The 576,716-nt window shown below is 35.5% G+C and overlaps 17 protein-coding genes, 2 long non-coding RNA genes and 2 other non-coding genes across 47 annotated transcripts in view; 7 read left to right on the top strand and 14 right to left on the bottom strand.

Moving 5' to 3' along the window:
* Positions 1-5,477: 5,477 nt before the first annotated feature.
* Positions 5,478-49,805, bottom strand: LOC138696626 (Kazal peptide Pr13a-like). The gene is made up of 3 exons (XM_069821813.1): positions 49,327-49,805; positions 20,770-20,949; positions 5,478-5,848 (listed from the first exon to the last, which is right to left on the bottom strand). The coding sequence occupies exons 1-3, from the start codon at positions 49,355-49,357 to the stop codon at positions 5,760-5,762; spliced, it is 300 nt and encodes a 99-aa protein (XP_069677914.1). The 5' UTR covers positions 49,358-49,805; the 3' UTR covers positions 5,478-5,759.
* Positions 49,806-57,619: 7,814 nt separating this feature from the next.
* Positions 57,620-79,936, bottom strand: LOC138696631 (ATP-dependent RNA helicase p62-like). 2 transcript variants are annotated; one of them, XM_069821827.1, is made up of 14 exons: positions 79,877-79,936; positions 79,614-79,701; positions 76,655-76,849; positions 74,693-74,815; positions 73,676-73,787; positions 73,397-73,585; positions 73,120-73,299; positions 68,748-68,920; positions 67,339-67,449; positions 66,060-66,121; positions 65,851-65,910; positions 63,074-63,313; positions 57,961-58,062; positions 57,620-57,880 (listed from the first exon to the last, which is right to left on the bottom strand). In XM_069821827.1, coding segments are annotated over exons 2-14 (1,560 nt in total). In that variant the 5' UTR covers positions 79,616-79,701; positions 79,877-79,936; the 3' UTR covers positions 57,620-57,869. The 2 variants fall into 2 exon arrangements, with proteins under 2 accessions (XP_069677928.1, XP_069677927.1); XM_069821826.1 differs by having other exon boundaries at positions 79,845-79,911.
* Positions 69,101-69,238, bottom strand: LOC138697202 (small nucleolar RNA SNORA57). The gene has a single exon (XR_011331564.1). It is a non-coding gene; the product is annotated as a small nucleolar RNA SNORA57 (small nucleolar RNA).
* Positions 79,937-87,402: 7,466 nt separating the features above from the next.
* Positions 87,403-118,011, bottom strand: LOC138696629 (uncharacterized). 2 transcript variants are annotated; one of them, XM_069821821.1, is made up of 12 exons: positions 117,868-118,011; positions 117,613-117,700; positions 117,142-117,339; positions 116,931-117,056; positions 116,740-116,851; positions 116,464-116,652; positions 112,850-113,029; positions 112,600-112,772; positions 94,806-94,916; positions 94,578-94,699; positions 92,602-92,835; positions 87,403-89,748 (listed from the first exon to the last, which is right to left on the bottom strand). In XM_069821821.1, the coding sequence occupies exons 2-12, from the start codon at positions 117,642-117,644 to the stop codon at positions 88,982-88,984; spliced, it is 2,244 nt and encodes a 747-aa protein (XP_069677922.1). In that variant the 5' UTR covers positions 117,645-117,700; positions 117,868-118,011; the 3' UTR covers positions 87,403-88,981. The 2 variants fall into 2 exon arrangements, with proteins under 2 accessions (XP_069677922.1, XP_069677921.1); XM_069821820.1 differs by having other exon boundaries at positions 92,596-92,835; positions 117,868-118,010.
* A 532-nt stretch (positions 118,012-118,543) lies between these two features.
* On the bottom strand, positions 118,544-148,930 carry LOC138696630 (probable ATP-dependent RNA helicase DDX17). 4 transcript variants are annotated; one of them, XM_069821825.1, is made up of 12 exons: positions 148,765-148,930; positions 143,043-143,399; positions 140,483-140,594; positions 137,571-137,759; positions 136,059-136,238; positions 135,735-135,907; positions 133,028-133,138; positions 132,885-132,946; positions 127,982-128,041; positions 124,680-124,913; positions 119,351-119,659; positions 118,544-118,786 (listed from the first exon to the last, which is right to left on the bottom strand). In XM_069821825.1, the coding sequence occupies exons 1-12, from the start codon at positions 148,785-148,787 to the stop codon at positions 118,782-118,784; spliced, it is 1,815 nt and encodes a 604-aa protein (XP_069677926.1). In that variant the 5' UTR covers positions 148,788-148,930; the 3' UTR covers positions 118,544-118,781. The 4 variants fall into 4 exon arrangements, with proteins under 4 accessions (XP_069677926.1, XP_069677925.1, XP_069677924.1 ...); XM_069821824.1 differs by lacking the exon at positions 118,544-118,786 and adding an exon at positions 118,828-119,054; XM_069821823.1 differs by lacking the exon at positions 118,544-118,786 and adding an exon at positions 118,828-119,054 and having other exon boundaries at positions 119,155-119,659.
* LOC138697205 (small nucleolar RNA U54) lies at positions 137,824-137,889 on the bottom strand. Its single transcript, XR_011331567.1, has one exon. It is a non-coding gene; the product is annotated as a small nucleolar RNA U54 (small nucleolar RNA).
* Positions 148,931-159,212: 10,282 nt separating the features above from the next.
* On the bottom strand, positions 159,213-195,916 carry LOC138696627 (uncharacterized). 2 transcript variants are annotated; one of them, XM_069821815.1, is made up of 11 exons: positions 195,603-195,916; positions 189,171-189,272; positions 187,545-187,831; positions 185,544-185,844; positions 179,196-179,949; positions 172,951-173,182; positions 169,170-169,378; positions 167,217-167,364; positions 166,777-166,981; positions 164,701-165,011; positions 159,213-163,736 (listed from the first exon to the last, which is right to left on the bottom strand). In XM_069821815.1, the coding sequence occupies exons 1-11, from the start codon at positions 195,818-195,820 to the stop codon at positions 162,307-162,309; spliced, it is 4,197 nt and encodes a 1,398-aa protein (XP_069677916.1). In that variant the 5' UTR covers positions 195,821-195,916; the 3' UTR covers positions 159,213-162,306. The 2 variants fall into 2 exon arrangements, with proteins under 2 accessions (XP_069677916.1, XP_069677915.1); XM_069821814.1 differs by having other exon boundaries at positions 185,544-185,853.
* Positions 195,917-196,074: 158 nt separating this feature from the next.
* ATPsynD (ATP synthase, subunit D) lies at positions 196,075-197,512 on the top strand. The gene is made up of 4 exons (XM_069821833.1): positions 196,075-196,279; positions 196,355-196,523; positions 196,649-196,786; positions 197,201-197,512. Exons 1-4 carry the CDS (start codon positions 196,158-196,160, stop codon positions 197,300-197,302), a joined length of 531 nt encoding a protein of 176 aa, XP_069677934.1. The 5' UTR covers positions 196,075-196,157; the 3' UTR covers positions 197,303-197,512.
* A 9,005-nt stretch (positions 197,513-206,517) lies between these two features.
* LOC138697057 (uncharacterized) lies at positions 206,518-258,813 on the bottom strand. The gene is made up of 25 exons (XM_069822652.1): positions 258,699-258,813; positions 258,512-258,551; positions 257,936-258,178; positions 255,832-255,957; positions 253,262-253,373; positions 248,656-248,844; positions 248,387-248,566; positions 248,130-248,302; positions 242,113-242,223; positions 241,896-241,957; positions 241,455-241,514; positions 240,000-240,245; positions 234,252-234,792; positions 223,959-224,048; positions 218,101-218,352; positions 217,834-217,959; positions 217,647-217,758; positions 214,690-214,878; positions 214,429-214,608; positions 214,163-214,335; positions 212,428-212,538; positions 212,129-212,190; positions 211,814-211,873; positions 208,807-209,049; positions 206,518-207,667 (listed from the first exon to the last, which is right to left on the bottom strand). The coding sequence occupies exons 1-25, from the start codon at positions 258,811-258,813 to the stop codon at positions 206,997-206,999; spliced, it is 4,467 nt and encodes a 1,488-aa protein (XP_069678753.1). The 3' UTR covers positions 206,518-206,996.
* Positions 258,814-258,876: 63 nt separating this feature from the next.
* Positions 258,877-266,176, top strand: LOC138696632 (RNA-binding region-containing protein 3-like). Of its 4 annotated transcripts, none has more exons than XM_069821831.1 (6): positions 258,877-259,016; positions 259,351-259,504; positions 260,181-260,312; positions 261,540-262,315; positions 263,275-263,428; positions 264,713-266,176. In XM_069821831.1, the coding sequence occupies exons 2-6, from the start codon at positions 259,359-259,361 to the stop codon at positions 264,873-264,875; spliced, it is 1,371 nt and encodes a 456-aa protein (XP_069677932.1). In that variant the 5' UTR covers positions 258,877-259,016; positions 259,351-259,358; the 3' UTR covers positions 264,876-266,176. The 4 variants fall into 4 exon arrangements, with proteins under 4 accessions (XP_069677932.1, XP_069677931.1, XP_069677930.1 ...); XM_069821830.1 differs by having other exon boundaries at positions 258,878-259,016; positions 259,287-259,504; XM_069821829.1 differs by having other exon boundaries at positions 258,981-259,092; positions 259,287-259,504.
* A 7,083-nt stretch (positions 266,177-273,259) lies between these two features.
* On the bottom strand, positions 273,260-315,878 carry LOC138696628 (zinc finger CCCH domain-containing protein 18). 3 transcript variants are annotated; one of them, XM_069821818.1, is made up of 13 exons: positions 315,709-315,878; positions 314,168-315,096; positions 301,978-302,110; positions 298,196-298,282; positions 297,963-298,111; positions 290,873-291,229; positions 286,813-286,971; positions 284,434-284,687; positions 283,718-284,068; positions 277,822-277,913; positions 277,610-277,736; positions 274,341-274,540; positions 273,260-273,776 (listed from the first exon to the last, which is right to left on the bottom strand). In XM_069821818.1, exons 2-12 carry the CDS (start codon positions 315,076-315,078, stop codon positions 274,344-274,346), a joined length of 2,817 nt encoding a protein of 938 aa, XP_069677919.1. In that variant the 5' UTR covers positions 315,079-315,096; positions 315,709-315,878; the 3' UTR covers positions 273,260-273,776; positions 274,341-274,343. The 3 variants fall into 3 exon arrangements, with proteins under 3 accessions (XP_069677919.1, XP_069677917.1, XP_069677918.1); XM_069821816.1 differs by having other exon boundaries at positions 297,957-298,111; XM_069821817.1 differs by having other exon boundaries at positions 297,957-298,111; positions 315,371-315,878.
* A 5,283-nt stretch (positions 315,879-321,161) lies between these two features.
* On the bottom strand, positions 321,162-329,598 carry Tcs3 (Probable tRNA N6-adenosine threonylcarbamoyltransferase Tcs3). 3 transcript variants are annotated; one of them, XM_069821834.1, is made up of 7 exons: positions 329,413-329,598; positions 327,932-328,056; positions 327,020-327,241; positions 324,389-324,608; positions 323,877-324,055; positions 321,343-321,574; positions 321,162-321,257 (listed from the first exon to the last, which is right to left on the bottom strand). In XM_069821834.1, exons 2-7 carry the CDS (start codon positions 328,044-328,046, stop codon positions 321,221-321,223), a joined length of 1,005 nt encoding a protein of 334 aa, XP_069677935.1. In that variant the 5' UTR covers positions 328,047-328,056; positions 329,413-329,598; the 3' UTR covers positions 321,162-321,220. The 3 variants fall into 3 exon arrangements, with proteins under 3 accessions (XP_069677935.1, XP_069677937.1, XP_069677936.1); XM_069821836.1 differs by lacking the exon at positions 329,413-329,598 and adding an exon at positions 329,294-329,383; XM_069821835.1 differs by lacking the exon at positions 329,413-329,598 and adding an exon at positions 328,703-329,256.
* Positions 329,599-332,227: 2,629 nt separating this feature from the next.
* On the bottom strand, positions 332,228-355,062 carry MED17 (mediator complex subunit 17). The gene is made up of 10 exons (XM_069821837.1): positions 354,889-355,062; positions 351,465-351,650; positions 349,344-349,479; positions 347,327-347,507; positions 345,744-345,938; positions 345,329-345,534; positions 341,762-342,024; positions 338,732-339,041; positions 337,576-337,724; positions 332,228-334,462 (listed from the first exon to the last, which is right to left on the bottom strand). Exons 1-10 carry the CDS (start codon positions 354,975-354,977, stop codon positions 334,249-334,251), a joined length of 1,929 nt encoding a protein of 642 aa, XP_069677938.1. The 5' UTR covers positions 354,978-355,062; the 3' UTR covers positions 332,228-334,248.
* A 1,428-nt stretch (positions 355,063-356,490) lies between these two features.
* Positions 356,491-359,879, top strand: LOC138696636 (uncharacterized). Its single transcript, XR_011331429.1, has 3 exons — positions 356,491-356,627; positions 356,759-356,963; positions 359,785-359,879. It is a non-coding gene; the product is annotated as an uncharacterized lncRNA (long non-coding RNA).
* A 405-nt stretch (positions 359,880-360,284) lies between these two features.
* On the top strand, positions 360,285-362,636 carry LOC138696637 (uncharacterized). Its single transcript, XR_011331430.1, has 3 exons — positions 360,285-360,524; positions 361,727-361,845; positions 362,524-362,636. It is a non-coding gene; the product is annotated as an uncharacterized lncRNA (long non-coding RNA).
* Positions 362,637-381,542: 18,906 nt separating this feature from the next.
* LOC138697059 (cilia- and flagella-associated protein 70) lies at positions 381,543-390,795 on the top strand. Its single transcript, XM_069822653.1, has 6 exons — positions 381,543-381,596; positions 383,999-384,145; positions 385,994-386,124; positions 386,793-386,913; positions 388,586-388,735; positions 390,697-390,795. Exons 1-6 carry the CDS (start codon positions 381,543-381,545, stop codon positions 390,793-390,795), a joined length of 702 nt encoding a protein of 233 aa, XP_069678754.1.
* Positions 390,796-393,753: 2,958 nt separating this feature from the next.
* LOC138696638 (uncharacterized) lies at positions 393,754-420,881 on the bottom strand. 7 transcript variants are annotated; one of them, XR_011331431.1, is made up of 10 exons: positions 420,405-420,874; positions 416,766-416,945; positions 416,326-416,505; positions 415,048-415,214; positions 412,397-412,497; positions 410,133-410,255; positions 408,288-408,419; positions 404,592-405,638; positions 399,614-400,041; positions 393,754-395,729 (listed from the first exon to the last, which is right to left on the bottom strand). XR_011331431.1 is itself a non-coding variant. In XM_069821840.1 (9 exons), exons 1-8 carry the CDS (start codon positions 420,492-420,494, stop codon positions 404,605-404,607), a joined length of 2,007 nt encoding a protein of 668 aa, XP_069677941.1. In that variant the 5' UTR covers positions 420,495-420,875; the 3' UTR covers positions 393,754-395,729; positions 404,592-404,604. The 7 variants fall into 7 exon arrangements, 6 of the variants coding, with proteins under 6 accessions (XP_069677941.1, XP_069677940.1, XP_069677944.1 ...); XM_069821840.1 differs by lacking the exon at positions 399,614-400,041 and having other exon boundaries at positions 420,405-420,875; XM_069821839.1 differs by having other exon boundaries at positions 393,754-400,041.
* Positions 420,882-429,276: 8,395 nt separating this feature from the next.
* Positions 429,277-462,332, top strand: LOC138696641 (transmembrane protein 62-like). Its single transcript, XM_069821849.1, has 13 exons — positions 429,277-429,792; positions 433,301-433,412; positions 440,917-441,054; positions 443,195-443,654; positions 447,932-448,087; positions 448,532-448,679; positions 449,790-449,912; positions 449,992-450,073; positions 453,351-453,479; positions 454,053-454,171; positions 455,150-455,205; positions 456,149-456,370; positions 459,716-462,332. The coding sequence occupies exons 1-13, from the start codon at positions 429,577-429,579 to the stop codon at positions 459,810-459,812; spliced, it is 2,058 nt and encodes a 685-aa protein (XP_069677950.1). The 5' UTR covers positions 429,277-429,576; the 3' UTR covers positions 459,813-462,332.
* Positions 462,333-471,473: 9,141 nt separating this feature from the next.
* LOC138696642 (serine/threonine-protein phosphatase CPPED1-like) lies at positions 471,474-520,332 on the bottom strand. 5 transcript variants are annotated; one of them, XR_011331432.1, is made up of 7 exons: positions 520,209-520,332; positions 486,338-486,415; positions 482,065-482,271; positions 477,995-478,130; positions 477,503-477,789; positions 473,790-474,073; positions 471,474-473,508 (listed from the first exon to the last, which is right to left on the bottom strand). XR_011331432.1 is itself a non-coding variant. In XM_069821851.1 (6 exons), exons 2-6 carry the CDS (start codon positions 486,387-486,389, stop codon positions 473,862-473,864), a joined length of 894 nt encoding a protein of 297 aa, XP_069677952.1. In that variant the 5' UTR covers positions 486,390-486,415; positions 520,209-520,332; the 3' UTR covers positions 471,474-473,861. The 5 variants fall into 5 exon arrangements, 4 of the variants coding, with proteins under 4 accessions (XP_069677952.1, XP_069677953.1, XP_069677954.1 ...); XM_069821851.1 differs by having other exon boundaries at positions 471,474-474,073; XM_069821852.1 differs by lacking the exon at positions 520,209-520,332 and adding an exon at positions 492,882-493,018 and having other exon boundaries at positions 471,474-474,073.
* Positions 512,196-570,246, top strand: LOC138696639 (transient receptor potential channel pyrexia-like). Of its 4 annotated transcripts, none has more exons than XM_069821845.1 (3): positions 512,196-512,500; positions 550,066-550,137; positions 564,852-570,244. In XM_069821845.1, the coding sequence occupies exon 3, from the start codon at positions 564,862-564,864 to the stop codon at positions 567,541-567,543; it is 2,682 nt and encodes an 893-aa protein (XP_069677946.1). In that variant the 5' UTR covers positions 512,196-512,500; positions 550,066-550,137; positions 564,852-564,861; the 3' UTR covers positions 567,544-570,244. The 4 variants fall into 4 exon arrangements, with proteins under 4 accessions (XP_069677946.1, XP_069677949.1, XP_069677947.1 ...); XM_069821846.1 differs by lacking the exon at positions 512,196-512,500 and adding an exon at positions 541,073-541,295; XM_069821847.1 differs by lacking the exon at positions 512,196-512,500 and adding an exon at positions 547,854-547,975.
* A 3,172-nt stretch (positions 570,247-573,418) lies between these two features.
* LOC138696643 (histone-lysine N-methyltransferase, H3 lysine-79 specific-like) overlaps positions 573,419-576,716 on the bottom strand; it is a 25,769-nt gene continuing 22,471 nt past the window's right edge. Inside the window, exon 8 of the transcript XR_011331434.1 lies at positions 573,419-575,288. The gene's annotated coding sequence lies outside the window, so the exon portion shown is untranslated. The remainder of the gene's footprint in view (positions 575,289-576,716) is intronic.

Raw genomic sequence — 576,716 nt, forward strand, 5'->3', positions numbered from 1 at the left:
TTTTTTTCTATCTTCCTCTCCCTTTCTTTACTATTCTCCTTACTCTTTTTCTTCTTTTTCCTTCCCTGAAAATGATTTTCCTCTTGACCCTTATTTTTATGTCTACTAGATATCACACGAAAGTCAGTTATTCACACATGATAGAATTCAAGAGTATTTCTTGTTCCTGACAGGTTCCTGTTGAAACAAAGTATAGTAGATACTTTAATTTAATAGCGTACTGCTGAACTTGGTACGTCTCACATCGTCGCTGTACCTCTAAAATCTAATATGTGTTTTTAAAAAGATTTTACAGGAGAAAGAAAAATCATTGTCACTTTTAATTCCCTTGATTTTCAAAGCTATTTTCGGTATAATTTCAATCATTACATGACAAATGATGAAAATATACGGAAAGTAGCTTTGAATAATAAGAGAATTAAATGTGACAATGCTTTTTTTCTTTCTCCTGCAAAATCTTTTTAAAAACACATAGTGCAGCGACTATTGGTATGAGAATCTGAACTATCACAACAGTTTACCGGCTTCACTAAATAAATCATTACATTCTCAAATTATGAGTTGTTTAGTAATCTTCCATGTCAAACGGAGGCACTCATTCACCAATTTAAAGGAAAATATCATTTCTTCACGACAGTACATCTCTAATTTATTGTATCAACATTTATTCTTGAAAAGATTTTTAAAATCATTTTTGGGATTAAACGAGTATTCAATGGATTCTACAAACGTTCGATTGGAGAAACAATCAAGAAAACCAAATTTAAAGGTATCTGGCAGCTAGCTTCAAATGATGTGATATTCGTTTGACTTTTGAAGATAGCTATTGTCATTGTTAAAGAGTCTTTTTATTTTATTAAAATGTTTTACAACTTTTTAGAATCCGTCATTAAAATAGAGGAGCGGAGGTTTAAATTAAATGTTTATTTTATATGTGTAAATTATGCCTTATTATGATTTTTAGAATTGCACATTTCAAGTCATATAATCGCACCTTCAAAGTTGGTGTGAAGCTGAATTACGTTGAATGCGTTTTATGCTTTGTGGTTGTTCTGATGCTGAGTAACAAGATTACACTAATGAATTTGAAACTCGATTAAATTAATTCACCGTCAAGTAAGTTACCTCTTATGTTTTAGTGTGTTTACATTTTCCTCACTTCACTTTTACTACTTTCTCGATATAGGAAGCGAAGTAACTTCTGAAGTTCTCCCCACCAGACGGTCGTCTTTAATTATCATACTACGGCTAATGGTTTGTTAACACAGACATGGCGGAGTTGCGTAACTATTTGCATGAATTACGTTGTCATACACATATCGGTACCCAATTTACTTCGGATACAAACAGGACCGTTCCTGGGAACCGAAAGGAGGTCGAGAGAATGCGAGGAAAAAATCTGTACTGGATTATGAGTATTATTTAAGATGTCCACGGTGTTCAATTTCAGCGATTTTCTTTTTACAGTACATATAACGTCTATATTATATTTACACTAATAAAAAAAGATTAGAGAATTTGGTAGAACGATTTCTTATACTCCCATCATTCGACTTTGGTCACGTTGAAATCACTTACGTAATACGCGATAAACTCAACAATGTGAACGAGTCTATCTACACAAGGGGAGTCCGCACATATACATAATGTACTTGGAAGAGTTTATTATAATCCATGATCGGTTGTAATATATTTTAAGAAGTAATTTTATTCGGTTGCGTTTTGATATCGAGGCGAAACAGAAGCGTGCACAATATATGCATACCATAACTAAAGAAAGTTAGTACAAGGTTGACATCTAATATACCGATGGATAAATAATAACAATATTTAAGTCTACAGGATATTCTCATGTGCTTCTATGCACTATAGCAGTTAATTGTTAATTTCTGTGGCTCAAAAACAGTTTTTATTTCTCTGTTCTGTTTTAATGTATTATTATTATTATTATTATTATTATTATTATTATTATTATTATTATTATTATTATTATTGAAGAACTGATTAAGTTCGTCAGGGGCCGTTAACAGAAAGAAAACACAATTTCGTTGGAAAAATTTACTGGAACAGACACAGTAATTTTTGAGCTGTTTTTAAACATATTCCCCACTGGAATTCAGACATTTGTCATACCATGGGATCGACAGAGAGGTGCAAACGGCTGTCAAACGCTGGTTCCGATCCCAGGCGGCTGACTCCTACGACACAAGGGTACAAAAATTGATCCCATGGTATGACAAATGTCTCAATTCCAGTGGGGGATATGTTGACAAATTGCTGTATCTGTTTCAATAAATCTTTCCATGCAAATGTGCTATTTTTTTTGTAAACGGCCCCAAGGAAAATCACTTTCTGGACGGCCTCGTAATTGCGGTCGAGTGGCCAAAATTTGTATAAGTACTTCTTCTGACATTATTAACACGGTGGGAGAAAAAAAATAAACTTTTTTATCTGCCCCTATCAGAATGTTTGCTTCTGAGTTGACAATCGAGAATTCGATTCTCAGTATTTTTCTAGCAACAAATAACAAGCCACCGGCGTAGCACAGTTTCCTGAAGCGCTTGCCTGCCGATCCGGAGCTTTGTTCGGGCATGGGTTCGATTCTCGCTTGGGCTGATTGCCTGGTTGGTTTTTTTCGAGGTTTTCTCCAACTGTAAGGCAAATGTCGGGTAATCTATGGCGAATTGTCGGCCTCATCTCGCCAAATACCATCTCGCTGTCATAAATCCCATTGACGCTAAATAACCAAGTTGTTGATATAGCGTCGTTAAATAACCAACTAAAAATGCTAATGTGCTAGTGTATGATACTGCAAATATAGTACATCTTTAGATTAAAATTAACTAAATAATATCCTTCTTGGAATGGAATAAACAATTGGTTGGAAAAAAGAACTTCTTGATGACAAAAAATGGTTTTCCCGTTAAATAAAAAAGAGGAGCTGTTCGAATTATCTTATGATTGGAGCTTAAAAGTCGTATTTTCCTATAAATACTTTGTTGCAATTATCTTGGTTGCATGCACAAACATGTATCCCTATGTCTCCCTAATTGCAAGGCATCACTTAATGTCTTTTGCATCAACATACTTGTGTGAGTGAACATTTTATACTCTAGCCTTTTTGATGAACAAAGACATTTATAGCAAACCTAAAGTTGAGGTAGAATTGCGACTTGGAGTATTTACTGTACAATAATTGAACCGGACTTTGCAAAATGACAGCTGCAAGGCAATATCAACCATCCCATTTACAACTTTACGGTAAGTCTAAAAAACTGGTTACATTTTTCACTGGAAAGACGTGATATAGGCCTAACGTAAAATAGATTAGTGTATTATATCGTTGCCTTACCTCTAAAACCTCGTTTGGGGAAATTGCACAGAAGAGCAAAGAACTTAGTTTTATAATCCAGCTAACAACTGTTACGCATTTGTTATTTATAGAATGTAGAAACTTTTGAAGACTTCAGAGATGTTTTCAGCAGACGCACTTTTAAAATAAACACAGATTTCAACTGTCGGGAAAAATATTGTACTTACGAGGTTCTAAAAGTAGGCCGACGATATGTTTTTTCAGCATATAGGCCTATTCAAAAGCTAAACCTAAAATTTAATATCGCTACCACTTCATTGACGATTGTTAATTCACTATGTCAAGCAAATATTTACTGAGTAGAACATGTTTGTCGACCTAAATTATGCAAAAAAAAAAAAAAAAATCATAGGGGGTCCGGCAAAATGAAATTGACGATGATTAATTCACTATATTATGCAAATAACCGAGTAGAACATGTTTATCGACCTAAATTATGCAAAACCATCATATAGGTCCGGAAAAATGAATTGTGAGCTTTAAAGTCTCCCCACACAAACGCGAAATATTCGCAGCGATGGTGAATGTAGCACACATTTTTTGTGTACGAACTCTGATTACGCTTGTGTGAGAGGAACTACCCCTTTATAGGGGATGGTTTTAAACAAAATTAATAACTTTTCTCAATTCCATCGGATTTTAATGAAATTCTGTTTAGTAGTTATAGGTAGCATATATTTTTTGTGTACAAACTCTCATTATATCTGTAAGCTACCTGCAATTCTTGTACAAAATTTCATAAAAATATATTTTATAGGACATAAGTTATTAATTTTTTTTTCTAAATACACCATGTAAAGGGCAGTTTCTCTTATAGAAACATAATCAGACTTTGTAGACAAAAAAAAATATATGCTACGATAGCTGTGAGCAGTATGGCATCAAGTTAAATGCCAACAAAACGAAGACCATGGTCATAGGAAGAAAAGTAAAGAAGGTAAACTTGCAAATTCTAAATGAGGCAGTAGAGCATGTAGACAGCTTCAAACGCTTGAAGTGTACTATAAGTAGTAACATGAGCTGCTGCCAGGAAGTCAAAAGGAGAATAGTAATGGCAAAGGAAGATTTTAATACAAAAAAGCATCTTCTGCGGACCTCTGGAGAAAGAACTGAGGAAGAGACTAGTGAAATGCTTTGTATGGAGTGTAGCATTGTATGGGGCAGAAACATGGACATTACGACGAAGTGAAGAGAAGCATTTGAAATGTGGATATGGAGAATGATGGAGGGTGTGAAATGGACAGACAGAATAAGAAACTAAGCTGTGTTGGAAAGAGTGGGTGAACAAAGAATGATGCTGAAACTGATCGGAAAGAGAAAAAGGAATTGGCTGGGTCACTGGTTGAGAAGAAAATGTCTTCTGAAGGATGCACTGAAGGGAATGGTGAACGGGAGAAGAGTTCGGGGCAGAAGAAGATACTAGATCATTGACGACATTAAGATATATGGATCATGTGAGGAGGCAAAGAGGAAGGCAGAAAATAGGAAAGACTGGAGAATGCTGGGTTTGCAGTAAAAGACGTGCCCTTTGGCAGAACACTATGTAGGCCTATGAATGAAAAGAGAGAAGTTATTAATTTTGTCTAAATGTACCCCTTACAAAGGTGTAGGTTTTTGTGCAAACATAATCAGAATTTGTACATAAAAATATGTACCACCTGTAAGGCGTGTGCAATGTTTCATAACAATCCGTTAGAATGCAGAGAAATTATTAATTTTGTTTAGCTACTAAATTTGCGTTCATATCCATGGTGCGTTCCTTAAGGTTAGATAAAAATGTGTCCAATTTATTTTAACCTGATGTTCGATGTCATGCGAATAAATTTGCAGGCTTAAAACATTCACACAGTGATTAAAAAGTTCCTCATTCCACAATTCTTTTCTGCTGTTGAGCCAAACTTGGAACAGTTGCCTCCGCGTTACCGTGTGCCTTACCACTTAAAAAAATTAATTACTGACGCTTCGGTGTGAATGCTTCACGTAGATGTAAGGAGGTATTTAAGAGGTCCGTGATACTCAGAAGGTTTGAAACCTCTGACCTAAGACCATAACGTGGAATCATTAAATTCCGACTTTCCATTTCGCCATAAGATTGAAACATACATGAACAACACTCCTATTATTATTCTTTATATACATAGAGAAATGAATAGACAGAAGATATATTAACAGGCTTTCTAAACACACTTATCACACATTTTAATGTAAGAAAATTTCTGAATAATAACATATACGAATAATTACTCTCCATTTTACAACATTAAAGTGACAACTTTATGGAAGGAAGTCTTATATTATGTGAATGATTGATTTTCTTAATGAAGATTTTCTCAAAGTTTTCATAACAGATAATATGAGTGACAGTGCTCGGCGCAAGGTTTGGACATTATTGAGTTCCCCTGCCTCTGCGCCGGGTCCCGCTGCTCGGAGTGCTGGTACCACTCGAACATTCGCGCCTCGCTGTGATGACGTAATCTGAAACAAATCACAAATTACATCATACGAGCACACAATCATCCAACCGCAATCTATAATACCGCACAGGAAATAAATTCAAATCAAAATCAGGAAACCATGCATTCCTAGGCTAAGGAAGTCGACATGACTCCAGTTGCAGGAAGTGGAGCAACTTACTGGACTGTAAAGACGATCTTTTTCAAATCGTTAAGGCAAAATTATGCTATCTTATCCCTATTAATGTATTTAAACTCCAAACTTTCTTGGGGAGAGCACGTTGATAATGTTACGGGTAAAGCATGGAGGGCACTTCACTTTATTATGAGAATCTTGAGAAAGGCTAGCCCCAAATCGAGGGAAATAGCATATCTAACGTTAGTGCGACCGTTAATGGAATACGGAACTACATGTTGGGATCCCTATAGAATATATCAGATAAATTCCTTAGAAAGAATCCAGTATAGGGCAGCTAAATTTGTTAAAGGTAAAAGAGAAGATGGAAACGATACGATAAAAGAACTTAAATGGGAAACTTTGGAAAACAGACATAGGAAAACTAGAATAACATCATTGTATAGAGCACATCTAGGTCAGAAAGCATGGGTAGACATAACGGCTCGGTTAGAAAAGCCAACGTACTATGGTAGGAACGATCATGATTTTAAAATCAAATGTAGGAAACAGAAAACGGATGTAGGTAAATTCTCATTTTTAAATAGAACTATAAATGAATGGAATGACCTACCTGCAGCGGTCTTTGAGGGCTGTCCTTCCTTAAGGAGATTCAAGAATAATTTAAAAAGTTGTGTATAAAGTGCAAATTAAAATTAAGGTGACATTCAACATTTAATTTTTTAAGGTGACATGTATTTATCTAGCCTGACGAGTTACTTCCTTGGTTTGAATTGTAAATTATTTAAAAATAGCGTGTAAGAGGGCCTTAGACTAGAAATGTTTAGTTTAAATGTAGCTCTGTTTATAAGTATGCATAAGTACGTAATTATTTGACTTATTTGAACTGTTGTATCAGTGAAGCGAGGTGAGTCAGTGAAGTTATGATTTTACAGTGCAGTGAACAGTTCCGATCAGTGATAATTTATAGCGTCAATGAAATGTGTTCTATAGTGTCAGTGAAATGTGTTACAGAGTGTCAGTGAAATGTGTGCTAAATTGTCAGTGAAATGCGTCATAGTGCCACTACAGGGAATGAGATGAGAGTAAAGTGTAAGACGATTGAAACTTATGTAGGGCCTATACATAATTATGTAGGTTGTATTGTAAAATTAGGTATTTTATTTATGTTTTATTATTATTGTGTTAAATTGTATTGTGTATTCTTATTGTATTGTGCATAAAATTGTATATGTATTGTAAAATTGTATTGTGTATTGTAAATTTTATTGTGTATTGCTTATCATTTTATTGTGTATTATTTATATTGTATATACCACTGTCACCGGGTGCTTGCCCACTTGCAGTGTAAATACATACATACATTACAGATCATGGAGACCCGCATGGTAGAGAGAGGTTAAAGATCTAGAAGATCAGTATTAATAGCAGTAGGGATGTTACGTGCTTGCCCCTTTACTTCCAAGGAAGAGCAATTTCTGTTAAAGCGCTACATACGACCCAATCTGCAGGGTCCGATTTGCAGAGGCCCTGCCGATCGGATGGTCTGTAGGCTTGCTGGGACAACAAAACTCGTGTTGGGTGGTTGATTCGGGCAGCCACCCAATCTCTCGATTTCCCCACTCCAACACTCTGCAAGCTGGATCATGTGTAGCACGATCGGACTGACTTCTTGTCAGTTGCAGCTTGCAGAAGTGGCGTTTATGAAGGATTGAGTGCAGTGACAGTGAGTGCAGCGTGAAAAATGACGGAAAAGGAAAGGAGAATGAAGTCTGGAGGAATATTCTTGAACTGTATAAAGATATGCCTTGTTTATGGGACATTTCAAACGCAAATTATCTCAACAGAGATATACGTAATCAGGCTTTAGAAATTCTTCTCGAAAAATACAAAGAAGTCGATGAAGATGCGAACGTATCTATTTTAAAAAAGAAAATTGAGAACATGCCCCGGTTGCTAAAAATCTCGAAGTTACAATTAATCTTTCTTGTACACCACTGGTAACACTTTCTCTCATTACAGTATCTTGCTTTTTTAATAAAGAAGCCACCATATGAAGCAGTTCATTGCAAGTGTCGTCATCCATTCGAAGGATGTTTTTAAAATCTGCTGGTTCTTGTTCTTTAATAATATTTGTATGACTAAATTTTTTTCTCTCCAATAACCACTTTTTAGCCCAACGTTTTCCTTTTTTGTATCTGTTTATTGTTCTGTGACAACAAACTCAATGCAATTCCAATTTTTTGAAACTTGGAAAGTGAAGGAGCCATGATATATATTTTCACAACGGAGCGAATCAGCTTACTGCAGGTTGGGTCGTGTGGAGATCAGAACCAGATCGTCCGACCCAACCGCCCTGCAGCCGCCGCGTAAGCCCCAGGGCCATTGTGCGACAGGACGAATTAGATCAATGCAAAAATCATGACTCCGTTGGGAATCGAACTACGATTATTATTGAAATAAAAAATAAAATATGAATTCTCTTTGACAAAAATTTCGAACCCGCATTTCATGTCTCTTTGACATTATCAAGATAATGTCTAAGTCTACATGTCTTATCACGGAAGTAAAATAATGTCATAATATTGTCGAGGAAGTCACTCCTTCCACGTCCTGTCACAAGGGTATTACATAAACAGGATATATCTTGTAAGGTGAAGCCCCTTGGTACACAGGATGACGTCCCTTCACACATCTTCTGGATTGGCTTGTGAGAACAAATTTCCTTTGGACGCAGATTTTAAAATCTAAAACTCCTTCTCTGATATACAAACCACCAGACGACATTATTACACTAATGGTATTTAATATTAACGTAGAGAATGGAACTGAATACGTTTGTGAAAGTTAACAGAACATTTACTATTTAGTGTTCATTATTTGGATATATAAGATATCGTCCTGAAATGTACTTGAACTACTGTAATATCGTAGAGCCCGGATGTTTAGCCATTTATTTTGGTTAAAATAGGCAGGCATATAGACACTAAAAATAGTAAAAATAGGCAGTGAAATAGGCGTTTATTATTAATGGAAACAGACAAAAAATAGACGAATACTTAATAAACGATACCATACGGTACTCATTTTCCTTGGTTATATGTCACAACAAGATGCTTTTTTTAAGTTGTCAACTGTCATAGTGAGTCGCTTGTCAGAGAGAACGTTTTTCATGGTGGAAAGAGATCTTTCTACATCTAATGACGTGATTGGAACAAACTCAAAACAATTTATTTCAGAAGAACTGTCTCTACTTTCTTTCAGAGATCGGGAAAAACCGACTGTGTATTGTCTCAAAAAGAGGGATGTGAGAAGGGGTTAGAGACTTCAAAGCACGCGTGACTTGTGCGTGCAAGCAACAAGAGTAACGGGACCTGGAGACTTGCTTTTAATACTTCCCTCATCCCCTTTCTTTCGCTGGTAGACCCCGAAGTGTCCTGAGCACTGAGAGTTATATTGTTCAAACATCTTTGTTAAGTGACATAAAAGATGGAATCGATAGGGGAGAAAAGTTTACAACTTCTTGGAAACATATATATTGCTGGAGAATAAGATTCTCAGCAAATATTTGTGTGAGGTGAATATATATTTTTAATTTGTACAACCGTTCTCTTTTGTTTTTTATATAATTTATGTGCAGTTTATTTTAGATACATTAAAAAATATAGAAAATGTACAATAACGAAGTAAAAAGGCTAAAAAAAACAGGCATTTAACCTTAAAATAAGCAACGGGAGCCAAAAGAGGCAAAAAAGGCAAAATAAAAATTGGGCCTATCGTCCCCAAATGTATGGAAACGTGTTTATCTGTAACGCGGGTGCTCGTGTAAAGGGGGTTAAGTATGAATTGGGTAAACTGGAATAAGTACAGATTTGAACTATCCATAATTACTTTTCTCTTGTGTTAAAGGGATTATGTCATTCTTCCATCCATGATGCAGTTACAGTGCTTCATATTTTGTGACAAACGGGTTTTGTTTAGTACCAAACTAGAGAAATGTTTACATACCTTACAATTTGACTTAACCCCCCTTTACACGAGCACTCGCGATTATTTCATACATACACTCAGTTTAAAAAAGGCATTTCGCCTAACATCCGGGCTCTATAATATGTTATTATTGGTTACTAATGGAGAAAAGTTCGCTCCGGCGCCGGGAATCGAACGTACTGGGCGTTCTACGCACTGGGCGCCTAACCACTGAGCTACGCCGAGGCTCAATCCACAGCACCGGATCGAATCTTTCTATTTTGGTATTTTTCCTTAGTGGCTTCATGTTTGACAAATATATTGACACATATAGGCCTAGGCCTATTAAGTTAACTGTCAACACACAAGGAGCGCACTCCTTTGAATAACTTGGTGGCCGGGACTTCACAGTGTATATGCACTGTTGAGCGAATGATCTACGTACGATCCGGTGCTGTGGATTGAGCCTCGGCGTAGCTCAGTAGCGTCCAGTGCGTATAACTAGGAACCCGGGTTCGATCTCCGGCGCCAGAGAAAATTTTTCTCCATTAATAACCAATGGTAACCATAACAGATAATTCTGTAGTAGACGACCAAAAAATTAAACTTTACGTAGTGTAATATGGGTTACAGTAAGTCATTGTACAACATATTTAGCAAAAATATTATCAAAACTGTCATTAATTTTATTCATCATATCAATAGAAAATTATAAATTCCAATATTGTTAATGTATTATTTGTATTTAGTTTAAAACTTTAAACTTAATATTATTCTCATGTAAAAATTTATTGTAATATGTCTTGAAATGCATCTAAAATATATGAGTTCCAATATGGCACTCTACTTTTTTTTAGTGGAAACTGTTGTCAAAAGTTTCATTAGTCTTATCCACTACATAAACGGAAAATGATTGCAAATGCCAGTATTGTTATTATATTATTTGTACTTATTTGAAAACTTCAGCCTAATGTATTTATAAATCGGTCATTGATAAAAGGCACAAAGTCAATTCTGAGCACCTAGACATTTTGATTAATTTCTTTTTTTCTGCATTTAATAGAGAATGAAACAAACCAATTACACTCCATGAGTGATGCCTAAATGCAACATAAATATAATTTTACAACACTATTAAGCGAGTAGATCAGTTTTCTTCGATTATCTCTATCTCTCTATTGATTGATTTGCAGCATCAGAGATGTAACACAGATGGTTTGGGCAGTTTCCTAATGTTGTTGTTTAGTCAACTGTCCCAATATACGTTTGAATCTAAGTGACACCAATAAGGCATCATTCAAGAGACAACTAAGCCAAGAGATAATGGGGTAGGGCGGCCATTGCATTGCATACATCGCTGACTAGTAACATATTACTCTAATCAGATTGCAGATGTATACAAACAATTATTGTTCCTCCTCTGACATATATCGTCAAATGAGAATATACTGCCTCATAATATATGTACATATCAGCCAAAACCTCAATCAGAGGTATTTCCTAAAAAATTACAAATCATTTTCTAATACCAGCGAGTCTCCCCATCTCCAACTAGAACTGTGACAATCCGTCATATGAATTCTATAGATTCAAAATCCCCTATATCCACTTTAACAAATTAAAGGATCCTATAATAATAATAATAATAATAATAATAATAATAATAATAATAATAATAATAATAATGATTTATTTAGCTGGCAGAGTTAAGGCCGTAAGGCCTTCTCTTCCACTCAACCAGCAACCAGCAACCATTCTGACAGTAACAGGTGGAAAATAGAGGGAATTTTCAACTTAACAGTGACTTTTAACAAACTTTTTGCTTTAAATTTATTGGCTTTTTGAATTCAAACTATAGGGACTATATATCATTAGAATTCATTCTTTGCAAGCGATATGTGGACATAACTCAATTATGGACAAAATGGTCTTTAAGGGGTTTTAAATCTAGAGGACTCATATGTAATCTTGCGAACAGACCGTCCGTCGATTACACAGAGAATAATCCCTATGTCAGCAGGTCTCGCCGCTGGGTGTCCCTGACTGGTGTCAATGCAGGCAGTTTTTCACAGAGAAGAGTAATGTGGCTGATAATCTCTGTCAAGAATCACCGAAGCTCGTACTCCATCTTCTAAGAAATGAAGAGGAAAGAAAATGTGAAGTGAAGAGTTAGAATGAAGCTTGTGAAGTTCAGATCTCCAAGATAAAGACCTTTGCCCTCCGATATTGCCTACAAACGCTGGGGATCGAACTCAAGTTCGCTGAATAAGGTTTCGCACGGAGGCCCCAGTGGATAGCCTTACATACCATTTCGATTAGACTTTTATTTTTTTCGGCAGAACTAAAGTTCATCAAAGTTCGTGAGATTTCCTAGTCCTAATCATGAAGATAATGATAAATAGTGTGATGATAATGTGATGTTCGATCGTTGCAGAAAACTTTAGTGTGCTGGAAGTTGATTGTTGGCGGTCATTTGCAATGTACTAAAATTTTCATCTGTTCAATTTGCCCTTATACTTCTACAACTCTACACTTCTTGCCTTCTGAAGAGTTATTAGTAATCTCTCCGAACAACTGTTAGTATTTGCTTATAGTAGTTCCACACTTATTTCTATTTTTCGTTCAATTAAATGTATAGTCTATTCATTTCTAAAGACGATTCTGCTCTTAAAATCTCCGAAGATGTATCCTAAAGCAAAATATTATAATTTAATTTCAAAAGCTTCAAATGTTCGTTTTTCACTTCTAATAATTCGTTATTCTAATAATTCGTGATTTAGATTTGTAAATCGTCTCACTTGGAAACTCATATAGGATTTTCGATCTGGAGAAGGCATTTGACCGAACGGATATAAATTTATTATGGTAGATTATGAAGCAAAGAGGTTACCTCAGATACCTAATTAGGCCTATTATATACAGTATATACTTTTTGTTACAATAAGTTGTATGTGTGTGTGTGTGTGTGTGTGTGTATATATATATATATATATATATATATATATATATATATATATATACACACTAGCCGTACCCGTGCGCTCCGCTGCACCTGTTAGAAATAAATATAAAGTAATTACATAATTAAAATAGGACGTTTGATCCAGGCAACAACTTTTACAACAGCGCAAGATAATCTGCTTCGCTCATTACCAAATTTTCTTTTGCATTGCATTTATTGCATATATATTTTAAGTATTTTAACACGATTCAATTGAGCATAGTTAAAATTTGAATTATAAAATAATGGATTGCTAAGCTAACGTACTATTACTGCATACTAAATCAATACACTCTCGTTGTTCGTTAATTCTCTGAGATTAAAATGAGTGTACATAAATATTATTTTAAGAAATACAGAAAACGAATGTACAAAATAGCCTATCAAATTTTCTGTGCATAAGAAGCTATTTTAATCTTACCTGTCCTCGATTTACTCAGACGTTACTGTAATAACATTATAGCATTATGTCCATCTAGAGAAACCACACTTTCCAATGGTGAAATAATAATTAATTATACAAATCGGTTAATTTAGCTTCTGATATCACTTCATACAAACACAGAAACATTCTCTGTAGGCTATGTTTAATAGCTTTCGATTGTTGATGGCCAAGACCCCTGTTTCAATTGTTGTTGTCCAAGGCCCCTTATAGACGAAGTCACTTGTTCTTAATTCATTGCACCGTCTTAGATGGCGTTATTTTAATTTTAAAACTCATTTATCTCATTAAATATCAGTCCTATCAAAATTTTGTAAAGAATAAAACTTATCGGAAATCATTTTTAAACAATAATAAGCGAGATATTTCGATTTATTTAATTCAGGCCCCCTTATAACCCCCCTTTTAAATAAAGTATTTTGAATGCCATATAGCCTAAAATCTAAGTTACAACGAACTTAATTTATATTCCAATTTTCATATAAATCGGTTCAGCCATTATCGCGTGAAAAGGTAACAAACATACAGACAGACATACAAACAAAAATTTCAAAAATGCGATTTTCGGTTTCAGGGTTGTTAATTATATATGTTAGGACCAATTATTTTTGGAAAATCGAAAATTACCAGAAAAATTTCGGCTACAGATTTATTATTAGTATATATATATATATATATATATATATATATATATATATATATATAAACACGACTTGAACCATTGAAACTAGAAATGAAGAAACAACATACGAATAAAAAAGTGTTAAATAAAGGTATGGCTTATACCCTACGCCTTTTAATATTTATGTAAATGATATGGTACCGAAATGAAAAGATCAAATTAATAAGGGTTTTAAATTAGAACGAGGATTTTATCTGAACTTACTTTCATATACCGATATTATAACTTTAATTTTTGACGAAGGGGATGAACTGCAACGTGCACTATTTCATTTTAATACATTCGTACTAAATAAATTATATAACTTTAAGATCTCCCATAAAAAAATTATTACAGCTTTCAGCAGCAAATACCTCATTAGATGTAAAATTGTAATCCAAAACAAAATTTTAAACATGCAAATCTGGCTTTCAGGTAGTAGCTCCCTGTAAAGCAGGTTTGAATAATTTCAAGGAAAAATTGTTCCGGGCCCGGGTATTGACTCTTCGCTTAGCGCACGAATGCTCTACGGACTGAGCTACCCCAGGAACTATACACGACACCGTCACAATTTTTCCTTTATATCCACACTATGGTAAAATCTCATTTGAAGATTTTGGCTGCAGAAATCTTTCCTGAAACTATCATAATCCTAATAATTTTTTTGCAGTATAGTATCACAAAATCTATTTTCTCCTATTGTGCCAAAGCCAACACGTCGAGCAAAGTTGTGAAGTATTGGTGTCGTTTGTCAGTCGATCAGGTCAAAGACATCAAGTGATTCATGGCGGAAGCTCCCACACTCGCTTCGATATCCAGTTACAACTGTATATTGTCAGCTAACATGAGGAGTTTAGCAATAGATATATTAACCTTGTAAACATCCGTCTTGCCACGAAAAAGACCAATGTTCGGAGTTCATTGTTATAACATTTATAACAATAGAAAGCAATTCTGAGTACAGCGACCAATTTCCTTTAAATTGATTCCCAGGAATAACAGACTATCCAACACTTGATGAATAACACGCAGTTGTGGGAAATAATAGTTCCTCTAAATCTGGCGTACTGTAGGTAACATTAGCCAGTTTCTCAATAAGATTCTTTCGTATAGCTCTAGCCTAAATTTAAGTGTAAAATCAGTTGCGGGTTGGATATACGAGTAAATTGTACTTCCAATTTAACTTAATTTGGCCTCATATCCTTAATTATGTATTCTGCCCTTTATTTATAAACTCATTTCTCCAGATTCTATCCGTGTACAGTAAATCTGTCTTCTTCAAAATCCAAATTGATTTCTCTACTTCATCATCCACTTTATACCTTTTTATACCTTATATAGATTGCAGTGTGGTTCTCGTAAAATTAGATCCTAAGTCTTTTCAATGTTTCCAACTGTTCCAACTATTATTATTATTATTATTATTATTATTATTATTATTATTATTATTATTATTATTATTATTAATTCATTCATTCATGCGTTTACCTATCTATCTGTCTGTCTGTCTATCTGTCTGTCTGTCTGTCTGTCTGTCTGTCTATCTATCTATCTATCTATCTATCTATCTATCTATCTATCTATCTATCTATCTATCTATCTATCTATCTATCTATCTATCTATCTATCTATCTATCTATCTATCTATCTATCTATCTATCTATCTATCTATCTATCTATCTATCTATCTATCTATCTATATATCTATTTATTACTGACCTAACATAAAAATGTAGCCTATTTTGTTTGGTCACATGAAATGTTTAGTATGAACTCCGGAAACCGAATACCACTTTAAAATGTACACTATTTATTTATTAACTATTACCGTAAATTAATAACACAATAATAATAATTATATTTCTCACAAAATCATTTTCATAAAACTGTACGCATTTACTAATATTTGTATATTTGGTATACTTTGTCCTTCAGCGTAACCCCTATTTTAGGGGAAATTTGTTTATACATATATTATTAATAATAATACTAATATTATTAACAATTATTAATTAGCCTGCGTTCAAATTTCGAATATCACTCGCTTGTAACTTTAGTTTCACGAAAGTTGGCAGCTTCTTCAAAGGCAAACGATGCTTTCAAAGTTAAAAAGAAACTGATAATTTTGTAGTATTTGTCAATACCGAAATTCAAACGAAGTTGGCAAAGAATATTCAACCCGGCAATTAGAAACCACTGTAATCCGCTAGTATACGTAGTGATAGGGGGAAAAGGTTAAGTTTCATCCCTGAGGTATGATGTAAGAAGACCCGGACTATACATTTAGGATAAAAATCCGGGTCCCTAGACTAGCTTTGGTTTGCTTCCTTCTGTGTTATAATAATAATAATAATAATAATAATAATAATAATAATAATAATAATAATAATAATTATTATTATTATTATTATTATTATTATTATTATTATTATTTTGACGAATATAAATTACCTACTTCACTTTTCTTCCAACAGGCATTAGAAGTTTTAGAAGCATATTTTCTCCTGTATTCCACGAAATAAAACAAAAATTAATATAGAATTTTCGGTAAAATGATTATCAAGGTGATTATTATTATTATTATTATTATTATTATTATTATTATTATTATTATTATTATTATCATGATCATTATTATTATTATACGTATGTATTTTGACGAATATAAATTACCTACTCATCTTTTCTTCCAATAGGCATTAGAAGTTTTAGAAGCTTTTCTCCTGTATTACACGAAATAAAACAAAAATTAGGCCTAATATAGAATTTTCGGTAAAATGATTATGAAGGTGATGATTATTATTATTATTATTATTATTATTATTATTATTATTATTATTATTATTATTATTATTATTATTATTATTTTGACGAATATAAATTACCTACTTCACTTTTCTTCCAACAGGCATTAGAAGTTTTAGAAGCAAATTTTCTCCTGTATTCCACGAAATAAAACAAAAATTAATATAGAATTTTCGGTAAAATGATTATCAAGATGATGATTATTATTATTATTATTATTATTATTATTATTATTATTATCATCATCATCATTATTATTATTATCATGATCATTATTATTATTCTACGTATGTATTTTGACGAATATAAATTACCTACTCATCTTTTCTTCCAATAGGCATTAGAAGTTTTAGAAGCTTTTCTCCTGTATTACACGAAATAAAACAAAAATTAGGCCTAATATAGAATTTTCGGTAAAATGATTATGAAGGTGATGATGATTAATATTATTATTATTATTATTATTATTATTATTATTATTATTATTATTATATGTATTTTGACGAATATAAATTACCTACTTCTCTTTTCTTCCAACAGCATTAGAAGTTATAGAAGCGTTTTTCCTGTATTCCACGAAATAAAATAAAAATGAATATAGAATTTTGGTAAAATGCTGATCAAGGTTTTCAACGACAAGTGAACTCGAATTTCCGTTGTACAAAATCCTTTCATTTTTCTATTGGTGTAGGTGGAATATAAAAGTAACAAGTCAAAAATTTAAATGTTGCCATCATGGAGTTAGCCATTATATACAACTCAATGCATTAAAAATGAAATTAAGTGATCGAAATTATTAATGTAACCTTCATTATAAATCAATAAGCATAACATTAAATTTACAGATTCTGGAAGCGCTTCTTCCTGAGAGGAATAGAACGTCCTATTACTCATGAGGTTCGTTTCCCGTTCATATTCTTTCAAAAAGAACAAAAGAAAAATCGGCAGGGTAGAAAAAGAAAATATTCGCAGGAAATGAGATATATTTTTAGAAGCAGAAGAGATTGGTGTAGCGGAAGTTGTGGATAGTTGCATGACATTTGAGTGCGTAAATTACAATGGGTGCAACCAACAACTTCAAGGAAATGTGTCAGACTGTGGAAGATAAACCAGATATGCGATAAACGGATGAGGAGCGAACAAGTTTACTTAAAGACATTCTGTTGAAAAGAAATTTTCATGTATTACGTTTTGTGAACAACTACTGCATCCTGAACATATCAGATAAATAAATAAATTCTAACTTCCATTCAACTTCCTTCCAATTTCTAAATAATTTATGAGAAATAAAATGAGAATAAAAACAAATATCTATTTTGCTAATTGGCAAAATAATTTCCCACTTTTTCGATCTGAGTGAATAGATGAGTGAGTGAGTGAGTGAGTGAGTGAGTGAGTGAGTGAGTGAGTGAGTGAGTGAGTGAGTGAGTGAGTGAGTGAGTGAGTGAGTGAGTGAGTGAGTGAGTGAGTGAGTGAGTGAGTGAGTGAGTGAGTGAGTGAGTGAGTGAGTGAACACCATTGACGTTGCAAGTGCGACACTGAAAAAAATATATTTGATTGTTTCTACTGACAATGATCAATATTTATAATAAAAATCCTTTATAGTTCTGCTGACATATTCTTTTAAATTAACCGAAGATTTTCAAAGAAATTATGAAGTTGTCGTTCTCAACACAATAACTAGATTTATTTAGATTTGGCTTCTGTTCATTCACTCTGCAACGATGAAGAATGGATATTGCCTTATAATAACTTTTGGGGATCTAAATTGATTTTAAATTTCATATGTTCTCATAATTTAATCTCATGCCTTTAAGGTGGGGTTAACCATAGTTCGGACAGTTTTTATATGACTACATACAAATATTCATATCTCATAAGATAGTTAATCAATCCAATGATATTTCCATAGTTAAACCACATGTACCGTCTCTACATGTGTGTGGAATATGTTAACGTATTATATGAATTTTCCAAAATGGGAGTCATTTTGATTTTGATTAAAATTTAGGAACATCAATAGTGAAAATTTTCTTTTCCCCTGCATCATATCAATGTGATTACTTTAAAATTTTCACATTTAAAACTTAAACCTATGCTAAATAATGTGAACTAAAAGTATTTTAAACATAAGTCAAGATATCGGTGATACACAAAATGTTATGAAATTTTCATAAATTCTAAAATATTTTCATGCATATTTTAATGAAAAAACGAAGTAAGATAGATATTAAATGTTTAGTTCAGTTGGTAAACCTATCAATCACAATCATTCACAAAAAAGTCAATGAATTTGGGCAAATAATTCTTAAGAAAAAGAAAATTTTAAACATAAAATGGATTTAGCGGGAAAGTTAGATTTACAGTACCTTTAATATGTACCTCCTGCAGATTCCACACGATGAAAACTGGAATTAAGTATAAGCCTATCGTTTAAGAAAGGAATAAAAATATTGGAGCATACTTTAATTACAAAACTTGGAATACCATCTCAAATGATTTTGTTAGTGTTATTTCTTTTATTTTCTAATGAACATAATCATGTCTCGCGCTAAGGTTCCCCTACGAGTTTGTAGATTAGAAGTGCTGGGATTTGAATTGTCTACATTTATTTGCTTATTCTTATCCGATGTATATTTATTTCAATGAAATTGGCGTTTTTTCGACCACTTTAAATGAGATTTTACCATACTGAAAGCTTATAAACAATAGCAACGACTTTATAATTCCACAATATCGAAGTAGAAGATGGAAAATATCCATTGAATATCGATCTACGGAGGGTTGTTTCGGATCTCTGGAAACAAATTTTGAATGACGTCATGACGTCATGTGCGTCAGGAGTCACACGACAGCTGAACTGTGGCGAAAGGTGACATCAGTAGTGAGTGATTTCATAATCACAGTGCACACAATTTCTCATAGCAGCAATGGCCAAGAAAATCGAGTATTTTGGGAGGGGTACATTGCGACTCTTTCCAATGCCAGTATAGTTAAGTGAAAATAATAGAAGCCAACAAAAAATGTGGTTTCATTATTTACAAGAAAGGCATCTTGTGTGTACTTAATAAGACTGGTAAAGCTCGAATGGTATTAATCTGTATCATCTCGGGGGTGCGGCGTGTGGCGAGGGTGGATTTGCTTGCTTTTTCCCTTCTGGAATTAATCTCATCCGAGCTTTGCCAGTCTTATTAAGTACACAGAAGATGTCTTTCTTGGAAATAACGAAACTACGTTTTTTTGTAGGCTTCTATGATTTTCACGTGACTGTACTTGGCATCGGAAAGGGACTCGATTTTCTTGGACATTGCTGCTGTGAGACAACGTGCACTCTGACTGTGAGATCACTCACTACTGGTCTGTCACCTCTCGCCACAGTTCAGCTGTCGTGTGACTCCCGACGCACATGACGTCATTCAAATTCATTTCCAATCTTCTGTATAAGTCACAGATATAGTCATGCCGAAATATTAGAAGAACTAACTACTACAAGCAGCCTTGGAGCCAAATTCAAACGGTGAATATGGTCAAAGTTGTGAGCCTCTTGCAATTTGAAGGAATAATAGTTTGCGAGAAATTTAAATACCACTCCCACTACAGAAGAACATTTTTAAATATTCATATCTATGGTTGTAATATAGATATTCACACCGAACTAATTTTATTGTGAAGCTGACTTATTTCTGAGTCAGAAATTAATTAAACCCAAAGAAATTATTTTTGAGCCCAATCTTATGTTAACCCCACCTTAATTTTCTCCCGCAGCAAGCTATGCTAAGGATTTAATCGCCGGGCTTGAACTCGCGAACCTCAGATTAAACGGCCAGCATGTAAGTTATAAGCAAATTTCCCAAGTGATGTTCCCAAAACTTGGTCTCCCCTTCCCAATCTTAAATTCCTGGTCACGCCACTGCTTGAGGCTGACTTACTCTTTTCATGAGTGCAGTTGTAGCACTGCAGAGCGCATTCGTTGGGGAACGTGTCCCGGTCCCCGGAGGCGTGGTCCACGGCGCACACAGGGGTGTACGTCAGACTGCAGTTGCAATTACATTTGACTGGCTTGATCGGAACTGCGGCGTCGTAACAGTCTGGCAGCAACATCACCGCACCTGGAAGCATCACAAACAATGTAACGTCCTTTACATCGATCAACCCAGTAGGAATAAGAAATGACTCACCGTGTCTGAAGTTCCACAATTATGACTTGACTTCATTTAATGTCTGCCCCTTTCTTCCGGGTCCCGAAATTTTAGGTACATAAATTGAAGTCAGTAAGCCGTATCATTAATGTAAAGCAGAGGTTGACAAAGATCTTAAATCGGCAAATACAGAGTGTTAAAAAAAAGTATCCAATATTTTAGGAGGTGATAGTATGCATCAAGACAACAAAAAAATGTCTAATAAACATGGGTCCTGAGATCTGAACACTTGTTCATAAGAGGTGCTCAATGTGACGTCTATTTATGGCAATGCATTTTTCTGCCCTACAATACAGCAGACTACCAGATAATCATACCGTAGTTGACACCCCTGGCATGGAATACTGATACGTCGCAAGGAATAATGAAAACAAAAGTTTGGTTGCGGATATGAGCGGGGTTCAGCAGAGATGGTGTTGTGATTTTTCGTAATCAGCATATGTGTGCTGATGAAAATTCCCATGCACTTGAAGAAATAAGGCATCAGCACCGATTCTCAATCAACGTATGGGCAGGCGTTCTTGGCGATAGATTAAGGGACATACGTGCTACCAGAGATTAACTGGGGCTCGTTATCAAGGCTTTCTTATTAACGTATCGCCTACCTTGCTGGAATATGTGCCATGTCAGCAAAGACTACAGATGTGATTCATGCATGATGGCACACCAGCACATTTTTTTCGCAATGAGCGTGAACACCTGACGCTGACATTTCAGGACCGCTGGATTGATTGGGGAGGCCCCACACCTTGGCCTGCTCGTTCCTCAAATCTAAATCCCCTAGACTTTTGGTTATCAAGAACAACTAGGTCAATTTCAAAGAGTGCGTGATTCCTTACGCCGAAGGGCAGAGGAATGCACTGCCATGAATGGACGTCACATTGAGCACCTCCTATGAACAAGTGTTCAGATCTCAGAAAGTATGTGTTGTAGACCCATGTTCATTAGACTTTTTTTCTTGTTTTGATGCATGCTAGCACCTACTTTTTTAACGCCCTGTATAACTGTGATACCACCCGCACGCAATACAAAAGGAGGAATCTGGATGAAATGTGGAAGTAAGAATGCAAAGTCCATACGCAGTGGCAGACTGTAAGGATAGACGATTATGAAAGATAACAGAAGGATTTCAAATCAGACATGACTAATCTACATGAAAAAGTTTCAAAGATATTCGGAGTTTAAGTTCAACTGCGAAAAGTTAAACTTAATCTCACAATAGCAGCCAACAAAGGCAAATGTTAGGTAATCTATAGCGAATCCTTGGCCTCATCTCGCCAAATACCATCTCACTATCACCAACTCCATCGACGCTAAATACCCCAGCAGTTGATACAGCGTCATTAAATAACAAAGTAAAAACCAGCAGCATTCAGCAGTTAAGGAAACAGTTATTTATGATTACCACAAGTTAGATTAAGACAAGAAGGTGTGACTTGGATGAGAAACTTAATTTTTGCAGTATTGTGGGTTAGTCACTTCTGACTTGAAAACCTTCAATAATGGCTATAATCAACCACGGCTCGTTAAAAGGCTCTGGGTCGTAACAGGCCTACAAAAATTTGTAAAACATGTCGGTTTACAAGAAAAACACATTAAGCCAAAAAATACAAATTTCTGAGAAAAATGCGTATATAATGTAGGCCTACATAATGTGTGTAGTCTATAAATGTAGAATTGGAAAATAAAACACATATAAAGCGAAACAACTTATTAAAAATAATATTTTGAGGATTCAGTTTTGTCGAGAATATTCAAACACCTTTTTCTCAGAAGTAATATGTTTGACTTATTTTTTTTTAAACGACGTATTATCAGGGGGCCTAAACTTTCATGAATCGATAGGCTTATTGGTAGGTATAGGGCTACATGTTTTGAATTGTTGATAAGACTACAAAGTCATCCTGGTGGCTTTGACGTTACCATGCTGGCCGCTTCATACGAGGCTCACGGGTTCAAACCCGGCCGAGAGCGATAAAATACTTAGCATGGCTTCTTGAGGAAGAGAATTAAGGCCGTGGATCTGTCTTAGACTTACGGAACCTGAATAATTCTGTAGTTGAAAACGTCCTAAAATACAATACTACTACCACTACTACTACTATTATTACTACTACTACAACCACTACCACTACTACTACTACTACTACTACTACTACTACCACTACTACTACTACTATTACTACTAAGACTACAAAATGTGAAAGTATTTTGAGAAGTGTAGTAGCTTCGGCTAGCCGCGAAAGGCTGGTACAATCTAACAATCAAATGAATGGTCAATGCTTTTGAGGTAAGAGGACTCTTTGTATCCGTTGTTAGATTTTTTTAAGTTGGTTATTTAACGACGCTGTATCAACTACGAGGTTATTTAGCGTCGATGAGACTGGTGATAGCGAGATGGTATTTGGCAAGATGAGGCCGAGGATTCGCCATAGATTACCTGACATTCACCTTGCGGTTAGAGAAAAACTCGAAAAAAAACCAACCAGATAATCAGCCCAAGCAGGGATCGAACCCGCGCCCGAGCGCAACTTCAGACCGGCAGGCAAGCGCCTTAACCGACTGAGCCACGCCGCCGTTGTTAGATATAAGAAAACAGCGGAAATAAGCAAATCGTCAAATGACAGTGAGATGAATGAAATCGTCAAATCACAGTGAAATAATCAAGTCGCCAAATCGTAAGTAGCAGCTATACTCTACAGACCATCTAGAAGCCTGTGTATATACGGATCAATTGCTCACATTCAGATGTGTACTATAATGAAGGAACTTTTCACAAATAAGTCAGTGAAATCAATATGACGTGGCGGTTTCAAACAGCCTACGCTGACGGTGAGCACCCCCAAACTTTAACTATTCCTTCATAAGGATCTAATGTTTTTGGCGTGAACAGTACGGCATGCTGACACGTAAGGCACTGCGACTGTATGGTTCACATTCTCCACACGTCCATTCTTTTGGATGTTGAAGTGCATTGAGAATGGCCAGTTGGAATGCCTAGCGGCTGAAAGTTGTAAGTTTTCACTGCAGCTATGCTGTGATAAAATTCCTCGACTGTCGCCTTCGAGTGTCCTGCCTCAGTCAGTCTTCTTAGCCTTGGCATTCCCTCTTCTACTTTAGTCTGCAGATTTCACTGGGGCATTATATCAACATTGCTGTTTTGTTTTTGTTTTTTTTTTCCCCCTGGTAATGATTTGAAAACATGTGTCGACTGAACTCTCAGGGATTGTACCTTGAACTTAGGTGCTGTATAACAGTAAAATTTTGTAAATTCATCAAGAGCGCTAACCGTGATAAACTGCGTTTTGATTAATATTTTACTACAGATGGTCAAATTCTTGCAGAGTGACCATTCTGGTAATTACTGGTGAAGCAGAATGCTATTTCTCTAATTTGAAAAGAATGAAATAAGTTCGACTTCGTGTACTTTCAGTGTGTCTTAAAAAAGGTGCTGGGATCACTAAGCTACAATAAACTTATCTCAGAGCATTATTCAGCCAGATAGAGAGAAGGGCTGACTTTATTTACAAAAAGTTAAGTTAAGATATGCTTGCCTCGTATGAAGCTTCTATACAGTATCAATAAATATTCGTTTATACATTATTTTCACTACTTATTTACAGGATTATTTCTCGTTGCCAAACTTTCAGAACGGCCCCAAGGTTCACTCAGCCTTCTATAAAATTGAGTACCGGGTCTTTCCCGGGGGTAAAAGGCGGTCAGAGCGTGGTGCCGACCACACCACCTCATTCTAGTGCCGAGGTCATGGAAAGCATGGGGCTCTACCTCCATGCCCCCCAAAGTGCCTTCATGGCATGTTACGGGGATACCTTTACCTTTTACCTTTTACTTATTTACTAACTCAATAACCGCAAAGAACCCGTTTCATGTCCTCACTTTGGTATGTTACAGTCTTCCTAGATTTTCATACTGCGAGCCGCGGCTGTTATAGTAAGAGATATTTCATAATATTGTTCGAATAAAGTAGCTGTATCAGGATAGACATCCCTGTCCGCGCTATTTATTCACAAACATTAACTATTGTCAGTGCATTTCGAACTGGCGTATCAAGTTCAAGAAATTAACTACATTTTACACTGTGTTCATCCCCAATCCTGGACCATTCTCCTCAACTAAAGTCAGTTGGGACAGCCGGGATTACCAGTGCTTCAGTTCACAGTTCAGTTCAAAGACTCGTGCATGGTTTGTACTTTTGTGTGTTTGTATGTGACCTTGATCCGCTAGTTCGAAATGCACTAGTTGACGCGTGTTCCCCAGCCAATTCGCTGATGTTTTAGCTAGGGGGTGGGGAGCTCTCTTCCCAGCAGGTATAGGTCTCGCAAACAGGGTATACCGACGGAAGGAATGCGAATGAAACACTGCGATAAGGAAGAGCGGGCGACAGGAAAGGTCACGAGATGTCTTGAATGATATTCGGAAGAGAAATGACATCGATAGAATTAGTCTTGCGTTATGATAGTTACATTACGACTTTAGTTTGTTCCTTTGCATGTGAATACGTGTCTTGTATTGCACGGTATCATTATTTCATTCGTAAACATAAGTTATGTTGCGCGGTTAATTAGCTTCGAATTTTTCTCTTGCTACGTTCTTTATTTCCACAGCGATGTCCTCATTTGTTCATCTTATTGGAAGACACAGTACTTCCATCGGCCCGCATCTCTCGCCCCCTCGTCGTGCCTATATACACACGTCAAAACAGACAGTAACGCCACCACTGCTTTTCGGTAATCGTTCCTTGCGCGAGCTATAGAGTTTTAGCTAATGAAAAGGGGTAGTGTTTATTGAAGCAAGTCAAGGCCCTCGAGATCAGCCCTGGTAGGAATGTAGCGCAACACCAATCCTACATGCAGGCAACAGCCAGCATAACGCCACTCTTGTTCGCAGAAAACGACATAATGATATACTACTAACTACATTACAGTAACTAACCAACGTGAAAACATTCGGTCAACTCTTAAAATATAAACTAACAATTTCAACTTATTTCATCATTATTAATGTGCTTTCTTATGGTTTCCACGATAGTGAAATCCAATTCAATCTAAGTGCCAGAACTCTTAATGAGATTTATACAGCACAATTTCAAAGATATTATAATGGCATATTTACTTCCTTCGTCTAAAGGCAAGGATAAAATAGTTTATAATATTAGACCTACGTATATGAGTTCCACTCATTCAGCAAAACTAGAGACCGGTCGCATTGGCGGTGCGAAAATTGTGATATTTGCAATGCCCGTTGTGTCACAAATAGGAATAAACATGTTCTCATCTATGTATTTAAGGAAGGTAAGCACACACATGTTGGGAATAGAACTGAAGTTGGTGCGAAAAACGTTGTGGCAGGAATCAAAAGAAGGGCCGAACAACACCCAAATGAAACTCCCGCGGCTGTAATAAGGGAAGAAATTCAGGCCATTGAAGATCAAGAAATACTATTAAATTTACCAGAAGAAATTCAGTATTACGTACTGTCAACAGAACACAAAAAGTGCCCGAATTATATTTGCATGCCATCAACTACAGATTAAAATTCTACAATACCGAAGAGCGGGATGAAGAAAGAAGTAGAATATAATTGTTATTGAAATTTTTCTTTTCCTTCTAAAATCAAATTTTTACTTAATTTGATTGTATATGACTGATATAAAATAGCCTAATATAATTCTGTAAATAATACAATGAACCATAAATATTGTGGACTAAGAAATACGGACTAAAAAATATTTTAAATGGATAGAAATGTCTGAGGACATTTCAATATGATGGACGAAATCATACAATGGACGATTTTTGTACGTTGACATAAATAGGTGGACAAAATATTTGTGAATATAAAATTACTGTGGACGAATATCTCAACTGGACGAAAATTTATGATGGACATAAATACTGTGGATGAAATGTCACTGGACAATCAGTCTGGGAATCACCTGTACACTAGAAAATAGCACGAGAGACCAACATAGCAAACGATCTACGAAACAAGCGACTACGAGAATATTAGTAGCAGTTTACAGAGGTAGGTAGGTGCCCACACAAAATGTTCAAATTAATTACCATTCGTTACCAAAAATAGTAATTTGAAATAAACAAATCAAAGCTGAAAACGCGCCTAAATGAATATTTATACTCTACTACTTCTCTCGGCCGGAGTTGCACTTGTACGATACAGCTCATGCATTATGTCCAGACACTCCCCCGCTCTTCCTACAGAGCTGCGCACGAGATCGGGTGAGTCTACTTACGAATTATAGAGGAATGAGTTAGTTTTTGCCTTGAACTCGGAGACACGCCGTCCTTCCCTTCTACTCCTACCCTCTGTACAGAAACGTTGTTCCCGTACTGCACATCGCGAGTGTCTTGACAAAATGCATGAGCTGTAAGTAACAGTGTGCAATACATTTTTTAACGTGGCTATAAATAATTACATTCATATTTTCAAACAATTTAGCAGCATAACTTAGTATGAAACTTCTGTTCTTGTTGTGTTTGTCAATATGGAGGGGGGAGAATAAAGTCTTTCTGCATGTAAGTACACCATTTAGATATTTGTTTTATGCATGCAGTTTCCATAGGATATGGGAGAAAATAAACGAACAATCCTGCGAGTGGTTTCAGCTAAGAGAGATACCGCATAGGGCTCAAGAATATATTCAGCGGTCACCACATATCACAGACAATTCCCGGACGCCATTTCGACTTGCATGACCATCCAGCGAGTCTCGCCTCAAGGCCTCCTTCGTCTAGTGCCCGGTAACATATTCCAGTATGCAAGCGTGTATAGTCCAATGGGCGTCTCCGTCTGATCTGATACCGGTGCACGGTCTTGAATGTTTTATAAAGAATCAGTAGTCGAACTAATTGTCTTTATCCGGCGTTGTCAAAGTTCGTACACAAAAATTCAGTTACGCAATATACCTATTATTTTTGTATTATTTCTTACAATCAACAAGGAAATCGAGTGAATAATCTTTTTTGTTGAGTAGCCAGTTTGTATTCATTCACTGTGGCCACAGGCTAGAGAGCTATTTAGCTTTAATTATCCAATAATTGCATTTCCACAATGCGGAATGACGGGCGTTATCGTGATGGCGTAGCGAACCTTGTTGCTACGTTTCATCGAAATGCCAGACGAACTGGATTCAGAACTTCGTTATATAATCCTGCACTCACAGTAGTACTTACCTTCTGAATGAAATTTGCAGTTCATCATGCCTTTTCTTTGTCAAAATGCTATAAATATCACCTTGAAATGAGTTTGATATTTCAGCTTCCTTTGGTCTTAGAGATGATTATAACATCTCTTCCACAGTGCTCTTTCCCTACGAAAGTTCTTTATTGTTGAGTACTTTTCTTTGGTACATGTAGCCCCTCCCCCAAATTTACAAGATCTTTCGCCTTGTGACTTCTCACTTTTTCTTAAACTCAAAATTGACATGAAAGAGAAGACATTTTAGGCTGCAAATGGAACGTGACATAATGATTCAAAGCCACACCACAAGAGAAGTTCGCTCCTCATTTCAGAAAGTGGCACGAAGATGAAACAAGTTTGCGCTCAAGGAAAGTACTCTGAAAATGACTGAATTCATTTTATGTTATCATGTGTTTAATAAATATACTCAATCATTACACGGTTTTCTACTTGTCTTACTTCGTACGAATATCATGCCGTTTTTTTTTAAAAAAATCGCTGTAGGTACAATACAACTTTGAGTCACGTCCACCCAATTTTTTTTCTCCCAGCACCAGCACAGGGAATTCCCTAGAACTAGTGTCGATGTCCGAATATTTCGAGCATAGAAACATAAGGAAGCGGAAGAAAGGTGATGAACAAAAATTATCATCATAGAGTCAAACATCCTCATCTAATCCATCGCTGATCATGACAAAGCATATATCATTGGAAAAAGTTTGTGCAGAGGAATTGTAAATATAGGGTGTCTGGTATCCAAAGATATCCAAAATGAAAGGAATAGACTTCCTGTAATCCTCAGTTTATTGTTACAAAACTGAATGATATTAGTAGGCCTATTAGAGGTTCACATCCATATTGCGTTCTAAAACTACGCTGAACAACAATATTAGAATTTAACTCGGCTAGCCACAATAAGCATACAAACTTCCCGTTCGATATCGAAATTATTTATTGAAATCGGTCAATGTCACCTGTTCGCGTATGCACTTGAACGGAGTATGGATAAAACTTTGAGAGTTTTCTTTTGCGATGACATTAACCGGAAGTGTGTATATTAAAATATTTTCCGAAGTATAATAATAATAATAATAATAATAATAATAATAATAATAATAATAATAATACGTTTTATTTTCGCTGGCAGAGTTAAGGCCATAAGGCTTTTTTTTCCACTCTACAGCCTTGTTGTTTTTTAGTAAACTGTCCGAAGATAGTCTAATTCCCACAAGTGATACCAAGAAGGCACCACTTATGAGGCAACTTGGCCAGGAGATAATGGCGTAAGGTGGCCAGTTCCTTTCCCCCTCCATTGCATACATCGCCGACTAGCTACATATTACACTAGTCAGATTTCAGATGCATACAAACAATTGTTCTTCCTCTGACATATTGTCAAGTGAGATGTACTAATCAATACAATAGTGACATACATATTTAAATTATGAATATTTACAATACACTAAAGATTCTCCAGAATATTCTTCAGTTACGTTTCAATGACTAGTACATGTTTATTAAATTTAAGATAAAGCCTATACAAAAAAAGTAATCATTTATGAGCTAATGTAATTCAATTCAGTCTACATGTAATATGTAAAGAAATATAATTAAGATGAGATAACTAGTTGGTTAAGTGATGAGAATTACAACAATAGTAGTTCACTGGGACTATGTTATTGGTAGCAAAAATCTAAAATATATTGATATAATGAGAATAAAATTAATGTAATTAGATTTTGCATGTAACTTCATCCCTCTTAGCCCCAAATATTTTCCTAAGAACCTTATTTTCAAACCCCCTTAATCTCTGTTTCTCTCTCAAAGTGAGAGTCCAAGTTTCACAATCATACAGAGCAACCGGAAATATAACTCTTTTATAAATTCTAACTTTCAGATTTTTTTCGACAGCAGACTAGATGTCGAAAGCTTCTCAATCGAATAATAACAGGCATTTCCCATATTTATTCTGCGTTTAATTTCCTCCCGAGTGTCATTTATATTTGTTACTGTTGCTCCAAGATATTTGAATTTTTCCACCTCTCCAAAGGATAAATCTCCAATTTTTATGCCGAGGCTTATTGTATGGATTCGTAACAAGCTGTTTTTTTTACGGTGATGAGTTGTTAGCCCTTCGCCCAACCCCCAAGCTGGAGGACCACCCCTTATCGGCTGTCCACGACTGCTTATCCAATATATTCGCAGCTACCCTCCATATCTGGAGGCCGTCTCCTCTATCCGCAACCTGAGGACGCGCCATGCCGTAGTGAGAATAGGAGAATGGAGAAAGTTACAGAACGCAGAACTGAACGCATTATATTCTTCACCTGACATAATTAGAAACATTAAATCCAGATGTTTGAGATGGGCAGGTCATGTAGCATGTATGGACGAATCCAGAAATGCATATAGAGTGTTAGATGGGAGACCGGAGGGAAAAAGACCTTTGGGGAGACCGAGACGTAGATGGGAGGATAATATTAAAATGAATTTGAGGGAGGTGGGATATGTTGATAGAGACTGGATTAATCTTGCACAGGATAGGGACCGATGGCGGGCTTATGTGAGGGCGGCAATGAACCTGTAGGTTCCTTAAAAGCCATTTGTAAGTAAATAAATAAGTAAGATTTTGCCAGTATATGCCTATATACATATTTAAATATACTGTATGTACATATACATACATTATTATTTTTTTATTTGGTTATTTAACGACGCTGTATCAACTACTAGGTTATTTAGCGTCGATGAGATTGGTGATAGCGAGATGGTATTTGGCGAGATGAGGCCGAGGATTCGCCATAGATTACCTGGCATTCACCTTACTGTTGGGGAAAACCTCGGAAACAACCCAACCAGGTAATCAGTTCAAGCGGGAATCGAACCCGCGCCCAAGCGCAACTTCAGACCGGCAGGCAAGCGTCTTAACCGGCTGAACCACGCTGGTGGCTTATTATTATTATTATTATTATTATTATTATTATTATTATTATTATTATTATTATTATTATTATTATTATTATTTGGATAATACCTTTCTTCCGCACACACAATAGGTACGGTCTTTTTCATTTATTTTGCAACCCTGACGGCTGGAATATATGCTGAGATAACTACGTACATCGCTGAGTCACGCTGTGTCAATCCATTGATAAAATTTAGTTTAGTAATATTTCCTGTATATGCGAGTGTGCTATAGAATCATGACTCAGATTTACCAAAGAACGAAGGTTGTTTTTTTAATTAAAAACAAATTAGGTAGTTGCTAAGTGTTGTAAAGAATTTTTACTGAACTCAGCATCATGGAATAGAGTTTTGGGTTTTCAGGTGACAAGTCTACCTGTTATTTTTAGAGGTTACCCATCCATGTACCCGGCCGAGGGCGATGGTTAATAACTAGAAAATTAAGTTGGAAGTTTCAGCAGTCTGGCAACATCGCCGCTAACATAGGCGTCTTTCTTCGCTGTACACGAGCCTTCCTCTCTCACTACGACGCGACGTTGCAGTCTGCTCGCATCGTCCAGTGGCTTGAAATTAGTGGTTTTTAAATTAAATTTACACGAAAACCGTCCACGCTATAGAAATACGCCAGAGGGATAAATGATTCTATATTAGATTTTCTATCGATATGAACAAAAATCACAATCCTACTCGCAATAGTTACTGAATAAGAGGGTGTTAAACATTTAGGGGAAGGGAACATTTTTTCTGAGACAACTATGAACTTTCCACCAATCTGGTATTATATTTTTTGTTACATACAACATGAGCTATTCACTTTGAAAATCTGCAAGGTTATTTCACCCTGTATAACGGCCCTAACTTTAAAGGGATCTATTTTGAATGTTCTCATTTCTAACTTACCATTCTAACTTTTTGCTGTCGTGTAACTCAGGACTCGGCAAATCAAATTGCATCTCTTAAATGTCTTCGATTTAATTTCTTATTCAATATCGACTCCGTAGTTTGAATTTGATAACTTTTACTGTCGCCCTCTTAACTCCAGAAAAGCGCCCCTGAAACTATTTAGCTTTCAACAAATTAAAACTTTTTGTTCATTACTAAATCCGTGAGGTATGATTCAACATCACACGCAAATAAAATGAAATTGTACTAAACTCAAGTTTATCAGTGGATTGACACAGAGTGACTCAATGCGCCGTAACAGCGGCAAGAGAGGACAAATCTGCATAGCCTCACTCCAGCCTACAGCATTGCGAAACAAATGATTGGCAATGTATTTTTTTCATACACGACACCAGAAGTGAATATTACATCAGACATTTAATTTGTCAATTATAAGACAAGTACTGGAGTTCCAATGTCTGTTATTGTCTCCAGGAGTTTGAAAAAACGGGTCGCAGTTCGTGTACGTGCCTGAAATTAAAAAGGCAGTGTCGCCATATATTGCTTATTTTTATCTTGCATATATTTAATTAAGCATTAAGTATTTAGTGTTACTTTTCATAAAATATTCAACATTGTTATATTAGTACCTCTACTTTTATTCAGATCATGAATATTTCATGTAGAATGTAGAATGTTTTTATTTTTGCTGGCAGAATTTAGGCCATAAGGCCTTCTCTTCCACTCAACAAGTCTTAATTTACACAGTAGTGAAGTACATAATATATATTTAAATATAAATATTTCCAATACCCACTAAAGATACTCCATCAATAACCTTGAATTAAATTTTAACGACTAGTATATGTTTATTTTATTAGATCTATCCAAGAGATAAAGCCTATGCGAAAAATTAATAATTTAATTCATGAGTTAATATGATTCAATTGAATCTAGATCTTTACTAGAGACAAAATTATGTACAAGGGGAGATATAAATTTGCTGCTTATAGTAAAAAGAAAATATAAGAGTACCAGTATCCATAGTATAGTGCATACATTTTATCTTTCTTCGCTTTCGAAGGAAGAGCTGCTGTCCACATGCGAGCGTGGAAAGATAAAATGTTTGCACTGTATAAGCCATGGAAACCCATAGGATAGCGGGAGATTATCCTTCCTACCTTTCGAGACAATCGGGATTAGTAGCAGTAAGGATGTTAGTTCTATGTGATTGCTGCTTTTAACCCAAGCAAATGCTCCTGGTACGTATTTCATAGGCTGAGTAAACCCCAGAGCTCTAGTGCTGTCGGAAGAACAAGATCAAGGAAAATAATCCATGACCCCATCGGGAAACGAACCCGCAACCTTCCAGCTTGCAGCGCAACTCGTTAACCGCGCTCCCCCGCTGAGTATTGCACCTTCATTTAAAACAATTTATTTACCTAGACAAATACATATCAAGTAGTTCCTGATAAGGTAAATAAGCTAAGTAAGTGTACAAATAAACATGTTTTTGATGCCAAATATAGGTCTACATTGTAAGTGTGGACTTTTTTTACCTTACGTAACTGTTGAGGATCATTTCCATTCAAGTCAACGTTCTCCTCTTCTGATAAAAAGTCGCTAACTTTAATAATAATTTAACCATCATGGTCATCAAATCCTGCTGAAAAACTGCCATATGGATCTTCAATTTTTCGATATGATGATCAATATTATAAAACCATTCACCAATGAAGCATAAGAATCCGTTGAATTTCAACCAATCAGAGGTATCTATCAGTGTAATATTATCATTTTAAATTATCGGTTTTATTTTATCGCTACTGCTTGGCTGTTCGTACGTCAAATTAATATTTTGGCAATGGCGGAACGTTCTTCAGTAATATTTATGCATTAATTTCATGTACCGTAAAAACGGGTGAAGTCGGACAGTTTTATATGTTTTTATTCCAATACTTTTATAAAACCTTGATCCAGAACTTTTAAATTTAGCATTTAAATATTCTGTCTTCACTTACCTGCTATTCTTTTACTATAGTATATTCTTTAGTTTAAACTTATTTTTAAAAGGACTATAATAGTGTTCGGCTTCACCTACTTCCGGGTGAAGACGCACACCAATACTTTTATACAGGCAATGAACTTTCTCTTGCCTATAAGATGATGTCGAACAAAAAAAGCTTTTTAAAAACATCTTTATTGCTTTCAAATTGAAAATATGACGAGTACAAACTTAAAAAATACATCATATATTTAAGCAATTTTGAACAAATGTGTGTATGAATTAAAGTGTCTACTTAAAGTTAAGAATAGAGGCACATTACATTGCAGCTAAAATTGCTTTCTTTATGTTCTCTTCAGTGTATTTGCCCTGCCTTCACAACGTATTTTTCAATCATGTCAGACTTCACCTACCGTCAGAACAATAATCTTACTACTGTATTTCCTCAGTACACGCGAAATAGGGAAACTGGCGTTCTGGCAGTGCACATAACCTACAACAATGATTTATACACGCGAAATAGGGGAACTGACGTCCTGGCAGTGCACATAACCTACAACAATGATTTATACACGCGAAATAGGGGAACTGACGTCCTGGCAGTGCACCTAACCTACAACAATGATTTATACACGCGAAATAGGGGAACTGACGTCCTGGCAGTGCACATAACCTACAACAATGATTTATACACGCGAAATAGGGGAACTGACGTCCTGGCAGTGCACATAACCTACAACAATGATTTATACACGCGAAATAGGGGAACTGACGTCCTGGCAGTGCACATCACCTACAACAATGATTTATACACGCGAAATAGGGAAACTGATGTCCAGGCAGTGCACATAACCTGCAACAATGATTTATACACGCGAAATAGGGGAACTGACGTCCTGGCAGTGCACATAACATACAACAATGATTTATACACGGGTAATAGGGGAACTGACGTCCTGGCAGTGCACATAACCTACAACAATGATTTATACACGCGACATAGGGAAACTGACGTCCTGGCAGTGCACATAACCTACAACAATGATTTATACACGCGAAATAGGGGAACTGACGTCCTGGCAGTGCACATAACATACAACAATGATTTATACGACGCGAAATAGGGGAACTGACGTCCTGGCAGTGCACATAACCTGCAACAATGATTTATACACGCGAAATAGGGAAACTGACGTCCTGGCAGTGCACATAACATACAACAATGATTTATACACGCGAAATAGGGAAACTGACGTCCTGGCAGTGCACATAACATACAACAATGATTTATACACGCGAAATAGGGAAACTGACGTTCTGGCAGAGCACATAACATACAACAATGATTTATACACGCGAAATAGGGGAACTGACGTCCTGGCAGTGCACATAACCTACAACAATGATTTATACACGCGAAATAGGGAAACTGACGTCCTGGCAGTGCACATAACCTACAACAATGATTTATACACGCGAAATAGGGGAACTGACGTCCTGGCAGTGCACATAACCTACAACAATGATTTATACACGCGAAATAGGGAAACTGACGTCTTGGCAGTGCACATAACATACAACAATGATTTATACACGCGAAATAGGGGAACTGACGTCCTGGCAGTGCACATAACCTACAACAATGATTTATACACGCGAAATAGGGAAACTGACGTCCTGGCAGTGCACATAACATACAACAATGATTTATACACGCGAAATAGTGAAACTGACGTCCTGGCAGTGCACATAACATACAACAATGATTTATACACGCGAAATAGGGAAACTGACGTTCTGGCAGAGCACATAACATACAACAATGATTTATACACGCGAAATAGGGGAACTGACGTCCTGGCAGTGCACATAACCTACAACAATGATTTATACACGCGAAATAGGGAAACTGACGTCCTGGCAGTGCACATAACATACAACAATGATTTATACACGCGAAATAGGGGAACTGACGTCCTGGCCGTGCACATAACCTACAATAATGATTTATACACGCGAAATAGGGAAACTGACGTCTTGGCAGTGCACATAACTTACAACAATGATTTATACACGCGAAATAGGGGAACTGACGTCCTGGCAGTGCACATAACCTACAACAATGATTTATACACGCGAAATAGGGAAACTGACGTCCTGGCAGTGCACATAACCTACAACAATGATTTATACACGCGAAATAGGGAAACTGACGTCCTGGCAGTGCACATAACATACAACAATGATTTATACACGCGAAATAGGGGAACTGACGTCCTGGCAGTGCACATAACCTGCAACAATGATTTATACACGCGAAATAGGGAAACTGACGTCCTGGCAGTGCACATAACATACAACAATGATTTATACACGCGAAATAGGGAAACTGACGTCCTGGCAGTGCACATAACATACAACAATGATTTATACACGCGAAATAGGGAAACTGACGTTCTGGCAGAGCACATAACATACAACAATGATTTATACACGCGAAATAGGGGAACTGACGTCCTGGCAGTGCACATAACCTACAACAATGATTTATACACGCGAAATAGGGAAACTGACGTCCTGGCAGTGCACATAACCTACAACAATGATTTATACACGCGAAATAGGGGAACTGACGTCCTGGCAGTGCACATAACCTACAACAATGATTTATACACGCGAAATAGGGAAACTGACGTCCTGGCAGTGCACATAACCTACAACAATGATTTATACACGCGAAATAGGGGAACTGACGTCCTGGCAGTTCACATAACCTGCAACAATGATTTATACATGCGAAATAGGGAAACTGACGTCCTGGCAGTGCACATAACATACAACAATGATTTATACACGCGTAATAGGGGAACTGACGTCCTGGCAGTGCACATAACCTACAACAATGATTTATACACGCGAAATAGGGAAACTGACGTCCTGGCAGTGCACATAACCTACAACAATGATTTATACACGCGAAATAGGGGAACTGACGTCCTGGCAGTGCACATAACATACAACAATGATTTATACGACGCGAAATAGGGGAACTGACGTCCTGGCAGTGCACATAACCTGCAACAATGATTTATACACGCGAAATAGGGAAACTGACGTCCTGGCAGTGCACATAACATACAACAATGATTTATACACGCGAAATAGGGAAACTGACGTCCTGGCAGTGCACATAACATACAACAATGATTTATACACGCGAAATAGGGAAACTGACGTTCTGGCAGAGCACATAACATACAACAATGATTTATACACGCGAAATAGGGGAACTGACGTCCTGGCAGTGCACATAACCTACAACAATGATTTATACACGCGAAATAGGGAAACTGACGTCCTGGCAGTGCACATAACATACAACAATGATTTATACACGCGAAATAGGGGAACTGACGTCCTGGCAGTGCACATAACATACAACAATGATTTATACACGCGAAATAGGGAAACTGACGTCTTGGCAGTGCACATAACATACAACAATGATTTATACACGCGAAATAGGGGAACTGACGTCCTGGCAGTGCACATAACATACAACAATGATTTATACACGCGAAATAGGGGAACTGACGTCCTGGCAGTGCACATAACCTACAACAATGATTTATACACGCGAAATAGGGGAACTGACGTCCTGGCAGTGCACATAACCTACAACAATGATTTATACACGCGAAATAGCGAAACTGACGTCCTGGCAGTGCACATAACCTACAACAATGATTTATACACGCGAAATAGGGAAACTGACGTCCTGGCAGTGCACATAACATACAACAATGATTTATACACGCGAAATAGGGGAACTGACGTCCTGGCAGTGCACATAACCTGCAACAATGATTTATACACGCGAAATAGGGAAACTGACGTCCTGGCAGTGCACATAACATACAACAATGATTTATACACGCGAAATAGGGAAACTGACGTCCTGGCAGTGCACATAACATACAACAATGATTTATACACGCGAAATAGGGAAACTGACGTTCTGGCAGAGCACATAACATGCAACAATGATTTATACACGCGAAATAGGGGAACTGACGTCCTGGCAGTGCACATAACCTACAACAATGATTTATACACGCGAAATAGGGAAACTGACGTCCTGGCAGTGCACATAACCTACAACAATGATTTATACACGCGAAATAGGGGAACTGACGTCCTGGCAGTGCACATAACCTACAACAATGATTTATACACGCGAAATAGGGAAACTGACGTCCTGGCAGTGCACATAACCTACAACAATGTTTTATACACGCGAAATAGGGGAACTGACGTCCTGGCAGTGCACATAACCTACAACAATGATTTATACACGCGAAATAGGGGAACTGACGTCCTGGCAGTTCACATAACCTGCAACAATGATTTATACATGCGAAATAGGGAAACTGACGTCCTGGCAGTGCACATAACATACAACAATGATTTATACACGCGTAATAGGGGAACTGACGTCCTGGCAGTGCACATAACCTACAACAATGATTTATACACGCGAAATAGGGAAACTGACGTCCTGGCAGTGCACATAACCTACAACAATGATTTATACACGCGAAATAGGGGAACTGACGTCCTGGCAGTGCACATAACATACAACAATGATTTATACGACGCGAAATAGGGGAACTGACGTCCTGGCAGTGCACATAACCTGCAACAATGATTTATACACGCGAAATAGGGAAACTGACGTCCTGGCAGTGCACATAACATACAACAATGATTTATACACGCGAAATAGGGAAACTGACGTCCTGGCAGTGCACATAACATACAACAATGATTTATACACGCGAAATAGGGAAACTGACGTTCTGGCAGAGCACATAACATACAACAATGATTTATACACGCGAAATAGGGGAACTGACATCCTGGCAGTGCACATAACCTACAACAATGATTTATACACGCGAAATAGGGAAACTGACGTCCTGGCAGTGCACATAACATACAACAATGATTTATACACGCGAAATAGGGGAACTGACGTCCTGGCAGTGCACATAACCTACAACAATGATTTATACACGCGAAATAGGGAAACTGACGTCTTGGCAGTGCACATAACATACAACAATGATTTATACACGCGAAATAGGGGAACTGACGTCCTGGCAGTGCACATAACCTACAACAATGATTTATACACGCGAAATAGGGGAACTGACGTCCTGGCAGTGCACATAACCTACAACAATGATTTATACACGCGAAATAGGGAAACTGACGTCCTGGCAGTGCACATAACCTACAACAATGATTTATACACGCGAAATAGGGAAACTGACGTCCTGGCAGTGCACATAACATACAACAATGATTTATACACGCGAAATAGGGGAACTGACGTCCTGGCAGTGCACATAACCTGCAACAATGATTTATACACGCGAAATAGGGAAACTGACGTCCTGGCAGTGCACATAACATACAACAATGATTTATACACGCGAAATAGGGAAACTGACGTCCTGGCAGTGCACATAACATACAACAATGATTTATACACGCGAAATAGGGAAACTGACGTTCTGGCAGAGCACATAACATACAACAATGATTTATACACGCGAAATAGGGGAACTGACGTCCTGGCAGTGCACATAACCTACAACAATGATTTATACACGCGAAATAGGGAAACTGACGTCCTGGCAGTGCACATAACCTACAACAATGATTTATACACGCGAAATAGGGGAACTGACGTCCTGGCAGTGCACATAACCTACAACAATGATTTATACACGCGAAATAGGGAAACTGACGTCCTGGCAGTGCACATAACATACAACAATGATTTATACACGCGAAATAGGGGAACTGACGTCCTGGCAGTGCACATAACCTACAACAATGATTTATACACGCGAAATAGGGGAACTGACGTCCTGGCAGTTCACATAACCTGCAACAATGATTTATACATGCGAAATAGGGAAACTGACGTCCTGGCAGTGCACATAACATACAACAATGATTTATACACGCGAAATAGGGAAACTGACGTCCTGGCAGTGCACATAACATACAACAATGATTTATACACGCGAAATAGGGAAACTGACGTTCTGGCAGTGCACATAACATACAACAATGATTTATACACGCGAAATAGGGAAACTGACGTCCTGGCAGTGCACATAACATACAACAATGATTTATACACGCGAAATAGGGAAACTGACGTTCTGGCAGTGCACATAACATACAACAATGATTTATACACGCGAAATAGGGAAACTGACGTCCTGGCAGTGCACATAACATACAACAATGATTTATACACGCGAAATAGGGAAAATGACGTCCTGGCAGTGCACATAACATACAACAATGATTTATACACGCGAAATAGGGAAACTGACGTTCTGGCAGTGCACATAACATACAACAATGATTTATACACGCGAAATAGGGAAACTGACGTCCTGGCAGTGCACATAACATACAACATTGATTTATACACGCGAAATAGGGAAACTGAGTCCTGGCAGTGCACATAACATACAACAATGATTTATACACGCGAAATAGGGAAACTGACGTCCTGGCAGTGCACAGAACCTACATTAATGATTTATACACGCGAAATAGGGAAACTGACGTCCTGGCAGTGCACATAACCTACAACAATGATTTATACACGCGAAATAGGGAAACTGACGTTCTGGCAGTGCACATAACCTACAACAATGATTTATACACGCGAAATAGGGAAACTGACGTTCTGGCAGAGCACATAACATACAACAATGATTTATACACGCAAAATAGGGGAACTGACGTCCTGGCAGTGCACATAACCTACAACAATGATTTATACACGCGAAATAGGGAAACTGACGTCCTGGCAGTGCACATAACCTACAACAATGATTTATACACGCGAAATAGGGAAACTGACGTCCTGGCAGAGCACACAACCTACAATAATAATAATTTACTCTTCCCAAACATAGCACTGATATTGCTTTCCACTGTAACTACTTATAATAAGCAGAAATTTGCAAATTACACTTACAGCAATCCTATCGTTAGACATAAAACTCGTACAAACTTATCTATTGCAATATGCTGCTTACAATGTGCGTGATCACATTCACTGTCAGCTAAAAGATTAATGGAAACTGATCTGGAACCCACTGCATCATTACTGGAATGACAAAAACTACCAGAATTTTAAATGTGCGACTTCGTGAATCCGTCCGACTTCGCCCGCTTCTATCGGTAATTATTTTCATTCTATTTTTAAAAAATCCCGTCACTACCTGTGACTCTTCAGCCTGTAGTCAAGTAAACGTTTAAAAGAGCGCGTAACTAGTAGGTCACGTTTGAAAACTGGTGCAACAAAACGCATACATCGAGTACACAGACCTAATGTTTAAGTACAGTTGAAACAAGACTGGGGGTTCTTCACTGACAAAACCACTAATCAGATGTAAACATCACTACAGTCAGATTACAAGCTGTTTGTAAACAAACTCTTATTTACAAGCTCTTGTTTTTAAACTGGGGGAGGACTAGTTGTAGAAAATGAGCTCTAACACGGAAATAAAGCGTTTCCGGACCCATGTTTATGTAATATATTTTCATCTTCTACATGTGAGAAATATTTCCCTTAAGTTTTGACATACCTTTTTATTACATCCTGTATAACAGATAACTAACAGTAATTTGGTTCGAGTGAATCCTGACGTGCCTACAGCAGTAAGAATCGAACAATAATTTCTTAAGAGTAGCGTCAGCATAAACATATTTTCAGAAGTGAAATTGAGAAGAACTTACGTATCTGCTACAATAGTCTATTATATATTAAGAGCGGCTATTGTCTTCGACGATTTTGCCTATTAAACGTGATTTAGTTTCAAATTTGTATCATTTATTTGTTTTATATCTTGTTAATTAGTATCCATGTACCAATTGTGCGGTTATTTAGCAATATCAATGGGAGATTCGCCATGAGATTACCTGATATTCGCCGCTTAAAGTTGGAGAAAAGCTTGAAAACTCAGCCAGATAATGAACCGACGATTCCTGAGCGCAGCCTCGGAGCACAGTTAAATTTGGAAACATTAGAAAGCGATGTAAATTTATAGCGTGTCCCACAAATGTTTTTCATATCTACTGTATGTTAATAATTTAATTATTTTAAAACTATACTATATAGCCCATATGTAGGGCCTATATACTTATATATGGATGTGACTTCAATGAGTGTCTTTTCGTTAGGTTATTAGGGAATGCTATTTGGAAAAGCAACAATTTTTTATTTTTACAATTTTTAAATTTACGTTTTAAACATTTATGTTTCCAGTTCAGCTGTATGACTGGCTGACTTTTCGAGGGCCGGATCCGGGAAATATCCAAGCACGTAGGCTTGGCTTAACTTAGTTTGCTATTCGAGAGCCGGACACGGATTGATCCTTGCACTTAAACTTACATTGGCCCGTTGTGACCCTACATACGCAATGATTGCCCAAGTCCGCCAGGTGACCCGGGTGGCATTCGTGAATCAGACGTTGACAGATGGATCACCCTGCCTCGGCCCTGACAGAGCCAGATGCCACTCTCAGATGAGTCCCTGATAAGCCTCAGGGCCCGAAGCTTCAAAACGTTCCTATATTAGCATCGAAAACCCGTACTGTCCCGCAAGACCTTACCCCAATCCTTTGCAGTATTTCAGATGATAGATGAAATGAGGTGGAGACGGAATGAAAGAGAGAAACGGTAGTACTTCGAGAGAAATCCTCTGCATCGTCTTTGTCCACCACACCATTACGACCTGTCCGGGGCTCGAACCCGGATCGTCTGTATGAAAAATCAACGCCTTAGTGCTCGAGCTACAGACACGGCTGTACTTAGGCTTATTTTGGCCCTTTTGCACCCTATATGCGGTTACTGTTCCAGTCGGAAAGGTGGTTTGAGTTGCATTCGTGAATCCGATATTGGCAGGTGGGCCATCCTGCCTTAACAGTGACAGAACTAGGTCCCATTTCCAGATGAGTATCTGATAATCTCCAGGGCTCAAAGATCCAAGCCCTTAAACCCTATATCAGCATCGTGACAGCGACCCGAGAGAAGGGAGACTGAAAAGGAACGAGGTAACGTCAGGGACGGAAAAGATGCAATGAAAGGATGAGGGAAAGTGAGGGAATGATATATACGAGGAAAGGGGAAGAGAAAGAGATGAATCCAGGGTTGGGAGAAAGTGGAAAAGCAACTAAAGTAGATATTAGGGATACTGAGAGCAGAGTACCAACAAGGGAAGGTTTTCGGCTCGAACAGGAATTTCGTATCCAAAATTTGTATACAGGCCCATCTTTACATCTCTGTAAAGCTCCCAAAAGCATTCGTTTGTGTAATGTGTGATTTGTCTGTTAGAGCACTGTACAAGTTGAGGGGTGGGGAGAGCACTGCACAAGTTAAGGGGATGGGACACCTTACCCGTAAGTCTAGCCTAGCCTAGAAGCTAGTGCGACTGGTAAAATGTCTAAAGCCCATTTAAGAACATTTTTCTTCAACGTTCTATCTGAAAATATTGCAGCTAATCAAAAGTATATAATGTTGTGTGAGTCACTGAATGCGCACAAGGACGCAAACCTTAATAAAGGAATCATTCCAAGGCTGGGACATGGAATATATGATCATTCCACCTAAAAAAAAACTAAATATATCCAGCCTCTGAATATCTATTTCCTTAGACAATACAAAATATATGCTCGGAGGATAACACATTACATAAGGACTCTTGCTGATAATCCACAACTTAACTTGATGAAAATGCACTCTGTTATTCATAACCAGTTGTCTGTTCCAGTATACCGCCCTATGCTTCAGTATTCCTGACAGTCAGCTGGTTACGTGAATCGTGAACAAGTCTCGGACTTCAAAAAAGTAATAATTCAGATGGCATTTGATTTTTCAGCACTGGAGTGTGGTTCAGAAGATTGTTCAGGCGTTGCTTCTGCGTGTTGTGCTTATTGCTCTGCTCCATGCTGTTTCATGCATTTTATAGACAATTCTCATGTACATTTTTAAAGAAGTATATTGACCAATACCAACCAGACGGAGAGTTACACAAATGAATGCTTTTACAGTCTTCATCACCATTGTGAGGTAAGCGTCTGTACAAATTTTTAAGCAAAAATTCCTGTTCGAGCCGAAACCCGTCCCTTGTAAGTGCTTCGGTTAGGGAAATGGAAGTCAGTGTGAAGAATATTGAGAGCAGAATGCTAGCTATGAAAGATTTTATTTGTATTTCTCTTTGTTTGTGTTTGTAATTATATTTCTTTATTCTGTATATTTGAATTTAAATAAATAAATAAATAAATAAATAAGTTAGGGGGGACAAAAGTGACAGAATGAGCACAGTGTCGAATGTGGACAGAGGAGTGAGAAAAGATAAGAATGAAAGTGTGAGGGAAGAGTCAATGAGTTAGAATGAGGGGATAAATATATAAGTGAAAAGAGGAAGAGAAGAAACCAAAGGAGGAAAAAGTAAGAGAATTAACTACTGTAAAAGTGAATATTAGGGATATTGAAAGCAGAATACTAAGTGCTGGTGATGTGGCAATGAAAGAGAGTGAGAATACTGACAACAGAATACTTAGTGCTGTGGAAGTAGTGATGAGATAAAGTGAGAAAAAGTGAGGTCAGGGGTGAAACAAGTGATAGAATAAGCACAGAGGAGAGAAGAAAGTTACTGGAATGAGACGGATATGGAAATGAACTAAAGTAGGTAAGATATAATAGTAGGCAAGGAAGAAATGATAGTGGATAAGTGATGAAATACAAAGATGAACGGGAGAATAAGAAAATCAATAAAAAATAGATAGGTAAAAGCTTAGGATGGAGAATGTAATAAAAGTGGTTGCTAAGAGAAATAGTGACAATAGGAAAATTTGTGTATAGATACTGAATAGAAATGCTAGAAAGTAGTAGGCAAATTGTAATAAAGTAGAAAGTATAGAATAGTATTAGAACAAAGATTAGAGAGTAGACTGTAGATCAGGGCTGGGCACATTACGTAATTCTGAGAAATGAGCGCTGTTTACTTTGAAGAGCAATTCTCCCGAGCGGTGTGACGCTAGCATACTGTACGTCACTCACGTCATTGCAGTGGATGACTATGCAGTAGGATGGCGAACTTTGAAGATGCACCCGCCTGAGAAGCTGTATGTCAAACGAAAACCTAAATTATATTTTGAGATTGAACATGGCTAATTCATTTGTTCCAAACATTGAACGACTTCAGCAAATGAAACGACCTCATAAGTCTCGTAAAACAAGCACATAGTTATCTTGTTATTGAGCTTCAAGAAGTTTTGTTTCAATAGAAAATATTTATTGACTTCAGATCGATAGAAATAAGATTTTGTTACAATAGTTTATTCATTCAATAGAAAAGTGTAAGATAATGTCTATTATTAATTTCCTTCTTGTGTTTCTGATTCTAATCCTTTATTACATATGTTTATATTATTAATATCATTATGTAATTATTAAAGTACTGTGCATATAGTTTGTGTAAATAAGCCTAATGATTTGTGTGTGTGTGCATAGAGCGAAGTTAGTTTCATTAAATTAATAAGAGTGTTACAAAAGCTGAACTGTACAATGGATTTATGTAATATCTTTATAAACTATTATGTAGAGACAGACTGAATGAATATAACAACCGTGGCTCTTGTTATATTAATGCAGGGAAGGTAGCTGTAATGCGAGTCCGCCACTGCGTGAGCGTTCTGCTCTGGCTTGGAATTGAAGTGCCTTGCGGAGCGAGAGCAGCTCTGACCGGCTATACGGAGCCGCTCTCATGCCCGGCGCTGCTGTAGATAATGCTTAAAGGTTAAGGAGTATGAGTATAGAATTTGAGATGATAGCAGGGGTTATAGTTGAGAAACTATCTTAAGGGAAGAGCATATAGGAGAAATACAAATAAAGTTAAAACAGTAGTAATGTAAAATGTAAATAAATGTGGTGATGGTACCATATTAAAAAATGTGAGGGCCATCACTACATGTAGATACAGCTGTAACAGTTGTTAACAACAAAATATATTCATATTCATATCAGCATCGGAGATCCGTATGTACAAGTCTTCACTTCAGCCTAGTTTTACTATGGCGGACGATAGATGAGAAGCAGGTTAACAGTGTTGATGGTATGAAAGAAGATCAAACCCTCTACATCTACAACGTCTGCTTTGTCCAACACAAATTACATTAGAACCAGGCAGGAAATCGAACTCAGGCCGCCCGGATGGAAGACCAGCACTCTAATGCTGAGCCACAGACGCCGCGTTAGATATTATGCTCGTATATTTTGATAACAGCAATCGCTTACTCTATCAAATTGACAATGTATCCTATAGGATACAACAGGTTAATAAGCTATATGCTATAATTTTAATAGAACAATAGAAAAAAAATTGGTAGGAAAATTAAAATTTCACAATACTATAATATTGTACAACATATAAAAATATGGACATTGCGATAGTTGTTTTCTTTACGGTCCGACAAGGTTTAATAAACTAGTGTGAGAAATGAAGCTCTGCCAAGTTAAGGATTAAGAGAATTGTCTAATTTAGATTCTCTGCTCGCGCTGTGTTTGAGGATACCCATGATGCTGCCCAACACTGCTGACTTCTGCTTCAAGTTATTACGACTTTCTACGTTAAGAAATATGAAAACATGAATCTATTGGTTCCTGAAATTAAATGTGAAAGCAAACACGAAGAATATTAACATTTATTGTTCCAAATATCGTCCCCTACCACCCCTTAAAGTAAGGTCATTGAATGTTCTTAGGTTAAGTTAGGTTAGGTAACGGTGGCTAGAGGCGAGTTAGGACGACTCTTTGCAATTCGGCCATACTGAGGCCTATTATGCACCCCGAATTTTATGGGAGGAATGAGGATGAGGGTGTACCAGTCTACCGGCAGCATGTGACCCCTCTCCTGCTCATCCAATGGGGACCTCCTACCCCATCGTCCTAAGTTCATACCGCCAAGGTGACCAAGCAGCACAGGATCCATTCCAACGGTCCTTCCAAGGTGTCGAAGCGCCCTTGGAGGTACTCTTAAGGAATGAATCCTGGCGGAGATATTGCGAAAGGCTAGGAACCCAGGAACGTTGATGAGAGGACCCCCTCCCGTAAGCGGACAAAGACATGCGTCTTAATCTGAATATGTCTATCAGAGGTCTGCATCGGACGTTTTCGCTCGAGCGCCAAGTAATTCATAGCATAATCCGATAGGTAGCGCACATGCATGATGGGTAAAATTGTCACGAGCAATAAATCCTCGAACGATGTAAGCCGAGCGTTAGACAGTCATTCTTGTTACAGTGATGAACTGTGTAGTAACATCATAGATGTTTATCATTTCAAAGCTTTGCAGTATTTAACTAACCTCTCCATAGTAAAACTACAAAACTTGTTTTAAAATGTAATATAAATGTTATAGGTAAATGTTTCCCCCCCTCCACACAGGAGTGATTTTGTTTTTGCCACATCTGTTAGATGTTATTGGATGTAAATGTAATTATTATAAACGGAGAACACAATCACGATAATGCAAGAACCGTATCAAGTTTTCTAGTAATAATAATAATAATAATAATAATAATAATAATAATAATAATAATAATAATCTGTAATAATTAGTTTATCAATCTTTGCGTCTGTAACAGTTGTGCAACATGATTATTCGTTTTATTATATTTTCTGTGACGTTATCTCTGTACTAATATTGTTATTAATCTACTGCTACATCAATAATATTTTGTAAAACGTTTCTACATTGTCGCAGTATATAGGAGGAACACTATGTGTGGACCTATCATATTATATATGTGGTAAATCAAATATTGAATAATTATTAATTAGCAATAATAACTGTATATCGAAGTTTTTCATACTATTATATTTATAACTTCATGTTACTGTTTTGGTACGTTCCATTAGACTGTTCCATTAAACGTTTGTCATAAACACAGAAAATAAAGCCTTATTTTTACCGTGTGAGCAAAACATGTGTATCTTATCTGTCACCTTCCATACAAGATAAGACATGTCGGTGAGATGACCTTGTACTGTGCTTCTATTTATTACGAGCGTATCACGACCGATCTTACCTCACTCGAGGGTGCGACATTCGACCGAGTTCAAGCGAGCGATTTAACTCCAATGCAGCACTCTGATGTCTATTGAATGAGATGAATAAGATGAATGATATGAAATGTAAATTATTTTTCTACACGGGAGGAGCCACCGGCGTGACTCAGTCGGTTAAGGCGCTTGCCAGACGGTCTGAAGTTGCGCTCGGGCGCGGGTTCGATCCCCGCTTGGGCTGATTATCTGGTTGGGTTTTATCCGAGGTTTTTCCCAATCGTAAGGTGAATGCCAGATAACCTAAGGCGAATCCTCGGCCTCATCTCGCTATCACCAATCTCACCGACGCTAAATAACCTCGTAGTTGTAATGTACTCGTAGTTGATACAGCGTCGTTAAATAACCAATTACACGGGAGGGTAAGGGATATGGACCGTGACAATAAAAATTACAACCCGGCATTTGCCTAAGTAACTATGTGAAACCACAGTCAGGTTGGTCGGTCCGGGAATCGAACCACTGACCTCCCGAATGCGAGTCTCATGCGGAATTGAATGTTCTTACTGCCATTTCTTACTAATCACAGAATAATTTTTTTTTTTTTTTTCGTTTCGCATTTTATCTATTTGAATTAGTCGTGAACCGTTGTCCTCAGATTTCAAATGTGAGATAAGCACTTCCCTTTATTATAATTGTTGTTTCCGGTATATCTACATATCACTTTTAAATAAGTCTATCGATTTTAGTACTAAATAGAAAAATAATATTAGAAATAATTAGAACATAGGCTACATAGAGCTGTTTTATGCAGATCTGTGAAAAAATCAATTATCACTGTTTCCCTCTTCAATACCTTCTAGCTAGAACCTCCAGAGTGTCCTCTGTAATTTTCGAAACTTCATATTAATTTCCGGTGTGTTAAATTTCTAAGCTTATCACTGTGATATCTCTTAGCGATTAGTAATAAACAAGACAAAGTCAACTTTCAACAACCGGAACAAGATGATACTGTTATGACATCATACTCAAACAAAACAAAACAGATTACTCACAGAGGAAGAGAATAATCCAAGATGCTCTCATTGTTCCCACAACACAAACACTCGTCAGCAGGGTACAAAGCGAAACACCGCCGAAGATGACAGAGTCACTGTGACCACTTCTTTCGGAAGCGTCCGAGAATTTCAACGTAAACAGGACGGTACATTGCAGACCTTGAAGCTATTGTCGACGTCACACCAACATCGCTTCGTTTCTCTTCCTCTTGCGCATTAAAACTGGCAATCCGACGATAAATCTTGACTTTTCTGACCCACATCGATACTGAAAGTTAATTTCTGCATATGATCATTAATTCAAACGGTTATGCTAACGACGCGGTGGGCGATCACGCCAAACGGGTTTATTAACAGTTCGTTGGCAAGAGACTCAATTTGCATCTCTGTGCTCGGATGCAGGTACACGCGTGCGTTTCTCTTTCTAAATGATTACAAAATATCATTTGAATCATGAAATGCCGGTCGTGGTGTAAACAGTGTTACCTGGAAACTTCATTCGTAGGCTCGAACCCAATCACGGGCAATCACGATATTCGTGCACCGCCAATGTAATGTACTTTGTTGTCTCGTTGAAGGCCCGATGACATGTAGAGTGTAGTCGATAGTTCCAAGATATATTTGACTGATGTTACTGAGGAAAAGGAGGATATAAAGAGTAGAAAGATACAAAGAGAATAAGGTTATTACGAGAGGAAAGATACAAGGAGAACGATAAAAAGAAAAGACCGCTACAAACAATAGAAAGATATAAACATAAGGAAAAAAGAAAGATATGGAGAGAAATATACAACGAAATGAGAGATACATATAGAAGAAAGGTATAAGGGTGAGAAAGATATAAAGAAAAGAAAGATACAAAGATCAGAAAGGTATAAGGGTGAGAAAGATATAAAGGATACAAAGATCAGAAATGTATAAGGGTGAGAAAGATATAAAGAAAACAAAGATTCAAACATCAGACAGGTATAAGGGTGAGAAAGATATAAAGAAAACAAAGATACAAAGATCAGAAAGGTATAAGGGTGAAAAAGATATAAAGAAAAGAAAGATACAAAGATCAGAAAGTTATAAGAGTGGGAAAGGTATAAAGAAAACAAAGATACAAATACCAGAAAGTATAAGGGTAAGAGAGATATAAAGAAAAGAAAGATACAAAGATCAGAAAGTATAAGGCTGAGAAAGATATAAAGAGCAGAAAGATATAAGGATGAGAAAGATATAAAGAAAAGAAAGATACAAAGAGCAGAAAGGTATAAGAGTGAGAAAGATATAAAGAAAAGAAAGATACAAAGGGGAGAAAGGTATAAGGGTGAGAAAGATATAAAGGATACAAAGATCAGAAATGTATAAGGGTGAGAAAGATATAAAGAAAACAAAGATTCAAACATCAGACAGGTATAAGGGCGAGAAAGATATAAAGAAAACAAAGATACAAAGAGCAAAAAGGTATAACGGTGAGAAAGATATAAAGAAAAGAAAGATACAAAGATCAGAAAGTTATAAGAGTGGGAAAGGTATAAAGAAAACAAAGATACAAATACCAGAAAGTATAAGGGTAAGAGAGATATAAAGAAAAGAAAGATACAAAGATCAGAAAGTATAAGGCTGAGAAAGATATAAAGAGCAGAAAGATATAAGGATGAGAAAGATATAAAGAAAAGAAAGATACAAAGAGCAGAAAGGTATAAGAGTGAGAAAGATATAAAGAAAAGAAAGATACAAAGGGGAGAAAGGTATAAGGGTGAGAAAGATATAAAGAAAACAAAGATACAAAGAGCAGAAAGGTATAACGGTGAGAAAGATATAAAGAAAAGAAAGATACAAAGATCAGAAAGGTATAAGGGTGAGAAAGATATAAAGGATACAAAGATCAGAAATGTATAAGGGTGAGAAAGATATAAAGAAAACAAAGATTCAAACATCAGACAGGTATAAGGGCGAGAAAGATATAAAGAAAACAAAGATACAAAGAGCAAAAAGGTATAACGGTGAGAAAGATATAAAGAAAAGAAAGATACAAAGATCAGAAAGTTATAAGAGTGGGAAAGGTATAAAGAAAACAAAGATACAAATACCAGAAAGTATAAGGGTAAGAGAGATATAAAGAAAAGAAAGATACAAAGATCAGAAAGTATAAGGCTGAGAAAGATATAAAGAGCAGAAAGATATAAGGATGAGAAAGATATAAAGAAAAGAAAGATACAAAGAGCAGAAAGGTATAAGAGTGAGAAAGATATAAAGAAAAGAAAGATACAAAGGGGAGAAAGGTATAAGGGTGAGAAAGATATAAAGAAAACAAAGATACAAAGAGCAGAAAGGTATAACGGTGAGAAAGATATAAAGAAAAGAAAGATACAAAGATCAGAAAGGTATAAGGGTGAGAAAGGTATAAAGAAAACAAAGATACAAAGAGCAGAAAGGTATAACGGTGAGAAAGATATAAAGAAAAGAAAGATACAAAGATTAGAAAGTTATAAGTGTGGGAAAGGTATAAAGAAAAGAAAGATACAAAGATCAGAAAGGTATAAGAGTGGGAAAGGTATAAAGAAAACAAAGACACAAATACCAGAAAGTATAAGGGTAAGAAAGATATAAAGAAAAGAAAGATACAAAGATCAGAAAGTATAAGGCTGAGAAAGATATAGAGCAGAAAGATAAGGATGAGAAAGATATAAAGAAAAGAAAGATACAAAGAGCAGAAAGGTATAAGAGAAAGATATAAAGAAAACAAATATACAAAGATCAGAAAGGTATAAGGGTCAGAAAGATATAAAGAAAACAAAGATACAAAGACCAGACAGGTATAAGGATGAGAAAGGTATAAAGAAAAGAAAGATACAAAGAGCAGAAAGGTATAAGGATGAGAAAGATATAAAGAAAAGAAAGATACAAAGAGCCGAACGGTATAAGGGTGAGAAAGATATAAAGAAAAGAAAGTTACAAAGATCAGAAAGGTACAGGGGTGAGAAAGATATAAAGAAAAGAGATATACAAAGGCCAAAAGTATAAGGGTAAGATATAAAGAAAAGAAAGATACAAAGATCAGAAAGCATAAGGCTGAGAAAGATATAAAGAAAAGAAAGATATAAAGAGCAGAAAGGTATAAAGGTGAGAAAAGTATAAAGAAAAGAAAGATACAAATAGCAGAACAGTATAAAGGTGAGAAGGATATAAAGAAAAGAAAGATACAAAGAGCAAAAAGGTATAAGGATGAGAAAGGTATAAAGAAAAGAAAGATACAAAGACAAGAAAGATATAACGAGAAAGATACAAAGAAAAGTAAGATATACTGCCATGTCAGAGTGAAGCCAAGACATCAAACAGATTGAGATTCTGAAACAGGGCTCCTCCCAATGTTATTGGGTGATAGAATTCATTCTTCTTGTAAATAAAGGTGACAACTTTAGATTTAAGAGGATTCATGATAATCCTCCAATTATTGTAATAAGTCTTTGCAGGAGTCTTGAAGTTGCTTAGTTGCCATTTCAACAGTGACTTTGCTGAGAGCTGAAATGCCATTCATCAGCAAAGTGATCTATTATGAGTTTATCGTATACTGGAAAATCAGAAGTTTTCTTTGGTGGGCTTCACCACTCTTCAGCGGTTGCCCTGAATTCCCTTCTGCCATCCTTCTCAATCCCAGCAATCCTCCTCCTGCATGTGTCGGTCCTTCATCATATGCATGACACCAGCTTTCCATGTTTTTCTTGGTCTCGCACGCTTCCTCCTTTCCCCGAGGTGACCATTCCAAAATGATCTTTGGCCATCTCTCTTAAATAATAGCAGTGGTCCCAAAATATTACCCTGAGGAACACCAGAGGAGATGAGATGTGACTTTCACTGTGTTGTTTCATGTTTAATAGAAAAAATGCGATTACACAAATAATTCTGAAATGACTGTCAGATATATTACTTTTAATCTTGTAGAGCAGACCATTATGCCAAACCTTGCCAAAACCTTTTTCTATGTCAAGGAACAGATATAGGCAGACCAATTTTTCTTCATAACCATCAAGAATTTTATCTGTTTTACGATGTTGTTGTGTGCATGAAAGATGTGATCTACAGTACAACCAAACTGCAAAGCAACACATTCTTATATTCTACTACTGCATAATTTTTCGCAATAAAGCGGGATCAATTGCTCTAATTTCATTATTTCTTTTTGATATATTGAGATAGACTTTATTTCTCTCTTTTACAGAGGGGGGGTCAGAAGGTTTGCTCTGCTGCCTGGGGTTTATTATGCTAAGTTGATCTCCTTAGATAGGGAATGATTGTTGAAGTTCGCAGGACCGCATTCCTGTAAATATCGAGATTTACTGTTTGGTGCCACCTATTGATTCAGCTACGCAACACCCAGGTTCGACGGAGAACACGTGGTCAACCAAAAACACCCCTCCGTCTCCCCGAGAGTTATGCAGCCTCCTCAGATCGATGCCATCTGTTTGCATATCATGTTACTACATCCTGCTGCATACTATATTGACCTGAAGCTCGCGTTACTGTAGATACAACAGTGATTCATTATTGAGTGCCACCTGTCGAATCCGCTACACACCATCAAGGTCTCCCTGGGATTTCCACAGCTTCCTCAGATGTAATCTATATGCAAATCTGCTGTATTTTCAGTCCACCTGAAACTACTGAAAGATAATAAATGAAGTTGAAGGAAGGCAAAATGAGTCCGAGGTCCAACGCCGAAAGTTGAGGAAAAGTCGGGAAGAAAACCCAACTAGGTAACTTGTGCCAAGCAGGATTTGAAACAGCGATGGACAAGATAATCTTTACTTTTCAAATATCCTCACAGGAAGTGGTTGGGTGTCGTCAGATCAGGGGATCTTGGCAGGCAGTTGATATCTACATATCACGAAATGATGCGTCCAGGAAATAAGGTTTACAGACAGTTCCTGCACTGAATAATTAGGCATATTGTCTTCTACTACAATCATAGGAGGAACTGCATAACTTGATAGGCAACAATGCTTTCTTCTCCATGCAAAAATGCTAGAAACAGCCACATTCTAAAAAACCGGTCACATTCCATTGCCTCACCCGGTAGAGTGCTCAATGGGTCAGTGTCAGTTGGAGTGTGAGGATTCATCCCAGGTTCGGTCCTCAAGAAGCCAAGTTAAGCCCGTATCTCCAAAACAAGGATTTGAAGTTCCATCTTATATAGATCAATTTAAATTAGATATTGTTCGACATTTTCTCTGTATGTAAGTCACTAGTCCTGTTTAATTTGATTAAGACAGAGACATTTACACTCGTACGCTACATTAGTGTTGAGCCCCCAGAGACCTTTGTACCTCTGGATTTATGCCAAAGTCATTGCCAAGAATCAAATCATGTTGCTCAACTAATATTATATGTAGGAAAACTCATGACATTTGTTACATAATTCTTCTCGTGTCATCTCCAGACTTCAAAATTCGACCTCTCTGAAGGACACAAAACAAACTATAATCATTATTCGTGTTAATCTCCAGAACTTTCACTCACTACACACATGTCAGGGATTACCACCTTAAAAGTCAACAGTTCACACCATCGAATATTACAACAGAAATTCCATAGGACAGGAAAAAAATCACTGAAACCTCATTCGTAAAGTGAATGTCTCAAAGAGTGCATAAATATTAAAACTCGGATTCTTAGGTTCGAGCTTTTCTCAATAGTCTGTTCTAGCAGATACCAGGCCACCCGTCAGATCCTATACTTCATTCCATAATGTCTGACAGGAGAAGTAAACATTGCCGGCAGAGGAGAGAAGTATAATGCTGTTCAACCAATGGCAGAGGTCTTATTCCACACGTGTCTTGAAGTTGGGGTAGAATGCTTCAGACCACCCAACTTCAAGTCAAGTGTGGAATGAGATCTCTGCCATTGGTTGAATAGCAATTATATTTCTCTCCTCCTCTGCCAGCAATGTTTACTTTTCCTGTCAGGCATTATGGAACGAAGATAGGTTAAAGGGTTCAAACCCGGCCCAGGGCAATAAAGTCCTTAACATAGAAAGGTTTTCTCCGTGACAGAAGTAAAACTCTAGGTCCCGTGTCATACATTACGACACACAAAAGAATTTTGTCCCTGATAAGAGGGCTTCAAAGAAAATGTGTCTATTATTTCTCTCCTACTTTAAATTTTGATACTGAATAACCTCTAGTTGGAAGTTGTCTATGGTTGGAAGCATCGTTAAATAACTTCTGCCATTTTCGCAATTCTCAGATTCAAACCTATTTTATTCGTACATTGTTAATATTGAAAAATCAATAGCATTCATTTACGCACCGCACACCAGTGAACATAACATGAGAATTTTATGATGCCAATAATTATAATTGAGAATTTTGGCCCTAAAAACACTTTCCCGGCATTTGGACATCTTTAACGTTGAAATATCAACATTTACACGCTGCACACCAATGAACATAATGAGAATTTTATATGATCCGAGTAACTATAATTGAGAATTTTGGCCCTATACACCCTTTCCCCGACATTTGGCCATTGTTAACAATAAAATATCAACATTCATTTATGCGCCGCACGCCAGTGAACATGAGAATTTTATATGATCCGAATAACTATAATTGAGAATTTTGACCCTAAAAGCCCTGTAACTAAATACGGATAAAACCACTACAATTCAGTTTCAAACTCAATTAAAACCCAATAGCAATAAAATATTAAAATTGTATTTCGACACTGGCATCCAAAATTCTGCAAAACTCTCTGGTAGGCCGTATTGTTGTTAGTATTTTAACTGGAGGGCCATGAAAGAATATACACTACTACTACTAATAATAATAATAATAATAATAATAAAAATAATCCGTGGTGCCACAGCCCTTGAAGGACCCAGACAGGTCATCAGCTGCTGGCCTCACATTCACATTCCGATAATTACACACTATACTGTTAAAAAACATGTTTTACTCAAGTTACAAGTTTAGAGGTAAAGATTGTTCACTACAGTTACGGCCTACTTTCATTCTATATCTTATAGTATAATAAATAGTTTTGCAACTTGTAGAGACTGAAAAAACAATTTAATAATATCAACGGAATCATACTCGTTCATTTTATAGACAGTCTTGCAGGTCGCATTAAAAAAAAAAAAAAAACTTAAGAACATTAATGTTATTTCCTTTAGTATATTTGTTGGAACTCCTTGTAATAAAGTTGCAATTTATAGAACCAAAGTTGGCTATATTCGACATATAAATCTAGCTACTAGGTTACATAAACAAATACAAAACTTCTTAACTGTAAATTAGCACAAACGCTACTTAGGTGTAAATTTTTCTGACATTTTGTATATTCGATTCCCTCATCGTTTCAAATGCATATCATTTTACCTTTTAGGTCTGTTTCCAAATTATATGTAATACGCTTTGTCAAATCTGGCAACCTTTTCATAAGGGAAGCTAACTTTCTTCTTCTTCTAGATACAGAAACAAAACAAAACAAGAATCGAGCATTATATACATATGGTCGATTTAACTATAAAACTCATTACACTCTTGTCATACATACATGACAATTTCGCTGCGTTAGGTTATTCTTTTAAGCTTTCCTTCTAGGAATAACTCAAGTGTGTTAAATTTAGAGCACATTAAGTTCTTTATTTTATATTAAGTTATTATCAGCAAGTCAAATTTTTGACGAAACACTAGATTTTTCCACTTCAGTTTAACTGATTTATGTAACCGAAATTTTTACTGCTTCTTGACTCCCAACCTTACTTATCGTCACACCCACTTTGTTTTGGTCACATATCAATGGCAGTTGCTCTTTCAATTTTCTTCAAACATGGCAGCACAATGGCCACTCTATAATATAATCTCTTTCTAACTCGTTGGAAGGAACAGACTGCTTCAAGACTACGAATTAAGAAGTTTACGCCAAAAAAAAAAATTGTACAAACTCATTTTGGACGAGGCTGTCAAAGATTTCTTCTAGAAACATTGCTCGACTATATACTTCCTACATGTACACTTAATATGCATGTAAATAATGAAGTTAATCTACAGTAGGCTTAATATAAGCACCTATATTTCTCACCCTGCACACTTTACTTACATTCCAGAAGATTCTATAAAGTAGTGGAATTTATACGTAACTTCTACCCAATTAAAATTATTATAGGAAATGACAAATTATAAACATTACTATTATTTCATCATTATCTTTATGCATGGTATTCACTGGAGAATGTTAATGTGACTGCGAATTTATGAGAAGGAAGGAAAAAAAGAAGGTAGCTTATTACAGAATACGTGAATCCAAAAAAAAAAAAAAATTTATTCTTTGTCTGTGCAATATACAATGGAATGACAAAACCAGCAGGCAGTAAGACCACTGACTTTGTTAATACTGACGAAGTTGCGACATCCATCACAAAATTGTCATACAGGCCATTCAGCAGATTTCTGTTATAGAATGCGTACTGATCCTGTATCAAGAGCAAAATAAATACGTGACATCAGACCTACATCCACTCTTTCATCTCTTCGAACTAAAATATGCTAGCATCAACTGCGTCCTGAAACAGAAGAACAGCATATTACAATAAATCCAATACAAAACAAATTTATTACCTAGTAAAATAGTGTTAAATCTTACCTGAGTATTCATTGTTGTCCCACCTCTTGTGTGTGCTTTTTGGTGCACTATTGTAATTTTCTCGGCCACGACGGAAGTTACCATAACCCCAACGTCCACCACCTGTAACATGAACAAATATACTGGAATTTACAAGTAGTCACATGAAATATGCTCTAATTGTAATGTGACATAACTGTAACTATGTTTCCTGTATGGTAGAGACTGTCAGTTTCTAAGTAAATTAGGTGCAATATAAAAATCCTCTCTTAAAGTACAACAGATTTTTCCTCGCACATACTAGGTGCTGTTCAAAGCTGGACTTAGACAGGAGATGAGTCTTTTTATGTCTAAGACTGTACATACTCAAAAGTACAAAAACACTCAAAAATATCTCAAGAAAACTACGAATTCCTACATCTTTCAATAACACAGTTACTAGACTAGATGGTATTTCGGAAGGTGGTCAGCTGCTATATGCGCTGTAGAATTCCCGATATGTGACATCACAAGCTTGTACAGTAGAACCAATGGAAATCAGTCTATAACAAGTACTTCCCCGAGTGTTTCAATACATTGAATAAGTAAAACTAACATTTACAGTGTGTAAGATAAATAAATGGAAGAAGAGACTGTAAAAGACAAGTACTGTACAGGTAGGGGCAGAAAATAGTGTTTAAGGTGTGTAATGATTTTAAAAACGTTGACAAGCAGAACACTGCCAGCCATCTTGATGCTGGCTGCAACGTTGCCAACGCACAAGAAACAACTGCAGAAGCATGTGGTGTGGGATTGAAAACAGTGCAAAGAATATTGTTAGTGAAGGCAAGAGGGTTTGTTTCGTGTCATGCTTACAGTAATCAATAGCTAAGGTCATTATTGTCTTTTGATAATTTAAATTCTCTCCTACGCTATTTGTATTGCACGTGCACGTGAAGTACAATGTGGCAATGTTGTACAGCTGTCAAAAGAAAAAGTGGCCGCTCTCCTGAAACAAAGTTCCCTTCGGGTATCTTTGCTATAATTCGGAAACAGGCGATGTTACATGTTGTTGGACCACGTTGCCTGATATCTACAGTTATAATTGAAGTATACTGTGTGTTATTCGATAGCATAATGGTAGCGTTCAGGCCTCTTATTCATGAGGTCCTGCGTTCGACTACAACCTCGTGCTTTTTATGTTCTTTTTTGTTCTGTTTTTGAGAGAGACAAACTATACATAATGGCTCCTTTCTCTTTTACGATTATTTTAGTAATTAACATCAGGTTCATTAATATATTATGCCATGACTTTATCATTATGATATTGTGGCTGCAAATGCAAAGAAAAAAAGATTTCATTCTCAATAAAAATATCTTTCGTGGCATAAACAAAACAAATTTACTGGCGTCGGCCTTAAAACATTCAAACAATTAAGCGTTCAAAAAAACAAAACAAAAAGCCACAATTCAATATTTAGTCTATCTTCCTCTTACCTCGATCATCTTGCAGTCGAATGGGCATGGAATCGACTAGTCTTTGCAAATAGCGACTGTTCTTAGACACGATATTCCAGGCATTCTGAACATACATAAGTGTTCTGCAAACCCAGCAATCTCCAATCTTTCCTATTTTCTGCCTTCCTCTTAGTCTCCGCATATGATCCACATATCCTAATGTCGTCTATTATTCTTTTCAACCAGAGACCCAACCAATTCCTTTCTCTCTTTCTAATCAGTTTCAGCATCATTCTTTCTTCACTCACTTTTTCAAACACAATTTTATTTCTTATTCTATCTGTCCACTTCACACGCACCGTTCTTCTCCACATCCACATTTCAAATGCTTCAATTCGTTTCTCTTCATTTCGTCGTAATGTCCATGTTCTTTCCCCATACAATGCCACACTCCACACAAAGCACTTCAGTCTCTTCCTTAGTTCTTTTTCCAGAGGTCCGCAGAAGATCCTTCTTCCATTAAAAGCTTCCTTTATTCATGTTTGCAGTTTTCTTGGGAAGGATGGGCCTAAAGGCGGTAACATCCCGTTGCTTTCCGCACACCACTATCTCTTTCGCATCTTATTAAATTCCAGGGGGCCCAAGCGTGGAGATGAGGAGAGTGGATTTGGCTAATTGGGCCCTCCGGACTTTACCGAAAGTCACAGCAGGGGTTAAATATTAATTCTATCAGGATGTTTGACCCGATCAGAGACCAGGAAATCTCAATTAGCCTTTGCCCCCCGCATCCTGGACTAGCTTCTACAAATCATCAGAAAATCTTAGAGTGTGATTGGGCCAATTTTTCCGAAAATGTTTCCACACTTTTGCCCTCGTAGCTCAGCGGACGAACGTCGGAATTTAGATGTCAACGTCTCAGGTTCAATTCCTCATTACTCCTTTTCATTTTATTGTGGTTCAAGATAGTATAATGTAATAATACAAAAAGAAAAACTAATACCAGTATTATGCAACTGGATTTTTCCAAACCTAATATTAAATTTATGTTATTTATATCGCTAAAGAACGAATACAATGTAAATAAATTGAATATTATTTATACAGTAGCACTAAAGAACGATAACAGAATATAAATGATAAATATCGGTTTGTTTAATTAATATATTGCGAAAGAACAATAACAATATAAATAACTTGAATAATGTTTTATAATGCTAATGAAGGAAAACAGAACATAAATGATAACTTTAATATTATTTAAATCGCTAAAGAACGATAACAATATAAAAAACGTGAATATTATTCATATCGGAATTTCACAGTTTTATTACAGATGTATTTAAGAAATTGTAGAAGAATAGTAATTAGTAACAGTGTCCTATTTATTCTTCTTGGAGCCAAATTTGTAACTTTTAAAAGTGTGGTTACTATGTTGAAGTGTATGTATTGTAACGGATGCTTGATTTGTTATGTATGTGAATCAGTTATGGGATGCTTGATGTCGTCGCAATGTCGTAATTATAGTTTGATTGTGTTTGTGTGACTATTGTGTATTAATTTATGATGTATGGTACGGAAAGCTGCATATTTGTGTTATAGAAGTGTTACGTATGTGTGTTGTTAATGTTTTTGTATGTTTCAAATTGATACCTGATATTTGTTTTGCAATCGCAATGCCTAATTTACGGATTGTTTATATCGCGTAAGCTAATTTAATTTTCTTTTCCTCTTCTCTTTATGCTCATCTTTTTTGTGTATAAAACTATAGCCCTAACATACATATGTAAAATAGGGCTAACCCCCATTGGAGATACAATATTAATTATTATTCATATCATTATAAAACGATAACAGAATACAAATGATGACCTGAATTTTATTCATATCTCCAAAGAACGATAACAAAATATAAATAACGTGATATCCATAAAGAACGATAACGGGATATAAATGATAATTTGAATATCATTTACATCGCTAAAGAATGATTAAAAAATAAAATGAAAACTTGAAGAAGGCCCAAACCCACGACCTTTGAATCATTAAACAAGCACTCTACTGCTGGTCTACGAGGCGCAGATATGGAACACTTTCATAGTTCCAGAACTCCTTGTACAAGCACATGCATCGTGTAACATCGCCGCGACCCGAAGTGGACTTTGAAAATATTCGCTGTTCACGAGTGCGGCCACTTTTTTTTTTGACAGCTGTACACTGCCTTGCTCTCTATATCTGTCTCTCTCGATGCAAACACTAGCAGACTACCGCCTTCCAAATTGACATCGACTCTAATAAAGTAACCCATGTTTTTCGAAGTGCAGCTGAGACTAATTTATCCAAAAGGATATTTTCAAGCCCATCTTATTGACTTGTGTTGAAATAATATTCACATATAACTTTATTTCTTGTGGTTGTCCATTTGTACACCATAGATCAGGCTATAATCAGAGATTAGACTTCTTAGAAAAAAATAAATATATTGTTAAACAATATAAGTTTAACAATATATATAATTTTTTCTTTAAGATGTCATATATATTGTTCAGGCACAAAATATATGGGTTCTTAAGGCCTAACTACTTAATAAATGGAACTGATATCACATTTTCATCTACAGACAATGTGAACAAAGGAGAATATATAGAATCGTTTATTGCAATATTATAGCAGAATTAAGATTTCTCTAGACTTCTAAAAGTTCGCTAGCCGCATGGGTTACAGCTTGTCATGGCAACCAAGGTTAACCTTGCTAGTAGCCAATCACCATTTGAAGTCCCCTGCTCTTTTTACCCAAGCTTGCGAGCAATACTGCCGCATTATCGAACATATCAATGACTGACCAACTTCCAGGTGTAGCAGCAAACTGACAACATTGCCGTAACAACAGACCCATAAGCCACACTGCCAGCAAGCTGTCAGAAGTCGAAAAAAATGAGAAACGTTAATTCTACTATAGTAAGCCACAGTGTATGCATAAGCATTTTAAGGCCCGATACAGACTAGCGCGTCCAATTACTTCGTTAACGCTGCATCCCTGTGTCCACCCATCCACACGTAGCGTCATAATGACGCATTGTTCTACGTCGATTTCGCTGTCCATACTATAGCCGATAGACGCACGTGTGTACTGAACAAGTCAACATGAAGTGCCAGAACACAGCAGCCAGCGGTGACGCTGCGTTCTGGCAGAAACAGCAACTAGATAATTAACTCTGGGTCACCGCCGTCTGTCTTTACCTGATGCTGCATCCTAGGAACCACGTGTGTATTGGTCACTTAGAACAATGTACTTTTAAACCACACATCAATGGGATGCTGCATGACAGCGTCCTTTTAACGCAGTCTGCATCGGGCCTTATGAAAGTCAACACCATAGATTTGAATCTCTTCTAGATGAAGGATATTTGTTGTCAAAAATGTGATGTCCAGTATAGTCTTAGATGGAGGATTGTCAGGATTGGCATTGTCTTAACTCACTTCCAAGAGTCCTGTCACGTGTTTAACATCAAACAGATAGATGACTGAATAGTACCCTGAAGAGATCTGAAAATCCACTATTATTTATATTTTAAAATCATACTGTAGGACTGTAAACAAAATTATTTCCTTGTCTACAGAAATACTAGAAATTTACAATGCAGCTCCAGCATGCAGAAGGCAAACAATGCTATCACGGAAATGCATACAGCACACTCACCTCTCTTTCCATATCCACCACCTCCGAACTTGGCCATCTCATCCAGTTTAGGATTCACCTCCTGGTTCGCCTCTCGAAGCACTGAGACAAGGTCTCGAGCTTGCCGACTGTTGTTTGGTGTGAAGAAGGCATAAGAAGTTCCTGTTGTGTTTGAACGACCAGTACGCCCAATGCGATGGATGTAATCCTCAGAGGAGTTTGGGTAATCAAAATTGATCACATATTTGATTCCATCTACATCTGTCAAATGAATAATTTATCAAAACAAATACAAAACCAAATTCGATTTTTTTTTACTTCATTCTCAGTAAGAGACAATGCTGTACAAACCTTCCATGTGCCTCAACTAACGCATAATAACCCCCCCAAAACAAGGCCACATCTTGATCTTCCTCAGGCCACAGAGGCACTGCTAGATGTTACGACATTGCAACTATCATCTTGCATGTGCCTCTGAAACAAAACATACCAGACTGATTAATACATTGACAGTCCAGGGAACATCCCCAATATTCCTTCCTGGTAGAATGTTAGGAGCAGTAGTTGTCCAGTATAGTAATATATGTAAGTAAACAATGTAACTGACAGGGATCTAGTCCCTGCCTCCCTCGTGATTAAACCAGACACACTACTGCACTTGTCAAACAGTTACTTTTAGAAGAGGCATTGAAATTTACTGCTATTGTCCATATCCGGAGGGAACAGTTATCAGTGGTCTAGAGGTTACCCTGCGCTTGCCTGAGAACACGAGATACCACGACCAGATGGAAACTCTATACTGTACAACGACTTTCATCACTAGAGAAAGTAGAGCCACACTTCCGTAGAGTAGATCTGTTACTATACTAAGAGATAAGTTTGTTTATAAATAAAAGAAAAACTCTATGTCCACGCCCACCATTACTGCGTACTCAAACTCTTGTTAAATGTCATCTCAATAACAATTACGAAGACCAATGATTGAAAAAGAGGAAATGCGTCAATTCTTAACATTTGTCCGTAACTGACAGTGAAGTGATCTAGCCAACATGTTAGAATCGAGTGCACAAATTCAAAATATGTTATAAACAATCTGAAACCCAATGAGAAGAATGAATGATTTAGTTGTCAAATAATGGCGTTAGAAACTAAGCAACATCAAGAAGACTATGAAGGTATGTAGGAGGTTACTGTATGAATTTTAATAATATTGACTGTAATTCTTTCGGCGCAGGGACTAGATCAATTTCAGACACTGTAAGCTTCTCCAATATAATAATAATAATAATAATAATAAACAGTTAATAATATTAGAATCAATAAAGATATATACAATAATATGTACGACGTTGTTATACGAACATGTACCAAAATATTGATTCATATTTACACACCCTATACTACACAGGGTAAAATCAGGGCAAATTACTTCACTTCATCAAACCAACACAAATTACAATTATGAAAAAATTAAACAATATTTTTTCTATTCTAACTTTTTATTGCTCAACTTTAAAATCACGTGTGTAAAATGACGCCCTTCCCCTCCCTCCCCTCCAAAAAATGTATGCGTAGAAACTAGGCAGCAACACAATAACCATAATCATAGCAATTAATAATTAATACGACCATGAGCACGTTTATCATTTCAAATTCAGAACCACCAGGTAATTTTAGTGCGGAAGTTATCTCCCAATCTACACCACCATATACAAAAATATTTTACAGAAAAATCCAGGAACAGAACAGAATATTACAATGATTAGGCCTACTCAATTTCATGTCTAGTCCATACAATGCCAAACGGAAGTCGGTGCAATACTGTATTAATGTACAAATATATGCAAAGCAATGCCAAACACGCAAAGCAAATGGCTGTTGTACAATGAACACCTTTAGAAACATAAAAATTAAAATAAAAAGTGTGCGACTGTGTTTTATATCTTAGTCCCATACTCTTAACTTCCTAGATATGGCCGATTTTAATTCCAAAACACTGAACTAATTAAGACTTTTATAATTTGTGTAATTCCACTAACACAAATACGTAAATTTATATTTTATATATATATATATATATATTTTTTTTTTTTTTTTGTCTAATCGCAAGCACTTGACTTACATCATTCACCAAATCATCCCCAACTCTAAGTGACACTCCGAAATTGTAGTTTTTAGATGTTGTAGGTAGCCCTTGGTGTACCATGACAGGCAGACTACATAGCACTGCATGATTAATGAAGTAATGACCTGCCAGAACTCGAACCCGAGTTACTAGCATGGAAAGCTGACACTAGCCATTCGGTTAATGGTGCACCATAGACTGATATAGCCTACTAGAAATATTTTTGTTTAAAGACAAAGTTTCTTCAAAAAGTCTGTTCATATTACCAATTATATAAATCCAAAAATGCTGTGCTAGTAAAGGGCTAAAATTTACCTATTGCAACAATGTTCATTTACAGAAACATACAGTTTTCAAATGAAAAATTACACGTAGTGTGAATTATTCTAATTATTGTTGTGAAGAAAAACTTTAATGGGCCATTAAGAATTTGTTAATGGATATCATTTGGTAACCTCCTACTATTAAACCTTACTATGGATGCGAAGTAGTATAATAGTGATTTACATTCACTGTAACTACGAGCAAGAACTCCCAAAATATACAACTATTCTGTTAAACAATTAGGAAACGACCTGTCTGAAACCCTGAACATTGTACCAGGACAAGTGTTCCCCACAACTGCACTCCGAGAGATCAACCAGTCTGGGTTCCTGATGCTGTAGCAACTTACCTAGACCTCGTGCTGCGACGTCTGTTGCAACCAGAATAGGAGACTTCCCATTTCTAAACTCTGTGAACAAAACATGAACAACATGTTAGCAATTAAGTTTTCATGCAATCTGTTGTCCTATCTGCTCTATGTGCCTATAGTAACTAAAAATGCTATCATGCGAGAAGAGAATAGTCAATGTAAATTTAAAAAATATAATATTTGTATACCTCTAAGAACATAATCTCTCTCTTGCTGAGATTTGTCCCCATGCATACATACGGCAGGGTATCTGTAACAGAATCACAAAATCAGAAACGCATTAACAAAATTCATAACCTTAACCAAGGATGTTAAAAGAGAGTATAAATAACAGCGAGAAAAATAAAATAAAATATTATATCTTACTTCCCTGAAAGCAACAAGAAGGTTTAAAAAAATTGTCAACCCACCACCTCTTGCATTTCATTGCCGATTATTATTTAGCATTCTTGCTAAATTTTGCATTGATTCCTTCGAAAATCGAAATATTCGCCTGAAATTATCGTCGTTATATAGTTACAAAGGATTATTCCTGTCTCTCATAACTCTAATCTGGGGATTTAATACCCATAGAGACGAATTTTCCTTCGATAGTTATCCAACTGATCTATCTCAATCTTGCATACAATGAAGCCATGGTTTTAAACCTACCCCAGCTGTGGTCTCTGCTTCAGACCATGGTTTCAAGCCATGGCTCAGAATAATGAAACAGACCTCGTTTTATAAATCCAAACACGGTTTAAAGCCATGGTCTAGACTTCTGTTTTAGAAATCGACCCTTAGTTTTGAGTAAATGCAAGATAAAAATTTCAAAGTAGTATGCAAACTCAGGATTACCAAGCATCAGTATGAGTTCTGCAGACTTTTGCACTTAAATTTAGAAATACGACAGTTCTACTGTTTGACAGAATTAAATGAAAATTACAAAACTTTCTGTAACTTGAAATTCAATTTTTGGGAGTTACAACATTATTATTCTAGGGGTGTGATATATGATTTGTTGTCATCCATTGATACTGGATCAACAGAGATCGCAATCCAGGTTTAGTCTACAATAATTCCATGAATCTGATACAGTAATAAAGTTTTGCAGTATACAGCTGGTGTAGAAAAAAAACTACATGCTCAAAGAACTCTTCACCCTTATCAACTATGATAAACTTCGGCTCACCAGCATCTTACTGCATGGATGCTGAAGTATAGAGTTTCAGAATAACAATCTTCACCATTTTCAGAGTGCAGTAGTATGACTATTAAAAAAAACAGTATAGAAACCCAATGTGTTCTTACAATAAACAGCTTTATGTCAAAAAATTATACATAACATTGCTTCACTCAAAATTGTAACTGCTGTAATAAATGAAACAGCAAAAGTATGTTTTGAAATGTGAATGAGGAATCTATCGTGAATCGTGCAGTTAATCAAGAACACAAATGTATATTATAACCCACTTGTCTAATACTCACCCATAACGTCTAATGCTCCTGGTGATGTTTTCTACTTTCCTCTTTGTCTCTACAAATATAATTGTCTTATTATCTCGTTCTGATCCTATTTCTCCCAACAAGTTACTCAATCTAAAAGGAAGAAAAAAAAACTCTTGTAAAAATATAACAAGTCAAGAGTATTTGAAGAACTTAAGAGTTATAACTATGAAGATAAAAGGTCATGAAATCATCACATATATGGCTATGAAATAATGTATCTATAAATCTGAACAAAAAAATGTTATTGTTCTCTATTTTTCTATCTGAATGTTATACAATGACACTTTTATAAATAATTCCTTTAAAGGCTGCCTCACATAAACAATTAAAATATATTCTTGTAATAAATAGATATTTTGTTGAATTAAGGATCAGAGAATGTATCTGAAAAATAAACGAATATACCATATTTACTTGTGTAACAGATGCAATCACATAATAAATGTACCCCAATTTTTTACATTAATACATAGGTGGGAAAAAATCCCCGCATAATGTATGCATTACATTTTCCTACTGCTACCTGTGGTAATGTACGATCATAATAACAGACGACCTTGTAGGTCCGGAAAACAATGTTTGAAAAATACATATATGGAATAGAGAGAAATAAGAAATATATCAATACAATAGGTAGTAATCAAGTACAATACGCAATTTAGAAAGTTAGAAATTTAAACATTATATAAATGATTAGGTAAAATGCATATGGATTTCTTTAAGATATTTAAACAAATATTTTTAATATCTTGGGATGTCATAATATATTGTTTTAAAATGTCAATAGTATATTTAAACACTGATCCCCAAGCACCAAAAAGCAAACTCCTCACCTCTCATGTGTAAGCATTTTTCATGCTTCAATTTTTCAAACAAAGAGTTAATTTATTACGATTGGTTCTTTTTAAAATGCGAAAATGGACTGATTGGTTCTAATAGTTTAAAAACTTTCAAAATTGTCTCTTGTTAATACTGCTTGTAAACACTCAATATATCAATGCTCTCGAAGTCTTACAATTGATCATTTTCAATATTACTTGAATGTCCGATGTTGAAACCAGTTGTGATTATCATGTGGGATGTCACGTCGTGATTTTTTTCTTCTGAAACTTGTTCCTCACATATAATATGCATGCTAGATTTTTTATCCAAGAAATTATGAAAACAATTAGTCTATTACATGAGCGATACATGTTCCCCATAGTCTACATGGCTTGAACTAGTAGGTCAACAAATGATACAAAAACAAACTTACCAGTATCACTGTTTGGAAACAGTAACCCTTCTATACTACTCACTACATTCTCCATGTAAGTGTAATAAAACATACACAAGACCTTTACTGTTTAAATAAAAATAATTTTAGTGAAGATACAAAAGGTACTCACTTGGTCTCCTTCTCATGCTCCTGACACACGTCTACAATTTGCAAAATGTTGTGGTTTGCTGAAAGCTGTAGAGAGCCAATGTTCACCTGCACATAGTCTTTCAGGAATTCCTCTGCCAGGTTGCGCACTTCTTTTGGCCATGTGGCAGACCACATCAATGTCTGTCTGTCAGGCTGCGAGCAATAATAAGATAAGAAAAATACTTAAAATCAAACTGTCACAGTTAAAAATATTTAATAGTGTCCTGCAAAGATAGTGTCATGAAATATGACACCAAAGAAATGTCCCTAGGACCAGCAATTCTACTTATTACTTTACATATAGTTTGGTTTTTGACAGGAAGTAGGCATGTAACTTGTTGAGAGAGATGAGGATGGAATCCACTCACTGCACGAGTGGACACCGAAGGCATTGCACTCTCATTTTAATATACCTCCAACAAGCATTCATGCCCCACGTAGAAAACGGTGGGGGCATGCCAAGATTGGAGGATACAGAATACAAAAATCACAACCTTAAATCTAACAAAAGTATGGAAATTGTGTCTAGTATTTCTATATTTATATAATTTGAACTGGTAATGGAAATTACGGGAAAACACCTGAACGGATTTTAATAAATGACCCCTCATTTTCAAGCTTGGAACCAAACGTTTTTCAGAAAAATAGTAATTTTCAGTGAAATGTCAATTTTCCTACATAATTTTCCTATTTTCCAAAATTCCATCTTTCGTTAAGACTTACTAGAAATAATTCACAGGTCTAATTCTGCAATATGTAATTTTCTGAGTACAGTTGTGTATTAGATATTAAAATCTACAAAACTTGAGGTGGTTTGATGACATTATTACCATTAGAAATTAAATATTATTATAGTTAATACCATGATGTGACTATTTTTCATTAATAATTATACATATTAATGCTATATTGATGATATGAAAGTGAAATGTTTTGGGGTTATATAAGCAGATGTAGAGAATATCTTAAATTAGATCTTCATTTCTATAATTTACTGAGTGGCGGCTATACAGTATTTATAACTACAAAACTTTCGTAGGATAATATTGTTATTAAAATTCAAAATTTTTATAGTTATTAATCAAGTAGAGTTGGATCTTTTTCATATAGGCCTACTTAATGGCGGTGTGGTGTAGATATTTATATGCATCATTCTCTTCAGTACTGGCTCAAGAGAGCGCAAAAATTACAGTTCCCTAAGGAAAGAGCAAAAGGTATTACTTACTTATAAAATAAGAGGCCTACAACATTTTGTAATCTCCCGATCATTTCAGCAAGATCTCTTAGCAGGATAAAATGATTTTACCCTCTACATTTCAAACTACATGCAGCAGCTATACCAAGATGCTATGTCTAGTGTTCGAAAGCATAGTAAACCTGACATTTTTTTAACTTTCGCCTACAATCCACAATGACCTGAAGTATCTATTGCTTTACTCCCACATGACAAACCCACTGATCATACTGACATTGCTACTTGCGTTTTCGCGTTGAAACACAAAAACTGAAGGTGGATAGGTTCAAGAAAAAATATTTGGCATAAAAAATCATTCAGCAGGAGTATGTTTCATTATTATGGAAACAAATAACTTTCAAAATGTCTGGTATTCTTCGTTGAAAATAAATCTGGAAAATTTTTATTTGAACATCTAATGAACTTAGTTTGCAGCATTTGCTGCACAAGCCACTAGTCATTACTATAATTCTAATCCTTACTATATTTACTCTTGTGACGAACTATGCAAGACAAAGTTTCTAATTTGTATGACTATACAGCACCAATAGGAGAGATAACTGTGCATAGATTGTAAATATTTTTAAGTGTCATTATTGTGCTCTATGAACTTATTTCATAAAGCTCGAATATTCTGAAATAACGCACTAAAGCATACACAGTAAAACTTGCTTGAAATGAAACTGAAACCAGAAACCTGCCTCAAACTCTATTTTTCCCATGTTCCCTCAAGTTATGCATTTTATACAGAGTTTAAAACTGAAATCTAACGCAAAAACAGAGCAACATTTCCAGTCCCACAAGACCAAAAACATTGAATAAATGAAATACCTACCAGTGTAATGTAATAAAATTAAAACAAAACACTATAAAAATGGCAGGAAAGAAATTTTACTATTCGCAAGTTTTCTGAACAGATTGTTAAGTGTGACGCAATGTTTGTTCTGTGGTGCTAGTACTGTACTGATAACCTTCAGTCACGGCCCTACCCTGCAATCTGTTAGTGTGGTTGTGCTGTGAATGATACCCTTCAGTTTACAGTGATGATGGCATGGGGAAACATAAAACTCTTAATTCTAGATGAAAAAAACTAAGCTCACAGAAGCAAGTGATATTCAGAAACAATCTATTTCTGCAACTGGAGTTATATGAACAACAACAATAGCAATAATAATAATAATAATAATAATAATAATAATAATAATAATAATAATAATAATAATAATAATAATAATAATAATAATAATAATAATAATAATAATAATAATAATAATAATAATAATAATAATAATAATAATAATAATAATAATAATAATAATAATAATAATAATAATAATAATAATAATAATAATAATAATAATAATAATAATAATAATAATAATAATAATAATAATAATAATAATAATAATAATAATAATAATAATAATAATAATAATAATAATAATAATAATAATAATAATAATAATAATAATAATAATAATAATAATAATAATAATAATAATAATAATAATAATAATAATAATAATAATAATAATAATAATAATAATAATAATAATAATAATAATAATAATAATAATAATAATAATAATAATAATAATAATAATAATAATAATAATAATAATAATAATAATAATAATAATAATAATAATAATAATAATAATAATAATAATAATAATAATAATAATAATAATAATAATAATAATAATAATAATAATAATAATAATAATAATAATAATAATAATAATAATAATAATAATAATAATAATAATAATAATAATAATAATAATAATAATAATAATAATAATAATAATAATAATAATAATAATAATAATAATAATAATAATAATAATAATAATAATAATAATAATAATAATAATAATAATAATAATAATAATAATAATAATAATAATAATAATAATAATAATAATAATAATAATAATAATAATAATAATAATAATAATAATAATAATAATAATAATAATAATAATAATAATAATAATAATAATAATAATAATAATAATAATAATAATAATAATAATAATAATAATAATAATAATAATAATAATAATAATAATAATAATAATAATAATAATAATAATAATAATAATAATAATAATAATAATAATAATAATAATAATAATAATAATAATAATAATAATAATAATAATAATAATAATAATAATAATAATAATAATAATAATAATAATAATAATAATAATAATAATAATAATAATAATAATAATAATAATAATAATAATAATAATAATAATAATAATAATAATAATAATAATAATAATAATAATAATAATAATAATAATAATAATAATAATAATAATAATAATAATAATAATAATAATAATAATAATAATAATAATAATAATAATAATAATAATAATAATAATAATAATAATAATAATAATAATAATAATAATAATAATAATAATAATAATAATAATAATAATAATAATAATAATAATAATAATAATAATAATAATAATAATAATAATAATAATAATAATAATAATAATAATAATAATAATAATAATAATAATAATAATAATAATAATAATAATAATAATAATAATAATAATATAGCACTGTCAAAACATTTTCCAGTGAAAGGAATGTTAAGAGAGGCAGTGGTATCAACTGAATAAAATGTCACATATTTTAAGCAAATAAAATTAATCGAATCTTCTCAGTATGAGACAAATCTTTCAGCCTACTTTCGTAATGAAATTGCTCACAGATTTTATACTCAAGGAACTGGGCCTATAGCTATACTAATAGTTCTTCGTGAACACAATGTGTACAACTTTCGGCCATTTTTTATTTGTTCTGGAGGTCTGAGATCTCACCTTACAGTGAGGGTGATAGTGAAGTATTGGTGACATGATAATGAAAAGCTGGAGAACTTGGAGAAAAACTCGTGTTCACCTAGTCCACTGCAAATTCCTTCATGATTCAGATGATGCTATGAAATGTACTCAAAAAGTACTGTATATGCACCACACTCCATTAGAACATAAAATACATGGTTGAAAATCTTCCTGACTAATATATTGTCTATGGATATGGTAATATAATACCTAATAAAATTAATCTCTGCATTACTTACCCGAATCTGTTCAAGAATCTTCCGTATCTGAGGTTCAAAACCCATGTCAAGCATCCGGTCTGCTTCATCCAAGACAAGGTAAGTACAACGTCTCAGATTAGTGGTTCCTCTCTCCAAGAAGTCTATCAGACGACCTGGAGTAGCAATGCACACCTCCACACCACGCTCCAAGTCTCGTGCCTATTAGAAGTAAGAAAGGATTTTCTCTTTCAATATGCATACAAGCACCAACATAAGAACAGCAAACAAACAGAAGGACAAATAAGATTGTTCTTACCTGTGGTCCTTTTGGGGCTCCTCCAAATACACAGGTATTCCGAATGTATGATGATGATCCAAAATCCCGAGCAATAGTTTGAATTTGCTGAGCTAATTCCCGAGTTGGAGCAAGGACAAGTGCAATGGGACCATCTCCTCTGGACAATTGCTCTTGATTGCTGATATGTACAATAGCTGGAAGCATGTACTGAAAGACGCATTCATGAGTATAATGCAAATTTATTTCACTATTATTAAAGAAAACAATAACATAAATCAATCTTAAAATTGTACTCACAGCTAAAGTCTTTCCAGAACCAGTCTGAGCTATTCCCACCATATTAAGTCCACTCAATGCAATTGGCCAGCCCTGAGCTTGGATAGCTGTAGGTGATTCAAATCCAGCTCTCCTACAAATTAAACAATTTCATCACTTTGTGTCATCACATATTTTGTTTCATAAAACTTGTTGATTTTGAATTACAACATCTATATAATGGATTCGTAAAAGCCAATTAATGTTCGTACTTAATCAAAGATTTTTTTTTTGCAGAAAAAGGTTTCACCCAATTAGAGATTAAATTTAAGTTTTCCTAAATCAGAGACATTAGAGACTCAAATAAAGAATTTTACATGCCAGTCAATTACATGTAGTATCAGATTATATCCTGGAATAAACAATACATAGACATAGCTGACAAGAACAATCTGATGGATGCAAACCACAAGACAGACGAAGACTGAACAATAAAAATCAAACAAATTCATTTCTAGAAAGTGCAGACAAGAAAGAAAATAAGGAAATAAAAAAAAATTGAGCATACTTCAAAAAGTAAAATTTTAACAAACATTCACATTAAATCCCCCCACTATAAACTAGTATTTAGAATATTGCACTAACCATAATGAAGGAAACTAAACTCAAGTCAAAATGCATTGTTATATAAATGCTCAATCTCTTAATTATAATCTTAATTGTTGAGAGAGATGAGGATGGAATCCACTCACTAGACAAGTGGACACCGAAGGCATTACACTCACATCTTAATGTACCTCTAACAAGCATTCATGCCCCACGTATAAATTCGGTGGGGGCATGCCAAGATCAGAGGAAAAATACATTTTGAAACATGAAACCACAAGAAAACTTTTATACTACTTTCCTATAAAAAAAACTAATTAAATTTTCTGGTGCTAATTTTCCCATAATTACACAACTCGAAATTTTAACAATTTACAGAAATCAGACATTTTAACTTCTGTAATAATAAACTGGTCAAAAATACACAATTTTAAAGAAAGAAAGTTTAAGTACCTGATTTCTTCTGCTATATAATTTGGGAAGTTTCCTTCATCAAAGACCTGAATAGGATTCGGCACATCTCCTTTCACAGTGATCTCATGTTGAGCACGAAATTTCTCAACTTCATGCCAGGGCCTGTAAATCAAATACATTGTTATTTACGCCACTTAGCTTATCAAACTACAAACAATGAAAAGTGTTCAATATATAATCATTCATAATAAGTGCTAATTTCCTTCATTTCCTCTATTCTGATAATACGACACAATAGATTTTCAAACTGACATCCTAGTACAGAGCAGCACTGCAGGGTCACACAAACTCAAAACCTACACTAACACTCCATGTAACAAATATGAGAGTATGTCTCAATTATTTAATAACGTTTCTTCCTCTTGCATTTCTTCACATTTTGTCTTGTGTATCAGCTGTTAGACTTCTGAATCATGTAGAGATCGTTATGCCACCATTTTCCATAACTTATCGCAGCACAAAGTACTAAAACCACAGCAGATAAGTGGGTTGAACACTATTTCTGTTCACTTCAGTTATAATATCTAAGCTCAGAGAAATATGTTTTACAGAAGCTGCATGGCTGGATGCTGCATTGCCATACCTAGTGATGTCATGGTTCCAGTGTGAGGCAATACATAGGTTATTCACAAGTAGGATTGAAAAACTAACAGCTAATACAAAGCAATGTGTTTAAAAAAAAAACAATGTAATAACTCTCACCACACATCCCTAATTATACAGTTCCTGAATTTAACTGTGTATTTTCATTTGATAAAATATTTCATTGCCCAGTAAAAAGGGTAAAAATAGGTGTAGTTACCTGAGAAATCATAATTTATTAAAAAAAAAATGTTAAATGTACTGTCACTCACATTACAAGACAAGGACATGCATATAGATGCATACACAATGACAAACTTTTCTCTTCTAAAAACTGGAAAGATAAGGTTTTTTTGTTTAACATCACAATATAATAGTGACAACTGGGTGGGAATAAAATTCCTGTATAATATGTTTAAATTATGAAAAATCTGCTGTATTTGTGTCAATTACAGTTCTGTTACATTACTTGGTCAGAATTACTTAATTAAAAAAATTATTTTGAAGTACAATTTATGCTAAGAAGGCATTGAAATATGTCAAACATATTATAAAGTGAAACGCAAAGAAAAAAATCTTACAATTTCTAGTATTTAAAAAAATCTATAATGCCCATCTTAGTATCAAGTTAACAATTATACTGTATAACTCAAGAGCTTTATAGAAGTCAAATCTTAAGAGCGTTTACTTATAGCATAAGATAAGAAATACCGACCTTAAAATAGCTGAAATTTGCATGGAAAAAAAAAATAGCAATTGATGACATCTTGAAGCTAAGTTTCATAAAGGAAAACAGTTTCCTCCCAAAATATCCTTGTAAATAGGAAGTACACGGTGTAGGCAATGGTTAGAACAAAATTTCCACCTCGCCTCATTATTTTAAAATTTTGATAAAATGTCCCACTCCTCATAGAAAGACCCAACTGCTGATTGATCTATGAACACTCTTCCAACTGCCTCATCATATGGTTTCTGTACAGAGTCAACTTTCAACACACATTCAATGTAACATAGTCGCATGTCTACAAATATTAAGTACTACCTTGGTTAAGTTCTAACTTAGATCAGTGTTTAGCTACCCATATGAAGGTAAAGCATTCCATACAATGGACAAAGTAAGTCGGGCATGTTCAGTCCGGGCAGTTCCAGCTTTTAAAAGAGGTGCAACAGTAACAAAGCATATCATTTAATCATGTCCTTGCATGCGATCCTAAGATTCTACATTACTGTTGCACCTCGTTTAAAGTCTAGAAATGCCGTGCTGCACATGCCTTATGTAAGTGAACAAGAAAAATTAACATTTGTAAGTACGAATGGAATTAAATAAATTGTATTAATACTTTTCTTTATAGAACTCACCTGTTTTCAACTAGTGAATGAGGCTGATAGAAGTTCTTGGCAAATGGACGTAAAGTTGTAAGGTCCCAGTTTTGTTTTCGGAGTCTACCTCCTGGCTGTCTATTATCTCCATTCCTATCGTTGCCCCTCCGCCGGTCACCACTTCCAAATCCACTTCTATCATTTCCGAAACGACTATTTCCACCTCGGTATGTCCTATAGAAACATTACATAAATGTTAATATACAAGAAAATTACGAGTCCCAGTAAAGTTTCTGGTGTTTCTGTCGGCCAATGAGTGGCAGGTTCCTCCTGCTACTGCCGCTGCTTGCATCAGAGAGCCAGGTTGGCAGATTCATTACTCCAACGTGTTAGCTGTGCAGTGAGTCAACTAAGAATAAGTTCAGTTTATTCCTTTATTATTATGGTATGATTTGCAATAGTTACATATTCAATGCATGAATGTGTACATATTTTGAAAATATACACACGGAAGAAAAACTGTATGGCAAAACATGGGAAAACTTTAGACATAAATTTCCTGGTTGTCCAGTTACGTGTAGAAAAATATTAAATTTTGTGAATAGGTTTAATGAAACAGGTTCTGTGAATGACCAGAAAAGTCAATGACCATCTCATGTGCTTACTTATTTACAGCTTTTAAGGAAACAGGTTCACTGCAGCCCTCACATGAGCCCGCCATCCTGAGCAAGATTAAACCAGTCTTTACCATCATATCCCACCTCCATCAAATCCATTTTAATATTATCCTCCCATCTACGTCTCGGCCTTCCCAAAGGTCTCATGGAAAAATTTCAGTATACGGATTCCTCACTGACAATTATATCTAAAAAAATAATAATGTCTGTGTATGTTGAATGCGCATCAGTCATGCTTACGAAAAGGCACTTTTCAGTGCCTATAATTTATTTTGTGTGCACAAGGTTGGAATTTTGAAGTAAGAGGAAAAGGACGGAATCCGTGTTCTGAAATATTTTTCCACCTCTTCAAAGCATAATTTCCAATTTCTATATTTCCATTTCGACCAATATTCTGGGATGGAATGGAACGAAGAGTTTATGAGAAAAGGGATGCGGATTAATGTCAATAAGAGTAAAGTAATGTGGATCTCTAAGGAAGATAGACAGGAAACAGAATTTAACATTGAATGTGAAGGACAAAACCTGGAGAGAGTGGAAAGTTTTAAATATTTAGGAACAATAATAACTAGTGATGGAAGAGTAGATCAAGAAGTACTGAACAGGGTAAAGAAAGCAACATCAACATACTATCAAATAAGTAATACAATAGTTGGGGAAAAAAGAAATAACCACTAAGACAAAATACAGATATATAATTCAATAATTAAACCTATAATACAATATAGTACCGAAAGCTTCCCACTCTTAGATAAACATCGAAGTAAATTAACAGCAGTGGAAATGAAATATCTTAGAAGAACTGTAGGAAAGACCAGAAGAGATAGGATAAGTAGTTAAACTGAGAAAAGCATTAACAGAGGTGATTAATGAAAGGCAATTGAAATGGTTTGGGCATGTATATCGAATGGGAGAAGAAAGGAAGGTTAAGCAGGTGATGGAAATGAGAGTGGAAGGAAGAAAGATAAGAGGAAGACCAAGGATTAAATGGGAGGATACAATAGAAACAATAGGCCAACAGAAAGGAAACACAATGGTAGAGATGAAGAGAATGTGTAGAGACCGGGAAAAATGGATGAAATGGACGGAGAGAGGCGAACCCGACGCTTAGCAGCAGAAGGGACTGAAGAAGAAGACAATATTCTGGTCACGAGATATAATCATATACTGTACTTTGTCTTTACTTGCTACATATAAATGCCCATGTTTTCCTTAATAAATGCGTGGTATATGTTTATTTTATGAAGAAATATGTTTTATTTTTCTTGGCGCGGGAAAATTTTAGAACACGGACTGCACCTACCAAATTATGTCTTAAAATACTAAAAAAGAGCAATTTGTCTGCGCTTGTCGAATGCGCATCATTATATTTACGAAAAAGCACTTTTCAGGGTGCAGTCCGTGTTCTGGAGTTTATCCCTTGGCGCTTATCTATGTACATGAAAATGGACCTATTCGTTCCTTATTTACATTTAATTTGTCTCTTTCTTAACGGGAAAACTTCAATATATGGTTACCTCACTAACAATTGTCTCAAAATACTAACTGATTTGTAATTAAAGAGTGGGTGGGTTTTCTTCTAGAATAGAATATCATGGATTGTATTGATATCCTACTGCAATAAGAGCGAGTGGGTTCTTTTTTATAACAGCATATCGTGGGATTTTATGTCGACCATGTTGTGACGTCACTGCCGCCATATTGTGATGCCATCGTGTGTTAAACTTTATTAAATTGATATCCTGTACTTGTAATAAAAGAATCGCCACAAACCTGACTAAACAATACTCAAATTTGCTCTTTTAAGAAAAACTGTAGCGGTGTAGGCCTATGTTAGCAGTGACGAAACCACAACTAAAGTTTTCCCACGAGCAACATAAACGTTTCGCTTAATTATACCTATGGATTCGAGGACTGTCCAGTCACTTTTTGCCTACACGTGGCAGGTTATTTAAATCAGATGCTGAATATCGTACAAACATGTTCTCAAACTCAACGACGCTTCATTTGGCAGACACGCACACAATTTTCACGTGGACTAGACAAGTGATGCGTACTACCAGTCGAATAGTTGAGACCCTTTGACAACACGAGACCAATTTTACAGGCTTATTAATTTGCCTATTTTAACGTAGGTTTAGGCTATACGATAAATACATCAATGATCAATTGCTACTCCACTATATAAAAAAAATCACCAATGACACGTGTCTCCATTATGGCACGAGGTAGCAACAAGCAAATGGTCAAAGGAATCATTACTTTCTTGCCAAATAACCCACCACATTACTAAATTAAAAACTTAATTCGAATATACTTACATGTTTGATTTTTTCAGAATGCTGTTGTATTCGTTTAAAGAGCTTGATATTGGTATTAATTTAAACCGGAAGATTGGCGACCGGTAACCTGAAGACAATAAATCCACATTTCAGTTAAAGTATCAATTTTTATGTAATATTAATTACTGAATCAACTGTATATTGATACAACTCGTTATTATGTTCTATTCTAAGACAGATTTCCACATTTATAATACAAATCTTGCTCACTTTTCAATACCGACCACATGATCCGTCCTTACCTTCTCACATTTACTCAGCAAAGAACGCATATGCAGCCAATGAACATGAACATAGAGAAAGTTCACGAAAGTTGTGCGCTTTCTCAGAAATGCGTATAATTGCAACCACCAGAGTGCTCTGGATTAGTTCTTACACTCTTTGCAAAAAAAAGTGACGATATTACTTCCGGCTTCCTGTCACATAAAAATAATATAAAATTATAAAAACGTTAGGCCTATACATTATTTAATTTGTATCGATGTAAATATAATATGGTTCTCCCCATCTGCTTATAATGATCAAATAATTCGTTTACTAGAATGGTTCAGTTGTATGATTACTCTAGCAATGTATTCTTTTGATGTATGGAAGGTATGGAACAAAAATATTATACAATATAAATGTCTGCCAAAAGAAACGCGGCAAATTTGAAGCAACTTCGAGACTACACTAAAATTGTTTTCAGTTCTCTTATTTCTGTGTAGCAAATTCCTTTTTTTTTTTTTTTTTAAGTAAATTATTTTACGACGCTGCATCAATATCTCAGGTTATTTAGTGTCTGAATGAAATGGTTATAATGCCAGTGAAATGAATCCGGGATCCAGCACCAATAGTTACCCAGCATTTTCCTCATATTGGGTTAAGGAAAAAAGCCTCAACCACTTAACTTGCCCCGATCGGGATTCAAAACCCGGGCCACCTGGTTTCGCGGTGAGACGCGCTGTTACTCCACAGAGGTGGACCTAGTTGGGTTGTTAATATTTTATTTATAGGGTGGGGGGCCTGCAACGTGAAACATTCGCAGAGGTGTCGTGATGAAAACATTTCGGACATGCTACAACAACGAAATTAGCGTTTGTTCATAATGATGCATAAGTACTCCATCGGATGAAGAATAGGCTCTTTCATTTCTCGCCTTAGAACAGGAAAAATATTATAGGTTTGTATTTATTTTCATACCGCAGACATAGACTACAGACTAACCAATAAAGTCTCCAGACAGTCCGTCTGTTGGCAAGAGTTTTTCTCTTGATTAAGATATGTCAAAAATGTAAATAACTTACCGGTTTGTTCTAATTCCAATCCAATTTGCTAGAAACAATAGACTGTGACTACTATTTTGCATTGCTTGTAATGAGGCGATATTAGCGATCCTAGTGGTGAGCAACTATCAAATGTTTGCATATTTACTACGTATTGAGCTTCGCGACTGTATATACTAGCCTGTGGTAAGGGTCCAGACTGACCAGCCCTGTTGACCTCATGGCCAAATGTCGAAGCAGGGGTGGACGACCACCTAACCAAAATGGAAATATTGTGTGGTTAGCACAATGATCCCCCCAGCCATTACAGCTGCCTTTTGTAACCGGATTTTGCTACCTATTGTAGCTCCCTAAGTGCATCACAATACTGGGTGGGCATGAGTCCCATACATTGGCCAGAATTTCATGAGGACTTGAACCAGTGCTCATTCTGTAATGCAAATCCCAGGCAGGATGTCTTAGACCATGACACGGGGCTCTCATTAGATACTATATAAAACTGGATGTTTTCTTATAATTTCAATTAATTTCTCAGTAAATGCTGTTCAACTGCTCATAAACTTCGTGGCGGCAGCAGCATAAAAAAGAAAAATGTGGGTGAGCAAATCTAAATTTCAACACTGCAGTTTCGTAGAAGAGTGGCAATACCAGCATATATGGATTCCCTATTTTCTGGCTATACTATCACACTTCCTATAATACAGACCTACCACCATGTGGTGACAACTAGGTGAATCCCTAAATGTATAATAAAACAGGCTGTAAAGGACAATCTGACGAGGGGTTTACTAGGAACCTGAAGATAGAAAAACCAAGACGTAACTTAACTACGGTACTCCTAGACCTCTGAAGGAGAAGCCCAAGATAGGTAACATTACTCTCACCTAACACAATCATCTGAATAAGTATTACATGCAAGTACACTTTTGCCAATGATATTATGGTGTCTTCACATTAATTTCAAGGGACAGGAGGAATTTTTCCAAATCTATAGTACTTTAGAAAACGAGCAAAATTAATTTAAAATGACTGTAAACCCAGACTTGTACAGGGAGAGTCAAACCTAAAGGACCGACACTCCTTCCGTCTCTTGGCATACAATTAGTAAGCAGAATGCTCTTGCAGATAATATTCTTGCTCTCTCTCACCACTACAGTGTAGCAAGTAACCTTTCACGTAACTAGTGAATTATTTAAGGAAATGGATTGAATCTTATCTGAATTTCAGAGGAGTTGCTCAATACTCCCCATTATGTTCTATTCATATGTTGCACCAATGTATGAAATTCTCACTAATATTGCGAATTAGCCATGTACAGTTTCTTATAGAGAATCGCCACTTAAATAGAACTTGTACAGTACTTCAGTAGATACATTTCAACAAGTAAATTTCGTTGCTGTACTATGTATCTAACCATGTTTGAAAATACACATTTCTCAATTAAGTTCAGGCAGCTGTGTGACTGTGTTGCAGTAACTGATAAGGAAAATCCATGCATTGTGTTTGGGGCCCCCTTAAACTTAAATTGCCAACATTCTTACCAAACTGCGAGATTGCACTTTACTTTTTGTCCATTTTGAATCTTGCATACTCTACTTTTAACACTTGAATATAATTAATTGATTAACTAGTGGACTTACTCGTGTTAATTATGTAAGATTTGTGCGGCTTACAGCTGTTTCAGTGCTTCACGCACCATCCTCAGAGCCTACTTGCTAAATGGTGTAGTGTTTTTACAATGAGATTTACAACTCTTTTGATCTTGAGCAATCATCTTCACTTCATTCCATTTCTCTCTCCTTCAAAATACCTTAGATTCCTTCCTCAGAGTTGGAGTCTTCTTTCAGGTCTATATGTCTAACATTTTAGGATTAACACCACTAAACAGAAACTTCCCACCATTTCTGCATCACTGACCACAACTAAATTCCACATTTTGAACGTGAATAGTATGGATTAGAAAGGAGTAATGATGAAAACATTAATACAAAATTCCTTCCCTTCTAAAAATTAGAATGAAAACTGAGAGTCAGTCTCCTAAGCATATAATAAATTATAAAATTAAAATGAAGAAAAATCTCGATAAAATTTTGGGCCGATTGCCAAGATCAAAGCAATTTCACCAAGTAATCATAGTAAACACTTCCTTGTGAAGTTGCAGGCCATCAAGTTGGACCAAATCAGACACCAGTGAATTTCTGAAAATATATTGGTACACCAATTCGAGGATGAAGTGAATTTTCACCACTTGTATTTCAGAAGCAGTAAATCAGCAAAAGTATTTTTTTTTTTCTTTTTGGTACACAACCATCCCTACTTAATTGTTTAGGTTTTAAATTTTAGTTGGTCATGCTTTTGAACTCTCCAATGTTTTCATAAAACGAATATATTATTAGTACTGTTGTACTGTTCCAACAATTGGTAGGGATCTTGAAATTTCGTTAATGGATTTCTGAGTGGGGGGAATTGCGTCTTCAATTGTCATATTGTGCAGGTGCTGTTAAGTCATAGTAAATTATGTTTACTGAAATTTCGTAAGTAATACACTTTCCTTTCCATTAAATTGCAATTTATTATTATTTTTTAGATAGATTTTACACAAAATGTTTTATTTAGATACGACAGCCAAGGGTTAAATTTAGGCTATCAATGCTTGCAATGGACTGCGAAAAAGTATGCAAAATGGCGAAAGTGTCAATGTGCTTGATACATTGTACTATCGACCATCAACAGAGAACAGTTAATTTCTTAGTGTTGTGTGAAAACAAAGTGAATGAATGTATATTCAAATGTGAACAGTGGGCGTGCAATTTCGTCATACAAAAATATTTTTAAGCCGGCAACTGACTTGAGCCAAGCACTGTAATGTAATGCTCGGCTCAAGTGCTCCATATTTAATTCCCATTTGCGATGTCGGATATAGAAGTCACGAGTGCTGCTTTCATTGTTATAAGATGGTGTAATTTGCAAGACGAGAAAAATCAGGAACAATGGTGGCAAACAAATCTATACTTTATATACAGAGACAGAAATGTTAATGGTTAATATTTTGAAGAAACCTGTGGTCAATTAAAAATTCATTAGACTATTTTCTTCAGATTTCGAGTACTTGCTTGATGTAATTAAGCCAAGAGTTGCAAAAGAAGACACTGCATTGTTTCATAAAAATCTGTTACATAGGAGAGAATTTTTTTTCTCTAAATCTACTCCATATAAAAGGGAAGTTCCTCTTACATAAACATAACGAGAGTTTGCATAGAAAAATAGATTCTACCTGTAATTTCTGTGGAAAGTTTTATAAAAATCCGTCAAATAGTACAGAACTTTTAATTTTGTCTAAATGCACGCTCTATAAACAGGTGGCTTCTCTTATAGAAACGTAACATGAGTTTGCACACAAAAAATTTATGTAGGATTTGAAGTTTTCCCAGCATTGGCTATGGAATAATTCTTCTTGGATTCTCAACCAGGAGAGTTGGATGGTTCCTTGATGACCAGGTCCCAATAACCCAATGTCTTGTCCAAGACAGTGGTGGCATCATTCTATCTTGTGGCCTGTTTCCAGGCTGTGTTGCACTACTGCCGACTTATGGGGGTAATACAGTCTTATGTTGATGTTCTTTGTAGTGTTTCATAATAGTGCGTCCCGTCTATTCAATGTATCATTTCCCACACTCACAAGATATTTTGTAGACACCAGGTGTCCTAAGACAAAGTCGTTCATAACTGGTCTTAGCAAGTTCTGAATCTTTCTGAAAGGTTTATGGATAGTCTTAATCCAGTGTTTCCTTAGCAGTCAATCTTGCCTGTGGTGGGGCCATAAAATGATTTATACCATGCCCTTTATCTCCTGTTTCTGAGCAGGTGGTTTGTCACAGAAGGCCCTTCTGAGGACCAAACTGACAAATCACCCGCTGGGAAACAAGTTAAACAGTTAAGGATGACCTTGTACACCTGGTGTCTACAAAATACCTTGTGAATGTGAGAAATGCTACATTGGATAGACAGGACGCACTATTATGAAATGTTACAAGAAACATAAATGCAGCATAAGACTATTTTACCCCAAGTAGGCAGTAGTGCAACACAGCCTGGAAACAGACAAGTTAGATTTCGATGGTATCATTATCTTGGACAAGACATTGGGTTATTGGGACCTGTCATCAAGGAAACCATCGAAATCCAGCTAGATGGCAATTTCAACAGGGACAAGTACAGCATGGAAACCTGTGATCAACATGCGTCGGCCAACCAGAACACAGCAGGTGGTCGAAACTAGCTCCTGATTGGCCTGCAGCAGAAAGCCCTACTGACTTCTATACCGGCTAGACATGGTCACACAGCACTTCAATCCCTGAAGAAGACAGAAGAGCTAGTCATAGAAAGCTTGGAAGCAACTCACCTGGCTGAGAATCCGAGAATTATTCCACAAAAAAATATATGCTACTTGTAAACCCCAGTACAGAGTTTAATACAAATTTGTTACATAGAGTTAATTTAGTCTAAATGCTCCCTGTAAAGGGGTAGTTCCTCTTATAGAAGCTAAATCAGAGTTTGTACAAAAAAATATATGCTACCTTCAACTCTTGAACAAAGTCTGTCATATATGAGAGAAGTTATTAATTTTGTCCAGCTAGATTTACATTGACTCACTGCACAACTGTGATGAAAGCTGTGCTCAATGCATGGCTTGCTGACCTTTACTGATTTGTAACATTCAAAGTGATTTGCAAAAAAAAAAAAAAAAAAAAAAAAAAAACAAGTGAGTGGAGCACTCGTTCCGACATTGAGAAGCTGAGCTTGGCACTAGTTTTCCTGCATTAACTAGCAAATTCTCGTGTTACATTACAATGCTCAGCTCAAGTCAGTCACCGGCTTTACTCTAGAACCAATGTGTACTCTGGTTGTATGTAACCAAAATTATGTTAGTTGTATCATATGTTTCCAAATCAAGGTTAAGTAACTTACTGACCAAAGATTACTATTTTTTTTACCTGCTATGCCAAGTTTTTTAACATTAATTTACTTTTCAGGGCTCCCTTACTTATTAGGGACTTTAAACTATATTCAATCATACAAATACATTGTCTCTAGTGCTCTAAATCATTTCCAACCTAAAATTACTTGCAGTCTACACGTTTTGGTTTCATCTGTCGCCATAAGTGCAAGTTTGAATCAATAAATTATTGAGATTTGCGATAAATTAATTAGTTTAGGAAATTGTATAATTGTGTATAACTACTTTTGTATATAGATTTTTTTTTTTTTTTTTAATTATTAAGTTTTGTACTTTTGTGAACTAATTTCAATAAATCTATCACTATCATCTGTCACCACAAAAAAAAAAGTCTAGATATAGTGAGTGTACATATTGGAGGACTACCAAAACCACTCTCAACCATGAAATTCTTTGACAAAAATGTCAGTGTTGCAATATTGCACACACATTATGTTCAATTCCATGGGAATTGACAATTCACCTGCTTGAGCTTGTTTTGGCTCATGAAGCAGTGAATCCAGACTTCATTTTAAAGAGAGGGATGAAATTACAGGTCTCTTAATTCCAAACTAATTTCAAGAATACAATAATTGTATTTGCTTCATGTCACAATTTGAATTAAGAGGGTTACAGGGCTTGAATCAGAAGTTCTTATAACCTCTAATAATTTATCCAAAAATCTTCACTAGAATATTATACTCTTACAAGAACAGCAGGGAAATGTTGTTAGGGAAATGTTATTAGTACTGCTACATCCTCAGTTTTAACCCATGTTTCCGAGAAAGATTTGCAAGATTGAGAATTTATGTAAATAAAGTCAATTTTCACCAAAGAATCACGTGGTGGAGTGTGCAAATAAATTTCTTTTCACTCTGGGTATAAGGTAACCCAGGGAACAATCTCTAGATAGAAACTTGTCCACAAACAATTTCAAAGGATTATGAAAACTTAACATTTAAACACGACTAAAAGGAGAGTTCAGTGACATATCAGAAGACTTTCAAAATGGTACCCTTCAATTCCATGAAGTATTTTCCAACAAAACCTTATAAGGGCAGAAAAAAAAATTAAAGCAGAATCTTCTGGTCTCAGAATTGGAGGGAGGTACTTTCTCACAAAAAATGTCAGATCTGTAATTAAATATCTATTATTTAAGTTCTCCAACTAAAAGAAAATTTGCTTAATACTGCTAAAAAACAAATTTTGGTATTATATTTCTACAACTCACATTAAAAAATAAAAAGTCATGGAACAGCTCTGCCAGATACCTGCACCTGTAGAGAACACTGCAGCCAGTGGTAATACAGAAAGCAATAATCACATTATAAGTGTATATATTTATTATGAGGTCATTAAATTCAACTTAAGAAACACCCTTCATAAAAACAAATATTAATAAAATAACATAATAAAGGAATCCATTGCAGAAATCATTGCCGATGTGACTAGTGCCAACACTAGGCAAGGCAAGGCGACGGTCTCTCATTCAAATCAAAACACTCCATACTGCTATTAATTATTTTACTATCATAATACTGTATTACATACAAGAAATGCACTTTTTAAGGAAACCTACAGAAGAGTTGGCTACTTCCTCGACTCCCAGGAAGATGCATCTATCACGTGCACAAGGGTCGCACTATTATATGTATACATTACTTTGTCATGGTCAGCAGCATTAACTGCTAATTTCACAAGCCTCCCATACAACAACATGGTATCCAAAAGTACAGTGAGTATAGACAAATGTTAACACTTGCACAATCTATTAGACTGCACTCTCTCAAACATTTTGCTCGTCTCTTCCAATGAGAAAGGTTGGCGGAGAAAATCTTCCCCAGTTTACCATGAACCATTCACTCACTCTTGTACTTCACTAACTAATGTCATAGCCTAGTATAAGTCCACCTTGTGAAACAGAAATCATATATGAGCAAGGTAAAACAAACCACAAGGTATCAATGTAATTTGGTAGAAAACAAAGTCCATACAAAACCTCTGTTGAAGAGCTGTGGCTCCAACTAATTAGTTTTGTAAAATCTTAAAGATAGAAGTGATTTAAAATATATCCCTTTCAGAGTTATCAGTCTTTGAGGAAAATATCACACACTATATAGACTACACTTAAAAAAGATTATGTTCCCTTATCAAAATACTGCTGTGCATCGTTGTTGCGTGTGGTTCTACCGACCTTTCTCTTGGACTCGCAGCTTAAGTTTAAAATTATCTGCTACATTTTACATATCACAGTACAAAGTGTAATTGAGTTATAAACCGCAATACACGGCTTAACTTACATATAATTTATACAATATTTGAACTCTTTAGACTACTATGTACACGACCCTTGAGGGTGGACAGATCTTGAGGGGGTTAAGGAACATTTAAGTCTGACAAACAACCTTTCAGTGAAAACAGTCAAAAACACAAAAATCAACAAAGACAAAGCATCCACATGCACCAACCACGTTTTACGACATTTTGCCGCAAATATCTGCTTCATTTATGATGCTTTGATAGGAAGTTAATAAATAATGAAATTGGCACTGGAAAGAACGCAGAGCACTTGATTTCATATGCGCACAAGAGAACTTTACCTTGAAGGATTGCAATGATCCATCACACTACCTGACAACGTAGATAAATATCTGCCATACTTAGGCTCTTATATACATTGTTTATACACTATCTGTGCTCTTTACCAGAACCATGACACGGCCTATTATTACTAATTATTATTACATAAAATAAAATCTTTGCCCCCAACCCACCCCCCTTCTGAATGTTTCGTGCATCTCCACAGCATACAGAAATATTATGGAACTCTACAAACAGTTACAGTGACAGAAAAAATCAAAGTGGAATGTGGCCATTGAATTTTTATCAACTTCTCAAAACAGCAAATACTGAAATAAAAAAGGAAATTTATTTCCCACACACCGATAATATTAAGATTAGATATTTAAGATAACTGGAATCCTTGCTACAGTGAAAGATATTAAACGAAAAAATAGTTACGCATTTCAAAAAGCAATAATGAATATAAACCAAGCAAGATCACCCTAGGTGGATGGGTTGGGGGCTTACTGTTGTACGGCGGCCGGCTGTCCGTAGCCATATGCATATGGCATGGGTTGATACTGATTAAACGCATTTGCAGCCATGCTCTGATAGGCACAGGGATTAGCCTGGGGAGGTGGGCGAGTCGATTGGAAGAACTTGTTGCTCAGAATGCTCTGCATGTTGGCATCTGTGCTGTTGGGCAGCATAAAGGGGGGTGGTACAGAGTACATCCCTTGGTGGGCAGATTGGGCCGATCCTTGGGCTCCACTGTAGTTCTGGGTTCGGTTGTTAAATCTCTGACCCTGATATCCTCCTCTTGGACCCTGGCTGCCATAAGAGCGTGGACCTGAACAACCGTTCTGCTGGGTATATCCATTCTGCTGAGCATAGCCATTCTGCTGAGTGTATCCATTCTGCTGGGCATATCCATTTTGCTGAGTGTATCCGCTTTGCTGAGCATATCCATTCTGTTGAGTGTAGCCATTTTGCTGAGCATACCCATTCTGTTGTGAATACCCATTCTGCTGACTGTATCCATTTTGTTGCTGGCTGTATCCACTGCTGCGATAATCAGATCCGCTCCTTGTGGTGGTGTTACTGCTGTTGCTACTAGCACTGCTGGCATTTCCTCCAGAATATCTTGAAGATGAACCTGTTTGTCTGTATTCTTGGGTGGTGCTGTTCTGAGCACGCTCATGACTCCAATTTGAACCATTGTTACGGGAACCATTCTGATTAGATGCAGAATTTCCATTCTCCTTGTTGCGGTTGTTCCAGCGATTACGACCTGCAACAAACATTACAGCTTTCGTCACATGATATGATATAAAACTACTACAGATATTTTCAATTCTATATGAGCAGAACATAATTATAAAGCTTATAATGCCCAATGAAACTAATACATTTTTAAAATACCAAGAACACTAATAATGATGAGGAAAAATAACTTTACAGTTGTTTTCAAATAGTTCTGTAAATGAAACAGTTCTGGAAAACAGATCACAAAACAACATAAAAGAATCCTGTCTCTGACAGAAGTTCTGGGAAAGATTTCTCTGGAATTGCAATGGTGAATTATCTCTATAGCTTTAAAAATATACTATTAATAAAAATTGAACATTACATTAGACAACTGCTAATACATTGACTTTGTGGTAGAAAACCTGTGTCATCCCTCCCACAACGGTTCTGTTTATTATGACATCTAAGTAAAAGACTGAGAAATACGAACTACAATGTGTGGCAGAATTCATTAGACACTTGAAATCACAAAATATATATTTTAATACAAATTGATTATTAAACACACGACTACAAGATACATACAAAATCATTTCATTAGGCAATTATGATTTGAAAATGTCACTGAGGTGAACACCATTCTGACACAAGGTATCACTTAAGGTGCAAATACTCTTAAGTCTCAAAATTTTCAAACTTGAGGTTTTGGTACTGTTGAAAATGATCTAAGTGTTGTGCATCTACCTGCAATGTCTCATAAACCACATTTTAATATTAACCGCGAAAAAGTAAAAATTCCAATACTACATAAGCTCACATTTTAATGGTGACAAAAGCAGTTTTTTCATTCTCATGTAAAAAATTTATTTTGTGGGGTACCAGTATTTTCACCATAAGTGACGATATCTCTGCATATTGCTTTACACAGTTTGTCAAGCACAATATCTCCAATGGAATATTCTGAATTTCACCTCTGTTGATTCCTTGGGTAGTGTAAGGTCGACTCTCATGAACTTTCTAGGTATTTCCACAAGAAAAAGTCGCATGGGGATAAATCTAGCAAGTATGAAAGCATATGACGTTTTCATTAAGAGACATGACACTCTATGGGAATATCCCACAAAGTCTCAATTGAAACTCATGCTGTGTGCGCTGTGGCACCATCTTGTTGGAATTATAATTGGTGTCTACAAAGATGGTACCAGTCTAGTTCTGGTAGCAAGAGCTTATTATTCATCATGGACATAAATCGAGCAGATGATACTGTAACTGCACAACTGTTACTGTCCTCGAAAAATTAGGGTCCTTGAATGCCAAACTAATTCCACACCATACAAAGATTTTCAGGCTGTGATTGATACAGCAAGTGTGGGTTTTCATTTGTGCAGTACCTGAAGTTCTGCTTGTTAACATACCCCCTGAGATAGAAATGAACCTCATCGTGTGATAAAGTTCTCCAGAAACCGTGGTTGCTTATTGATCATTTGTATACTATTTTCCACGTTTTAAAGCAACGAAACAGGAAGTAGTTCTAGGGGTGAGTGCGGACTAAGGGATAGCTTGTACAGCATTGTCACATTGAGTGAGAACATAACTTTTCACCGATGTTTAAAATAGAAAAATTCGTCTGCTAGGAACAAACTGACAATACAATGCCAACTGAGTGCAGTATACAATATTCTCTTGTTTGTCGTGACAACTTATGGCACCAGGCCACGTATGTTATATGTAGTTGCTTTCTTGTGCTGTATCATTGCCGCTGTTATTGTGAGTGTAAAAGTGTTACTAACAGTGTGATTAAAAGAAGTATGGAATCTCCTAAATGTTTCAACATGAAAAGGATGTGAAGAATATAAGATGGTGAAAATAGAAATTATCTACTGCCAGCTACATATCACTTCTTGTTTAGTCACTTCATAAGGTGGAAACTAGTACAGAAGCCTTAATCAAAAGTCTCTCCATTTATTCAAATCATAAAGACCTAACTCACGTAACATTTGAATTCTAAAGGCTGGTTCACAATAAACCGGTAAAGGAAACAAGAACGGAAATAATGTTAAAATAAATGTATTTAAATGCGAGTATTTACAGCAGTTAATTGTGAATGCTCACGTTTAAATACATTTATTTTAACAATATTTCTGTTCTTGTTGTCGTTCCCGTTACCGGTTTATTGTCAACCAGCCTTAAATGGATGGAAGTAAAAGTCCAAGTGTAATATCCACCTATCATCTATCAGACATGTCCAGAGCCACAGAATGCCAATGAGCTGAACGTCAGGGACTACACAATACAGCTATTCTCACCCTATTCACATTTTCAGGTGTACTCATAGCAGTCGTGGTGGTCCTGAAGTCCTTAACCCAATTTAAAATGGTTTGGTGTTGGACCTTTACCATTTCTTCCAATGTTGAAATAGCACCTCAACTTAGATTGTGTCACAGTAGCTGAATTAATGTTCTTGAAAAACCCCTCCACAACAAATGCGCGATATTCATTCAACCAGACTTCCAGTCCTACTAAAGGCTTTCAACTGATTCACAGAACAAACTAGTAAAATAGCGCACTATCTGCAGGTGTAAATTGTGCTAATTTCAAACTGTCTAATGGATTTTATCACAACCTTGAATTAATTTCCCGCAATATTGGCATGTGAAGTAAAAATGATATCACAAGCAAAACACAAAACAAAAATGATAATGGATAAAGTTTGTTAGAAAAAACCAGAACAATTAACTACAAATATGTTAAAACCATGCATACAAATATGTTGCAGACCTGCCACCAAATGCAGAAAACATTTTAAAATCTATATAAAACATGCTTACTTTAAAGTAGTTTAATAAAAATGTTAAATTGAAACACAAAGTAATAAAAAGCGAATAACTACCTTTACCTCCGAAAGTGGACTTCGCAACATTTGCCAATTCAGACAGTTTTGGGTTAATAGTTTGGTTTGCTTCTTCCAATACTGCTATCAGTTCCTTTGCTTGACGTGCATTGTTTGGAGTGAAGAATGCATATGCTGTTCCACTCAAATTGCATCGTCCTGTGCGGCCAATGCGATGTATATAATCCTCAGATGTATTAGGATAATCGAAATTGATCACGTACTTCACATCTTCAACATCTGAAAGGTTGAAATTATTATTTTTCTCTCTAAATTCAGTGAGTTGATAATATTCTTATTTTTACACTTACAATTTAGTAAATCTATGACACTGCACATTGAACTATATGCAGTTCATTATAACTGTAGCATTCAAGAACAGTTCACATATTGATGCTAAAAGCGAAAAAACAAAACTAAATACCCAAGTATATAAACTTTCCAGCATAATTACGCAAATGTTACATGTGAGCATCATTCAAAAAGTAATGCCCCACTTTTTTTTCTCCCAGCAATTAACAAAGATAGAAAAGTGCATTTCTAAAAGTCTGAAATATGTTTCTCCCGTGACTGTATAGGGTTGCAGGTCATTATGACAGATGGTGGAACTGTAGTCAACTGTTAAAATGGTGTGTTGCAGATTCCCGTTACAAGCAGCAACCAGTAATTGAATTTTTGGTCCTTGGAAACGAAAATGTGGAGAACATCTATAACATTTGTGTGCAGTGTATGGTAATCCTGCAGTTGATTGGAGCACCGTTGGGCAGTGGACTGAGTTTGGGCACCAGGATGTGCAGAAACCAAGCTCCGAGATCTGTCACATACTCAACATCCTGCCATAGGCAACACTACTATAGACATGATGAATCACACAGATGTCATTCGGGGGATCAATGCATCACAACACGACAAATGGCCCTACAGCTGTCAGTACGAAATGGAAGCGTTTCTTCAATTATTGAGGATCACAGATATTTAAAAATCTGCTCAAAATGGGTTCCATGAAGTCTCACCATAGACCACAAGCTGCACAGGAAAGCAATTTCTTCTAAATTGTTGGAGTGCTTTGAAGCTGAAGAAGAGGCCTTTTTCCTCCAAATTGTTAGAGGTGACGAAACTTGGGGGCACCATTTTGAGCCAGAGATCAAAAAAAAAAAAAAAAAAAAAAATCAATGGAGTGGTATCATCCTCAATTGCCCTTAAGAAATTCAAGACAGCTCCCTCTGCAGGAAAAGTCATGGTTGCTGTCTTGTGATTGTGAAGAAGTCATTATTGTGGATTGATACCAAGAGGAGCAACCATTAACTAAGAGGCATACATCAACACACTCAAGAAACATTTCCAGCAAGTTCAGCCTGGCAAGAATACAGCAGAAATGTTGCTCCAGCATGACAATACATGCTCTCACATAAGTCTGCACACCCAGGAACACATCACCAAAATGAGTTAAACCGCACTGCGCCATCCACCCTACAGTTCAGATTTGTCACCATCAGACTTCCACCTCTGAGTCTTTTAAAGATGTTCTATGTGAAACTCGTTTTGAAAGCAACAACACCATACTTGATGTAGCAGGGAAGTGGCTACACACACAGGACAGGAGCTGCTACCGACAAGGAATACATGCACTCGTTCCACGCTAGCATAAGGCCATACAATGTGATTGAGACTTTGTATAAAAAATAGTATGTGAAGATGAAATATTCATTTACACTGTCACCAAACTACAATAATTTTCATTAAATATATTGAGAAAAAATGTGGGGCTTTACAGTCAGTGAATGAAATCTGATTTCAACTGTTTACACAGTTGCAAGAGAAACAGATTAATCGAATATTATAGTGTAATGATTAAGATACATGGATCATATTCGGAGACTAAGAGGAAGGCAGAAAATAGGAAAGGCTAGAGAATGCTGGATTTACAGTGAAAGACCTACCCCTGGGCAGAACACTAACTGAATGGTTTAATGTATACTTACCCAATCCACGAGCTGCTACATCTGTGGCAACCAATATTGGGGACTTCCCATTGCGAAACTCTGAAAGAACATAGTCCCTCTCTGGTTGAGATTTATCCCCATGAATACTGATAGCTGGCCAGCTGTAACAAATATACGCATTGTAATGTGCATGAATGACAACTAAATGTTCAATAAACATTTTTACAACTTGACTCACCCTTCTCATCAAATTGCTTTTGTACTTACCCTTCTCGTCGAATGGCTTTTGTAATGTCATCGACTTTCTTCTTGGTTTCGACGAAGATTATCGTTTTATTTCCCCTTTCTGCTCCAATTTCTCGGAGAAGTTTAGATAACCTAACAAACAGGAAACAAAAATCCATTTTAACATACATTTTGTATTCCTAGACACTGTAGCCTTTGTTAAATACATAGACTGATCCATATAAACTTTTACCATTTCAATCAGATATAACTTCCTTCAAGAAGTCAATGTAAATTTTAATTGAGATTTATTATCATAGTGGCTCTGGGAGAATCAGTATAAAGTTCGTTCAACAAAAGAAAGTGATGTAAACACATGCACATGGTCTTGAGATCTCTGAATTGGCAGTGACAACTTGTCATGTGAACAGATCTACTGGTGTTCTATGATTTACATCACTTCATTTTTTCACTGGACAAAGTATAGGTGGTTATGGCTGAAATTAACACGTCACTGTCGTCCACTGTTGTCTATTATGAAAAGTGTATGTAGTGATAAATTCACAAACATGCAATACCATACTCTCTAGGGCACCATGTTTGTTTGGTTAAAACTTGCAGGATTACAAATTTCCTGTTTGAAACACAAAAGACACTTAGAAAAACCTGAGGTATATGATGTTCTAAGCAAGTCAACAATTTTAATATTACATCGTTAGAAACCTGAAATCTGTCTCAAAATCATGTAATGATGTCTGACAACATCTAATTCATTCATCACAGAAATCACCACACAGATTCCCCCCCACATCCTCATATTACTGGTCAACAATGAAAATGTTTCGGGCTCAAAAATAGCTAATTCTTAAGTATTTCCACCCGCTGAATTAAAAAATCACCATAAAAATGACAGATTAGCTCTTGCTTTGGAGATAAAGTGGCATTTCAGTTTTTTGAGTCAACATTTTCAGTTTGGGGGAAATTTTGTTTTGTGAGTTGGCACACCTGTCAAATAAAACACAAAATGTTCTTCAGCTGTTTGTAAGTTACAAACATATTGTTGCTGTGACTGTGAATTTCATATTGTTTCTGCCGTAATTAATGCAGAATTTCTGGTTTGGAAGTGTTTTTAAAGTGTAAAATTTGTAAAAATGCCACGAAAATTGTGTGTTTGAAGTAGAAAATGAAGACATTGTGGAACAAGAAGAACTCAACAAGCCTTCCACATCCCATGACCCTGATTTTGAGGAAAAAGGATGATAAACAGTACAGACTGAGTCAAGCGGAATTGAGTGATCTCATTAGAGACCTTGACCTGTCAAAGGAAAAGGCAGAAATTCTAGGGTCTAGATTACAGCAATGGAATCTTCTCTAACGTGATGTCAGGGTCTCACAGTACAGACGTCACAGGGATCTGCCTTTTTTTTTTTTTTTTTTTTTAAGAAAAACAATCTTGTTTGCTGCGACATTAATGGCTTGATGAAATGTTTGTTTGAATTTGAACCATGATCCAACTGAATGAAAGCTATTCATAGACTCCTCCAAGCTTAGTTTGAAAGCTGTATTACTTCACAATGGCAACCGTCTTCCTTCTATTCCTGTTGGTCATGGAGTTCACATGAAGGAGACTTATGCAAATATGACAACCCTCTTCGACTCGATCAAATATCATGAACACAAGTGGAAAATATGTGGTGATCTAAAAGTCATTGCTATACTCTTAGGAATGCAACTGGGGTACACAAAATATTGCTGCTTTTTATGTATGTGGGACAGCAGGGACAGGAAATCACATTATATTCAAGCAGACTGGCCTGCAAGAATACATAACCCTAGCGAGAAAAATGTTGTTGCCGAGCCTCTAGTGGACCCAAAAGATGTTCTTCTTCCACTCCTGCATATTAAGTAGGGTTTGATAAAAAATTTTGTCACAGGTATGAACCAAGAAAGACAAAAGTTAAGGAAGGTATTTTTGTCGGGCCACAAATTCGAGAACTTGTAAAGGATCCTGCATTTGACCAAGTTTTGGAGGGGAAAGGAAGTTTGGGAAGTCTTCAAGGGAGTTATTCATGGATTTTTAGGCAACAAAAGAGATGATAACTACACTCAGTTGGTGACAGTGCTCCTGGAAAAATACCATCAACTCGGATGCAACATGTCCCTTAAAATTAATTTTCTCCACTTCCACCTAGACTTTTTCCCTCCTAGTTGTGGAGCTTTCAGTGATGAACACGGAGGAAGGTTCCATCACGATATTTCTGTTATGGAACAAAGATATCAGGGCCGTTGGAATGAAACAATGCTTGCGGATTACTGCTGGTCTTTGCGTAGGGATGCTACGGAATCATAAGAGGCAAGCTAAAAGACGACGATCTCATGAAGCCACACATGATTCTCTTCAGACCCAACCATCTGCCAGGTATTTTTCCATAAATTTAGAACTCATAGAATGTAACTGCCATTAAAAAAAATTTTAATGCACTTTCAATGTTGTTGGCATATATGTAATTAAAATGTATTGTTTTCTCTTAATCCGTTTAACTGAAATACTTCCACCTATTGTGTATCACAGAAACTAGAGCTAAGAAAAATTTTTCATTGTCATATTCGTTTTTCTCAACCCAAAATTAGTAGGAATTGACTCATGAAGAGCAGGAAACATTCAAAAAAGTTTTTTTTGTTGGCCAGTGATTCACATATTTTTAATAAAGTACCAAAACATATAATGTTTTGTATCTTTATTTTATTGGGTTATTTTACGACACTATATCAACATCTTAGGTTATTTAGCATCTGAATGAAATGAAGGTGATAATGCCGGTGAAATGAGTCCGGGGTCCAGCACCGAAAGTTACCCAGCATTTGCTCGTATTGGGTTCAGGGAAAACCCCAGAAAAAAACCTCAACCAGGTAACTTGCCCCGACTGGGATTCGAACCCGGGCCACCTGGTTTCGCTGCCAGACGCGCTGACCATTACTCCACAGGTGTGGACTGTTTTGTATCAAATTCTGATATTAGGTGTTTATTGTTCAAAGAAATATTTTGGAGTCCTACACATGTAATAAACTCGCACATTATATTCAGCAAAACGAGGAGAGTATAGCATCCAATAATTCTACCATATCATTAAGAAGCTCTTTATATCAAGCAATCAGTAAAGAAGGTTTCCAAAAACAAACTAGAAATCCGAACACATGAACAATGGACACAGATTTGAGGCTAAGAGGGATTAAATTACAGAAGAATGGCCCACAATAAACTAGGAATGAGAACAGGAAGCAAATTATGTGAACATGATTTTTTTATTCACAACTAGCTGAAAGCACCCAGCATTGCCCGGGTTTTCCTTTCTGCTTCTTACTAAGCTTTCCTCGCCCATAAAGATGAATCTTTACTCAACGTCACTTACATAAATTAATGAACTCCTTAGACAAATGCCTGACAGGGTTAACTCAATTTAAAACAGTTGTAAATCGGACACCGAAAAGAAAACATTTCATCATGTGCCTGACAAACTGTTGTTTTAAATTTATATATTTATTCTGGTGTAGTTAAGGCCATTAGACTTTATCTTCCACACCGCCAGCAATACAAATCAAATAGAAAAATCGTTGTTGTCTAGTGCCTTGCATCTGGCAATGAAGCCATTAGCAGAAAAAATAGAAAAATCGAACTATAAACAAAGTAAAACGCAACGAAAATATCATTTCTTTTCCTCTTTCTGTTCAGTTTCAGCATCGAATCAATATATTATACATATTTAATGTATATTGGAAGATTTTTTACCCCTTGACCACTATACACCATCTTATATCATACCCAGTTTTTTTTTTTAAATATGACCTGGGAAACTATATATCTCACAAATTCGTAACATATTATTTTAATTCTTATTTTATACACAGAATATAGATACAATATAAACTCGCAGTAAGTAATTTTTTAACATAAAGACTAATATTCTGAGAGACGTATAGGCCTACCGGTATTTTAGAAATTAAAAGATCGTCATTTCCACAATGCTTAACATACTACATTTGCAACGTGATTATACAACAGATAGAATTTCGCAGCAACACATTTTCGGACATGAACAACAATATTTTGAGACTCATATATTTTAGAATTAATACAGTTATTTTCAGTGGGATTATGTGCATTCACATACTACATTAGCAACATGACAAAAGTATAATTGAATTGATAATTGATGTGTAATTTCCCCCCCCCCCCACTCCTTTGTATAAAATATAGTTGATGTGAAAAACATGCAGTTTTTAAGTTAATGTCTGCAACTTTGAGCGACTGTCCTTGAGCTTCATTTTAATATGGCCATTACAAATGCTAGCTGCACTGAAATTACAGTTGCCTAAAATCGAATGAGTATCATAGCAATACGTAGAATAAAAACATCATCTCCTTTCGTTTTTCCAGTTAATACTGCCAATTCTTTTATGTTTCGCATGAGTTTTTCACACCAATTCTTATTGGTGCATAATTTTGGTGGGTCAATATTTCGCAATAGTACTATTGGTTATTCAATATTAAGTAAATTATGTGGTAGCAATCCTTGTAGTTTCAAAGAATTCTAGAATTCAGTTGGATAAAACTCAGTCTGCTCACTATCTACAAAACTGCATCGAGAAATTCATAATACGATCCTGGACTACGTAAAGATACTTATTGCATGAATTATCTAGTTTTAGCCTTCATGATGTGTATCAACAATGTCATTTAATTTCGTGTTATAATTTCCATGGCCTCGTGAAAGCCGATGTTGAATACAACAGACAATAATAAAGAACAATTGACTACAAAGATTGCATTTTAATATTATGCATGAATATTTGATCCTATTTATTTTTTAATTAATTTAACGTCCATTTGCACAATTTTAATGTAGTCTATTTTTCTCCTAGTTATGAAGGTTAAATGTGCAAACTTTGACATATATTCACTTTTATATATTAAGATAACCTGAACAGAAATGACTATATACATATCAATAAGCATGTCAATAATATGTAAAACCAATATTACGCATTCTGATGTTATTTGTGTATAACTGACTAATGGCGTTCTCTCATGAGTATAAGCCAGTCAACATAGACACAGGTTAACCAACTTTAAACTTTATGACCACAATACTTAAGAATTCAATTCATGTGGTAATCTGGTCACATAATATATACACAGCATATATTAAAAGTGACTTTACTGAATTTCTGAGTTTGTTAGAAACTATGGATGAAGAAGAAATTGTCACAGCCTTCCTGCTACAAAATATATGATCAAACAGCTTTATGATAACAGAGTGAATTTAGTAGGTTGTAATTGGAAACAAGGATGGCAAAGTTATAGAGTCTTAATAGAACTTTCCAGGGTTAAACTTTGCTGTTATCGTGAAGTTTTTCTTTCAGTTTTGCCTGGAATATATTATAATTGATCCATAATTTTACATTATGAAAAAGGGAACATTTGGTTGGGAACTCTGTTTAATTTTTGTTCCTTTCCTCGTCAACGAGTATGCTCATTTCCTTGAATTTCACAATGGAAAAGCATCCAATGAAATATTTTCTTATATAGATTTGAGAGAATTTTAATACTATTCTGAATCTAATTAATTTTGCTATCTGTATGTTCAATTGATGTAATTACTTGTAGGACTGATTTGGAATACCTTAAAATCACCACCTTGTTAAAAAAAAAAAATTCTGGAACTAGGTGTCCCTATCGCTTCCATTTCACCATCAAAGTGATTTACAAACTAAACAATTTACTGTAAATTCCAGCATCTGCATTTCCATTTTTATCTGTAAGTGATTCATCTGTATAAATATGAATCCATTCTGTTTCAGAGTATCTTGTTTGAATAATAATAATAATAATAATAATAATAATAATAATAATAATAATAATAATACACAACACAGAAATGCATTGTATTCTTCATCTGACAATTAGGAACATTAAATCCAGACTTTTGAGATGGGCAAGGCATGTAGCATGTATGGGCAAATCCAGAAATGCATATAGAGTGTTAGTTGGGAGGCCAGAGGGAAAAAGACTTTTGGGGAGGCAGGGACATAGATGGGAAGATAATATTAAAATGGATTTGAGGGAGGTGGGATATGATGATAGAGACTGGATTAATCTTGCTCAGGATAGGGACCAATGACGGGCTTATGTGAGGGCGGCAATGAACCTCCAGGTTCCTTAAAAGCTAGTAAGTAAAGTAAAGTAATAATAATTACCAAAGTATAAAAATGTGCGAAGTTTTTAAGGCACATTCTTCTTAAGCTCTCACTGATACCATAATCACATGACATGGTTATAAAAAGACTGAATAATCTTTTAATTGGGCACTCAACTCCTATGATTGATGCACCTCGATATGCACTATAAAAATGACCGAGTTGTGTTCTTATCATTTGTTGCGGCACTACCCCAAACTTTTGCTTGGTTCACAAGCAAGTCCAGTTCAGCTCTTAGTCTAATGGCAAATGCCTTGACTCAAAAACAAAAAGGAAATACTTGCCAGAGACATAGTTGCATGGGAAGTCACAAAATCATTGAAACCTTTTAATGACAGGGAATTTCTTAGAACATGTTTAATAAGTGTGGCAAGTGTTGTCTCCTGAACAAAAGGAACAATATGAAAACATTAGTTTGTCTCATCGTACTACAGGGAGAAGAATAGAAAATATTTCATGAGCAACTAAAATCTAGTACTTCCCAATTCATAGCGTATTCACTTCCTCTAGATGAAAGTTTGGATATTACTCAGTCAGCATGGATCTTAAGGTAATTATCATTGATTTTATATCAACTTCATGTAATAAAATGTGTACAATTAATTTAATTGTAAAACATTGATGAAAGCACGCTTAACACACGGCAGAGATAATGTGTAACTTACTCATACATTATATTATGTTTCTGTTACAGTTCGCCACTGCACATGAAAGGGGTGAAGTACATTCCCCTACCACACACACTCTCCTCTGTGTGGCAGGTAGTATCTCAAGATCTGTCCACCACTGTGATAGAGTAACAAGTATGTATCGCAAAATAGTTATCAATTATTTTTTAAAAGACCTTCTGATGTATGTAAAGTCATTTGCTTATGAGTTTGGTCAACTTCCATATCTCAACTGTACTATAGTCAAGAGCGAATGTTTAAAGTGAGAGAGCAAGAGGGGCACACCGTGTGTGCTGTGAGAGGACCCTGACCCAAAAGATTTCTTTCACTCACCTAACACAGTCTTGGTATGTATCAGTTCTAGCTACTCTTCCTGAAATGTCTGATTACAGTCCGTTGTGTCAAAGCCCAAGGTCATAGCTGTGTTGGAAGTGGTTCTAAGCTCCAAAGTGGTAAATGTGTGCATACAGAAAATTTGACAGCAAAAGATGTGGAAAAAGTTTTAGGTGCCGACAGTGAATTCTGTTATAACTTCTGTGATGAAGACATTGAACCAATAAATGCATCCTGTGACAGTGATGATGACGTGATGCCTGTGGGATCCAGGGGTAAGGAAGCATCATGAGAATAGCGAAGTTGCAGTAACATGGTATGTCAATCTTTTGCAGATTCTGTTAGTGAGCTTCAATCAGACATAGGGCTAAATAGTAATAGCCAACCAGTAGAAATATTTGTTCACTTTTCAATGATGAGGTGGTCAAATTGATAACAGCAGAGACAAATTCCTATCATAACAGGTTGAAAGAGGAACTTGTCTCATAGAATAAATGATTACCAAAAAGTAGAATTCATTCGTGGAAAGATATTACAAGTGATGACCAGGGGCGTAGCGTCCATGGATGTGGGAGATGTGTTACATACCCTGCAATTTCCTTCAAGGTGACTCTGAATTATGAATTATAATATTGTAACATATAAGTTAATCGTTTTCGGACAGATCAAGTTTTCCCAGGATGTTTGATTTTGAATTCGCACTATGTTTTAATCACCTTGAACAGAAGGCGCGACCATTAGTAAGAATTACACTGTAACTCTATGGGCACGGCCCGCTTGATGTTTAAAAACACTTCGCAACGTCTCAACGACATCTGTCGTCAGCCTGAGGAAATTCGTGCAGTGAGCATGCTCGTGACCCCGTGGATGTATAGTGTTGTAATACATATTGTCGTATAGTCATGCTTGTGTTATAATATTATTTCCAGTGACTTATAAAGAATGATGAGTGAGTTATTTGTTCCAAAATGTTACTCTTTTCATTTGTGAACACTGAAGATTGTTTTGAAAGCTTAATTCTTTAGTGTTGAAATAAATTATTTAGGTTAAGATCTTTGTGTTACGCCTTATGGGCTCAAGATATGTACGCTGACAATATACATCCAACAGGTCACGCAGTGAGTGAAAGGGAAATTGTTTCGTGTTCATTGTCGCAATGCATCAAATATGGAAACAAATTGTTATATAATCGACAAATTGAAGGTAAGGGGCTTCGAGACTTTAACGTTCTGTGAAAAAGAAGATGTAATTAAAGCAGGCCCTTCAAAACCAGTACTGAATATCACTACGAACATAAAAAAGTGTGTAAGACATTTTAATGTAAAGATTTATGAAAGTGAGTCGTGGCTGTGAGGTTGTAAGACTTTAAACAGCTGTTTTACTGGTCTTGTCTTCACTTTTCTAATCAAAAGGCCATTTGAAATACCAATGGCTATGAAGATTTAAATAATATTTATAAGGCAGCCAAGAAACATAACTATTTTTGTAACCATATAATATTTGAAAAAAAAAAAAACGACTAAAAGTGTTCGGGGAAACTCCAAGGAGAGCCACCGGCGTAACTCGGTCGGCTAAGGTGCTTGCTTGCCGATCCAGAGTTGCAATAGGGCGTGAGTTCGATTCCCGCTTGCGCTGATTACCTGGTTGGGATTTTTCCGAGGTTTTCCCCAACAGTAAGGTAAATGTCAGGTAATTACGGCGAATCCTCGGCCTCATCTCGCCAAATATCATTTCACTATTACCAACTTCATCAACGCTAAATAACCTCGTAGTTGATACAACGTCGTTATATAACCAAGTAAAAAGAACTCCAAGGATAGTAAACGTGAGTTTATTAATTTTATTTTTACTGCATAGTCCTAAACTAAGTTTATTAAAACACTTTTCAGTGTGTCTATTATTTGTCGATGTTTTACTAGGTACGTAATATACTTGTAAATTTGTATTAGCAAGGAAGATATATGCAGTGTTTATACTAGATGATAATTGTATTCGGTATATACGCTATGCTGGATACAGATATGGGAAATTCCATTTTCAAACTAAATGTTAAATGTTATGTTTTATTTAACGACGCTCGCAACTGCAGAGGTTATATCAGCGTCGCCGGATGTGCCGGAATTTTGTCCCGCAGGAGTTCTTTTACATGCCAGTAAATCTACTGACATGAGCCTGTCGCATTTAAGCACACTTAAATGCCATCGACCTGGCCCGGGATCGAACCCGCAACCTTGGGCATAGAAGGCCAGCGCTAAACCAACTTGCCAACCAGGTCGACTTTTCAAACTATATTAACTGGGTTACATACCCCAGTCTGAAAACCAGGCTACGCCACTGGTGATGACATACTGCATTTCTTTCACTTTACAAAACTTTGGGGGTAATTCGCAAGTCTTAACATTGAAATGTATTGGTCTACCAATGAAATGCTTGCTACACTTTTTTTTTTTGGAAAACGTCTGAATATAAATTCAGGTCAATTTTGAAATTTCTCCACTTCACAAGCTAGGATGCAGAGGAAAATAGAATGTGCAAAATACTACCAGTTTTTGACCACCTAATAAGTAAATTGCATACCATCCTAGTCACAAAATTACTGTAGATGAAAGTCTTATGGCCAGTTTTTCCAAGTAATGTTTAATTTGGCTTAACAAATGTTAAATTAACAGCTGGTTTATTTTTAACGTTTTGTTAAGATGTTTTCCATTTTTCCAACATAATTTTGTTTAAAATAACCAACACTTAACTTTAACTGTCGTTAATACTATTCTAACTACTCAACAGCAGTTGGTAATGATTTTGCATATATAAGACAACTTCTTATTGGCTGATATTATTTAAATTCTGTACTGTAGAGTAAGTCATGAAACATGTGTAAAATCGTAACCTGTTACAGCAGCCATGATTCATATAGTGCAGAGAGTTGATAAATGAAAGTTGCATTGACTACTATTGAATAATAATAATTATTATAAGTATGGTTATATTTTATAATGATAAATATGAACGTCTGTTTACAAAAATCTCAGCATTATGACCACCAAGTGACAATAATTACAGGAATGTGTGTGTAGTCAACTGTACACAAAACTCTGAGGAGAATTCCGTATCATATAAAATTCTCTAATTCAGGTCCATGTATAAATTATAGGTCAATTCCATGTAAAATAGGACACAAGTTGAGAAAAAAAAAAAAACAAATTCCAACAATCTGCATACAGACATATGTCAAGGAAACATTCTACTTCTATAAAATATCAATTTAAATTTTGTGCTGCCACCTGTAGGTAAGGAAAGGCTTGACTCAAACATGGCTGACAACAAGCATGTGTGACAGAGTTCTAATGCACAACTTCACATGCTTGTGAGTAAGAAAGAAAGCACAAAGCATCAACTTCTTGTTAACCTGCTTGAAGTCAGTGCGTCCAACTTTATATTATTCATATACATTAATATAAAACTGTGAGTATAATATAGATATATTACTTAAACAAGATGATGTTTTTGTGTTACGTCAGTTACCATATTTATTTATTTTTTAATGTAGATCATAACCAACTTAGTGTAGGTGTGCAAGCATGTGATATTTTCTAATGGTAAATCCGTCCTCTTGAATGATGTTTTTAAATTTTTTTAATAATGTGATATACTGTGGTTAATGTGATAACTGACGTAACAAAAAAATAGTAACTGACGTAACAAAGTGAGTGTGTTACATCAGTTATTTAAATTTTTACTAATGCATGGGCCAAATGGTACAAGTATGTTTACCAATTGAGAGTAAAGCTTACAGTCAATAAAAACTCATAATCATCACGTAAATTCCTAACCTCATACTCAGGAATTTACTTCATTTTATTGTGTTCTCATATAATAACTCCATAATGGCTCCAAAAACAGCAGCTGAGAAGATTAGGGATTACAGGAAGAGGATGAGTGAAGAAAAGAAAGCTGAAGTTAGAAAGAAGAATAGAGAACAACAGAAGAAATGTCGTAAGCAGTGGAAAGACCAACGGAGAGCTTTGGAAAGGAAGAATGCTAAAGAAAGAATGAGGAAGATGCGTGAGCGCAAAGCATTAAAACAAGATATTCGTCCAGTCCAGTCCCCATTGCAAGCTTTTGGATCAGTACAAGCACTTGGCAAAGCTGTTCACAGGGTTAATAGATCTTTGCCAAAGAGTCCACGGAGAAAGCGTGCTGTTGTACAGAATCTAGCAGAGAAGTTTGGGTGTTTTTCTGCAAAGGATTCTGCCAATCCAACTCCAAGGGCAACAGCACTTGATTCAGAAATAGCTACAAAAGTTATTTCTTTTTATGAAAGTGATACAATATCACGTCAATTACCAGGAAGAAAGGACTTTGTAACAGAAAAAGACCATGAATCAGGAAAGAAACGAATGACACAGAAGAAAATACTTATTATGACTGTCATGGAGGCTTATAAACTCTTCAAGCAAGAGAACGTTGGTATTAAACTTGGAAAATCTAAATTTGCAGCATTGAGACCTCAACATGTTAGGCCAGTTTCAGACAAGGATCTGAACGTCTGTTGCTGCAGATATCATGAAAATGCTGATTTATTAATTGGGGGTTTTCGAAAAGTGTGGAAGAAATTACCTCCTGATCTAGATAGGTTGGTTTCTGCTGTAACTTGCAGTGAAGACATTTCATGCTACTTCGGTGAATGTGACAATTGTAAGATATTAATAATGCTATAGAGCGTTACAAAGACTGTGAAACTGACAATTTGGATGACACTTGTGTTTGTTACTATCAGTGGAATAGTACAAACCACAAGGAACTCATTGAGACAACATTATTTGAAGCAAAGGAAGAATTATTAAGCCAACTGCCCAATCTACTTCGACATTGTTTTACAGCAAACATTCAGCTCCGGGAAATTCGGCACCTGAAGCAAACCTGCTGCAAAAATGAAGCTGTATTACAAGAAGATTTTGCCGAAAATTTTGCTATTCGTCAGCAAAATGAAATAATGTCTGCACACTGGATTTCTGAAGGAGTGACAATATTCACTGCCATCATTTCACGAAATGGTACCACTATTCCATATGCTGTCATAAGTAATGAGCTTCGTCATGATAAGTATTCTGTTTTTTCTTTCAATAAGGCCTTATTAGATCATGCTGGTAGCGATGGGGATGTCATTTCTGTGCTACATGTTTTCTCAGATGGTGCTGGTGGACAATTCAAAAACAGGTACACATTGTCTCAGTGTGTCTTAACACCTCAAGAACTACATAAAGATTTGATATACTTAGACTGGAGTTTCTTTGCAACAGCACACGGAAAGGGTCCCATCGATGGCATCGGTGGGACTGTTAAACGAGCAGTATGGCGCCGAGTTTTGCAGGGAAACGTAGTCATCAGTTCTGCCAAGGAATTCTATGAATGTGCAAAACATGCTTGTCCAAATATCAACGTTTTATTTTTATCATCAGATGATATGTCATGTGACAGAACAATCTTGTCTGAAAAATGGAATGCAGCACAACCAAAGCCCATTCCAAATCTCCACAAGATACATTATGTTAGGGCATCTAATCCCCAGGTAGTTGCTGTCAGTGCAATCAGTCCCTTTATGGATAATATCAGTGTCTCATTCACAGAGGTAGCTATGTTTGATCAGCCAGATTCAGCAATGATGCAAAAAAATCTTCACTGTAAAAAAAAATCTTAACTGCAAGCACGATACAAGAGTTTGAGATTGGGAATTACGTAGCTGTACAATATGAGGGAAAAAAATATCCAGGCATCATTACTGAAATAAACAAGCATATGGAACAAAGTCAAAAGGAAGTCAAAGTGAGTGTAATGCATAAGTGTGTAGGAGGGTATGTGTGGCCAAAAACTGAAGATAATGTTTGGTATACCCAAGAGCAAGTCCTGGGCCACTTAGATCCACCATTTCCAGTGAATAATAGAGGACTGTATTCATTCAAGGGATTTATTTAATTGTTTTTCACTGTATGAGCAACTGAAGCTATTATAATGTATCATATAACTCTTAGGATTGGAGCTGTTACGTCAGTTACCATTTTGTGTGACGTCAGTTACCATGAAAGATTTTTTTTTTCTAAGAATGTTATCAATTTTGTTTGTTATAATTATTATGTATCATATCGTACACATCTCTTAAGTCAAAATAAAAATTGGTGTTTTTATTAAATTCATAACTTCAGAGAATTTTCAAGTTTTCTTCACCATTTATATAATCATTGTCCTTTTGGTGTTACGTCAGTTACCAAAAGAAATTACATATATATTTTCAGAAAATTACACATATTTCTTTTACTTCCACTACCAATTAATTCAGTAAATGTTCCTTTATCAAAGCATCAACTTCAATTTTGGACAGACTTCATTATGCTCCCAATAGAAAGAAAAGATATAAGGAAATGTTCTCCAAATGTTACGTCAGTTACCATGGAATGACCCTATATGTAATTTCGTCCTAAAGAAGCAATTGCTGCTGAAACATTTTATTATTTACTCACTGCGTATTTTGAAGCACTATTGACATCGGCTATAGTTGAAGAGCCAGTAACATAGAATCTAGAGTTAATAGTAGCTGGTGAATTGGAACAAGTGGCCTATTTCAACTAGGTAACATACAACTGAGTTTTATTTTAAGACATGAAAGTGATTATTATAACTACATACCGGCACCTAAGAAATATTAGTAAATTAATACATAATGTGCATTCAAACAACGAAACTTAATTGGTATATTAACTTTCACTTATTAGAATTATATTATAGCTAGCGATAAGATATGTTTTTTTTTTTTATCCAATGCCACCAGGTTGTCTTTTCGACATTTCTGGTCTTCTCTCCTGGCCATGGCTTAGTTGTAACCCACTTCTGAGGTTGGAGCGCCTGGAAGGCGGAGTTACATTACCCCAATGATGTGATATGATGATTATGCTAATGTGGTGCCAGGAGAGGTCGTGATAAGATATGTTTGCACTGGCTTCAAAACAGAAGCAAAAGAGCTGGATTCTTGGAATTTATAATCTTTTTCTTTCCGATGGAAGTTTAATTTTCCAGCAGGATAATCACCCCGCGCACACCGCCATAAACGTTCAAAGACAGTTCATGGAAAAGCATGAAAAAGAGGAGGATTGACAAATATCGAGACATTCCACCTCAAAATCCAGATCAGTTCTGGGATCAAGTTCTGATTACCCGGGAAGATTTCGCTAAGGACCAGAACTATTTCCGCGATCTGGTGGACTCAATGCCCTGAAAATGCCAGGCAGTGATAGACACCGGTGGCATGTAGACAATGTATTAGATCCACATGTGACTTTCTTTTATTTTTCTTTAATTTGTTTGTTTATCTTTGTTTTATTTCGGGAAGAAAATTGATCTCCCAAGAGTTTTTTAAATTCTCCTAGTGGAGCCAGAGTTGCGAAATAATTCGTTCCAGTACACAAAATTAAAAAAAGAAGAATGGTAACATGTATAAAAATTAGTTACGTTAATAAAAATAAAGTTATTGCCGAGAATCGAACACGGGCCCCTGAGATGACAAGCCAACTCGCTACTGACTGCTCCAACTGAGAGATATGACGTAACCAGCGCGACGAGGCACATATAGCTGCTCGGCTTGAAGTCTACGGAGACAGCGCACATACAAACATACTCTTGTAAATATTTTAATGTTCAGTACTAGTTAATGTTTCATTTGGACAGATTTACCGAAGCCTGGTGAAACCGGCCCTTACTCTAAACATTCCTCAAAGAGAAACATTACATGTTATTTTCACAACTTTGAACAGCTGTGGTGTTATCCGCCATGTTTAACTTTTTTGTTAAATGAGTTAATGGCCTGAAATCCTACATTTCAAGTTAACAAACGGTTAAAATCTGTTAAGCCAAACTGGTGTTGAACAAATGGAAAAGCTGTATTTAACAAACTGTTGACGGTTTAACAGTCGTTAAGTGTTCTAACAGTACTTGGACAAACTGGCCATTAGGTTATGGAAGAGCTGACTTGGCTGGAAACAATTTATTTGGACCAAACAGGCTAGGTTTGCTATAAAAACATTTGACTTATGTGAAAATGGGACTGGATACCTGTACAATAGTACTGTATTGTATATACAGGAAAAGACACAGACAATACAGGTAATAAAGATTTGGGACTTTCTGGCTCAATAGTAATGCACCTTGCAGACTCGTTGCTGTGTCAGGGAAGAACTTTATATAGGGTGATTCAGACCACCCGTAACAATAATTTATTTCGGAAACTAATGCATTAAAATTTTCGAGAAAAAAATATTTGTTACTAAACCACATGTGAACTTTTACTTGAGCTTAATTTCATCAATCAGCTCTAACAGGAAGTAGGGTCAGTGGCATATCACTTTAAAATTTCAAATGGGAGTATGGGTCAAATAGGGTTCCATTTGATAGAGCTCTTCAAAACAAACAACTTTCATAGGAAACGTTTTTATTAATTCCTATTCTTTCAATGAGAAAACGTACGAAAAGGCAATGGGTGATTCGGACCACACGTAAGTCATTTATTTCGGAATCTAGTGCATTAAAATTTTCGAGACAAAAATATTTATCACTAAACCGCATTGAACTTTCACCTGAGCTTGATTTCATTGATCAGCTCTAACAGGAAGTAGGGTCAGTGGCATATCACTTTAAAATTTCAAATGGCAGTCCGGGTCAAATAAGGTACCATTAGATAGAGCTCTTCAAAACAAACAACTTTCATAGGAAATGTTTTTACCAATTCCTACTCTTTCAATGAGAAAACGTACAAAAAGATAATGCCATCAATAATGAGAAATATTAAAAGACGAAAATGTAAACAAGACAATTAATGTTGACATTTACTGAAAGACTGAATAATTCCATTAATTTTTATAAATGTTCAAACTGTCTGCCGTTCTGACCAGCACACACCCGTACTCTTCTTCTAACACTGTCAGTGACTCTTAACACTTCGGCGTGGTTAAGTGACTGGCAGGTCTCCCAGATTCGCTGTTTTATGTCATCTCTTATTGCGGGACAGTCTTGATAAACTATGTTTTTTAACCGTTCCCAAAAATAGAGTTGTCAGGTAAATTCTGTCTGATTCATCGCTGTATTCTTTGCACAGAAGAAGCGACATTCAAGAGAAATGGTGATGTCAATATCCATAATGGTCATTACTGGTCTCAAGTCAGTCCTCTCTGGTTGAGAGAAGTGGACAACCAGCGTAGGTGGAGTGTCAACATCTAGTGTGGCATCTTCGGACACTGAATGATTGGACCTTATTTCTTTGAAGGTGCTCTGAATAGTGTCACATATGCTGACTTCCTGAAGAACATCCTCAACCAACTTTTGGAGGATGTACCACTGGCAACAAGAGTAGTAATGTGGCTTCAGCAGGATGGTTGCCCAGCTCATTTCTCTTTGGTGGCATGTGATACAGCCAATCAGCTCTTCGCTGGGTGATGGATTGGGAGATGTGGTTCTGTGGCATGGCCAGCACTATCTCCTGACTTGAATCCTTTGGATTTCTATTCTTGGGGACGGTTAAAAAACATCGTATATCAAGACTGTCCAACAATAAGAGATGACATAAAACAGCAAATCCGGGAGACCTGCCAGTCACTTAACCACACCGAAGTGTTACGAGTCACTGACAGTGTTATAAGAAAAGTACAGGTGTGTGCTGGTCAGAACGGCAGACAGTTTACACATTTTTAAAAATTAATGGAATTGTCCAGTCTTTCAGTAAAAGTCAACATTGTCTTGTTTACATTTTCGTCTTTTTTCTCAATATTGATGGCATTATCTTTTTGTGCGTTTTCTCATTGAAAGAGTAGGAATTGGTAAAAACGTTTCCTATGAAAGTTGTTTGTTTTGAAGAGCTCTATCTAATGGTACCTTATTTGACCCAGACTACCATTTGAAATTTTAAAGTGATATGCCACTGACCCTACTTCCTGTTACAGCTGATTAATAAAATCAAGCTCAAGTGAAAGTTCACATGTGGTTTAGCAATAAATATTTTTGTCTCGAAAATTTTAATGCGCTAGATTCCAAAATAAATTACTTACGTGTGATCCGAATCACCCGTTGCCTTTTCGAACGTTTTCTCATTGAAAGAATAGGAATTAATAAAAACGTTTCCTATGAAAGTTGTTTGTTTTGAAGAGCTCTAACAAATGGTACCTTATTTGACCCATACTCCCATTTGAAATTTTAAAGTGATACGCCACTGAATCTACTTCCTGTTAGAGCTGATTGATGAAATTAAGCTCAAGTGAAAGTTCACATGTGGTTTAGAGATAATTATTTTTTTCTCGAAAATTTTAATGCATTAGTTTCCGAAATAAATTACTGTTATGGGTGGTCTGAATCACCCTGTATTTAAACTGGTACAGTTCACCTAAATTATTCATAGAACTGTACAATAGGGAAATTAATACATGTGGAACTGTATACACAAATCGAGTTGGTTTACCGAAGGCTGTCCACACATTTTATATATACAACCAAAATTAACTTGAAAATCTGGATAAAAACAGGTACAAATATAAATATTCACTCACTTCAACTCCTTTTCCTGCTCTTGACACACCTCCACAATTTGCATGATGTTGTGATTGGCAGCAAGTTGCAGTGACCCGATGTTAACTTGTATATAATCATTCAAGAAGTCCTCAGCCAAAGTCTGAACTTCCTTTGGCCATGTTGCAGACCACATCAAAACCTGGCGGTCAGGCTGAAATAGACCATGTTTGTAGGTGTAAGCAAAGGATGAATTGTGATAAGAGTATTTGCACAATTCAATAAACTTACCCGAATTTGCTCGATGATCTTGCGTATCTGTGGCTCAAAGCCCATGTCAAGCATCCTATCTGCCTCATCCAGGACAAGATATGTACACCGCCTCAGATTGGTGGTTCCTCTCTCCAAGAAGTCAATCAGGCGACCAGGAGTGGCAATAACTATTTCTACACCACGTTCCAAATCTCGGGCCTTAAAATGTGTAAAATTTTATAAGTTTCACATTTTTCCGATTATACACAACACACATTTTATACGTGTATATACAGAATGGAAATAAAATAATCTTGCAGATTGAAAGGGACAATGTGGTATACTTTAATGAATAGAAAACCTACATATGTTTTGTGATTAAATGCAAGTTTATTACAAAATTAATTTGCAGGTTTCAGCAGTTTGACATCACCACTAACACATTCCTCGTAATACTGATGCAAAGGTCAAGTATACTTGTGCACACTGACGGATTTGCCATTTCTCAGTCATATCAATATAACTCTGGTGATATTACTAAAGTTTCACGCTAGTGTACACTCGAATTTTTTATAAGTGTTAATATCATGATATGCACCTTTCGTATTCCTCACATATACAAATCTGTGACACATTAGATTACTTTAGGTTTTTAGTATGCCTGCATATACGACTCTGTGGTATATTAAGTTAGGTTAGTTTAGGCTTTTCGTTACGACTTTCATAACTTTTTTTTTTTTTTGGGGGGGGGGGCAGATAAAAAGAGAGTCTTCGTAAGGTCGAAGAATCGGTGACATATTAGGTTTTGTTCAGGCTCTTTGTATGCCTTGAATGTACTTTTTTTTTTTTTTTCAGTAGCTAGGTCTGTCCAGGAAGCGAACCCCATTCAGAAAGAAAGAAACCAGGCCTTTAAGTAGGAAGCCATGTCACAGCACAGAATAGTGGATATCAATAATGGTAAGTTGGCAGTAATTGCGGAAACAAAACAGATAAATATCAATGTAGCAAATTCGTCAGTCTGTACTAATATCTCCTAAGGGTCAACACACTCAAGTCTATCGAGGTAAACTACTCCCCATCTCCCTCGCTGGCTAGAACGTTGCAAGCTGGTTGCTTCGTTCAGTGGCTTCAAGTTAGTTATACTTTAAATTAAATTTACAGAAAACTGTCCATGTTATTGAAATACGTCAAGGAGATAAACAAGTGTTGACTCCTCTTCCTATTGCAGATACGCAGCATCAGCCGTCTTGCATGTTGTACAAACATAACTTACGAAACATTACGAACGTTTCACAGTAGTTTGCAATGTTCGAGCAGGATAGAAATTCGGCCATTTTCATACATCAGGGAAGAGTGTAGAGGTAAGAAAATGGAGTGTTATGACAGGTTAGGTTAGTTTAGACTTTTATTATGCCTTACATACTTATCTGGGGTGCACTTCTGTAGAGGGGCAGCGGCATCTCTAGGGTTAGAGCCCAGTTTAGGTGTGTGTGTGTGTATTAATCTAAAAGTCATATAAACATGCGTCCTATTCTCAATATTGTCTAGTCCCTAATTTTCGATTAATACACACACACACACCTAAACTAGGCTCTAACCTTAGAGAAATGCCACTGCCTCTGCATGGAAGCACGCCCCTTATCTGTGATAGGCTAGGGTAGTTTAGGATTTTGTTATGCCTTGTATAGATGAAACTGTAACAGGTTAGTTTAGGGTTTTAGGGTTAGGTTAGTTTAGGCTTTTATTATCCTCGTCATTGAACTGACACCATACTTCAATCCTTTTGGTATTATATTTGCCTCTGTCTCATTATATAGTTCCTTTCAATATTAAACTTGGCCCCAATTGAATGGACGGTGTGACTTTTGGTGTTCCAATAAGTACTTTAGTATGATTCTTGGCATCTCCCAGTGCAGTCCCTACCTGGAGATCCGAACAAGGGACTATTTTACCTCTGGAGATTTTACACTGAGGGACTCCATATATCAAAGCTTTAGATAGTGAAAAATATAGTGGAACTGCGTTGGTGTTAATGCAGCTTCTGTGGATACCTCTTTGTTTCTTCTTAGCTTAAAACAAGTTTAAGCCCCCTGACCACGACAAGGTGAGTACCCACGATGGGGGTCATGATGAAGGTGAACGCGATTGAGTGTGGCACTCTTGAACAGGTAGTGATTTTTGTTTTTTACATTGGCAGTTCAAGTGCATCGGTAACTACCATAATGGTGGGCTTGGAAAGAAAGTCACGTTGTAATATTTGTGTTTATTTTGGTATTATATGCTCTAGTTTAGTGTTTTTCAGTGACTATTGAATTTATAACAGTTCTGCATTCTTCACACTACATCGCATCATGTGTTTCATAGGACTACAATCATTTCTTTGACTAGAAAGCACAACATTTGCACTCGCATTACGTCTGACATGTCATTTCACAGGTAATTTGCCACATTTCTGTACAATTAGTTTAGCTGAAACAATTACCAACAGAATCCTTAAGTTTTAAAATGCATCTCCAAAAAAATCGCTTAGAAATTCGGCAATTTTCTATTCCAAAAATGGCGGAAGTCACTCAGCACTCACTTCTCCAATAATTCTATTACATTTTCTACCACTACGGATAAAAATCACAATTACTTATACTCCCAATAGTTACCAGGTGAGTGTGCGTTGACTTGGGATTGTTTTTTCAGAGAAAACTAAGAACTTTACATCAATATGGTATTCTACTTTTTGCTGTAACATGAGCTATTTGCTTTGTACGGTTATTTCATTTCCACCCTATATATATTTTATATATATATATATTTTTTAATCACACAAAAATTGCTGGTCAAAAATCTTCTACTCAAATCAATTGTGAAATCTTAACCTCACTTCTTTAACTTCCTCACAAATCACAACTTGTGAATTCCACATTCAAATTAATTCGGAAAGTACAACATATTAAGCACATTAAACAATTCCAAATTAGCTCATATTAGCATTAGAAATACCTCAGCATGCAATGTTAGCAGCGCATTAAGTTTATTTCCATTTATGCTTCATTACAAAAGTAGCGTAGACCTATCTATAAATCTTAACCTACTACTTAAATGCATTAATTCTGGAGGAAAGCCTCTCCATGGATTTTAGAAGTTCTGAGCATGTACAATAATTCTATATTAAATTCCTATCATTTATATGCGTACATTGTTGGGTTGGGAGGGGAAAGAGACTATGGTTTTACAAGTTTTAGATTTTTATACAGTTTTACGTAGTCTTGGATGGTAACAATGTTATACCTACTTGTTGGCAGGCGATTTCTAATGCTTGATGGCGATCGGAGCAGTTTATGTTAGTAGTTTTGCTTGGTTAGTTGTTAGATTAGATTAATTTAGATTGTGATAAGTTATGTTATAGTCGAAATTATGGGTTTTTGGATTTTTTTTTTTTTTTTTTTTTTTTTTTGTATAGGCTACCTTTCGAAAGTCAAGCATAAAGTCGTATTTTGTGAAAAAATAAGTTTCGAAAATCGTTATGTGGTCGTCCCCCAGAATTACCCTAAATGCAATGCATTCCAACTTCAATTTAACCTTCTGTAACCTATATAGCGCTAGACCTATAATTTCTGTGTTCAACTTTACGGACAGCTACATATAATCAGTGAGCATACCTGCGGTCCTTTCGGGGCTCCTCCGAAAATGCAGGTGTTACGAATGAGAGAAGATGTACCGAAGTCTCTAGCAACAGTCTGAATCTGTTGTGCCAACTCTCTCGTTGGAGCAAGAATCAAGACAATGGGACCATCACCTCGATTCAAGCGTTGCTGGTGATTGATATGAACTGTTGCAGGTAAAATGTACTGCAAAGTCAGAATTCACTGTGTAAGTATACTTTCAAAGACCACAGAGAAAAAGAAAAAAAAAGTTAAAAAGTGACTATTGCTCACAGCAAGAGTCTTCCCAGATCCAGTCTGTGCGATGCCAACCATATCCCTTCCACTCAAAGCAATTGGCCAACCTTGTGCCTGGATAGCTGTGGGCTCAGCAAAGCCTTGCTTCCTATAAAACAATTTCATCATTCAGTCGTACATCAATACCATGAAAATATACTCAACAAATTAATGGAAATAGTACTCACAGAATTTCACGCATAACGTAATCTGGAAAATTTCCTTCTTCAAAATACTGACTTGGATGCGGGACATTATTTCCTTTCACGGTGATAGCTTTACTGTCCCTGTATTTTCTAACTTCATCAGGAGATCTGAAAATAAATTAAGCCCAATTTTTAGAAAAGCGATTCTTAATTAAAATTGTTAGGCCTATATTTGTTATGGACAATCACAAACCTGTTTGAAACATTTGAATGTGGAACATAAAAATCTTTCAAAAATGGTTGCAGATTATTCAAGTCCCATTGAGGTTTCTTCAGGTTCTCTCCAGGTTGCTTTCCTTTCACAGTTGTCTTATCATTTTGTCCATTTTGATTATTATTCTGATGGTTTCCCCAATATCGTGTCTTAAGTTGATCCCGTTCCCCTCTGTACCTGTAACGTTACAAAATAATAACATAAGCAATGTTAGGGGAGGGGAAATAAAAGTTGACTATGCTTCAACATGCTCCACTATTTCAATGACCCTGTATACATACACGAAAAAAAAAAGTTGCTAAAGCTTACAACTATTACATGTACGTCACATATTCGGGAACTAAAATTTCAAATTGAAGAAATAAGGTCAGTACAATATATCCGAAAAATACACGCAAAATCAAACGCAATGATGTTTGATGAAATAACACAATAATTTAAAATACATACATGTTATGATTCGAAAACCCGTTGCTGTACATGATACAGCATCAACTAACTTTCTGTACGATCAAATGTCACTTGCCACCAATCACACCTGAAACAAAAACTGGAACTTATTTCATGGAAACATACCCTCAACTACAATATCTTATTTCATAGTAACTCCACTTTCCATCTGTCTCTCACAAAGTAAGAAGCAAATGTTTCTCAAAAGAGATTTATTATTAAACGAAATTAAATGGCTCACAACAACTTACTTACCCAACCGGCAAACAAAACGATAATGGCTGACAGAAGAAAGACACAACGAAGCGGAATACTTGCGCTTTCTATCAGACTTTCTATTGGATAGAAAAGAACCAATAACTTGTGCCGTTTCATATTTGCATTGCAGCCACCAGATGTCTCTCTGCTAGAAAATCAGCTGAGTCCACTTTCAGGAGGGGTTGTGGAGTTAATACTTAAAAAAAATAAAAAAAAAACCTGCCGACCATTGTATACTGGTTGGTAAGGGTAGCTTTCGTGAAACCTAAATTCTTCCTATGGTATTTATCATCGTAGCCCTGTACTGGCCTTGTTGCCGACGTGCATACACAAACCTGTTCTATTATTCGCCTCGGCTGATATACCAGTCTTGTAAATTTGGAGCAAAATTGCTATGGACATGAATAGGAAGGGAAAGGGATACGGATGTTTTATATATTAACTATAGATTGACATTTACTCCATTTAATTTTGTTGTCCCTCTCGTGGGCATTTTGAAAACCCAACCCAAATTAACCTTAAATTATTTGTTATATTATCTAATTCACAGACTTTGATCTCCATTCACCTTCAACCTAAAATTATAACCACCATCCTAACGCCCATTTCGACGTTGCGTCAAAGACTGCAATTTCGTCCATTTCAAGGTTGTGTGTTAAAATAAAAACTGCAATTCACGAGTATATATTACATATATATTTTTTTCTGTAAACTTAGAAGTACAATGCACAAAGAACAGACCAAAGTGGCGTACATATAATAGGGGTAAAACATCAGATTGATGGAAAATACTGACAGTGTTCAACAAAATTGTTGTTCTGGAATGGCTGCTCAGTTATGTATAAAAAGACATAAAATCTTCCTCCTTCCATCATTTAGTACGTGAGGGGGGTACTGGCCACTGGAATGCCTCATGCTAAAACAGAACGGAACATTGAGGAAATAAGTGACTCAAGGTACTTTATGTAACAAAATTTTATTGTCAAAATACTGTACAGGTTTCACTTTATTTTAATTGGCCACCTCCTCCATTAGGGAATGGGAAAACAAGGAGGAACATGGGGCATCACATCAATTTCAACTTCATTTTCTTATAATATATCGGAATAGTCCTTTCAAGTAGCTGTAACTTCATCTCTCCCCAGTTGCTGTACTCCAGTAGCTACTGCCGATCACATAATCATCTAAAACAAGAAGGAACACAACCACAACATGAAAGCATACATGCATGAAAAAAAAAGTTTATCACAGACATGTTTACGTGCCCCTTAACAAGACACGAACCTTTGAAACTGACTATCATAGCCATTGGACAATGATGATAGTTGCTGACAAGTTATGCCATTCCTCATTGGAAATGGGGGAGGACCATAAAAGGAATATGTGGTGGAAGGAGGAGGATGAGGAGGAAGAGGAGGTGGCAGGGTCACAGCTGCAGACACCAAATGCTGAGGCGGCGTCGGCTCATTGTCCAACTTGCCTGATCGATCATCTCGTCTGTCTCTGGGACTGCGGCTCCTTGTTCTGTCCCTTCTTCGGTCTCTGCTGCGACTTCTACTGCGACTCCTATCTCGACCCCCTCGACTACGACTTCGTGAACGACTTCTGCTTCTGCTGCGGCTGCGGGAACGACTTCGGCCTCCAAATCCACGTCCACCTCGGTCTCGGTCCCTGTCCCGGTCTCTGTCTCGGTCTCTGTCTCGATCCCTGTCGCGATCCCTTTCTCGATCACGATCACGATCTCTGTCCCGATCTCTGTCTCGGTCCCTGCCTCTCCACCTATTTCTTCCTGCATGTTGAAAGGTTACCAAACACATTAACAAGTCTTATAACTTCATATAGTATTATTACAAGTGTTCAAATGTTTATAGAGACATATTTATTTCTACTTCAGACTACATGTAACAATACCATCCTTCTCCAATATTTTTGGTGTTCAAACTTATTATTTTCTTTGTTTAATTCATAATACCAAGTGCATTATATTTTTGTGCTTTGTAGACAGATACTGTACAGTCATCCCTAGAAAAAATGGCCGAACTCTTGTTCGGATCAATACCAAAGTTTTAACACATGGTTCACTCACTATTGTGAGCAAGATGGCTATGTGGCATCCTAATCGATCGAGGTTTAATTGAATTCTCGTCACTCAGATGATCTTTGCAACACAGTCTGTGGTCTAGTGGATAAAACCCTAGTTTCATATACAGTAGATTAGGGTTCAATCCCAGCTGGAAAAGTTTATTTTTCATTGTATAACTTTTCATTCCCTGTGATTTAGGTATTATTTCTAACATTTTTTGTTGTATGGCACATCATGAACACACAACAGTTATATACATATATATATATATATATATATATATATATATATATATATATATACACACACACACACATATATATATATACATATATATGTATATATACATATATATAAATAAATAAATTACACTTGTTAAGTATTTTCAAAGGCAGGACCATCTCCTGAAATGTCTATATAGCTATAGCTATATTAAAACACATTCTCCCCAACTCCTTGGAAGAACTAGCAGTATGCACTCCCTGTGACCACTAATGAATTATGACAGCTAATTCAGAATGCTTGCGATATCCTAGCAGAAAGATCAGGTTTAAATTCAAATAGGCCTATGGTATGGTCCATGGCCCAGAGATTGCTGAAAGTCATCCAATCGTATGAAACATGTACTTCCTACTAAGAATGCGACTTTTTAAAATATTTTATTTAAATTATAAATGATGATTTATTCTGTGTCACAATTTTTTTTTTCGTTATAAAATAATACTTTCCTTCTTAGTTTCCTATGTCATGATTTCAATTTTAGAACATGCATTACCTAACTTACCTTTAAAAAAAAATTCATAGATTTAGTGATTCGAACCTGGTGAACTAGGAAAACGCATTGTAGCCTTTTCATCATAATATAAATCCTGCTACTCCACCATAAAAGTTTAAAAACATAAATTTCAAAATGAAGTTTTGCTTATGGCAGTTTAGTTTGAAACACATGTTATTTCACTGCTTAATGACGTGAATTAAATCATATTAAGTAGCAAACATGACAATGGTCGCATTCAGCCGGGACAGCGCTAACTCAGCTATTAATTTTTTATGAGTGACAACAGCTGTGAGGAACTGCATTACACAATTCCAAAATGTTCGCTGTGTTTCCAAACAATCACACACTGAGTGAGCTGTAGAAGTACAGTGAAAACAATTTTGCTACCAAAAATGGCGACCGCTTTTCAATCCTGAAATATGGAAGATTTGGGGGGGGGGGGGGGTGTTCTTATGTAAGCTAAACATTATCACTAAATTAATACGATTATACTACATATGCTAACAAACAGAATTAAATAATTTTGTCACCATTCGGATTCGAACTTATGACGAAAAGATTACAAAGCCAAAGCTCTAACTCTGAGTCATTTTGTATTCTTGCAGATGATTGCCTAAGTAAATGTAACTGCAAGGGATATTTCTGGCAGTTTATTGAATTCAGCTTTGTTACAATGTTGGAAACAAGTGACTTACCCCTTATTAGTGTGTATCTAGTTTGAAACTATTCACATATAACCATTTAAAAACACATCTTGTGAACTGAGCTGAGATAATCCTACACATGCATAAATCTGCTTTTTTTTTTTTAACTCAGAAAATTCTAGCCAGCCATTTTTTTTTGGGACCACTGTACATTCAACAGATCTATACACCTAATAATTAGCTTGAACACTAATAAGTTCATTGATTTCACACATACAAAACTCACGACATAATAATTTATTTTTTTTTATTTTAGTAGGTTATTTTATGATGCTTTATCAACATCTTAGGTTATTTAGCATCTGAATGAGCTGAAGGTGATATAATGCCCATGAAATGAGTCTGGGGTCCAACAACGAAAGTTACCCATATTGGGTTGAGGGAAAACCCCAGAAAAACCTCAACCAGGTAATTTGCTCCGACCGGGAATCTAACCTGGGCCACCTAGTTTCGCGGCCAATGTGCTAACTCTTACTCCATAGGTGTGGACCACGACACAATAAAAATTAATATGTTAGCAAAAATTATATGTTATCTGAATAATGGTTAGTTTTTATTTATTTCTTTATAATTTTTGTTACTTTCATCCCTCACAATTACAATTCCTCTTATCACATGTTTAAGTATGGAGTTATTCAAGTCAGAAAACTTTTGTAATCAATCAGATTTTGTTAAAACATACAAACATTTCATTCACAAAAGAATGAGATAAAATATTCAAATACAACTGCCATTTTATTCTTCAGTCATAAATAGCTTCCACAATAACATAATTCTTACACCTCAAATTATTTAGTTTTAAATCTTCGTAGGACATAATTAAAAAAATTATGAACCCACACAAGTACAGCCATAATTTCCAATATATTTTGCCAAAGGCACCAAAATAAATCATTTCAATTGTGCTGTTGTGAATGAAATGGTGTTTTTTTTTACACATTTCACATTGAATTTCTTATCTCTATTTACTGAATTAAAAGAATATTTATTGGCAGCAGGAGATGCTGATATTGTCTATCTAAAATAACTACTTTACTCAACTGGTACTATTGTTTGAGAGAAGGATGGACAAACTGTTTGCTGATGTGATCGTAAAATTTCGAATTAAAATACTGTAAATTTTAATAAAGAGTGATAAGAATAACACTAAAAAACAACTTCATCCAACATTTTTCCCTATCTTTTGCCAGTCCAAAAGCATCAGAAGTTTGGGAAACTCTGATTTAGAGTAGCATTAGTTTTAAATGACGACATTGATTTGGATCCTTGCTAGATAAATGGTGACGCTCTTAGTATTGGAACTATACTACGTACATTATTACATATCCTACTTATATGTACATCAAAGATTTCTCCTCGTGTAAATTGCCATTCAAAACTAAACATTGACATAACAACATTAGAACAGATGAATACATTCTTGTCTGCTGCTCAGAAACACAACATAGTTTCCTATTCATATCCTTTGAGTGCATATAAGTGTGTGAAATGATTTTGAAAAGATCAGTTTAATAAAGACAAACTAAATCTATAGCCACAATGGTGATAGAATCTTAAATAAAGGAAGATAGAAATATTATCAAGTTTCAATGTTGTTAAATCATAATTTCATTTTGCAGTTAACATTAAATACTTTGGCATATTATAGAAGTTGCTGGTTGTGATGCGGCATCTTGCTAACCGAGAATTAACTGCATTTAGCTGCTACTATGTATTTCTGTAGCTAGAATTTCCCTCGATTCCACACGGTTCTATTCATTAATATTTGTAATTTTTATTTAGACAAAATGTAAATTACTGTACCTCTTTGATAATAATTAATGTGTTAGTGTTATTTTCTTGAAAATTGTATTGCCACATACATCCTGGAGAATGTATCAACTTTTGTACGACAATACTGAAACGAAGTTATTATGCAATGATCATCTGTATCGAAATGAATGTCATTTCGATACAGGTTATCATTTCGATATAGATTTCTTATTTCAATAAATACCATCGATTTCGAGATTTTAAATGCTTTAATCAAACTGCAAAAGTATAGTGAACTCAATTCAAATGATAAAAACTACAAAACTACACATTTCTTGTTTATTGATATGTATATTACGAACAGTTATTCTATAAGTTTTATATTTCAGTTAACGTTAAAACATACAAAAAGGAACTGTGATTTCATTTATTTATTTTCGTACCGTAGGCGTTTGCGAATTAAGATTTCTGATGAGGGGGGATAGAATCCTAGATAGAGAATACCATATATAAAATAATAATAATAATGATAATAATAATAATAATAATAATAATAATAATAATAATGGTAATGATGATGGTAATGGTAATATTAATAATAATTATTATTATTGTTATTATTATTATTATTATTATTATTAATCCCCCATAATGCTCACCCTGCAAATAAGAATCACTTGCATTCTTTTGTTTCCCTCCGTCTCAAAGCATATTCATACTTCTATATTAACTTGTGGAGCTTATCTCTATAACAATTTTTTCTTTTGCTAATACTGTAAGTTGTCAAAAATTAATTACACAAATTGGTTTTTGTATTGACCACATGATGGACATCTTTATTTTCAACTATTAACTTTTTCATTGACGAGAGACACTTTCTACCTTATTGCACTTGCATATATTATATGTATATGGAACAGCCTCGTGGTCTAGTGGTTAGAGCTTCTGCCTAAAGTTCATGAGGTCCCGGGTTCGATTCCCGCTTAGAGCACAGGAATTTTTCCTTAAAGGGGATTATTCCTGTGTTCGTCCATGGTCTGGAATTTAGGTTAAGTTTAGATTTAAGACCTCTCCTGGCACCACATTATCATAATCATCCTATCACATCATCGGGGTAATGTAACTCCGTCTTCCAGGCGCCCCAACCTCAGAAGTGGGTTACAACTAAGCCATGGCCAGGAGAGAAGACCAGAAATGTCGAAAAGACAACCTGGTGGCATTGGATATAAAAATAAATAAATATCAACTGTCCTGCCTTGAACTGCCAATCCTCTGTGTCAGGAGTTACTTGCACTTGGGAAGTACAAGTTTAGTATTTGCATTTTAAACAGCTCACATTTTAGTTTTATTAATACAGAATTGTGATTTACTTATATTTCTGACAAAATAAGTACTTGAATTGTACAATCAACACATTTAAAAATACTTCACTACCCAAAAAAGATAATGTGAAAAAACATTTCCTTACAAGTAGTAAGGTCAGATAATTTACCTCTTCCTAGTCCTTTGGACATTTCTGCCATCTCGTATAGCTTGGGATTGATCACTTGGTTTGCCTCTCGCAGAACTGCTACAAGATCAGATGCTTGCCTAGCATTACCAGGAGTGAAGAATGTGTACGCTGTACCTGTTCGCTGAGAGCGACCTGTACGTCCAATTCGGTGCACATAATCCTCAGAACTTGAAGGGTAGTCAAAGTTGATTACAAATTTGACATCTTCCACATCTGCAACAGTCCACAGCTAATATTAATGTGATGAATTACCCAATTCATGCAAGATTTAATTTCATAAGGTTATTAATAAAATAATCAATTATAAAGACTACCTACGAAACTAAAAATTTTAATGTCTTTGTTAATGGAAACTGAAATTGTATTTCACTAAATAAAAACATCAGCATAAAACTTAAAGCCCTGCAACAGAACAAGTCAAGTTAAGTACAATCCTGTCGACTGTTGGCATTACCTGACTAACACATCTAGGAACTGTCAGTGAGGCAGGTCGCAGGTGCACACTCCACGCAAACCTTGCAAATTTCCCAGCTAACCTACGAGGTCATTTCCCTCCGATCCATCATCTAAATTCCAAACTGATGCTGCAACTCACGTTCAGAGCATGCACCTGGCCACCCCAACACGTTCCACACAGCCTTCGTATGCGTGCCAATCGCCCAGCACACACAGGCGGAGCACGCTACTGACCCGGTGGGCCCGAGACACGGCGGAGAACAGCCGACAGACGGGCCCCCGGGTGGGCAAGCGGTTAAGGTCCAGTCGGGCCCCCACCGTCACCGCACCCGAAATCCCGACACATGTGGCTAACTCTCACCGGCCTACCGGAGAGTAACCAACCAATCGCAGAGAGGCACAGCCTGAACGACAATGCAAACCAGCTTTTGCATTATCTCGCATGTGCCTCTGCAAGAGAAAGAAAAGAACCGAGCTTGTTAATACAGTGTGAGAACTTGTATTCCAACCTTCTTCCCTTCAGCTTCAGAAGGCTCCTGCAACACACTGGGTTATGTGAATCCAAGAAATTATTGAAGTGTTCCTGTTTTCATTGTCAGGAAAAAGAATCTATACACATTTCAAGATTCTGAAATAAAACAAGTTCACCTCATACAGTGAGATTAGAAGTTCAATTATTTTAAATTGTTTGTGTTATTGTTTGCTAATGCTCTTGGCTTTGGATGTCCTCCATTTGCAGTCTTGCACCTCAATAATATTTCTATAGCTTATTTTAAATCAACGCAACAAATTCTGAACTAACACCTTTTATATAATATGGAAATTTAAAATTCTGTGTCAGTATTTTCACAGCTTTCCCTCCACTCCTTCCCAATATAAATCTCTTATAAAAGAATATTTCTTGGGAAAAACGTGTGTTATATAAAAAAAAAAAATTACTCAGATTTTAATTTAACATAAACATCGAGATGTGATACCTTAAAGTAATAATAATTTATATTTAACTTGACAGAAGTTTATTTGTAATAATAGTACAGTAAAAAACTACCTTCTCGTTTTAAGGAATAATCTGTCAAGTCCCAGCCAAATTACCATAAGAATAAAACAATTAATTCCCACTTTTAAGGAAAATGAGTTTAAGAAAAATCCCAATTTAAGGAATAATTTTCAAGTGAATTTTGTGATAATGAAGCTCGAAATATCGACTTGACTTTCAATAATCAATAGTACTGGTATATTCAACAAGGCATTTCAATCAAATGTGGTACCATGCAGCAGCATTATTCTTTATTATTCTTTATGGTCTTGTTTTGTGTTAATTTCACATAGTGGTTGCTTTGCTTGCTTTGTTCTAGTGAGTTGTGTGAATCCTGTTTCCAAGTTTTTTTTGTTAGTTTATGTTGTTTATGCATCCTTATAATGGCAATTGAATAGAAGAAATTATCTATTGGAGAGAAAGTGAAAATAATAAGGGATGTCGAGGCTAATCCTCAAATAATACAATCGCATATGGCAAGAAAGCATGGTTTGCTGATTATTTCATTATGGAGAATAATGAAGAAAGAAGAAATTTTCAGTGCCGAGTTTCAGTGTGGTTTGGGTTTCAAACAACAGAAAAACATTTGTGTCTCACCATTTAAAGAGTTAGAAAATATTATAATGGAATTTATTGTAAATAATTTGTTGTTGTTTTCTAATGCCAGGCATTTGACAAAGTCATTTGACCTCTTGCACTCCAATATTTTTCAAAGATATTGTAGGTATATTTATATGATTATATAGGTAATGTTTGGTATATAACACGCATTAGTACTAGTTATTTTAGCCTTTCCTTCTCATTTTATGTAAATCCCCTTTTAAGAAAAACAAAAATAATCCCTCAAAAGATTCGTTAAAAAGGGGTTCTACTGTAATACATTAACACAAAATTTCAATTTTTCTACTGTAATACATTAACACAAAATTTCAATGTTTTTCTTTTCAAGAAACTAGTTTAGAAAGTCAGATTGTTCAATGACTCTGACCTCCAGAAGTCGGTATGGTTCCTAAGCATATAAATTGTTCTCCAATACAAAATGAAGTGTATATGCCAACAAACTGAAGACATTAAATGTTTTTACATGAAGATATGAATAGCAATTAATTATTTTTCTGACCACATTTTTTAATGTAATCTATAAAATTATATTTTTCTGAAATATCTTGGATTCACATCAAACACAGACAGCAAGCTTGAAATACAAAATAGTTTATCAAAATAGGATCAAAACGTAATCTAGTACTTTCAGCAAAAAAAAAAAATAAATAAATAAATAAAACGAAATTGATTGTGTTTGCTCATATAATACATTGTTTATAACATGATAACTCCAAATTTGAACATTACAAAACTCAATTAAGTATGGAGTCTGTTCATTAAAGAATGATATGCTTTAGAACGAATATATTTTTCAATTTAAGGACATTAACATTTCACAGAAGTAGCTGTAGAAACATATTAATCACATACTGATATATGCGAAGTTCACTGTCTGCAATTCTAGTTAAAATTGTACATATCATCACTACCGCCACCACATATACGCTTGTTCGATATGTGAAAAGGATTTAGAATGATCCAACTCATTTTTGGTTTCTTATATTTTACGTACATGCATTAATTACTTCATAAAAATGTGTATGTAAATATAAAACTCAAAAACTGAAACAAAACAAATCCTCAAATTAGAATTTTACTATTCGAGAAAAATTATTTGTATTATAAGAGCAAATACAATATCTTATGATATTGTCAGGAAACCTGAATAACTGGTTAACAAACCTACCTAGACCACGGGCAGCAACATCTGTCGCCACAAGAATTGGAGATCTACCAGTTCGGAATTCTGCAACAATTCAAAAAATGGTTCTACTACACATTTTTATATAATCAGTTCATCTGTACTTACAACTTAGTACAAACGAAATAAAAAAATCCAAGATGAAGAATGAAGTAGTCTTACTTGCAACTCATGTTTACTCTGTCAATTTATGTAACTACCTTTTTCTAATAAACATTTGCAACATAGTGATTTATAATTTCAGGAGACCTGACCAGTGTTAACTTAGCATTTATAGTTCTGTTTCAGAAACACTTTATTATATGGAATAGTTTTCTGAACCTTGGCCCAGTTGAGAAAGCTGTCACAAAGAAAGCAAGAACGAAAACATAGTGAGAAAGAATTTAATTCCCATATTACAATACACATTAAGAGTCATTCCAAGTCAAATTGCACAAAATGGAACAAATTCTGACTTTCATATGTCTGACTACATTAATATATGAGGGTTGGAGCATAAGTCATGGCAACTATGTTTTTTTTTTTTTCGTGAGAATTCGAGCATTGGTGGAAAATGTGGAATATACAGATGAAAGGACAAGGAATGGACAAAATGTACGGACATTTAAAAACACGCCAACATTTTGCTCCTCATGTTTATTACGTCGTTGTCATAACATTACAGGGTTCCTGTGCCAGAATCATTACAGCACACATACCCGTTCTAAAGGCCCTCAAAATTTCTACCCACCTTGCAACTGTCTGATATGGAAAGGCATTATTCCCAACAGCTTCTACCAACTCTCTGTGGCATTCTCTGGCATTTCTCCTATGGAGAACGACTATTTCGATATTCGAGCATTGTTCAACACAGATTACATCCATCCTGCACTGCGCTACACTGACAACTGATTTAACATTACTCTCTGTTCTATTACAGACAAGCACAGAACCATCTTGTGTTGTGGACACACACTATGACTGCACGACTTCCGTGCGACATATGACATTTTGTTATACCAACCATTACCTTTGAAAAAAAAAATAGTTGTCATGACTTAAGCCCCAAACCTTGTATATTTTTTTATTAACTCTATGTAAACTCTAGTTAAACCAGTACGTGTGTTTTTATTTCCACCTAAGTCCACACGTTTTAAAAATATTGCATGTTAATACAGTAAAACCCCGATAAGACACTGTCCAAGGAACTGGGTGTAAACCGCGTATTAGGCGGGTATACTAATTTTGACTTATATACAGTATCTATTAGCATTTTTCTTTATTGAAATACATGATTCATGAAAGGTAATACAGTATTACTTACTTACTGGCTTTTAAGGAACCCGGAGGTTCATTGCCGCCCTCACATAAGCCCGCCATCGGTCCCTATCCTGAGCTAGATTAATCCAGTCTCTACCATCATATCCCACCTCCCTCAAATCCATTTTAATATTTTCTTCCCATCTATGTCTCGGCCTCCCCAAAGGTCTTTTGCCCTCTGGTCTTCCAACTAACACTTTATATGCATTTCTGGATTCGCCCATACATGCTACATGTCCTGCCCATCTCAAACGTCTGGATTTTATAATACAGTATTACTCCATTATGTAATTACTGTACTGTATGTCAACGACATTTACAATATGTACTGTACTTAATTCTTTTGGAGAAAAAGTCATTTATAGTTGTTTGCCGTGTGCGTGTTCTCCAAGTCCTCATGTTTACCACACTTCAGTTTTCTGCGATTATATCCTCCCGACAATGTCACAACTGTAGTGATTGAGTCGCGATTTTTTATTATCATTCTTAATATCGATGATGGGATTCCTAATGAATCACAGAATTGTTTCTGAGTAAGAGTACTGTTCTCATCATACTTTCGTGATTTCCAATTTTTCTGACACAGAAAGTGCTTTTTGTTTAATACTCATTGTAATGACATTCGCAGACACTTCAATACACTAAAGGACAACAAACTGCCCAGCAAAAATTTCCAGAATTTTATTACGGCCAAGTGAGGAATGCTGTTTGAGAGAGGGTTAGCAAGAGGGTGAGGTACTGTAACTGTATGTAGGCTTTAAGTGCGCAGGTAAAGAGTCGAATAAGAGAGCATAACAAGAGGGTGGGGTATACTAAGGTATGAAGTATGAAGGTTTAAATGTGCAGGTAAAGGGTCGAATACCAGTACATTTCAGATTAATGGCACCAGTGAGTTCAGTGACCAAGATGTTTCATTGCTGTTACAGTACATTGCTGAAAATTACATCGAAAATATTCCACAAAAACAGCATATTATGCAGGACTTGAGCGCAACAAACAGGGTATTTTATAAAGGCGCGTTATATATGAAATGTGCAGGGACCGGACAAAAAAAGCATATTACGCGGAACAGCGTAATAAGCAGGCATGTCTTATCGAAGTTTTACTGTATTTTTTAACATATCAAAAGCTTGAAAAACTATCTTTCAGTAAATATTTATGATTTTACTATAACTATGAAAGATAATTTCTTATGATTTAAGTTTTAAAAGTTAGATATCAATGTGAAATAAATGCATTAAAAGTATTTAAAAATGTCTGCTAGTGCAATGAAGTATGACATTCCACAATGGAATCTCTATAAATAGTTTAAAGGAAATTTAATTACTTATAAAACAATGTGTAGCAGACTGGAAGACTGTTAACCACAAGTTGGACAGTATGTTGGCGATATACCTACTGTATGCAGTGCTGGAGCAAGTGAACATTGCAATGTCACAAGAACTATCAGCTTCACATTTTTTTCAGTTTACATATCTGGAAATTGATAGACTCTTGCAAAGACTCCACTAAATTGAGCTTTATAAGTAAAATGCAACTTACACCTGTTTGTGTACCTATCTGTTTAAAAGCCTGATTAGAAAGGTTAAATGGATTTAAATCTTTACAGACTGGCAGTTAATATATTAACCATATACTCTATCGGTTTGCTAAGAGGTGAAAAGTAGTAACAGTATGTATTATTTATAAAGTACATTGGTATTATTAAATTTTATTGATATTAGACTCCCATTAAACTAATTTAAAATAATTTAAATATTTTTTATATTGTAAGGTTTTTTTTCCCTAAAAAAGGAGCAAAATAGTTTTAATTGCAGTTAAATGAAATCCTGTCAACTTCCATGCATACCATTACACCGACTGCTTTGCATGAGCCCTCCCCATTCCTTATCACCACAGGCTCAATTGACTGCAATGGCCGGAACACGGCATGATAAGCTGTCCGGACATATCTTTTGCACCTTAAACCACTTGGTTAACGAACCCAACACGACTTTTCCTAATTATGCAGGTATAGGAACTCGTGGTTAAAATGTAGAAATTTGCATGCAGTAGTGGAATACGTCTTATAGCAATTAAAGGTTAACACTTATTACATGGACAGAGTTATGAAACAAAATACCAAAGCAAATTTGAAACAAAAAAAAAATCCGTTATCTGCAGGTAAATAGTTGAAACTACCTTATAAAAAATACCTGAACACATGGCTTCTTATTTTCCATTCTCAATATCGATTTTTCTTCTTCTATACTTCGCCTCCTGCTATCTGTTTTACTGTCACAAAGTGCTAGGCCTCACCCAGCCTTGTGAAGGGTTACACTCTAGCTAAGCTGGCAATAATAAAAGATTAAGTATATACTGTTCCTTAAGGTATTAATCATTTGATGAACGAATCATTTGTTATGTAGAGGCACTACAGAATTTCGTAAAACTTTCTGTGGCCAGCCTTCTCATACACACGTGTAAAGTGAAATTAAACACATCCAGTCATTTCAAAATAAAGTCCTACGAATTTCACTCAATTCTCCTTGGTTTGTCCGTAACAGCCAACTACACAGAGAAACTGGTATTGACACAATCCAACAGTTTATTCATTCACAAGCTAAGAAGTTCTATAACAACCTAGAAAATGTTCCAGGCGCCACCCACTACTCTCTTGGAAGGAAGTCCACATTTTCCACCAGAATCAAGAGCAGACTTCCAATGGACCTCATATTATAATCAAAACTTATCACACCAACCTATGTAAATTATTATTTATTAACAATTATTTTGTTCATTGAGGAGCCCAATCTAGGCTACCCTCAATTCAGTGTCATGTATTATATTTACATATTTAGAAATGATCTGTATAGCGCTAAATGCGCTGATCGATCAATAAATTATTAAAAAAAAAAAAAAACCACACGTGTAGGAAAATGGTTCCTCAGCTATGGCTCACAACTGCATCCATGTCTCCAGACAATAAATTGTTGCAAATATAGCAGATCCTACACTTTTGAATGCTATAGTTTACAGATAATACATCAAGGAACAAGTCTATTTCTCCCCCACCCCAGATGTTTAACTGTGCTATTTAATATAGTAACTTTGATTTGAAAGAAAAATAATTTAAAAATTAGTAAATTTATTTGTGATAGTTTAAAGTATAAAAAATATTGTATTTAATCTTTTAAATGTGGCAAACCCCAAATCTCAACTTATATAGACCCACAGTACCAAGTGATCTTATGTTACAGTGAGCTCATACCGGTAATTTATTAATTTCAAGTAGTCATAACTACATAAACAATAATAAATGTGGAAATAAAATAATACGTGTCTCCTTCTTTGATGCCTGGAATTCATAAAAAAATTCGACTATTTACGAAAAGGTCGTGTTTGGTCTGTGAGCGATATGATGTGGAATGACTCATTAGCAATACTGTAGGATAAAATATAAATGTATGGAGGACTCTTAAGACTTGAAAGTCCAGAATCCTACAACATTTATTTACCTCCACAACCACTGTGGCTCAATACAATAAGTTATTAAGTCACGCCAAAGATGGAGGATAGAAATCCAAGGAAATCCTAACTACTTACGTACCTTGCAAAACCCAATCCCGTTCTGGCTGAGATTTATCTCCATGAATGCACGCAGCTGGCCATCTGCAAACCACAAGTGTTGTTAAATTCGGAAAAACTTTAAATCGAAAGTTAAGAAAGAAATAAACTCATAATCACTCTTACCCATCACGCCGCATTTTTCTAGTGATTTCATCTACCCTCCTCTTCGTCTCTATGAACACAATGCTTTTATTTTCCTTCTCTGCCATAATTTCTTTCAACAAAGTACTCAGTCTGCAATAAATCCATTATCAATTAATTACAAATTTTAAACCAAATTTTAATATTTACACCAGCCAATAAAAATGTCTTGTACAACCACAAATAAATACTGATTTAATAAAAAATGTATTTATACAAAAACATTAAAAATTTTTTTACAACAAATTATTTTACACATATCTTTTAAAATCCATGTTTTAGTAGGTTTGTTTCTGCAGCAGTTTCAGACAGTTTGGAACAGTCGTAATGTGCACATCGACTTTCCTATGTGTAATATTGTGTCAAACCGTTGGAAACTGCTGCAGAAACAAAGCCAATGTAAAGAGCAGAGCATAAACTCTTCCTTCTCATGATATTTTGCAACTGTACTTTCCCAAATGTCCCACGCCGTAGCAATGTGGTCTAAGGTGTCATGCCTGGACTTGCATTATGGAACAAGTGCTGTTTCAAGTCTTCATTGGAGAAAAAATTTTGGCCAGCGTATGGAACAAGCGCTGTTTCAGGTCTTCATTGGAGAAGAAATTTTGGCCAGTGTATAGGTATGGTACCCACCCAGCATCTTGATGAATTTGGGGAGCTACAGTAGGTAGCGAAATCCAGTTCTGTGAACCAGCCATAATGGCTAGTGTGATCATCATGCTAACCACACGATACCCTTGTTCTGGTTGGATGATCGTCCACCTCTGCTGAGGCATGTGGACGTGAGGCCAGCAGTCTGCTGGTCAGCCTTGGCCCTCTATAGGCTGTCGTGCCCAGGATTATTACTACTTTTCCAAATATCCTGCACATATTTTTATGAGAATAAAAATCACCTTAGTAAGATATAGTTTATATTCTTACTTAAATAATTTTGCACTATACGTAAAAAAATGAATCAATGAAGAACATGTTTTAAATTAAGTATCTTTTGGAACATTCTTGATATTTTACTTATATGTTTCATTATGTTTCCTACGCAATTTAATATTTCTTTGCAACCACCGTTTCCCAAATACATTTCCTTTTCTCGCTTCCTTCAAAAAGTTAAGAGATTTCAGTGTATTCAATCGTTGAAACCATTCATAACAGAACTAGTTTTATTAATAGTCAACTGATACTAATGACACTGAAAACACCCCTATCGAAATAAGAATAAAAAAAGGTTAAAAGTCACAAAATGTAAATGTTTAAAAGTACAATGTTACATACACTATGAGATGTTTTCAAAGCAACATCTGAACGAAAGAAAAGAATTTACTATGAATATACTACTTCGGAATTAATCTTTTGCATAGTTGCTAGTTGTAAGATGCAAACTCTATTTAATTTCACTCGCAAATTGAGCTGTTTCTTTTTATGACTGAAATGGAAAACACATGTAACTGGTGTTTGTTATTTAATATGCTTATTAGTTTCATACTTTATATACGTTCAATTTATTTTTCCCTTTTAGAAGCTATGACGTGGGACTTAGAGAAATGATGATATGGGAAGAAAGGAGAAGAAAAAGGGAGGGGAGAGAGATTTGATATTGTGCTTTCTCAATTATTCAGACAGTCCGGAGAATTTTTATGAAATTTAGAACAACCAGAAATTCAGGAAATTCAAACCACTAACAAGTCACCAAAATCAAGAATAGCTGTCATATGTTGTAGTTCATCTAAGTTTATTAGAGCAGGAGAAAAAGATTAAGAGAGTCCTAATATTTAACACAACAGAAATAGAACCCAAGAAGTACCTCTCTTCTAACGAATTACTTTTTAATCCTGTCTTTCCATTTTGAAGTCTACACCAGTTACCTTCATACAGTTTGAGACAAATCATAAAATTCTCGTTCCACTCCACTGCATGAAGGCAGCTAACTTTGTAAGTAGTTTTTACAATATGCAGCAAAACAAACAACAATGAAATTATCGCTCCTCTGCTGTCCATGTTTTCCCAGCAACCAAGTATTTATTTATTTTATATGATAGTTTGACATATTGCATATTCAGTGTTAGGGTTAGTGCTGCAATTATGATTCTCACAGCAGAGGAGAAGCTGTTTGTCATCACGCATCATTTCTGGTCATATGGAGTGGGGCATCAGAATGGGCCGATCTTGCATCACATTAAAGAGCAGTACCAGGAGTGATTTAACAATGTGGCACCAAAAAACACAACAATGTTAGCTGTCGTCTGTAAGTTCCGTCGTACAGGATTAGTCTTATGTCACCTTGCATTTTATAATGACTTATCGTGATTTTCAGAGTATGTCTGTAATTTCAGTACTTTGTATGACCGGAAATAATGCTCGATGATAAATACCTTCTTCTCTGTTGTGAAAACCATAATTGCAGCACTAACCCCAAAACTGAATACACAATACTATATAAAATAAATAAGTACTTGGTTGCTGGGAAAACATGGACAGCAGATGAGTGATAATTTCAGTGTTGTTTGTTTTGCCGCATACTGTATTATAGAAGGTAGTTGTGAGAGAAGGGCTGCCTTTTGTTCGTAATATTTACAGTAGGCAGTAAGGAGTGAGTGCGAATACTTACTGGAACTAAGGATGTTATGTTTCATCCATAATTATAACAATGGTAATAAACCTTCACAATAGTTCTACAAGATTATTTTGATCTTACTTTTGTTCCTTTTCATATTCCTGACAGACATCAATGATCTGTAAGATGTTATGGTTGGCAGAGAGCTGTAATGATCCGACATTTATCTGGATATAGTCCTTTAAAAATTCTTCTGCAAGATTCCGCACCTCTTTAGGCCAAGTGGCTGACCACATCAAAGTCTGTCTGTCTGGCTAAAATGCAAATACAGAAAGATATTCATTTCATTTCTAACTTAATTTCAAAATCAAGAAAAGCTTATGTAAATGTTTCGGGTAAGTGCATTTACAGCCATAACATAAATTATTGATTTGTGTATTTCAAAACAGTTTATGGAATACTTACCCGAATTTGTTCTATGATTTTCCTAATTTGAGGTTCAAATCCCATATCCAACATTCTGTCAGCTTCATCCAAAACAAGGTAAGTGCATCTTTTGAGATTCGTTTTTCCACTCTCAAGGAAATCAATGAGTCGTCCTGGTGTTGCAATCACTATTTCTACTCCTCGTTCAAGATCCCGTGCCTGTTCAAAGCAAATTCAAAATAGCAAACTAATAGTAAAAGGACATTTAATTGAGAATGGAAGACAGAGAACTCTCTTATTTAGTGACCAGTAAGTCAATTATTTAAAAACTCAACAGAACTAAAGAAGCAACATGAATAGTATAGTACAGCAAGGTAGTAAAGAACCTCGTGGACAGAGACTACCCATACAATGGAACATAAATAGCATAAATGTACTACATGAATTAAACCCGAGTTTTAAATTATTCCATTTTTAAAGTCAGTCACTAAAAGAACAAATATCTTAACCTTTGCAACATTCTGCAATTTAAATTGTTAACATTCACTCCTTTCTGTTAACATAAGGTATACCTTGATTAGCCTTCAGAAGAATACTCGACATCTTCCTCTAAAGAAATAAATAGATATCTGGATTCAGTAGTGCATTTATTTCTCTTCTGTGCACCAAATACATATCCCCAATTAAGGCATTCCATGAAATAACTTCACGTAAGTATGTTACATTACGTCGTTTTTCTGTTTCCAGCATGTAGTGAATCCCTAGTAACACATATCCCTCCTCACAAAATATTTCCTTCCAACAAATACAGCGTCCTCTAGAAACATTTGAATGTCGTTATGCGTAAAGCTATAATACGAGATCTAAAAGGTTTGATACTCTGTATCCCAAATTCAATATTTTGTAGTTAAGTTCTTATTTCAGAGAACGCCTTAAATTGTGTTGTATTCAAAAGCTGACAAAAAATCTCATCTCTCCCATACTCTGCAGATCAATATGTTACTGGGACGAAGTTCAAGCAGGATATGACAAAGTGTAAAATACTGTTGTAAATGGCAGGGCCTAAATGTGGATTAGCTCACCGCATTAGCATGGGACACAATAGACTATCTCTATAAATATGTTGTAACAGCATATTAGCACATGCATTTTGAAAGGCTCATGTCTATCTTGCCAAGCTATAACAACCCAAATAAATCGTCTTTCCCACAGCAACCTGGTGAACAAAGCAGGAGCAAGAGGTTTTTCCCGATGTTCTCCCATTACCTATCACCACTTTCATCATTCCACCAACACTTCATAATCACTCTCACTCAGTGAGGTCCTAGCCACACCTTCTGAACAAACAAAAAAGGCTAAAGTTGTCCACAATGAGTAAAGACTAGTAAGCCACTTTTGAAATATAAAATTCTCTTCATATCACAAGCAAGAAAATTAAGTTTTTTAGAAGAAAATATGATTATCATTATGGTTTATTTATATACAATAACTTATGGCTTCGAAATAGTTGTGGTGGTGGTGAAGATGACGCAATATAAAATATATCCTTACCTGTGGGCCTTTGGGAGCACCACCAAATACGCATGTGTTCTTGATTTGAGAAGAAGCCCCAAAGTCATTTGCAACCTGTTGAATCTGCTGAGCCAATTCCCGTGTTGGAGCAAGAATAAGGGCAATAGGACCATCTCCTCTAGCAAGGCGAGACTGGTTGTTGATGTGCACAATAGCAGGGAGTGTATACTGAAAAGACGAGAAATCACCAATCAAAATGCTCAACACAAGCACATGCCTTCACTTCTCATATGATAAGCTCAGTATAGCGTATAAGACATACATATAGCATTTCATTATAGCACTTTCATCATTGCTAGTATTTTCAAAGAATTCCAATCTATTAACCGATTCAATTTAAGTATCCTTACATTTTTTTTTTATTTTATTGGGTTATTTTACGATGCTGTATCTACATCTAGGTTATTTAGCGTCTGAATGATATGAAGGTGATAATGCCGGTGAAATGAGTCCGGGGTCCAACACCAAAAGTTACCCAGCATTTGCTCGTATTGGGTTGAGGGAAAACCCCGGAAAAAACCTCAACCAGATAACTTGCCCCGACCGGGATTCGAACCTGGGCCACCTGGTTTCGCGGCCAGACGCGCTGACCGTTACTTCACAGGTGTGGACCCTTACATGTAACTTACACATCACATGACAGGAGTGAATGAAAAGTACTTCAATCTAAAAATTTATATTAGAAATGTTACTGTATTTACACATGTAATGGCTACAGTGTAATTTCTAGAAGAACAATTTTTAAGAAATAATAGCTATACTGTGGAAAATTCGCATAGAATTTATTCGTATTGATATTTAATTTGAGTGTTTTTATTATGTTTATGCACTTTCGTTAATAGAAACTAAAGTGTGAATGTTTATTTACAAATGCCGACAATGTTTCAGCTGGAGTAGTTCCTCTTGATTCAAATCAGGAAATTAAACTTTCACTGTTTTGGTTACCACTGTCCTGTTTAAGTAAAATTCCTAATAAAGAGAAAAAGAATTTCACTGCATGTTTCATTGTTTAGTGTTTTTTCTATGTAAATATTTCGAAATTTGAAGATCCGGTTTACATTTTGAATGTTGCTACGAAATATAATGGTAAGCTTATATTCTGTAATATTTTATGTTTTGTTCCATAATGTGCCAGGGACTATTAGTAACTTGAAAATCTGCACCGAGTAAGAACAAGCTTCTCATTGGAGAACCAAGATCTGACTTACTAAACTTCTAGCTTTAGATTGAGAAGCTGAAGATAAATGCCCAATGAAGAAGCAATCTACGTATTGATAAGCCTAACAAGAGTGTCTATCATTTGATTTGTGTCCTGAATGTGAACAACAGCTTGGATACTCCTGCCACACACAGGTATACAAAAATAAGTATCCAGGCACAAGTCTCCTGGGCGTATGTATCTCATATGTACAAGAGACACAGCCCAGGTACAAATCCCCCAGTGTGAATGTAGCTTTAGACATATGGAATAACATTTAATACAAAAAAATACTGTACATATTAATCATTTCAAGATTATATTATATAACTTACTATTGTGTAAGTGATGGATAAAGAAAGTGCTCTGGTGCATTCTGGTTCAGGAAAATATTAAGAGGAAAGACCAGTTATACATTCCAGAAGAATTCTACACACAATATAAAAGAGGCTGCTTGAGTGGGGTCATAAAAAATTCAATTACTACTCTCCCGAATACTGAATTCAGTTATAGTCTTTTTATTGTAGTCCTGGGCTGTATTTATTATACGTTTATAAATTCATTAGATCTAATTTTTTATATACTTAACTGCAGAATGTCCAAATTAACTGGTAGTAGTATTAATAAATGAGAACCAGTAAATTAATGACATAGTCTTTTATATTTTCCACAATAAATTATCATTTTTTGTCACTTTCGGCAGTGGAAATATTATTATATATTGAGTAACAGAAACAGAAAATGTGGTTTCACAATAGTTACGAGTTTCTCTCTTTGTAATATGACAGAAGGCTACCAAAAATACTGGCTAACAAAACACTTGCATATGTCACCATTTGACAGTGTCAGCCTTTTTTCAGTGATTTAACATTAAAAAACGCAAAGCAGAAAGTGACTTGAATTCCAAGTATATTATGAGGGAGTATAAAGGAAAATAAACCCATAAAAGGTGTAATCTAGCATGTTTGCATGATTGAAAGGTCTGCATGCAACTGTTTTGTGGCATTATCAATATCTGCGTGTCAAATGGAATCACTATTTTTATCGAATTCAAGGTAAAACATTCCAGTTTCAAACTGTTTCAATACATTTTAAAATAACTGGCATAAAAGCACAATAATACTCTGATGCACCATTTATAGTAAATTAAACATTTTAGTATGGACTTTACAAAACATTCTGACTTCAACCAACTTAGTAAGAATAATACATCAATTTTGAGATGGAATTCCATTGTGGGTTTGTACTGGAGGAACCTCCAACTGAAAGTGAGGTCAGAAATGCTGCAAGGGGCCTCGTACTCACGAAGTTCTCACTTGCTAATATGGCAATTAATATAATACTTGAGAGAGATTCCAGAAATATTCAATTTTCTTGAATGTCGTAGCAGAAGTAGTATACTTATACGTGCACCTACTGCCAAGACTACATCCACTGCTCTAAAAGAAACATGAGAAGACCTTTCATTATTAAACAGTAAAACGTTTTCTTCTATTACACTTCTGAACCAAATCACATACACGAAAAGCATATAATAAAAGAAAAAATACGATTTTAAGTACAATGCAGTGTAAACTGCTAAGAAAAAAATTTCCAGGCATTGTTGGATCACTTATGAGGTTCAGACCTGTCTTCAGACAGTTGACTAAACAACAATTTCTCAAAACAACAGATATCAGAATATTTTACTTACAGACAACGTCTTTCCAGAACCAGTCTGTGCAATGCCCACCATATCTCTGCCACTCAGAGCAATAGGCCAACCCTGTGCTTGAATTGCAGTAGGTTCTTTGAAACCCTGTTTCCTGAAATAAAAAGATACTAAATATGACAAGAGGTAGTAATATTATTATGAATATCCGAGTAAATTCACATTTTATTACAGACAATAACCAACATAATTTGTAAGAATATTAATTCATTTTATGTTGCTAGAATCATTTGTGTCGTGATAATATTTTAAGCCATTCTGTGACTAATTTTGAGAGTTAAAAAGTTATGGTGAACAATGTAAGGGGATATGGAAGTAGAGCACTAGGAGGAGTAAAGTGGTCAGAACCCATTCTGAATGCCTTTCTATCCCCAGGGAAAAGAGGTATTCAATTTGACAGGCGACTGAGTGCACCCTGGAGTTGTCCTGGAAGTCCACCACCTGGGTACTAACTCGAGTCCTTCGAGTCCATAATTCATTGCTCTACCAACTGAGTTATTATGGCTTCCATTATTTTCAAGGTTATTAAAATTTTTAGACGACTACAATTTACAGCCAATACTTTTGCAGGTAATTTCTCAGATAATGAACAATTTCTGCATGTACAGGGTGGGTTCCATAAATTTCCGGCCTGACCTACTTATGGAGGAACAGAAAAAAAAAATCTATGTCACTTTTCAATAGTCTCCCTTTACTTCATCATACTTTACACATCTTTGAATTAACATTTCTATACCTTGAAAAAAAAAAAGTCTGAACTTTTGTCTGCAAAATGGCTTAAAACTGCCTCTTGCACCTCATTATCATCTGAAAATTATCTTCCTCGAAGGTCTTTCTTGAAAACAAGTGGAAAATTCGACATAATAATGATATTCACAAACTTTATAATCAACTGTCAATTTTAGATGTAATACAGACCAACACAAGTTTAAACGGGTAGGCTGTCGTTTAAACTAAATGAGTGCTAGAAATTTATGGAGAAAATGGAAGTACATTTAAACTAAATACTAAAGTTGAACAGGTTTAATTTATACCAAGTTTAATTTGATTGAAAAATATCATTTGGTAAAAATGAATATATTTCGTGAGCATAATTCCCAAATTAATTAACTTACATTCAATGAATCTGAACATCTCTCCAACTGTTCTAAACTAAAGCTGGTCTAAGGTTGATTCTGATGTAAACAAACGAAACTGTGTTCATCCACAGACGAAAATGGTGATCGATGCTTATTCAGCACTACTTGCAGCAAGTTGTCATCGAGAACCGACTCATTCTCAGTATGTGTATTGTGTTGTGCAACAGACATTCCTCTGAGGTGACATATGCTGATGATCATACCTAAATTAATTATATCTACAATCCTTTCGAGGTTTTAGAGTAACTATTTGCGTTCAACTTCCAGTCATAAATCACTTACATGTAAACAAAAATGAAATATCTTTAAAAGATTGTATTTCAGGACTATATTTCAAAGCGCACTGCTACAAAGTCATTCCAAGGAATCAGTCTGCCAGTGGTAAGTGAGTAGCAACACGTGCATATGTACATCAGGATCAATAGTAGGCTATAAAGAAATTACTGTACATAGATGGACAAACAAGCAAGCAGGCAAACACAATAGGGATGCTGAAAACGTGCATCTTCGTGAAAATCTTGATATTTCATTTTTTTTAATATCACAATGTCTCATTGTACTGGAAAAACATTCGAGCTTAATAAAAACACTTCCTGTGTAAACCCTATTTATGATCCCAGTATCCCATTCTTAAAGACAGACTTCAGACACATAGGGGTCGAACCTTTTTACAGCAGCTAATGACTGCATTTAATAGTGGTAATGGGACATACCTAAGAAAATGAAATTCAGCATTTTTAGCACTTTCATTTTTGGACATTCATAAAGTGTTATTTGATGACAAAACATGTTGCTTTATTTTAGATAAAAAAACCTAAGAGAATTACGTCTCAACTGAGTGTCAGTTGATGGAAGAGTACCTCAATTAGAGTACAGTCCTTAAAAGTCGTTACACAGCAGGCAGGAGTGTAAGTAATTTCACGCTGAACCACAAAACTATTCAAATCGAAAAATTCTTATTCCGAAGTTGCAAGACATGAATAATATTCAGGCATGTGCTTTCTTCATTTTGAGTGTGTATTGTAAATAACACGTATAGCCTACATCAGGTCACAATTTACTGGCATGCAGCTCCTTCCTATAGCAGACACCAGCAAGATGAGACACTCCAGTAACTGAGAAGTCAAGGAATGGACATGGTACTTTACATAGGGCAAGGAGTGAGAGTCTGCACTTTTTTTTGTCAGGAGTCACTCGAAGTCTTAGGGGTGCTACAATATATTAAAAATTACACCTGGTAAGCAGACTTTTTGCAGAACATAATGGGTTATAACACTCAACAAATAAGCATGAAATAGTACATTAATAGTGATATGAGATAAAACAAATAAACATTATGAAGTTAAAGAAAAGAATAACAAAAGCAGAAGAGAAAAATACAGTGATGTAAAATAATTATTTACCTAATTTCCTTCATAACATAATCTGGAAAACCAGCTTCATCAAATGTCCTTACAGGGTTAGGAATGCTACGTCCTTTGAGTGTAATTTCCTTAGAGCTTCTGTACTCCTCCACTTCATGTAATGGCCTGTTTGCAACATCCGGATGAGGTACATAGAAATCTTTTCTAAAAGGTTGTAGCCTACTTAAATCCCAGTGTGGTTTTCTCAGACTACCACCAGGCTGCCTCCCTTTAGCATTACGACCACCTCCACCACCAATCCTACGATCATCTCTGTAACGGTCCCTGCTACGACTTCGATCTCTCCTTCTGTCTCGATCTCTGTAACTGTCTCTATCCCTGTCTCTGTCACGGTCACTGAAACAAGCATTCACAACGTATTATTTATCTGAATAACAGTTCATAGCAGTAACAACAAATTTTAAAATATCCAGTAAAGAAAGCTTGGGGGGGGGGGGGGGGAAGGCCAAGTAAACCCAATTAAAAATAAAATATCAATTTCATGATGAAATAAAGACATTTGCTGAGACGAAATTATGTCACAAATAAATAATTTGAAGAACGAAGGCTTCATCGCCAAGTATCCAGCATTAAAAAAACAATACAAATAATTAAAAGGTGAGATAGACTACATAACAAATTAAACAAAGGTAGGCCTATCTTCACCTAAAGATAATAAATACTGTACAAAGAGTATACCGAAAATAAAAATTAGCTACGCAACAAACACAGTACCTACAGTATTTATATATAAAAAAATCTTAATTCTATGCATTGATCAACATTTTCATATTTAAAACATAAGTGCTTTACTGCTATTTATCGGGAGGGGACTGACTTCACCCAACTGGGGAATGAAGTTAATTAACCTCCCTATTAGTCTCGCATGCTTACGTCAATAGGACTGCTATAATGCACAATCCCTTTTAACAGCATGCAGTTACTTAATATATTACTAACACAAATGGTAAAAACATAATTTCAACTCTCTCACCGTCAACATTATAAAAAAAAAAATGTTACAAGTACTCTTACTATCTAATGATTCTCTGCAACCATATTTACACAATTAGATACACAAATCATGAAGATCTGACAAGTTCACAGTAAGTTAATTTTGTACATAAAAGTTCAATCAAACTCTGTTTATACAATACAAACTTACGTCCCAAAAACTAACAGCAATAAAACTGTCATTTATTCCAACTCAGATACTGTGTAGCCCTACTAAAATAAACACTGATGCGTCTATGAATTTCCATCTTATGATGTGAATAACTATACTATGTGTGTCAAATAGCTAATCTCTGTAGATTTGTAATGCCTTTAAAGGATGCTTACAATCTGCTTCCTTGTTTATTAGGTAACTGGCAATTACGACTGGAAACCAAATATGTTGGGAGCATGAAGATTAAACTGTTCTGCTACACACTTTCTTCTATATGGAAAAATTCTCCTTTCCTCTATCCACTGTTGGTTCGAATCTTGATGCTACATTTTGCTATTAACAAAAATTCTCGTCTAAATGATAAAACTATGTCCAAATGCAATTCGGAAACACTTCGAATATAATTAGTCCGTCACTAACCTGCTGCTCTGAAATATTATAAGGCAATATTTTACATACTGACGTGCAAAAAATACAACACAGAAGAAAATGTGGTCACGTGAGAAGTCGTGGCTGAAATCATGTGTCGTCATTTAGTTGTTATATTCGGGATAACTTGGCAACATTCGCAATTTCTAAGAATCAGTAGAACACAAAAATCATATTGTAACAAAAACACAATTAAGTATATGTCACAACGATTTTTTCTAGAGTTATCATAGTTCAGAGCTCTGTTGGCAAAATGCTGGCACACTCCTCCACAAATACATAATCACAAAAAAATTGCCTTATGTGACTATCCATTACGTGTGTATTTTTTTTATTATTAATTAATTACCATTATTACTGCTTAAATGTTTCAAAGACAGTATGAGACCCACTGAAACAAATACTGTATCATCTAATACAATAAAATAGGGTATCCAGAATAAATAAGCTATTGGAGCACTTTACTAAACTATGAAACAAGTGTCGGTCGTACATTAGTACATGAAACATTAACATTACCTTTGCTGTAAAAGTTACTGTTTCTAGGTAGCTTAATTTATATAGCTTCTAGTTCTTAGTCGACAATCTCATGCTTGTATTTTAGCGCTCTGCATCATTCACCTTTCACATCCTATGGTCTGTGAACATTTAACACTGCCGTATAAATTTTACAAATTTTTGAACCATTAATAACTGGCATATGGCAAAATCTGGCGGCTCTGATAATTTTATCTATTTGTTATGTATTATGTTGGTTTTTGACGGTTCAAGAATAATATAAAAGGGTTATGACGAAGGTATCTTGGGGGGGGGGGGGAGTAGCAGGGGTAGGCTCTCGACTGTATCGTAAATGCAATGAATAAACGTCTTTGGAGGTAGAGGAATTATTGACACACAAATATATATAGATAAGTCATTTTAGTGCTCACCTTATATTTAATTCGCGTCTTGATTCGTACTATTGTCAATGTGATGTTTTAAAGTAATAAAACACGATTAAACATTAACCTATACGGATATCATTCGTAAAACTGAAGTAGATACACTGCACTGACAGTTCACTGCTCACTGTTTACTGTTGATTTCCCTCAATGCTCTGTCGTGTTAAGGAAACGTCTGCTTCAACACTGTTTTCAATACTCTGAATTAACATCATTGTTGATGCCATAGTGTGGGGGGGTTATAATAATGGTGTATTTATGTTGAAGATTTGGATAATGTTCTCGTAACTTAACTTTGTAGCATAGTGGTTAAGGTACTGGTGTGAGGAGCTGGAGGTTCGAGGATCGAATTCCGCTTAAGAAATGTAAGTAATTAAAAAAATATGTGCATTGTAGTCGATTTAATGCAGGTTAAATATAAGTAATGTGTAAAATTAATGACATTGTGAGTGATATAAGATATAAAATAGATAAGAAATGACAGATGGAGGAGGAGGAAAATAGAAAGGAAGTGTAATTTCGTTTTTATTTACGAGTAAATAAGATGACGTCACGAGTAGCGGTATTCGAAATATTCGCTGCTCCGGTATTGTGCACTCGTTCCATAATAGTAAAACAAGGACACAATTTTCATAATGTGACTGCTTGTATAAATCCGCTATTACTGTTGCTTCTCAGACCAGTACTGACAGCTTCACACACAAAAAATCACCAATCTTCGTCCAATGCTTTAATGTGTTGCATCATAGTGTAGAACCAGAGTGAAAATAGCCAATTTTATAAGCAACTGTTTGGGAAGATGAAGTTTTGGGACCGAGGATTTTATAATAAATAATTTTGGTAATTCCATAGAAAAAGTTGGTCAGTGTGACGGACATTAATGACATCAACAAGTATCAGTGACAGGTTAGGTTTGGTATGTTCAGGATTTAGGTATGCCTTGCATACACATTTCTTGGTAAGCATACCAAAAGCCTGAACAAACCAAATCTAACCTGTCACTAAAGCCTGAACAAACCAATTCTAACCTGCCACTGATTCTCGATTTTACGAAAACACGCTATCTGAACTTTGATCTTACAGAAATTCGCTATCTAACTACCAGTACTTATCAAAAAGCGCATAAGTTAACTTATGCAAGAGATATCAAAACTTTGAGCAAACCTAACCGGTCAATGATTGTAGATTAGGAAAACTCGCTGCCTACCCACTTGCGTGAAGCTTTCATAACGTTATCCTAACTTATATTGGTATGATTGAGGAAAGAGCTCCAAAACAGCTGAAGGTCTATAAGCGGGGTACGAATTAAACTTCCTCTGCGCTCGTTTAGCGGTAATGTTGGTCAAACCGATTACTAATTATGGCTGCTGTGAAATAGGCTTTCTACCACTGACGTTCTAATAATTCCGCATATTTTCTGTTTTTACCTGTTTACATTCCTATGCGCTTCGATTTATCCACTACTTCTCACTGTCCAACTGGCTAAGTCATTCTCAACAGGGAAGCCACTAAGAGTAGTTGATAGGGGAACGCGAATTAATTTGGCTAAACTAGCGCTGAGGTAGTTCGCTTCGCTTAATACACCTTGCATATACAAATCTATGACAGGTTTGGTTAGGTTAGTTTAAGCTTTTGTTATGCCTTGCATTATACGATCAACTGCATCTCCAAAAAAAAAAAAAAAATCTCTTATAAATTCAACGATTTTCACTTCAGAAATCACTGGAACTACCTCAGTTATTCTATGAAAATTTAACATGAGACTATTTTGCACTAAATAAAAACATAATTACAATGCTCTTAAAATGAATCAATTTCATTTTTAACGGGAGGTTATTACGCTGTGGAACGTAGCGCGCATGAAATGCAAAACAGACGCTGATTAGCTGCCGATGAATGCCGCGCGCAGTGTTGCCAACTGTATCCCTATCAGTTAAACACCTGGAAATCCGCCAAAATTAAAAAAAAAAAATGTAAATAAGACCCATTCAATATATCTATATAAATAAAAAGCAAATTTTAACACAACTTATATACCAATCTTGATTCAAATAATAATTCGTCAATCTCTGACTTGATTACGAGGAAATCTGAAACAGGGGATTCCTTAACATTGTATGGACAGGGCTGGGGATTCCTCAACATTGTATGGGCAGGGCTGTTCAAAGAAAAAGTAAAATCCCTAAAAATATTTACACAATTAAAAACGACAGCAGCTAAAAAAGTCAAAAGGCGATGTAAATCATAATTTCCGCCAAAAAATCCGTCACCCGTCAAAGCCATTCTTTTCCCGTCCGCTACGTTAAAATCCCGTCAGTTTTGACGGAATTTCCGTCCAGTTGGCAACAGTGGCCGCGCGAGCCGCGGAGTAGAGTCCCGCAGCACAATAATCTTATTGGTTTTATTAATTTAAGACCCTTTTGACATCTATGGGCTCCAGCATCTATTACCGTAAAATATATAATACGTAATAGTAGAATAGTTTAGTTAGTGTAATCTGCAAATAATCTGATAAGAGGAGCAATGATAGTATGATAAATGAGGTCTGCACTTCACTTAAACAGACCCATGAACGAACAATCTCCCTAAATAGCTATGTTCTACATTCTACTCTTAACATCTTAGGTCAGGGAACACACTAATGAAGTGTGAGGAAAAGGGGGAGGGGGGCTCATCATCAAGAGAAACAACACTCACCTAAGTAATGTGGCTACCTTGACAATACTAATTACGGACTGCTATAATTTCCCTATAAACCTCCTCAGCAAATTTCGTTGTAGCTATAATTTCTTACCGGCTTGGCGAATATTATCAAAAATATGGGGTGCCTAACTGAAAATGGAAAATATTTAAAATATACACAATGATCTGTTTGTTCACAAGCTTTGCATACCATCACTATGATCGGCACCTTTCGTGCAATATAATGGAAAAACAAATTTGTAGGTTACATGTAGGCCTACTATAATGTATTTATAGTTTATTTACATTCTAGTAGTATTTAAAAATTTATATGTATCTTAACACTACAAGTAAAGACCAAAAGGTTAATTAAATAAATTTAACATTATGAACTACGTGGACTATATCAACCAGACAAGTCAATGTACCGGTGAATGGCAATACATGTACGTAGCCTATCGGTAACGCCATTCCAGATGAAATGATATTATCAAGCTCTTACCTCCTACGATCCGACCTTCCCATATTTATATTTATGGTCGTGAAATGCAGAAGAAATACTGTGTGTGTTAAACTTTAACAGTTATAATAAATACATTTATACTAGATATTTTTATACAGCGACACTCCCAAACAACGCTCTACAAACGCAATGGCGTCAGAAGAGCTAGCATGAACTACTTTCAAAGCGTAGCGTACCATAAACAGATACATAAAGTGTTTAGAAACAAAATATTTAAATAACTAACATTATCTTAATTTAATGCTTACATATAATTATATATAAAAGCTCATTTTGCTTATAATGTTGTTAATTTGTAAACAGTATTGTTTGTACATGTGCACTATTTTTCATTAGCAACCGTAGATAAGCATTCTTATTGGTGGGATCATGCTAATATCAATCAATACGAAACCAAAATTTACGATCGAAGTTGTAATACCTACGCTAAATGAAATTCCTTTCTATCCCTTGCTTTCACATTACTTGCTTCCCACATTTGTTGTTTGTTATAGTCTTACACTTCATAATATCTGTATTATAATATGAAAAAAACATGCCAAACTGGTTGAATTGAGACAGACTTCAGATATTATGTTCTAAGTATATTGTTTTTGCAATAGTTTTTTTTTTACTATTAAATAATCCGATAGTGCTATTCATATCTTAGGATATAATATTTTAGCAGTTCAGTACTTTATTTATACCTATATCTCAAGTGTGTGTATTTTTTTAGAACTATGTTGTCTCATGCCACCTCTTTTACTGGGGTGACTTGAGAAAGACATGGAAATCAATTGAAATCTCAAGTAACACTGTCCTCTTGCACTGGGGTCAAGAGGGCTCGGGCCTCTATTTAACCCTCTTGACTGGGGTGTAATGAGACATATTATTTTTAAAATATTTAAATGCTAAAGAGACATCCACAAATTTGAAAATCGCTTAAGAATTACCTAATATGCAATATTATTGTTAAAAATCATATTTATGAAGTAATTTAAAATAAATGAAACACAAGTATAAATTTCGGAATATAAAAAAAAAACTTGTTTTATTTAACGACACTCGCAACTGCCGAGGTTATATCAGCGTCGCCGGTGTGCCAGAATTTTGTCCCGCAGGAGTTCTTTTACATGCCAGTAAATCTACTGACATGCAACCTCGGGCATAGAAGGCCAGCGCTACACCAACTGTGCCAATCTGGCCGACTTTCGGAATATATACTGTAAGTTAGGTCTATTTCTTTCACGTGTTAAAATTCTGTTATTTCTTGTCCTTGTGGGAAAGTTTTAAACAATATTATAATGTGGGCATTAATAAAGAGTAGGCCTACCACAAAGTAGTAGCATTTTAATGGTCTTTATGATTGCTTTATCTAACCCTCTTCCAGACTTCAAAGCAAACTCCACTACAAAGTTAAATCATATACACTTTTCCATTTCTTATTTTGTTTCATCATTTCAGCACTTATTGTTTCATTTTTTATTTCATCTACAAAAATTCTAGAAGTTTAAGTCCTTTTGACTGAATTGCCAATTTGTATTCTTCTTCTATTGGACGTTTCCGTTCATACAGACCATCCGACTTAGCCACCTCCATCCAGACATCTGTATCCTCCCAAGATTTTTCACTCTGCTGCTGTAAAATCTACTTCCGAGTTTTTCATGGACACATTATCAGCATTTCTGCACTGATACCATAAGAAAATTCTTCTTTTATTCTGTCAGTTTGTGTCCAGTGACTGCTCCTAAACTATTGGACAGATTTTATTCATAGCATACCGATATAGGAATTAGTGTCTTGCAATGTTCGAACATGAGAGGGGATATTAAGATACTACGAACTTCGTCCTACTCCTTAGGCACCCAGCAGTACGTGGAAATGAAACTTGTAAACTAAAATAACCGAGTCTGTTGAAAACCAGTCAGAGGCCTTATGTTCAGTTCAAGTTTGCCGAGTCTCTGTAGAACCAAAGCTCCCTTTCCGTTTTTTCAGTCTTTTCCCTTCCTTACACACATTCGGTGCCTTTCTCCTTAGTTCCTCCTCTTCCTGCACCTTTATGCTTTAGCTGCATAAGGATTCCAGGGGCATATCTTGCGAAGTTACGCATAGTAATAAGTAGCCTATAGGTAATTTTTGTTGTTATTAATATGACTAAACATTCACAAAATATATGTATAAATAAATCAAACAAAATATATTAAAGAAAAAAACCCATGTGTTCGTAGTACCGACTAGTATTGTGTATTTCTAGTATTGTGCAATGTTCAAACATGGGGGAGGAAACCAAGACATTACAAACTTCGTCTTATTTCATATGAAAACTAATAGCAAGATCAAATTCTTAAGCAGGTTAAAATAATGTCCTGCAATGTTAGAACATGAGCGTGGTAACTAAGATTTTACAAACTTCGTCTTATTTCATATGACAAACTAATCGCAAGATATATGCTAACATCCTTAAGCAGGTAAAATATAAAGGGGTGGGAGTAGAGGACAGCGAATTTTTTTATAACAAGGTGAAACAAACATGATAGGCCTTCTCCTGCAGAGCAAATATTGGCGGATGTCGAACTTCACCATACCGGTACTCGACAAACTTGAACAGAACATAATGCCTGTAATGCATGATGCTATAGTCCTGTCGCTCTAATTTCCGGCAGCCAATCGCGTTGCAGGTCGGCTACATTTAAACGTGTGCGTCTTGTGATTCACTGATTCATTTCTTAAGGCTCGATAAATACTTAATATAATCGCCCGCCATTTTAGCTCTTTCGTTGGCGTTCGCAGAAAGCACACGAAGACGTTATTTGCCGCTCAATTATTTGCTGAATTACATTGCGTTTGATTTATTATCATAGGAGCTATGACATGATAATGTTTAACGGTGTGGCAAATAGATTCCTCGTATGGTAGCTCGACAACGTAAGAACAAAAATGGCGAACGATACTACCTACCTAGACTTTATAGAGCCTTCACTTTCTAAGACGTAAGCAAAGAGGCGGAGTCACGCTGGAAATAACAGCGTCGGGACTATAGCTTAAAACATGAAGGGACGGAAGAGGAGGACAGCAAATATTTTCATAATATTGGTGAACAAACATGACAGGCCTCCTGCTGCAAAGAAAACATCGGCAAATATCGAACTTCGCCATACTCGACAAAAAGAACTGAACATGGTGTCTGTCATGCACAACGATAATGTGTAGTATGAGAATGAAATTATTTACTTATTTAACAGGCTAGATAGTATGTTATAATTATGTATAATATTATGAAAACGGACACATTTATTTAACATATTGAATATTATTATTTTATTAACAGAATGGATAATATAAGCTGTAATTATATATGGTATGAAAATGATTTTTTTTTCTATTTATTAACAGGTAGGGTACTGTAAGTTTATTATGTGTATTATAAAATTGAAATAGTCTTATTTATTCTCAGGTTGGATATTGCAAGCTACAACAAATTATATGTAGTGCGAAAATGAAATCATGTATTTTATTTATTAACAGTTTTGGGTATTATAAATTATAATGATGTTTAGTATGAAAATGAAATCATTTATTTTTATGGACTTATACAATTTATTTTATATTATGTGTTCATGTTATAATACTTTAATCATCTGTATAACTACACATCTATTGTTATTGAGCATCTATGATTTATTTGAATATATCAGGAATGTAATTTTAGCTACTTTCTGTAAGTGATTGGTACTATAGTAAAAACTGGCATATATTCTTAAAATAAAATGTGATTCACCTATATGTATGTATATTTCTGTTGATATTTAATGATAATTATGTAATAAAAATGACCTGTCCTTACATCTTTATAAAACTGCACAAGATTTGTTCTAAAGTCCTTATGCTAAAAGGATGAAGAGATGGGGCAGGAGGGTAGGAGAGGCCAGCGAGCTTGAAAGGGCAGATTCGAGTGAACTGGATAGATCTGTTTCTTCAAAACAGACTTTGGTTCTTGTCACTCTTGACAGACTTGAACTGAACATAATGCTTGAAATGCATGACACTAACAGAAATAACCTACTTCATTTATCCAGGAATCATGCTATGACATGTGAAAATTTTCACTAAATAATAATAATAATAATAATAATAATAATAATAATAATAATAATAATAATAGTAGTAGTAATAATAATAATAATAATAATAATAGTAGTAATAATAATAATAATAGTAGTAGTAGTAGTAGTAGTAGTAGTAGTAGTAGTAGTAATAATAATTATAATGATAATAATAATAATAATAATAATAATACAAAGTCTCTCTAAAGTCTAGAAAGACGCTTTTTTTTTTAGAAAAAAATAGTTAAATTCAATTTTGAATTGGCTGTAATGAACAATGAAAACATTTTTTGATGAATGCAATATAGCCTAATACTCCTAATATTAGGTGTGCCAACCATAGAGGGCCAAGCTAACCAGCCGACTGCTGACTCAGCAGAATTCAGGTGAATTCACCCAACCAGAACAGATTGCCAGCCATTATAGCTAGTTTACAGAATTGGATTTCGCTACCTGTTGTAGCTCCCCAAATTCATCACAATGCTGAGGGGCTCCAGGCACTTACACTGGCCGAAATTTCATGAGAAAATTTCTTCCCCCATGAGGACACAAACCAGTACTAAATCTCTTAGGCGAGTCCTGGCATGACACCTCACACTACAATACTGCAGTGAGGGACAAATGAAAACATACTAGTACACAGAAGCGATGATCGTAAAATATTACAAATTTTATTTAGTCTATAACATCTTCTTAAGTAGTCTAATGTTATAACTCAGATGTGACAATGGCGCTATTTTTGAGTCAGTATTTACACAGCCATCACTGAATAGACGATTTATAATTTACATTTGAGAAGCTGGTGGATAATGAGAATACTGAATGGTTGTATACAAGGAACCAAAGAAAGCAACAATTTGGTTAAGAGAAAAATTTTCCATTGAAATGTAGTGGAAAATTTTCCTTCTCACATCATTAGCAATATTGTGGTCACATGTCACTTAATTCCATTTACTGGTTCTTTTTAGTTTTTGTATTGTTTTTAGTATTTTCCAAGTCATTGTATCACATTACTAAAAGAGCTGCTTGAAGTGATGACTACTACATTACCTAAACTGCATCTGCAAGTTATGATGCATTAATTTTATTTTATTCCAGCCCAGTGTTGAACCTTTTATGCCACAGTCAGAATTCAGGCAAACAGATCTCCCTCCAACTCAACAGAAATATTGTAAACAAGACCCTTATTATAGCATTCAGGGAAAAGTCAGGTGGAATTGAATCCAGCCGGTAGCCCACCTTAGTCTTACTATCTCCTAGCAAAAGTTTAGTTGAGGTGGCATAGATGATAAGTGAAAGTGTGCTAGTGCACCATTATGCTGCACGCAAATTGAGTGACGAATTCTCAATGGTACATCTTTCAACAGCTGTGGCAGTGTTTCTTGAAGGAGATTTAGGTAAATGAGAGCTGTGAGAAGGGATGGCACAAGGTCTGGCCCAAAAAGAACAGCCATCAAAGATGCCAGCTGACATATTGATGATTAACTTTTCTGGAATATCCTGTAGTAGTATTAAAGGGTTAGGTACAGCTTACAGCAGTAAAATTTTGGAAATATTTAACTTTTTTTTTTCTCCATTACTGTATCTTGTACAGTAATGGAAGTTCGTATGTTTAAAACACTGTCCTTCTGTTATATGAAAAAAATATTTTTACGATAAAAAAAATTATTTACATTTTTTTTAAATTTAGTTCACTGTGCAGTGATGAAGCTTTTCCCACATAACTAAAAAACTATCCAATATTCTGTGATGAAAGTTTTTGTGTATTTATGCATGTCATATCTACAATATGATGCTGATACCTTTGCTAGACTGTCTGATAAAAAATAAATTCATTTTAAAAAATGGTCAAATATCAGTAGTTTTTCCTAACACAAAACAAAAAAAAATATTTAGTAAGGAATGTAGTTGAAAGAGCATGATACTGTAAACACGAGTTTCAGCAATAAAATAAAAGAGAGAGAACATGAAAAGGTTAACAAGTTCATGAGTTATGAGGGAAACGCTTTATCACTGCACAGTGAACTACCACCATTATGAATTCTGAGGGGAAAAAAAAATCGTAAAAATATTTTTTTCATATAGCAGGACAGTGTTTTACACATACCAATTTTCATTATTGTATAAGATACAATAATGGAGGAAAAAAATGTTGAATATTTCCAAAAATTTTACTACTGTAAGCAGTAAAATATGCAATCAATGACGTCACATTACCATGATGTTGGCCAATAATATGATGCTGATAATGGACTACCAACTGATAGGATACACCCAGAAAAATTTTGAGCCTGCAGTACAGAAATGGTACATCTTAAAACATGAGTCCCATTAAAAATCTGATCCAGTCCAATCCTTCTACTCTTACCAAAATCCATTAATAGATAATTCATAATGTACAGATAATTTCAGTGACCACAACTTCTCAAACATAAAATGGTGTAAAAAAAAAAAAAAATGGAGGTAACAGGTAATGAAATCACATGACACATTTTCTGCATAACACAATAATTTATTTGTAGTATCACTATAGCACCTACGGTTTGTAATCTCAAAAATATATAGAAAGAGAGGTTATCACAACATGTACAGTGTGGCTTAAAGGGCACATATCACAGGAAGAGATTTCTAGCTATTGTGATTTGTACTGAAGACAGAAGGGTTGTCCGCGCCAAGTACCCTTTAAGCACACGCCGCAGCATGAAGCGCTTATGACTTCAAGCCGCTTCATGCAACCAAACTTCAAGAACATGGCTCCACTGCGCGCTTTGACACTCAACTGCGAAGTCATGTGCCTGTAGCCCATATATTACAATCATTGCGACATTAGGACTCGAAAAATAATTACAATGAAACCTCCACCAGATAATTCAATTTTAAAAAAAGCTTTGAAACAGGATGATCACTTCAACAGACTTAGGATCAAAAATTGTTATTGACTTTCTCTTTGTGTTGTGAAAATGCATTAAGTATAGAAAAAGCTAATGACTGAACATAAATTAAATGCATGCTTTTTCATAAATGACTTTGGTATTTATGTTTTGTCATAGCAGTAATATAATACCGTATGTTACATTATACCTGGCATATGTATATAGAAACTGTTCGCTTTTCTCTTATCATGTCCTTGTAACTATACTTCATCCAAAGTACCTCTACTTTTTCACATGTTATTTTGAGTAGTGAATGTAGTAGGTGTCTCATTTAAGAAGAAAGTTGTACTTATTCAGAAGGTGTTGAATCATTTACAAGTCAAACAAAACAATGAGCTCAGTTAAAAAAAAATGAACAAAACTTTAGGGAATACTATTCACAAAATTATAAATGTGTTATCATAAGATACAGTTACATTAAGTACCAAATTGTAGTAAAGTGACTGTAGGATCATGCAAACGAGAACACACAACACATTCTTTTTAGAAGTAATAGTCAAAAGTTGCTCACTTTTTCCTCAAATGCTGAGCACTTGACAACAAAGTCATCGGCTCTTCTCAACTGGTCTTGTCTTAATATTCATTTTCAATTTGTGCACCTCGTCGTATATGTATGGTTACAAGTAGTCATTTTCTCAGATACATTTTTTTTTCATGTAACTGATTTTGGTAAGATAAACTTTTATTACTTAAAAAAAATCACATTGATCACAAAAACATTATTCTGGTCTATGATATTTTTCATTTTTTAAGAAAATAATATATTATACTTCACCACCAATGGTCAAAACAATCAAGTGGTGAAATACAAACGTAATTTTGAACACAATCAACTGATGGAGAGAGAGAGGAGAAATGTGTTACATTATTTATTTATTTATATATAGTAAAACTTAATTTTTACATTTTTATGGAGGTGAAGAAAAGCGTAGAACTGAAATGACATTTAAATGTTTAACAACATCTGAAATTGTATTTGAAGACTATACGGAAGAACGAGTTTATTTAATAAAATTTCTACAAGAGAAATTCAGAACTTCGTGGAGAGTAATTCAATTCGATAATCACTCATTCATGTGTATATACCAAGTGTTGGAACACTATCTCGATTTCTGTTAACAATATGACATCATCTTTGTAGAAACGTGGTAGTGTCATTTTAAATGAAAGCAGAATAAATTGAGATTTAGATCCAATAATTGGTGGAAAAGCTAGGATATATAAAATGAGGCAGTCCCATTCAAAACGGGACAGTCATCCTAATAAAGCATAAGAATATTAAAAATATGGAAGACTGATCTCTCAAACTATGTACACACACTATTGGAATGTAGCACAAAGTAATGTGTAGGATTAAATTCATATACATTTCACCAAATGAACACAGTTTCAAGGACACTCATATACCTCAGTGATAAATTAAATTATTATCACTATTTTATATCTATGTTTTAAATTAAATTAATGGCAAGAATAGCAGGTACCAGAATACTTAAAAAAATAAAAATAAAAGTGTGTGTCACGAAGGTTAAACATATTTTCTAATTATAAGTACACATTTTATGTATTTCGTAATATTTCAGTTCCTTATGGTACACATGAGAGTGACATACGAAAGAAAAAAACAATATGCATCCAAATAGGAAGATAACCTTCGTTTTTCTAGATTAAATATAAAGGCGTTCTTTATATAATTCAACCGTGTGAAGTAGTGGTCTGCACGTCAGACTATGAAACTGTGCACCCGGGTTAAAATTCTGGTTGGTATAAGCTACCAGGTTGAGGTTTTTCCTCAACTCAATAAGAACAAATGCTGGGTAACTTTCGGTGCTGAACCCTCGACTCATTATACTGGATTATCACCTTCATATCACTCAGACTCTAAATAACCATCGCAGTTGATAAAGCATCGTAAAATAAATAAAAAAAATTATATGAGCCCAAAAAATAAGATATTCGTTTATTTGATAAATTGTACGGCTTAATAGATATATGTAATTAATATTGCATAAATGTGCATAAAAGTCACACATATATTGTAATCATTTCTAATTCTCTTTCCTATTTATAAACATTGGTATTTAAAGTTGACACGAATGTTAAAACATATTGACCTATCTAGAGAGAATCTTTCCTTCCTAATAAGTACTTTGCTTTAGATGTTTACTCACAGTGTAACAAATGTTGGGAGACAAGAAGCCATCCCTTCTTCTACTTGCTAAGGAGTACAGAGTGAATGATTTCTCAGATAATATTAACTGCCTGTCTTATTTACCAATTTATTATACATTATACAAAAAAATCACAAAGAAAATCGCTGACGAATCTTGAAAATGAGTGCCATTGTGCATCATTTCCAGACAAACTGACTCGCAGATATTGACTATGACCAAAATCCGAACTACAGTTCAAGAGAAATCACTTTGGCAGATAGACTGCATACCCAAAATCACTTTTCGGCAGCAGAGATGCCGAAAACATGTACCGCATTTTCGCGAAAATCTCGAAATGGAATCTTCTAGAGCTTTACAATACTTTTTTTTTTTTTTTTGCATTTCCTATAATGAGGACATATAATGTGCAAATGATATCCAAAATTAAATTCGAAGTCAGATTAAATACAGTAACATATGATAATATATATAAAAAGATATTTAATACATATACATCTATTTTTCCTTTGCATCACTTTCTTCTCAAAAATGGTACACAAAATTTCAATTTAAGACAGTCTCAATTTTATATGTGAAGGTTTCATTGTTTACACCAATCAGGGCCACTCTGATTTATTCTGTAGCACAGACCTCGCTGGGTGCGAATATTCACACAGTGACAACTACCGAACTTCATGACTAGGTTGGGAAGAAGTTTGGCTGGGAAGCTATGCAAGTCTCCAAGAAAGTAATGGCAGAGAAGAATGAAACACAGTACACCAAAAGGGGCGTTAGGAAGATAAGTATGGCAACGACAACTGTATGTAACTTGGTTGGGGATAGAATATAGCTGAATTCCGGAGACAGTACCTTTAACATTCGGATTCTTATATAGTAAAGATAATTTGACAAATAAAGTGTTTATAATGGATAACAGATGTATAATATTATATAATTCAACTCTCTGCACATGTGGGCTACTGGCCATGTCTGGGCAGTTAGTCTTTGACACTCACAATAATATATATTTAAATATATATATAACTATTGTATTAAAATGTCACAGCTAGATAATAATATGCATGAACAAAAAAACATAAAATATACTTTCCTAACAACTTCATTTTATACAATATCTGCAAAAAAGTTAAGCAGTAAATACTTTTTGGCACACAAGCACATTGTAAATATCCTGAAGACATTATCATATGGAAAGAGTAATGAATAAAAATATGTGAAAATAGTTTACTGGTATGTGAAAAAACTTTTTTTTTTTTTTGGTTTCTAATGACTATTATAGACAATGAATGCCACATTGTCTGAAGCGCATACTACTTGATTCTGAGGGACAGGACCAGCTCAGTCATCAACTATTTTGAGTATATTTTTATTTTAACAATTATATATTAATACAGTATCAAAATCTACACTTGAATCTCATTCCACTTGAAACTATGTGGCACTCACTCACAGTCCTGGAACAGAGTTCACAATACAGACAACTGCAAAACACAATACATGAGTAGGACTTCTCATGTACTAGTAAAAAGAACGTTTCATTTTTCCAAACTATGTCTTACATTTTTAATAATACAAAACCAAGGTCATTGTCTATACGGAAAGTGAATTACAGAATTTGCAATCTCAGTAAGTATAAAGGCAAGTGAAAATAGATTAACACTAAGAAATTACAGTTCTAGTAACAATCATTATTCTCATTATAATGTATATTATTTTTTACGAGTACTAATATTAAACATCTCAGAAGCTCGACTTAACTTGACCAATTTGTGCATTCCAAAATCTTTCCTCAACGTAATAAAAAAATATATAATGTTTAAAATGTAGGATTTTAAACAATGTGAACTTTTCAAACGAAAAAGTAATAAAGATAATACACCTTCGATATTACTATTCTGTGCAGATGAGAGGGTGAAGAAAAAAAATCAGTTGTCCTGAAATAAATCTTCTGACCTTAATTACATTAGTACTACTATTTTACCATGTTCTAAAATAAGATTTACGCACTGTGAGCCAAACATGTGATTTTTATAACTCGCACCAGATGTGGTGGGTATGGATGATATGGCGAAACAGGTGTGTCAGTGATCAAATTTCTCACGAACAGGACTATCCAAAATAAGAATAAATGTTCCGCAACAGCATATGAAATGATAATGTCGTAGGTCAGAAATATTACAATATAAACTGTAATTGTGTTAGCATAATTAATTTGTCTAACAAGTAAGTTTATTAAGTTGAGAGAAAAGATCAAACTTAGCTGCAATAGAGAAAAATAAGTAGTAGTAGTACCACATTTCACGCAAAGGAATCAAAAGCTGTTTGTGGAATTCATAAACTCTATTTAGAATTCTTATTGTAGCCTACAATGTCTAATGAATTTAATAATATAAAGTAAGGGAAGGAATACCATTACTTGACCAAAATTTCAAGATGTATATGCTATTCTAAATAGACCGCTGAGTTAGCTCTTTGGTAGCACATATGCCTCCAGACTAGTCAGCTCAGATTCGATTCCCGGCGGGATCAGAGATTTTCGTGTAAAATTTCTACCTCAAGACTAGGAGAGGTGCAATTCTAACCAGTATTAAGAGTACTAGAGCAGCTACTGCTGTGTAGAATGAGATTTAAATTAATGAGAATCTTTTACTATAAAAGAAATGTGGAATGTACTAGTAAAAAGAACGTTTCATTTTTCCAAACTATGTCTTACATTTTTAATAATACAAAACCAAGGTCATTGTCTATACGGAAAGTGAATTACAGAATTTGCAATCTCAGTAAGTATAAAGGCAAGTGAAAATAGATTAACACTAAGAAATTACAGTTCTAGTAACAATCATTATTCTCATTATAATGTATATTATTTTTTACGAGTACTAATATTAAACATCTCAGAAGCTCGACTTAACTTGACCAATTTGTGCATTCCAAAATCTTTCCTCAACGTAATAAAAAAATATATAATGTTTAAAATGTAGGATTTTAAACAATGTGAACTTTTCAAACGAAAAAGTAATAAAGATAATACACCTTCGATATTACTATTCTGTGCAGATGAGAGGGTGAAGAAAAAAAATCAGTTGTCCTGAAATAAATCTTCTGACCTTAATTACATTAGTACTACTATTTTACCATGTTCTAAAATAAGATTTACGCACTGTGAGCCAAACATGTGATTTTTATAACTCGCACCAGATGTGGTGGGTATGGATGATATGGCGAAACAGGTGTGTCAGTGATCAAATTTCTCACGAACAGGACTATCCAAAATAAGAATAAATGTTCCGCAACAGCATATGAAATGATAATGTCGTAGGTCAGAAATATTACAATATAAACTGTAATTGTGTTAGCATAATTAATTTGTCTAACAAGTAAGTTTATTAAGTTGAGAGAAAAGATCAAACTTAGCTGCAATAGAGAAAAATAAGTAGTAGTAGTACCACATTTCACGCAAAGGAATCAAAAGCTGTTTGTGGAATTCATAAACTCTATTTAGAATTCTTATTGTAGCCTACAATGTCTAATGAATTTAATAATATAAAGTAAGGGAAGGAATACCATTACTTGACCAAAATTTCAAGATGTATATGCTATTCTAAATAGACCGCTGAGTTAGCTCTTTGGTAGCACATATGCCTCCAGACTAGTCAGCTCAGATTCGATTCCCGGCGGGATCAGAGATTTTCGTGTAAAATTTCTACCTCAAGACTAGGAGAGGTGCAATTCTAACCAGTATTAAGAGTACTAGAGCAGCTACTGCTGTGTAGAATGAGATTTAAATTAATGAGAATCTTTTACTATAAAAGAAATGTGGAATACAAGAAGACAGTAAGTGATTATTTTTGAAAGGTACTTTTAATTCACAATCCTGATACCTATAACAGCAACAGCCAGTATTACAGAATCTCATGTTCCAGGACAAATACTGACATCACTACAATTCTTTGGCATTAAGTTGTATATGAGGAATTCTTACACTACGACATTAAAATGCACAAGTAATGATGGTAATGATGACGGCAATAGTGATTATGGTGATGATGACAATAATAATAATCATAATAATAACAATAATAATATTGTTAATAATAGTAATAATAATAATAATAATAATAATAATAATAATAATAATAGTGGTATGGCAACAATTTGTCCAATGATGAACACATAAGAGTGTGGAAGCATGTTCCTTGTAACACTAATAAAGTAAGATTATGATTACTTTTTGCACTTCGATAGAAACATTTATGCCTTGACATAACACACACCTAACCTAAACTCACCATCAGTTCAAGATGAAATGTTAAAAATACGAAAAGTGTGTGACTAGTAGTACCCTGAGTAATGATGGTACGCAGAAGGGGAGGTGGAGGCGATATGGGGTGTGCGATGATAGGGTGAAGGTGAAAGGGGGTAACTCTGGTAACTGGGATGTGGAGGTGGAGACAATATGCGGCCTGGGTCCACAAGTCCTTGGTTACCGACTGTGGACATGCGGCTCATTTCTGGAACAACGTGATTAGGGGTGCCTGGTGGGGCAGGTGAGGGTGTCATAGCACGAGGTGCAGGCAGCTGGTGGTGAGGATGGTGGGGGTGGTGACGTGACAGATCTAAGCTCACAACTCGCAGCACTTCAGAGTGTGAGTATGGAGGTGGCGGTGGTGGTGAGGTGTATCCATTGCCTGCACGTCCCGTAGTCATACTCAGGTCCACACTCTGCCGCTCCGGCCCACCTGCAGCCGCCATATCATAGAGCACACTGGTGTGGTGGTAACGCGACACAGTCTGTGAGCCAAAGCTGCCATGGTGATAGCTCCGTGCTGACATGTCGAGACCTTGTAATTCTGTGGATCCTACCAGAAGAGGCTCGAATCCAGGCCTCAATTCTTCCAAGACCTCGTATTGCTTGTATGCCAGATCAAGCGTCAATCCCGCTTTCTCTTTAAGGCCCAAGCTCAAGTTTTGAGCACCTTCGCCCTCATCACTTGAAAGGTTGTCGGTGGGCACCTGGTGGTGCAGCTCGTAACGGGGGCTGTAGCCCTCCATATGACCTCCTCGCTGATTGTCAGGTGACATCTCCTCAGGGTGATGCATGTAACCAGTGGGGTGAGGAGTTTCGGCAGGAGAGATGAGATCTTCCTGATGCTGCATACTGTAGTGCATGCGTGGGGGAGAGGCATAGCCCTCCAACTGCTGCAGGTGACCTGTTGGGGAGCCTTCTGGTGTGGTGGCAGGAGACTGCAGTGTATAGCTGTCCATGTGGTCAGTGGGAGGCGAGGGTGAGGATGGAAGGTGTCCATTCACCAGGTGTTGAGGGTAGAGCTGCTTGTCACTTGCTGTGATCACCGTGGGCGATGTCACCACACCTGACATGTCTATGTCACGCTCTGCTGCATCTAGAGCTGCCTCCACTAACAAACTCGCATTTGAGGAAGACTCGGGACGTCGGTAGATTGGGGGAGGAGTCTTATGTCGTTCCTGTTCCACTACGTTCATTGTCACGACATCTTCTACATCTTTCTCATCATCTAGTTCATATAAGGGACTCTTCTCAGGTGATGCTCTGGGAGCTTCCAGTGGAGTAGGATCTCCTAACCATTTTTTGCTACCTTTACTCATCACCACCTTGCTGGGGGGTGGAGAGATGTAAGCTTCCAGCGTTGGGGGCTGTTGTGCTGTGTGGTCGGTAGGCAGTGGGGGAGGTGGTGGAGTCAACTGCGGAGGTCCATCCCTCAATCCTTTGTTGTCATCTTGACCTGAGAAGACACAAGATTTTCAAGCATTACCGATACAATTAAAATTCTGTTTTTAATGTCATAAAGCAGATACTGATTTCTCATTGCATAACACAAAAAAAAAAAAATGAAAACAAAAAGAAACCCAGAGAAACTGTAAGTGATAGTTTTATTTTCCTCACTTTATAAACCTATGGATCAACAATTGGCTCTCTTCTGACAAAGGAAAAATTTTACAGTCCATTTTCAAAAGAAACCAAATGACCTGGAAATGTACAAAAACTTGCCTAGACATGTTCAAACATTTTTAACAAGAGCCAGAACAGATCACATTGTCACAAAATTGTACCTACACCGATTTCATCTTTTTGATATTCTTACTTTTCTGTGGCGTAATAATCATGATGAAGATCAGGAACACATTCTTCTACACTGTACATCCATAAACCACAAAAGAAGTATGATAAGAGAAGAATAACAATATGCGAAGAATATATGGGCCTAAAATAGAAAATAATGAATGGAAAGTTAGAACTAACAATGAACTCTATGATTTGTATGGTAAACCCCAAATTGTAGGAGATATTAAAAAGTATAAGACCAAGATGGACAGGACACGTGGAAAAGAGTGAAGAGTGCTTCCTATTACGAAAGATGGAAGATGTGTTGGAAGATCGAGAAAGAAATGGTTGGAAAACATTGAGAAAGATATGACAGAGCTAGGTATAAGAGGATGGAGAAGAAGGATACATGACAGAAAAGACTGGGCTTCAATAGTAAGGCAGACTCTGGCCCTATAGGGAGTATGTAGTAAGTAAGAATAACTAATGGAATAGTGACAAGAAAAACTGCTACTATACCAACTTCGCTAATCACAAAATCCGTATTAGACTCACCACAACTTAAATATAGACTTATAGTATGAGATCAATCCAGTAGCCACCTGATTGGTGATATTTACTTAACAATGTCTTCTATGACTCACCACTGTTGCATTCTGTTGTGGAACTCGTGGCAGAGACATCTGCTTTCACACTGGAAGTAGAACTGCTCTCATCAAGTGACATCAAGCTGCTACTGTTATTGTCTGTAGAATTGCGCCTCTCTTTGTCAAATCGCGGATGTTTCCCACGTCCAGGTTCTTCAACTATTCCTCCAGAATAAGCATCAAAAGTGTATGCAACAGAACGCTCTATGACAGGCATCGTCTCCTCAGAGAAACTGTGCACTTTCTTATAATGAAACTGGAGGCACTGTTTGGTTGTGAATGCCGCCACACATGCATTCTCCCTGCATCTAGAAAAATTACAAAGATTTACATTACTTATCCAATCATTCGTAGTCAGCCAGAAACATTGATATAACCCTTCACTCAACACAGATTCTATGAAAAATTTTGTGAAAACAATAATAAATGTTCGTATTAAGGTAGGTGCTCACTTACAGGAATGGCTCCGTATGCCGCGTTCGGATTTTTATTCTTTGCATTATTTAAAATGGAGGATCACCCACTTGGCCATATTGCCTCTGTCCGCATGACCAGATTCCGATTAGAATTCTTGCCAGAGAATTCTAAACAGATTTCCGTACGATCCAAGATCGAAATATAGAATGTCATGGCAAATATATCGATTGCAAGGCCTCCAATCACGGTAATACTGAAGGTATAATGAAATGGATGACGTGAAGGTTATATTAAGTTCAACAGTATGAAGGGCTTTATAATTTATAAATTAAAATTATAGCAATGTAATATGGAGAAAGAACATATGGGATGAAATTGGGAAAATACTAAATTAACCAGATTTGTCCTTCATAGTTTATATAAGTTACAGAGCTATCCCATTAGAAAAGTTCAGGATAACAGACAGAGTTTGGAATTGAATTGGTTACATCAGCTTCTTGTCTATGTGGATGACGTGAATATGTTAGGAAAAAATCCACAAACAATTAGGGAAACACGTAAATTTTACTTGAAGCAAGTAAGGCGATAGGTTTGGAAGTAAATTCCGAAAAGACAAAGTATATGATTATGTCTCGTAACCAGAATATTGTACGAAATGTAAATATAAAAATTGGAGGTTTATCCTTCGAAGAGGCGGAAAAATTCAAATATCTTGGAGCAACAGTAACAAATATAAATGACACTAGGGAGGAAATTAAACGCAGAATAAATATGGCAAATCCCTGTTATTATTCGGTTGAGAAGCTTTTGTCATCTAGTTTGCTGTCAAAAAATCTGAAAGTCAGAATTTATAAAACAATTATATTACTGGCTGTTCTGTATGTTTGTGAAACTTGGACTCTCACTTTGAGAGAGGAACAGAGATTAAGGGTGTTTGAGAATAAGGTTCTTAGGAAAATATTTGGGGCTAAGAGAGATGAAGATACAGGAGAACGGCGAAAGTTACACAACACAGAACTGCACGCATTGTATTCTTCACCTGACATAATTAGGAACATTAAATCCAGACGTTTGAGATGGGCAGGGCATGTAGCACATAAGGGCGAATCCAGAAATGCATATAGAGTGTTAGTTGGGAGACCAGTGGGAAACAGACCTTTGGGGAGGCCGAGACGTAGATGGGAAGATAATATTAAAATGGATTTGAGGGAAGTGGGATATGTTGATAGAGAGTGGATTAATCTTGCACAGGATAGGGAGAACCAATGGCGGGCTTATGTGAGGGCGGCAATGAACCTCTGGGTTTCTTAAAAGCCATTTGTAAGTAAGTAAGAGATAGTCATTTTATTTCCAGGTTCAGTTCAAAATACTACAATGAAATAATGCACTCCACAACACTATTTCATTATTCATTCGGAATTGCGGACAATGACTGATACTATAATAAAAATCCGAATGCAACGAACGAAATTTTTACCTTTATAAGTTACATAAATATATTCGTCACATGAAAGATTCTTTCAATATCACAATAAATAGATTAGAAATAGGTTCTACAAACATTATTTGGAAGGCAAACTGGGTCGAGCATATAAATTGCATAGCTTGGTTGAAATATAACTTCAAATTAGTTAATGTAACATGCAGAACACTCACTTGAAAGGTTTGACTCCTGAGTGTGTCAACATGTGGATCTTCAAGTTTGACTTGTTCTGAAACATTTTACCACATCGATCACACGTGCAAGCCCCCACAATGTCCTTATGATGCACCTCTTTCATGTGGCGCTGCAGTGCAGCTCTAGAACCCAGCAGCTTAAGGCAGATCTTGCATTGAAACTCACGGAGAACTTCCGCCATGTCTATCAAAATTAGAAATATTATGTCATAATAGGTCGTATTTTGTTTTCAAAAGTATTCTTAAAGTTTCTATTTCTTTGTTTTCTTTGCACTCCCTTACAGTAGAGGAAAACTCTTAGAATAATCAAAACTATTTAATGATACACACCAAGAACACCTAAGTACTGATATGTATAATATTATTCTTAAACATAGAATTCGCTTTAAGCCCGAAGGATGTTTGTTATCTTAACTCACCACTGTGCATGCGTTTAATGTGAACTTTGAGCTTTTGAGGTTGGCAGAACTTCCTCCCACAGAAGTCACAAAGTGGTCGAGTACGCTGTGGATTAGAAGCGCAGCCATACGTGCGATGCATTTCCAGGTAGTTGAGGCGGAGAAAAAACTGAAATACAAACTGACTAATTATCTCCTTAGATTCCATGCATACACAGCCAGCATTAGGAGCAATTTCACAAGGACGCCATGTAAATGCGGGCAAACAAGAGAAATCAATCGATCGAACAATCAACACATAGCTAATTAAAATCTCTAATATTCCTTCCGAGCTATTTTTTTTATTGAAACTGTAATTGTTAATGTTGGCTGTATTTTTGGCATGTCTTTATTTTCTGCATTATTGAGTCAACTGTTCATAAACATTTTATCTCTGTCTCTGTTTCCACCAGGCTCCATCTTACAATAATACAGACATCAACTACATTTATTTCTAATGCATAAAAGACACTGATTTTTTTATATGAAATTGTTTGTTCCAGGTTCAAGATCAGGAGCCTATTTTACAAAGTTATGGTGTTGTATATTACAAATTACTGATGAAAGTTGTTGTGAAGTATGGAGTTGTATCTTTCTGTTCCACAAAAGGATTAAAGTGTGCTGTACATAACCAATGAATTGCTACAAGTGACGTCATATCAATAAACCTACTACATCATAACATGAAACAGCTATTATCTTCATATTTCAATCATCAAATTACATTATGTCTTTCTCCTTAATCGTAATGTCGTATTTTAAGGTAGGTTCGTAGTAGTGTAACATTTCTATGAATTTCGTAACCATGCAATGGTATTTATTTTAGTTTATTACTTAGATAATTAAATATTTACTTCATTATATTCTTCCACAATCCCTGTATAATGCTCCACTATAGTTTTCCATATTAGCCAATAGATGCCGCTAATAATGATTTTCACTCGTCAAACTTAATTGTTACGAAACTGTAAACACTGCAAAATTATTGAAATGGCAAAAATATAAATTAAATTGTCTCTCTTGAAAGAAACAGACGCAAGAAAAGATATTCTAAACCACATATTTATCAGAATATATCTTAATATTACAAAATAAATATATTTAAATAACTTTAGTACATTTATGTATGAGTCTTCTTTCATAGTTAGAGAATACCTGACAATTTACTAGTAAGTTACAAATACTAGTACTTTTGTGGAATACAATCATGAAACTTGACTGGAATTTGTAAGTATGGTGTGGTAAAGTACAACTGTAGAAAATTCTTTTGTGGAACAGAAACTCTAGTATTTTTACTACTTACTAGAGAATTTACTTGTAATGTACAATACCATACCTTTGTGGAATAGGCCCCAGGTCCCATCCCCAGCCCTTTTAAGAAAGAACCAACCCCTCCCCCCCTCTATTCCTGCCATTGTTCCTTGCCTTATCCTATTTGAGCTGATGGAGCAAACTTGATCTCCTGGCAGCCCAGAATACAGCATCTGAAGTGACCTGTGAAGTGGCAAACATCTATTGCCTGACAGAGGCTCAGGATCAAGACTCATCCCCAGAAATACCCCAATATCCTGTCTCGTGGTGAAATATAATTCGGGCTATTACTAACAAGAACACACATCCTTCCCAACATCCTCAGGGTCAATCGGACTACATTTTATTAGTCATCTCAGAGCCAATTGGCTAGATTCATAAATTGAAAAAACTCAACCCAAACAGAGTCGAAGCACATGCAAAACCTAAGTAGAACGATAAGCAGAATTTTCGAGTTTCCATACGAATCTAATGTGCCATTAATTCTAATGCGCACCCCATTTTTGGAGACTAAATTTAGCTGAAAAAAGTGCGCATTAAATTCGAGTGAATACGATACATATAATGGTTAATCATAAGAATTAGGAGACTGTCTTAACATTTTAGATGTTCTGCAAATATTACCTTTTTGCAGTATTGACACTGGTAGGCACCCTTGCCATCGTGCATCTCTGCTGCATGCTTCATGATGTTTTCTTTGCCCAGAACAGCTGTGCCACATACTTTACAGTGATACTTGCGGATTGTCAGGCTAAAGTTGGGGTCATGAAACACAGTGCAGTGCATGCGGTAGTACAAAGGGTGTGAGAATCTCAAATTGCATCCTCCACAGTCTGAAATAAAGGTTAAATTCAATCACTGTTAGTCAATAAACACTTGATAACTATATTTCACACTTACAGATATAAAACAAAGTTATAACTTTGTACTATATTATGCATTTAGGTTGAAATCTTAAGATTTTTCCCAAATATATTTTAGCAGCACAAGTGACCTACGAAATATTTTTAACATCATCACAGATAAACAATACTTCAGAAGAAGTAAAATCAACACTACCGAAGGTAAACCAAGATTGCATACAATTTGAAATACACGACATTCAGGTCTCAAAAGAACTTTAAAGTAATTTAACAGTATTACGTTTTTGGAACAACATGTGTGGATAATTTTATAAATTGCAAGAAATCTGTAATTTACATTTTGCCAATATTTGCTTCAATGTACACGCATGAATTAAGCTTCTCTCACATGCATAATAAAAAAATTGTTACAGAAATAGATTGTAAAACAATCACTTTCATGATGTTGTGAAGTTATTCACCACCTCTTATAACCTGAACTAGCATCCGAAAAATCGCTTTTAATAATGTAGTTAACCTAAAATATAAACATTTCTATTTTCTCAAGAGCTTGTATATGATGAGCTACTGAGTTTCCGTAATTTATAAATTTTCATTGTATTTTCTTGAAAATGTTACATCAGTTAGATATTGCTAAAAATACGTAATATGCACTTTTTTTAAGCTTTATGTTGGGAAATGTGCCTCGAAGTTTTTTTATATTACTTTATTTTAAAATAATTTCTACTTTTAATAAACATTTGAGATATAAAGATATTCAAACTCCTATAAGTTTAAAATAAAACAAAGATCCCCTATTGTGAATGGTCAATATAATTCATTAGTAAGAAAAAATTAACTTTAAACATCTGATTTTCTTTTTCAACTTCAATGCACGAAATAAAAATCATAGCTTTCTTAATAGGTTTGTTCCAGAATCGATTCTGAACAGTAGCCCAATGTGTGTTCCAACAAGACTAGAACTGATTCCAAACCGATATTGAACTCCCAGTTCCCTGTTCCAACATGCTTCAGAACTCGTTCGAAATGAATGAAATTGATTCTTGATTAAGAGCAGAACTGGGAATTCTGAACTGTTGACGCATGTGCAGATGGTTTAATCTGAAGTTATGGTTAAAATGCTTCGAGACTAGGCGGGTTAAAATAAAAAAAATTGTCGATCATGAAAGATATGAAAGGTGATAGCGATATATTTTATGACGAATTAAGTTCGGAAGATGAATACAATTTTAATATCAGAAGAAACTCCAAAGGTCTTGAAAGAAGAGTTCAAGAAACGTTTTTGTTTGTATGTCTGTCTGGATGTTTGTTACCTTTTCACGTGACAATGGCTGAACCAATTTATATGAAAATTGGAATATACATTAAGTTTGTTCTAACTTAGATTTTAGGCAGTGTATGGCATTCAAAATACTTTATAGTATTTAAAAGGGGGGGTTATAAGGAGGCCTAAATTAAATAAATCGAAATATCTCGCTTATTATTGATTTTTATGAAAAATGTTACATAGCAAACGTTTCTTTAAAACCGATTTCTGATAAGTTTTATTCTATGCAAAATTTTGATAGAACTGATATTTAACGAGATACAAGAGTTTTAAAATGACAATGTAAACACATTTCAGCACCTCCTCAGACTAATAGGCTATAATGAAATGAAAACAAATGGCTTCGTCTATATGGGGCCTTGCACAACAACAAACGGAAACTATTCATTTAACACTATTTTATACGGATATAATAATTAGTATGATGGGAATATAAGCTTATAGAATATGTTTATCAATATTAACATACAGAGAATGTTTGTGTGTTTGTATGAAATAATCTCAGAAGCTACTTAACTGATTTGTATAATTATTACTTCACCATTGGAAAGTGTGGTTTCTCTAGATGGATATAATGTTTATGCTATGACGGTAACTCCTGAGTGAATCGAGGACAGGTATGATTAAAATAGATTTTTACGCACAGAAAACTTTAAATATAAACAATATTATATTACTTGATTATTTAAACTTTATTTGGTCCGAATAAAATATTCTAATTTTATACACTTCAGTTTCTTTTTGTCCACAGAACATAATAGTATTTTTAAGAATTTTGTCGTACAGATGAGTATTTTCCTGGGACCAAAAATACAGCACATAATGGAGAAAAAATTAGTATTTTATCGTTGAGCTCACTGAAGCTGAGATATTTTATGAAGTGTCACGAAACAGTGTTCGTGCGCTCATCATTTACCCATATTCGTTTCCTGCGTTTCTTAAAATAATATTTGAAGAGTCCACTGCAAGAATGATGGATGTCATTTGGAATACATTTTTCAGGAGAAACAATTGAAAGTTTGAAATGCTTAGCGCTCAAAGCTTAACTGTGATCTTCCGATCATTACTGGACAATGACTATCAGTGTTAATGCCACGTAACTCTCTATGTACATTCTATACGTCTTAAGCTATACATTGACAGTCTTGGTTCATTTTCGACAAGAAAGTGACATCCATCATTCTTGCAGTGGATTCTTCATTTATGTACCATATTAATTTTAATCTCGGAGAATTAACGAATGAGAGTGTATCAATTTAGTATGCAGTAACAGTACATTAGCTTAGCATTTCATTATTTTATAATCCAAATATGAACTATGCTGATTTGAATTGTGTTTAAATAGATAAAATTAATAAACTATGCAATAAATGCAATGCAAAAAAAATGGGGTAATGAGCCAAACAGATTATGTTACGCTGTTGTAAAAGTTGTTCCTCCTGAGATTCAAGAATCCCCATAACCAATTAAAAACTTACTTATCAGAGTATATCTATTATCAAGACACTTTTTAAATAACACCTAGACATAAGGCAGTACAACACTTTATTTCAAGTGCCATTGTTTCCTGCAAAAGAAATACATAAAGTCAATTCTACGCTATCATTTAAAGTTAAAGCATAGGCTTATCATTTAATTGGAAATCTTCTTCCAGGTGAGAATAAGAGCCTTCAGTTCTTACAAGTATATTTCATTTCAGATGCTGAACATTTGTCTATTAGGTCTAATATAGTATTAATCTTAAAAGTAGAATTAACTGAACAACAATAGAAAACAATGCATGATAATAACAGTTAAATTCATAGTTATAAATACAACTTTCAAAATGATTCAGGAGCAAAGAACTTACAACATACAAAAAGCTATTATTTATTAAGTAATTACAAAACTATATTTATATTTAAGTCAATACTTATTTCTAACAAGTGCAGCGAAACGCATGGGTATGGCTAGTACATTAATATATTAATAAAGTAATGGATCCTTTTAACTTTCACTTGTGAACACACCAAAAAAGAATCCGAGAAGGTGCATTCCAGAAATAATTTTGTTGGAAAGATAACCCTGTGTGAAAGTATCCAAAATTCTATCAATTAAACATAATGTTCTGTAATTTTGTGTATTATTGTTACAGACTTTCGTCATAATAATTCAAAGAAAGCTTTGGGAAATATATCCTTACAAAGTCTAGTACATGTGGTAAAGTATGGCTTACTTGTCTTTTCCATCTTCTTCTTTGACCAACTAGTAGCTGTGTCATCAGACCAATACAGAAGCTCCTCTCCCACTCCAATATCTGTCACAGTAACAAAATAGAGTTCTCCATGTCGTACAATAGGTGCCAAGTTGCGTTGTTCCCGTGCTGGTGCTGGCCGTATATATCTCAACCAGTTGGAACCATCAGGATCGAAAGTGCTCAGATATTGTCGCTCCTTATCAGAAAATACCTGAACAATATAATAGTGTCAATTAACTTTTTGTATGAATTAACACGTTTGCAGTGTTCAATGTGCTGCCAAATGTTTCAGAGCTACTGTATGTGTCAGTTTTAGCATCAAGAAGGTAAGGAGTACATTTCATTGAATCTGCTATGAAGAGATGTTCTCCAAGATTGGAATCAATGCTATCCAGTCCTGATAATGGATAGAACCTAAATGTATCTCTAAAAATTTGGAATTTTTACATCTAAGCTATGATACAAACATCCAAAAATTTCACACAACTACAGTAATTTCACAATTTATTATTTACTGTTGGTCGAACAACTAAAGTATTGGCTTTCTATGCTGATAACCCCGTGGGTTCAAGTGGAATTTGTAGTGAACAAAGAGGTGTTTGGTGGCAGGTTTTCATGGGTACTCTGATTTTCAATACTGGTATGAACTATGCTGATTTGAATTGTGTTTAAGTAGATAAAATTAATAAACTATGCAATAAATGCAATGCAAAAAAAATGGGGTAATGGGCCAAACAGATTATGTTACGCTGTTGCAAAAGTTGTTCCTCCTGAGATTCAAGAGTCCCCATAACCAATTAAAAACTTACTTATCAGAGTATATCTATTATCAAGACACTTTTTAAATAACACCTAGACATAAGGCAGTACAACATTTTATTTCAAGTGCCAGTGTTTCCTGCAAAAGAAATATATAAAGTCAATTATGGTGAATTGCTCCTACAGGGGGGGACATTTGAGTTTATTATTCCTGAATAATTTTAATTCTCTTGTTCATGAAAAATATAACTGAACTAAGGAAAACTAAAAAATCTGTACCAAACTGTTTACAAGTTGTATCTCATATTGCAGAGAGCTGATATTTCCATTTTGCTGATATTACAACAAAATTGGCCATTCTACCCCACTATCTCTTAGCTTATTGTCTCATTAGTGCTGCCTTATTGGTGTCACTCATGAGGTTCAAACCTGTCTTCGGACAGTTGTCTAAACAACAGTAAAATTCTAAATACAGTTGAACCTGACTTATGCGTATATCAAGGAGAAGAGAAAGACTACTTGCAACTCAGAATTACTTATAAATCAGATTTAGACAGTTTTTACTGAAAAAAAAAACTAACAAACAAAAACAATACAATGGGCCTACATGTGTAAAACTTCACAAACAACAAAAATACTGTATTAAAAGAGAAAATAGTGTTCAGTATTAACATTTTGAACTTGGTGCTGTTTCAAAGAAATCAGATAATTTGGCTTGTTTCACTTTTCTTGCATTAAGTGTGTACACCTAATTTTGCAAACTTATTAATGAATTAAGAGCTTTTTGACAACAACTTTTCTCACTGATATAATGTCTTCTTTCAATTTAGGTGTTTCAAGATTATGCCATCATCTCCATCACTGTCACTGTTGCTTGAAACTGGTCCAGTATCTTGATCATCACCATGTTGTTGGTACATATCAACAATAATCTCCTCATCCTGTAGTTTCCCCACACAGCCAGATCATCATCAAAATGCACAAAAGTATCGAAATCTGCATCCTCTGGTAGATGTAGCTCATTGCCAGACACAACTTCATCATCTGAGACAGTCTATTCTAGTAAGACACCAATTTTACGAAAACTGTTGTTGATTGTGGATGATGACACTAGCTTCCTTGCAGCCGAAATAAATTCCATGGCTTATAGTAAGTTAATGGAGAGATTTTCAATTCCTGCATCAGTCAGTGTTATTAAATGCGAATCAGATTTTTTCTATAATGCACTTTGAAATTTGCAATGATGCTCAAATCAAGTGGCTGTAGAACACTGGTACAGTTAGGAGGGAAAAATTCCATTCGAACATTTTCCAAAACTATTTGAGATGGATGTGCTGCACATTGATCCATAAGAAGAATCTTCTTCTGTTTCTTTTTCATTCTGATGTCCAGTTTTTTTAACCACTGTTCCATTAAAATCATAGTCATCCAAGAATTTCTAATGGATTCATATTCCGCAGGTTTTGTTTTCACACCCTTAAAATACCTCGGTTTCTTAGATTTTCTTATCACAAGTGCGGGAAGTTTGTCAAATCCATCTGCACTGGTGGCGAGAAGAACTGTTACGCGAATTTTACTTTTCTTCCCTCCATGGCATGAGTCACCCTTTTCAGCTAATGTTTTACTAGGAAGGAGATTGTAGAATAGGCCGGTCTCATCACAGTTGTAGATGTTTTGAGGCTGATAATTGCTGATAAACTCCCTGTGATGCCATGAGGATCTATAAATCCTTTCAACCATCCTGATTAAGCCTTGAAATCAACAGTGATACTCATAAATTTAGCTAAATCTATTGCCAACGCTTTCAGCATGTCACCACTGATTGGTAGAGCTGCAGCCCGTTTTTGCTGGAAAAATGTCTTTTCCAAATCTACATATTTCTTTTCTTGCTGATGGCTGCGTTTTGGTGGTTTTGCACCCAATTTTAAAAACTCATCCAAAACAGCATTTCTTTTACGTATGACTGTACATAGTGTGGTATAGGTAATCTGAAGCAATTTCAGTTTATGTTTTGTGTGGATTAGCATCCATCTCTCGTATGAATTTTACTTTCTGATCTAGTGTATAATTTTTCTTTGTTTTTTTCTCCATGGCTGATTGAAAGCAACTGAATGACAGAACCTCTCTTCAACAGTAAATACCAGATACCGGCAATTTTTATTGTGTACGTTTTACTTCTCAATTGCGCCCACGAAATAAATTGTCATATTCAAAACAAGTGTCAGTACATCTCTTTGCCTTTTGTTTCTGCGCCAAATACTGTCCATTCTAATTGCACTCTTTGTGTTTGTTTTCGCGCCGAAAGCTGCCCGCTCTACTTGCATCTACATCGACAGAGGTAAGGAAAATTCACCCAGAATTTCTTTTAGAACACCATATGCTTATTACAATTACGCAAAACTTAATTGTATTTCACTGAAATTTAATATGTACAACAGCGAATTACATATAAATAAGGTTTAACTAACACGTTTTTACATTAATTTTTCCGGGACCAACAAAAATTTACATATAAGTACGAATTATGCAGAACAGAGTTACGTATAAAGCAGGTTCAACTGTTTACACATTTCTATATAATTCTCAATGTCCAAAATATGAAACTAGATGTTTAAAATAACACCTGCAACTAATTTAGGCTACATACAAAGTGATTCAGTGATTAACTGATTCAATTTCTACACACTTTCATAATAATAGAAACATTACAGAAAAGAGAAAACTCAGTTGGTGTTGATGAAGCCAATACAAACAGGACTGACACAGTTAAACGCAAGAGATTACTTCCTTGTTACAAAGTCTAAGCAGATCTGGCGGCCAATCCCTCTACTATCTAATGTACACCCTTTGACAAAGGAACTGGTCAGTGTTCAGACACTAATCCCACCTCGGAATAGCTCGGAATCATCGTATGTGCTGTGCTTATACATGTACATTTTACATACTATAGAGAAATCCGAAGCCCAGTCTTTGTAATGAGAAGAAAGAACTCTATCACTCACTAAGCCATAAAGACGTTGTAGGGAATATGTCATTTGTGACATACAAATATGTTGCTGCTATGACTTGTGTTCCTCCTCGGATCTCAATGCTTAATATTTGCCCTTGTGAATCTTGTGTTAACCCAAATGACACTTTGACAAATTCACGCTACAGGAGAGTGACCATTTTCCGTGTCAAAGGGTGTACATAGGTACGGCAGCAAAGCGAGTTCGACTCCTTTATGTGGAAAACCTGCCAACAAGATAACTGCACACTTCCAAGTGTCCAAACCATGAAATTATTATTGTGAAGTCAGTACATCCATGAACTATACACATTTTCATCATACCATGTTATGTTGCTTATGCCTTGAACGTTATTTTAATCTTAAATACTGATTCCAAAAGAAGTCAGTACCGATATATGATATTGAAATTATCAGGTTCTCAAGTGTTTATTATACTGAAAACAGATCTATGTTTGTTAAATTCTAAATAGGTACAGAAAATGTATACTTTGAAGAACATTAGTATCTTATAATAAAATTATCATGCACACAAATTTCAGATTTTTTAAGAAAGCAGATAAGACTAAAAATTCACTTTTTCTGTTCACTTAAGTACTCCTATCTGATTCAGAGTTTGGCGTAACATCTAGGGACCCCAACAATTACTTATCTCACAGGATGTTTTCCATTCTAGGAAGTGATACTGATGACAACTTTGAGAGTTTCCAAAAAATTCCTTATCAACAATATGGATGAGAACTGCAGTGGTGAAGAGGAAAAGGTATTACTATAGTCGGTTACAGAGAAATTATGGCAAGAGAGTATTAGCATACGATTACAAAACATGGAGATAGGAATACACATTATTTTCAATTATTGAATTTGAAATACTTTTATGTAATCATATTGAAACTGTCCTGTTCACAAATGTAGCCTTTAAAATTGTTTAGCAAATTCCAAATAAGTCTAGGTATGTTATTTTACTCTTAAGTTCTGAACTTTAAGGATTTTGTTGCATTAATATTGAAATTATCTTGTTCTGAAATGCTAATCTTTTCAGTAAATAGCCCTTAAATTTACCTAAGTTCACCAAAATCTAAAGAAATATGAAGTCTGAGTAATTATGGTTATATAGGTACTGATGGGCAGAGGTAGGTACTGGTGGGCAGGGGTAGACAAATCCCAGACACCAGGTTGCCATGGCACTTACATATTTTCATGTGGCACCTGAGTTTTTTTATTGAGTTCAAAATATTTAAGACTTCAGTTTCTTTTATGTCCTTACGACTAATGCATAATGTTAACAAAAACAGTTGTGTGAAGAAGTTCAAGTGTGTAATATGTTTTATTAATTAATTATAATATATCTTAGGTCGAATGGTTTTCTTATTGCACGTATGTGTAAAATGTGATGGCTCTTGGACAACGGCTCTAGCACCGGAAACTTGTGGAGTTTTGTCTATTTTTGCTGTTGAGTTAAATTAACCGTAAGATTTCATGATTTGTTTCCCACAAAAAAAAAAAATGCATGCACACAAACACATACACAGACACAAAATCATCACTAAACTATCATCATCATCATCATCATCATCATCATCATCAACAATAAATCGTCACCACCATCACCGAATCATGACCTCATAATGGAACAATGTTCAAGAAATCTGTGTGTGTATATTCAATGCCTACCCATTTCACTTGCGTGATTTGGGTTTCGCATATTGCGGATAGATGACAGGACTGTCACCCATTTTCAAGTTGTACACCACTTCGGTGGGTCATGCTATGAAAGATGTGTATCAGTGGAGAGTTATGTCGTGTACTGGGGTGAGTGTATGTGTAAGTGTAGTGTAGGAAATGGGTGAGGATGATGGAGATGGGAAAACCCAGTGCCAGCACATAGTCTACACCTGTCAAATAGCACCAAGGGAGCCGCCAGACTTAATAATATCCCTGTCAGAAGGACAAATCACTATGAACAGTAATATACAGAATGCCTTCTCTTCATATGCACTGCAGAGAGATTTGGAATTTACCTAAACATATTGGTACACAATCTAGTGATTAGGAGTTGTGCATTGCCACCTCTCCTAGTCCCGAGGTACCCAGTAGAAATTTTACACGAAAATTTCTGACCTCTCTGGGAATGGAACCTGAACCGGCTAGTCTGGAGGCAGACGCGCTACCACAGAGCTAACTTGGCGAACTGTTTAACTAAATCTCAAAAAGTAAATTACTGTCAGAATTGAGAAGTCATATTTTTTTCATGATTCAAATCTCCATCATCATCTCATTGTGGGTGTAGGGCACCCTGGGCAACGACTCTGTCGATAAATTGGTCTATGTAACTGGCTTCATATGGGTGAATGGCAAACCGTCAAGTACCCGCTATTAGAAAAAAAAACCTTCAGACTCTCGATATAATAGTACGGAAAATCAACAGAAGTGTGTAAATTAGCAAAACAGTGCTTACCTCCCAGATATCCTTCATGCTGAAATCGTCAGGGATGTCCATCTCCTTAATTGGCTGGCCCACAAGGGGACCAAATTGAGTGTACTGTTTCAAGTGGCATCGTGTCACCACACTGAGCCCATGAGCTGGGTCGCACATCTGCAACTCCAAGCTCATAGGCAGAGAAGCCTCAGCGAAGCTTAATCTCTGTTCATGCTCCGAGAAGACCTTCACATCAGCAGCGCCCTCAGAACTGCTCGTGGTGTCCCCTTTAAGGGCTGGAATGCTGTCACCTTGTGTTTCCTCCAGGAATGTCGTGTCTTCTTCTTTGCTCATGCTGTCCAAATCCCCATTGTTTACAGTAATCACACCATTTGTTGAGTCACTCTCAGCACTTGCAGATTTTTGTGGAGTCCCCTCCCCATTACAACTTGGTGGCTTAGTCCGAGCCTGTTTCTTTTCACTCTGCCACTGTCCAAATATCACAGCATCACCAATGATTATGGTAGGGTTGCGCAGTGGACATGCATCTTGCACATGTCGTGAATTGCAGTCGCAGCAGAGTTTAATGCGGATGGCTACTCGTTGCTGAGGCTGAGGAAGCTGCAGCTCTTCACTGAACTTTGGTCCCTGCTCCCCTGCAGATTCTCTGCTCTCGTTCTCTGCCACCACTTCTTGCGGTGCTTGTTGTTGTTCTTGCTGCTGCTGCTGCTGCTGTGAGGGTATATCTTGTGGAATCCCATCTTGAGGCGCCTTGCGGATATCATGGTGTTTCCTGAAACCACCAAAAAATGTACAGAATGCGAGACTATATATTTTCAATTTTTTAACATTCATTTATATGCACTTTAACATTTATGGTAATATCGCGTGAGTAGGATATTTGAGTATATCAATAAGCCGTTGATTATTTTTCAGTTTCTATTTCTATTGTTATGTGTTACAGATGGCTTGTGTTCATGTAACTGATTTTGGTTTTGTTTTAATGTTTAAGATTTAGGGATATGGAAGCTAAAGTTGATAAATTACAAGAGGAAGTAGGAAATGTTGGATTAAACATAAACTCCTCTAAGACAAAACAGATGAGAGTAAATTGTAATCATAAAAATAAATTGACAGTAAATGATATAGAAATAGAAGAAGTGGATACTTTTCTATACCTGGGAAGTGTGGTTACAAAAACAGGTGGAGCGGAAGAAGATGTGAAAAGATGTATTCGGCTAGCAAATGGAGCATTTGTACAGCTATATCCCATATGGCGGAATAACAACATCTCATTGAAGATAAAGCTCAGACTGTTTAACACAAATGTAAAATCAGTCCTCCTCTATAGTTGTGAAACAAGGAAAATTACTGATGTAATAAATATAAAGATACAGACGTTCGTCAACAGATTTCTGAGGCGTATTCTAAATTTAAGATGGCGGAAACAATAGCAAATGAAGAACTGTGGAGAAGAAGTAACCAATCACAAATATGTTACCAAATGAAACAAAGAAAATGGAATTGGATAGGCCACATGTTGAGAAAGCTAGATGGAGCTATTGAGAAGACTGCAATTGACAGGAATCCACAAGGAGTAAGGAAGAGAGGATGGCCTAGAAAAACAAGGAAACGATCAATAGAGGAGGAAGTAGAGAGATGTGGGAAAAGCTGGAAAGTAAGGTGAAATGGATGGCCGGCAACAGAGTACGCTGGAGGAACTTCACTGCTGCCCTATGTTCCACCTAGGAACAACAGGATATAAGTCAAGTAAGTTTAATGTTTAAGATATTGGTTATTAAGACGGTTATGAATCATAGTATGTGAATTTTCAATCCAGCATTTACCTTTGTGACTGAGGGAACTATGACAAATCTCAGTCAGATTGGCTAGCCACGGAATTTGAACCAGGCAGCTCCTGAATGTGTATCTCAAATGTTACTGTCTCACTCAGTTAACTTAGTACTTCCACATTTAATTCTGTAATCCTTACCTCATTATTATGGCTCTACAAAATCACTTTACTGCTGAATTGTTGAAAATAACAAACTTGACTAGAAATTTATTTTGAATATGTAAAGAGTGCCTTAGTAATTCACTTCAATAAATGATATTCAGAATCTATGAACTGATGATGATCATAAAGAAGAAATGGCGAAGAAGTAAGGGCAAAGCAAACCGAGGTAGGTGTTTTATCTTACAGGACTGAACTCTGGTCTCCTTGGCAAGAACTATTATTAAACTGATTGAGCTATGGATGAGCAACAAGTCATTTCATATTTTATGTAGGAGTAAACATTTATGTTCTTTTTCATATTTTTCTCTCCTTTTCCAATTCCACCGTCATATGAAGCTTAAGACTCTACAATACGAGCAAAATACTGCAACTCTTTCATCATCTACTTAGGAAATTATATATAAATGCATGTCTAAAAATATACAGCAGCAGTCCTAATATTATATCTAAGTGTAAAATACAACCGAAATAAACGGAATGTACCTGCTTTGATGAGAATGAGAGAGATACAAGGGTCACTCATCTAGACAGTGTGAATTTTAATTGAATGGTGTTCGGGCAAAGGGTGTTAAGTCATTTGTTGTACAAATGGAGTTTTGTTCCCTAGAGGAATATGCAAGTTAAATTCTATAAGCGAGTGTGCAAGAAACAAAAGAATACTAGCATTTGATGTGTTTTATTTGCGTAGATAATTATTTGCAATAAGTGTCTGATGTTTAATTTTCATTTAACTCGAAACTCATTTTTATGATTTATCTCCCTTTACCCAAACACCATCGAATTGGTTGTGAATGGTAGAATAAAAACTGAAATATCATTACATTCTCAGAAGAGGAAATGTATTACAATGAAACCTCAATAGAGGACTTCATAAATGATATCTCTGTGTAAGGTTGTAATAATCAAGAAAATGTAATTCATAATGCAGGATAACTGAAAGAGACAGGTAAACTATAATTAATTAAATATCCTTAAGAAGATTTTGTCATAAAAATACAATAGCAGTAATAAAGAATTTACTTTGTTCAACAACAATTTTTCATATCTGTTTCTCTTATAACCAACTGAAACAATTCAAAGGTAATGGATGATTGCAATTTTAATTAAATGTGTAAAAAAGGATACTCAAAAAACAAGGAAACAATTATCAACAATGTACGAAATGAGTTTCATATATTCTTATCTGGGAAGATCTTGACTTTTTTAAGCACCTACTTTGATAATTGGCTAATAATCATCAGTTACACCAATAAGATCAGACTTTTCTTCCTCGCCGCCAATTTGAAGACGAGGTCAAGCCTGCCCTTAAAGTACTTTAGCCAACCATTGCTTACTTAAAATTTTAACCAGAAAGCAAAGTGGCGAAATGAAGAGCTTATCCGAAGAACACAGATGTCTTATACAAATTTACTGCGGTTTTCACCGAGAACAAGTGATTTCATTAACAATGGAATTGGGAAATATGTATCATCGTATCAGAGTGTTATTATTTTTACGTATTTTGGCTTAAGCCTAAGTTGTGCAATTGAAAAGGTGTTTAAGAAGCAATTCCGTGAAGCAAAATGCGATTCTTTAATTTACACTCAAATCTTTATGTTGTCTGACAGTCCCTGACATGATCAGGGAGAGAATTCCAGAGCCATCAAAGCAATATACCGAGAGATAACAGGTAGAAGGACGTTTGTGCTTCTGTGCAGAAGAACAGAGAGAAGGTACATGTTCTGGGTTCGGAGGAATGACAGTCAGGCCTAAACAAACGACATGCTAGATGAGTGGGTGTGAATTATCTTAAATAATAGACTAATAAGAGGGAATTGAAAAATCTCCTTCCTTTACATTAACCAACTCAGGTGCTCTTTCAAAGCAGTAAGTGCACCCGCGAGCAAGCAAGCCAGCTGTGTGCAGGAATCCAAAGACATTGGTAATTTGCTTCATTTTAATCAATTTTCAATGCACTTTAAAAGTTTTATATTTGCAGTAGCTCTGGAGTACCATACAATCAGGGTAAAGCACGAAGTGTATTCTCCCAAACAACAGAATAAATCCCACTTAAGTTGGCACAATTATGCTCAATTATTTCGTATAATGCAAAACAAAATACATAAACTCTCCAAGTCTGAGGATGAAGAAAAATATTAGACCTACATAAAATTACAAATTTTAATATAAATTTTATCCAAATGGTATGTACAAAAATTCAGAAAGCAATTTTGTATAAAATATGTTGTAATGATAAGCCAAAATCCGGAAGGTTATGTTTAAAAGAGAGGAAATTAAAAATGAGAATAAGCAGTAATTGCATATTTCTTAAATTTGTTTTCACTTCATTAAAATTAATAAGATGTAATAGCTCCTTACAAATAATTACACTATTAACAATTTTAGGAACAACTGGATAATATGCACAGTAGAGCAATTTCGATAGTCATGTTACTCGCTGGTCACTAGTCACCGGGCCGTACCGAGTCGAGTTAAACAAAAGACAATCGAAAAATTCGCGCCTATATTCTTAAATAAATCACTCCATTAGTCAAGTGCAAGATTTATGCAGTACAACGACGGAGTTTTGAATGCACTAAAAGAAAATGCAGATGTAGTAAGATCTTACAGTAGGTTATCACAAAGAAATAAAGGGGGGAAAAAATGTGTTTCATGGAATATCATTCAAATGAAGGAAACTAAATTTTCGGTTAATGTTCGCCAAAGTATTAAGTACCGATATGTAATAATGACCACGTTGCCATTTTATTTGTGACCTAGAGAAAATATCTCGTCTTTTACGAAAACAACTTTTAGTGGCCATGAAATTATTCACAGCTTTCATCATATAATTGTTTATCAATATTACGAAACAAAAACTATCATAAAGGCCATGACCAACTAAAAACATTAATACCCTGAAGAGATAAACCCATTCGGCCATGATGAAACAAAAGAAAATGCGAGAGAGATTTTAGTTCGAGATAAAATGGACACTTTACAAGACATAGTGAAACATTTCCTGAAGGAAATGACAGAAAGGTACAATTCTTGTGCCAGACCTTACAACAGATCAACAATAGGGAACAAAGGTAAATCCAACAGAAAATTTTTAACAATATTATTCACTGATATTCAAATGAGTGTCAAATTTCTTCAGGAAGTGGATCTTCTCAAAAGTTCTGCCAAATGCAAAAAATGTGGAAATCAAATGAAACTCAACACGAAATGAGATCAGTGGTGATGTCACAAAAAGAATTGTAATACGTAGTTGAGTGCAAGGTACTACTCATTGTTCAACAACAGCAACTTAACATATAAAGAAATCATGCTCCTGCTATATGAAATCCTCAATAATATGCCCGGAAATAACATAAAACAAGAGTACAATTTTGATTAACATACTCTTAGTAATTGGAGATCGCTTGTAATATCTGTCTTAATTTTCTATGTAGAAATGTCGTCCAAACAAATTGGTGGTCCAGGGAAAATCATTGAAATAGATGAGAGTAAATTTGGTAAACAAAAATACAATAAAGGTCATAATGTACAGGGACAGTGGATCTTTGGAGGTGTTGAAAGTGGTACTGGACAGTGTTTTTTAGTGCCAATAGAGGACCATAGTGAACAAACACTCCTAAAACTAATAAAAATGTGGATAAAACCAGGAACAACTATTATCTCAGACTGTTGGAAATCTTGTAACAACATAAGTGAACATGGTTTTAATCATCTGACAGTGAATTACTCCATACAATTTGTGAACAAATTATCTGGTGCACACACAAATATTTGAGTCAACTTGGTGCCATGTAAAACCTTCGCACCTCCAATACCATCGGTGCAAAAGCGAATTCACATGCTACCTAGCGACTTACACATTCAACAAGGAATGCAATGCAAAAGAAGAAAGCTGAATACTAAAATTCGTCCATCTAGCATCGTGTATCCAGTGGAACTAAAAATAAAAACTGACATTGCAACCACGCTCCTCTAAAATTTCACCTAATTATGTCTTTCTCTTAAAATTTCTGTACAGTCCTCAGTTTCCTGTCACTTAGATATCCCTCAACTAACCCATTCTAACCTCCTCATAGTAGTCCTCTGTCTCCTGTCACGAATCTATTCTCTCATCAAACCCACTCTAACCATGTCACATTCCTCGTTTGGACAGGACACTATGAATGAATGAATGAATGAATTAGTTCAAGACATAGAAGAATACTAGTGATGGTAATAATTTATGATGATGTCTACAAAGAAAATTATTATGTTGCCACGTAAATCAGGCGTTAGATTCATGTGTCAGATGTAATCTACAGTTACAGAAACTTAATTAATTAAAGTAAATAAATTGGAGCATAAACACTTGCCCATTATATACTGCTTACTTCTTTGTACTGTGTTCTCCGTGTTTGTGCTTCTTGCGTTTGTGCTTGGTGCCACTCTTGAGCTCCATGGTAGGGGGCTCCTGAGTATTGTGACTCCTTTTTTTCTTGCGTCTCTTGAGCTTCACGCGCTCTCCCACCTCAATGTGCACCTGTTCCAGACACACACTGACGTTGTGCATCACCACCGGCTCCTCACTGGGAACAGGCTTTGCAGGCACCACCTCCTTCTCCTTCTCTGCCTCCTTCTCCTCTGGAGAAGGCTGTTCTGCTGGGACCTCCTCTGGTGCTGATGCTTCTCTTTCTTCTTCACCTGCAGCAGCAGGTTATACTTCATGCAGCTAACAGCCTACATGCAGCAGTTAAATATTGCGTAATATCTTTGTATTTCAAAATTAAAGAAATTAAATAAACAAATTACTATATAACACATAGAACTAAATTATGAAACAGATAAATCCAATATACAAAATATGAATTTCTACGTGTCTAAATAAAATATGACATGTGTCCACATCGCAATGCATGTACTCATTTCAGGGAATAGCTGAATTCAAGAAATTTCATTTGTTGAAGGAATCCATGCTTGACAAAATAAAGGAAGGAAAAGAAGAAATGACACACGCGCACATGCACACGCATGCACAAAATACCGGTATTATGTATGGCTTTAATTTCAGTAATTTTGTTGTTTGATGAGCGGACTCATAACTCTATTTCCTGCACCAAATGCTTAAGACTATATAAGAGCTGAAATTGAGTCAATCAGTCAAGCAGAACTTCTTAAAGTAACTAACAATTTCATAAGAAGATGCTGGGGGACATTTTTAACACCTACTAAATGTTTCAGTGCCGGCAGACTGAGTGGCCACTTGGCCCAGATAAGCTTCTGGCAGCAGGCGATGGGAAAATGAAAACCACGCGGCTAAACAAAACAGTGTCACTGTCAGTGGTGATATTAAAAAAGTTTCAACAACTAGTTCTCTCATGTACCTACATATGTTAAACATATACGGTATATGTCCATAGTAATTGCAAATATTACCTAGAAATAATCTAACAACCTGTTTATCTGTTCCTATAATATATAATTATGTAAATATAATATTCTGTATATAGCTTTTGAATTGATTCCAGTTGCCAGTAAAACGCAGATTTGTTGTTTGAAATTTCTATGATACTGTGAAATTTATTACACGAATTTTAATAGCAGATTATTGAACACTTTCGGGAAACAAGTCAGATTAGTGAACAATTTAATATTGAAAATTTAATCCAAATGTGCCATCCTCATCTCGCAATGAATAAGCATCCATATATTCGTTGAAACATCAGATTCATTTAAAAATGGAATCAGATAGATGAAAACTGATGTGTCACAAATAAATTATTACCTTCTATGAGAAACATCACCAAAGAATACCTTTAACATGCGATGAGAACAGAATTATACTGAACATGCTTTATAATGTTCGCTGAAAGTTAAGAATGATGATATTACGGAAATTACAATTTAATTTACTTAGTGTGAAATTTTTAAGGCTCAAAAAGACTTCTAATAAACAGGAAAATTAACCAAGCGACGTAAAAAAGACAGGAAAAAGACTTCTGTGACGATTTTGTAAAAGTGCAGTGCAGAGAGAAGTACACAACTTCTTTTTTAATAATGCTTATGCCAATAGTGCTCGAATATAAAGGAATCTGCAGAGGAATATAGTATATTAGCATCACGAGCTTTTGTTTACCGGCACTTTTCGAGAAGAACAGAAGTAAATAGTCAATTTTGATTAAACCAACATTTTTTTAAATAACATTCACTCGCAGATACCAACCGTCAAGAAGTTCAGCAGGAAATGTTGTACCAGTCAATATGACCAAAATCACTCTTCTCATATTCAGGATGATGAAACATGTATTTCCGTAGAAATCTTGAACTATAATTTTGGCAGCATCACAATACTTCTCTTTATACTACATATAAAGAGAAAGTAAAAAATAACTCACCTGGTACATCCTCGGTCTTCACGATTTCATCCTTGGTGACAGCAGTTGGAGTTTCTGTAACCTCACTGCACTCTGTTACCGTGTCTGCAGTCTCCTCTTTCTTTTCTTCTTCTTCTTCTTTCTTGTAAGGTTTGCTCTCTGTGGCCATATTGCGTGCACTACGGCGCACATGGATTCGCACTGGAATTGTTTGTTTGCGGGGACTGCGACGCAAGGGGCCATCTGCAGATGTCCCAGAAGGTCGCCACTCTCCATCATCGCTAATTTCTTGCTGCACAGAGCTTGTGCTGCAAAAACATTATAAGAAAAGTTGTACTACATTCAGTATATTATAATAAAATTCACTTAGGTTGCTATTTGCCACGCACACACACTAACAAATGTGCCACATTTGTATACCAATAACACATTATTTAATACTGTGATATACAAGGCACTTTTCTCCAGATAAAATATATCAAATTGTTAATTTAAATCTCTTAAATTATTTCTAACTAGGTCCATATGTTTATTAAAATTGATATATGTCTCTTTCAGTTAGGCCTAAGTTCTCATCACTGAAGCACTGTTACATCACTGCCAGAAGCAGGGCTAGGAGACTAGCATTGAGACCTGCAGAGGCACATGTCCTTATTAGAATTTCTTCTTCATGTTCGTATTATTATACCTCGTAGGCTATCAAATGATGATAATAATGATGACGATAATAATAATAATAATAATAATGATAACAACAACACGAACTGAAGGGCACACACCTCTGCACCTCTTAATGTCGACCACCAGTGACAGGAAGAAAGTTTTTTTTAAATCTTCCTTATATAGGTCTACTCTTCTTTTGTCATTTTATGTTTCATGTGATGCATTTACTTAGGACAAATTATGCGTTTACATCAAACAGTACTAAGTATAAGTAATAAGAAAATCAATCGCATTAAGTTTTTTTGCAGGTACTTAACAACAAAAATTTGGCTAATATGGTTTCGCGGGATATCAGCCGAGTTAAAATTTTGGAATGTTCCAAGCTTTCAACTGCTATCTCTGCAGCCATCTTCAGGGAAGTTGTGCCTGACAGAAAGTCGTGGGTTATATAGATGTTAGGCTGTCGACTTTCTGTCCAGACACAGCTTCAGTGGCTGGCCATGATAATATCTTTGAAAAGTATTGGAGTGCAAGAGGTCAAATGACTTTATTGTCAAACGCTTGGTATTAGAAAATAACAACAACAACAACATTCCAAAATTTTAACTTGGCTGATATCCCGTGAAACCATATTACCGAACCAACGCCGAGAAAGCCTCAAATCATACAAACAAAAATTTGGTATACAACCATCCTACTTCGGGATTGCATTGTTTTCTCAGTACAAAAATTCACTATAACAAATTGCTAAAGATAGCTTAGAAATAACACAACTATTACAACTATATCACATCAAAAGAATAAAATGATAAAAAATTATAAAATGTGATACAATTGAGCCATTTATCTTTCTCTCCTGAAGATGAGGCAGTTCAATACACTACTCTTCACTGTTTATTATACTCTTAGTTTTAAATTATAAGAACGGATTATGGGTCCACCACAATAACGTTATAGTTATTCTTGAAAAGTATCTTCGTTTACCTGTCATTAGTGTCTTCTTCAAATTCTCTCACTGGTATCTCGCCATCTTTATCGTCATCTTTCTTATCTCCATCATCAGGTTTTGGAGGAAAAGCACCTTTGCTATAATACAGTTGCAGAACAGTAATAATTATTATCCCAGAAAAACATATGAATAAAGTCCTTGTTAAATAAACAATGTTTGCATATCTTCTGTTCTTTAGATGAGAACATGATTCCTAAGGAATTTACGTCACAGAGATTACAAAATGATTAATAGAAAACAGAAAAAAATTTCGAGAAAACGTCATTAAAGAAACGTTAAAAACTGATAAAGTAAATTACAAAATGAAATAAGCATTATGTCATGTGTTGCCACAAAGAGGACAATAAAATTTAATGTAATCCTCAGTTTGATTCTTGCACAAGAAAAAGATCTGGACACAAACTTTTCTTCCTTCCACACGTATTAACTTACTTTAATTAATTTCACTTTGAAATTGTATTATATACATTGTGTTCTAAAAAGATAGAAATATGAACTGCAAAATAATACAGTGAAAGAAAAGCAGATTTCTGATGGAAACAGATAAATCAAGAGGATTGTGCAGTCAGAATTACGAAGATTCGGGATTTCATCCAAAAATTAAATAAACCCCATTTCAATGTACAGTGAACGCTCGATAACTCGGACACCGATATCTCGGACTTTGGATAACTCAGACCAAATCTTTCGAAAATAAAATTTTAATTATGAACATAACAGACACATTCTGGTAAAACTTTATGTGAGATAATTGTTCGCAAGCAACATCAAACATTTTCACAAAAGAAGACTGACAATTTTTTCAAACATTCTGCTGGGAAAAACAACAACAAAGTGGCAGATCAATCACCATCATGCTCCTATAACAGACCAATCGAATTACAGTGATTAATGCAATTTGTCCACTACCTGTGTTACTTGTGTCTCTGTTTTACCTGGTATGTATTGATAACCTTGTTGCATTAAAGTTCAGTATAATATTGCTACTGTATAGATAACATATGGTGTTAGTGTTCATTCCTAATGTACAACTTCATTTCCCTTCGATAAGATGGACTTTTCGTAACTCAGACAGAACTCTGCCTCTTTTAGTACGAGTTATCGAGCGTTGACTGTAGTTCTATAAGAGTGTCTAACCATTACAATCCATGAACTCACTTCACTATTAAAACAAAATAGACTATGTCAATTCATGTCCACATAGACAGCTCAATAGTAATGGACACATGTTGTTTCAAATTATATACAGTATTAATCGAAGTAAGAAAAAAAAGTCTAATGAACATAGGTCTTAAAATTAAGATCTTTGAAGAAATAAGCACTATGAAACTGAAAATGATTTTGTAACAACAGTGTATCTTTCAATGTGAGCTCTTTACTGGTTTCTTATATCAATAATGCAATAAACAAAAGAGTAAACAGGCAGATGTGTCCACTGCTTACATAATACATACAAACTGATGTATAGAGCTTAAAATACAGCTCTCAACTAGTTCCCGCTTAATGTTAATTCCGCTATCAGGAGCAGTGTTTCATAGCAGAACACTTGAATGACATTGACATTTGAAGCATTATGAACAATAGATGCCATTTCCCAACTTGTATGTCTCAAATATATTAAAATAAATCGTTGTCATTCTTTGTAGGTTATTATTATTATTATTATTATTATTATTATTATTATTATTTATTTATTTTTTTTTTTTTTTGCTATTGGTGGGCACAAAACATTACATATAAACCAGGCATTCATTGTCTTCTCTGTAGGTACTTGAATTCATACAGCAAACATTTTCGACAATAATGAAAGAAACTTGATACATTTCACATGCACACTGTACAGTAGAGGAGGCAAGACCTGTCCTGTGACCTTATCATGTCCCATGCCTATAATAACCAATATATATATATTATAAGTTTTGATGGTGAAATCATTGCAATAAGTGAATGTCTCAGGAATCTTCTATGCCACATCAATAAATTTAGGAATGCAGTTATATTGTCAGACTCCAAAGCACCTATTTTATCAATCGTCTCTAAACGCACACCTTCATCTCAAACAGCAGAAATAACTAAAATGCTCTCTCAATTAATATCACTCAATAAAAGAATTGTTTTCCAATGGATACCATCCCATTGTGGAATCCTAGAAAACGAGAATGTGGATGCTTTAGCAAAGAAGGGCAGCACTGCTACTTACAGACCTGTTACTAAATCTACGTATTACTCTGTGAAGAGATTTATTAAATCTACATACTTAGACTTCAACAAACAAAATTTGATAACTCAATCCCAAGGGAAAAAATGGAACTCTCTGCATCAAAATCCACAGTTAATTCCCGATTTACCACGAAAATCGTCTGTAGCTGCATTTAGATTGGCAACAGGCCATGATTGTTTGGCCAAACACCTGCATAGAATTGGAATATATCAGTCCCCTAACTGCCCATTGTGCAACTCAAACCAAGAAATGGATTCGGAACACCTCAAAATCTGTGCTTCAGTGGCTGGTCACGATAATATCTTTGAAAAATATTGGAGTGGAAGAGGTCAAATGACTATATTGTCAAACGCCTGGCATTAGAAAACAACAACAACATATTATAAGTAGCTTAATATTAAAGACGGACATCTGACCTCAATCGAAATTTAGATATTGGTGCATCTCAGATTATATATATATATATATATATATATATATATATAGTATAGTCTGAGATGCACTTCCGTGTCAGTAGATTTGTATAATATTAATCATCCTGAAAGAAACTCTTTCTTATAGTTCATTCTTTCCTTTCCCAAACAGCTCATATGCCAGGTTTCGCCTCCTCATCTATACCCTTTTCACTTTTTATAATAATATATTGCAATAAATAAAGGTATTAAGCCTATATTCCATTTCTCTGATGTATATTTCAAGCATTTCCAAGCAGGCCTAAATTTTCCCTTCCTCCTTTTCAATAATGATATGCACGTTGAAGTATTATGATATAATTTCTACTAACTGACAGGGAATTGCAGTTGCAATATATAAAAAGTACATCTGTGCGATTTTTTTCTTACACTGGCGAAAAAAGTCTACTGATTAGTCTGTAGTGTATAGTAATGATAAATTCTGTAACTTAGTAATATTTTAGTATATGTCTCTGAAATTATATTTTAAATCAGATGTCATAATTAAATTAAATAGTCTGATAATTTTAGTGCGTTTAGAAATGATTTATTGCTGTGTGACATTTTGCATATAATAATAATAATCGCTATTAAACACAAATTTGTACAACTTTCAGAAATTTTTTACTTGTTCTGGAGGTCTGGCTTAGGATCTCACAGAGTGACGGTGATCGTGGAGTATTAGTGGAATGCTGTAGACAATGGTGAGGGGGGGGAAAAGAAGAACATCGACAAAATCCACTTGTGCCATCGACAAAAACCACCCAGATGAGGATCAAATCCAGATCATCACAATGGAAGGCAGAGAGTCACTACTCAGTCATGGGCAAGCTATAGTAAAGAATATGACTTGTCGTTTCATCTTTTTCCACAAAATAATAAATAAAAAAGAAGTGTTCTTTAGCTATTTCTTGCCAAGAAGACAAGTCAGGGACAACACAATACCGTATCACGTGCCTGCAACAGACATTTCAAAGAAGCCGATTTTAGCACTAGCACTACAAGAAAACGTCTATTGCCTAACGTGGTATCATCTGTATTTGAGGATTTTCCAAAACATAAGCCAATTTCTTCAAACATAAGTAAGGTGTACAAAAGAATGGTAACAGAAGTGCGAAATGTCATCTATTGTGCAAAGAAAAATTAATCTAATGTTGATCCAAGCACATCAGCTCTCAATGAATCAAATATTTGAATTGCAAAATAAAAAAATGACAATCACACACTGCTTAATTGAAAATAAAATCATTCCCAAAACCATTAAATTAACAACATAAAAAATTACTAGGAAAATTAGGAAATAAAATCAGCTTATCAGAAAGCTAAGATAGATAATATGTAATTTAAAAAGTAAGCTCTGAATATTTCAGAAACAAAACCAGAAGGAAAAACACGGAACTGAAAAGCAACTCATTTGCCAAAGTGAAATAAGCAGCTGAAAAAGGTAATTTGAAAGCAGTCTGACAAGTCATCAACAAATCTCAAATAACACTGTAATATATTATGCTTACCATATTTATAATCTTCACACTCAATTTGAAATGCATAATTACAGTACCGGTATTCAAACAATTTCCAGGATAAATAAGTGCTTAGTAATAGAACTAATCTTGATTTTATGTTACAGCAGAGCAAACCTAGCTTCAGAAATTGTAATGTCGCTCAGTGTTCTAGTCAAGCTTCCAGTAGCTATACACCAGCTTGTATATGTAGGCCTATCATGTAAGTAGTAAATGTGACATACCCGAAACGAGCAAAGAACTCACATTAAAAAATATGCTGTTGTTACAGTATAGACCATTCGGTATCTTGTGAAACCAACCTGCGTGTAAGGAGAAAGAAGTGGACTGGAAAACTTCCCTCCCTCACTACACTTAGTTCGCTTACCCCCACCATAAGGTAGGCTATTTACTATGAGCTAACGGCGCATACAAGCATTTGGTTTCACATGATTACATACCAATTTCGCAGTTCTTGTTTCTTCAAAGATATTAATTTTAGGACCCATATTTTGATGAATACTAGTATTACCTCCACTCAAAATATTAGACCCATTTTTCTCAACATCCTTTATATTCAATTGGAGTAAAAACTATTATTTTACAGTCGACCAAGTTTGTTATAATATAGTTCCTGAATACATGGTAGGCACGAAAGTTGCTACTACATGGCATGTTATTTTGGTATTATAAAGCAAGTATCATTTTCAGTATTTGTCACCCCAGTTACTTCATCAATGATACCTAATGAATTAATAATGAACACTAAGTCAGCCTGTTATATTACTTAATGATATCATCCAGTGATGTTCTTATTTAGCATCACTTGTAGTTGTTATTGTTATCAACCTCATAAGTGACACCAATAAAACATCACTCGTGAGGCAACTAAGCCAGGAAGTAAGGTTGCCCTATGAATTGTAAACTGAAGAGAGCTTGTTATTTCACTTTTCACGATCATCTCGAAGTCTTCATGAATAGGTCTATAATAATAACGCTTCAATAATCGTGAATTGTAATAGGTACTGAATGCAAAAGTGAAAAATTGATGTAACATAAAAATTGAATTATTATTATTATTATTATTATTATATCTACTCTCCTTCAGTCAGTAATCGTTCATTCCATAATTTTTTTTGTCCATGCATGTAGTACTTTGGAAAATAAACATTACATTTTTATATTCAAAATATCTCAGTCTATCAGACAATAATAATAATTATGCATGTCATATTCAATCTAATGGAAAAGCTGTGCGGAGTGAAATAAATATAAAAGAAAAAAAACTGTAATTCAGAAATTCTTCAGACAAAACTGTTCATGAAGTTGTAGGTAGGTATTTCAAGATAGTTCATATACTTTTTCTCTCAATCTTTTGTTAAAAGATTACAGACTATGCAATATCACTATGTAAATATGAGTAATTTCCAAATCGCTTACAAATTCGACCATTTTCACTTCCAAAATCTCCTGAAGTGCCTCAACGCTCATTTTTCCTAATTTTCTACAACAGGTACCGTACAAATTTTGTAAGCTTAGGTAAAACCATGAATTGATTAGTTGTAATACCGGCATACTACTGATATTAAAATATTTCAATTTAACATCAAAATTTACATATTCCAATACGCAGATTGAAAGAGTTTCAATTAAAAATCAGTACAAGTGAAACTCTACCAATTTCTATAGATTACAAAAGTACAATGGGTCTATAAGATATTGGCATTTGTACGATGTTTATCATTGCAGGAAACTGTGGAAATCAGGAACATCAATTACATATTTTGTTATTCCCTAGCACCACAGAACCTTCACATACGGTATTTTACTAAGAAAAGGAACTCCTATTTGTTAAAAATAAGTATTAAAACAGCTGATTATATTAATGTTATCTATCAATACATTCCTACGCGAATTACAATACAAAAATTTGTAACAATACATGTTTCTGCATGACATATTTACATAAATGTCACAACATAGTCAAAAAAATAACAGAGCTAAGTAACAAATTATATTAATAAACAAAGTTTCCAGCAGACGACGGTATTTGACGTGCCGTAGAAAATGGCGGGAAATCTATTGATCGTTAATGTCTTCTTGCAGCATCCCAATAGCTCTTATCCCTGAACCACACCCCCATCCCTCCGCTGTGCCTCATCTATCACCCAAAAATTAATCTATTCTTTTGTCATTATCTATTACAAATCAAGTTACTTATATTGTTTTCCTTACACTGACTGAGGTTCTGCGAGGTCCAACAAATACGCAACGAAGTCAACATCACTTTGGTAGTCTAATTTCTTCTTCAAAATAATCCATCTCCTAGCGTTTCCAGCACCAATATATATATTGTTCACAATTCGCTTATCATTCGAGTTACGTTTAACTATCTTTGGTTTCCAACCAGTTCTTCCTATGGATCTGCTGTCTCTTGTACTTTTTTTGGGCATCACTACATTCTAATGTATCCAATTTAGCACAAAAACTTTAGGATCTGTTTGCTGTAATATCCTATCCTCTTTATGCCCTGCCCTCCGCACTTATCGATCCGCAACATGGCGAATGAGCGACAAGTAGCAGACGATTCTATTTACATCGAAAAAGGCGGGAAAATTGACATCCGTAAAATTTCGTTTACATTCGGCAGCGAATAGTGCGACTACATTTCCCAACCATACGTGTAATCGGCAAGATTCGGAAGTTTTCGTAAAATCGTCTGCCCCTCTCGGCCATCTTGATTTTACATACAGAAGGTTGAGCGAAAGTCGTTCTTGAAGAGTTTTAAAAATGGCTGCAAGAAGAATAACGCAGTCTGCTATAAATTGGTCAGCACTAGCGGAAAGAGTACCAGAAAACCAAAAGGGATTTTTTTCGGCGTTCAAAGCAAAATCTGATGGATACTTACGAAGGTAATATTTTATTTAGTGTTTGTGTCTCAATATCTCTCTGGGATAACTGTGATTATATTACGAATTTCATTCCAGGATGATGGCAAACCCAGAAACTCCTCCTGCAATTAATTGGGAGTATTATAGGACTAATGTACCTTTGGCAGGAATGGTAGATGATTTTAAGAAAAAGTATGAGGCTCTTAGTATTCCATATCCCACAGATACTGTAACGCCTGAGATTGAGCAGCAGGCGAAAGAAGTGGTCAGTAAATGTCCTTTATTTAGTGACTGAAGAAATTCTTTTGTCTCTTTCCTTAAATAGTTAGTTACGTGTAAAGAAATTCATTTGTCTCTCTTCTTAATTATTTAATTACGTGTTTCTTGCAGGAAAAGGAAATTCAACAATTCATAAAAGAATCCAATACTCGTATTGCCGAATACGAAGCTGAAATTTCTCGATTGAAGTCATTAATACCATTTGAACAGATGACGTTGGAAGACTTCAAGGATGCATATCCAGAATTGGTAAGTTTTATCACAGTGATAGCGGCTTAATATGAAGAGAAAAAATATTCCCTTAACCAACGTTCGTGACGCCACCAACATTACTTCCTGGCAACATTGGTCAGATTCACATATAATCTATATTTTAACATTGATAGAACTATTTTATTGTTTTCATTTGTAATAATGTCGAGTGTCGTTTAATTACTGGTCATTTCCTACTGAGTAGTCGTTCTGCACAATTTGAAGTTCAGTTTATAATTTAATTAGCATGAAAATGATCACAAAGTGTTTGTAGGTGAAAGTACTCATTGAATATTGAGGTTAGGTTCTCATAATTAGTTATGAGACATATTGAATTGATATGAGCTTACCTTTATCTATACATCCTCTAGAAACCATACATATTTTACAACAAATGACACTTTGTTTCAGGCACTGGATCCGTTGAATAAACCTACATATTGGCCACATACTCCTGAAGAACAAATAGATTTTGTTGATCCAAAGGCTCCACCAGAGGAAGGACATCATTAACAGTTATTCAGATGAACTCCTCAGTCGGTTTAGTTTGTGTTCATTGGTAAATATTAGTTATGTATATGTTGAACGCAGAATAAATAAACTGAAAAGTTAGTTCTGGTGTTAGTTTCTAAAAAGGACAAAGAAAAGTTCGGGCAGAGTTCTAAAATCTGGATGTGTGTGTGCAGAATAAATAAATTAAAAGAAAACACATTTGAAATTGAAGTTGTAATTTTTATTTGTATGTTTGTTTCCTAGAAGGAAATACAAGGCATTACCATCGAACCCAATGATGATTAACCTCTAATATTTGCTCAGATAATATATTGTATCTGAAGAGTTGGATAGCACATCAAGTTGTCTGAAAAATATGTCTCCTCTCCAACTATGGTAGTTTTTCCCATTTCGTCGTCGTATCACAGTATCACTACAAGTACCATATTAGGTAGAGATACTGAAATCTAATTTGTCAAAGAATAAAAAATCCATCCTTAGTCATGATAGTGAAACTAGTGCTGAGGTAATTCCGGTGATTTCGAAGTGAAAATCGTTGAATTTATTAGATTTTTTTTTTGTGGAAGTGGAATTGATCGTATATAAGTGACCAAACCTAACATGTCACAGATAAGTATATGCAAGGTACAAAGGAAGGGAACTAGTTAACCAAAAATTTTAATTAATAAACCTAACATCCTCAAAACTCTTCTACTGTAATCGAGATAGGTTTGGAGGAGGGGGGGGGGGGAGGAAACGTGCTTTATAGGATCTGTTGATACTGTTTCAATGCAATTAATAATTAAATTATTCTGCAAGGATTATTCATTCTCTTCATTGCTTGAATAATGTTAATGTTTATATATATATATATATATATATATATATATATATATATATATATATTGTTGTTGTTTTCTAATGCCAGGCGTTTGACAATAAAGTCATTTGACCTCTTGCACTCCAATATTTTTCGAAGATATTATCATGACCAGCCACTGAAGCACAGATTTTGAGGTGTTCCGAATCCATTTCTTGGTTTGAGTTGCACAATGGACAGTTAGGGGACTGATATATTCCAATTCTATGCAGGTGTTTGGCCAAACAATCATGGCCTGTTGCCAATCTAAATGCAGCTACAGACGATTTTCGTGGTAAATCGGGAATTAACTGTGGATTTTGATGCAGAGAGTTCCATTTTTTCCCATGGGATTGTGTTATCAAATTTTGTTTGTTGAAGTCTAACACACACACACACACACACTCCTGGACCAACATACTCATTACCCTTGAATCAAAATAAAGAATAATGCAGTTAAGTATTCATTTACAGCAAAATATACTTTGCCATTTAATAAAAAGCAATATTATGTCTATAAATGGAATGGATCATATGCAGTGGTATTCTAAAGATAAAAGTGCCCTGGCTCTGGAATTTCGAAGCATAAGCTACTGAGCCATTCTGTTTGAAAAGAAACAGTTGGTTGCATATAGCCACATAGAAAAAAAATTGGGGCAACTTCCTGATGGCAAAGATACAGATATTGTTGGATCTGAAGAGTAGACTTCACTATGAAATTGTTTAAATATGAACTCTTATAGATACAAAATATGACAATAAATATGAGTATCAGAAAAGTGCCCTGACATTGCTTGGTCTGAAATATACCTTATATCAACTATGGTAGAATCTCCACTTACCTACCATACTCTCAGCTCCAAAAGTAGAGAACCCTATTCCCCACACCACTTCTACACATTTGACAGTGATCTACAGCCCATTTAGGGAAGATGTTTCGTTACAACTTTCAGATATTGCCACTTTTTGCAGTTTTGTTACTGTTACGCCAGGTGCACACAGAATTAGAAGTGACGTTTTGCTTTATAGTGTCTCAGAACGCCTTGCAACAACTTAACACTGTCTGCTCGTGACAAATGATTTGCTGGCTGTGGGGGGTTTGGAAAACTGATCTAGGCTAGAAAATGGCGTCAATGAATGAGGACTGTCTATATCAGAAATTCTATTGTATTTGGTTATTTCCTAAGCACGTCCAATACTCCTAAGAACTTATAAAACTTAAAGTATCTTAAAATTAAATACTACTAATGTAGTGCACAAACGTCATTTTGTATGTTCATGACTACATCACGAGCCACAATAATGAAAAATTTATTACATTAATAATGAGTGATAATATAAAGCACAGAAGTAGACCTACTACAAATTATTGTTCACCTGGTGCTTCCATCTCATTTGCAATTTCCTCTCATATTTTTAGAAACCACATTATTGTCGTGATATTGTTTCGAAGTAAGATTGTACAGAAGGATTCCTTCTTGTACTAAAACAACTAATTCATCCACATCGAGCTCCATTATGAATAATATGCACTACACAACAGTATTTGTAAATAGTGGAAGCGTGCAATCATGAACATGGCTATTAACGCATGCACAGTATGCTGCAGCTATCAGTCTGCTTGTGACCAAGTTCAAGCAGTCATCCGTCTTCCCGTGTCTGCTTGCAACCATCTCATTGCATCTGATTCTGTGTGCACCCCATCATAAGAAATCAATGGGAGGCAAGTACCATCAGACAAAATGTTGCATCATGCCGTGTCTGTGTGTGCACCTGGCCTTAGGATTCTTTCAATGTATTATTTTAAGATAAATTAAATCAATACAATAATAATAATGTTTTATCACTATTATTATTATTACACTCGACAATTGAGAATAATTGAGCTAGCCCAGTAACGGGCATTACAGGGTCATTGCCCTAATGGCATATCATTATTATTACTACTACTACTACTACTACTATAACAGGATGCCCTAAGTGATCAAGTGATTCAAGATACAGATATCCCTTTAAGCAATGTCAATGGCTTCAGCTCTCTTCTTTATATGTACTGTCTTATGGAAAACTTCATACTTCAAAGTAATCTATGTATGCAGCGTCTGTGACTACTGTGCTAGCACGCTGGCCTTCCATTCGGAGAGCCCGGATTCGATCCTTGGTCATTTATGGTGAACAGAACAGGCACTAGAGAGAGTCTCTGAGGTTCTCCCGTTTCACCCTTTCATTTCACCAACACTCTCCACTTCTCCCCATTTCACCCATCGTATATAATAGTAAAAATAGGCTGGGGTGATGTCTGCATGTAGTATAGGTTTCCAATTCTGATGTAGGTTCTAAGGAATTTGACTTGGGGCTTGCCTGCAAAGCCCAGAAAGAATGACCTGCCTATCAGCGTCGGTTTCGCGAGTGTCAACCAGGCCATCCACTGAAGTTAGACAATCATCGCATATAGGGTGTACAATGAACCTAAACAGACTGAGTGCAAGGACCCAGCCCTCGTATAATCAATGTTTGTATACCACTCTTCACATCTCGCATAGCATACATTATGTACAAACTGTGGAGAACACTCCATACAGCACTCATACATAAAATAATAGATTTTTCCAAATGGATTGTTTCACTTTTCCCACTTTTTTTCCGGAGTCTGATTTTCAATATTTGAAATTCTTGTTACAATGCTCAAACTAAGGCCTACTGCCTCTTCTCTATTTCAGAACTCCATCTTCAATTAGTTTTCGAATAAAGTTCTTAATATTTTGTACGCTAGTAAATACACTATGTTGGCATAACTTCGCACCCTTTCCCTATGGGCAATTTGTTACAATTATCATATGTAGTCTGCATCCTCTCACAAGAAGGCCCTGGTGGTGGCTGTGGAGGCACTTTACCTGCTGACACTTCACTATTTTTAACGGTTATACATGGCCGAAAGAATTTCAACATTGTATTTTAACATGCTGCATACAACAGTAACTGAACCAGTAGCAGGCATCTTTGAAATATGGAAAATTGATAACACAGTATTCTGGAAGGTTCTTAGGTAGTATCTTTGTTCATGATTTCACTAATTGGGGAAGCGTATCAGTCAGATTTAAGGCTTCCTGAAATCAACCTCTCGAAAAGGCTCTGTACTTCATCACCAAGAACTAATACTAGAGAGTTAAGACTTCAGAGTTTTTGAATACATAATATTACCACAGTCTAGTATATAGTCACGAAGCTCAATACATAAGGAATATGCATCCATAGATAGTTTCTAACCACTATTACTATTGCCTCATCACAGACATTGCAAAATATTACCGACACAGTCTATTGTTCCCAGTATCTTCAACAACTCGAGCTTCGTGATTGTATATACTAAGACTGTGATATTATAAAAATTTACGTATATTTTAAGGTTTCATGTAATCCTGATAACTTCAACATCGCAGTAAAAAAAACCTGGTAGTGGCTTACTAGTGAAGTAAACCAGAGTGTTAATGAACATAGAACTATGTTCATCAGCAAGAATAGGTACTGACGAAATGTTTTGAATTTGTTTCGTTTATTGAATGAATGGTTTAAGGGGCCCTCAGAGGATCAATATTTGTCCATATTATTGAATATGTGCTCGAATAGAATGACCTAGGTCAATATTGAAAATAATGAAGGGATGTGGTTTCATGAACACTAATATTAATATTGACAATATACCGGTAATATATTGGTATGAGGACAAACAAATTTACAATATTGAGACTTATGTTCCCATTACCTGATGCTAGAAAAAAATCTTGTGCACCATATGATCTATGAAAATGTTGAGATAGCCAACAACACATCAGATGTACAGTGACCAGACAAAACAAATGCTAATACTTAAAAAGTTTCGATAAGTTTTATTCAACTATAGAGAGCTTCATATGTTACGGGACGCATCTTCAAACAACCCATACTCTGTTTTATAGTTAATGCAAAAATAGCTGCACAAGCTTGTTTTTGATCTGGTATTATTGAATTCCAACAGAAACTGAATATATTGTCAATTGACTGTATGAGGCCAATGAATTTTTATCAATATTAATCGGCAACATATATTGACCATTTGAGGGCAGCTTCACAGCAAGGTCCATGGACGGTTGGTCGCTGTCGCTCTCACAGGTCCCTTCATAACAGCATTTAAAGGGACAGTCAAGAGGATTGTAAATCTGTGACGTCACCACGGGGACGCTATACTCATTGTCAAGCCTCAGCTTGCACTTTCTAGCGATAACAAAGTGATTTAAACACACATACACACATATATATATATATATATATATATATATATATATATGTTAGGACCACATACACACTGGAGGAGTAAAGGATTAGAGGTAGAACTCCCACTACAATATCCCATTTTTTTTAATTCAATGATTGTTTACTTTCCAAATTCTTATAGCAATATGAAAACTATTATGAATGCTTCATTATACCAACTTGCTTTTGTATCTCTAACCTTTGTAGAATATTTGAGTCCAATTCTAAAGAAAGTTATTAACGAATACGCATTGTACAATATATTTAGTTTATTTTACACTTCAATTTCTGTTTCCGAGCCTCAAAATATTAATTAGGCCTATATTAAAGCAGTATTCAATAAATAAAAACTACACATGTGAACGACAGAATTTACATTACGCATGCAAAATGTATTAAATTTCCCTTAACACTGGAGTAGAGTATGCACTAAAACTAATTAATAATTAATTTTATACAGGATTTTTAAATGAATATTTTGTAAATTAACCTATTTTAGTGAAGTGTTTGAGGAAGGATTCCAATATCAGCGGGGAGTGAAAATATCCCAATTTTAACACTGATTTGTAAAATAGAACAATTTATTTCAGGAATATTTCACAAAATTTAAACTAACTCACCTAGTCTTGTGAAGGACGCGATGAGCAGCTCTGCAACCATTGTTTCTGCTCCATACAGTTTCTTCTTTTGATGTCCTGCTTCCATCTATTTAGATAACGGATTCTAAAAAATGTTCATGCTCTACTAAATAACTTCACTAATTCCGGATCTTCGTTTGGAAGCTTTTCCCTCAAAAATCTAAATAAACGGCCTATTACATTCTTTTTTCGGTTGACTGATTTTTTATGAAATGTTCTAAATATAATTTTACACTCTTCAATAAAATTGTTGCCATCCAGTGAGAAGAGGGATAAACCAGTCCACCACGTGTAATGACCTCTATCCATCCTGGAGTTTGTTGATAGGAATTAGCATCCGAAATAACACTTCTGTTGTTACATTTTTTAGCAATATAACCAGCAATATATCTGAGCGCTTCTATTTCTTTCCTTTTGATTAGATCTGTAATGTCAATTCTATCATCAATATTTATCTCTAATGGGTTTATTTCCTCAGGGATTTCGTTCACGCTTTCATGAGAAATGTCCACGAGATCCTGAAAAACTTGCTTTGTTATTATTACTCCACTTGAATCTTCTACTGAGGCACTTGTAGGATGGGGCAGGCGATTTTTCACTACGACGGGCAGGGGATTATTATAAAAATGTCCCATCCCACGAATTTGGGAAAATAGGTTTTCCAGGGCATCCTGATTGAGTTCATTATAATATAATCAATTCCTTTTTATTTTAAATCGCTATAGGCCTACAACCCTTTCAAGCTCTTACTAGAGGTAAGGAAGCCATTCTGAAAAAGTAGAAGAGTATTTTTGCTTCTGGATCTCAGTTTTTTATTGTTTCCTCCATTCTATCTAATATCTCTACTTGTTCCTTGTGGTTAATCCCGAAGACACATTTCAGTTTATTGTGTGCAGGATCTTTCGGAATTCCCGAGTTCATTACATCTATGAAGTCTTTTATGATTTGAAAAAATTCATGAACTTGTTCACTTTCGGGTACCAAATATTTAATCAGAGCAGCAGTTGGTATGAAAAAGTTCCATGGCTGCTGCAACTCCCTGGTTATCATTCTCTTGCACAGTAATGTGACCCCAATGTAATTTTGGGGGAATAGTTGCAACTTTGAAGAATTGGATTTAATAATCCGTTCAATTACATTTTTCTCTACAACACTGCCATTTGCCATTCAATTGAAACCCACTTAATAAAATGGTTCCTTAACAACTTAATCAGGTGGGGCAAATCTGCAAAAACCCAAATTTTTTGTCTCAAGCAGGGTTTGAAAAGCAGGTTTGATTTACATTTATTTGTAACTCATTCCACAGTCTTCCATTGCCGACATCCAGGTCAGAAACAATTGCCACAGCTCTGAAACCTGCCGCTTCAATTTATGTTATAATTTCGAACAGTAGCTCTCTGTTCATTGTTTTATCGAAATTATAATAGATGGGCTGCATCCACTCACTTACCAATCCTCGGATCATTACAATTTGAGCATTTTTGTGAGTGACCAATATCGAATCATCCTTACGATCGTAACAAATCACACCATTGGCATTCATCTCATCAAATTGTAACATTGATAACTTATCCATTTCACTCAAAGACAGCCCTGTTCTTTTCAAATTTTCAGTCCTGGTGTAAGAATACTAGGAGAAAAGGAAAACTTTTTGTCCAACGCTGCAGAGTAGCAAGCTTGCTAGAGGAATTTCCACCTGTGATCTCAAATGATTGTACAGTTTATCACTAATTGCTCGCAGAGCTAATGCCGGAATTATATCTTATTCTTCCCATCTTTGCTTTCTTTTCCCGCTGATAAGCATTTTTATTTGCCCTGTAGTGAACACTTTAGGTAATAAATGTTTCACTTTTCCATTTACTAAGTGATTTAAACACTTTCTTTGACGTTGTGAATTTTGGTTGACTCTAAAATATGCTTGCTTTTTGTATTAGCCTATGTTTCTAATTTAGTCTCTAACTTTTAAATGTCTAATTTAAGTTTTTCATTTTCTTTTTTTGAGATCCAGTTCCTCATTTTCTAATGAATAGAAGAAATATAACACACCCAATGGATCGTCCTGCCGCACTCTTGTCTTTGCATCTAGTTTTTCACTTACATGTACCTCAGACAAAACCTTTTTCTGCAAGTTCTCTCTTCTACACGTTTACTTCTAGCACTGTTTATCTCACTGTTTTTCACATAGCACACCCGTAATTTCAGCGACGGTTGGGCGTTTAATTTCATTTTTTCTTTGCTGATATGTTCAAAAGCTCAGCATTCAAATCACGCTCATAGGAATCAGATGTAAAATGTTCGGAACAACTACGACAGTTTAAGATTAATTTTATCCTTTCGGTAGCATTTAATCTCCCAAATCTTTCGCAGCTTTGGATCAGAGGGAAACGTATGATAAATAACACTCAAGCCTTTAGTTTTCCTGCTATAATTCTGGCACTCGCTCACCGCACAATTTGGCATTTTTCATGCTATAATAGTAACATTATAGGCCTATTATAAACAGCACACTAGCAAAGTCTATACCAAATCAAAAACACACTTCACGTTTTCTAAATTCCAGTAATTACTAATAAAGGCAGCGCAAGCTAAAGGAATGACAGTGGAGTGTGTTCCCGTGGTGACGTCACAGATTTACAGCACCTTCACTTTCTCTTTAAAGGCTGTTATGAAGGGACCTGTGAGAGCGACAGCGACCAACCGTCCACGGACCTTGGCTTCACAGAGTATGCTTATAGACAGACAGTAATCTGATTCACTATTTAAGCCAATGTAGATGGCTGCAGTGACATGTCTTGCTATGCTACAGCCAGAGTCCATGCGTATTGCCTCATTTGCTCTCTGCAGTCTCTCTTATTCTACAGCAGATGGTATTGGGATGCCATTTTTTCCTGTTGTGTTCATTACCACTCAACATTTGAATTTCGAAGTCTTTTGAAAATTTTACGCACACAAAATGGCCACAGGAATGCAGCTTTGAGGCACGTTTTGTTCCACCCATCTCACTGGATTTCTGCAGATATTTATGAGACTCCTTTGTCTATATGGGACTTTTCGTTAACATATTTTGAATTGAAAGAGAAGTGGGACGAGAAATTTAAAAGGTACGCAAAACACATCCTCGTAAAAGGTTCAGGGCTCTAGAAAATTTTGAAGGGGAAAAGCCGGAAATGGACGTAATCTCTTAGGTACCACATATGCGAGGGAAGGGAAATGTGATCACAGGACAGGACGTTAACATGTTTATTTCGTTATAAACAATTCTAATGTAGCTTTTTTTTTTTTACCATGCCGAGTAAAGACATAGTTTGTCAAAAAAAAATCTAATGCCTTTTTACCTGTCCCAGTCTATCTCAATCTTATTTTTTGTGATGCTTATTTACTATTACAGTCATATTGGGATGAAGGTGAATTAAAGCAAAGCATTACATTATATATTTTTTTATTTCCAATTTATAAAATACCTACACTACACAGACGCAGAACTGACATTATTGCACACTACAGTCTAGGAAATACTGACGAAGCATAATTTTGAAATGAACAGGGATTGGGGAAGAGTGAAGTCTGGGGACTGCTGTCACGTGGCAGACATGCAAGGTACATTATACTCATGGAATGGCCAAAAATAAATAATGACGCCAACATGAGGTTAACCAGTGCCAAACACGAAATATTTTGGAATGTAATAAAAATTACAGGAAAAATGCCAGTTTTGAAACCAATACAAAAACCGTACAAATGGTTAAGTGGGCCATTTCATGAGCACTCTACTGAGTTCCAACTTGCACTATAAAATGAAATATCTTTAAAAAGTTATATTAGCAAATATATGTCCTTGAAATAATACAATAAAAAAGGCCTATGTGACTGGAATGTGCTGCTACTTAGTGATAAGCTCTAACACAACAGCCACAACATATAATTTGATCTAATTTTTAGGGAGCGGTGGTGGGGGCTGGCTATACGCATAGCCATTCATCTGCTGATACTGGCCATATCCACCTCCATATCCCATACCGTTGTTGGTTATATTAGGAGGAGGGTTATTAGGTTGGTAATATGGCGTTGGCGCAGAGTTCTTATTACTGTTGTGTTGGTAGTGATTCATGTTTGATGTCTGTGGTGGAGGTGGGGGTGGAGGCTGAGAAGGTAAGCTCAATAGTGGTGGGGGGTTACTTCTGCCTCCACCCATCTGATGAGAACTATTGTTTTGTCCAAGACCTCCTCTGTTGTTTGATGAAGGATTACCCAGAGGTTGGAAATTTGCATTTTGAGGTTCATTGTTGTTTGAAGAAAACCTGCTATTACTGCCCCCACCACGATCCTGACTCTTATCTCCCCAGCGACTGCTGGATCTTCCACCTCTGCCATCCCTGTTTCCACTTCCTCTTGGGCCCCGATCTCCACCTCGACCTCGATCATTTCCACGGTCACGATCACCACCGCTGCCTCCGCCACCTCTAGGACCTCTGTCATCTCCAGCTCTTCCACGAGGTCCTCTATCATCACCCCGTCCCCGTGGTCCTCTGTCATTGCCGCTGCCTCTTGGACCTCTGTCATTTCCTCCACCACCACCTCCTTTACCCCAACGACTTCGACCTGAAACACAATGGAGAAAATTAGTATGTACTATGTACAAGAAGGAAAACTGTGGACATGGAACATGTAGTCATTCCAAGCTTTGAAGATGCATATTCATTTTCAATTATTGAACATTAGATATACACACATAAAGAGTATATAAAAATTAACAGCGAAAACTGAAAGGGTTGAAAGTATATGAAGCAAAAAAGTTCCAGTAAACATGAGTCCATTTGCGAGATAATTGATAAAATTTTGGTTACAAGCCGCCACTGATTCATTAGTTGTAAACATGTTTTACTCGTTCCGCACAAGTAACAGTCAGCGATGTGCTCGCACGGGCGCATGCACACACACACACACGCCCCCCCACCTCCCCCAAGATATGAAATTAGTTATTCACAATGAAACACCAGCACTGCCAAATGTGCTGATAAGGGCAATGGCAAATTTCAAGGCATGGCTGCAGGAATGTGTAAGAAATGGTGGGCGTCATTTGGTGGACATAATTTTCCAAACAAAGTAGTCTAAGTTGTTATCGACTTATCTTATTTTTTATTGGGTTATTTTACGACGCTGTATCAACATCTAGGTTATTTAGCGTCTGAATGAAATGAAGGTGATAATGCAGTGAAATGGGTCCGGGGTCCAGCACCGAAAGTTACCCAGCATTTTCTCGTATTGGGTTGAGGGAAAACCCTAGAAAAAACCTCAACCAGGTAACTTGCCCCGACAGGGATTCGAACCCGGGCCACCTGGTTTCGCGGCCAGATGCGCTGACCGTTACTCCACAGGTGTGGACTTATCGTTAATGGCAAGTATTTATGCAATAATTTTGCATTACTTTAAATTTATGTGTATGTAGTCATTTCAAATTCATCCGTTCTTTCTGTTGGTCCATGTACACTACATAATGTATAATAATTCTCTAAATAATTGCAGTACGTCAATACTCTCATCCACCCTCTAGCATCAATCTCTTACATTTTTCCTGTTACATATGCCTATAGTGTTTCTGTTTCCCCTATAGTGTAACAGCTTGGGCAAGACTGCTCTAATCCAAGAATGACAATGATAATCTTTCACTTTAATATTTTTACTGCTCCAAACATGAAGCTTCACCAAATACTATCAGCTACAAAAGTTTAGATACTCACTTCTTCCTCCAAATGCACCAGACCTTGCCATCTGTGCCATTTCATGAAGTTTTGGGTTGATCACCTGATTTGCTTCCTGCAACACAGCTATCAAGTCATTTGCCTGTTTTGCATTGTTGGGTGTGAAGAATGCATAAGCTGTGCCAGTGCGCTGTGAACGTCCTGTACGTCCAATACGATGGACGTAATCTTCTGAACTCTGTGGGTAGTCGAAGTTGATCACGAACTTCACATCCTCAACATCTGAATGAAATAAAGCCAAAGTGATTAAATGTGCACAAATATTACACATTTAAAACTCACTTCCAATGTTATATATAATGCAAGTAAAACTATTTACATGCAGAAAGTGAAAGCAAAACTAAATCTATAGCAAAGTGTCACCATGTTCACTGGACCTACTTCAATTAAATAACAGAGAGCTGAACAAGACTTTGTAACTACTTTTAAAAACATACAAGTTCTGCTAAAGTTCAATTACAATTCTTACATTTAATTTGAACATTGTCTTGTTCAACTTCCTGCTACAATTACATTACTAATGAAATAATTACCTTCAAATGGTCCGCATCAAAACGTCTAGCACTGTACTGTAAGTCAGTCCCTACCTACTGGTTAACATATTGGGGGGAGGAAACGTGCGGACAATCGTGGCATGATTAAATGGCTTGTGGCTGGCTAACTCGCCCGTGGGCTTCCAATAGTACGGACGATGCCCTTGAGGAGTAACCAACCAATCAGAGGCACTGCCAGACGTATATAACATCACGTTTAATTTTATCTTGCATGTGCCTCTGAAATAGAAACAAACCAGACTGATTAGTTGACAAATATAAAATTGATGCCCAAAGGATAATAAGAGCAGCATCAAGTTGACAAGCATGACATTGATGTCAGATAACAGAATCTAAGTTAACAAGTAAGAACTGATGCCACTAGAGTAAATACAGTACTAGCAGCATCTAAAACGATGCCACAGGAGAGAATAACACCAGCATTCTACCACAACCAACACTTCACACAAGGAAAGACTTGTAGCTGGTTCACAACTCGCAATATATATATATACCCACTGCAATTTCAGTGACAACGTTAAACCATTTTATCCTATTACTCTGCCCAATAAGGGAACATCTTCATGTTGTGCTCCAGTCTTCCCGATTCTTTCCTTCCAGTGCAAACTGACAGCGTCGGGCATCAGCTTTTCCTATTTTGTCAACCAGTCTGGCAACCGCTGCCACAATATCGTATACACATTGTTCACCTCCTTACCCCAACTTGATGACTCTTCTGTAGTTTCTTAACCAGCAAGCAGCACAGGGTGGGATATTTCTTTTTGAATTTTGGCAATCTTCCGTGATTAACTCAAAACATGAATGGGTGTCTCACAATAATCAGTGCTGTCACAGATCTACTTTCACTGTAACATTCTGAATTGCGTGGTGACAAAACTTAATATAAACCTTGTGATGCATGCAGTCTAACATTTGCTTCTCTTATAGTCCAGAACAGGTGTCACATACAAAAGGTTAGAGGTAACATGTCCCTGGCGATTCAGCACCACACAAACATTTATAGGAATCACAGAGGCAAAGCTAAACACATTCCAGATAATGCATGAAGAGAAGTGGTCACTCTCACGCTCCAGTAACTCAGTTCTAATGTAATACAGGGTAATCAATATGCAGCAGGACTACTGACATTTCAGTTGGGGCACCTCAGGAGTTATTCCTATCTTACTGTCAGTTAAGAGGCCATGACACATTGCTAATGACGTTTGACAGAATTGATTCAAAGAGCATCTACACGCACATCTTGCAGAGAAAAAATAATTATATAAACTGCTTGCTTCAATTCTCTTATCACAATGATCGCAGTATATGCGGAAACCAGCCAAGAAGGAACAAATGCAAAGTGTGTTAACATTACTCAAAGCATTTTGATTGGTAGTTACTGAAATCACAAGTGCACAATATATGATCTGACTTAAAGACATTTTCTTCCAACAGAAGATCACTGCTATGACCAAATGCTGAGTAAATAATCTCGCTCATGTGTGGCATTTCATTTTAAATGACGGTCTGTTTCAATTAACAAAGGATTTAAATCCTCATTTATGTATATTCATAGAATTTATACCTTATATAGTTTGCAAAGTAGCTCTACCACACATTTTAAGTTTACTATATATTACAAATACAAAACGAAGCATATTACATCAGAGACCTTTAAGAGTATCTGTAATTCGCCAATAAATAATTAAAAAATAATGCATGGTTGACATTATCACTGTCTTTTCTTACATTCAGACAAAACAAAATGCATTAAAGTAAATGATTACAGATAGTTATGAAAATGTGTACCATTAGTCATATGAAACATTTCATTACTTCCGCATCACTGCAACATTGAAAATTACAAAGAAAAAATGGTTAAGTTTCAAACAACTTGAGGCCATCAAACTACTCTTTCGGTTTTGGAAATATGCAACTGGCATATCTTCACCACTTTACAGGTACTCTTCTTGTTTATTTTTTAATTTATTCCCTGCTCCGCTCAATTAAAGAAAGGAAAAACTGTGGTTTCTCTGCTTGGTACAATGTTACATCATTATATTTTTTCCTGCTGCAGACCTATACTGTAAACAATGCTGTTAGGCAAGGACATGTTGCATTATACTGTACATCCTCATATCTTTTGAGCATGTTCTGTCCCAAAAGAATTCTATCCATATTCGGTGAATTGTAAAAACTCTGTAAACATGGATTACATATATTTACACATATACAAATGAACAATCATATTATTATTTAAATTAATTATTTTACAGATATGATTCTTTTTAAGATTTCATGTAAAGAGAAATATTTGGGAAGTCTGAAAACTTTAAAAATAAAGGAAGAGTAGTTTAGCAAAGCGCCTTACTGCACAACCATGTTCTGGATTCACTGAATTCACGAACTACGTTTAATTACAGCAATCTGCAGTCGCAAATGAGAAAACTTACCTAATCCACGTGCTGCTACATCTGTTGCTACTAATATGGATATCTTTCCATTTCGAAATTCTGCAAACAAAATAGAATGTTGTCAGTAGTAAGGGGTAATGAGATTCATGATATACTTTGACAAAAGTTAGAGAGATATTATGGATAGACAATTCTTGAAGTTTTATATATATAACGAAAAAAAATTACACACTACACACACTAGTGAACATTTAAAATTGTACTGTATTTTATAAAGAATTAATCATTATATAATTTTGACACCAATGAATTTAACTGTACATGTGCCAATTCATTGAGGAATATTAAGTTTACCTGACAACACATAATCTCGCTCTTGTTGTGATTTGTCTCCATGAATGCTCTTTGCAGGCCATCTGCAAAAAATGAGTATTATAAAGTTTCCTCCTTACACAACAGGGACATTGAACTTGAAAGGGCACATACTATGACGTGGTTATATTTGTCCTTGTATGCGTTGAGAATGAAAACAACAAATAAAGTAATCTCATAATCTGTCTCTAAAGAACATAATATATTTTCCTTAGTTCTGTAAATGTAAGTTATTGTCGATTAAAAAAAAAAAAAGCAGTTAAATCACAAGCATTACGTACCCATATCTATTTATGCTCCTTGTAATATCATCGACTTTTCTTTTGGTTTCTACAAATATTATAGTTTTACTTTCATCTTCTTGTGATATTTCCTCCAAAAGCTTCAGCAATCTAGAACAAAATTCACAAAAACCTCAATGCAATGTTTCAAAGCATTGTACTGATGCAAGACATATTTCGAAGTCAGGCACTCCAATGCTATCACTGTAAGTATGTATGTTACTGTTGCTCTCCTCGCAACTATTTCACTATTAAAAGATGTGATTTGAAGCTTGGCACACAGTACTTCTAGACCAGGCTTGCAGAACTGGGCGACAATTGTGGCAGACGTCACAAGCTGGAATACGTCACTCATCCCTTCCTTTCACCCCAGCATCATTGACGTGGTAAGGTAGAGGGGATTTGTATTCACTGTATGTGCTACATGATGGCATATGGGTCACAGAGACGTCATTCAACACTGGTGGACTGTGGAAGGGGAACCAATGCTTTCCCCATGCTTCCACCCCTCTCTCACCTGTTCTGCATCCCTGTTCTAGACGACTGTTGGGATTGTTCAACCAGGAATGTTTAGCTGTTGCGCGGGTGAATGACAGGTAAAAAGTCTAGAATCTATATGGGGGGGGGGAACACACACCTCCCCCCTGCACGCGTAAAAAGAAATTCATAAGATGTCAACAATGGTGTTAAGCAGTAGTGGGTGACATTTTCAACACCTACTATGAGCTGGGTAAGTACAAATTCTTATACTAAATATTCAGTGCCAGCAGACCTGGTGGCCTCTTGGCCGCAGATAAGTTCCTAGCAGTGGGTGACAGGAAAATGAAAACCACGCAGCTAAACAAAACAGTGTCACTGTAGATACCCTATTACACGAGTTCAAAGAACACAAATATAGTGACTTTATAGGATGGAGAGAGATTTCAATATTTTTGTAAAACCATTTCATGTCAAAACCGAAAATGTTAAGATCAAAAATTACAGTCATAAGTATTGGATTTTCAGAATGATAGCTTTCTGAACAGAGAATGTGAATGTCTGGTGGGGACTAAAATATTTGAAATGATGCCCGGTACTATTTATCCACTGTTCATACATTTTGTATAAAAAATTATGAGTATGCATGCATTCATCAATCTACCAGTGTGAACAGCTGTTTTATAAAATGAAGTTTATAAAATCCAGCCACAAATCTCGCATAACCAATTAACATCTTGTAGAACTGAAAATAGCATGTACAGATATCATTCCTAATTTCGATAAAATTGCTATTTAAAAGAATATGGCCTGAATGAATCGTGTAAATATGAGAATAAACACTTCTAGTTGTATTTGGTAGGAAGCAATAATAGCGCAGCATATTGTGTCTGTAAATCCACCAATGAAGATGAGAATTATCCCCTTCCGCTGTCTAGAGCTACAGCTTCAGACATGTCTCACTCGTTGCTTTGAGGCCTAACATTTTACCCACCCAAGCCCTACTTGATTTTCTGTCCAACTTAACGTCCATCCCCACAAATTAAAAATGCTGTAATCATCAAGAGACTCACCTCTCTTTATATTATGCTGAAACCAACAGTATTAAAACGTACAATGAAATAGTATAAGAGATACCTTTCGCAAGAGAAGAAACTAATTATTCTGAAGTATAAAACTGTGAAAAAAATCCAGTTATTCTGATATTCGCAAGAATAATGTGTAACATACAAATTACTCACTAAAGCAGATTACTCACTTTGTTTCTTTTTCATATTCCTGGCATACATCGATGATCTGAAGTATGTTGTGGTTGGCAGCGAGCTGGAGCGAGCCAATATTGATCTGGATATAGTCATTGAGAAATTCCTCTGCCAAATTACGCACCTCTTTGGGCCACGTTGCAGACCACATCAGCACCTGCCTGTCCGGCTGTAGCATGCAAAAATAACCTTTAGGAACAATCCCATATGTAGATTATCTTACTTTTGAAAGTATATTTCCAAGATTGTATTCCAACTTTACCCTAATCTGCTCAATGATCTTGCGGATCTGTGGTTCAAAACCCATGTCAAGCATCCTATCAGCCTCATCCAATACGAGGTAAGTACATCGCTTCAAGTTGGTAGTTGATCTTTCCAAGAAGTCTATCAGACGTCCAGGTGTGGCAATACAAATCTCGACACCACGCTCCAAGTCTCGTGCCTATGTAACATTGAAGTTTATGTTCAGTACAAAATTTTCATTGTAAGCATTATTATTGTTATTATTAAAAACTGACACTACCTGTGGACCTTTCGGTGCACCTCCAAATACGCATGTGTTGCGGACATGAGATGATGCTCCAAAGTCCAAAGCCACTTGCTGTATTTGCTGTGCCAACTCTCTGGTTGGTGCCAGAACCAATGCAATTGGGCCATCACCTCTCAGCAATCGTGGTTGGCTGTTAATGTGTACAATTGCTGGAAGAATATACTGAAAGAAAACACATCATGTTAGTGTGTGATACTAGCTCGAATGTTGTTATTCTAATGTCCAAACATTTCACGGTCCGGTGCCATGGCATAAGGCATCCTGCCTAGGACTCGCGTTATGGAATGCATACTGCTTTGAGCCCTCATGGGGGAAGAGATTTTCTCATAAAATTTCGGCCAGTGTATGGGACCAGTGCCCACCCATCATTGGGATGCACTTGGGAAGCTATGATAGGTACCGAAAACCAGCTATAACAGCTGGGGAGATCATCATGCTAACCACACGATACCTCCATTCTGGTAGGATGATCGTCCACCTCTGCTTTGGCATGTGACATGAGGCCAGCAGCCGGCTGGTCAGTTTGGGCCCTTCAAGGGCTATGGTGCCATGGATTAAACATTTCACGATAATAAAGTCGTTAGTTTTCTCGTATTTTGATACTTTACAGCAGTGGTTCTCAACCTTTGAGAGACCGCAGCCCAGTTAATTCTTTTTCCAAAAGACAAGGACCCAGTTCCACCGTATCTACTCATAAATACCTTTCCAATTATTTTTTAAGTTCATACATTTAACTAACGTAAGTATTAATTAAGTATGGCATAATCTTAAGAATTATAGAGTATTCATACACTATGAAAACAGTGTGACTGTTGACAAATAATTTAATTAATTATCAGTTACTTGAATAATAAAATTTTCTATCATGTTGTAGTTTCCTGAAGCCAAGATCAATAAATTTATGATAATTTTCATTACCTTATTATCCCTTTTTGACCACGACAAACTTACCAAATTTATAACATTGATCACTGTATTATTATTAAATTGGTTTTAATGACATTGGTGTAAAAAATAAATGGTAATGGGAACAATGATTAAGCACTCTAACTCAACACAGAAATTAGCTGACAAGCAAACATTCTCATGGGGGTAGATAAAAGGTTTTTTTTTTTTTCCACCATGTTAATAATAATGTCAAAACAAGTGCTTATACAAATTTTGCCCAATCCACCGCAATTACGAGGCCGTCCAGAAAGTGATTTTCCCTGGGGCCATTTACAGAAAAAAACCACAATTTCAGGGATAGATTTATTGAAACAGATGTTGAGCTATTTTTCAACATATTCCCCACTGGAACTGAGACATTTGTCATATGTATGTAATGCAATAGTTTCTAATGTTAAAATTTTTGTAATTACTTTGACAGTTTCAGATTTTTTTAAAGTCCTGGGATAAAAATAAATTACAATCCTAAAAAATGTTCGGTGATTATCCTTTAATACTAGACTTTCTTTTAGGTGGGGAACATCAAGTTCTTCCTTTATATTTCGTACTAGCAATATTTATGTAAAACTCTGTGTTTTCAGTCTATTCATTGATCTTAAATTTTCCCATTATTTGTGATTATTAGCTTTTCATGTGGTATTATTGCCTGTTCTTTTAATTCCTCATATATTATGTCAATGCAATTGGATATACAGTAGAACCCCTTTTTAACGAATCTCTGGGGAATTACTTTTCCTTTTCCCTTAAAAGGGGGCTTACACAAAATGCAAAGGAAAGGTTAAAATAACTATCTGTGCATTTCGAACTGGTGGATCAAGGTCATATACAAACGCACAAAAGTACAAACCATGCACGAGTCACTGAACTGAAAATTGTGAAATGAAAGACTGGTAATCCCAGCTGTCCCATCTGACCTAAGTTGAGAATGGTCCAGGAATGAGGTAAGCATACGTGGCAAATGCAGTCCATTGCTTGACCTTGAACCACCAGTTCGAAATGCCCGGATAATAGTACTAACATGTATGTTAAATACCAAACATTATAATTATTTAATTAGGCCTACAATTCTTACTTACAATACATTTCATTATAATATTACCTAACTCTTCAAATGGTGAGGCACGAATGTTTTTCCATTTGGTTGAATCTGAGCCAACCTGGAACTCGACACTGAAAATTTCTCCCTTCGTCACTGTTTCCCATAATGAAGTAGTTGGCTACCTTTCTGCCATATGTGACAGTGTTATTTGAGGAGTACCTCGACATCCCTTATTATTTTCACTTTCAGTCTGATAGTTAATTTCTTCCATTTAATTGTCATTATAACGATGCATTAACAACATAACAAAAAAAAAAAAAAATGTTGGACACAGGATCCACACAACTCAAGAAAACAAAGCAAGCAGAGCAACAACTATGTGAAAGCAACGCAAAGCAAGACCATAAAGAACTATAAAGAATAATGGTGTCGCATTACTATTGATTGAGATGCACTACCGAATATGTTGGTACTATTGATTATTGAAAGTTGATCCAATATTTTGGAAGTCATTATCATAAAATCCACTTGAAAAGTATTCCTTAAAAGTGGGAATTAATTACATCATTATTATGTTAATTCAGCTGGAACTTTACAGATTATTCCTTAAAAACAGGAATGTTAAAACAGGGTTTTACTGTAATTTGTATTTGTTGCTTTTACTCCTCCAGTAGTTAATCTAAGGGCCTGATCTCAATATGTATTACTTTTCTATTTTTTGATGCTGTGATTGCTTTTCCAGAAAAAGAAAGTAATGACAGAGGAGCACAAGATACTGGAGCCATCTTAATAGTGGTTGTGGAGGTGGTAGTATTAACAGAAATAGCAGTAGTAATAAAGTGATAATGAAGGAATACGTAAGGAAGAAACAAATTAAACTCAATTATGTAAAGAATGGTCGAGATCATGAAATTGATTATAGATAAACTAGGTAGACACTTACCGCCAGTGTTTTTCCTGAGCCTGTCTGAGCTATCCCTACCATGTCTCGGCCACTCATTGCAATTGGCCAGCCTTGAGCTTGAATGGCTGTTGGCTCTGCGAAGCCCTGTCTCCTGTGAAGTAAATAATTCGATTAGTATCACCACAATCAGTTACTTCATCAACAAAATCACTCAACCAAATATTACCTGATTTCATTCATCACATAATCTGGGAAGTTCCCTTCTTCAAACATAAGATTAGGATGCGGGACACTATTTCCTTTTACTGTTATTTCCTTGCAGGACCTGTATTTTATTACTTCGTGAATTGGCCTGAAATAAAATAATCCATTATTGCAAACCTTGTGTATTAAGTTTAAACAAACACAGAAAGGTAATATAATTAAAACTGTCACAGCTATTCCCAACTATTTCAACTTTAACTTAATAAGAGAACATAACCAAATTGCATACCTGTTCATAACATTCTGATGTGGTACATAAAAATCTTTACGAAATGGTTGCAAAGCACTCATATCCCATCGTGGTTTCCTCAGTCGCTCCCCTGGCTGCTTGCCTTTAAGACTGTTACCTCCTCCACCACCACCACCCCCACTTCCGAATCCTCTTCCTCCTCCAAAGCCACCACTACCTCCGCCACTACCAAATCCTCCTCGTCGTCCACCATCTCCAGAACGGCCTCTATCACGGTTGCGATCACGATACCTAAGGTAATGACAATTACATATTAGAGAAACGTTTACACAAATGACATCATCCACTACAAATATATGGTAGCCATAATCCGAATTAAATTTCCGAAAGTTGTTCATTCTTTTTTTTTTTAAGTTGATTTTTCGACTAAAAGGAGTGAAAAAAAATTAAGTAGATACTAGTAGCATTAACACTAGTACTAGTAATTACTGCAAGTTCATACCTTCTGGTACTAGATTTTCCTTAATTTTGTAGTGTCTAACTACTTCATATTCAATTGTGCAAACTACATAACAATGGATCATGATCTTTTAAAACATTTTCAACATAAACAATAAAGAATCTGAGATTTATATAACCTGAATGTTCATTTAAGGAATTTTAACAATAATTTAATTATTTTGCGTGATTATATAATCAGTTTTAGTTATTCAGTATGTTCTGGCTGAAAAAAAAAAAGATAGAATAAAATAAATATTGTCGTCTTTGATAGTAAAGATCAAAGGATTTTTTATAATTATTTATTTTAGTCGATGGCACATTTTCTCGACAAAATGTATTCAGAACTATTTAATTTGATTTGGGGAATATGTACAAACTACTATAATTGAGAGGAAAGCAATAATTTTCATTTTATCTAGTTAGTATTTACAACTTTATGGTATATAATGTTGGGTAGACTTAAATGTGTGGTATAGTTGACTGAAGTTAGTAAGTTTACAGAATTGGGTACATATTAGTGGTAATGTCTGATCGTGGGGATAGTGTTGCACTATGTTTCACCCACTGTCGGCGGCGTATATTTCCGTAAATATTATGTGTTGAAAGTTAGGTCAGGTTAAATGAGACGATAGCTAATTGTGGTGAGGCTAAGGAATTTTATAATGTTAGATGGGTTAAACGTGAAAGTGACATGAGGCCAAATGTGACAAGGTTAGAGTAGGTTAGAGGGGGGGGGGAGATAGCTAAGTGTCAGGAGACCAAGGACTGTGACTAAGTTAGAGTGGGTTAGTTGAGGAGATATCTAAGTGACGTGAGGCCGAGGAATTCGACAAGTTTAGAGTGGATTAGATGATGGGAAAGGTGACAGGAGACCAGGACTCTGACAAGGTTAAAGGTTTTATTATTGCTTTCCACTCAATTTTAGTAGCTCCTATGTAACTTATCCCCCATGTCAAATCATGGAGTTCCAAAATAAATTTCGCCGAGAAAATGTGCCAAGGGCTAAAGTAAGTAATTATCTGTACCGGATTTTTTTCTTTTGCAGGATTGTGCTATTTTTTGAGAGTATAATGGTTTCATTAGTATTACAATTTATTACTATGTTCAGTTTTGGACATACTCTGCTTATTCTCTGAATCAGCTGATTAAACTACACAAATCTTTCCTGTAAGTAGATTCAGCACTGCTCTACTCATCACATTACCTTCTTCCCCATCTATTAAAATGAAATCCATGCCCAGTGAACAATTTCCGATCTGTATTGCAAATGTTTACAATTTTAACGACACTAAATTTCTCACATGATAAAATTAACAAAACCTCTCCATGTTCGTATCCTAGACCTACCCAACTGATGAACTGTTTGTGCTTGTTAAATTAATCTAATTATGTATTAATTAACAATTATTTATATCTCAGAGATAAAATAGCCTACTGATGTAGGATCTATGGAATATAATAAATGAAACTTAGAACAAGAAAGTGTGCATTAATGGACAGTCTACAGGTTACCACAGTAATGCATTAAAGTTAGGTTTTGTTTCTGTGCATAGGTAAATTGGTGCAAGAGCCCTGGGGGTGAGCGACTCACTCAACATTTATTCTGTAATTTTAAGGGACAACCGCAATGACTTGCTGGTAAACCCTGCCCAGTATCGCGGGAAAAAATTAAAGTTTGGATAGGCTGTCTGGTAATGAAAAATAGAACTTCAATCTTTGTGCTTCTTCGCCCTCTTTCTTGCTTCTCCTCTCTCCCTTTTTTCTTTTATTACTTCGTAGAGTGTGAGTTTCGATCTGACGACCCTGCCTCCCAAATACACTAATGGTAAACGAGTTGCACACTAAGTATCTGAGCTAACGTGACAAGATTCGAGATGAGAGAAAATGATTGTACTTAAGTTCGCTTTGGAATGACGAAAAATGGCAGGGGTGCCTTCCACTGTCTGTTGGTTCGTAAGGGTGGAGGTGAAAGAAAATGCATCCACATTCCAGTTTCTCATTGTTTGTGTGACCAGCATAGTTCAGTAATTCCGACCTAACGATTACTAATTGTGTATTTATTTTAAGAAGTATTATTTTAGTAGATGTCCAGTAAAATCTCTATCTGTGACTTTATATTACGAAGTATGGACTGTCGAATGCACATTACTTCAGTGAACACAGAACTATGAATATGAGGAGAGGTTATTCTGTGATCAGCCACTGAGATTGCTGCAACATTGTCTGTTAACGAAAGGTGCTAGCTCGCTGTGGCGAAGTTTTTTATGTATTTTTTACGCGCATGAGCGGGGAACCAGTAGCAGTAGTGGTAAGAGCGGAGTAAGGCGTGGTAGGGGAAGTGGCGCCAGCAACAGCTATTGCATATGTTGTTGTTGTTTTCTAATGCCAGGCGTTTGACAATAAAGTCATTTGACCTCTTGCACTCCAATATTTTTCAAAGATATTATCATGACCAGCCAATGAAGCACAGATTTTTGAGGTGTTCCGAATCCATTTCTTGGTTTGAGTTGCACAATGGGCAGTTAGGGGACTGATATATTCCAATTCTATGCAGGTGTTTAGCCAAACAATGGCCTGTTGCCAATCTAAATGCAGCTACAGACGATTTTCGTGGTAAATCGGAAATTAACTGTGGATTTTGATGCAGAGAGTTCCAATTTTTCCAATTTTAAGTACAGTTATTAGTAAGGCCCGGACTTTAATGAAAAATCATCTTTTTTCTGAGTAGACTGAGACGATGCATAGTACCAAATAAGTACATTCTCCAATTAAATTGTTAGATCTATGGGGTTTTTATAGGTTATTAAAATGCATTTTTCTATGTTTTCCAGATTGAAGTCATTTTTTTAAATTTAGATGTAGTTGTTTAGGTTATTTTCTTCACTTTACAGATTTTTATAGGTCATTTTCGCGTTTTCTACAGTTAAATTTTCATTTTTACTTTTTTTTTAGCTAAAGTAATCATCAGTATTTCTAAGTCAGCATTTTCCTTATGAGTCGTTCTTGGGCTAGCCGATATCTATTTGCAGTGCTCATTTGTTTACATTAGCTGCATCATATTTTATCTGTACCAGTTTTAACCTTTCTCGGCCTAAACACGTGAAATAGAGAAAGAAAAGTTGTCACATGAGTGGCTACAGTGCTGGTGAATACTCATTTTATTGTGTAACATTTGCTCTTGTATTACATCATCCTCAGGGAAGAATTGTGATACTTAACAGTTTAGATTTACCACTTGTGAAGTCTGTGATGTTTTACAGTGCAGTAAAATTGACATGCCAAAACCAAAACTGTCAACTGCAAGCCATTTAAGGCAGTATGTGTCAGAATTCGGTGAAAACATATTCTCAACTGGTGGGACTATACTATTCTGTAAAGTGTGTGTGAAATAAAAGTCATCGCTGCAGATAAACAATTTACCTTGCAATAACATATTGGGGGCCAGAAACATCTGCGATCTCTTGAAAATGTGTCTCAATTACTGTTAAAAGAAACTGCTTCCATATCAAATAGCAACTCATCTTCCTTTTATAAAGAACTGTGTGAAAGTCCCAGTAAGCTATGATTTGCAATTGTATTAACCTACTTACCAAAGGAAGGCCCGCTTAACTAAAAAATAAGTTTCAAAACCTATTTCTGACTTTATTTGTACAGTGCCTAGGTATTGTAAGATAAATTCAACGCCTTGTTGCACTCGTCACATCCTTAACAAATTTATGTCACACCCATAACAAACAACAAATCTTATCTAAATGACTATGTAAGAGATACCTCATTACCTGTACATTCTTAGAAAAATAGTGATATTTACTACTCTCAACATAGTTCAGAGTTATTCATTAGAATGTTTAAGGTCACAAATCTATGTCCGAAAAATATCACATCCGTAACCAAGGTTTAAAGTTAAATACTTGTTAGAACGATTTTTTTAAATCTATTTGTTGGAGGTGTTTGCTCTTCTTGAGAATAAGACATTCCATTAATTGGTGTTCTAAAATAAACATTATATAGCCTATTGGATTAAACTTAATTAAAAAAAAAAATTGAGTGTAAATGTAACACCCGTAACTATGGAATGGCCCATTGGATAAAAATAAAAGGTATAAGACAATGTGCCGAATAGCCAGTATTTTGTTAGGAGAAGACTTCAGAATTAACATTTCTGAAGAGGATTTAACAACCAGTGACAGTATTTTTTTCAAATATGCTTCCATTACATCTGTGGAAGCAGAAAGAAGTTTATCAAAGTATAAAACAGTGTTAGCTGACATCCACCGATTTTTTTCTTTTGGTAACTTGAGGATGACTATGGTGGTGCATTGCAATGCTAGTTGAGGTAGGTGTTCAGTTATTAATTTTTTCATATTATTTTAATAGAAGTGATCTAGTGATAACGATTTCAGTAAGTGATACATACCTAATCACACTAGGAAAGTGTGTTCTACAATACAGCTACTTATAATCATTAGACAATTATTAATTATATAGACCAAAATTGATAATTTTCATGAAGTCGTTTTTTTATTACTGTTTTAAGTCATTTTAAGAGAATGTTATATATCAATTTTTGGAAATGTTTAGGTCATAAACATCCGGCCCTAGTTATCAGCAACGGACCGCCGGTATTTTACAAGTTATGTGACAAGGTTTGTGGGTTAGTTGGGGGATATCTAAGTGACATGATGTCGAGAAATATGTGAAGAGATTTCAATGATTTAAGATCCTGGAGAAACGAGTGCCTCACGTCACTTAGATATCCCTCAACTAACTTACCAACCTTGTCACATACCTTGCTAATTACCTTAATTACATTTTATATATAATTGACTACGGTTGCTAATCAATTGGAACTATTTAAGAATATCTAAACGTTATTGCAAAGCAATATAAGGACCATAGAAATGATTTGTCTACATTACTATATGTTTTTCGATATGTGCAGAAGTGATTCAAGTACATTGCCATGATATTCTGAAGCTGTGTCAGTAGTTTCCACTGAGCTATTAGGAACAGGAATTGGAAACAAGGGAAGGGTAGAAGATACAGATCTGCAATACATTAAGCCATATAAATCATGACAATAGTATTGATTCCATTTACATTTAATGAACTTCGTAGATGCGTCACAGAAGCTTGCGTAAGTAAAACAGAGATTAGTCAAAATACCAAGGCCTAATGAAGGGTTCTTTCACGTCTCTCGACGTGTGATTGGTGTATTTGCTACCCACTTCTTAAATGAATAGTAGATACATAACAGTTAATGGTCTACGTTCAATTTCCGACGTAGCCATCAATGTGACATGTAAGGTAACAAAACTTGTATTGTAATCACTAGTCAGATTAGAAAAATCTTTCATTCTTATGTTATTCATAATTATAGATGCATAAATACTCACATAGTTTTGTGTTGTTGGTGAAGATTACGGTTAGTTTTGTCTGCAGTAAAAATTGGACATACGATAGTTGTAAATTTTGTATGCTTGCTCCTGAAAACAAGAACATTCGAGCAAAAAAATTAAGCTATAAATACTATAAATCTTGGACTGCAATGCTTTTATAGCCAATTACAAATTTCTTTCCGGAATATAATGAATTTCATACAAATTTTCAGTTCTACTCACCACCTCCGCAAGCACAACACACCAGATCACTCAACTAGGACCTACTTTCGGTTGGTGTAGCGTAGGAAGAAATTACGTGTCTAGTTATAGATATCCTGTTACCATAAAACATGTTAGTTGTATTTTAAACATTAAATTGAGTCATCTTTTCACTGCGAATACGTTGTATTATATTTAATTTTGCATATACAAATTATGACAATACAATTTATTGCTCTACTTTCTATGCGGTTAAACACATGTGCAGAAAGGAGAAAAAAGGTAGTAAGCAAACGGAAACGGATATTACGATCACTACTTTGAAGTCATCGGAGTTTGTCGATGAATGCATTCTGTGAAATGGCTATTAATTGACATTTCATTGCAAATGAAAATCCAGATTCGTGCTTATCCTGCGTCTGTTCAGATTTCGACGAACCACTTGATTAGATTTTATTTACATATATCGGTATTACTAAAAGCCGAATTATATAATTTTAGAAATGATTATTGAGAAATTATTTTTCCATATAATGTAGTTACCAGTCTTTATACACTACGTAATATCTAATAATTCATTTAAATACTGTAAGGCAAATAACTTTAATTATTTTCATGTTCTGATTTGGGAGAGTATTTGTGTATGCAAATGCAATTGTAAAAAAAAAATAATTAGCCCATATTCCTAGAAAATGTAAAAAAAAAAAAGCTTAAACATGTCTAATCGCTTATGTTCTTCAATAAAATTGAATATAATATTGTTGAAGTCCCTTATTAACGGCGCTGTATCAACTATACTTTAATTAAAATTACTTTGTGATCCCCAGCTGATGCATCCTGAGAGCAATGTTGCCATACATTTCACTCTTCCGATACTTGATGCGGGCGCGCGATCTGTCGGTATGTTTCGAAACTAAACAAACATCATGTCACGGAAACAAAATTACAAAATAAATACAAATAATAAAATATAAAAAATAACAACGAAACAATTAATTAATTAATGGATTAAACTACAACAGTACCAATAATAACTATGTAATAAAACAGAACAAACTCGTTTATGTTAGCTAGGAACTGGTTGGAGCAAAACTAGTTCATGCTACCTCTACCATAGACAAAAAAAAATAAATTTCTACACTGAATTCCAGATAGGAAACATATTGAGGTAGCCTAAACAAACATTTAATGCAAAATACATTACGCTGTTGTGATATGTAATGTGATTTGTCACCTAATTGCAGCGCGCGAACTCTCCACGTGTGTTCGGTATAGTCTGCAAAAATGAAAATTAGTTTCCGTAAAGACAAGCATTGCATTCTAAAAATTAACGCATTTTTTAAATATCTTGTTGATGAGTAGTCCAATTTTTCTACATAAAGAGCGATGTGAAGATAACAATTTTGATAACTTCATGAAAATATTATTATGCAGTCATTTTAATGCTGCTGCCTGTGCAGTCCATCACGCTATAGCATAAACTCTGATCTCTATAGTTGCAAGTGTTTCTGTTCATTGTATGTTCAGTATAATATTAATAATGTTTATATGCTTGTATTTATAGGCACGTACATGAGAGATAACTTTGTCTAAAGTCTCGGCATTACATTCGGAGTGGTATGGGAGGTGGTAAAACTGCATCCTTTTGTTTACCTCAATATTTTTCTTATTTGGAATTCAGTATAATTTAAGTATTTGACCTTCTAGCAGAAACCGATTAATAGACTCTTTTCAAACTATTGCAATTATGTTTTTGATAAACATACGAGAATATTAACTTCGCATAGTTTCTTTTATTATTTGAATAAAAACAATGAATATTAATAATTAATTACTAATTCCGCCGTAATTATAAATAAATAACATTTCAATTTTTTAAAAGCCAATACACATAGGGACTCAAGTCAATGAGCAGACGAAAAAGAAGAGTGGGCTTGTTTATAAAATGAACCGGCAACAACGCGACACTGACCCTTCTCGGAACGGGCCGCAATTTGTTGTTGCCAACGAACTAGAAAGAGCCTATAGAGGGGCTAGCTTGCCTTGTACAGCGCTCTGTTTGGTGCCTCCTCGAAATACGGCAGCCATCCAATAAGCACCTACTGTTATCTAATTTCGTCTGCTTTCCATGTGTTTCATATGGAGATGACAGCCAAGAAAGACGAAGGATGTATTATATTTCAGCTAAATTTTATGAAGTTAAGGTACTGTATAGTTTTACTATACTTGTTTTTTTTTTTTAAGTTGGGACATGACAGGAGCGTTGTGATCGGAAAAACCGAAGACGTTGTAGTTATATATCTAGACACACAATTGGCGCTGGTGTCGTGTACAAATTTGAAACCTCTCGCGCAGGTTCGCGCGACGCCATGTTTGGGGAGCACGAATGATTGTTTCTATAAAGCATTCGGAATTTAGATAATACCATTGAGTATATAGGCGTTTTCTTAGTGGATTTCCTCCTCCCCTGTAATATAACTAAACTTACTTACGTATTTTCTAACGTATAATATAAAATAACAGAAGTAAATCTAAATATTGTAACTAAGCATTGTTTTAAATATAAATGCCTTATATTGCTCATAAATAGACTTATTAGTTTATTTCTATTTCCTATGACCGAATACATGGAATATTTTTACTTATGTTATTTTATATACGTTAGAAAATACGTAAATAATTTATTTAAATTATATTACAAAGAGAGGGATGTCCGCTAAAAATGGCTATATACTCAATGGTATTTTCCAAACACTTAACGCACTGTAATAATAATCCTCAGTGTTTTGAGAATCAGAGGCGATATGACTCTTCTACTGCAGACATTGATTGCAATTCCCTCATTCTTACATCATTCTCAATGACACAATATTGTCAAAATATAATTGTATTCATTGCTGGCTTAGTTGTTTAATCATTAAGAATAATATGGTGTAATAAATCTAAAGACTCAATTTATGGTACGTAGCCTACTAGCAGTAAACAAAATCTCTTTCATTTTTTTAACGAAAGAATAATAGGAGTCTTGTCATACCATCATCTGAGATTATAGAAATATGCCACTTAAGTGAAAGAGCGATTATACAGATGTTGACAGTTCAATTGCATATTATCACCCACTCTTACATCGTGTGAAAAGAATGTGCTCTAGAAGTAGAACACTTGTACAATCTTTCTACACTTATAGGAACATATTTTAGAAAATGAATTCCAGATTCCTCTCGAGAATCATATTTTAAACTTGTTAAACTGACCATAACAGTACATAAAGATCTACTGGACTAAGGACTGTCGGTCCGGAGTCGCGCTCGGTCGCGGGTTCGATTCCCGCGGATTTCCTGGTTAGATTTTTTCTTATATCCCCAACCGTAAGGTGAATGTCAGGTAATCTATGGCGGATCCTTGGCCTCGTCTCGCCAAATATCATCTCGCTATCATCAATACCATCGATGCTAAATAATCTAGTAGTTGATACAGCGTCATTAAATAACCAAATGAAAGAAAGTACTACATAAAGAGCAGATGTTAGCACACAGCTTAAGGTTACCAGTACAACACGACTTTACATAAAAATGTTGTAAGACAATATTTAACGGAGTCAATAATAATAATAATAATAATAATAATAATAATAATAATAATAATAATAATAATAAATCAATAGCAAGATGTTCTGTACACTATGCCTGAGTTCTATTATATGACTAATTGACTAATTCATTCATGTAACGTTTATTTTATATTATAGCTGTGATAATATAATATGCTATTGCACGGTAGGCCTACTTATATTTCTGACTAAAACATTAGGTACGTGTTTCTATTTTACAGGTGTAGGAATATATTATGTAATATGGAAGCGAATAAATAATAATTGTTCATTTCTCGTCCACATCAAAGCAAATGTGTTTACAATATAGGCCTAATGTAAGGCCTTACACAGGCAGTGTTTTGTTAATAATGGTTAATACTAATAATTTTCTTTTCATCTGAACTATTACTATAATATGCATTTGTATTTCTGTTCGCTCTATATGTTGTCAAATAACTATACAACATCTTTAGTTACGGTATCAAATTGTTACAGTTTTCTGTCGTTTCATGTCAAACTAAAGGTAACTAAGGTTGATTATGTCTTTAACGTGGTCGCTTTAAATGTTAATATGATTTTTTTTTTTCATTTATCCATTCAGATTGATTTATAAGAGACACCAAACATATAGCCTATATTAAACATTCAGCATTGTATAGTGCAGCCGTCTGCTAGCCGGCGCTTCTCCCAAAGCATGGCTGCGGACGCAAGCTTCAATTTGTCCCTACTCTAATTTTCTGCGCAGCCTCGGCTGTAGGGCTCGGGAAAAACAACTGAATGTCACATAGCGTGGTAAGCATGTTGCTATGGTAACAATTGAGTTGCCAAACTTACCGTTCCTCTTGGCGAGTGCTTAATAGCTCTATTGGCGACATTTATTGTGCACACAATGTTAGCATTGGTGCGTTTCGTGTTTGATTCTCTGTCGATTTTTGTATTGTTTTCTTACCTTCGCGTCAATTGTCAATGAATGTTTTAATGTCAGCCATCTTAACAATTGCTAGCTTCCATCAGCTGGTAACATAGCACTGTAGTTCCAAGCTCGGCCGCTTAACTGTCATGTCCCATCTTTCAAAAAAACAAGTATAATTAGCAGCATTTTGTTGCACGCGTAAACTTGTAACAAAGTCCAGCTTACCCTACAGCAGGGATTCTCAACCTTTTAAAGATTGTGAGCACCGCCCACATGTAATAGTAAAGGCTGGTTCACAATAAACCGGGAACGGAAACGAGAATGAGAACGGAAGTAATGTTCAAATAAATGCATTTGAATGAATGGTAGTACCGGTATATACAGTCACGAAGCTCAATACGTAGTAAATAATGCATCCATAGACAGTTGCTAACTCTATTTGTCTATGGTTGCTAACCACTAGGATCACTACTATCGCCTCATTGCAGACAATGCGAAATAGTACCTGCACAGTTCCTAGTACCCTCATATACTAGAGCCTTCGTGACTACTAGACTGTGGTAACACTATTTGTTCTGGCTTATATAACAAAGTTTGAATTGAAAAATGGACATTAGGAGTGTTCGTGCTCGCGAGCACTTTTTTAATCTCATGACGAGAGCACTAAATGTCACTGAAAGATAGGTTAAAAACACCTGCCCTATAGTATGTACAGTATTTTTCTTGTTTTGCAGGTTCACTTTAAAAAATAAATAAGGAACTGATGAAACAATGGGTAATAAATATGGAACAAGGCAAATGGTATTCCACTGAGCATAACTTTTTGTGTTCATGTCAGAAGGGAAAATAATTTCAGGAACATATTTCATTAGGCCTATATTTACTATCACAACCATTTGGCTAAACAAGGATTCAAGAAGTTTATTCCGTCATAGAATGTAGGCCTAATAATTTGTTATAGCATAAATAAATGCTTTAAAATTACTTTTCCTATCTATATAACATATTTAAAAAATCAGTTTCAGCATCATTCTCTCTTCACCCACTCTTTCCAATACAGCTTCATTTCTTATCCTGTCCGTCAATTCACACATTCCATTCTTCTCCATATCCACATTTCAAATGCTTCTATTCACTTCGTCGTAATGTCCATGTTTCTGCCTCCATACAGTGCCACACTGTATACAAAGCACTTCACTAGTCTCTTCCTTAGTTCCTTTTCAGAGATCCGTACAAGATGCTTCTTTTTCTATTAAAAGCTTTCTTGGCCATTGCTATCTTCCTTGTGACTTCCTGGCAGCAGCTCATGTTACTGTTTATAGTACATCCCAAATATTTGAAACTGTTTGCTCTACTGCCTCATTTAGAATTTGCAAGTTTACCTTCTTTATTTTACTTCCTATGACCATGGTCTTCGTCTTATTTACATTTATTTTCATCCCATACTGCTCACAGCTGTCATTTAGCTCCAGTAGCATATCCCTTAATATCATCTCCTCTTCTGCTAACAATGCCATATCATCAGCATATCTTATGCAATTTATTCTTCTTCCTCCTACTATCACTCCTCCCATATTTTAAAAACAGTTGTTTACTAAATCCTCCAAGTAGATGTTGAATAGGGTAGGTGATAAAGGACATCCTTGATGCACTTCTCTTCCAATTTTACTTCTGACATATTATTTCTTCTTCTATCCTGACTTTGACTCGTTTCATATAAAGATTACTGAACAGCCTTCTGTCTTTCCAATCCACACCTCTGCGGTGGCTGAATGGTCAGATCTTCAGGCCGTCATGCAGGCGATCTGGGTTCGATTCCTGGTCAGATCTGGGACTGTTTCATTGAAAAAATTAATAGTGACATTTGTGGCGAACAAGGTTACAGTTGGAGTTTTTCCTGGGGTTCAGTTTTCCAAATTAGGCATTTACATCATTCTGTCACCATTTCTCCATCATTCCCCGAACACCAGCTGCCGACGCATGGAAGGTACTGACCTAGGGACGAGCGGGATTGCCTGCTCGAAACCTGGGCACACAGAAAACCTTAGTGTGGTCAGCAGGTGTGGTTTGGGTATGCGTCACCAGAGGGTCAGCGCAATAGATCTTAACAGGTCGCAGTGCTGGGCCATAGTGCCCCCCTCCGTTAAATTCAACTCAATTCCAATCCACATCTGTTTTCTTCAGGATCCCCATCAGTTTATTCCAATCTACTGTTAAAAGCCTTTTTTAGGTCCACAAATACTACATACACTTCTTTATTCTTCTCTAGGTATCTTTCGCAGATTGTTCGTAGCAGTCTACTTGCACCTCTCGTACTTTTCCCCTTCCTGAAGCCAAACTGCTCTTTCATCTTAGCATATAAACGTCGATTCAGTATTCACAAGAGAATCTTCGCCGAGTGTGATATCATTGCCCATTAATCGCAGTCCAAGAATTCATCTCACCTATATCTGAGTGTAAAAATTGTAACTAAGAATAACGGAACAAAATAAACATACAATCTACTATACTCATGACTTTCATTTACCCTGCAGCCCCAACCATAGTTCTATGTTTAAAAACTTGCAGCATAGCTCTATCATCAAGTACAAAAACCTATTAACAATAATCTAATCGAAAAGAAAGCAGAAGAGTTTAGGAATTGGGGACTTGTGAGAACGAAGCTGATTAATACATAGGTACTGGTCATTTACTTGTCAATTCGTAATATTTATGAAACAATTTAAGAAAATTGGATTATGTGTTCTGAACTGCTAATCACTTGCCAACAAGGCCCACAAATAAACTTCCTTTCTTAAGAGCTGACCTGAGAAACACTGTTCAAATTTGTGTATAAACAACAGATAAAGCATTATTATGGCAACAACAGATACCAATAAAGGTCTTTAGGTTCAAAATATGCTCCTACTTACTGCAACAGGGAAAGATAAAATAAGATATTCTCTGAAGTGTTTATGAATAACGTTTCTGTATTTTAATAATTCATGTCATGATGTAAGTAGGATATAGAGGGCATCAACAGTAAAGTCAGGAATACAATACTAAATCGTCGCTTTATAATAATTATAGCAATACAACTGAAGTTTCAAATCACAGAAGAATTAGATCACCTGTCCTCATGGCAGTTAATTAGTATGAAATTTATATTCAAATTTTTACTAAAAGATGAAAAATCCAAGTTTAGGAGCATGTGAAACATACTTACCCATTCCGACCTCAGTCCATCTCTTCCTACGTAATGTATTTATTTGTATTATTCCAAATCTCTTGTATTTTTATTTTTATTTTATTGGGTTATTTTACGACTCTGCATCAACATCTAGGTTATTTAGCGTCTGAATGATATGAAGGTGATAATGCCGGTGAAATGAGTCCGGGGTCCAGCACCGAAAGTTACCCAGCATTTGCTCGTATTGGGTTGAGGGAAAACCCCGGAAAAACCTCAACCAGGTAACTTTCCCCTACTGGGATTCGAACCCGGGCCACCTGGTTTCGCGGCCAGACGTGCTGACCGTTACTCCACAGGTGTGGACCAAATCTCTTGTATTTTCACCGCATCCCATATAAAATGTCTTTTCAGAATTTATTTTTAATCCCCATCTGTCATATTCTTCATTCAATTTTCTGAACATATACAGTCAGCTCTGGATATAGTGAACTCTATTACAGTGGACATTTGGCTATAGTGAACCTAAATCGTTGGTCCCGACCCGCATGCATTAAAAAGTACATTAATATTTCCGTTTATAGCGAACCTAAAACTAGAACGTCCCCAAGAAAATGTAATTTAAAAATGGCCAAAATGGTAATTCAGGAAATCCTTTCTCCTTTAAACTACCAAGAATATGTTCAGAACAAAATCTCAAACCTTTTACTCCTTAAGTGCATTGAAAGACAAAGGATTTGTTCAGCTTTCTGGACAGCTTGAAACATGTTAAAGAGAATAGTGTATGAAGTGAGGGATAAAGGAAGGATTGTAGTTCTGACTTCTTTAAAAGAGGTTATTAGAAGCATAGGAAGAAAAAGTGTTTTCTTTTGTAAAAGGGAGAAGAGTGATGACCAATGGGTAAATACAAGAAGGATTAGAGTATAATGGCCCTCAACCCTTCCTTCCGCATCTTTGTAAAAGTGAACCCGGGGAAATTCCAAGGCAGAGTACACAGCAGCATACCTCTAGTTCTAGTGGGAAGAGGTGCGAAATCGCTCAGTGCCTACTACCTACATGGCTAGATTAGATTCAAGTTTCGAACTGTGAACATCAGGATGTCGAAGAGTAAGGTGTTTAAGTTGGAAGACAAAGCGAACATTAGTAGGTACTGATATTGAACGTGGTCTAAACCCAAACGGGCATTAATACTGTATATATAGCAACGTCAGTAGTATAAAAACAGACACTTCGGTTTTAGTGAACCTCGGATATAGTGAACGAAATATGCTGGTCCGTAGAAGTTCACTATGACCAGAGTTGGCTGTATTCTGCATCATCATATTCTATTCACCAACAGGGAGACCCATTCCAGAACATTTTCTCTTCCAGATTTCCAGAGACCTTTGCAAATACTGTATATTTTGAATAACATGGGAGATATCGCGCTATTATACATATTTTGTATTGCAGTTATTAAGACCTTGTTGATTTTTTCATGTTCTAATACATACCATAATTTGGCCAATGGAACACTATCAAATGCTTTATCTAAGTCGACAAATATAAAATGAATCTGGTGTCCTAATGCTTTTTTTTTTCTTTAACTGCCTGACCACAAATACATGATCAGCTATTGATCTTCCTACTCTAAGTCCTGCTTGTATCTCCTCTTCTCTATTCTGGTATTCCTCTTCTAGAAAGTATTTCAGTATTCTTCCATACAGATGGCTAAATGTATTTAATACCGTAATTCCTCTATAGTTCTTGCATTCATCTCTTCTTCCCTTTAGCTTTTAAATAAAGATATAAAAAAACACATTATCAAACTGAATGTCATGTTACCAAGACAATCTTACAATAAATAATAAGAAAACAAGAGATAATAATTGCAATTTTGATAAATCTTTAATACCGTCATTTTACAGCTAGCCATGTAATACAATGGTACTGAGCTGCAGGTGATGCAGTGCAGTAGAAGGAACATCGTGTACATAAAGAAATTCAGTTATCACATGTAATTTACATAAAACAAAATATTACTTTCCTTTGGTTTCAAGAGATTCAAGATTGTGGTAATTATCTTCATGCGGCAAGAATACCAATTACAGTGAATCACAGATAGTTTTGAGATACCCTAAGTAAAATAAAACCTGAAACACACTAAACATGGGAACCACCTTCTTTTGTACTGCTACTAGCTCATTCCATATCACAGAGATTACTCCTCGATTCCACACAGCCTTATTGAATGCTTTCTGTCCAGTCTGGACTTGTCATATCACAGAAGACATTTCTACAGAACATAGAATAAGGAACTATATGATGAGTGCCTCACCTGGTGAGCAACAACTAAACTAAAACAAAATACTGATATGGAAATGTGTGACGTTGAGTCTCACAAATAAATATGTAAATGCATCCAGCGAAGTGCTCTAATTTTTAGCTGCTACATGATTGAAGCCGTATCCTCCACCCATTAATGGAGGCTGTTGTTGCTGCTGGTAATCATAAGGTGGGGGTGGTGGAGGCTGGGAGTTGAATCGATTAGGTAAGGACGCCGCTACCTGTGGTGGTATTGGTGGCTGGTAATACTTGTTACTTCCCCCTAACAGTGGAGGTGGACCAGATTTTGGAGGCATATTGCTACTACCGGCACCATTATAGCCAGTTGACATTTGCCCATAGCCTGAATTTCCTTGAGCACCAAAACCACCTGCAGACTGTCCTGAAAAGCGTGAGGACTTCCCTCCAGAACCCTGATCCCAACGGTTTCCACCACTTCGATTACCACGATCCCTATCGCCTCCACGACCACCTCTTCCACCTGAGTTACCACGTCCTCCTGCACCACCTCTACTGCCTCCACCACCACTTCCACGGTTGCCCCCACCGCCACGGCTTCCACCACCACGGTTTCCACTACCGCCACCACCACTGCCACCTCCAGCACCACTACCTCCCCAGCGACTGCGCCCTCCTGCAAAATAAATCAATACAAAAACTCATAAGTAAATCTAAGTGAATACACAATATATCTAGGGTGTGATTATTTTACTTTGATTTCGGTGATTAAAATGGTTTAATTTTGTGAGTATTTCGTAAAAGCAAGCAATTTCACGCATATTTCACACCCTAAAGAAACTTAAAATATAAATAAAATAACATTTTTTTAATCATTATTATTGAAACAATCCTTTTCAAACTAACAGAAAATTGTTTGCATCGTTAATTAAATTCATAATTCAATTTCATTCGACTGTAAAGGAGTGACTGCACTGCTTTCTTAACCGTATGAAGGCAGTTGTTCAGGGAAAGAGAAATTACTTTTGTCTGCTTGCATTGTTCCTTGGAAGTAGTCCTGAAACTATGTGTACATCATTGCCAGATGTCACATGTATGTAATGCTGAATGATCAAACATGTACAAATGTTCATGTATATTGAAGAAAGAGTAATTTTTCGTGCAAATTCTCTATAAAACCTTTTTTGTTGAAAATATCGTGATTATGAAGTAATTTCGTGGATTTCTATAAATTTCGCAGAAATTCGCTGATATATTTCACTTAACTTCGGACTTTCATTAAGGGATTTACATATTTCATGCATAAACTTAAGTTTTTAACACATTTTGTTAATGCCAAAAAATCACCCTAATATATCTCATTTCAATGCATAAGTGTAAATATCTGTTACTTATTAGGTCATCTCATAAGTAGGTCGGTTTTCTAAGTTCGGTGTTTTGTAAGTTTTTTGTGATTTTTTTTTATTTGGGCAATGCAATTTATGGGACATTATGGTTGTTTTTATTACGTATTGCGAGCATGTAACAATAGTCAGTACGGTAATTTTTAATATAAAGAGGTAGCAAAGTTTAAGATTAAGAGTCCTTTAAAGGACTACTAGAAACAAGATTATAATGCTGCAGTTGTGGTTCGAAGAATATGTGAAGTCGAAGGTGAAGGTGTTGTAGTGAGTGTATAGCACGATGGTTCCAGAATTTCAATACTGGAGAAGGGAACATTAAAGATTTACAACGTTCTAGAAGACCTAAGGTATGAAATGTTGAAAATACACGCAGACTTTCGGAAGAAAATCCACAAAAATGTACTCGTAGGTTGTCAGAAGAACTTAGTGCTTCAAAAGATACAATACATCACCGCATTAAGACGTTTAGTAAGTAATACAGGAGTTATAGAGCTGTACCTTATGAATTGACACCTGAATAAGCTCAATGCAGAGTGAATATCTGTCGTCAGCTTATTGCTTATTCTATGGATGATAGACGTATCAGGAGAACTGTCAAATGTGATACAAAATGGATATATTATCGCAACCCTAACACTTGAAAACAGTGGCTCGATCCCTGTCACTTCGTCAAAGTTGTCGTTAAAATTGGTTCAACCCCAAAGTAATGTTATATGTCTATCTGGAATATTGGAGGTGAGAATCATTGGGAGTTTGTTCCAAACAGATGTGTAGTCAATGCGGATATTTATTCTCAACAGCTAGAACGAACTCGAAGTTTTGAGAGAGACACATCCAGTGTTAGTGAATCAAAATAGAATTCTCTTGCAACAGGACAATGCGATATCCCATACCACTCGAACATGGAAAAAATCCACGAACTGGAAGAATCAAACTGCTACCATACAGTCCTGATCTTGTGCCTTCAGTTTACCATCTGTTACGATTCATGTCCCACTTCCCTTATGGAAGAAATTTCCAAAACTTGGAAGCTGTTGAAATGGGTATCACTGAATTCTTCACATCAAAAACCAGGAACTGGTACTGTCACGGGATAGCAAACTTCACTGAAAGGTGGTTCAGAACCATAGAATCTAATCATCTTTACTTTCAAGATTACATTAATTTATTGTCACAACACAATCCAACTAAAATTTTGCTTCAAAATCGACATTATCATGAGACAGTATTTGTATATACCAGATGTATAATAAAAGAAAAAATCATAACTTTCAAATACTAGTTCTAACAGAAGGTTAACTCCAGTGTAATGAACAGCTCTCAAATTTATAAAAGCAACAGATCTAGCTGGGCACAGAGCTATCTACCTCAGGAGAGGCATTAATCGCCATGTTGACTTCCCAGAGAAGGTGCTTTGTGTGCTACCACTACTGAAATTGAAGTTTTACCCATTGAATTAAATTTAATGGAGGAGGGCATTATGGCCCAGCACTGCAACCTTGTTCAGATCTATGGCGCTAGCCCTCTGGTGACGAATTCTCAAACCCAAACCGATCGACCACACTAAGGTTCTCTGGTCCAGGTTTCAAGCAGGCAACTCCACTCGTCCCTAGGCCAACCCACTCCATGCATCGCCGGCCGGTGTTTGGTGAATGCTATGGAATGATAATGAAATGGAGAAATGGTGATGGAATAATGTAAATGCTTAATTTGGGGAAAAACAGGAGAACCCCAGGAAAAAACCCAACTGCGACCTTGTCTAGCACAAGTGTCACTATGGATTTTTCAATGAAAAAATCTCAGACCTGACCAGGAATCGAACCCGGGCCGCCTGCGTGACAGTCTGAAGGTCTGACCATTCAGCCACTGCAGAGGTTAAGTTTTACCCATGCACAACGTTATTCCATTACCAGTACAATATTGGTGCAAGGGCAGATGTTCCGACTTATGTTCTTTATGAAATGGGACAAGCAACTCAGGGAAATGGGAAGTTTATTACCAATGACTGATAAACGTGCCAACAGTAAAGTGTCTCAGGAAAACTGTGAATGGATTCGACAGGCATTTCAGAAAAGCCCAAGAAAATCTATGTGAAAGACTAATGTGCAACAGGTGAGGTAACTTTCCACGTGTTTGGAAAAGTAAATAGAAGTTAACTGCTGCACCTGGGGATCCGAATTCTGAATACTGTGAATAAACACGAACAGAATTCTCCTAAATGAAATGTTTGGTGTGAATCATGGAGGACAAAATCAGCAATCCCTTTTTTCGTGGAGGTCACAGTACAAAGTGTAACACAGCTTGTAATGTTACAGCAATATGCTGTGCCTCAGCTTAAAAGAATAATTTTCCGGCAACATGGAGCTCCTCCTCACTTTGCCAACGAAATGTGCACATTCTTGGAAGACCACTTCACCACATGATGGATTTGGAGAAATCAACGTTCATTGCATGGTCCCTCCAGATCATTAGACTTAACTCCAGCCGAATTTTTTCTGTGGAGTTTGTTAAGAACCAATTGTATGCTACACCAGCAAGTGATCTGGAAGACTTGCGCAACAGGATCTATGCTGCAGTCAACGTGACACAACAAATACTTCTCAACACATAAGGTGAAGTAGAATACCAGTTGGACAATTGCAGTGCCATCAATGAAAGCCATATTGAAGTTTATTAGAAATGGGGGAGGGGGAACTTTCTGAATTTTTGTACCTGAAAAAATATGTGTCGCCAATAAGTCTTTAAGTTCAGAATGTACAATAACATCATTGTATAGAGCAAATAAGATCATTGTATAGAGCACATCTAGGTCAGAAAGCATGGGTAGACATAATGGCTCGGTTAGAAAAGCAAATGTACTATGGTAGGAACGATCATGATTTTAAAATCAAATGTAGGAAACAGAAAACGGATGTAGGTAAATTCTCATTTTTAAATAGAACTATAAATGATTGGAATGACCTATCTGCAGCGGTCTTTGAGGGCTGTCCTTCCTTAAGGAGATTCAAGAATAATTTAAAAAGTTGTGTATAAAGTGCAAATTAAAATTAAGGTGACATTTAACATTTAATTTTTTAAGGTGACATGTATTTATTTAGCCTGACGAGTTACTTCCTTGGTTTGAATTGTAAATTATTTAAAAATAGCGTGTAAGAGGGCCTTAGACTAGAAATGTTTAGTTTAAATGTAGTTCTGTTTATAAGTATGCATAAGGGTGTAATTATTTGACTTATTTGAACTGTTGTATCAGTGAAGCCAGGTGAGTCAATGAAGTTATAGTTTTACAGTGCAGTGAATAGTTCCGATCAGTGATAATTTATAGCGTCAATGAAATGTGTTCTATAATGTCAGTGAAATGTGTTATAGAGTGTCAGTGAAATGTGTGCTAAAGTGTCAGTGAAATGCGTCACAGTGCCACTACAGTGAGTGAGATAAGAATAAAGTGAAAGACTATTGAAACTTATGTAGGGCCTATACATAATTATGTAGGTTGTAATGTAAAATTAGGTATTTTATTTATGTTTTATTATTATTATTGCGTTAAATTATATTGTGTATTCTTATTGTATTGTGTATAAAATTGTATAGTGTATTGTAAATTTATTGTGTATTGCTTATCATTTTATTGTGTATTGTTTATATTGTGTATACCACTGCCACCGGGTGCTTGCCCACTTGCAGTGTAAATAAATACATACATACAATAATTCATTTCTTTAAATATCTTAGCAGAACATACTGAATATATTATTTGAGAATGCAAAGAAAGTAAATGGACATTTTAGTTGAAGCATACAAAATAAAACATTTGGAAATTTCACACAAGGATTTTGAACGTTATGAGACTGAAGGAATTTCGTTTCTGATTGCTTTAGTGTACATTAATGAGATATGGGTCCAGCACTGAAAATCAAAGAATAAACAACAGAGTTTAGCATGGAAACATCCGTCATCATCAACATCAATTACATTTAAGGCTCAGCCTTATGCAGGGATGTTATTGACAATATTTTTGGAATATGCGACGTCCAATATTGGTTCACTTCATACCTTATGATGGAAGAGTAAATAGTGAAAGCTACTATAAACTAGTGAGGGAAGTGAAGTAGAAAATTAGGTCCAAGAAGTGTGAGAAACTATTTTACTATGCCGTCTGATGTCACACAACTGACGAAACAAGCCAGTTTTCAGTAAGGTATCTTATTTTTCAGCTCTTGAACTACCCACCTTATAATTGTGACTGAGCGCCAATTGTCTTTATTCATATGAATGCATTTAGGTGATGCAAGAAAGTGAAAAAAATCTTTTAGAATGGAATCCAGAAGTTCATTAAGCAGTGGACTATGTGCAGAGAAGTTAGAGCAATGTGTAGAAAAATTACATATATTTCAGTTCTGAAAGTTTTTAGGATTTGATTTTTTAAATATATATATATATATTTTGCTTATTCTGGTATAATCATCATAATTTTTGCACTCACCACCCCTTCCTCCAAAGCCACCAGACTTTGCCATCTCGGCCATCTCACACAGTTTTGGATTCACAACTTGGTTTGCTTCCCGCAAAACAGATATCAAGTCGTTAGCATGCTTCATGTTGTGGGGTGTGAAGAATGCATATGCTGTTCCAGTCTGATGACTACGGCCTGTACGTCCAATGCGATGTATATAATCTTCAGATGATGAAGGATAATCAAAGTTGATCACGAACTTCACATCTTCCACATCTGTAAGGAACAGCCCTCGGTACAATTGCAATGGTTAAATCCTGGTGTTAAATACTTCCAAATGTCACTATATCACTTCAGACATGCGGCACCCACCTTACAAGTAACTGCGATGCACAGCCAGCTTATAATACTATCTTTAATATAATTTGTTAGGGTTATCAGATAAGTCTCTTCTAAACATCTGGAAAGAGGCAGTAAGGCTTCCCACGACAGGAAACAGGCTCACACCCAAAAGGCCCGGGCGATTTTGGGGCGACCTACGTTCTCCAGGCTTCAAAGCAAGAGCCGGACGAACGGAACCAAATCAGAGGCAATGCCAGACATGCAATGCTTGTTGCACGTTTATTATTATCTCGCATGTGCCTCTGAAAAAGAGAAGAACCAGACTGATCAATTAACATGCACAGACATCAGATCAGGACTGCCAACTGCGTTTTTGCGGTGCCTCAAGTTTGTCATCCAAAGGCATCTTTTATGAAATTACAAAAGTAACAGTAATTTCCAAGATAAATAAAAAGTATCCAGCCCAGCAGCACTTGAAACACCGCTCTCACTTATTACACTGTCAATATGCTCAACAATCGAACAAGTAATTTAGAAATACCCTTTTGATAAAGAGAAACTGACAACTGTTCAATTCAACAAGTTTCAATCCTTTATGCCACATAACACTTCCACTGAACGTGATTGGGTTCATAGCACAAGTGACAGACTCATTAATAAACAGACACAAAATTTTCAGTATGACAGTTTTTTTTTGGAAAATCCAGGAGTAGGAATAAATTATTCGGAAAATAAGGTTTAAAAATTAGAATCTGGCTTAGTGGATGTTAATATGATGCATTATGCTAAAGGAAATACTTGCAACTCGCTCTATGCCAATTTTACTGAACTCCCCTCTCCATGCATTGTGCTTAAATGCCGTACTTGCCTATAACACTCAGTAAGCTTACACATCTGGGTTCCAAGAGCATAGCGGGATATCATTTCCTCCACTACCAACCTACTAAACTCAATGCAATAATGGAGAAGCAAATGATAATAAAAACAAAACTTTGTTCTTCCCTATGTTCAATTCTATAAGTATTTTCCATTTATAACAATTCGACTTAATAGTTAAAAAAATTTTGGACTTCAACTGATGAACCTGTCATGTGGGATACCTGCCAATTTCCATTAAATGTTACAATTATATCTAAAACTCACCCAAACCTCGGGCTGCCACATCAGTTGCAACCAAGATCGGTGCTCTGCCAGACCGGAATTCTATAATAACAAAATGAATACCGTACATTTCTCTTCTTGTTATTCTGTAATGTCAATGACATTAAGCAAATACAACGTACAAGAACCTACAACAACTCAAACAGAGTTGAGAGGCAGGACATATGAGAACACTTTAAATGGGTAGAAATGAAGAGAAGTTTTGGAAATTAAGATTAAAATGTTAGTTTGAATTTTTGGACCAACCACAGAGTCATTAACGCAAAATAAAATAAATAAAATATAAAGTCCTCACTTGAAATTGTTCATTAAGTTGCATTACAAGTATCATGCAAATTTCACGTGAATATCTGTAATAGTGCCAGAGTTTTGGATTTTGAAGAGTGAAAAATAGGTCCTGCCCCTTAAGTCTGTAATGTTTACCTTGTAACACATGATCACGTTCCTGCTGGGTCTTGTCTCCATGGATGCTCATTGCAGACCATCTGAAATAAAGTGCACCTGTCTTTGTAGTCTCTCTACTAATACTTTTATATTTTATTCTTAACACCATGTACTAACAACTTTATAAATATATCAACATAATTATTTCCTAATACTGAAAATATTTATAATTAGTAACAGTCTATAGTAAACATACCCATCACGACGAATGTTTCTAGTAATTTCATCAACCTTTCTTTTTGTCTCAACAAATATAATAGTTTTATTTTCTTTTTCAGATCCAATCTCCTGAAGTAAACGTCGAAGTCTGTAACATAAAATGAAGTTTATATATATATATATATATATATATATATATATATATATATATATATATATATATATATATATATATATATATATATAAAAAACCCAGCAGGATGCAAAAGCGAAAGTCAAAGGAATAAGTAAATTCAACCTTATAATATGTACATAAAGCCAGTTATCGAAATAATGTAGTGAAATTCTCAACACATCAGCAACAAAAAACTCAATAAAATAGAAAAAAAATTAAAAATCAGGCACTTAGGCTAATCACATATAGAGTTACCAGATTTGTTTTAGAAAAGAAAGGAAGATTTTCATAAAAAAATAAGGAAGATGTATCTGAAGTTCCCAGGGATTTGATAGTATATTGTTTAAGGTATAAGGTCATTACCATTCTTAACTCTATTTCAAACATTTAACATTATAAAATACGGCAAAAGTGTTCATACATAGGAAAATATGAAGCACTGATAACATTACTGTACTCATATTAACAAATGTTTTGACAGCCTGAAGTATATAATTATATATTTTTACGATTTATGCAAACATACATCATTTGATATATAAAAGTGTATGTATGTATGTTTGTTCTCTATACAAATCTACATGCTTTGGCCGATATTTACCTTAAAACCAGGAGAAAAACACAGGCTACCAGTACATTAAAATTACGCAAATGGACGTTAAATTATTTAAAACACTAAAAACTAAAAATAAATACAATCAAGCATGCATGTATAATATTAAAATGTCCTATTCTACAGTCAACTGTTACATTCAACATCGATTTTCATGGCACTGTGAGAAAAATAACACAAATTTAAATAACATTTTTGCTACATTATGAAAGGCAAAATCTAGAAAATCCATGCAGTAATTAACTAATACACAGTCCAGGACCATATTACGAGTTTTTCGAAACAGTTTTAGATAGTGAGCAGGTTGTGATTTATTCAACTGAATTCTTGAAGAATTCTTTCAAACCACAAGGAATGCCACAACATAATTTAATGCTTAATACTGAATCACAAATAATACTAATTATTGCGAAATATTGACCCACCAAAATTATGCACTGGAACAAGATTTGGTGTGAAAAAACTCACGCACAATGTAAGAGAAGTGAAAAACATTAACTGGAAAAACGATAGAAGATATTTTTATCTCACATATTCCTATGATACACACACCTTTCGATTTTAAGAAACTGCAATTTTCAGTGCTAAAAATTAATATGAAAATAAAGTTGAAGGGCAGTCGCTCAAGAAATTCCATGCTTTTCATATTGCCAACTGTGTAGCTTGCTCTCGAATGGGCATACCTAAATATTTGTATACGTATACATATATATATTTTTTTTCGTTTACAAAATAACAATCCAAACATTTCTGCGGCTCGACCAAGAGAAACTAGCATTGAACGCTTTGAGTGACTTGCTGTTGTTATCAACACACTTTTTAAATAATATAAGATAAAACATTTTATTCCAAATGGTATTGTTCGGTGCAAATTAAATACACGAAGTTAATTTTATGCCAACATTTGAAATTCAAGAACAGGCTTGTCATTTAATTACAAGCCTTATTACAGCTCTCAGATCTTACAAATATATTTTGTTTCAGGCGCTAGCCAATTGTCTGTTAGGTTTAATATAATACTTACTTACTTACTGGCTTTTAAGGAACCCGGAGGTTCATTGCCGCCCTCACATAAGCCCGCCATTGGTCCCTATCCTGAGCAAGATTAATCCATTCTCTATCATCATATCCCACCTCCCTCAAATCCATTTTAATATTTTCCTCCCATCTACGTCTCGGCCTTCCCAAAGGTCTTTTTCCCTCCGGCCTCCCAACTAACACTCTATATGCATTTCTGGATTCGCCCATACGTGCTACATGCCCTGCCCATCTCAAATGTCTGGATTTTATGTTCCTAATTATGTCAGGTGAAGAATACAATGCGTGCAGTTCTGTGTTGTGTAACTTTCTCCATTCTCCTGTAACTTCATCCCTCTTACCCCCAAATATTTTCCTAAGCACCTTATTCTCAAACACCCTTAACCTATGTTCCTCTCTCAAAGTGAGAGTCCAAGTTTCACAACCCATAAAGAACAACCAGTAATATAACTGTTTTATAAATTCTAACTTTCAGATTTTTCGACAGCAGACTGGATGATAAAAGCTTCTCAACCGAATAATAACAGGCATTTCCCATATTTATTCTGTGTTTAATTTCCTCCCGAATATCATTTATATTTGTTACTGTTGCTCCAAGATATTTGAACTTCTCCACCTCTTCAAAAGATAAATTTCCAATTTTTATATTTCCATTTCGTACAATATTCTGGTCACGAGACATAATCATATACTTCGTCTTTTCGGGATTTACTTCCAAACCTATCTCTTTACTTGCTTCCAGTAAAATTCCCGTGTTTTCCCTAATTGTTTGTGGATTTTCTCCTAACATATTCTCATCTGCATAGACAAGCAGCTGATGTAATCCGTTCAATTCCAAGCCCTGTCTGTTATCCTGGACTTTCATAATGGCATACTCTAGAGCAAAGTTAAAAAGTAAAGGTGATAGTGCATCTCCTTGCTTTAGCCCACAGTGAATTGGAAACGCATATGACGGAAACTGACCTATACGAACTCTGCTGTACGTTTCACTGAGACACATTTTAATTAATCGAACTAGTTTCTTGGGAATACCAAATTCAATAAGAATATCATATAAAACTTCTCTCTTAACCGAGTCATATGTCTTTTTGAAATCTATGAATAACTGATGCACTGTACCCTTATATTCCCATTTTTTCTCCATTATCTGTCGAATACAAAATATCTGGTCAATAGTTGATCTATTACGCCTAAAACCACACTGATGATCCCCAATAATTTCATCTACATATGGAGTTAATCTTCTCAAAAGAATATTGGACAAAATTTTGTACAACGTCAACAAAAGTGATATTCCTCGAAAGTTACTACAGTTAGTCTTCTTAAAGATAGGTACGATTATGGACTCCTTCCATTGTTCTGGTACAATTTCCTTTTCCCAAATAGCAAGTACAAGCTTATAAATTTCTTTAGATAATGCGATTCCACCCTCTTGTATTAATTCTGCTGGAATTTGATCGATACCTGGAGACTTATAATTTTTCAGATTTTCTATCGCAATTTCGACTTCAGAAAGTGTGGGTTCCGGTATAAATGGCTCAGCAGTTTGTATTTCAATTTCGTCCCGATCATTTCTATTTGGCCTATGTATATTTAGGAGTTGTCCAAAATAGCTTTTCCATCTGTTCAGGATTGAATGAGCGTTTGCAAGCAAGTCACCATCCTCATCCTTGATCACGTTTAACCTTGCCTGATATCCATTCTAGAATTCCTTTATGCCCTTATATAAATCTCTAATGTTTTTATTTTTACTATTTGTTTCTACCTCATTCAGTTTTTCCTTCAAGTAATCTCTCTTTTTATTCCTAAGCATACGATTTGCTTCCCGCCTTTTATTGAAATAATTATCTCTATTTGCCTCAACTGGATCCTGTAAGAATTTCAATTTTGCCTGTTTCCTTCTTTCTACTACCATGCAACAATCTTCATCAAACCACGGTTTCTTTTTCTTAGTTTCATAATAACCTATGCTCTGCTCAGCTGCAATTTTGATATTATCTCTGATATTTTCCCACATGCTATTAACATCTAACTTTTCCTCAACTTCGTCGGAACTTCCTAATATGTCAAACCTATTTGAAATTTCGACCTGATAATTTTGCTTAGATTCCTCGTCCTTTAATTTCGGAATACTGAATCTTCTAATATTAACTTGTTGCTCTACTCGCTTGGCTACTGATAGTCTTTCTCTTAGTAACAAAATTTGATAACACAATCTCAAGAGAAAAAATGGAACTCTCTGCATCAAAATCCACAGTTTATTCCCAACTTACCGCGAAAATCGTCTGTAGCTGCATTTAGATTGGCAACAGGCCATGATTGTTTGGCCAAACACCTGAATAGAACTGGAATATATCAGTCCCCTAACTGCCCAATGTGCAACTCAAACCAAGAAATGGATTCGGAACACCTCAAAATCTGTGCTTCAGTGGCTGGCCATGATAACATCTTGTCACATGACTTTACTGTCAAATGCCTGGCATTAGAAAACAACAACAACATTCATACTTTTAAACAGAATTTCGAAAACAATTCAAGAGCAAATTACTTACAACTTATTATAAGCTAATAATTCACTAAGTAATAACAAAGCTGTATTCGAAAATATAACAGATTTAATTCAATAATATTTGTTTGTAACAGTGCAGCGAAGTGCACGAGTATCATTATAAATAAATCTGTACATAGAGGCCTAACAGACTCCATGTTGAAAATAATATTGAAGAGGGAAAAAACGTAGATAACTCTCAAATTACGGAAGACTTATTTTAAGGTAAAAAAAGTAAGGATACGGGGAAAATGTAGGCCTACAATCTGGCAACTCTAATGCAGTTAAAACCACTCCTATTGACTCAATGAAACTCCTCATCCAGCAGAAACCAATAACATAGAATTTTGAAGAACAAACAGTAGTTCAAAATTAGAAACATTAATTAGACTACTTAACACAGATTGCTGGGGGAAATATAAAATTCTATCCTTCAGATTAAAAACACAGAAAAACTTCATTCAAAAAGTATGTACAGCTGTCAAAAGAAAAAGTGGCCGCTCTCCTGAAAGCAAAGTTCCTTTCGGGTATCTTCGCTACAATTCGGAGACAGGCAATGTTACATGTTGTTGGACCACGTTGCCTGATATCTACAGTTATAATTGAAGTATCCTGTGTGTTATCGATAGCATAATGGTAGCGTTCAGGCCTCTTACTCATGAGGTCCTGCATTCGACTACAACCACGTGCTTTTATGTTCTTTTTTGTTCTGTTTTTGAGAGAGACAAACTATACATATGTAACTGTAATATGTAACTAATCGGCGATGTATGCAATGGAGGCGGAAAGGAACTGGCTATCCTACCCCATTATCTCCAGGCTTAGTTGCCTCATAAGTGATGCCTTATTGGTGTCACTTATGAGGTTTAGACCGGACTTCGGGCAGTTGATTAAATGACAATTCGCTAAGAGAAGGTATATCCTAATACAAAATAAAATTACTCAACACTTCATCTCTATAAAATTTAACATTGAACATCAATACAGACAAAAATCCAAGGACAGAATGTAAGAATCAGTAAACACAGGTAATGGGAAAGTCTCCTCCAGAAAACAAAATCTAATCCCAGAAGAACCAAGAAAATCAGATGTTGCAGCTTCGCACATGCTAATTGGCTATGTCTGGCTGACAAAGTATCTACATAGGATTGGCATTCTAGTCACTAAATTGCGGCAAGGATGTATACATGGACAAAGACCATCAAGCTGTCTGCGAGACCCAGCAAATCAAGACATCATCGAAAAGATATTGGACTGCAAGATGGCAAATGGCTTCATTGCCAACTAGCTGAGCACTGGAAAACAACAACTTCTGTACACAAATATATCTTCTTTATCTTCCACAAAGTGAAGAAGTTACAGTAACATTTACATAATGTTGTTGTTGTTGTTTTCTAATGCCAGGCATTTGACAATGAAGTCATTTGACCTCTTGCACTCCAATATTTTTCAAAGATATTATCATGACCAGCCACTGAAGCACAGATTTTGAGATGTTCCGAATCCATTTCTTGGTTTGAGTTGCACAATGGACAGTTATGTTGGTCTTTTAACATTACCCAAATTTACGATGAATTAGTTTCAAACTTAATAATTGACCGAATCCATAATTAAAGACTGAAGAAATTTTGTAACAATTATAATTAAGTGATCTAGAATTGTAGTTGTATATAATCTTACTTCATCTCCTTTTCGTGTTCTTGGCACACATCCACTATTTGCAAGATATTGTGATTGGCCGCAAGGGTCAAAGAGCCAATATTCAGTTGAACATAATCTGTTAGAAAATCTTCAGCAAGACTCTGCACCTCTTTTGGCCATGTTGCTGACCACATCAGAACTTGGCGATCAGGCTGAAAAGTATAACAAAATGATTATTAGTAAAACTGTAATGTTCAATTACAAAACATATAAAATCATACACTGCACAGACTTACCCGAATCTGTTCAATAATTTTTCGTATCTGAGGCTCAAAACCCATGTCCAGCATTCTGTCTGCTTCATCAAGAACTAGATAAGTGCAACGTTTCAGATTGGTAGTTCCTCGCTCTAAGAAATCAATCAATCGACCAGGAGTAGCAATGCATATTTCTACACCGCGTTCTAAATCTCGTGTCTTCAAAGAAAAAACAAAATATATTTTTAAAACACAAAAATGTATAATTTCAAAATCAGTGTAATCACAAAAACAAAATGAGGGCTAACCTGAGGTCCTTTTGGAGCTCCACCAAAGACACACGTGTTCCTCACAGATGAAGACGCCCCAAAGTCAGTTGCAACTTGCTGTATTTGCTGGGCAAGTTCTCTAGTTGGAGCAAGAATCAGTGCGATTGGCCCATCCCCATTAGCTAGAGGAGGTTGATTGTTGATGTGCACGATTGCAGGCAGAATGTACTGTAGAGCAATTAAATTCAAACCACAAAATGTATTCTAATTTATCATTTAACATTATAGTGTCTCAAAGTTAACTTATAGTTCAAAATGGTTTTCCCACGCAATAGAGCTACTAAAAGCACAAAACAGAAGTTACCAAGTCATTCACTCCATTAATAACACCTATATAACAAATTGAAGCAAAAAAAATGGTGCAACAACTCATAAAAATGCCTCCTACTGTACAATTTCCACAATCTTTTATTCATCAGGGTGGTTTGCTTCATATGTCCTATATTTTGTACAACAATTTGACTGGTTTTGATTAATTGCCTCAGTTTTCTGAAAATGTAAAATGTACGGTATTTGTTTAACATTTTTTTATCTATCATTCTATAATCATAATTATGATAATTCAAATTATCTCTGTCAGTAGATTTTCAATCTCGTCATTCAGAAAGGCGACATGTGTCACCTAGCCTCCTATAAAATTCAGTATGTATAGATGTTGTATTATATCTCTGCTGATGACTGGTCATTGAATTTTAAGTGACTTATCTTGATCGTGGATGTTAGGGTATTAAAAACAAAATAAAAGACATCTGGTTGCCTTCATTTCAATGCTCTGGTCTCTGCTTGCCTGAGTGTTTTTTTTTTAATTTTTCATTTTAGTAGGTTATTTTACGACGCTTTATCAACATCTTAGGTTATTTAGCATCTGAATGAGATGAAAGTGATAATGCCGGTGAAATGAGTCCGGGGTCCAATACCGAAAGTTACCCAGCATTTGTCATATTGGGTTGAGGGAAAAACCCGAAAAAAACTCAATGAGGTAACTTGCCCCAACCAGGAATCAAACCTGAACCACCTGGTTTCGCGTCCAGACACGCTAACCTTTACTCCACAGGTGTGAATGTGCCTGAGTGTAAGCTGAATGTTTAGACATACTTTTCCTCACAGGTTAGTACAACCTTTTGCTATCTGTTTTCCTCTCCGTAAACTGTGACATGGCACAGAGGCAAAGATATAATATAAAATCAGTACAGGGTCTTTAGGGGGAATAAGAGGTGGCCAGAGCGTGGTGCTGCCCTATTATCTCTTTCTAGTGCTTAGGTCTAGAAAGCATGGCAGTTCTGCCAAAGGTCTTTCAACCTCCTATATCAATAGCGCCTGGATATTTGGTAAAATTTCTTTTCTTAGCAGTTACCGATACATGTACAATAGACTCACAAGGTCATAAACAATCCCAATATTCTTACAACTTGTGTAAAACTTTTATACATGCTGATATAACTTCAGACTTAAAAAATTAAATTCCATTAAGGATATCTCTTTTAAAAGAATAAACAGATAATGCGGTATTTTGCAAGAAAAAATATGACATTTTCCTACCAGAAAATGCGAGAATTAAAGACCCCACTGTTAAGAATTGGTGAGGCAATGAAAGTGTACAAAAAATGGAATAAAACTCGAGAAAGAAACTAGCTGAAATAAGAGAGATCGAAGAGGATATCTTTTTACACTAAAAGCTTAGAAATGTTCTTTCAGAAATTTTAAATAATAAGAAACAACTCAAAATTAAAAAAAAAAAAAGTGTGGCTGAACACAACCGTGAGTTTTACATGAATACGTATCGACAGATCTAGACAAGATCTTTCATTTGGCACCAAAATCAGAGTGCTAGCACATCAGATTCACGAGATATGATATAAGCCTACTGCCCGGAAATTTTCATACATGCTGAAAATAGCCTTCAGTGATCATGGGGTTCTACCAAGTTTATGCTCGCATCATAGTAATACACCCGATCGAATGAGACCACATTTATTTCAATCGTGTTATTAGTGACGAAGTTATGCTGTCCATCCTGGTACCCCATATATTGGTCTAATTTTAAAGACGTATTCACGTCAAAAAGAAAAGAAGTGTGGAACTTGTGAGATAATTCAAAATGCATTCACAAATCGATATTTAATAATGTTGCCACACATTTCTCCGAGAAATTCTGAAATATCCTCTTCCAAAATTTCCTCCTCACAGAGATAGGCAATTAGTATAAACATGAAACAAGACATATTTAACGACGTCTTCACTGTAATGTGAGTAATAAGATCAAGATGCATTTCAAAATACAACAGTGCTAGCAGTAATATTTGACGAAATTAAGATCATGTTACATTTTTTTTTTTTTCGTTGTTGGTAAATCTACAGCATCTATTAGATGCTTTATGGTTGTCCTAACAGATGGAGTTACTTGTCAACAATGTGACGCTGAAACGTGTGTTCAGGTTACTGCCCAGCGACAGTCCTGATGTATTTTTTATATTTGTGATGATTGGTTAATTAATATTAACCTGGCACACTCACATTCATACAAATTTCACACTCTAGACACTCAGGGAATTCCTCTTCTTCAAGAAAAATTCACCGAGAACCGAGCCCGGGAATCAAACCCGGGACCTCCTGATCTGGAAGCCAGCATGCTGACCAACAGACCAGAGGCAGTCAAATCATGTTACATGAATACAAATAAAATAACAATAAGGTTGTCAGACTGCATTCAATGCAAACTGTAGTTTGACAACTAAAAATAATCAATGAATATAAATTTCGCTAAAAAAGACATACACTAGGTCTATGTCCCTTGCTTCGAGCAACTATGGGACAAAGCCAGTGCTGAGTAACTGATTTTGGCAGTTGATTGGAAAATAGTTTTATTTTTAAGAACTTTGTCGTAAAGATTAGTATTTTTACTGGGCCAAAAATATAGCATATATGGAATAAAAATTAGTATACCATTGAGCTCACTGGAGCCAAATTATTTTAAAAAGTATCACGAAATGGCGTTCCTGCGCTCATAATTTACCCATATTCGTTTCCTGTGTTTCTTGAAATAATATTTATGTACCACAATCATTTTCATTTTTTTATTTACTTAAACAATGATGCACAAGCGATTGAGTTGGCTCAGAAGGTAGTAGAATTTGAGACTCGCATTCGAGAAGTCACGGGTTCAAACTCTGTGACCGATCAATCTGACTGAGGTTTTTCATGGTTTCTCTTAGTCATAAAGGCAAATGCCAGGTTGGAAATTTACATGTCATGATTCATCACCACCTCAATTACCAATACGATAAACACGAATCAAAATCTATAATCAGTTACATGAACACAAGCCATCTATAACACACTATAGAAACAGGAACTCAACAAGAGTAAAAATGGCCTACTGGTACACCTACACATTCTAAACATGCGACATAACAACAGATGTTAAAGCGTGTATAAATAAACTTAACAAAGAAAAAAAAGATGCACAGTGAAGTCAACATAAAAAATTATCTTCGTACACAATCCACTCTATATTGACATTAATTTGGAGTGATTTATTAAAGTATGCATTCAAGACTAATTTAGAAGAATGTTAAAAGAATTATCCTTGCACCAAAAACGGATGTTCTCTGAACCAAATGATCCTATTTTAATTATTTGCATATACCTAATAACAATTAAGAACATGTTAAAGGAATATCCTTGGACCAAGTGAGTGCTCTCTGGATCAAAATGATCGTATTTTAATTATTTAAATACAATTTCAATTAAATAACATTAAACGATTTATCCTTCTATCGAACACGGATGTTCCTTGGACCAAATGTCCTATTTTAATTATGTAATTACTTTATATTTATTTCTAATAAGTGCAGCAAAGTGCATGGGTATGGCTAGTTATATAATAATATAAAACAATTAAATAAACCATGTGAATCTGTTAAAATTAGTATTATGCTCCAATCGAATGCAATGAATAATTAGAATAGCGATGTGATTAGCTATTAGAAAAATATTTGATAAAATTAGGAGAAGTAACTGTTTACTACTAAATGGCGATATAAATGGTCGATTAATAAACTAGAGAGTTATTAATAAAACGAATATACATGGTGAAGAAAAATATAACAAATTATGGTAGTAAGCCATTAGATTTTTTCTCATTTAATAATTTCAGAATATTGAATATTTATTTTAAACATGAAACTGAAACTTATCTGAGAAGCCAGAGGATACAAATCAATTTATTGACAAATATTTCATTTCACACGCTTCTCTTTCCTCTTCAGTTGTGATATGAACATTTAAATATAATTCCAAGTTGGAAAACTTTCGTGCATCATAGAGCAACAGCGTTTCGATTGGTCAAACCCAGATGAGGCAACCTTCTAGTGTTGAGAGGCCTCAAGCTTTACCTATCTCGCTCCTGTACACCTTAATGGCGGGTATAGGACACTTACTTTAATTCTAATTATCTATGAAAGATAACATGCATGATCTTGTAACTAGTATCTCATTTGACAACTTTTTGCTAATATTAAGATGATAAATTTATGTTTTGTTAAAACATAGCAAGAACGATTGTTAATATAACAAATTCACTCACAGCAAGAGTTTTACCAGATCCAGTCTGTGCAATTCCAACCATGTCCTTTCCACTCAAAGCAATAGGCCAGCCTTGTGCTTGAATAGCTGTGGGTGCAGAGAAACCCTGTTTCCTGAAATCAAGAAATGATTGACATTCACCAGTCTGCATTAGTTTTGCATATCAACAGCTGATACAATAGTAAATGAAGTGCAACTTTAATTATTGCCATTTTTACTAATCGTGTTCACTGTTTAATGCCATTAAATTCGATTATGGCTAAATCTATTGGCAGAAGTGACGGTTCTCAGTCACGTTTATTGCACATTAATTTCACTGCTTGCAATCACAGTAATGTAACTCTCTTGTTCGGTTACGAGATTTTTGTTTCTGTACAGTGAGGGACATAAATTGTTGAGTGGCTCGAGTATTTTCTAAGTCAAAGGATGCCACACTGTGCATGCTCCGGGCCAAAAGCCTGGTTCATACCATGTTTCGTTGTTAGTTGAAGAGAATAATGTTGTGAATCCAGCAATATCGGCGAAAAACAACCCAACTGATTTTATGCCCTTAGAACAAGCATTTCTTATTACCAAATTCAGTTAATACATATAACAGTGTACATATTTCCCCTTCTCTTAATCCTCCAAGCTGAATAAAGGGTGCGCAAAATGTGTCTGTTTTTTATGGCTCACATTGCATGTGTCTATTTTTTATGACCACTCATTCTGTTTCTGGATTGAAATGTTATATGTAGAGTCAATCTATGCAGCAATGTTAACAGTCCCAAACATTTTTAATTTACAGGCATTTTCTAAGTGAAGTGAACTTTCCTCGTGTTTTTTAACTTGTTCACATGTCTGAGATCCTTACAACTTGCTGTCGTCCACAGTTCTTCACGACCAACTAACAAACAATAAAAACAAACTAGACTTTTTCTTTACTCACAGTTAACCATGTGCTACAGAAAGTTCTCTTTTTCTTGCCATCTTGTTGCATACATGTAAATTCATTGGGTTGTTTGTTTGTTTGTTTAGTCAACTGTCTGAAGACAGGTCTGAACTTTACAAGTGATACCAATAAGGCACCACTTATGAGGCAACTAGGCCAGGAGATAATGGGGTAGTTCCTTTTCCCCTCCATTGCATACATTGCTGATTAGCTACATGTTACACTTATCAGACTGCAGATGTATACAAACAATTGTTCTTCCTCTGACACATATCGTCAAGTGAGATGTACTGCCTGATAATAGATGTACATATCAGCCAGAACTTCAATCAGAGGAATTCATTGGGTTAATAAAAAATTGGAGATTCATCCTTCGAAGAGATGGAAAAATTCAAATATCTTGGAGCAACAGTAACAAATATAAATGACACTCGGGAGGAAATTAAACGCAGAATAAATATGGGAAATGCGTGTTATTATTCGGTTGAGAAGCTCTTATCATCCAGTCTGCTGTCCAAAAATCTGAAAGTTAGAATTTATAAAACAGTTATATTACCGGTTCTTCTGTATGGTTGTGAAACTTGGACTCTCACTTTGAGAGAGGAACATAGGTTAAGGGTGTTTGAGAATAAGGTGCTTAGGAAAATATTTGGGGCTAAGAGGGATGAAGTTACAGGAGAATGGAGAAAGTTACACAACGCAGAACTGCACGCATTGTATTCTTCACCTGACATAATTAGGAACATTAAATCCAGACGTTGGAGATGGGCAGGGCATGTAGCATGTATGGGCGAATCCAGAAATGCATATAGAGTGTTAGTTGGGAGACCGGAGGGAAAAAGACCTTTAGGGAGGCCGAGACGTAGATGGGAGGATAATATTAAAATAGATTTGAGGGGGGTGGGATATGATGATAGAGACTGGATTAATCTTGCACAGGATAGGGACCGATGGCGGGCTTATGTGAGGGCGGCAATGAACCTTCGGGTTCCTTAAAAGCCATTTGTAAGTAAGTAATAACTGGTTAATTTCAAGCTTATCTTCTATCTTTAACGTAGGAAAGGGAGTTTTTAATAAATAATCCACTTCGTTCATTTTTAAAATCACTTAGTACTGTTTAAAGCACACACTCGCATCATGCTGAGGAAGGCAGAAAGAGTAAGGATGGAAGAAGATGGAAGAGAAGGAAAGGAAATACAAGTAGGCACTTAGATAGCCCCAACAATGTTACACATATCTTACCCTGGTGTGTCTGCATGCTCTGCATGAGTGAAGGTATACTGGCCACCAAAATCACTTAGAAAGTGAGGCTGAATTCTATACTATGTAAGGATATTTTAGAGTTCAGCTTCAGTATCACGTTGGAAGTAATAATTACGAACAAATAAATTATGAAATAAAGTTATAAACAAATGTCTACAGGTTAGCCTATCTGACCCCACTGGTCCTTAATGACGATCTGCCCCTACATATAATTGGCTTTAAATAAGTTGATTCTTTAACAATAATATATTGTACATAAGAAGATTGTAGGTTAAATTTTATCGAAAATTAACAGAATTCAAACCACAGAAAATAAATTTTATCAACAAAAGAAATTTTCACAACGTATAATGACTTAATGGGGAATTTTTTCTCACCTGATGCCATCCAAAACATAACCAGGAAAATTACCCTCTTCAAAATACTGAATGGGGTATGGAATGTTGTTTCCTTTCACAGTCACCTCCATGCTCGATCTGTAGTCCGCCACTTCTTGCATGGATCTATAATAGAAGCCAACAAAATATGTTCCGCTACTTTTTCTTTCTTCACTTTCATAAACCATTCGAGACTAAATTTATACCAGAGATTGCTCTAATAACTTGAATCAATGAAATTTATCATTAGAGAAAAGTGCTTTACGACTGATTAAGTTTAACAAAACCTAAAAATATGTAATAATGTTAATTAAACACCATTCATTTGGATTTATAATGCACCACTGATACAGACTAGGAAAAGCACAGGACTGTAAGAAAAAAATGGCAATGAACTTGAATGATATTAAGTTGACGATCATATGAAACTGTCAGTTACATTTTAAGGGCATTTGATATTGAAATTGTGAAAATTAGGCCTTAATGCGCTTGAAAAGTTAAACTCTGATTTCGATTTATATCAGGCTCTTAAATATAAGTATTTTCTCATTTTTTACTCAGATTGCTATATTCTGAAGTTATTACAAAAATGGAATATGTTAAATGGACGGTAATTCTTTACTTAATGTCTATCTCAAACCATAGAAACTACATATCACTAGACGATATGAAAGATAGAACAGAATAGGGGCATTTCTGATTTCTTTCAGAAATCTCTCACAATCTGTCAGTGATCCAATTCTGAGTCCCTTTGGTGAGCTGTTTGTTCGAATTGTTATTTTACTGATGTACCAAATGCATACATTATTTTATTTTTCCACACTCACGGATGTAGAGCAGATTCGGCAGTGCACACATGTGAGTATGGAAAGATAAAATGTATGCACAGTAGGCCTATATTAATTTCTGGAGAGATTGAATTTTAGCTGACATAAACCTATTAAATTATTCTTGCATTACTCTTGCATAATATGACAGCTACTTAACTTCACAGATTGACAATAGTCACTAATTGCTACAGTGAAGTCAACTACAACGGCTATAATATGCTATTCTTGAGAAGTCACAGAATCAAATGGCCCAGTACTTGTCCTTAATCCTGGGAGTGACAGCTCAGAGGACCAAGGCCAACCAGCTGACTATTCAACTTGCGTCCACACTGCCTCAGCAGAAGTGAACTATCATCAACTGGTACATGGGTATCGTGTGGTTACCACAATGATTCCCCATGCAGAACTGGATTTCACTATCGTAGCTCCCCAAATTCATCACAATATTGACTGGGCACTGGTCGCGTACAATGGCCAAAATTTCATGAGAAAATGTCTTCCCTCTTAAAGACCTGAACCAGCATTCACTTTGTAATGAAAGTCCAAGCATGACGCCTTAGACCACGATGTTAGAACACAGGACAGCCTAGTACATATACACGTGTAAATACATTAACTAGTTTTTAAGGCTACACGTCTGACTGTGAAACGAGCGGATCTGGGTTCAAATCCTGGTTGTTGTTTTTTCCGGAGTTTCCCTCAATCAATTGAAGCAGAACTGCTGGGTAACTTTTGGCGTTGGACCTTGGATTCATTTCGCAATCATTAATAAATTCATATAGCATCATCATCCATACAGTAGCCTGGGTTAAGTTCATGGTTTGGCATGCTGTATTTTACAAGAGCGCAGCCGTTTGGCGGGCGCGCTTCCGTACAGGGGCAGTGGCATTTCCTCTAAGGTTAAAGCCCAGTTTAGGTGTGTGTATATTAATCGAAAATTAGAGGCTAGAAAATATTGAGAACAGAACGCATGTTTATATGACATTTTTTCGATTAACACACACACACACACACACACACACACACACACACACACACACACACACACCTAAACTGAACTCTAACCTTAGAGGAAATGCCACTGCCCCTGTACGGAAGCGCGACCTGTTTGGCTACCCAATCATTCACAGAATAGGAGTGATAAGCCTTCGGTACCTCCTCCGTACAAGAGAGAGAGAGAGAGAGAGAGAGAGAGAGAGAGAGAAAGACTAATATATCAACAACAAAATCTAGTTCCCTCCACCGCAATATTTTCTACTGAAAATATTACACACCTGTTGGACACACTTGGATGTGGAATGTAGAAATTTTTTGAAAATGGCTTAAGAGAGCCAAGATCCCAACGTGGCTTACGAAGTTGTCCCCCTGGTTGTCGTCCTTTCAAACTACCTCCTCCACCACCGCCTCCACCTCCACCTCCGCCTCCGCCACCAAATCCACCTCCTCCACCAAACCTTCCCCGTCTGTCATCCCGAAAGCTGCCTCTGCGATCTCGATTTTGATCACGATCACGGAACCTGAAAATAATCATAAAATTTTATCATTTAGTATCGTAAACACTGCTAACACATTTTAGTGCATAACGAGCATAGATGTTGCAGTCTGTTGCATTTCACCGAGTCTTTGAAATATTTATATTATGGTTTTAATTAATAAACGGAAAATGTTGCATTTCCTCTAGTGAAATCTATACGTACTAACGTTCTTGCAAAATGGTAGTTTGTTGAAATTCGTAATTATATTTTCAAATAATATAACACTACAAATTAATTAATGTGCAATTAAACATAATTAGTAAAATAATATGTAACACTTGCAACGTTTATTCTAAAACGTAAACTCATACTTACATTTTATGTGCAGAGTATTTCACAATGAGGAGCCGGGGTTCTGTAAGTCAAGGCAAATGGATGGGATCAATATACACGCATAAGATATATGCCAACTCTGTTTGTTTGACAGTTTATGTTTCAAAAACAATTAAACGGTGTTTTGTTTCATCACAGTATCAATATTTAAAGTATTTTACATGCATACTTCTTGTACAAATACGCCGGCACAACCCAATGTCAGCAGCCTGCCGTCCGGAGATCGAGATGTAATGGCGAAAGGCTGCAAAAGAAAAGAATGTACAGAAAAAAAAAAACAGCATATAGCAGAAAACTGTGAAAATTGGGAAAGTGGTCAATCATTGAGAAAATTCTCGACCAGATGTCGTTAGTATTCTGGATGTTTTTATACAAATGTGTTTTGACATATTGCAATTATTTATATGAAGATCTATTCTACGATTATCCAATTTCCGTTGGACGAAAAGGACTGAGTTTAACAATGTTCTCGACATAAATGTAAAATGTGAGTGAATGTGAAACAAAAATTAAGCAGAGATTTATTGATGTTTGAGGTTAAACCAGACAATTTAATGTTAAGTGTAAGGGACAAAATTGAACAATCATATGTGTTTTATTTTAGAGTAACTATTTGAATGTCGAAATCAGGAATTACGTAATGCAGTGTAGCTACATATTTTTATTATTAATTATTGTAGTTGTGATGACATTGAATTTTAAACATTGTTCAGACTTCGTAAGACCGTAAGACTATTAACTTTCGATATTATTTCAGGAGAATTGCAGGATAATTGTTTTAAACCTATATTGTTGCCTTTCTTACATACCGGTACCGGCAGATACAAACATGGGTGGAAAATCTACTTTAATCATTCGACACTTCCCACAAGAACTGTCAAACCACGAAAAGGAAGAATTACTGAAGCATTTTGGAGCAGTGCATATTAAGAGTATAACATCAAAGATTAAGAAGAATAGTATAGTATTTGCAAGGTAAGGTATTGGGTAACAGGGCGGGCTACCTAATGAATAAAATTACTATAATCTCCCAGACCTAAATTTCATTAACTAGGTACCTACAAGATTAATAATATTTTTTTTAATGTCTTGCTGACTTCTATTAGCTGTCGGACAAGCTATGTTGAACGCTAGCAAGTAAATACTGAATTAAGGTTGGATATCTTTAATTTCATGTAGTCTAGGTTATTGTTAAAGTTTAATTCACATTTGCGACATAACGAGCTACGTGGAAAGAGTCCGACAGAAGGTGAAGTTTTGATTTCACAGGCTTTTACATATAAAATTGAAACTGATAATAGAAGGAAAGGCGTTTCTTTACACTTATAGTGGAGTCAAGAAAAGACCAATTGAATAGCGACGCCAATTTCGCACTAGAATAAGAGTGGCAATTTGCTGTGAAAATTGTGGCTGGCAGAGAGGAAGGATCGCATGCTTTGCATATAAGCTTTTTGGTAGGTACCTAGAAAGCGAGTTTTCGTATCAGTGACAGGTTAGGTTTGGTTAATTCAGGCTTTTGGTATGCCTTGCATATAGGTACGCATTTTGGTCGGTAGGTGGGTATGGATAGATATCCGCTTTACTTTGGTAATGTAATTGTAATGAATTGTCACAAAAAATCTTAAGATGCCTGTGTAACCTATCTTTTTAGATTTCAGAATGAAGTTTCAGCTACTGCAGCCCTTCACAAGTTACACCAATTGGATGTTTTGGGACATCCTCTCACTGTTGAATATGCTAGAGGAGTGAGAGAAGACGATCATGCCTTGACAGACAAACAGGAGTAAGTAACAGAATGAATATAGTATTGGAAGCTATTTTGTATGTGTATGGATTATGTTGTATCGTTATATCGTGAAGAAAACTGTATTTATTATGGAATGACTCTAGAATATAGGTAACTAAAAACCTTGCTGTAACATAGCTAGAAACCAACGCCAACTGTACAGAGAAGTTTATGAAGTAACTTAATTCCAGGGAAAATCTTATCTACCATTTGCTGATTTTTTTTTTGTGCAAAGGAAAATGTACAATTTTTTTTTTTTTGTCCAGGGAAAAATAAGTCTTTATTCACTGATCAAACACATTAGGCTATTCATTTTAACTTGTTATTTTACAAAAACATCTACTAAGCTAGCCAAAGTCTTTGATCCAGGAATAATTTTGGAATACATTGCATAGCCATACGGTACTGCATTTGTTTCTCATTTCCTTTGGCTTGAGACTCAACATGGCATGTAATGCTGGAACTGTTCTTACCTCTATTTTAGAGTGTAGCATTCATCGTTTCAGGGTTCCTTGTCTGTGTCCACTGCTGTGGAGTAAGGGTTAGCGTGTCTAACTGTGAAACCAGCGGATCCGGGTTCAAATCCTGGTTGGAACAAGTTTTTTTTAAGTTGGTTATTTTAACGATGCTGTATCAACTACGAGGTTATTTAGCGTCAATGAGATTGGTGATAGCGAAATGGTATTTGGGGACATGAGGCCGAGGATTCGCCATAGATTACTTGGCATTCACTTTACAGTTAGGGAAAACCTCGGAAAAAAACCCAACCAGGTAATCAGCCCAAGCCGGGATCGAACCCACGCCCGAGCGCAACTTCAGACTAGCAGGCAAGCACCTTAACCGACTGAGCCACACCGGTGGCTGGTTGGAACAAGTTAGCTGATAGAGTTTTTTTCTGGGGTTTTCCCTTAACCCATTAATTACAAATGCTGGGTAACTTTCGGCACTGGACTCTGGACTCATTTCGATGGGATTATCACTTTCATTTAACTCAGATCCTAGATAACCATCACGATTGATAAATAAAGCAATAAAAAAAATCTTGGTCTGTTCCAATTGGAACAAAAGGCAAATACAATTAAAGGTCATTACGTAATGTACATATATTGCAGTCGTCACTTCAGTGATGTTAGCTGTGTTAGACTGTATCCTTAAGCTCTACAACATGACTTAAACACATAGAAACTTGTGATAACTGGAACCTTACGTCTGTTCTTTTTACAGTGTTCACCAGACTAAAGAGGAAAAGAAGAGTAGCCACAAGCATTTTCAGGCATTTCTTCAGAAGTTAAATGTTTGGAACTCCGGCGTAAATTTTACTCAGCCCCCTCCTGCTCATCTTAAATACCAGTACCCACCTCCCACACCTGCTGTTCTCCATAACATTGCATGTGCACTAGCTTCAGTACCAAAATTTTACACTCAAGTGTTGCATCTCATGAACAAAATGAATCTGCCTTGTCCATTCGATTCTGCGCCATTTCCCGAACCAGAGAAAATACCTACTTTAGTCGTGCCTTCAGATATAGCAAAAGAAACTGTTGAAGTAATGGAGGCAGTAGGACATTCAGAGGAAGAGGAGTCGGAACTGGAGAGTGATGGTGAGGGACATCAGTTCCAAACGGACATAATTCCTGCAAAACGACCTTTGTCACATAAACCAAAGAAAGTGAAACGGCCTAAGTTCATTAAACCTGTCGTTGCAACAGGAGGGCTGCCTACAAAAAGCGTGAAACCTGAAGAGGTATTTGAGAAAGTAACTTGTGAACCAGTGCAACGTAAGATCGAACTCAAGTTTTCGAGTGCAGTAGGAACAGACAGTGCTGGAGAAAAGCAAGAAGAAGAAGAGAACTCCCAAACTTCTGGTGGATTTGGTCTCATGTTTCCTGTAATAAAAGCAGCTGATGAAGAAAAACATTCTGACGAGGTGGAAGAAGAATCATCCAAAGATGAGACTATAACAGCAGAGGAACTGGCAGCTAACCGCATTTCCTCCCGAGGTGGGTTATATTGCATATCATCTCGAGCACAAGAATTTTAGTTGTTATATAATTCATGCCATAGACGGAGAGAGAACCATTTGCTTTGAGGGGGGCAAAGCAAAACCATAGAATCTCCATATAACGAGGTTATGAGGGACATCATTTACCTCCTCCCCCCGTTATAGCTTGACTGTGGTAGGCTACAGTATATTATTGGAATATGGTCATTTAATAAAGGTATTTTCTGAGGGCATGTTTCTTACAGTGTTACATCCTATATCTGCGATGTTTCGAACCGAGTTGTATAGGGCTTGAACTGTAGGTCTACTGTATATATTATAATAATCTCCCTCTTTTTTGTCTCTCGTTCCAAAACACATGCATACAATAAAACTACGTAACAGTGCTAACAGAAACTTTTTTATATGAAGCTTACCTTCCTGAAGATATCATAAATGAAATGTAAACTCTAATTATTTTATTTAATCTCGTCTTTAAACTTAACACCACGATCACTTTTTTTTTTCTGCACTGTTGTGCAGTATGTTATTCATACATCTTCAAGTGTCGGCCTGAACACCTGCAGGCTTCTAACACTTGAGTACAGAAACAATACAATGCTTCCATTCCTCAAATGAGGTATACGAATTCTTAAACATTTATAAATTTAAAATGAATATTATAGTCCAGACACATGATTTGAAGATATTAATTCATCAATTTAAGCACAGAAACTTAATCATAAACAAAAGCAAAAAAAGATCTTTTGAATTCAATATTTTCTAACGTTAATAGAAAAAAAAAAGAGTTCAGATAAGTTTGGGGGGCAGTGCTCCCCCCATAACTCCGCCTATGATTGATGCAGACTTCAGTAAGACCAGGAGTCGGATTAGCATCAGATAATAGGGAATTATGTAGGATTTTTTTTCTTGTATTGTGTACAAAGTAGTAATGGCAGTAATATTGTTTTGTTGCAGATCAAAAACATCTTCCAGTATTCAGAAACTACCAGCCTGGTATTCCATCTTGTAGACTGTACATAAAAAACTTGGCAAAGCAAGTTACAGAGCGAGACCTTCATTATATATATCGTCGCTACCTTATATCTGATAGTGAGGAGCAAGGCAGCATGTGAGTATAATTAGAGTATTATAATCTTAAAGTTGTGGCACAGTAGGCTAAAGAAGTAATTTATTCTGTAGATAGTATTTGATCCAATTCTACTATTAATTTTTATTCTTTCCGGTTTTTCGTTACGAATGCCATGTCACTGAAGTTTTTATTATGTTTAACCCAGTCATTTTTCCATGTTTACCTCTTTGTACTATTGGTACGCTGAGTGCATTTTTTTTGCTAGAGGATAGTCTCTTTCTGGTCTATAAACATACTTACTTATTTACAAATGGCTTTTAAAGAACCTAGAGGTTCATTGCCACCCTCACATAAGCCTGCCATTGGTCTCTATCCTGAGCAAGATTAATCCAGTCCCTACCCATCATATCCCACCTCCCTCAAATCCATTTTAATATTATCCTTCCATCTATGTCTCAGCCTTCTCAAAAGTCTTTTTCCCTCAGGTCTTCCAACTAACACTGTATTATTCATTTCTGGATTCACCCATACGTGCTACATGCCCTGCCCATCTCTAACATCTGGATTTAATGTTCCTAATTATGTTACATGAAGAATACAATGCGTGCAGTTCTATGTTGTGTAACTTTCTCCATTCTCCTGTAACTTCATCCCTCTTAGGCCCAAATATTTTCCTAAGCACATTATTCTCAAACACCCTTAACCTATGTTCCTCTCTCAGAGTGAGAGTCTATTTGACAACCATACAGAACAACCAGTAATATAACGGTTTTATAAGTTCTTTCAGTTTTTTTAAAGCAGACTGAAGACAGAAGCTTCTCAACCGAATAATAGCAGGCATTTCCCATATTTTTTCTGTGTTTGCAAAGAATCAGTTCCATTCCAAGGTTTATGTCATTTTCATGTTGCCAGCTTGTTTTAATTATATATTTAATTCATCAATTATCGTAACGAGTTCGTAGGCGCTAGTTGCGCTTGGTATATATATGTAAAATTTGAGGCACATACAATTATTCTGTTGTTTAACAATGTGTAATTAGAGGCTCATATAACTCTGTTGTGCAGCAATGAAGGAGAAAGATGTCACAACAGTGCGTAGCTAGAAATTCCCGTCCCTGTGGCTGGTATTAATTACTGAAAGGAATCCCACTTCCCTTTTATCGCTGGGGTTAACTTTTAGAAAACTTGAATAATACTATAACTTTGTAAAAAGCATATTTGTCATACGTGTGTGTGTGGCACACACAGGATTCGTACCTGCTTATATGTTATTTTACAAAGTATAATTATCTTTCGTATTTAAAAATGTGTTTTATGTTTCAGGTTTGACATAAGACTCATGACAGAAGGAAGAATGAAAGGGCAAGCTTTCATTACGTTACAAAATACGAAACAAGCTGAAGTAGCACTTAAGGAAACAAATGGATACATTTTGAAAGACAAGCCATTAGTAGTTCAATTTGCTAGATCTGCTAAAACAAAGTGATGTTGATAGTATGTTATAAGTAGACCTCTGATTTTTAAGCACTTAAAAACTAACTTTTAGGCACCTAAAATACTATTTTATGCAACTAAAAGGTAATTTCTATCCACCCAAACTACAGTAACTATAAAAATGCAATTAATTACTGAGTATTTCGGTATATAGTGACAAAAACAGTAAAAAATATTGCGGTTAGAAACTTTATTTTTGTTAAGTCTTAAATTATAAATACCAATATATAATTTTTAATGAATTCATCGGCCTCATTGCTTTGAGACTGCTATTACATAAGAGCTCATATTACAATTTAATTAATTAATTTACCAGTGAATTTACAATTAACTCATTAATAATTGGCATTGCAATACATAATGTTTTTCTATAATTTTCTATTGTAAAACTTTGCCTTTTCTTAGACAGAACCATTTTATAAGAAAAAAAATTCTTTCCAATGATACTGAAGGAATGGATACATATTTAAATCTAGCAACATTTGCCGTGCTGATTACTTTAGGAAGAACTACATTCTCTCGATTCTTCACATTTCTACTGTCTGCTCAAGTGCTCAACAAAACCAGATATCTTTCAGGAATTTCTTCATTCTTACAACCAAACTATTACAGGATATTTGAATCATACCCACCCCATGACATTCAAAACTTTCTCTTTCACTCCTACATGGAAATTTTAAAAATAGGTCGGAATGGGCAAAATAGACATTTTTAGGCACCATAAAACTGCTTTCAAACATTCATATTTGAAGACCACAGGGGAAAAACGTGATAAGTTCAAAATTATCGATTTTCTGATTTAGGTATAAAGTAATAGCTCAGGTAGTGATTTATCAAGTTTTTCTTCTGTAGACTTCAATTTTATATAAAATGTGGAGATATTTAACTAGTTTTAATTTTTCCCTACAGAAAAAAAAAAAGGCATTCAACCTAAAATCCGAGGTCTAATTATAAGTACATTTTATCTCGGATAAAGTTGATAAATTTTCCTACAGAATGTGAGATGATGCTTAAGGTTATATTTGAAAAAGTGGTTGTCTATTGATAACCAACAACATTTACAGCAAAATGGAATTGTGAGATCGTACACTATCATTATCATTATATAAATTACCATCACTAATTTCTCCTCACAAAGGTACGAGAAATATGTAAGGTCACCACAGAGAAGTATTTCAAATTTTAAAATACAATACATTAGAATGCATTTTTTTTTTTGTACAAAGAATGTTATGTATTTAAAATATTTACAGAATTTTACATTGAAATAAATATATTTAACAATAAATATTATTCCTGTGTCTTATTTCACTAAACGAGAAGTTTCAGTATTGTAATTAAAATTTCATTACCAGTATCTCTTAAAACTCTGTTACTAACGTTATTGCTTATAAATAATTAAAATGTAAAGAAAGCTTAGTTATGTAATTACTTACTTACAAATGGCTTTTAAGGAACCCGAAGGTTCATTGCTGCCCTCACATAAGCCCGCCATTGGTCCCTATGTAATGACTAGACGTGGAAAATTCATTAGCATATTTTTTTCGAAGATTATTACTGATATGCTTTAAATTATCTGTGCTAACCACACATTTTCTATTTTAGATTAATTTTATTGTGCATATTGCAAATATTTGCACTTTTAAACATTTCATCATATTTTGATAGAATATATTTTGACATTGATCTCATAACTATAATTAAACACTGAAAACATTCTTGAAATTAACTATAAAATCAACTAGTTTTGTCAGGTGGTATTAGCAGTTAAACTAATTTGCTAACAAATATAATAAAAAATCAATTCTCTGTATGGCTTCAAGTTTCTGGCACATACTGTATGAGAACTTCATGCTCTCCATTGCAATGCAGAAACAGATCAGTAAACTGGAGAATAAGGTACCGCAGCTTTCAACTGTGCCGTTACAATGGCAACCTAATGCAAACAAATGCATAATGTCGCCAACACATGAGCATGACTTTTGCCAGTGACATCGTTAGCAGGAGAAATTTTCATTTATTTTCCTTTGGGTCCTTCATTCTGAACATTATTGAGGTGTAGCACCACTGTTAGCGAAAAAGTTAGGTTTTGTTGAGGAGATATATTAATCTAAATTAGATGCACTGGCACTGATAAGGTTTACTGTTTTGAAATATGTTGCTATCATTATGTTGTTCTTTATTAACATTTCGAAATATATTCTTTATTAAACTTTTGAAATACCATTGACATTAGCATTGAATACCGGTATTGTTGTTTTCTTATTAAAAATTAACCTCGTGTTCAACTATGTTTTACTGTCCGCCAATGTTTATTTGCGTAAATATTGCGAGTTAAAGATTACCTGGTTTAGGTCAGGAAAAAGCTAAGTAACATAAGGTCTAAGAATGTGAGAAAGTTGGAGTGGGTTTGATGACTGGATAGATGAATGACATGACAAGGTTAGGTTAGTTGAGGAGATAGCCAAGTGACAGAAGACTGAGGAATGTGGCAAGGTTAGAATGGGTTTGATGAGGGGATAGATACGTGACAGGAGACGAGGACTATGAGAAGATTAGAGTGGGTTAGTTGGGGGGGGGGGGATAGCCAAGTGACAGGAAATCGAGGACTGTACAGCAATTTCAAGACAGACATAATTAGGTAAAATCTTATGGGATCGACAATTCCGAGTTCTAACTTGCATGTGTATTAATAAACATACCTACCTCTCACTCAGTCTGGCAGTGACCTTTGAGTAACAACTCTAGATGATGTAACAGATGAGTGACAAGTCACTATTCGATATTAATAAACGTCACTCACTCATATAATTGAGTTTATACTATCGACTTTCTGAGTTACTTCAATATGTGACTCTAAGTAGTTGAAGTTAAAAAATCGTAATGACAAGGTATGTTATTGTTGTATGACTCAAAAGAAAGGTATAATCTCGCAGAGAAACTTGTAAAGATAGTTACATAGATTAGTATAAATTTAAGGAGAATGTACAGTGGCTAGCGCAGCATTTCTTGCAAGATTCAAATGGGAAAAGAGGAAGAGGTCTCGATAATGAAATGAAAATGAGAATTTTCTTACCATATGTGGGCGATCCAGGTTATCAAATGTGTGTTCCAGATATGGATATTTCCCAAGGTAGCCTACTGTGTCATTTTTCATTTCATTTATTGTATTCCATAGATCTTATATTAGCATTAAAGCTTCAAGATATGAGACAAGAGTTACACAATTTTTTGGTGAGATGAAGTAAGGCCAAGGACTCGCCATAGATTACCTGGCATTTGCCTTATGGTTGAGGAAAGCTCGAAAAACCCCAATCAGGTAATCAGTCCAAGCAAAAATCTAACCCAAGCCCAAGTGCAGCTCCTGATCAGCAGGCTAGCAAGTCTGCCGATTAATGTAAGTTACGCTGGTGGCTCTATAAAGTTATACAATACATAACAAACAGTTTCATTAGTTGATCTATACAAAAATATGCAATACACAGAAAGCAGATTAATTCAATTTACAAGCTTGCTATATGAAGAGAAAATTGAGAATGTGGAACATTTAAAGAACCGTATCAATGAAGCTTGTGCTATAGTCACCCTGGAAATATTAGTAACCCCAAAAGAAAAAATAAAGGTGTTAAATCTGGAGACCTGGCTGGCCATTCTACTGGTCCATGCTGACCAATCCAATGTCCAGAGAACTGTTCGTCCAGTCTGCTGCAACATTTCTATGGCTTAACCTACCAGAATGAAGAATGATACCAGTTCTTTCCTCTTTCCATAATGCCATCACGAAAATAAAGAAATTTGTTATAGGAACTCTTCAAATAATCACAACAATGCATTGAAACTGTCACAGGTTAACCAAACAGTAAAGCAGGAAAAGTTAATTACCAGAATTTCATAAAAATACCTTTTCCAAAGCCTCCTTAGCACTGTACCATGTTACAAAATATCTGTAGATGCAGTAACTAATGTTTGTGTCATTATGACAGTCATCTTTAAATAACTTGAAAATGATTAGAGAGATTTCAAAACAGATTGCGCCATTGATTTTTTTCAGAAAATTTCACATGATTTTGAGTACCTACATGACCGCCTTTCCATTTAAAATTTCAAAGTTCCATCCAAAATGGCGGCTTTTGAGATAGCTGAGGGCTAGAATCGAATGTGTCACTGGTAGAGCGTTTGATCTTACAAATACTGGTAACACCTATAGTAATCGAAAATACTTTCGATTCACCCTGTATATCTGTACATGCTCGCTCCTGAAAAGTAAAAGAAATGACATCACATTTTGCCTCGGAGCCACAGAATTGCGCCCTGGCTTACGACTTCTTACCAGTATTCCATCACACCACAACAAAGAGGCTACAATAAATGTATACCAATAATGAAAGAACATGTGAATATAGAGAAATGTTTCGGCCAAGTGAAGCGATTTCCAATTCTCCAAAGCAAAATAAGAACAGAAAGTGCCTTTGATCATATTATGCTGTGTTATACCACACAATGTAACTAAACACCTACTTGAAGATTATGAAGTTCCAATACTGCAGGATGAAGAGGAAAAAGGTGGAGTAGAATTAGTGAACATGTATCACTCAGACAAGTCATCAGAGAGGAGATACTAATCTACAGCATGCACATATTATAAGTAAGTTTATCATCACATTATATTGTTACACATTCATAAGATTTTTTTTAGATTTGTGCTTCAGTAAAGACCATGTTGCAAATTCCTTTGCATTTGTCTTTAAGTCTTCAATGACAGAAAAAGATGTCCTCCTCATCCTCACTTCCGGCAAGTGATTTAGTGCAGTGTTGTTTCATAATATTAACAAATTAAGTTTGTAACTGCACATTTTCTTCCTCTATGATCGAAACAAAAGTATGTTTACAAACCGAATGTGACCAAGACTTCCCTCTGAAAGGAGCTCTAGACTAAACATTGACAACTTGCACAGCATATGTCTAGGCAATAAAATGTAACAACTCAGAATCATGAGTGAGATATGTCCAGGAGGGGAAAATATGATGAAATTCAGACTAATCACTCACTCAACACTTTACCTCTCACTGGGCTGTCCCATACATCTCACTCACTCTCAAGCAATTTTATTAATATCACTCAATAAAACTACTGTCTATCTGAGTGGTTATGTCACATTCCAGTCCCCCTCACCCCCCTCAACCTATTTCTACTGAGCCTTCTGTAAAGGCTGCTGGCTGGTCAGTCTTAGCTATTTCCTGAAAACATTTTCTTTTTGGAATTACTTCTACATAATATTACAAACTGTTGAAAGTAATTTAAAGAAAAGAGCCCTGTTAAGTAACTATCACGTGTTTTCTCCCATTTTGATAACCCTGTGACAACCACTCAGATGGACAGTAGCTCAATTTCCTTCATGTCCCATTTAGCATTCAAAATTGTTGACATTACCTTCAATTATACAGTTACAATAAACATACTTAACTGTACTGTATAAACACTATGGATTCTGACAAAATATTCTCACAGGTTGAGTTGACACTGAGGAATTATGGCAACGTTTCTGTAATCACATTGTATGCCAACTGCATTATTCCAGCAAATATTGTTAGTAACTCGACTGTTTGAAATTAGGACACAAATTGGATTAACCTTCCATCGGTTGCTACTTTATAATGATATGAATCGGTCGCAATGTATCATATTGATACATTAAAATAATGCTTGTAGAATTTGTTAACAATAATAACCATTGTTACCATAACATATATTCTGTAGGACCAAAAAATTAATCTTTATGTAAAATTTGTGATATATATTGACATTTATTTTTATTACACACTCTAATATGTTTTTCACTTGGTAATAAATACATTTATTAATTTATATGTTATCATTTCATATCTGAAAAGTTCACATCAAAATACATGAACATGAGTAATAGCATCAGAAACCACCGGTGTGGTTAAGTTGGTTAAGGCGCTTGCCTGCCGGTCTGAAGTTGCGCTCGGGCGCAGGTTCAATTCCCACTTGGGCTGATTACCTGGTTGGGTTTTTTCCGAGGTTTTCCCCAACCATAAGGTGAATGCCAGGTAATCTATGGCGAATCCTCGGCCTCACCTCGCCAAATATAATCTTGCTATCACCAATCTCATCAATGCTAAATAACCTCGTAGTTAATACAGCTTCGTTAAATAACCAACTAAAAAAAAAAGGCATCAGTCACAATGTATCAAAATAATACATGAACTCTGAGAAAGTGCGTCACATACATATTTTAGTGATTATAATGTTCTTTTTGTCACTGATTTATAATTTATTTTCAAAATATCAAGTGTAACTGTAAATAGATTGCACAATAAGATATTCACCACATAACTTTCGTTAATAGTACAGGTTTTATTCTAAAACTTGAGACAAATATTCAGAAATACAGTAATAAAAAGAATACAAACTACTAAATAAAGAATAAAAACAAAAGTAAAGTGTAGCCTAGTCAGAGAAACATGAAATATGTCAGTTTTATGTTGTCCATTACATTATCAGTCGTCACTCAAGCAATCTTCTTTTTCTTGAAGTCGAGGATAACATTCTGTACAGACTGCAGCTGTATGACTGCCACAGATATCGTTTACAATTCTTGCAAATGTTCTTAGTTAGCCTTGCCTTCTCAGACATGTGGCACAGGACGCAGAGACACCGTTTTGCAGATGGAGTGGAATGTTTTTCTTCATAGCTGGTCCAGCTTCCTCAGCAAGTTATTGTTCACATCAGATTCTTCATCATTTCCACTCATCTCAGAATCAGAATTACCCATCCTTTCTTCTCCTGGCTCATCATCCACATCTGCGTTATCTTCATCTTGAAAATCTTCTTTCAGTGCTGGATTTTCGTCCTCTACATTGTAATCATAGATTAAATTTAGGAAAACTTTTAAATCGCCTGGACCTTCTAAATTATACACTTGCTTCTGGTTCAGTTACACTGTATGTCACAATGTATCAATCTGATACAAGATGCTTGCAGTCTCACACAGCCCAACGGCTAAAGCAGTTGAGTGACACTGGCTTCTTGTAAGTATGAAGATAGGAAGGTATTATAACGAGCAAAGCAGCAACAATGGAAATTAAAAAATTGGCGGTAGAAAATGTACGCTTGTATCAATCTGATACACATGCAACTGATGGAAGATTAAAGAAAAAAAGCTACAAATCCTTTATTTCTATGAATTTTTATTGGTTATTTAATAATGCTGGGTCAAGTGCGAACTTATCTAGTATCAGTGTAATTGGTGACAAGGAAAAATTTTAACGAGATGACACGCAAGATCTGCTATATTACCTGACATTCACAGAGGGGAAGGTAAGGGAGTAATCCAATCACGTAATGAGTCCAGGCGGAATTCTTCATTCTATTCAGTGCATCCTGCAGTTTCTTCTCAGCCAGTGACTCAACCAATTTCTTTTCTCTTCCTGATCAGTTTCAGCATTATTCTTTCTTCACCCACTCTTCCCAGCACAGCTTCGTTTCTTTATTCTATCTGTCCACTTCACACGCTCCATACCCACATTTCAAATGTTTCTAGTTGTTTACCTTCACTTCAACATAATGTCCATGTTTCTGCCACCATACAATGCCACACTCCATACAAAGCATTTCACTAGCCTCTTCCTTAGTTCTTTTCTAGCGGTCTGCAGAAGATGGTCCTTTTGCTATTAAAACCTTCCCCCTTTTGACTGTTACTACTTATAGCACACCCCATGCATTTAAAGCTGTCCTCTTGTTCTACTGCCTCATTTCAAATTCGCACATTTATATTGGATCGGTGTCTGGTAGAGTTCCCAGGTAGCTCAGTTGGTAGAGCATTGGTACGTTTAACCAAAGGTCCCAGGTTCGATACCGAGCCCAAGAACAACTTTTCCCTCGAAATTATTCAAATCAACTTTACAGGGAATTATACCTGAAAGCTTAATTTGCATCGCACATTTATGTTTCATGTATTGTTCCTGCTAAATCCTGTCACCACTCTTTAACATCTATATGAGCTGACATTTTTGGAGTGGGAAATACTAGGAAAAAGTTGACTCTTAAAGACCAGTGTGAGAAAGAAGAAGTCAACATTTTGGATGGAAAGCAGGATTGTTCGAAGTTCTCTAAATTAAATGCTGAATGAGAAGAAAATTACAGTGTATTGCAATGCAATGGAGAATTTTTGTTTAAACCTTGAAGTGAAGCATAAAGACTACAAACATAACATACTGTAAGATTTTTTAAACTATTGTGAAATATCTTTAGTTACAAGTATTTGCATATACTCAGATTCTTAGAGGCAGGGAAACAACATCCTGGAAAACAATGAATTAAGCCAACATTTCCTGCGTAAGAAAGAAAAGAGGTAATTTCGAGGATGTTTATTGGAACATCAGTACTGGTAATTTCTCACAGCTTTGCACAACACAAACTGTTTACAGTGTGTATATTATAATTTAACATTCATACAAAATAAAATAGCATAATTATTTAAGTATCATTATTACATTTAAAAGATGTGGCTGGACAGTTCCAAAACAAATGCAATATTGTAACAAAAAACAGGAAGCAGGTCATCAATCTGCTGATTTCTACATAATTTTAGTGCCTAAGGTTCCACCCAACCCACCCACGTTCCCAGCTGATATGATTTCCTGTCCTTGTTGCTCGCATGATGGAACAGAAGAAACTGAATGTGCTCTGTGATATGTCAGTCACTCACTACAACTTTTCTATACACAGATTTTAACAAATTCATGACTAAAAAAATCTATACCACTCCGTGTCTGTTATGGAATGAAGTTTCAAACTGTGTACATAAAAATACTGAAAGTTGTTTTTTGTCTGTTCCACCTCATTTGACTGCATTTTCTTCTTCACAACCTGTAAGGAAAGAAAATAAAAACGTATTTAATACTATTTTTTTTTTTAGTTATTAGCTTACTTTATATGCATGAAAGTTCAAATATGCAAGTTAACATGTCTGCACCAACACACACATTAGAGATGAGCTATCATAATGTGCCCAGTAGATAAGGGAAGAAGGAAGATTCATTAGAAGCTGAGTAGAATATTATTATGTGCAATGTATATTAAATCAGTAACAATATTGAATTGAAATCATTATAGCAAACATTTCAAGGGTGAACATATGAATTGCACAATATGATATGAGGATGATTTCAAGAGCTTCAAAAAGAACCTGAAACAGCATTATAATTACAAAAAATAAACATAGTAAATGAAAAGTTTAAAGACACTATTACATATCTACAAAATATTCCAAATCTTTCAGATATTAAGCGGACTCATAAAGATTCAATGCCACAGAAAATTAAAATAAATAAATAAATACATAAATAAATGCAATAAAGAAATGGATCCATTCAGATCACCACAGCCAAGACAGTTGCTAAGACTGATGTTTAACAGCCTAAATGGACTCACCTGTTATATCTTGGATCTTTTGCGTGCTATTGCATCCTCCACAGCTTTAAGCTGTTTCAGTAGTTCCTCTCTCCTTGATGTAGCTTTCTTTGCTGCTGGTTTAGACATTGCAGCGACTTTCGTAGCTAATGAAGTTTCCAGAGATGGAGGTTCTTCTGCAGGTCTTTTCTTACCTGCTACAACTGGAGGGGCAATACGTTCTGAAATTTAATTCAGCACAATACTTTTGTTACCTCATTATTTTTAATAGAAACTAAAATATCTCTTAAGAAAAAGTATGTAGTGATTATATTACAGACTTAGAAGTTTAGACTTTTGAATGTCTAAGCCCTGCTTGCATATCAGCAATAACTGGAGTTTATTTCTGACCAAGATCAGGAAATGTACTGAGTTCTGTTTCTACTTCTGTTATATAACAGTGATATTAGATTATGTTAATATGATTTAGTGTTAATCTAAGATCACATAAATACATATGATAAGAGGGCGAAATATAAGGGAAAATCGTGTTTATAGCTAATAGTTTGCAATACAGTAGAATCCCGATTATCTGTCACCCTATTAACTGATTGGTGGATTAACCGTCTGTCTCTCTCTCGCTTTTTTTTCTGCTGCAGAAATATGTAAAGTACTGTGCATTGTATTAGCACGTTATTTTTTTTCTGGAGAGTGTTATTACAAGCCTTTTTCCATACACAGTCTAGTCTACTGTTCGAATTGTCGTACTGTATAACTTCCATATGAAATGGTTTCTCCGGTTGTCAAAAGGAATCTCATTGTGCTAAGAATCGAAAAAAGTGTAAATATTTGAGTGGTTTGGGGAAAGAGAAACCGTGGCTCATCTCACATCAGAATACGAGATTTGAGTGTATGAAGTACCTATGTAAATCTACAACACGAGACCTTGACTACTCATATCTTTCCACAGACAGCCATTACAAGGCGTTTTCTTGGCCCTTAAATGCCCGTCGTTGACGAGACTTAAATTAGTGAACTTCTCATCCACTATCTAGCATATTAAACACAACACCACGAAGGGAATTACGAAAGTGTAAATATTATTCACTAAATTTACGAAAATATTTTATGGTTACTGATTATCCGATTTTTCGATTAACCATTCAGCCACCCCCGTCATTACCACGGATAATAGAGGTTCTACTGTACATAGTTAGGTATTTAACTCTCCTTGTTAACAAGTGTAACCAGAAAAAAAAAATATGGTAAGGCACACGAATTTATAAAATGAAGAAAGAGATGTTGATTGAAATTGTTCTCAAACATTAATCAGTCCTAGAGAAGATTCGTTTTCAGCACAATAACCATCCAGTCCATACTTTCTGGCAGTTCATGAATGGTTTGCTTGGGAGCAAAGGATCGAGGCAATACATTGGCCCCCAAATTCACCTGACCTGAATCCAATGAAAATGAATGAGATCTAATGAAGAAGACTGTGGGAACACTGACCTATCAACAACGACAGCTTCTGGTTCGTGATCCTGCACATTTAAGAAAAATTCGCACTCAAACAAGACTATTTTAACAACAGATTGTACCTTCTTTCTCCTTATACAGCTCTCAATATACATCTGAAAATTTTCCTCTAGAACAGGATAATTTTTTCTCATCACTCCTAGTAAATGCCCAGGTTTTAGAAGTGCATGTCACCACAGATCTTATAAGTACTCCATAAATTAACAACTTCGTCTTTCTTTAGATTAAATGTGATTTCAAATGCTTCCATAAACCATAAAGACTGTATTCTTTGCATCATCTTAGCGCTGTTATGGTTTTTACAGTTTATTTCAGATCCCAGATATTTAAAACTGCGTAGTTATATATATAAAAGCAACAGGTTGAAATATGCTAGACATAATATACAAATGGTCTAAGATAATTTTAATAATGGCAGAGAGTAAGAGAGGTAATGGAAGATAAAAAATTAAATGGATACATTTACCACGATGTTAAACTACTTGGAGAAAGAAATTAGTAATTTCAAGCTTTTGGTAGAAAAAGAATAGAAGTTTCTGAGAAAAGTTATGAACCACATTGCCAATAATGATAATAATGATGATACTTACTTATGGCTTTTAAGGAGGTTCATTGCCGCACTCACATAAGCCCACCATCGGTCCTTATCATTGCAAATCCCTTATTTTTATGACTGTCTTTCATTTGGCGTGGCACAGAATCAAACAAATGTTAAACATCTCAGGTTATAACCCTGGACCAAGAGTGTATGATTATATCTTCAAGTTCCTCTTTATTGTTGGGATTTGGGTGCAAAATAAGTACGTAAGTTTATTTTGGAACATAAGTTTTCAATCAGGCTTAGATCAGGGCTGATTTTTGGCCGTGATATAGTAATCTTGAAATCATTTATGCTTAGTTTAGCTTTGTGGCAGGGTACACCATTTTGCAGAAAGATGCACTGCTTTGGGTAGCAGGAAATAAATCCTCAATCAAAAGCAGCATATTTGATTCTAGGATCTTAATGAGGTATCTCTTGGCATTTACTGTATGCCAAATATGTCTCATTATTCAGAATTTACCTTTGCTCAGTCATCTCAAGTCCAAGTCCTATGCTCGATAGCCCACTTCTTTTTCTTTCTTTCTGGGTCTCCTTGTCTGTAAATCATTCTTGCACAAATTTCTTCAGAAATATAATGTCGTGATGGAATTAATCAGAAACTCATTGGAATAATAAATAATCCTAATATAGTACTGATTCAATTTAATCTGTTGTCAGTAATGTTGACTCCAGATGATTTCAGCAGTTCCTTTATCTCTTTTGAAGTTTGTCAACAGTCTTGTAATTAAGGCATAAAATTCTTCTTTCACCATAAATAGAAAATTTAGGTTTCCTTTCAACTAACTATGTAGTCCCACCGCCCAACTTTGCTGAAATTTCTTCGTTGTATCTTTCTTCATAACTGCTTTACTGCCCTTAAGGCTCATCTCCACTATTAAACATTTAACAACAACATATTTCTCACTTATGTATGGGAAGCAGGACTCATAAATGGATCTCTTCTCCTCATCAACGTGCTGTGCAACATTCATATTACAAAGGATATATCATGCACCCACTAACACAGTGTCCATCCTCTTTGTATGGATAACTGGGGTTCAAATAACAGTATTTAATTTTTGCGCACAATCAGTTTTTTCTATGAGTAAAGTAAAAAGTATAAAAAAAATTACTCAATCTCAGTATTAACAATTTAATTATATATCGCATTAGACAATACGTAACATAGGCCTACCTCTTCTTACGAGATTCAATTCTGGCAATTCTGGTAAGCCAGTGACAGGTCTCTTGTTGCTTTGGGGAGTAGCAGCTGATCCAGGGGCTTTTAATGTCAACTTAATCTGCTGCTTCTGTCCAGAGAGCTGCAAAATTGAACATAGAGTTGTGAATTAAAAATAAATTTATTCTCAGACAACTTATTTCCTCCAGAAACACATTACTACATACCTTCAATGCATCCATTGCTTTTACTTTCAAGGATTGTGCTAAAGCAAGTCTTTCCCTTTCGTCTATAACTATTCTCTTAGGCTGTCGAATAGCTGAAAAATGAACAGCAATATTAAAATCATACCAATATGATCACTTTTAAGTTTTATTCTGTAGGAAATAGCATATAGAGCTTTTGACACACAGTCATGGCATGAATATAATCTCAGGGCTGATATCTGTGTGCCAGAGTTATCAATGAGACAACAAATCATTCTGCTGTAACACAATTATATAGTTACAATGGTGGCGAACATTTAATATGTAAACAAATGATTTCTCCTTACTTCATTACAATTATAAGAGACCAACTCTATTCTATTAGACCTACTTATTTCCAAACAATAAAATCATTTTTTCATTCCAACTTATATTCTGTTCTTGACTTGATTCTCTACTTTTATCTTAATAATTATCCCTGTTTCGTAATTTTATTGTATCTTCGTTATGTTCTTTAGTAGAAAATTGTTATATATAGGAACCGCCCTCAAACACGAGCTTGCTCAAACAGGTGAGCACTATGTCAATAATATGTATTTATTTTGTATTTTATGTAGCAATAAATACTAACCACTAAATACTAATAACAATATAAAAAAAATTCCAGATGATGTATTCAAACTCTACACAACTAGCCACATTAATAATAATAATAATAATAATAATAATAATAATAATAATAATAATAATCATCATCGTATCTCTTTATTACACAGAAATATATTAGAGTTATAGGCCTAATTAGAATTACTGAAATGTATACTAACTTTAGCATAAGCTATGAACGATGGAGAACTTTATAAATAAACAATTTACATTTAATTTTATTTAACTTTTTTTCTGGAACAATAGTGCCAATGGTTATGTAGGTTCCTGAAATTATTACATACACTGTTGAAACTGGGGGAGATTTCAGCATGCACTATTTAGATATACAATTGAAGATTCAAAGAAATGATCGACTATTTGTAGAGATTCTTTACGTTTGTATAGATATGAACTTGTAATATTGATTATGAAATCACTGAAGTACGGTGAAAGTCAAATTTCCTAAGAGCATGTGTGACCCGACTAATAAAATATAACAAAGTCTGGATTCAGTTTCCTGCTTATTCGGACGAAAATTGTTGGAAAACGGAGTTCTCCTGAAACAGAGCCTTTGTCAATCTTCTTCTACAATTTGTTCCACTTTTCAATTCTCTAATTATTTTTTACATACGAAATTGAACATTTTGCTTAGACATGGTAAGTACTTATCATCCACAGATTTGGCTCAACAATCCACCCTTTCACTATCAACAATTCCAGTATTACTTATCCATTTCATGCATATTGTTCCAGCATAGAAGTCACTGCTAATAGATCACACAACCTACTTTAAGGGAGAAGATGGATGAAATTTCTATTTTATATACTTTTTAAGCTAGAGACTTGATTTGTTTCATACACATACTCCTATTTATATCAGCAGTGACGTATTTAAGTGTCATGTTTATAGGTTCAGTAGTGTAAGAGTTATTTAACTTTAAAAAGAATTAATAATAATAATAATAATAATAATAATAATAATAATAATAATTTGCATATTTTCTAAATTTTTCATCTCCCACAAATTTTAAGCATGTCTGAAATTTCTTACAATACTTCCGATCTCTTTAGAAAAATTCTATGTTCTCACATTTTTTAGTTTTACCTCGTAACAATAGGGGAAAAAAAAATTAAACCTATTCATATTCAAATTCATACCATTTACAGAGTGCAAGCACATTTTATTTTGTTACTAAAAATATTTTCTTTTTGAAAATATGTCGACATAACTTTAAGTATACTTTAAAGAATGTGCGATAAAAATTTCAGCTACCTAGCATAACATTTCTGGAATCCTTAGCAATGTGAATGCAAAGAAATGGAGGGGAAAATGAGTTTAAAAGTTTGCATGTATTTTAAACTTAATGAGCGCAGCCTTTATAAAGATGGTGTAATTAATGACAACTGCTGTAGAGTTCTAAAACTTCGTCAAAGTGTAAAATAAACATCATTAAGATGGTAACATTTATGACACAATCACTGTAAGATTCTAAAACTTCCTCTAAGAGTAAAGTAGGCATCATAAAGATGGTATAATTTATGACACAACCGCTGTAGGGTTCTAAAACTTAGCCAAAGTGTAAAGTAAGCATTATAGCGTCATTTTCTAGAAAAAACGAAAATGTAGTTTTTTGCACATCTGTTCCCCTAAAAATATAATACTTGCAACGAAATTATCGTGTATTTTCTATTTTAAAATCATATGCCTAAATATTATATACTTCCAATTGAATTATAATCTATTAAGAAAAACAGAAATGATTTAGCCCAAACAAAAGATAAAATAAAAAAGGAATTACATTCACTGATAAAACTATAGTAGTTGGACTTCAGAGAGTATTCTTCCTCAAGCTAAATCCATTGACTTTCATTGCAACACATATCAGTAAAAAGTCATCAAACGTATTTAAATCATCTAAACGTGAACCTAATGTCCATTGTTGGACATAGGTTTATAATAGAAAATCGCTCTATGCATATGTTTAAATGGAAAAGTAAGTTTATCTCATCACTGTTCCTCACACCTGAAATCAAATAAAAAAAGTGAAAATAAAAATTTAACAGCACTGTATACTAAGGATAATAAAATAGACCAACAAGGAAAAAACAGTACAGAGGGCATTTAGAAGAGGACGAAGGAAAACATTACGAGCCCAATGTGCTAGCACTGAGTCACCATGGTAGTGAAAGGGGAAAACAGATAAAGCATTCAACTTTAAAATTAACCATTTAAAATCACCATTGCTTTTAAATGCATGGAAGTAATGCTACAAACAACCACGTTCTATCAGCCCCATATTAGAGGAAGAGCAACATCAGCATCCAAAGCAATCTTTGATATGAAGAACCTAAAACAAGTCAGCCTGGAAACCACAATATGGCTCTGTAGCAAAAATTGTTATGATTTTGACCTCTGACACTGAAATGACGAAGTTTAAAGATCTGAAAATTATGGAAAATGTACAAATGATTCTTGAAAGTAGCCCTTGGAATTTCAAATTATATGCCATCAAGAATCGTCTGTGAGCTAGTGAAGGTAACTTTTCTGATTGAAACATGCGATATAGACTTCCTCCACTGAAAGTGTAACCAGAATGCAGAAGGGAGGAAATAGAGAAGTGACGAGATATGAATGAATTTCTACATTGTGAGCAAGATAACCAACAGGACATGGACAGAAATCACCCAGGAACTAAACAATACAATAACAAGTCTGGAACTCATGCTGAACACTAGCAAGATCCAGTAATTTAAAACAAAAATATGCTATGTTAAATTATGGCTGCACATACGATACACTCATCATCCAAACAGCCACAGATACTGACAGTTCCAACAATTACTGTATGGATTCAGACTTGGAAAGAAACTAGTCAGATGCTCATAACGTAAATTATCATCATCATCATCATCATCATCATCATCATCATCATCAATCATTAGTATACATATAATTAACGGAATTTTTATACATACTGAATAATATAAATAAGTTGTTCATTCCGATAATGTACAACACCACATTTATTCTTTTCAAGCGAAATTCCCATCATGTATGTTCATTATATACTGCCTATTTTACTGGACAAAATAGGAGTATCTTACAATAATCACATAAAACTTGTAACTATTCAACCCAGTCTGGGAGATTACCTTAAGAGACCTGTAGCTAAATTCTAAATGTGAAAGATGTGTTACCTGACTCTTAACACTTCAAATCAATTACTTCAATCAATCAACCCTAACCCAATACTATGGATACCACAATATTCTTTCCTTTTTTTGAGTAGACATATTTCCTTACAGTACCAATTTCCTTTACATAATAGATCAGGCTGTTTGCTGCTGGAAGAATAAAAAAATGTTAATTTATGTCTACTTGGAAGCAAGCCTGGGCAGATAATAGTAGCAGTATCTTATTTATTAGTGCTTCCAAATGCAGAGTATTCAGCATCCAAATTCAACATGGGCAAGAAACAGCTGACAAAGCAAACTACATAATTCTACTATGCTGGAAGTCTTGATGAAGTTCTAAAGAAACACAGTGAATATTTTAACTTCATAAGCATGATGTAAAATTTCACACAGTATGGTTTCAATGCACCTCAATAACAATTGGAAGGAAGGAAGGAAGGAAGGAAGGAAGGAAGGAAGGAAGAATATAAATGCGTGAAATAGGCTACTTATGCTGTTCGTGATTATTATTGTGAGTATGGTTAAGATTTAAGGATGTTTGGAATTTGAAACAAAATTCTGATATTTCTTTTCATTTCTGTCTTATACTTCCCGCATTTAAATTTAACAAGTCGAAACCTTGTCGTTAATTACTTCATACATAAATTGCTTTCTCATTTCATGAGTCTATTCTCAAGACAAAAATAAAATTAATAGCCCAAACAATACACAGATCAGTATGATGCCAATGAGTTGTTTGAAATTGTTATAAATAATATGTCGTTAATAAAAATTGGATTCCTTTGAAAATTAATACCACAGTTAAGTACTTTAGAATTAGACGATGTTAAATTAGCTGTTTCTGTCACCCCGAATTTATTAATCACCCCCATTTGTGTATGAATAATATTGTATTAAATTTCGATTAAGTTAAATATTTAGTTAACCTTTTACATTTACTGTACATATTCCCAGTCTGAGCAGAAAAGAGCAGTCTTATGGGTTGCATCATGTATGACATCACTGTATTAACAGAAATTGTGATCACTGATCAGATTTCACGAATATCGATCACATAAATGTTCTATGTTAAAACTATGAACTTGTCATAGAACTTGAAATTAGTGCCTTGAGGAATCTAAATCATACCACAATATTCCAAACTGAAAGAGGCAATGAATCTTGTAGCAAGTAGGTACTCCATGTTTCATCGACGACATAAGAAATGACCTCACTATAACAAACTCTCTGAAGATGAAATGTGTTTCTTTCGAGTTAATGTCTGCACCCCAAACATAATCACAATGCAAACTGAGCGTCATTTCAGTGGTTTGAGTAAGGTGGTTCAAGTATGAAAATGTTAATCGACATAAATCACTTGCACAAAGTTATAGAATTAACACATATGTAGAGCAAAAACATTTTCTCAGCATTTTCTCGACAGATTCAAAGTATGCAGTCAGTTCTTGGTCACATGATCTCAAAATTATGACATTCAGTAAACTAGCCTCTCTTATCATATGAAAAATTACTTTATTCAGTCTGCACAGCTTTAATGTAGTTTCTGACAATTCTGGTTACAAACTGCTACTATAAAGCATTCATTTTCCAAGCAGACAATCATAAAACGTTATCTGAAAAGCACAATGGGTTAGAGTTTTCATGTTTTAGCAGTGCTATTCCTTGAGTAGTCTATAGCTAGGGAACTGAATTTCGAAAGTACAGATCATTTTGCCAAAGACAGGAAATTTCAAAGTATGAATGATGTTTTATGATTTAAGAAGTTATCTATTCAGAAATTACGAATTTCTAATTTTCATTTACTATTTAGCACATAGTAGTGTATTTCTAACATGAACAATAGTAATAGTAGGTCTACTAAGAAAAATGGGGACCTACATTGAAAATTTACTACACACTTCTTTGCCTATAGTTCTCCCTCATTGTTGCATTCCCCAAGGGAGCTGACATCCAAAATGTTGGATGTTTTTACATCTAAAATACGATGCAACAATTTCACACAACACTGATGCCATCAGATTTTCAAATCATATATAAATTACGAAGAAATTTAAAACCAATATTATTATCATACCTTTAGGTGATGGTTCTCGGCTACTGGATGAAGATGAGTAACTTGATTCTGAAGAATCACTACTAGAACCACTGGAGTCAGAACCAGAAGATGACCTTGACGATTTAGACTGAGAGCGAAGTTTCACATTGGCAGACAATGCCGCAGCCATGACTGCAGCTTTGGAACGTTCAAGGCTAAGTTTTGTCCTTGAATTTGAGGATGATGGTGGTGGCGGATTTTGTGCAGATTTCCTCATCATTCCTGGAGATGGTGGTCTTACTTCTTTCTGTTTACGTGGACTGGGGGCTGGTGGATTCATGAGAAGTGCTCTTTCACTTGCTGCTTTCTTTTCTGATTGAATGAGACTGGCTGTAACAGTCATATCAATAATGATAATTTTGAGTGTGAAGGAGAGCATGTAATGAATTGTCGTACATGAAAGAATTACTGACAAGCACAAACATTCTAGTTTGTAACAGTTAATATTCTGTTAACAGTAAATATTCCTGAATTAAGTCATGGGTATTGTCAGGAAGGGGATGTATGATATGTATGGTGAGTAGTAGCAGTAGCATGAGCAGTAACAGTAGCAATAATAATAGTAGCAGCAGCAGCAACAGCAATTTAAGAATGATTGATTTTTAAGAAATAAAACAGAGCTGAAAAATCATATTTCTCCTGATTTTTAAGGTTATACGTATAAATTCCTTAAGTAAAAATAAACCATTTTGTACCTTTAGAGAATGTTCGTGGATCTGTTGGTTGTTTGGAGATCTTACGAGGTGACACAGGCTGGAAACTTGGCGACAATCCTTCTGCAGCTCTGGCAGTGGGAACGAGGGGTCTGTTCATCTTTCGTCTTGATCGGGATAAAGGAGTTCGTGAACTGGAGCGTGATCGTGAACGGGACAGGGATTTGGATCGGGACCTAGAGCGTGAGTCATGACTGTAAGAACTGTAGCTGGATTGGCTAGAGCTGCGACTTGAGCTGGAAACAAGTTCAGCTATTCAAGATTAAGTGCTTCAAATGGTGAGTGACATATATATATATAATAAGACAGATAAACAACAGTCCATCATTAGCTTGACTGAATTCTCTCAAGCAATTTTTACAAGTAAACTAATGCGCAAGTCATGAATGTAATAAACTGGAGTACACAATTCTTTGACAAACTAAATTACAGTTGTGTGTGGATAAGCTTCAGGGCTTCTACCGCGTTGTCTTGGTGTTATTGGCTGACGTTTCGACCGCTGTGTTGTGGTCATCTTCAGAGCAGTTGTTGGATAAGGAAATAGTCTGCCAGCTCTTATATATATATATAGTAGTCTCGATGGGGGGAGTACTTGCTGAGATAGGTCGTAGGTTCTCCTTCTGGCATCTGATTGGTCCTATGTTGTCCAATCCGATTGAGGTCTGTATGAAGGGGAGTATTCATATTAAATACTGGCCCTCATAAGGTTCGAAAGAGTGACCTTGATACCGTGCCCGATATCCGGATGAAGGGGGGGGGGCGCCGCGTACATGTGGAGACCTGGTTTCTCGTTCCTAAGTATAGGTCTTAGGTTCTCCTTCTGGCATCTGATTGGTCCTACGTTGTCCAATCTGGTTGAGGTCTGTATGAAGGGGAGTATTGAATACTCCCCCTTCACACAGACTCCAACCAGATTGGACCACGTAGGACCAAGCAGATGCCAGAAGGAGAACCTACGACCTATCACAGCAAGTACTCCCCCCATCGAGACTACTATATATATAAGAGCTGGCAGACTATTTCCTTATCCAACAACTGCTCTGAAGATGACCACAACACAGCGGTCGAAACGTCAGCCAATAACACCAAGACAACGCGGTAGAAGCCCTGAATCTTATCCACACACCATGTACACCAGCCGTGGAAGCCTACGCGAACACTTAAATTACAGTTACCTGAAGAAAAATATGTAGTAAAAGTCTTGTCTGAAATATTAAATATACCTTAAAAAGTAAATTTTTAAAATAGAGAAGTAACTTTAATTTACGACTAATGATTCATGTATCTTTAACACTTACAATAACTTTATCTGTTCAGCTTTATTCTACTGGATGTAATAATTAAGAGCTTTTACTAAGTGTAATTTAGTCTTCACTACTCAGGTTGGGGGCAAGAGAAAAGAGGATAATTTAAATTGATTTTATGTAGTGTTATATCCATGTAATAGTTTTAAAAACTATTAAAAGAAACGTCATTACATCTACTGAAATTACGAAATAAGAGTCAGAAATAATGACAAAGTAATTTTTCTACCAAAATATTGATAATTTTTAACTAAAATTTCCTAACAAATTATTTTATTTGGATCTGGGCTAGTCTTATTCCAAAATGCATTTAGAAAATGTCTCTTAAAATCCTTATGCAAACAAGTTCAAATGTTGATTGCAGCTGGTAAGTGAAAAGATACACTAAAATGAAGTCAAATTCTTTTCATTTTCTAATTACTTCTACAAAATAAACTTCCTTATCTGATATGTTTCACCACAGTCAACAATAAGGGGTCAGATTTAAAAGTACCCACCTACAGCTACGCAAAGGAGGAAGATAAACAAAGGAATATGTTGCTGAATTAAACTGTTCATGATACTGTTATGTGAAACCAAGGTGTCCAGGGTATTATTTGAATTGGAATACACATAATGAATTTTTTTAACTGCAACACAAAAATAAAAACTTTGAGAAATGTAATACACTATCATTATTTGCAATTCTCTAACCCATTACAAGTTTCAGCTGAATGGGAGATAGTAAAAAGTGTTGGCGGAATTTTGTAAGCCTTTCAGAGCAGTTGAAAGACTTTGAGGTACATTTTTATTATTAAGTTCGTTATTTAACAGCACTATATCAACTAATAGGTTATTTAGTGTCAATGAAATTGACAAAAGAAATTGGGAAAACCACGGAAAAAAATCCAACCAGGTTCAGTCCAAGTGGGAATCGAACCCATGCCAGTAGTTAATTGAGTTCCAAACCGATTTTTATCATAATATACTTCCATTTAACTGTAAGCATAAATGTCGAATTCTCTTGTATCATAAACTTCAGTCCACATATTACAATAAATGTACAACTCAAATTTACCTAGATGTTGAATATGAGGATCCAGATGAATAGGACTGACGTCGTGAGGGACGTGACCCAGAACCAGTTTTCCTACCAGAAGGAGACTTGGACCGCATCCATGGGTCAGCCCACTCATCTCCACGACCTCTATGACTCGGTACAGATAGCTCAGCATACCTGAGCACAACGTATTACTAATAAACAAAGATTCATATCTGGTATAATGTTAACCAAACAGTTAGAGCTGTGCTGGAACCCATGTTCAAATGGACTAACACAGTATTCGGGCAGGTTCCATCAGTTTATTCTGTTCCCCTAACATGACTCCACTACTTCTCAAAACATAATCATCCTCATCACCATTACAATGCATTATTCACCCCTATGACACCATAGCCTCATTGTTACTCATTTAGAACCATCTGGAGGACACATGTAGCTTAGAGTTTACTATGGACGCAAATAACTTTCTACCAATGATTCCATGGCTGCCATTCAAGCAGTTACTTCAAATAACTCCCATCACCGGTAATACATAATATCTAAAAGTTCTCTATAAAACAATTGCCTTTCATCGCATTCCATTCTCTCATGTTGGATTAGAAGACAATGAAAAGCTGACAAGTTGGCGAGAAAAGACACATCAGCCCACAAGAAAAATCTATTCCAATGGATTCCTTCAGAATAGTATCAACACATATCTTGGAATGGAACGGAAAGAGGCTGCTGAGCAGTCAAAGCTCAAAAAGTGGGCAAATATACAAGAAGACTGGAAAAACAACAAAGAGAAAGCCTAGAAAGGAAGCAGTAGCAAGTTTTAGGTTAAAAACAGTCTTGCTGCACATCTAACACAAATACGCACCTACCAGTCCAATGAATGCACCATCTGCCACAAAGCAAACTCAACCATGGACGATTAGCATGAAGGAAATTTAGCAAAACAAAACTTTATTGGGACACCAGAGAGAAGATGAGTTAATTGCTCAAAGTGCGACAACAACAACAACAACAACATATTACCCCTATGCTTGTATTCAGGAAAGTAGACACGTAACTATCAAACTGCAAGTGTGTTAAAATGCACTATCGCCACTGTTCACAGACATGTCAGACCATTAACTCACTCTCTCTTTTTCGGATCTAACAAACTCATGAAACATTCAAATACTCAGACAATGTACACGAATAATACAAGATAACAGTATATACATAACACTGATGGTTACCTGATTAATATGACAAGTGCAATCTGACTGTCTGGTGCCATGCCAGAGTGCACAGCATCTGAGGACCCAACTTCACTGCCAACTTTGGGAGATTTGAAACTGTTTTTAGACTCAGATTTATGCTTCACTTACCTGTATTAACTTCTATAAGAGAAAGAAATATAGTGATTGACATAAACTCATCCTCGAAGACAATCAGCCCTGATCACATGTAACAGAGTGGTCAGCCTAATGCACTTTCAAGACAACAACTTTTATCAATTTCACTATGTTGCCATCTAGCAATTGCAAAAAAAGTCACGTTATAACCCTGATGGAATTGCATGGAGTAATAGCATGCAGCAGTACTTCCATCTAGCAGTCATTACCAAAAAATTCATTTTTGACAGTGGAGATTCTAGTGGTTGTTTTCTTTTGTATGCTCCCATTTCATAAAATGGGAATGGCCAATCTGATATTATGTGATCAGGGCAGTTAGGTAACTCTGTACAGATCAAAGATAGATAATGGGTTTAAAAAGGGTATGTCAGCTACTATGGCTATTTGCGCCCTTATCTAAAATTCTTCATAAAACAAAGACACAAATAATACAATAATCAGAGTGCTAAAAGAACTAAAAAGCATTGTCACGGTAAAACGAGGTACACAAATGCAGTATATACAAGGTGATTTGTAAACAAACATAAAAGTAAGCAGTTCTCTGACCCTAGGTAGTATTCAAAACGAACCAATAAAATAATAAAACTAAGGCTGCCAGAGATAAAATTGTATATCACATTTTAAAGCAATAAAGTTTTATAAAATATTCGGATGTATAAGGTCCGAAATGTCAACTATGTAAATTCAAATATAAAACAACAAATGTAACCTTCGGATGTAAAGGGTCTGGAGGATAAGTAAAACGGGTCAATAAAAAACTAAATCACCCTATCAAGTCCTGTATTCGATAAAAATCTCAGATCTGCATTTGTACAATTAAAATAATTTCTAACGTACAGGTCAATGCTAGGCTGGTGTGGAAATATATGCAATTCCTCATTTACCTATCAACAAGGAACTACACACTGTCCATGAAATCTGTGAAGTATGGTCATGCATGATGTCACTTGAGAAAGACCTGAGCCTGACAACATCTGCTCCCTTCTCTTTCTCCAAGCTAGTTGTGTTCCCTGTCCCATGCAATATCTCTTGCACCCTGACTACTCACTGGACCAGCCGTCTATGCCACAACATGTGCGGAAAGCTTGTTTTTTTTTTTTCTCAATGTCATTTCATATATTCCGTGGCTGGGGTTTAGTAAAGCGAGAAAGAATATTTTCTGCATGAAAAAAATTGTTCGTTCCATCACTCCCTTGTCTACAGCCTTAAGAGCTGCAAACTTACTGCTCCCTCAGTATTCTCATTACCCACCATCTTATCAGTCATTAGTCCTCTAATCTTTGATGGCTGTGTCAATACTAACTCCAAAACAAGCACCACAGTCATATTTGTTTCGCCAAACACTAATACTGATTAAGAAACAAGTGACGACGAACATCATTTTCTGAGTGCAGATCTAATCTTAATTGTCACAACACTATTTGCTACACATGGAGCATGCCAATCATTTTAAAATAATTATTGTTGGATGAGAAAAACATTAATATGATATGTACAGTCAACTCTGGATATAATGAACTCGGTTGTAGTGAACATTTGGCTATAGTGGACCTAAATTGTTGATGCATACATTAAAAAGTACATTAATATTTCCGTTTATAGCGAATCCTCGCTTCGGTTATAGTAAACCTTGTATCCTGACAAATTCTTATTTGATGTCAGACCTTCTTGTATAAAATTGAAAGAATGTGTCGCGAACAACATTCTAAGTTTCTTACGCCTTTAGTCAAAGGACAAGGTAGGATTAGTGATTCCTAGACAATGAGCTGTTCTGTAAATCCAGGCAACAAATGACGACCTTGCCTCACTCCACCGTCGAAGGATTGCCATTCTGTTCTCAGGCACTCTACTCTACTGTTATTTCTAATCCTCCACCGTCGAAGGGTTACCTTTTGTTCTCAGAAACATTTTCATTATGATGGATAGCATCGAAACAATGGGAAATGAAATTGCTTTCTTTTATTAAAAGGGGCGGACATTATATCCAGAGCATAAATAAAGGTAAGATTTCGATACCTTTCAAACTCCATCAACCCTCTCCCAGTTTCCATTAAGTGACCTGGGAAATTCCAAGACTGAGTACGCAGTCACACCATAACAGCGTTTGTCATTTCTACCTGATTGTCTGTTTCTAGTGTTCCAACAGTGAATGTACTGTCTAAAAATGTCGAAGTGTAAAGTGTTTTCTTTGGAAGATAAGGTGAATATTATAAGTGACAATGAATGTGGTCTTTCGCAAGCAGATGTGGGTCGACATCATAGTTTAAGTAAATCAACTGTGAGTAACAGTATATAGTGTAATCTATTCTAAAAAAATGAAATATTTTATTTTCTTGTTCACAATTTCATTTATTTCTGTCATTTAAGGTTAGGGGAGAGACACTTCAGATATAGTGAACAAAATATGCAAGTCCACAGAGGTTCACTATATCCAGAGTTGACAGAAGTTCCTTATTTGCCGGCATTAGCTTTGTTATGTCTATGGACTCATTATTTTGCTTTTTATAACCCAACCACTGCTCAGTCACCCATACCCATATCAGGTACGAATGTTCTTGTATGTCATCTATGATTGTCAGAGAATTGTTTTGTGTAGTTAATATCCAGATAAAATTCATTTTTAAATTATAATCCATTTTGAAATGCATGTGTACAGTTTTAAATAACAGCCTGTAAGAAACTAAGAAATGTACCTTTCATCTCTCCAGGGTTTCTCAGTGCGCTGCATTATCACTTCCCTAACAGGATGCGAAGATTTCTTTTTCTTCTCATAATACTCAGCAGGAGGGGCTCTGTGTTGGTGTGTGTGGTATTTGCGTGTACTGTTTCCATAGTCAGTTTCTATTCTCATGGCCCGTGAATCTCCTGGTTCATAATGAACACGGCGCCAGTAGTCACCACCACCACCACCACCAGTACCACCACCACCACCACCTCCTCCTCTTGATTGGTGATAGTATGCAGAAGGAGACTCAGGGTAATCATCATATCGGTCAGCAAGTAGGCTGTCGTCATGATGATACTTGCCATCTGTATCCAGAAGTTTCAGCCTGATGTGGAAGACAAGATTCTTAATTACAGAAAACTGGAAGCATACTTTCTCATTACAATGAAACCTCTATCGCTTCCATTTGTATCTTTTCCTCAGATACATCTTTCAGTTTGTACAGTCCCAAAGATAGAACTAAAAAAAAAAAAATCTTATATCATTTCAACTGCGTAATGAATCACTGTGTGTTTAAAATGTTCAAATGTGTAACATTTGAATGTAAGAATGTGAAATCGACAGACATTATTCAACTTTATGATGTGTACGAATATGCCATAGCCTGTGACTAAATGCTAAAAAGATGGGTTGAAAACTTTAATATGTAATGATCAGCAAAGTAACCACCTACTGTGGTTAATGATGATTTGGTGCATGAGGTTCAAGAGAAAGTTTGAGGACAGATGATTTACAATTCTGCCATTTTCCCTGCATTTCCCACAAATTTTACAATCACTTCTCCAAGAAGATGTTAAATCGCCTGGATTTTTGGAAGTTGTACTCATGATGAGTTCCAAAGTTGCTCACTGAGGAACACAAACACAAAGTGGCTCCAGTGCATTATTAACCTTTCTCACATGATACAGTGATATGACGAGTTCTTGGACCACGTCGTTCAAGATAATGAGATATGGGAGTCACACAGAAGCTGTGAATAAATGGTTTTTATCACAGGCGGCAATATTGGATATAGGGATACAAAAATTTGTTCCCAGTTATGTCAAGTGCCTTAATAATGGTGAAAACTAGGAATAAAATTAGTTATGTATATAGGATCCAAGAGAAATAAAATTTTTTTAAAGTAAATTTTATTTTTTTTTTCTTTCCTCTCCCCCACCCCTTCAATAGACAACTGGAATTTACTTTCTCGAAATGTCTCATATCAAGCAAATGATTCCCTTTGAAGATAAAGAATAATAACAAAAATGTTATACATCATTAAACAATGTTGCCATCTGGAGCAGTATAGAAGATTAGATGACAAATCTATGCTCGAATCACTACTGAATTTTGCTGAAGCTTACACTGTGATGGAGAAAGTGGAAAGAGTGCTGTTTTCTTTAAAACACTAAGTTATAATAAAATACATCCATCAAGGTTTGTCCTTAAGTAGTATTTCTGTCATTGTATTTTTTAAGTACTGTAATGGAATGCCAAAAGACTCATAGATTGAATCCTTACGTCTCCCCATTAGATAACAACAACAACATTTTTTAAGTATTTCAATGTTTTCCTGCACTTATAGTTTTCGTTCCCGGTACTTTCAAGAACATGAGGTAGAGGTTTCATTGTATATATCACAAAACAAAAAAGTAAATTTACTACTTTAAATAAAACTTTGTCACATTATCCACAGTCATTGCAAAATTCCTTACCGGCTCTTATCACAGAAATTTTCAATGTGCTATACTAATCCCCAACCCAAATTCCAATTTAACCCGTCTAACCTTGTATATATGGCCAGTAACAAATACTTCAAAAACTTTTTCTACTAACAGAAGAGAAATGATATAACAAACTGTACATAAAAAGTGATCTATTTTCACAAGCACATAATACTTAACAATAACTTCTAAAATAATAATTTTTGAAAGTACAATATTTATCAAGTTTCACATGTTACTTTATCTCATGTAAGAAAACAATTAGTGTCATGAAGATGACATATTTCCTTATTATATGTGCTTTAAACCGTTTGCAACAATCAAATAGTTTAATACGTTCCTATTTATATACATGGTTATTCTAAAGACATACAGAAATGAAAAAAAAAATTAATGTGCATCCAAACAGAAACATGCAGGCCTACATAAATTTCAGTTATCCACTCCAAGATCTTACTTAATTTATACTGTACATGGTGGAGTCTTAATTTTACAGACATTCACATAAAACAGCTATTCATATACAGGAGTAGTTTCCATTAGTGTTTTATTTAAAAATCATTGAGAAAAAAAAAAAACCGCGCACGGAAGCCAGAAGATAGTCTGTAAACTCTTCAGAATTCAGAAGACAAACTACTCGAAACTAGTCAATAAAGTAAAATAACACCGCAATTTAAACATTAACACAATGAAGTTATTTATTTCTTTTAAGTTCTTTAGTTATATATTTTAGTTTAAATTTTTTCAATTCTAGTTACTGTCTTATATTTTTATTATTTTTATGCTCGACCATGCCGAAATGTAGTAATTATACACCTGGTAGTAGCCCTTTAATGCACCTCATTAAAGTACACCTATTCATTATAAATCAGTTGTTCAGCCAATGAGAAATCACCATTGTACCATTATAAAACCGGAAGTATCGATTATTCTCGGATATGAGTCATTCCACGTCAAATTGCACAAAATTATACAAATTTTGACCTTCATATTTCTGATTGCGTTTATATTTTTTTTACCAACTCTATGGGTCTAATAAACCAACAAGTGTATTTTTATTTCCTCCTAAGTCCACATGTTTTTAAAATATTACATGTTAAAATTCGTTAAAAATGTTGCACAATGCAACATTTAAAGCGTCATATTTCTGACGATATTGATGTTAAAATTTTTTTGAAAAATGAATTTAAAAGCTTAAAGTACTGTCTTCATTCTTCACATAACATAATTAGGAACTTAAAATCCAGACGTTTGAGATGGGCAGGGCATGTAGCACGTATGGGCGAATCCAGAAATGCATATAGAGTATTAGTTGGGAGACCGGAGGGAAAAAGACCTTTAGGGAGGCCGAGACGTAGATGGGAGGATAATATTAACATGGATTTGAGAGAGGTGGGTTATGATGATAGAGACTGGATTAATCTTGCACAGGATAGGGACCGATGGCGGGCTTATATGAGGGTGGCAATGAACCTTCGGTTTCCTTAAAAGCCATTTGTAAGTAAGTAAGTAAAGTACTGTCTTTTATTAAATATTTACTAACTAATTTTAATATAATTATTACAAATATTTTTTTATAATTCAATTTTTAAAAGTTATATATCAATGTGAAATAGCCCTATTAAAAATCTAAAAAAATTCTTACTAGGTGCACTGAAGTATTCTTAATAATTCCAGAAAAAATCAGAATGGGATCTCCAATAGTTTAATGGAAATTTAATTACTTACGACAGAATGTGTAGCGATCGGTGCAGCAGCAGTGGACGGGAAGTGTTAAAGCACGCTGGGAGGTTTATCGGCGCTGGATGATTGACTGAACGTTGCAACATTACATCCAGTACGGATCAAGTCACTCGAGGAAACGCTGCTAATTTACTTATTATGATATCTTCAAATGTTTGTACATTATGCTTTTTAAATGTTTCTTTTCATTCACACTTTAAATTTTCATTCGCCTACCTTCTTTCTTGAAAGAAAATTGTTTATTAAATCTTCAGTTTTTGACAACGGAATGAAAGAATGTAATTTTAATGTACCAGTTATTGGTTTTAGATTATGGTATCTGGCCTGCAAATTTTCAGTGTGGTTTTTGTGCTTATTCAATGGACAAAATATAAATGACACATTAGAAATGTTTTTTGTGACCAATCAAAGTTTTTTTTTTTTTTTTTTATAGGATCTTGTATAGGCTCGCTCTCGTGGCAAGTCTTTTAACAGTTTCTACAATGCCATCACATGGACCTTTACCATGCGACGTTGCAAAGAAGTGTCATTCAGCACTAATTCCATAATCGACTTCATGTAAGCAATTATTTAATTTTTTTTTTTTGTATTATGAACTTGATCCATTGGAAAAGTAGATGATTTTTTTCATATCATTGAATTCTTGCTTTAAGAAATTGATTGCTTCGGATTAAAAAAAGTGAAAGGGATCGGTGTCATGTTTCATGGTTTCTGAGATGACAATACTTTTGTGACGAATTTCTGTATCTCCTTTGAAATATACTACAAAAGGATGTATTGTGGCTTGGCATATGTTCCAATGCACACCTTGTATTGAATCTTGTATTACAAATGAATAATTTTCCGAAAAGTCTGCAATAACTATGTAATTTTCAGGTTGTACATTTCTTTGCATTCCATCAAAAATGAAATATGGCTGACTTTTGAAGGGATGACAATGCATCTTCTACATGAAAAACTTTACATGCTAGGGAGCCTTTTATTTTTTAAACTTTTAACGGGGGTATCGTTTTTGTTGTAGCTTTCTTTTCTTGATAGGGGATTCTATTGACATCAAACTCTTGTTTAATTCCTCAATATTAGTGATTTCTAGCACTGTATCCATAGAACTGCTAGAAGAACTGGGATAATCACTTTCTCTGTCCGCACTTTCATTTGATTCATGTTTATTAATATCACAAGAACTACTGGCTTCACATATAATTTCACCTGACCTATCCGGCAATTGATTGATTTTTACGGAATGAATCACATATTTGCACATTCAAAGACGCCTTTAAATTGAGCTTTATCAATTAGTCGTGACTTACGCGTCTTAGTGTACTTTTCTTTTTAAAAGAGTGATTAGGAAGGTAAATGGATTTAAACACTTGTTATATATTACGTGATTTTACCATCACTCATGTTGTATAGAAGTCACGTCACTCCGTGAAATTCAAACCCAAACTGATTATTTTTCTCTTTTATATTTTGTCTCCTGCCATCTGTTTACTGCCATAAAGTTTACTGCCTTACCCAGCCTTGCTATCATCAAACACTTGGCTATATTACAGTATAAACATAACGCACTGTGAAGGGCTTCCCCTCTTAGCTGAGCTGACAATAATAAAATAACTTCAGATAAGATATTTACTGTTCCTTAAGGTATTAATCATTTGATGATTAGTATGGTGACATCAGATGTAACGGGGGATTTCGTAAAACTTTCCCTGGGGAGCCTTCTAGCCTATGGCTGCAAGCAGTTCATTAGCTGGGCATCGTGAGCGCGTGCATGCCTCCGGAAAATAAATTGTTACAAATGTATGGGTGCCGATCCCATATTTATAAATGCAGTAGTTTACAGATAATACATCAGCGAACAAGTCTATATTTTTTTCAAATTTTTAACTTGGCTATTTAATATAGTAATTTTGCTTTGAAAAAGAAATGATTAAAAAAAATAGGCCAAATTTTAAATTATTTTGTGATAGGCCTAAAGTAATAAAAAGTGTTGTATTTCGTCTTTCAAATGCACCAAATCGCAAATCTCAATTATATGTAGACACAGAGTTCCAAGTGAGTTTATGTAGCAGTGTGCGCATAATTTGTGTAACTTCAAATAGTCATAACTACACAAATAATTAATAATTGTGAAAATAAACAATACGGGTCTCCTTATTTGTTGTCTGGAATTCATGAAAATAAAATTCGACCATTTCCGAGAAGGTCGTGTTTTATTGCTGTGCGATTTGACGTGGAATGACTCATATGCAATTGAAAGACAATTAGCAAAAAGTCACGGAGGATGGAAATCAATACTGTCGCAGAAGGTTATGTTCTGTTACTATAATAATAATTAGCGTTAATTGTAAATAATATTCAAATAAATTCAATTTATCATCTCGTTTTTCAATTCTAAATCAATTTCCAGGTTATATCAAGACTAATCTTCATGTTATTCTTTAGATTATATCAAGGTCAATGATATTCGTGCCTCAGAAAAAATCAATACTTTCGCGTCTGCGCACATCTCACAATTCAGGTTAGTTCCGCTCCTCACTTACATAACCATAACATGAATATCTATGAATAATTTCAAGTTAGAAATATGGCCGAGCATAAAAAGTCGTATGAAACTTGCCTATAATGGTAATTAAGACGCTTGTATGAAAACATACTCGCGTCTTAATTACTACCATTATAGGCTCATTGCATAATGTACTATTATGATCATATTTAGTATACATCTTGCAAGACAATTTCATCTCTGCTATCTAAATATGTCTCTTATTGGGCTGTCAGTATCCAAGTTTCAGAGTCACATAAAAGCATGGGGAGCAGCACTGTCATCTCAAAATAGTAAGTGGAAAATAGCTAACAGGTTATAGTGTATCAAAGGAATGGATAAAAAGACGGATCCTGAAAGAAAAACCTCTACTCACATCAAACTTCAAATCTTTAGGGTCTATAATGTGAAACAAGTATCAAAGTTCTATAGTATAAATAATTACGTACATAGATAACTACAGAAAATGGATATGAAGAAACTAACAATTCAGCAAAACCTATGATAAATGTATAGTTCAACGAGAAATTTTCCCTATCTACTTGTAGAAATCGAACCAACAGTCACATTGTAAGCATAGTATTGGAAATGTTTCAAATCTGGAAAGAGAAAGAAGCAGCAGGAGAAGAAAAATAAGGTGAAGGAAGAGGATGAAAAGAAATTTGTAGTGAAAAATTGTTGCTGTTTTAACACTAATGAAACATTCAAAGGTGATCCAAGATTTGAGGATTTGCATCCTAGATGTAGAGACTTCCAATATTTGGAGCTAACATACCTCTGTCATAAGGGAAGGGAGGAAAATTAGAATCACGTAGGTTTTCCTGTTCCTTCCTCTTTCCCTACCTTTCCTGATGATGTAGGTGATGTGTAACTGAAAGGTTGGTCTGTCTATATCTACAGTAGAACATGGTGCAAATACCCAAACATCTCACACCACGTTGACTACTGTTAAAGTTTTAAATGGTACTTAACATTTAAAGGCTCTTATTTTTTTTACTTTTAGCAATTCAAGATTTGATTGCTTTTCCACTACATTGAGCCAGATGTAGTCTACCTACCCCCACCTGTCAGGTTCATCCTTTAAAATGGGACTGGCAGGTCTTGTATAATAGTCATTTTCCTTGTCCAATTCTTCTTGCCCAAGACTCAGATTCATCTTCTTTTCTTCAAAGTCCATGTCCGTCTCCTTTCGTTTTGTTGATTTCCTCATCATCTACAACAAATTTCACAAGTTAATTTATGTACACAAGTCTCATGTTGCACTGATAGATTTTATATGTGCAAGATACGTACTTACCTCCTTCGCTTGTCTCAGTCCTCGTTCCCATGCTGATTCAAATACAGGTGCTTCATCCTTCCTAGGTCCCTGATATGACAATCCCACCTGCCGAAAATAAAAATAAATTCATTAATAATTAATTAATTCTATATACATCTTGATTACACAACTTTTTAACACTATATCACTTCGGAAAACGTATTATGTGTCTTTCTTGTGTTAAATTTTACATTACCTCGTTAACATGTTTCAGCCTGTTATCAGCCATCTTCAGAACTGGTTGTTGCTGGTCTCTGTAGGTGTAGGTGTGGTTAGCATTTAGGATGTGTTCTGCATATGTGGAAGTGTTTTGTAGTTTTGTTATGGCTGTGGTGTGTTCTTTGTAAGGTGTTTGAAATGATCTACCTGTCTGTCCTATGTAAAAGTTGTTGCAGGTGTTGCATTTGAGTTTGCATACGCCTGTGTGGTTGTATTTGTGTTGTTTGTGTGTTGAGATGCTTTTGTAGAATATTACTTGTTCTGTATGCGATGTTGTAATTTAATTTCTTGAATGAGGTTGCAATCTTGTGTGTGTGTTTTTTTTCGTATGTTAGTGTGATGTATTTTTTGTGTTCTTGTGTTTGTGTTGTATTCTTATGCTTTTTGTGATTATCTTTTGTCTTTATTATGTTACCTATTATGTTGGGGGTTGTATCCGTTTTCTTGTGCTATGTATTTGATTGTGTTTAGCTCTTCTTTGTAGTCATGTTGGTTCATTGTTCTGTTGAGTGGTCTGTGTACCATTGTTCGGAATGCAGCTTGTTTGTGTTGTGTTGGGTGATTGGATGTGTTGTGAATATGTTGTTGTTGTGGATTTTCTGTAGACTTTGAATGTGTGTTTGTTGTCGACTTTTGTTATTGTGATGTCTAGAAAATTTATGGATTTGTTGTTTTCAATTTTAATGTGTATTGTAGCTTTGGGTATATTTTGTTTGTGTGTTGATGCAGGTTTTGGATCTGTCTTTTGTTTCCTTTGTATAGTATTAGTATGTCATCTACATATCTGTGCCAATATCCGCAGACAACATCATATATGATTACACTCCAGTGTTAGCAACAAACTAACTTATTTTTCACATCAAAGCAGCACACAAAATTTTTCATCTGACCTAGACGCACAAATGACTTAACAATACCCTGACCTTCTTTGAAAGTACTGAAAGATAGTATGCCATATGTTTTCCAGACAAAGGAAAAGTCTCCACTACTGTGTGACCTGCTTGCAGATTGTTTCATAGCTAAAAAAATGGCACTTTATATGTTGTTGCACTTTAAACGTCATGTGGATATGAACACTGGACAATAACATCAGACGAGCCAGAATAAAATTTCCAGAGATGAGATTTCTTCATTTTATTGTAAAGTGCAGTGTGTTTGCTTCCCCCTGCAGTCGGGCGATGAACAGCAAGCATGCGGAACAGCAATAATATAGCCTACCAACGTGCTGCCACCCGTGCTTAAGAACACTCAACAGCTGAATAATTTCAAGGGAAAAATTGTTCCGGGGCCGGGTATAGATCCCGGGACCTCTGGTTGAACGTACCAGCACTCTGCCAACTGAGCTACCCGGGAACTCCACCCGACACTGTCTCAACTTTTCCCTTTATATCCACACAACTCGCGTGGGCTGACGAAATGCCAGAGACCCACATTGAGTGCACACAAACTCTGTGTGACTTGGAATTGTGGTTTTCTGTTAACATACACAGTGACGTATATACATACTAGGTTCAAAAAGTTCCCGGAATTTGCTAGTATCATAGAAACAACGTACCTTAAACACTATTCTACAGCATTCCCTTCAAAATAGTTGCCTTCCGCAACAACACACTTTTGCCAACGCGTGTAGAGTTCCTGGAAGCAGGCCTGGAAGCCATTTTGTGAAACTCTTCTTAGTGCTCTCGTCGCGTTTGCGATAACCTCTTCAGCATTGAATCTCCGTCCTTTCAGATGACTTTTCAGACGGGGAAACAGAAAGTAATCAGGTGGTGAGAGATCAGGAGAGTATGGTGGGTGATCCAAAGCAGTTATGTTGTGCCTGGCAAGAAAATTCTTTACAATAATTGCGCGATGAGCAGGTGCATTGCCATGCATAAGGAACCAGTTGTTTTCTACCCACTTTTCTGGACGTTTCCTTCTCACTGCGTCCCGGAGGCGACGGAGGATTTCTACGTACAATTCTTTCGTTACAGTACGACCTTCTGGAATGAACTCATGGTGGATGAGACCCAGAGAGTCGAAGAAAACTTCCAACATAACTTTGCCTTTGGAAGTGTCCCTAGGAAATTTTTGCTTCCGAGGAGATGTTTTCGATTTCCACTCAGATGACCGTCGTTTAGGGACTGGGTCGTACAAGTAGCACCGAGTTTCATCACCAGCAATAATTTTGTTTAAGAAATCACCATCTTCATCAGCCATACTGATCATGTCCCCAGCAAGTCATTCTTGTTTCTTTCTGTTCTGCCGACAACATTTTCGTAACTAACTTCTGAGACACGTAATGCATGTTGAGATGCTTGTGAAGAACATTGTGTACACTTCCGACTGATATTCCGACCTCTGCTGCTATCTCTTTTATGGTTTTACGTCGGTCGTGCCTCACAACATTACGCACACGCTGAGTGATTGCTTCATTTGTTGCAGTTGTTGGTCGGCCGCTGCGTACGTATCGCGGCCACCAGAAAAGCGTTTATGCCAGGCATACACTTGAGTTTTTTTCATTGCTGCTTCGCCATATGCTTCTTCCAACAATCTTAATGTCTCTACAGGAGTTTTGTGTAACAAAACACAGAACTTGATGTTTGTACGTTGCTCTGTGCACATAATTACAAAATGCGACGAACAAACTAAACACTATGATAAACAATTGCCTACAACTCAAAACCAACAATCGCCATTATCAACAAACTTTAAGGAAATGACATCATGAATGTTACCAACAAAACAAATGTATAATATTCCTTGTTATATATTAATACGAAAAGTGGTAGTAAAATTCCGGGAACTTTTTGAACCCAGTAGTATTATGCAAATCTAACCTTTCAGGTAAAGCTTCCTGTAAAGCAGATTTGAATAATTTCAAGGGAAATTTTTCCCTTGAAATTATTCAAATCTGCTTTACAGGAAGAACAATTTTTCCCTTGAAATTATTCAAATCTGCTTTACAGGAAGCTTTACCTGAAAGATTAGATTTGCACTCAACAGCTGTCCATCATTTTGCAGTCAGCTCATCTAATTGCGTTGTTTCAACAATCAGTTTGCTTTCCTGAAGCGCTTAAAAAAAACACCTCAAGGCCACGTGTGGTGGTTTCTGTGAGCAGTCAGTTCAGCATGTGAATGGAAATTTTATCAGAAGATGTCAAGAATGCATCAATGCAGATGGACACCACTTTCAGCATCTTTTGTAACAAGATTAGTACTTAAGTGATAACAATAAATGAGTAGGATAAGCTTGAGGATTGATACATGTCACTAACTAATGCTCCGCGCTTGCTGGCCGGCCGCAGGAGGAAGCAAACGCACTGTATTTAGTTTCTAATAGAGGAGAGATACTGACTTATGATAGAAGTTGAATATCGAAAGTGTTTCAGTTACAATTGAAAGTTACTGAAGAATAAAAGTATCATGTTCCAAATATATCAAAATTATAACTACTATGGTAGTCCTTCAGCATAGTCCTAGAGGACAACATAAAATAAGACGTCCATGGAAAAGATAGTGTTAACTTCTTCAAGAGTTCAGTTAGCACTTACTGTACTTACCGGAACAGGTTTTTCATACGGAGAACGATAATCCACTGGAGGATATATTGGAGGTCCATTTACAGGAACAAGAGGTCTCACCATATCAAACATTGTGTAATTCCCTTTATCTGTAACTCCAGGATGAACAAATCTGCAACACAACCACCACACAAAAGCAACAATATTTTAATCCTTTTCTTTAATTATAATAACAATAATTTATAATACCCTACTATTTCACTTAAGCAGTGGTATATAAAACTTACAAAAATTTCAATATAAAAAGAGTTTATAGTTTGAAAACATTACATTTAATTCTATTTACTTTATTTTTCACCACCTTCATGGAATAAATATAAAACTAGCATAATTTCCATGATACTTTAACATAAAAAGTGACTTTTAAATAATATTAATAAGAAATTAAAACCTTTATATGTAACTTACACGATACAAACTGGAGAAATTTTTAACATTGCTGTCAAATAGAAAGAGAAAATACAAAATAATGAATATTTACACAATTTCTCCACATAAACTTAATTCCAGTCAAAGTCATGATGTCCACACATGGTTGCCATGATAAGAAACTGAAACCCAGGAATGACAAGTTGAAAAAGTGATGTTTAAGTGTGAAATCTCCATATTATCTTCCACAAAAGTTGGGAATATGACACAAAAGTTAAGATAAGTATATTAATGGAAAGAAAATATAAAATACGGACAATTTCTATTGATGAATCATATGTTCAGTATCAATTTTGGGATTATGGAGTGATATGGACTGAAGGTGGGACAAACCTAGGACTACCAGATGTCCAGATTTCACCAGACATGTCCTGCTTTCAGGGGTGTCTCCTGCATCCGGTCAGAAATTGTAGAAAGTCAGAAATTGTCCTGCTTTTCTGTCTCATCAATTTTCAGTGGACCAAAGAGAGAACTCGTCTATGTCTGGAGTCATATTAGAGGAAATATGTTTGTAAAATTTAATTTAAGATGTCTTTCTTGTTTGGATTTCCACAAGTACTTCAGTTACATGAACACAAGCCATCTACAACACAACAGAAACAGGAACTCAACAATAGAAAAAAACCCTACTGGTATATCCACAGATCCTAAACACATGAAATGACCACAGATGTTAAAAGTGTATATAAATAAACTTAACAAAAAAAAAAGTACTTACTACTGGGTGACAAACAATATTCCTTGCTCAAATTAGATCGTGAAAGAAGTACCAACAGCCAGGAAATTAATCAAGTTAAAAGGTTACAGTAAACCCTCGATTTAACGGACTTTGGATTCAACTGACATATTTTAAAATCTCTATTTCTAGACTATTTTAAGCAGTTTCGATCTTTAGTGATAAAGAAACAGCATGCAATTGGAAAGCAACTGAAGATCAATGCTTTCTTCAGTCAGCATAATAGTTCACAGCAACCTTCTACCAGTAAATAAGTGCTTATATATTCCTTTGGACTATCAGTGACTAACAGAGAGGGTTTTTTTATTACTAAAACGGTCTGTAAAGCATTTTTTAATTACTGTACTGTATTTATAATCGGACTCCTAATACTGTATAGCGTTTCATATTAAAATAGTAATACATTGTATAGTACTGTAGTGTTAAAATTTCAGTGTTGTATTATAAAATATCACTCTTTAAAAAATTCGCGATTTGACACCCCTTAGCCCCTATTAGCCTGTTAAATTGAGGGTCTACTACATTAAAATATGTAGCTACATGTAATAGTTTCAGTAATTTAATTAGTGATTATGATTATTAACAGTTCTGTATCAATAAAACTAACAATTTACCTTTATATAAAATAATGAAAATAAGCATCAGTCACAAGTCATGTTATAATAGCCTGTTTTTGTTTTGTGGAAAATCCTGCTTTTAATTTTTTTCAACTGGTAAACAAAGACAAACCTGCACACATTTAGGCTATTCATATGAACCCATAACTTTTTTTAATTGACCATTTAATGTCCTGTATCAGCTAAAATGGTGAATATTTTGCAATTCATTTTTAATTTTCAGAGAAGTCTATATTGCCAGTCAGGCAAAAACGTATGGGCAATATCTGAATCTCAAAGTAAAACCACATAATACAAAAGCCAATATTTGGTTCAATCAAAGATGTCTCCAACAAACAAAATTAAGAACAGCCACTAAATATGTTTTGTATTTGTAGATATTATGTAGAGAGCACTGATATTGCTAAAATGTACTTCATATCTTATGATGTTGGCGTAGACCAACGAAAACGTTCATACGTCCTTTAAATATGTAATGTAAAGGTGTAGTACCTTAAACATATGCTGTGAAGTCAGTGACTGAAATATATATATAAAACAGTGAAAGCGAGAGACCAAGGAATTGCTATGGTACCCAACATTCACCTTACAGCTGAAAAATCCTCTAAAAACCCAACTAGGTAATCAGTCCAAGTGGGATTCGAAACCACATACGAATACAACCTCAGACCAGATGATCAGCTCCTTATCCTTAGTTACGCTGGTGGTCCATCCAATGTGTTATCTAATTTCTTACTGGACAAGTGATGACAAGTAAATTTTGCCTGGAACCCTCTCAACTAGGGTTATTACGTTATTTTACATGCAGTAAATCTATTAACAGATGTCTCTCTGAAAGAAACCGTGCAAAGTAATTTTATTGCTCTTAAAAATGCAATGCCTTCCACTAGGTTTGAACTGACAAACCCCCAATTTAATTACATACACGGCACCATTAAACCATCAAAAGCAACTTTCGAACCTAAACATACATGCTACAGTCAACCACAGAAAAAAGGCAAACAGTAGCACATTGGGGATAGGGGAGAAGGTAATGACTGTTATTGTTCCAATGTTGACAGACTTAAGCTGTATACTTAGCAAGCTTTTTGCTATTACTGTTATCATTATTAGTCACTAGCTTATTGAGCTGGCATTGCTTGGTGTATGAAATGTCACATTAACATTTGCCAGATGACTTTAATTCACTTATTCTTTGTACAGTTCAAATTATGACTCGACTTAAAAACAAGTCTTGGCTGTCTACTCCTTATATCTAATAATGTCGTCTGAATTTGCTACCCATTACTAATATGCATTATACAATATTTCTCTTCCTTGCCAATTACGTATGCAAGACTTGTTATTTTCCATTACACAAAATGAAATAGGACATTTGCCTGTCACCTCCAAAGTTGCTGGTTCTGCTGCAACATCCGCAGTGAGCATCAAAAGGAACAAGTATCGGGATCTCCAGGACAGATACTTGTTCTCTGTTTTTGCTGTTGAGACGTTGGGACCTTGGTGCTCAGAGGCTAAAATGCTGGTTTCAGACATCGGGAAAAAATTGCAAGTGCTCAATGGAGATTCCAGGTCGACTGACTTCTTGAGACAAAGAATCGCTATTGCTATCCAGCGTGGGAATGCTGCCAGTGTTATAGGGACATTTCCTCAAACGCTGGCTTTGGAGAAAATATTTTATTTTTAACATTCAAAATATTGGCCTACTACCGGAATCAACTGCGTTTGTTGACGCAACAAGACTTGAAGAGTCTTGAAGGAATTCTGTTGGAAGACGTTCAGGAATCTTTGCCACATTGTAATTTGCCACAAGGCTCTGCAGAATGAGATCATTATACATCTTGCGACTGATTAACAAGAAGAAGATTGTGTTCATCACAAACAAGACAGCAGCTCTGCATGTGGACGATGAGTTCCAGAAACTCTGGCATTCTGTGGTAGTTGAGAGCACGGATAACCCAAAGATAGAGGAATATCTGGAGAAACGGGGAATCCGCTCTATGGAAGATCATAGACCCAAGAAGGCGACACTCCACAAGCGTAAGAAATTGTAATATGACATTTCCCACAGTATACGAAAAACGTTTTGTACAATAGCGACGTATTCAGTACGAAAAATTCATTAGCTTCATTGTTTACCGATGTCTGAGCAGTGAATGTAATAACTCTGACTTTTGAGTGCAGAAGCATGTAGAGTAATGTAATAAATAGGACAATCAACACAGCACAATATCTCACTTAACACTTAACCTGAACTATTAACACAAGAACCACAGAACACATGAACACCCATATACAAACAAGAGCTCTTGAATGAAGTTGGTCATTAACTTGCTAGTATAATATACAGTATTTGAAGTTTTGCCTTTATCCTGTAGTTGAGTATAACAGCATGAAGTAATTATATACCCAAACTAACATATAAGCAGTAGCGAGGCATATGGGTAGACAAGGTAGACAGAATCTACCTGTAATATCTCTCTAAAACATTTAATATTATGTCACTGTAGGCCTAGAAGTAAAGTAGAATGTGCACTGCATAATAATAATTCACTTACTCATTTATTTTACTTTTTTAGTTAAGTTACTTCGATGAAACTAGATTCCTCACTATCACAGTGAGTCAGTGAGAAAGACAAATTTCCATACATCTTAAGTGAAAAGCGATCCTTTCCCAAATTCTAATGAAGAAGAAGCAAGTCTGGTATGCAAAACTCCGCAGCCTCAATACTGTTAGCATGCAGTTTATGACACTCAGAAGACGTGTCTACTGGGATATTATTGGCTTATTTTTCCACTCTTTCCTTTTGTCAGAGACAGCAAATTTTCAAAGTAATCCGTTAGTTTTCAGATATTTTTATGTGAAATGGTTGGTTTTGTGATGGCATGTGATTTTAACAGTCCTAATTTCGATTCTGCGCTGTATTTATTGAGTAACAGTTTTTTCTACTTTAACACTTGAAGAAAAGATCATGTTAAAAAAATTAAATAAGCAAACCCAGTTTGAATCGCTTTTCACAGGCTGTTATTCTGCTCTCATTATTTTCCTTTAACTACATGCTTTGCTTCCATAGCTTAATATGGGCTCTGCTAAGGTGCTATGCAGGCATATTTTAGTGAGCGTTTGAACAAGGGATGGTCTCATAATTCTATTAATAATGTCTGTCATTCTGTTATATTCAATGATTTTCTCTACTATCCTTCTCTCCTAGAAAGAGAGATTATATCCAGGCAAGAAAAAGTATGTATTCTCTCAAGTATTCTGATACAAACACAAATTTTACTTTGTACTGTTTCTTTTACACAAAATGCCATACTGGTAATTTTTGTTTTATCCGTTGATATTTCCATATTATATTTACTAGCTATTTGTTGTAAATTATAAATAGATCTTTGAAGATCATCTTCTGAGTATCCCAGCAGGCTAAATCATCTGCAAAGAGTACCGACTCTAGAATTATTTCAAAATCTCAATTAAAGCTGTGAATGTGTTATTTTAATGATAGTACATTTTAGATGATGAACACAGTGAAAATATGAAGTTGAAATATTCCATAATCCTATTTATTTGAATTAAATATAGTAGTATTCCATTCCTGATATTAAATTTTAATGTGCTTCATGTCGATATTTATATACAGTACATACTTGCACGAATTTTTAAATAATGACAGCCTTATTTACTATCAATGTTCATTCTACCATACTAACGTATGTTTCTGTCAAAAGATCATGATTTCTTAAATGAAGTTCTCCACCATGCCATATATGTTTAAACATAATCAGGAAAGCAAAGGAAGAAAGAAGTATTTGTTAGGTCCATTAGCCCCCCTCTGGAAACAAGCTCCAACAGATCTACAGATAGCTTTCCCTTTCCTTGTACTCTTTGATGGGGCATTCCATGTCAAATCAACACAAAAAAGTGGACTTTTCAACCCGACCACATCAGATTTTCATTAAATTTGGTAGGATGGTAAAGAACCTTAAGTTAAGTAATTATGTAAAATTTTAGCCCTCAATAATGCATGATATCCCTACAGCAATTCTGTCAATACGAGAAAAAATGTAAAAATGTCGCATACTATGTCAACAAAAATAATTCATAACTTCTCTTCTAATTGAGGTAGAATCTTAAACTTGGGCTTATTTTAAAGCTAAGGGATCATACGTTTCAATAAAAATAGGTTTGCATCAAAGTAAGGAATTCTTTATTGAATAGTCACGTGAAACACATTTTAACATTGAATATCTATAAATGCAGGACATAAATTATTTCGCGAATTCATTTTGGAAACGTTTCAGGAATATCAGTAAAAAATATATCAATGTATTGGTTTGTAGCACTTAACCCCGTCTTACACCAACACTGCATGCGCACGAGTTCCTACTTGTCTGATAAGCTGCGTCATCGATCTGTCAGGCCGTCATGAGTGGCAGTTTATACAGTCTTCAATTTATACAAAACGTGCAATCTGTTTCAAGTGCAGTGTCGTTAGTTTTCGTAGTATGTGGTAGTTTTGTGCGATGTAATGGAGTCGCGTTTTAAGTTATAGGCCTATGTTTGCTGCAATCCCTTCGAGAAATCAGGGCACTGTAATTAGAGGAAAAATTTAAGAACTGTTATATCGTGGATGCTTAATGTATTTCTTGATTTAAAACAGGAACAAAAGGTGTGCGCTATGTGTCGCATAGAAATAAAAATATAATATGATGCTATTACGCAGAATCCTCATAATGACTCTAGTAATGAAGAATACGTCGACTCTACAGCAAATGTAAGTTCATTAAATACAAGTCTTTTTGACCAAGGTGTGTTCCTTATTAAACAAGAAAGGCTACATGAGAAATATAAGAGACAGAAATTTGAAAATATTGTAAAAGACAAAGTCTTCGATATAAAGATGCCGAGGAACCAGGACCTTTCTGATTCTGAAATTTTGTCTCAGTTGCAGGAAAATTTTCAAAATTCAGGTAAAAGTGAGAAAATCACCATTTTAACACTACTACCTAAAAGCTGCAGCGTAAATAATATAAAAAAAGAGTTTCTTTCAGCTTTCGAATACATAATTCGGAAAGCCAAAGTCCTGGCAAAGGGAAAGGGAATTTTGTGTTCACCAAATCCGAAACCTGGAAAACCCTTGCTCACGGCTGTTGCCGGTAAAGTTAAAGAATTCTGTTGTTCTGACGAGATAAGCAGAATGATGCCTGGTAAGAAATGTTTGTTGTGATTAAAGAATCAGGGAGTAAATCACATAAGCAGAAATTAATTATATGCAGTGTTTAAAAATTCTAACCCTGACCAAGAAATCGTATTCTAGCTGGAGTTAGTGGACTATACTGTCTGTGTATGTGTCCTATCAGAATGTAAAACTTATGCCGGAAGCAATTTATTAAAGTTTCAGGTCTACGTGGATTTTAAGAAAATTTTTCTTTATACTTTCCAACTTAACATTTCTTGGCTACTATGGTGTGCAATCCTCCTCATATAAATTGCTTGTTCAGGAAATGTACAGAATGTCCTGAACCATTCAAAATAAGAGAGGGTTTAGAGAAATGTTTCGTATAAAACTGCAGTGAATGAGTGATCTACAAGCAGTGGATGACGACTGACCGATCAACGCTTGAGACTATAATGAAACCCACAGACAAATTTTTCGACTGTCTCTTGGAGAAACTTGGTGATTTACTGACTCACTCATTTATATCATCTGACCAAAGTAAGTTTCTACGTGATATGAAATCATTTCTACAGCCATGCCTGCTGGTTGTGTTATGCGACTTCGCTGAAAACTATTATTTCGTAATCCAAGATGAAATTCAGTCACAGGACTAATGTGCAGACAACCATTCATACTTTCGTAATATATCATAACGAATCGTCATCCGATACAGTCTCTATTAAAAATCTGGTAATAATTTCACACTGCCCGAAATATGACACTACAGCTGTACATCTGTTTCAAAAATATCTAATGGAATCATTAAAACAAACATCTGAAATTCACCACAAAAATTATGTATTTCTCCGATAGATTCTCTGCTCAGTATAAAAATAGAAAAAAATTTCCTGAACCTCACATTACATGAAGAAGATTTTGGATTTCCAACAGAATTGCATTATTTTTGCATATCGCATGGCAAAAGAGCACGCGACGTTGTAGGTGGGACACTTAAAAGGTTTGCGGCTTGTGCTAGTTTGCAGAGACCATCCGATAAACAAATAACTACACCTAGGAAATTGCACGACTGGACAAGGCATCTCCCAAACATTAATACCGTTTATGTGACTAAAAAAGGCTATACTGAAGAGGAAAAAATGCTTGCTCTTCGATTTGCAAAATCCACCGCAGTGCCTGGAACACAAGTTTCATACAGTCCTGCTGTTTAGGATGGGTATTATACTTGCTAAGAAGTTTTAAAATGCAGTTGAAACAACGCAGCATCCTGTCTGGAAAGATGATCAGGCTATTTCATCTCAGCAATGAAAGGTAAGCATTTCTTACAGAACTTCAGGTTTAACAAAATCCATGTGACAATAATTTATTTCAGGTAATAATTTAAAAAATTCGAATTATGTACTACATGTTAAATTACATAGCGACATTCAAGAATATGATCAAATATAATTAAATACAACGAATGTGTGGGACATAATTATCGCGACTTATACGGTTAACTTATGCTTGCTGTGACATAATAATTTTTATCTTTATAACCTATGAAGATTCCAAGTTGAAACTTATCAGTTCATTATATCACTAATTGAGGCGTACTATATATTTTTTTCATTAAAATAGAACCCCCGCATTTTTAAATATGAATATATGAAAATTGTTTCACCATGTTTTTTTAGTGTAATTGAATACATGCAGAAAACAATATAAGTAATAAAAACTATCACATATTAAGAATGTATCACCCAATTTTTGTAAATTTATCTGGAGACGTTGTTGAGATATATAATTTTAATTGAAGCGGCGTGCTTACAAAAATGTGATTTTTCTTCATGTTTGAAACACCACTGACAGAAAACGAAAAGCACAGGACATATGAAACTCGGCAGTTTTAGTTAGCGCGGCAGGTCAAACAAACCCTCAAATTTTAAAAGAAATCTGAGTCGGTCGGGTTGAGTGCCTTGTTGATTTGATATGGAATGACCCTGATGATGAAACTGACAATGTGCAAGATGCAGAAACCCAAAATCCAATCCTCATGTCATAATGAATATCCCTACAGTCTTAAATCAAACAAATATTCTTACATACTATTTTAATTTCTCCGTTAACATGCTTCTTACTTTTTTTTTTAGTTGGCTATTTAACGACGCTGTATCATCTACGAGGTTATTTAGCGTTGATGAGATTGGTGATAGCGAGATGGTATTTGGCGAGATGAGCCCGAGGATTCGCCATAGATTACCTGGCATTCACCTTACGGTTGGGGAAAATGTCGGAAAAAACCCAACCAGGTAATCAGCCCAAGCGGGCATTGAACCCACGCCCGAGTGCAACTTCAGACCGGCAGGCAAGCGCCTTTACTGACTGAGCCACACCAGTGGCTTCTTACTCTGGTTTTGGACTCGACTAACAACACATTCCTCTACTCCTTTTATTCTTGCTCATAGAAAATAGTCTTCTGCCCAGATATAAACTGTGTGCATAACACATGCAAACAATCTGGCAATCTTTTCTTCTAAGTGTTTACATGGTAATCATTCATGACTGTCTCTTTCTTTTCTAACTCTATACCTCGAAACAATCACATTCACTTTTCACTTATTTAAAGAATCTAAAACTGTCATGTGTCCTCTATACTATCAAGTCCATAATGTCAGCAGGATTATTCTAGATCAGTGCTGGAAGGTAGGCCATGTACTAGTTTCAAAAAGATGTTTGAAGGATAAAAACGCAAAATACTTGTGAAAGAAAACGTGATTATACAAATCACTCGTCATTTGCGTAGGGCTTACTATACATATCATATTATTTTACAACACTACTGAGATCATGGGGAACACGGGTCACGTAAATTTTCAGAAATGTATCTCGGAAGAGAAATTATTAAGTGTGTCTATGATATTTGTTTTGATGTGGGTGGTACAAACCAGAAAGAAAATTAATGTACAATATGTAAACGAATATTCATACAAAGAAAGCTTGATAGATGGCAAGCAATAAAACAAGAGGAAAAGGTCATCTGGTTTAAAAGCAAAACCGACATTCATGTTCACAAAAGTTAATTTTCATGGCCGTAGAAACATCTCAAAGTTTCTGCTGAATTTCTATTTACTTTGATGAAAACATAGCTTATTCTATGCAGTTTACAATACTGTCACCAACACCTAGCAATTACAGTCAGCTTGACTCACATTAACTCATAAAATAATGGATACAATACGCTCATATAATTTGTCATTCATTGCAGTAATTTCGTAAAGTTTAACAATTTAGATTAGGTTAATGTCGGTTGCATTTTACTTACGTAACAAATACCAATATCAATTGTGAATGATTTTTTTTTTTATGACTGTACCGTAAACTTTCTACATTAACTTGGACCTATATACAGTGACACTGTTTTGTTTAGTTGCGCAGTTTTCATTTTCCCATCGCTAGGAGCTTATCTGGAGGCACTGAAACATTTAGTATAGGAATTTGTACTTACCCAGGTCAAAGTAGGTGTTGAAAATGTCTCCCACCAAATGCTACACACTGTTAACACCTTCTTATGAAATTGTTAATTACTTTAAGAAGTTCTGCTTCACTGATTGACTCGATTTCAGCTCTTATATAGTCTTTAAGCTCATTTATTGTATGCGGATTTTTCGCATAAATGTTATTTTTAAGTGCCCCCACCCCCATAGATAGAAATCACATGGTGTTAAATCTGGACTTCGTGGGGTCCACAAATTTTTACTGGTAATTCTCCTTCCGAAAATTCGTCGCAATTCTCTCATGGATTCTTTGGCAGTATGAGCAGTGGCGGAGTCTTGTTGGAAATATACTGAGGAACATTCTCCATAAGTCAGTTCATCTAAAAAATGGGTCAAGGATCTCATTCACATAACGCTCACTGCTAATTATGCCCTGAGTGAAAATAGGCCCAATAATTCTGTGTCCATTCATTGAACACCACACGCTTATTTTTTCACCATACAAAGGTGTTTCGAATACAAGACTGGGTTTCTCCTGACTGTAATATCGATGATTTAGTGAGGATATGTGTCCATTTTAATGAAAATAGGCCTCATCAGAAAAATAAATTGATGTCGGATCAATTTCCTCAGAATTTACTTTCTCTAAAATTCAATTACAAAAATGCAACCTCTTATTGGAAGCTTGTTCATTTAACCTTTAAAATACCGGAATTCTGTATGGCTTTAATTTAAGTAATTTTATTGCTTGACGAGTGGACTTGTAATTTACTTCTGTTCCTGCACCAAACGCTTAAGAGATTTTTACAGAGTATGCTCTAGTCTCTGTCCTATCTTGTCTAATTTTTCTTCTGTAAGAACATGTCTCCTCCCTTGTATTTTATGATCATTTACTGATCTTGTCTGTTTCAATATTTTGGCTTACCTTTTTAATGTAGTAGCATTAGGCACGGGTCTACTTGGAAATTTGTTACAGAAGTTCTGTCGTGTTCTTGCATAACATTTTCTGTATTTTATATATGTAGTGAGCATATACACACGTTCACGTAATGAAAATCGCATTGCAACAACGCCGAACACACACATACGCAACACAACACGACTAATTCAACCTTCATGCACAAGTCCAGATGATAAACTACTCGTAACTGCCATTGTATGGTGCGGTGTTTGTTCGTGGAAGCAAGCGGGGAAACACACTAGCGGCGCGGGCAATGCAGCAAATGAAAACCCCCGTGGCGTAACAAAACAGTGTCAGTGTAGAACTTCGTGACAAAACAAAACGTCCTTCTCTCCTGAAAAGAAGGTCATAAATACTCACCCCTGCATTATTTTTGTAAGTGTTTCCACTGTGGGCGACATCCCCTTCTTATAGCACTCATACACTGTACGTCGTAGTATATCGCGAGTGAAATCACGAATGAGGGTGCAATGGAGTGGTATGAGGGAAGGTCGCGTAATTCGGTAGAAACGCTGGTCAATATGGCGGGCATCATCGAGTATCAGTGACAGGTTAGGTTTGGTTGTTCAGGCTTTTGGTATAACCTACCAAAAAACGTATATGCACGGTATGCCAAAAACCTGAACAAACCAAACATTAGGCTACCTTAAAAGTGATCCTCGATGATGTCATTAACGTCCATCATATTGAGCAACGTTTTCTACCAAATTACTGAAGGTCGTCTTGTTCTGTCATCGACTAAGCCTATATCATGTAATTTTAACCAAACTCACCTGCAACTAGAGCCCCATGTACACTGACCACGATTGTAGAAACGACACACAGGCCGGGGCTCAGTTTCTTCTGGTCGATTTTCATCCTCATCTGTTAACTCTCCTTCTTCTAAGTCATCACCTTTAAGTTCCCCATCATCCTCACTTTTATCCCCACCTCCCTCACACTCGCCCTCTTCCTTTTCTTCTTTATCTGCTTGCTCTTCTGCCTCAAAATCCAGCTGTTCCATTTCCTCTACAGGTGCAGCAGTGCTCACTCCCCCCTTCCACTCACCCTGAGGCGATGATTTTTTTCCTCCCTCCTCCTCTGACACTGCGTCAAGACTATCACGACCATCATTACTGTCCAGGTCTGATACATCTGACAAGTCCTCCCCATGACCTGGAATTTCATCTTTCTTCGCTACCTTGTCTGAAACTTCTTTCTCACTCTCCACAGGAGAACTCGGTCCATTTTCTTCCTTATCTCTTTCCTCGACATTTGATATTTCTCCATCTTCCTGACCAGGAGGCTCTGTCGGGGAGGCAGGACGACCTTCTGACGCAATGGAGGAGGCTGAGGAGATGTCATCACTTTCACTACCTGACAATTCATTATTGGACTTAGGAGATAATTCTCCTTTATCTGTTGGTGGCGGGGACTGTATGGGACTAGAGTCCCTTTCAACTGGAGGTGGAGACCTAATGGGACTAGAGTCCCTATCGATAGGAGGTGGACTAGAATCCCTATCGGGAAGTGGAGACCTTATGGGGCTAGAATCCCTATCCCCATCCAAAGATTCGCCACTTTCGTCTCCACTCCCATCTCCAGTTTCTGACTTAGTTGCTGCTGCTTCGTCATCTCTCCTAGCTTGTACAGCTATCTCATGTTTAGTTTCAAAATCTCCATCCAAGGAGCTGTCTGAGTCCATAACGAATTGTAGAACAGCCTGAAATCATAATTGGTTTATAAGGACAAACTGGAGAATCAATTATAATAGGCTAGTTTCAAACACTTAAAATAAAATTTAATTGCAATTACTTTGATAGCTTTACAGAGGAATGAGTGTAATATACTATGTAAGAAAATAAACATGGCAATATTGAATAGCACTAGTTCGGTCGTGATCCCTGCGAATCGAAAATTAAATTTACGGGAACGAAGATTGATAGTTGAATTCTGGTCCCTTCTTCTGATCAATTATCAGATGAACGCATTCTTACCTTGTGCTAGAAGCAAAAGCTCCATAGTGGACTGGCATAATGTGGTTACCAGCTTTCCACATTGATAATGCAGAAACACTAGACAGTTTCCTACTATCTTCATTGTTTACCATTTTCGCAACTTCCGACGGACCGTTAACTTAAGTCGTTGAACAAAGTTACGTGTAAACTTTCAACACAACACAAAATTAATAAAACTGGAGTCTTCACATTTCTGAAAATAATACTAGTAGTACAAAGACATGACCTCTTTAGCACACGAATATTGAATGGCCAACCCCGGCGAGAAAGATGCACTTCTCTTCAAAGTTCAATTCTGAACTTTTAACTGACCTTACCTTATCCTACACCACGTCGACACAATCAAATTCACCTCGAGTACTTGTATAAACTTCAATAAAAGTAAAAAATAATATATTTTCAATTATTTTAGCGTAGAAAGACAATGCCTTGCAGATATTTCCAGATTATTGGCTTCCCTTTATTGTTCTCCCATTGGTTGACATGAGCAAGACTATATTACCAGCATGCCCGATAGTAAAAAAGTTGAATGCTAACAGCACAACCAACATAACAAAATACAAATATCTATACTTTAAAATTCATGGCGCGCTAAGGTGCATCTACATGGTTGAACTTTACGCATTCAAGCAATGCATGAAAGATTGATATTTAATATTAATTAATATATATGTAGTGAAGATGACGTTCAAAACGTGCACCATTTAATTGAACGAGCTTCTTAATATTGATTCCTTCATTATTCTTCCCAGATTCCGTACGCGCATGGAACATTAAACCGTGCAGATGCAGCTCCTGATTATAATAAGTGATCAGGGATTTTATTTACCGTTTTACATTGAGACATTGAGATCAAAACTGGTTATTCATATGTTTCTCTTGCAGTCTGGACAACTGCTGTATACTGTCCATATGTTCTACCGATCTATAATGTAAGACGCCATTTATTTCACAAATTAATGCTCTGGGTATCTAATGAATGTTAAAAACATTTATAAATGACCATTTTATTATGTGATCAGTCGTAAAATAGTTTCAGGCTTATCTGAGTTAATATTATTAGGTGTGTTTACGAAACAGGCCCCAAGAGGTACGTTACACCAAAAATAAAATTATGGATCAGAATATATTATTGACCATTACTATTGTAGAAATTGTGAAATACATGTAGAAAGGGATTACGCCGCAAACATATGCCCTAAAACCGACTTGGTATAATCAAACTTCACTTGGAGTCGGCGGAATTTGAACCTAAGTCTCTGGTGTTAGTAGATACTCTAGTGGCTAGCAGCTCAACTACCGCCAAAAAGAAGGCTAATACAAACGAAAATTATGAAGCATTTTAACACAACTCTGTAAATTAGGGTTTCCAGAAGTGTGGGTCACGACCCCCGGAGATCGTGTGAAGAGCTGGGGGAGTGGGGTCGTGAGATAATTTATAAAATAAAAAAAAAGTCTTATTAACAGTCGCATACCAATGGGGGGGGGGGGTCAGCTACTGACCCCAGAGAATATATTTAATGATTTCTCTTTTATTACTGGGAAATTTATGCTATGCTTTTATGACATTCTTTGTTGTTATGTTGTACACACCGTAGCAGAAAATTAACTTTTGGCGGCAGTCCATTGTTGAGTTATAGCGATTGTTGTCAGTACATGCGCATTGGATTTCTTATATCCATTTATGTTTCAGTAATAATTGCAGCCAGGAGGTTGTATTTATTTCTTTGACAGTAAATATGGCTAAGAAGAAGTGTATAACAGGGACAGACATTGATGAGGCGATATTTGACAGTTCTTGTAGCGAAGCTGAAGATGTTATTCAGGAGCCTAAAGGTCGAGATATTTCAAGAGAAAGAAGTGAGTCGGAGGAAGAAGAAGGTAGGCCTAACGTTTGCTTCATTCCTCCGTATAATAAAATTATTTTTCTTTTTGTAAATAAACTACTGGTCAGAAAGTAATAGGTTTCTGGTTACGTGTGTGATGCATGTAAATACTTATTTTTTTAGAAGTTCAGCCCATACGAAAGCATCTACGTCCGGAAGCAAAAATCGACCAACCCCCTGGAAATGGGACAGCTTCATCTGGTAATACAGAATATGGAAAAATGAACCAATACAAATGAGGGAAGGCGTCACTCCGCTAACATCATCAGAACCCAGGGAGGACCTAAGCCGGGAGTGAAGCCTGACACTCCAAGGGAAGCATGCTGTATGGTTTTTTTTATCAGGATGGTTTATATATTATTTTGATCCACACGAACCAGAGATTGGATATACTCAGGCAATCATGTGCTGATGCATTTATTCGAAATTCGAAAGATTTTGTCCAAGAGGAAATTTTAGGTGTTATTGGACTTCCTCTAATCTGTGTGGTGAATCGACAAAATAAAGACAGTGTTCGTGAGCTATATAGTGCAGAAAAGTTTCCAATGTATAGAGCTACACTTTCAGAACATAGATTTAGATTGTTACTGAAATGTCTGCGTTTTGATATTTCAGTTACACGTGAAGATTGGAAGAAAAGAGGTAAATTTGCTCCTCTCAGAGATATTTGGAATATGGTGGTGAGAAAGTTTCCTATGTTTTATAACCATAACGAGTCTGCCACTGTTGACGAAGAACTAAAAACATTTCATGGGCGCTGTCCATTTAGGTTATATATCCCAACCAAACCAGGTAAATATGGGATAGAAGTAAACCTGTTGTGTGATTCCAACACAAACTACTGCCTCGCAGCAGACCCTTATGCAGGATAGTTTGAATCTGAGCAAAGAAATAACAGTGGTCCTGAAGTAGTGTAAAGGTTGGTTCGTATGTCTAACTTGGAACAACCAGGACGAAACATCACAATGGACAAGATATTCATAAGAATGTTCCTTGCAACGGAATTGTTGAAGGAGAAAGTAACTACAGTTGGCACCATACGAAGTGACAGAAGAGATTTACCGACAGAGCTTCTCCCCGTTTCTGCCCAACCTGGAACAGTTAGATTTGCCTTCACTGAAGATACCACCTTGGTCAGCAATGTCCCAAAGAAAGGAAAAGTTGTGACAGTCCTTTGCACGCAACATTGTGACATGAAGGTGACTGACGATATGTCAGATATAATCCTATTCTACAATTTTACTAAAGCAGGAGTGGATGTTCTTGACTAGTGCATAAGAACATACTCTTGTTGTCGAGGAACGCGGCAATGGCCAATGACGGTTCTGTTCAACCTCATTGACATTGCAGCATATAATGCATATATATTGTTTCGTGAAACTACTGATCAATGGGCTAAACAGTACAAAAAAAAAAAAGATTCTGGAAGGAAATTTTTTTTGAAAGAACTGAGTCCACAACTTTGCATCATAAATATAAAGAAGCGTACTGAAAATTCGGTTGGCCTATACACAAAGTATATACATGCTTTATGTATATTTGGTTATAATTTCAATCAAGACCAAGGTGCAGTGAGCAGGGGAACTGTACGTTCAGAAACACAAAGAAAAGTGACTCGTAATGCAGTGACAAATATTCCAAACAAAGGCGGTTGTTATTTATGCCCAGGAAGTAAGGACTGCAAATACATGAAGACCTGTACTTCATGTAATAAGTATATATGTTCTGCTTATATGACGAAAGAAGAGTCCATTCCTATTAGAACCTGTCCACACCAGTGGAGTAACGGTTAGCACGTCTGGCCGCAAAACCAGGTGGCCCGGGTTCGATTCCCGGTCGGGGCAAGTTACCGGGTTGAGGTTTGCTCGGGGGGTTTTCCCTCAACCCAAAATGAGGAAATGCTGGATAACTTTCGGTGATGGGCCCTGGACAGATTTCACCTGTATTATCACCATTTCATCCAGACGCTAAATAACCTATGTTGATAAAGCGTCGTAAAATAACCTATTACAATGAAATAAAAATTTTTAGAACCTGTTCGCAGTGTGATTCTGAATGACTGTTTTTGTTTGCATAAATCTTGAATACACCAAGTAATATTGTATCCGAATACCTGTTTCTCTCAGAATGTTTATTTATTTTTTTGTATCTGTTCAAAAAAAATTTTTTTGTAAAGTAAAATGCATTCAATAAAGTTGACATAAAGTTCCTTAAACCATAAAAATTACAAAAATATATACTTTATATAGTTTAATTGGAGAAACAATATAAAATATGTGGGGTCAGTCACTGACCCCACCATTGGTATTAGTTGGTGTAATAATGAGCATTGGTATGCGACTGTTAACATACATTTTGTATTCAGAAACATGAACAATGTTGAACATAAAAAAACTAAAAAATGTTTCAGTAGTTTTAAAGTAAAAAGTAATTAATATGATACATATGCCTGTTTTTCAGAAAGTTGCTCTGAAATCGAGACACATAGGCCCGTATTTACGTATAGGCCATATAGATCCTGGCCCAGGGTGGCAAAATTTTGATAAAAGACAAAAAAAAAAATTGAACTACCCAGAATTTTGGGCACACTACAACCAGCATGGCACTTAGTTAAAGACAATCTTCCTATTCTAATTTAAATTCGTTTATATGGAGGAGGTGCCCAGACTAGTACCACAGTCTGAGGCTTATCATTAGGTCTGAGAAATATATGTCGTTATACTACCTGCACACTTTGTGCACCTCTGACTTAGTACGTCTCAAAGTTGGGGTCTGAACTTCAACTGAAACCGGATTAAAAAAAAAAAAACGCGCGCGCATGACTGGCACAGCTGACAATACCTTAGAAGTGCTATTGTCAACCCCTGAAATGCCTAGACTTGCTTAGGAAACATAAATCAGTAAAGTAGCAGTGTGGATTCTTTACTTGCAGTTCGAAGCATTACACACAGGATATTCCAGTAGTGTGGAAGTGTATTTTGCGCGAACATTACAGAGTACGGTACCTTTTTTTATTTAAATGTGGAGTAAACAGAAATATGTAGTGATTACAGTTGAAGAAAAGCTCGAGGCTGTGAGGAGGATAAAAAAATGATGAAATTTTCTGATACAAATTACTTTACGCTTTGTGGAGAAAAGTGAGGAGTCATCACCAGCAGATGTTTTAAATAAAGCGGTAGAGGAACATAGCAGCAAAGAAACGTTGTGAAAATAAAACACAGACCAAAATACCGAATTATTTTAAGTAGATAGTGTTACTTTAAAGTATAATTAATACAATTTTAGAGTACCCGGATAATAATGGAGAGATTTTTTTAATCATTTTTTCCAGTCACAGATAAGTGGAATTTCCGGTTTATCCTAAAAACTGTTTATCTGAAATCGCCTCCGCCCTCGTTTTAGATAAACAGGGTTCTACTGTATATTATGATTTAACAGAATTCTTTCGTGGAAAAAAAAAAAAAATTGTAAATACTTTGTGTCTACCTTTCTCTAAAAAAAAATATTAAAAATCAGACTGCCCCCACCCTACTCGTGTTTTCCGTTGCCCTCTATGGGTGGATTTGTCTCCCGCCTCGTCTTTCTGCGTTTCACTTCAATTTTTCCTATTCTATCATCCCATGTACTTCGCGGTCTGCCTCTTCCTATTCTGCCCTCAACCAGCATTTCTATTATTTTCTTAATTTTCCTGCCTTCACTCATTCTATTCATATATCTAAACCATTTCAAATGATGCTCTTCTACCTTTCCGCGCAATGCTTTTTGAGCCATTAAATAAAATTATCAATTATTACCATGAACTAAACTAACATATACACCAAGTTGTTCTATGAACAAGACGTCAAGGGTATTATTAAGGTTCTCAAGAAATAAATAACATAATGTTTTGAAACAGGTTTTAATCACATTTAAGAGAGATAAATATATGTGGAAAAAAATTGAATCATCTCCAAGTAACCTCCACATCGTCGGTACGGTACCTGGAAAAAGAATACCACAACACATGAAAACAAAATAGCATTAGCTTTTAACAGTTTATTTCACTCTTGCAGCAACTTATCTCACCTCTGTGTTATAGTTGTGTCATCCCATTTAGTTAAGTTGCCAGTCTTAAACATCTCATAGCCAGCTTGGGCAATCATTACTCCATTGTCAATGCAAAACCTCTCATCTGTTGTATAAAGCTTGGCTCCTCTCTCTGCACACATGGCCTCCATCATTTCTTGGAGTCGCAAATTACATCCAACACCACCCACAATAAGAACTTCCTCAGAACCACAGTGTGCCATAGCTCGCTCTGAAACGAACAGTATGCAAATCCGAGTCTTGTGTTTATTTTAGGACTAATCATAATTTACATAATTCACATAAACGTTTTCGAAGAGAGAAATGTATTCATTTAGTATGGCTGTGAACTGTAATTGTATGGTCAAGGAATCTATCAATCTATGAGGGAGAATAAGCTAAAGCAGTGATTCCTAACTTTTCGAATGTCACAGACCCCTTAGAGTTCACATTTAATTTTAGCAGCCCCTAAATTTTTGACATAATTTAAGTCTATGAACATTTTCTACTCATTAAATATTAGCATAATAAATTTATCGCGATATTAAATTTATTTTTAGCTTCTTAACATAACCTGAAAATACATAAATACTGTACAAATTTATTTTAGGTAATTACTATCATGTCTTTGCTGTAGAAAATAAAATCAGTTTCTTAGACTTATAAGGTTGTCAATGGAATGGTTGTGTTGTCTTGCATCTGTCAGTTTTGCGAAGTCTGTTCCAATTGTAGTTTGCCTTAAAGTCGCAAGTCTAGCTCAACATTAAGTTTAGAAATTATTTATTTGATTTTTTAGAAGACCAAAGCAGGAAATATATATTCACAAAAGTATGTTTTTGTAGTTTATATTAAGTGTTATAGTTCAATTCTGAAAACATCAGGATACATGAGTCATGCATGCAACCAAGTTTCCGATAAAGTTATAGGAAACACTATTTTGAATCTTGGCTGGTGAACTTTTTTTGTCACGAATGTTTTTTATCAATCTTTCTTTTATTGTAAGAATGTAAAATATTTACTTAATTTTAATGTTAATGAATTAAGATGTTCTTCATATTCCCAACGATATGGAACAAGAGTGCATTAACGTTTGTTACTAGAAAGTCTCTGAGTGTGGGAAATGAACCATTCTCGATTGACAACTCAACGAGACCACAAGTTTAATTTCTTTATCGTTGCTTCAATCTTATCCTCAACAGTGAACACTGTTTAAGTTTGACACTGAAGACTGGAATGTGGAGAATTAAAAAAATTTCAAAATATATTAGATAGGTAGGAAAGACTTGCAAAGCAAGAGAAGTCCGTCATGCGATCTCATTCCTGTTAAAGTCTGTGTCAGAATTCTGAGATAAACAAAAAATATTCCAACAAGCCGAGAAGAATCAGAGGCTACGACTTGCGGACCCTAGGTTGGGAACCCCTGAACTAAAGGGCACGTCCTCGCAAGAATGCTTGGAACTTATTTAAACATTTATGTCAGCTCCTAGTCTAAAGGCCATCTGTCTCACTTCGATTGCACTGTCCCAGTTGAGGGACATGAGTAAATTTCGCAGGGAAAAAAGTTGAAAAGAAACCATACCATTAGCATGAATGTAAAAGGGAATAGCCAGTCATGTGTAATAAATAATAACTTGCATTGTATACAGAGCAACTACTGCCACATCTACAACAGCCACCTTCCAGTTGTCGAGCCGAGGAAAGCCAAGTCTCCAGTTGAAAAAAAGTGAATGCCATAATTTGGAAATCCGAAATACTGTATATATGGGTGGGTAATAGGTCCGTGTCCCATTTCCTTTAAGGTTCATCCCAACATCTGTCTTAACACGTCAGGGAAAACCCCAGGAAGGGTGAGTGGTCTCAATTTAGGAGACCCAGCCAATTGACTCATTTATAGTGACTAATAAAAATATGACTAAAATATGGCTATTGATAAGGAATAAAATTTTTATTAGGAATCATTACTGTAAATACTTTCGTGGCCATGTGGCTTATTTCATAACTAATTAAGTGAAAACTAAGCACAAATTTTTAATGCTCACAAATGGCAGCATTTCCTCATGTGACCAAAGTTAAAAATGTTATGTTTTATTTAACGACACTCGCAACTGCCAAGGTTATATCAGCGTCGCTGGTGTGCCAGAATTTTGTTCCGCAGGAGTTCTTTTACATGCCAGTAAATCTACTGACATGAGTCTGTCACCTTTAAGCACACTTAAATGCCATCGACTTGGCCCGGGATCGAACCTGCAACCTCGGGCATAGAAGGCCAGTGCTATACCAACTACACCAACTAGGTCGACTGAACACACTTAGTTGCTATGGAAAATGAGATCTATCTTCACTTCTCTAAATGGTATCTGAATCTAGATCATGTTGCCACAATAATTTTATGTTCTAATGTTACAAAGATTAAATATTGTTCTTTGCAAATTCTGCGTTAATATATTTCGTAGTTCGCTCAAATTGTCCCATCTTATTGTTATGAAAATAACGTCTGCTTACACTTTTTGCCCAGGTTTAATTAAAGTACCAACCTGTAGTCTCCACCAACATTGCAAACAGGGTCTCTTGAAGAGAAAAGCACAAGTCTTCTGGTGTGTATTCCCCATTTTTCAGGAGTTCTTGGCTTTGTTTCTCAATGTATGACAAGATTCCAGAGAATGAAACATCCATACCTTTGACCACATACGGCAGGGGTAAAAACTTCTTGCCTCTAAAAACAGCAATTTTATCCATTTCATAGGTATAAAATTCCATAACAAAATATACAATGGTTAATAATGCTAACAATGACACTTCATTAAAATAATTAATCATTTGCACTACTATGATAAATTATGATGTTTCAGAAATAAGAATTATATTTTTGTCTTGCTAAATCAAATTATTATTTTTATAAAAATGTCTAATTCTGTACATGATGAAACATGGTACAAAATATTACTTATTAACTATGGAGACCTATGATGAATTTCATTTCAATTATACCTGACAAGTAATTAAAACTTTTTTCAAATAATGTAAAAGCGTGATATAATGTACTAACTTCTTTGCAAGTTGTTCAATATTGTAGCCTGGGCTGGGGTCATTTGACAATTTCAGCACTCTGGCAAATCTGTCCAGACAATTTCCTATTGCAATATCTATTGTCTCACCAAAGATCCTGTATCTATTCCTACAATATGCTATTACTTGAGTGTTACCCCCACTCACATAAAGTACTGTAGGGTTGTCACTTCCCGTTATCAATCGCCCCATTTCTATATCTGACATGTTGTTAAGGATTATCTACAATATATATAAGTATTTGTCATTTTATCAATATATCAAGTAGCTTTATAAAGAGAAAGTACTGTAGGTATTTTATATTGAAAAATAAAATCATTGGAGCATGGAGTGTCATTTTTGGTAAATCTCCATTTTTTCTCAAATAATTCTGTAGTATCAATAACTACTACAGAGCTTAGTTGTTATGGCCTGTTCTGACATCACGAGACATCTGAAATTGGTCACTCCATCTAGTTATCAGTCATCTTCTAGGTCTATATACCTTATAAATATGAACAATTAAGTAAATTTGTGGTAGAAAAATTACATTTCATGTGCATCATTTCCAATTGAATTGATTCGAAGATACTGAATATAAAGAATATCTGTCCAATAGTTTAGGAGAAATCACTGTACATGGACACGTAGACAGGTGGCATGTCCAACAACTCTTTTCCGATATCGAGAATGTTGAAAATATGCATTTCCATGAGAATCTCAAACTAGATTTTTTTGTAATATACAGTAACAATACTATCTTTATACTTCGCATATTGAGAAAGTAAACTACAAAACAAATAGAATATTTTAGGTGGAAAATACACACAACCAAATGGTCTAAGGACATCTTTCGTTTTTGTGATATTTTAAATTTCTGGTACCAGTATTAATTAATATAATTTTGTTAATAATTATTACAATCATGTGATCTTACTGCTGCTTGGAGGCGAATATATCAACAAGTTTCTCTTTTGTTTGGCGTTTAGATTCAGCATTAATGTGAATGCATACTAGAGTACAATAAATAAAGTGTGTTTAAGTTGACTTGAAATATGAGTATTACAGAGGCCACTCTTCTGACTGGTTTAATGGTATGAATGTTACTATCAATATAAAATATGTTGCTAACTTCTAAATTAACCGACAGTTTTCGTCAGTCAGTCATAATGTATTTTTGGTCCAGGGAAAATATCCGTCTTAAAAAAAACACTCGTAAAAAATAAGAGTGTTCTCATAAAAGACAAGAATTTTCCCTGAATCAAAAACTCAATACGATGTTACTATAAAGTTGCAGGGGTGAGTGTTTTCGTAAAAGATGAGTAGTTTCCCTGGACCAAAAATACAATATGGTCTGTAAGTATGGAAAATCAAAATCAACGCAAACATTTGTATAGAGATGCAATGTATAGTGCCATAGGAATGTTATCTGCACACATACGTCAAGTTGATACTACTAGAACTTTAGAAGCATCCCAATGTCATTTATCATTTATTCAAGCAGTATCCCATTACAGGAACTCCAACGGAACAGTATCCAAATCCTAGATGTTTAATACCTTACAAAACCACTACTTGGTCCAACAAGCAAAATAGGAACCAACAGTCACTGCACCTTTGCTTGTATCTCGCCTACATAGAGGTTATGTTTTTGTTCTTGCTCAGACTATCAGAAATCGTCTAGAAGTAAACCTATGTTCTTGCACTGTCCTATTGGGTTCCCAGCATTGAGAAGGGGAAATTGCGATCAAAGATTGCAGTAGGCACAACATGTTCATTGCAGTAATGGTATGGGCTGGGGTTATGCTTTGTAAAAAAAAAAAAAAAAGATCAAGATCATTGGAATCTTGTTACGTATATAGGCATATGTGAACACAATACTGCAACCAATAGTGCTTCCATTTACAGGAGCAGTTGCTTAACGGTTTACCTTAATGCATGATAATAATGCCCATCCACATGTTGCCAGATGTATTGAGGTATGGCTTAATGCCGAAGGAATTCAAGTGTTGCCTCGGTCAGCACAGTCTTCTGATTTGAATCCTGTTAAGCATGTGTGGAATTTGCTCCAGAGAAGAGTTACCTCGACAATGTTCATACATTTGAACAGCTGAGAAATTTGCTTTCACATGAGTGGAATCATTTTAAACTGGAGGAAATTCATATCACTGTTTGTTATCTTCATGACAAGAAGAGAATCTACTCTTTACTGAGTAATGTATTTTTTACTACATATTAAATCGTTTGTGATTTGTAGTATTTGCTCTATTAACATTAGAGATTATATGTGAGAATTTGAAAATAGTAATAACAATTTTGTTTCCACACTTTAAGTTTATTTGTTTAAGTAAAAGCCCGAAATAATTTGTGTTTTTTTTTAATAAGTGAAATATCTCTAAATCCCTTTTAAATTACGTATATTTGATATATTATTAAAATCCCTAGACAATTTGGTTGTATTTAATGGTATATATAGTTTAGCTGTGAAATCTTCATTCAAATTTTAAAAATCGGTTCAGCAGTTTCATTTCAAATGAGTAACCGAATGAAAATTTAAATAAACCTGATAACAAGCCAAGCTCAAAGTATTTAATTTACTGTCAAGACAGTAGCCTTAAAGATAAAAGGATACGGCCAATACAATGGTTAACACCGATAATAGGCTTGTTCCATAACTGAGCCACAGTCCGTGCCACAATTGCAACTGTCTGTAGTGGTGCACCCATCCCTGGCCCCTTTGTATAGCAAACAACATCAATCTGCGCTGGTATCACTTTGGCATCCTGTAAGGCTTGTCTGAGCACATCAAGTACAACAGAACGATGATGCTGAGCAGTCTCTCTAGGAAGGAAACCTACAAATATAATAGATTATGATATAATAATAATAATAATAATAATAATATAAAATGGCGTCAAGTGGAAGACAACGACCTTTCCCTGAATATAATGTAATACATTTTTATATCCATGACAGCAAAGTTTCTCGAACCTATGCTACTATAGATTCATAACTCATTGGCTGTTACTTCAATTCATATGGCAAACTAAAACCCACAATTTTATGTTACACTGTTTTAATTGTATAGCAGAAGATTAAGAACAAAGTGTCATGCAAAAAATTATAGATCTTTGTATCATAAGGACTGCAACTCTTACTTAACAATCAGATTCTCCAGCTGTCCATAACGTCAACATATATTCAGCGTTATAATAAAAAAAACAGCTAAACAAAACTGAACCCTTGAGGAAAATGCAAGTAGACTATGCCAAATGAAGGGTACACGGGAAAAACGATCAAGGTCCATCAAAAATCGAAATTGAGTTAATAATGCCATCTTATAGTGGAAAGGAAGTACTATCATGTGGTCTAGCTAGTAATAAGAAATAATCGTTCTTGACATTCCACTGCGTCAATTTCTATTAAATACACACATAACAAAGTATTAAGTGCTTAAACTTTAAAATTCATTTTTCTCGAAACTTTCTAAAATGGACCTTGATCGTTATTCCCGTATACCCTTCAAATGTGTTTAGAAACTAACCTTCTCCAGGAGGTGTGATGTAAGTCCGTCTACAATTAGAGAGAACCTTTCCATCTTGAACTATACCGATGCCCAATTTATTGGCACTTCCTTCAAACCCTATTGCTATTACCATGTTAAATTTGCTGAAACAAAACAAAGACTTTATATTATTACATAGACGCAATGACCCGAATTTAATATTAACATAAACGATTCCTTTAGATTTATCTTGGTGTTCAGTATATAAATTAATTTCTTTACTATTCTGGACCCCTTACTTCAGGCAGTACTCTGTGCATGTAAACATTACCTTTAGTAGCCACAATACAACAGTGCTAAGTGACAGGCGACTGAGGACTATAATAAGGTTAGAGTGGATTAAATGAGAGAATAACTGAGCATCTTGTCACAGTCCTTGGCCTCCTGTCACTTATCTATCCCCCCATCTGAACTTGTCACAATTCTAGGCCTCCTGTCACTTAACTAGTTCATTATTTAACTCACTCTAGTCCTGTCCACTGTAAATTAGCAATCCCCTCATGTAACCCACTCTAGCCTTGTCACAGTGGTACTTCCTGTCACTTATACATCCCCTCATCTAATCTTGCTACAGTCCTCGCCTCCTGTCACTTAAGAGCTGTAATATTGTAGCTGCTAAAGATGTTTAGCATACACTTTGCAAATATCATGTAATGTCGATATCAAATTCTTTCTTATAAACGTAACAAAATAGCATCTCCTTGAACACATACAAGGTTTGTGTATACTAAAACTCTAAACTAAACTAACTTTTCCTGAATCTGTGACAGTTAGTTTAGAGCAGCGGTCAACAAAACACTGCACGCTCGGACTAGCGTCTCTACCCGCGGACAAGACATTGCCCTAGCGTGCAATCGTCGCTGCTGGCGGGTATGCTGTCTCTCTATCCCTGGTGCACGACGGAGTAGAGTTCCTTACCCTCCATGCACTCTACACATTTCAACGAGTGCTGACGACCACTGGTTTAGAGGATTTTAGTACAGCGCGCATACACCAAGTTTAGGTTTAGGTTTAGTGTAAAACAGGTCTATGTGCAGCGACACATTCTGGGGAAATTACCCACATAAGGTATAAGGGATCCATAAACAGAATTCGTAGTCAACAAAATTACTCTTGGACAAATTACATCCTACTGCAGCTTACAGGACATTCTCACATTACAGCGTTATTAACATGGTATGGAGTTAATGTGTTATTATTTCGAGAAAGACACTACTGTTATCGAGTTTTGATCGAAAAACAATGTAAACATATGAAAAATGAGGTTAGGTCATTTCAAGTGATGACATATCGGCTCTTAGACTACTAATAAAAAAGAGTTCTACACTAAGTCTCATTTACTGAAGAAAGTGAACTCCATACTCCTTTATTTCGGTGGTGTCAAATAAATATGAACCAAAATATTAACGAGGTAGGTAGTGTGAGGTTATCATGAACGTATATACATCGTGTATAATTACTATCAAATTAAAGGTCTTGCTCATCTGGTCACCACAGTACAGATTTAATCTTCCCGATCATAGATCTTGAAAATGTGTCACTAGCTTACACTCCTGATCACGGTGATCAGGGCTTACAATTACACAAATTAACTTTTCAGTTCGGTTACTACAAGACATGCGGCACATTTGACCAAAATCGCCCCACATCGATAGTAATCGAATAAGTCAGTGTTGTCAGATTATTACAATTTCCCTTTTACGAATAAAATTTCCCTCATACTTCATTGTCAGACAAGTTGTTTACAATTTCGCTGGTGATAGATAAAAAAAAAAAAAATGCCACTGGACTCCCTCCTTAATGACTTGGCCATGAAATCGCAGTATGGAAAAAAAAATATTTAATGTTCTGCAACTGTGAACTCCGCAATTCCCTGAATATGTCACTCGAGTAACTATTTTATACTGTATATAAGAAACAGTATTCACTGTTGAGGTTAAGATTGAAGCAACAGCAAAGGAATTAAACTTGTGGTCTCGCTGAGTTGTCAATCGAGAATGGTTTATTTCCCACACTCAGAGACTTTCTAGTAACAAATGTTAATGCACTCGCTTCATATCGTTGGGAATCTAAAGAACATCTTAATTCATTAACATTAAAATTAACACGACTACTATGAAGTAGTCAATGTGTATTATCACCATTAAATCGAGAAAAATGCGTTCCGGCACCGGGAATCGAACCCGGGACCTCTCAGCTCTGCGCGCTGAGGGTTCTTTCCAACTGAGCTATGCCGGGACACTATCCATGTCGCCGGTCGAACTCCTCTCATTGTACTACTTCATAGTAGTCGTGTTAATATTCAATGAGGATGGCGAGACCTCATATAATGAATATTTGATGTATTAAAATTAAGTAAATATTTTACATTCCTACAATAAAAAACATTCGTGACAAAAAAAAAAAAATTCGCCACAGTGAATGTCTTATGGAACTTTGGCCTCACCTTTATATGCCCAACCGAGATGTGCACCACACCTTCCCCCCTCAGTGTGGCTTTGAGGAGAAACGATGCTACTGACGTCATTGTCTCTAGCTGGTCCAGCTCTCTCTTAGTTTTGGCCATGTGGTCATCAGACTACTAGGCACCGTGATTCCACTCTTCTTAGCAACTAGACCACGAGGGTGAACGTATCCGGTTTCAACATGAGGGGGAGATGACTGTTAGTGACATGTGTTTGGCGTATTTCAACTATAACTTGAAAATACGAAATCTAAGGAGTTTGCATGGGCACAAAAGAAAAGACATATACCGTACACAAGAAGGTGAAAGTAGCAGAATTGTTTGTATCACTCAGATGAATATAATATCTTTCAATTTTAAAATTATATTTACAAGACAAATTCAGGTATGAACATAAAAACTTGAACATTAAATATATACAAACACAAATGCACACTCAGTGAAGCTTCCTCTGCTAAACATATTTCAGGACAAATTTAATTCGGCTAACATCACAAAAACAGGCATTCACATGTTTCTGATTCATACATGTCATAAATGAATTCATATGCAGTTTACAATAAAAATACTTCACAGCAATTGGTTTGAAATTGAAAGCACATACCACACATTATTATTATTTTCAAAATGCTGGCAAAACACTTACAGTAGTCTATAAAATGACCAGTAGAAAACATATTAGCAAATCTTATTATAACTTTAATTTAAATTAAGTGCTTAATATTCTTTAAAACATATAGGAGACAGGCAATGTTTACCTTAACTCATAATTTCATAAGCCAATTTTAATCTAACAATGTGACGCTGGAAAAATATATTCCAAGTGGCTTGTGTGCACAAAACATTACTTTCACGGCCTCCTTCAACTGATGGGGAAGGGAAAGGAAAATTCTAATCTAAGCAATAATAATTAGCAACCATCATTACCATTTGGTATGTATGAAAACACTCTACACAAAATCTCAATGCTGAAGACTCAGAAGCTTCAGATCTGATTCATTTCTTAACTGACAGTATTTAGTTCGACTGTTTAAAGCTGACATACTGTCCACTTTACTTTGAACTTAATCAGTAACAGTTCCCAAGAAAATATATTCTATAAAGATAACTGCACAAAGATGAGAGTAATTTTATTTCTTGAGACAGTAAAAATACTTCAGAGAGGAACAGATTAAAAAAGCCACACATACTTGAGTTACTAATAGGAATCCCTCTTCATGTTTTCTCATTTTTTGTTGTTTCCCTTTACAATAGGTACACACCCTAGTCTTTTCAAGAGAAGATGACTGAATGAAGCTAACTCTGAAGAGCATTAGCAAATACTCGTATTTATTAAATGCAATTAATTATAGTCCTCATCATATTAAAATATGTTTACAATCCTGTGTAACTAGAACTAAGTCAAACTTTGAATTTCGCAGTGTGTGCCACATTACTTCACTGGATATCATTGTTGTTACAGTTCACAGTTCCAACATAAATAGCTGTCTAGTATTTATGCAGCAAGGTATTTACGATGGCATTATGGAAACCTGTTATCCCTGTTAAAACCTCAAGATTAAAAATACATTGACCGGCAAAAAAGCAATACATTTCACATTTTTACAAAAATCTTAATTTATTACAATAAAGAAATACTTCTCTTCAAATATTTATGATAATTTTATGAAAACAACATATCTGATTATAAAAAATACTGAAACATTATTAGCAACATGAATGAAACTCACAATTTTCTGTAACTTTCGCAGAGCTTGAAATTTTTTAATTACCTTGCATCACGATTTTGTCAATTTAAGACCAATGAAAACAAGTTAATGTTTACACTGCACCTCTTGAGGTCACTAATCACTAAAAACGGGTATTTCCACCCCTGGCGTCTATGACAGCCTGTAAGCATTGAGGCATACTGCCCACTAACAGTTGGAGGGGCTCTTGGGGGATGAGATCCCACTCCTCCAGCAATGTTGTCCTCAACTACACCAAGGTGTTGATGTCACACCTTTGGACATTCCTTTCGAGCATTTCTCACACATGCTCAATAGTATTTATGTCGGGACTATGAGCTGGCCAGTCTGAAGTTCGTATCCCAACTTCCTGTAGGTACTGTAAAACACAAGTGGTATACGGACGGGCATTATCATGCATGAGTATAAAGTTCTGGCAAATTAAAGGTGCAAAGGGCATCACATGGTCCTCCAGGATCTCTTCGATGTACCTTTATGCATTGACAGTTCCATGATCGATGAACATGAGCTCAGTGCGGGCCACATTGCTGATGCCAATCCACACCATTACTAAGTCGCCCCAAACGGAGTCCTCAAGGAGAAACCAACTGGCGAGTACCTCTCTCCAGGGCTTCTCCACACCCTTTTTCGTCTATCAGCAAACCTCAGGTTAAAGCAGCTGTCATCAGTGAAGAGGACAGAGGCCCACTACTCTGGAGTCCATCCCGGGTGCTGCCTCGCGAAACAAAGGCACACTTTCCTGTGCCATGACTCGAGTTGAAGTCTGTATGCAGGTCTTCTGAACAGAAGATTAGCTTCTGCAAACCTCCTCCTCACTGTCCGCTCACTCACTCTCTCATGCCCGACATTTTCCAGTAGATTTCTTGCCTGTACTGCTGTGGTATGGTGATCACGCAGAACTTGCAGGGTAAGAAATCTGTCATCCCTGGCACTTATGCTCCTCCTACGACATGATCTCTGTCTCCTGTTGTATATTCCAAGTTTCCTATAGTATTGCATTGCACTGTGAAGGTTACCGAGCGATGCTCTGATGACCCAAGCCACATAACGAAGGGTGGGTCCATCCTCCACCAAAGCAACTGCCCTTGCAACATCTTCATGGCTAAGAGGCATGTTTTACTCACAACAGCACATGAATAACTGACTAAAAGTTTAGTGAATGGTTCAAAATGTTTTTCGATATCCATAGATCATCAATAAGGGTAATAATTTGTAAACCTTAAAAGCTTTTATTGCGATACCCTCAATAAAATCATAAAGATAAGTACTTCAGAGATTAGGGTGCAATAAACTGTCCTAAAGATGGTCAGATCCTCAATTTCTTTTCACAAACAGTTCAAAAGGATGTTCTAATGTGTTAAACATCTTAAAAATGAAAAGAGAATTCTTTGGTTCCTAATTATATAGGAAAAAATGTAATTTATTTTAAGTGTATTGCTTTTTTTGCTGGTCAGTGTAGTTAGCACATTTTCTTATTAAAGTTGTTATTGCATTAAGGTATACTGCTGGATTTAGCAAAAATATTATACATTTCTCTGCTTCATCAGAACAGGTAACTGTTGAAATAACAATATACTATAAGCATTGAAAACAAAATCTATACATTGGTATTTTCAGAATTACAGAAGTAATTGGGAAAAGGGAAGGAAAGAAATTAAAATGAAAACATTCATAGAACAAATTCTCTTCGAATGCTAAAAGTAATTTTGTCTTACAATCCAAAGACACCATTGAAGACTAGCACGACCTATATAATAAGGTGGCTAAAAACCATAACGGACCACTGAAGTCAAATACTTGGAGATGATAATCAGAAGAAATTATGGTCTTCATATGCTTTCAGACCTTAGTGCACAGAAGAATGTATGAAAAACATTTTAAGTTACTCAAGTACTGTGGAAAATTTCGGTATTGGACTAAAATCAATGGCTGTATGACCAACTAACAATAGGAAAAAATACACTACTTCAAATATAAAATAGTTCACTAACTACACACTTTTATGGGAAAAAACTTTCTTTTACTCTTCCACATACATAAAACACACGCACACACGCAAGTAGACAAAACACACTTTTATGGGCTCACTGGGAACTAGTCAGACTTGACATCAAGAGTTCCATTTTGTTGAGAAAGTTTTTACCCTCCATCTTGTCCCACCGCACCTCCTTGAAACTTCCACCCAAGTTCTCCCACTTTCTTTCTTTCACCAGTTGACCTGGAAAGAAATCTTTCCTTGGGGACTGAGCAATAGCCACCTGGACACCAGTCTGTGGCTCACAACGAACAGCAATCATTCTGTAACACGTTAAACTTCAAAATCAGCAAACTAACAATAAAGTAACATAATACATGCAGAAGAATGGGATTTAAACCTTGGCTACTGAAATATCCATTCCAGATATATTTTTCCAGCAGAATGTACACAAGTCTTAAGGGACTCATAAATGCACAGACATACCTGTGCAAACCCAAATCCACAGGCAAGTCTCCTCATGTATGGGCGAAAAGTATCAAGGCTTTGGCCTTGAGACAAGCCTCCAGACTTCTAGAACTGCTTGAAATTTTTCGATTGTAGCGCTATCCAAATTAAGTGGCAGAAAAAGCAAACATAGAAACGAATGATACTGCAAACATCTGATCGAGATTTCATTGTTTCGTTTTGTAGTTCTTTGTAGCGAAATGGCAGCAAGCTATGAAAGTTCTGATTTAAGGAAATATTCTCATTCATTTGTTAGAATTTATAGAGACGTATAAATCGTTTCCATGTCTATGGAAAATCAAGTTATAACAACACTTATAACCAGGGAACGGATTTATATGGACTAAAAATATATGAAATATGTAAATATATATGTAGTTATTTTTACCAAAATATGGAATTAAATATGGATTTTTACCAAAATATGGAATTAAATATGGACTTAAAATTATAAAAAAATGACTATGTACGTTAAATATTGGTACATTTTAATCAAACTAAACAAAAAATATAATGGACGTACCTTATCTTCCAATGTAGTTTCAACAAAACACAATTTTTATTGTCTGTTACCATAACAATAGGTTACAAACATTTCTTTCAAGTGCTGAAAAGTGAATCTTCTTCTATTGTCTCTGAGGATAGATTTATACTGACTAAAAGAGCGTTCGACGTCACAAGAAGTAACTGGTACATAATTCAATTTCACAATGTCTGCTGGGGATAAGTCCAAGTTAATCTTCACTGTTGATTCACCACTCATCACAGCAACAACCTTTTGTAGTTCTTCATATCCAGGGTTTTTTGAAAGTACAGTGTCCACCTTAGCTCTTACTGCATCTGCAACTTTACCTCTACCACGATTCAGTTGTTCCACAGTACTATTTATAATTTCAAAACTTTCAGATAGTGAAAGGTGCCTATTTTGGAGACTTTTGAGCGTTTTTATGATGCATGAAAATGTATGCTGAATGTGAGCTAAGTCATTCTTCACACTTATGTCACAGGTAACTGTTTTCGCAGTATCAATTGAGACTGCATCTTCAGAGTCCAATGCAAGGAGAACATTGTTAATAGAGTCTATATGTTCGGCATAATATTCAACTGCTTCTAGCCATGTACCCCATCTAGTTAAAATTGGCTTTGGTGGCAATGGAATTTCAGGGTACATTTCTTTCAACACGTTAACTCTACTGGGAGCTTTGAGAAATACTTTTTTCACTGATGAAATCAACAAATCTACTTTAGGGAAATTGTCTCTGACCACTTCTGCCACACGATGAAATGCATGCGCCACACAAGTAAAATGAGTCAATTTAGGATATACAACAGATAATGCTTGTCCAGCTTTGACCATATAAGGGGCAGCATCGCTAATAAAGAATAACACATTATCGTACATAATACCCTTTGGCCACAGGATACCCATAGCTTCGTTGAACAGTTTAACTATAGTTTTGTTATTGCACTTTTCTAGAACATCACAATGTAAAAGAATTCGTTCAGAATATTGTTCACTTAACAAACCGATAACTACATTACCAACAAGTCTACCTTCTTTGTCGGGAGTCTCATCAATGGAAACCCAAATTGAACTATCTTTAATTTCATCTCTTATCTTCTGTATTGTCTCATCGTAGATGGATGGAGCATACGTCTTCCTAAGTGTTGACTCATCCGGGATTGTATGTTGAGTATATTTTTCAAGGAATTCCCTGAAGACCTTATTCTTTAGTTTGTAGAGAGGAATATCAGCAGAGATGAGAGAACGGCACAGGTCGATGTTAAACTCAGATCTTACATTCGATGTTGTTGGTTGTGTTAAAAACAATTGTCTCTGCTTGGAATTTAGTTGTTTGTTGGCCTGATGTTTACTAGTTGTAATGTGTTGTTGCACCAGGAACTTTTGTGTAGATGATACTGCACACTGACACAAATTACAAAATAATATTTTATTGTCAGTTGATAAACCATCTTCTTTAAATTCTGAAATGTAACTTGTTAGTTTTGATTTTAAATTGACTGAATGACGTACTTTTGGCATATTTACCGTCTTTATAGTATGATTTACAAAACTGAACCTAGGTGTACTCTGACTGGCATTTAACTGTTGAGCTGCACAACTGAAGTCTGTTAAAAATTTTAAATTAAATTAATACAGTTTTGTAACTTACTTTCCCATTGTTGATAGGACTGCTAATTTTCAAATAACTCTGATGTTAAAGGGATTACTGAACATGTGTTTAAATCTCTATTGTTGAAATGTATTTTTAAAAGTTAATGGAATTTTGTTTTGTTTTATTGTTAAACCTAATATAATATGGACTGTTTTATATGAAATATGGAAAATATATGGAAATTAACGAAAATATGTACTAAACTCTAAAATATGGAAAAATATGGAAAATAAAAGTAGGATTTTTCAACCCTACACATTGTGAAACATAAAGATAATGCAAAATATAAATTATATTAGCTTTATAAGTAAATATGTATTTACATATAAATCCTTTCCCTGCTTATAACAGTGAAACTACAGAATGATATAGTCTACTATTTAAAAATAGTGCTAAGGAATCGCAAATAAATGAATGTAGAACCATGGAGGAAACGCATTCTCGAATGATCGCATTTCTCCATGGGAAATAATTGACTTTAATGACCTCTTACGACTTCTTGTTGAACTATAAGTCTAGGAATGGTTATTAATGGTACGTAGATAAGTCTAGGAGGTAAGTCTGAGCATGTATGGGTAATCATACCATTCAGACATACCTCTCTGAGGTAAGTCTGTGCGTGTATGGGGTCTTTTTTTACACATCATTACTTAGCCTATAATCTACATGTGAATATTCGTACTTTAAACATTTAAATTTTACAATTGGAATGAACAACGTTAATAAATTCTAAATTATGAAAATAAACTCACCGATCTCCTATCGGTGAGGCCAAAATACAGCTGCTCGCATTTCCTAGGGGCTCTACTGCCCCCAAACCAAGGTGAGTACTGTTTGCTAAAAACTGCCAGCCCATACATTTGGCAAGTGCTTGCACTGCATTTATCTGGTGCTGATAAATCTGCGAAATAAAATTCGAAGTTTTGTATCATCAAGCACTTGTATCTCTTTTTACCCATCTAGTTTCTCCCTTATTCAACCTCTCATTTACTGTACACTTTCGACGAGTTCAAAAAAAAGGACAAACTAGGTTGCCACATTTCCACTAATGATTGTATTATCTATAGGAGACCCATAATGTGTCATAGTAAGGAAATAAATAGAACAATATTATATTCGAAGAATTATTGGTTTTATTTAGATATTAACAAATTATGAACCTCTCTCTTTCTAAATACAATTATGAGATAGTCATAATCTGACAATGCAGTAAATCGAATATGAGAAATTGTTAGTGATGTTTGCCAGGAAGCAGGCTGTAGGGAAGAAGTGAAGGTTGATTGTTTTCCAACAATACATTTAGAACATGTGGCCTATTTTGTGTGTTGTCTACCTATAAAGTACACATAGGTTTTTAGATTAATGTAGTTAGTCTCTTGTTAATTTTGTGCTCTATAGTATGTATCCCTAAGCCATTTCCGAATCTTTGTGTTCATGCAATATTGCATTTTTACCAATTTTGTGGGGAAATTAGTAAACATATAGGCTACAGTATTCATTTATCAAATAATGTTATCCGAACTTCACAGAAAAATGAAAGGAGCGACAAAGGAAGGAATTTCCTCATTTTCTTCTCCCTACACGCATCCCAACCCTTCAAATTATATTCTCCCTGATTCACTGAAAATCTATCAAACTCTATGTTCCAAATTCTTAGCATTAAATATGTTAGATACGTCATGTGGAATTCAGATCCTTTTAGAGACAAATATCTGAATACAGGTTCGATTCACTAAACACACAGAATAGAAGATACTATTCACCATCCCTTTCTTACTTAATCTGCATTTTTCATACAAATGTGGTTACAACGAACTTATTAAACATTCATCTGTTGAAAGACTGTAATCTTTTTTTTTTTGCAATTACATACATATGTGTTAGTACAGAAAATGTGAAGTGTCTCACCTGGCAAAAAATGAGATCTCTCAGTTCTTGGGGCTCATATGACATATGCATGACTCGTCCATCCCGGCAGACACACTTGAGAGATTTCTCCCCAACATGCACAACCAATGATGTTCGACAGACAGTGTCATAGCCATGTGTCATGATGTTTATTTTGACACAGGACTGGGTAGGCGAGTTGAGAGCATTCCAATGAGAAACAATCAGGGGATCTTTCACTTCCTTCGCAATAGTGTCCAAAACATATTCGGTGCGTAGCCGCATGAAGAAATGTTGTGCTTGTTGTATGATTTGTTCCAAGAGTGTTTGGCTGCAATATAAAGCATCAAGATTGTGTGAAAAATCTGATATCCTTTATATACCAAAGGGAATAACAATCTGTTATGATGACATGAAAGTCACATAAACTTTCTCTTGACAACTCAATATAATGATGACATCTACTATATAGTCCATTCATAATTTGAAAGAGTTTAATTGCAGGATTTTCCTGTTATTTTATGAAATGAAAACAGTCGAAAGAAAATTTGTCTCTAATATGTCACTGAAATTAAATTAGTTATAATATACTTCTTTTAATATTTCTGTATAAAAAGATGAAATGTATCTTGATTTTCCTCTTATGTGCTTCAAGTTTAAATTACTGTACAGAAGTTTCCGCCCACCAGGTTGTATTTCGATATTTCTGCTCTTCTCTCCTGACAGTGACTTATGTATAACCCACTTCTGAGGTTGGTGTGCCTGGAAGGCAGAGCTACGTTACCCCAATCAGGGATAGATAGAACTCCAACATTTTCAGGAACCAGCACATTTTATCCACATATGCAATGAGAAAACTATTCGAACTAAGATAAAAATATATTTACTGAAATATATTAAACAATATTAAATATCTATGCAATGAAAACACGAGCTGTCAGAGACACTCTGTGATCTTCACTAAAGTTATATAGTGACAATTATCTTGAGATGTGCAAGAAATATAACAATATTAATTTAAAATGCACACTCGAACTTCTTCCTAAAACTGTTTTTGTTAATGTTATATATTAGTTATAGCGACATAAAAGAAATCGAAGTCTTAAAAAATTCTGAACTTCATAAAATATTTAGGCATCACATAAAAATATTTAGGCGCCATGATGACCTGGCACCTGGAATTTGTTTATCCCTCACCTCCATGATATGATAGAATGATCACATATTATGATTATATTACACCGGTAAAATCTAAACTTAACCTGAATTCGGGACCTTGGACGAACTTAGAAACAATTGACTTTAAGAAAAAATTCCTGTAATCTGACTAGGTTAAAAAATATTCATTATCTGTATATGCCTTTGATTGAGGTTCTGGCTGTATGCATCTGAAGTCTGATTAGTGTAATACGAGCGGCTTTCCATATTGATTTACACTTTCAAATTTCCCACCATTTGGCTTGTCATTACAATTGCAAGCATATAGTACATTGGTCTGCCCACAGGCAGCAGCACGATACAGAGGAGTGTAATTCCTGCAAACTACAATTCATTTCCCCAACTGCTGTCATTACGTGAGTGGACAGCATGGAGAGTGATCATCAAAGACAGCGCTGGTCGACGTGGTTTCTGTGGAAAGAGGGTGTAAACACTGCAGATATTCACAGGCGATTGGTGGCAGTGTGTGGTGAGCATGCACTGTCATGAAAAACCGTGTACAACTGGGTGGATGGCTGGAAACTTGGCTGCACATCAACGGAGAAGGGAACCAGTTCTGTAAGAAAAGCGACTGAGACAACGCCAGTCAACATCTCTAGAGTGGAGTGGCATATTCTGGAGAACAGGTGCATCACATTCTCGGAACTAGAAGCAGCCAGAATCACTCTGCACTGCATAGTGTATGAATACTTTAAGATGGGGAAGGTGTCTGCCAGGTGGGTCCCCAAGTCCCTGGCTGCAGTACACAGACAACAGCGCAAGGACTGAGCAGTGATCTCCTTCAATGTCACAGTTAGGATCCAGAAGGCTTCATGTCCAAACTCGTCATTGGCGATGAGACTTTGCTCCATTACCATGAGCCAGAGACCAAAGCCTAATCAATGCAGTGGAAGCATAAAGGCAGCCCTACACAGAAGAAGTTCAGAACAGTGCCATCAGTAGGCAAACACATAGCACAATCTTCTGAAACAATGATGGAATCTTCCTCACTGACTGGCTCGAACCAGTGAACCTTCGGAGCGTGCACCGTGCAATTCAAAAGAAACAGCCAGGAAAATGGGTGAAAGGTGTGCTTCTGCAACATGACAATGCTCGTCCCCACACGAGTATCGGGTAACCACAACTGTCATCGCTGAGATGGGGTTCCAGGTGCTGTCACACCTACCATATTCTCCTGACTTGGCCCTTCTGATTACCACCTATTTGGGGCTTTGAAGAAATCTCTGTGTGGACTTCATTTCACTGACTTCCAGGAACTGAAAACAGCTGTCCTTATGTGGGTGTGACAAACTCCGTAAACATGGTTCCAGGACGGCCTAGTGACACATGTGTGCACAGTTTAATGGAGACTATATTGAGAAAGTGGATGTATCTGCTGAGGCATAGAGGTTCTGGATGAGTATAAAAAAATAAAGTGTAATTCAATATGGAATGCCCCTCATATGTGGCTAATCGGTGATGTATGCAATGGAGGGGGAGGGAAAGGAACTGGCTACCCTACCCCATTATCTCCTGGCCTAGTTGCCTCATAAGTGGTGCCTTGTTAGTATCACTTGTGAGGTTCAGACCCGTCTTCGGACAGTTGACTAAACAAACAACAACAATTTGTATAATGTAATATCAACCTATAAAATTGTGAAAGCACCCTTGTTGTATATACGGAATTTAAAATGCAATAAATCATTGAAATCATATTAAATGTGTCTAAATTACATTCAACAATTTACACATTCATTTATCAAATTTATAGCAGTCACACTCTTAGTGGACTTAACAGCTTGCAAATAAGGTGTATTTTTATGTTATTATACCAAATTAAGTTATTTTGCTCACCTCTTTGTCATTTCTAGCAGATCATATCTGTCAGCTGCCATGGGGCCTGCCAAACATCTCTTCTTACTTGGTCCTATTGGACCAGATGAGGGATGAGGAAATGGATGATGAGTATTCTTGTGATGGACTTCACGCAGAAGCTGATGCAGTGAGTGTTCCAGAACGTGATCATGCTCAGACTTTTGTGGTGGAGTTGGATTTGGCTTCTTATCATTACCCGTGCTATGGCATAGACCAATTATCAACTGGATACCTGGAAGCACCTATAATCAAAATAACAATTTACTGACTATATCCTGCCATTATTACAGTGGAATTACGGATTCTCTTTCATTGTGAAGCTTTTTAATTAATTAATTTTTTTCTTCTCTTGTGTGTAATGAATAACAGCAATAAAAAATACCATATGTTACTCCATTTTGTATCATAAGCCTTGTGCCTTTCCCTAATATATTTTATTGGCATTAAAAATAAAACATGAATTTCAGTACCAATTTCATGGATAAAGGTTCATAAATGATACATTTTGGAACTGTAATATCTATAATTTCAGTCTATGGGCCTCAAGCTGCCAGAACAGGCTTTTAAACCTAATCTTGGTGAGATGGAGGGGAGAGGAGGAGGATAATAAGGAGCTTGCGAAGGGAGAGAAGGAAAATAAGAATTTCAACCTGGCATAAAGGTCTGGCAGTTCTGGAGACCCATTTATCAACAGAGAAGAAAAGAGGCTTAGCACAAAAAAGTGGACTACAATTTTCAGTGTTCGTATAATTATCACATTCAAACACAGAATATTGCTGTTAACTAATGCTGAATTCTTGGCAATAAAGCCATTAACTCTTTGTCCTTCAATATTTCTCACACATAGTGGGTTTAGAGGAAAGGGCTAATCGCTGAAGATGATTCTGATCCATTTCTTTCTTAAGACTGAGCAATGGACGAAGTGGTGAAGCAAAAATTTCTATTTTGTTCAAGTGTTCTGACATACAGCCAAGCACTGTGAGTAATCGAAAGAATGCAACTGCACTTTTCCATGGATACTCAGGAATTACGTATATTTTGTTGTACACTGAGACACTCCCATCTTTTATTATTTGAAACACCAGAAGATAAAACTTCTTCACCATATCAAATCAAATTTGTCTATATATGATGATCATATCATCTACATTAGACAGAACAGGAATATAAAGCGAGACTGTAAATGTTGCAATGCCACCATTTTCTTACTTTTCACTTCTCAAAGAAACGCCTTTGCTAACAAAGATTCACATTTAGACCATATATTATTGTGCAACTTTTCAAAGCCCCATTTATAACTGCAACATAACCACTGGTATAATTTTGGAAAACTTTTTGGGGAGCGAAGTTTTCAGCAATTATTAACAGAACTATATTTTCCTAAAACATAAAATTATGTTCATTGTGTCTGTTGTTCAAGGTGAGCCAATGAAATGGGTGATTTTAAAACTTTAATAATTACTGCACTGATTATTTTGAAACGAAACTTTCACTTTACATTTAAAGTATACACAATAGCATTTGCCTGTAAAAAAGGTAAAAGGGTAAAGGTCTCCCTGTAAACATGCCATGAAGGCACTTGGGGTGCAAGGAGGTAGAGCCCCATGCTTTCCATGACCTCGGCACTAGAATGAGGTGGTGTGGTCGGCACCACACTCTGACCGCATTTTACTCCCGGGAAAGACCCAGTACTCAATTTTATAGGAGGCTGAGTGAACCTCGGGCTGTTCTGAAAGTTTGGCAACGAGAAAAAATCCTGTCACCACCTGGGATCGAACCCCTCATGAAATTCTTATTTTCTGAACACTACAACCTGCAGGTGGGACCCATTTCGTTGAACACATTCTTCAAGTCTAAGTCTATCCATGTGACTGGTTGCACCATCCTGTTAAAACCACGTGTCTCTATTCTTGAGAAGATTATTGGCAATTTGTGGAGACAAAAATTCTTGAATCATTCGGACACATCGCTGTGATGTTACAGTAACAGATGTTCCATTATCGTTCTCAAAGAAATAAGGACCAATGATTCCAAATGACGCTATTGCACACCAAACTGTGACTTTGACACTGTGTAATGGTTCCTCATGCATTTCATAAGGGTTAGCTGGTGACCAGTATCGAAAGTTTTGTTTATTGACGTATCCAGAGAGATGAAAATGAGCTTCATCACTCATCAGCATATTGCACACAATGTCTTCATTAAGAAATTCATCTCCAGAGCTAAATGACGAGTCACCTGAAACCTCTTCTACATCAGAATTTGAGCCATACAACACATTGTCCATTACTATTGCCACACTTCTTAAATGATTTAGCCACTGTCTTAGTTTTCACAGAATCCCATAAAGCCTTGGCTTTGACCCATTCATTCACAAACTCAGTTTCGGCATATGACACACCCTGTCTTTCAGACCTATTTTCAAAGAAAAACGTGTGTCTTACGTGCTGGAAAAAAACTATACATTTCAGTTTTCCTCCCAAATACAGTGTTTTCGCCAGTTCATCATTGTTCACTTCCTCTACAGTTTATAAGCTCCATTTTTTAATAAAATAATTATCCAAAAGATCCATCTTGCATTTTGACATGTTTGCTGTACTTCTTACTATGAGAAAACATAAGTATCCTGTTTTCCACGAACGTCTAACAAATTCACTGAAAAAAAATTTTCAAAACTAAATGCCTGTAATTTAAATTAACCATTAATTATTATTCAGGTGCAGCAGATGATGTGAGTTTCACATACTGCATGGTAATTACTCATACTGGTCACTGGGTTTGGTTGTGTTAAATGTTATGTTTTATTTAATGACACAACTGCCGAGGTTATATCAGCGTTGCCGGTGTGCCGGAATTTTGGCCCACAGGAGTTCTTTTACATGCCAGTAAACCTACTGACATGAGCCTGTCGCATTTAAGCATTCTTAAATGCCATCAACCAGGCCTGGGATTGAACCCGCAACCTTGGGCATAGAAGCCAGCGCTATACCAACTGTGCCAACCAGGCTGACGGTTTGGTTGTGTATTTCAAACAATTGTATATGATTTCTCTCTATATATATGAAGTAGATTAGAACCAATGATCTGTAAATGTAATGCAATTCCAGCGTATACACATTATTTAAATCTGTGATTGTAGAAAATGTATTCTACAAGTTTATAATCTCATTCATATAAAGAAAAACACCACATATTCTTACAAAAACGTTACTTCTCTCATATTAAAATTAAATCGCAAAATTTAAATACGCAAAATGCAAAGAAAGAGGAAAAATAAGAAAAAAAGAAAAACACAAAAATGGGGAAATAACTCTCCCCAAAATTACGTTATGATCATAATGTTAATTGCATTTGAATGTTTCAAGACAAAGAAATAAACAATGTTAAGCCTATGATGATGATGATGATGATGATAAGATGATCTTTATTGACATGTTTTTATGAAAATTTAAATTACGAAAAAGATTTGATTTCTTATTCTTTATTCTGTTCTATAACAAAAATTAATTTAAAACAAGTATAACTACGTGAATGAAGCATACTTACAGTAGCCATAATCTGATTGCCGACCACCATGTGTGGTATGGGAGCCTGTAACTGAACAGCCTCCTTGGCCAATTGGTTGAATAACTCTTTACAGAACAGAACATTCTGAGCTGCCTCCAACTTCTGCTGCCAATGTACATCAGGATTTGTGCTAGTGGGACCCGAGCCCAGCAGATTGATGGTTGCACTGCACAGATCCTCTTGGTCTGGGAAAGTACACAGACTTTCATTATGTAACTGCATATATTATAAAGAAGCACTGTAGGAATTCAACAGTGACATTACAACAACAACTAGTGGATTCTCAGATACCAATGATATGAAAAGTTAAGAGAAATAGCATTTTAAAATAAATAGGATATGTAAATTACAAACATAAGAAATTACAATATTACAGTACACATTTCAAGCTAACCTTTCTGACAGAGCACTTCTATATATGCAACACCCTGTAGTTCGCTGGGTACAGTCACCCGCAAGGCAGAACTTGATTTTGGAGGTCCTGCACCTGTCCCTGCCCCAGGAGAGGGAGGTGGACTGCCAGTAGTTGGTGGCTCTTCCTCAGCTTTCGTAACTTCAAACATTCCTGTCTGGGCATACTTGGAACCAGCTGTAAACACAATTTCAATATGTACAGACCCAGAAAAAAAATTCAAGTGGTCCAAATAAACATGTCACGGCACCTGCGGGAAGAAAAACGTTCCGGTGAATATAGTTTTGTAGGCCCTAACTAGGAAACCAAGCATTTCCGGACACATGTTGTGATGTACTTTATGTATTGTCTACATATAGGGTATACATACCTAAAATTATGCCCTCTATTTTTGAAACACATAATGAGTTCTACTCCGGATTTTGATTTTCAAAGTAACTAGATTCTGAATAAATATCTAATAATTTTAATAATGTAAATTCATAATTCTTTTCAAATTATCAAAATTAAAATACAAAGCATGTATCACTGATTGCAAAAATTCCAAATTTTGATCTGAAAGAGGAAGCAAGCAATGGTTCATTATTAAGAAGCAATATAGATTGGACTTTTTCCACTACTGTTAATGAATAAGGAATTCACAAAGTATCGTAGATAGTGCTAATCTTCGAAACTTTGTGAATTCCTCATCCATTAACTGCAATGGAAAAAGTCTAATATATAACTTTTCATTCCAAACTATATTAGTGTGTGCAATAGTGTAGAGTGTAAGAGAAGGCCCTATGGCCTTAACTCTGCCAATATAAATAAATAATAATAATAATAATAATAATAATAATAATAATAATAATTATTATTATTATTATTAATTTTCTTTTCAAAATTGGGTTAGGTCCTAAAAAACACACAAGAACAAACAGAGATGATATTCTCATAAAATTTACTTATTTTAAAACCAATAATAATAATCTGAGGAAACAGGAGGACATAAATTAATGGACTACACAAGGTATCAAGAAATTTTGTAGTAATTAAAGGAAACGAAAAAAATTTAATAAATGCATATAATATATATAACCCTTCAGCTTGGAGGTTTGGCGAAGGGCTAACAAACCATCACCGTAAAAAAAAAACAGCTTGTTATGAAACCACACAATAAGCAAAGACCTTTGGGGAGGCTGAGACGTAGATGGGAGGATAATATTAAAATCGATTTTCAGGGAGGTGGGATTCTAAAAAAGCCATTTGGCCACTTGCACTCCAATACTTTCAGGTTTCTTGAGAGCGCGCATGCGCATGCATACGCACACACACGAAGTAGAACAAGCAGAATAAAAGAAGAAATTTACTCCGAGACAGAAATTTACATTCTTGATGGAGGTGGAGGAGGAGGAATTCGAAAACGTCTATGTTTATGACTTTGATGAGAGTGGAGAAGCAATAGTAGTAGTAACAATGAGGGTGATGGCAATACTAGTGTTGGCAACAAGACCACAAAAGCATTTCATAAATATTAATTCATCTTCACTCTCATTTCCAAGAGGTCTCAAATGCCTGGGACATACCCGTTCTATAGCTCAGATCTCCAATGATGGAATTAGAAACTTTCTTGAGTCGCCAGTTCTGTCGCAGTCTTAGCAGCTCAATGTGAAAGTCAGGTGTGGTACGATTGCGAGCTAATTCATTCTGTGAAGCTCTCAACCTCTCTGCTCCTGCGAGAAGAACACTCCCTGCACCTGCAAGTGCCTAAAAGAACAAAAAAAGCTGTTCTCATTTGCATTTCTTAATAGTATAGGAAGGAATTTGGCTAACTTTTATTACTTGTTGGGCGAGGCAAATCAGCATTTGAGGACATTTTTCTATCTTAATAAACCAATGCACTGGCCTTCTAACAGATAGTGGTGCTGCTTCAGGAGTTTAACCACAAAGGGGTGCAATTATGAAAAACAAAATGTCAATTAAATGTTAAAATTGAAGAATGACAAATTATACACTGTGAGAACATGCACTTTCCATACAGTAATTAGATTGACATTTCATTCTTATCAAAGATACTGACAATTCGCATGCCCAGTAAAATACTGCTGTAAAAATATTTTAATAAATAGGTATCAAAATTTTTGATAATTTACGATTTTAATATTAGAATTTCATACCACCAACTAGTAAAAACAGTGTTGGAAATAATTTACGAAGTAATATGTGTTTTTCGACATACGGCAGTATTGTACTGAGAGTGCGACTTCCTGTATGTCGAGTGGACTCACACACTTATTTAATGATAAACATTTGAATTGAAACTGCACTCATATTCTCTGAGAGATTCACATACATGCTTATACAGAAAATCATGCACATTTCAGCGACATTCCATATCCATAGAGTAGTCTCATATACATTTGCTTCCAAAGAAACCATAAACATTTCTTTTATAACATCACTGACTTTGTGTTATCCTATTTGTCTAGCATTCCAGTACATTCTTGGGAGATTGTAAAGTTATATCTTCTTCTTTTATAGCTGGGTAGTTCAGGAGATAGTCCTTCGTCATTATGGTGTCAGTAGGGTGACCAACTTCTGATTACAAAAATACAGAAAACTTGGTCACGATAAAATTTAGTGAATTTTTTTTGGGTGTGAAGCCAGGATTCATTGATGGAACAGTTTGTATTACATATAATATAAACTATTTAATTATAATGCAAATATAAGTTAGATCACAATATCGATTAGAGTAGCCTAATATTTAAAAATATGCATGTTTCTTGGTTTTTGTCAACAGGATGCCACAGAACATTTAAATTTAATTTTTTTATCTTGCTATTGAAGCCTCTGTACAATAATCTGTGCATACAATTACACCAAACATTACAAGATTACCAGAACAGAATATCTGTATTGACTGGTAACAACTAAACTATAAATATTAATATCAGTTTATATCTAAATATATTTAGTGGTTATTACTAAGTTACATTTAAAAATTGGGGATCATGATAAATAAGAAAAATACGGGAGAATTAGGATATCAGTATGGGAGCTGGGAGGATCCAAAAAAAATTAGCCCAAATATGGGAGAGTTGGTCACCTCAGGTGTCAGGGTTATTGCAGATGGTGCAGTGTGGTGAATCTTTGATGTTAATCTTGCGGACATTTCACCACTCTGTGGTGCACTCTGGTGTCCAAATAGTCATAGCAACACCATGGTTAAATGATGCAGCTAAGGAAGGAGCTTGACCATGTGCGCCCTAGTATTGCGTGTTGCCTAATCATCTAAGTAGGCATCAATATGCAAAGTATGTTTTGAATACATAACGCAACTCAAGCAATGAGATGGAACTGGTCAGACAAATGAAAAAAAAAAATAAAGATTTAAAATCATTTCTACAAAGAAGCAAAGTGTTCCAAAGTTGCAGCTGCCATTGGTAATAGTGCATTATTATTATTATTATTATTATTATTATTATTATTATTATTATTATTTTAAAACGACCAAAGACAGTTATCTTATAAGCTTAGACATATTGTTATAGTACAGTGTTTATTCATGACACTATATTTCACAATAGAGAATACCTTTACCTTCTTGCGTGCATACACCTGCACTATTGGTTTGGTTTCTACTGCCTCCTGAGGAACTGGATCAAGCACCATGTAACGCTTTTCCTTTGCAATTGCTAGCACATCCGCAAGAACACAAACTTCTGTCAGTGCATTTCTGTCAACAGAGACAATAATGATGACATGTATCTAAAAATTATTACAGTGCAGTATATGTTACGTGAATTAAGTAACTACTTATTAAATAGAGTAGCTGAAGCAGAAGACCAGCTGAGGCATGGTTCTTTGCACAACAACATCAAGACCAAGCAATGAATTTAATATTAATTAAAATGACAGTATTAATAACCACTCTAAATTGAAAATTTTCTACTGTCAAAAATAATCCCCAGTGTGCACATACAGTACATGTCTAAGTAAATTTAATCTACATACCTGTCTCTCAAAGAGATAAAACGAAATAAAATTTTGATGTACTGTAAATGTATTCCAAAAGTTGTCACACTAGAGAAAGTGAAGTCTAATGCCACCTAGTATTGGGATTTTCAATGCATGATGTCTCAGTTGTTTTATTTATAATATTACTGACTTTTACAATAAAGGATCGAATTCTGACTGATCATTACTATAACTGTACTGAAATTTACAATGTTATAATATTTCATAGATCTTCTCACTAATGGCACATAAATATCACAAAGGTTATTCCAAAACAAAGAGGTATAAAACAATACATAATCACCAACCCGCATTAAAATACAGTGTGTCCAAAAAGTTCCACACCATAAGACTAAATCATAGTATGAGTTCTATATGTCCTCCACAAAGCTCCACACTTCTGGAGGAGAAACTGCATGTTATTTAAAACACGGGTCACAAAGCCAGGTGATATAGGGTAACACTCATCCCCCATCCTTTGGCATAGACATTCCATGTCTCGAATTTTAACGCTGTAGATCTGTAACTTAACATTCCTAGAAAGAAAAATCCAGGGGATTCAAGTTGGTGAGCATGGAGCCCAATCAACAAAACCTCTGCAATCAATTCAATGGGGAAAGTTACCATCCAAGCATAAAACACATACAGTAGAGCATCGATTATCTGAATACCGATCAACCAAAACATCGGTTAACCGAAAGCATTCCAGTCAGAAAATTTGAATTTGCGCACGTGCCATGTAGAAGTTTTGCTAGCACTATTTGCGAGATTTAGCGGCAAAAAAACGAGTCTCAGCTCTGAAACAAAAAAAAAGTTTGGACTTCTTTTCCTAAACTGTAGGCCTACTTTAATGGCCGTTTTGAACTTATCACACTAGGCTAATCAGTTTCCTATGTTATTTTATAAGACGTGTGATACAAAATATATACTCTATGTACAGTTTTGTGTTTAATATCAGTGTTTCTTTGTTTCATACTGCTCCTATATCACTGGCACAATTTGTTTTTGTAAATGATCGGTTATCCGAAAAATCAATTATCCGAACACCCTCGAGTCCCCAGTTGTTTCGGATAATCGATGCTCTACTGTACTATGATTTGTCCTATGGTGCGAGACTTTTCGGACACTTGTACTATTCTACAATTAAAGTGGAGGAGAATATAAAACAAGGACGATGTTTAAGACAAACTTCTCCTTACATTATTTTACAGCTCTGATAGACCCAATAAATCAAGTATCACTAAGATTTACTACTACTGCTTCTTGATACTTGATTTCTGGCCTAAGCCAGATCTGTGGTAAAGAGGACCATCAAATCTCGACATCTGCGATACTCATTAGAACTGCGCGAATTTCCACTTTGTTTCTACATTTACTGCCAGGTATCGTTGGTGCTGGTCAGATGGAAGAGACATCTAGATTCAAATTATAGGAACATCACAGTGAAGATAGTAAAAACAAAGTAATTAAAAAGTCTCACAAAACAGCAACAATAAAAAAAAATGTATAGATGCTATTCAGAGAAGCACATTTGAAAGAGAACAGAGTGGCGAAACTTGGGGTATTTTTCAGAGAAACTACTTCATGAGGTCTAGAATGTTTCAAAAGAGGCTATTATAGGCAACTAACCAATTAATGAAAAACTGATCATCCCTGCTTTTAAATTTGACAGCTTATAATATTTTATTCTTTCAGAATACGCACCGAAGTTTATTTCTTACAGAATCCCAAGGCCAAAGGGAAGATTGGAATGTGGCTGCTTCTTTAGCTGCTGTATCTTCATCATTTTTGTCTTGCTCCCCATTTTCCTTTTTTATGTCTTCTGTGTTTGCTTTACTGAAATCTATCTTCTGAGCAAGTTTAGCCAGGCTCTCTGACATAGACAGGGGCCTGCAAAATTCAATATTGCATTTACTCACCATTTTAATTTACTCATGCTTTATGTATGTATGTATGTATGTATGTATGTATGTATGTTTATGTATTTATTCACACTGCAAATGGGTATATACCCGGTGGCAGTGGTAACTAATTACACTCAATAATGACAATAATGAACACAACTAATAAAAAAATAATTAATAATAATAATAATAATAATAATAATAATAAAATAATAATAATAACATGGAGCATCCTAAATTAAATGAAGCATGGTCACTTAAAATAACATTTAAAGTAAATCTAATTTGTATCTTAACCCTAAGTTCGAACTAAGACCCACGAGTGTGACAGGTTCATACCTGCACAAGTACCTTTCGGCACTACACTTATTTCGCTGTCAACTCACTCACTGCACTGATTCTACCTGATTTCACTAACACTTCTAACCATTTAACTGTTCAAATACATTGCACAGCCACTTCACTGACACCAACACACTTCACTTACACAATAGACTTCACTGACACTACACACTTCACTGACACACACACTTCCTCACTGACAGAACACTTCAAATAACAAGATATCAATTACACCCTTTAAGCAGTGTGTATAATATACTACCTCTATTAGTAAAGTCCTTAAGCCTATTTTTAAATACATTTTTGGTTATTGGTAAAGCCTTTAGTAAGTCTGCAGGTAAAGCATTCCAGTCCCTGATAGTACGAGAAAAGAAAACTTTCCAGTGTCCGTCCTGCAATTGTTAATGAGCGTGTGTTACAAAAATAATAGAAGTAACTTAAGGAGTTTGAAAGAGTTCGTTCATATTTATACTTCAAGTTTTAATACCCCAGTATTTGTTGGAAGGATCTAAGAGGAAAACCAGAAACCCATCCGTCTGGAGAGGACCACATCAAATGCTTTCGTAAAACTATGCATCTTTAATACCAAATTCCATAACAAATCCTGATATTGTTTCTATTTATTTCAGAACTATGAGCAGCACTGGTTCCACACTGGCTATAATTTGAATAACAAAGTTACAATACTTTCGTTTTGCACTTGAGTGGCATTTGAATGTCTCTACTCTACTCTCCCATCCACTCCTAAAGAAAATGTTGCGTCAATATGGAATTTTAACCTAGAAGACTTAAAAAAAATATCCACGAAATAAAACAGAGGACTGGTAAATTAAAATTACAAACGACTATATAACTCAATAAAATAATGAAAGAAAAAAAAAAGATTGAAATTAATGAAAATGAGTGTGGGATACCTATTGGCGTATGAAGAATATTCAAAGACAAATCAGGAAACACACAGGCCTATGTGGACAAACGAAAAACTATAAACACATTATTTTTGCATAGGCCTAGGCTAATTCAAATATTTAGATCTTACTTACTTACTTATTGCTTTTAAGGAACCTGGAGGTTCACTGCTGCTCTCATATAAGCCCCATCGGTCTCTATCCTATGCAAGATTAATCCAGTCTCTATCATCATATTCCACCTTCCTCAAATCCATTTTAATATTATCCTCTCATCTACGTCTCGGACTCCCCAAATGTCTTTTTCCCTCTGACCTCCCAACTAACACTCTATAATATGCATTTCTGGATTTGCCCATATGTGCCACATGCCCTGCCCATCTCAAACATCTAGATTTAATGTTCCTAATTATGACAGGCGAAGAATACAATGCGTGCAGTTCTGCGTTGTGAAACTTTCTCCATTCTCCTGTAACTTCATCCCTCTCGGCCCCAGATATTTTCCTAAGAACCTTATTCTCAAACATCCTTAATCTCTGTTCCTCTCTCAAAGTGAGAGTTCAAGTTTCACAACCATACAGAACCAGTAGGCTAATATAATTGTTTTATAAATTCTAACTCTAACTGTTATCCTGAACTTTCCTAATGGCATATTCTAGAGCGAAATTAAAAAGTAAAGGTGATAATTATCCCTAATCATTTGTGGATTTTCTCCTAAAATGTTCACATAGACAAGAAGCTCAAACTTGACATAACCAGTTCAATTTCAAACCCTCTCTGTTATCCTGAACTTTCCTAATGGCATATTCTAGAGCGAAATTAAAAAGCAAAGGTAATAGTGCAGCTCCTTGCTTTAGCCCGCAGTGAATTGGAAAAGCATCTGACAGGAACTGGCATATACGGACTCTGCTGTACGTTTCACTGAGACACATTTTAATTAACTGAACTAGTTTCTTCGGAATACCAATTTCTATAAGAATATTATATAAAACTTTCCTCTTAACAGAGTCTGTGAATAACTGATGTACTGTACCCTTATACTCGCATTTTTTTCTCCAATATCTGTCGAATACAAAAAACTTAATCAATAGTCCATCTATTAGGCTATGCCTAAAACCACACTGATGATCCCCAATAATTTCATCTACATACGGAGTTAATCTTCTCAAAAGAATATTGGACAAAATTTTGTACGGCGTCAACAAAAGTGATATTCCTCGAAAGTTACTATAGGTAGTCTTGTCCCCCCTTCTTAAAATAGGTACAATTATTCCATTATTCTGGTACAATTTTCTTTTCCAAAATACCAAGTACAAGCTTATAAATTTCGCTAGATAATGTGTTTCCACCCTCTTGTATTAATTCTGCTGCAATTTGATACATTTTGTAATATCCCTCACCTAACGCGTAAAACAAAACTACCTGTATAATAATTGGCACACCTCAAAAGAGACTGTATGAAGTGTTATTCATCGAAAGGAATGTAGACAAAAGATAACTACTTATGCTGACTTCGAATCTACATTGGCTTGTAATATTCATTACTTACAAAATATTTTTCTTGCTTGAAACAAAAAAGTTATGCTGCAACAGCTAAGTATTTATAATATAAAATGAAATGCTTTAGTTCTTCTAGCATTGGCTTACAGTTAATATATATGAAGAAACAAATTTTGTATTTTCATGAACAACCACAAATAAATAAATAATCGGGACCTCATCCCATTCGAGTTGTAAATATGAATAAGCGTAGAGCTTCTCTCCTTGTATTCATTTTCTTCACTCTCATACAGCCTTTCACATTATTTTAAACAAATTACACTACTTATTTACCAAAGTTAACCTAAATACAGAATAAGATATGAAAATGTCAGCAGACACGGATCAAGCATTTACTTGTAAGTTGATTGAAGATCGAATATAAATATTTATTTTTTCCATAATTAAACAAAACATATTCTATGCAACACTCACGTCTGATATATTTCTTGGCCATCGTAAGTTATTTCTTGAATTTGATTCTCAATCGGAGCTTCTACAGATATATTAACCGAGTAGGCCATATTTGTTTGTAATGCTTGAATGTGATGTCGACAACAACGTCTACCAACATTTCTCTACATACTGCCAATATCGAAAAAATGAAAGTAACTAAATCATAAAAACATAATAAAAATCAAAAAAGCTGATGAATATTTTACCCTACAAAACTCTCCAAAAAGAAATCAGCACTCCCTTTGTAAGCTTTATAAGCAAGTTTTCGTAAGGCAAACCTTACATTTAAATTACAACCCTTTTAATAACAAAAGCTAAAATTACATTTTAAAAAATTCCACTTATTTGATTCTAACGGAGAGAATTTTAGTAGATAACAATGGATGATTGTTGTCATTTTATGAGTAGGCTAAATAATTTTTTTTCTTTCTAAACATGAATTAAATATCATGATATTTTATGATTTTGTGAGAAAGATAGAATGTCGAAATCAATGGTAAATGTAGTTTTATTGATTCAAAGTAATTTATTTTATAATAATACCAATATCATAAATCTATTTACATTTTCATAAAATTTCGGCGCAAACATAAATACTACTTCAGAAATTATTTTAAATTATTAATTTAATAATCTGGCGTTAGTTTCTCTAAAATGTCATAGGCCTACTAGTTCTGACACTGACTTGCCTGAATGTCTTTGTGATAACATGACAAAATGATCATCATGTGTTTGAATTTCTGTATATTGAATTGTTTTAATCAGTAGGTAGGAAATAAAATATTTTTGTTTAGTCAACTGGCCAAAGACAGGTTTGAACCTCATAAGTGTCACCAATAAGGCATCACTCATGAGGCAACTAAGCCAGGAGATAATTGGGTAGGGTGGTCAGTTCCTTTTTCTCTCTATTGCATACCGGTACATCGCTGACTAGTAGGTAACATACTACACTAAACAGAGTTCAGATATGTACAAACAATTGTTCTGCCTCTGACACATATTGTTTAAGTGAGATCATGAGATGTACAGTACTGCCTAGTGTACAGATACGGAAATAAAATTTGGAGCTCTCTTATTGTATGTTTCGCTTACAACACACTGCGCATGTGCAGTAAATAAGAGACCCTATATATCTGCTACTTGTGGACAGTCGTGCAAAATTGTTGCCTACATACAGGTGGACTCCCATCAAGACTTGCTCCAAATTTTAATTCCATATCTGTACATATCAGCCAGAACCTCAATCAGAGGTATAATAATATTTTAACTAATGGCGGGTACTTGTCTGTTCGCCATTCACCTACATGAAGTCAGTTCTGTAGATCTATTTACCAATAGAGTCATTGCTCAGGGTGCACCATGGGAGGCTGGTCTACACTACACCCACGTTGAGATGATGGTGGAGATTTGTTGGGATGCTACAGGGGAACCGGAGCTCCCGGAGAAAACCCCTGCATTACCTGGATCATGGGTTTCCCCAACACAAGTTATGAATTGGGGGTACGCTGGAGATAGAATCTGGGTCCACAGGATTATAAATCCATCGTAAGATATAGGCTAATATAACATATGGATTTTTTTAATTACAGTCAGCTGTAAAAGGAGGTGGAGAGAAGAGTACAAGAAACAGTGTTCAAGTGGTAGCAGAACCTTTAATTCAACATGAGCCTGAAGAAAGATCCATCAAAGTCCGAGTGAATATATTGGAAAATTTTCATGTAAGCATAATCAGTTTATTCATACAATACAAACTAACATCCACTGGACAGATCCAGTTATGAAAAGTATAGGCTAAATACTGATAATTGCAACTCATTAAGGTTTATAAATATTTATATCATCTCTACAGAATGGGATTTGTCAGCAATCTGCTACAGTTGTGAAGGTTAAGGCTGAACACATGGATACTTTTTTGGGAATCTCAGAATCCATACAAATATCACAGGAATCACAAGAAGACGGTATCCAAACAGAAGTGAATCTGGAAGTATTGCTTTGGTGCAATCCCACAAAACCGCAAAGTCTAGATCAAATTGTGGCAAATCCAGTATTGTGTAAGTAAAAATAATTTAAGAGTGAATATGGGAAAGGGTAAAAGTGCTACAAACAAGCATTTTCAGTATTTGAATAAAACCGTCCAAAACTGTAATGCGAGACTTGGAAAAATGTAAAACAAATTTATTCTACTCAGAAACGTCCAGACCCAAATGCCACTATCAACAATTTCCATATTGTTTCCAATCGTACGTTCAATCAATTAAAAATATCGGCTACCTATGTTAGCACTTTTACCTTTTTCCACATTCACTCTTCAATTATTGTAGTACACAGGTTCATAGTTATGCATGGGCCACATAGGCCCAGGTCCAGGGCAGAAAATTAGTAGAGGTGGAAAAATTTTGAGAAAGGAAAAAAAAATCGAGCTGAAAATAAATTTTGGATTGTTTCCTACTTCGTAGAGCCTGCTTCAGATAGTAGCATAGTAGCATAGTATGTTAAGAGGGTTGAGGGTTGAAATTTTTTTATTTTCTACAATTTTTTAGGTAAAGACTTCATATTTTGTGCACTTCATCTTCTTTCTATAAGTATTCTCGCATATAAGTTTCATTATGATCAGATGAATGGTTTTTGAGTTATTCAAATTAAAAAATCCATATTTTCAAAATCTATCTCCTCTTACAAAATTAAGTTTCATGCATCACTTTTTTTTTTACAACATGTCTGATACGGTTAAAAAAGAACTAAGTACACAGAATTTTAAATTTACATCTATAAAAGAGAGAAAATTTTCTAAAAATATGTGCAATTTCAAAATCTTACATTTTTAATGTCAACTAAATAAGTTGTGCATTATTTTTAATTTCGAAAGTATTCAGTATATAAAAAAATGCTGACGTGTTTTGTTAATCACAATATATAGAACATGCAGTTATAATTTCATGTTCCTAGCATCAAATTGTAAGAGCCTTTATACTTTGAAAGCCAAACATGGGAAAGAAATGGAGATGAACATAAGTGTAATTATGACGGCAAAATGAGTCCAAGGTCCAACACGGAAAGTTATCCAGCAATTCTGCTTCAATTGGTTGAGAGAAGACTTTGGAAAAAATCTCAACCAGTTGTCTTGTCCCAACCAGGTTTTGAACTCGGACCCACTCGTTTAACAGTCAGACATGCTAACTATTACTCCACAGCAATGGAATTAAATTGTTATTTACATACCACTTTGTTTTACAGTTTAACTGCTAAATGTCTAAAATTTGCATGAATAAGTTGGTTGTGGACACAAAATTTTTTCGAGCCTATGGGCGTAGCATTATTTAAATATGGGGCCTCCTAGTAGAGAAAAGTTTTTCTTGCATGAAATACTTATGATAAGGTGACCATATTCCTAAGTCGAAACTGGGACCAAATGCGTAACTACCGCAAAAACTCTTCTATTGTTAATTTTGTCGATCAGGTATAAATATTATTCTACACGCGATCATTCTGTTTCTTGCTTTCTCTATGCTTCTGCACTTACAGGTTCATCAACTTATGAGCCATGAAAAGGCAAATAATCTTATGATTATAAAACTGACCCAACAATGTCATATTATATTATTAAATGCAAGAGTGACATATCTAACGTGCTAGAATTTTACTTATGACTCATTTTTGCAATTGGGTTTACTTGATAAAATGCGAGAAACATTGTTACGTCATGACACGAATTTTTTTTACTCACAATTTAACCTAATGCTAAAGTCCTATCTCTGCCTGTACTCATAAATATTCACCAGTATTGAAAGAAAGCGATTTCATTTACAATCTCAAATTTATTGGTCATTTCATTTGACTTGGGAAAACCGGAACATCCAAGCTTCCTGGCCGAACCTGGTGGGGACAAAGGGACATGACTCTGAAAACCGGAACTGTCCTGGCCAAATCAGGATGCCTGGTCACCTTACTTATAGTGCAGCCATACACACAATGTTTGATGTCGGAGCTGCTGTCATTACAGAATCTAATACCGCAAAATTGAATAATATTATGCATTTATGATTTGTTAATGATGGAGAAAAATTCACTCTGGCGCCGGGATTCGAAGTCAGAACCCCCAGTTCTATGTACTGAGGCTCTACCACTGAGCTACGCCGAGGCTCAATCCACAGCACCGGATCGAATCTTTCTCTTTTGATTTTTTCCCTTTATGGCTTTACTCCATGTTCGACACATTACATCATCATACAAGGAGCACACTCTTATGAGGAACTTGTACAGCCGGGACTTCATAGTTTGTTTGCACTGTTAGACGAATAATCGATGTAAAGATTATTAATTTCTTGGTCCTACAAAATTCTCTGTTATGGTTACATAGATTAATCGTCTAACAGTGCAAACAAACTGTGCAGTCCTGACCGCACAAGTCACTCATAAAAGTGCGTTCCTTGTATGATGACATAATATATGTCGAATATGGAGTAAGGCCATAAAGGGGAAAAGAAACAAAGAAGAAAGATTCGATCTGGTTCTGTGGATTGAGCACCTAGTGCGCAGAACTGGGAGTCCTGGGTTCGATCTCTGGTGCCAGAGCGAATTTTTCTCCGTCATTAACAAATAATAACCATAACAGAGAATTCTGTAGGACCAAAAACTTAATAATCTTTACATAGATTAATGTTATGTATGATAATAACATGTTATGATAGAAGTATTTTGTGAAAATAATTATCTAGGCTATGTTAAAGCTTAAACTGGAGCTTAGTAATCAACTAGTATCATTCAATCTTCACATTTTGTGGTTATATGACTAACAACAAGCGGTAAATAAACATATAGTACCGGTAAAGGCAATGATTTTATTAATTTTCTTGTATTTCTTTTTTGTTACAGTCACCATTATTGAAGCCAGCCCCAAGTCTGTCAAAGCTCCAAAAGGTGATACGTCACAGATACTGGGTCGATGTAATTTAGACTTGCTACCTCTCTTACTTGGTAAGGAAAAATAACCCTTTGGTCTATTATGTCCTATCAAGAGCTTCTAATTTTGGAAAACGTATTATATGTAAAACATATTATATGTCTTTCACGTGTTAAATTTGGTGTTACCTTGTTAACTAACATGTTTCGGCCATCAGAACTGATTGTTCTGATGATGGCCAATAGCAGGCCGAAACATGTTAACAAGGTAACATAAGATTTAACACGTGAAAGACATATAATACGTTTTCCAAAGTGATATAGTGTTAAAAGTTGTGTAATCAAGATGTATAGGTTCTAATTACTGTGGAATATGTGAAAACATCTTATATTGATACAGTATTAAAAATTAATTAATTCATTTTATAAAGTATATAATTGCATGATTGTTTCCATAAACAGGTGAGCTTTCAATACAGGAGGTGCTGATTGTACAGCCAGACAAAAAGTTAACAGGAAAACAGGTTATATCATGGCCCAATTTGCCACGTCTATCTGTAACAGCAAGTATTGAAGAACCATTGCTTACTTCCGAACAGATCGAAGATGCAAACATACTGTATGTTACACTGGAATCAATGTACAATATTCTACCAATGATGACGGAGACAATGAACTATTCAGCAACTACTGTGTTTCCTTTTCAGCGAGATGTAAGTACTACAGTAATCAGTCTCCAATGATCTTTCAGCTATTCCATTGTAATTATAACTTGCACTCTTAGTCGTCTCTGTGGTCTTGGAATTACCACAGTGGTCACTGGATCATCCGAAGTTCGCAGGTTCAAATTCTTCTGAGGGTAATGGACTTTGATAAAAATCCTTTACATGACATCATTCGGAAGGGAAGTAAAGCTAGGAGGTTCGTGTTGTATATTTACGGCAATTTAGGACACTTAAAAATAACTCTGTCTCTGAATGAGGACTCCAAGCAAAATATGTCGGCCATTTCTAACTCCAATACCAAATAAATAATATCTGAATTGAAAGCATTGGGAAATGAAATACTGTTACTACAGTTTGCCTTCCTTGTCAAACCATGTCATATTACTCTACTGTTAATATCACTGATTGACCTGTAATGTAGAAACGTGACAATTAAGTCACTGATCCTTCTCAACCGATCTAATTATTATTCATTTTCACCTTGTACATCTCGTAATAATACGCCGACGGGATCATTACACAAATCTATTGACTAGTGAAATTGTGAATTGATATGTTCTTACGTCTCTTCAACAAAGGTGTCCTCAGTTGTTGTCGGGACAAGATCTGTTACCGGTACCAAGAGTTGTGAATGAAATAATGGAAGTCCTTAATATAGAGGTCTTTTAAATGCAGTAAATCTACAACAGCCTTAATTCCTCATCCAATGAAGCAGCACTTATGGCTTTTTCTGTCTAAAAATCCATTCCTCCCAGTTAAATCGAGCCCATGTGCCTTAGATATAGAGGAAAATAACGTAGCCACTACACTACGTCAAACGACAACTGTAAATCAGTCCACTCTTTTCATAATATAGTGGTTTTCTTAATTTTATACAATCTGTCTACTGTGCTAATTGCTCATGGAATTTAGGCAAGTAGGGGCTTCGTTATGGAAAATGAAAATGTCAAATAAAAACACTGAAAATGTTTTCCTAACGTAGTGAGAATATGAACCTACCTCATTTCTTGAAATTGTTACCCCGAGATTATGCTGATGACTTATGCTATGCAGAGACAGAAATAAAGGTAGACGAAAAATAGAGAGATAAATGATGAACTTCGGACTCTACATCTCTATCCAACAGTTATCTTATAGGGAAGATTTCATGCAGTTTTTTTTTCTGTTACAATGAACATTGTCCATTACAGGAACTTGAAGAAATAAGATTTAATTATGGTTTCCTAACAAACGTATGTGATGTGGATAAAAGAAAGAGATGGTCTGGACTGGCTAATCTTGCAGGGAGAGCTGCATACTCTGTATACAGGTAATTAGTAATTGCAGCTATGTTTAGAAAGGTGATAAATATAATGTACATTCTTTCTACTTCACCGTCAAGGTATGGGCAAATGACTTCTTATGAAATTAATATTTCTAAACTTAATAACAATGTTCAGTATAAATGATAAAAACATTTACATATTAGATACATGAATGGGCTACCACGATGGTCTAGTGGCTGAAGTGTTAGATTTACAATCCTGTGGACACAGGTTCGATCCCTGGTGTTGGGCAAGCCCATGGTCAAAAAACACAGGGGTTTTCTCCAGGAGCTCCGATTCCTCTATGGCATCCTAACAAATTCCCATAATCATCTCATCTCATCATGGGTGTAGCATGGACGAGCCTCCTGTGGTGCACCCTGGGTAACGTCTTTGTTGATAATTGGTCTACACAACTGGCTTCATATGGGTGAATGATGAACAGTCAAGTATCCGCCATTGAGAGGGGGGGGGGGGAAGACATAAAATGGAACACATTAGCTCTGATGTAAAACAGAATACAAATATTAGGAATATCTAGACTTCACAATCACAAAATTTTCATTTAGATATCATAAAACCAATTTCATATAGTTTATAAAAACAGAGTTGTATATTAAATATTCTTAACATTGAACAATAATTTGAACACACTTAAAATTCTGATGTGGTCTATATGCCAGCACGAGTGACGACACTGCAAAGTGTGACCTAAACATTGATCTGGATGTTATTCTGGAGGAGAACAATTCTCGTGTTGAATGGAATACTCTCAGGAGGTGTTGGATTTCCAAAAAGGCAGGAAACACTATATGCAGCCTTCTAAACAAGTGAGTAGAATGTGGTAGTATAGAAGAAGGTCGAAAGTGGAAGAAAAATGCTGGAAAAATATTAAATTTAAGCTTTTTATTTAATCCATTTACTTTTATATTTATTTACCATTTGTTGTGCCTCTGAGGCTCATATCGCCTCTTGATAACATAGTAAACTGTGTTGGTTATTGACCAGTTATAGAATACAGGTGGAAAGAATCATTTTCATTTATTTAATTCAATTGTATTGAGACCATCTCTCCTTCATAGTTAGTGGTATCAGGACCTACAGAGCGATATAAGGAGAAGGGAGAACATGTTACTCCAGCTCCTGTCATATAGTCTTTAGATGATCCATCTGTGTAAATATATAACCATTTTTCAGGGGGGTATTTGATGTTGATTGTTTCAAGAGCTAAGGCTTTCAAAATATCTTTAGGTGTTTCTGATTTTTTAACTTCTTCCACCATCTGTAGGTCATAATTTGGTTGTATGAAATCTAGTAGGTTTTCTTTTATTAAATTTGTAAATATTTCTAATTACTTGGCATTTTCAAACTTAATTTTAGGTGTGTAGGCCTAACCTTTTCTAAAATGCAAATTTGGTTTTTTAATGTTTTTGTAGAAGATTCTTTTTCTCCCATTTAGAATGACGTAATCTTAGCATTTTTTGTGTTGGAACAAAGCCTGTTCTTATAAGTTTATTGATATTGGTTTATTGTGTGTCAGGATAAGCATAGCATCCAAGGGAAAACATGTTATACACCACGAGAAGGTGAGGATGGGAGTTGGATAGGAGAGGTTATGGAATGCGCATCACTACCCTCTGTAACTCTCAATGCTAATGTAAGATCTATGGAATACATTAAATGAAATTAATTTCATTTTTCAGGGTCTATGGCATTTACCTATAACTTCAGAATGTGATACTTAAATCTTGTTTAAACTTGGTCGTTTGCAGGTACCAATGTTGGCCTCTAGAAATCATGGTGAGTCAGCCACAGCAAACTCAACGCAGTTCTGGAAAAGTCAAAGCTAAGGATTCAGTTCCTCAGAATATGCATTTTTTAGCTTTCCCAGACATTACATCACTTCACTATCCTGGAGGTATTGACATATATGTAAATTTAATATTAACGTACCTATCAAAAATGTAAACATATTCTACGCTTTGCATATGCAGTGCAATACACATATTTGAAGGAAATGTGAGTACCTATTGGTATATTAATTTTTGATGTGATTTTCTGTGTGCTATACTGTTGAAAATTGGTAACTATCGAATACAAAACATAGTAAGTAAATAACCAGAAGAAACTATTTAACATGTTATTTATCGTAAATTAAAGCCTTGAGCAATGTTCACTGATATGATCTTAATTGCATAAACTGATAAACATATTCTCAATTAAGAACGAAACATGAAGTTACGATGTTACTGGTACACATAAATGGACAAGAAGCAACTCATACATATAAAATATAAGTCCATAATATTTATTCTATCGTATAGTGAAGAAAGGAAATTTATTTCCTAAAAAGGAAAAAGTAACTGCAATATAGTGCATGTACAGAGTTGGTCGTAATCTTTGCCTAGGCGTCCAAAACCAAAATTGGCTATTATAACTTCTTTAATTATTTATTTTTACACACATTCCACATCGATAATTTCTATGCCCACTATTTGTTTCTCAGACAGTACTCAATCTTATATAGATCATCAAAAAAGAAAGTGCACCATGGAATGGCGACTATTTAAGGAATATCATTTTAGAAAACATTTGGTAACAAATCTTGATCCTCAGGGGGTTTGTTTCCTGCACGATAAAGTACCATGCTTTAAGACAAACACAATGAAACAACAGCATTGACTTTTCGGGAATGCAGAATGGTCTGGTGAATCAACAAATCTTAAAGGCCAAGCATTTCGAGGCAATAGGTAGGTACTGAAGGACGCAGTAGAGACTATCATGATGCAGAAAAGAGAGCATCATAAGAATTGTATTCTTGTAATTGGGAGCATATTTCACAGTGGTTCTAAACGACATGGTATGAGACACAGATCTTTTTGTCATAGGTACTATTATGTTCCTATTCTGAAAAATTGCTTTTACATGGGATGCCTAGGCAAAGATTATAAGTATGATCATCCCCGTATATGAATTAAAGTCTATGTTCTGGTGAAATGTTATCAGAACAGGCACTGAAATTCCTACGAAAAATATAATTTATGACGTAAGTAGCCTTTAAATACAGAAAAGTGATAGTACCGGAAATACTTTTTTTTAACTGTTTTATTTGACGACGCTTTATCAACTGCGATGATTATCAGCATCTGAGTGAAATGGAGGTGATAATGCAAGCGAAATAAATCCAGGGCCCAGTGCCGAAAGTTACTGTACCCAGTATTTTCTCTTAATGGGTGGAGGAAAAACCCTGGAAAAAACCTCAAACAGATAACAGCAAATGTTTGTAATGTTATTAACACTTTTATCTGAAATGTTGATACTGGTAGCTTTGCAATATAGTATGTGCTGCAAGGTCATAGCTGAATCTTCTTCTCTGCAGAGAATACATTTTGATGATGTATAAATTCCAATTCTGAAGAGATGTACTGCCAAACAGTCATGTTCAGTTACTAATCTGAACATAGCCACTGTTGTTCTTCTTGGAGAATTAGAAATAAAATTTTTATTTTTTAAATTTTCTCCAAGATAATGGGTAAAACCTCACTAGAATATTTGATAATGACGGAAACCATGCCATAAAGGTATATTACCTCCTACGTTGCAATAGGCACACTGTATTAACACAAAGAGAATTACACTCTTACATGTTATATACGGTATATTACAGTGACCAGAGCGCGAGCTGTGGCTCAATTGTTCACATTCAATCAAGAAACCCTCACCTCCAAATTTGGCCTTGAAAAGAGCTTATATGAGAGCCTGTCTAGTACCGGTACTGAATCTACAAAGAAAGAATCCAGTGCGGGTAGTAAGAAGAAAGGAGAAAATAAATCATCTTCAAAATTTCAAGCTCAAGTAAGTGACAGAATGGTAGAGCCTAAATGAGGAAGGGTGCATATTATTTCTAGATTTGCAAGTACGCATGAAGATAATTGTAATTTTTCATTATACTCATGTTAAGTCGGATTTACATGGTCTACAATCTTTTCTTTAGATGCTCCAACGCAATCACGACATGCAACTACTCTCATATCATATCAAAGCTGTACAGTTGTTGATATTATGCCTATGCTTTATTTGCGTTAACACCTCATCATGAAATTAATGTATTTCGTATTTACGTCTGTTATAATATTTCTCAAATCTGTAGAACATTAAAATACAGTAACTTTATTTAAGAAGATTATATGACAGAAATTTTGCATACCGGTATAGGTATCTTAATGTTGTCTATCATCTAATATCTTCTTCAGCCCCGAATTTTTGTCCTGTTCACCATTCCTTTCAATGCATTTTTTAGTTTTCTTAGGCACTTACCCAGCCAATTTTTTTTCTATTCCTGATCAGTTTCAACATTATTCTTATTGACGTTCTTCTAGCCCACTTAGTAAATACCCAATAGTACTGGTAGGTCTGTAATTGAAGGGCTAAAATTCATTTTCCTCTAGTTCGAACAATAGTGTAATATGGACATGGACTTGGCATGGTGAAGACACAGTATAGAACTGTTTTCATTAATCCTCTTACAAGACCAACATACGGATCCTGTTTGCTGGCTCTGAAATTATAATTTATGTCGAGAAAGAATTACAGATACAGAGGTGTAAACTTTTCACTTAAAAATAAAATATTTTGTTTTGCTCAATTTCTGTAATTTCCAAGATTACCGTACTTTATTTTTCAAATTAGCTTTTGTAGTTATTGTTAAATCTAAAATTGTTGTTTGAACTAGTTTTCAATTAAAGAAATTTATTTATTTATTTATTTATTTATTATTTTGCTAATAATTGTAACATAAATTATAAAATATACAGAGAAACTTTAGCTCGCCCCTGAAAGAGTAGAACTCGTGCTCAGGGGCGGATTCCTGAATTGAAATTAATAATTATACAATACAATTATAATTAATAATTATACAATACAAAATAATTCTATACATATAATATAAATTATTATTCTCCAGAAAAAGAAAGTCTCATTTTTGTAAAATTTTCATTATGGTTAGGTTCACATTAATTTTAAAAAGCAATCTTTAAGCCTAAATTTTTAGTGTGTTGGGTTTTTAATTTTGAAGTATATTAGCCTATTATAAAAAATAATTAAATTCTGAAACACAGAGTGATATGCGGACATATACTGTCTACAATTTCATATTCATATTCATTTATTAGTTGTCAATAGACTTGTCAAAATCAAGCTACCAGTACATAAAATCTTACAATTAAAAATTAGCAACACTACATTAAACCTATAGGTGCATAATAACTAAAATCAAAGATGCATTGAATAACAGAATGATTGAGAATAATAAAAGGCATTTTACAAGATAACTGAAAATAATAATTCATAATCCGTTCATTGCATCCTGTAGTAATTGATATAATCAGTGTAGATTCTAGTGACAGAATTCTTCATACCGGTACTCCAGATGATGACATGCAACATGCAGGAACATCACTCCTGAATTTAGTCTTCATTTAAATACTCCTGTAATGAATAATAACATTTTTCCTATAAATTTTTAATAACTACTTTTTTAAATTTTCCAATTGTAGGTATTTCCTTAATGTGCTGAGGTAACCTGTTGTATAATTTGAAGTCAGTATATGTAAAACTTTTTTCATACCGTGAAGTTTTATGTGAGAGAGAGGACAGGTCGTTTTTGTTTCTTGTATTATGTGAATGTATGCTAAAGTTTTACTGGAAGCCGACCAGTTTTGTTTTATGTAGACAAGGGTCTCTAAGATATAAACACAAGGAAGTGGCAGAATACGTAATTCTTTGAAAATTTGTCTGCAACTGATTCTCTTGCTTGCTTTTATGATCATTTTCAAAGCACTCTTCTATAATTTGAAAATTAATTTACTGTTGGTTCAGTTTCCCCAGAATATTACACCATAGATCATGAGGAAATGAAAGCAGGCATAATAGACAGATCGAGCAAAATTCAGACCTGATATTTTAGTTACTGAGCGTAAAGCAAAACATATTTTACTTAGTTTTTTGCCAATACTTGTCACTTGTCACTTAGTCTTAAGTAGACCTATAAAACAAATCCCTACAAAGAAAATATATACGGTATATGTATTATGGCCGATTTTAAGTACGGTACTGTTAAATCACCATTTTATGTTATTTGTCTAAATGAAGTCCCATTAATTTTTAAGTACTTAGGCATACCATAAATCAGTGGTTCCCAACCTTTTTTGACTGATGACACACTTTACCGAACGTCCATGATATAACGACACACTTATTTGTTTTTTATTAGTAATAATACTGATATAATAATAACAACCAGTGATTTTCTTCTGGAAAAAATGTGATGGAACTCTGTGTAGAATATTTTATAGCTGATGGGGAGATAATTACTGTTCACTGCACGGGAATTTTGTCTTTTTAACCTCCTTTTCGTCCAACTAAGGAGGAATTCAAAGAAAAATTGTATTGAAAACATAGTTATTCACACATATTTTGTTCCATGATGAAAAAAGAAAAAAAAAAAAAAAGTGCCCGAACGCCGTTCCAGAGCGTTCCGCTAGAAAAAAGTACTGATAACAACTTCTATGTGATGTCGGACATCCAGTGTTGTAGATAGGTCGATGTTAATACGCAATCGAAAATTCTAAAAAAAAAAAAAACAAGCAGCAAATTGAGTGGCATTAGAAAAAAACAAAGATCATCATCATCATCATCATCATCCTTCACGAATTAGGCCTCTGTAGACCTGTTTCGGCCCCATCTAGCAGTCTTCTTAACGGTCTTCCTGGTCGACGATGTCCTCTAGGTTTATATTGCATCATAATTTTTGGGATTCTTGAATTTTCCATTCTTCTTACATGATCTAGCCAATTGAATTTGTATCTGGTGATTTTTTCTTCTACTGACTTCTACTTCTCCTATCCAAATGCCATCCTCACCTTCCCGTGGTCCACCCTGTTTCTACCAACGAGGAAATGGCGACCGAGTCACAGCGGTATAACTGTTTCATCAAATGCAGAGGAAATGCTGCATTACAAGCCTGTCCAGAGGCTAAAAGTGGCAGCCCCACTACTGGACTACCTAACGATAAGGCTAGTAACCTATCTTAGGGAAAACTACATTACTTTCAAGCCTCAAACAAGCAGTATAAAAAAACAAAGATATGTGTCAAAAATCCCAACTTATCTATACTGGATGTCCGATAAAAGATTTTTATTATATCGTTTTTGAAAACTCATCTATTTAAATTAATGTGAAGTCTGTGCTTGGTGGGTTACACATAATTTCTCTATACGTGACCTTACAGTTGACAGGCCAACACGTAAATCATATTCAGTCTGTTCCTTTGTTTAGATTTCATTATTTCCATGGTAGAAAATGCTGATTCACAATGACTTTGAAAACGGCAGTTCTAAATATCTTTTTAGTTTATTAGACACCATCGACTGATTTGACAAAACATTTCCGCATATAAGACTCTCGGTATTTTGTTTATATTCATCTCCACGCCACGTAAAACCATATTGCAAATATTCATCACTATATTTACGTAGTACGTAAGTTTTTGTGAACCTTGAGGGAATTTTCACTCACATTATTTGAATTAGCACTGCTGTCATCTAACCCAGAACCCGATTCAGATTGTCTTTTTCGAATTCAAAATTTGTCCATGATAAAATCTAAATAGTGCGACTATTTTATCAAAAGTGCTTTACCACCCACTCACACGTACTACGGTATATATTGAAACTGACAATATGTTCTGAGGATTCTGAACTCTGTTAATTACTAAGTGGGAAGAGTAAACGAATTACTAAGCACTGTTGCAGGTGTTCACTTTCGTTCGAATTGTCGCCAGGCAGAAAAATTGAACTGAACATTGTTACAGGTCTTCACATTTCATTGGTAAAGTCAGTCTCAAAATGAAATGTACCATATCAAATGCTGACTTACAGATCAGGTGGTCCCGCGTTCGATTCCCGGGCTCGGCTCTCGGTGAATTTTTCTTGAAGAAGAGGAATTCCCTGGGTGTCTAGAGTCTGGAAATTTGTATGAATGTAAGTGTGATTGTCGGGTTAATATTAACCAGTCATCACAAATATAAAAATACGTCAGGACTGTCGCTGGGCAGTAACCTGAATACACGTTTCAGCGTCACATTGTTGACAAGTAACTCCATCTGTTAGCACAACAATAAAGCATCTAATAGATGCTATAGAGTTACCAACAACGAAAAAAAAAACCATATCAAAAACTTCGTTGAAAATAAAAAATGCGTTGTAAAGGGACTTTCTGGATGGTATAAAATTTATTTTTCAATTCCAAAATTTCGCGACGCACTCCATGGGACTGCGCGACATACCGGTTGGGAACTCCTGCCATAAATTATTATATTCATGTTCATCATCCCCAATTGAACTGAGTCGTGGATGCTGAATATAAATAAGTTTTATAATAATTTAAAAGAAATCGTTGTACACGTAGGCCTACACAGACAGCATACCAGTAATGAAAACAATTTTTATATAAAGGATTTTGAAAACTCGTAATAAATTCTCTATGAAATCTCGAAATCGATTTGTCGCTGCATCACATTACCCGTATGTTTCGTATAATGAGAAAGTAATAAGTAAAGGTATGAGTAACACAGTGAGTAAAATCTTTCACTACTGTTTTAACGTACTATTAGAGATACCGGTACATAATTATGTTTCCTTAAACTTAGAATTCTTTTTTTGCCCTTAGTGTTGTAAATATTAGCTCCCTCTCTTTCCTCTTTTGTGGTTACAGTCTACACCTGTGTCCGAACCAGAGAGCACGGCAGTGTTAACAGAACAGGAGGATCCTGTATTCGTTATCATGGAAGTTGAACTTTTTAGGCCACTAGTTAAGAAGAGGACAATGAGTCAATTGGAAACCAAGTACCTACTTATTTCTCATTTAATCGTTTGCAATTTAAATACAGAATATTGAATATTAATAAGATATTCACTGGATGAAGGCCACAACTTTGGTTTAAAATAAGACATTTCCTGAAATTAATTAATCCTTGTTACCCGCAATTTCAAAGTGGAATATGCATGAATTTTAATTTCTACTGAAAGTGGATTCTTTTAGTGAGAAATATGATATAACTTCACAATATATACTAGTAGAGACGGTAAGTACCGGAACTTCGGGTGGCAACGCCATGCTCTATAGGCAACTTCTCTGCCTTGTCCATATGGTATGTGACCTACTCTCCAGGCGTATAGACTCAGTGCGAACATATGTAGATACTTTGTTGCAGGTGGCATATAACCATTTACACAACACCGCCTTCAAAGTACGCACCCTGGGCAGTGACACACTTCTGCCAGCGTCATTACCACTTCTCGAAACATTCCTGCAGCCCATCTTTGGTCACTTCCCGCAGAGCGCTTGTCGCATGAATTTTCACCTCTTCAGATGACGCAAACCGCCGACCCTTGAGTAGGTATTTGACCTATGGAAATTAGTAGAAATCTGCTGGAGCAAGATCTGAAGAATATGATGGCTATAGAAGGACAGGTATTTTGTGTTGTGCAAGGAATTCGCTCACCAAGAACGACCGAAGTGCTGGAGCATTATCATGATGGAGAACTCAATTCTGTCCTTGTCACAAGTTGGGTCTTCTTTGTCGAACTGCATCACGAAGACGCCGAAGAATATTGCAACATACGCTTCCTTACTGACAGTTCGACCTTCAGGAATAAACTCGAAATGTACGAGACCTTAGATATCGAAGAGCACTTCAAGCATTACTTTTCCCTTTGATCGTTCGGCAAGGAATCCATTTAGCCGTGGTGAGCCGGGACATTTTCACGCTGAAGACTACCTCTTTGGCTGCGGGTCGTAAACACCATGTTTCGTCACCTGTGATCACTCTGTGCAAGAGAGGTAGATCCTGGTCCACCCTGTCAATCAGGTCTCCACTAGCCAGTTGTCTCTCTTCTCGCTGCTCATCTATTAGGCTTCTTGGAACAACGTTCTCACACAGGTTGCATTTTCATATCATTGTGGAGAATAGACTGCATAAAACCATGCGAAATGCCTAACAAAGTAGCCACATCACCTATTGACTGTCTGCGGTCTCGTCTGATTTCTTGTGTAACTCAAGCTATCATTTCTTCTGTTCTTGCCGATCTGGATCTTCCTGAACGTGGATCATCATCCGTTGAAAGACGGCCACTTGTGAAGCGCTTGTGCCACTCATACACTCGGGTCCGAGACATTGCTTCTTCTCCATATGCTTGACGCATGAGTGCCAAAGTCTCAGTAAATGTTTTACCGAGTTTAACATAAAATGTAATGTTACCTCTCTGCTCTTTCAAGCTCATTTTACTACATATACCTACACGTTTTCACTAAACGAAGCGGAAAGCTGCACTGTATTACAAGTCTTCACTAAGCGAAGTGGAAAGCTGCACTGTATTTCGATTGGTTTCCGGCTACGTTAGTCTTGTGCAGCCGCACTGAGTCTATACACCTGGAGAGTAGGTCACATACCACACGGACAAGGCAGAGAAGTTGCCTATAGGGCATGGCGTTGCCACCCGAAGTTCCGGTATTTTCTGATTCTATTGGTATTCGAAACTATAAGAGACAATCTCCTACAGTAACTTGTCATAATCTAAACAGAAAAGCAGCTAAACCATGAAATATTAGGTCTATATTAGGGAGAAAAATTGTGTCTCAACACCACTGAAGAAGGAAAGCAACAACAATAATGACAACTACAATGACAACAACAGCAACAATATCAATTGAGCGACAGCCCACAAGGGCCAAGACCGACTAGTCATTGCTGGCCTCTCGTCCACATGATTCACAGGGGTATCGTGTAGTTAGCACTCTGATCCTTCCAGCTGTTAATACTGGTTTGTGGGACCGGACTTAGCTATCTATTGTAGCTCCCGAAATTCATCAGTTGCTGGGTGGGCGCCAGTCCCATACAATGGCCGAAATTTCATGAGATGCTTTAGACCAGAACTCTATAGCACGGGACGAGCTAATAAATTACCTGCATAATACATGTCTCTATATTCTTGAAGAGTTGACTTATTCATTCATCGTCTGTCCAGGGACAAGTCTTTCACTGCAAACCAAGCTTTCTCCAATCTTTCCTATTTTCTGCCTTCCTCTTTGTCTCCACATATGATCCATATATCTTAATGTCGTCTATCATCTGATATCTTCTTCTGCCCCGAACTTTTCTCCCGTTCACCATTCCTTCCAGTGCATCTAAAGTAAGCAGTTTCTTCTCAGCCTGTGACTCAAGCAAATCCTTTTTCTCTTCCTGATCAGTTTCAGCATCATTCTTTCTTCACTCACTCTTTCCAACACAGCTTCATTTCTTATTCTGTCTGCCCACTTCACACGTTCCATTCTTCTCTATACCGGTATGCTTTTATTCACTCCTCTTCACTTCGTAGTAATGTCAATGTTTCTGTTCCATACATTGCCACACTCTACACAAAGCACTTCACTAGTCTCTTCCTTTGTTATTTTTCCAGAGGTCCGCAGAAGATGCTCCTTTTTCCTATTAAAAGCTTCATTGACCACTGCTATCCTCCTTTTGACTTCCTGGCAGCAGCTCATGTTACTGCTTATAGTACACTCCAAGTATTTGAAGCTGTCCATTTGCTCTATTGTCTCATTTAGTATTCGCAAGTTTACCTTCTTTATTTTTCTTCCTATGACCATGTTCTTTGTCTTATTTGCGTTAATCTTCATCCCATTCTGCTCAGAGCTGCAATTTAGCTCCAGTAGCATATCCCTTAGTATCGTCTCCTCTTCTGCTAACAACGCCATATCATCAGCAAATCTTACGCACTTTATTCTTCTTCCTCCTACTGTCGTTTCTCCCATGTTCTGAAAAACGCTCTTCACTAAGTCCTCCAAGTAGATGTTGAACGGAGTAGGTGATAAAGGGCATCCTTGATGTACTCCTCTCCCTATTTCACTTCCTTCTGACATTTCTTCTCTTATCCTGACTTTGGCTCTTTGTTTCATATAAAGGTTACTGAAAAGCCTTCTCTCTTGCCAATCCACACCTATTTTCTTCAGGATCCCCATCAGTTTATTCCAATCCACTTTGTTAAAAGCCTTTTCTAGTCCACAAATATACTACTTTTTTATATACATACACTTCTTTATTCTTAAGAGTTGATTAGTAACTAATAATTTATTAACTGCAACTCTGTTCTTAATGTTGTAATTTGCTTTGTCATTTATATACGTTGTAAATAATTTTACTTTGTTGTAAATTATTTTTTACAGAACAGCAAATCAGGTTCAATGCGTGAATTCAGAAAGAGATTTTTATTATTATGTACGTTACAGTGTATATGACCTTATCAAGAAATATTAAAAATGGAATCTTCATCTTACGATGTTTGGTGATGTATATACGTCCGTTGATGTGACATATTAATGAATTTAAATACTATAATAGTCACAATGTGACTATAATAGTATTTAAATTCATTAAAATGGAGTTACACTGTCTTTCAAGTTCTTTCAATATAGGTGATATACATTTTCTGTGCAGAATAATGGAAGCAATTCCACATCGACCAGAAAAACCAAAATCAGTGATGGCAGCCGAACTCGCAGAGAAACACTACACACAATGCATAAAGATTATAACAGATGTTATCTCCAAAGAGTACCAAAAATTTGTGCAACATCAAAACAACTCAGATGTTAAACAAACAGTCGAATTTGAAAAGGATTTTCAGTTCCATCTCTGTAATTCTGGTGTGTATCAGGAGCTCAAAGAGATGCTCAAAAATAAAATCACTACTCTCATCCGTGAAAAGTGTGACATGTATAGAAACTGTCGCAAGGAAATGCAGGTAAAAGAATATATCAATTAAATATAAAAGTTCCATGTTATTATAATTTCTCATCTTTTATTCTAAATTCTCAGAAAGCATCTGTTTTAATGCTAACTTAAGAGCAATTTTATTCAGTTGTTATTTAAGAGATTCAGCTATGCCCTATCTCGACAATGTTAAATCTGACAATCTCACAATCTTAAGGAACATTTTCTCGGAAACTATGGAATGGAGACATGACATTTTTACAGCTTTTGGTTCAGTGTCTTTCACTCATTTTAAAACGACGATTTTTTAAAAATACATTGACCTTTTTTTTAGCAGTATTTTAAAGTTATATATGTACTAGCTTTATATAAATTATTTTCGTTCATAATTTTTTTAAACTTTCTGAAAACAATTGTTTTTCATAGAAGCTGAAGATGCTTCTTTTGTTAAAAAATGTAAATTATGGGAAAATAGATGGTAACCACCATACCACCAAGTGGCATACAAAGCAAAAATTTCTGTGTCACATATGACATTCATGTCTTTGCAGGCAGGATTTTAACTGTGATATTCTTTTAATCAGAAACTATAGTTCATGTAGATAACAAATTTCAGTCAGCCATGCTAATCATCATTACACAGTGATTATGATGATGATGATGATTATTATTATTATCATTACTTACTTACTTACTGGCTTTTAAGGAATCCGGAGGTTCATTGCCGCCCTCACATAAGCCTGCCATTGGTCCCTATCCTGAGCAAGATTAATCCATTCTCTATCATCATATCCCACCTCCCTCAAATCCATTTTCATATTATCCTCCCACCTACGTCTCGGTCTCCCTAAAGGTCTTTTTCCCTCCGGCCTCCCAACTAACACTCTATATGCATTTCTGGATTCGCCCATATGAGCTACATGCCCTGCCCATCTCAAACGTCTGGATTTAATGTTCCTAATTATGTCAGGTGAAGAATACAATGCGTGCAGTTCTGTGTTGTGTAACTTTCTCCATTCTCCTGTAACTTCATCCCTCTTAGCCCCAAATATTTTCCTAAGCACCTTATTCTCAAACACCCTTAACCTATGTTCCTCTCTCAAAGTGAGAGTCCAAGTTTCACAACCATGAAGAAAAACCGGTAATATAACTGTTTTATAAATTCTAACTTTCAAATTTTTTGACAGCAGACTGGATGATAAAAGTTTCTCAACCGAATAATAACAGGCATTTCCCATATTTATTCTGTGTTTAATTTCTTCCCGATTATCATTTATATTTGTTACTGTTGCTCTCAGATATTTGAACTTCTCCACCTCTTCAAAAGAGAAATTTCCAATTTTTATATTTCCATTTCGTACAATATTCTCGTCACGAGATATAATCATATACTTTGTCTTTTCGGGATTTACTTCCAAACCTATCTCTTTACTTGCTTCCAGTAAAATTCCCGTGTTTTCCCTAATTGTTTGGGGATTTTCTCCTAACATATTCACGTCATCCGCATAGACAAGCAGCTGATGTAACCCGTTCAATTCCAAACCCTCTCTGTTATCCTATTATTATCATCATTACTGTTTTTTAATATTTTTTGTTTGATTTATTTATACATATCTATATTTTTGTGAATTTAGTCATATTAATAACAAGAAAAATTACCTATACTCATTACTTTGTGCAACTTCGCAAGATATGTGCCTGACATCTTTATGCAGCTAAAGCATAAAGGCGCAGGGAGAGGAGGAACTAAAAAGAAAGGCACCAAACGTTATATAAGGAAAAGGAAAGATTGAACAAAAGCAAAGGGAGCTTCGATTCTACAGAGAGTCGGCAAACATGAACTGAACATAAGGACTCTTACCGGTTTTCAATGGACTCGATTATTTTAGTTTACATGCTTCGCCTCCACGTACTGTTGGGATGCCTATGGTATAGGGCGAAGTTTGTAGTAACTTGATATCCCCTCTCATGTTCGAACATTGCACGACACTAACCTGTATGCAAACACCTGTTTTCTCAGCACATTGGATAAACACGAGAAATTTGTCAGACATGTTATTCAGAATAAAAGGCGAAGCACTACTTAAACACTCCCCAGTGGAAAACATACCTTGAAACATAAAAAAGTGAGGAAGAATTAAATGAAGTGTAGTTGTGCAGTTTATAGAGGGTAGCTTCCGATAATAATATATATAATTATATATTTATTCATGGTCAAGATGAACGAGAAGGGAGTACTCGAAAGCAATTCTCGAGAAGCCTCTTCTACACTTAGAACACAGTGACACATTTCACACTCCATTAACTTGCTACACACTCTAAATGCCCATCCTCAACAGGACCGTACATATCCTGAAGGTTCGCCTACGTTACTAAGATTCAAAATGATTTTCACTTTCTGTTATTAAGAATTCCAACTAAATTTACTACTCTTACCGATTGCTCGAAATAAGATTTCATTAAACTTTAGGACCTGATATAATAATAAAACTAATTTTCAAATTTTTTGTCAGAGAAACTCTGCTTTGTTTATGAATTGCATTTGATTGGTTACATCCTCATTTACATCCAGCATGTAACATAATTTCAAGTTATGCATTTTCTCATTTCAGAACTATATATCAGACGTGTATATTTACCTTGTGGAAGAGATGCATGTGGTAGTGAACAGTTTCTTAGATTGCTCTCAGCCATTCACTGACCCCTTTGTGCTTTCAAATGAGCAATTGTATATGTTTGCAATGGAAGCAAATGAAGAAGGAAGATTTGAACAAACCAATCGCCTCTTGTTGGAGGTAATAACAAACCAAAGATGAAACAAGCCATAAAAATAGAGAGCCTATGATGATATGAAGCAAAAGTATAGAAAAATTAGCAGTAGTAGCCTATGTTAATGTTACATTTATGTCAAAAAAGTCTTACATTTCCAGAGAATTTCACAAGATAATAAAAACCCAGATTTTTGGTTGGATTATGGAATATTCTGTTTGCAACACGAACAACTGAAGAAAGCCAAGGAATGTGTCAAGGAGACACTATCACTTAACATGAGGCACAAACTTGGGTAGGTACTCAAGTTGTTCATATAAATACTGTTTGTGGAATTAATATTTAACATCTACACTGAGAGACTGAAAAAAACTGCTAACTTTAAAAATAGATAAAAATAATAGTGCCATACTTTATCTTTTATCTTATATGAATAATTAAGTTTTCAATCTATTGAATACATAACTGAAACTCTGGAATTAATAATGTCATACAACTGTATCACTCAAAGCTATATTGCCCTTTACATAAGTTAAGTACCTACTAGGAATTAATATACTATAAAGTACTAATTTAGACACATTCTTATACCATAACTATCCACTAATAACATCAGAGAACACGGTTTTTATCTGCGGAACAGTTTCATTTGTTGATGATCCATTTTCATGAGTACCGGTAGATCCAGGATACATAACATCGGCTTTTTATAGTATGGGTTAACATTTTGGATGATATTTTAAAGAAGACACGACAGAGATACATTTTTTCTTAATTAGTGAAATTAATGCATCGATTTCCATGGGAATTAGCTGATTTTGCTGGGGGAGGGGGGTTATGTAAAAAATATTTTTGTCCTATAGAGTAATTAATGAGTAATATTAGCCAAAGAATAATTTAACAGTAAAGAGGATGTAAACTATGCTGATTACAATTAAAAGAATTTGAAAATATTTGACCTTTTCTTATTTCGATTTCAAGTTGTTGGTGTTTGTTATACTTCTTCCACAAAATGGAGAATATAATCTTGCAGAAATTTTCCTTGATGCATTAACAAATTTTTTAAATTGCAAGAATTTAAAAGCAGGTACTGGTAGTTGACATTTTCTTATTTCGATTTCAGATTGTTGGTGTATGCTATACTTCTTGCTCAAAATGGAGAATATAATCTTGCAGAAGTGTTCCTTGATGCATTAACAAATTTTTATCCACAACTCACTGAAGCCTGGCTTGTATTTCATTTATTTTACTTAAAAATAGAGAATTATCCTGGAGCAGATGTTACCCTGTCAATAGGTAAATATAATACAAGGAGTCTTTTATGTAGTCTGATCGAGAAGTGACTTTTGACATGCTCAGTGAGGGATAAAAGCCCGAATAAATTACTGTTCCTCTGGTTGTCCTATCTCAGCGGGGTTGGCTCGTTTTCTACTTTTTACTTATGCACAATACTTGTAGGCCTATAAGATCTCCATATATCCATCTCCAATATGTGTATTATGCAATGAAGAAAATTCAATAATGACAATAGATCACCTGTATAAATGCACTGCAACTGGACTCAGCACCAAAATTATATTGGGAAACGAGGAGGAGGATGGAGATGATACAAGGTCCTGGACAAACTGCTGCTGCTGCTGCTGCTGCTACTGCTACTGCTACTGCTACTGCTACTTATTACTAGTACCTAGGTACAATTTAGTTTGATTTCAGTAATCCTTAAGGCAACAGAAATGAAATGGTGATTCATTCTAAACAACATATTCTTATTTACGACATATATGTTAGGAGAAAGTCTGCAAGAAATGCAGATCTCAAAACTGTAAGGTCAATATTAGCTCAAAAGAGATCTCTCCTTACAGAAGAAAATCATCAATTATTATTAATGAATCAATTAATTATTTAACTTTAAACCGTTTAGAATAACAGCTATGCATTCCTTACATGTTCTTAATCCTGAGAGTTTGGTATTGTGAATGGTCTTTTAAAAACATTCATGATGATGAGCTAAATCTCTAGTTTCAAATTGCTTTGAGATGCGACATGTCTTACACTGCATGACTATGTTAACCTACAGAATATCAGATGTTGATCCACAGTGAACCCTCATTGTTAACGAAATACTGCTTCACGATAAAAGGAACAGTGTATGGTGCGCTTTAAATGCAAATTACATGAATGGTCCAATTTTTTTAACGTTACAATTACAGCTGAATGCTACACTGAACAAATTTTCAAATTCTTATGCGCAAAAGTTAAATGAAAAAGAAAGACACTAGGCATTTTTCAACAAGATTTTACAACTGTACGCTCAGCATATATGAGTACAAGGTTATTGCAAGACGTTTTTGACGATGGAATAAACAGTAGGCTATGAGTGTGTGGCCAACAAGATCACTATATTTACCACCATGTGACTTTTACGTTTGGAATAAACTGAAAATGAAAAAAAAGTTTATAAATCAAACCCCCGCAACTTATAAGATATTGAAGAAAATATTGACGGGTAAATTTAAGATATAATGATGAAGAAACTCTAGTGGGTCAGTGAAACATTTTGTCGAATTACGAGGTCTGTGTAGAGACAAAGAGCCTTTTGTCATTTGTGAAGGCAGATAAGAAACAGTAGAAACACCCACTGACAATGCGAACCTCTGCTGCTTCTTCTATTGGGTTTCTTGTCAAGTGAGCAAAATCCTCTGCTTTATCAGATCACATAAAAGATTCCTTTAAGTTATTATAAATTTACGCTAACTGTAGAATATATATGGCACAATTAGCCTACTGCTTTCAATTACCGTATGCTTTATAAAAAAAAGTAATTTTAGGAAATTAAATGATATTTCTTTCATAAGGTTTCGCTTTTTTGGTCCAGATTTGAATTTTTATTAAAATTATGTTCATGGTGAATAATACTAGCGCAAAACTACAAACTTAATGTATCTTGGATCTGGATATGTTACAGCTAGGAAATGTTTTGCACATCATAAGGACTCTGTGCCTGTAGTCAGTAATGAGTCCTTGTCATGGAGCACCTCAATATACAGCAATGACAGCATATTCCTCGTCACCACCATCTCTCTTCTCAGACTGCATTCATACGAGGTGAGATTTCTCATACAGCAGTGAATACCATTTACAGAATTTCAAAATATATTCGATATAGTCGAATGCTTAACATTCTATATACATATCAATTAATTTAAAGAACTCAGAAGCCTTCGATTCTCAAGTCCTATGATTAATCAGTGATGAATTCTAAGAATAGGTTAGGAAGAACGAAATTCTGGGATTTGATATACCGGTATTTAGACTTTTAGTTCAATTTCAAGATTTTTATGGAAAATATTCAGAAACTGAATTAAAATTTTAACAAACCTCTTGTTTATGCACACGCACACACAGATATATGTATTACGAGGGTCGTTCCGAAAGTAATGCCTCCTATTTATTTTCATGAAAACTATAACAGACACACAGAGCATAATAACACAGTTAAATAGAGTTAGGTTTCAGCTACATACGTTATTCTTACACATAGTCACCACCATTCGTTATGCATTTTTGCCAGCGATGAACAAGAGACTTCATGCAGCGCTGGTAAAAATCTGAACCAGCAGAGGCAAGCCACTTTGTTACAGCTGCGATGACAGCATCTTTGTCTGGAAAATGTTGTCCACGTAGTTCATCTTTCATAGACTCAAAGAGATGAAAGTCTGAAGGTGCTAAGTCCGGACTGTATGGTGGATGTGGTAGGACAGTCGAGCCAAATTTTGCAATGTGCTTGGTGCTCGCGAAAGGTTTTCTTCTCTGATCTGATTCAGTTTAGCCATAAGAATCACATCTCGTATATCCCAGAAGACTGTCATTTTTGCCACTGTTGAAATGCACTACTCAAGCCTTACTGTGCTCGCAGACATAATGTATGGTCTCCATACGCTTTTAGCAAACGTCGACGGATGTCAATGGGTGCAATTTGTTCGGCAGTGAGGAATTCAGTAACACATCTCTGCTTCTTATGAACCTCTATATCAGATACCATTTTGGTAGATTGTCCTACTGTCACTATCTGTCGCATGACAACCCAACTAACATGACATTAGCATGAAGGTTCAACCTTTACTACATCGCCACAAACATCCGACTCAGATGTTACAGGTTAACACAAAAAAATAGGAGGCATTACTTTCAGAACGGCCCTCGTAATTTATTCCAAACGAGTATGTTCAATGTTCTGAGTTAAGGGGTTAGGTACAGCTTATAGCAGTAAAATTTTGGAAATATTCAACATTTTTTTCCTCCATTACTGTATCTTGTATAATAATGAAAATTAGTGTGTGTAAAACACTGTCCTTCTGCTATATGAAAAAAAAAATATATATATTTTTGCGATTTAAGAAAATTATTTACATTTTTTTTTTCAAAATTCAGTTCACTGTACAGTGATGAAGCGTTTCCCACGTAACTAAAAAATTATCCAACATTATGTGATGAAATTTTTTGTGTCTATTTATGCATGTCATATCTACGATATGGTGCAAGATCACTTCTCTACCTTTGATAGATTGTCTGATAAAAAATAAATTCATTTAAAAAAATGGTCAAATATCAGTATTTTCTTCTAACAGAAAAAAAAAAAATATATATATATATATATATATATATATATATATATATATATATATATATATATATAAATTTAAAAAAATATTATTTATTAAGGACTGTAGTTGAAAGAGCATGATATTGTAAACATGAGTTTTAGCAATAAAATAAAAGAGAGAGAATATAAAAAAATGAACAAGTTTATGAGTTATGAGGGAAATGCTTCATCACTGCACAGAAAACTGCCACCATTTTTAATAATTTTGAAAAAAAAAAAATAATTTTTTTAAAATCGTAAAAATATTTTTTTCATATAGCAGAAGGACTGTGTTTTACACATACCAATTTCCATTATTGTACAAGATACAGTAATGGAAGAAAAAAAAGTTTATATTTCCAAAACCTTTACTGCTGTAAGCTGTACCTAACCCCTTATGGAACCAGCCCTCGTCGATACCTTGATTTGGTGTACAAAAACCACAACCAAAGTAAGGAAAATCCACATGTAATCATGTTGTGTCAAACCTACCAGAATACATTCACTGTTAATATCTGAGCAGATATTGTACAGTAGTGGCAAAAAAAACTGGACCGACCCTTGTAGCTGATTTCAGAGCCTTGTTCACTCCAGAGCACGATAGACTGGTAACTAAGACTTTCGTAGTTCGAATCCTGCCTGGGAAGGAAACTTTTTTTTTGTTCCTTATTCAAATTTATTCCCAATACTTTTCGATTGCAGCGATATTTTACACTTAATTAACTTATTATTCCCAGAACATGAATCTTATCAGCAATCGAAAAGTATTGAGGATAAATTTGAATAAGGAACAAAAAAAAAATTTCCTTCCCAGACAGGATTCGAACCACCAAAGTCTTAGTTACCAGTCTACCGTGCTCTGGATTGAACAAGGCTCTGAAATCAACTACAAGGGTCGGTTTGGTTTTTTTTGCCACTACTGTACATAAATGCTAGTCGTGCAACATAATGGAGTTAGGTTCTTAATCTTTATTGTTAAAAGGTACATTTTTTTTTTTTCGTTCATCTAGTAAGAAGCCCTTCCCACCCATGATTCCCCTTTCTCAAAACACTGATGATTCTCCCGGGCACCTCATAAAGTTTACTGGTAGAGTTCGAAATAACACCGTGTATGCGTGCAGATACATCAAGGCTCGAATTAACTGGGGAATTGGAATATCTCCCCTACTGTAAAAGCTTTCCCTGGATTGTAGAGGATATGTTTTTTTTTTCTTTCAGAGAAAAATCTTCTTCTCCCTCCACCCATCCTACGTTCTCACAGTTCATATTTTTGTTTGTTTACATTCATTTACAATAATTATAATTCTGAAAATGTACAATGAGCCAATATTACCTATGTACCTTAATACATAAGTAGGAATTAACGAATAGAAGATGTTAATCCATTTTGAATCTTGTGTACACTACTTTTAACACTTGAATATAATTAATTGGTTAACTAGCGGACTTACTCGTGTTAATTATATTATAATTAACATGAGTAAGTCCGCTAGTTAACCAATTAAGAAGATGTTAAATATTCAAAACCCTTCATTGCTTACGTAACTTGTATAAATAAACAATTATGCTTCCTGGCTTCCCAATATCCAGAAGTAATCTGTAGAATTGAGGAGTTATGCTATGCAGACGATGAAAATTTATTACATTAGTTCAATGAAAAGAGGCAGTCTGGAATTATGAGAATTCCTATCTTAAGGATTTGGAGGCATAACAAAATATAACCAGAGGAATGGCTTCGAGTACCAGAAATGACACTTTATAGCACAGTTTAGGTGAAAGAAAAAGTTAAATCACTTGTTCGTAAATTTAAGTATCGGTAACTCTAATTAAAAAAGAAAGATGCAAAGGCACATGTTGCAAAATATTTTAATTATTGTTGTCCTTACTACTATGTGAAATTCTACTTGTTCCGCACTAGTTTGCAGAGTTGGCACTGGCACAAGAGCTCATTCATAATGGTTCGTCAATCCCATACCTATACTACCTTGCTGTGGAGCATTATCTAACCAAGCGTTATGAAAATGCGATATCTCATATCTTAACTGCTGTTAGAGAATATGGTAAGGTAAGTATCAATTCATATTATATTCATAGTCTTTTAAAATGTGTATTATGTATCTAGCTGACAGAGATATGAAGAATAAGTGTGAGGTAAATGAATTTTACACAAGAGATCTTTTAAGCTACATGACCTCTTCAGGATCAGTATGATAAAGATAAGCCAAATGATGGAATAAGAACATTGGAAATTGAAGCATTCGGAAAAAATCTGCCCCATAGATGCCTGAATTTGGGTCAATCATTCATCTTTTATATTTTTTAGCCTTAACTTCGCAACATTCTATAGCCTTTGTATGACATTTTTATTTTAAAAGCAGGGGTCATTTTTGGATTGAAAATTCATGATTTTGTATTAATAAATACATTTGTTTGTTATCGTCTTAGAGGGTTTGATATGTTTTCCAAATCATACAAACACCACAGCAGAAATATCCAATGTCAAGCTTTTGTCTTTCTTTCTAGAATGCTAAAAAAAAAAAAAAAAAAAAAAACTATAAAATAATGATCTATTAGCACTATTATTATTATTATTATTATTATTATTATTATTATTATTTATTCCTTGTTTACTGTCTGCATTTTCAATATTAATATCTTAATATAGGTATATTTTTTAAATAGAAAGTGTGTTCGTGTTTCTAAAATGTCTTAAAAAGAAAAGAAGAAGGAAACAACGGGAAACAATTTTATGGAATCAGAAAAGTATTTTGAGAGATTTTTGAGGACTCATGATGATGCTTTGCACACAGCCTAGCAAATGCTAACAGTGAAAATTACTTTTTTTTTTTTATTTTAAATAATTGATTAAATGGCGATCTTACTCCTGTTAATTATGTAAGCATGTGTGGCTTACAGCTGTTTCGGTGTTACTTGACACCATCCTCAGAGCCTACTAGATCTCGGCGCTATCTCAACTTCGCTGCCTGTTGTGTGGGTTCGTTCATGTGATGAAGAGTTGTGTCAAATAGTGTGTGTGTTCTGAAATTGATCTGTGTGTTGAGAATTTAATTAGGGTGTACTTTTTTTTCGCAAAAAGCGTACGCAGATGACTGTACCTAACTGTTTTTATTATGCTATATTTCCATAAAAATTAGAATTACCTATATTAATTTTACGAATTTGTGTAGATATCTTTAATCTATAAGTGTCTCTGAAGATGTTTTCAAATAAAGACTTAATTTATGTACATTGTTACTATTTTTTAGGAAAAACTTTGTTTGCTGTATTTCCATAGCAACCAGGACTATGTTAATTTAATTTTTTAATTAACATATTATATATTATATTCCTGAGCTTTACATTCTTTGTCTAAAGAAGTTTTTCATTGGAGGAAAAATTGAGTAATTAATAATCATTTCTCTGAAACAAGTAGTTCTGGGGAAATAGTGTCTACATGATTTCATTTACTACTTTATTTAATGTAAGAAGAAAAAATCGTACCTGCCTATTTCGAGTAAAACGACATTTTTTTAAAATACAGATCCTCCCCTCCCCTCTAATTTCAGTAAACATGACAGCTCATATTATGTTGCATTCCTAGTTAAACCTTCTCTTAGATACTAGATATAAAATCCGTCTTACAGTTTAGGAGAAATCATTATACATAAATGGACGGAATACCTAAAACCACTTTTTCGGTATCAGAAATTATTTTAACTTGTATTTTCATGAAAAAACACGTCGATTTTTTATAGCACTCCAATACAGTACTTTCCCTTTTTAAATCATATATTAAGGAGGTAAAGAACTAAAAAAATGTACACATTTTGATTAATGAATAAAAAATATGATAAATAATAAATCCTCCAAACTGCTTACGAGATGTATGACTTACATAATAATTGTTTCACAGGACTATTGCCTCTGGAGTCTGATGGGACACTGTCATCACGGACTGCAGAACAAGGTTAAAGCTAAAGAATGCTATGGGTATATTGTGGACTCATATGACAGACCTAAAGACATCCATCTGGTAGCACTCAGGTCAGTTTGAGATGAACATTATTTCTACTGATGCCTCAAACTAGCAAGCTGTCTCGTTTGCGCAGGCGCATAGAGCACTTCTCCCCTACCACTGTCCGCCTACTGCTGTGCACTGTGGAGTAGAACTGTACAGATCAGTTCTAGTAACAGTTGAGAAGGCTGCATAGGGAGGGTACATCTTGAATACATTGTCAAGAGAACTTTTCAGATAATATGACTATACCTGGGTATCGGAGCCTAGGTGGGCCCCCTCCGTTAGCTCTACTACTTCCCCTCTCCAGGCAGCTCCCTAGTTTGAGGCATCTGTACTAAAGATTTTGCTTCATCTGCAGAGTACATTTCAGCTTAAAATAATTAAATATTGTTCGGAACTATTTTTTTAAAGAATATCTTATGATCACTTATTAGACCATTAGCTTATGTATGGAGAAAAACACTATGAAATTTTTTTTTTTTGTTTATGACTCTCCATTTTGTAAAATCTTTTCATGAAGGCATCAAAATAAAAATTGCAATATTTCAGCTGCATTCTGAATAAGTAGACTCCTAAAATTATGAATACAAGTCAAGTGTAACAATTTAGGAGAAGGTCTCTATTAAAAGTTACTCTTATTCTTTTCTGTCTCAAGTGCAAATTATGCAATTTCATTCCGTATTTTTGCTTACAGATTCGGAACATACTGTTTACAAGATAAAAATTATAGACAGGCTAGAGAGATTTTCTATGATGTGTGCAAAAATTCTCCCACACCTGCAAGCTGGCTTGGAGTCGGGATTGCGTGCTACATGGTGAGGCTTCTAGCAGTACGGTACTTATTTACTCTATGGAATAATGATCTTTCGATGAAAGAGTAATGGAACGGAGAAAAATTCTCTCCGGCGCAGGGATTTGAACCCGGGTTTTCAGCTCTACGTGCTGATGCTTTATCCACTAAGCCACACCGGATACCTACCCTGGCATTGGACAGAATTGTCTCAGTTTAAGTTCCAACTCTTGGTTTCCCTCTAGTGGCCACCCTCTCCACTACGTCACAGATGTCTATGAACGTAGGACTGAAGTCCACACATGCTGAGGTGCACTTGTTATGAGTGACTAGTTGGCCGGGATCCGACGGAATTAGCGCCGTCTTAAATCACGAAGTGATTTATGCATATCATATATATTATTTTAATGTACCGAAGTACATATGATATTTCCATGCAGATATTCTGCGTCATCATACGATGACGCGCCGGAGAGAATTTTTCTCCATTCCATTACTCTTTCATCGTATGATGACGCAGAATATCTGCATGGAAATATCATATGTACTTCGGTACATTAAAATAATGTATATGATATGCGTAAATCACTTCGTGATTTAAGACGGTGCTTATTCCGTCGGATCCCGGCCAACTAGTCACTCATAACGAGTGCACCTCAGCACATGTGTGGACTTCAGTCCTACGTTCATAGACATCTATGACGTAGTGCAGAGGGTGGCCACTAGAGAGAACCCAAGAGTTGGAACTTAAACTGAGACAATTCTGTCCAATGTCAGGGTAGGTATCCGGTGTGGCTTAGTGGATAAAGCATCAGCACGTAGAGTTGAAAACCCGGGTTCAAATCCCTGTGCCGGAGAGAATTTTTCTCCGTTCCATTACTCTTTCATCGTATGATGACGCAGAATATCTGCATGGAAATATCATATGTACTTCGGTACATTAAAATAATATATAATGATCTTTACCTACAATGGTTTCAAATTGGTCAACTTTAATATACGAGGTCGGACAATAAAGTAATGAGATTAATTAAAAAAAAAACATTTTATTTACATTTTCAACCAACTACAATGTGATCACATTCAAAATAGTTCCCTTGAGATTGCACACACTTATTCCAACGTAGCTGTGAAACTCATCTTTTGAAACAATGTTAATGCCTCGATTACGAGCTTTTAGGCGTCTCCCATAAACAATGTATGTGGAAAATATGCATAATTGAAACAGGTTTTCTAAATTCTGAAATAGTGTAGGATAACACTTCAGAGAGAAGGGTAATCAGAAGATTTATGTAGACTTATCATTAGATAAGCTCACTTTCTAGAAATGTGAATTTTCTTCCAAAATTAAATAATTCACATCTATTAACATTCATCTCTAACTGGGGTTCTGGCTGATATGTATATCTATTATCACTTATGAGGCAGTACATCTCATTCGACGATATGTATCAGAGGAAGAACAATTGTTTGTATGCATCTGAAGTCCGATTAGTGTAACATGTAGCTAATCGGCGATGTATGCAATGGAGGGGATAAGAAACTGGCCACCCTACCCCATTATCTCCTGGCCTAGTTGCCTCATAAGTGGTGCCTTATTGGTATCACTTGTGAGGTTCAGACAGGTGACTAAACATCAACTTTTAACATTATACAGTAATGTGGTTCGTTTTGTTTCATCATTACACTATTTGCAGATGAGCAGATTAAGAGAAGCAGAGCAAGCATTGACAGAAGCCAACATATTAGACAATAAGTGTCCTGTTATCTGGGGTTATCTTACTCTGATCAGCCTGCGCTCCCACAGATGCACAGAATTTGAACAGTGTTACAAACAGACTCGGCGGGTAAGTACTGCAGTATTCACAATTTTAATTATTCTATATATTTAATAATATCTGAACATAGTAATTTTCTTTTTACAATAACAAAGTAAGAGATACTGCAGCACATGATAAAAAGTCTTCATACCTCACCAGGTTTGAGAGCTCGTAGTGGATTAAGAATAAGAAAATGAAGCAAAAGTACAGATCTTTATTATATCTCTGCCTCTGTGCAACGACACATGTGGGTTGGAAAGGCAAGGAGCGGGGAGGAAAGTTGTAATACTTTTCAATATGCTGACGCCCATGTTGTAAGATAAGCCCCTTGAAATTTAACGGCCTTTGACGACAGAGATATAAAACGATATCTGTGACACTGCATTATTCACGCTTATAATTCTTCTTTGTATTTAAAATATAATTTATTAAAGTACCGTACTGTCCATCCAAGTGGTTATGTCGCATCCCAGTTTTCCCCACCCATTTTTCTGTTGGCCGCTCTGTAAAGTCTAGTAGCTGGGCTGTTACACTCTTTCCTGAAAATATTTACTTTACTGGATTGGAAGTCTACGTAATTTTATAGAACTGTTTAAAATAATTTAAAGAAAAGGGCCTCATTAAGTAATTGGCACGCGATTTTCCTTATTTTGACTACCCTGCAACATAATCACTTGGACAAATAGTAGTAATTTTCCTCTTAAGATAATACCCCATCACCTGTGTGAGCTGATAATAGATTAAGAATAAATAAAAAGAACTGGAGCAAAAGTAGCCAATTATTCACTTCAATAGTGAACAAAAAGAATCACCTGTATGCTCTCCAGCTTAGTTAAGTATAATATTGATTTATAAAAAAAGTATGTTTTATCTAGTACTTCTTTTATAAGGCATTCTTTATTCCGTAAAACTAAATGCATGTGTGTGCTGTAGCTTAGTAGGAAACTTATGGTGGGGGTAAGTGAACTAACTAGCTGCAAGTGGAAGAATAGTGAGGGAGGGAAGCTTTCCAGTCCACTTTCATCTTCCCCTCACATGCAGGTAGGTTTCACGAGGTAACAAATAGCCTATACTTTTGACTTACAGCATAGAATTTATGTAAATAATATATCGATATTTTACCTCAAACACAGTAAAAGACAATCTCCATTATACCACAGTCTAGTATATACAGTCGCAAAGCTCAATGTGTAGTAAATATGCAAACATTAGATAGTTGCTCACCACTAGGATCGCTAATATCGCCTCATTACAGGCAATGCAAAATAGTACCGTCACAGTCTATTGTTTCTAACACCCTCAAAACTCAAGCTTCGTGACTGTATATAGTAGACTGTGATTATACCTTACAAAATCTGAATTTCGTATGAGTGAGGAGGGGGGGGGGGAGGAAAAGAATCTTTCTTTTCTGGTTCTTGATCTAAAATAAGTACTTAAGTGCAAAAGAAAATTTTAATTTCCACATAGTGTTTCAAAATATTTTAACTTTAATTGAAAATCATTCTAGTTATCGTAACAGTTTACATAAAGACTTTAAATGTTCTTAGTAAATATTTATTGACGAATACAATTTTTACTAAAGCTGCAGTTTATAAAGGGATTTCTGAGGAAATGTATATAAATTACTGTACGCCACTAAATATTCAAATCAAAAATAGTCATTTTGACAGGGTTCTTTTGAAATAAGATTTGCATTCCTGTAAATATCTGCGAAAAATAAAATGATTCGGAAATCTGAACTACTTTTTCGCATGTACATATAGAATTATGAAAACTGTCTGAAGAAAATATCTTCTGAACAAGCCAACTTCTTTTTTACTAAAAATAGTCTTGTATAGCAATCAATGCTAAACACATTAATTCTAACAAAAGCAAATAAAATTTAGAAGAGAGAAAGAACTGATTTATATTGTTGTGTACAAAAGTGAAAACAAGTAACATACTTTTATTATAATCTTATACGATAACTCAGCTTTTTTACATTACAGTATAACCTCCAAGACAAACAAATTCTTCAAGAGATCAAGCTTCTGCAGACTAGACTCAAGTATCCTGATCCTATGCCTCTTCCTAGCAACTCTACCTAAATATCAAATATAAATATAACATAGTGCTGTACTTTCAAGAAATTAAACAAATTATCTACTTGAACATAATTAAGAAAATTGTGAAACTGTTCGGTGCAGTCAAAATTAAAATGGAACCATGTATCACCTAGACAACTTGTTCTTGATAATTTATTATATCATAGATTAAATTACAATAAATTTTAAGTGAAGTACCAGTCTCTATACACTTCAGTTTGTTAACTTTACTGAATATTGTTAATCTAATTTCACGCTTTCAAATGATTTCAACAGTCATGATAAGTCTTTTGGAAGTTTCACAATAATGTCATAATTTTATTTATATTTTTCTTATTTGAACATCAAAGATCATTGCAATCTCACAGACCTGCAGAAGCATATCTGTACAAGGGATGAAGATTGGACCCTTGTCCTTAAATAGGCACATTTAATTAAATTATACCCAAACTTCTAAAGCATGGATCTCTAACTCTGCTGGGTTCGAATACTCAAACTTTGGATTAAATGGCATGTATGCTAACCATTAATTCTCATTCCAAACAAGAAGATTCTGCATTTCAACAAACATACTACAAAATCCTTCCATGCCCCAAAAGCTGATTGGTTCTATGTTCACGCCAGAAAATGAGGCGTGCATCGACAAGTATGGGACAATGACAGATGTGACATAATGGATAGTTATTTTAAATCAACAACTTAGCATAAAGTCTCTAAAGCATGCGGGATTTTTACAAGAATGTACTTACATTATGACGCATACATGTCAGGTAATGGACTGTTTCTAAAGGCCTGTGATGCTTTAGGCCTGAATTACCAGCAACTGACTCAACCATTATAGTCTGCACTATTATTGAACATATGACACAAGACGTTAAAGCCAGCTATAATGCTAACCATATGTTACCTTCATTCTGGTTGTATGATTGCCCACCTTTGCTTTGGCAAGTGAATGCGAGATCAGCAGCCGACTGGTCGGTCTGAGCCCTTAAAGGGCTGTAATGTCATGGGTCACAGAACGTTGACAACACGCATTTAATACAGTACAACTCCGATACCGTTATTCTAATACAGTACAAGGAGCAAACAGTAACAGAAATCGACCACTCTGTTTGGGTTAGGGTTTTGAGTTGTGATGCAGCCATTACACAATCCCCTTGGTATGTTATCATGCCTCATTGCAAACACTCAATAAAGAGCATAAATGTTTCACGCAATTACAGGGATCCTGTGAATCACCTGTCATTTTCTAATTAGTTATTTAATGAAGCATCCCGTGCTGTGGCATCGTGGTCTAAGGCATCCTGCCTAGGACACACGTTACAGAATGCGTACTGGTTTGAGTCCTTATGGGGGAAGAAATTTTCTCATGAAATTTCGGCCAGTGCATGGGACCGGTGCCCACCCAGCATCGTGATGCACTTTGGGAGCTACGATAGGTAGCGAATGCCAGCTGTAACGACTGGGGGGATCATCGTGCTAACTACACGATACCTCCATTCTGGTTGGATGATCGTCCATCTCGCTTCGGCATGTGGGCGTGAGGTCAGCAGCCGGCTGGTCGGTCTAGGCCCTTCACGGGCTGTAGCGCCATGATTATTATTTAATGATGCTGTATCAACTGTGTAGTTATCTAGTATAAGCGAAATTGATGATAGCATGATGATACATATTTGGCGAAATGAATTCGAAGATTCGCCATGAGATTACCTGACATTAGCTTTACACTTAGGGAAAGTCTCGAAAATACAGTCAACCAGGTAATCATCCCAAGCAGAAGTCGAACCCATATCCGAATACAGCAACAGAGCAGAAATCAAGCTTGCTAACTCCCAAGGTATGCCAGGGGCAATTATTAAAAGCACTCTGAAGGAAATCTGCATCTCCCTGCCGATATGCCCGATTCCATGATCTATACCAATCACACATTTAAAGGTCTTGATCTGTTTCGAGTTCAATGGGACTCAACATTACAATAAATCAACGGTTTAAGGGTGTTATATACAGATCAAGATCTGTACAGTATATCACTTCTATCAGGAATCTTCATGAGGAAAGTAAGAATTGTTTAAAGAATGACTTTTGAATACTCAAGACAATTTTCCACGAATCCAGAAAATTGTCGTATTCAAAAGTCAATTTTCTAGATTCATGGAAAATTATAGCCATTTTGCGAGTCTAAGAATTCGAAAATTGGAGCAATTTACAACAAAAAGATAAAGATGTGATCCTTCATAAAGAATTCCAGTCAGTAAACTGATAGATAAGAAATCGCGAAGAGTTCACTGTTTCTGAATGGATTGATGCACTAAAAGGGGTAATAACCACTGTAGGTGCTGCCTCAGCAAGACTTTCATTCTTGATCCCCACTATTAGATTTGAAATGTATGCAAAAAAAAAACTTGTAGACAAACAGACAACCCCATACTATAAAGAAAAGTACCGGTACCATCTTTCATCAGAAATCGAGGTTATCAGCCTGATGGTGGGAGCATGGAGATCCAGAACCTCCTTTTTTGCAAAAACATGTAGAAAATCAGGCCTCAATAACATCATTACTAGAAAAATAGCCATCAGTGCTTTAATGGGACCCATTTGGATCTTAAAAAATCATCAGTATGTAATAAATATTCCTCAGTTTAAAGACAAATATTATGGTAAGCCATAAGCCTGCATATTACATTGCTTCACATCACATAGACAATGTACATTTCTCAGCTAAGATTCAACCAGTGAACTAAGTACAGTCCTAATGATAGACAACTGGCTTCTTTCCATTTTTTATAACTGTAATGTGATGATAAAGTCTAATTTAAGCTATAATGCTCAACACTCAGAATATAAATTATTATCATAGTATCAGTTTTACTCACAAGCAACAAGCCTTATTAATTTGCTATTGTTGGTCTCCATTTATGCAGAATGTTACACTAAGTTTGTTTAAATGACAATACACACAAGTAGAATTAAGACATTTTTATATTATTTAATAACAATGTGGTCATGTCATACAACTTTGAGTTCGTACCACTAAAGATAACAGTAAATAAACAATGTAAATATTTCTGTACAACCAAAAAAGTGAGTAAACTCAATAAAGTACACGCACTATTACAGTTGAGTTCATAAAGCTGTAAACTATATTACCCTATTACTATTAACAGATACAATTTACAATCCAAAACTGGGATCATGAATGTTATGCTATAATAAAAAAAAGATAGACTTCTAAAACTTTCTGGATACACACCGCAACATTGTAACCATTCTTTTCAACATCAATTTATAATAATTCATGATTATACAAGAATGAATGAATCAAATATATATTGTTGTCATATCAGAAGTCAACAACTCTTGATATTGAACATTTTAATTGTTTTTACATATTATGTGATACAGTCCACGAAACCATACCACATGTCATTTGGAGAAATAGTTCAGTACAGTAGAAAAACAAAATTCGGGCCAAAATAAAAAATTCCTAGATTTTCGCATGAAAATTAATACTCCAGTTCAAACATCATTCTATATGCAACAGATGAATAAAATATTATAATATTACGATTGTATAGATTTTTTTCTTATATTTAGCTTTGAAAACCATTTTCTGCAAATTGTAAAGAAATATATTTTGATGTTTTAAATGCAATGAAACGTGTAATTTTGCAGACAGAAAGATAAACTAAAAAAAAAAAAAAAAATGTTTTTGTTCTCTATTAACAGAAACAATGAACAGAAAAATGATTTTGGATACAATATGTGGCATGGTTTCCTGAACTGCATCACATATGGCTATCATTTTCAGATTTAACATTCTGGAACTTCTCAATACTTTTTAGCCAATATATGGAGAAAAAAGAAGGCAATAAAAAGAAAAAGTTCTAAAAATTAATCTCTTCTCGATACTGCAGAAAGAAATATCACATTTGCTTCACCTAGAAGCTTACAATCAACAGATATTAAAAATATTTAATATTCTTATATATTTTCATCACATTAATTACTTGCACATACCACATATGAACATAAATTGCATTCAGAGAACATATTTTAACACAACTTGATCTATACTAGTAATAGTAATGAGGGAGATTTTTGAGAATTCTTTAACTCTCACATGTAAGCCTCTTGGGCTTTTTGTGCTACTTCTTGATCCATCATATGAGTTCTAGTTCTGTATTTTTAAGTTTCAGAACCTTCACCCCTAAGTTGGTGCATTCATACTGCTCGGTAACAGAGTTCCTAAGATCCCTCATTCAAGCAGATGTGCCTTGCAGTTTCTATATGCCGCTTGCACAGTATACAAATGGGATCTCTTTAAAAGAACCAGGGACCACAATTTGTAGATGTTTCCTGAAATTACTATGTCCAGTAATTAACACCATTCTCTCAAGTTTTCTTTTATTCTGATGCAGAAGAGACTTTGTGAAGGCTTGATTGAGGCCTTCAATAAGAGTTTTAAGACGATATTGACAAGAATATTTTCCCCACCTTATCTGATGTTCTCTCCTGGTCCAAGTTCTACTGCAGTTTTTGCATTTGATTTGCTAATGCTGCAGGCTGGTTCAGGTCCAATGTAGGAGCTTCTTGCTTATCTTTTGGTCAGCCTGTCTGCATTTTCGATCCCTTTTATACCCTGATGGCCTGGCTTCAATTAGTTGTTCTAAGACAGTTCCTGCAGAGTTTGAAGGCATTCCAATACCAATTTAGACTTACATAGGATTGAGTCAAGTACTGTAAGGGCAGCTTGACCATCTGAGGATAAGAATATGCTTATCTCTGTAGCTCTCTTCAAATCCTCTTTGAGCACAAATCAGATTGCAAATATCTCTGCCTGGAAGACAGTACAATATCTAAATAGACTAAAGTTGAGTTTTGTCTTTGAAGATATATTGAGTACTCCTGCTCCAGACTGGGTCCCACACATGAGCAGTCTGTGAACCAGGTAAGTGACATAGTAAGTTCAAAACATATACTCCACAAAAAGAATAACATTTCATAGAAAGGAGAGACTTCACAAATGTCATAAGATGACAAGAAAAAATTTCCATAAGGCAATGTTTGTACAAAATCAATTCTGACATTTTATTGAAATAATATTAATGAAACGCATTATATTACTTTTCTTTATGTAAAATAATACAATTGCACTCCGTTTTAGGTTGCCTCACACTTTACACCACAGATAGTTCAGCTCAACTCCTGGCTGAGAACACGAGCATGAAGACATGCACAGCAGGATTAGACTGTGTGTCATCAATCCGTGAACTCATATAATTAGTAGCATTCCATAATTATATTTTTATTTCATAGTCGATATTAAACTGTGTTATAGAAATTATTCAAAATGGTGTTAGTCCGCATTCATATATTCCCGACATCTCTTGATTAATACTCAATATGAAATACAAAACAGAATTGTGTGCATTCTACGATTAATCAAATCTATATGAATAAAAATATGCACGAGGTTAAGAATCAATAACACAGTCCTGCCAGCCATGCAAGCATGTCTTGATGTGTGTGCTCCCAACTGGTAGCCAAGCTGGACACACTGCAGCATTAAGAATTGTCTCAGCTTCATGCATATACTGAGGATAAGAATCTACTGCTGTAATAATAATTTTCTGAGAATGAGAGTAACTTGGAAACTGTGACATGTAAGCAATGTCTTAGAGAAAAATGTTAGGAAGCTAAGTTACGAAGATTAGAACATGATCTAATAATTAATAATGAAACTTTTACATTTTACAAACAAATCAGAATTTGTGAATTTGGCTTTCAGATATAGCTCCCTGTGAAGCTGATTTGAATAATTTCGAGGAAAAAATTGTTACAGGGCTGGATATCGAACCCGGGACCTTTGGCATTGACGCGCTCAGCCAAAGGTCCTGGGTTCGATACCCTGCCCCGTAACAATTTTTCCCTTGAAATTATTCAAATCAGAATTTGCAATAATATAAACTTATAAAATATTTATTGTTGAAAGTTCTCAAAAGGAATCAATTTTATCTGAAAACAGCTTTAAAAACTCAATAATTCTTCAGCCAAGTACATGTTATAAAAAGAATGAGTTTGCACATGCTTTAAATATTTACGGTTGGTTGCAGTCTAGTACACCTATCCACAAGATATTTTCTACAACAAAAACACATTACATCTTAGTATCTGTCAAATTACTGAACAGATTAAAGAATTATCAGTAATAATGTATGAAGGGAATATTGTAATCTGTATCAAGACAATTACATGGCACATGTCCTGACTGTCTAAATAAAAGTCAATACTGTTTCATGTGCAAATAATTCTCTAACTTTACAGTCCTCTAAATCATTAGCCTCACTCAGAACTAGTGTATTGTATTTACTTACATTCCATGGTATTCATACATCGCTTCACAACTAGAATATAGAACATGTAGAAAAAAATCTTAACAGTATTATACAGTCTTAATCATAGTCACAGTCTAGTTGAAATATATACAGAAGAGTTCCACAATATAGTCTATTAGTACAACACAAAAGTTTAGTATCAATACTTAATACATGACAGAAATATTCATGAAGCTTGTTGAATGTCATGAATTCACCTACAGAATAGAAGGCGTGAGAAATTAGTTACTTCTTTAATTTGGCTCTAAATAATCTTGTGTTTCGAGTTTGATTTTTTATATCCATAGGGAGGCTACTAAAATTTTTACTGTCATATAATGCACTCCTTTTTGATAGCACGATAGACTTGCTGATGGATTATGAAAGTCAGTTTTTTTATGTGTATTTATGCAATGAACTGTTGAATTAGTTACAAAGTTTTCACGATTACATAAGAGGAAGTTTATTAATGAAAAAATATACTGACAAGCTATGGACATTATCAGCAGTTCTTTGAAAATGGTCCAACACAATTCCCTAGATTTGGCATCTACTATTATTCTAATTTTTTTTAGTAGGAATATACTGTTACTATCTGTAGAATTTCCCCAGAATATTATTCCAAAACTCAATACCCAGTGGAAGTATGCAAAGTATACCGGTTTTTAAGGTGTTGATATTTACTATCGCTTGCATAGATCTAATAGCAAAATATGTTGAATTTAGTTTAGGGTTAATTTCTTTAATATGATTTTTCCAATTTAATACATTATCAATTTGTAAGCCATGAAATTTGGTTGTTGTTGTTTCTATTATGAGCCTATTGTTAATAATTGCGCTTGAAATTTGCAAGGTTAAATTTGGGCAGGATTTCAATATTGAATTATGTTAGTTTTGTTACAATTTAATACTAATTTATTGGCTGACAACCAATCACATATTTTGACATAGGAGCTTAAAGCTTCTACTTTCTGGAAAGATTTCCATCCCTGCATGCTAGTGTTATACAGTAACAAGAACCTACAGAAGACAAAGTGGCAGCAAGATTGCCATCATACAAGATGTGGGCCAAATACAATAACTGTATTCACATATTCTTTTACACAGTGGTTCTTAAAGAGCAGACTGCGAACATTTGGTTTAATATGAATTATATTTACTCATCTCCTTCTAATATCAATGTTCTGAAAGCAAAAGGTCTTTACTACCCTGCTTCCTATGTGCTTTATGTGAGACATCAACTGACACTGTATGAAAGTTTCTGAGCTCTGCCACACTACACGATCTCACATGAATGCGATTGAAAACACAAGAGAATAGCAGTTGTTATCTTTTACAAATTTCACTCACCAAGTACATTATAGTTGTAAAGAGGAAGTATAATTATGTAGGTTATTCACAGCACAATAATATTAATTTTGAAAGAAGTGCCATGTTTAGGACAACGAAAAAATCAAAGAATCCATTTCTATTTATCTTTTGGTATGTTTTTTAATTGGTTGTTTAATGATGCTGTATCAACTATTGGGTTATTTAGCATCGATGGGATTGGTGATAACAGATGGGATTTAGCAAGCTGAGGCCGATGATTCGACATAGATTACCCAACATTCACCTTATGGTTGGGAAAAACCTTAGAAAAAACCCAACCAGGTAATCAGCCCAAGTGGGAATCGAACCCACGCCCAAGCGCAACTCTGGATCAACAGGCAAGCACCTGAACTGACTGAGCTACGGGTGGCTTTGATATATTCATAGTGCTAATTTGTTCCGATAGTAAATAAGAGGAAAATTGTCATCATATTAAAGCCAGAAATAGCTAGTGATAGTATACAGTATACAACTGTCAAAACAGGGCCTTCTGTATGGGAACCTGGTTAAGGGTTCGAATCCAGTCTGCATCATTTGTAACTTTTCTTGCTCTTCACGGTATTCTAGGGTGTTACAGAGATCCTGAAATGTAATGGCATACTGACTTCACTCATGGAAGTGTCTATATTAATTAATGTAGTATCGAGTCCAAGAGAGTGCGAAAAAAATTGGTAATAGGTCTAAGGATACATAAAAATGGTGGTACCCATAATGATAACCCCACAATGGTACTGAAAACACAATACGTGTAAATAAATAAACATATATGAATTACAATTAATGATTTAAATACTTAAGAATATATCCACTGTATTATAATTTTTCAAAACGTGGAATTCCATTGTGTGAGTAAATGAAATTTGAGAACCATTGTTTTCCAACACTGTAGGTGAAGTAACTCAGTGAGCTTCAGACTGTGATGTTAGTTTCGCGAAAAACTGTCTAACTGCATCTTCTTTATTATTTTTAAGCATATTACCACCTTTCATCTTCAAAGAGAAGAAAAGTGACAATAATATATTGTTGAAGCGTTGCTGTTAAACTAGATTGTTTTCCTAAAATTTCTACACACTTACCCACAGTGAAATTTACAAAATCCAAGATATTTTTAGCTCTTGAATCTCATTACTTCGGTCAGTGTATAAAATTCAAACTGTCTCACAGCTTTTGTTCTAATTATTCATGATATCAGTACTGCATACTCTTCTTCTTTATGCAATCTTAGAGTTGTCTTGTGTTCTCACAATATCCCTGCTCTCAGTTCAATACTAACATGTTCGTCAATGTATAAAATTGAAACTTCTTGTTCCTAAATATTCATTATATTGCATACTCTTCTTCTTCTTCTTCTTCTTCTTCTTCTTCTTCATGTCTCTTAGAGACACAAGGTATTCTTAAAGTTTCCTTCTGTTCTCATAATGTATCTGCTGTAAACTACTGACTATACTAACGTTTAAGTTAGAGAATTAAATAAATATATTAATAACGAGGCACTCAACAGCAACTGAAACAACGAGAAATGTTGCATTAAAGAAGCGTCCTCTCCTAAACAATAAATGAACTTCATCTACTGATTATTTCTGAAGAATAATGTAAAACAATAATTCAATGTACAAGATATAAAAAATACAAAAAGATATAAGAAAGTATGTTTCATGAACTTTTACACCTATACAAAGATGCCAACCATTCATGTAGGCTACCAGTAACCCGATAGTATGCATCCTCCCCCCCACTTCTGGCAAAATCAGAAGTAAAGTATTGTATATTATATTACAGCCACCATGGCAGTCCAGTTTGTAGAGTGCTGGACTCACAATCCTGTGGAGCCAGGTTCAATCCCTGGCATGCCCCCAATTAAGAACTTGTGTTGGACAAGCTCATGATCCAGGTAACAAAGGTGTGTTCTACAGGAGCTCCGGTTCCCCTGTTTATTTATTTGAAAATACACAGGCATTACTGCCCAAAGAAACACCTTCTTAACATTTTTATCTTGCAAAAAAATAGTTAATAATGTAAAACAAAATTATATTTTCAGCAGAGTATTATAACATATATAATTGCCGCAGTCTCATGCTTAACATTCGGCAGGTCTTTGAGCGACCTCGTGCGTAACATTCGGCAGGTCTTTGAAATTTAATTGTATTATTGTTTTCAATTTCTTGTGTCGCAGCTCCAATCACTCGCCTCAATTTCAATGTTGCAACGAATAAGCTGCTTCCATTATAAAATGACAACTACTTTTATGATCCACGTGGACTAAAACCGAGGTTGCAATGTCTTGTGCTGAGGACGAACATTAGGGTATGTGATTAAAAATTATTATTAAAGAGTTATTATTAAGAGTTAAGAATATCAACGTATTTGTATATGTAATAATAATAATAATAATAATTAATCATTTAACAATATAACCAAACTAATGCTTATTCTTATTGAGGAATAGACGTGACAACGTGACGCTTAGAGTGAAATCTACAGAGCAACAATCGGTTGACAAAATTATGTTTTAAAAGCACACCGTACATTATTGTATGATGTCAGCATGTTAAGTATGAAGCCGCGGAGATAATACAATGAGAAAACTGAATAATCTGAATATAATGAGAGGGAAGCAGCTTCTTAATTAACCAAATTTGCATAAATATGTTTCTTAAAAATATCAATATCATTGGAATTATTTAACTTAATATAAAGGGACAACATTTTGATTAAGGGTGAATTTTTATGACTGACTGTCTTTGAGCTAGGAATATGGAAGTGTACTTTTTTATGTGACTTAACGAATGAAGCATAAAAAGGAATTAATTTAAATATATATGAAGAATCGATTTTGTTTGCGAGTATTCTCCTGAGAAATAAAATTGTGCATACTGATCTCCTATGTTAGAGGGATTTCATATTAAACTTTAATCTTAGCTGCAATGTTGGTGACCGAACAGGGTAAGAGTTTTTAAATGATTTAAAATACATACACGTGGCAACTATCGCTGCCACCGCCACCACCACTACCATCAGCTCAGCATCACCATCATATTAATAATAATATCGTAGACTAGCATTCTATGGTGCATCCTAGGCAAGGGCACTGTTGGTAAATTTGTCTACACAACTGATTTCATAATATATGGGTGAATGACAAACAGTCAAATGCCCACCATTAGGAAGATGATGATAATGATAATAATAATAACAACAACAATAAAATGCTTTATGGCAGGTTTTGCATTTAGCAGCTCGTTTTCTGTAAATTTCTCCTTGTAATGTCAACTTGAACTCCTAGATCAGAAGTGATTCTAGTATTGATGTGTTTAATGTAGGCCTGAATTCTATCTGATTTTTTCTCATAACATTGAAGTCTCTTTCTGCAGAAAGTCATTGTAAGGCACATTTAGTACTGCAAACACAACTTTACTTAATGTTTTGTACTCACTTTTATTTCTAAACTCTGAAATTTTGGCCCTATTTGCATCTAATTTAGATCTATTTACAATGTATTTAAGAAAGGTATCACATTGTTAAGTTACAAATTCCTTGTCAAGTCTGGTATGTACACCTTCATTAACCAAATTTGGGAATCTTTGAATAAAATGTTCAAGAGATGTATATGCTTTTAGGTGTGAAGTATCTGTAAGTTTCGCATGTTTAAGAAATTCAGTCTCAATTTAAAATGTTTTTACATATTTTTCTTCTGCTTTTCGGAAAAAAAATTTAAATATTTGCCATGATAATTCTGCTTTTCCATAATAATTTTCTGTTTGGCCATAATGCCATGTTTAATATTGGGTTGAAATCTGTAATAGCTGGCACCTCTGCTTATAAAATTATTATGAGATAAACTTCACAAAATTCATCAAACACAAATAAATATCTGTAGCTCAAGCAATAACACTTCTAGCTACAAATTTAGTGGACAGAGTGTATGTACCTTGGCTTGTCCTGTGTTGTTTGAAGTATAACTATGTGGCAAGGTTGATAAGAAGTCACTAAATATAAGTATTAACTAGAGTAGTGACGAAATCTGGTTCAAACTGCCAAAACTGTTGAAAATATTAAAAATTACACACTTGAGATTATTTAAGACCTGTAAATTTGAATAAGCTAAATTATTTTATTCTGAAGTACTGAGTGACTACTAATAATCATACAGATATTACAGAGAAATGACTGAAGCAGACTTAAAACATTACAATAATCTCCTCAAGAAAATGAACATTAAGGCATTCTTAAGAAAAAAAAAACATATATCATTCTACAAATTAAAAATGCCAAATATTTCCTTCTTGTCAATTAAACAACAAATTAATCAACGAAGTAAAACTATTAATTAAGACAGAATTTAGAAAGTTATAATAAAATGTGAAATTGCTTCACGAAAACTCACAGAAAATCATAAACTCCAACAGAATGGCAGTTGCTACTTTTAGGCTCACTACTAGCCATGACTCTCTTGCAAGACACGGACAATAGTTCAGCATTGCTTTAGGGATTCTGCTGGCACTCATTTTCTGAAGATGGTTTCTACAGTTTATTTGGTCATGGGAGGTAGAACACTATACTAAAAGCCAGGTTATGAACCGACTAAACAGGAAGTAGTTGGCAGGGTGAGAGGAAAGTGTGGGTTAGAGGGGTAGCCTGTGCAGCAATGACACGTTGAGTATGGCGGGGCGGAGGGGGGAAGGAGAACAGAGCTTTTCATTGGACCTCACGTGAAAATGTCTTCTGCTAACGAAAATCTGACAATGGAATCACGGAGACAGTGTAGCCAAACTTCCCCGTTCATTTGCAGTGCCACGTGCATTACGAGTCGCATTTCGTACCAGCATCATTAGCTCGTGCTTTCTTAAAAACAGTAATTTTAATTACTAATATTGTCGATAGTGTTATCGACAACTATATACAGTAGTTATTTTAAACACATTGGTGACAAACGCTGAACATGCTTTGAATCTCGTGCCACTATGTGCAACAGAGCTCAGAAAGACAGCAACAGAATGTTGCTTCCGGTTTAAGGTATGGTCACACGTCGCTACTTTTACAGCGCTGCAGTACAAAAAACTGCGCAACTCTTGTACTGCGACGTGTGAACAGTGGTGCAACCCGAAAAGTAGCGGCTGCCGAACCTGCTGCTCGCTACTTTTCCATGCTGCGCGCAGCTCAAAAGTAGCGACGTGTGAACAGGGTTCTCAAGGTTGCAGCCGCAGCATTTTTGATATCGGTTTTGTTGAAACTTTTACTGCGGTTGCAACCAGTGTTACCACCCAAATGTGCCAATGATACTTTTATTGTTTGGATATATTTTAATGTTAAATGTGATGAAAATAAATTATTTGTAACAGTAATTAAATACACAACACAGTCTGAGCATAATTGCTGACGATATAATTCATTTTTTCAATTTTCCGTAGCATAGTTCCAAACAGGGGGTTGCCAACATTGATTACGTGAATATATTGTTGGTTATCATTTAAGTATATAGGCGTTTTCAAAAGCTTTATAGTAAAAATAATGTCAATTTCTGAATACTAGATACGACAGAAAAGCAAATAATAGATAAGGAACCTTTCACATGAATTTCTTAATAATGCGAACATAACCACAAAATGTATATTGAGAAGTCAACACGGAGATGGAAACCTGCAGCATGACTGCGGCTGCAAAAGTAGCGCCTTGTGTGTGAACAGACTCGCAACCTCCAGTTGCAACTTTTGCAGCACTCGGGTTGCACTGCAAAAGTAGCGATGTGTGACCGTACCTTTAGTCGGTTCATAACCTGGCTTTTAGTATAGATGGGTTGAATCTATTTTGCATATTTAGATGTTCTCCTCAGGAATCACATTTCAGAATCTGTCAGTTTTTATCTTTCTACCTAATAGTCCAAACTTCACTTTCTTAACACAGTACAGGCCATGTCGAGGTTTTATATAGGTGTATTGTGGTGTGCTTTTGTACCAGTGAGAGCCTCATTACATTGTTGATGATTGCCATCATCTCAATAAATTGTGTAATTTTTTCCTTACACTATCTAAGCCATCATATAAAGAATGAACTTACCTTGAGCGAATATTTAGGCAGACTCCTGCTTCTGTTCACAAGCATTTGGAATTGAAATATCCATAGTCGGCCCCTTCTCCTTTTTCTCCTTCTCTTCAGCACTGAGTGTTGATGAAACAGGAGCATCTGTTGTCGTAGCTTTTTCTTTCTCTTGAGCGCTGAGCTTTGTAGAGATTGAAACATCTGAACTTACAGCTTCTTTACTCTTCTCAATTACTGTTGAAGCAAGAGTATTTGAAGTCACAGCTTCCTCTTGTCCTTCAACACAAGGTGATGCTGAATCTGGTACATCTAAATGTACAGCCTCTTCCTTTGAGTCGACAAATGAAGTTTCCGAGATGTGAGCTGCCTCGATCTCCTGCTTCATAAGACAGGATGAAACATCCGAATTCACTATGTCCTCTTTCAATTCAACACAGGGTGTTTTTGAGACTGGAACATTCCCTATCTCAATTTTCTGCTTATCTTCTGAGATTGAAACAACATTTTCTGTTGACGCAAGTACGTTATTCTGCATCTGAACCTCACTTTCTTTCTGTCCAATGCCTTTCGAGTCTAGAGATTCTTCAGGCGCATCATGAAAAACACTATTATCAGATTCATCGCAATGAGAATTTACTGGTTCCTGCACTGCATTACCCAGTTCCTGTTTTGTTTCAGCTTGACTACGTGGTGATAACTCTTCACAGGTGCTCTCGTTCCCACTCGTTGTGGTGACATCCTCCCATGAATCATCACCGCCTGATTCAGTGTCCTTCTGGCACTCATTCACCTCATTATCTTTGTTAGCAGACAACTCTCGTTTTCTCTGCTTAATGTCATTTTCAGATCGCCTCACACGTTGTCTTTTTGGCTTAGGATTAAATCCTGTAGATGGTGGAAGAGGAGGTTTTGTTGAGGCACTATCAGTATCTGGATGTGCAGATGTAGTGGAAGAAGTTCTATTGGGAAGCTGATGAGTTTCATCTTCAGACTGGCTGCTATAACTGATGCGGATCTTCTGGCGAGGTCCAACACGACCTGTGCCACCCACTATTGGAGCATTAACTACAACAGATAAAAAATTCATGCACTCAGTATATCAAAACAGATGCACTGCATTAAAATTATTTCACAACAACATTTCTCAGAATATTCAGGGACTGAAGCAAAGAAGAAGACAAGAATACTACATCTAAACAAAGACAATAATTTATTATCTTTTGAAGACAGGATAGTCCCTTTATGATATCCATGAAATATGAAAGGAAAAATTAGTTATTTCTGTTTTAAGCACCAGCATGACAAAACATATGACAGCATGGATTATAAATAGGTGACTTAACATTTACTTTCCAAACATCGCACTTTATCGCACTTTATGGACTGAACCAATGTGAATTAAATTTAATAATTCTTACTTTTCTAACAATAAACTTTACACAAATATAAAAAACAAATCATTCTATAATCCAACCCAGTACAGTAGATTCAGCCTCGCACCATAGCTGCATGATGTCTAAAGCTGTGGTTGCCAAACTTTTTGAAGGCACAACCCACTTTTGGACAAGATTTCCGTTCACGACACCCTCACCCCCCCCCCTTTCGTGCCAGTTCTCGACTCCATTCGAAAAATACAAATTCCTGTAAAATCGCAAACGACTATAATTTTATTCAAAACCAATGAATACCACCCAAAGTACGATTTTAAACAACAGCTTTTTTTTAATATTTTCCAGGAGAAACTCAAAACAATTACAACAATCGCAGATTGTTACCAAATCTGCTGTGTTTAACTGGCTGAAATTCTAAAAAATATGAAGGAAAAACTCATTGAAATACGTACCTAATGATGGAATGTTGAAACTATATCTTTTTTTTTTCTGGGGATCATAGACCAACTTTGTATCAAGAGCATACCTCGAGTTTGAAATAGAAATTCTTAAATTTTGTTTAACATTTTAAACCTCTGTTTATGCAAAATAAATTTCTCATCTATGATTGACATCAAAGCAAAAGCAAGAAATCGCCTTGAACTTGAAAATGATATCACTATGTGTGCATTGAATGCTTAGTCCAGATTTGAGAGGCTGTCTTCTGAAAAAAGAGACACGTTTATCACATGAATTATTTTTTACTTTATAACTATTGAAAGATTTTTTATATTTTTATGTTCAGCATTGTTTACGTTTATGTTTCTAAATACGAAATAAATGTATGTTAATAAGTAGTCTTTGTTTTACTTTGTAAATCACCTCGTGACCCATTCAGCTCTTTTCATGACTCCCCTGGGGATCCTGATCCCCACTTTGGAAACCACGAGTCTAAAGTGACATACCTCAGAGTAGCAATACAGAATGAGTGACAGAGCAGGGCAGAAGAGAGAAGAAAAGAGAAAATAAAACTGAACCATCTCATTATGATGGATCTGAAGTCACTTCAAATTTTATGGTAATGAGCAGACAAATGCTTATTACTCAGGAAGAACTCGTCCTTGCCACAAATCAGCCTGAATGGATTATCATATCCATCTCAGAAATAGTACAGGAGTCCTAAATACATCACGTGGACCTAGGAAAACGTCAGTTCTCATATTCTGTCTCAGTACTGGACAGGACTGCTTTAGGAAACATCTTTATCAATTTGAAAGGGTGTTGACTTCAGCCTGCACAACTCATTTGATGACATGAAATGACATCACCTCTGGACATGTCCAATTTTACAAACTTATCAGAAGCCTTGAGATACTTACTAAGAAGCCAAAATTAAAATTGAGGTTCTTATGGTAAAATGATTTTCTTTGTCAATTACCCTCCATTAGATTAAATAAACAAACAAGCAAACATACATGGTATCAGGATATCCTTAATTGTGACAGGCGCAATTAAGGTGTTGCACTACAGGCCAGAAAATCGTGGATATGAATTTTCTCCAAAGAACTCATCTTTATGCGCTATGGCCGTGGGGTTCACTCACCCTCTAACAGAAATGAGTGCTAGGAGTATTTCCTTGAGGGTAAAGGTGCCATGACATAAAACTAACTTTTCTACTGCTATTCAGTGCAGACTGTCTTCTGACAGCCTCAACATCCTGCAACCCTAAAGGCCTTTCAGACCCTCTAATGGGATAGTCTAATTGAGGACCATTTTTGCAAAACTTGCTAACTGCAAAATTGAGATTTTGATGGATTCGTTAACATAAGGCAGGCCTCTACATGATGTTCAAAGCGTCTTAGTAAAATTGGGTTATTTCTCTTCATTGTAGTGTGTCAAAGTGTGATCGTTTTTTCAAAACTTGCTTTCTGCTATAAGTGAGACATACAGCAAAACTTGCTTACTATAGTGTTTTATCTCTCCTGTAAAATTTAGTTTTTTCAGTTAGCAAGTTTTGCAAAAACGGTCCTCAATTGAGGGGCTTAGAACAAAAAGCAGGTAAGTGGCATTATTAAAAAAATGAGGTAAGTGCGTGTTGTGATAGCCCAAAAGGATGTTTCTTTGGGATAAAATAAGGTACGTGATCACACTGTGCAGTGCTGCTATATGGGCATCATTTCACCAAACTAGTGTATAATATTTCATTGCATGTAGAACTTTAACTGTAATTTCCTCAAAACTAGGTTTCCGTCACTTACCTGCTTTTTGTTCTAAGCCCCTCAATTATAACTAAAAGAATAAGCTAACTTCCTAGAATTAATTTCGCGATTTTTCACAATCTTACCTTTAACTCGCCTAACAGGAACAGTAGCAGGTGAGTCATTAGTAACAGAGATCTTTATTGACTCTCCAACACTAACCACATTCCTTTCACTGCGAATGGGCAAATTATCTTCTTCTACCTGATCCACATCATCTGAAACACAAAAATAAGAACATGTTTTATTAAATCGAAAGTGACGTTCCTGCTCTAGTATTTGTCTTGCATTGCTTCACACAGTGATCAACCATACTGAAAGCATGACCAGAGAATTTTGTTGTAATGTCTCGTTTTGACAATTCCAACTTTAATGAAAATGAAATACGTCAAATGACGCAATTCTAAACACAGTGGCAGATGTGACAACAACAAATATCACCACTACCACCTAATTCGGCAATTTCTAACATAATGTAAAAAACACACACACCATAATAATATTAAGAAGTTTCTCGTGTTGGTTCAGAACCAAGAGTAACAAAGATAAATTTTAGCAGCTAATATTGTTCCATTACTCACTATATTAACCAGTGTAATGGATTACAGTTACTTATTAATAGGAATAGAAGTGCAAAAAGTAGGTTAAGCATTTTCCTAAATGAAGAAAAACCATTAAGTTTTGGAACAGAATAGTACATTATGCAACGAGCCTATAATGGTAGTAATTAAGACGTGAGGATGTCTATGAAACGAGTGCAAGCGAGTTTCATAATTTTCATACAAGCGTCTTAATTACCATTATAGGCAAGTTTCATACGACTTTTTATGCTCGACCATATTTCTAACTTGAAATTATTCATAAGTATTCATGTTATTGTTATGTGAGTGAGTGCAATAGCCTACCTCATGAATTGTGAGATGTGTGCAGACGCGAAAGTATTGATTTTTTTCAGGGAAACGAATGTCGACGACCTTGATATAATCTAGAGAGTAAGATAAACATTAGTCTTGATATAACCTTGAAATTGAATTCGACATTGAAAAACGAGATGACAAATTGAATTTATTTGAATATTATTTACAATTAATGCTAATTATTATAGTAACAGAACATAACCTTCTGCGACAGTATTGGATTTCCAGCCTCCGTGACCTTTCGATAGTTGTCTTTTGATTGCATATCCGAGAATAATCGAAAACCTGAACTTTAATGAATAGGCGTACTTTAATGACATGCATTAAAGGACTGCTACCAGGTGTATAATTACTACATTTCGGCATGGTCGAGCATAAAAACTGAAAAAACACATCTCAAAGCAGTAAAATATGAAGCTGCAAAGGTCCGCCCCCACTTAGCAAAATTGAATCAAACAGAATTTCTCTTCACAATGTATTTAAATGGAAGCTAGCTGAAGGCGGCGTGGTGCAGGGTGTCAAATCGAATCGAACAGAACAGAATTCAGAAGCTAGAATATTTATTCCACTGCAGGAACAGAATTACTTGTTTTGGGTATGACCATAAGTTCTTGTGAAGCCTTCGTGGGGGGGAAAGAAAAAAAAAATAACCACATCCATTCTTGGTGGCTAAATTTGTTTACTATTGAAAGTTATTGCTGAAAAATCACAATTTAATATGAACGAAGAAAAATTAATAATCTTGTGCAGAATTATCCCCTTTCGTATGACAAAATACAAAAGTACTGTACGGTTCGATTCCACTAGATGTGAGAGGTAGCAAACTTTTTGTTTCAATTCGGTTCAATTCTGCTAAGTGGGAGCGGGCCTTTACTATTTCTGGGATATTTTAAAATTAAACTGCTGTTTATAAACATAAAAAGTTATACTGAACCACTACAATTTTTACACCAAATATGAACATGAACTATTCAACTTCTGCATTATAACAATGGTAAATATGCCTGTAAGTACCTGGATTAGGTTGAATTTGGATGATTCGTTTACCCCTCACTGCAGCTCTACTTCCATGTGACATGTTGCGACCTCCACCTCCCCGAGGAGGTCGAGATGTTATATTGTCTCCAAACCTGACTCCTAAGAATATGAAAGAATTCTGTGTTGAAATGGAATTCAAACATACTTACATCACACTACTTTTAACTAAAGCAATGAATATTAGAGGCAAATTATTGCACATTCCATTGTCACACATATTATGCAATTTTACCAGAGTAATTAGTCTGAAATCCTATGACTGTCATTAATAGATTCGTAATATTTTTCAGTGTTAAGTTAACTTTTATTCAGATTTCGTTTTTACTTTCGCTAATGAAGTATGAAGTACCAGTAATGTAATGCTAGAAAATATCCATATCGAATTTTTACAGAAATACAGTAGAACCTCTATTATCCGTGGTAATGAAGGATGTGGAGTGAACGGTTAATCGAAAAAATTGGATAATCCGTACCATATAACATTTTCATAAATTAAGTGCATAATACAGTTTCGTAATTTCCTCTGTGTGTTTTTAACATGGCAGGTAGTGGATCAGAAGTTCACTAATTTAAGTCTGATTTTCAATGACGGATTTTTAAGAGCCAAGGAAACACCTTATGATGACTGTCTGTGAAAATATACGAATAGTCCAGGCCTCATGTTGTAGATTTACATACTTATTATACTTTATATTTGTTTTTAATTAAATCGTGCACAGTTGTAATTCCTATTTCGTATTCTGATGCGAGATGAACCACAGTTTCTCTTTTCTCAAACCACTCAATTACTTGCACTATTTTTCGTAACACAACTCCTATTCTTTGACACTTGCGGAAGGCATTTTGCATAGAATTTAGGCCCCTTGAAAAGTAGACCATACTGTATAAGGGTAAAAGTTTGTAAAAAACATTTTGTAGAAGGAATTCGTACTAATATATTTTCTGCAGAAAAATAAATAAATAAATAAAATAAAAAAGAGCGATAGAGAAAGAGAGTCGGATAATCCACCAATTGGTTAATAGGGTAATGGAAAATCGGGGTTCTACTGTACACGCCTTTTAAATGCAAGCTAAACAACTTAAACTTAAATGTCCCATATGGTTATGAACAGACCCTGCAGAACTCTTTTTATCTGGTTCATTTAAGAGTTACAGAGATATAAAGATGTTTTTATCATAAAATGAAGTAATTTTGTTAAATAATTGGACCTATGTTTGCCTACTTAAAATTAATTCCCTTTTTTTTTTTTTTGGCGAGTTGTCACTGTTCTTAACTCAACTTAAGCGAAATATTTCATGAAGAGGACAGGTTTTAGCTTTCAAGTAGTACATTATTCTTTTAATAGAGTACATAACGGTACTGGATATTAATAAAGAGGAAAGAATGTGAATTTTCAGTTTTCAGTATTACCCAGTGTGAAGAAGTAGCGTTATCATTGTGGATTGGACACAGAATAAACATTTATGCATTGCTGTATGCCTAGAGTCAATGTACCGCTGAGAAGTGAACTTTGCAGGTATGTTCGTGAATTTAGTGCTGATTATTTTCAACTAACAGAGTGGTTCTTATATGTTAAGTATTTTAAGTACCTAAACACCTTGGGTTTAGTTATGAATAGCCTATATTAAAAAACAATTAAGGCTTCTAATGTAAAAGCAATTACGTTTATTGAATAGGTTTCATTTATTTTTTAAAGCACTATGTATCTTACTACTTACTTACTGGCTTTTAAGGAACCCGGAGGTTCATTGCCGCCATCACATAAGCCCGCCATTGGTCCCTATCCTGAGCAAGATTAATCCAGTCCCTACCATCATATCCCACCTCCCTCAAATCCATTTTAATATTATCCTCCCATCTACGTCTCGACCTCCCCAAAGGTCTTTTCCCCTCTGGCCTCCCAACTAATACTCTATATGCATTTCTGGATTCGCCCATACGTGCCACATGCCCTGCCCATCTCAAATGTCTGGATTTTATGTTCCTAATTATGTCAGGTGAAGGATACAATGCGTGCAGTTCCGCGTTGTGTAACTTTCTCCATTCTCCTGTAACTTCATCCCTCTTAGCCCCAAATATTTTCCTAAGAACCTTATTCTCAAAAACCCTCAATCTCTGTTCCTCGCACTATGTATCATATGCATAAAATATTTATCTATTGTGATAGCAGTAAGAGTTTGGTAAGACTTCAAAATTGTGCACAAATGCGTATTTAAAGAGAAATAATCAATATACTTACGCTCTTGGGGTGGAGTATTGTAATTATGGTAAGAATTCCAATCTGTATTTTTACGAGGCCCACCACCTCTTGGAACTCTTGTTATTGGCCTGTCATCCTCTCTGTAATACAAGCAATACAAAATAATTACGCTAATACATATATATATATATATATATATATATATATATATATATATACACACACACACACACACACACATAAGAATGAAGACCAATAAAACCAGTAAATATTACTTCCTCCCTATTTGGAGTCAATTCAAGACACACCAAATTTTTTAACTCGTCTATAAAAACTTCACTACAAAACAAAGGACGTCATGCAAATGACACATACTTTCTCTTTTTGTCTAATTGGTGTTGATTGTTTAAGTTCTATAAAAATTTGTTTCTCAAAAAGTCTTGAAGTTTCAATAAGAATAAATCCTCTATTTCCCCCAATTTTCAAAGTAATACTTAAGCCCAACATTTTTTGTTTGAAAAAGATACAAAACTTATTTAAATATAGTAATTAATTTTTTTTTTACCCAAACATTTTTTTGGGTTTGTAATGCCTTTATTACTTCATGTAACATTACCTTACAAAAGAAGAGAAAACTATGACAAAAATGATTAGAGGTAATTTTGAGGAAGTCATCATTTTGTGTTCTTTGTTTCAAATACTTTGAATGTTTGTCAGTGAAAATTATCTAAAAAATGCACACCCAAAAACTTTTTTTGGTATCAAACATGCTAAAATGAGTATTTCTGTGAAAACCTAGAGATGGCAATATTTTCCCTTTACACTTCTTCTTCTTCTTCATCATCATCATCATCATCATCATCATCATCATCATCATAATCATCATCGTGTTTTCTTCATTTTCCTTTCCTATTTTAGGCCTGCTGGCATGTTACATTTTCTGCAATCTTTTTGGTGATCTTCCAAGTAATCCTTTTCCTTTGGTGGCATAACAATGTTTTTAGGTATCCTGGTCCTGTTCATTCTATTGATATTATGCTGTAGCCAATTACTGATTACTGTGCTCAGTTATTGGTGTAATTTTGAGTTTTTTGTAATTCCTGAATTATTTCTCTTTCAGTTAAGTGGTTTTCCTGAAAAGAGTCGTTCTGCATCCTGTTTCCTAACTGAATATGTTTCACTATTGTACATCTTTCCATAATTCTGTAAGCTTTCATTCTGGTATGCCTCTGAATTTTTGTACGATTGAAAGTTTGGTTGATTATTTATTCATGGTGCTCTGTTATAAGTTTGAATTTTAATCTGAATGTTTTTGTTCCTTATAAGATATGTTGGAGCTTAAATATTCAAATAAATGACCTTGTTCCAATATTTTTTTATTGATACATATTTTGTTGCTATGACATGAAGGTGGTGTATGGAATGCTGCAACTCTTCTTCAGTATTTGCCAGAAATACCTGATCATCTGCATACAATGGTGTATAAAGAGAGGTGTTATCATGAATCACGATATTACAATGTATTGTTAATCTCCAGTGTTTTATTATGGTCTTCATGTATGCAGGGTGTTAAAAAAAAAAAAAGCATTTAATATTTTGAGAGGTGGCAGTATCCATCAAAACAAGAAGAAAAAGTTTAATAAACATGGGCCCTAACATTAATATCTTCCAAAGTATGAATACTTGTTCATCAACATTCACAGGAGATGCTCAATGTGATTTCCATCAATTGTAATGCATCCTTCTGGTTTACATCTTAAGGAATCATGCCTTGTTATTTTTTGTTTACTATATATGCACAATAAGAAACAAGTAAAGAACTTACATTCGAAGATTTGCTGTTCTTACAGTACTAATTTCAAAGTCTTTGTTTCGTACAAAACTTAATTTTAGGTCCCATGTTTTTTAGACTTTTGTTTTCTTTTTGATGAATACTACCACATCCCAGAATATTCAATTTTTTTTTTTCAATGGAAATCACATTTAACATCTCCTTTGATACTGATGAATAAGTACTCATATCTCAGAAGATATTAATTCAGGACCTATATTTATTAGGTTTCTTTTCTCTTGTTTTGATGAATGCAACCATCTCTCAAAATACTGAATGTTTGGAACACTCTGTATATACAATGAGAAGTTTTCAAAGTACTGCTATTCGCACTGTACATAACTTTATATTAAGGAGTAAATGTATAAATTCTTTGGTAATGTATACATTTAGTGTAAAGTACTATACAATTCTTTTTATAACACAATTCTTATGTCAAGAAATGATATTATTATTATTATTATTATTATTATTATTATTATTATTATTATTATTATTATTATTATTATTATGGGAGGAACTAGCAAAAGACAGAACAGAATGGAGGCATTTTGTGAAATCGACATGGAGTCGACATGCTCCATAATGTCCTTTGATTGATTGATTGGATTATTATTATTATTATTATTATTATTATTATTATTATTATTATTACTTTTTGCTCACGCCAGAAAATCATTAACAAATCAGTCACATCCAGCTTACTTTGTTAAAGAATTACACATTACATTCTGCTGTAAAAAATATTGTTTCGTGAATTTCTTTTTAGGAAAAAAACTTTTACATACATTTAACCACTCAGAAATATTTCTACCAGTAAGAAGGAACAAATCACTGAAATTAATGTTGTGCTACTTACTCTTGTGTTATCTTTTCATTGTCCCACTCTCGACGCCAGTGTCCCTCTGCTGTTTTCTGTCGATTGATACGATCATTATCGATACGATTTCTCTCTGCCCTCCAAGCTTCATACTCTGGACGAGGAACGTCTCCTCCTCCACCATACTGATGATAACCACCTCTGTCCTGTAAAAAATATAGCATCATGATTAAAGACAAAAGAAGTGGAGAAAATGCTTCTGTATAACAGAAATCTATCCAAATGTAGACACTTCAGTGCTGTGTTCCCAATAGACATTGCGAGAATTTGTTAGTCAGACAAAGACCCCACAACATGTTATGAGTAGCAACACTACTTCATAACCTTGGAAAACAATAAATTCTTGGAATGAAATGAATGGTTCAAGTTGTACTATACTCTCTAATATGTTGCTTCCTTATACAGGAATCACACAACCTATTTCTCATGTTATTGTCTGATAGAGAGGCAATGAGTTACTTTTTTGTTTGTCCTTTGTAGTTACCATCAATCCATCTGTAGTCAGCCACTTTATTATACAGTTTAAAAAAAACTCTCCCCCCCCCCCTCTGTTTTTTGAGGAAAAATGTTCATTAACTTTAGAGTGGACGCACCCTCAGGATTTGTTCAACACTGATGTCTGTAGAGATATTAATTTCTATCTCTCACTTGTTTACAGATATTGGAACATTCTTATTCAATATGGAAGCATAAATTCTATCAACGCAACTCAAAATTTTGTGTTTTTATTTTTTTAAATTAACTAGTAGCCTTTACTGAACCAAAAACACAGCTTTCAAAGACCAGAAATCATCAACATCCACAATATATCAATGATCCACGTTTCACCAGTATTTTGCAATCCACTAAGTTCAGGTTTAGTTTTTGAGTCAACCACACAATCGATATTGGCCCCAAAGACGTATCTTTCCATTTATGACGACAGTAAAACCAACTTGCAAAACACGACCTTTAGGTACAGTCAAACTTGTCACTTCCTTTCAGCAAGAACATGATTACTAACTATATTTCAAGACTGTGCAATATTGTAATCTTTCCAATTCTTTCAAAATTTCCCAACAACATTCTTCTAAATTTTGAAACTGTACAATAGTAAATACCTTCATAAATTGCGTGTCAAGATGATATGAAGGGTGTTGGTAGAAGACAGCATGCAGGCATCTGGAATAACTGAGGAAAAGCACACAAAAAAAAACTTATTTTTGCTACACCACCTTTAAGGAAGGTTGCAATGTCAAGAATGGAGTATGATCTTACTCTGCCACGAGAGAAACCTCCTCTGCCTCGACCTCCACCTCTTCCTTTCCGCTGTTGCTGTTGTTGTTGTTGTTGTTGCTGCTGATGATGATGATGATTATGATGCTGAGAATAATGCTGAACATCTCGATCTGAATCAGCTAAGAATTTGTAGGCAGGATCTGGAGGTGGGACATCCCCCTAGAGATAAAGAGCACTAACAAGGAGTATGCGAGGACGTGAATGAGACATACACGTAAGACAAAACATTTAAATAGCCTACCAGTATTCGGTAAAAGTGTAATATGTGTAATAAAAAGTTAAATTCTCCTTCATAAATATGCACTATCACTACTGCATATCTTTCAACAACTCTTTTTGAGTTAAATATTTTTTCCTCTTTTTGAGTTAAATATTTTTTACGTACAAATACTTCTGACTGAAGACTAGTTCTCCCTCACCTCTCCATGGGAAGGATTTCTTGTAACATGACTGTTGTTTCTATTATTCTGCTGGTAACGCCTATTCTTTTCACGAGGTGGTGATGATCTCCCACCAACAGGCCAGTCCTCTTGAATAGGACTTGATATTTGGACCAAGGCATTTAGCTTTGCTGCATTTTGTTTGTCTGCTTCTACTTCCTGTAACAAAAAATAGCTGTAATTTTTGCTTATTTCTTGACTTACATAACTGTGTTGACTTAGTGACTGAAATATATGAAGGGGATTAAGCAATTGACAAAGTGAATAATGAACAGTAAAATTCATGGGAGTTATTACATTATCCTGGCTTCTCCTATGTTAATTTCAGAAAATACAGGCCACAAGTCTTTCAGAACCTGGAGAAAAAGAAAACATCAAGTTTCACTTCAATGAAAATCAAAGCAGGGATACCAGTATTGCATTGTTAAAGTTACCAGACATCCGGATTTTGCTGGATATGTTCTTCTTTTTAATTCCTTGCCTCCTATCTGGCAGGCATTATTAAATTAAATCATCAAATGCACGTATTTCTTTTAATCAGCAGTTGAGTATAAAATTCGGTCTTGAAACTTTCTTTCTACTATACACAATTACCGATACAAATAAAGAAACTGCAAATGTGGTGGCTCAGTGCTAGCATGCAGGGAGCCTGAGTTCAAATTCCAGTTAATCCATCCTGAATTTACTGTAAGTTAATTTGTGCTGGGCAAGCCTGTGTTGGGCCTGTGTCCAGGCAACACAGGGATCTTCCCTGGGTACACAGTTTCTCATGCGACATCCCTACAATTCTCTATAATCACCATCACCATCACCATCATCAGCCATTACGAGTACATAATATACAGTACCTTTGGATTGTCTCTGATGAACTAGGCACTGTAGTCTATGCTTTTTTTTTGCCACTAGCAACATAGATTTGAGACAAATAACGGGCCCTGTCATTGCACACATACAAAAAAAAAATATTGTGACAATACAGTAGAGTCCACACCTGTGGAGTAACGGTCAGCGCGTCTGGCTGCGAAACCAGGTGGCCCGGGTTCGAATCCCGGTCGGGGCAATTTACCTGGTTGAGGTTTTTTCCAGGGTTTTCCCTGAACCCAATATGAGCAAATGCTGGGTAACTTACGGTGCTGGACCCCAGACCCATTTCACCGGCATTATCACCGTCATATCATTCAGACATTAAATAACCTAGATATTGATACAGCGTCGTAAAATAACCCAATAAAATAAAAAATAAAATACAGTAGAACCCCAATTATCCGTCACCCTATTAACCATTTGGTGGATTATCTGTTTTTCTCTCGTCTAATTTTTTTTTTTGCTCCAGAAATAATATAGGCCTCTATGAAGTACTGTTTTGTACATTATATTAGTACACATTTTTTTCTAGAGCCTTTATTGTTACACATTAAGGCCTACTGTTCGAATTGCTGTACTGTATAACTTTTATATAAAACGTGTTCCACTGGTGTCAACAGAAAATGTGTTGTGCTACGTATCGAAAAATAGTGCAAATAATTTAATGGTTTGGGAAAGAGAAATTGTGGCTAATCTCGCATCAGAATACGAGATTGGAGTTACAACTGTGCGATTTAATAAAAAGAAAACAAGGGTAAAATGTATAAACATGAGGCATTCATTATTCCTATCTTTCCTCAGACAGTCATTGCAAGGGTTTCCTTGCCCCTTAAAAACCCGCCGTTAACAACCAGACATAAATTATTGAACAACTAGCATGTTAAATACAAGACCACTTCCATGGAATGGATTATCCGATTTTTCAATTAACTCTTCAGTTCATCCCCCTTCATTACTACGGATAATAGAGGTTCCACTGTATTTGGAAATTTCAGCAATAAAGTAAACTGTCGGAAGCTTCCCTTCGCAGTTTTCAATAAAATGGACAGTTTTCTTGCATAGGCCTACTAAATACAAAAATTAACACATCATTTCCTACCATTAGAAAGCCTGGCAATCCTTCTGCTGCTATTCAGACTGAGTTTGTGTGTGTATTCATATGTGAGCCGGTGATGGGCTGTTGCCAAATTACATAGATTTTCAGTCTAATTTTCTAATTAACTATACACTTAATAGGTTTTTATTTATTATAATGTATTCTATTGTCCTCTTCAAACTGCACAGTTATATCACTTCCACCCAGTACAGTACGGGTACTATCACTTCATAATATAATAAGATCAAAAGAAAAGATGCAATCCTAAAGAAAATAACTAACTGCAGATAAAATAGGCCTAAGTTAAACGAAAGAAATTTGCATTCTCAATCCAAAATGAAATCTGAACATAAGCACTAAGATGTGCTTGAAGATAAAACAAGAATGAAGTGGATATGGTTCAGTATTTTGCAATAGGCCCAGCAGTTGATGAATTTAAAGATATATTTTAAGTAAAAACGAGGTACTGTTTGGTTTTATAAGACACCATTTGGATGACACCTTTGTCCTTTCATCTTACATATAAAGGATTTTTCACAAATGTGGCGCTGAAGTTAATCATTATAGGCCTATTGTTTAAACATGCGGTAGTGTTTAAATTTGATTTTGTTGAATCCAAGTAAAAAGTTCAGAGTTAAACCTCCAGGCTAGATAAGTACTCTCAATTTTAGATCTGATGTCCCCAATGCCAAGGGACTTGGGCCACAATGAGAACCCACAATTTTTTAGATTTTGGAGACAAGGAATAAAAAATACCACTACATGAACATAGCAACTGCACACCGAACATCATTATAGCCTATAAGTTAACTTATACTCTATTTCGCCAATGACCAAGTGGTAATTGTGCAGGATAAGGATGATCTTCAATATACAACTCGGGAACTTAAAGAATATAGGTAGTAAGTAAGTTGCTGAGATTAACATGGACAAAACTAAATACCCTTTTAAGCCTACCAACCTATTTAGAATTAGACAGAACACTATACCTAATAAAATCATGTGAAAATTACACCTTTCAGGGTGAATATTGATGTGAGTGGCAGAAATGAAAATGAAATTAGAGAATAACTATAGTCAAGAAAATGACATACAGCACGCTGAATTCAATTTTACGGAAAAAATAAGACAGGAAATTAGGAAACATGTTTACAGTTCTATTTTCAAAAGTATAATAAATACGTCTGGGTGCATCCGAATCTACAGAATCAAGCCAAAGGCCTATTTCTCAAGAAGAAATTCACATTCATTTAACGCTAAGGTGACGACCCTGAGGCTCTGACCCCAAGTCAAAATCACACTTCAAATCATGCCATGACAACATGCACGACGTTATAGCATGCTCTTTATCAAGTCATGTTCGACAGCTAAGTTCTGGTTCTTTTCTAATGGTTAACCTTGAAATCACTTAATCCTCACAATTCAACATGCAAAATTACTAAACCAATTGAAGACATTTTGGTACAGAACACTAGAAAAAAAAAAATTTTGACAATATAAGTGGGTCAATGTTCCATAGAGTGACATGTCAATACCTATGTAGTACGAGGTTATAATGGTAATGATTATGTTTAACCGATTGATAGCGAATACTAATATAAAAACTGCAGAGTTTCTTACACGGACAAGAAATAATTCACAGCCAAACTATAACTTACCAAATGCCGTCTTTTAATTTCTTCATTCTTCTTGCGAATTTTCTCTATACGCTCCTCAAGAAGTAACGCTTCCTGCTTACTTCGAGACATTGCTCCTAGCTGTTCTATTATAACTAGCTTCACAGAGCTTCAATCACAATTATAGCTCAAATAAACACATTTTCTACACACCAGTCAAATTAATACATTACGATCGTTTTTAACCGGAAGTGCAAGTCTTCATATAATTTCGGTACGCACATAACATCCGCCTCCACGGCCTCCTATTTCGGTAACTCGTGCACAGTGCACACTGAAGAAATGTGGCTGATCCACGTCCAGCAGGATGAAGTCCCTTCTCCCTCCGATTAGGGGAGCTAACAACGTTGTCAAAGCTTTTACTAAAATCAGTGAGCTCTATGACGAAAATGTACTGCGGTACTGCTACCGTGCGATGAAGAAAACCGGGAAAGATGAAATCCTAAGTAATTTTTGTTCAGATTAACGTTCCCTAGTTAGGCTTCATATTTCTTCTCTCCAGTCACGTTGTAAGCGCCTGAGGTCCGTGTCAGTCTACATATGGTGCGGTAGATGATCGCCTCACCAGTAACGCAAAAGGAAATCTTATTTTAAATAGGCCTGGGCCCAGTCGACAGAGCGAGGCTAATAAATGCAAGAGGCGTTCATTGTACTGTAAAATGTTGGTACATTGAACTTACATAAACTGTAATGAAATATTCGAGATTGGTTCTGCTGCCTGCAATTTTGACATGCTGCATGAACATTTATTCCACCACACATATTAATTAAATGTACGGTATTTCAAAGATGAATGATTGACAATAGCTTTAAACGGGAAAGATATTGACAAGTGAAAGATGAGCATACAAAAAAAAAAAAAAAAAGAGTCAAATTGAATAAAAATACTACAATGTTGCATATGTGTCGAGACTTACACCCTTGTCTCAAGTGTTAGCGCAACCTTCCATCCAGGTGGCCCGAGTTCGATCCCCGGCAAAATCGTGATGGAATTTGTGTTGGAAAAGCAGATATTCCAGAAGGTTTTCCTCGGAGTAGGCTCCGATTCCCTCTTGATAATTCCACCAACACATCCCACCTCCCTCTCATTTCATCTATCTGCAATAGTAAAAATAGACTGGAGTGAAGTCCTGGTGGTAATACGGGTTTCTAATGCTGATATAGGAAGGGCTTGGGACTCCGGACTCCGGACTCCCGAGGCTTATCAGGTTACTCGTCTCAAAATGGGACTTGGCTCTATTAAGGGGCTGAGGCAGGATGACCCATGTATCAGTGTCGGATTCACGAATGGCATCCAGACCAACTGTCGGACTTGAACAATCAATCATCGCATTGAGCGTACAATGAGCGTGCCTAAAGCGTACGGACTCGTCCCGGATCCAGCCCTCGTAAAGCCAAGACAAATACCCCTGTCGGCCCACAACCTAGAACAACGCAAAGACATGGACGAAAAAAAAACATTCACGCCCTAGGAATTCTAATTCACGATAGTACGTTCAAAGTACGTAAAATTAAAAGCTGCGCATTAGCAATTGCTAACGTTGCCAACTTTTTTTAAGAAAATACGGGAAACTAAGGAATCGACAAAATTTCAGATAGAAAATTGACACACTTTGGCAGCTAGGCTTAAATAAGAGTATTTTGAGCAGGGTGCGAATTAAGATTTCTGATGGGGGTGGGTGATAGAATCCTAGATAGAGAATACCATACGTAAAATTATTTTTATCCTCATTCGAACCACTCAGCACTTGGTCTCACTGAGTTGCTTGTCTTGCATCTTGATTATTTTAATAATTTATATCCATGAGCAGGCTTAAAATGAGATGTGTAGACCTAATGAGAAAGACAGAGAAGACCCAAGTGTACGGAGAAAATGTGGTCGCTTTTTTCAACACTGTATTTGCCAGAGTTTGATGAGCTCATATCGAAACCTTCCCTCAAACATCGCATATTGTAAAGTATTTACAGTAGATAGACAGAATTATATCTGTCCATACTAAATGCAAGGTTGTGAAGTTGAATCTTGAATAAAATATTATCGAAAATTGAATAGCCTCCGACCTTGAGTAGACAGTAGGCTACTCACTCAGCTGGCGCGGGGCGTTGAGAGCATCTCAACGTCTTAATCCCGTATGTCACGTAAGTCATGTAACAAAGTAGTGATTCACACAAGATGGAAATTCAACGCCGTTGTTTCTTAACGCAATATTCGAATTAAGTTTTCACAACTTTATAGTTAGTTTTTGGCAGCTATTTTTATATTGGTCTAGTATCTGTTGTGGTGATCTGTGGTTCGTCCCAGGAACCTCTGGAGTAACTTCGCACATATGGGAGCGGAGTCTATCTGTGACGGAGTGTATTGCGGGCAGCATCACTCGAGTTCGCTAAGGGGTAAGATACTCGTGGTAGAAGGTAGAGTAGAGTTCAGATAGAAATTATCCTCTCCTGCAAGCGATTGCTCGTCCCGTTCAAGCAATGCCTCCCCCAGAGCAGTCATTGGTCCTACAGTAACTCTGTAATTACAGTGTGGCCATTGGAGTTGGGCACGCCCACTCGCCCCCATTAAGATTCCAAACACAATGAAGGCACAGTCTAGTATATAGTCACAAAGCTCAATACGTAGTAAATATGCATCCATAGATAGTTGCTAACCACTAGGATCGCTAACATCGCCTCATTACAGACAATGCGAAATAGTACTGGCACAGTCTATTGTTCCTAGCACCCTCACAACTCAAGCTTCGTGACTGTATATACTAGATTGTGATGAAGGCTCTTATGGAGCTAATACGAAATTGTAACCTAATACTCATGTATTTACAATTATTGACACGCAACTTCTTTAAATAAGATCTAAGGTATATGAAAACAAACATATTACCTATCTTACCTGCTTCCTGTATGTATTCATAGTGTCACTGTAATTGGTTCTAGTCCTCCCACATACCACTTGTGCAGAGGTCTTGTCTCGTCTTTCTACTCAAGAGTTGTTTCTACTCCTACTTCTCTTTCTGTGTGTTATCTGTGTTCTACTCCACAGATTTCTGGGACGGACCATAACTACGCGCACAGTATGAGAGGAGGTTTAACAAGCAAACATTCTGATGAGGGCAGATAAAAAAGTTAATTTTTTTTATTTCACCATGTTAATGTCAAAAGAAGTGCTTACATAAATGTCGGCCACACGACCGCAATTACGAGGGCCGTAAAAAAAGTTCGCCAGGGGCCGTTAACAGAAAGAAAACACTATTTCATTGGAAAAATTTATGGAACAGACACAGCAATTGTTGAGCTATTTTCCAACATATTCCCCACCGAAATTGAGACATTTGTCACATCATGGAATGGACAGAGAGGTGCAGACGGCTGTCAAACGCTGGTTCCGATTCCAGGTGGCTGACTTCTACGACACAGGGATACAAAAATTGATCCCATGGTATGACAAATGTCTCAATTCCAGTGAGGGATATGCTGACAAGTAGCGGAACAATTGCTGTATGTTTCAATAAATCTTTCCATGCAATTGTGCTTTTTTTCTGTAAACGGCCACAGGGTAAATCACTTTTTGGACGCCCTTGTAATTGCGGTCGAGTGGCCAAAATTTGCATAAGCACTTCTTTTGACATTATTAACACGGTGGAAGGAAAAAAATGTAACTATTTTATATGCCCACATCAGATTGTTTGCTTGTAAGCAATGGTTGCTCTCTTAAAATAACGCAATACATCTCTGAGTAATAATAATTGTATGAAACTGATTTTGGATAAGGAAACGTTAGATCTTTTCCAAATATACATCTGTTATTTTTATTATGACCTTAATACGGCTTATTTATTTTCAATTAAGCCGAAATTCGTTGTCAGATTATAGTTTATAACATTTCATGTTATGACGGGATGTGATTCACCCGTTTCCCAGATATTCAAGGTTTATAATCTTTCATCTCCCGACTGAGGAACTTTACGCTCTTATTAATCTGAGTTTAAGTAGCCGTGTACTGCTCTGCAATTAATCATGGCGTTAGTCGTACTAGTCGCACCTGTTTCCGGTGATGCCAGCTTCTTCCTTTTGTCGCAAGAGGTTATTTATACGTAAGGGAACATGTCCAAAACTGCGGGTTAAAGTTCAGGCTGTCTTGTTTCTATCCGTATGTCTCAGTCATTTTTATTAGAAGACAACGCTGATATCATCTGTACGAACATTGTGTAGAGCTGCCGAATTTGAACCGATTTTAATTTTTATTTCATGCTAAAATGTATGTAGGCCTAATGTTTATCCCACATCTTGATGTTCATAAATATTTTTTATGCAAGTTTACAATTTTATAATATATTTGACTTACCATTATAAACAAATAATGGGAATAAACGGTTTCCTAAGACGGATTTCCTATATTTGTTTATATTCTTATTCGTTATGTAGCTTAGGCTTTGAAGTAGGACTAATGCTTGAACAAAAATAAATGTTTGGACTAAAAAATTAATATGCGGGGATTTTCTGCTCATTATGATTTATAAGACTGTTTCTTCCCATATCCCATCTAGTGCACTCTTAGTTATAAAAGAGCGGGACAGTAGAATTACATAATCTCGATGATTGCTTGAATACTATACCGTATCCATACGTCTTTGTATTATTCTTCTATATTTTCTTTTCATTAGAGATGTTTTTTTTTCTAATGTAATATTTCTATTGTATTTTCTCTTTTGTTATTAAGAATATGATTGAGGTTTTCTTTTGTAAACAAAATGGCGTTGTTAGCAAAAGTGGAGATTATACTAAGGGATATTGCTACTGGAGCTAAATGACAGCTGTGAGCAGTAAGGGATGAAGATCGATGCAAACAAGACGAAGACCATGGTTATCGGAAGAAAAATAAATAAGGTAAACGTGCGAATTCGAAATGAGGTAGTCGAGCAAGTGAACAGCATCGTATAGGCTACTTGGAATGGAATGGAATTTCGGGAGGGGGACACTACGACCCAGCACTGCGACCTTTCACGAACTATTGCATTAACCCTCAAGCTAGACACATTCCCAAACCCACACCGACTGACTACACTAAGGCTCGCTGCGTATCCAGGTTTCGAGCAGGCAACTCCATTCATTCCTAGGTGAGCCCCTCCGTGCGTCGTCAGCAGGCGTTCGGGGAATCCTATGGAATGATGACGAAATGATATAGATGCCTAATATGGGAAAACGGTAGAACCCCGAGAAAAACTCCAACTGCGACTTTGTCCGCCACTATGGATCTTCCAATTTTTTTTTTTTTTAAATTGTGGTTCATTTAACGACGCTCGCAACTGCAGAGGTTATATCAGCGTCGCCGGTGTGCCGGAATTTTGTCCCGCAGGACTTAAAGCACACTTAAATGCCATCGACCTGGGCCGGGATCGAACCCGCAACCTCGAGCACAAAAGGCCAGCGCTATACCGACTACGCTACCGAGGCCGACCGGATCTTCCAATGAAAAATCCCAGGCCTGACCGGGACTCGAACCCAGACCGCCTACGTGACAGACTGAAGGTCTGACCACTTCCACACCGCAGGAGTGCTACATATACTTGGGATTACTACAAGCAGTAACATGAACTGCTGCCACGAAGTCAGAAGGATAGCAATGGCAAAGGAGAAAAGGGAGAATTTCTGCTCCCCTCTGGGGGGGGGGGGAGAGAAAAAACTAAGGAAGAGAGACTGAAGTGTTTTGTGTGAAGTGTGGCACTGTATGGGACAAAAACATGGTGATTACGACAAAGTGAAGAAAAGCGAATAGAAGCACTTCAAATGTGGATATGGAGATGAATGGGACGTGTGAAATGGACCGACAGAATAAGAAATGAAGCTGTGCTAGAAAGAGTGAGTGAAGAAAGAATAATGCTGAAACTGATCAGGAAGAGAAAAATAAATTCGCTGAGTCACTGACTAAGAAGAAACTGCCTACTGAAGGATGCACTGAAAGGAATGGTGAACGGAATAAAACTTCGGGGAAGAAGATACCGGATGATAAAATAACATTAAGTTATATGGATCGTATGTGGAGATTAAAAGGAATAAAAGTTCGGGGAAGAAGATACTGGATAATAGATAACATTAATTATATGGATCGTATGCGGCGATTAAAAGGAGGGCAGAAAATAGGGAACAATTGAGAATGAATTTGCAGCAAAAGACCTGCCCTGGGGAAAAAAAACTATGAATGAATGAATGAATGAATGAATGAATGAATGAATGAATGAATGAATGACTGAATGAATGAATGAAACATTTTATTGTCTTTAAGTTCGTTTTTTTTTTTTTTTTTTTTTACTGTCTTGTGTCCATGACAAAACAATGGTCATTGATTAAATTAATATATTTTTGTTTATTCCTTTGCAAATAAATAATGAACTCTTACATTTTCAGATGACTCCCCTTTAGTATATGGACTTGTCCACTGACGTCATACTTCCTATGTTATCCAGTTATATGCAGATAACGCTAGTTGATTATCAGGTAACGCTCGTCGCTTATTTACAAATACATGACGCAACACTCGACAGATGGCAGCACATGTACGCATTGGTATGTGAACATATAGCGAAGACGTTGTGTTATGTAAAAATGTTAGATTTTCTCATCAATTGTACACTGGAGTCCATTATTGCCGTCTCGTTTCTTAGTCTTACAACGAAAACTGAACCTTCTACCCCCACCCCTACCGTGCACGTGCGGGTTGACTCGCCTGTATTTTGAATTCCGGTTTTCAGTTGTGTTCATGCTAGAGTAGTAGCTACACAATTAGAACTGGCTTGCGTTGTGTGTCAATATTTCAGAGGTGCAGCGGCATGTCACTGTTCATAGGAATGGCTATTATACAACTTACTAGCATAGCAGCGGGAGGGGGATGAAGTACTGGCTGTAAGGAAAAAACGTGGCGGCATTACTAGAATAGATTGTACTTCGTACAAAGACGTATTGACTTCCAGCTCACAAACTGCTTACCCAACTACTTCGCAACCTCTGGGTGTAAATGTAGCTACTTTGACTTTTTTTTTTTTTTTTGCGTTCTATAGAGTATGTAGAATTACACTCTGAGCACGAAAATTCTCAGTGTAGTGGCATGTTAAGCATCTAGGATAGGAAGCTAGAATATGCCTAATAGCTATTTACAAGCTTAAATGGTTATTTTATAAACATATTCTTTATGCCGAAAAGAAGTTAATTCTAATTAATGCTTAAGGAAAAGAAATACTAATTTACTATCAACATTTAAAACGTGTCATGGGGTAGCCTTGAAAATTTAAAACGAATGCGTGCATGGTGAAGTTTGGGCAAATAAATTGTCTTTTCTTATTTTCAATAATTAAACAATTTTGGTACTGTACAATGTAATTCCAGCAGTAAAATTATGAATTATGATAAAACTTTAAAACTTCAAACTGTTAAAATAGTTACAATAAAGATAATGTACATTAAACATGCTACACCGCCGTTTCTAAGTAGTTGTGCTTCGTCGTCAGCGGTCTTACTTATAGGCCTACGTGTACCAGGCAATTACACATAACCTGGTACAAACTGGAGATTGCGTGTAACAAGTTTCAGGGAGTCATTCGTATGGCAAGTTGCGTATGGTTACATGAAATACAAATTTTGTTCGTCTAGAAGGAAACAAGAATCTCCTTTGAGGGAGGAGGTAGTGGAAAAACGTAATATTATGTAATCTAATCAGAAGAGGTATTTTTAATTCCTACAAAAATCGCACTTTTTAACACAATTGCTAAAAAGAGCAAAACGTTAATCAAACTCACGTCATCGGCTTGCATTGATGCTTACAATTCTTTCCGTAATTTATCTGTAAAAGTAAATCCATGGCGCTACAGCCCTATGCAGAGCCAAGACCGACCCGCCGGCTGCTGGCCTCACGTCCACATGCCGAAGCAGAGGTGAACGATCATCCAACCAGAATGGAGGTATCGTGTGGTTAGCACGATGATCCCCCAACCATTATAGCTGGTTTGCGAAACCGGATTTTCACTACCTATCGTAGCTCCCCAAGTGCATCACGATGCTGGGTGGGACACTGAACGAAATTTCATGAGAAAATTTCTTCCCCCATGAGGACTCGAACCAGCGCGCATTCCGTAACGCGAGTCCTAGGCGAGATGTCTTAGACCGCGACGCCACGGGACTATTTATCTGTAACTGAATTAAATTTAGAATCTCACCATGTAAAATTAATAAACAATTGTTTTTTTTATTGATTGTCATAAAGATCATGAGTGACATCCTTTCTTGCGTATCATAATATTTTATAACTACTATCTTGATACGATTCGGAAATGAAAACATTAATTCCAGCAAAGTCACGTTTAATAATACTTTGTTACGTTTATAGTTCCTTCGCATCGTTAGCAGAATAATATAACAGACCACACTTTCGTTCAGTATTGACGCGTGGCTAACGGCGCGACGTCACATTCTTAGTCATGACATGGCCAACATTGAACAAGTATATAAATGCACGTTTAACATGAGTTTAATATAGTAATTCCTTTGTTTTTTAGAACTTTGAACATGAATTTATATTAGGTGTTTGTCAATATGGCCATGACTAGACCATGATAATCACGTGACTCCGATTCGTGCCTAAGCCTGACGGGACTGACCTGCAGTACCCCCTTCCACGAGCATGGCTAATTTGACAATGTTTTTAGTTTTGGCTGTATACTGTCAGTCCACAATATAAAGAAGACTGTGGTCAATCCAACGAGTTAGAAAGGTAGTCTTCTCTTTCTAACTCCTGGGTCAATCTATGGAGTGAAGTTGGCAGCACGTACATTTTGAGGTGATGCCAACTTAATAGACAACGATAAGATAATTTGTTTATAGTTCGCAACGATGCCACTGCAGGCACTACAGGTGCTGCAAATTGCATAAACATTACACATTTTTCGTCATATTGTGTTCGTGTGAGGTTAGAATAACGAGACAGTAATTGGAGGTGTGAAGTTGTGTTCCCTGATTTCCTTCCGTATCTAAGAAAATGTTCAATATTTGGGTTATATCAAGAGACTTTTCTTGAAATATTAAATCTTGCATCGAGAAATGCTGAACATGTATAGTACGAATATAAGCAGGTCGAATAAGAAATTAGATATATATTATTTACAGCAAAATGCCAATTTCAAAAACAGCGATCATCTTTCTTGTTTTTGTGCTTATGCTGTCTGTTTTTGTCGCCAATATATCAAATTTAATTTCTGTGGGAGACAACATGGAAGTGACGTATCATTCAAGACGTACAGAAGAAACAGAAATGAACACGGAACAAAGAGAAGGAAAGAATTTCACATTGGGAAATTCACCTGAACATATTATGTGGTTCATGCAGGTTTGTTTAATCATTGCTATGTAATAAGAAATCGATCATATTTGTGTGAAGGACGTTTGAATACATCATTTCACTGCCGGTGTAAAAGTTCATATTTCTGTCGTCACGCAAAGGGTATATGCTACTGCCGACACGCGAAGTTAATTTTATCTTCGTGATACATAGCCGGTGCGATAGCCTATCATGTTCGGGCGACCCGTTCGTTTCCAGATTCTTCCCGAGGTGTAGGTGTTAGGTGTACACCCCTTCTTTTCATTTCACGCACTGGTGGTCGTGATGTCAAACCAGTTTAGTGGTGGTAAAAGAACGGTGAGATGAAAGAGGAGTTGATGTCAGTCATGGTTTAAAATCCGCGGTTTTACTCCTTCAATGATCAATTATGCTTCTATAGATCCAACGTTAAAGCGCCTAATTATCTATTTTATTAAATAGGCCTACTGCGTTGTTTCGCAAATAAGCATACTTCTGTTGTAATTTATGGTTTATAAAACTTACATTTTGGAAATGCCCATTCACTTCTCATTTTATAGCAATAATATGCGGTATAATATAGCCTACATGTTTAACGACGTGCTCAACTACAGCTTATTCAGTGTTAAAGAAATAATTGGATAATTATAAATTGAAGAATTGTGAGTTTGAAAGGACAGGATCATGATCTACATCATATGATATAGATCTACTATCTTAACATTTCTCTGGAGAAACTAGGCGAACTTCAGTCAAGGTAGTGAGCCTGAGATCGAACTCCGCTGTACCGTAGGTTGCTTATACAATAAAGTTCAATGTACAAAAAGGCATAAATATAAGCATCTTCAAGGTCATTTTTAGATGTCAGAAGTCAGTCAGAATCGGCAAGATGGTCATATGGTATTAATGAAGTAATGAGTTAATAAAGTGAGAGCGGCGGGGGAAACCGCAGTTCCCGAGAAAAGCCCGCCTCGTAGCAATTCCATTCATTGTTTCACACAGAATCGACCGAGAATTAAGTAGATTCCTTCAGTAAAATTACATTGGCGTTAATCCTTTTAAGTTGTGTATATTAGGAAACAGTGACATAAAGGAAAATTCTCTTCTCATTAGTTTTCTGGGACCTCTTAACCAGTGCTGTATTTCTAAAAAGAAAAAAAAAAAAATCCCTGGCTGTGTGATTTCGGTAGTGTGGGTAGTAGTTGTCTTCGTCGTCGTCGTCGCCACCGCCTTAATATTTTTTTACTTGTTATTTAACGACACTGTACCAATTACTAGGTCATTTAGCGTCGATGGGATTGGTGATAGCGAGATGGTATTTGGCGAAATGAGGCCGAGGATTCGCCATAAATTACCTGACATTCGTCTTACGGTTGGAGGAAACCTCGGAAAAACCCAACCAGGTGATCAACCCAAGCGGGGATCGAACCCGCGCCCGAGCGCAATTCCGGATCGGCAGGCAAGCGCCTTAGCCGACTGAGCTATGCCGGTGGTTATCATCATCATCATCATCATCATCATCATCATCATCATCATCATCATCATCATCATCATCATCATCATCGCAGGAATACTTACTGAATGTCAGACGAAAATACATAGGTTCGAATCTAGATATAGAGGTTGTTCGGTCTGCGGAGTAGACCTCACTATGAAATTGTTTGAATTTGAAAAAATATGACTTTATAAAATGCAAAATTTGACGCAATATGAAAATCACAAAAGTGTCCTGGCGCCGCCAGGTCTCGACTTCCTTATACAGTGGATTCCGCTTAATAGGACCACGTTGGGACCATGCGTTTTGGTCCAATAATGCGGCTGGTCCTCTTAACCGGAGTTAGATATTGTATTTGTCCCTCTAAGCTTGGTCCTATTACGCAGCTTGGACCCAACGTGGTCCTATTAAGCGGAATTCACTGTATAGGCCTATCATGCATCAGTTTAGAATGTAAGGAATGATAAAGTAGTACAAGTGTGTGCGTGTGTGTAAAATAGTACCCTGGCACCTCCAGGTTTCGCCAGGCCTGAAATACACCCCTGTCCTTAACTCATTAACAAGTGGAAATGTTTATGTCGCTTCTTCCTTGTATAGGTCTATTGTGCATCAGTTCAGAATGTAAGGAGTGATAAAATAGTACAAATGTGTGTACACATACAGAATGATCCGTTTGTGAAGGCATAAAATAAAATGCAATGTAACTGTTGCTATTTATTTTTCAGTAATCATACATTCTAGAAGGATGGGAATTTTGACATTAGATCTCAACTTGCTCACTACCTACTGCGTACACAACACAATTCATATCGTGAGGCTAATTCCTTCGAGGTTTGATCTATCATCTCAGGGGTATTTTTTTTTCAAAAGCTGAAACAATTTTTATTTTGAGATCATCAATATCTGTGGGTCACTGCTCATATTTAATTCGTTACAAAATCCCAAACAAAGAAATCGGGTGGCGTCAGGTCTGGAGAATTTGAAGGCCACGTAAATCACGTAATTGGCCTACTACGAACACACCAGCTGATGTCATTATGTTAAATTCATGAGAAAATCAGCGATACCATAATATTATCGACTTATCAGAGCTCTCCTAACGCCTTACTTACGGTGAAAACGACGTTAAACACCTTCAGATTTTACACGCCACAACACATATTTCGCTCGTTGTCTTGAAGTAAACGGCATTTTATTTATTCAGTCATTGCTGAGCGATAATCTAATTAATTTTGTTCGTAAAATAACACAAAAGCCTGTGTTTTTTAACATCGCGTTGGAACTAAAATAACTTTTGTATCATTTTTATGTAATTTTTATAGCGATTGTGTCTTTTCAAACGGATCATGGTAATTTATAGGCACAATATAATCAAAATAAGTGTCAGAACTTTAGCACCCCCCACTCCCCTCTTCGCGGGTACCAACGTAATGCCACTGACCAGAGGCACAGCGAGTTTTACGTTTTATTGGGCGTCGATCGAAATCATTTATATGGCAGTACGGTTTGCGAGACTATTTAATGACAGATGCTGACGAAATAACCAAAACTATTCAAGATACACTGCGTTAACAATTTTTTATCATGTCCGTGAAATACCGTCGAAAAAAATAAGAGAGATGTCCTGAATGTTATGTAAATGAATCATCATCATCATCATCATCATCATCATCATCATCATCTTCTTCTTCTTCTACTACTACTACTACTACTACTACTACTACTACTACTACTACTACTACTACTACTTCTTCTTCTTCTTCTTCTTCTTCTTCTTCTTCTTCTTCTTCTTTTTCATGTATTAGGTCCAATTAAACCATTGTTAATTAAACCTGTTGAGGTTCAAGTTGATATGTATTAGGTTCAATTAAACCATTGTTAATTAAACCTGTTGAGGTTCAAGTTGATATGTAGGCCTACATTAATGTGTAACTAATTTTAGTATGAATGAAATGAAGTAGGATATTTAAAGTTAAGATACTACTGAATGTTCTAATTCCTTTCCCGGTAGAGTTAATTTGTGAAAATATCCTCTCTTTACAGATCTCTGACATTCATATTAGTATATTCCACGATGAGACTCGTGTGTCGGAGCTAAAGGAATTCTGTGACCTGACGCTGAATGCTATTAAACCCACAGTAGTGCTGGCCTCTGGTATGTTATTTTGCCACTACTTCTGAAATTACAATAGTATTAGGTCTAATAAAAATAATATTGCGAAATGGAGTGTACATAAGGAAATATGGGACGCTGTGTTGAAGTACGAAGTAACAAATATAAATTTTATTATTTATGTGTCGGTATTTATATTATTTTAGTTTAAAGTTTTCTAACTAATATTTTTATAGACTTACGTTTGTGTGTGTCTTATTTTATGGACTAGCTACCCTATAATACACACACAATCTTTTTTCATTTCAGAAATGTCCCATGCAAATTAAACAAAAATACAAAAGCATTACTATGCACATTTTAGGGCCTATATCCAAACATTGAAGGATATCAGTGGCACCAACTTAAATGGGCTCATGGGGCTCGAGTCACCCAATAATATTTATCTTATTATTATTATTATTATTATTATTATTATTATTATTATTATTATTATTATTATCGAGGAGGCTAGGGCCCGACTTTGGACTGTTACGTCATTGTATTACTACTGGTGCTACTACTACTACTATTATTATTATTATTATTATTATTATTATTGAGGAGGCTAGGGCCCGACATTGGACTGTTACGTATTGTATTACTACTGGTGCTACTATTATTATTATTATTATTATTATTATTATTATTATTATTATTATTGAGGAGGCTAGGCCTAGGGCCCGACATTGGACTGTTACGCCATTATATTACTAGTACTACTACTATTACTATTTTTATTATTATTATTATTATTATTATTATTATTATTATTATCATTATCATTATTATTATCTGTTATTGTGATATATGACGGATTGCGTAGGTATTGAAATCAATGAAATAACAATTTTTTTAATAAATAAGAATTCATTGTTACTGCGCACTTTATTCGTCTCTCCTATCACTAGTCAGCACTAGTCACACTTGAGAATAGTGCTTAAAAGTTTGATTGAGAAGATGTTTGTGATGAATTATTTATAGGGAGAAGTGCAGTCAGAAGAAACACATTTGCAACACGTCATGCTACATTTAATGACGAGTCCACGTTCTATTATGTATATTTCTATTTTAAGAAGAAGTCAATTCCTCAAGTAAAAAATTTACATAATTATAACGTTCTATTTAATTATAGCTAATTATCCAGAACAGCTGCGTACAAGATAATGCGGATATTTGTTGTATACCTGTAGTTACTAGTATGGAGGAGGAGTTTTTATTTGTTGGTCGAAAATACAAAAGAATGTTACCTACAAGTAAATATCCCTTGTACCTTATTGTATTAATCACATACATCTCAAAATCGTGCTTAGACCTCAATTTTGTTATTTTTAATATTCTATATTATATAATATATTATCCGTAGTCACATCATATTATGAAAATTAATATCTTGGTACACGGAAGGGAGTATTATGAGATTTTTTTTGTGTTTGAGCCCGGTAAGTAAATATAACGTCATTGTTTGAGCTCATCCAATATTTTTCAAAAGTTGGCGCCAATGAAAGATAGCGTACTATGTATAAATAGTATTCCTCTGCGTTGAAGATAGTCAGTTATCTCAAAACATTGAAACTGGGATTGAACATGGTTGCTCTACCAACTGTCGTATAATTATTTTATGCTTTATTTATAATCTCAATCATGCGTTAGTAAAATTTACAGTATTACCAATTTTAAAGTGTTAATGTTAACAAAATCGACTTTTGGTATGAATGAATGAACCTTAATAATAGCACAATAGCAATCGCACACACGCCCATTTTTAGTTCGACTTACTATCCCGCACACAAATTCTAGTAATATCACTGAAATATGAATACAGTATGTGCGTAAATAAGAATTTAACGCTATAGAAGGTTTACACTGTAGTAGTATATCTTTGTAAACAGTCCAACCCGGATTAAACAAACTACTATGGTCCGTCCCAGGAATCTGTGGAGCAACTTCGCGCATATATGGGAGCGGAGTCTATCTGTGCTGGAGTGTATTGCGGGCAGCATCAGCTCGAGTCCGCTAAGGGTAAGATATTCGTGGTAGAAGGTAGAGTTCAGATAGAAATTATCCCCTTCTGCAAGCGATTGCTCGTTTCGTTCAAGTAGTGTCTCCTCCAGAGCAGTTATTGGTCCTAGCCCTCCCACAAACCACTTGCGCAGAAGTCTTGTTTCGTCTTTCTACTACACAGATTCCTGGGACAGACCATAGATGCTGTAGTCGTCGCATTCGTTGGATGATTGGGTTCGTCTAATTCTCGTCTTCTTATCTGGCCAGTTTTATAACTGGTACTGGTACTGAAGATGTGCTTTTTCTGACCAGCATATAAGTGTGTTTATGCTATGGAACCCAATCATTGTCCATCTGTCGTCTCTTTTATCAATTAGGAAAAGTTGCATATCCTTCAGTTTATATCCGTTCAGAAGATAATTCAACAAATGGTGCCTCGGGGCTTTTATCTTCTAGGTTAAGTATGACGAGTGTTCCGTGGCGAGTATATTGAATCCCGAGGTATACAAGACACGGACCACCCTACAGACGTAAAGTGTGAATGTAAGAAATGCCTCGATACATTAACCATGTTTCGAACTTACGTACCTATAGTTACTACGATCCTCGTCTTCTTAGCTGTGTCAATGTCAATTCAGGGTCATTTTTTCGAATTCAGTACGGTATTCCAAACATAGTCCAGTCCTTTTGTAAACAAGAATTCCTTAAGAAAAGCAAAGCAAACCTTGGAACATTCTGCTAGACAGTAATAACATCCAAGATTTACCATGCAAAAAAGACTGTTGCTATATTTCGCTTAACAACCGGACATGATTGTCTCGCCTGTCATCTACATCGAATTAATATCTACCAGCATCCACAGTGCACCCTCTGTAGAAATCAGAACTCCATGATGGATAAAGAACATTTGCTACAATGCCTAGTAAAAAAGAAAATAGATGCTGATTTACCATTGCAGCTCACCAAATACTATTGGGACGCCCGCAGGAGAACGGAAGAAATCCAAGATCCTTAGCATTGGTCAACAACATTTTTCCGAATGTACTTTTTCCCGAAATGCATAAATCCGAAACCAAATTTCCGAATATAGATTTCCGAATTCTGCTTTCCGAATGTAATTATTTCGAAACCAAATTTTTTAATAGTTGGTTGTTTAGTTATTGGGATTTTTCTCACCCGAGGAGAATAATAATTTTTTTTTAATAAAGTCTGTTTTCAAGAATAAACATTTGTGACTGTTACAAATGGAAATTTTGTTATGAAACGCATGTGTAACAATATCCGGCAAGTGTATCGGGTTGCTTCTTCTATCTAGGACAGGCAGTGTACCGGAGAATACAGGCAGAGGGTCTACAGACCCAATACAATAAATAGCCCCGACGATTGCACGATTAGAAATGAGACTCATATTATGTTGCTTTTGCTGGCTTTTGTGCTTCCTGCTGATGTTGAGGACTGTTTTCTAGAATTGTGGGATGCTGCGGGCGATGACATGTAGCCAGTTCTGGACTATTTCCAGGTGACATATATTTCCGGACGACCAGTTCGAGGGAGGAGCTCGTTGTCCATTGGAATCAACTTGACGCAACAATACGTAACGAGCACCGGACGAACAATATAAGTGAAGCTTTCCACAATCGTTTTCAAGTGGTTGTTGGTAAACACCATCCCAATTTCTAAACAGTTTTGTCAGAATTCCAGAAAGAGAAAAGAGACACCGATACCATTATCCGAGAATTTCTTATGGATCGTGCTGTACGAGGGTAGCCAAAACAGTAGAGGAATCTGCAGGCGAGGATTACGGGAATTGTAGCACAGTACCAAACGTACAAAGACCAGGAAAGGCGCATGCTCGGACACTTGGACATCATGCAAATCTGGCTTTCAGGTAGTAGCTCCCTGTAAAGCAGGTTTGAATAATTTCAAGGAAAAATTGTTCCGGAGCCGGGTATCGATCCCGGGACCCTTCGCTTAGCGCACGAATGCTCTACCGACTGAGTTATCCCAGGAACTATACACGACACCGTCACAATTTCTCCTTTTATATCCACACAACTCAAATGGGCTGACAAGATGCCAGAATCCAACTTTGAGTGCACACAAATTCTGTGTGACTTAAATTGTGGCTTCCAGTTAATGCACCTTCAGTAACGAATATATTATGCAAATCTGGCTTTCAGGTAGTAGCTCCCTATAAAGCAGGTTTGAATAATTTCAAGGGATCGATACCCGGCCCCGGAACAATTTTTCCTTGAAATTATTCAAACTTGGACATAAGTTTACCCTCTAATGACATTTATGCAATTACATGTCTGAAATATAGACTATTTATTGTAATCTGTAAAAATTATCATAATATTTTCTGAAATAAATCTTGTATTCTGTAAAAATTGTCATATTTTCGAAATCGTATTCGGAACTGAAAATAATAGCATTCGAAAAAAATTGACTTCAGAAAGTCGTATTCGGAAAAATGGAATTCGGAATTAAATCGCGTTCGAAACTTTGGCATTCGGAAAAATGTTTTCGGAAAAATAGATCCCTTCCGTCAATGTCATATTCTTCACAATAAGGTACGGTATTACAATGTACAACTACGAGCGACCTGGTTCACAAGAGAAGGACTAGTTGAGATAATACAATTAGTTTTGTTCCGTCGTTGTATGTCTGATCATGCGCACTGCCTCTTCTCTGGGACGTTTTTTTAAGACTGTGTACATAAGTAGATTGTCAAAAGAACAACTTGTGCATTTATCAATTAGACAATTTTTATACTGCGAGAAGCTTCTTTCGACATGGCAAGAGGCGAAAAGTCCCGCATTGTCATTTACGATTTTGTTCTCTTTAATCACCAAATCGCACAACATAGCAACTATTTTTTTAATGTATAACATTGTGGAATTTGTCTTGCACCTTATCAGTATATGGTCTTTGCGGTGCTTTCATAATGTTTCCGATACTTTCTCAATTATTTTAATACTCTCGGACATATGTAGACCAGGCGTTTCCAGTTGCTTTATAACTGTGGCAAGTTTCCATAACTGGTTTTTATGCATTTATGACATATTTTCTGAAATCAGGGATTTTTCCATTATAATAGCAGCTGAATCTTTACCATTTAATGCATGAACGACTCGTGTGACTTCATTGTAATGTGCTGATAATATAAAAGGCATGTCACTCTGACTGTCTAGCGTTCGATGCTCAGCAGTCTACTCTGCTGGAGAGAGGGGAGGGCTTACGTCATACTAACATCTTCAGAGCACCGGTAACTTGCATCATCGTATTAGAGCCCCGAGTCACACGGTCTGCTTGTGATTAAGTTATAGTTCTACTTAAGGGCCCTTTTAAACTAAAAGTTGACAACGATTCTGGATCAATGGTGGAATGAGAATGGCGGAAGAAACTCAAATATATTCATAAAAAATTGCTTTATAACCACATTATCTACTACAAAAATCTCACAGGTTCTTGCACTGTTCATGAAGTCATTTGAGCCGCTAATTACTGATGAGCTAAGGAATTATCCATTATTAGTTTTCACGTTTTATAGAACATGCTTTTGATGTTATGTTTTATTTAACGACGCTCGCAACTGCAGAGGTTATATCAGCGTCGCCGGATGTGCCGGAATTTTGTCCCGTAGGAGTTCTTTTACATGCCAGTAAATCTACTGACATGAGCCTGTCGCATTTAAGCACACTTAAATGCCATCGATCTGGCCCGGGATCGAACCCGCAACCTTGGGCATAGAAGGCCAGCGCTATACCAACTCGCCAACCAGGTTGACAACATGCTTTTGAGACACAGCTTCGAAGAAAAAAGGGTTTCTTTCTGTTATATGTTGACACATCATTCTGGCAGGACTTCATTAAAAACAAACAAAAGAGAGCCTGGGAAACTACGTCTAACATGTCGCTTCGCCATTGTAATTTTTGGTATAGTTTTTACATTTCAGATTGGAATCTTTCAGCTCACTTTGGAAAGTGGTTTTTACAAAATCGAGGAAAAGTTTGGAAAACGAGCAGAGCGAGATTTTGTAACACACTTCAAAAATGTGTATTGTACAACATTTTTTGCACGATCATATTTTTAAAATTGCAGATACAATATATTTTGCACGGAAAATTTAGAGCAATATTATTCCAAAGCATTCGGAAAACTATATTATAATGGTCTATTTAAGTACAGTTGTATGTTATGAAGAATGGTTTCCCTAGCAACAAGTTTCTGTGTGGAAATTCTAACTTTCAAGGCCTAGCAACAATAGCTGTAAATACAACAAAAAACGCGATCGTGCAAAAACTCATTTAACGTGTTACGTCCTTCCCATCATTAAAATATCGAATACAGTTACGTCAATACGTTCCATGTTGCTGCTTTGTGCCTTAAATCGATGTTGATTATGATGATGATGATGATGATAATAATAATAATAATAATAATAATAATAATAAATCATCCAAAACATTGTTATAAATATATTGTATCGTGTATTATATTTCTGCAGTGCTTGGGAAAAGTGGCATAAGTCAGTTTCCACAAACATTTTTTTTAATAATTTATTGACAACTTACGGAACATCTGCTCGCTTGGAAAAAGAGGCATAAGTATTTCTCCCATTACACTAATTCATACAGAAGAAAATCAAATCGACATAAACCAGTGTGAAGAGTTTTTTTCCTTCTCCTGTAAAATTAACATTTTTGACTTGTGCCACTTTTCCCGAGCACTACAGATTTATCATTATTGTAATTATTATTGTTTCATAGACTTGGCCATTTCGAACAATTTCCAGATTCGAGAACTATCAACTCAGTGATTTATAAGTTTACTTTCTTTTATGTTTTCACGACCAGAAATAAAGAATTCATATTATATTTAGGAGCAAATATAATGTTTAATGTAGTGCGCATAGCCTACGCAGCTGGAGATAGAAATAATATTGCAACTGAAGAGTTACATTTAGGTTTAAAATTGTAGTTCTAATAAAATTAAGAATGAAATTATACGTTTATGAGTCAGTTGCTTTCATTTTGCTTGTGTCATATTAAGTTTAGGTAATTAGCACTCTTAAGTTTGAATTAAAACGCGTATTAAATTAAATATAAAGTTATTTATGAATTTTACGTATCATAATATAAGCGGAAATGCTAAATTGTTATTGTTGTGAATTTCATATTATCCACCTTCCTCATTAACAAGTAAACAGTTCGTTAACTTTCATATGAATCTTAATAAGCTTATATGTGATCGAAAGTAATTTCTCTGACGAAATCTCGTTCTTACGCCTTCTGAAAATTACACCAGTAGGCTACTCTATTTGTGTGAAAATTTGATTATAAGTAACATGTAAGTTAATTTCTATTACAAGCAATTCTACCTTACAGTTATTTGATGTGAATGTTTTTATGGAAGTTTTATATAATTTTACAACAAATAATGATAACACTTGTGTAAAAAATATGGTTTTTGTATGAGTAACCTTGATTTTATTTTGTAGGTGATTTAACAGATGCAAAGTCTGAAGATAATATGGGATCTCGACAGTATGTCCAGGAATGGGAATTGTATAAGAATGTGCTACAAGCATGCAGAGTGACAGAAAAGACAGTATGGCTTGACATCCGAGGGAACCACGGTAAGGAGATCACGCACGCACGCTCTTTCTCTCTCGCTCTCTCTCTCTCTGGTAATAATTTTATAGCAGCTGTTATTTTATTGTTAACTGAAGTTTTTCATGTGCAAAACGTATCCTATCGCAGTCACAATTTTGGATGAACATCTATTTTATTATTACTCGTGATCAGAGAGCTATGAGTGTGAATTCCGTTTGGGCCAATTAGCTGGTTGTGTTTTTCTCCGAGGGTTTTCCCAACCAAAGCATATGTAAGATAATCCAAAAGACGAATCCTGAGACTCATCTTGCCAAACACATTTTACTATCACCAATTCTACTGACGCATTAAACTGCGTTACTGATACAGCGTTATTAAATAATCGTTCAAAAAACATTGTTGTGTAACATGATTCCGTTTTTTTACTTATTTTCGAGTTTTATATACCTAAATGTTAAAATATTTTTAATGTCATATATTACTTACTTACTTACTTACAAATGGCTTTTAAGGAACCCAGAGGTTCATTGCCGCCCTCACATAAGCCCGCCATTGGTCCCTATCCTGTGCAAGATTAATCCAGTCTCTATCATCATATCCCACCTCCCTCAAATCCATTTTAATATTATCCTCCCATCTACGTCTCGGCCTCCCTAAAGGTCTTTTTCCCTCCGGTCTCCCAACTAACACTAATGTCATATATAGTGAGCCTAAATGTCCTGAAGACCCTCTTTCAGTTTGAAATGCTTCTGAACTTTCTTAAGGGCTTGAATTGAATTGAATTCCGGGAGGGGCCACTACACTCAGCACTGCCACCTTTCAAGATCTATTGTACCAATCCAGCATATTCCCAAACTCACACTAACTACACTGAGGTTTGCTGCATACTTAGGTTTAGAGCAGGCCAGCCCCCTTCGTGTGTCACCAGCAAGCATTTGGGGAATGCTATGGAATGGAAATATTGAGGGAATTATGTAAATACGTAATGTGAGGAAATGGGAGAATCCCGAGAAAAACCCCAACTGCGACCATGTCCGCCACAAGTGTCACTATGCAATTTTCAATGAAAAATCCCAGGCCTGACAGGGACTCGAACTCGAGCTGCCTACGTCACAGGCTGAAAGTCTGACCACTCAGTCACAGCAGGAGATTGCTTAAGAGTTGTATTTTAAGATTTTCAAAAGTGTTTGACTTAAACAGCATGTAATGTGAAATGGGATAAGTTTTGACACTGGGGTTAGTGTGACACCAGATGTAAAATGTAGCTTTAGATTATAGTTTCAGATTTGTTACTGAGAGAACGAGACATGACATTTTTATCTTCTATATTTTGGTACTACTTAGGTGAAATATGGTACACTGAATGTGGAAAGTTAAATGTTGTGCAGTAAGCATGTTTCTAGGCGTGGATTACACTTGCTCCGAGTTTTTATCTTGTTGGGGGAAATATGACGAAACATTTGGGGCATGAGTACTACTTAACAGTACTGGTAATTTGAATATCCAAATATCATCATCATCATCATCATCATCATCATCATCATCATCATCATCATCATCATCATCATCATCATGTTTTAATTAATGAATAGTTCTTATATTTTCGGTGTTTTTATGTTCGTATTGTTTCACATTTTGTTCTTTATTTTACAAGTAACTTCATCTTCCTTACGTTATACCAAAATATAGCTTAAAGGTTAAAGAACATAAATGTGCCATTTTTAACTTAGATCTTTATTTTAACTAATATCCAATTATTATTAACTACTTTTTTTTTTGTAAAAATAAACACTTAAATTCAGTGTATTTTTAAACTTCTACGGTTTTCTTTGGGTTAAAATACAACATTGTATTTAAAATGGCTGTAGGCTATATAACTTGATTTTGGAAAAAAAAAAATCATAATTGGTCATCCTGCACTTGCTACAGAAATAAATTAACACTATAAATGTGGTTACTTATGCCATGACATGAAAATGTGTACTGCATTTAAGCAACACTGTGATAGTTTTACATCGTTTGTAGAACATCCCAAAATAATCTGTCAAAATTTAACTTTCTATCTTCAATTGCTTTGGTGCATTACCCCACTAAACTTGAACTACGCAATTTTTGCGTTATATTTTGCCCATTTGACCTTGACAAATAATATATTTGTTACAGATAACTTCAATGTTCCGAGCTTGACATCAAAAGAAAACTATTACCGTAATTATTCTATTCAAGGACAGATGCACCCAAAGTCATACATGTATCAGGTGAGAAGAGCTGGGGAGCTGTACTCCTTCATAGCCATGGATGCCTGTCTCGAACCTGGACCAAGGCGTCCATTTAACTTTGTGGGTGTCCTGTCACGCGCAGAAATGGAACACATCAGGAAGTTGTCAGATGATGCCAAGAGAAAAGGCAGCAACTACAACATCTGGTTCGGGCATTATCCCACCTCATGTATCCTTGCTTTTGGACCAGGTGGTGTGAGAACACTGATTGGGAAGTATCCTGAATCTGTTGTGTACGTGTGCGGGCACTACCACACATTGGGAGGCACAGTCCCCAATATGTACACACTCCAGCAAGCAGGCTTTCTGGAGTTAGAACTGGGGGACTGGAAGGACAACCGGCTGTAAGTACTAAGAGTTGCTTTCTTTTATTATAAATTTGGTAGCAAACATTGTCATTTTTATGAATGACACACTTAATAGATAGCTAATTAGTTTCAGGCAAGTCCAATACTAGAAGAATAATAATATCATCTTTATTTTCGAGTACTACATTATATTCCGTTAATAACAGTGCAGCAAAATTCTAATATAACAAAATTTCCTGGAAGTCATCCTTGGCATTTGAGTGATCACCATGTTCGCCATTAGATAGAGATTTGTATGCTCAGACCTAGCTAATAGTATGCATGGGAAAGAAGAGAATGGAGATGTGGGTGTTCGTCGCCAACATCACTCAAGACGTCCTGGGACTCGACGCCATATGGTTCTTTGATGCGATGGTGGACGTCTGGCGCCGTATACTCCATTTTAGTCAGGATAAAGTGCTCCTGATGGACGCCGAAGACCAACCCATGGCCAGCAGACTCACCTTGGAGAACTAAGTAGAAGAGCGAGATGGCGCCCACGCAGTCCGAGCAAACACCGCCCCCAGCCAAGCTCAGGATGGGATGACGCCATCATAAGGAGGGAACAGTTGGAGGACCCAAACATTGGACCATCTAGCAGCTTACCAAGGGACTGTCCGGGATGTACAGTCCTAAGGAGGGAGCTAGTGGAGCCATGTTGGAAGATTCTGATCGCGTCAGGGAGTTGCGCACGCATCTAGCGAGAAGGAAGGCGCGGGGAAATGGAAACTCGAGCTTCGGTAGGTGCTGTAGCACGGTACGAAGCGAAGGGAAAGAACTACAGTGACAGCATGGAGTGGAGAGAGGAGGGGAAACATCTAGAAGCGTATTCCTCTCGAAGGTTCAGAAAGCCACGAGAATCGAAGATTCCAGATGTTACAGTTTAATAAATAAAAGCGAGAAGCAGTCTTGGGTTAGTCTTCAGTCTCCAGTCAGCCTTCAAGTCTTGGACAGCAGTGAGCAAGGTGGACCTGAGTTCGCCGTGCAGTGAACTTGAGTGAGTCCGTAACTGTGGCAGTATCCAGGCGAGTGCAACGTATCTGGAGGCCTTGAGTTCGACGTGCGGTGAACTTGAGTGAATCCATAACTGTGGCAGCATCCAGGCGAGTGCAACGTATCTGGAGGATTTGAGTTCGATGGGCAGTGAACTTCAGTGAGTCTGTAATTGTGGCAGCGTCCAGGCGAGGGCGACGCGTCCGGAAGACCTGAGTTCGATGTGCAGTGAACTTGAACAGTGAGCTAGAAGAACTAGCCAAGGCAAGCGAACTGTGAATTGAGAACTGACAGTTTTGTTCTGCACATAGTGCTTTGTGAACATTAATTGAAATTAGGAGTACATTGTTGTTCTTCTCAATAATACACGTTTATTGTCATTGTCGTCGTGTGGAGTGCAATAACGACTATTATGTTGCTGTGTTGAATGGAATACCCATTGTTGTAGGGTGAATTGTTAAGGAATAAAAGTCACATTGTTGACGTGTGTGTGGTGATAAAAGTGAGAATAAAAAAGTTACAATATTATATAGATGGAATGTTATAGCGATTCAAGCATAGATTAACTTTGATTTTTAGCAGCTGTGATTAAGTTGTAGGAAGAATTTTTTTTTAGCAACCTGTAGAATTTCTCTGGTCAGACACAATTTTAAATTGGAGATAAAATTACTGTTCTTGGAATCATCGTTTAGCTTCGTCAGTTCTTATTAGCAATCTTTACGAATCTTAAAAATTATTTTGCATCTATCTATCACACAAACTCTGTGATGGATTTTATAGTTTCTATTTTGTACAAATTACGTATTTCTCTATTTGGGTACTTGTTATCTAGCAAAAATAATATTATTTTTTATATTTCGCACTTACACAAGATAAAAAGCGAAGTCAATTTCATCTTAATTTTATTTGTAAATTTTTTAATATACAATATATATTCTAAGAGGGAAGTATTATATGATATTCTTATTGAATTTGGTATTCCCAAGAAACTAGTTCGATTAATTAAAATGTGTCTCAGTGAAACATACAGCAGAGTCCGTATAGGTCAGTTTCTATCTGATGTTTTTCCAATTCACTGCGGGCTAAAGCAGGGAGATGCACTATCACCTTTACTTTTTAACTTCGCGCTAGAATATGCCATTAGGAAAGTTCAGGATAACAGGCAGGGTTTGGAATTGAATGGGTTACATCAGCTTCTTGTCTATGCGGATGACGTAAATATGTTAGGAGAAAATCTACAAACGATTAGGGAAAACACTGAAATTTTACTTGAAGCAAGTAAAGCGATCGGTTTGGAAGTAAATCCCGAAAAGACAAAGTATATGATTATGTTTCGTGACCAGAATATTGTACGAAATGGAAATATAAAAATTGGAGATTTATCCTTCGAAGAGGTGGAAAAATTCAAATATCTTGGAGCAACAGTAACAAATATAAATAACACTCAGGAGGAAATTAAACGCAGAATAAATATGGGAAATGCGTGTTATTATTCGGTTGAGAAGCTCTTATCATCCAGTCTGCTGTCCAAAAATCTGAAAGTTAGAATTTATAAAACAGTTATATTACCGGTTCTTCTGTATGGTTGTGAAACTTGGACTCTCACTCTGAGAGAGGAACATAATTTAAGGGTGTTTGAGAATAAGGTGTTTAGGAAAATATTTGGGGCTAAGTGGGATGAAGTTACAGGAGAATGGAGAAAGTTACACAACGCAGAACTGCACGCATTGTATTCTTCACCTGACATAATTAGGAACATTAAATCCAGACGTTTGAGATGGGCAGGGCATGTAGCACATATGGGCGAATCCAGAAATGCATATAGAGTGTTAGTTGGGAGACCGGAGGGAAAAAGACCTTTAGGGAGGCCGAGACGTAGATGGGAGGATAATATTAAAATGGATTTGAGGGAGGTGGGATATGATGATAGAGACTGGATTAATCTTGCACAGGATAGGGACCGATGGCTTGCTTATGTGAGGGCGGCAATGAACCTTTGGGTTCCTTAAAAGCCATTTGTAAGTAACAGTATATATTCTTCCTATAATTATAAATAAGTTGCTATACAGACTCTTCATTAGCAATCACTCTTTATGTTTAAGCAGTCTGAAGACTGGTTGGGACTTCATAAGTGACGCCAATAAGGCATCACTCATGAGGAAACTAAGCCAAGAGATAATGGAATAGAGTGGTCAGTTCCTTTTCCCTTCCATTGCATACATTGCTGGCTAGTAACGTAGTTCACTAATCAGACTTGAGATGTATGTAACAATTTTTCTTCCTCTGACGCATATCATCAAGTGAAATGTACTGCCTAATTATATATATACAGTGAAACCTCTCTCACTTGTGGACATCGAAGGGATGTAACAATTTATCCACATCTGGGAGGTGTCCTTTATTGGGAGGGAGGCTCCTCAATGTAACAGTAAATTTATAATATGCATTATGTATCCCTTCACGTTTTAAATGAAATGTAGACTATTATTGTAGTTTAATTCTAAATACAGTATACTGTACTACAGTAAATTCTTTGCAACTTTGAACTACATCAGATAAGACCGAAAAAGGAAAATACATTATTGTGCCACGCGATTTTATTCTAGGGTTACAGTTATGCAGTACTGTAATTTACAGTTTTCAACTTAACCTTTACGTTCAGATACCATGTCTCTCGAAACAGAACAAATGATTGAAGAGAAGAGAATAATCCTACTAACCCTATTTCGTGTCAAATACAATTTCACGATTGCAGAAACCTTGGACCCATCAGACAGGTTAAATTTTATGATTTTGTTTATTCACCCACTTCCAGCTAACAAGGGATAGCCAGCTGTGTTAGTGGTAGCCTACGAGACCTATTGTCTTCTTTAATGTTAAGGAATTTCTGTACAGTTCTCAAAACTAAATTTTGAATTTTTGTAACACATTAGGTTTTAACATCCAAGTTCTGTCCGCAGTCAGGAGGTAAAGCAAGCTTTAGGACTTGAAACAGCTGTCCGTGTCCGTGTCTGAGAGTGTCCATAAACGAGAGTTAAATTTATCATTATTTCTATATTATTTCAGTTGGGACATAAAAATCTGTCCGTATATGAGGAGTGTCCATATCTTGGGGGTGTCCGTTAGAAGAGGTTTCACTGTATATATCAGCCAGAACTTCAAGCAGAGATATATATCACGCTATTTGTAATTAATTGCTTGAAAAGTTTATAGATATGAGGTGGTGAAGAAATGAAATGATAAAAATATCTGTAATTAATTTTTCACTGTTGCTGTTACAGGTATCGCCTTGTGGCAATAGATCATGGACTACTATCATTCATTGATGTGCTGCATAGGGATTGGCCTGTTGCACTGGTGACTAATCCAAAACATGCATTATTCGTAATGCCCACACGGGAGCCTTTACATAGAATACTGCAGTCTACACACATCAGGTACAATATTATCCAAAATCCTATACCAAAGTTATGTTGTTTACAATAATATAATAGTAAAATGCCTTGTCTGGTATTGGGCAGAGTGTTCACCACAACAGATTTTTGCACAAGAAAAAAAAAAATATAGAGTTTTCTTGCATGTTAAGTAAACAAAAGACACTATGGTATAATGATAATGTGTTTAATTCCTTATGTCAGTTTGTTTTTGGTTTTCATTTAGATATGTAACAATGCTGTATGAACTGAACCTTGACGGATATGACTAACACTTTGTTTAATCACTTGCTTTCTCTCGAAATTCAGACAACATGGCGTAAGACAAGTTGTTATAATAACAATATAGTAAAAGCAATGATTCTCTTTCGTGCAGTCATTACAGAACTATTATTTTTGGGCTGTCATTCTATTTATATAGATTATAACATTTTCTCTACATGACAGGGTGCTGGGATTCTCTCTTTCACCTATTGAGAGTGTTGCAGTCAAAATTGATGATGGTGTCTGGCTTCATTGCACCCATATCAGGGGACCTTTGTATGTGCATCCATGGAATCCTAATCTATATACAACGGGTATCCATGACATTCATGTAAGTTCTTATTCATTATGAACCTAAAGTATATGTCTCTTTGCAATACTGTAATGATTATTACATAGATTCATCATCATCACTAATAATATAATACAATACAATGTAACATAACATTTGAACAAAATAAGGACAAAGGATTGTTTTGATCCTTGGTCATTTTGTTCAAGTAGCTAAGTACCTATTTACATGTTTTCAAGGCTTCTTTTCCTGTGTTCAATAGTAATATAATCCTATTGAAAGAAATAGTGTAAAATAATTTATTTACTTTCAAGAAAATTACATTACATGCAGGATGCAGCAGAAACAATTAGATGATTTAAATTTAGTAGGTACCGGTAACACTTTATTTTACCAGAAGACATACTATAATAATAGAAAGTGTAGAGTCGTTCATAACCTTAGTCAGCATGATGGCACACAATTATCCAACACCTAATATATAGACTTTCCATGCTGGAGATACCGGTTCAAATCCCAGTGATTCTAAGTGAATTTATGTACACAAAGTCGATGTTTTGTAGCAGGTTTCTTTGTTTTCTCTTCTGTCTTTCTGCCATTACTCAATTAAACACCATCATTCTAGTGGGATGTAGATCACCTTCCATGATGCACCACAGGCATCAAAGAAGTCTACAGTTCGTTGTATCACTCCTACATGGAGATACTTTGGTTAATGATGAACAGTTAAGTACTAGCCATGTCTTACCTTATTTGAGAGACATTACATGGTCTCTGCATTCACAAGATTTATCAGTATGTGACTTCCTCTTGTGGGTTATTTAAAGAAAAATTTATATGTGAATTGACTTCATGCTATCCAAGCTTTGAAGCATAACATTAGATCTGGAATTTATTTATTTCAATGATCATATGCAGAATGTGATGAGAAGTATTAGGAGTTGCATTTCATCTAAGTGACATTACCTTAAAGAAAGTACCATAAAATATGCTTTCCTTTGTAGTTTGCTTTAGACAAGTACTAGACATTTACTTTGCAAATAAAAGGTTTTTCAAATTATAAATCATCTGATTGTTTCTGCAATCGAAACGAAAACGAATATATCCTAAAGAGGTAAAACAATCTCATAGGGCCTTCCCACTTTGTAGGTTCTAATAAAGGATGAAGCTGGACGTGAGAAAGTTACCACACAGCCTTTTTCCTTGGATGGAACTCGCATCAGTTTCCGACTTCTTCCAAGAATCGTTCTGATGTCAAACATCAGTTTAGTGGTAAGATTATGGAACCACTGCATTATACAGAATTCATTACCTAGCCAGAAACTTCATATCTGTTGTCACTTTGTTGCAGTTTCAAATCCTGTTTGGCACAATGCTCACCGTCTGTGTCTTGCCTCTGTGTATACTGAAGTACCTTCATAAGCTCGTCAAAGGTACGCACAAACTTTCTCACATCTGTGGCATGCATTGCTCCTGTTCGCACTCACCTGCGTATTGATATTGTGTTTAAATTAATTTTGTTTGATTACAGTGTGTTGTACAGATATTTTTATGAAAATGAAACTGTAACTGAGTTTGGATTATCTACAACATCTTATTTCATGATACTGGTACTTATTCTTTTTCAGTGACAGCCGTTGTTTTGGATATGTTTCCAAATTATATTTATTTTATTATATTTAGAATTAAGGAAATGAATATAATGAAAAATTTCTGTTTGCATGCAATCGTTGAACACCTATGCTTTTAATTGTTACTATTTTTACTCTACACTATATAGAGTTCAAATACTGTAGTTGGCCAGATGTGATGTCTTTACTGTGTACCAGAGGATAAAGTGCTGTGGCCAGCAAAGCAGGAAACTACTTTATAGGACGTACAGTGGCAGACTTCTGGCAGAAAAACGGGATCAATCTGCATATGTTCCATAATTTGAAACACTTAAGCTATGTTATAAGAAATGGGACATCTGGTCAACATCTACGGATGACCACTAGGACCCAGAATACAGAACAGAGGGTAACTTAAAAATAAAGTACAATTTGATTTGCGGAGAAACATAAGATAAAAGTACAATGAAAAGTAATTGAAATCTATACTAATAATAAATCTGTAGCCGAAATTTTTCTGGTAATTTTCGATTTTCCAAAAATAATTGGTCCTAACATATATAATTAACCACCCTGAAACCGAAAATCGCTTTTTTGAAATTTTTGTTTGTATGTCTGTCTGGATGTTTGTTACCTTTTCACACAATAATGGCTGAACCGATTTATATGAAAATTGGAATATAAATTAAGTTCGCTGTAACTTAGATTTTAGGCTATATGACATTCAAAATACGTTATTTAAAAGGGGGGGGTTATAAGGGGGCCTGAATTAAATAAATCGAAATATCTCGCTTATTATTGATTTTTGTGAAATATGTTACATAATAAAAGTTTCTTTAAAAATGATTTTCGATAAGTTTTATTCCTTGCAAAATTTTGATAGGACTGATATTTAATGAGATAAATGAGTTTTAAAATTAAAATACAATGCCATCTAAGGCGGTGTAATGAAATGAAAACAAGTGACTACGTCTATAAGGGGCCTTGGACAACAACAATCGAAAGCTATGAAACATAGCCTACAGAGAATGTTTCTGTGTTTGTATGAAGTAATATCGAAAGTTAAATTAACCAATTTGTATAATTAATTATTATTTCACCATTGGAAAGTGTAGTTTCTCTAGATGGACATAATGCTACAATGTTATTACAGTACTTCTGAGTGCTCTCTGGACCAAAATGACCGCATTTTAATTATTTAAATACAATTTAAATTAAGTAACATATTAAATGATTTATCCTTCTGTCAAACATGAATGTTCCCTGGATCAAACGTCCTATTTTAATTATGTAATTACTTTATATTTATTTCTAACAGGTGCAGCAGAGCGCACGGTACGACTAGTTAAGTAATAATATATTATGTCGTGTCATGTTATATAACTGATTGTGTAAAATGGAACTCATTAGACAAATTTTGTTAATGGCTTCGTCAGAAAATTTAAGAGAAACGAGGATGATTTTAGTTAACTTAAATGAAGTTCCCTTAGCATTTAAAAGAAGTCCTTTCACTTCCCATGTATTAGTATTCATTTTGTATCTCTCACTAAAGTGAAGAACATATGGACTGTAAATAGGCTTCTTTTCGTTGATGAATTTCTAAACTATTTACTCTTAAGTTGTACTCTTGCAATTGTCTTTGTATATTCTCTGTTTCTTTTGCTTTTGGTCATTGTAAGGTTAATGATATTTGTCAATTATTTCTACATTAAATAAATAAAATAAATAAATGATTGACTTGTAGACCATCCTTCTCATGTACTTACAACAAACTTGCGACTGTTACAAGTTAATAATGAGAGACTGTGATTGGGGACTAGGACTAGACTTAAAAGAAAAGATTCACTGTAACTGTATTCTGTCGAGTGGGGAGTTCTGACAGCTGCCATGACTCAGCTGATCAAAATGTGTCCGTTATCACTACCGCCAGTTTATGACAAACAGGGGTAGTTACAACGAAGTTGTTATTCTTATGCAATAGTATATATATATATAATAATAATAATAATAATAATAATAATAATAATAATAATAATCCATGGCACTACAGCCTGTGAAGGGCTAGACCGACCAGCTGGCTGCTGGCCTCACGCCCACATGCAGAAGCACAGGTGGACGATCATCCAACCAGAATGAGGTATCGTGTGGTTAGCACGATGATCACCTCAGCTATTATAGCTGGCTTTCGCAACCGGATTTCACTACCTATCGTAGCTCCCAAAGTGCATCACGATGGTGGGTGGACACCATTCCCATACACTGGACGAAATTTCATGAGAAAATTTCTTCCCGCATGAGGACTCAAACCAGCATGCATTCCGTAACACGAGTTCTAGGCAGGATGCCTTAGACCACTACGCCACGGCGTGGGACATATATATATATATATATATATATATAGACACACACACACACTCTTAGTTTCACAAATAAAGAACCTTAGTTGGAGGGTTGGGTTCAGGAAGCAATAAATCTGATTGACACACTCCCCCAATTAGTGAAACCATGAACGAAGATACTGCCAGGAGGCCACCGAGAATGCTGTGTTGTAAACTTTCCATTTTTGAAACAATATTCCTGCCACTGCATTACAGTTTCGCTTGTGTCTTAGTAAAGTTCTGATCTCCAGCAGTATGATAGTGAATTTACAATGTTTAATTTCTTTCGACCATGAATAAACTATAATAATAGTGAAGTGCCAGCAAATGAAGAACGAAGTACGATTTTAAACAAACACTTTTTAATAAGCCTTTGTAATGCACATACGCGATGAGACAATCTGAGTTAACAGCACGAAAGAATACATCAAGAAATCATATCAAACTCAGTTTTCCCTTTGGGTGGACATAATATAGTTCGCAGCAGTAGTATTCTCGAATATTTGCATAAATATAATTAGTTTACGATATGATAAGAGAGAATATGAGCTCCCATGGGATCAAATGACTGTTAACAACCTAAGGTGAATATAGGCTAGTAAAATGTTTAAATACACGATTGAAAACAATAATAATAATGAAGTATTATAATGTTGTATGGTTATGTACTGAAGTGTTATAGAGAAATACAGTAATTGAAATAATTTATTTATATTTCGCAGCTCACAAGATTCGCAAACCTAGATTGTCGGTTTGCTTCTTCCAAAATTGGGTTCGCAAACTGTGGATTTTATCAACAGTGGACAGGCTATTCTATCCCCTGGTGGTCTACCCTTTGTATCTAACAGTAGGTAAGTTTTATGCTCAGATTTACTGCATAAACCACAATACAGTATATAACATTCTTATTATATGAGTAATCATAATTTCATCTAAGTTTTTTTTATACTTAATTAAATTAATTTATTGATAGTGACATTTAAACCACCGCCACAGTGGTCTAGTGGTTAGAGTGCTGAAATTACAATCTTGTGAACCTGGGTTCGATCCCTGGTGTACCCCCGATTTATAACTTGTGTTGGTCAAACCCATTGTCCAGGTCACAAAGGGGTTTTCTCCAGGAACTCTGGTTCCCCTGTGGCATTCCAACAAATCTCCATAATCATCTAATCACGGGTGTAGCATAGACTAACCTCCTACAGTGCACCCCGGGCAATAATTGTGTTTATAAATTGATCTACACAACTGGCTTCATATGGGTGAATGATGAACAATCAAGTACTAACCATTAGTTAAAAACATTTAAACCTAGCACATTCCTTAATTCACTGTCACACACTTATGTAGGTTTGAATAAAGAAATATGTTCAAAATATATTTTGTAGTAACATTTAAAACTAAATGACGCGAACTTTTTCTTTAAGGTCCATGGTCCATAGGAGAAGTAATAGAAGGACATACTGGGATCATATTTGCTTGGGGAACAATTATAAATGGTGCATACCTTCCTGGTTCATTTACGTACGCTTATGGTTTTCTGCAGGTTTGTATTTCATATCTTAAATTCCAGACCTTAGAAAGAGTAATTGCTTTATGAAAATCTGTTTAAAAAAATTACCTGTTCATCAGAACCATTTTTTTTTGTCGACAAAATACGATACTTATAATTAATATTAAAGTATGTTTCTGCCTCCAGAAACTTTATTGCTAATTATTGTTATGTAGTGTTTTTGGAAATCATCATCATCCTCTTATTATGTCATTCTTTCGGAAGATTGACTCCAAATATGCCTCTATTAGTCTCTATCTTCCCAAGCTTTTTTTCTGTGTATTTCATCTCACTTGTATCCCTGTTCTTGTAAGTTCTTTTGAATTTGATCTATCCATCTTTCACGTGGTCTTCCCATTAGTCGTCTTCCTTTCATTTTTAAATTTAATATTCTCTTTGGCAGCCTTTCCCTTTCCATTCTGTTAAGGTGCCCAAACCATTGTAATCTCTTATTTCCTAATTGTGTTGTTAATTTTTCAACATTCAGAGTTTCCTTGATTATGTCGTTTCGTATTCTGTCTCTTCGTGTCTTCTGTACAATTGGTTTTGGAAATAAGGAAGTAAAGTACACCAGTGGAAACAGTATACATATATACACTGTATCGACTCTTCTTTGAGCAACATTTTAGTTTTGTTCTAGTTTATGAGGCAACATATTGTTTCCACAATTAAATGGAGGGAGTTATGCAGAGACCAACTGACAAAAACCTGTTTTCGAGATATTGATCATTGAAATAAATCTGATTATTTATTAAACATTTTACACAAGAAGTGTAACACTCATACTATTATAAAAAATACCACAAGTAATAATAAAAAAGGCTAACCGATTTTTAATAACAGACCAGCAGTTGATTCAATATTGCAAAGCAAAATAAATAAATCAATTTTAAGCAATAAAAGAATTTTATCGATAATCTAACCAATTTGAAACAATCTGAAATATTTTATTGTATCTGATTATTATTACAGATGTGCACATTTCAACTTCCGCTGACCCTAATTCTTGCCCAGAGTGTGGAGCATAGGTAAATGTCACAATACTTACTGAAATACTATATATTTATGAGCAAATTATAACTGTTTTATTAAGGCTGAATTATCGCCCATAGGCCGCACCTTCCTTTGGTCATCAAGTTCATAGGACTTAGCTGGGAGGAATCTACTGCATGATAAAACAAATTCAGAGTTTAAATAAAAACATATTTTTTCAACCGATCCCAGCCCGCTATTGCAGATGGTAATGAAATACCTAACATGTTAGCGAAGGAAGGAACTAAAATTAAAATAAAAAAAAAAAACAAAACAACAAAACACATTTTCATATTAGTCTACATACATAGAGGATTATAAAAATAGTCTGAACTATCTTCATAATTTAGGCTGAAAATAAACATTCATTGTGGAAGTATTGTTTGAAAGATTTAAAATTAATTCCTAATCTAGCCTACTTATAAATTCTGGTGTAGCTATGTTCGGATTGGTTGCAGTACTGATTATGATTACCCAAATAAGTACCTTCATAGAATATTATTACTGGTTTATCCATTTATTTTCTCCAAATTGTTTATTGTGCATAAATGAAGAATATATGAATATGGAACACTTACAAGCTCTGACTCTTTCAATTGGGAAGCAAGAAGGAAGTTAACTTATTCATTATTATGGAGATAAAAACAAATATTTCATAATACAGGTCCTGTGAGATTTATGGAAAGGAAATAAACTTCGAATATTTAGTTTCCTTCATTCTCATAATAGCATTCACAATTATATTAATTCAATATTCTCTGCAATTTCAGAATTATTAAATAAATAACAACTAACTCAGAAACCCAAGTAGTAGCACATTCACATTTATCTATCACATATTAAATATGAAGTTAGAATTCTTCTTTAGTTTTCATATAATTTGTTTTGTAAGACTTTTCCCTATAATCGAGAGTGTTTTTTGCAACACATTCATTGCAGGTACAGGTCCCACCTGATGGGGAAGTCTTCCTCATTGCTGGACCGTTTGTGTCAGCATCTGCCATTTGTTGTTATTCTCACTCTCCAGATGGCATTCGCATATTTTTTCTGGCTCGCCTATGGCACAATGGCATTCCTTCTTGGACCACTTCGCACGTGGTCTGTGCTGTTGGGAATGGCATTATGGTATCAGGCTACAAACCTGCCGGAGAAGACCTTGCGGTGAGTGGAATTACTGAGTTAAACTTCAAATTTGACTTTTAGTATTAAATCGATAAATTTATAATTCTATGAGATTCCTCACTAATATTAAGAGCATCAAAATGACAATATAAGAAAAAGCACTGATTCAATATGAAAAACTTATCAGATTACCAGGAAACAATTGGCATTCATACAGTCCTCTCTGTAGATTGAAAACTCAAACAAGTTTCATATCCATTGTTCAAGAATTAAAACAGAAAATCAATATCCCGAATTTAAAAGAAAACTTACAAATTAAACCAAACCCTTTAACTCTATTAAATATAGAATATAATCTAAATTTAACGGAAGAAATACTGAAATCAGAAGTAAACACTGAAATAATGAAACAATTGTCTTTAGAGACAATTAATATTAGGTACCCTCCACAAAACTGGCTTCATTTATACAGCGACAGATCCTTGATCTCCAGAGAACAAGGTGCCGGTGCAGGTGTTACGTGCTGTCTCTTCTCACTTTATAGATCTCTTGGATATGGAACAACAAGTTTTGATGGTGAAATCATTGCAATAAGTGAATGTCTCAGGAATCTTCTATGCCACATCAATAAATTTAGGAATGCAGTTATACTGTCAGACTCCAAAGCAGCTATTCTATCTATCGTCTCTAAACACACACCTTCATCTCAAACAGCAGAAATAACTAAAATACTCTCTCAATTAATATCACTCAATAAAAGAATTGTATTCCAATGGATACCATCCCATTGTGGAATCCTGGGAAACGAGAATGTGGATGCTTTAGCAAAGAAGGGCAGCACTGCTACTTACAGACCTGTTACTAAATCTACGTATTACTCTGTGAAGAGATTTATTAAATCTACATACTTAGACTTCAACAAACAAAATTTGATAACTCAATCCCAAGGGAAAAAATGGAAAACTCTGCATCAAAATCCACAGTTAATTCCCGATTTACCACGAAAATCGTCTGTAGCTGCATTTAGATTGGCAACAGGCCATGATTGTTTGGCCAAACACCTGCATAGAATTGGAATATATCAGTCCCCTAACTGCCCATTGTGCAACTCAAACCAAAAAATGGATTCGGAACACCTCAAAATCTGTGCTTCAGTGGCTGGTCATGATAATATCTTTGAAAAATATTGGAGTGCACGAGGTCAAATGACTTTATTGTCAAACGCCTGGCATTAGAAAACAACAACAACATAATTCTTTGTTAATATTAGTATTCACCTGGAGTAAATGCCAGATATTATGCTTCTAAATTATGTCAGAAAATATGTTGAACTGGATAGTAAAGCTGAACACTATCTCACAGTTAATTTTGTCTTTTTTTTTTTTCTTTTATGATAAAGGCATTGAAATATTATAGACTTTCCATTGTCAAAATGCCGCAAAGGTTCTGTGTCCCGGATTGCAAAATTAATTATATATTGAAAGGTGTTGTTAGTGAATATGTGACGTGTTTTACTATTCCCAAAGACAAAACATTACGTAACAAGTGGGTGGAAAATATTGCAAGACAAGATTGAATTCCTTCAGATACAAGTGTCGTGTATTAAACATTTTGAATAGGACTGTACTGAATGCGAAGTTTCATACCTTGATTGAAAAGATGTGCAAAGGATGTTTGTGTATGTGGACTTTTCCTGGGAACATTTCTCCTTGGCTTTAGTATCAAAAAAAATCTATTCTCTGCGCATGATTATGATAGCTTTCATTATTTAAATTCAATCAAAAATGTTACGAAACATTACGAACAAATAAAATCATGTCATTGCCTCAACCTAAATATCAGCACCAGATTATAACTTCATTAGGCGTTTCTCCAAACCAGATATGTGAGAAAAATAATTTTCTAAAAGCTGTCAGGGATAAGTTATCAGGGCTGGAAAAGTGTGTCATTTTGTAACTGGATGAAATGTAATATGAGGCACTCACCTACCCACAGAATTTGAATATCGAGTTTATTGTTTTAAAGAGCTCCTCATACTGTTCTCTTCAAAGTGTAAATCAATCTAATCATCATTTCCAATTTTTTAACGAGATTTCAGCACAAGTTTCGTTTACGTATCACATTTCGCGGACTGTTACAAAGAGGTGCAGTAGAAATATAATTTTGTGGGTTGGGCCATTTGTGCTAGGACTTTCTGCTTGACCTCACAGATGACATTAATTGCCAACAATGTGACGTTGAAACATGTGTCCAGGTCTGTGCCCAATGACAGTCTGATATAGGCCTATTAGATTTTATTCGAAGACAGGTCAGTTAATAACCTGGAACATTCGCAATCATACACATTTCCATACTCTATCTAGACATCGGGGAAGTTTTCTTCAAGGAAAATTCCCCAAGAGCTGAGCCCGGGAATCGAAGCCAAGACATCCAGATCTTGAAGCCAACATGCTGACCACTAGAATACAGAGACAGTCAGAAAATGAATATGAAACATTCCTTTTGACATGATTATGATGGTAAATTAGTTATTTGCCATCAGAGGGCTTTGAAGTTTGATACAATTTTTTTTAAATTTCTAATTCGTTGTCCACCCACTGTATATTCATTATAAGAGTACATATTTCTGAATTAGCTCATTTTATCACCTATTGTGTCCCACCTTCCAAGGAAATGGTTCTATCTTCGCCTATGATACTACATTTTAGAAATAAGATCATAAATGCTATGTAATTCAGCTCTTTATAAGATAAAGGAGTTGCTTAGATTTAAGCATTAGGGAGTGATTTTCTCCTCCAATATTAATTGTTACCATAACAGATATATTCTGTAGGAACAATAAAATAATAATCTTTATGTAGATTGTTCTAGCAACAGTGCATATTTCTGTGGAATCCCAGCCATCAAGTCACTCAATTGAGTGCACTCCTTGTATAATGGCAGTTGACTTAATAAAATGTCAACATATATGCCTAACTTGGAGTCAGGCCACAAAGAGAAAAAACACTGGAGGAGGGGAGTTCGATCCGGTGCTGTGGATTGGACTTCAGCGTAGTGCAATGGTGAGAGTGCTTGGTACATAGAACCAAGGATCCAGGTTCGATCCCAGGCACTGGAGCGAATTTTTCTCCTCCAATATTAATTAGGGAGAGAGTCAAAATAATGCTGTGTATCTCTTATTTCTTACATAATACTAATGAGCAAGTACAAATATTTCATAATATTGAAATAACGAATTTTTTCCGAACCTTTCAATTTTATGTGCAAGCCCAGAAACAAAATTTGAACCCCCTGAATTTTCCAAGTTCTAGTTATAACATACTGCGCATGCTCGGTGCTTTCAGATATAAATTATGATGTTTAAATTGATTATTAATGTTTCAGTAATGCATCAGCTGTGTGGGGCAGTCGACATTCAACAGTTTCAAGTTGTCAAGAGAGTGCAGAAGTTCCATCTGGGAACACAACAACCGTGACTTGAAAAATCTGAATACAAGTGGACTGTGAAAGCATGTGTGAGATTTCAAAATTCATTGAACACTTCTCCTCTCTAACTGCATCACTTCTGCTTTTGATGGTATCAGTTTTCACTACGTATCAAAATTAATCTTGCATAATTTCACATATATATCATAAAATCAAGCAAAGCGAAATTATATTAATCTTTGCAAGGGACCTCATTACCCTTATTTCATATTTAATTGCTGGAGTATTACTTAATACTTTATATTTAACCTAAATCTAAGGAGATACTCCTTGGTGTCTCTTGTTTTAAGAATTTGTTTACACCTCAGGTGGCAGTTGCATTGCAGAAGAGCACACATCAACCTCTAAAGGGAAATTTTTACTGATTTTAGATACGTATGTAACAAATTTCTTCCAATAGTCTCTGTTGTGTAACAGAACTTAAATGATGCTGGGTGGAGGGCAGTAACCATGCTTTCAGGATACAAATTAGTACTAGTCTACACACGAGTATTTTCTTAGAATCTAGTCTTATTCGATACAGTTGCATATAAACAATTTCACTTAAAACTCCGGGAAATATATTTTGAACATTTTTAAGATGTACCAAAAATGCCTAACTATAACTATATTCTTGTCAGTTTAATCAAGCAAACGATTACAACATAATAGATGCATTTATGGTAAGTGTCGTTATCGTAGTCATGGTATTTCACTTTGTATATTCAAGTTCTGTGATGCAATGCAAAAGTAGAACCAGTTTTTGATCTCAACGTGTACACATTAGTAATTATCCTTTCACATTTAAGAATCGTGAGTTTGATGTACTGGAACAGGTTACAAGAGCATAATGTTACAGTGACTCTTATGTTAAATTGTTTTACATTATTTCTTGGTGATTGTAATAACTTGTAATCGTGATTGATACTTGTGAGATATATGGATGTATATCTGTGTCTCAGTACCCTTCCCACTGTGGTCAGAGTAATGGTAACGGAATCTTAACTGAGAAAAATCATGTCATTTTTGTGAAACAATTCCATTTTAATTTAAAAGGCATGAACCGAGGGTTCAGAGTATCTGAAGTTCAGTATTTTATTGTAACATTAATTAAAATTACACTTTAAAGATGGTCAAGAAGGTACAGAAGCATGAAGTGGTACATTCTTAGCCTCAGTCTAGGGACATTCGTCACAGGTATAAGTGGCCACGTTTTTGTCATCATAGTATGTTTGGTCATGTAGTGTGTTTTCGTCATGTTGGGCTCATTGTCACAGGAAATTTCGTCAAAAGTATAAATTGTCAGGTTTTGTTCGTCATAGTATGTTTGGTCACATAGTATGCTTTCGTCACGTTGGGCAAGTAGTCACAGATAAATCCACAAATATTTTTATTAACTCAAACTAGGTAGTTCTGGCTTACATGCAATAAAAATTTCAATGTTTCCACTAAAATTTCCGGCAAGATTATACCCTACTGTTCTCAGATAACCGAAAATATCACCATCATCTTTAAAATTCTGATATCTTTTCACAATCCTAGAAATCCAGACATTTGTATGAAGATACTCTTCCTTTTACTAGGTGAGCATCCAGACTGCAATCTTCCTTATGTCCCAATCAATTTCCGCTACCTCAGCCTGCAGTTATTCAAGAACATGAAAGAAGGATGAATGTGGTTTTCCCATCAAGATATTAATTCGCTTATACCATGCTTCACAAGTATTTGTTGTTCAAGGGTGATTCTGAAGAGTATGCAAATTGCAGTTCCAGGTATCTGAAAGCTGCCATCCTCTTCCTTGTCTTCGAATTCTGATATAGTTACGATATCGTCAACGTAATCGAGGATTACTAACAGCATATCATCTACATTTTCTGTCAGGTGATCGAAAACTTATAAAATATTGTCCTCAGGAACGAAAGCTAGGGCCATTAAAGAGTGAAACTGTGTTCTCACTTGTTCATTTTCTTCCCTGCGATATTTACTCAGGTCTTCTAAGTGTACGTGGCTCCAAAATGACTGGCTAAGATGGAAGAAGCAACCGAAAATTTTGACATTTGGAAACTTCGCTTTTACAACACCGCTGACTCATAGCCTGTGGAAACAATTCTTGGATTTAACATACAATCGAATCTTCTGTTATTTTTACCTTCAAAATTATAAACACAATTTCATATGACTATCCTGTCCCCCCCCCCCCATTAGTATAATAACTATAAAAAACACTGATTATGCACGTTCACATGTATAGCATGTATGTAAAAAGATGTTCGGAACAGACTTAAAAAAGTGCGTTCATTATGCAGTAAGGGGAATCTAGTGGAAGGGTAGTGTGTTTACTGGGAACGAAAGTCACCGAAAAGTAACTAATTTAGATAACTGAAGGATTGATAGCAAAAACCGGACAAGTCTAAAATATTAATTTTTCTGAAAACGAAAAAAAAACTGTCCCTCACATTTCTCATACAATAAAATAATATGAATATTTTATACAGGTATCTCATATATATATATATATATATATATATATATATATATATATATATATATATATATATATATATACCAACATTGGTAAAAAGTTTCACTGTTCTCTTTTATATGGTTTCTTGGAAATAATAAAAAAAGAAATAGGATATGTCCACTTTTTGCAGAAAAATTTTATATGTGCACACATTAATTGAGAAAAGTACATGAAATAAGAAAACAATAACATACAAATAAATACTTTATAAGTGTTTTATTAAATTAAAAATTAATTTTGGAATGATTTTCTGAACAAGAAAAACAATATTGTTATGTTTATATTTTTCTCTTTCTAATTTGTGCCCAATCTTTGAATTCTTGGTACATCAGGTATATCAAGTACCGAAAAATAATTATTTCAATTACAACACAATAAGCTATGCTCAATAAAAAAAATATATTATTATTATTATTATTATTATTATTATTATTATTATTTATAGCTGTTTTCACTCATCACACCCACTGTTATTGTTATCTTCTGCCACCTCAACTCAACATTCTCCTCATTCTGATGACTTGTTTTTTTTTTTTTTTTTTTTTTTTTTTGGATCTGGTTCATTTTGATGATCATTCATTTGTAAAACACGAAATATTTAACCAGTAACACCACAATAACAGCTAATATGACGATGACACTAAAGATGACAACACTAATGCCATCTCCTAACAAGAACCGGATAAGTTTGTGACTTGTCTGTCTATTGCTAAAAAGACGTTGGACTAATCTGCTTTTTGCAGAAATGCTACATTTTTAAAAACACTCATTTCAATGACACAAATCTGGTTTTTGTAGAAACTTGTTATGTCAATAGATGCCGCTTGAAATGAAGTGAAGAGAACTGTACTGTGCTCAAAATTGGAATTGTTGGACTTGTCCGGTTTTTGCTATCAACCCTTCAATGGTAACGAAAGTAACAAAATGTAACAAATTTAAAAGACTCTAATGATCGTGGATAATGAAATCATGCATATTGTTTTGCGTCACTTATTTAATCTTGACTTTGCTGCCTGAGCTGCGGTGGTCAGTTGTCAGTGATTACATATGCGAATCTAATACAGTGTGGAAGGCTGGGAGTGAAGCTGGCTTTGCATCCATTGAACTGAAGATCAGAGATTAAGAAACTAGTCTGATAACGAATCGTAAGATGACAGAAATGTGATTGTTCTTTCATTGTGCTTATGAGTAATTATTAAGTTGTGGTAACTAAAAAGTGACTAATTTTTTTTTCCCCCATTTTTGGTAGACAACCTGAGCAAGTACCTCAGGTGCCAATCTGATGCGAAAATGATGACTATTGTTGGAATCTGGGTCACAATAAAGAGGTCACCAATCACCATCTGCAGTTTTTGTGTACCTATCTCGCATAGGCTCCAAATTATTAGCACTTGCTGGTTCTGGAGGTCTGTTCCTTCTCTGAACAGTGCACAGAGTTCTTTTAATAGTGTCCTTCTTCAGGAACTTGACATTAGCTTCACTGAACATTCTATGCATTTACCACGCAAATCGTCTGTAGCTGCATTTAGATTGGCAACAGGCCATGATTGTTTGGCCAAACACCTGCATAGAATTGGAATATATCAGTCCCCTAACTACCCATTGTGCAACTCAAACCAAGAAATGGATTCGGAATACCTCAAAATCTGTGCTTCAATGGCTGGCCATGATAATATCTTTAAAAATATTGGAGTGCAAGAGGTCAAATGACTTTATTGTCAAACGCCTGGCATTAGAAAACAACAACTCATTCTATGCATATCCCTCTGCATAATGGAGGTAATAGGCTCCCTCGACGTACTTGCTGCTTCTTTCATTAACTCCATATGCTAGTTAGCATGTACTCTGTCCCAATTGGAGCATGATTTGAGTGCTCAAGTGGTTCCTAGATAACTGTCTGGCACTCATGGGAAATAGAGACACAAGCAACACATTCTGTATGGAAATCACACCACCACACAACACCGTTTCATTTGGTGCAGTACTTTGTATACATGTAACCTCTGAAAATCAATTTTTTGCACCCACATACAGTTTTCGTGAATCTTTTTTCTACATTCATAATTTAAATGAGTTCAAAATCAATCACAATTTAAATGTTTTCTGAAATGCAATTAATTTTTAACATTAGAAAATTAGTAACTCTTGAAATATAACTGGAACAATGGAGTGCATAACAGTATTCATTTAATTAATACTATTCATTATTTTAACAATGAAGTGTAACATTCTGCATTTCATGTCATGAGAAAAGAATAACGTTATGACTTATGAAGTGACGAAAGTGTAATATGTGATGAAAATTCCATGTGACAAAAAAAAAGTATGACTAAAATGCTGGTCCCCTTATCCTTGCTTTCTGTTTTAAATATTTTTATTGCGAATTTTGGGGAAAATATATACAAACGAGGAAGGGAGAAGCATTTTTAATAAATATTTATGCTAACGACGAAATTAAAGTGGAAAAGTATTCTGTGACATTTCCTATTGCCAAAGAAAACGTTTGCATCCATTTAATGGGAACATTCATTCACAAAGGAACTAAAGAAAGAGATCAAAGATATAAGAGTTACACAAATGTAACCAATAATTCTTTTGCACTCTCCTCTGTCAAGAAGGTACCTTATGGTCAGAAGTTTGATGAAAACAGCTACAATAAAACAGGGACAAAGATCAACTATTTGTATTTTCTTCAAAGTGTTTCTTTCTTCCTGAATTATCCTGTGATTATATTATGTATTTATGTCTTGACTAAGCATAATGTGTAAACATTTATATTTATTACATATAATTATATAAAATATATTTACATAAAATATTTGTCATATTAGCAAAAGTGAAAACTTCATTCGTAATTATATGAAACATTTAAGTTATTTGTAGCAATTATCTCCCAATTTCTTTGATAGAAAGCTATGGGTTTATGTATTTTCGAAACAATACATTTTATTAACTGTATTTTATAGAATTGGGAGAGGACAATTTTATCTCGATCATTACCTGGAGAGACAGAAATCTCAAGTAGACAGTCCACCAGATAGTGTTACTAAGAAAGTTATGAGTCGCAAATTTTGGGTTATCAATTTATTTATTCATACTTACTTTTGCATTTCGAATACATTCTCAATAAAAAAAAAATTGTTAACTATGTGTAATAATCAAGTATCGGATGTAATTTTATATTAGATTTATCTTTGAAATAAATATTTGAACTAAATTTGAAATACATACATTGGACCTCATAATTTTTAATCAAAGCAATACACAAAGTACCTAATCAAAGATACGAAGATTCACATGGCTTTCATAACCTGATAAATATGCGACCTCCAAAAGGAACCATTGCAAATATAAAAGTATATGGGAATTGCTACATGAGATTAAATTTCTGCACTGAATTTATTATTATTATTATTATTATTATTATTATTATTATTATTATTATTATTATTATTATTATTATTTATACTTTTAAGAAAAGAAAACTGAAATCTTCACTATGTAATCAAGAAATACATAATATTTTAAAGTCTGAAAAAGTGATTGTTGGAAAGTCATCGATTGGTCTGTTTGTTCACCAGATCAGTGCCTGAACAGTTGAGCTGATTCAGCATTAGAAATTCTATCGATCCTGTGTCTATCATAAAAGTGAATTTCTTATTAGATGGAAACAAGTCTAGCAACTTTTAAACTTTACATATTTCAATGTCTTGTAATCTCACAGATAAGTTACAACAATATATTTACACTGGTGTCTATTGCTATGAAGCTATGAATTAGGTTTCCAACGCAAATGAGCATAAATGTTAGGTCTTTTACAAATAAAACTTGTGCCTAATAAAAGTGGCATAATTACTCATTATAAAATCGATCTGCTACTGAATTATGAACTGTATAGCAAGAAACAAGACATTCATGTTTTTTTTCACAACGGAAAATATCGAGTAGGAACTCGATATTAAGCTACATAGGGCAGGCCCTATAATTTTAATTATATATTTTTGTACATATATATTTTAATTATTAGTTAGCTACAAGTTCCGAAGGATATTATTTTGCTTGTTTCCGACAACTTACTCGCATATTTGTGATTAAAAAAGTGCGAGTATTTTTCTATTGCTGTATTCACTTTCTTATACTTGTTCTCAATACATTATAAGTTTTGTATATTTACCAAATATACAACAAGAATGTGCAGGACATTTCTTTTACAACATGAAACAATAAAAATTCTTTGCTAAAATGGCAGTTTTCGTAATAGTCTTTCAGTTTTTGGTTAAATATAGAACAAATCGAAATAACAAATTGACATACTGTCTCGCAGTAAAAAAAAAAGTCTTTGCGAATGACGTAAGTATTACGACTTTTAACATATCTCGTAAGGAATACAGAATTTTATTTTAAGGTATAAATTGCTACAGATTTCCAATACTAAAAGTTTAATATCAGGGTAACATTTGTAGAATTCCTTCTATTCAATATATATTTTAACATCTTTATATCTGGAAATCATATGTCGAAAGGATACCTCCAAGCCAGGATACCTGAACAGATCCTGTCCCATGCTCCAGGAGGTTACAGGAATTTGGGATATCCTATGAAGCATTGTCAGGAGATTGTAACGGATTCACTAAGGTCTAATACTTGATCTGCAAATGATAATATCTGAATTCCATATCTAATGATGCCATATTACAGATTTGTCAATATTTGCGCCTTATGATACCACGGCTTATGGATAGGGTGAGCAGATGCCAATAATGACAGAAGAGAATACTAATTTACTAATTCCAAGGAAGGAAAAGATCCATTACATTTTTTCTTATGCACAAGTTGAAAAATTAATTAATAGGTCTATATATTGCACTGAATACTGCATATAAAATAAACACTAAATTAGTAGGAAACTATTTACACATTTCTTCCCAAAGCCCTTAAATTGTGTCTGAAGAGGAAGATCCAGGAACTACCCCATCATTACTATCTCTCTCACTGTAAAACAATCTTTTCTTTTGAAGAGTGGTTTTGTCTTGGAGAAAATTTAAGTATCTGCTGAGGAAATGGACAAATATTTCTCTGTTTAAAATTTTGTCTAATGCACTGCTCTGAACTACTGACATCCGATTAGCATAATGTTTTCCAGTATGGGGGTAGGTACAGTTTAACACCTTCAAAAAATCATTTTTTCAAAATATTTTTTTAAATATGCATTAAATATTTAAGTTCATTTTGGTGCAAAGTTTATTTTAATATCTGCATTAGTTTTAAAGTTATGAATTTAAATGGAAGACTCTGCACTATGCTCATGCAGCTGTCAGTGGAGAACGGCATGCTTGTTTTCTATACTTGTTTTTTTGAAAGATGGGACATGACAGTTATGTGGCTGAGCTTGGAACTACAGTACCATGTTGCCAACATGGACTACCAGCTGCCAGCTGATGGAAGCTAGTAATTGTCGTTAAGATGGCTGACGTTAAAACATTCACTGACAATTGACGCGAAGGTAAGAGAACAATACAAAAATCGACAGAGAATCAAAGACGAAACGTACCAATGCTAACATTGTGTGCACAATAAATGTTTCCAAGAGAGCTATTAAACACTCTCCATGTGGGACCTGTAAGTTTGGCAACTCAACCGTTGTTACCATAGCAACAGGCCTACCACGCTATGTGATATTCAGTTGTTTTTCCGATCGCAACGCTCCTGTCATGTCCCATCTTTCAAAAAAACAAGTATAGAAACTACATTTTCCAAATCCATTTTCCTCTTTATTCTGAAACTACTGAACAGAATTGTATTATTTTTTTTTGTGCATGTTAACACATATATAATCTACAAAACTGACCATAATCATGCCCTCAGTTAAATATTTTCCCTAGAAAAAATAATTTTTGAGCTAAAATATCTTGAAAATCTGTTACATAATTTAAAATATAAATTAAAAATATTACCCATTTAGTTAGAAACCTGATGGTAGTCAATTTTGTAGTGTTATCCTTAAAAAAAAAAAAAAAAAAAAAAAAATGTGTTAAGAATTGGATGAGTTATGAGGGAAACACTCGATCCCAGCATAATGAGTAGCTGCCATTTTGAATAATTAAATAATTACTTAATTTAATTGCATTCTAAAATTAAAAAAATAGTCTTAATGTATTAAAAAATGGTAATTTTTAAGTGTATTAATTTGCAGTTTCGTATAAGCCATGTGGACAAAAAATTTTTGAACATGGTTAATTTTTTAGTGCATTAAGCTGTACCTACCCCCTTGCATTGGTTAACATCGCCTCTTCCCTTATGAGAACAATCAATACAATATTTTAAGTGTGTATATATATATATATATATATATATATATACCAGTCATCTTTGACACTTTACTTTAAAAATATCATTTCTTTGACCACTTGTTTTTTACTGAATTCTTCCTTTTTGACATCTTGTTTTATGTGTAACTAAGTTTATTATAATTCACAATATCCTGCTGACGCACAATAAGAAGGCTTCGACACTCCCGAAATACCCACTATGCTTAACAAAAGTAAATTCTGAATAATGGCTCAACAATTTCTCACCATTATTATAATTTTCTTTCTTTATTGCTGCGCGAAAATTCTCTAGAATGATTGTCCATAATGTCCATTGTTCTTATGTGCATTGCTTCGAAAACTGGGATAGTAGCTATTTCCTACGGAGAGACAGAGAAGAGCAGTACCGGTACATTTGTTTTTACACGTCAAAGGTTGGCGGAAATAAGTACTGGCATAGCAACAATGAGGAAGTCTAGCATTTCAAGTCAGTTATTGAATTGGACGGAGTAACGAAGTATCACTAAATGGATTGATCAATAAAATTAAATTACTACCTATACATTATTAACATGTTGTTGTTAAAAAATGGAGAATTAACATGATCGATAATAGGAATAATGGCAGTACTTAATTTATGGTAGTAACTTACATTTAAGAAGAGAATTTTCGGAGATTGGAACTAATACGTTAAATCCAGGTTGTTATACATCTGGATCATATGTCAAAACAGGATATCAGATCAATCTACTAATAGGGTAAGAAGACATGATTAGGATTTCTGGAAATTCATGCATCTGGCCAGATGTCACAGTTACAGAACATATGTACAGTGCGATCAGATTTGCTTTTCAGCAGAATATTTTGCCTATGGGCGAGTGCGCTGCTTGTTAACCAGTTAGCTGGGTCTCTGTGATTAGCGGGAGAGTAAAACAATAAAACAAACCAACCATACAACAATACACAAACAAATTTAAGAGGCTCATTACTTAGCAAATTATCAAATGAGGTGTTGAAACTGTCTGCTTTCATTCTCCACACATTTTTCGCATCTCTTTAGGAAATTATTCAGCACTCACTGTAGTTCATTTTGAGAAATCCGGACAATTTCCTGACTAATATTATCTTTGAGTTCTTGTATGGTGTATGAGAGATTTTCTAAACAATTACGAATGTCATGTAATCTTTTGTTGGTGAGAACCCTACGCTGCTTTTTTGGTTTCTCAGGCTGGACACTCCAGTTTCCTGAAATTTATGATAAAGATTATGGACTGTTTTACGATTTGGAGCGTCTACACCTGAGAATCTTTCTTGATACCGTCTTCGAACTTCATGAGCTGAGTTAACATAATATGAATTTTAAATAAAGACACAGTGTGCCATTGTAAACTCACGAGGCATAATACACCTTATGTATACTGTCAAATTGAGAAACGAACAACACAACACACACCCGGGAACAGCTGCACTACGACTGTAAGGTCAACAAGTAAGCAAACAGGCTTGCTACTCCCTTCAGTGCACGGCAAACCAGTGGGGGCTCACTCATAGAAAAAATCCTGTGCTGCGAGGGAAAGCATAATTGATCGCACTGTAGTTTATTTCTTCGTAGCCACAGTAATGGGGTTTCAATATACTTTAAATTAATCATTAAATTTGAGAGTTTATGCGTTTATGGTGATTGGATTGTGAAAAACAGTTTGGAATTTGTATTGAAATATATTATTTTCGACGTCTTGAATGATATGACAAACATAAAAGACCATAAATAGTAAATCTCAATGTAAGTTTGCAGTTGAAATTCCGAATTATTTTTCAGCCACTAAATTCAGAGTCTTATGTACAGCAGAGTCTGTATAGGTCAGTTTCTGTCAGATGCGTTTCCAATTCACTGTGGGCTAAAGCAAGGAGATGCACTATCACCTTTACTTTTTAACTTTACTCTATTATGCCATTAGGAAGTCCAGGATAACAGAGAGGGTTTGGAATTGAACGGGTTACATCAGCTGCTTGTCTATGCGGATAAAGTGAATATGTTAGGAGGAAATCCACAAACGATTAGGGAAAATACGGGAATTTTACTTGAAGCAAGTAAAGTGATAGGTTTGGAAGTAAATCCCGAAAAGACAAAGTATATGATTATGTCTCATGACGACAATATTGTACGAAATGGAAATATAAAAATTGGAAATTTATCCTTTGAAGAGATGGAAAAATTCACATACCTGGGAGCAACAGTAACAAATATAAATGATACTCGGGAAGAAATTAAATACAGTATAAATATGGGAAATGCCTGTTATTATTCGGTTGAGAAGCTTTTATCATCCACTCTGCTGTCAAAAAATCTGAAAGTTAGAATTTATAAAACAGTTATATTACTGGTTGTTTTTTATGGTTGTGAAACTTGGACTCTCACTTTGAGAGAAGAACATATGTTAAGGGTGTTTGAGAATAAGGTGCTTAGGAAAATATTTGGGGCTAAGCGGGATGAAGTTACAGGAGAATGGAGAAAGTTACACAAAACAGAACTGTACACATTGTATTCTTCACCTGACATAATTAGGAATATTAAATCTAGACGTCTGAGATGGGCAGGGCATGTAGCACGTATGGGCGAATCCAGAAATGCATATAGAGTGTTAGTTGGGAGGCCAGAAGGAAAAAGGCCTTTGGGGAGGCCGAGACGTAGATGGGAAGATAATATTAAAATGGATTTGAGGGAGGTGGGATATGATGATAAAGACTGGAATAATCGTGCTCAGGATAGGGACCAATGGCGGGCTTATGTGAGGGTGGCAATGAACCTCCAGGTTCCTTAAAAGCCAGTAAATAAGTAAATTCAGAGTTTACATTTAATAAAATTTAATACACATACATTTGTCATAGTTGGACACAATGAGAATATTATGATGATGCAAATGACACAGTGATCAAGACCCGTCAACAAAGTGCATCAATTGCTTGCTACAATAAATTTGCTATTGATCTTAATGAGCATGCCTGACTTCTTGGGTTTCTTCCATTTGCTATGCCTCAGTCTGCCTCAAAGCATGAAGAATAAAATTTCATTTATAAAGTGAGGGCCTACTGTAAGGGGAAATTCTTTGCTTTTAACAATAGGATGATGACTAGAAGAGTTCAATTCTGATTATGACTTTATTATTGAACAGAGTTCTTCTACAAACCATACATCTAAACATCAGATACTCAGCTTTTAGTTTCTTTACGAAAGAAGCCATACTGGGCATTTTTTGTGTCCTCAATATACCGTTGATCACAGATTTGATAATTTACATCTTGATATGTACATAGTGTAATAATAATAATAATAATAATAATAATAATAATAATAATAATAATAATAATAATAATAATAATAATAATACATCCCACTCCATTTGAACTTGTGTTGGGCAAGCTCGTGGTCCAGACAGGGGTTTTCTTTTGGCACTTCAGTTTCCCTGTGACATCCCAACAATTCTCTATAATCATAATCATCACGAGTGCAATGTAGACACTGCCTGTAGTGCACCGTGGACAGTCTCTGATATTGGTCTATGCGTCTCAGTACAAGTACCATCTTTGAACACACAAGTCTTGTAGAGTCGAGGCAAATAATGACATAGTTGAAGGTCTTGCCATTGGGAGAGGGGGAAATAATAATAATAATAATAATAATAATAATAATAATAATAATAATAATAATAATGTTAATACATTAGTATTGCATGCAATTAAATTTAAATAATTTATATTACATAATTTATACGAATATCTTTGAAAAATATTGGAGTGCAAGAGGTCAAATGACTTTATTGTCAAACGCCTGGCATTAGAAAACAACAACATAATTTATACGAAATGATAAGTACAATAAAGAAGGTGAATACAGTAAAGTATTTTTGCGAAGTGGACTTCAAAAATTCAATTGACAGCAGAAATACCAATAAGAAAATTATTCTACATCTTGATTTCACAACTTTTAACACTCTATCACTTAGGAATACAATATAATGGTGATTACTTTCATATGGTAATATTTACCTATAAACTTAGTTCAATATTAACACGTGAAAGTAATCACCATATTGTATTCCTAAAAATTATTCTCTTGAAATTGGATTTCAAAGAATTGTCTGTAAAGCAGAAAAATGAAAATAGTTTTATTCATGATCCGCGAACACATCTTCTCTGAAGAGTAAAGGCTTGACCTGATCAGGGATGCATTAACATATGGGTTTATGTTGATGTGGCTTTAATTTTATGGTTTGGAGTTAAGGAAATGGTGTTATTCAATTCAAAACTGCGGTTTACATAACCTCTATTGAGGCTGTACAACAGCAACATGAAATGGCATTTATATTATTTATTCACTTTATAAAATTACAATATTTTCATAAACCATTTCACAGTATCATGTATCTTATAAAAATTATGTGCCAATATACAGTATTGTCTGTCTGACCAGTTATTATTATTGTATAATAAAATTCTATACACTATTTAATTATGTGTACATTGATTTGTATTTTTATGATAACCTTTGTACAAGAATTACTGGTTCTTGTATCATAAAATTATAGAAAACCTTTGTAGATAAGCATGATATTTCAATATTAAATTCCCTAAGATTTTAGTGATAGATTCTTCCAATATTAACACAATCCAAATGCTGTTATTAAATTTAAACATATTTTGAATTATGAGTGTCGTATATTTAAAAAGTAAACACATATTTTACATAAGGCTTTACCGTTACTTAAATTTATTGTTACCTGAAAATATACTCTCACTATACAACAGGAATAGTCTGTATTATTGCCATTAGGGTATTCATGGATGAAATCCGTTCTTGAAAGCAGCACAGCTCAAGAAGCCTAAAATTGATGTACATATATAAAGCACAAGCTGTTCATTATTTTTCTACTTTGTAAATATCGCCACTAAATATGACTAAAAATGAACATTTGATATGCAAATCAGATTGCAAGTGTGGCATTTAATATGAAATCTGTCTTTAACTAGATGGAACACAAATATACCTTCTGTATTATTAAATTTGGAAACTGATGTAAAATGCTCCTGCAATTTCTTGTGTGGGTTAAAATAAATCATAGTAACAATTTATTAATAATTGATAATATAAAATGTTACTAACCTCTTTTCAGATTTTCTTTTCTTTTAAGACATTCATGTTGATGGGAGAATACAGTAACCTGACACCTACCACTCATGTGGGTTTTCTAAAGGTGACAGTGTCAGGCATGTTGTCCAGTGTATAGAACTTCTGCTGCACTTCATTCTTTAAAACCTTGACAACTCGAAGACCGGGCTGATCAGTGCCTAGCTGTGCTCCTATAGCTGTTGTAACAGTCACTGGCATCCCCTGGAAAACTCCTCCAGCATTGCGATGTAGATGTCCAGCAAACACATGCTCAACCCCTTTGAAACACAAAATTGACAGAGTATGTAAAAAAAAAATGGGGGACGCATTTAAGAAGTCAAACTCTTGAATAAATTTAAGGAATGAAATGTATTTTATTTTTCTACATAATTCCATCTCCCTTTTATGAATATAGTCTTGTGTAGTCACTCTTGCACTGCACTACATCAATCGATTTCGTCTAAATGAAACTTCTCTCTTCCCAATTTCAATTTGTTTATGGAATAAAAGGTGAAAATCAACCGGTGCTATGTCTGAACTATAAGAGGGGTGGCACAATAGCTGTAAACAGATACAGTTTCATATCCATGGTTCAAGAATTAAAACAGAAAATCAACGTCCCGAATTTAAAAGAAAACTTACAAATTAAATCAAACTCTTTAACACTATTAAATATAGAGTATAATCTAAATTTAACAGAAGAAATACTGAAATCAGAAGTAAACACTGAAATAATGAAACAATTGTCTTTAGAGACAATTAATATTAGGTACCCTCCACAAAATTGGCTTCATTTATACACCGATGGATCCTTGATCTCCAGGGAACAAGGTGCAGGTGCAGGTGTTACGTGCTGTCTCTTCTCACTTTATAGATCTCTTGGATATGGAACAACAAGTTTTGATGGAGAAATCATTGCAATAAGTGAAAGTCTCAGGAATCTTCTCTGCCACATCAATAAATTTCAAAATGCAGTTATACTGTCAGACTCCAAAGCAGCTATTCTATCAATAGTCTCTAGACACACACCTTCATCTCAAATAGCATAAATAAATAAAATGCTCTCTCAACTAATAACACTCAATAAAAGAATTGTATTCCAATGTATGCCATCCCATTGTGGAATCCTGGGAAACGAGAATGCGGATGCTTTAGCAAAGAAGGGCAGCACTGCTACTTACAGACCTGTTACTAATCTACGTATTCCTCTGTGAAAAGATTTATTAAATCTACATACTTAGACTTCAACAAACAAAATTTGACAACACAATCTCAAGGGAAAAAATGGAACTCTGCATCATAATCCACAGTTGATTCCCGATTTACCACACAAATTGTCTGTAGCTGCATTTAGATTGACAACAGGCCATGACTGTTTGGCCAAGCATCTGCATAGAATTGGAATATATCAGTCTCCTAAATGCCCATTGTGCAACTCAAATCAAGAAATGGATTCAGAACACCTCAAAATCTGTGCGCCAGTGGCTAACCATGACAATATCTTTGACAAATATTGGAGTGCAAGAGGTCAAATGACTTTATTGTCAAATGCCTGGCATTAGAAAACAACAACAACATTTAGTTGTGAAATGAAACAAAAGGAGGATATAAAGTATAGTGATATGTCTCAAAAAGCCTCTCCTATTCAGTTCCTAACCTTACCTTCACGTGGTACATCCTGTTTTTTTTTTTTTTACTAATGAGGCAATAGGGACAGAGTCACAGCAATATAACTGTTCCATCCTCTGCAGGGGAAATGCTGTAGAAATGCATGTCTGTGTAGAGGCCATTAAGTGGCAGCCCCACTGGCAGACTGCATAGAGAGAGGTCAGTAACCTGTCCCTGGGAAACTTAATTATATTCAAGTTTTCAAAAATAATGCTGACAGTGCATGAAAGAAGGATGGGCAATTAACAATAAATGCATGGAATGGAATGGGGATAGATTTTACAGGGGGGATAATCAATTGGAGACATACTTACAAAAAAAAATCATCATTTTCCTTGCCCATGTTAGGCCATGTGGCCTGTTACGATTGCAGTCAATCATTTCCTTGGCCGTCCCAAATGTCTTTTTCTTCTAGGTTTGTAGCGTATAAGTTGCTTTGGAATTCTGTGAGTATTCATTCGTTGTACATGCTGTATCTATTTTAATCTGTAATCCTGAATGTATTCTAACACTGGCTGCATATGTAATTCATCCAAAATTTCAGAGTTCCTTTTATGATCTAGAAGTGAGTACCCAGCTGTTTTTCTCATATATCTAATTTGTGAGGCTGTGAGTCGTCTTTCATCTGATTTCTTAATTCTTCAGGTTTCACTTCCATATACCACGAGGGGTCTTGCCAAAGTCTTATAAATTTTAAGATGTGTGTTTTTGTACCAATGATGGCTTATATATGGAGTTTATGATTCCTAATGCTTTTACAAATTTGGATATTTTTATAGATATGTCTGTCTTTCGTATATGACATTTCGCAGTCTAAATAATTAAAGGAGTGGATTTGCTCAATGACCGAGTTACAAATACAAATTTTGCTTCTTAGGGGAGTCTGTGCCACAGAAATCCATAAATATTGTTTTCTCTACAGACAGTTTCAAGTCGAAGGCATTTGTTACTTGTTCCAAGTTGTAGACGGCGTACTGTAGGTCATCCTCTGTCCTAGCTATAAGGATTTGATCATCAGTGAAAGCATGTTATCTAAGCTTTGTCGATTGTTGATCATTATTCCCCCATGTGATCCTAATCTCCATTGTTGAATCAGTTTGTTCATATAGATATTGAACAAAAGTGGCGAAAGAGCCTTGTTTAACGCCTCTATTTATTTGTTTCCACTGAGAATTCTTGTTTCCAATTTTTATAGATATTTGATTGTTTAATAAATTCTGTAAATGACAGTAATTACTTGTTCTGGGACGTTATCTTCTCTTAAAATAGTAAGTAATTTGTTATGATTGACCATATCAAATGAAATGCTTTGCTGTAATCAATGAATGCCACAAATGTAGGGATATTGAATTCTCTGTGTTTTTCTATGAGAAGTTTGAGAGAGAAGTAGCAGTCACAACACGATCTGCCTTTCCGAAAACCATTTTATTCTCCTAAGTTTGAGTTATAAGAAGAGCATAAACTATTTTTTATTAATTTTGTATATCTTTTATAGCCCGAATTGAGAAGACTAATGCCTCTGTAATTATCATAGTTTGTTTTGTCTCTTTCTTGTAGATAGGTATTATTATTGCTTTTTGCCATCTTTCTGGTGCAGTGGCTCCTTGTCAGATTTGGTTGAGGAAATACAGAAGATGGTAAATGAATGCTTTACTGGTGTACTTAAATAGTTCCATATAAAATAAAATCAAATTGCTGCTGTATTTGAAACAAAGCAAAAAAATTGAAAGGTTCCGAAGAAACTCAAAATTATCTTTAATTTTATTCTGGTGTTGAGTAAGGAAATGAGGGGCTCGAGCAGAAATATTATTAACAAGTTGTTATGTAGCATTATTAAAATGTGTCAGCTGTTCATGTGCCATCCTGTAATGTAAACTTAGGGCATCCAGAAAAATCTTCTTTACAAGAGAGAGAGAATATAATACAAAATATAGGGATATGAAGTGAACTAATTGTCATAAATTACTCAACACTTTTTATATTGTTTTAGCTGTAGTGGATTTTATGCAATGCGTTAAAGCTATTAAGCCATATTTTACCTGCGTTCTTAAGCTTCTCCAACCAGATTTTACGAAGAGGTGGCTTTATGGAAAAGTAGTTCGCCTCTTCATCTGGGTTCTCTACGAACCAAGGAATGTGTTGGAACACAATGACACGTGCTCCACTCTGTTTCGCCTTCTCCAGTTCCCCATTTAGCCAATCTTCATGTTCTTTCGCAAGATCGGGAACCTTAGAAGCATCCTCGAAATACTGCGTGTTCAATACCAGAAACAATATACCAGAACACCAGAAGGAGAAATAGTCATCACCATATGTCTTAGTGTACCTGAAATAAATCATTTACAAGCCTGTAAATCCCCATATTTAACACAGCCAGACTCCATTACGAGGGATGTAAAAAGCGTATATTTACGCGATAATCTCGAATTCAAATTTTTGAAACATCATAACACTTCCTCTTGTACTTCATTTAATGAGAAAATAAAAAGTGTAAGTATGTACTATACATACTGTATCATAGAGAAACTAACATCTCAGTGGTTTGTGGTGTTGGAGTGTTGCCAACATCGTGGTTGCCACTCAAGCAAATCATCGGTATCTCAGGGTCCAACTTCTCAAATATTTTCTTGAAATCTGCTTCTTGCTTCTTACGAACTTTGGACTCTTCTGAAATATGAATTTTAAACAAAAAATGAACATATCACAGTTTGCTTACTGTAAAAACACTCTTTGCTATCCTCTTACACCTATGTAGCATGTTTAAATTTAGTACAGAGTTTTAGTAATGCTTCGAGCTAAATTTTGTGTTAAATAAACTAGAAACTGAAAAACACAGTAAATGTCGGATTACAGGTGTAGAAAATTATTGAGTGGGGTGAAATAGGATTATCCTCAAACACTGAAGCCCAACTATTATTTTTGCATCTGTTGCGGAATGAGTTGCAATTATTGTGCTCCTCGGCTAAGCCAGTTCCAACATTTACAACACCAAGTATTCCTCCCCAGCCAACTGATCCAAAAATCACGTCTCTGATGATCACCTGCGTACCTCCAAAATCTACCTGAGTTGTCCATTTCCCTGCTATGGATTTTAGACTTTCATTCCTCTGTAGATCTGATAGTCTATTGTAAACTGTCACCTACCAGTAGGAGGACTTGCCACAGTGGATAGTTGATATGATACCGACTTAATACAATTAGATTTCCTGTTCTACGAATTGGAAATGTTAATGAAAGGGTAATTATGGTGAATGTTGGTGTAATAAACAGGAAAAAAAAAAACAGAAAAAACCTGAGAAAAATCCTCGCAACCTTGGATTTGTCTACCGCAAATACAGGATGGTGCACTGGAACGGGAGATTTTGAATTGATTAGCGCAAAGTTGTACTTGAAATTGGTAAGACTGTGATACCGCCATACTGTTCCTTAGGCAATGCCATTTCAGTTGACATAAGGCAGTAGATGGGAGAGCATCATGCATTCACAGTAAAAACAATTGTTGTGAAGCTGCACGAAAATTTCGGGTGAGTGATGCAATGTTATCACGAATTCTAGCCCTTTAGTTCTAGAGTGTGAGGACGTCTAGCATACTCACGGCTCTTTAAAAATCGCACAATGAAATATCAGGCAATCGCGCTGACTAGTCCATGTTGCCGTTCTTCAACATGAAATGCTCTCCAATGAGCTGTCGTAATGCAGTGATGAAAATTCATATTCCTCACATTTTGCAAAGTTACTCATCTGTTGACATCGCTGGCTCGCAATTGTTGGAGGGCCTGAAGCTTGTTCGGATGCAATTTGAGATCTGAAGACAAATATTCTAAACTGGCTTCATTTATACACCGACGGATTCTTGATCCCCAGGGAACAAGGTGCAGGTGCAGGTGTTACGTGCTGTCTCTTCTCACTTTATAGAGCTCTTGGATATGGAACAACAAGTTTTGATGGAGAAATCATTGCAATAAGTGAAAGTCTCAGGAATCTTCTATGCCACATCAGTAAATTTAAAAATGCAGTTATACTGTCAGACTCCAAAGCAGCTATTCTATCAATAGTCTCTAGACACACACCTTCATCTCAAATAGCAGAAATATCTAAAATGCTCTCTCAATTAATAACACTCAATAAAAGAATTGTATTCCAATGGATATCATCCCATTGTGGAATCCTAGGAAGCGAGAATGCAGATGCTTTAGCAAAGAAGGGCAGCACTGCTACTTACAGACCTGTTACTAAATCTACGTATTACTCTATGAAAAGATTTATTAAATCTACATATTCAGACTTCAACAAACAAAATTTGATAACATAATCTCAAGGGAAAAAATGGAACTCTCTGCATTATAATCCACAGTTAATTCCCGATTTACCACGAAAATCGTCTGTAGCTGCATTTAGATTGGCAGCAGGCCATGACTGTTTGGCCAAACACCTGCATAGAATTGGAATATATCAGTCCCCTAACTGCCCGTTGTGCAATTCAAGCCAACAAATGGATTCGGAACATCTCAAAATCTGTGCTTCAGTGGCTGACCATGACAATATCTTTGAAAAATATTGGAGTGCAAGTGGTCAAATGAGTTTATTGTCAAACGCCTAGCATTAGAAAACAACATCATATTCTGGCTACAGAGCGGCCAGATAAACCTAATGACAGAGCATGTGCAGAACCTTGTGGACTGTTGGATGGAGGCATTGACTGCTTGGACGTCTGTGGCGTTCGAACACTCCTTCTTGGTCCTCGATGCTTCCTGCTCAGAATAGAACCCGTTGTTTCAAATTTTTCAACCCATGTCTTCACAGCGTAGGCTCACGGAACTGGATCATGATGCCGAAGTTGAAAATGAAGCCGAAATTCTCGTTGTGCAGTTTCACAATAATAATTGTTTTTACTGCGAATTCATGATGCTCTCCCGTCCACTGATTCATGAAAAATGAAATGACATTGACTAAGAAAAAGTATGACGATATCACATCCTTACCAACTTCAAGTATATTACTATGATGTACTGAAGTACATATGAAGTTTCAGTGCAGTAATTCTAAGTTTCCATACAATGAAGAATTGGTAGAACGGAGAAAAATTCTCTCTGGCACCAGGACTCGAAAACAGGTTTCCAGCTTTACGTGCTGGTGCTTTATCCATTAAGCCACACCGAATTCAAGTTCCGATGCCGGATTAAATCCCTCTCATTTTTAAGTTCTACCTACTGTGTTCACCATTATTGCCCTACTCTCGTGTACAATGTCACAGTACATGTGACAGTAGAGACAATGTCCAACCACAAGTACAGAGGTGCACTCATTACGAATGACTAAACTTTACACTTCATTTTCTGAAAGTTAAAAAAATAAATCATTCATAACTCAGAAACTATCCGATGGATTCTGCTGAAATTTTGCACACTTATTTAACTTTATATATGCTTTATTTCAACGTAAGGAAATTTTGATAGCTGGTATATTTTTCAATTACCGGTATGACAAAATTTACTGATGTAGAGAAAAATAAATCTTGGAAAATTATTTTAAAAAATCACATACGCTAACCTAAATGTCACGGAAAAAACCCTGACAAGTAATTACTTGACTATATATAAAGTTATCTTCATTGGCTATTTTAAAAAAATAGTTCATGAATAAAATATAAATTACGAAAATTTTTAAGCCATTTCTGACCAAAATACTTGTTCAACTTTCCATGAAAACTGCCATACATGCTTCACATGTTATTATATGCATCAAGCTATTTCTTAAAGCTATGGCACAATCTAAGGAAATGATTAAATATTTAGAAATGTATTGCACTCTTTGACATCACTCCTTAAAAATTTCAGTATGATTTTAAACTTCACAATGCTCAACATGATGCGAAATTTTTGGGACTTTTCCACTGTGTTGGAGATGCAGAAATATTCAGCGCTTCGAAGCTATGTATCGACTTATCATCAGGGAAGTAAAGGAATAAACTGAGAATGGTGCTTGGTAAAGAACCCACCAAATAGATTCCTGTTCTCTTGGCTTTTCTGATGACATCGACACATGGCTCAAATATGTTGGGTGTTTACTGCATTAATGGTAAAGTGCAAAAACCCAAAATTATCGCACTATTACCGAACAGTTAAAAATTGAAGTGCATATCACATTTAATGGTGTGTTATATTCGAAAGAAATGTTGCATCTCCAATGTTTTAAACAGTAGTGAAGACAGTCTGCTTTGGAAGGATGACACTCAAAACAGATTTCAGTAACAATTTGCATATCACTTGGATATGGTGACAGAGATTTCTGATTCAGAAGATGGAAATGGATATAATGTAGCCTAATGCATAGACAAAAATTTGACTTTTTAATATTTTCACTCCTATATGAGACTTTCTGTGTATATTTCGCCAACAATCTTCCCCCCCCCCAAATTAAGGTACGTATTATATTTGCTAACATGTAATAATCAATTAAATGTGGATTTACTCAGAAATATGTACGTTCACGTTTTATGAGTCAGTTGTTCACAAAATATGCTATAAAAAGTATCAACTATTTGGACTCCTTTTTACTATATGTCTCGTATGCAAATAGAATATAAGAGAGAAATACTTGCCAGGAAAAGCATGACATAGGTCACCACACATCACAAAAAATTTTGGTTTTGGTTTCATCGCATTTATTCTGGCAACTGCTTTATTCCCCAACTCAATTTCCTCCTCCCATCCAGGATTTGGTTTCTTCTCCAGGTAAGACTCAATCATTCCCAGTTGTATGTCTGCTCCTTGGATAAAGTAAAATGGTTCTGACCATTCTGTTGCACCTAGAACACATTGAAATACGTAGGCTACTATTATTTGATGTCCCATTCCGTGGCGGTGTGGTCTAAAGCATTGTGCCTAGGATTCGCATTACGGAATGCGAACTGGTTCGTGTCCTCATGGGGGAAGAAATTTCGGACAGTGTATGGGATCGGTGCCCACCCAGCATTGTGATGCACTTGGGGAACTATGATAGGTAGCAAAATCAGTTATGAAAGCCAGCTATAACGGCTGGGGGGATCATTGTGCTAACCACATGATACCGCCATTCTGGTTGGATGATCGTCCACCTCTGCTTTGGCATGTGGATGTGAGGCCAACAGCCGACTGGTCGGTCATGGTCCTTCATGCCTCGGACTATTATCTAATATAATTTTATCTATTATTCATAAAAGAAATAGTATTTCAGAGAATGGAGATTGTAATCGAATTAGCAGGAGTCATGTTGGAATGAAGCTCAAACTTAATAAAGCCCTTTTGTCAATTTATTAATAAATATATTATTGTAATGCAAGAACCACACAGTGCAAAGGATACTTTTATTTTTCTCTTTAATTTACTGTTTTCATAAATAGAAACAGAAGGAGTAAAAATCTGACAAAATATGAACTATAATGTCTTGCAGTATTAAAGAAATAAGATCAAACAGTTAAAATTATGATAAATTATGAAATTGGCGGTGAACTTTAAGATGAATGTGATTATTAAGTAGTTTTACTCCATTACAAACATTTCTTCATTAAAATATTACAATGATATCAAATGGAATAAAACAAAACAGTATGGAGTAAATAAAAAACAATGTTTTACCGCCATAAATAAGAAAACTGCAGGAATGACAGTCGAAGAATAAGATACAGCAACCGTTTTTACATATATTGAGTTTACATATCATTTTAATTCTGTCTAAAAAGTAGCTTTCTTTACAAGAAATACAAGTAAAAATATGACAATCTTAGACATTAATGTACAAATATTAGACAAGCTGAAGCACAATTAAACAAAATTGCTGCAAGATATTAAAGATAAAGTATTTTTGTTAAAAACATACAGCAATGCAGCCAACCGCACAGACCTGATAGACACTTCAATTTGACAGCATAAATTTTTCACTAGTGATTGACTGATCGAGTCAGATGGTATCTTTTGAACTACGTTAAAGATGGAAAAGATTGGAGACTTACCTCATTGTCTTCTCAATGACATGCAGACGCTTTTATATTACTTTACTTGGGTTAGCTTACGTTAGATTTAAATCAGCACTTAGCAGCCTAATGCCTGACGAATAAAAGTCTTTTTCAATATTTATCTACTGTACATGACCAGCAAATGTGACATTTGGAAGCCAGAGAACAAAATCTATCATAAAATAATCATCAGATTGGATTGGATTGCAAAGAGATGAGACAGCCCATGTGTATACTGTGCTACCACCTTAGCAGCTGTTCAATGACTCACAGAACACTCAAGCCATCCAAGATACTAGGGCTATTCATAAAGTAACTTCCGTTTTCATATAGAGCATGCAGTAATCGGAATAGTGATGCCATCTTTGCAGTAAATCTTGCGTGATTCAGTTCACTTCGAGCAATGCTACAGAGGGGACTGTGCAGCTGTTACTCTCAATGCTGCGTGTGTTTAAAATGTGTACTCTAATTAAGAATCACACCAGCTATGACACAGTACAATTTCTTGTGGTAAAAACTGTAAAGCGGCTAAAATCTATCATGTTGTGCTGTGGAGTGGGTTTCCTTTTTTTGTACGACATCACCCGCCTGCATACTGCGCAGCATAATGTGTCCGAACTCCAAAATTTAAAGTGGGAAGTGTTTGGTCACGCTCCATACACTCCTGATTTGGTGCCTACTGATTACATCTTTTCATGCACATGAAAAAGTGGCTTGCATCGCAGTGCTTTGACGATGATGAGACGCAGTCCAGCATCATAGGTGGGAGACTTTTATGACTGTTGTATTCAAAATAACATTAAACGCTATGATAAGTGTCTCAATTTAGCTGGAAACTTTGTAGAAAAATAAATCAAAGTTTGTAGTTTCAAATTGTTGTAAATAAATCCCTGTAGCCACATTGCCATTTTTGTTACTTTATGAATAGCCCTCATACTAGCAGAACTTGAATAATGCTAGAAATCAGAATGCTTCTGAAGGTGGCTGTGTCAGGTCAAGAATTTCCCTGCACAGATCCTCTTGCTTTCGCAAGAACAGGGCATTAACAGAATATTTTTGCCTCCTAACTTGCACCCATGACAGTCAGGATTACCAGCTAAATCTATTCTAATAAAGTACTTCTTTAAGGTACAATGATCTGTTAAAATTCCTACACGATAAATGTAGGAAATCCCTGGTTGCTCTTTGGTTAGAACATTGAAATAGCAGCCTTTCCTTGTTGACATATGATATTGTTAATCCAACGTTTGGTAAATTTCATGTGAGTAATGTTGGCTAACATTGTTTGTGTTCATTATTACCAAGGAGATAGGGATTGCAGAGTCTGACTACCAGATTGATATTAGAGGAGAAAAATTCGCTCCGGCGCTGGGGATCGAACCTGGGTCCTTGGTTTTACGTACCAAGTGCTCTAACCACTGAGCTATACCGAAGTTTAATCCACAGCACTGGATGGAATCCCTGTCCTATAGTGTTTTCCCCTTTGTGGCCTTAATCCTTATTCGACATATGTGTTGACATATTATATTAAGTCAATTGCCGTGATACAAGGAGCGCACTCAATTGAGTGACTTGATGGCCGGGATTACACAGTATTATGCACTGTTGGGGGAAGCATCTAAGTAAAGATTAATTTTTTGGTCCTACAGAATATATCTGTTATGGTAACAATTGATATTAGAGGAGAAAAATTCGCCCCAGCGCTGGGGATTGAACCCAGATCCTTGGTTCTACGTACCAAGTGCTCTAACCACTGAGCTATGCCAAAGTTCAATCCACAGCACCAGATCGAATCCCTCTCCTCTAGTGTTCTTCCCTTTGTGGCCTTACTCCTTATTCGACATATGTGTTGACATATTATATTAAATCAACTGCCATTATAACAGATTGTGGATTGAACTTCGGCATAGCTCAGTGGTTAGAATATTTAGTACGTAGAACCAAGGACTCGGGTTCGATCCCTGGCGCCAGAGCGAATTTTTCTCCTCTAATATCAATTGTTACCATAACAGATATATTCTGACTACCAGATGATTTGTTACAAGATCAGCTTAGTGGTCTCACCAGCCTTTTCATTGCTCTCATTACATTTACGTCCTTTAATCTATATAAGTGAAAGTACGGTACATTATTCTTGGTCATCTCTATATTACTATATAATTGCTGGGATATATATTTTTTTATTTCACTGTCCAACGTCACTCTTTCTGCACATGAGAAATACGCAAAAACAATTACATGCAAAAAAAAAAGAAGAAGAAGAAGAAGAAGAAGAAGAAGAAGAAGAAGAAGAAGAAGAAGAAGAAGAAGAAGAAGAAATCAGAACTCTGTGACATAAGGGGAACTTATATATTTTTTTTATTTTATTGGGTTAGGTTACGACATTGTATCAACATCTCAGGTTATTTAGCGTCTGAATGAAATGAAGGTGATAATGCTGGTGAAATGAGTCCAGGGTTCAGCACCGAAAGTTGCCCAGCATTTGCTCGTATTGTGTTGAGGGAAAACCCCGGAAAAAACCTCAACCAGGTAACTTGCCCCGACTGGGATTTGAACCTGGGCCACCTGGTTTCACGGCCAGACGTGCTGACTGTTACTCCACAGGTGTGGACAAAAAGGGAACTTGTACCAGGACAGTTTATAACCAAGCCTTTCTTTTTCTCCAACAATCTTATTGCTCCATTGTAAGTAATCATATGCTCATCTCATGCAATAGTTTTTATGGATTGCTTAAAATGTATGGTTAAATAAAGAACAATCTAATTAGGTATACTACCTACACTCCGATGATGTCTGAGGAATGGATTCTGGGATGCAAAGGTACAGGTTGTCACAATTCTGAAATGTAGTATCATAAATATCATACTAGAAATATTAGTACCTTTCCCAAAACAATCCACCTGTCGGTTTCTTGCAACCACTATCCCCGACATTGTTCTCCTTCTTCAGAAACAGCAATCTGTATGATGTGAAAAAAGAATTTACTCATATAGTTAATTTCACTCTAGTGGTAGTATGAGACACAACATGGAAAGAAAAAAAACTTAAGCCTGATGTTAATATAAAACTATTTAATTTAATTTAATGAACTTAGATATGATCAGTTCATGTCTGATCAGTCTTAAAAAAATTGCATTACATTACTTTAAGGCCATGTCAAAGAGATAGAACGGATCAACTATTTCTAGGATACATTACCAAGACTCAGAGAATAGCTTGTGGTAATACACCCAAGAGATAACTCGGAAATGTTGCACTTTCTTTTTTACATACATGAAAGAATGCAAGCCCAAAAATTTCATTAATTGAAGTCTATTATATTCAATGTCATCAACACTTATAGAAGTTACAGTGTACCTTCATATTTCTGTATTTTAGTTGCACTATAACTATCATTTCTTACTTTAGCGTCCAATTAACCTAAATGAAGTATATACAGGGTGTTTAAAAATACGGGGCATAATTTCAGGTATGTATTTCCCACATGTAGACAATCAAAATAGTTCATTACAACATGTGTCCGGAAATGCTTCATTTCCGAGTTATGGCCTTCACAACATTGAAATTCACCGGAACGTTTTTCTTTCCGCAGGTCATTGTCATTACAGAAGATGTTCAAAATGTCCATCTCCTGCTTGAATACAGACCTCACATCGCACATCGATGTCTCATTGACCTGCGAACACGATCCCAAACTCCAGGAGTATTGTGTATTTCCTCAGAACATGCCACAATTCGATTCCGAAGGGATTCCAAATCAGGCACAGGAGACGAATAAACCAATGATTTTAAATGGCCCCACAAGTAGAAATCGAGAGGGTTCAGATCAGGTGAGCGTGGAGGCCAAGCAATTGGGCCACCTCTACCTATCCATCGATCAGGAAACCTTCAATCCAAGTACCGGCGAGCCGTACGACTGAAGTGTGCAGGAGCGCCATCATGCAAGAAGTGAATGTGTTGACGATTGATCAGTGGAGTGTCTTCTAAAACATGAGGTATGGTGTTTTCCAGGAAGTTTGTGTACGCCTGCCCCGTAAGTCTGTTTACAAGTACATGGGGTCCAACTAATCGATCATCAATGATACCGGCCCACATGTTGAGGGAGAACCGCACCTGGTGATGAGATTGAATAGTTGCACGTGGGTTTTCATACACCCATACATGCTGATTGTGGAAATTTGTTATGCCATCTCGTATGAACTGTGCTTCATCTGTAAATAATACTAAGGCAGGAAAGTTCGGATTTACACCACACTGCTGCAAGAACCACTGACAGAACCTAACTCGTGCAGGGTAATCTGCTGGTGACAGTGCCTGTACACGTTGCAAATGATAAGGATACAATTGATACTCTTTCAACAGTCTGCAGACAGTCGTATGAGGAACACTGACTTGCAACAGTACCCTTTGTGTGCTGATAGAAGGAGTCACGTTCACAGCCTCCAGAATCTTCTCCTGTACTTCTGGAGTTGTAGATCTTGGTCGTCCCCTTCCCAAACCAGGAGAGTTAAATTTTCCATACTCGCACAGACGGTAACGGAGACGTACAAATGTCTTCCGATCTGGACATTGTCGCTGTGGGTACCTCTCCTGGTACAAACGACGAGCCAGCACAGCATTGCCGTCCGCCTTACCGTACATGAAGTGTATCTCTGCCAGCTCTTGATTTGAATACATGTCGCACAGTCTAACGCCTACACAACACTGAATGTAACCCTCGCCTCGGAATGAACTGTCAGAGTGCCCTCTTAATGTCTCCTTTGATGGCAATGACCTGCGGAAAGAAAAAAGTTCCGGTGAATTTCAATGTTGTGAAGGCCATAACTCGGAAATAAAGCATTTCCGGACACATGTTGTAATGAACTATTTTGATTGTCTACATGTGGGAAATACATACCTGAAAGTATGCCCCATATTTTTGAAACACCCTATATAATTATACAAGCTAATCAAAAAGTGTTGTCGCCCTGGTTGGCAAGTTGGTATAGCGCTGGCCTTCTATGCCCAAGGTTGTGGGTTCGATCCCGGGCCAGGTCGATGGCATTTAAGTGTGCTTAAATGCGACAGGCTCATGTCAGTAGATTTACTGGCATGTAAAAGAACTCCTGCGGGACAAAATTCCGGCACATCCGGCGACGCTGATATAACCTCTGCAGTTGCGAGCGTAGTTAAATAAACCATAACATTTTTTCAAAAAGTGTTCAACATTTAAATATTTTCATACAAAAAATTAAAATTGTATCAGTACTATCAGTGCTAGACTTTTTCTTTTCCAACTCTGATGTCTATATAAGGAATTCTGGACAAAAGTAAGCTTAATTCTTATTATCCAATTAAGAAATCTCAGGCCTACTACTTAACAGTAGCGTATGGAACATCAGCATTTACTTAAATAGGATAGAAAATTGTAGATCCAGACTCTGTAGCAGAGAGTAACAAATGTCTCAAACAGAATTCTAAGAATGTGAACTTTACAGTACTGTATGATGTTAATCAGACAGCATTGTATAAAACAATCCTGTCTAAAAAATCAGTGTACATCATTCATATGATACAAATCTCAATGAAATCTTACAGCATCAACACAGAGGAATAAAATTACTGCCTTTGCATAACCTTTTTTTTTCCTCTTATTACGAGTATTAAAAAACCTTAGGCTATAGGTAAAATTAAACAATATAAAATAAAATTTTTCGACAGTACATTCTCTCCATACATTAAAATGCAAGAAGAAACTTTACAATTTGTCTCTCACGAAACTAAGTCCCAGGATACGACACTGTGCATGTGTTACAGCATAGGGGAACAAATTGTAAAGTTGAGCCAAATGCAATTTCTGAAATATTGCTGTAGGCCTATGTGAAAGCGAAGAGCAATTCTACAGAACAACTAGAACAAAGGCTGCACTTTTTTCTTTAACAAATTGCGTTGCTACTACAAATAGTATAAAGAACTAAGCACGTGGTTTTACTTTCCTGCGTCCAATACTTCCTACAGAATAACCTAGAACTTTTCTCCTGTTGTACTTAGCAACAAATAGATGTATAGTTGCCACATCAGATGCCACAAGTGAACGGATGGCCAGTTAAATGTAAAACATTGTTAATTGTGTCGAAATACGTCCTGCTTCGACAATAATCTCTATTTCCACTGGCACTAAAAATGCTTTCTTGCTGATGCGGTCCAGGCCCCCAAACATTCATTGTCCAGAAATTTGTCTTGGACTCTCGAGCAATCTGAAGTAGGCCTAATTAAATTACATGCCTTGGCTCTGATTGACTGGACGGTGTGACTTTTGGTGTTCCAAATAAGTACTTTAGTATGATTCTTGGCATCTCTCAGTGCAGTCCTTACCCGGAGATCCGATTGAGGGACTATTTTACCTCCGGAGAATTTTACCCCTCATTTCTCGTGAAAAACAACAACTGAATGGACTACAGTGGACTTTATGTTGTCAGCAAACAGCTGGATACATTAAGAAGATTGATTAAATTACATGCCTCATTAACATGTGCCATTATGGAGGCGATACATTCATTCATTACTACGTACAACAGGTGGGTCTAGGAATTCTCGTCACCAGAGATGTCGTCATTGTACTACTTCATCAATGATTAAATTTTCGTCACCAGACTTCTGGTCACCGATTAAATTTTTGCCACCAGACTTATGGTCATTGATTACATTTTTATCACTGGCCATAATAATGTTTTTATTATTATTATTATTATTATTATTATTATTATGATTATTATTTTAAACGTAATCGAATTGTTGGGTTGTTTTTCAATGTTACGCAAAATGCTTTTCCAAGCTTTTTGGAAGTGTTTACAGGTCGAAGGACTGTCAGGACAATACTCAGAAGAAGATAATACTGAGCTGAGGGCACAATTTCATTCGTGTATAGCCCTGACAGTTGTTGCCAAGTAAGCTGTAGTTGTTTTTGAAGATTTGGAAATCACTGCTATCTATGAATTAATTCCAGTCTTTAACTGTGTGGAAGACAAGTATGTGAAGGGCCATAGACATGGTAGAGACAGACAGATGCCAATGTTTCCCCCGACCACAAAGTATGAAACTGTTATATATGGACTAGAGAGAATCTTCCTCGAACAATACATGTGAGACATGGCATAGGCTCATGAACATTCTATGGGAAAGCCTTATCCTTTCTTATATTGTCCTGCAGTTACTGCAGAGTGAGACAGAAAGGACACAGTGTGACAATTTTGAAACATTAATCACATAACATTTTATACAGCGTACCTGTGGATATTTTACTTGTCAAAATAAATCATTAATTTTAATAAAATGTGTACTGGTGACCAAAAAGTCGAAGTGATCGAAACACCAGGTGACAAAATTTCAGTGAGTAGGTGGTACAATGACAAGAGTTCTGGTGACGAGAATTCCGCTTCCCACAACAGGTGAATAGTTCTACGTTATTTTGTGGAAATTATTGGATATCAGAAAGTAGAACTACGTGCTTAGTACTTACGGTTGCCAACCATCCAGATTTCGCCTGGACACTCCAGAAAAAGAACTTTAGTCTAGGCAACATTTTGATCCTGCCCTGGACGTCGAAATGTCCAGGAATTGAGATTTCGTGCTGTCTGGACGAGCTGAATATTCAGTTGGATGTTATGATGGTCTCTGTATCTTAAGAAGTGTGTATGAATATAATGTTTCTGATGAACAGTTTGTGGACATGCTGTGAAATACTAAAATTTGTAACATTTTTAATGCCAATTCAGTATCTAACAATAATAATAATAATAATAATAATAATAATAATAATAATAATAATAATAATAATTTATTTTATTTATTTATTTACTAATATTTATTGTGCTGTACAACAGCCTAGGGCAATAACTATTATTATTATTATTATTATTATTATTATTATTATTATTATTTATTTAATCTGGCAGAGTTAAGGCCAGTAGGCCTTCTCTTCTGCCCAGCCAGACTCTAATGCTTTCTATAAAAGAATCTTCATTTTACTCGGTCACATCTAGACAGATAGATTAACTGAAACAAACTGTCTGAAAATCTGATCAAGACAGAGTTGCAAGTAAAGATTAATTTTGGAGTATGGTATCATGTTCTGAAATTGTTCAGTTTCTTCACGACAATCCTAGTGGCATATCTGCAACAAAATGTAAAAAGAAATACAGGTTTAAGAGGAACTAATGACGATTTTTCTTTAAAAAGTTAATACTGTCTATCTAAAGCAGTGGTCGTCAGCACTCGCTGAAATGGGTAGAGTCCATGGAGGATAAGGAAATATGCTCCATCATGCACAAGGGATAGGGAAACAGCATACTCGCCAGCAGCTCGCTAGCCCGAGGGTGCAGTGTTTTGTTGACCACTGATAACGTTTCAAATTTCCATTGTGCTGTGTGGTGGTTGTGGAGGGTATTAAATATTATAATTGATGATCCGTATATACACTTTTGTGGTTGTTTCGTGTCAGTATTTCCATTTAGGCCCAAATGTAAAATTTGAAGTATGTCCAGGAATCAGCTAACAGAAAGTTGGCATCTCTATTAGTGCTCTATACGTCTTGTAGTACGCAAATGCTTAAAAAAACAAAAAAAAAAAATGCCTCCTTTGGTCTAGTTTTATAGAATTACTAAAGGTCCCAAGTGCAATTTCATTTCACTCTGAGAAATTTGCTGAAACTGATTTTTTGTACTTGGTTATTTAATGACGCTGTATCAACTACTGGGTTATTTAGCATTGATGGAATTTGTGATAGCGCCATAGATTGCCTGACATAAGCCTTTCGGTGGGAAAAACATCAGAAAAAATCCAACCAGGTAATCAGCCCAAGCGGAAATCGAACCCACGCCCGAGCGCAACTCTGAATCAGCAGGCAAACGCGCTACTACCGGTAATTAAAGTAGATTCTTGTGGACCAATCGTAATACATGCATCCAAATGAACAGGTAATTTTAGTAATGAAGGAACACAGGTTAGGTCACTACAATCTAACCTCAAAAGGCCTACGCATATGAAAATAAGTTCTATACGCTCTGGGTTTTATTTTGTTATGCATTGGAACTTTCCATTCCTGTTTACGTCTTTTCTTATACATGACTACGATTAATGACAATACCGGTACGTACAGGTACAAAGAGCAACACAAAACGTGTAACTCAAAGCACAATGTGAATGCAACATACAAACAGGATTACAAGACGAATACAAAATAAGACATAATTAAATCGCTTATGAATATACTGTATAATACATTAATAAATAAAAATAAATACGAAAAAAATAAAATTGTAGATAATAATTATTTTAATATGCCTAAATTCATCTACAAAAACAAAAATGGTTGGATTGATATGTGAACCTACAGCAGTCAATGTCCAAACCGCGAAATTTAAAAGTGTATTGTAAATGTAACATACCTATTCCTATAGAAAGATTAGGATCTTGTAATTGGTTATGCACGCGATGAAGTTCTTGCAACAAATCAAGCTCAAATCTAACCAGTCACTGCAATTCGATAAGCAATTCGTAACAGTTCCTACTCTAGATAAGAAAGTTGCGTCATGAAATCTTATCGTGAAATAATGTAAATAAAATAAATCTCTTAATAAATATGCCACATTATTGTTGAGATATCAGGGAAATGTATTGTTATATTGACATAATGGCGAATAGTTGTGAACATAATTATGTAGACTACATTCTGTTCGTAGCATAGGTTGAGAGAGAATGATTTTCTTGGAATGAATGAATGAATGAGTGAGGGGGGGGGGGAGTTGGGGAGGCGCACAATAGGATGATAAAATAAGCTACGAGGGTTGATCCCTATGCTGTAACCCTGACCCACTTATAGTTGAAAAATTAATTTTACTTCATTTTTCCACATATTCCCCTAGAAGATTGATGCACTTCTCCAGCGATGCTCCAACATTTCCACAGCTTCCTGGAAGAAGGGTTGTCCAACCTCTGCAAACCACTGGTTTACGGACTGGGTGAAACTTTCTTCCCACGCAGATGTTCTTTGAATTTTGGGAATAGCCTGAAGTTGCTGGGTGCCAGATGTGGTGAATAGGATGAATGGTCCAGCAACTCAAATCCTGCTGTTGAAATTGCAATCATTGCAACTAAGGACCTGTGACTTGGATCATTGTCTTGTGGAAAAGAACCTCTCGCCTGAACTTGCCATAACGTTTCTCCTTGACAGTATACCGCAATTTTTCAATGAAATTTGCATAATAAAAACCTTGTTATTGTGGCTCCGTTCTGTAAATAGTCTGTCAAAATAATATCTTCGGCATCCCAAAAAACAGAGAGCAAAATCTTGCCTGCTGATAATTATTTTTTAGGAATCCGTGAACTTCAATGTTTTCTCTCCATACTTTGAATTTTGGTTTTAGGGTCATACTGGTGGACCTATGCCTCATCCACAGTCACCTATCGTCCAAGAAAAGTTTTTTGTTTGCTCTAAAATTAGTTAAATGCTGCTCGCAGAGCACTACTCTTTGTCGTTTTTGTGTCGAAATGAAATAAGCTATGAACATCTCAATCCTCCAATAATAATAATAATAATAATAATAATAATAATAATAATAATAATAATAATAATAATAATAATAATAATAATAATAATACTAATAATAATAATAATCCGTAGCGCTACAGCCCACAAAAGGCCAAGACGGGCAAGCCGACTGCTGGCCTCACGGCCACATGCCGAAGCAGAGGTGGACGATCATCCAACCAGAATGGAGGTATCGTGTGGTTAGCACGATGAGCCCCCCCAGCCGTTATAGCTGGTTTGGGTAAAATAATAATAATAGGCCTAATAATAATAATAATGATAATAATAATAATAATAATAATAATAATAATAATAATAATAATAATGCATTAAGACAGAATAAGAGAACAAGTAAAGAACTGTTTTTGAGCCACAGACAATTAACAATATTAGCACATATATGCCTACTGTATATAAGCAGATGAGAACATCACTTAAATGTTACTGTTATTTATTCATCTGAATGAGAGTAGTGCCAATCTTGTATTAACTTTCTATAGTTACGCATGTATTGTGAAGAGTCTGTTTCGCGTGCAAGTCAAAGCATAACTGAATAACATTATTTTTTCTTAATGCTGCAACCCTCTCCCCAGGATTGTAATAAACTCTTGCAAATAGGTTATGTATATAGAGTGTTTCGTAACATTTGGAATCCACTCCATCGGTGAACGGAGACACAAAAACAATGCAAAATATCCATATAAACATTTGTCCCATTTGATCTTGTTTCCACGTTATACTCATGTTTGTAGACTCGGTGCAATGGATATCTAGAGAATGTAAACAGTGACGCAAGGCCACATGCTCTCTACCTCTCCGTGTGGTTGGTCCGTAGGTAGAAGGTAGAGGCTGCGGCTTGTCTACATTCTCCGGATATCCATTGCGCTCTCTATGCTTCAGTAAAGTGGAGATGCTTACCGTTACAGGAAGTGGTCGAGTAATCACCTGAATATGAGCCTGCAATTGTCGTGTCGTAGACTGCGGTTTCGGTACCTATTATTGAAAAAAAAAAATGTCAGATGTTTGTCGGATGAGTTGACGGCCGTTTTGAATACGCTGACAGAGTATTTTAATGTTGAGAATGAGTTGTGAATAAACAATGTTTCTAAGTGATCTCACAAGTAAAATTTCAATTGATTTAGGTATGGAGAACGCTCAGGTCACCCCTGGCGTACTTATTTAACAGGTCGAGAGATACCTCAGTTTGTTTTAACTTGGCAACAAGAACACATGGGATAAATGTGTATATGCACTTTTTTCAATGTTTTTGTCCCTCTTGTCCACCAATGAATTGGGTCCAACTTGTACGAAACACACTGTATATGCCGGCTCCTCTTGTATACTGCGTGTTCAGTTCAAAGTGTGTCATGGCTCTCTGTATGCCGTCATGTGGCTAGCCGATGAGCCTAGAGAATTCAATCTTCCTACACTTCCGCAAAGGCGCATTACGTATGTGCCAGAGAAGTTGCCTGGCAAGTATGGCGTTCATTCTGAAGAGTACTTACCGATACGTACGGTATTGCCGGTAGTGGCAGGAATGTGAAATGTCTGGAAACACATACTGAGATGAGTTTTTTTCTTTATGGGAAGAGGGGTAAGACGATTACTTAGGTATTTATTGACATTAACTTCGACGGTCAACATGGACGCGGAGCATTTGATTTGTGTTGTGGAATGTTGTCGTTACCGATGATAACAAATACCCTGCGTACGATTTGCCCGCGCAAAATACAGTTCGAAAGAGGTTATGGTAGCACACAGCCGTACACATCGCCATCTGTTGCTACGACGTTCAAGTTATACCGTACACGTTCTCAAGTTCAGATTGAACGCCTTAAATGATAGGCAACTTCTCCGACATTAAAGCTGAAACTCGCTTCAAATCGCTGACTCACAACAGTGACGTCATGACACACTTTGAAATGAACACCCGGTATAAGGACAGACTCGTTCAATTGTCTTTTTATCAGTTATGACGTAAGCATTTTCATGGCAAACGAAATCTAATTTCCCTTCCACAAATTACTTTCATTATTATTTTCTATTAATGTAGGCCGAATACAGATGTTACACATAAAACAATTCCTAACCATTTATAAAGAGTTCCTCTTTTCCTTCATACCTTAAATAGACGACTTATGTTAGTGAAATGGGCCTTAAGATTTCTAACAATCTGACAAAGGAATTGTTAGATATCCAATAGACAAACAAAAACAATGTGGCCGCCCATATTAACTCTAAAAGGTGAGATGAAGGTGATAATGCGGGTGATATGAGTCTGGGGTCCAACACCGTAAGTTACCCAGCATTTGCTCATATTGGGTTGAGGGAAAACCCCGACCGGGAATCGAACCCGGGCCACCTGGTTTCGCGGCCAGACGCGCTAACCGTTACTCCACAGGTGTGGACCTGTAAGACAATTTTGAGGACAGGTTTCGACATGAATTTTTCTATTTTAAGAGAAGAAGTTGAAATAGCGCTTAGGCAAATAAAGAATAAGAAAGCAACAGGAGTTGATAGAATAACCATTGAATTAGTGAAATGCTTGGGTGAAGACAAGAAGCAAATTCTATCATTATGCAACGAAATATAATATGGGAAAGGCGAATGGCCTGAAGATTTTATGGAGACGGTGTTGCTGCCAATACCGAAGAAAAATAATGCCAAGAAATGTAACGAATTCAGGACTATCAGCCTGATATCTTACTCGGCGAAGATTCTCCTGCGAATACTGAATCGACGTTTACATTCTAAGATGGAAGGGCAGTTGGAAGAAGATCAGTTTGGCTTCAGAAAAGGAAAAGGTACATGGGATGCAATTGGACCACTACGAACAATCGGCGAAAGATACCTAGAGAAGAATAAAGACGTGTATGTAGTGTTTGTGGATTTAGAAAGGGCATTTGACAGAGTGGATTGCAATAAAACTGATGGACATCCTGAAGAAAATAAGTGTGGATTCGAAAGACAGGAGGCTGTTCAGTAACCTACGTATATATGAAACAACGAGTCAAAGTCAGAATAGGAGAAGAAATGTCTGAAGGAAGTGAAATAGGGAGAGGAGTACGACAAGGATGCCTTTTATCATCTGTTCAACATCTACTTGGAGGATTTGGTGACGAACTGTTTTCAGAATATGGGAGGGATAAAAGTAGGAGGAAGAAGAATAAAGTGCATACGATTTGCTGATGATATGGCGTTGTTAGCAGAAGAGGAGATGATACTAAGGGATATGCTACTGGAGCTAAATGACAGCTGTGAGCAGAATGGGATGAAGATAAATGCAAACAAGACGAAGACCATGGTTGTCGCAAGAAAAATAAAGAAGGTAAATTTGCGAATTCTAAATGAGGCAGTAGAGCAAGCGAACAGCTTCAAATACTTGCGATGTACAGGAGTGGCAAAAAAAAAAAAAAAAAAACCGGACCGACCCTTGTAGCTGATTTCAGAGCCTTGTTCACTCCAGGGCACGCTAGACTGGCAACTAAGACTTTCGTGGTTCGAATCCTGCCTGGGAGGGAAACTTTTTTTTGTTCCTTATTCAAATTTATTCCCAATACTTGCAGCGATATTTTACTACTTAATTAACTTATTATTCCCAGAACATGAATTTTACCAGTAATCGAAAAGTATTGAGAATAAATTTGAATAAGGAACAAAAAAAGTTTCCTTCCCAGGCAGTACTCGAACCACGAAAGTCTTAGTTACCAGTCTATAGTGCTCTGGAGTGAACAAGGCTCTGAAATCAGCTACAAGAGTCGGTCCGGTTTTTTTTGCCACTACTGTACTATAAGCAGTAACATGAGCTGCAGGCAGGAAGTCAAAAGGAGTTAAGCAATGGTCAAGGAAGCTTTTAATAGAAAAAGGAGCATCTTTTGCGGACCTCTGGAAAAAGAAGTAAGGGAGAGTCTAGTGAAGTGTTTTGTGTGGAGTGTGGCATTGTATGGGATAGAAACATGGACATTACGACGAAGTGAAGAGAAGCGAATAGAAGCATTTGAAGTGTGGATATGGAAAAGAATGAACGTGTGAAGTGTACAGACAGAATAAGAAATGAAGCTGTGTTGGAAAAAGTGCATGAAGAAAGAATGATACTGAAACTGAACAGAAAGAGAAAAAGGAATTGGTTGGGTCACTGGCTGAGAAGAAACTGCCTACTGAAGGATGCACTGGAAGGAATGGTGAATGGGAGAAGAGTTCGGGGCAGAAGAAGATATCAGATGGTAGACGACATTAAGATATATGGATTATGTGATGTTATTCATAATTAAGTAGTAGACCTAATGTGGACACTCCTTCCTCATATTTCGTTACTTCTTTTTTATATCAGGGTTAAATCTGTGTTGCATGGTTAAAGTTCGTTTTCAGAATTAAAATGTATAGTTATGAGCAGGGAACGGATTTATATGGACTAAAAATATATGAAATATGTAAATATATATGTAGTTATTTTTACCAAAATATGGAATTAAATATGGATTTTTACCAAAATATGGAATTAAATATGGACTTAAAATTATAAAAAAATGACTATGTACGTTAAATATTGGTACATTTTAATCAAACTAAACAAAAAATATAATGGACGTACCTTATCTTCCAATGTAGTTTCAACAAAACACAATTTTTATTGTCTGTTACCATAACAATAGGTTACAAACATTTCTTTCAAGTGCTGAAAAGTGAATCTTCTTCTATTGTCTCTGAGGACAGATTTATACTGACTAAAAGAGCGTTCGACGTCACAAGAAGTAACTGGTACATAATTCAATTTCACAATGTCTGCTGGGGATAAGTCCAAGTTAATCTTCACTGTTGATTCACCACTCATCACAGCAACAACCTTTTGTAGTTCTTCATATCCAGGGTTTTTTGAAAGTACAGTGTCCACCTTAGCTCTTACTGCATCTGCAACTTTACCTCTACCACGATTCAGTTGTTCCACAGTACTATTTATAATTTCAAAACTTTCAGATAGTGAAAGGTGCCTATTTTGGAGACTTTTGAGCGTTTTTATGATGCATGAAAATGTATGCTGAATGTGAGCTAAGTCATTCTTCACACTTATGTCACAGGTAACTGTTTTCGCAGTATCAATTGAGACTGCATCTTCAGAGTCCAATGCAAGGAGAACATTGTTAATAGAGTCTATATGTTCGGCATAATATTCAACTGCTTCTAGCCATGTACCCCAGCTAGTTAAAATTGGCTTTGGTGGCAATGGAATTTCAGGGTACATTTCTTTCAACACGTTAACTCTACTGGGAGCTTTGAGAAATACTTTTTTCACTGATGAAATCAACAAATCTACTTTAGGGAAATTGTCTCTGACCACTTCTGCCACACGATGAAATGCATGCGCCACACAAGTAAAATGAGTCAATTTAGGATATACAACAGATAATGCTTGTCCAGCTTTGACCATATAAGGGGCAGCATCGCTAATAAAGAATAACACATTATCGTACATAATACCCTTTGGCCACAGGATACCCATAGCTTCGTTGAACAGTTTAACTATAGTTTTGTTATTGCACTTTTCTAGAACATCACAATGTAAAAGAATTCGTTCAGAATATTGTTCACTTAACAAACCGATAACTACATTACCAACAAGTCTACCTTCTTTGTCGGGAGTCTCATCAATGGAAACCCAAATTGAACTATCTTTAATTTCATCTCTTATCTTCTGTATTGTCTCATCGTAGATGGATGGAGCATACGTCTTCCTAAGTGTTGACTCATCCGGGATTGTATGTTGAGTATATTTTTCAAGGAATTCCCTGAAGACCTTATTCTTTAGTTTGTAGAGAGGAATATCAGCAGAGATGAGAGAACGGCACAGGTCGATGTTAAACTCAGATCTTACATTCGATGTTGTTGGTTGTGTTAAAAACAATTGTCTCTGCTTGGAATTTAGTTGTTTGTTGGCCTGATGTTTACTAGTTGTAATGTGTTGTTGCACCAGGAACTTTTGTGTAGATGATACTGCACACTGACACAAATTACAAAATAATATTTTATTGTCAGTTGATAAACCATCTTCTTTAAATTCTGAAATGTAACTTGTTAGTTTTGATTTTAAATTGACTGAATGACGTACTTTTGGCATATTTACCGTCTTTATAGTATGATTTACAAAACTGAACCTATGTGTACTCTGACTGGCATTTAACTGTTGAGCTGCACAACTGAAGTCTGTTAAAAATTTTAAATTAAATTAATACAGTTTTGTAACTTACTTTCCCATTGTTGATAGGACTGCTAATTTTCAAATAACTCTGATGTTAAAGGGATTACTGAACAAGTGTTTAAATCTCTATTGTTGAAATGTATTTTTAAAAGTTAATGGAATTTTGTTTTGTTTTATTGTTAAACCTAATATAATATGGACTGTTTTATATGAAATATGGAAAATATATGGAAATTAACGAAAATATGTACTAAACTCTAAAATATGGAAAAATATGGAAAATAAAAGTAGGATTTTTCAACCCTACACATTGTGAAACATAAAGATAATGCAAAATATAAATTATATTAGCTTTATAAGTAAATATGTATTTACATATAAATCCTTTCCCTGGTTATGAGTTAACTGCAACAGTCTATAAATGATACCACGAAACGCCACTGCTCTTCACCTCCTTTTTCTGGTAATTTTTTTCACAGAAGCTTATCACGCGGTTCAGATGATTTGGGTTTAGTTTCTAATTGTTTAGTAGTTTGTTATCAGAATGTTAAGACTTGTAGACCTAATACAGGAATAGGCCTACTCACTGCTCTGTTTGTCAATAATTGGTTTATGCCTAGCAAGCATTCATTTTATAAATTTACATGGCGACCTGTATCTTCCATTAAACGATCAAGATTAACCCTCGAATAAAATATATATATATATATGGCAGGGATTCGTAGAAACCCTCTGATTACGTGGAGAGTTTAAGTGGTTGATGGTTGTGTGATTATTTGGGTTTAGGCATTTGTAGTTTGTTGTTTAGTCAACTGTCCGAAGACAGGTCTGAACCCCACAAGTGACACCAACAAGGTATCACTCATGAAGCAACTAGGCCAGGAGATAATGGGGTAGGGAGGCAGGGTTCCTTTCCCCCTCCATTGCACATATTTCTTACTAGCTACATATTACACTAGTCAGACTTCAGATGCATACAAACAAATGTTCTTCCTCTGACATATATCGTCAAGTGAGATGTACTGCCTGATAATAGACATACAGAACCTCAGTCAGAGGTTATGATGTGTATAAAATAAATTATTATTTTATTTTGTATCATTTATGTTATGTTGCGGGTTGCATCGGCCGCTGGCGCTAAGGAACAATGTTATATTCCAGGTTGCATCGGAGCGCTCCCGGTAAGGAGCAAGATGCGCGTAGAGTAGACGTATTACAGATAATTTGGTAACGGACATTTTTCCGTTAGGCCTATAGGTGAACAAAATGTTCCATGTGAAAAAAGGTTGGACCACACCGATTTACAGTAAACTTAGTCTGACTTTTCTCAACGGGAAAAATAGAAATGATTAGGAAATGTTCTTAGAAACTGTATTATTATCATGTCTGTAGGAGTGGACGATTCATATTATATAGACGTGAAGGAAGCAGGCATATTATACCGATATTATTCCTGAAATTCCGAGGAAAACCACACAAGAAAGGAAGAAGGAAGCTACATTATAATATTCATATAGGCCTATAGGCCTATCATTCCACCGAACTTCTCCGCTGAAAACTGAGTCACATAATACTGAATCAGCATTTACTCCTACGATAATTGTTGCTTCCTTCCTATACTAGCTAGATTCATTGATAGCTTTCATGGTTACCAATTCAATGGAGCCGAAACCAATTCTTTTTTTTTTAGTAGGTTGTTTTACGACGCTTTATCAACATCTTAGGTTATTTAGGTCTGAATGAGATGAAGGTCCAGCACCGGAAGTTATCCGGCATTTGCTCATATTGGGTTGAGGGAAAACCCCGGAAAAACCTCAACCAGGTAACTTGCCCCGACTGGCCAGACGCGCTAACCTTTACTCCACAGGTGTGGACACCAATTCTTATTGTTAGAGAAAAATAGTTTTAGTAAGATAACTGACTTTATTTATAAATTGCTTGGGGTAAGTAAACGCATGTAATTAATAGTTTTAGTAAGATAACTGACTTTATTCATAAATTGCTTGGGTTAAGTAAACGCATGTAATTAATTTTGTTGAAATTCTTTTAAAATAGTTTTTCGGTTATCTTATTAGCCTATATTATTTTCTTATTTATATAGAAATCGGTACTGATAGGAGCTGATAGGAATTGATAGGAATATTAAAAAGCACTAGTGGACCACAAAATGAGTTTCTCATATATTAGCCTGCCCATTTGGGAAATATTTAATGTAGCCTATGTAAACTAGGAACTAGGGTGAAAGCGAAATACTACCTTGTTTTATCTCTTTTCTGAACAGTAGGCCTAGGCTCACCTACTTTTTTCAACACTTAATCTTAAAATATCGCTCCTAGCTGATTCTATCATTCATTCATTCATTCATTCATAGTGTTCTGCCCAAGGGCAGGTCTTTCACTGCAAACCCAGCTTTTTCCAATCTTTCCTATTTTCTGTCTTCCTCTTTGTCGCCGCATATGATCCATATATCTTAATGTCGTCTATTATCTGATATCTTCTTCTGCCTCGAACTCTTCTCTCGTTCATCATTCCTTCCAGTGCATCCTTCAGTAGGCAGTTTCTTCTCAACCAGTGACCCAGCCAATTCCTTTTCCTCTTTCTTCATGCACTCTTTCCAACACAGCTTCGTTTCTTACTCTGTCCATTTCACACGCTCCATCCTTCTCCATATCACATTTCAAATGCTTCTATTCGCTTCTCTTCATTTCGTCGTAAGGTCAATGTTTCTGCCCCATACAATGCTACACTCCACACAAAGCACTTCACTAGTCTCTTCCTTAGTTCTTTTTCTAGAGGTTCGCAGAAGATGCTCCTTTTTCTAAATAATATTGTGATTCTATCTGGCTTTTAAATTATTTGTTTCGAGTTGTGAGAGTAGCCTTTATTTGCGATTTCGGAAAAGTAAAGTTACGATATGTCTTATTTTACTTTAGTTCCGCAACTGCTACAATTATTGAGCTAGGTACTTCATGCACATGCATTTAAGCCAAAATTTTATTTTAGATTTTACTTCTTGCCGCACTGACTGCTGGATCATATCGTGAATATCTGCTGGGAATAATACCAAATACACTATATGACATTTATAGTGTTTTGCTCGAAAAAATTGAAAAATCGAAAGAGAATTGGGAGGACAAATTTAAAAGGTACGCAAAACGCGTCCTTGCAAGGGGTTGGGGGCTGTACAAAACTAAATATGTGAGCTCCAAGCCTGTTGGCCACTAGTCTCACTCCGGGTTACGCTGCTCCACTGAAGGAGCTCTAGAAAATTTTGAAGGGGAAGCCGAAATTGGACGTAACCTCTTAGGTACCACATACGCGAGGGGGACTGAGATTTGATCAAGTGATCACGGAACGGGGCGAGGAGGAGATGGCTGGTGTTTGCCGTTAGGATGGCGAGATGCTGTCATCTGTTGTTCGATGACAAAGCATGTGAAGGCTGTCGGAAGAAGCGCCGTGAAATCTAAATCTGCAATTTGAGAGGTCCCTGTCCTTTCAAATTGCGACTAATTGAGTGACCTCGTATATTTAATAGATAATTTATAGGTCCTGAACTAGGGCATACGTCGTTTATAATAAAGGGGAATATATATGGGGAAGGGCATATAGGTCCGTGGCCCATTTCTTATAGGGCTCATCCCGACATTTGTCTTACGCCTTAGGAAAACCACGGAATACCTTAGGCAGGATGAGTTGTCTCATATACAGGGTGCGTCAGAAAGAACGGATGGATTTCACATGGCAAGAAAATTGTAAAGATTCATCAAATCAAAAATTTATTGTTATCAACATATTCACCAATACATGCAGTTTATTTATGGAAAACAACATTATCCATATGATGTCCTTGGCTTTCAATACAGGCATCGAGGCGTTTTCTGATGTTCGCCATCACTTTCACAGTCATAGCTGGTACAATTGCCACGATTTCTTCACGAATCGCTGTCTTCAGTTCGTCCAGTGTATGTGATCGATGTTTACAAACTTACGCCTTCAAATGGTCCCAAAGAAAGAAGTCGCAGGGCGCGAGATCTTACCGTAGCCTCGGACAATCTCAGTGCAATAGAATTTCGTCCAGGTGATTTCTTCTTTAATGTTGAACCTGTGATACGAAATGAAGCCACCCACCGCAAAATTGTATTCCGAGTTGGAATCCTAGCGTGACATCCGATGTCGAAATGAGTCCTGAGTGGCGATCACAGACTCTTCATTTTTCAAAAATGTCTCTACGATGAAAGCACGTTGTACACCAGACCTACACCATGTTCTCAACTGAAACTGCATTCTATGGCTGACCCAACAGTCGTGGTCCCCCTCACTATATCTCTCTCCTCGTTGCGTATTGATAGTTTGAAATCCATCCGTTCTTTCTGACGCACCCTTTATAAGAGACTAGCCAATTTGGCTATTATGTAGGAGGTGATTGTTGTCATGAGCCTTGTTGAATCGTCTATTTGGCTATATGATGACTCAATTACGAAGAGGGGGGAGAGATGTAATTGTTAATTAATTTAGAGTAATTAGGGAAATTCAAGAGTGCAGGTCCGTGGCCCATTTCTTTTAGGGCTCATCCCGACATTTGTCTTAGCGCCTTAGGAAAACCACGGAAAAACCTTAGGCAGGATGTTCAGTGTTTTGCTGATACATGGTCGATATATATAGGTCTATTGAGTGTCGACTTTGCTGCCATCTACAGGCCACCATGCACAACTATCGATTCAAATATCGAGAATCAGCATTCTATTTTAATTATATAGAAGTGGGAACCAATCCGGAATTTGTCTTTTGAAATCATTATTTTTAGTTATTTATGAAGGATGAAAGCTCTCAAAACCGATCACCTTGGCCGACTCTGGAATTTGAACAAGGCACCTCTCGAATGCAAGTAGGCCTATAATGTTTATCACTGAAGCACCTCGCTCGGACAAAATTCGTATTTGGTGAAATTTTTATTAGACGTAGATCTAAAACTTGATAAATATCACAAAATTATTCTGACACAGACACTGTTGGAGTCATAGGCCTATTGTCTATACCATTTCATCTCGTTACATGAGCATTTGTAAAAAATTAATCAAAATAGATAAATCTTATTTTCAGTAAATCGCCAATTTCAGTTGTCAATCAAATATTGTTCAACGAGAAATTCTTGTACATTTTGTAAATTTTATCTTCAAAACAAGCCTAAGAATTTTGATATAATGGAGAGAATCTACTGTTTTCAGGTGCGAGAAAGCGATTTAATTAAGCCTCGACTTTGATAAACTCATTTAGTGTTAAATAACCAGATTAATTTCTAAGAAATGCTCTACTAAAAATAAAATAGATCTAAGGGCCACATTTACAACTTTAACAAAAAAGTGATTTACGAAGCAGTAACATGAATGAATCCATGTCCAACTCCTCACCTTGCCCCCCGCGCACTGATTTTCAATTGCCAATCAAATTTGACTGTGAAGAAAGAAAACAGTTGCAGTTACCTCAGCATGGAGGACTTGAGCACCGCAGCTGAATAATTACAGGGCATAAGGTAGGTTCACTGAGTCATCTTAATCTTGATGACTTACTGTTAGTAACAACTTACAATCTATGGAAATAACATAGTAAAATCCCCATAATTACGTGGAACATTTAGTGGCAATGTGACTGTATGTGTTTTGGTGTCTGTAAGTAACGATGTGTATGAAATAAATTAAAGATCATTATGCAGATGGAGAAGTCAGCTTAGCCGAGCAGCACAACTGGCACGGAACTCATCTCATAACGAATGCACAAAAAGCCTACTTGGGCTCAACAGCTAATGGATACTGCATAAATGCATGTCCCATCTGACAAGCGTCTCTATCTCTACCTTAGTAGGTATTAAGGAAATCTGTACACAAGATCTCTACACCAGTTCACGCAGATGTTTTAAGATTTTAGGAGTCTAATAACTAGGGTTCGGAAGTTGATGAAATGTCATCTTTTTTTCTGAGACATCACAGACAATGTAGGTTGCAATACAAACGCGTTTCACTTCAACACTAACAAATATAGCCTACTTTTATTTTGCATTACAGTATTTTGCATTTTTCGGTCTTTTATTGTCTATTGGTCATTTTAGGAAATGTTCTACTTTTTGTTGCATTTTTGCCCTTTTCTCCTTATGAACGGATTTTTTTTTACGCTGTAGTCGCAGTCTATATTCGAGAATCTACTGCAGATTTCTTACGCAATTCGATTGTGTCTTAGAGGAATTTTCTTTATGGTTGCATCAGCATTGACTCCTGATCACGTGTGTTACTTGCTTCCTCCCATTCAATGCAACAGAACAAATACTGCAGCCGCAGTGTCCGCAGTCAGCATATTGTATCTCACAAGTGAAGATGTAAAAATGCCAAAAGGAAAACAAAGCAGACAAAGTTTTTTTGCGACAGTTAGTGACTGACTTTAGTGACAATGTATTTTCCATAGATGAAAGTATATTATTATTTTTTTAATATTCTACCGTTATAATCATGGTCATTGTTTAAATTTTAATGTCATATTTTCAGAAATTTAAGGTCATTTTATAGGTAATTTTTATGTGAATTTTAGGTCATCAACTTCTGAGCCCTACTAATAACCGAGTGAGGCATTTAAAACTACCAGCTTTATCTTCTGCACTATTACTGACATCGACGAGCTCTTTTCGCTAGATTTAAGGGCACATAAGAGCTCTTAAAATCTAGCCTATTAAGAATGAATATGAATCATAAGAAAGAGCGTTTTGAGCACAAAGTTTCATTTTTAATGGAATAATAACCGTAAGTGTAGCAGAAATTACACTAAATAAAATTAGAAAATTATTATGCATGTTTCTAATGCAAATGGTTAAGGAAATGTCGCTATTAATCTTTTATCCTTCATGAGAAATACCTGTATACTACAAGAAAAAGAAGGAAAGTGATGATGCTATTTTGTTTACTGCAGTAACAATAACGATAGAAAGCTGTGGGTATGTTCCTAGGTTAGCCTATATTTTGTTTGATTCAGATGTAATAATTGACACATGTAAATAAGCTCAGGTTTTTGAGTATCTTTTTTGTAAATATTCACACACCTTAAGTTACTCCAATAAAAAAACGAGCAGTAAATAAAACAAAAACATAACATCGTCATCACCATCACCATCACCATCACCATCACCATCACCATCATCATCACTTACTATTGTTATTGCAGTAAGCAAAATAATTTCACCACGTCCTCTTATTCTTTTTCTTGTATCATGCAGGTATTTCATTGTTTATTACCTATATTCAATTATCTACTTGTATTATAAAACCATGCGGTAAACGCCATTATTATTCTAATTTTATTTAGCTAAATTTCTACTACACTTATGGTTATTGTTCCATTAAAAAGTAAAGTTTGAGCTCAAAATATCATTTTTCTCAATAATATTCTATTTTCTAAACACTAGATTTGTGCCCTCAGATCTAGTGAAAACAGTTCGTCGATATCAAGTTAAGGCTGGTCCACAATAAACCGGGAACGGAAACGACGAGAACGAGAACGAAAATATTGTTAAAATAAATGTATTTAAATGTGAGCATTCACAATTAACTTTCACGTTCCCGTTCCCAGGCTCCGGCAAGCTTCTCGTTAATTGTGAAAGCTCCCATTTAAATACATTTATTTTAACAATATTTCCGTTCTCGTTCTCGTTTCCGTTTCCGGTTTATTGTGGACCACTCTTTACTCGTAATAACCTACTGGAGAAATTTAATTTGGTAGTTTTAAGTGTCTGAAATTGTATGAAATAATAATTACAATTTTTCAATAAAATTACTTCTTAAGAAATACATTTCTTTCATTATCGCAATCCGTCCTTCACGGACGAGTTAGAAAAAGGAAGTGGATATATCTCGGATACAGCATATGATTGTGACAACGCCAACAGCTATAAAAGAGTAGATATTTTATGTTAATACGAAAACCGCTTAGGCCTACAATAAATTTCGTCTCTGTTGAAGGCCTTGACAATATCTCGCAGTGTAGGTGATGTGGGTGACCTTACAATCTCATACTCTGGTCTTAGGTTTCCATCACGCGTCTCTAAAGGCCACTCATCAGGAAATTACGTAGAATATATAGTAGTCTGCAATATGTGACAGGAAGATGAGCTGGGCTGTGCAAGTAGTCTGACTACAGAAATCAAAGAATATAACACAATTTTATTCACGTAGGGCCTAGATGACCCCTCCTGTAGTTGAGTGCTATAGCTCAGGTCTGTCGTTCCAAAAACTAGAGTTCGAATTCCAGCGCAGATTGAAGTAATGGCTTCTTGTAGTCGATAACATCGGAGGACGAGGACGTTTCATGATGTTTTCTCTTTTACTTCGGTATTACAAATTCGAATCTACCAACATTTTCCATTTCATTCCACTCTTTCTCCCCCGTTTCATCATCATGGTAATCATCATCGTTATGGATGAACCCTGCCATCCGTTTCGTTCACAAGGAATCTAAATCGTCCCCCCATCTTCTTTTTGATCGACCTATATCTCGTTCCCCCTAGCTGCATAGGTCGCAGTTATTTTCTATAGTGATGTCAGGTCATTTAAATGGAAAAAAAAATAGTTCCTTTCGTACTGTAAGGCGTCTGACGTCGTCCATTCTATTATATTAGGCTACATATTTCAAATATTTCTTATCGGCATTTCTATTTTCCTCTCTTGTGCTCTATTCAGTACTCAAGTTTCACAGCCATATGTTAACAATGGTGTCACCATTGCTGTGCAGAATTTTAACTAACTGATTGTCTTTTCTAAATTTGTTTTTAAAGGTACGTCTGATAGTTCAGCTCATGTAGGTACTGGAATCGATTGGTACATAGCTTTACTACGACACACACCTTCACGTTGAACTACTTGTGGGTGCGATCTCCTGTCGACAGGTGCATAACTTTAATATGCTGCATAACTTTACGTGGAACCACACGAGGGTGCGATCACCCATCGACAGATGCATACTTTACAATGTTGCATATCTTTACGTAGAACTACGTGTGGATGATACGAGAAACGAAACAAAGAGAATAGAAGGACAACGGGAAGACCATGAAAACAAGTAGAATACAATGTGAACACGGGAATGCTAAGAAAACAAGGGAAAGACAGAAAAAGAAAAGGAATATAAGGATAACAAGGCGAAGACAGCGAAGACCAGGAGAACAAGGCGAAGACAAGAACAAGGAGATCAATGCGAGACCAGGAGATCAAGGCGAAAACAAAAAGAACAAGGCAAACACAAGTAGAACAAGGCAAAAACAAGAAGAACAAGGCAAAGACAAGGAGATCAAGGCGAAAACAAGAAGAACAAGGCAAAGGCAAAGAGATCAAGGCAAAAACAAGAACAAGGCAAAGACAAGGAGAACAAGGCGAAAACAAGAAGAACAAGGCAAAGGTAAGGAGATCAAGGCGAAAACAAGAAGAACAAGGCAAAGACAAGGAGAACAAGGCAAAGACAAGGAGAACAAGGCAAAGACAAGGAGAACAAGGCGAAAACAAGAAGAACAAGGCAAAGACAAGGAGATCAAGGCGAAAACAAGAAGAACAAGGCAAAGGCAAGGAGATCAAGGCGAAAACAAGGAGAACAAGGCAAAGACAGGGAGAACAAGGCAAAGACAAGGAGAACAAGGCGAAAACAAGAAGAACAAGGCAAAGGCAAGGAGATCAAGGCGAAAATAAGAAGAACACGGCAAAGGCAATAGAACAAGGCGATAACAAGAAGAACAAGGCAAAGACAAGGAGAACAAGGCGAAGACAAGAAGAAGGCAAAGACAAGGAGAACAAAGCGAAAATAAGAAGAACAAGGCAAAGGCAATGAGAACAAGGCGAAAACAAGAAGAACACGGCATATTCAAGGAGAACAAGGCGAAAACAAGAAGAACAAGGCAAAGGCAAGGAGAACAAGGCGAAAACAAGAAGAACAAGGCAAAGACAAGGAAAACAAGGCGAAAACAAGAAGAACAAGGCAAAGGCAAGGAGAACAAGGCGATAACAAGAAGAACAAGGCGAAAACAAGAAGAACAAGGCAACGGCAAGGAGAACAAGGCGAAAACAAGAATAACAAGGCAAAGGCAAGGATAACAAGGCGATAACAAGAAGAACAAGGCGAAAACAAGAAGAACAAGGCAAAGGCAAGGAGAACAAGGCGAAAACAAGAAGAACAAGGCAAAGACAAGGAGAACAAGGCGAAAACAAGAAGAACAAGGCAAAGACAAGGAGTACAAGGCGAAAACAAGAAGAACAAGGCAAAGACAAGGAGAACAAGGCGAAAACAAGAAGAACAAGGCAAAGACAAGGAGAACAAGGCGAAAACAAGAAGAACAAGGCAAAGACAATGAGAACAAAGGGAAAATAAGAAGAACAAGGCAAAGGCAATGAGAACAAGGCGAAAACAAGAAGAACAAGGCAAAGACAAGGAGAACAAGGTGAAAACAATAAGAACAAGGCAAAGACAAGGAGAACAAGGCGAAAACAAGAAGAACAAGGCAAAGACAATGAGAACAAAGGGAAAATAAGAAGAACAAGGCAAAGGCAATGAGAACAAGGCGAAAACAAGAAGAACAAGGCAAAGACAAGGAGAACAAGGCGAAAACAAGAAGAACAAGGCAAAGACAAGGAGAACAAGGCGAAAACAAGAAGAACAAGGCAAAGACAATGAGAACAAAGGGAAAATAAGAAGAACAAGGCAAAGGCAATGAGAACAAGGCGAAAACAAGAAGAACACGGCAAATTCAAGGAGAACAAGGCGAAAACAAGAAGAACAAGGCAAAGGCAAGGAGAACAAGGCGAAAACAAGAAGAACAAGGCAAAGACAAGGAGAACAAGGCGAAAACAAGAAGAACAAGGCAAAGACAAGGAGAACAAGGCGAAAACAAGAAGAACAAGGCAAAGACAATGAGAACAAAGGGAAAATAAGAAGAACAAGGCAAAGGCAATGAGAACAAGGCGAAAATAAGAAGAACAAGGCAAAGGCAAGGAGAACAAGGCGAAAACAAGAAGAACAAGGCAAAGACAAGGAGAACAAGGCGAAAACAAGAAGAACAAGGCAAAGACAAGGAGAACAAGGCAAAGACAAGGAGAACAAGGCAAAGACAAGGAGAACAAGGCGAAAACAAGAAGAACAAGGCAAAGACAAGGAGAACAAGGCGAAAACAAGAAGAACACGGCAAATTCAAGGAGAACAAGGCGAAAACAAGAAGAACAAGGCAAAGGCAAGGAGAACAAGGCGAAAACAAGAAGAACAAGGCAAAGGCAAGGAGAACAAGGCGAAAATAAGAAGAACAAGACAAAGGCAATGAGAACAAGGCGAAAACAAGAAGAACAAGGCAAAGGCAATGAGAACAAGGCGAAAACAAGAAGAACAAGGCAAAGGCAAGGAGAACAAGGCGAAGACCAGGAGAAGAAAAAGCAGCGCATTTAAACCAACCTAGGCCTACAATCTTTTTTCCTTTACACTTACGTGTTCTTACCTTCCTTTGTTTTAGTCTTGTGATTTCCCAGCCTATTTGGTTTAGTCTAAATTATGACCACACAATCAGAATATCTGCTCACTGGAGTGGGTAATTTCTACAATTATTACATAAAAAAAGGACAAAGGTCTCAGTCTGAAAGAAAAATAATAGAATTTCAAGGGAGGAGAAAAAAGAAGAACGTGTAGTTGGAAAATAAAAGCAAGACATTAAACCTGTATGTAACGCTTAAAATAACAAAGGGCAGCCAGAACTATTGCAATAATACAAGTACTCTTAACCTTCACCAAGTGCAGTGCCGGCTGGCCTTTCGAGCTGTTTCGCCAGCCTTTCGTGTCTATAGAATTAGCATTTTATTTACTCTTCACATACATTCGCTTCACATATTTCCCCTCCCCTTTCATTATTACAATATGGCAATCTTTTGTTTTTTTAACTTGTTAACATGCTTAAGTTTGCATTCAATTTTAACGTCTCACAAGATATTTCAGAGCTCAGAAGAAGAAAATACCTCCAACGTCCCGATCATACTGGTCCTGGCGTTCGTGTCCTAGGATTTTTCAATCCATTATACCGGCCAAGGAGGAAAGGCGGTGTGTATGTTTATCAGAGAATTTTAATCATGGCTGGAAGCAGGAGTTACGAATGATTAACAAATTAATGTAATACCACTTCAATTTCGTAAACTGTCTATCAAGAGAGCACGCTCGGCCGTTAAAGTAAAACAGATTCCTATTTGAAATTCAAGACGCACGAGGCCTGCCAATATTTTGTATTAAAGGTGAGTGAGTAACATTTGTACTATACTATATTTAACACTTCCTCATGAAAAATATAACACATTAAATGTTGTGGTTAGTTTATAACACCTCCGGATATGGTCAACTACTCATACGATCTTCCTGCCTCCTGTTAGCCTGATGATGTCAGAAATTCAACGTCTGAAATGGAGGCAAATCTTTAAAGGAAGAGGATATTTTTAATATGGTGAAAGATCAATGAACTTTAAACAATTTTTTGTTGCTTAAAATATACTTTCGATATGTGAAAAAATATATTACATAAAATTTAATGCGCATTTATTCCCTTATAAACTACTGCGACGCTATTTTTAAAGCTCTGCTGTACAGTGTTTTCAAGGGTTATAGTGGCTTGTGTAGCAAATGCTGCAAACTAAGTTCATTAGATGTTCAAATAAAAATTTTTCAGATTTATTTTCAATGAAGAATACCAGACATTTTGAAAGTTATTTGCTTCCATGTTAATGAAACGTACTCCCTCTGAATGGTTTTTTAATGCCAAATACTTTTTCTTGAACTTATCCACCTTCAGTTTTTGAGTTTCAACGCGAAAACGCAAGTAACAATGTCAGGATGATCAGTGGGTTTTTCATGTGCGAGTAAAGCAATAGCATTTCAGGTCATTGTGGATTGTAGGTGAAAGTTAAAAAAAAAAAAAGTCAGATTTGCTATGCTTTCGAACAACTGACATAGCATCTTGGTATAGCTGCAACATGTAGAGCTTGAAATGTAGAGGGTAAAATCATTTTATCCTACTAAGAGTTCTTGTTGAAATGATCGGGAGATTACAAAATTTTGTAGGCCTCTTATTTTATCAGTAAGTAATATCTTTTGATTTTCCTTAGGAACTAATTTTTGCGCTCTTTCGAGCCAATACTGAAGAGAATAACGCATATAAGTGTCTACACCACACCGCCATTAAGTATATGAAAGAGACCCAGCCCTACTTGACTAATAACTATTAAAATATTTGATTTTTAATAATAATATTATTATCTTAAGTAAGTTTTGTAGTTATATATATATATATATATATATATATATATATATATATATATATATATACATAAATGAAGATCTAATTTAAGATATTCCCTACAGCTACTTACGTATGTAACCCCAAAACGTTTCACTTTCATATCACCAATATAGCAGAATCAGACCTGTAAATTATTTTTTATTATTTTTAGAAAGTCTTGAAGTTTTTAATAACGAATTGAATTTTAACTCTAAATATGTCAGCAATTCTGCAGGTCGTGGCCTTCGTGTAATAGCCTATTGTTTATTGTAGTGTGTGTTTTGTTTTATTCTGAAATGCAATTAGTTCTCAAAATTGACGAAAGATCGATTTTGGAAAATAGGACAAATATGTAGGAAAACTAACGCTTCATTGAATGTTACTATTTTTCTGAAAATCTTTGGATGTCAAGCTTCAAAATGACTGGTCATTCATTAAAATTCGTTCAGCCGTTTTCCCATAATTTCCATTACCATTTCAAATTATATATATATATATATATATATATATATATATATATAAGATACAGAATGAACCGTAAGTACTGTCATTAATTTCAGCGGATTATTCTTTGAGATATTTCAAACAAAAAAGGTTTAATACAATTTTGCTTGCTTTTGCTTCCTTTTCGAGATAAAAATTGTTTATATGAGACATTTAATAGAGTGTTTTGGGAAAGCCATTGATTGGAGTCCCACTATGCTCAGTCAGTTTAAGAGAGCAGTGTATTATGATGAGAAATGATTGCAAGAATTTTATTTTTATTCTTTATATGTGCAGAAATTTGATTGGGTCCGGCCACTAGTGGTGAATGTAATTGGCGCTGCTGTACAGTTCGTATTATCCAGTTGTTCCCAATTTTTAACACCGTTGTTTGTAAAAAGCAGAAAAAAATTCAACTGATTAAAATATATGAGCCCTAAATCATGAAATTTCGTACAATAATAATACAGTACATGTATCTAACAAATCATAACTGAAGTCACGTACGTTAGACTTTGCGACTACTTATGCATTTTGTGCGTAATGCAGAGAAAGATAGTTCATCTTATTTGGAACGCAGTAGTATGATTTCATTTCCTGTAACAGCTTAAGAAAATAAACTACAAATATCTATCATTAACAACAAGATTAACAACTGGACTGCTACGAAGTACATAAAACATTCGTATAATGAAAAATTGTGTCATTTTCAAGACACCCGTTATTTATAGGCCTACTAACTCAGTTTCAAATTTGCATACTCGAACTACACAAGCACGAGACTTTGGAATCAGCACGACACTAGTCTAATGTTCTTCACGTTTTCAAATTGTAATAGTCAATAGCAAGAGTACTTACGTCCTGGCAATCTTCCTTCTGTTAGATATTTTCGAATACCGCCCATAGACCGAAATGAAGAAAAATGTAAGACAAGTATATTCGTCATTAAGTTTTAATAATCAGGAAAATACTGGTTTTATGAACCAAATACCGTATTAAATTAAATTTATTGATTTCTTTATCTGCCGAGATACTTTACAACACTAGTGCGATAAAATGAAGCACACGCTGATATAGAATGTATGAAAGTAATCTATTTATTGTACACATTAACTACAATTTGTTTGCAATTTACTAAAGTGAGTCCTGATGTCGAAGCTATAAAGTTAATACTCTCCTTGGCATTTGGAATAGGCCTACTTTTATTTATAGTGATGCAAAATTATCAACGTTGAGTTTGTTCCTCATAGTCCGCTTCCACACCATCAACTGTCTCCCTTGTAATACCAACATAACTTTGGTGACATTACGAAAGTTTCACGCTAGTGTACACTCACGCTATGCCTTGCATATACGAATCTGTGACAGGTGAAAGAGTTATAATATGTAGTGAATTCTCATTAATAGTGACAATTGAAAGTGGATAAAATGTTGTACAATATGCGTATCGCAACATCATATTACTATACACTCGATGGGTTACCAAACACTGCCTTCAGCCCCGCTGACAATTTTCCCATTTCATGCTGTAATATGCGTCGTAGTTTGAGTAGACAATGCTATAATATGATTCTAATTTTATTTGTAAATATGAATATATATATTTTTTCAGTTATTATTTCACGAATTCAAATGAAATATTATACGGTGTAAATAAATAACATGTTTATTACCTTTATTTAATTGAATAATTCTTTATTTTTTTTTTTTTTTTGCGAATAGTCTCATTCGTGAGGTCTTAATTTATTTTGGACAAATTGGTGATAATTGAGTTGGTATATAATTAAGTTGACAAATTAGCCTTAGGCCTACTTTTAATAGTGCTTCCAATACTTATCTTATTGTTAATCTCCTTGCGTTATTAATCTCACATTATTATTATTATTACTATTATTATTATTATTATTATTATTATTATTATTATTAGCGGGCTAGCGGCGTGGTAGAGGACTGGCCTCGCATTCGGGAGGTCCGGGGTTCGATCCCAGGAGCCGGCAATCCTGAGGTTTTTCATGGTTTCCTCAGTTTCCTCTTGAAAGTCCGGCCATGGACGGCGATCCTTCCCTTAATCCTTTCATATGTGTGAGTGAATGCTGTGTAATGTCTTAAATGTTGTGTTGTATCGGAGGTGGCCCTGGCACTGAGCTGATCCCTCGTCCGGGGAGGCCCTCCATGTATTTGTGTGGTCAAAAAAGTATGTATGTGATCCATAGATTAATTCCTCTCCCGACAGGTCGCGGCCCTGTAAGGCCCCGGTGGCGTGGGTCGTGTAAATGCACCTAAAAGGGAGAGGTTAAACTGAGATAAAGAAGAAGAAGATTATTATTATTAATATCATAATCACTGTTGCAAAATCTATGTATGTAAACGGCTTTTGTATTAGATTATGTGATACTGCCACCTGGCAAGTGCCAATTCGCAGTTTAATAAAACGTAAATATAAATTCTCTCGAGCGCGGAAGACATTACGCTATTACTTACTTACTTACTTACTGGCTTTTAAGGAACCCGGAGGTTCATTGCCGCCCTCACATAAGCCCGCCATTGGTCCCTATCCTAAGCAAGATTAATCCAGTCTCTACCATCATATTCTACCTCCCTCAAATCCATTTTAATATTATCTTCCCATCTACGTCTCGGCCTCCCCAAAGGTCTTTTGCCCTCCGCTATTACTCATGATAATTCTTCAACATAAGCTATAGCTATATGATCCTGAAAAAAAAAAAAAAAAAAAAAAAAAAAAAAAAAAAAAAAAAGGAAAGTACATGAACTTTTTGCTCCATTTGATAACCACATTCGCTACCACCGAACCGGAAGGCTGTTCTATTAAATTATGTATTAATGTGACTTTAGTTAGTTAGTAGGTTATTTTACGACGCTTTATCAACATCTTAAGTTATTTAGCGTCTGAATGAGATGAAGGTGATAATACTTGTGAAATGAGTCCGAGGTCCAGCACCGAAAGTTACCCAGCATTTTCTCATATTGGGTTGAGGGAAAATCCCGGAAAAAACCTCAACAAGGTAACTTTCCCCGACCGGGAATCGAACCCGGGCCACCTGCTTTCGCGGCCAGACGCACTGACCGTTACTCCACAGGTGTGGACAATGTGACTTTAGAAGAGTTGTAAATGTGTAAAATATATTATACGAGTATATTATACAGGTGTAAGGGGTATAAGTGCCATTATTTTAACTCATGATTATCCATGTCATAAGGAAGAAAAATGTCCTTACAATTTTTTTCTAATTGCAATATTTAACTAATTATTAAAGTTTACATTATTAGACGTTTGACAACGTTGCTGGATGGGGTGGAGGGGTTTACAAGTGCACAGTACAACTCAAGTGGGTACAGACATAGGCCTACCGGTACAAAACAGATGCTTTGTTCTAATGCAGGGGCGGTCCAGGAAAACTGTTGTTTACATAAAACGAGCAGCAAATACAAACTTTCAATCTCATTATTAGAACATAATGGTGAATTTCAATTTTATTTAACAATATTGCTCCATTTTTAATTGTACGTCTAAAAAAAAGCAATAATGGTTTACTGCACAAAATCACACGAACTTTTTTCTAATGCAACATTTTAATCTCCCCCGCTTTCGTAAAGCAGTATCATTTTTAAAGAATTTTCTGGCCGTGTGATTGTCGAAACGGGGTAAAAAAAACTCCCAGTTTCTAATAATCGTTGAGAAACTGCTACAAAAGTTCGCCGATTAGGTAACTGTGAGGAAAACATTGACGGTACATCCTTCTTGCAGCACTTGAATTACGACGACTTTCTCCATAAATTAATAACATAATATGATATTCCTGAACTGTGAATGGTATTGCAAGTTGTACTGGGAACTGCCATGCGCTCGACAGGAGACCTATGGACAGGGAGTTTGAACTCAGCTGAGCTGTATGTCAGCTGCATGAATCCTGCTGAACATGTTGCCACGTCTCTTACGCCAGAATATTAACAAATTTAAGCGTGCATTATCATTTAATTTCATGAAAACGTAATAGAACACACAAATATGTATTTAAACTAATATTAACTCTTTGCTAGATATACCTGCTGATGTAACTGTTTTCGTAATTTTATTAAAGCAGTATAACGCAAATAAAATAAGGAAAAAAAAAATTCTGGGAAAATTATTAAGTTTTAACCCTATGTTGTATGAACATTTTTTGATCCTATAGACCAGGTATGCTCAAAATTGTAAAAGCACCGATTACACGGATGATGCTGCACTGCATAACACACACAGTGTACGGACTGGGCTCCGCAACTACATTTCATTGTACATTGCAGCACCGCCCGTAGCATAGTTCTTACACTCTTACAAATACGGATAATGAACTGAATTTGAATTTTTTTAATGGGTTATTTTACGACGCTTTTTCAACATCTAGGTTATTTAGCGTCTGAACGAAATGAAGGTGATAATGCCGGTGAAATGAGTCCGGGGTCCACCACCGAAAGTTACCCAGCATTTGCTCGTATTGGGTTAAGGGAAAACCCCGGAAAAAACCTCAACCAGGTAACTTGCCCCGACCGGGAAATTTGAAAAAGGAAAGAGTATACACTGTAATATTCAGTTATTATTATTTATTATATTTAATATAGTTATGATATAATAATATCATAGATAATATCATTTTCATATTCCACCATATAGTCTTCATTGCGGTCTATTCAACATCTGCATTCTTTTCTGCAAGTAATCGGGAATCTATTTCCAACGAATTTACTGCAATGCGCCAAAGATGCTCATCTGTTAATCGGGATCTATGTTTGGATTTAGCAACCTTCATTCTCGAAAATAATAATTGTTCGCACAAGTATGTCGAGGCGAAGATAGCCAACATAGTGGCAGCGAATAAGCTCATCTTGGGATATTTCGTTTTATTCATTTTTTAATAATTCTATGTTTGTCAAGTCATATTCTCTGCATTTAGTTCTGAATTCTACGTTACTTAGTAAATCAATTAACTCGTTCTGGAACTGCACTCTCACGGATTGTACTAAATTTAGTATGGAAAGATTAACAAAAAGACTAATATCACTCTCCATACCTCTAAAATCATTAAATCTATGTTCTGTGAATTCACATTTGAGCTGTTGCAGTACAGAGACATAATTAACTATATTTTGTTCAGGCACCATACATCTCTTTACAAGTTCACCATCCATGAAGGGTTTTAGTGCCTTAGCTAATTCCCAACATACTACATAGCCTAACTTGCTCCAAAACATAGACTCTGAATTGTTCGACAGTGACGTATTGACGTATTCCCTTGAAATTATTCAAATCTGCTTTACAGAAAGCTTTACCTGAAAGATTAGATTTGCATAATATATACGTCACTGTGTACGTTTACAGGAAACCACAATTTCAAGTCACACAGAGTCTGTGTGCATTCGATGTGGGTCTCTGGCGTTTCGTCAGCCCACGCGAGTTGTGTGGATATAAAGGGAAGTGTTGAGACGGTGTCGGGTAGAGTTCCCGGGTAGCTCAGTTGGCAGAGCGCTGGTACGTTCAACCAGAGGTCCCGGGATCGATACCCGGCCCGGAACAATTTTTCCCTTGAAATTATTCAAATCTGCTTTACAGGAAGCTTTACCTGAAAGATTAGATTTGAATAATAACGTTGGTATATGAAAATAGACTATATTACAGAAATCAGCTTCTCTGTCACTTCGCCATGTTCGGGTAGCAGAGCCTATAATGTAGTTTTATGTTGCTCAGTAGTATTCCTGACAGTACCTTACAATATAGTAAACACTTGACGTTTTCACCGAATGCACACAACAAAAATAGTCTTCCTCCCACACTGTACGGAATGATCGTTTGTTTACAGAAGGTTTTGACTGTATCGTTGTCTCGCGTTTATTAAGTACTTGAACTACTTTCTGCAGTCATCCGTCGAGCTTCGAACGAGGAACAGCACGCTCTACATTGGAAGGTTGTGATTACAGAACGTAATCGGGAGTCAGAGAATGAGCATACCTGCTGTAGACCGTCCCCGACGACTGTGAAAAGGACGGCACTTATACCCCTTACACTCTGTCCATATGAAGCTTTACGTATGCTGATTGAGGCTCAAGTTTAATGCTTTATGGAAGAAATGGTCGTGGGTTCGAATCTCAATTTTCATTAATATTTCCCAGTTTAACATGATATTTTACGTCACCTGAAGTGGAAGATAATCGCCATGCAGCCTACATCACCGGTGTCCCGCTGTTAAGTTCTTCAGGGGCAAGAAATCCTGGACATGAACTTACTATTCACCCACATCAACTTTAAATGCGGAAAACATGCAAATTACTACTGCCTTGCCTCGTCGTGGAGGGGTGGGGGTTGGAAGAGATGGGTAACCAATGAGAGAGCTCACTGATTGCATGTCTAGGATGGGTAGAGTACTGGTGATCTGGTTATGGAGTGCAGTACAGTCAAGTGTAGTATTTTTGAGAGAACACTTGCATCTTGTATGCGTTGCAGTTGATGTTCTATTCATGATTCAAAATTAGACCTCGAAGACTATTGAAAATGCATTATAGCGATAAAGATTGGTTCTACAATGACATTTTCTACAATTTAAATTATTTCTTCATTTATTTATTTGATTTATTTTTACTGGTACTAGCAGAGTTAAGCCCATAAGCCCATTCTCTTCCATTCAATCACAATAAAAATACACAGTGAATATAAATAACATCGATACAGAAAACAATGTAATAATATTGTGTAGAGGCTCGTAAAGCACGCACTCATAATTTGTTTTACTCTAAGTTTGTGCTGACATTTATGATTTTCATTTGTTAATTTCAAACCTTTAATCAAATCTAAAATATCTTAGTGCGTTTCACTTAAAACCAAAGGTAGACAAATTCTGGACAGCATGTATCCATGGCGACTAAAAATTATTTTGTGCGAGATAGTGCGTATTTGCTTGCTTTCCGCACAAAACCAATACGCGATAAGTGTGAAATACCACATTCAGTATTCCCAACGTAACACACATAACAATTTCCCTATTCTTACCGCTTAAGCGTCATATTCATTTTACTGCTTTAGGCTTTTAACATATTATTTTTAAAGACGTTCAATATAGTAATAATTATAAATTGGAAACTTATAACTGCAATTTCACCTAAATTGCACTGTTAATTATTGTTTTTAAATATTTTCAAAAATTAAGTAAACTCTACAACACCACAAAAGTTACTGCATTTGTAATGCAAGTAATATTAAGGAAGCCGTGAAAAAATCAACAAGATTCCTGACTCATCATAAACTGGAGAGAAAAAAAGACAGACGTATATCACGGCCTGCTGCAGTATAGTAAACACAGTAAACATTTTATAGGAACAATGTTGAAGATAGATATATTTGTTTTCCAAAGTTGCCGTCATTGAACAGAAACCAATATGGAGATTTCATTGCAACTAATTAGAAATTCCTCTTTCAGATATGTAATAAACGATCTTCGCACAAAATAATGTACGATACACGAGCGGTATGTTTGTTTTCATGTTCTCGGAAATTAAAAAAGCTCAACTACGTTTCGCTTTTTCAATCTTTTCCTCGAACATGAAAACGTCAATATACCGCTCTTGTAACGCATATTACTAATGTGGTGCCTGAATTGTTTATTGAGTTCAGAATTTTTTAAGACTTCGATTTCTTTTATGTCACTACGACTAACACAAATAACGTTAACAAAAGCGGCTGTGGGAATAAATTTGAATTTCTTAGATTAATATTGTTACATTTGTTGCTCATCTCAAGATACTGTCAGCTACAGTACATAGTTTCAGTGAAGAGCACAGAGCGTCTATGAGAGAGTGTGTTTGCATTGCATAGATATTTAATATTGTTTAATATGTTTCAGTAAATGTATCATCTTAGCTCGAATGATTTTCTCATTGCATGTGTGGAAAAAATGTGGCAGTTCACGAAAATAAAGGGGATGACTCCTGAAAATTGTCAGTTTTGTCTAACCGTGATAAAAATTGTCTTTTGTTGCATATGAGCTGCCTCTAAATAAATACTTCTTTATTATTGTTATTAAATTCAAGTGGCATTTCGTACATGAGTACTATTTCTGTTGTTCTTCGACTTACAGACACAGGAACACGAATAGATGTAATTGTAAACACATAGTACCGGAGCGTGCTTCGGATTTCATGGTAGACATAACAACCATCTGTGAAGACAGAGTCCGATGGTACAGTAGTGGCAAAAAAAAAACGGACCGACCCTTGTAGCTGATTTCAGAGCCTTGTTCACTCCAGAGCACGATATACTGGTAACTAAGACTTTCGTGGTTCGAATCCTGCCTGGGAAGGAAACTCTTTTTTGTTCCTTATTCAAATTTATTCCCAATACTTTTCGATTGCTGGTAAAATTCATGTTCTGGGAATAAGTTAATTAAGTAGTAAAATATCGTTGCAATCGAAAAGTATTGGGAATAAATTTGAAAAGGAACAAAAAAAAGTCTCCTTGCCAAGAAGGATTCGAACCACGAAAGTCTTAGTTACCAGTCTATCGTGCTCTGAGTGAACAAGGCTCTGAAATCAGCTACAAGGGTCGGTTCGGTTTTTTTGCCTCTACTGTACAATATAATTTATTCACCAGCAAAGAGCAGTCATCTATGAGATAGTTAAAACGATGATGGGGATGATGATGATGATGATAATATTAATAATAATATAATTATCATTATTATTGTTATTTAATAACAATGACTAGGCTTCGTATTCCAGCTACCTAAAGACTGAAGTTAAAGACACATTGGGTATGTATAGTATGCCGAACACAGGTAATGCAACGAATAAGAATATAAACAAACAGGTCGTCGCTGCGTGTTCGTGGAGTACAGTCAACTCCCGACATTCTGAAGCTATACTAGTAAACACATGCTTGAGCCGTGATGTTCATATTCGTCGTGATCTTTGCAATGAATAATAACATGCATTCGTAAGTTATGGAACTTGAACATATGCGGATGTCACTTGAAATGATTTTATACTGCAAGAAATTCTTTCAATAGTACATGACGTTATTGGTGCATGATGTAGTGTAAGATAGGCCTATTTCTTTGTCTGATATTTTTTCGCGTTTCATTAGGATATTACATGACGCTCATCACTGGAAACCCATTAATTTTCTATGTACTTTTCTAGAAATTCCCTAAAATGTAGATTATTCAATTCATTAATTGGGAAGTTGGCACTGAACATCATGGTAAGCTACACATGCTAAACGTCGAGTTAATATCTTCATAATTTTCAGATTTTGATGGTACTGATTCTTTTGGATTACGTTCAAAACACTTTCTGTGTCTTTTGGTATTGCAGTGTCTTTCAGTGCACTGTTTTTGTCACTTTTACGTTTATTTTACACAATTTATATGCAATGTTGTCTATATTGACAGTGAAAATATTAGTTCAAATATCCTCAACTATGCCCTGCAATATTACACGCTTGAGCGTCTTATCTAAGGCATTTAACCTCTGCAATGAACCTTTAATCAGCCACAAAGATGTAATTATTTAAATAATACGACTAGACTACTCATTATGAATGCGTCCTGATTTTGACTTTTTAGAGGAAAAAATCAGAGAATACGTAACTATTTTGTATACGAACGTGCCTGTACCTGCGCCGTGATGCCACATGTACTTCGAATCAGGCAACTTCATTTCAGTTTATAAGTGGCTGGAATATGGAGCCTAACAATGATTAAGATGCCTCGAGGGCGACATGAGGAAGTAGCCGAGCTCTTACAAGAGTCCAAGCACACCTCTGGAGCCTAAATAATAGCAGATAAAAAGAAACAGACATCAAGAGGATGGCCTTGACATGCATGTATGTAAACATGCTGCAGAAATATAATGAATGGTAAATGACCAGTTCATCATATGGAGGGAACTTGCAGTTCTGGCAAAACGTGCGACCGATGATGTAACCCGGAGCAGGATATAAGGTAGGACTTTAATGCCAGCTTAGATTCGTGAAATCCTATTCAAGACTCAGACAACGCATTTTGCATTATTGTTGAAAAGTGGATCAAAATTGGCTCGGCAATTCTGTATCAATGACACGGAACAAAAACGCCCTGTAATTATGGTACAAGTTACGAGAACGAGAGTTGCTGTGTAGATTATGTAACACATCGTAAAGATTCAAGGTAGGAAAGGCTGCGGATTTGTTAATCACCATCTCTGCTCAAAGACATTTATTTTAATTTCGTTTATAAATTGTGTGGTTTAAAGAAATTGTGTCAGCGATAGTACTGTATATCATTCAGACAAAACTGCGTAACCATACGCCTATTGTTTTTGTGGAATTTTTTCAATATGAAGAATTAATTAGTCCTATCATTAGTGACCAAACGGGAAGAGATATCTCTGTCGTCCAAAGAAGCGCTGGATTAAAAATTCAACTGTGGGATCGTAACAGGCCATATGACCTAATACTTGAAGGGAAGAAGAAGAAGAAGAAGAAGAAGAAGATTAGTGACCAATAATCCGTATCTGATGGAAGGGGATAAAACGTACACTAAAATAAGTAAGTAAGTAAATAGAACCTGAATATGTTGCTATGAAGCTCTCTTCAAAAAATATACAGGGTGTCCCGGGCTGGTGTTACAAACTTTCAGGGATGATGGGGAAGGGCACATGTATCAATTTGAGATAAGGAATCCTGGTCCGGAAAAGACTGAGTCGAAAGTTATAAGCATAAATAGTTGTGTGGAAATGGAATTGTAATTTGGAACCACGTGCCCTCCTTCCCTTAACCTTTGGAACAGTCGTGGAAAGATGGTATGGGTCGGATATCTCCTACGTGGGTATTGTACCGATACAATCTGTGAGCTTGTCTACTGTTCCCATTGGCTCATCCGTATTCGAAAATCAGGTCTGCTTATTCCGCTCTCGTGTACTCCTCCATTTCACTAGGACTGACCGACTGGACACTGCAACTTATACACATACACTGCTGTCTACAGACGTGCATATCAGGACCGACCATGCCCGTTACACATTACGCTATCTGCATTGCTTTAGTGTAGTTTCCTGTCCCCACCCCTCAGACAGCGCACTGAATGGAATACTGTAAGTAGACAACGTAAATAACGTCAGATGAACACAGTATGTGTAAGATGTACAGATAACTTACTTACTTACAAATGGCTTTTAAGGAACCCGAAGGTTCATTGCCGCCCTCACATAAGCCCGCCATCGGTCCCTATCCTGTGCAAGATTAATCCAGTCTCTATCATCATATCCCACCTCCCTCAAATCCATTTTAATATTATCCTCCAATCTACGTCTCGGTCTCCCTAAAGGTCTTTTTCCCTCCGGTCTCCCAACTAACACTCTATATGCATTTCTGGATTCGCCCATACGTGCTACATGCCCTGCCCATCTCAAACGTCTGGATTTAATGTTCCTAATTATGTCAGGTGAAGAATACAATGCGTGCTGTTCTGCGTTGTGTAACTTTCTCCATTCTCCTGTAACTTCATCCCGCTTAGCCCCAAATATTTTCCTAAGCAACTTGTTCTCAAACACCCTTAACCTATGTTCCTCTCTCAGAGTGAGAGTCCGAGTTTCACAACCATACAGAACAACCGGTAATATAACTGTTTTATAAATTCTAACTTTCAGATTTTTGGACAGAAGACTGGATGATAAAAGCTTCTCAACCGAATAATAACACGCGTTTCCCATATTTATTCTGCGTTTAATCTCCTCCCGAGTGTCATTTATATTTGTTACTGTTGCTCCAAGACACTCGAACTCTTCCACCTCTTCGAAGGATAAATCTCCAACTTCTATATTTCCACTTCGCACAATATTCTGGTCACGAGACACAATCATATACTTTGTCTTTTCGGGATTTACTTCCAAACCGATCACTTTCCTTGCTTCAAGTAAAATTTCCGTGTTTTCCCTAATCGTTTGTGGATTTTCTCCTAACATATTCACGTCATCCACATAGACAAGAAGCTGATGTAATCCGTTCAATTCCAAACCCTGCCTGTTATCCTGAACTTTCCTAATGGCATATTCTAAAGCGAAGTTAAAAAGTAAAGGTGATAGTGCATCTCCCTGCTTTAGCCCGCAGTGAATTGGAAAAGCGTCAGATAGAAACAGACCTATACGGACTCTGCTGTATGTTTCACTGAGACACATTTTAATTAATCGAACTAGTTTCTTGGGAATCCCAAATTCAATAAGAATATCATATAATACTTCCCTCTTAACCGAGTCATATGCCTTTTTGAAATCTATGAATAACTGATGTACTGTACCCTTATACTCCCATTTTTTCTCCATTATCTGTCGAATACAAAAAAATCTGATCAATAGTCGATCTATTACGACGAAAACCGCACTGATGATCCCCAATAATTTCATCTACGTAAAGAGTTAATCTTCTCAAAAGAATATTGGACAAAATTTTGTACGACGTCAACAAAAGTGATATTCCTCGAAAGTTACCACAGTTGGTTTTGTCCTCCTTTTTAAAAATAGGTACAATTATGGACTCCTTCCATTGTTCTGGTACAATTTCCTTTTCCCAAATTGCAAGTACAAGTTTATAAATTTCGCTATATAATGCACTTCCACCCTCTTGTATTAATTCTGCTGGAATTTGATCGATACCTGGAGACTTGTACTTTTTCAGATTTTCTATCGCAATTTGGACTTCTGAAAGCGTGGATTCGGGTATAAATGGCTCAGCAGTTTGTATTTCAATTTCGTCCCGATAATTTCTATTTGACCTATGGACATTTAGTAGTTGCGCAAAATAGTTTTTCCATCTGTTTAGGATTGATGGAGAGTCTGCAAGCAAGTCACCATTCTCATTCTTGATCACATTTTCCCTTGGCTGATATCCGTTCTTAAATTCCTTTATACTCTTATATAAATCTCGAATGTTTTTATTCTTACTATTTGTTTCTACCTCATTCAGTTTTTCCTTCAAGTAACCTCTCTTTTTATTCCTAAGTGTACGACTTGCTTCCCGTCTTTCATTGAAATAATTATCTCTCTTCTCCTCAACTGGATCCTGTAAGAATTTCAATTTTGCCTGTTTCCTTCTTTCTACTACCATGCAACAATCTTCATCAAACCACGGTTTCTTTTTCTTAGTTTCATAATAACCTATGCTCTGCTCAGCTGCAATTTTGATACTATCTCTGATATTTTCCCACACGCTATTAACATCTAATTCTTTCTCAACTTCGTCGGAACTTTCTAAAGTGGCAAACCTATTCGAAATTTCGACCTGATAATTTTGCTTAGCTTCCTCGTCCTTTAATTTCAAAATATTGAATTTAGTAATATTAACTTGTTCTCTACTCGCTTGGCTACTGATAATCTTTCTCTTAATTCTCCAATCACCAAATAATGGTCAGAATTACAGTCTGCACCCCTGAAAGTTCGAATATCTACTATACTAGTATGTCTCCGTTTATCTATCAATTTGGTTGTGTATCAATCCATCTGGAGAAGTCCAAGTATATTTATGTATATCCTTATGGGGGAATGTTGTACTTTTGACAATTACATTTTTCGATGTGGCAAATTGGCTAATCTAACTCCATTGTCACTACTAGTTGCGTGTAGACTCTCTTTTCCAATAGTTGGTCTAAAAATATCCTCCTGTCCTACTTTAGCGTTGAAATCTCCCAATAAAATTTTCATGTGCTATCTAGGTAACTGATCAAAAGTATGTTCCAATTCCTCATAGAAGCTATCCTTTATATGGTCGTCTTTCTCTTCTGTAGGGGCGTGAGCATTTATAACTATGATGTCGCACCATCTACCCTTAAGTACTAAATATGATAACCTGTCACTGATAAATTCGACCTTTTTTACTGCTGATTTTATTCTTTTATGAACAAAGAATCCTGTTCCTAATTGGTGATTATTGTTTCCTTCCCCATAATACAACAAGTAATCTCCTAGTTGTGATATGCCATTCCCATCTAACCTAACCTCTTGTACTCCCACGAAGTCTATTCTATATCTAGCTAGTTCTTTTGCTACTAATGTTACCTCTCCTGTTCTATAAAGACTAGTTACTTTCCAAGTGCCAAATCTCAAAACCTTATTCCTTTACTGTGGTCGTGCCAGAGAATCAGTCCTATTCCGAGGCTTATTGTAGGGATTCGTAAAGATGTACAGATAAATACACATAAATAAGGTGTACAGAGGAATAAAATTATTTCATTTCCACAGAACTATTTTTGCTTGTAACTTTCGACTCAGTCATTGCCGGACCAGATTCCTTATCTCAAATTGATACATGTGCCCTTCGCCATCATATCTGAAAGTTTGTAACATTAGCCCGGAAACACCCTGTATCAAGATTTAGACACTGTTTTAGCGGATACATATCTATTACACAAAACACACTGACCGCAAATGTTCTTGTTTCAACTGTCACGTAAACATTACCAAACTGTTCTGCTACGTATTTCAGCTCTGTTGAAGGAACATGAAAAAGTTCTCATCCAAAGCCGAATTTCTTCGCTGTATCTGGCCTTCAATGGACGCATAAAAGTCCCGTCTAGAGGCTGAAGCTTGTGTGAAGTATATGTAGGCAGGCATACGAGTAAAACGCAAACATGAGTCTCCTTTTCCAACTTCGAGATTTACATATTCCTTGAATGGCTGGAATCACCGCCATCGTGATATATACTGTAGCAAACATCCTCTGATTGAGATTCTGGCTGGTACGTATATCTATTATCAGGCAGTACATCTCACTTGACGATATGTATCAGAGGAAGAACAATTGTTTGTATGCATCTGAAGTCTGACTAGTGTAATATGTAGCTATTCGATTATGTATGCAATGGAGGAGGAAAGGAACTGACCATCCTACCCCTAGTAGCATCATAAGGTCCACACCTGTGGAGTAACGGTTAGGCATATGGTCGCGAAACCAGGTGGCCCGGGTTCGATTCCCGGTAGGGGCAAGTTACCTGGTTGAGGTTTTTTCCGTAGTTTCCCCTCAACCCAATATGAGCAAATGCTGGGTAACTTTCGGTGCTGGACCCCGGACTCATTTCACCGACATTATCACCTTCATCTAATTCAGACGCTAAATAACCTAAGATGTTGATAAAGCGACGTAAAATAACCTACTAAAATAAAAAAGCCTCGTAAGTGGTGCCTTCTTGGTATCGCTCGTGAGGTTCAGACCTGTCTTCGGACAGTTGACTAAACAACAACAACTGTAGCAAAGCGGGAAAAAGAAACAGCTGATCGTTCTGTGACCGATCACATTGCAGTGTGCGAATGTTAAGACCAGGAAACCTCTTATCCTCTTCAGTCCTGTTGTAGAGTATACGCTACATAATTTTCTTTTAATTTTTTTGCCGTGTCTTGCATACTTTTGAAAATTTTGAAAAATTAAATTTGATAGAAACGAAGAGTATCACTTTTGCAACATTTATACTGTATACCAGAATTATAAATTAGAATTTAAAATTTGGGGGCACCAAGAGTCAAAATTGCAACAAAATTTGATTTTCTGTGAAGACTTGATTTGGGATTTTTTGAACCAAAAAATGATTATGTGACCGATTTTTTTTTTCAATTTAAAAAAAATATATATAAATTCGGGACTGAAGAGGTTATGTACGATTAGCTATAGTATTTAGCGGCAAGCTTATGATCTCGAATTTCGAAGATTCTTTGCTGTTGTTAAAATGCAGTCCTTAATAAATTGTCCGTCTGAACATATTGTACTTTCTTATAAAGAAATACTGTTTGCATTCTAAGCATTGTATATGATTTGCTACAAGCCTATATAAGAACACATTCTCCCATTCTATATTAAAAAATCTACGCAAAGTAGGGAGTTCAGCGCGGATCATGTCTACGGATTTAGATACAGCCTTTTCTTGGACTTAAGTTCTTACGTCTCCGATTGCCAAATCACTGTGTTAGCAGCTCGGGGCCACGAGATGCCCTGGACCCAAGCTCGTGGCAAATCTGTGGCAGCTGTCACCAGGGGTCGAGCTTGACACGATTGTTCTAGATCACGATGGCGGTGCTGCAATGTCTGCCCAAGTTTAATAGAACATGAGACTGTGCAGAGGATTCTGTGAACTGGAGGAAATGTCTAAACCAGTCCGACTAAATTCACCCAGATGGATGGTAGGCAGAAATAGTTCTCAGGGAGTGTTTCTGACATGAGTAGCTGTGTGTTCGTATTCTTCCATTCGGCGTACAAAACTTCCACTTACACTCGACAGTGACAAATGATCCAAATTCTGCTGAACTGGGTGATGTCACTTGACGTTTCTCTTTAAGAGCCAAAATCTAAGGAATTTTCTACTGAACTACAGTGAGACTAGTCTCGCCAACATAAAAAATTCTTCCCATACTTTATAGTGAAAGCGGGTGTTCGATATGATGTGGATGTAGGGTTGTGGAAAGATGACTTCCCTTTATGACTTCTTATAACAATTTAAACCAAATTTTACCTGCACACTCCTTAGTAAAGACTGTGCTAGCCATTTTGAACAGCCAATTGGTACACTATCTTCATCATATCGTTTCTCGTGAGACAATATTATTTTTTCATTGTTAAAAGGTAGCTCATTAAACCTTGCTCTAATTTCGGATCTAACACTACGTTTCTCCCAAGATATTGTGTGACAGCATTCTTCAGTGACAGTTTAGAGACGTTAAAATGTTGTGTGTGACACATTGTGTAATTATGATACTTCAAAGTGACCCATTTCCTTAACTCATATCGAGGATCTCTGGACTGAGGTATAAGTACCTGTAAATTAATTAACTAATTAATTAATTAACCGAATAGGTTACATAAATGACCAAACGAACAAACTAATAAACAAATACCGTATTTCTCGAATACCCGCGCCCTCGAATAAGCCGCGCACCCTACTTTTAAAAGGGCAAAACAAAAAATTAAACTTTCAACAAAAGTATTCACGACAATAATAGTAATTTATACTGTAAGAGAGTAAAATTAGCTTTATGCGCGAGTAGAAAGTTTAGCACCAGAGTCGAAGCGGAGCGCATAAAATGTATTTACTCTCATGTGCTATACAATATTTTATCCATTGCTGGTATCTAAATTCAATTATACGCCTTTTCTTTATAATGTGTTATCCGTGAAGAAGATGTAAATGAATGAATGTATGGATTGTATGGTTGCTAATGTGTTGGTTGTCATGGAAATAGCTATTTATGTAACAAGTTGCGAAATGACAGCGTTTTAGCACCAGAAGTGAGGGTCGGTGGACAACATGACGAGTGCTTAAAACGCTAGTTTCGCACATGTTTCATACAAGAGTTTTTAGACAGTCGCTCGAGAATCCCTAACGTAGGCCTATTTAAATTTTAAAGATAATTGTTGATTCGTTCTCTCGCAATACCCAACTTCTGATGTTAAAGACGAAAGAGTACGATATTACATTCGTATGGAAAGAAATAGATTTCACGGCCTTCGCATATGTAGTAGGCTATGGTGATTGTTTTGCTGGTTGTCAGGAAGTTGTTTAAGTGGAGTTCTGCTTGTCATGTAATTTTGGAATATACAATTATTACAACGAAAGTGATAAATATAATTTTTAGTGGGTTATTTTACGACGCTTTGTCAACATATTAGGTTATTTAGCGTCTGAATGAGATGAAGGTGATAATGCCGGTGAAATGAGTCCGGGGTCCAGCACCGAAAGTTACCCAGCATTTGCTCATATTGGGTTGAGGGAAAACCCCGGAAAAAACCTCAACGAGGTAACTTGCCCCGACCGGGAATCGAACCCGGGCCACCTGGTTTCGCGGCCAGACGCGCTAACCGTTACTCCACAGGTGTGGACGATAAATATAATTAGGAAAATGAGTCATTCGGAAGTGAATAATGTATGTATGAAGTCTCCAAATGTTGTAATTTCCAATTTAAATAATTGTGTTGTGAATATTTATAATAAATAAATAGTTGAAATTTATGTGTTCAGTATTCATAATTAGCGTGCTTAGAAATACTTTTAGGCACGGAAATTTACTTTTAAGCATGCTAATTTATGGATGCGGAAATCAATTACTTTTCAATACCAAAATGAGAATCGAAAATTCGTCATTATGAAACGATTGTCTAACTCTTTGGACGATCGTGCTTTTTTTCTTACTTACCATTGATTGAAATATCCATGCGAGACGGTAGTGGCATGCACTACCACCTTAGGAGTTGCGCAGGAGGAAAATCAGGCAATCTTGCCAACTTCATTTCGAATAAGCAGAGCAACCGTGCGCGGGATACTCGAGAAAATAGGTAAATAATTATTTTTAGTTGGTTATTTAACGACGCTGTTAACTACTGGGTTATTTAATGTCGATGGGATTGGTGATAGCGAGATGGTGAGATGAGACCCAGGATTCGCCATAGATTTACCTGGCATTTGTCTTTCGGTTAGGGAAAAACTACGGAAAAAACCCAACCAGGTAATCAGCCCAAGCGGGTATCGAAATCAGAAATCACGCACGAGCGCAACTCCGGATCAGCAGGCAAGCGCCTCAGCCGACTAAGCTACGCCGGTCGCCATAAATAAATAAGCAAATAAATAAACAAACAACCAAACAAATAATCAAAAGAAACAAACACATTAACAAATAAACAAATGAATAATCAAATAAATAGACAAACAAATAAGTAAATAAATCAATACGTAAGTAAATAAATAATAAGTAGTCTGCCTATAGTAAATGAATACAAAAGAAGTAATCACTATTGGGGTGCACATATGGTACAAAGTGGGTTATAAATATGGCATACTTCATAGTTAGGCCTACTTAAACTTTCCAAACTGTATTGTACATCCCATATTGATATAGGATACACGCACACATACATAGAAATTCATACACTTATTGCTGAAATGGAATTTGACTTTTTGTGAAGTCTATTACACTTCTTCGAATCGTCTAGTCTAGACTCTAGAGCAGTGGTCGTCAGCACTCGCTGAAATGTGCAACGGGTACGCGGTGCCGTCCCATGTACACCGTCGTGCAGCAGGGAGAGATAGAGAGCATATCCGCTAGGAGCTACGCAGTGCACTATGGTGCACTGCGTTTTCAGCGGGTAAGAGATGCTAGCCCCAGCGTGCTCTGTGCTGACGACCCCTGCTCTAGAGTCTAATGGGGTTTGAAATATCTTGTGCTCTAAAGTCTTTTAATAAAACAGAATTTCTTAAAAGAGTAATGATTGAAACAGCTTAAATAACTTGTCCATAAGAAGTTTTTTATAAAAAAAAACTACGAATTTCTCGACCAAGTATCGAGAGAAGAATTTAGAAAATTCCTGATTATATTCAAGAGGAAGGTTAAAATAAGAAGCAAGAAAAATCGTATATTATTCATTGGCTCTTGATGACAGCAGTGACATTACTGATACAGCAAAGCTTGAGATTTTTATCCCCGGGATTGATCAAGATGTTAGTACAGGAACCACCACTGGTTGTAGTTTTCATGCCAAGTACCTTTCCTCCATCTCCTTACTTCATAGGCTGTCTGTCGCATGCAATCACTGCAGTTCGAGTTTTGGTCACCGCTGGTCTAGACAGAGGTACGTAAAGGTTCTTCCTTGGCTGGTTGGCTTTACGAGGGCTAGATCCTGGATCCGTACACTTAGGCACGCTTTGACCCGTTGTGCGTCCTATACATGCGATGGTTGTCCAAGTTCGACAGGATTCGTGAATCCGACGCGACAGATGGGCCATCCTGTCTCAGCCCCTGATAGAGCCAGGGTCCCATTTCGCAGACGAGTAGCTTGATAAATCCCAGGAGCCCGGAGCCCTAAGCCCTTCCTATATCGGCATCAGAAACCCGTACTACCCCCAGACTTCACCCCAGCCTATTTTTAATATTGTAGAGGGGGAGGTGGAGAGTGTTGGTGGAATGATAGAGAGAAACGGAAGTACCCCGATAAAACCCCTCTGCCTATGCAATGTCTGCTTTCTCCACCACAAATTTCATCACGACTTGGCCGAAGATCAAACCTGGGTCGCCTGGGTGGAAGACCAGCTTGCTAGTGCTTGAGCCACAGATGCGACGATATCTCTTCCTTACTTCAAATACTAGTCACAGATATTGAAATAGTCTGCTAAGGATAATGGAGCAATGACAAGAAGAGAGGTACACAGAAAACAGAAGCACCCTGAGGGTATCAAACTCCTGTACATCAGGTGAGAAGTTGTCATACAACTAACTGAGCTATGTTTGGTAATTAGAGAAATTCAAAAGCTGATTGATATAAATTCAAAATTTGCTAATATCTGGCATGGTTGAATAACCAATATAATGCATTGCAATGCTTTAACTACGAGAATTCTCGTGTTGCGGATGTACAGTAATTCTCCGAATGAAACTCAGACCAAGGACGACGAGTGAACGAGCCGTAACGAAATGAAGGCGGCATCGGCAGCTCCTGTATTTCGGTCGGACAGTGCAGTGTTCGCACTCTAGTTCAGTCCGATTTATCAGAATGTACAAGTATGTATAAATGTATGTTTAATAAAATGTAGTCGTTAGACAGTAAGAAATAATTGTACGGATTAAGTACGTTAGATCTTCGAAAGTTTTGAATATCAATACAATCACTATTTTAATTGAGGAGCTGGGTGCAATAACAGCGTTAATATATTTGATAATATATTAATCTTATTTAAGTAGTTATATATTAATAGAATTCATGATTTTATAATAGGCCTACTTTGATATTTTAAAGCTAATACAAATAAATTCTGTATAATTGTGAAACTTGGACTGTCACTCTGAGAGAGGAACAGAGATTAAGGGTGTTTAAGAATAAGGTTCTTAGAAAATATTTGGGGCTAAGAGGGATGAAGTTATAGGGCAATGGAGGAAGTTACACAACGCAGAACTGCACCCATTGCATTCTTCACCTGACTAGGAACATTAAATCCAGACGTTTGAGATAGGAAGGGCATGTAGCACATATGGGCGAATCCAGAAATGCATATAGAGTGTTAGTTGGGAGGCCGGAGGGAAAAAGACCTTTGGGGGGCCGAGACGTAGATGGGAGGATAATATACAAATGCATTTGAAGGAAGTGGGATTTGATGATAGAGACTGGATTAATCTTGCACAGGATAGGGACCAATGGCGGGCTTATGTGAGGGCGGCATTGAACCTCCGGGTTTCTTAAAAGCCATAAGTAAGTAATATAAAGGAATATTTTACATACTATTTTAAAATCCTCACTAACGTTGTTATAGCATAAAATTGCAATGCATTAAAAACAGCATCGTTACTCCTCTAATATTAATTGTTACCATAACAGACATATTCTTTGGACCAAAAAAATAATAATCTTTAGTAAATTATTCTAGCAACAGTGCATATTTCTGTACACATTACTGTGCACATTACTCTGAAATCCCGGCCACCAAGTCACTCAACTGAGTGCGCTGCTTGTATAATGGCAGTTGACTTAATAAAATGTCAACATACATGCCTAACTTGGAGTCAGCCCACAAAGGGAAAAACACTGGAGGAGGGGAGTTCGATCCGGTGCTGTGGATTGGACTTCGGCGTAGCTCAATGTGAGAGCGCTTGGTACGTAGAACCAAGGACCCGGCTTCGATCCCCGGCGCCGGAGCGAATTTTTCTCTTCTAATATTATTTGTTGCCATAACAGATATATTCTGTAGGACAAAAAAATAATAAATAATCTTTAGTAAAAGACTCTCCTAAGTCTTGACTTAGTGTCTACATATGTCTTTTTTTTCATCCAGATCTAAGGGCGTCAGTTTTATTTTATCAGTTTTTGTCATCTTTCTCATAACTTGCCATTTGAACTTAGACCAGTTTGGAATCCACCTCTTCAATTGTGTTCAATGAAGACATTTTATTAATTTTTTTTACTCTATTTTCATAACAGCGGCACCAAAAAATAATCAATTCCGCTTTTAATCTATCGATAGATTTTGCAATGCTTATTACCAGTGATTCTCAACAGGGAAGACCGCGGCCCCCTGGAGTTCCGCAGAGCATTTAATGGGGACCGTGAACAAAATAATAATAATAATAATAATAATAATAATAATAATAATAATAATAATAATAATAATGTAACAATAATAATAATTTTTAAAAGCTGTTCTATGAATATTTAAACATATCGTACGACTATTTTGCATTGAATAAACAATTTTATATTACTCTGTTCTACATTCTATTACAGTTTTTCTCAGCCTTTTGGATGAGTCTCCTCCCCTTTTTCTTTACATTACTTTAGTGCAGCCTCATGATCTGAGGTGTAGAATATAGACTATAATAGTGTGAAATTTTGTTTATTTTGAAAATATTACAATGATCTAAATGGATTAGGATTAAGCCATTAGGATAATGTTAATGAAGATCTGGAGTAACTTGTAATGTATTTTTTAAACTGTCAATCATGCAAGTAAGTAAACAATATTATATTAAATTTAAACCTTAGGTCTATAATAATTATTATTTTGTTCGTGACCCCCCATTTAGGAAGGAGTTGGGTGAACTAACCAATTAAAAATAGTTGCATATATTCAAGATTGTCTTATTCACAGTTCTTTGTTTCAATACATATTCTACGTAAATTATTCTGTAATGGTGATAAATTACAATACAGACGTACGTATATACAACTAGTGACATTACTCTATTACGAATTGCAATAAGATTAATTGTTAACAACTATTGACTAATAAAATGACAATTTACATAGTTAGAGAGTTTCTTGAACATTGCGCAGGATGAAAGTAATACTTTTCATGCCAGTACCTACAGGAAAGACGCCCGAAACGGAAACGTAGGAAATGCTGCAAAACCTCAGAAACAGTTGACCACAGTCAGTTGCTCCAATCCAGCACAAATAACGAGCTTGTTAAATTGTGCACAAATTCCGATAAAAAGCATTCAGTCCTGACGTAGCTTACATGGGTAGCCTACTACGTGCAGGCTTCCAGTCAAGTTGAACTCAAGGTCCTCCCTAAGAAATGGATGTCTAGTAATATTATACATTGAAGGCTATGTATGTATGAATGTATGTATTTTGTGCCTTTTTTGAGCAGCATGTTCCATTACAAATGAGAAGTAATATGTATGTGTATGTGCGTATGTATGTATGTATGTATGTATGTATGTATGTATGTATGTATGTATGTATGTATGTATGTATGTATGTATGCATGTATGTATGTGTGTATGTATGTGTGTGTGTATGTATGTATGTATGTATGTATGTATGTATGAACGTGTGTATGTATGTATGTATGTATGTATGTATGCATGTATGCATGTATGTATGTGTGTATGTATGTATGTGTGTATGTATGTATGTATGAACGTGTGTATGTATGTATGTATGTATGTATGTATGTATGTATGTGGTCCACACCTGTGGAGTAACGGTTAGCGCGTCTGGCCGCGAAACCAGGTGGCCCGGGTTCGATTCCCGGTCGGGGCAAGTTACCTGGTTGAGGTTTTTTCCGGGGTTTTCCCTCAACTCAAGATGAGCAAATGCTGGGTAACTTTCGGTGCTGGACTCCGGACTCATTTCACCGGCATTATCACCTTCATCTCATTCAGACGCTAAATAATCTAAGCTGTTGATAAAGCGTCGTAAAATAACCTACTAAAATTTAAAAAAAAAATTAAAAAATGTATGTATGTAGTATATATGTGTGTATGTCTGTATGTATGTATGCAAGCATGTAAAAAATTTAAAGTTTAAATTATGGTTTATTTAACGACAATCGCAACTGCAGAAGTTATATCAGCGTCGCCGGTGTGTCGGAATTTTGTCCCGCAAGAGTTCTTTTTACATGCCAGTTAATCTACTAACACGAGTTTAAACACACTTAAATGCCATCGATCTGGGCCGGGATCGAACCCGCAACCTTGAGCACAGAAGGCCAGCGCTATATCGACTTGCTACCCAGTCCGAATGTATGTATGTATGTATGTATGTATGTATGTATGTATGTATGTATGTATGTATGTATGTATACTGTGGCTGAGTGGTCAGATCTTCAGCCTATCACGCAGGCCGGTCGGGTTCGAGTCCCGGTTAGGCTTGGGGCTTTTAATTGAAAATCCACAGTGACTCTTGTGGCAATTAGGATTTTCCTCGAGGTTCTCCTGTTTCCTCATATTAGACATCTATGGTCCGTCCCAGGAATCTGTAGAGTAGAAAGACGAAACGATACCTCTGCGCAAGTGGTATGTGGGAGAGCTGCCAATACTGAAGAAAAATAATGCCAAGAAGAGTATGGAGATGCTTCAGGAAGTGAAAAGTTACAAGAGATGCAATTAGACTGCTGCGAATAATTGGCGAAAGATATATCGTGAAAAATAAAGAAATTCATGTAGCATTCATGGAAAAGGCATTTGACAGATTGGGTTGGAATAAAATTATGGGGATCATGAAGTAAATTGGCGTGGATTGGAAAAAGAGGAGACAGTTCAGTAAACTTTATATGAAACGAGCGAGACAAAGTCAGGAAAGGAGAAGAAATTTCAGAAGGAAGTGAAGTAGAGAGAGGAATACGACAAGGATGCCCTTTATCACCTACTTTGTTCAACATCTAGCCTACTTGAGGATTTAATAGCTGTCTTCAGAACATGGCAGGAGTGAGAGTAGGATGAAGGAGAATAAAGCGCATAAGATTTGCTGATGATATGCCGTTGTTAGCTGAAAAAGAGACGATACTAAGGGATATGCTACTGGAGCCAAATACAGCTGTGAGCAGTATGGGACGAATATAAAAGCAAACAAGACGAAGACTAGGGTTATCGGAAGAAAAATAAAGGAAGTAAACGTGCGAATTCGAAACGAGACAGTAGAGCAAGTGGACAGCTTCAAATACTTGGGATGTACTATAAGCAATAACATAAGCTGCTGCCAGCAAGTCAAAGGAAGATAACAATGATCAATAGAAAAAGGAACTAAGGAAGAGACTAGTGAAGTGATTTGTGTGAAGTGTGCATTGTTTGGGACAGAAACATGGATATTACGACGCAATGAAGAGAAAAGATTAGAATCATTTGAAATGTAGATGTGGAGAAGTATGGAGCGAGTGAAATGGACAGACAGAATAAGAAATGAAGCTATGCTAGAAAGAGTGGGTGAAGACAGAATGATGCAGAAACTGATCAGGAAGAGAAAAAGGAATTGGTACGTCACTGGTTGAGCAGAAACTGCCTACTGAATGATGCACTGGAAGGAATGCTGAACGAGAGAAGAGTTCGTGGCAGAAGAAGATAATCAGGTAATAGACGATATTCAGATATTATAGGAATAATATGAGGAGACTAAGTGGAATGCAGAAAATAGGAACGATTGGAGAATGCTGAGATTGTAGTGAAAGACCTGCGCTTGGGCAGTAAACTATAAATGAAATGAATACATTTTTCGTTCATGCGTTTTTACACTCATACGATCGTATTTTAAACCCCAGGAGATACGAAACGCCATTTATACGCTCTAAATCAATTTTGCTTCGCATTAGGTTTGCCGTGAAAATGTAAGAACGCGAAAATACAGTACGTGTTCATTGTTAAGATGCGGCCCACTTTCAAATTCGTGAAAATTTGAAGCCGTCCATGCTTTCCTGCACCAATCTTGTGTTCTTTGATGACGCTGTTAGTGCTGTAGAAACAGTGAAACATTTTGTAACACACCACGATGTAACTGAACAAATTATGGAAGAGTTATCAAAACTTGAGGGCATGGTTTATTCCTTAGGAGTAAGAGTCCAAAATAACTGACTTTGTAAAATAATCACACATTATTAAATGGAGATCACATGATAAGAAAAAGGTTAAGCGAACTTCGTAAAATTTTCTGAATTGTAGTTTGAAATGTAATACATCTGGCAGCTTTGTTTCTAAGCAGCTAAGATTTTCTACAAATCTTACATTCTTGAAGAATATGTGGTATAATATGCAAATCTATGCAAATCTACGTTACTGTGTACGTTAACAGAAAACCACAATTCCAAGTCACACAGAGATTGTGTACACTTGTTGTGGGTCTCTGGCGTTTCGTCAGCCCACGCGAGTTGTGTGGATATAAAGGGAAAAGTTGAGACGGTGTCGGGTGGAGTTCCCGGGTAGCTCAGTGGTAGAGCGCTGGTACGTTCAACCAGAGGTCCCGGGATCGATACCCGGCCCCGGAACAATTTTTCCCTTGAAATTATTCAAATTATTCATGTGATATAAGTTTGAGCACTGGATTATAAACTCAAAGATGGCTTAATTATACTCACTTACTTACAAGTGGCTTTTAAGGAACCCGGAGGTTCATTGCCGCCCTCACATAAGCCCGCTATCGGTCCCTATCCTGTGCAAGATTAATCCACTCTCTATCATCATATCCCACTTCCCTCAAATCCATTTTAATAGTATTCTCCCATATGCGTCTCGGCCTCCCCAAAGATCTTTTTCCCTCCGGTCTTCCAACTAACACTCTATATGCATTTCTGGATTCACCCAGGCTTAAGTATAAGGTTCTAAATTTATCTTGTGAAAGTTTTACTAAATTGACTTAACTTCTTCTCCCCATAATCTATAGTCTTCAAACGCTATTTCGGATGTTATTAAATATAATTTCAATTAGGGCCTATGTTTTCCTCAGTTGTACGTCTTTTTCTTCAGACCCCATGAAAACGTATAAATAAAGTTTTACTGTATTATTATTATTATTATTATTATTATTATTATTATTATTATTATTACCGTTGTATTATGACTGATTTTACTTGTGTAATCTACTATTCAAGAGAACATAACAACTTCTTAATAGTTTATATTCATCTCGCAAAAATGTCCAGGAAATGGTATAGGATGCGTAACTTATTTTAGTCACACATCGTCTCCAAGATAAATAACTGCGGTTTTTGCAGTACCGATAACCATGTTTCAGCGGATGTCTCGTCGGTATATTCAGGGAAAATATTGAAGGAATAAAATGTGCAATTTTTCCTTACGACAGCCTTCCCATCGTCACTAACCAGACGGAAGACTGGTCGTATACTAAGGTATATGAGGTCGGATTCGGACCTTCATAAAAGAATGCCTCAGAGGTAGAGGTAAAAGGCGCGAAACAGGTTTGCAGAAGTCGCCTCGTTGAATTGCAGTCTACACTCCTTAGTACAAAGTTGGAAGACACCGCGTCCTGCAGCCGGTCGGAAGATTGTGAGAAAACCAGTAGCAACACAGTGAGTGAACGAGGCCTAATTCTCTGCGTACAGCGTTTTAATTGCTTGTGAAATTTTTAGATTTTATCGTGTTTTAACATTAGCAGTGCTCTGATATCACCATTATTACAATTATTTGTTGGTTCTTGCGACCTTTCCTGGTGTGGTAGTTGCCATGCCGACTGTTGTATCCGACGTTCGTGGGATGAAATCTCGCCGAGAGCTATGAATTTTAAACCAGAAGTTAACTTTTTTTTTTTTTTAATCAATCAGTCCTTATTGTCATTAACATGAACATATGTTATAGACATTGTCAAAGTAGTCGGCCTGGTTGGCGAGCGAGTTGGTATAGAGCTGGCCTATGCCCAAGGTTGCGGGTTCGATCCCGGGCCAGGTCGATGGCATTTAAGTGTGCTGAAATGCGACAGGCTCATGTCAGTAGATTTACTGGCATGTAAAAGAACTCCTGCGGGACAAAATTCCGACACATCCGGCGACGCTGATATAACCTCTGCAGTTGCGAGCGTCATTAAATAAAACATAACATTCAACATTTGTCAAAGTACAATAAAATATAGTGTATAATTTTATTAAAATCATAAAATAAGAGATAACATGAAATAAGAAGCATGAGAATCAAAATTAAAAAATAAATTAATTAAGAATATTTACACTACTACAAAGATATTCCTTAATATTGTAAACAGGATTGTCAACAAGCCATTAGTAGGCCTACAACAAATTCTTAAATAAATAAAATTTAAAGTACGCTAAACATTTCTTGACGCAATTTATTAAATAATAAAATGGCCATCGAATTTAAGGGGACGCTATGGTGAAATAACGGCGAAAAATTAAGAAAATCCACTTAAAAGTTTATTGTGACTTTTTATTTATACTGAGCTCAAAAAGCTAATTAATTTATAACCCCATGACTATTTTCAAGCTTTTGAGCCAATATGAACTAAAAATTTTGAAAACTTTGTCGCAAGGAGCCTTTCTAGTGACGGCAATATAAAATATATTTAAAAATATAATTTCAAAACTATTAGCCTTAATGGCACTAAATTTTTGTACGGGTGATAGTATTGTAGGAATATTTATGTAATTTAAAGTTCATAAATTTTGGATGAAAATTGTAGAAGTGTCCCCGTAAAGAAGTCTTCGACCCGGCTAGTCTAACATAAGGTTCAATCAAATGACAATTTGTCTGTTTTGACCAAGATCCAAAGTCAACTAAGCGACAAATTTGCGCGACCAATGGGTCTATTTCGAAGTTAAACAGTGTTAATGTGGTAACACCGTATAAATTTGATCAATTTTTTTAAATCTGAATTTGTTGAAATAAGAAGTTAGGCTACATATACATCTTTAAAATAACATTGCTTTCACCAAAAAGAGCAAATTTTCATGCTTGGGGCAGTTACAGTTACATTATATAATAATAAAAATTAAATAATATAACTAAAATTGTAAGTAAAAATTGAGAAAAGAAAACATTAGTTGAAAAAAAAAATATCTGTTTGTATTATTTCTAAAACAAAATTGATTATCATGGATTAAATTATATTTTCTATGAATCTAATTAATCTAACTTTGACACATTTTTCAAGTTATTTAGATCATGTACAAGTAAAGATAAAGGGCAATAATTGTTTGCACTTTTTTTCATTAGATTTTTGAACAGGCAAGACAACATCAGTTTTAAATCCTTTGGAAAAATACCTTGTGACAGACATTGATTGGATATATAAACAAGTGATTTAGAAATAGAAACAGCAATTTTTTTTAATGTTTCACTTGTAATACTATCGATTCCAGAAAATACATAGTTTTTCGACTCATTGATAAGACTAATTATTTCCTCTTTGGTAACAAGAAACAAAAACATAGCCTAACTTATTATTAGGATTTTTTATTTGTGTAATTTTATTATACAGAGGATCGTACTGAAAGTCATAAGCAACACATTGCTATAATTTCAATTTCAACAATGTAACAAAAACAATTATATGATCATAATCTACAGACTTTACACTATGTATTGATATATTGTGACGTCATTTACTTCTATCATGTGACCACAGGCAATGTTTGCAGAATGGTCGACAACGATGGTTCGTTTCGACAGCGTGCTGTCATTAAATTCCTTGTTAAAGAAGAAAAATCTTCTGCTGAAATTCACCTCAGACTTGCATACGGAGGTGTGTGCATGGGCGCCAGCAGTACATTTCGAAGATGGGAACACGAGCATCCAAGATGAGCTTCGTAACGGTTGCCCTCGAACTGCCTCCACGAAACGCAACAAGGAAAGAGTTGATGAGTTCTGGGATGCATTTTGGTTGAATTTCTTGAACCTGAACAGGCCACAAATGCTGTCCGCTATATTCAGACAGTTTTGAAGCTCCGTCATACATTGCACGAGGAACGCCCTGGAAAGAAGATCCTGCAACACGATAACACGTGGCCTCACACTGATCGTGTCACCGTGGAGAAAATCAGAACATTTGAGTGCGAAACTCTTCCGCAATCTCCCTACAGTCCCGACTTGGCACCCTCCGACTACCATCTTTTCTGCTGCGAGGTCAACGCTCGAGACGCTGGAGGACATCCGGAAAGCAGTGCGTCAGTGTCTTCGGGTAGATAAAAAGAATTTCTACAGCATAGTAATTTTCAAACTTTCAGAACGGCGGCAAAAATGTGTGCAAAGAAATGGAGACTATGTTGAAAAGTGACAGAAACGTCTGTAGTTTAAGATAATGTATCTGGTTTGTCTAAAAAATAAAAATTAAGATTTATAACAATGGGTTGCTCATGACTTTCAGTATGACCCTCGTAGTTTTCAGAATTAAATAAACTTTAATTTATTTTAGATGTGATACAATGCCATATTTCTTTTAATTGATCGTTTAATATATTTGCAATACCTTTTTTAGTTTTAACAATTAAGTCATTTGCAATAGGCCTAATAATGCCTTTGACAGTCTCAATTTTATTAATTTTAACACTTATGGTGTTCCAAAATTCTTCAGAATCGTTAACATTATTTTGAAAAATTTTTGGAAAACATTTTACTTTTACATTACGAATAACACTAATTAGTAAATTTCTGTACTTCTTATAACTTATAAGCATAGAAATATTATTATTATTATTATTATTATTATTATTATTATTAGTAGTAGTAGTAGTAGTAGTAGTAGTAGTAGTAGTAGTAGTAGTAGTAGTAGTAGTAGTAGTAGTAGTAGTAGTAGTAGTAGTAAAAGACTATTATTATACAGAGATATTACCGTGTTTTCATTATTTCTCTTAAAAGCATAGCTCTGGAAATGTACATAATTTTAAATTGAGTACTTTAATTAATATATTAATTAACATATTATTTTTACGGCGACCTATTCCGAAAGCCACGACAACCCTTAAGTTAAAAACCCTGTTGTAAATAGTGATGAAATTCTCAGCATGGCTTCCTCCGGGAGAGAAGTAAATCGTAGATTTATAGCACATGAAAGAACCCTACCCGTGACAGAGGGCTCCAGGCAAAATTTGTCGGTCATTTCTCACCGAAGTTAAATTTCGACGCCGGATAACTCTGCAGGCGAAAGTGTCATAAATAAAATAATATAATCTCGTAACTTTGCGTAAACTCTGATTTCACGTGGGTCATCCATGGCACGATAGCCCATGAAGGGCCTAGGCCGACTAGTCGACTGCTCCCCGTCCACATGTCTCAGCAGAGTTGAACGATCATCCAACCAACAGGAAGGTAAAGTGTCAGCACGATGATTCCCTTCAACAGTTATAGCTGGTTTTCGAAACCCTATTCCGCTATTTACCGTAACTCCCCAAATTCATACGACGCTGGGTGGGTACCGGCTCCATACACGAGCAGAAATTTCTTAGAAAATTCCTTCCCCACGAGGACTTGACCCAGCGCTCATTCCTTAACACGAGTTAGGCAGAACGTCTCAGATAACGATGTTACGGCGCGGGACACGGATATTAATATACTAAGGTGAAATTCAGTAAACTATATTTATTATGATTTCAAGGAAAACATTGTTCTGGGGCCGGGTATCGAACCCGGGAATTTTTGGCTAAGCGCACCAACGTTCTGTCGACTGAGATACCCAGGAACTCTACCAGACACCGACTCAATTTTTCCCTTCATATCCACATACCTCAAAGTGAGCTGACAATCCGTCAAACACCCAACAATGAGTGCACACAAACTCTGTGTGACTTGAATTGTGGTTTTCTGCTAAAGAACAGTAACGTGTATTATGCAAATCTAGCTTTCAGGTATGGCTCCCTGTGAAGCTGATTTGAATAATTTCAGGTGTAGCTTCCTGTGAAGCAGAGGCTACCAGTGTTTAGCCAAATATTTATACCTTGGACTTGAAAAAGCCCCAAGTAACTGAGTTTTGACTGTAGAATACGAGTACGATATGTCTTAAACGTGGAAAGAATAAATAATTACGAGTATTTCAATTTATGAATTCGAAGTTCACTTCGAATAATGGCACTGTGCACTTCCGTTCAGACGGATGGTGGTGATGGTGGTGAGGTGGTAGCGACGACGATATGATGGTGATATGAATAGGATGATGATGATAATGATAATGATGATATGCCTCACGACACATCTCTATGTACAAGAATTCTTAAACTGTCATTTCTCAACAGAGAAGTGTAAATACGAGTAGCTTCAAGACTCGGCCACTTTGCTTGACAAATTATCATCTACCTATATACAAATACAGTATATCCATTTACAAGGCATGTGGGATCTCTATATTTTATTACCGTTATTTATGCATGAAACATACTTCGGTTCTTTACTTTACGATCAGACACCTCTTTTGATACAACACGCCTTTGAACTAAAGTAAACTTGGAGCTTCCCTCAGCCTGGTCAACGCACGTCAGCATTTTAAAGAGGAATAATCAACTAGAATTTATTCTATAACTGTGGTCTTCAACGTCTAGTAAACAAAGGATAAAAAAAACAATCAGTTGCAAATGAGCCGCATTATCCTGAAAGTGTGCTAAGTATTTTACTAAGAAAAATACATACATATAACAAGCTTATAATTATAAATAACTGAACATATCAATTTTCTGAATAATATTGGACCATGATTGTGTATCGTTCCTGGATAGCTCAGCGGAAGAGCGTTGGCGCGCTTAGCCAAAGGTCCCGGGTTCGATACCCGGTCCCGGAACAATTTTTCCCTTGAATATTATTCAAATCAGCTTTACAGGAAACTAAACCTGGAAGCCAGATTCGCATATCAATTTTCTGTTTACTGACTCATTCAGAACGGAGTAAAACACTCGAAGAAACGTGCGGTTGCGTCGCGGTTAAGGTGTAACGTTACAAAGTTGCAAGGTTTCGGTTTCGATTCCCGATGGGGTCATGGATTTTTTTCCATTGATCTAATCCTTTCGGCCGCACTTTGGCACTGAGGTCTACTCAGCCTCTAACAGAAATGAGTACCAGGGGCATTTCCTTTGGCGGGCATGTAGGACTGACATCCCTACTGCCATTAATACCGATTATCCGTATAGTTGGGAGCCTTAACCTCCTGTCAGCCATGTGGGTCGATTTGGCCTGTAATGGATTTGACATTAGACAGTCAAGAAAAGAATATTACAATATCTAATACTGTAGGTGTATCAAACAAGGCCCACCTAAAGTTTGGGACCATCTGTGTTTTTAATCGTTAAATATGGGAAATCGTTATTTTCTGTGTTCACAGTTGAGTTAGTATTCTCTTCGAAAAAAATGTTCTAAATGTATGTTTTTAAGATTTTGGCCGTGGTAATTATTTAAAAACTGAAAGCATAGGTTCTAAATAAGGCGCAGGAGTGGTACTTAATGAGGCCCCTGGATGAAATTTGGTGTAAGAAGCTGAAAATAAAAACAAATGAAATTAAGTTTTATTTTAAAGTTGCAGTTAAGTCATGACATATTTTTATAGAAAAAGTTTTGGTAGTAAAACACTAGAGAACTGGTGAAAATTTGTTTTAAGAAATCTAAAATTTGCAAGTTCTTACGGAAGTTTCGTGAAGTGAAACAAATGTTAAAGACACCAGAATATAATGTTAGACTTAATACACTTATAACTAGGTTAGTGCTGGAATTTACACTTCAAAATGGTCGTCTTCACAGTCAGGACACGCAAAGAGTTCAAGGTCTTAAGAACATAAACCAACACATTCTTCGTGCACATATTCTTTACATTTGGTGCACAGTCGCATGTCAGCAACTCGATCCTCCTGGCGAACTTTACAGTACCATGATTCCTTTGACTTCTTTTGCCTTTGGGTATCGCTGGGTCCTGATTAATTTTTGTCAGAAGTGCGAAGTATTTTGTTCTGGTACTTGGTCGATCCCTAATTTTGCTGTTTTGTGCCCTTGGTATTCTTAGAACTCGTGATCTGGTTATCTTCTTGTGTGAACAAACATTTTGAAACAATGTTTGCCTTAACATTTATTGCCTGCCGTCATGGTGCTGTACGTTTAGGTAAATTTGGTGTAGATAACAAATCATGGAAACGTTTCGTTCTTCCAGTGGATACAGCAGAACTGTCTTTATCGTTGTTGATCACAGGGATGTTTGGAGATTCTTCACTGTTAATGACTGCTCAGGGACATCATCAGGATTATCAACTTCTGCCTCTTCGTCGTTTGACAGGTCTGGTACATCTGCATTTGAACCTGAGTTTCCTTCATTAGATCGCTGGGTTAATACTGATTGATGCAAATGTAGATTCAGGAATAGCTTGAGGGTTGAAGAGAAAGTTTCCTGTTCCTCGAAACCCTGCAGTGAAATTAGCTGGAGTCATTGTTCTGAGCCAAGCAGATGAAAACAGTTCACCAAATCTTTAACGTGTAATCGTTCTGACACTTCATATCATGCATCAAACAAGGCACACCCGGGCCTTATTAGAGACCTGCAGTTTTTCTTCAGTCTCTTGTTCACTATTCCCTCGCCACTAATTATATCTTAAATCTAATTATATTATCTTCAAAAGGAATAAAACAGCTTTCGAAAAATGTGTAATACCTGAAATATTACTTACAAATGTCTGCAGAAATATGTAAAAACTGCACTTTTCCACAATTAATCAAACAACTCAAACACAGCAACATATAATGGCGGCAAATCAGTTAAGCTGGCATGTGATATTAGCACTGCTAAATGCGCACTAGTAGAGGATCCAACCCCTGTTGTCATGTAGTAGATATAGCATATGCCTTCAGCACAAGAAGGAGTGGGCCTTGTTAAGAGCTGGGCCTTGTTTGATACACCTAACATGTATGTTAAGAATTATATTCCATATTAGCCATACCCGTGCGCTTCGCTGCACTTGTTAGAAATAAATATAAAGTAATTACATAATTAAAATAGGACATTTTGTCCAGGAAACATCTGTATTTAATAGAAAGATAAATTTTTCAATATGTTACTTAATTGAAATTGTATTTAAATAATTAAAATACGATCATTTTGGTCCAAAGAGCACTCATTTGATGCAAGGATAATTCCTTTAACATGTTTCTTAATTGTTATTATATGAAAATAATTAAGCATAGGATCATTTGGTTCAGAGAACAGCCGTTTTTGGTGCAAGGATTTAACATTTTTCTGATATTCTGTATCTCCAATGAAATTACGGCCACACCGTCAGTGTTACGCAACAAATCAATAAGGACATAAATGTGTTGGTACTTGCTCTATAAAACTCCATCATAATCTCTACAACCTCTCTCGTTTCCCTAGAACATACATTCCAAAATTCAAATAAAAATACTACTTTTCTCAAAATCATTTCACAAAATACCGCAATAACTTTACATTTTTTTAAAACTCGCTGTCCTGATTAATCTCTCAAAAGTTCCCTTTCATAATGAAATTTGCCATATTCTGATATTTTTTTCAAGATTTTTCCTATTAGGCCTAATATAAATTTACGACATTTTGCCTCTAGAATCTTAAGCATGTACAAAGGATATTGTTTACAGTGGTCACTGTACCTACCGACATAAAATGAATTGCAAAAATATTATTAATAATAATAATAATAATAATAATAATAATAATAATAATAATAATAATTTAATAATATTTTATAGCTAATTAATACTGGGTGTTCAGTTCAAAATGTGTCTTGGCTCGCTGTATGCCGTCATGTGGCTAGTTGATGAGCCTAGAGAATTCAATCTTCCTACACTACCGCAGCTCAGGTGTATAACCTAAGAGGCAGAGAAGATGGCTAGCAAGTACGGCGTTCATTCTGAAGAGTACGTACCGATACGTACGATAACGCCGGTAGTGGCAGGAATGTGAACTGTTTGGAAATACGTACTGTCGGGATATGGGGAGAGGGTTAAGACGATTACTTAAGTATTTGTTGACATTAACTTCGACGGTCAACATGGACACGGAGCATTTGATTGTGTTGTGGAATGTTACCGTACGCAACCGATGATAACAAATACCCTGCGTACGACTTGCCGGCGCAAAACACAGTTCGAAAGAGGTTATGGTAGCACACAGACCGTACAGACCGCCATCTGTTGCTACGACGTTCAAGTTATACCGTACACGTTCTCAAGTTCAGATTGAAGAACGCCTTAAATAATAGGCAACTTCTCTAACATATCAGCTGAAACTCGCTTCAAATCGGTGACCCAACAACAGTGACGTCATGACACACTTTGAAATGAACACCCAGTATATATTTATCACTGAAGTTCAAATTTTCTCACTCTTGGTTTCAGCCCTGTAATTCTGTTTTTCAAAAGAAGGAAGCATCATCACGGACCATTTTGAAGGAGTTCATAAACCAAGAGGTAAGTGGTTTTAAGTGAAAGAACGCATCAGAAAGTTACGCATTCTTTTGCATAAATATAGTTCAAAGTGAGTTAAAATTTTCGAGCTTAGGGCACTTCAGTCCCGATTCCCAAGCTTAATTTAATTTTCCTATTATATAAATACAGTACAGAGAAAATAGTATGATATTACAAAACTATTCATATCCAAATTTCAACGTATGTACATGTTAAGCATTTTAAATTCGAGAAAATTCGTTTTGTAATATCGTTTGTTATTTCATATCCAATACGATCCAGTAAATTTGTTCAGAACGTAGGCCTATGAATATCAAATGAATCGGTCATTACAGAAAAGGCATGAGTCAACTTTTTGTGCAAAAAATATGTTTTCATTGAAACATATAGTTTAAACGTATATCTATCATTCTGGAGAATAAGGAATTCAACCACGAATTTGTATCTACTGTTTTACAGTCAGTGACTCGTTTCCTACTTACAGTGAATGGATGTATCAAGGATGACACAGAACTGATGTCCATGCCTTTAATTCTGTTTGTTTCAATTTTTTAATCTGAGCGAGTTACCAGATTGTACAATAACTAGGCCTATCCATACGACTATTACAGATCCAAAACAATGAGCCATTATCGTATATATAAATCTCTAAAATGTACTATATTATGTAAGTTAATTCTCTCTTTTTCATTTTCTCATTTTATTAGCCAAAAATAATTAATTGCAGAACGGTATGAGTTAACCAATTTTATATTTTTTTTTCTCAAAACCTAAGATTTCAAAATTAAAATTACACTATGCAAACTATTACTATTACAAAATAGCTTTTTTTTTTACTGTTCCAGAAAATTTACTTTTTGTGATTCATGCCGTTTCTGAAATGACCGATTCAAATGTAATAATTTGAGCTTGAAAAGTAACGGCTGTATATGAGCCGTTCAGAGCAGAAGTGGTGTAAGTCAAAATTGGGTAATGATGTTTAAAGTAAAAATTCTGTAAAATACAGCGCAAAGTAACAATTAATATGTCCTTCGTGCTACCCACTGACTACTAATAGTTTAAATAAACTGAATATTAATTGCTACTTTGCGCTGTATTTTACAGAATGTTTATTTTAACCCTCATTACACATTTTTGACTTACACCACTTCTGCTCTCAACGGCTAATATTTTCTTACGTCAAAAGCATTTAATAAAAACAGTTTATGTCTACATTCCCATAAATGTGTGGTTCAGAGAAATAGCCTAAGTCTTAAATTAAAACTATACCTCCTGTCCCAAACTTATTCAGACAAAAGTATTATACAGTTTAAAAACTGCATAAGTTATTTGGAACAAATGAATTAAAGAAAGTCACTTAAGGGGAGAGGATGGTATTTTTGATGAAAAATGACTGAATTTTCAAAAAAAAAAATTCTTTAAAATACTCTGTGATATGTGTGGATCGCCATTTTTAAACTTCCTTCATTATGGATTTTTAAATCACTCGCCCACTTTTATTGTTGTTTCCGGTAAATTAAATTTTCAATTTTTTTTTCTTTAAAATACGCTTTGATATGTGTGGCATGCATTGCATAACATTTTATGGGTATTTGTGCCCTTATCGGATGTTGAGACGTAATTTTTAAATTTCCTGCGCTATGGATTTTTAAATCCCACGCCCTCTTTTATCGGTTTCCAGTAACTTCATTTTTTTTTGCTACACTGCCGGACAAAATGGATATAATTTCTGAACTATTAAAGATACATGAAAGAAATTTAGAACACACATTCTTTAGACTATTAGGAAACTTTTCTCTGTAACAGAATTTTGTTAATTGATTTCATTTTTAAAATACGTCCGTTTGTTTGCAAGAAAGGAAATCAGAAAATTGTTACTAAATTTTAATTGTTTATTTTACCATCGTAGGGACTAATATCAAAATTCTGTTACAGACAGTTTGTAGAACATACTTTTGCAAATACATTGCAAAAACTGTTTCAATCTGTCTTTAAAAACGGTTTAGATATATCGGTTTTAGTACAATCCTGCATTGGGTATATTTTTTTTTCAAATTTGGGCCCCCAAATAATTTTTTTTCAAAATATTTTTATTTGGTTGAGTTGCCACAGCTATGAGCTCTCTACATACAAAAAATTAATAATTTACACCAAATAGGAAAAAAGTTTTAAAAAATACCATCCTCTCCCCTTAAAACATCACGATTTGAATGAGTACTGCAGGTTGTTTACTGAACTTTTGCATGCACCACAAACCCACTTAACAGAAACACTACATTGTGACGGTAGCTAATGGGTCACCTCTATCATCAACCTTAGCACACATTCCTTTAAAACGATTCCTAAATTACCGAATAATTTATAGCGACATTACGCACGATGTATATCGCCACGTTTATTAATTACACAAATTATAAAATTAACTGTTGCCGTTCGTCCCAAAGTCGGTCCAGAAAAACCCACAGATTGAACTGTATCCCAGAGCACAATGAGGTATACACAAGAATTGCGAGTCATTTATATAGAGTTAGCAATTAAAGCGTCTTACGTAAGAAGGAACCTCAGTTATAATTCTGTATTTTCCCATTGTGCGTGGTTCCCATATTTATTTCACATGCAGATCATCTGATGGAAGTTTCACTCCACGAGTTAGACACACATCTCAGACATCACAAAATAGAATGTGTCAAATTTGCCGTTTAAAGTTTATATTACAGAAGTTTTAATTCTAAATAATTTCAATTTCGTAATAATCATAATCAAATAGATATTTTATCAAGATGTGATACGACGTTGTGGAAGTAAGAAGTGCTTGAAGGATAGTTACTTAAGAAAAGTTCATTTTTAATGCTTCTACGACACAGAAGACAAGGAAATGCAATTTCTGTACGAAATGGAGGTGAGTGATTAAGTGATTATCATTTTTAGGGGAGGGGGAATCACTTTATCACACAGGAGTATCTCCAAAGCCCGTTTGAAAGCAAGGTAGCAATGAGTCCATGTGGATCCCAAGATGTACCTGATCTTCCCTACGCTGTCTCGGTCTCCACAGATCTCGGTGTCCTCTTGGTTGGCATGTCAAGGATAAAATAGGAGACAATCTTTATTCATTCTGTGGACACTCCAGTTTTTCTGGCATTGAATGACACCATCCACTAAATCTAAAGTGTGTAATATCCCGAATATTTTTATTTCTTTGCCGGTCCAGTTAAGTATATTGTAATAGCACTAATGGTCGCGAAAATCTCAGACGTGCAGCTTCTATTTTCCGCTTATATTTTTTTGCTGAGTGCCCTGCCTTCATTGCTATATTTAAGGCATGATTTTGAAGTGATATATAAATGTAATTTTGTACTAGTGTTCATTTGCTTTCCGAAATGCCTTTTTATTACTCCATTTAATTATTTCATTTACGTATTAATTCTGATGTCATCATATCTGTGCTCGGATATTAAGTGACTAAGATAACCAAATTTTTTATTTTTACTTTACAAATTTGACTCACATTGAGCTTGCTATAACACAGAATATTATACAACATAAGTAACATCATTGAAAAATGTTAAAAGTTACGTGGTTAAGACAGAAAAAGGAAGAAATAATATGTATAATATATATTGTATAGTATATATATTATTATTATTATTATTTACAAACTGTCCCCCATTGAGGGTAGTCCTTACGAACTCAATATATCCTCAAAAACATATGCATATGTAAACATACGTAATGAAATTAAAGAAAAAAAAACAAAGAAAGGAGCACGAAAAATTACAATTAGTTAAACATTTGTAAGCGTTAAATTATGAAAAAAAAAAAACAATAATATGTAGCCTACAGTCTAATTCAAATTTATACCTCTACCGGTATGTAGTGATTACAATCAGATTAAATTGTTGTTGAGTCCTTTATAAATAGTTTTTTAAGATAGCTGTCGAGTATTTAATTATATTAATAATGATTTGATCTTGCACATCTTTACCAATTTTGTTCGTTTATCTCCATTCCACAAAAAATTTTGTAATGGTACCACGTATACCGTAGTACAAGCCAGTGACTTTTGCTTCAGTTTATATTTTTCCAAAAATAATTTATTTACGTGAAGATTAATTTTTGGTCCTACAGAATTTATCTGTTATGATAACAATTGTTTTTAGAGGAGAAAAACTCGCTCCGGCACCGGGGATCGAATCCTGGTCCTTGATTCTATGTATCAAGCGCCCTAACCACTGAGCTACGCCGAAGTTCAATCTACAGCACCGGATCGAATCCCCCAGTTGACTTAATATAATATGTCATAAGCCTATTATGTCGAACATGGAGTAAGGCCATAAAGGGAAAAACATTAGAGGAGGGGGATTCGATCTGGTGCTGTGGATTGAATTTCGGCGTAGCTCAGTGGTTAGAGCTCTTGGTACGCAAAATCAAGGACCCGGGTTCGATCTCCGGCGCCGGAGCGAGTTTTTCTCCTCTAATAACAATAATTTATTGTTGGTTCGTATATTTTCTTCTTCTCTATATCTACCTTATGTTGTTGTCTACTGGAGATTTCAAATCTGACTGTAGGATCAATTATTTCAGCAAATTCTTTATTTATGTTCATAGCTATTATATCAATTCTTCTGTTGCTATCCATCTCTGAGAGAGAAAACATTTATTCACATACTTCTAGACCTTTATCACGTAGAGCATTTGCCAGACTAGATGATGTGACGTTTTATTCTTAGGGATTCTCCTTGAGGACAGTTTTTCTAATACATTTAGGATTATTAATTGCTATGATTACTACTTCAATACCTACTCGTATTTTTGCTCTGCTTAAATTTTTCCCTAAAGATTTTCATGTTATACGTAGGGGAGAGTCGGGTAGTATCGGACAGTGCGTTTCTTTCATCTACCACCATATGGTAGTACCTGAATGACATGGTTACGTTTCTCTATGTGACATCACAGAAACGTAACCATGTCAATCAGGTACTATCATCGTGTGGTAGATGAAAGAAATTCACTGTCCGATACTACCCGATGTCCGATACTACCCGACTCTCCCCTACTGTACATTTTAGTAATTGTACTTAAACGGAATGCTATTAATTGTAAATCATCTTCTGTTATTCCGAACAATAACGATCTCTATAATTCCTGTATTATTCGGTTTATATAAAAATTGAAAATAACTGGAGATAGACCACAACCTTGTTTTACTCCTTTATTTGTGTTAAATTGGTCTAAAGATTTATTGTTCGAAACTTTTATTGATATTCTGAAATTATGGTATAAATTATGGATGGAATTTATTATAAAAAAAATATTTCCTTCATGCATAATTTGCCATAATTTAATACGATTTATGTTGTCGTATGCTTTTTCGAAACTAATGAACAGTAAATAAGTAGTAAGATTGAATTCACGCCTCTTTTCTAAGATTTATTTCAGTACAAGAATTGCATCCATGATGCTTCTTCCTTTCCTAAAATCACATTGTTCGTGTCCTAAAAGGTTTCACAATTACTTGATCTGTTTTTCAATATATTTGCATAGAATCTTGAGGCGGTTGAGAGCAATGCTATTCCTAAGTAATTATTACAGTTGTGTCTGGAACCTTCTTGTAAATGTAGTGTAAAGATTGGTAAATTGTGATATGAGTAATACTGTGATAATTCTTTTTGAGAATTTATCACAATTTTACTGAGCGAGAGGAAGATCGGTTTTTGCGTCAACGTATTAAGGGAATGTTCGTGGACAAGTTGCTGCACAAAACCGGTCCTTCTCTCGTTCAGTAAAATTGTAATAAATTCTCAAAAAGAACTATCACAATATTACTCGTATCACAGTATTACCAATCTTTACCCTAAATCACAAAACCAGTTTCTCACTCTTTCGGTATCTGTTTAGTTCTCCATATTGGGTTAAAAGTTTTACTAGGCCTACTTGTATTTTCAAGGAACATAAAAGCGTTAATTTCTAACTGAGGTCGAAAGTTTACTATCCTTTGCTGTAAAGAGGTGACGTTATTACATTACTGAAACTGATGAGTTTCGTCTATGCAAACTTACTGTAACTAATTCGCACATACGATGTCACACGAAACTTGACAAACACAACTCCTCTTTCCTCAGTTTGATGGCCTCCAATGTATATTTCATTACGGGGTCGTACAAGGTTATCCGGTTCGCGAGATTCGATAGTTCAGCGATTGTATAGTTCTGAGTTTCGCTGATTTCAAATCTTTACAAAAACAAGTGCTTTTACGAACTCTCCCGTAACTGTTTAAATCACTCTCTCAAATAAAACTCAAGTTGAAGACTAAACCTGGCAATAAAATAAAGTCAGTCAAGTCTAGACTTGACTACAGACATTACTTATATGTACAGTAGTGGCAAAAAAAAAAAAAAACCGGATCGACCTTTATAGCTGATGTCAGGGCCTTATTCACTCCAGAGCACGATATATTGGTAATTAAGACTTTCGTGGTTCGAATCCTGCCTGGGAAGGAAACTTTTTTTTGTTCCTTATTCAAATTTATTCCCAATACAATGCTGCATATTTCAACATTTTTCCATGCATCGAGCATAATATGCTATATTATAATACATGTATCTTTATTTTTTAATTTTAAAATTAATATTTAAACACATTATGACAAGATGATAAGTCTCTGCTATGGAGGCACCCGTAACGAGCCTCTCCGACAAAATCATGTGATGTTACTTGGGAATAACATTCTTATTTACAGTTGAAAGCAGAAGGGTTTGCGAGCCCCACCTAGAGTTAATGCTTACAAAGACAAATTTACAGACCTCCTATTACTCCTAGAGCCAATACTTACCCGCTGGGGTACGTGGATTGAAGCTGCTCTCTCTATTCAGTTAATTTCAACGTTGGAGCGCTAAATGCAACTGAAGCTTGTCAATTCCACGTTCACAGAATATTGTAATAGTGAATATTTGCAAAGGGACTTGGTAGTAATCAAGACATGCTATACCTAGCTGAAGCCACAAAAAAAAAAAACTCGAAAAACATGGTTTGTCTTTACATGAATATTTATCAATCCTCAAAGATGTTTAGAGTAAACTTCAGAGTGCTCCTTTAAAGTATGCAGAAAAATTAAGTGCTAAATTGTGCGCTGTTTTAGGGAGAAATCCTGACATTAAAGTTTTTGTTCTATGAATAAATATCTTCAATGTGAAAACGTTGTGCTTCCAGAAGAAATTTCGCCAGAGCTAGTAAGTGCTTTCAAATTTTGCTCAATAATATCTGTAGACGTGGAAAAGTCCTTCTCAGCATACAAACTTGTGTTAAATGATAAACGCCATAAACTTACCCATGAGAATTTGGAGAAAATAATCATTGTACTGAAAATCAAATTACAACGATCAGAATGATGTCTAAGAAAGAATGTACATTGCAAATACCAAAATGCATAAGCCTAAAATTAAAATTTTAGTGCATATTTTCGAAATGATAAAGCATATTTCAAACATTTTGACAGCATAAATGCATGCATATTTTAGATAGTTTTAGTGCATATAAATCCGATGCCTACTGATAACACAGCCGCGGGATTGTGTCAATTACCAATAAGGAAATAAAATAGGCGCATTATGAGTGTATGCACATTACGGTTGTTTCAAAAGTTCGTGGACACACTTTTTTCTCCGGTATTAAAGGTTGGTGAGGCAAGATTATCTTTCAGTTTTCTAAGTAGATTCCTTGAGAGAAAACTGGTTCTTTGACGACAGCGTCTTGTCAACTGCGCTCTTATTTAGCGTCGGTAGAATTGGTACAGCGAGGTGATTCCGAGAATTCGCTATGGATTACCTGGCATTCGCCTTGCAGTTGATAAAAATCTCGGAAAAATCGGCGACTGGAAAAATTATGACGGAATGAGGTCGATGCGTACATAGATATTGAAGAATTAGGAGAACCCCGATAAAAACCCAAATTGCAGCCTTATCCAATAGAAGTGTCGCAAGAGATTTTTCAGTTAAAAATCCCAGGCCTGGCCGGAACTCGTATCTGGACAAGCCGATAGTCTACATCACGTAACCACTTCATAGAGGTTTCTTTATGTTTCCTTTCGCGGTGTATTCTTCAAGTCTTTTCTGAGAAGAGCAACATAATATTTCTCTCGTATTACAGAATAATCAATCTGGCGTCAAAGAATCAACATGATTTCAGAAGAAGAGTTCATATCAATTTCTTTGGATGGAGGAGAATCAGTGTTATCATCCTGTAGGCTACATTACTGTCCATTGTAATCGCCAGCATTTTTTTATTTTTAGGGAATTTGTTTGGAAATACCTTAATCACAGTGTAGGCCCACATCCCTCCTTATTTGTGCCTCATTAGAAACATTAAAATTGTTACGCGAATATGTTATTACTAGTCAAGATAATCGTTTGTAACATAGTACTTACTGGGATTTTCCATTTCCTCACTACCTACACGCAAATAAAAAATAGTTAGATAACAAGATACAATTTAATGAAAAATTAACCAATTAAAAAGTGTATATTGTCGATTTACGCGCAGTGATAAGAGAATCTGTAATCAATTACGAAAAGAGATGTCGACTAAGTATAACCAAAATTAAAATGATGAATAAATTAGTTTGGATGTGTTCTGAAACAAGTCTTAGCTGCAGTTTCATTATTTATGTGGCGTAAGAGTGTGGGGAAGCACAGATTAACTGGAGTGGGCATTAACTCGACGAAGTTCACCTGCTGGCACCGTGTGCTGCCTCGTTTCATGATGAAAACGTCTCATCCAACTCTCATCGTATGTGATGATAATGATGAGAAATTGCGGATGGGTCACTGATTGTGCATCAATGATTTATGATACATTTTGATTCGTTTTCTTTTTTATCTTCAGTGAGATCACAGTCAGACGTTGCACAAATACAGTTACTCGTTTGCTCCATTTTAAGAAATACTGTTACAATATAAGCTCACTCTCCTGATACACAGACGATTCCCGTCTTAACAAAATTCTTTCTTCAATCAATAACTTTTGTCCGTCGTAACAATATTCTAATCTTCAATCTTTTTGTGCTGTCTCCGTATTCGCTTGTCTGTCGTAACAAAATTCTATATTCAATCATTTTTGTGCTGTCTCCGTATTCGCTTGTCCGTCGTAACAATATTCTAATCTTCAATCTTTTTGTGCTGTCTCCGTATTCGCTTGTCCGTCGTAACAATATTCTAATCTTCAATCTTTTTGTGCTGTCTCCGTATTCGCTTGTCCGTCGTAACAATATTCTAATCTTCAATCTTTTTGTGCTTTCTCCGTATTCGCTTGTCCGTCGTAACAATATTCTAATCTTCAATCTTTTTGTGCTGTCTCCGTATTCGCTTGTCCGTCATAACAATATTCTAATCTTCAATCTTTTTGTGCTGTCTCCGTAGTCGCTTGTCCGTCGTAACAATATTCTAATCTTTAATCTTTTTGTGCTGTCTCCGTATTCGCTTGTCCGTCGTAACAATATTCTAATCTTCATTCTTTTTGTGCTGTCTTCGTATTCGCTTGTCTGTCGTAACAAAATTCTATATTCAATCATTTTTGTGCTGTCTCCGTATTCGCTTGTCCATCGTAACAATATTCTATTTTCTATCATTTTTATGCTGTCTCCGTATTCGCTTGTCCGTCGTAACAATATTCTAATCTTCAATCTTTTTGTGCTGTCTCCGTATTCGCTTGTCCATCGTAAACAATATTCTAATCTTCAATCTTTTTGTGCTGTCTCCGTATTCGCTTGTCCGTCGTAACAATATTCTAATCTTTAATCTTTTTGTGCTGTTTCCGTAGTCGCTTGTCTGTCGTAACAAAATTCTATATTCAATCATTTTTGTGCTGTCTCCGTATTCGCTTGTCCGTCGTAACAGTATTCTATTTTCTATCATTTTTATGCTGTCTCCGTAGTCGCTTGTCCGTCGTAACAATATTCTAATCTTCAATCTTTTTGTGCTGTCTCCGTAGTCGCTTGTCCGTCGTAACAATATTCTAATCTCCAATCTTTTTGTGCTGTCTCCGTATTCGCTTGTCCGTCGTAACAATATTCTAATCTTCAATCTTTTTGTGCTGTCTCCGTATTCGCTTGTCCGTCGTAACAATATTCTAATCTCCAATCTTTTTGTGCTGTCTCCGTATTCGCTTGTCCGTCGTAACAATATTCTATTTTCTATAATTTTTATGCTGTCTCCGTATTCGCTTGTCCGTCGTAACAATATTCTAATCTTCAATCTTTTTGTGCTGTCTCCGTATTCGCTTGTCCGTCGTAACAATATTCTAATCTCCAATCTTTTTGTGCTGTCTCCGTATTCGCTTGTCCGTCGTAACAATATTCGAATCTTCAATCTTTTTGTGCTGTCTCCGTATTCGCTTGTCCGTCGTAACAATATTCTAATCTCCAATCTTTTTGTGCTGTCTCCGTATTCGCTTGTCCGTCGTAACAATATTCTAATCTTCAATCTTTTTGTGCTGTCTCCGTATTCGCTTGTCCGTCGTAACAATATTCTATTTTCTATAATTTTTATGCTGTCTCCGTATTCGCTTGTCCGTCGTAACAATATTCTACCTTCAATCATGTTTGTGCTGTCTCGGTATTCGCACATGTATCTGCTAAGATACAATAGGTTTCTTAGTACGAACATTCGTTTTATCATCGTTATAGTATTTCCACAATTTTAAGACCTCAAATCATCTCAGTGAGTTGAGTTTCTGAACTATTACTACAAAGCACAGTATTCAATATCGTACTGTTGGCATTTCATTGACGGGATATCCGATTGTTTCATTACAATGGTAATATAGCCTAATAGCTCAACACAGAAACAATTGAATATAGAACTATGTAAATACATAATATACTATTATATTTCAAGGAACTTTAATGGACCATCAACGTAGCTCAGTCGGTGGAGACGCATGCACTCGGGCGCGGGTTCGATTCCCGGTTGGGCTGATTACCATGTTGGGGGTTTTCTGATAGACTATTTTCCACAACCGTAAAGCGAATATCAGGAAATATACAGCGAATCCTCGGCATCTTGTCAAATACCATCTTGCTATCACCAATTCCATCGACGCTAAATAACCTTGTAGTTGATACAGCGTTGTAAAATAATTAACTAAAGAAACTTTAATGTTTTTAGTTTTAATTTCTCACAGTAGCAGCAAGCCAATTCACGAATTTTTTTAACTACCCATGTTATGCATCTCAATATCAAAGGCTAAAAATTGAAATGTTTCAGCGGCGGATTTTTTGGGGAGACATATTAATATTTTATTAGAACACAATTATGACAGTAATTTCAGCTGAATTAGATCATAGACAAGTTATAGCAATTGACGGAAATGTTTCCTTTTATATTGATACTAGCCATACCCGTGCGCTCCGCTGCACCCGTTAGAAATAAATATAAAGTAATTACTTAATTAAAATAGGGCATTTGATCCAGGGAACATTCGTGTTTGATAGAAGGATAAATCGTTTAATATGTTACTTAATTTAAATTGTATTTAAAATATTAAAATGCGATCATTTTGATCCAGAGACCACTCATTTGGTGCAATGACAATTCCTTTAACATGTTTCTTAATTGTTATTACCAATTATTTTTGGAAAAGCGAAAATTAACAGAAAAATTTTGGCTACAGATTTATTTTATGTTTATATTATATTATATTATATTATATTATATTATATTATATATTATATTATGTAAAAAGTGTGTTGATAACGGATGTACTCGAATTAGAAAGTTTTTAATTAGTTGTGAGAGCTCTTGAATCTCAGGAGGAACAGCTTTTACAACAGCGCAACATAATCTGCTTGGCTCATTACCCATTTTTTTTGCATTGCATTTATTGCATATATTTTTTATGTATTTTAACACGATTCAATTGAGCATAGTTAAAATCTGAATCATAAAATAATGGATTGCTAAGCTAACGTACTATTACAGCATACTAAATCAATACGCTCTCGTTGTTCGTTAATTCTCTGAGATAAAAATGAATATGTTCATAAACATTATTTTAAGAAATACAGGAAATGAATATACAAAATAACCTATCAAGTTTTCTGTGCATAAGAAGCTATTTTAATCTTACCTGTCCTCAATTCACTCACAAGTTACTGTAATAACATTATAGCATTATGTCTATCCAGAGAAACTATACTTTCCAATGATGAAATAATAATTAATTATACAAATCGGTTAATTTAGCTTCCGATATTACTTCATACAAACACAGAAACATTGTCTGTAGGCTATGTTTCATAGCTTTCGATTGTTGTGTCCAAGGCCCCTTATAGACGAAGTCATTTGTTTTTTATTTCAATACACCGCCTTAGATGGCAGTTATTGTAATTTTAAAACTCATTTATCTCATTAAATATCAGTCGTATCAAAATTTTTCAAAGAATAAAACTTATCAGAAATCAATTTTAAAGAAACTTTTGTTATGTAACATTTTTCACAAAAATCAATAATAAGCGAGATATTTCGATTTATTTAATTCAGGCCCCCTTATAACCCCCCTTTTAAATAACGTATTTTGAATGCCATATAGCCTAAAATCTAAGTTACAACGAACTTAATTTATATTCCAATTTTCATCGAAATCCGTTCAGCCATTATTGCGTGAAAAGGTAACAAACATACAGACAGACAGACAGACAGACATACATACATACATACAAAAATTTCAAATAAGCGATTTTCGGCTTCAGGGTGGTTAATTATATGTGTTAGGACTAATTATTTTTGGAAAATCGAAAATTACCAGAAAAATTTCGTCTACAGATTTATTATTAGTATAGATTACTATGTCAAGCCGATCACATCCAGTTGATGATGTCCGCTCGGTATAGATATGACAAGTAATTCATACCAGATAGCTCTCTAATCTATCTAGGCCCTATACATTGAGTAGACTGTAGTGTCTATGAGACTGGGGGACAGCGGGTATACAACTATAATGACGCGCCTCTCCTATAACCATGACAGCAGTTCAATCAATAAGATAGCTGGCTAGAGAAATGTTTAAAATTAAATAGAACCGGCTAATGGAGGCGAATTTAGAAAAAGAGTTGAAGGTATCTCTGATATGTACAGTACCTACAGTATCAGGCAGTACATCTCACTTGACAATGTGTGTCAGAGGAAGAACAACTGTTTGTATACAACTGACCTGATTAGTATATCAGCGATGTATGTAATGGAGGGGGAAAGAAACTGGCCAACCTATTTAGTTGTCTTATGAGTGATGCCTTACTGGTGTCACTTATAAGGTTCAAACCTGTCTTCGGACAGTTGACTAAACAAAAACAAACAATGTTGGATCTTCCTATCCTATGGGACAGTTTAAAAACCCAAAAATCTAGCACCACAAATAAATTACAAATATTCCCTTCGTCCAGAACAAAAAAAAATCTTATCTAGAACTATATCCAAAATAAAAATAAACCTGGTACTTAAAAAATCGTAATTAGTTCATATTTAATGCTATGAGTTCTACGAGCAACCCTTTTAGCCTGAACTGTTAGAAATTAATTCTAATAACAGCAATTCTCAATTGTTTCATTAAGGGGTTAGGTACAGTACAGCTTACAGCAGTAAACTTTTGGAAATATTCAACTTTTTTTTTTTCCATTACTGTATCTTCTACAATACTGAAAATTAGTAGGCTATGTATAAAACACTGTCCTTCTGCTATATGAAAAAAATATTTTTACGATTTAAAAGAAATATTTACATTTTGTTTTTTTTTTTTTTTTTTTCAAAATTCAGTTCACTGTGCAGTGATGAAGTGTTTCCCACTTAACTCAAAAACTATTCAGCATTCTGTGATGAAATTTTTTGTGTGTATTTATGCATGTCATATCTACAATATGATGCAAGCTCACTTCTCTACCTTTGACAGATTGACTGATAAAAAATAAATTAATTTTACAAAATGGTCAAATATCAGTATTTTCTTCTAACAGAAAAAAAAAAAAAATATATATATATATATTATTTATTAAGGAATGTAGATGAAAGAGTATGATATTGTAAACATAACTTTCAGCAATAAAATAAAAGCGAGAGAACATGAAAAAGCTAACAAGTTTATGAGTTATGAGGAAAATGCTTCATAATTGCACAGTGAACTGCCACCATTTTGAATTTTGAAAAAAAAAAAAATATATATATATATAAATTCTTTTAAATCGTAAAAAATATTTTCTTCATATAGCAGAAGGACAGTATTTTACACATACCAATTTTCATTATTGTACAAGATACAGTAATGGAGGAAAAAAATGTTGAATATTTCCAAAAAATTTAACTGCTGTACCTAACCCCTTAATATTTTTTCTTTTTTTTTTTTTAAGTATACAGAAATGTTGTGGTACATCATAACTGCTATAGATGTTGATGACAATAAATACGAGTATTATCAATTATTATCAGTTACTATTAATACTTTTCTAAAACAAACACTAATATAGAAAATGTATTCACTACACATTGATGTACAGTAAAACTTGTTGTGATTATTATAAATTTGTAAAATTGTTTCCTATTCTCCTTTTTCCCTAATTTTATCAAACTATACCAGTACGTATCAGTTTACTGAACCTTCAAGTTGGTCAGTCCATTTCAATTTGGTTATTTATCATTATCTGCAGTAAGTAGTTAACAGTGACTTCTTGGATGTTTCAGGCTTGTAACAATGGAAAATGAAGAAGCTGACATTGTACCTAAGACCAGCGTTGAAGCACCACAATCACTGCCCACCATTGTCAACTGGTGGAGGAATTATCGCAAAGACACAATTCGGAAAGTTGAAAGAGATGAGGAAGGCATGTACCAATGCATCAAACAGCGACATTCTCCACCACCATCGGAAGAAGTAGAGATGTCAATCACTAACGAGCAGGTGAAGCCCACACACCGAGTAAAATTCTCTGGAAGCAATATTAAGCAAGAAGTCTCGGATGCCATGAAGTCAATAAGCTGTGCTGGCATTATGTACTTGAAGAATATGAATGAGGAGGCAAAGGAGCAATTATTCAGAAAAAGTACGATTGTGGAACGAAACATTTCAGTTCTATGGGCATCACTGAATAACAGATCAGACATCCTCGAGAGTCTCATCAAACTTGGTATTGACGTAAACTACCGTGAAGCCAAGGAGGGCCTAACAGCCCTTCATCTTGCTGCTTTCAGCGATAGCATAGACTGCGCTAAAATTCTTATTTCATACGGGGTTGATGTGAACATAACATCCAATAAATTTACACCCCTTGAAACCGCTTGCTTCCATAACTCTCTCAATGTTGCAAAACTGCTTCTGGATAATGGTGCAAAGATAAAAGTTAATAAAAGTCAACCAAATAAAGAAACAACTGCATTTCAGTCTGCTGTGATTGCGAATGCAGTACAGTGTGTTCAACTGCTCTTACAAGAATGTCAAGATGAATATTCTACAACAATTGGTGGAATATCGCTGCATCTTGCTGCAGAGATGGGACACCTACAGTGCATTAAAATTTTTTTGGACAGAGGAATTGATCCAGATTTTATGATTCCTAATTCCAAGATAACTGCACTGCATCATGCTGCAGAAGGAGGCTTCACTGACTGCGTATCACTGCTCTTGTCGAGAGGAGCGAATGTAGATGCAAGAAATGACAAGGGACAATCAGCTTTACATTTCGCGGCACGAGCACAATCAGTAGAATGCGTTGAGGTGTTGCTAAAGAAAGGAGGATGCGATCCCAATTCAGAGGACTGTGAGAAACGTACACCCCTCCACTCTGCTGCAGCGAGGACTCTGCACCCTTGCGAGATAACTGAAATGTTAATCAAGTGGGGAGCACACGTAAATTCAGTAGACATGTTTGGCTACACGCCACTTCATTTGGCTGCATTGAATGGGAATACGCAGTGCGTGGAACTTTTGATTAGGCACGGTGCAGACGTCACTGCTAGAACTAAAGGTGGGAACACTGCACTTAGCATTATCACTCGAAAGACACCAGTGGCTATCAAAACAGTGTACAAGAAATTCGACAGTGCAATAACTGTACAAGATCCTGAAGTAACGTCTATTAAGGAAGTAATAATGAAACTTGATTTTCGAATATTCTTCCAGGGTAAACAAAAAGGTGAAATGAAATTCCTTACAACATTTCTTCAGGATGGGCATAAGGATATTCTTGAGCACCCATTGTGCCAAGCATTCCTATATGTCAAGTGGGAGAAAATCCGTAAATATTACATTGCCAGAGTCCTCTTATATCTCGCACTAGTGTTATCCCTCACAGGGTATGTTTTGACAGCCATAGGTCAAGAGTGTAATAAAGAACCCAAGGAAGGAATGACAGAGTCAAAAATAGCATGCAATAAAACTTCCACTTTCTATTATCTGAAACATTCAGAGATCTCTGTGTCTGTAATGTGGTACTGTCTGATATTCTTCACTATTTGTGAAACTATTCGAAAAGTCTACACATTTACAGGGTTTGCAACCACAAAACAATATCTGCGTCGAATAGAAAATGTAATTGAGTGGTTCGTATTAATTGGTTGCGCTGCAGTGGAATATATCTTTCGTCAAAGAATTGGGTTCTGGCAAAAGAATGTATCCGCATTCGTTGTTTTGTTTGCATGGATTAATCTCATGCTTGTAATGGGGCAATTGCCTGTACTCGGTTCTTATGTCGCCATGTACATGAAGATACAGAAGGAGTTTGCTAAACTTTTTGTGGCTTACGCATGTCTTATTATCGGCTTTACTTTCAGCTTTTGTATTATCTTCTCTGGCAGACTTAATTTTGAAAACCCAGCATATGGTTTCATTCAAGCTGTTGCTATAATGATAGGCAATGTGGATGTTCCAGGTGTTCTTCTAACATACGAGTCCATAGGTGTGAGTGCCTGTCTCAGCTTCCTTATGTTCATGTTATTTGTGACAATTATATTAATGAATTTGCTAGTGGGTATTGCTGTGCGTGACATTCAAGGACTTGAAAAAACTGCTGGATTATCGAAACTTGTACACCAGACTAAATTCATGTCAAGCATTGAAACATCTCTCCTAAATAAATGGCTACCTAAGTATATTCTCACACTGTTGTATCATGCGGCTCTCATATCGCCATCTGGATACAGAGTTGTTTTAACTGTGAAACCCCTTAACAAAAACGAAAACAGGTTGCCAAAGGATATATTAATGGAGGCATATGACTTAGCTAAATCTAAAAACAATACTTTCGGTTCTTTTCGACGGAATTCTATCATAAAATTTAACTCACCAGAGGCACCAAAAATTGAGAACTTACAAAATGATATCGAAAGACTTAGAGAAGAAATTCAAGAGCTGAAAGAAATAATCAAATCTATGAAATAATTATGGTTACTCAAACTTTCAAAATCCTTACAAAACGTACAATTTTATACATTATGTACCATATTTAATAATGTTACCAATTAAAAATGTTATGGACCTTTTCATGTACATATTAGTACAAATTATCACTGTTGTACTAGAATATTTCATTAGATTATTTCTGAATTATTTATGCCCTAATGAGTAAAGGTTAAATTTAATACCAGTACACACTGAATTAAAAACGGTCTAGATTATATTTGATAGTAAAAATAAACTTTACATTATAATATACGTAAAGATTAATTTTTGATCCTACAGAATATATCTGTTATATACTCTGTAGGACCAAAAATTAATCTTTACGTAGATTCTTCGCCCAACAATGCATAATAATGTAGAATCCCGGCCACCAAGTCACTCAATTGAGTGCGGTCCTTGTATAATGGCAGTTGACTTAATATATGTCGAACTTGGAGTCAGGCCACAAAGGGAAAAACACTAGAGGAGAAGCATTCAATCCGGTGCTGAGGATTGAACTTCGGCATAGTTCAGTGGTCAGAGCACTTGGTACGTAGAACCGAGGACCCGGGTTCGATCCCTGGCACCGGACCAAATTTTTCTTCTCTAATAACCATTTATATTATAAAAAAATTCTAAGGTGTTACTTTTAACAAGATATTAATACTGCATGATGTGCATCTTTGCTATTACGACCTGACTGCATTAAATGGACATAAAAATATCAGAAGTATTCCATCAATTAATTTGACCAAAGCTTGTATGCTTTTCTCAGATCTGCAATTTAACATGTCATCTGCGCAAGTCAATATGTGTAGTAAGTATAATTTGACCATAAATTAATACTGTTGCCTATTTTATAAATGCCATTTTAACAACGATATTTATTTAAGGATGCTATCAATTCCAGTTCTTTACAACACGAAATGTACGCAATGGTATGTGTAAATAACAACAAAATGTATAATATATATGAAATTAAAATAAAAAAAACAACAAACGAACAGAAGAACATGACAGTGTTAAGTTGAAAGGTCGTAACCCTCAATTTCAAAATTTTTCAGGAGAGCTAAAAAGTGAATAATGTATTTTATCTTATTTATTTTTTATGAGTAAGCCACGTGACTTTAACATGTAATCTCGTTGTCATTATTAATAAAATCAAGATAAGTCAAATGCTAACCCAGTACTGAGAGGGATACAGCGTTTTACCAAGCTACATATTAAAAGAGTGAGGCACACAAATTCTAAGAATTGTTAATTACATCAAACATAATTCTCAAGATTAAATCCTTTTACATACACGTAGAATGGAAATAAACAAATAGTATGATGTGAAAATCTCAATTTTTCAATTCTGAGGGTTATGACCTTTTACCTTAACACCATCAAATATGTACTATTGAAGGTGTCTGATTTTAGAGACGTGAAGCTATATATATTAAGGTTTCTAATGTACCTGATCGGATTTGTTTCAGGATACTCCTTTTGTCACAGATTCCAACACTATTTTTTTTTATACATTCAAATATATGTACTTATTAGCAAATTCATAAATTCTGGATTACAAAAGTTTTATTAACTATCAATATGATTAGACACTTTCCGCTACATTGTGCTATTGAACTGAAATGTGCTGTTAAATGTTTGGAATGTATAATGTTTTTTTTTTTACTAATGCTGAGCTGTTGACAATGAAGTCATTAGCAAAATACATTAGACGTCTAAATCACCTAAGTATGAACTATTACATTGAAACACTATTTCATTTAGTAATTCTTAGCAATTTTCTTACATGAATTATAAGAATATACGTAGTTACAACGAAAAATGCTTACTTTAATTCGGAAAATTCTCCAAGAAAAGAAAATATAATTAAGAAATGAAACTAACAACTGATCTTACTGTAATTCGTGAAAACGTAATTATTTTTCGTCCTTCAAAGTGTTACCGGTACTTTATGGAGAGGTCACAGCTCTAAACTAAATTTAAAGACACAAGGGGAAGAAGGTACCTTTCTTATGAATAAAGGACATTGATTTCGATAGGTATGGCAATGTTAAAATTATTACACATTTTGAGTCAAGGTGTATGTATTATCTATACTAATAATAAATCTGTAGCCGAAATTTTTCTGGTAATTTTCGATTTTCCAAAAATAATTGGTCTTAACATATACAATTAACCACCCTGAAACCGAAAATCGCTTTTTTGAAATTTTTGTTTGTATGTCTGTCTGTCTGTCTGTATGTTTGTTACCTTTTCACGCAATAATGGCTGAACGGATTTCGATGAAAATTGGAATATAAATTAAGTTCGTTGTAACTTAGATTTTAGAATATATGGCATTCAAAATACATTATTTAAAAGGGGGGTTATAAGGGGGCCTGAATTAAATAAATCGAAATATCTCGCTTATTATTGATTTTTGTGAAAAATGTTACATAACAAAAGTTTCTTTAAAAATAATTTCCGATAAGTCTTATTCCTTGAAAAATTTTGATAGGACTGATATTTAATGAGATAAATGAGTTTTAAAATTAAAATAACTGTCATCTAAGGCCGTGTAATGAATTAAAAAACAAATGACTTCGTCTATAAGGGGCCTTGGATAGCAACAATCGAAAGCTATGAAAGATAGCCTACAGATAATGTTTCTGTGTTCGTATGAAGTAATATCAGAAGCTAAATTAACCGATTTGTGTAATTAATTATTAATTCACCATTGGAAAGTGTAGTTTCTCTAGATGGACATAATGCTATAATGTTATTACAGTAACTTCTGAGTGAATCGAGGACAGGTAAGATTAAAATAGCTTCTTATGCACAGAAAACTTGATAGGCTATTCTGTACATTCGTTTCCTGTATTTCCTAAAATAATTTTTATGACCAAATGAGTGGTCTCTGGATCAAAATGATCGCATTTTAATTATGCAAATACAATTTAAATTAAGTAACATAATAAACGATTTATCCTTATATCAAACACGAATGTTCCCTGGATCAAATGTCCTATTTTAATTATGTAATTACTTTATATTTATTTCTAACAGGTGCAGCGGAGCACACGGGTATGGCTAGTTAATAATAATAATAATAATAATAATAATAATAATAATAATAATAATAATAATAGTAATAATAATAATAATAATTTATTTATTTATTTATTTATTCTGGCGAAGTTAGGGTCATCAGGTCTTCTCTTCCACTTAGCCAGAAACAAAAGAAGCTGATACAATTTTATTAATATTTAAAGAACACTAATAAAAAATTTATACAATCATACAAGCACAAGATGAGTAAATTAATGCAAACTTATGTAACTTGAAAAATTTTTCTTTTAAAATAATTTTAATTCATGGCCATTCAACAGGTAAATAATAGTTATTTACACACATTTAAAATGGCATTTTATTTTTTGCGTAGGTATGTTTACGAAACGAGGCTGCAAGACAAGTGTAGCAACCTTACGAGCAAAATAAAGTAATTTTTAACATGTATGTTGTACACTATTTTTTTAGACAGCCATTCATTCATGCTAGTATAGAGACAATTCCCCCAACATTGTAATAGTGAACTTTGTCGCATTAAAAGCAGCCTTTGGTATAGTTCAGTGGTCGAGTATTCGACTACAGACCAGGAGGATCCCAGTTCAAACCCAAAGAGCCCCATAATTTAACATTTTTTATAATTGCATTTAATTCTAGTTTCATATAGTTTTCAATAAAATAGTTGTTGAAGTAATTTATTTAATTTGTGTTTTTATTAGCCAAAACAGTTACTTTTAAATGTCGGTCTAACTAGTCTTCGTACTGCTTTATTGGTAAGTTACAATTGCTGCCATGTGACATCTTGTGGATTGACAATCAGCTCAAACAGTTGAAAGCCAGTGTTAAAAATAGTTTTGCACTAGTGTTAAAAGTACTTTTCGCAAGCTATCATATAATAAATCAATTTTTAACTACCCAGGCCCTTTGTCCGACTGTTTACATTGATTTCTCCATATTAGACAGATTGTCATACGAAACAATTTATCCCAGAATGATGTACATGAAATAAAATACGTTTGTACTAAAAATTTACTTTTCTATATTTCAGATAACTAATACTAAATTATGATTTATCGGCTGCAATTATTGTTTACTTTACGTAAGATTTAGTGACAAATTGAACAGTATAGAACATTTCTAATAAAAAAAAAGATTGTATCATAAAAAGGAATTAGTTACATAATTATTCCTATTTTTTTATTCTAACAAAGGGTCTGTGTTTCTGCATTTGACAAGATACAGTATTAAAGAAAAATACACCAGGTGAACCCAAAACGATCTAAATTGGAGGCAGCAGGACAAACAATACTGATAAATTATTACTTATCACTAAAGAAGAGTGTGCTGGAGAAATTTCATTATATGATATCCAATAATTTTCGGCACAATAAATTTTGCTTGGTCCTGCACCTAGTCATACAAAAATTAAATTTAAAGTGCACTTCCATTACAAAATAGTGTCACATGTAATATATCAGTATTCATGAAGGAAACTTTAAAAATTTTCCCTTTGCAGTAAGACACTGGAGAGAAAGACAAATATACAATTTATGTTATCCAGTAAAATGTCGTTAAAATGAACGCCAGTTTAACGAAATATTCAGTATTACGAAATCATTTTTTGTCCCCTGCCTTTTTCCCATATATTTTAATGTTAAATATTTCAATTTAACAATTTCGTTTTTACGAAAAAATCAGTATAACGAAATAAAATTTCGCTACCTGACCAATCAAATCTACTTTTTTAACGAAAAATATTTTAAATATAGGGTACAATTCGTTAGCAAGTAGGCAAATATTTTATATTATAATAATATTGCAAAAATAGCACACACATATACCTGGGTAATTGTAAGATATCAAGAATAAAAATGAAAGTGATGGCTTTCAAAAGTAGAAATATAAAACAATAAAAAATGATACAATTTTAGAACAGGTGTCTCATTTTAACTGTTTAGAAAATATGATTCATATAGAATACAGTTTAGTGTGGAAAATAGGTAAGTCAGAATTTAAAACGAATCACTAGTATAATAAATTTGTCCTTTTTTATTTCTGTAGACGAGGTGGACGAGAATTTAAGTGTTAAATATAACATGGAATGAGAGAAATCAATTCTAGTATTACATAAAAAAATTATACTCAAACAATGTATGCTGAATTTGGCTTTTTATTCCACTGTTATGATGTTATTATAGGTAATTAGAATAATATGTACAGTCTTAGAAAAAAGTTTTGTCACACAGATACTTTATAAGTCCCAGAAAGGAGACGGTACACATGATCAGATATACAATCAAACAAAACTAATTTTATTACCTCAACTAGTCTTCCTCTTGTGAACCAAGTCGCTCGTCCTCTGATCATGTGCACTACCTCCTTTCTGGGACTTATAAAGTATCTGTGTAACAAAACTTTTTTCTAAGACTGTACATAAATTTCAGAGTTATGTAAAACTGAAATAGCCAGTACATTGGATTGATTAGAAATTGGTATGTAATAATGTTGAATTTTATGAGAGCAAGCGTAATATTCTGTGTATTCATCCAAATGTTTCCTGAAACTATGCCCATGCTTGTAGGTAGGCTTACATACCTAATTTATATGAAAGTAAATTGCTAGGGGAGAAAATAAAGTTATATTCTGAGTAATACTTTAAAAATTAAGATGAAACATAGAACCTTGCGAACTCCGAAAAGTTCATATAAATTACTTGTCTTTAACTTAGGAATAAGAACATAGATAAAACTAACATAATTTTCATTATGACTTTTCTGACTGAATTTCTCTTATGCGGCAATTCTGATAAAGTAACAAGAATAATTATTATAATTGTTTATTATTTACATAATAATGTACAATAAATAAGGGCATCTACTTTTTACATCACAATGTTCCCTTTAACCTTGTACAAGTTATTAAAATTTTTCAAAGGACTTGCAACCAAATAATTACATAAACGACATCCGTAACTTTGCATCTACTGTACGCAAAGTTTTAACCATTCAAGATGAAAGTGACATTACAAAATAATATAAGGATCAAGCTAAAAACCAGCAACCAACATGTAGTACAGGACACCAAAATATAAACTCGTACTAACAAATTATTTTCAACAAACTTGACATGTAATACATTAAGATGAGATCGTACATATTGTAAATGAGATCAATCTAGTAGGCATAATATTCAGAAGAAAATGTCAATGTTTGAAAGGCTCTAGCATAAATGACTGAGCTCCATATTTGAAAATGTTAATAAATTAGGCTCCAAGTATTTGTAAAAGGTGAGAGTAGATTGAGAACTAATATATCCAAACTTAGCTTCTAAAAAGATATCGGAGATCCTTTAGATCATTTCTCACAAGTGTTTATGCCGTAGGATAAAAATATGTAATGTTATTGGCGCAGCAATTGTGGCAAGTCCTTGATTCCTTACCCATTGTATAACTCGCAGTAGGTGTGAAGTTCAAAAATTGGGCACATGCATTGTGATGGGCGACAACAAGCACTGAAATTTCAATGCTACATTGTAATTAATTTCACTCTCAAGTTATCAGGCTTGGAGGAAATAAAATAACACTAAAAAACTAAACTTAATAATTTGTAATCACAGCATAAGTTCAAGATAATGCAGAGAAATTACACATTTTTTGTATAAATATATATACTGTATATATGCTTCCTATTACGTAATAATGCTAAAATTTAAAACAGGTTAGTAAGTATAAGTCGGTAAAAATGTATAAGTGTAATAGTGGGAAATGATCTAAAGAATACATGTTTTGTTAAAAACCAGCACGAAATTTAGAGCATATTTTGCTAGGAACTTTTGTATTATCAACTGTAATTACTATCATATAAAATAACAAGAGTAGAAGTGTAATTTTATTCTAAGAAAATGCATTAACTTACACATTTTACGATTTACATGTTAAATCTTGTCTAACACTAGACAGTAAAATCTATCATATGAAGGAATGAGAATGATATATTCCAAAGTCACACTATAACAAAAATAGTTTTTGTGCGAATTCAGGTCTTACACATATTAAAAAAATATTATAAAATTTACTCAATGATGATGTACGTATATGCTGAAGAAATTACGACATTACACCTAATAGCATTGAACTCTGAACTTTCAATATGCTCTCCTGCGAACTCTTGTCTGTGTGGCTTAGGACTATATCGTTCTCACCCCTTCATATCATAAAATATTACTGTATACCCAACAATTTCAAACATCGGTTTCTTTTACCACTATGTGTTTCGTTAATCTTTAAAGAAGTACAGCAAGATGCCAGATTATTTCGCAAATTCAAGAGTTCCAACATAAATAAGAGTGCAGACGAGGCTTAAAACACAAACACAAGACTTCTTATGAATATACCACATAAGACACAATAACAACTCGGGATAAAATAAGAGAAAGTGTGAAAACTTAACAATAGTTTAATTAACTATCAACAAAAACTGTTCAATTAATATAAAAATTCTAAAATCTGAAACATTCTGCAATATGTTATACTGCTCAGAAGAACCATCACGAGGTTTAAGTACTGTTCTGCAAACAGGTGGAAACATTAAAAACTATATTTCATCAATCACCAATGGCTGGAACCCCTTCATTACAGTCCTTCTCACTGGAATTTGAAGTTAACAATTGTTCTGAAAGGCTGAAATCTGAAACTTAAATTGTTAATAAAATTAATTTCACCATTATCTTTAAAACGGTTATTTGTGAAGAACACATACACTCAGGGACAAAAAAAACCGGACACTTCTATATTTGCTTGTATTTTGTTGCCAATTATTTCAAAATGAAACAAAACCCAGTTAAACAAAGTAATGTTTCATTTAGCACCTTATACGACAACATTTGAAAAAAAAAAAAACCTCTGATGAGAAAATTTACAAAAAATTACAAAGGGCGTGTAACTATGGCATCATTTGGTCTAACTTTTTTTCATTTTATGGTGCCTTAAACTCTTTTTAGTAACGGGTATTACCCCCTCTGGCTTGAATAACTGCATCCATACGTCTTGGCATGCTCTCAATTGGTTAGCAATGTCTTCTTGAGGAATAAGTTCCCATTCTTCGCCAAGTGCTCGCCTCAACACTTGTAACGATTCTGGTCTCGGTCGTCTATTCTTAACACGCCGTCCCAGCATGTCTCACACGTGTTCAATTGGGTTCATGTCTGGACTCCTTGCTGGCCATGGAAGAACATGGATTCCCACTTCTTGGAGATAATCTCCGACCCCATGGGCAATATGCGGCCGTGCATTATCATGCATTAAAACAAAATTATCGCCTACAAACTTGGCCAAATGGCACAACATGATCAGCCAAACATTCATTTATATATCTATCAGCTGTTAGTCTTCCATTTTCAACAAAAACCAACTCTGTACGAGCATCCGTACACACTCCTGCCCAAACCAGCACTCCACCACCTCCATGCGGCACATTTTCGGAAATGCAACACTGTGGAAATCGTTCTCCCCTCCTTCTCCAAAATCTTTCACGTCCATCAGGTGAGCACAGATTGAAATGGGACTCATCGGTGAACAGAACACAGCTCCACTGTCCATTTCTCCAATCCCTGTGATCATTTTCAAAACGCAGTCGTTCAACTCGATGCATCCTGAGAAGTCTGGGACCAGTTGCAGGTCTACTTGATATCAGTCCACTTGCTTTCAACCTCCTTCTAACTGTTTTGGCCAAAATTGGGCGTCCATGCATGTTAACAAATTGCTGGGCTACACTAGTAGCTGGCAGGTTGCGCTCCCTAAGAACTCTCAACACCATATACCTGTCTTCATTTGGGTTTGTAGCTCTTGGACGACCCGAACCTGGTCTTCTGGTATATTCTAGAGTCTCTCTATACCGTTTTATGGCATCATGGGTTGTGCTTCTAACCATATTAATAACATTTGCAATGTAACGTACACTGCGTCCATCATCGTAAAGAGCTACAGCTCGAGCCACATCTTCAGGTCGCATCTTGTTTTAAGACAAATGTTACAACCCCACTTAAACTCAGAAAATGTAAAAATAAAGAAATAACTAATGATAACGATAATGAAGCACAAAATGGTTGAGACAAAATTGTTA

Source organism: Periplaneta americana, chromosome 3 (assembly GCF_040183065.1).
Source record: "Periplaneta americana isolate PAMFEO1 chromosome 3, P.americana_PAMFEO1_priV1, whole genome shotgun sequence".
Classification (NCBI taxonomy): Eukaryota; Metazoa; Arthropoda; class Insecta; order Blattodea; family Blattidae; genus Periplaneta; species Periplaneta americana.

Bases quoted from the DNA above. Each gene is read 5' to 3' on its own strand.
- LOC138696626 (XM_069821813.1), bottom strand. From the start codon at position 49,357: ATGAGAGCATCTTGGATTATTCTCTTCCTCT. The intron at 20,950-49,326 runs GTGAGTAATCTG...TGATGCTTCCAG, and splicing joins TTGGATTATTCTCTTCCTCT to GTGCGGTGATGTTGCTGCCA. The intron at 5,849-20,769 runs GTAAGTCAGCCT...GATTTGTTTCAG, and splicing joins CAACTGCACTCATGAAAAGA to ATTACGTCATCACAGCGAGG.
- LOC138696631 (XM_069821826.1), bottom strand. The intron at 68,921-73,119 runs GTAAGTAATGCA...TATTGCTCGCAG, and splicing joins AGATTCTTGAACAGATTCGG to CCTGACAGACAGACATTGAT. The intron at 58,063-63,073 runs GTGAGTGTGCTG...TTCATGTTACAG, and splicing joins TGGTGGATATGGAAAGAGAG to GTGGTGGACGTTGGGGTTAT.
- LOC138696629 (XM_069821820.1), bottom strand. From the start codon at position 117,644: ATGTACAGCAACGGGTTTTCGAATCATAACAT. The intron at 112,773-112,849 runs GTAAGTTTATTG...GGTCTATTTCAG, and splicing joins AGATCATCGAGCAAATTCGG to CCTGACCGCCAGGTTTTGAT. The intron at 94,917-112,599 runs GTGAGTGAATAT...CCTGTTTGTTAG, and splicing joins GAGCAGGAAAAGGAGTTGAA to GTTATCTAAACTTCTCCGAG.
- LOC138696630 (XM_069821822.1), bottom strand. From the start codon at position 148,787: ATGGGAAGGTCGGATCGTAGGAG. The intron at 137,760-140,482 runs GTAAGTAAAATA...TCGTCTTTTCAG, and splicing joins GTTCTGGAAAGACGTTGTCT to TATACACTCCCTGCTATTGT. The intron at 133,139-135,734 runs GTAAGATCAAAA...GATTTATTGCAG, and splicing joins GAATATGAAAAGGAACAAAA to ACTGAGTACTTTGTTGAAAG.
- LOC138696627 (XM_069821814.1), bottom strand. From the start codon at position 195,820: ATGCCCAAAAAAAGTACAAGAGACAGCAGATCCATAGGAAGAACTGGT. The intron at 179,950-185,543 runs GTAAGCAGTATA...TGGTGGTTTCAG, and splicing joins GGAGAACACAGTACAAAGAA to GAAACACCATGATATCCGCA. The intron at 163,737-164,700 runs GTGAGTCATAGA...GTGTCTTCTCAG, and splicing joins CACAACAGAATGCAACAGTG to GTCAAGATGACAACAAAGGA.
- ATPsynD (XM_069821833.1), top strand. From the start codon at position 196,158: ATGGCTGCAAGAAGAATAACGCAGTCTGCTATAAATTGGTCAGCACTA. The intron at 196,524-196,648 runs GTCAGTAAATGT...TGTTTCTTGCAG, and splicing joins AGCAGCAGGCGAAAGAAGTG to GAAAAGGAAATTCAACAATT. The intron at 196,787-197,200 runs GTAAGTTTTATC...ACTTTGTTTCAG, and splicing joins AGGATGCATATCCAGAATTG to GCACTGGATCCGTTGAATAA.
- LOC138697057 (XM_069822652.1), bottom strand. From the start codon at position 258,813: ATGCTGTTTTTTTTTTTCTGTACATTCTTTTCTTTTGCAGCCTTTCGC. The intron at 258,179-258,511 runs GTAAGTATGAGT...GATTATTTTCAG, and splicing joins AAATACTCTGCACATAAAAT to GTTCCGTGATCGTGATCAAA. The intron at 211,874-212,128 runs GTAAACTTAATA...TTTTGTTTGCAG, and splicing joins GCGAGATTATGTGTTGTCAG to AATTTCGAAATGGAAAGATA.
- LOC138696632 (XM_069821829.1), top strand. From the start codon at position 259,057: ATGTTTGAGGTTAAACCAGACAATTTAATGTTAAGT. The intron at 259,093-259,286 runs GTAAGGGACAAA...ATATTATTTCAG, and splicing joins CAGACAATTTAATGTTAAGT to GAGAATTGCAGGATAATTGT. The intron at 262,316-263,274 runs GTGGGTTATATT...GTTTTGTTGCAG, and splicing joins TAACCGCATTTCCTCCCGAG to ATCAAAAACATCTTCCAGTA.
- LOC138696628 (XM_069821816.1), bottom strand. From the start codon at position 315,078: ATGGACTCAGACAGCTCCTTGGATGGAGATTTTGAAACTAAACATGAG. The intron at 298,112-298,195 runs GTAAGTACGTAT...AATTTGTTGTAG, and splicing joins GACTGAGACAAGCGAAGGAG to ATGATGAGGAAATCAACAAA. The intron at 291,230-297,956 runs GTAGGTAGACTA...CTTCCACATCAG, and splicing joins GATGAACCTGACAGGTGGGG to GCTGAAACTTCTGGATACAG.
- Tcs3 (XM_069821834.1), bottom strand. From the start codon at position 328,046: ATGGTAATAGCAATAGGGTTTGAAGGAAGTGCCAATAAATTGGGCATC. The intron at 324,056-324,388 runs GTTAGTACATTA...TGCTGTTTTTAG, and splicing joins ATTGAACAACTTGCAAAGAA to AGGCAAGAAGTTTTTACCCC. The intron at 321,575-323,876 runs GTTGGTACTTTA...TGTTCGTTTCAG, and splicing joins AATGTTGGTGGAGACTACAG to AGCGAGCTATGGCACACTGT.
- MED17 (XM_069821837.1), bottom strand. From the start codon at position 354,977: ATGGCCTACTCGGTTAATATATCTGTAGAAGCTCCGATTGAGAATCAA. The intron at 347,508-349,343 runs GTAAAGGTATTC...TTGTTCTTTTAG, and splicing joins AGGTGTATGCACGCAAGAAG to GCACTTGCAGGTGCAGGGAG. The intron at 334,463-337,575 runs GTGAGTTTATTT...AACGTGTTACAG, and splicing joins GCCTCACCGATAGGAGATCG to AATGATTGCTGTTCGTTGTG.
- LOC138697059 (XM_069822653.1), top strand. From the start codon at position 381,543: ATGAAGGTTCAACCTTTACTACATCGCCACAAACATCCGACTCAGATG. The intron at 386,125-386,792 runs GTCAGTTTGAGA...TTTTGCTTACAG, and splicing joins ATCCATCTGGTAGCACTCAG to ATTCGGAACATACTGTTTAC. The intron at 386,914-388,585 runs GTGAGGCTTCTA...CACTATTTGCAG, and splicing joins TCGGGATTGCGTGCTACATG to ATGAGCAGATTAAGAGAAGC.
- LOC138696638 (XM_069821840.1), bottom strand. From the start codon at position 420,494: ATGTCTCGAAGTAAGCAGGAAGCGTTACTTCTTGAGGAGCGTATAGAG. The intron at 416,506-416,765 runs GTGAGGGAGAAC...CTTTATCTCTAG, and splicing joins GAAATCCTTCCCATGGAGAG to GGGGATGTCCCACCTCCAGA. The intron at 415,215-416,325 runs GTAAGATCATAC...TATTTTTTACAG, and splicing joins GAGGTTTCTCTCGTGGCAGA to GACAGAGGTGGTTATCATCA.
- LOC138696641 (XM_069821849.1), top strand. From the start codon at position 429,577: ATGCCAATTTCAAAAACAGCGATCATCTTTCTTGTTTTTGTGCTTATG. The intron at 448,088-448,531 runs GTACAATATTAT...TCTACATGACAG, and splicing joins CTGCAGTCTACACACATCAG to GGTGCTGGGATTCTCTCTTT. The intron at 453,480-454,052 runs GTAAGTTTTATG...TTTTTCTTTAAG, and splicing joins CCCTTTGTATCTAACAGTAG to GTCCATGGTCCATAGGAGAA.
- LOC138696642 (XM_069821851.1), bottom strand. From the start codon at position 486,389: ATGTCGGGGATAGTGGTTGCAAGAAACCGACAGGTGGATTGTTTTGGG. The intron at 482,272-486,337 runs GTACTAATATTT...AATGTGTTCTAG, and splicing joins GGTGGATTGTTTTGGGAAAG to GTGCAACAGAATGGTCAGAA. The intron at 474,074-477,502 runs GTAAAATATGGC...TGTGTTTCAAAG, and splicing joins GGAGAAGCTTAAGAACGCAG to GGGTTGAGCATGTGTTTGCT.
- LOC138696639 (XM_069821848.1), top strand. From the start codon at position 564,862: ATGGAAAATGAAGAAGCTGACATTGTACCTAAGACCAGCGTTGAAGCA.